At 42.7% G+C, this 476829-nt stretch overlaps 3 protein-coding genes, 1 long non-coding RNA gene and 1 other non-coding gene across 14 annotated transcripts; 2 read left to right on the top strand and 3 right to left on the bottom strand.

Moving 5' to 3' along the window:
* Positions 1 to 63746: 63746 nt before the first annotated feature.
* Positions 63747 to 63910, bottom strand: LOC136321372 (U1 spliceosomal RNA). Its single transcript, XR_010728630.1, has one exon. It is a non-coding gene; the product is annotated as a U1 spliceosomal RNA (small nuclear RNA).
* A 20773-nt stretch (positions 63911 to 84683) lies between these two features.
* Positions 84684 to 95451, top strand: SELENOP (selenoprotein P). The gene is given in 5 exon segments (XM_066240438.1): positions 84684 to 84823; positions 88144 to 88362; positions 89125 to 89337; positions 91298 to 91415; positions 93972 to 95451. Coding segments are annotated over 4 exon segments (867 nt in total). The 5' UTR covers positions 84684 to 84823; positions 88144 to 88159; the 3' UTR covers positions 94305 to 95451.
* On the bottom strand, positions 95073 to 128263 carry CCDC152 (coiled-coil domain containing 152). Of its 7 annotated transcripts, none has more exons than XM_066240468.1 (10): positions 128176 to 128263; positions 125853 to 126014; positions 123065 to 123158; positions 120930 to 121035; positions 117886 to 117954; positions 106632 to 106696; positions 102372 to 102474; positions 98690 to 98817; positions 96242 to 96325; positions 95073 to 95680 (listed from the first exon to the last, which is right to left on the bottom strand). In XM_066240468.1, the coding sequence occupies exons 3-10, from the start codon at positions 123149 to 123151 to the stop codon at positions 95558 to 95560; spliced, it is 765 nt and encodes a 254-aa protein (XP_066096565.1). In that variant the 5' UTR covers positions 123152 to 123158; positions 125853 to 126014; positions 128176 to 128263; the 3' UTR covers positions 95073 to 95557. The 7 variants fall into 7 exon arrangements, with proteins under 7 accessions (XP_066096565.1, XP_066096605.1, XP_066096595.1 ...); XM_066240508.1 differs by lacking the exon at positions 128176 to 128263 and adding an exon at positions 122066 to 122306 and having other exon boundaries at positions 125853 to 125873; XM_066240498.1 differs by lacking the exons at positions 125853 to 126014; positions 128176 to 128263 and adding exons at positions 122066 to 122306; positions 125657 to 125732.
* Positions 128264 to 145518: 17255 nt separating this feature from the next.
* Positions 145519 to 393106, bottom strand: GHR (growth hormone receptor). Of its 4 annotated transcripts, none has more exons than XM_066240399.1 (10): positions 392586 to 393105; positions 281257 to 281337; positions 219332 to 219397; positions 168481 to 168610; positions 160143 to 160315; positions 158927 to 159105; positions 155887 to 156052; positions 153826 to 153913; positions 148815 to 148884; positions 145519 to 148489 (listed from the first exon to the last, which is right to left on the bottom strand). In XM_066240399.1, the coding sequence occupies exons 1-10, from the start codon at positions 392623 to 392625 to the stop codon at positions 147533 to 147535; spliced, it is 1950 nt and encodes a 649-aa protein (XP_066096496.1). In that variant the 5' UTR covers positions 392626 to 393105; the 3' UTR covers positions 145519 to 147532. The 4 variants fall into 4 exon arrangements, with proteins under 4 accessions (XP_066096496.1, XP_066096511.1, XP_066096503.1 ...); XM_066240414.1 differs by lacking the exon at positions 392586 to 393105 and adding an exon at positions 322847 to 322866; XM_066240406.1 differs by lacking the exon at positions 392586 to 393105 and adding an exon at positions 298419 to 298441.
* On the top strand, positions 322987 to 334942 carry LOC136311232 (uncharacterized). The gene is made up of 3 exons (XR_010726693.1): positions 322987 to 323115; positions 334222 to 334311; positions 334421 to 334942. It is a non-coding gene; the product is annotated as an uncharacterized lncRNA (long non-coding RNA).
* Positions 393107 to 476829: the final 83723 nt, after the last annotated feature.

Raw genomic sequence — 476829 nt, 5'->3', positions numbered from 1 at the left:
AACACTGAAAAGACTTTCATAGAGACCCACACAGATGGTGCTGAGTTAGGCCTCGGGGCTGAATGAAAGAGCTCGTCCAGACTGTGTGAAAAGCAGCAAAGATCATGAGAGCGCTTTGGCTGCTTGAGGACGCCACATTAGCCCAGCACTTGTAACTCTCTTCTCCCCTTCCTAGCAATGCTTGGTGTCCTTTACCAAGTCCGTGTGATTTCTACGGAAACTGGTGCCATGGTCGGAGCAAGTAAGTGATCTAGGCAAAGCCAACCAGTACCTTTCACTCCTTTGGTGGAGATGATTGATTTTCAGGTGGGCAGGTGACCTTAACTAGTCCAGTCAACATGAATTGTGGGTCCTCAGAAGAGGAGGAATTATTTAATATTGGGAGCTGCTAACATCTCTGGTGACCACAAGGGAGGTCAGCATTAGGATGAAACCGACCATTGGTTTGGAAGAGCAGGGAAATTGAAAGAAACCCAATCCTTAATGGCAACGCAGGGCTGCTGGCTCCAGCCTTCCCTAAAGCCTGCACTGCTTGTGGGCTTTTGAAATGTGTGACCAATAAAGTACCATTATTGTTTAAGTCAGTCAGAATTGGGCTTTTTCTTGTAGTTGAAAATATCTCCATTGAACCCTTCTAGAAAAATTAGTCCCTTATAGGTAGGACTGTAGACTGCCTTTGCCTCAGCTCCAACATCTCCTTATCACTTATTTTAGTCGCACTGCTTAAGTCATCACATCCACTCCGTTCATGTTGAATAAGAAGTGCTTTTTTCTTTTTTGCTTGACCAAGAGGTAGTGCAGTGGACACAGCGTGGACCTGGGATCTTGAGGATCCATGTTTGAAATGCCGAGGTTGCTGGCCTGAGTGTGGACTCATAGACATGACCCCATGGTCACTAGCTTGAGCCCAAAGGTCACTTGCTGGAGCAAGGGGGTCACTGGCTCAGTTGGAACCCCATTTTTCCTTCCCCACGAGGCATGTATGGAGAGAGCAATCAATGAACAACTAAAGTATCACAACTATGAGTTGAGCTTCTTATCTCTCTCTTCCTGTCTGCCCCAGCCTTTATCTCTCTCTCTCTCTCTCTCTGTCTCACTAAAATAAAAAGTGCTTTTTAATTGAAATATTTAAAAATTATTATATACTCAGATACTTTTTTACCTGTGGCACCTGGAACTTTCCCTCCTGTCATACAGGGTACAGAAACTCAGGGGATGCAACCTGAGCTTCAAGCTGTAACCTGGTGCATAATATACTGAGTTCAGTGCTGTGTTTAAGGTCAGTGATGCATGAGGCAAATTTGCTACATACATCAGTGTACAGCAGTGATTCTCAACCAGGATGATTTAGCACCACCACTATCACCATCTCCACTCTCCAGCCCCTCCCTGTCCTAACCCAAGGAACATTTGGCAATTTCTGAAGATATCATTGATCATCACAACTTGGGAGGGGTGCTATTCACATCTAGTGGATAAAGACCGGGGCTGCTGTTAAACATCTGGAAATGCATGAGACAAAGAACTTTGTGGTTCAAAATGTGAAGAGGCTGAGAAACCCAGGTGTCAGATTTCCTTGAACTACACCAGGAAGGAAATTCAGGGAAGCCGATATGCAGGATTACCCAAAGGCTATGTATTTTTGTGGCATTCGACCATGCTGCTACTGATGAACGCTGGTACTGATAAATCAATGGTGCTAACACCAGAAGCATCGGACTAGGATGTACTAAAAAAAAAAAAAAGTTTTTCATTAAATAAAAAATAATAAAATAAATTAAGTTTGCAAATACATATAGATTTAGTATATGTGCTGCCGAAGCGAGCACACAAATACATATAGATTTAAACAATTATTAATTAAAACATTTAAAAATAATACAAAATTAAGTGTAATTACATAAAAGGGCAGCCAGGAGATCCTAGATGCAGTCAAGGAAATACAACGGAGGGCCGTGCCTGGAGCGGGAAGACGTTGGCACCCAGGGTCTGTGAAGCCTGCAAAGAGGGAGCTTGAACTTTGGAGCTGCCAGCTGGGTTCGCTATTGAGACTCTAGGACTCTCCACGACTAAGAAACCTCAGGCTGCACTAAATCCTGACTTGCCACTTTTTGAAATCGCTAGCCCAAATTTGCTCAGAATGAGAAACCTCGAAGGAAGGATTAAACACCGATGCTAGTGATAAACTACCCCAGCCGGGCCAGCCGGGTTGGCCATACTTAAACCCCAGCCGGGCCAGCCGGGTTGGCCGTACTTAAACCCCAGCCGGGCCAGCCGGGCTGGCCGTACTTGCTGCGTACAGAACTCGCCTCGGCGGAGGCGGCACATCGCCGGCTGTCTGCCAGCTTCCACTACGAGTAGCGATCGCAGGTCCGGCCAACCCGGGAGAGAGAGCGCTAACCTCTAATTCAAGACTTACTAAAACGAAGAAATCAATAAATAATGAAATCGCAGCTGTCCCAGGACAGTGACAGGCACACACAGCTTGCATTATTTTGACCAAGCTGTCGCTGCTGGGGGGGGGGGGGCGCAGCTCTTCTAGCTAAGATATATTTTGTTCCTCGGAACTAAGGAACCTGCAATTTATTTTTTTTTAAATTTTTAATTTCTTCTTTTTAAAAAAAGACTTTATTTATTCATTTTAGAGAGGAGAGAAGGAGTAGACAGAGAGAGGGAGAGAGTAGAGAGGAGGAGCAGGAAACATCAACTCCCATATGTGCCTTGACTGGGTAATACCAGGGTTTTGAACCGGAGACCTCAGCATTCCAGGTCAACACTTTACCACTGCACCACCACAGGTCAGGTGGAACCTGCAATTTAGAAACTGTCTCATCAGTGTAATTAGAGGCGTTGTTAACGAGAAATGACCGGCTCATGAATAGAGGGTGGCCCTAGGCTAAAGAATGTGCTGGGACCAAAAACACGGGGCGCAAGTGATAGCAACGACTAGGGTTGCCAAAGACAGATATTCATGCAGAATCAATGGTGCTGTTACGGAAATAATGTCGATGCTGAGAAATGAGGGGTGCTGCGACAGAGAAATGGGTACAAATGTGTGCTACTGGACGGCTGAGTGCTACTGGCCAAAGTGCAAACTGGAAACGTGGGGAGGGAGACCGTGAAGACCCAGAAAGGCAGGGCAAGGAGCGAGGGGATTTGGAGAGGCAATAGGAACACTGAAGGATGGCACTGTTTGTGAAAGTGGTGATGAACCTTGCGGTTAGCTTGAGCCCAAGGTCACTGGCTGGTGCAAAGGGTCACTGGGTCTGCTGTAGCCCCCCCCCCCCATCAAGGCACATATGAGAAAGCAATCAATGAACAACCAAGGAGCCACAACAAAAAATTGATGCTTCTCATCTCTTTCCCTTCCTGTTTGACTCTCCCTATCTGTCCCTTTCTAACTTTCTCTCTGTTTCTGTCAAGAAAAAAAAAAAAAAAAAAAAAGGAAAGAAAGAAAGAAAGAAAGAAAGAAAAAGAAAGAAATCTTGCAGTTAAAATGACTCAATGTGTCCGCATGTGATCAGATGGAATCAGATGGAAACCACAAAACACTCCAACGTCTCTTTGGTAACCTTGTTTCCTTCCCTGATATACAGAGTTGATGTTCCCCCAGCTCAGTAAAAAGTGGAAGGCAGACCCTGGCCAGTTAGCTCAGGGGTAGAGTCGGCCAGTGTTAGGACGTCCTGGCTTCAATCCCAGGTCAGAGTACACATGAGAAGTGAACAACTTTTTCTCTTCCCCTTCCTCTCCCTCTTCTCTCTCCATTCCATCTCTCTTCCCCTCTCAAAGCCAGTTGCACCACTGGTTGATTGGCTCTAGAGACGCCCCCAGACAGGGGTTGGGGGGGGCGGAAGTGGGGTGGGGGAGGGTGGGAAGGGGGAGTGGTAGGGGGAGGAGGAGGAGAGGTTGCTGGGTGGATCCCCGTCAGGGCTATGCGGGGGTCTGTCTCTCTATTTTCCTTCCTCTCACTTAAAAAAAAAAGTGGAAGACAAATGCAGCTCTGGCCCAATGTTCCAAGATATTGGGACCCTAAGCTCTTCAGTTTAATATTAACAACTGTCAGCATATGAAAGGAACAATGTCTTCTTAGGGAGACTTAAAAAATGGCAGAACCTAGTTTCTGGTTTTGATTTCTAACATCTGAATGGACAGCAAAATCAAAAAGACCAAAGTATGGGACCTCTGACATCTTCACCACTCAAGCCTCGTCGTTTTGGTGTGCAGGCTGCAGGTCTGAAGATGTAGAAAATTTTCTCCTAGGAGATCAGCAGGGGAGAGTCTCAGAGGCTGCAGACCCTGAGAAGGGCAGAGAGTCTGTGTGTCTGGGTTCATGAAGCTAAAAGGCCCCACGTAGTCATTTGCTTTCACTTTTGCTGGACCTGGAAGTACAATCCGCGTGGATCCTGGCCCAAGGCACCCCACCAGGGCAGCATTCTGTAGCTGCCTGGCACAGTCTGACCTGGGGCTGGTGCTCTGGAACCCAGGGCTGTCAACTCAGAGGGCACAGGGCTTAAGTCTTCCCGGTGAACCCCTTCACCTTAACCAGACTTCCACACCCTGCTAATGTCCCCTTCAAACATTCAAGAAACATCTATTGATGCCTGTTCTCTGCGCTCAGCTAGAGGGCCACACTCAGACAACCGTGCCTCCCCTGTGTGGTCCTCACATTCCCCTCCCTCCCCAGTGCCACCCAGAACTTATCTGAGCTTCTCTAGTTCACCTCCAGCCCTGTCCCCTTCCTGTCCCAGGGCCACCTCTGCGATCCTGATGCCCCTTGTGAGAATCAATTGCACAGTGGAGGGAGGAGGTGGGAAAGGGTTTGATGATTTAATCATGGTGCACAAATTCAAGAAGAGACCAAAGACAATGGCAAGCAGATGCAAAAGTCAAGTTCATTAGTATTTTGTTGACTGCATTTAGAGGTGTTTCTCACTGGAAAGTCTGCAAGTCATTCAATAGAGGAAGAGCTAACAAAGGCTGCTTTCCCCGGCAGTCTAACGACTTCTCCTGGGGTGTGTGGGGCTCCTTGCAGGGGGCATCGTGCTGTCATCTGGAGCAAGGTGGGATGGCCTTCTGTCCGGTTCCCGCGGGGTTAAGCCTGGCTTTTCAGCCGCTTGTGGGGGCGGTTTGGGCTCAGCGAGGCGCCGGCAGCATCTCTCTCTCCATGCGCTCTGGTGCTGGCATCTCCTGGCTGGTTCAGGACCCGCTGGGCTGTGAGGTCTGTCCCATGGGCTTCTCCCTGAGGTGACGGTGGGTCTTTGGCGGATTCAGCCACTGGGTCCTGGACGTGCGGGTCTCGACAGCGTTTCCGGCCCCTCTCCGGGGTCATCCGCGTGCCAGGTGCAAGCACGGCGCAGCAGCCCGAGGGCACCGTCGCCGAGTTCCCTGCAAAGGCGGCCGGGATCGCACGAGTGGCGGCTCAGCGCAGGGAAGTTGTCCATGGCCCAGGCCCAGGCCTGTTCGCGGTTCAGGCCCGGCGGCATGGCGGGCTCTGGCCATCCCCACATCCAAGACGGGTCTCCCGAGGTGGATGGATGCGTGTCCATCGCTGCAGCCTCCTGGGCAGCCGGAGACGTAGAGCTGGTCTGGGAGAAGAGGCGAAGGATCCGGTCGGGTACAGAGGGTGCCTTTCATGCTGTCCCTCTGGGACAGGCCAGGGACCGGGAAAGGAACTTCCACGGATTGACTCTCATTTACATTGCATATTGCTTCAGAGCCTTTTAGGAGTGAGGTGGAAATAGTATTTTGACATTTCAAAGGGATTTTGATTATTGAATCAGGCAGATGGCGGAATCGAGGGAGTGAAAGGAGAGACCAGTATTGACCTTTTTCTTTAAATTAATTCAGTTTAGAGAGACTGAGAGAGAGAGAGAGAGAGGGAGAGAGAGTGAAGCATTCATCGGTTGTTCCGCTTAGCTGTGCATCGATGGCTGCTTCCCATTTTTGTGCTCTGACTGGTATGGAACCGGTGAGACATTGGATGTCACTCTGACTGTGTGACAGTTCTAACTGCAAAGAGAGAAAGACTCTCCATGTTGTAGACAGGCCTAGACAAGTTACCCTTTCCGTGTCTAAGTCCCTTTCTGTCTCTGGAAGTCTCTTCTCATATCTGGGAGGCATTGCCTGATTATACAGATGAGACTCCTCTAGCTTAGAGCCTGATCCAAAATCACAAAGCTTGCTCATGCTGGCGCTAGACTGAGGGCCCAGGTACTGCTCACGCACAAGTATCAGGCTGGGAAATGAAGAGAGGCTCAAAATTAGTCTTTTTTTTTTTTTTTGATTTATTTATTGAGTTGATAGAGGAGAGAGAGAGAGAAAGAGAGAGAGAGAGAAAGGGAGGAAGGAGCAGGAGCATCAACTCATAGTAGTTGTTTCTTGTACGTGCCCTGACCCAGCAAGCCCAGGTCGGTGCTCTATCCACTGAGCCACCACAGGGCAGGCAATTTTTTTTTTTTTTAGAAAATATTTTTAATGTTTTCTCTTTTAACAACATTGATAGAATAAATCTGGACATTCTTTATAAAATATTTAAGTATTGCAGAGTTTTCTTTCTGTTTCTAGGATATTTTGAGAATGCTAGTTTGATTTTGTCCATGATTTTTACATGAGAAAAAGGCAAGTGTAAAAGAAAAAAATTCCCCTCAATATTCCATCTTGAAATGTTTTCTTTTTTTATATAATTCCTTCTATCAAGAACTAACTGTTATTTAAGCAAAGACATTTTGATCCTCCCTCTGCGTGTTGATGTCACCATCACAGGCACCACAGGGCAGAGCCAGTAGGGTTGCTTTCCCAGACCTCCTCTGAGCCTCCTGAAACGGCTGTGATCTAGAGGAGACTGCAGTCTGAACATGGGTGTGGTGGTCATCTGGGGGGGGATGGAGCTGGCAGAGAATCTGGAGACCTAAGGGCCAGACCTATAAGTAAAACCATGGAAACAGAAATATTTCCCACTTAGCCAGCCAGCTGCCTCACAGCATAGCCACTCCCTGACTTGCCAGATTTAAGGTCGGTTTTGTGTGCGGCTTACCATTGGCATCCCTTTGCCACCTGCTATGCTGAACACCTTCCAGCTCCAGGCCCAGGCCCAAAGGAGAGGAGACCTCCACGTCCCCACTAGGAGAGCTGCAGGATAGCTGGCATCAGAGCTCTGTCCCCTCCCCTGACCCTTCTCCAGATCAATACTGTTTCTCAGAGTGTTAAGTGGAAAGTACTTTGTTGGGGACCAAAATATAAACGGGGTGTTTTTATATCCAGGGGACAGGTGCTGGGCCTAACCACCCATCACACCTGCCCAGTTAACAAAGAGCTATACCTGATTATTGCTTGTCCCACCCATGTTCTCCGGAGGAGGCTGGAAGCTAGTTTCTTTTTGGTGTAAAGTTAGATCTAAATGGTATGGTGGGGGTTGTCTTTGAGTTGTCTTGGAAACAATTGTATTGCTAATGAGCCATGTTTTTTCCCTGAATAAAGATGGATGTGCTTCTGGGGGCCGCCATTGCATCGGTTTAGGAGCAGTAGAGACTGCTGGCCGTGTGGTCCTCCCGAACCCATCTTTATATATATATCTTTAATTCTCTGTCTATCATTTGTTTAATTCCATACCTTTTTCCGTTCGAGGACCCCATAACAGACTTGTCGTGGCTGGACCGCGACAATTGGCGCCCATATGTGTGGCCATCGAAAAAGGGGAAGCGGTGAGGTAATGGAACTCCCCCAGAAGTGAGCACACGAAGTAAGTTAAAGCTTTTAGAGTGGAGCTTTTAAGTACAGTGTGGGGGGAGAGTATAGTAATAATTTGGAAGTAAGTAACTATGGGAATACTAGGATCAAAAATAAGGGACCTTTTTGTAGAAATGTTTCCATATGAGGATGAATCGACGTCTGAAGAGTATCAGGCAAGCTGGACACAGAGGAATGTGAATATGAGAACAACTTGGAGTCTGAGGATGACCCGGGGGATAAAAATTTTGTGGCTATGGCTGCCTTAACCGCGGAGCGTCTGCCACCCTCGGCTCCTTCCTACATTCAATCCTCTGCTCCTCTGTACCTTTATCGGGCTGATTCCAGAGTCTATAGCTCAAAATCTGGAAAATCCCCACTCCAACTATCTATAGACCAGGCTCGAAATATAGGGGAAACAATAAATGGCTTTACCTGTTTTCCTGTTGTAGAAAGACAGAATGATGAAGGAAAATTAGTGTGAGAACATAAACCTGTACCTTATAAAACTCTGAAAGAACTTAAACTTGCTTGTGCTCAGTATGGGCCTACTGCCCCTTTGGTTTATTAGCTATTATTAGTACAAAGGCTCTTCCGCCAAATGACTGGAAGGCGATTGCTTGTGCTTGTCTCTCTGGGGGTGATTATTTGCTGTGGAAGTCAGACTTTCATGAAAAGGCTGTGGAGCAGGATGAGAAAAACCAGCAAGAGGAGGTTGCTTTTACTATAGATATGTTAACTGGAGAAGGACAATATGCCCATATGACAACTCAATTAGAGTATCAATTAACTACTTATGATATAATTAATCAGAGAGCCACAAAAGCATGGAAATGCCTGCCTACTCCAGGGGCAAAAAAGGAAGAATTTAGTAAAATTAGACAAAGTGCAAAGGAGTGATTTCAAGAATTTGTTTCACGGCTAATTCAAGCAGTCGAAAGAATAGTAGAGGATAAAAACGTAGGAAAGATTCTAATAAAGCAGTTAGCGTAGGAGAATGCCGATTCGGCTTGTTAGGCTGCACTTCGGCCTCACTGCCAGAAGGGAGATATAGAGGACTATATCAGAATATGCGCCAATGTTGGGCCTTCATACATGCAAGGGCTTGCTTTTACCACAGACGCTAAGGCAAGAATTCCAGGATATTTTGATAAAAGGCAAAACAAACGAAAAAAGGAAAGCCAGGAAAGTACTGCTGCTCATGGACCTTGTTTCCAATGCGGGGTGTGGGACATTTTGCTAGAAGTTGCCCTACTCCCCCTGGATGTCAGCCTCAGCCTCCTCTTCATGGGCAGCCAGTTCCTAAAACTCCAGACCTCTGCCCACTCTGTAGGAGAGGGAAACATTGGGCAAATGAATGTAAGTCTAAATATACTGCCGAAGGGCAAGTGGTTCAGGGAAACGAACAATAGGGCGATGCCAGTGTTTCCTCAGCAAATTCTGATTCCAGCAGGTCAAACATTGCCCAACTATCCCAGGCAACAACAGGCAGTGCAGGACTGGACCTCAGTCCCACCTCCCAATTCGTATTAACTCCAGAGATGGGACCTCAAGCTATACCCACTGGAATTTTTGGGCCACTTCCTAGTAACACAGTACGACTCTTATTAGGCAAAAGTAGTTTAACTATGAGAGAATTTTTTGTTCTCCCTGGAGTAATTGATTCAGGTTATACAGGGGAAATTAAAGTAATGGCTCACACTCTGAGGAATATAGTCACTATCTCCCCTGACATGAAAATTGCTCAATTAATCCTTTTATCTCTTTTAAGACAAGGCCAAACCCTGCTAAAGGGATCCCGAGAGAATCGAGGATTTGGTTCCACTAATACTGCCTATTGGATTAGAAAAATAGGTCAGGAATGCCCTGAAATGGAACTAATAATATAAGGATGTAAATTTAAAGGACTTTTAGATACTGGAGCTGATGTATCTGTTATTGCTAAGCTACATTAACCTCCTTCCTGGCCCACTCATGCAGCAGCCACAGAATTACAAGGTAGAGGGCAGAGTAAATCTCCTAAACAAAGCTCTAGTTATTTACAATGGAAAGATAAAGAACGTCATTCTGGGCTTTTTCAGCCTTATGTGCTCCCTGGATTACCAGTTAATTTGTGGGGTAGAGATGTTTTAAAAAATATAGGAGCATTGCTTGTCAGTCCTAATAGTTTAGTTAGTACTCAGATGCTTGATCGGGGATTTTTGCCCACTAAGGGGTTAGAATATCAAAATTTAGCATAGGGGCCTTGGTAGCTCCTGCTACCCCAATAATGCATTGTGCAGACCCAATTACTTGGAAATCAGACAGTCCTGTATGGGTAGACCAATGGCCCCTTTCTCAGGAGAAACTTAAGGCAGCTGCTTGATTGGTACAAGAGCAGTTACAGCTTGGGCACATTGAACCATCTAATAGTCCATGGAATACACCTATGTTTGTCATTAAAAAGAAATCAGGAAACTGGAGGCTAATACAAGATTTGAAAGAAATAAATAAGACTATGGAAATTATGGGTCCTCTCCAGCTAGGACTCCCTTCTCCTACTGCCATTTCATGGAATTTTCACCGTGTAATTATTGACTGGAAGGATGCTTTTTTACTATTCCTTTAAGCCCTCATGATTGCAAGCATTTTGCATTCAGTATTCCTTCACTTAATTTCCAGGCTCCATTGGAGCGATACCAGTGGCGAGTTTTGCCTCAAGGTATGGTTAACAGTCCTACCTTGTGCCAAAAATACGTTGCTCAAGCTATCTCTCCAGTACAAAGGCAGTACCCTAAAGCATATATAATTCATTATATGGGTGATATTCTTATTGCTCATCCAGATAAAGACACTGTGCTGACTATTCTACAACAACTAGAATATTCTTTGAAAGAATCAGGACTTTATATAGCTCCTGAAAAGGTACAGCAATCTTTGCCTTTCTCTTATTTAGGACAAATTATTGAGGGACAACAAATTCGTCCACAAAAATTAGAAATCAGGACAGATCATTTGCAAAATTTGAACGATTTCCAGAAATTATTAGGAGATATTAATTGGCTTAGACCTTCCTTGAAATTAACTACTGGGGAACTGAAGCCACTTTTTGATAGTCTTAGAGGCTCGACTGAACCAGCTTCTCCTCGGTTACTTACAGCTGTGGGACAGCAAGCTTTAAAGCTTGTAGAAAAAGCCTTGCAACAAGCACAACTAAAATGCATAAATCCTGAAGAATCAGTTGCCTTATTAATTTGTCCCTCGAGTTACACTCCAACGGGACTATTGTGGCAAGCTTCAGGTCCTATTGAATGGATTCATTTAGCTGTTACTCCTAAGAAAGTTTTATCTCTGTATTTTGATCTTGTTGCCTCCTTGATTATCAAGGGGTGTAGGCAACTTTTACAACTTATAGGTTTTGAGCCTCAAATTATTGTTGTTCCTTTTTCAAAGGATCAACAACAATGGCTCTGGGAAACTTCCACTAAATGGCAAATTGCTTTTGCAAATTTTACAGGCCAGATTGATTCTCACTACCCAGCTGATAAAATAGTTCAATTTTCATTAATTACTACATTCATATTTCCTAAGACAATTGTTAATAAGCCCATTCCTGAAGCGCCTATAGCTTTTACTGATAGGTCCAGCAATAATAGGAATAGCAGGAATAGCAGGCTTAATAATCGATGGCCAAGTTTATACTGAAACCGTTGCCTTAAAATCAGCTCAAAGAGTAGAATTACATGCCGTTATTATGGCTTTTCAGCATTTACCATGTTCCTCCTTTAATCTGTACACAGACAGCAAATATTTACTTATGGTTGTTTCCACTATAGAGACTGCTGTCTTAGGGACAACTGCTGATGAGGAACTATTTCAGCAATTTCTCCTACTTCAAAGACTTGTACGTCAACATAGAGCTCCATGTTTTATAGGACATATTCGAGCTCACTCCATGCTCCCTGGAGCTTTAGCACAAGGGAATACCCTTGTTGATCAAGCTATCCAAAAGAAAATTATTGGAGTAACCATGACAAATCAAGCAATTCAGTCTCATACTATCCATCACCAGAACGCTGCAGCCCTGTGTAAGCAGTTTCAACTTTCTCGGGAAGCAGCATGGCAGATTGGAAAATCCTGTCCAAGGGATCCTATACTACAATCTGTCCCTTCACTTGAAGTTAATCCTCGAGGAATCCTACCAGGACAGCTTTGGCAAATGGATGTTACTCATATACCTTCATTTGGCAAACAGTCCTTTGTCCATGTTACAGTGGATTCTTATTCTGGATTTATAGTAGCCTCTGCCAGAACAGGAGAGGCTGATAAGCATGTTATAGCTCATTGTCTGTATGCATTTTCTATTATTGGATTTCCTAAACTGATTAAAACTGACAATGCTCCTGCATATGTAGGAAAAGCATTTACTACATTTTGTCAGACTTTTGGAATTGACTTAAAGATGGGAATTCCTTACAATCCCCAGGGTCAAGGCATTGTAGAGCGTGCACATCAAATGCTTAAAAATCAATTAGAAAAAATTAAAAAAGGGGAATTATACCCTCAAACTCCTGCAAATCTTCTTTGTCATGCTCTTTTTACTTTAAATTTTCTGAATACTGATGTACAGGGTCATTCAGCAGCTGAGAGACTCTGGAATCCTACAAGGAAAGCCTTCCCTGAGGTGCGATGGAGGGACCCGCTCACAGGAATCTGGCAAGGGACAGACCCTATTCTCTTATGGGGCCGAGGATATGCGTGTGTTTTTCCTAGGTCTGCTGAAGCTCCTTGGTGGGTTCCTGAATGGTTGGTGAGACACCATGACCCTGGATGAGAGACTCACTTCACAAGAGCAATTGTATAAGGCTTGTATTACTATGCTCTCGTCCTCCCTTTCTCTGTCAAATCTGTTATCCAGATAATAACGGTGTTTTTTTTTTAATTAGCTCCAGATATACGGAAAAAGTTTATATAGGCAGATGGGGACCCTCAAACCCCTCAACGAGATCTTCTGAGCATGGCTTTTAAGGTCTATAATGACCAAGAGAGGAACAGAAAAGGCAGACAGAGCCCAAAAAGAGATCAGGCAAAATACCAGCTCTTGGCGTATGCCCATAAAGGCTCCAATGCCCTGAAGTGGCTTCATAGGACATCAGGGCCCTGCTTTAAGAGTGGAAAGGAAGATCATTGAGCTAAAGCCTGCCAGGCTTCACTGCCCCCACCAGGGACATGCCTTTGCTGTGAAAAAAGGGGACACTGGAAGGTAAGCTGCCCCCTCACTCCTCCAAGGGAGGTTTTAGTCTCTTCCAGCCCTGCTCTGGCTACCTGTGACCTGGCCTTGCCAGCCTACTGAGGCTTGCCACTGAAGACTAAAGGTGCTCAGGGCCGTCGGCCCCATCTCACGTTGCTGTGGACAAGCCTGGGTATTTCTTTCAAGTAGCAGGTAAACTGATCTCATTTCTTATGGATACAAAGGCCACTTACTATGCCTTGCCTGACTATTCAGGTTTTTATTCATCCCTTGAAGATCTCTGTTGTGGGTGTTGATAGTCTTATTTTCTGCTGTTTTGTTTGATATTTAGTGTTTCCTGTCTTCCTCTTGCCTCAATGCCCCATGCCTATTTTAGGCTAGGACTTGCTCCTAATTTAGACGAATTTACCTTTGTCACCCAGCATAGTGTATCCCCGGGTTCTCTTCACCACGCCGTGGTTGTGGAGCTCCAGAGAAAGGCACCCTGGGTTCACCTCTCCAGTTTAAAGAAAGCAGAAGCTCCGTCTCCATACGTGCTACAGACGACTTTTCCAGTCTACTTGAATTGTTACCAGCTAGAAGCAGTGGTCATTGGGACTTGGACTCTAGCTGCAAAGCATGGAAATGTGACCACAACTCCAGTGCCTTGTGGACTTTTCCTGAATGTGTATGACTCCTGCTCCTTGGGACACTTCTCAGACTAAAATAGGATTGGGCTACATTTACAAATAATATGAAGTGGTGATGGTGTCAACATGGACTTGGTGAAATTACATTAACATGTTAAGGACATTTAAGACTAAGAATTTTATTTTAGATCCTGTTGTATTAGTTAAGACTTTGCTTGATAATCTAATAGGATTTAATCACTTCATTGTATTAGGACACTTGTTATGGTATCTATTAGCATTGGCTGTTTTAATATTGTTGTTTATTTTATATTTTTCCAGTCTGCCTCCAAATCCGACCATGGGAATTCAGATGAGTATGAATCACAACACACAAATTTGAAGTTTTAATAAATACAAAAGGGGGATCTGTTGGGGACCAAAATATAAACAGGGTGTTTTTATATCCAGGGGACAGGTGCTGGGCCTAACCACCTATCTCACCTGCCCAGTTAACAAAGAGCTTTGCCTGATTATTGCTTGTCCCACCCAGGTTTTCCGGAGGAGGCTGGAAGCTAGTTTCTTATTGGTGTAAAGTTAGATCTAAATGGTATGGTGGGGGTTGTCTTTGAGTTGTCTTGGAAACAATTGAATTGCTAATGGACCATGTTTTTTTCCCTGAATAAAGACGGATGAGCTTCTGGGGGCCCGCCATTACATTGGCTCAGGAGCAGTAGAGACTGCTGGCCGTGTGGTCCTCCTGAACCGTGTGATTCTCCTGAACCCATCTTTATGTATATATCTTTAATTATCTGTCTATCATTTGTTTAATTCCATACCTTTTCCCATTTGAGGACCCCATAACAGACTTGTCGTGGCTAGACCGTGACAGTACTTTCTCACTAATGCACTCTCCCTGTCCTCTCCTGCCTCTTTTCTCTTAATTCTGTCCATTGAGAAAGAGAAGAAACCATTTATAATTGCCTACAGAAACATTTGTCTTATCAGTGAGAAAATGAAGTGACTTCTGTATGGGAAAAGTCTCAAGTTTCTCTCAGAGAAGGTGGGCAACCAGCTGTAGTTTCAGTAGTCCTAAGCCCAGTGGTCAGGGCTCAGGGGTTCAAAAGCAGCATGTACTTAGGGTGGGAGAGGAGGGAATCCTTCTGGAAGTCCCTAAGGCCAAAGTTCTGTCTCCAGCTGTGGTAGTCTAGAGCTGGCCAGGTCTGACTAAGAGAGGCTGCTGGGTGAGGTGTGGGCCCTGCTCTCCTGGGTGGCTCTGACTCCTTCCAGCTGGTGGAAGGCAGACAGGTCTAGATCTGGTTCTGAAGTGCTCTTGGCTCTAGACAAATGTCTGTGTCAAGGGTGGGCTGAGCTCAGTAGCCCTCAGGGACTGGAAAGTAGTTCCCAGTTGGAACGTAGCCTGTCCACCAGGGCTCTCCTAACTTGGGCTACAAATCAAGTGGCCATGGCCCAAAGCTTTTTCACTCAGAGACAAAGGCAGCTGAGGTTTCTGCAAGTCATCGCCACAGAATCCCAAGCCTGCTTCCTGCAGGTGCAGAAATGCTGGTTGATGACTTCATTCATTCATTAGATCAGTAGAAATGCAGTGTTTGGGTTGAGAGAGGAGGCAAGGAACTGAGCAGCAAGCACTATGGAAATTTACAGAGTTTGGGCTCTTGCGCAATCCCAAACTAGAGTGCCTTAGGTATGGTGGACTTTTTTTTTTTTTTTTTTTTTTAAGAATAATGGCTTCAGAAGGCTGAGTCTGATGATGTTAAGTCAAAAGTTTAATTATCTTGGGTGCAATTACATAAAATTGAATTGTTGCCCTGACTGGATAGTTCAGTTAGTTGGTTAGAGCATCCTGCTGAAGCAAGAAGATTGCTAGTTTGATCCCTGGTCAGGGCACATACAGGAACAAATTGATGTGCCTGTCTCTGTTTCTCTCTCAAATCAATGAAGTTAACATTAAAAATGGAATTGCTATTAGGGATTAATTGGATTAAGATTAAAAATAAGAAAGGCTACATATGTGGTTACTGATTATGGAGAACCAGAGACTTTCTGCTTTCTTCATAAATGTGATGTCTGATGTCCACAGCTCTTCTGCCCATGGGCTAACATCATTGCCCTAAATCAAAGCATGAGCTGTGCTGGTGCTGAGATAGAAACCTGGGTCCCCATGGAGAACATTTCTGTGGGGAGGAGTGTTTAGAGAGAAGGTAGGAACCAAAATTATTGATCAGTTCTCCAGTCTTTTTTCAAAAAAGTTTTTATAAAAATTTAAAGACTTTTTTATTCATCTTAGATGGGGGGAGAGAGAGAGAGAAGGAGAAGTGGGGAGGAGCAGGAAGCATCAACTCCATATGTGCCTTGACCAGGCAAGCCCAAGGTTTCGAGCCGGCGACCTCAGTGTTCCAGGTCGACGCTTTTATCCACTGCACCACCACAGGTCAGGCCCAATTGTTCAGTCTTGACTTGGACTTTCAGTCTCCTATTTTTGTTCTCTATTTTGAATTCCTGAAATTAAAACAGTAATAGAGGAGGAGAGAGGGAAACATTTTAGATGGCAAATGTTTAAATAGTTTGGGTTTCAGTTCCTTTTTTCACCGTTTACTAAATGTATCATTTAACCTTTCTAAGCCACAGGTATTTTATTTATTTTTAATTCTGTAAATTGAGGACAAAAATTACTCATTTCAAAAAGTAGCTTGGAGGATTAAATGAAATCATATAGTAAGGTGACAGTTCCTGGCACCTTTGTAGAGGCATTATCATTATTATTTGATTAAACCATTATAGCCGAGATGAAGAACAAACGCACAGCATGGCTTTTAAAAGTCTCCTGTAAGTTGATTTTTACATTCCTGGATCAGATTCATGGTAGAATTGTAACAAGTGTAGATATTCTTCATTTAGCATCTGAAATGACCACATTTTACCCTGTGTTTAATGACCCTTTCACTCAATATACACTCTGCACTGTCATTCATTCAAGAAGCATACATTGAGAGCCCGCTTTTTGTCGGGTGTTATACATAAACACAAGGAAATCCCATTGCTCCAGGGCTCCAGCTGGAAAGACTCCAAGCTTGGGGAGATTTTCCCACGTGCGGACCGCTTTCCCAAAAGCGCTGAGCTGGGCAAACCCGAGCCAGCCTCCTACGGGCCACTTCGCGGGTTTGTTCATCACACGGAGGGATCCGAGACCTCTGCTAGATCGGTTGGGGCCCAAGCTCGAGTCCTGGGCACTGCTGGACTTCCTACCCGCAGTGGGAATTGTCTGGGGAACACGTCGCCCCTTCAGATCTGTCCCACGCTGCCCGCCGCGCGCCCCCCTGCGGTAGTTCCTGAACTCCTTCGCGCGACGGGAGGCGGTGCAGCTAGGGCAGAAGCGGATTCCCGCGGATTCCCGCGGATTCCCACGGACCCCAGGGCCTCCGCGCCCGCGGGGGGGGGGGGGGGCGGGAGGCGGAATTTCCATTAAAAAGGTTCTAATCAAACCACCTGGCGTTTGGTCACTAATAAGGTAGCAAGATTTGTCTTTACCTGTTTTTTAGAATGTAGAGGAATGTTCTCCAGTGAACATTTTACGCTCCACCCTCAAAGAAAAGGTCATTTTGTTAATATATCCCTTCAGAGGTTGAGCAGGAGAGTAAAATAACTCAGTTACTGAGAAACACAAGTTCTTTGCACCCACCTTTGCTTGCCAGTTTAATCCCTGACAGATATTTGAAAGTGTTACCTTGCATTTAAAATCTAGATTTGCTTTAAACAACACTAATGACCCCGCGGCACAGCATTATCAGCTAATGATAAGCAACCAAAGACTTTCACATTGGAACGAGCCAGCAGGAGGCCCGCGAGTTCAGTTGGTTAGAGAAGCATTCTGACAAAGGTTGAGGTTAGTTCGCCCCCCTCAGGGCACGTACGAGAATCAACGAATGAATGCCTAAATAGGTGGAACAACATATCGAGGATTCTTTCTCTCTTTCTCCCTTCCTCTCTTTCTCTAAAAAAATCAATTAAAAAAAAAGCCAGCAGCTAGTAGCCATAAAGGAATAAAGTTTAAACTAACACAATAGGGAGCGTAGATCTTAGGTGTTTTTAACAGGATGTGATGAATATGTTAATTAACTTGATTGTGGTAATCTTTTCAGTGAATAAAGTATATTAAGTCATTATGCTTTACATCTCGATAAATTTAAGGAGGGGGAACCCCAGGGGCATAGAAGGATATCTGAACCAGAGAGAGAAGCTTCCTGCTCCAGAGAGAAATTTGCACCCTGTGTTCTCCACTCAACATTATTTAACAACAGAGACACGAGTAATAATATCTTTTATCACCCAGTGTACACACAGCCATGTCAGAACGACAGTTCCAACACCTTTAATAGGATTACCAAAAATCATAATTTGGGTATTAAAAAAAATCTTAGCTCTAATTCACTAGAGAGAAATACTAAAATTATTGTCCTTCAAAATCAGTTGCAATAGTTTCTCTTATATGACCCTAACTTGATATACATTTAGGATATTTATTGTTCAGTTTGCGTTCAATTTTTAAGAATTATTTTACATCATTAAAAACCAATTTTTTCTTTAGAAATAAAATTCAGTGGGGTAACATTGAGCAGTAAGAGTACATAGATTTCAGGTAAACATTTCTATAGCATTTGAACTGTCGGATGTGTTGTGTGTCCATCACCCAATTAAACAAAACATTTTATTAAAGTACTAAAATATTCTTAAACTAAGTCTACCAATTATATTCAGGAATGTTTAATTTCTACCCAAATGTCCTTGAGTAGAAGAGAGAGAGAGAGAACAAATAAGAAAGAGAAAGGCTGTATTTTCCTCTCTTTGCTTTAAAAAATACTATTGATTGATTTTAGAGAGAGAGGAAGGGAGAGAGAGATAGAAACATCGGTCTGTGCCCTGACCAGGGATTGAACCCATAACCTTCACATATGGAGACAGCGCTCTAACCAACCGAGCTCTCCTCCCCCGCACTCCCCTCAATGTATTCTCAGCGCCAGCTTCCCCCTCCGCTACAATCCTCCCTCTGTCTTTCAGGATTCCACAAGGCAGTTCTAATTACTCATGTATAAGAACACCCTTTTCAAAAAATTTGGGGTCTAAAAACTGGGTGCGTCTTATACATGGTTGTAGATATTTTTACTTGCATTCCCCGCTTTTTCACCGCTTGTTGTCTGCGCTCATTGTTTCACACTTGTTACAATGATTCGTCATCAGACTCAGATGAGGACAAGCTAATGGATGGGAGTTTTGACAGTGATGAGGAGTTGCATGAATTTTATGATGAATAAAACTTGAGTTCAATAACTTTATGTAATACATTTTTTTTTCAAATTCCGGGCCCCAAAATTAAGGGGCGTCTTATTCATGGGAGCGTCTTGTACGCGGGAAATACGGTGCATGTTATTGAAGGACAGCGTTTGTGATGGAGGTGCGAGACCTTCCCCCTTCCTCACCTGTCTTCCTGATTTGGAGTGAGAAAGCTCGAGGCGCGAAGGAAAGGGCGGAACTTGAGAAAAGGAGATTGCTGGGGAAACAGCTGTGTTAGGTTTGCTCGCTTGCACTTCGTATGATTAATGCGTGACTCGTGGCAGAAAGCCACGTGTGTGTGTAGCGTATATAAGGTCTGGTGCTTGCCCTTCGGGCGCGTCTCCCAGGTCGCTCTCCGCGACCTGGAGAAGAGGCCGCCATGGTGAGGTGTTCCCGAGCCCCTGCCCTCCCTCCACCGAGAAAAGCGGGTTTCCTTTGCTTATTCGCCTCCGTGAGCCTCCAATAAACGGGAATGACCCCTCTTTCTGGCCCCGCAGTTCCTGTGCCGTCTGCCCGAACCCGATGTGAACGCGCCTGGCCTCGGCCTCCGGCACCGCGGGATTCCTTCTCAAATCAGGAGGAACTTGGTTTGATTCACAGTCGAACGCTTTCGCATCAATGGACTTGACTCTTCCGATGTCCCACCATTCGATGTGAAAAGATAAAGACTCTCTCGATCTCTCCTTGTTTATTATTGTCTTCAGGTTAATGAAAAGGGTGTTTTAGAAAATAAAGAAAAATAGTTAAAGTATGGCAGAGGTAGGAGCTAGTGATGATTCATAAAGTGATTTATTATTAACCACGCTAGAAATCCTTGAACCTCAGACGTCTTAACTGAGATTTAAAATAGTTTGCACCGCCTGAGATGAAACTCGTGTTCTCCATTACCGTACGACACCGCCCAGTCCGTCCCGAAGGTTGGCACGGCGCTCTGCCTGCTGTCCCGGCACCACAGCCCGAAGACCAGCGTGTTTCTGGCCGATTTGCAGTAGAAACAGGGCAGAGCGTGGTTTATTTAAACTTGGATAGCACGCACCTCTCCGTGCTCGACTGCCACCCTCAGAGCAGACTCGGCACGCCTCCCAGGCGAAGGCAAAGCCCTTTCCTCCTCTCCTTTGACCGGGCAGTGGGAGCTGCTGCTGCGGCACAGGAGGGTCTGGTTGTCCGAGGAAAGCAGAGGCTTGCCCCTCGTCCCGCCTGTCCCCCCCGGGAGGCCGGCTGTGAGTTGGGACGTGTGGCCTACCTCGCTGCTCAACGCGTGGCCAGCAGACGGAGCGTGGGCATCGCCTGCGCGCTCGCTACACGTGCAGACAGGCCCCAGTCCCACTGAAGCGGAATCTCGTTGGAAAGTCTTCGGCAAGTGATTCGCGTTAACCCGACAGTAGAGATGCGCTCTCCAGATTCGGTTCTGGGGTTTTGGGAACCAGCTCCTTGTAAGAGGCTTGGGGGACACAGAAGCCGGAGGCGGTTACCCGATCCTCAGTTATTCGATTCTTTGTCACCGGCTGGGACGCAGACAGACGGCGCGGCTCTGGCTCAGCCCGGAATCGCTGCTCCTGGGAGCGGTTGTTCTCCCTCCTGCAGAGCAGCCGCTGAACCGCCCGGGTGATTCTGAGACAGATGAAGCCAGAGGCACTGCCTGGAGGAGGGGACACCTCCTGCGGCTGTGGCCTGAACAGCACAGTTGCTCTCTCTCCTCTCATCCCCCCTCTTACCCCTCTCTAAACTTGAGGACAATTACTTTTTTGTTATTGGGAATTATTGTGGGGCTGCTAGTCCACAATATTTTACACAAATTAAAGTAATTTAATTCTTGTTGGACAAATTAACTTAGAAATTGAATCCAGAGGAAGAAGACAAAGGTCATAGGAGTGGATAAAAAGAGTGGGTTCCTGTTTGTGGGTTTTTTTGTTGGTTTTATAGTATGAACAAAGGTTGAATTTTTATTAAAAGAATTTTGTACATCTGTTGAGATAATATTTAGTGTTTTAAATGCAAGGAGTTACACTGGTTTATCTGTAAGATACATCCAATTTAGTCTCGGTACATTTATTTCTTCCTTATATGGCCTGATCCTTTGTTTACTACATATATTTTTTATTTAAGTGATAGGAGGAGAGATAGACAGACTCTCGCATGTGCTCCAACTGGAATCCACTCGGCAACTCCTGTCTTGGTCCGATGCTCTGCCCATCTCAAGCCAAGCTGGCAACCCAACCGAGCTATTTTTAGCTCCATAGGCTGTGGCTCCACAGAGCCATCCTCAACGACCAGGTGCCAACATGGTCGAATCAATTGAGTCATGGCTGCAGGAAGGGAAGAAAGAGAAAGGGGGGTGGGAGGGAGGGGAGGAGGAGAAGAAGGTGGTTGCTTCACCTGTGTGCCCTGACCTGAATCAAACCAGGGACATCCACACCCCTGGTGACGCTCTACCACTGCACCAACCGGTTAGGGCTGTTTACAATATTTACATTGCCATTCATAAGTGAAATTGGCCAGCATATTTTCTTTCTTCAGATATCCTTTTCATGTTTGTTTCAGAGATATTCTGGCCTCACAAAGTGTGTTGGAAAATGTTCTCTTTCTCCATTCTCTGGAAGTTTGTGCAAGTGTAGAATTATTTCTTTCTTTGTGAAGCTGACTTCCCAGATGGATGATATTGAAGACAATTGGTCTTGGTGGGCAACAAGGCTTAGCTGAACCCCAGCGCCCATATCTTGCCAGGGTAAAAGCAGACACTTTCTGAAACATAAATGGCCACATGGCTAATTCTGCAATGTCGTGAGATATTAAGAACCATGGTCTTGTAATACACTTCATAACTTAAATAAAATCATTGCACAGTAAATTAATATTTTTAAAAGTGAACACAAGTTTTTTCCTACCAATGAGTTTGGTACCAATTAGTAAAAATATATTTACTATTATAAAGAACAAGTTCAAATTTATCATAAAATTCCAAAGATGTATCTAGAAATTTTATAAGTCACTGTTTGCTGTTTTCTGAATACTTTATTTTTTAAAAAAAATCATAACCATAATATTAAAAAGTAATGATTTTTATTATTTTTTTGAGAGAGGCAGGGAGAGAGAGAGAGAGAGAGAGAGAGAGAAAGAGAGAGAGAACATGGTGCTGCTCTTGTATGTGCCAGGACGGGGGAAATCAACCAACAACAAACACACTCCCGAGCTATTGGACCAGGGCTTAACTTTTATTGATTTTGAGAGACAGGGAGAGGAAGGGAGAGAGGGGAGGAGCAGGGGAAGCATTTGTTGTTCTACTCAGTCATGAGTTTTTTGGTTGCTTCACTTGTGTGCCTTGACTGGGGATCAAACCCACAACCTTGTTGTTTTAGGGAGATTCTCTTAATTGACTGAGCTACCGGCCAGGATCAAAAAGTAATGATTTTAAAACTAAGCCATAGAACCTCTCCCTGATCCTCTTTGCTTTATTCTGGTCCCAAATCTTTTTATCTTTTATGGGAGCCATGATATGAAAACATTCAGAACATCAGTTTGAAGTTCTTATACAACTTAGTTACAAGCTATGTTTATATTACACATTTTCCAAAGCTGTTTATATAATCAAAACTTATTTGATTTAGGAATACAAATGTTTGATATTTATATATATCTATTGATTTTAGAGGAGAGAAAAACATTGGTTTGTTGTTTCACTTATTTATGTATTTATTGGTTGATTCTTCTCCCATCCAAGTACTAACCAGGCCTGACTCTGTTTAGCTTCTGAGATCAGACAGGATTGAGGTCAGATGCATTCAGGGTGGTATGGCTGTAGACATTGATTGATTCTTGTATGTGCCCTCACTAGGGACTGAACCCTCAAACCTTGGAGTATTGGGATGACATTCTAACCAACTGAGTTAGTACCTGGCAAGGGCTTAAATGTTTGATATTTTAAAAGCCTCATCCATTGCAGATCAAAAAAAAGTAATTGAATCTGTGCAAGGAAGCATGAATGATTGTGTTCCAATTATGCTTTCAGTTGTAACTGCACTATTACCAAGGTAGTGAACTATAAAGTCACTTTAAACTTTAGAAGCATTTTTAAAAATCCTGGAGTTGATGATTTTAAGGGGCTTTCGTGGCTGGCTGGGAGTAACTTAGTGTAACCCGAACACTGAGCTGCCACACCTCTCATGGTTGCATGTGCTGAGATATCCAGCCCACCAGAACACTGTTGAAATAACCAAGACAAAGTTGCAGTGTTCTCCCCCTGAACTCAGATAAAATCAAAGAATATGTGCCATGGTTTCATTATGACCTCATTTCCTTTTCTCCTGTGAATCAGGCAAGCAAAGCTGGTGGAGTCATGGGGGTGGGAAGGGGCACACCTGCTCCTTTTGGAGGCTGGTTTCCTGTTGTCCTTAGCTCTTAAAGACATAAGCAAAAAGCCTTCCTTCCCTAATTGCTCCTTTCTGCAGCGAATGATCTTGGCCCTTCATTGTCTCATCTGAACACCTCCATTGGGGTCAGTGTCTTCCTTCCTTCCTGTCCTCACTCTGTTTTCTGTGCCGGCTGGAAGCTGCAGCATCTAACAGAGGCGGGCTGGGAGGTCTCTGGCACGCAGGAAAGATAGGGAAACAGACCCAACATGTTGGGGACCACAAGCCAACAGGGTCTTTGTGGTTTAGATTTTTGGGGGACAGAGGTGTGGGGAACTGGCAGTCAGCTGACAGTCTGCCCAGCCTCCACCTCACTTGCTTGGTGAAGTTGCTAAAGGCGAAGTTTTTCTCCACATCTCCATGTTAGCGGTGATGCTGGATTGTTTCTACTCGTCCTGTCTTCCACGTCCCTCAGAGAGACTGGAGGCAGTTGTTTGGTTTGTGAAGTTAAGATGTTATGTATGGTGGGGCTTTTCTGCACTTGGGAGAATTCTTGGGTTGCCTTGGAAATGTGATCAGAGATACCATTGATTTATTAATGATTCTCTCTGCCCTATAAATAAGGCCAGGTTGGGGGTAGAGACCTCTCTCTGTTCTTGACATCAGAATGCAGAGGCCTCCGGATCCCGTTCTATTTCTCTTTAAGCTTATTTTCTTCATTCTGCATCATTCTCCCTCGGGACCTGGAATTACTAGGTTGGGGAATAAGTTCGTAGCGTTTTTACCGAAGACTTTTATTTAAACAAAAAACAATAATTATATCAATAAGTTAATCAATTATATATTCACCGTTGCTGTTTACAACCTCTTCCCACCTCTCGACCAATTTGTTGATGCCGTTCCGCCAAAAATCGCCTGGTCTGGTGTCAAAGAAGTTGTTGAGCCAGTTTTTAAGGACCTCTTTGCTATCGAAGGTAACGCCCTACCTATGGTTTGACAGGGAGCGGAAAAGATGGTAATCGGTCGGTGCAAGGTCCGGAGAATACGGCGGATGCTGAAGGACCTCCCATTCAAGCTCTTGGAGTGCGGCTTTGACGACTTGTGCAACATGGGGCCTGGCATTGTCGTGAGGGAGTATGGTTTGACCATGGCAATCAGGTCTTTTCAGTCGAATAGCCTCATTCACGCGGTGTAGCTGGGCAATGTAGAGCTCCTTGTTGACCGTGGCATTCTTTTCGAGCATTTCCCAGTTCTTCATCGAATTCAGAAGGCCTTCCGCTGCGGCACGTGTCATCGACGTCAAAGTCGCCATTTTTGAACTTTGCAAACCATTTCCGTGCTGTAGACTCGCCTATGACACCTTCTCCATACACGTTGCAAATGTCCCGGGCTGCTTCGGCAGCTTTTTGACCTCGATGAAAAGCAAAGAAGAGCAGGTGTCGAAAATGTTGATTTTTGCCTCCTGGGTATTCCATTTCTAAGCCTCAAAACTAATAAAAAATTAAATAACTCAAAAATACAATTAACACAGTTTTGTAGAGCAGAAAGAGTTTTATCGAATGAATACTTACCCTTTGCCAAACAGCAAACAAATCGTTGTAAAATAAAAGAAAATATAAAAACGCTACGAACTTATTCCCCAACCCAATAGTTGCGCTGGTTTGCAGCATGGACAGGTTAGAGGGTCTTTTGGAGAATCAACAGAATTTGCTTTATGCTTGGATTGATTTTTATTTGCTGTCAACAAAGTTTACCCCTAATATTTCTCCAGCGTGTCCAGCATGGGAGAGATATAGCATTTCTGTCTACTTTGCACTCAAACCCCAACAAGCAACTTCTCTTTCTAAGCTTGTATTATCTTTATTTATATTTGACAATTCCTGCCACAAACATCTACTTGTTTGTGTTTTCTACTAAACAAATGTTTAGCCTCATTTGTCTACCATTAGTTTTTTGATCAACTGAGGGCCAGAGATGAGAAATCCAGTTCTCTAGTCATGAACATTTACCTCACTCATACACACACACACCACACACCGGGCGCTGCACTATGTAGGGGAAACAATGGAGAACAGGGAGATATTGTTCTGGCCTCAGTCAGCTCCCTCTACAACCCCCCAACGCCCCCCACCCCCGTAATTCATCTGACTCTGGGAAGGGACCAGATGCTTTCTCACAGTGTCGTTCTGGCGGCTCCACTGGAACCAAAGATGATGTTCCATAGGTTCTTGGCATACGTGACACCACTGGGCTCCTCGTTCATTAACTCAGTCTTTGAGCTCCAAGTCAAGTCCTGGAAGGAACCTGGGAATTAGGTGGGGAATTGGAAGAGGACCAGGCTGTTAGGCCTGGGGCTCAGGTAGTGGTGGGTTTCAGCCGATTTGCACCGGGTTGGCAGAACCCACAGGCGAATTTAACCACGGGCGCTGGTTGGGCACCCAGGGCCCTGACTTCTGAAGGACCCCGCAAAGCCCCAACTTTACACTTTTTTCTAATGACACCAAGTTTGGTTTCATATGTATTACCATTAATAGTACATAATATTTTTTATTTATTTAAAAATATGGTTAACATGTATTTATATTTTCCTTGTCTCTCTCTCTTTTTTAAGGGGCCCAATATTTTCTTCTGTGCCCGGGGCCTCAACCGACCTTAATCTGCCTCTGGCAGAACCGTTACCTAATTTTTTGTTGAGTTTGGCGAAATGGTTGTTAAAATGGCACTTGTCATCAGGGTTCTCTCTAAGGTGGATGCCTGGGCAGCTGCCCAATGTGGAAATTGCAAATACACATTCGTTAGTCTTTAACATTCATGTGCACAACAGCGCCCGTAGTAATGTTCATAGGTGAAAAGAATGACAGACTATGCTGGTAATATTTATTTATTCATTTCCCCAAACTCATTATACCTTTGATGAAATACTACATTTTAATTCCCTCGCGTTTGTTACTTCAGTAAACAAACATATAATGTAAAGAGAAAAAGTGCCACCTGTTACATCCCAGGAGACAGGCCACAGCAAACCCAAAGTGAATTTTATAAGTTTTATTGCAAACCTGCGCAGGGACTGCAGGTAACCCACGCAGGGGAACACTGCAGCCCAGAGCTTCTAAAATGGCTCCTTTTTATAGGGTGGCTATCTAGGCTGAGCAAGCAAGCAGCGTTTACAAGGGCGGGAGAGGTGCGATTAGCTGACCTTGTTCTTAGCTACGTCTCTAGGGTAGGGCTTCCTTGATGTTGGGTACACAGAGTTCTGTGGAAAATATTGCTACATTTCTAACGGTTGTTTATCTTTTTTTTCCCCCCTCCAGCCATGTACTGGATGTACTCAGTTTTCATGGCTGGTGGCCTGCACCGCTTGTCCTAAGATGTCACATTCCCCCGTTTTCTTCTTACTAGTTCAAATCATTGAACTTTGGTACTAATTTCTTTCTGCCTTGTATTTTTCTTCTCTGTATTAACTTCTTACAACTTGCACAAACCTTCTGCAACTTACATAAACCTTTAATTTTTATGAACTTTCTTTACTATTCATATATAACCAGCTTTCACAACTTACTTTTTCTTTTCCTTTCAAAAGTACCTCTATACCTTATATCATTAAAACCATACAATTCCTTTCTAATTTATCAGAATTCTTAATTTCTAAAAACCTCAATCTTCAGTGAGGACTAAATCAGTAATAAGTAATCTTCTTTTAAAATATATTGCTTTTTGGAGGTGTCCTTTTCATAAGTAGCCTATTGGACACATGACTAATATTCACAGGTTATTCTATAGTGGTATCTATAAGCACATACATAATTTTCATTTACCTTGTAGTTTCTCTCTCAGCCAAGGGACCTACATTCCCTTTCTGTATGACTCATAGCGGTACATGCATCAAACCTTAAGATGACTTATTCTGGCTTTCTTTTGACCTTAGTTTCCCTCCCTTCCCAGAGTTCAATTATAAGGAGCCCCACAGCGAGTTTCTTCAGGCGTTAGCCATGCGTGGACCAGTTAACTTCTGGTTTGTGGCTGAAGCAGGGCATGCTGTCCTTCTCAGGGTCAGCTTACAAGGGTTGGCGGGGTCAGTCTTCGCTGTCCACAAAGGTGTCTCTGCTGGGACTGTAAGCTTCAGCCTGCTGTGGTGGACCCAGGCGGGTATGCTTTCTACCTTGGCAGTAGTGGGAGTGGTCAGGATCATGGTGTGTGGACCCGTCTACGAGGGAGTTAGTCCTTGGGTGGTGTACTGCTAGAAGTGCTTCTTGGACAGTCTTTGAACAGTTTGCTGAGTAACCTATAAAACCTGCAAGTACTTAGGGAAAGGGTGTTACATTTCTACACTTTGCAGTTAGAGTTTAAGTCCTAGTGACTACTGCTTCTAGCTGGAATTAGCAGCAGGTCCCAGCCTCTAATAGGCATGGGGCATTGAGATAAGAGAAATAAAAGAGATACTAAACACTAAATACAATAAAATCAGACTGTCAATACCCACAGTAGAGATCTTTGAGGGATAAATAAAACTTAAATATTCAAGCAAGGCATAGTAGATGGCCCTTGTGTTTACAAGAAATGAGATTAGCTTATCTGCTACTTGGAAGAAATACTTTAGGCTCCTGAACGATGTCCTTGGGCCTTCAGTGGCAATTCCCAGCATGCTGGGCAAGGTCAGGTCATAGGTAGCTGGAGCAGGGCTAGAAGAGACTGAACCCTCCCTCCATGGAGCAAGTGGGCAGCTTACCTTCTTATGTCCCTTTTTCCACAGCACAGGTGTGTCAACCGGTGGTGCCGGGAAGCCTGGCAGGCTTCAGTTCAATGACTTTTCTTTCCACTCTGGAGCAGGACCTTGATGAAATGCTATGAAGCCCCTTAGGGTGCTGGAGCCAAAAGTTGGTATTTCCTGACTTCTTTTGGGCCTTATTTGCCTTTTCTGTTACTTTCTTGGTCATTATAGACCTTAAAAGTCATGCTCAGAAGATCTCACTGAGGGGTTTGACTAAGAGCAAAATTGGGAATCCTGTATTTAAAGAAACCTATTAGACCGAGGAAAGAAAAGATTTGATCTGTGGTGGTAGGTGGTTGGAGACTGGAGGGTCTGAGTTTGATCTAGGGTGGTAAATCAGGTGGAGGTTCAAGATTATGTCTCTAGAGTTCTCTTTTCTACTTATTATGTTAAGAATTCTTCTATTAAGCAAATCAATAGTAATATTTGTTACTCTGGGTTTTGTGACCTAACATCGAACAATTAACAATTACTGAATTATTATATATCCCCTAATATTTAAACTAAAATTTTAACATCATAGGCTATGAAATAGCAAATGAAAAGGAGAATTAACAAAAGACTTGAAATAACATATACATTTCTAACATAGAATTTTTTTTTTTTTTTTTACAACAGATCCTTGGAACAAAAAGGAAGTCTTTGTATTTGACAGACTATACAATTCCATATGCTTTACTATTAGTACAAATTTAGTACGATTTACAATAAGAGATTATAAACTACTATTCCTAATGAACTACTGATTTTCAGAGAAAAATAAGGAATGGTCAAAATGTAGTTACTATTTTGTGGCTTCCCAGCTGGCAAAGAGATGCTAACCCTCTGTTTGACCTATAGAGCTTTACAACATTAAGTCATTATAAGGGTCGGGGTAGTAAACTAAAAAAAACTATACAATTTTATAAACTTATTTTCTTAACAGTGGGGTATTCTATTTACATAAGGTCCTCAATTTTCTCAGGGACATAGTAACCCTATAATTCCCTAAATCTTCTCCTCTGGTCTGGCTCCACATGGAGGCGGAGATTTCCCGGAGCCAAAGCAGAAGAGGGCAGGGGCTGTAGCAAGGTGATGATAACCTCTAGCTTACTGCACTGTTATCTTTTGCCTAACTAAGCAGTGGCGCAGCCCCTTAGCTAAGAAAGATTCCCAGTGCCCAAGCGGGAGGGGCAAGTACCTGAAACTGAGGGGAGCCTGCCGCTTCTTCTTCTTCTTCTTTTTTTTTCTTTTCTTTGCCACTTCTCCTGCAGCCAGCTGCAGCCTGGCTGCCTTTTCTTTCTCTACCTCTGCTGCTATACTGGGCTGCATACTGACCGTGCCACCTGCCTGCAGGTGGGTGCTGGTGATAGTTCGCTAAACTCTCTATGTTTTCTATGGGTCTAGCAATCCTTGGTTTAGTCAGTCTGCTCTTAAGTTGGCCATTCTAGTTCACAAAGAGTCTGCAACGTGGCGGAATCAACAGGAGTCCCATAGTCTCGTGCCCTGCGAGAGAAATCAGAAAAGTTATCAAGCAAGCACTGAAGAGGCATTAGGGCAGCAGATTGCCCCTGACCCATGGCCCTTGACTCTCGAAGGAATCCTGTGAGGAAACAATGGGCGAAGCAGACAAACAAACCAAATATGCACACAAACAAACAAAACTTCTAAACCAAAACCAAAGGGAGAAGGCAGTGTCCTGCATTCCCCAACCGACCGGGTGGGGAGAAATCAGGTGGCGTCCTGCCTGCTCCACTACACCCTTTTCTAACTAGAGCTCTGTTTCCAAATATTCAAAGAGGAAGCTTCCTTACCAAACAGTCTCGAGACTCCAAATGTTTCGAATCAGCCAAATTCAGTTTCCAAACGGCAACTGCCAGAGGCTGGCCAGCTACCAACATCTGCTGCAGCCCACTCCATGAGGAGGGGTCTTAAATGGCCAATCTCGCTGGGGGCCTCCATGTGTTACATCCCAGGAGACAGACCACAGCAAACCCAAAGTGAATTTTATAAGTTTTATTGCAAATCTGCGCAGGGACTGCAGGTAACCCATGCAGGGGAACACTGCAGCCCAGAGCTTCTAAAATGGCTCCTTTTTATAGGGTGGCTATCTAGGCTGAGCAAGCAAGCAGTGTTTACAAGGGCGGGAGAGGTGCGATTAGCTGACCTTGTTCTTAGCTACGTCTCTAGGGTAGGGCTTCCTTGATGTTGGGTACACAGAGTTCTGTGGAAAATATTGCTACATTTCTAACGGTTGTTTATCTTTTTTTCCCCCCCTCCAGCCATGTACTGGATGTACTCAGTTTTCATGGCTGGTGGCCTGCACCGCTTGTCCTAAGATGTCACACCACCTGACCTGTGGTGGTGCAGTGGGATAAAGCATCGACCTGGAACGCTGAGGTCGCCTGTTCGATACCCTGGGCTTGCCTGGTCAAGGCACATATGGGAGTTGATGCTTCCTGCTCCTCTTCTCTCTCTCTCTCTCTCTCCTCTCTGAAAATTGAATAAATAAAAATAAAATCTTTAAAAAAAAAGAGAAAAAGTGCCAAACAACTGGGGGGGGGGGCCGACAAGCTGTCATTGGAAAGATCTTCAATAACAGTTTTACTGTTTTTTTGTCAGCTGCTATTTAATATTTTTTCATTAACATTTTTAAACTCTTTCTTATAACATAATCTAGTTTTGTGTACCTCTTTTATTGTTTTTATTTAAGTATTAAATGCCTGAAATAATAAACTACCTTTCGGTATATTGGTGTTTTATTTTGTTTCGGTTTTTATACTTAAAACGGCCTAGGGCAGAGAACTAGTTGTTATATTATTTGATCCCACCACTGGGCTCAAGTGATTGGGAACTTACCTGTGGTGGCTTATTACTCTGAATAAAGGTGAGAAAGTGAGCAGAGGCGCATGCGCAGGTTGGGGGCAGGGTCAGCATGGCGTATCCATCCTCACAGGTAGGGGTCCCAATGAAGCCCAGCAGGATGGGTGGGGAGGCGATAAGGGGCAAGGGTTGTCTTCGCTCCGGCCTGTCTCCACCCTTGCAGGCTTGAGAGCAGAGGGAGAGAAGCTGGTCTTGCAGGAGAGAGGCTTCTAGGAGAACCAGCATGGAAAGCACGGGTCGAGAAAGAGAAAGACAGTCAGGAGGAGCATTTATACGGGAAGGAAGGAGACGCGGGAATCATTGTGTTTCCCTCCAGTGGTGGTTCTCAGCCCTGCTGGGGCCAGAATCATCTGGGGGACTTTTAGAAAACGCTGATGCCCAGGCACTGTGCTCCACCACGTACTGGTGGGCACGAGGCCTGAGCACTGCCCCGTCTTTAAATCTCCACAGCTGGTCTAATGTGTAGCCAAGGTTGAGGCCAAACGGCATCACCACCATCTGGAGCTCGTTAGAAACACAGGATCTTCAGCTCTAGACCTACTGAGTCACAATCTGCATTTTGTCAAACCCCTAAGTGATCTGAATGCCCACCCAGCTTGCTCAGCGCTGCCTCTCTCTCCGCTCCCCATGAGCCCAAAGAGGAGGCTGCCTCTTTCCAGCATAGTCGGCTTGGGGAGCCGGACCCCACTCTTGCCCCAGCACTAACTGGTACTGCGAGCCGAACCTCGTCCACACCCGGACACGTCCCACCTGGAGGAGCTGCCATGGGAGGCAGACGGCACGGACACCCGCGGGCAGACTTCCGTGGCGGGTAGACGCTGTGGCAGCCTCTAAACCACCTTTTCCTCCCAGGTCCTCGACTCGAGTCTGCCCAACTCGGCTTCTGCTCCCGCCCGCGCTGCAATCGGCTCACTTTGAAAAATATCATCCAGGACGCTCCCGTTTCCCAAGGACGAATGCCAACACCCCGCCTGCTGCGCTGTTCTGATTTCTGACGCCCGGAGACGCCCGGAGCCAAGGCCCCTTCGACTCGCCGCCGGGACGCGCGGCTCCTGCCGGCCCGGAGACGGACGCTATGGCCCACGCGTGCTTCTCCTGCAGAAAGCAGGCGTGGGCTTCTGCGCAGGAGGAGACAGAGCCGGGCGAGTCCTCAGTGCGACTTCTCCAGGACCCCTGGGGGCCCTGGGCGCTGCCTTTCTACCCCAAGCTGGGCGACCCGTTCCGGCCCGGCCCTGAGTTCCCGGGTCCACTCCGCTGTTGCTGCGGGCTGTCGTGCGGGAGCTGCTCCGGGTGCGGACGTCTGCTGGAGGCGAGCTGCGAGCCCTGCCCAGAGGGTCCCGGGCCCCGGACCACAGCCCGGACCCAGATGGACCCGCAGGCGGGAAAGGCTGGCCCTGCAGGGGACAGGAGCGGAACAAACAGAGGGACTGTCGCCTTGGGAACCTCCCAGGAATCCGAGCACTGCGTCAGCGGAGACCCGCCTGCACCCGTCCCGGCGGACCCCGCCCTGGGGCTCCCGCTGTAGCGGACCCCACTCTGGGGCCCCCACTGTAGCTTACCCGCCCTGGGGCTCCCGCTGTAGCTTACCCGCCCTGGGGCTCCCGCTGTAGCGGACCCCACTCTGGGGCCCCCACAGTAGGCAGCGCAGCGGAGGACAGGGGTGTGGTGCGGTGGCCCGCGCTCCGGTTCAGGGCTCGGTGCAGCGGTCTGAGCCCCGACATGCCCACTCCTCACTGAGGGTCCTGAGGTCTGCCAGAGAACTGCTCTCTTTCGTTTTTCTTAAGTGACATTAAAGGTTTTCAATAAAATTTTACACACACACAAATTATCTTCGCCTTTCCTTTCATTGGTTGCAGTGAGAGGGTGGGCAGAGGAACAGGAGACCCAGCAGCGATTCCCCCCCCCCCCCCCCGAAAACAGCTGGCCTGTTCGTTCTCATTAGCTGTAGTATTTGATTTTGTGACTAGATCACAATCTACCAGTTACATTGTTGATGGACATACGTTTCAGCATGGGGCTGCTATAAACAGTATTACTTTGAACATAGTGTCTTTAGGTGAACACACATATGCACTTCTGCTGGCTACATACTAGAAGTAGGATTGTTAGGTCAGGTAGTCTGTATGTTCAGCTTGAGTAGTGTTGGCCTTTAAAACGCTCAGTTATTTTACCAGCCCAACACGTGTTTGAGAACAGCAGAGACTTGCAATTCAGGACAAGTGAGCTATTGCAAAAACCATAGGCAAGTGCAACAAGCAGAGGGAAGGAATGTTATAGAGAAAAAGGAGACAGACAATTGGGTGGTTTTGTTTTGTTTATTTGAAAGAAAGCCCAGTGGAGAAAAGCAAGACTTCAGGTAGATGACAAATTCTCATTTGTCTGACTGCCTGAGTAGCTATTATTTGTAGGAGATGCAATGTACATCTTTTGCTATTGGGGCCTGTACTGCATGATTTTGTCCAGTTTAGTTAGACTCTTCTGTTGGAATCTGTAATCAACAGTTCTTCCAGTAATTGATGGAGTAGTGTTGTGTGAGAGCTCCCCCTTCTGTCCACCCAACTCCTTTTCAATGAGATTTCCCTTTATAAACGCTCAAAGTAGGTCGTAACAGATGTCCACAATATTATACCGACTTACATCCCACCAGCAGTGTGTGGGAATTAGGGGTGCCCCACATCTTTGCCAGTATTACACATTTTCTGCCTTTTTCTTTCATTTAGGCATTTAGGGGATGTGTAGATGTACAGAACTGTGGTTTTATATGCAATTCCCTATTGACTAATGAATCAGAGCATCTTTTTATATGCTTATGTAATGGCCCAGTTCCATTTTTATCCCAAAGATTACTTTTTTTTTTTTTGTATTTTTCTGAAGCTGGAAACGGGGAGAGACAGACAGACTTCCGCATGTACCCGACCGGGATCCACCCGGCACGCCCACCAGGGGCAATGCTCTGCCCACCAGGGGGCGATGCTCTGCCCCTCCGGGGCTTTGCTCTGCCCTGACCAGAGCCACTCTAGCGCCTGGGGCAGAGGCCAAAGAGCCATCCCCAGCGCCCGGGCCATCTTTGCTCCAATGGAGCCTTGGCTGCGGGAGGGGAAGAGAGAGACAGAGGAAGGAGGGGGGGGCGGAGAAGCAAATGGGCACTTCTCCTATGTGCCCTGGCCGGGAATCAAACCCGGGTCCCTCGCACGCCAGGCCGACGCTCTCCCGCTGAGCCAACCGGCCAGGGCCCCAAGATTACTTTTATATGCCAGATCTTTATTTTACATAGAGAATAATAGCCCAGAGACCAGGTTTGGTGCTTTTAGATATGGAACTGTGGAGACAACTTATTTTCTGAAGGTCTGCTGGGAAGGAGAAGGCTAGATCCATAAAGTCTGCAGTTTTTAACTACAGAGTCTATCACAGCACAGGACAGGTGAGCTGATTTACAATACAATTGAATAGAATGAGTTTCCTATGACTCATCGTGGGAAAACAGCTGTGGTTTGGCTTGCTCACCTGTTTTCCAACGGCAAGCACTTTGCATAATTAGTGCGTGAGCACGCGGCAGAGAGCCACGTTGTGTGTAGCTTATACAAGGCTAGGGGTACTTTCCCGGCATGGATCAATAGGCATGAGACCGGGAAGGGTGGTATTCCTGATCGCTTCCCTGCTGCGTTTGATCATCAGCCTCTGCGAGAATCCAATAAGCAGGGATGGCCCGATGCTTTTGGCCCCGCAGCTCCTCTGCCGTCTGCCCAAATCCAACACGAATCTGCCTGGCCTCGACCACCGGCGTTACTCATATAATCTAGAGATGAACAGTGTAATGATTTATAAGCGTTGTAGTCCCCCCATACTTTAATAGTCAAGATTAAATTTCTGGAATATTAAACAAAAGCTTTTTGGCCAACAGTTGAATATGCCTGGAAGCTACTTGCTCTCTCTTGCTAAATACAACCAGAGCGTGAGCCACACACATCCTTAGTTTTAGATAAGAATCTGTCTCCTCCTGTCTAGAGCCCTACATTGCTCTTTCCTTAACTCTGGTCACAGGGTAAATATTTTCTAGTCTATCCATTATTTTACTGAGAAGAGTAAAGTTAGAATTTAAAACACCTTTCTTCAGCACAGAGGTTGCCAGTGCGATCCCCAGTCAGGGCACCCACAGGAACAGCTCAAAGTTCCTGTCTCTCTCTCCCCTCCTCTCTCTCTGAATCAATAAAATAAACATTAAAAAACCCACTTTTCTTATTGATAAGGCATTTCCCTAAATATTCCAATGGCTTATAATTTCTTTTAGTTATCACTAAGGCCAACTAAAGTTTTTTTGTCTGTTTATTTTATTGATTTTAGAGTGAAAGGAAAGGGGAGGGGGGGGGAATAGATCTGCTCCTGCCATGTGCTCAGACTGGGGATCGAACTGGCAACCCTTAGCAGGGTTGGATGCCTACCTCAGTTTAAACACAAATCCTTCAAAGAGGTCTTACTGAGCACCCACTCAAAAGTATTCCATCATTCCATATCACAGTCTCTTATTTTCACCATCGACTTATTACTCAATTCTTATCTATTTCTATGTTTATTGATCCCCCCATTATGAGGCCCACTTGATGATGTCGATGTCTGGTCTGTCCCAATGCTTTATAGCTCAGCTCCTGGAACAGCTCACCTGTTCCCTAGAGATGCCTGAGTGACATCACCCTACATACATTTGCAGGATACTGTTTATTAAACTCATATAAATTCAGTAGGGACACATACAGTGTATTTTTTTAAAGATTTTATTTTATTATTTTTAGATTTTATTCATTTTTAGAGAGAGAGAAGAGAAAATGAGAGAGAGAAAGAGAAAGAAGGGGGGAGGAGCAGGAAGCATCAACTCCCATATGTGCCTTGACCAGGCAAGCCCAGGGTTTCAAACCAGTGACCTCAGTGTTCCAGGTCAATGCTTTCTTCACTGTGTCATGGCAGGTCAGGCCACGTACAGTGTATTTGACACATGGCTCATAAAGTCTGTTCAGTCTTTCGCTCACTTTCTTTCTTAGCCACCTTCCTTGGCCCCTAATCTGTACCTGGGGGCATCCACCACTCACCCAGCCTGACTACTGAGAGAGTCTACACTTTTTGTAAACTGCTAACATTCTCATAAATTTATGAAAACATGAAGGGCACAAACAGACATTTATGGCCCCTTTACAGAAAGGGGATTCCCAGGGTTATCATGATAGAACATTGTCCTATGACTTCTGGGGATACAGATAGGGCGCGGTCTGCGTGACTCAATGCCACAGCCAGTTAAATATGGTCTTCTGATCTGTCAAGAATTTACTGGGATTGAGATTTTTCAGACCACAGCACCACCATTTTATCAAAAGCAGCTTGGAAACCCCCAGGCGAAAAAAGAGAGTGAATTCAGGTGAGGCAGGGTTGGAATGGAGACCCAGAGACCTGGAGACCCAGAAGAAGGCAGAGAATTCTGCTCCAGGCTCTTTGTAGAGTTGGGTGACTGGTGACTATAGATCCCAGAGTGAGAGAGCTTTGCTGCCTTCTTTCTTTGCTGTCTGCTTTGCCCCTGAGTCTGGGAGCTCAGCTGCTCTCAAGTGTTCCTGCTTCTCTAAGCTGAAGGCTCCCTTCCTATCCTCACTTCCTTGTTCCCCTGAGACAGAGATGAAAGTCTAGCAGAGCCGGAAGGAAGAAAAGGTGTTAGCAGTAGTGAGCTGGTCTTTGACATTAATAAGGAATTAACAAAGTCTCTTGGAAAATGCATTAAGATTGTGGGCCCTGGCTGGTTGGCTCAGTGGTAGAGCATCACCCGGCATGTAGATGTCTTGGGTTCAGTTCCTGGTCAGGGCACACAGAAGTGGCCAGCTGCTTCTCCACTCCCTCCCCCACCTTCTCTTTCTCTTCCCATCCTGCAGCCATGGCTTGGTTCAGGAAGTTGGCCAGGGTGTTGAGGATGGCTCCGTGAAGCTTCTAACTTCAGGTGCTAAAAATAGCTCAGTTGTGGAGCAACACCCCTAAATGGGCAGAGCATCCACCCTGGAAGGGAGGTGTCAGGTGGATCCTGATTTGGGTGCATGAAGAAGTCTGTCTCACTGTCTCCCCCCTCCTCTCACTAAAAAAAAAAAAAAGATTGTGTTTATCCCTGGTTGGTTGGCTCAGTGGATAGTGTATCCCTCTTCTGGATGTCTTGGGTTTGCTCCCTGGTCAGGGCATATATGAGAAGCCACCATCTACTTCTCTACCCCTCCCCCTCCCCCTTTTCTCTCCCTTCCCTTCTTGCAGCCAGTCTGAGCATGGCCCCAGATGGGGGTTGCCAGGTGGATCCCGGTCAGGGTGCATGCGGGGAGTCTATCTCCACTCCTCTCAAAAAAAAAAAAAAAAAAAAAAAAAAAAAAAAAAAAAAGGAAAGATAGGAAGGAAAAAGAAAGAAAGAAAGAAAGAAAAAGCCTGTTTAGTGACTAGCCAGCCTGGTGTGACAGGTGCCTACCATTAAATGCACTTATATTGTTACAGCAGTCATTTGATTGTTATTTATTCAGAACCTCTACAGTGGAGATCCACATGAAGTGATGATAGTTTGAGCTTTCAAAAGAGTTCACTAATTATTTTTCAATAAATTCTGGGAGAATGCAAGCAGAAAAGGGAGACCTTTTTTTTTTCCTTTACAGTTTTTATTTTGATCAATTCCTCAAAACTGACATTGAAGTAAATTCTTTCTTTAATAGTGTAAATTTATGTCAATATGTATTTGGTAGCATTTGTCAAAATGTTAAAAACAAAATGTCCAGTAGTGTCCCATTATTATATTTGCAATGATCAATGCATCAAAGTTGAAGAAGTCAATTTAATGATTTTCAAACTTTATGCCCATTCATTTATTACACAATTGAATCTTAGGTGAGGTGCTGGAGCTAAGTGATCACCAAGTCATATAAAATCCCTAATCTCATGCAGCCTAGCATCGCCAGCAGAGTGGATGGACACAAAACATCATTCAGGAAGACCCAGGTGCCACTGGAAATGGCAAAGGTGACCAAATCATATGGGAGTCCAAGAAGGCTTCTCAGGTCAAGGATCGTTGATGGACCTGAAGTTGAGGAGGGCATGAGCTGGATGAGAGTAAAGGGAAGGAGCTCCAGACGGACGGACAGCCCATCCCACGAGCGTGGAGACTGTGTTGGGCTCATTAGGGGAACTTGAGCGCCTGCGCCTCAAAGAGCCATGAACAGAGGCTGGACAGGCACTTACCAGCTCGACCCAGGAGTGCCTTGTAAGCTTTGCTAAGGATTTCAGATTTTACCCTAAGGGCAATGGAGAAACACACAAGATTTTTGTTTGTTTTGTTATGAACAGGAGAGTGACTTAAATAGAATAGTTCTTATTCAAAACGATCAGCTTGCTGTGCGGAGAACAGGGGACACGGTCAGATCCCCCCTGCAGATGCCGGGGGGGAGAGTTTAGCTGTGCCTGGGTCCGTGTGAGAGCTGGTGGCTTGCTTCAGGACGGAGCCCGTGAGGACGAAGCCGGGCAGAGCCGCAGCCCGACATTGCACTGTGACTGACAGGAAGACATTTTCTGCGGCTTCTAGCAAAAGCCTGGCTGCGCTTGGCATTGGTGGATCCCTTCCCATGCTCCTCATATTGCCTCTATCCTTGAAAGATGGCCAACAGTCCCGATAGCTGTCTCCCTGCGTGTTCAGTGCTAGCTAGATGCCATTATGTGTTTATATGGAACTCTCCGTTTCACGTGTATTTGAGGGCTTCTTTTGAGATTTCATGACCGGCACAAAGTTCTGAACATCGTTATCCACCAAGGGAAACGAAACTGATGGATCGCACAGAATATTTCCCGGCCCCTGCAGACCTCCGGTATCGCCCCACCCCCACCCCAAGGCTTCCTGCTCCCATTCCCACGCCCCCACCCTGCACACCCAACCCCCGGCCTGCAAGTCGCCCCCATCACCCGGCAGACAGCTAACTCTCCAGCACTTTGGGTTGTTTTTTTAGGATGTCAAATTCCACACTAGGTGGGCCAGTGTTTCACCCAAGACCCAAAGCAGCATACCGCCCAGGAAGGAGAAATGAGGGTGTAGCTGAGGGCGTCTAACAAGATGCGTAAGTCTGTGTCTTAAAACTGTTTCCTCTTTTCCCACTCAGATCCCCTCGCGCCTTCCAATCCATCCAGGATCCTAACCGCAATAGGGGCTTCCTTTTTTCTCTTTGGGAACAAGAATGTCCTCACATTTTGCCTACAAGGAGAGGTTCAGATCCAATCAGCCACACCTTCTTCTAAGCAGCTAATCATGACCTCCGAGAGAAAGACGGCAAGAATTAAAACCAGTAACATCCCCTGCTTCTGTGGCTGGTCTCAAGGCAAGCAGTTCTTAGATGCGGCCCCTAGGTGGAGCCACTGGATCAGGCCAGATTCCTCACGCCCTGACTGGGGGGTGGGGGGTGGGGTGGGGTAGATGCCTATATAGCAAATGTGAATTACTGGTATTAAAAAAAAAAAGACAAAACAAAACAAAAACCTTGGAAAAAGATGTTTCCAGTAAAAGTATACTAATTAGTAACATGTTATTAACAAAGTATCTACTTTCAAAGTTTTTAAGTTTGGTGATTTCCAAGTGCAGCAGCCAGGGTGGAGAACCTACAAGGCATCACCTGGCAGCTAGTTGGGCGCAGGAACCCACCGAATTAGGATTTGCATTTTAACAACACTCCCAGGTGATTCCCATACCCAAGAAAGTGGGCGATGCTGCTTTAGAGCTTTGCTGACATCTAGTGGAGACAGCCAAGTTTTAAGTTCCCTGGAATGCCTTGTGAAATCTAATCGCAACGCCAAGCGTCACTGTGGTCTGTCAAATATATAAACAAAAAACTGGGAACCCTGAGGACAATAATAATTCCTAGGAAACGCACACATTTCTCAAGAGTAAGCAGTGAATGTACAAACTGTAATAGAAAAATGAAAGAATGATTTAAAAAAAGAGTAAATACTGAATACAAGAAACATGCTTAATCTAGTCCCTTTACTAGTGAGAGGGAGCAGAGTTTGCAACCCCACAAGATGCTTTTTGGGGTATTATTTTAAACTGGTTATTTTTAATAAACAGAAGACTCAAGAAGAGCCTTTCATCACCAACTGGCTGGAGGAATTCAGACAGAAGAGCTGCTCTGGGAAGAGGGCTTGCCTGAACTGGTCTGAGTCTCCCCACTTGGACAGACAAGGAAGGCGGGGGGAGCTGGGCTCTCTCTGCTCTAGACTTTGCCCCAATAGCTGGGCCATATATTTTAAAAAAAAATTTAAAGATTTTATTTATTCATTTTAGAGAAGGGAGAGAGAGAAATAGAAAGAGAGAGAGAAGGGAGGAGGAGCAGAAAACATCAACTCTCATATGTGCTTTGACCAGGCAAGCTTAGGGTTTTGAACCCATGACCTCAGCGTTCCAGGTCAATGCTTTATCCACTGCACCACCACAGGTCAGGCCAGAGACCATCTTCTTTACTAAAGCTAAGAAAATGCTGACTATCTCTGTGAATACATGTCTGGGCATTTTATTTCTGCTCATCTACAAAGTAATGAAGCATTTAATCCTTCCAATAAAAATCTCTAATCAATATCTAAACATTTTAAAGCTTGACTGTAAAATGAAGATACTTCTGTCAAAAGCTTTAAAGGTAGAAGGGAAGGGAAGGTGAGAGAAAAGTCCAGCAATTCTAATATCCTAATTTTTCATCCTGGGGCTAATGGAGGTACTCTAGATAGTTGAAATAAGACATAGGATATATTGTTTAAAGTCCTGGGTACTCAATAGAAGATCTAAAAGTCATTTTGGAAAAGTCATTATGTAACTACCAAAATTTAGAGTGGGTAAATCTCCAGAGTCTAAGAGAGCGTCTATGATGTCTAAGGTCCATACTTTCCACAAGTCTTGTAATGCTGGTGGCCGAGGCCAGGCAGGTTCGCATTGGATTCGGGCAGACAGTAGAGAAACTGTAGAGCCAGAAAGTGTCGGGCCATACCCTTCTATTGGAGGCTCACAAAGACGGGTGAGGAAACAAACAACAAAAGGAAAAGAGCTAATAAACAAAGGAAAATCTGCTACTCGCAGTAAGGGCAAGGGAGGAAGGAAACCCACACCTCACAGTAGCAGGAGAGCGATTTGGGAGAATCGCCACCCAGGGGAAGCACCTTATATAGCCATCACACGTGCCTCTGCCACGTGCTCACGTGCTAATCAAGTAGAGTGCTTGCAGCTGGTAAACCTGCGAGCAAACCTAACATAGCTGCCCCACAGGTATAAGCCTGTTACTCAGATCTGTAGGGAAACACAAGCATGACTAAAAGCTGAAAGATTTCAAAACGGTCATATCTGGGAAGCAGAGCTCCAGTGTGAGGTGTGTGTGTGAAATCTGTTCTTGTGCATTTTGTACTTTGATTAAAAAGTAAAATTGGACTTGTACCTCGTTTCATGGAGTAATGCTCCGTACGGGCAAGTTCCCTGTAGAGAGCTAGGACAGGATACAATAACCTGGGGTTTAGGATGACGGCCACCCACATGGAGGACGTGCCCTCAGTCTCAGGGACAGGGGTGAAGGCCAGTCCTGCAAGCAAACGGGGCTCCTCAAAGCAGTGGGTAATCCAGGCAGGCCTGTAATCCCAGGGAGCTCTGACAGGCCGGCAGAGGTGGTGCCCAGGTCGGTGGCAGGCAGCTGGCATCCGTGGGCCCTGCCAGGTTACAGGGAAGAGGTAGTGATCACAGATCAGCCACAAGCCTGGGCTCCACGTGCCCAGCGAGTGAGGGACTTTACTTTGATCAGATTCATGTTTTTGTCCTCTGGGGGTGGAAGTCAGCACCACTTATAAGGAATCACTTCCCTAAAAGAAAGGGAAGTGGGATGAGCAGGAGGGGAAGAGCATGTGCTGATCAGACGAAAATGACATGGGTCAGCACCCCCCCACCCAGGTGGCTCTGCTTCCCACTGCTCTCACTCAGCATTGTGTACTCAGCACTCTTTCTTGTTGCCAAGGGTTCCCTAGAAAACCTGGTGTTCTGTCACTGCACAGTCTCCCACTTCACATGGGGCCATTAGTCATGGTTGCTGCGTCACAGATCGCCCCTACCTTTACCAGCTTCAGACAAAACGGAGAAGTGTTGTCCTGAGTGTCAGGATTCTCCAAGTGCTGGGCTTGGTGGGTCTGGCCCAGGGTCGTCCCGAGGTTGCTGCCCAGCAGTCAGTCAGAGCCACAGGCCTTGCCAACTTGCCTGGGGCCAGAAGACCCTCCTCTGAGTTTCCTCACCTCCACGGCTGGGCATCAGTCCCTCCCTGGTGGGGTCTCTCCACAGGGCTGCTGCTGAATGCTATGCCCCCCCCCCCCCCGGAGTGAGTGATCCCTGAGGGAGAGAGGACCTGGCTGAGCACCTGCCTGTGTCTCTCCACTTTCCACCCTGGCCTTTGCATGCCCTTCCAGCTTGTCTGGCTCAGGCAAATGCCGCTCAGCAGTGCAAAAGGGTTAAAGCCCCTTGGGCAACCTTCAGGGGAATGGCACGGGAGTGTTTACTCCCTTTTCCATTTTTCAAGTGAACCACTGGGTGTGTGTGTGTGTGTGTGTGTGTGTGGAGGGGGGAGCCTGCCTAGTGCTGAGAAGCCCCAGCAGACCTGAGCATCCAGTGCCCACAGCGGGGACCTCTAAATACACCCTTCCACGAACTCTCCCCTTCCTGGCTCATTCTCCAAGCTCACTGGCTCCTGCCTCCTGGTAGAACCTCTCAGATAAACTCCTTGAACCACGTGCTTACCTCCGGGTCTGATTTCAAGGGAATAGTAAATAAGTCAGCCTGGTTTCATAATTATGTAGCAGTCACTCTGTTGAAGGAAACCGTGAAGTCCCAGAAAAGACCAGGGGTTCTTTGCTACCCTGTGAAGTACATGGGACATTGCGTACACACTCTGTCTTACTACGTTTTTGGATTAATTGAGCACCTTCATCTCTTTACTAAACATATCACAACAAGCTACATAATAGACACGCATAGAAAACACTTCTTCCTGGAGAAGAGTTTTCTACATATTTTGAAATATCACAAGGGTTTTTCCTCCAAGAAGAAGAACTCAGTTAAGATCTATCATATACGTGGCATCTTTTCTCCTGGGGTGTCAGGGCCGCTAGCTCCGCAGGCAGGTCAAGGCCGTTGGGGGAAGGGATGCAGCCATTTAAATCAGACAGGTTCACCCCGACTGCTGTCAGCACTAGCCCAAAAGCAAACAGAATGATTTCCAGTTTGCTGACCTAGTAATTCTGAAAAACAAAGGACAAACAACCCTCTGACGTCTCCTGGGCTGACCAGGTATGTAAAATACTATTTAAAATCCCTATAACAACAGAGGAGGATGTCTGTTTAATAATACAGACATGGGATAGTTTTAGACTTAGATTTTAGCCTCATTAAAATTCTCAACATTCAAAAAAGATATTAGCCAGTCTCCCAGAACAGCTGTCTGTTGAATATATTTGTGTCAGAACTTAATTGAAACACAATTCCCAAGGGAATCAGCAGAACAATAACCATTAACTACTGTGACTCAATATATATTTAAAGGTGAGGGTGAAATGTATTAGAAAACATTAATATTCAAACATCATATTATGGTGAAATAAAAAATACCTCTATCGTGTAAGACAGTGGTCCCCAACCCCCGGGCCGCGGACCGGTACCGGTCTGTGGGCCATTTGGTACCGGTCTGCAGAGAAAGAATAAATAACTTACATTATATTAGTTTTATTTATGTTTAAGTCTGAACGATGTTTTATTTTTAAAAAATGACCAGATTCCCTCTGTTACATCCGTCTAAGACTTACTCTTGACGCTTGTCTCGGTCACGTGATACATTTATCCGTCCCACCCTAAAGGCCAGCTTGTGAAAATATTTTCTGACATTAAACCGGTCCATGGCCCAAAAAAGGTTGGGGACCACTGGTGCAAGAAACCACTCTAATTTATGTTTGGGTTTTTCACAAATTGGATTTTCTGGTGAGTCACAAACTACCTGTGTTATTAAAATGAATCAATGTAATTTCAGCTAAATGCAAAAACAACAACAAAAAAACCAACTTGAGAGTCTAGGATTTGCACCATTATACATACAGCACTAGGCAAATGAAGACACTGATTTTTGTTTTTAAGTTTGTTCTTTAAAAAAAAAATAGAATTTTAAAGAAACTTCTTAGATTTTTATTCCTACTTTCAAGGAAACTTTGGTATTTGAAAACCAAGATTAAGAGTCACAAGTTAGATCAGTCTTCTTTCTGGGGTGTCTGTCTGGGTCATTTGGTGCAAATCAAGGCTAGGGCCCTACTGATTCAAATTTATCACCTGTCCAATGTCCAACTAAATGTCATAAAACAGTATAGCCCTGGCAGGTTGTCTCAGCGGTAGAGCGTCAGCCCGGGTGTGGAAGTCCTGGGTTTAATTCCTCGTCAGGGCACACCGGAGAAGCGCCCATCTGCTTCTCTACCCTTCCTCCCCTCCTTTCTCTCTGTTTGTCTCTTCCCCTCCTGCAGCCAAGGCTCCATTGGAGCAAAGCTGACCTGGGCCCTGAGGATGGCTCTATGGCCTCTACCTCAGTCAGTAGAATGGCTCCAGCAGCAATGGAGCAATGCCCCAGATGGGCAGAGCATCACCCCCTGGTGGGCATGCCTGGTGAATCTCGGTTGGGCACATGCAGGAGTCTGTCTGACTGCCTCCCCGCTTCTAACTTCGGAAAAATACATACATAAGTAAATAAATAAATTAATGTCATAAAACAGTCTAGAGAGGGCCTTGACTGCTGGTAGAGGAGTTTACAGTCAAGTTCACGGTGGAGGGGGGCTCTCACCAGTGCAGTCTGCAGGGAAATGTCCAACTGGCTTGTCTAGACTGAAGTTTCCCTTGGCGAGGTCAGAGTCAGAGGTCTGCTGCTGCTGCCTGGGCCAGGCGTGGGGCTGGGCACGGGCTGAGCCTGTGGGGGTCATTGGCTCGCTTTACCTCAAGCTCTGAGGTAGAAAGTTTGAGTCTTTCTGTTCTCCCCTGTATCCTCCCCCATTCCTGCCCCACCCCCCTCCTACCCATTTCCTCAGTCCCATACACACACACACACACACACACACACACACACCCCACACGCACATGTTTGTCTCTCTCCAGCGTGGGGAAGGGAGACATGGGGAAAGGCCTGAATACACCTTCTGCTTCTCACTGTCAACACACACACACACACACACACACACACACACTTTGTACTTAGAATTAGGAAAATGGACCCAAGGACACAGTTTACTAAGCAAAGGCCTATAACATGCTTTTTCATTTCAGGTATCTAATGATTCCAGAGCAGAGCTCAATATGAGGACAGATACTCTCTCTTCTCTCTCCTAGTCCTCCCTTCTTTCTCTTTCAAAGGGCTAAATGCTGAATTGACAGTTTTTATAGTGAAGCCAGGTCATCTTTTTCTGAATCTAACACCCAGATTTCTTTTTCAATTTTTATTTTTAATTTATTGTGTTGATGTGGTTTCAAGTGTCCCACTCAATGTAACACCCTCTACCCAGCGCATCGTGTCCCCCATGCCCCATGCAGAGTCTCTTTCCACCTCCATTTCCTCCCCTTTGCCCCCTCCGCCTACCTCCACCCCCTCTCCCCTCTGGCTATTGCTACCCCGTTGTCTGTATCCATGTGTTATGTATCTATGTTTTTGGCTAGTCCCTCCACCACTTTGATCCCGTCCCCTCTTCCCCCTCCCCTCTGACAGCTGTCCATCTGTTCCTTGTGACCCCGCCTCTGTTTCTATTCTGTTCCTCAGTTTATCATGTTCATTAGATTCCACATATAAGTGAGATCATATGGTACTTCTCTCTGACTGGCTTATTTCACTTAGCATAATACTCTCCAGGTCCATCCATGATGCTGAAAAGGGTAAGGGTTCCTTCTTTTTTTATGGCTGAGTAGTATTCCATTGTGTAAACATGCCACAGCTGTTTTAGCCACTCGTCCACTGATGGGCACCTGGGCTGCTTCTAGATTTTGGCTATTGCAAACAACACCACAGTAAACAAGTGGGTAACACCCAGATTTTTAAGTAGTTGACCTTGGTCCTTAAAATAAACTTTCTGAGTTTTTTTCCCCTTCCAATCTCCCTTTAGAAAACATCTAAAATAGAGTTCTCTTTGTACTTTGGGCAGTTGATTTTAGGGTTATGATAACTCAGAGAAACTGTGTGAGTGTGAGTCTTGTGACTGGAGCAGCCATTGGAACTCCAGCATGTCTGCCCACGGGCCAGAGACCGCTGGCTTCAGCTGCTCTTGTTTGGTTCTGTTGGCTCTGTGGCTATTGATAAAGGGTCAGATTTATTTTCCCCCCTCTTGTCTCTTTCTCTCTCTCTTTTTTTTTCTATTTTTCTCTCTTCTTTTTCTTAATGTTTGGAGTCATTGTCTGAGGGTTACTGGACACTTCCTACCCCAGCAAGGACACTGCTGTCCCCAAACAACCTCCACCCAAGGACACCTCTGCTGCCCTGCGCCTGTCCCTTTCTGTGCTCCTCCTACTGACCCAGAGCCCCTGTGTCAGAAGGTCAAATGCTTGAAGAAAACTTGATAAACCAGCCCAGAGGGACTCGAAGTTTTGAGTCTCTGTTCTGCTCAAAGCCGTTGCCTCCCACTCCCCACATAGGGACTCGAATAGAACATTTGAGGTCATGGTCGTCTCCCTGACCTGGGAGACCTGTGTGCTGAATCCATATGTCACAACGATCTGTTGCTCCTTCTCCCACATGTCCCAGGCTGGCAGATAGCAACCAGCCATTATGAAAGAAGTGATGGGACTCCAGGCCACGTGCTCGCCCGCTAGCCTCTCTCCCCCCTTTCCTCCCAGGCTCTGCAAAGGAGGGTGACCACCCCGAGGACCTCCGAGTGTTTCTGGCTGGGAGGGTTTTCTGACCCCTTGGAAATCACACGCCAGGCAGGCATCCATCTGCAGAGGAGTGGGTACTGGAGGAGGAAGAGGAGGAAGGGGACAAAGAAGAAGAGAGCTCCTGAGCTCCCTAGGAAGGGGGAGGTGACAGGCCCACGCCCCAGTCCACCCAGTCGCCCCTGAGGTCTGAAGGTCCTGGCTGGGTGGTTTGTTCTTTAAGGTTGTTTTCCCTGCTCTGACTCATGGTTTCTTACAGCGACAGGGCCAGACCTGTGCCCTCCCACTTCCTGTTTCAGCCTGTCCTCCGGCTTGGCCTGCTCCTTGTCCTCTGTGTCCTGAGACAGAGGAAGCCCTGGAGGAGGGTGACTTTCAGAGAAAACCAGCTGGGTCAAGCACAGAGCTCAGGTGGCCAGCTGGGCACTCTCCCTGGGGCAGGGTGTGCAGGTCCTGAGGGGAGAGCCCAGAACCTGGATGTCTGGGCATCTGGGGGCAGAAGACGAGCTGTGGGAGAAAAGAGGAAGTCCATCAGCCCAACAGGATCTGGTGAAAGTGATCTCAGCACTGTGATCAGGGGACCTGCATCCCAGACCCAGGGACGGAGGTGAACAGAGTGACATTGTTCCTATAAGTTTGTCCACGAGGGTGCCTTCAAGTAGGAAGAGAGATTATTTTTACTCTTAAGTTACTAACTTTGGGTTTGTTAATTATTTAATGCATGGAACACTTGAATATTCAAAGGTCCTTTTCTTGTTGTTTATTAATTTCTGGGCACCTTTGAAAATGGGTAGGGAGGAAGGGGTGGATGCATCATAGCACCCACATGCAGGCATATTACCAAACTCAGTGGGCACAGGTGACCTGTGTTTGGTGGTCTCTGAAGTTGTTTCATCTACATAAATGTGGGAGAAAATACCTGCCTCCTCTTTCTTATGAGGCTGTTGTGAGGATTATATGGGGTAATAAATTTCCCTTTTTTTTAACAGATATTTATCAAACCCCTACTCTATGCCCGCCCTCCTCCAGGCCTTGAGGGTTCTCGGTGACTGAGATAGACATGGGCCTTGGCATCAGGCACTTATATTCTATAAAGCATCAGCAGTTTTTTAATCTTTTTCTTTATTAAATTAAAAATTAGATAATCTATTGTTCAGTTATAATCGTACCTGGCAATCCAATATGTAAAGTAAATAAAAAGGAAGTAAGAGACTAGAGTCCTGCCTGATTATCCCAACTCCACTTTCCCAGTGGGCTTTGGAAGCTCTGGTTGAGAACTAACACACACACACACACACACACACACACACACACACACACACGATACAAATTGAGCACATGATTCCCGGCTTGGCAAATACTCTATGTAGTAGGCACTGCAGGTACCCCCCAGACCCCCTGGGCTGCCTGGAGCCCTCGCCCACGGCCACTGTGGTGAGTGGCGGCCACCAGCAGCCACCAGGAACCCCAGGGCATTCACCAATTTTCTGACCCCCGTGACAGCCATTGAGAATGGACAAGAAATTTCATCCTTAATATAGTTCTATCTCAAATTGAAAAGCCACCTGGATTGTCAGGAAAAATAAAGTCATAATCAAAAGTGTGAAAAGAATACTTTTTGGTCACAAAAGATTTGTCAATTTTTTTTAATGCCTGGAAATATGTGCACAAACCATTGGATAAAAATGGCAAAAGTCCATGATTCTGGTCTGATTTTTCTAAGAACTTGAATCATGTCCTTGAGGTGGAAAGGAAGTGGTTAACGGTGGCTCTCTGAGTGTGGGTTCTTCAAGGTGAAGGGAGCAGGGAGCAAACACACTTGTGGCAGCGTCCCAAGCCTGAGCCCCTGGGGAAGTGGGGAGCTGGCTTTACAAATTCCTTTCTGAACAGCAAGTCAGACAAAAAGATCAGAAGGATCTGTTGGGAACACAGACTGTTCCAGTCTACCTTGTTTTCGGAAGCCGCTGTGCCTCCGTTCTCTAGTCTGTGTGCTTTGTAAATGCGTTTTATAGAAAAGTGCTTGGGCCGGGACCACCAGAACGGGCCCGAGGGCTGGCAGCAGAGAAGCCAGCCTTCCTGAGAGTGTGAATGGGGACAGCGTGCTCCCAGGGCTGGCCCTTCAGGGCGCTGGGTGTGGGGGAGCTGCAGCCTTCCTTGTCGCTGGGGACAGGACAGGAACCGGGAGCTCGGTGTTCCCGAGGAGACAGACAGTCCGCGAACCCGCTGTGGCTCATCCCCGGAGGATCCTCGGCAGGCAATGAGCCAGCACACGCTAGCTAAGGCCCGCTGATCTTCCTCCCTGTGGCTGTGCATACCGCACGTGCGTGTTTTAAACTGGGTATAAGAATTGTCTTTTGGAGTAAATGTCAAAACACAGCATCCTTGTCTTCCCAGCCTTGGAATCGAGTTAACCCACTTAGGTACTGAAGGTTGAAAAGGAGGCAGAGGACCCTGCTGGGCCTGCCAGGGAGGGAGGGGGGCAAGGAATCCCAACCTGGGGGGAAGGCTGTGGAAGGGGGGGAGGGGAGGGGACACAGAGCACTGACACCTTCCAGCATCCAGTTGTCTCCCCCAAACCATCCCACCCTTAGGTCAGCGCACCCACCTCCTCCTGCTCCTGTCTCTGCCTGGGCAGCTGCCTCACACTCTGCTGCCTGGCTCTGGGCCGGGTGCCGCCCAGCCAACCTTCGGTGCCTTGGACCAGTGACTTAACTTTCTGCTCCCCTCGCCTGTAAACAGGAGATAATAATAATCCTCTGGCATTCTGAGGATTTCTGGAGAAAATCCATTTAATGCTCTCAGAACTATGCAGAGCCAACAGCAGATTCTCAGCTACTGCTGGTCAAGGCACCGCCCCTCCTGCTGATCACCCCTTTGGGGTTCCCTGAGGCGCTCTGATCAATGATCTGGGGTGAGAGAGGCCCCCGGTACCAGCAGCTAGCTAGGGAGTAGAGACAGAGGATTTGTCAGTAGAATCCTCTTCTTTCTGGCAATTTCTGAAGATGGTGAGAAGGTCAATGGTAACAGCTGATGCTGGGACCACCCAATAAGTACTGAGAATCTAATGATAAGGGTCTTCTGAGCTTCAATGCACATGGGTGATTGGGCCACACAGAGGTGGTGGTACTTAGGCCAGTGGACCTATAGTGGGTGATGAGGAAGAAAAAATGATTCATCTGGACGTGGAGAGGAGAAATGGATGTAATGGCCAGGAATCAAAGGTGAGGGAATACCCACAGAAAGTTAGGATTAGCACCGCAAGTCTTGACTCGCAGAAATAACTCATTTTAGCTTGACTCCAGGCTGTAGATAAGACTTTACTTCCCCAGTAAAACTGGGAACTTAAGTCTAACTGGGGAGCGCAGCAGGACTCAGTGGGGTGTGTTGTGGGATGGAAAGGGTTAAGGCCAGAGATCAGGCAGGGAAATCATTGCTGTCACCAGCACCATGATGGCAAATATTTACTAAATCTTTAGATTTTTATCCTGTAAGCAGCACATCCCTGGACTTTTGCAACCAGATTGTTTTCATGGAAGAGGCCAACGTGTACAGTGTGCTTGCTACAATTTTTCAGGTTACAGCAAAAGCTTTTATTTCTAGGTGACTGCTCGAGTGGATTTGCGTGGTGAATCTGCACTGTGGAGACGTGCATTGAGGACACTGGGGAAAGGTTACAATGTTAAGGTCATGGTCCCCCAACACGAAATTCTCCTTTAATCTCTATGGCAAACACAGAGCAATGTGTTCACCAAACAGTGGATGTTTGATTCCTGGGCACACAGGAAAAGCACATTCCCCACTGCTCTTGCCACTAAGTGGGACCATGTGACTAGTTCTGGCCAACAGAAAATTAGAGAAAGAGACACACGTCACCAGCATTTCCTACATCTATTATTCTCTTCCTCACCTTTCGAGGAGGCAGAGCCACAGATGGACGGGACCTAGATCTCTGGGTCAAAGCATAGAAGGAGTCCACCCAGGAGCACTACTCAGACAACATCAGAATATGAACTGGACTAGAAATAACACAGCTCACATTTTAGATTATTTGTTGTTGTTGTTGAAGGTAGCATCAATGACACTGACTAGTACAGCCTCAGATAGCAAAAACTGCCAATGACCTATTGGGCAAAAATGACCAATCCTGGTATTAGAGTAACCATGGCATTTCAGAGCAAAAATAATTTCATCTAAAGATTTTGGGAGGTTCTTGTTTAAATACAACTATAGACATATAATCTATTCAATGCTCAAAAGTCATGATGACATTTGCTAAAGTCAGAGATACATGGACATGAATAGATTCATTCATTCATTCATTCACTCACTCATTCACTCATTTAATATCAAATGAGTGCCTACTATGTGCTCAGCAATGGGCTAGATGCTAGAGTTTTTCTGACTGGTCATTTGTGAAGGATTTGTTTAGTGGGGTGGAGATTTTTTAGAGCTAAATGAGAAGCTTCCTCTTCCTAGGATGCCTCTTCACTCGTTTTTATTCCTCAGTCACACCCAGAAAGGACAAGGAAAAAGTTCCAAACTCTGACCATCTGGGCTCACCCTTTGTGGCACAAGTGGAGACAACGCCTTGGCTAAGAGACCCCGGGCTGGGGTGTGGGGACAATGGGGGACCCTTATGCAACCAAGCAGGGTGGGTGGGAGAGGAGCATTGGCCCATTTATGTCAAGAGTGGGACCATAGGAGGCTGGAGGACTCAAGGGCAGCTTGGGATTCCTTGGAATTGAGATCTGTTAGAAGGCCTTGATGTCTAAGAACAATCACTGTGTATTAAAACAAACAGAAGGAACGTGATTTCTCCCACCTACAGAGAAATGTCCTTTGGAATTCCTTCAGCTTTCTCAGTATGATGCTGGAGATTCTGAGTGACAGGGTGAGTAGCTGGAGCAGAATTTTAAAATATTATGTGAGCAAATTCCATATAGCAAGTCACCTCAGCATAGATGTCTGTTTCTCTTTTCTGGATGAGATTGCTTGAGGGGCCTCCTGTGAATGATCAAGGATGAGACCAGCCAGCACTGCTCTTCTGGGGGAGGGGAGCAGAACCTTTGTGGTGAAGGGAGCCCCTTTCCTGGCAGAACCCAGCACAGTCCTGGGGAAGGGGAGACCAGCTGCCTAATAAGGGGAGGCTTGGCAGCAGGATAGGAAGGATACTTACTGTCCCATGTCTGCTCCCTGCGGGGTGGGCGAGGCAAACCTGCCAGGCAGAGCTGGATCTGCTCACAGGAAAGGACAGCATGGGCCCTGCAGCACACCTCAGGAAGTCAGAGAGTCTCAGGCTCGGTGCAGGCCTCGAAGGATTTTCATTCAGGACTGTCTCAGGGCAGTGTGTTCTGAAGGCAGGAACTGCTCTAGATGATGCACTCACCCTGGTGTTATTGAAGCTTTTGCAAGAGGGAAAAAAAAGATGGCTGGGCATCAGAGGGTGGATTTTGGCCTGAAATGAAAGCTGAAACCTTGGAACTATAATGCAGAGCAGGGACAAGAAGCGGGTAGGTGGTGCGGGGCCAAGATGTGTGCTAGTGGACTGGCTCGTTTCCTGTTCTCCTTCATCACAGGATTCTTGGAAGCTCCTTGTGCTCTTGGGCAATGGGGGTGTGTATTGTGGGAGAGGGCTGTGTATTCTGGACAAGAAGGGTATACGAAGCTTGGAATAATTAAGGCAAAAGAAAAGTAGACTGTTTTGGCCTTGAATGTATCTAAATGAAGAATGGCTTGGAAGTCGAGCCCCTGAACACACATTTGAAGGAGCATAGGACTTATAGCTGTGACAGAACAGCTCACTCCACGGGCACAGGATCTGTGACTGCCTTTGGAGCTTGCTCTGGCCTGAACATGTGACCAAGACAAAGAAGACATTGGTAGGACAATGAGCTCTATTCATCTGTCCACACTAGTTTTGAAGTCTGCTAAAACAGAAATCCAACAATCCCTGTAGCAGTGGTGACTTAGAGGAGGAAATGACTCACTTAACAGGTTCTTTAGAACTTGATACAGACCTCATTCCCCTATTTAAGGGAAAATAGAATTTCCAGCATTGACTTAAATTACTTTTACTGTCATGGTAATTGCTCTCTCTCTCTACTTTTTTCTTCATTGAGATTCTTGGATATTGAGTTTCTGTTTATTTTTAAATCAAACTTGGAAAAATTTCAGCTATTCTTTCTTTAAAAAGCTTTTCTATCTGCACCCCACCCCAGTTAATCCAGGGTCACATACGCAGGTTACCTGAAGTTGTCCCACAGCTCACTGACACTGCTTATTTTTTACCCAGTGGCTCCCTCTCTTAGGGATCACGGTCCTGCACAATTGATGGATAATGTTTTAAAACCATTGAGATACGTGGAGGGTGAAACTGGCCCCTGCTCTTCCATCTTGGCTGGAGGGTGAACCACCAGAAGTCATTTTCTTTTTTTTTTTTTTTTAAAACAACCCTAGAAAACTTGTGTTTTTTTTGGGGGGGTTCTTTTTAATTTTTATTTTATTTATTCATTTTAGAGAGGAGAGAGAGAGAGAGAGGAGAGAGATACGGGGGGAGGAGCTGGAAGCATCAACTCCCATATGTGCCTTGACTAGGCAAGCCCAGGGTTTCGAACCGCCGACCTCATCATTTCCAGGTCGACGCTTTATCCACTGTGCCACCACAGGTCAGGCAGAAGTCATTTTCCACACACCTCTCTCAAAAGAGTGAGGAAGCTTCTCTCTCCCAGAAATCCTCAGGAAATACCTTCTTTAGGTTCATGGATCATTGATGGACAGATGTTTACCTCAAACCCTTGCAAAGAGATTGGATTGTGATTTTTAAGCTAGGCTTGAACTATGAGCCTCCTGGAAAGACAGAAGCGGTGTTACTTTCTCTTGATGTCATAGTTTCTCACCCTCAGAGAGAGTGACCTTTTGCCTGATAATTCTTTGATGGGAGGGGCTGTCCTGTGCTTTGTAGGATGCTTAGCGGCAGTCCTGGCCTCCACTCAGGAGCTGCCAGAAGCAATTCTATCCCAAGTGTGACAATGGAAAAGGTCTCTAGACACTGACAAGTGTCTCTGGGGTGGGGACAAAATAGCTCTAGGGAGAACTCCTGCTCTAAATATAGAGACTCCATGAGGAGGAGTGGATTCCCAATGAGACAGGGACTGGTTACCAAGGAAGGGGAAGCAACCACTGCGCTCCTAGTCGTACACAGGCATTATATTTCACAACAAAGTAGAGTTACAACTTATTTGGATATAGATGAGGGGCAATGTATACTCCCCAGGAACAAATAGTAAGCAAATTACAGACCCATTAGAGAATCAAATTGGGAATATACACAGGGGCACAATATAAAGGAAAGAACCTTATACACGTAGTATGTGTGCACTGGGATGTGTAGATTAAATCTGCACATATTTTGTTTTTCTTGTAAGATTCAGTTCTCTATTGTGTAATCTCAACAACTGGGCTCTGTTTCTGGCTTAGAGTAGATGGTAGTGATCAGAGCACATGATAAATTTAGGAGGATGGAAAGACCATTATGGGGAACTTCATTATTTTGTTAGGGTCTCACATTGTGCTCAGTCAGCACAGGTGTTCTCCCAGGAACAAATACAGGTACCGGTCAGAAAAACTGGAAGGTGAACTGGGGAACATTTTGGCTGAGGCCCTGAGAAGTCTGCCCACCTGCCCCCTCTCTGGGACTAGACTCGCTGGCAGGTAAAGAAGGAAATGTGGGTTGTCTTCTAAAGGACAGTTGCTGAAGTTTTTAAAGTTCAATGGAGATATTATTAGGATCTATTCCTTCCTTTGAAATTTTTACTTTTTAAGTAAAATTATTACTTTCAGAGCACATAGTCTACAAAAAGCACATTTATTTATTTATATTGAGATGTAATGGACATTGTGTAAGTTTATGGTGTTGATTTAGTACATTTATATGTTATGATTACCAACATAGGGTTAGGTGACACCTCTATTATGCCACATAATTATCACTTATTTTTTTGTAATGAAAACAAATAAGATCTAGTCTCTTGGTAACTTGGAAGTTTATAATACAGTATTGTTATCTTCCTGATTTCTCTGGCCCTCATTTCTTTTCTTTTTTTTAAATGGAAGGGATTAGACTGCTATTAAAGGACTCCGATAGCCTCTCAAATCAAACAAACATACCTGAGGCCAGACGGAGTGATAATCTATCTTCACAACAGCTATGAAGCTTGGCTGTGACCATGCAGGTACACTGTGTATCGGCTTATGAAAACTGTCCAATTAGACCATAAAAATGATAAACATAGACTGTCAGAGACGTGGAAAGGACTTTAAAAGTCTGCATCAGATTACTCTTCTAGGAGAAGGTAAGTGATAACTTCAAACTAGAACCTGGGGGTCAGTGCCACCCGGTGGGACAGGCAGGACAGTTCCTATGAGCCTGAGTCATGTGTTCAAAGTCCAGATGTTTACAGGGACACTTCCCTCACAGCAGTGGAAAGGGCCACGACTACTTCTGCTTCTGTGGAAGGGTGGCCCTGCCTAGACCATAGATTTTACCAGTCCACTTTTTTTATTTTGTGAAGGCTAAACAATTGTGGCATATTGATCAATTAGAAGCTATTAATTTTTTGGAAAATTTACATATTAATTTTTTGGAAAAAATTAATTGTAAAATATTGTTAAAATACAGAAAATAATAGATACATCTAATGAGTTAACAAATATTAGTCTATTGTCATATTTCCTTTAGATCTTTCTTTTCCGCTATAGAAATTAATTATACCTAGTCCATTCCTAGATCCACTCTAAAACCATGGTTTTGAAGTTCTCTCCCTTTGAAATGAGGGATAATTTTATTCTTATATAATGGTTACTCTTACATTAAAAAGACACAAATTGTGAAAAGTCAGGACTGATCTCTCATTTTGGGTTCTTGTGACATTGTAAGATTTGCTATATGATTTAGTGTTATTGTTTTAAATATTTTTCTACACATTATTAATATCTTTCTGTATTTTGACTTCTGTACATTAATTCATTTTATTTTTATTATTATTTTTTAAGAGAGGCAGGGAAAGAGAGAGACAGGAACATCGAGCTGCTCTTGTATGTGCCCTGACCAGGGAATCAAACCTGCAGCCTTTGTGCTCTGGGATGATGCTCCAACCTATCCATCCAGGGCTTAGTTTTTTTTGACTTTCAGAGAGACAGAGAAATGATGAGAAAGAGGAGAGAGGGCAAAGGGAAGCATTTGTTGTTCCACTTAGTCGTGCATTTTTGGTTGTTTCCCACATGCGCCCCGACAGGGGATGGAACCCCCAATCTTGTTGTTTAGGGATGATGCTCTTAACCGAGAGAGCTAACTGGCAAGGGCAATTTTTTTAAGACAGAGAAAGAGTTGAGGAAGAGAGAGAGAGAGAGAGAGAGAGAGAGAGAGAAGCATCAACTTGTTGCTTCATTTTAGTAGTGCACTGATTGCTTCTTGTATGTGCCTTGATCAAGAATGGAACCAGTGACAGCTCAAGTCAAGCTGGTGACCCTTGCTCGTTGACCCCTTGCTCAAGCCAGCAACCTTGGAGTCAAGCTTGTGACCTTGGGCTCAAGCTGGCGACCTTTGTGATAAATACACTGATCTTGGGATCATGTCAATGGTGCTGTGCTTAAGCCAGTGACCCCGCTCTCAAGCCAGCAACCCTGTGATCAAGTGGACAAACTCAGGGTCGATGCTTTATCCACTGCCCCACCACTGGTCAGGCTCTGCACATTAATTTGTATTGCTTTGACTCTTTCCAACACATCCAACCCTGGAACAGTGTTGGGATTCTAATAATGTTTAATTAAGTTCTCTTTTTCATTGATTACTGATAGATTAATCAACTGATGCTTAACTTCTGAGTAAAGTTGTTGTACAGGTAACATTTACCTTATTTGAGTTGCATACTGTCATGTGACATAGTTTTAAAATTAATTATTGAATAATAGGTATAAACTTTCAGTTATAAAATGAATAAGTCACAGGGATATAATGTACAGCACAGGGAATATTGTCAATATTGTAATAACTTTGCCTGGTGACAGATGATTAAAGGACTTACTGTGGTGATCACATCATAAGGTATATAAATTAGAATCACTATGTTGTGAGCCTAAACCTAACATAATATTGCTTTTCAACTATACTTTAATTAAAAATAAAAAGTAAATGAGTAAGTGCAGATTCTCTTTCAAGTGTAACTACAGCAAACAACACATTGTGCTGACTTGTTCTTAGAGACTCAAAGGTACCAACTTAGAGGGAAGCTTCCTGAACATGTGATCTTAATCTGCAAACCTTGGCTACATTTAAAAGTGATGTATTATTTACTTCTTGCACAATCACAAATCCACAGCCTTGTGACTGTTAATATTTTCTGGAATGCCAACAGACTTACAGAAGATAAAAGCAGCAAAAATAGTCAGAAGTTATCTCCATTTCTGGAGCATGCATTCTCCTGCATAGGATGAAGAGCAGGAGTAAATGAGCGGGGGAGTCAGGAGCTTAGCATCTGGTTCTGCTGTAATTCAGGCCAGCAGGCCTTGGAGGTCTATAAATCTTGCTGGGCCTACAGTGTCTGATCTTTAAAACCAGATGTTTGAATTTCAGATAATGGGTAATGTCTCTTCCACTTCTAAAATTCAACTGACTTTTTAAATTAACACCTGCTAAGATAGAGTATGTCATGGTGGTGGAAAGGGTTAGCCCTGAACGATGTTATAGATGAAGAGGAATAAACTAGTGATTTTGATAGAGAGAGGACTTCATTCTTCAACCTAAAAACTTGAGTTTCACAGCTGAATATTTGAACCAAATCTGAACTTAACTGAATATTTGTGATTACTTCATTGCTTAAAAAGATTTAGATGTCCATAGAATAGGTCCAGATAAACATTAAGTAAAACGAGACCAAGATATAAGTAGACAAGTTTCATAGACCCAGGCCAGTGGTCGGCAAACTCATTAGTCAACAGAGCCAAATATCAACAGTACAATGATTGAAATTTCTTTTGAGAGCCAAATTTTTAAACTTAAACTATATAGGTAGGTACATTCCTTATCGAGGTAGTGCCCGCACGTGGTATTTTGTGGAAGAGCCACACTCAAGGGGCCAAAGCGCTGCATGTGGCTTGTGAGCTGCAGTTTGCTGACCACTGACCTAGGCCCTCTTGTACAATTCTCAATCAGTTGTTTTGTATTCTGGGACTATGAAGACCAAAATCTTCATGGTCACCATGACCAAGACTCTTCAGACATTTCTGTGAAGGTATCATGTAATTCAGCCCAAAGTCCTATTGATATGGAAGGCAGCATGACAACTGTGGCTTTGTGCAGCCTCACTGGGTGATGAGCTCGCAAGCCTTTCCCTTCTCTTTTGAGGATGTTGTTGATTGCTCTTTCTTTGCCTGTGGCTGATGTAGTCCTGGATCAGTATCATGTGGTGAGTGGGCTTGTTAGCTTTTTTTATTTAATAGATATTAAGACTTACTCTTGTTATAGAACAGAACGAGTTTGTCTACCTGGCCCTAGCAGAACGGAACAGGAGACACCGAGAATTGCAGTGGAAAAGATTGGCTATTTTATTATGAATGGCTCTACCGAGGAAAATAGCAAGCTAACACTTAGAAGCCCCAACTCGCTGATTCAGGGTTCAGGGCAGGTTTTTAAGGGGATGGGGAAAAGATATGCTGAAGTGCTGGTGGAGCAAGCTTTCATTGGAGGTGCTTGGAACTTGGCCATTTATGGTAAAGGACATAAACAACACTGGATTGTCCTGGAAAAGGAACCGTTTGCTTCTGGAAGGATTCTGGAACTCAAGTTCTGGTTCTGTCCTGGTTCTCTGGATCCATGTGGGGTGGGAGGTAGACTCTGGTTCCAGGGGCAGCTGGAGGTCAAAGCTGTCTCCTTTGCACTGGCTTCAGCTGCATGATTTGCAGGTTTGGTCTGTTTGTCTCTGAAAAGCAACTCAGAATCTCGTTCAAGTAGCATTTGGAGCTAGTTCTGCGCTCACGCTCTGGCTGAATGGTTGTGGTTTATGGAGAGGATAAACCACATGTGGAGAGACTAAACAGGTCATATGGCTTTAAGGGACACAGAGGACCCATCAAAATCTGGGAACGGCTGGGGTGATACAGTTCAGGGAGAGAACGACGGTTTGGGAAGCAGGAGAACCAACAGCACTCTAGCGGCTGTTTTCTTGTAGAATCCTCAGCGCTGGAGTCTGTCCTGTTTTCCAGAGCATTGCCATGGATGTGACTCAGCCAAGCTCTATCCTTTGCTTGCCTTTGTGTCTTGGTCACTGCCCTCCCTGTCAACCCCCTGAGGCTGTCTTGTTTCCCAAGTCAAATTCCTGGGACAAAGTTTCAGTCTAATAATCATCATGTCTGTTTTGGGTGGTGTGCAGAAAACGTAGCAGGCCTCAGACTGTTATCTTTAGAAGGCCTGCCTGTGAGGCTGGCCCATGGCTGGTGCCTGGACGTCCCCACCATCTCAAAGCTGAGAAAGCTGGTTCTTTGCGCCTACCTTCTTTGCGCAAACAGTGTGACTTGTGATGAAAACCTTCCTCCTTCGTGGAGTCTGGAATTTTGGTGCATGCTAGTGACCAACCCTAATAGAAATGTTGGCTGCCAAGTCTCCAGTAGGCTTTCTTGCGCAGAAACTCCGCACAGACATTACTGAATTTCTCATTGCTGGTGCAAGGGGCATGCTCAGAAGAATAGGAGGAGCACATAGTGCCTGCGCATGGGCTTCTCTAGTTGCACCTTGTATCGTACCCTTACGCCCTGACTGTGTATCCTTCCCCCAGCACCGTAACAAGTCTTAGCCCGGAATCCAACTATTGATACATGCTGAGTCCCATGAATCCTTCTGGCAGATCTCTGAATAAAGGGGTTCTCTTGAGGATCTCAACACAGGCCACCCCAAAGCAGTAAAAGATATATAAAACCAGCTGCCGCAATATTTTGCCTTTGTTGCACATTCTTGAACATATTGCTATTTCTTATGAAATATACAGTCACATCTGTTTCTCGGGGTTATTCAAAGATCCTGTTTATCCTTATTAGAGAGGTTCTTACTGTGTCTACAAATCTGGCTGGCAGGAATGTTATCCTGGGTCACCTGTGGTATCGTGGTGACACTTCCCTTCCTGTGCAGGGCAGCATTGCAGTTGACCTTTGGGTAGAGGGGTCGACCGGGTCTCTGCCAGGCTTCCTGTCGCTGGACCCCTCACAGCCTCCAGTACCCAGATCCTCTGATCATGGCTGCAAGATGAAGGAGCCAGCTGCCTGGAGCCCCTGCACTGGGCAGATGCACCTCAGTGCACTGTCCTGAGCCCAGCGGTACCTGGGAGTATTAGCTGAGTCGGTTGAGTGGGTGTGACAATGGACTATGGGAGAAAGGGCCGCCGCTGGCAAGGGAAGCTCACCGCTCACCCTGCAGTCTTCCGCAGAACCTGAGGCTACTGCGCCAAGCGCCACCCAGATCAAAGCCACTTAGGATCAAATGTCCTGGTGTCCACTTAGGAGGTAGTCTTTCTCATGATAACTGTAGGGCTTTTGTAAGAGACCCTGGGGACCCTCCCCGTCCCCACCTCCAGCACAGCTTCCATGGACCTTGAGCAGACGGAGGGAAACGGGACTTCACTCCAGCCACCAGCCCTGGGGTTGCAGTGGGTGTCCTATTACCCACGCATGTCCCCGATCCGTCAGGCCGGTCCCTGTCCCCCATCAAAATCCACTTTAGGACATGACTTTGGGTTAAACGCTTTCTGGAGTGTTTATATTTTCGAACAATGCTTCAGGAGAAGGTTGGTTTCAGTGCTGGTGCTGGTGTGCGGGCCCTGCGGGGTGACCCCCGACCCCCTGGGCACCCCGACTGGAGTCTCCTCCTGTAGGCTGATCCCCGCCTGCGGCAGCCTGGCTCCCGCTCAGGCCTGCAGGCTTGGGACAGAGCTGACTTTCAGAACTGCTGCTGAAAGCCCCGGCGGAGCGAGCCTCTGTCGTCCCACCAGCATCCGTGGTCTGCAAATCACCTGATCTTGCAATTCCATTTTGAGCCCATCCGAGAGTTAACCAAGGCATCTGGCAGCTCTGGTGCGGAGTCAGCAGGAACAGTTCTGTTTTCTCTGTGCCGCCTGGCGACATCTCAAATCTGAATGCGTTCTCAACCCCAGCTGTGTTGCTGGAAGTTTTCCCAAACACAAGCAGACTGTTGAAAGACCAGAGTCTCACATGGCATGAGATTCTGGACCAAGAGGCCTGAAGAAAGGCTGTTCAAATACAAACACCAGAGACCAGGAAAAGACATAATGTTCTGGGTGATGCATCTACATGCTCAGAAACAGAACTTGATAAATAGCTAGTAATGAAACTGTACCAAATGTGAAAAAATGGACTGCAAAATAACATGCACAGAGTGACCCCATTTTGATAAATTATAAGCTATGTAAAAATATACAGGCTATTTATTCGTTGCTTACTATGTTCTAGGCACTTTGTTAAATGTGTACACACAGTACTTTATTATATACAATTGATAAAAATAAGGGAAGGCAGTTCTTCCTATCCCCATTTTACAGATGGGAAAATGGAAGCCCAGGGAAGTTCCAACTTGACCAAAGTCACACTGATAATACGAGGGGAAAAGTCCATGATTCATCAGCCTATTTAGAACCCATTGTGTATACATCTGCATAGATCAGTAATTGGTGATAAACCAACATATTAATTGGTAAAGGATGAGTGACTTTCATTCTCTTCATTTTGCTTGTATATATTTTCTACTTTATCTCCAATGACTATCTTTTGTTAATAGTTGTTTTTAAAGGGGGAGGCTTATACCAAATACCAAATAATTATAGGCAAATTAACTATATTTACTGTGAATGGGTAAGAAAAGTGTTTTAGGTGAAATCTCTTCATGGTGTTTGTAAAACTATGAAGACTCCTGTATTAGTTTGCTAGGGCTTCCATAAAAAAGTACCATAGATAGAAATTTATATTCCCACAATCCTGGAAGCTGGCAGTCCAAGCTCAAGCTACTGGCAGGGTTGGTTTCTTCTGGGGGCCACTGTCCTTGGCCAGTGGGTGGTGTCTTTTTCCTGTGTATTTGCAGGCCTTTCCTCTATGTGTGCCCGTGTGCTAATTGCTCTTCTTACAAGAACATCATCATATTGAATTTAAGCCCACTCATATAACCTCATTTCACTTTAATTACCTCTTGAAAGACCCTGTTTCCAAACACAGTCACATTCTGAGGTAATAAGTGGTAGGACTTCAACAAATGAATTGGGGCACAGGGCATAGTTCAGTTCAGTTCAGCCCGTAACAACTTCCATCATGGAAATGTCTAACCCAGATAACTCAAGAAATTAAAAATTAATACCAGTGATGAAAACAACAGTAACAAGTTTGAAATTCCCCTATGTCTTCTCCTCACACTCTTTATTCCTGAAATAAAGAATATTTTTAGATTAAATTTTACAAGACTTCCAAAGAGTCCAAAAAAGCCAAATAAAGATCTGATGCTAATAATACAGATGTGAAATCATTGTGCAACATTATTTCATGCTTTCCCGTGGTCTGCATCGGTGACTCCAAGTTTCTCTCTTCCACATTTCATGAGACATATGCACATTTTAGCTAGATTTCTAGAGTCCAACTGCTGAGATATAAATCCCCAAAGTACTGCATCTGAAAATGTCTTTTGTTTGCTTTGTTTTCCCCTAGTCATTTTCAGCATGAATGGTTCACTCAAACTTAGAAACAATGGGGCAGAGATGATACAATAAACCAAACAGAAGAAATTCTATCCCTGCCTCATCTTTGACAAGATCAGCAAGTTATGTGCACAGTATCAGGGCCAGGAGGAGGATGGCCACTTTCTCCAGGTCCCTGATGCTGGTGGTGATTGGCCAGAAAGGAAACCCTTTTCCATTAACTTGTAGGCTCTCAGAGGTCCAGCCCGCCTTCCCAACTGCCATCATTCATGACACTGCCCGACTTGTCCTGCCTCCATCTCTGACTTCCAGTTGAATACTGTCTGTCCAGTGAGGTCTGGCCAAGAACCCAGACCACAACCTTACCTCCTCTGGAATGTTTCCTGGACTGAACCTTATATACTGTTGCCTTTTCCAGATATTTGTAAACCTGTCTAGAATGAAGATCCTATAAGATAGGGAACTTGTCTTGTCCCCAAATTGGTTTTATCATAGTAATATTCAATAAATAGACACAAAGTAAGTGAAAAAATGAAAGAGTCTCAGATAATGGGGCCCTTACTCAGGGGCACCTATGCTGTAATAGGTAACTAATACTTACTTATTGTTGCACAACAAATGACCTTGAAACTTAGTCACTTAAGAAAACAGCCATTTATTATTTCACAGTTTCTGGAGTCTGGAATCTGGGAGTAGTTTATGTGAATACCTCTGCCTCAAGGTCTCTCGGCAGGTGTGGTCAAAGTGGTGGCTGGGGCTGCAGTCTCATCTGAAGGCTCTACCAGGCAGGATCCAGTACCAAGCTGGTTCCTGTACTTGCTAGCAAGACTCATTTCTTTCCTGGCCATTACACTGAGAGCCCCCTCAGCTCCTTGCACACGGGTGTCTCCATAGAAAGGCTCCCAGCACAGTAGCTGGTTTCCCTCAGATCCAGTGAGCTAGAGAGAGAGGGAGGAAAAAAATTGAGGCTAGTATCTTTTTGTAATCTAATGTTGGAAGTGACATCCCATCACTTTGTCATATTTATTTCTAAAAACTGAGTCACCGACTCAAGGAGACACTCAAGGAGAGGTTATTACAAAGGACATGAGTGCCAAGAGCACAGGCTCATGGGGACCTGATTAGGAGCTGCCTGCCGCAGTCCCTCTCTTGGTCTGTATTTATTTTTATTTTTAATTTTTTATCAAGGGAGAGTGCGAACGCAGTCCCCCACTACCACAAATTGTGCAGTCAAGTTTCCCACATTTGGGGAAATCACAGGGCTCAGCACATCCGGGGTGCAATGGATAAGCCTTGCCCTGGGAAAACCACCTTCGTGATCATGGTATCTCCCCTACCAGGTAAGTATGTCTGTATCTTTTTTTGCTGCCCTGGATACTTCTCCCTTCCAGAACTCAGCTATAACCCAAATGGAACAGGCTTGTGTGGGCCCTAACTCGGGGCTGAGTATAAACCCCAAAACTGAATGAATATCCGTTGCTTTAACTTCATAAAATCTCAGAAAGATTCAATCATTTGTTCCCGCTCCTCTTTCAGTTATACTCCATTGACTGGGCTTCTGTTTTTATTTTGAATGCTTGTCTTGGATTTTTAGCTTTCCTTACTCTGTGGGTCAAATTAGAGCTCTGGCCTGACTAGACGGTGGCATAGTGGAAAGAGCATCTACCTGGGATGCTGAGAACTCAGGTTTGAAACTCTGAGCACAGATTCATCTGGCTTGAGCACAGGCTAACCAGCTTGAGCACAGGGTCACTGGCTTGAGTGTGGGATCATAGAGATGACCCCATGGTCGCTGGTTGAAGCCTATGGTCGCTGGCTTGAAGCCCAAGGTCGCTGGCTTGAGCAAGGGGTCAGTTGCTCAGCTGGAGCCTCCTGGTTAAGGCACATATGAGAAAGCAATCAATGAACAACTAAAGTGCTGCAACCACAAGTTGATGCTTCTCATTTCCCTTCCTGTCTCTCTGTCCCTGTCTCTCGCTTAAAAAAAAAGTCTGTAGAACACAACTCTCAAGTTTGGGACAATTCAGTCATTGAATGACTTTAGGAAAATTATTCAACCTTTATATGCCTTATTATTTCTTATCTGTAAAATGGGTGTAGTAGCACTTTTCTCATATGATCAATAGAGATTAATAGGTCAATAGATATAAACATGCTGAAAATTATAACTGGTGTATAGTAAGTCCTCAATAAAATTAGCTTTCTTAAGTATTCATGAATTACAACAATATATGAATGCAAGCCTTTAGACAGAGAATGGAAGTAAATTTGGAGGAGGATAGTTAACCTATATGTCATTAGTTCTTTTTTATTTTTTTCACATAGAGTTGCTTTGTGAAGGTGACGTGTAAGCTGAAGTCTGAGTTACAGGACGGTGTAGAGGTTAAGAGGGGAGACTTTGGAGTCACTGTCCCCACTTACATCATAATAATGGTAAAAAACCCCATTATAATATACAATCTCCCATCTTAACCACTCTTAAGGTTACAGAGTAGGAATGTTAAGTATGTTCTCATCCTCAGCACACATTGCTCAGGAGTTTGCAGGCTGGTAAGAGCACCTGAACCAAGGGAAGACCTATCCCTCCAAAGGACTATGAACCTGGTCTGAGGCAAGTCTAACCTGATTGCTGAGACCAAGGTCATGGCCTCTGCTCCTGGGGACCCAGACCTCAGAGTTCATGGGACAGTTACCCAGGTGGCACCCTAGCGAGATCAAAGTCGCTGGACATACCACAGTAGTCCCCAATATTAGCAGAGTGTGGCTGCTTAACTGGTGCTCGATTATTTATAAACAAAGAAATGGAGGAAGGAACACAGCCAGGTTTGTTGCTAAGCAACTTTTACCATCTCCCATAGGCCCAGCTCAGGAGGAGTCAGTTTTGGACTCAATAATACTTGGTTGTGTCAGTACAGACCAGCAACTGTGCACCTCCAAGGGCTCAGGAGTGCAAGGCTGCGTCCTGGAGCCTCCCTCAGCAAAGGAAGAGAAGGAGGGAGAGACATCTTGTCTCCCCCTCTCTTGGCCTCTAAGGCCGAGGCATCAGTTTTGTGTCAGACGTTCCAGAAACCGCACCCTTGGACTAAGATCAAGAGAAGAAAATTCCAGGCTTTTTCTCACAACAAATGCAAACAAGGCCTTGACTGAAGCCTTTAGCTGCAAGGCCCACGTGTTTACTCTCACAAGGGTGGGGTGGGGGTGGGGGTGGGGGTTGGGATGGATCCCGTGGCTGGGCTGCCCTGGTGGGGGTGGGGATGGGACCCCCGGGTGGGGCCGGCGGGGTCCACCCGAGTGCTAGGCACACAGCAGTTTCTGTCACGCCAAAACTCCACGTCATCCTTCCCCAACCCAAACACAGAATCTCTCTAAGAGTCCCGACTCTTCCTTATCAGTCACTTCACTGTACTTTGTACAGTGGCCTTAAATTGCATAAATTCAGGTGGAAAAAATGGACTCCCTTTTCCCAGGACAACAAATTGTACAGTTGTGGTCACCGACATGGCAAGGCATGAGTTCTGAGTGTCCCTTGAATGCTAGTAGGGTAGAGGTGAGTGCGGCAACAACCTCAGAACAACACTTTAGATGGTTTGGCACCTCCTTGAGCCCAAACGATTCTGGCCAGGTGTACAAATGGCCCCTCCGAGCCCCATGGGGTCTAACTGGGGGAGGCTGATGGCTGAAATGCAGAGGTCGGCCTTTGGAGAACTCCCTCTGGGTCCCCGAGCTCCATCCACCATTCTTGCTGTCCTCCAGTCCGCTCCTCGCTGTGCCCTAACGTGACCCCTGAAAACGCCATCTGACCCATCACATGCAGCTCCCACCATGTCTGCATGGCCTGGCATGTCAGGCCCAGTGTGCATCTCACGTCTGGCCGCTCACCCTCCTCCCAGCTGCACAGGTCAGTGCAACCTGTCTGCCATGTGCCTCCCGCATGGGTCTTCGCACACGGGCCTTTCTCCTGCTCATCTGGGGAGCTCCCACCTCTCCTTCGGACTGCAGCTTTGGATCTGTCACCCTTTCAGGGATGCCTTCGCCAGCTCCAGACCAGCTACTTGCCCTGTATCTTCTCATCTGCTACTCTGCATTTGTTGACATCTGTCTACCATTAGATCACAAGCTCTGCAAGTGTAGGAGTGGGTTTTTTCCTACCTTTTCCCCTTGTTTGCTTGCTAATGTATATCCAGTACTTAGAAGGATGTCAGCACTTAGATGTTCAATAACTATCAGTTGAATTAAGAAAATGACATCCTAAGATAGTGACCAAGACATTATACATACCATGTCTTCTTTTTCTGGGGGGGATTCCCTGGGGGTTTTGACATACTTTTTAATTTTTATGCCACTTCTGGATAACAGAGAGGGAAGCAAATCTTCTCAATAAGAGTAGAGCTCTGTAGAAAGCCAACCTCACACAGCCCATGGGCGACAGGAAATCAGGTCTCTGCCAGATGATTTGAACCGCGTTTGCCATTCACTATGATACAAGCCAGTTTCCGGTCCTTTATGCTGACCAATCACGGAGCAACTAAGTGTAATGGCACATAGTAGATACTTAAGGAGAAACTCTCATGAGCTGGGTATTGTGAAGGCGGCTGCAGAGGATGCCAACTGAGTTGGACACATTCTTCTTGGCCCTTCAGAACTGACCATCTGGATGGATGATAAAAAATACACAAACAGCTAGGGTAGAGGTGGATGTGATTAACACTGAGAGGGGAAGGTGTCAATAAATGCTGTGAAGGACCCAAGAAGACAAGGACTTCCTGACCCACCAGTTCCTGCCTCACTCCTAGGATGGAGGGGCAGGTACTGGCCACCTTTGGGGGCCATGCAGGCCAATCTCAGCAACAGAAGAAAAGGGCAGGATAGGAAGGGGTCACTGCACCGTGCATTTCTCTTCCAACCTTACATCTATGTATCGTCCAATTCTGACTCCCCCTCCACCCTGTTGGTTAGAACTGTGTCGTATAGATGCCCCAGCTGCAGGGTTGGCAGAGAACTGGAGGCTTCTGTACCATGAACCAGGGAGGCTAGTAATTCCAGGTCCTGAGTGGGAATGGCACGGAATTAAGAAAATGAGCTTAAAGTACAAGGATGGGCTTGGGAGGACTCTGCAATGCTGATGGCAAGAACAGAGTGTGCTCAACACCCACTTCCTGCTTTATTTATAGGGCAAAGTGGGCCATTAGCAAATCAAGGAGATCTGTGATCACATTTCCAAGGCAACCCAAGAATTTTACCAAGTGCAGAAAACCCCCACCATATATAACATCTTAACTTCACAAAACAAAGGATAAAAGAAACTTGCCTCCAGTCTTTCCAGCAGACAGGGAGGGGTAGGATGAGCATAAACAACCCAGGACCACAGCTTAACAGCATTTAGCAACTTCACAGAACAAGTGAGGTGGGGGGTTGGGCAGACTGTCAGCTGACTGCCAGGTCCCCACACCTGTCCCCCAAAAATCTAAACTGCAAAGACCCCATTGGCTTTCGGTCCCCAATACTTTGTTGTTTTTATTCTTTAATCTGAGCACAGAGTTGACTGAAAGCATGGGAGCTATGGAGCCAGGACAAGGAGGGAACAGGATGTGGGATGCCCTTAGCAGGGCCTCCACAGCGTGTGGCCATTGCTCTCACCTTCCACATGAGAAAACCTACGCATTGAGAGTTAAGTAACATGCCCAAGGTCATCTAGTTAATTAGTAGAGAAGCTGGACACAAACGCAAGGCAATCTGGTGGTGCCAGAACCTGAACTTCTAACCCTGTGCTTGGATTTGAACTGGAGATTAGAGGGAAGAGCTCTCCAGGGGTGGGGATGGTTGACACATGGGTGGCAGGAGGCAGCCACACCAAAGAGCAGAGTGGCGGGAAATAAGGTGGAAAAGGTCATCTGGGTTCTTCCCATCTACCTGGTCATCCTTCAGGGTCATGAGCCTTGCCAGTCCTGTGATGGAAATCATGATGACATAACTAGGCACACGTCAAGAAGTGAAGACCTTGCCCAGGAGGCCAAAGCTAAGTCAGCTAATAATATGACCAGGGTTAGTACATTTGGAGATGCCAAATGTGACCAGAGCCAGAACCCACACTTTGTGGCAAGCCCAAGGTTGAAGCTGGAGCAGCCAAGGTTCGGTCCCAGGCATGTTCTAAGATTCAGTTGCCTTGAACAACAAACAGTCTTAAGGATATGGGAGGTGGAGGCCAAGTCTGGGTGTGAGGTTTGGAGTCAGAGAGTTGAAGAACTAGAACTTGAAATATTATATCTCCCCGGCCTGCTTGGTTTTATAACAACAGACGTCCCTACAGCACCTTTGGAACATTATGGGCACATTACTTAGCACTAGCTTTCAGCCTTGGCAGCCTACAACTTCACATTGGAGAGGATGTGATCACACAGACTATTAGAGCACCAAAGCCACATAGAGAGATGTTTCTCACTGGCACTTACTGCTTTCAAATAGTAGCTCTCCCTCTGTCCTCTCACCGAGGAATACCGGAATGGGAACACACACACACAAAAGGTAGAATTCACTGGGAGGGAGCTATGCAAAATGTCTAACCTCATCCGTTTTAGAGTACCAGTATTTGCTTTTCTGGGTAGTTCCTGAGGGTAAATCTTGCACTGTATTTCAGGTTCATTCATGTAAGGGGACATTATTTATGACATAGGAGGCAAGAGAATATACCACCTCTCTGAGTGGTGAGCTTTCTGGCCTCGTAGTGGTTAAACAGAGCCTAGAAGGAGTTGTTGAGGAGTGAGGTTTCAGAATTGTTTCCTGCATGGAGTTCCAGGGCTTCGAATCTACATTTTTATAATTGTACGGCATGCTCTCCTGAAATCAGTTGGATGTGACCGTGTTTGGAGACAGGGCCTTTAAAGAAGTCATATGGATGGACCTTCATTCAGCATGATTGGTGCCCTCATAAAAGATGAGGACATGGACACACACATAGAATGAAACAAAATGCAATTTTTAAAAAATAATGATGTAACTCTCTCCACATTCACATAGAAAGATGTCTATGTCTTGGAAACCTGGCCATGATAAATGATTAAATTAAAAATAGTTGTGAGCCTGAGCTGTGGTGGCGCAGTGGATAAAGCATCGACCTGGAAATGCTAAGGTCACCGGTTCGAAACCCCGGGCTTGCCTGGTCAAGGCACATATGGGAGTTGATGCTTCCAGCTCCTCCCCTGTCTCTCTCTCCCCCTCTCTCTCTCTCTGTCTCTCTCTCCCTCTCTCTCTCTCTGTCTCTCTCTCCCTCTCTCTCTCCTCTCTAAAATGAATAAATAAAATAAAAATAAAAAAATTAATAAATAAATAAAAATAAAAATAAATAGTTGTGAAACAGTATGTAGAGAATGGCTACAAGTATTTATCCCCAGGATATCCTTTTCTATGAGCTTGGTGTACAAATTAAGACCATATTTCCTTTTCTGAAAAGTTGAATTGTTCTTAATGGCCATAATATAAAACTACTCGGTCTGAACTTCTTACACTTAATTGATTATTTTGCCAGAAAACGCTTAACATTTGCTTTAAGATTCTATCAGAAAACACTTAAGTCTTGAGAACTCATCAACACACGTCCTAGACTTTTTGGTGGAACCTATACATGGGAAATAAAGTGGCAAATTAGGATCATCAGAAAATGAAAGCAGGTTTTCTTAAAATACTCATGTATGGCCCTGGCCGGTTGGCTCAGTGGTAGAGCGTCGGCCTGGTGTGCGGGGGACCCGGGTTTGATTCCCGGCCAGGGCACATAGGAAAAGCTCCCATTTGCTTCTCCACCCCCACCCCCTCCTTCCTTTCTGTCTCTCTCTTCCCCTCCCACAGCCAAGGCTCCATTGGAGCAAAGATGGCCCGGGCGCTGGGGATGGCTCCTTGGCCTCTGCCCCAGGCGCTAGAGTGGCTCTGGTCGCGGCAGAGCGACGCCCTGGAGGGGCAGAGCATCGCCCCCTGGTGGGCAGAGTGTCGCCCCTGGTGGGCGTGCCGGGTGGATCCTGGTCTGGCGCATGCGGGAGTCTGTCTGACTGTCTCTCCCCGTTTCCAGCTTCAGAAAAATACAAAAAAAAAAAATACTCATGTAACTGAGATGAGAAGCTTTGGAGAAAATGTTTCAACTAGATAAACTTTGCCGTTATATAGTATGTTAGACACACAAGAGAAAGCTAAGCTTTAAAGAAAGTGAGCATAAATGCTTTTAGCAGGCATTATTTGTTGAGAAGGAACTCATTAGACCTACGTTTCCTGTTTCTGGGATATATGAGGAAATGAACATTCTCCTGAGCTCCATCAGCAATACTCTGACTATGAGAAATACCCAGGATAAAAAGAATTTCAAGCAAATGATTTACTTGGTTTGGATTACTCTTTGGACTATAAGGGATTTCAAGGAATTATATAACTCCAGAATCTGGACTTCTCAAAAGTCTCATGGAAAATTTCATCACTCATTTATACATTCTTGCAAACACTCATTATTTACTTTATTATTATTTTTAATTTAGAACATTAAATTTAATGGGGTGACATTCATCAGTAAGAGTACATAGGTTTTAGGTAAATACTTCTATCACATTTGAACTATTCATTGCATTGTGTGTGCCCATCATCCAAAGTCAGATCATTTTTCAGCATTGTATATTTGTCCCTCTCTACCCCCCTTCACCCACCCTGTCCCCTACCCTCTGAGAAATTGGTATCAAACTGCCCAGTGAATCTCCATTGTTGTGAGTCAGAAACTCCAAGGGTCTTGAAAGTGGCTGGAACACGTTCCCAGTGCTTCTCAGGCACACCTGCCTGTGAGTTCTTCTCACACTGCCTAACTTGCTAATTATGTAAGAGCCTGTTACTGTCCATAAGGCCTGCTCAGGTGTCCCACCTGGCATGGCTTCCAGGTTACTCTTTTGATCCCGAGCTACCTGACCTCTCTCAGGTCCTATTTCCTAGTTTCATAGCTGGGTTTCTGAGCCCCACCACTGGTCCCTTTTAGTTTGTTGACTTATTTGGGGTTTTACAAACCTCAGTGTCTGATGCAGATTTTAGCTTCCTAGGGTCTTTTGGTTTTAGTGCCTCCTGAAACTTTGAGGCAGAGACAATCTGGTCATCCCTGCCTTCAGGACCCCTGCACTTCCTGTTGGGCTAGCCAACTCTCTAGTACATGAAAAAATACAACAGGCAAGGGTCATTTATTTAAAAATGCAAGAATATAGGGCAGGCAGAGCCTGAGACTTATGGCAGGTGATGACATGTCTGTGTGAGGGGGTCTCTCAGCTCTGGGCTGAGGCTGCCTGAGTGACTCTAGGGGGGGGGTCTGTCACCCCACCTCCTTGTTTGTGGTCCAGTCGAGTCAGGAGGATTCTGCCTCGTGCTAATTGACAATGCTATTCTCATGCCAACACCCTCTGAGACCGTCAGGAGAGCAGAGTGATTGGTTCTTTATTCTGATACAAGGACATAGACTGATTTTTCATTGTTGTTGTAAAGCCCCTGTCACCACGTCAGGACTAGCTGGAGTCCATGCAGGTGTTCCAGCAGCACTGCCAGATTGCGGAAGAATACCACGAGGTCAAGAAGAAGATCACGGAGTGACGTCACGGAAATGGCGCCGTGAGAAGCGCGTCCGACAGCTCTCCCCTAAACACAACAAATTTATCAACTAGAAACAGAAAAATTTATCCTCGGAGCATTCCGGAGTTCCACACAAACTGAAAGCAAAAGGACTGTTATCACTTGAATCTGAGAGACGAGGGTGTGGAGGAAGCTACCGCAGCGACGCTCATTCAAGCCGCCAGGGAGTGCGCCTGCGGTGAGTCAGCCCATATACTTGGGAACCGCAAGCCCCCGCGAGCTGCCGCGAACCCCCGCGAACCGCCACCGCGAGCTGCCGCGAGCCCCCGCGAACCGCCACCGCGAGTGGCCGCCACGAGCCGCCGCCACGAGCCGCCGCGCGCGCGCCCGGTCCGGTTGAGCACCGCTGACGTTCCCGGCGGCCCGCACACTGCGAGTGGGGGTCGCCGGCCACCGGTCCCCGGAGTGCCCCATTCGCGCGCGTGCCTTGGGCATTCCACGCGCCCAGGGCACCCTACTGGCCCGCACACCCAGGGGGCTCCATTATCCTGCGCCTGGTGCGGTCCAGCCGCCAGCGGCGGGGCGAGCGGGAGAGGCTTGGGAGATTCTCTCCGTGGGCGGGGCACCTCACCCAGCCATTCAAGCTAACAATCAAGCGTTGGGGGAGGGGCGCGCGCAGGCAGCCTAAAATACCTTCGGAAACACAGCTGCGACCCAATCACTGAAATTAGCTTAACCCATAAAATCTGCGCACCCTCGGTTCTAATTGATAAGATCTCTCTCAGTTCAGCGATCCAAGACAAGAGGCGTGATATTTTTTAGTGCCTCTCGCTAAAGGGGCGGGGGCAACTTCTGATTGATAGAGCCTCCATATTCAGGGATAAACGTTAACAAGAAGGACTTGGCAGATAATAAGGTCTATACTACACTAGTCGTAAGCAGAGACTAGTGCCTCTTCTTCCCTGCAAAAACAGGCTACAAAGTGTGGAAAGCCTGGGTTGAGAGGTCCAACTAAATGATAGGCGCTGAACAGTCACCTTGACAACAATTGACTCCCACCCCCGCCTGATTACACTGGAGGCCCTGACTCTCAGAGCCTTTCCCAAAGCCTTGCACTGAGTGGGGATAGAGTGGGGATTTCCCAGCTCTTTGAGCCTCTTACTCCCCAGGCAGAAGCAGTTGCAGCCTTATAGCTGGATCACCAGGCTGCTAATTCAGAAAGGGGGGACTAGGAGAGAGACTCCAGGAAAGCAAACTCTCTCATCGTTGGACCCTGCAAACGCCAACAAGCCTTTACTTCCAGCAAGACTAAAGCCAATTATATGACATTGCCATAGAATCCCATCAACTGCAAATCCCTACCTAAGAGTGACACAGGGGCAGAGCCTGGGGTACAGAGTCACCGACTAGGAAGAGGGAGAGAAAAGAAAAAGGAAGAAGTTAACCTCTCAAAATCAAGAAAAACCCACAGACTTTACAACTTGATCCACTAATTTTCTTTTGTTGTTGTTGTTGTTGTTGTTTGTTTCTTCTATCTTTTTGCCTTTATTTCCTCCACCTCGGTCCTTCTATTCTCTGCCCATCTTATGCTTCCCCTTTCTTGAACTACACTACCCATGAGTGTTGCATTTTATTTTTCTTCTTCATCCTCACCCTCCTTTAAGGTTATACTCCAAAACACTTAACTCTCACTCTCTCCTCTTTTTTTTTTTTTTTTGTCTTGCTTTATTTTGTTTTTTTCTCCTCCTATTTTATTTCTTCCTTCGTTTTTCTCTTTTTCTTATTTTTTCCTTTCTATTCGTTTTTTCTTTTCTCATTTTACTTTCCTCCCATATAATCCTCAATCACAAACAAATTAGTTAATTTGGGACTGAAGGCTTTTTTTTTGGCTTTATTTCTCTTTTTTGCTTTTGTTTTTATTTTATTTTTATCTTGTTTGTTTATTTTTGTGGCATTTTGGGTCCTCCCAACCCAAGGTCTCCATTGTATTTAGTCTTCGCTCCACTTAATACAACAGATTTTTATTTATTATTTTTATTTTTTCTTCTTTATTATTCTTTTTTGGTCCTTTTTTCTGATTCCCTCTTATCCCGCTCATTATATCTCTTAGTTGACCATCACTTACAAGCAAATCATCTTATGCTTGTCTAAGATTTTCTTCCTTTTTTTTTTTTTGCATTTAGTAGGTCCCTACTCCCTTTTTTTGCCCCTTGAACTCTTCACCCCAAATCAGGCCCTCCATTATAGGCACGATATTTCCCTGAGGAGGGGAGAGGAGGGAAAGAGAAGAGAGAAAAAAAGGGGGAAATAATAAATTATTACTGGTTTTTTTTGTGGGGTGTTTTACCCTTTTTTTTTTTTTTTTCTTTTTACTCTTTATTAATTCTAATTAGTGCTATCAATAAGACCACCCTCAGATGCCGATAAGAAAGAGGAAATCGTATATTATGGATACAAAAGAAAGAGAGGTAACACAAATAGATGTGGAAAAATCTATGGAGAAAAGACTTAACATATTGGAAGCCTTGGAGCTAAATGACAGAGAATTTAAAATAGAAATCTTAAAAATACTCAGAGATATACAAGAAAACACAGAAAGGCAATATAGGGAGATCAGAAAACAACTCAATGAACACAAAGAATATATTACCAAGGAAATTGAAACTATAAAAACAAATCAAACAGAAATGAAAAACTCAATTCACGAGCTGAAAAACGAGGTAACAAGCTTAGCTAACAGAACAGCCCAGATTGAAGATAGGATTAGTGAAATAGAAGACAAACAACTTGAGGCACAACAGAGAGAAGAAGAAAAAGACTCAAAAATAATAAAAAATGAGAAAGCCCTACAGGAATTGTCTGACTCCATCAGAAAGAATAACATAAGAATAATAGGTATATCAGAGGGAGAAGAGAAAGAAAATGGAATGGAGAATATACTCAAACAAATAATAGACGAGAACTTCCCAAGCCTGTGGAAGGAACTAAAGCCTCAAATTCAAGAAGCAAACAGAACACCAAGTTTTCTTAACCCCAACAAACCCACTCCAAGGCACATCATAATAAAGATGACATAAACCAATGACAAAGAAAAAATTCTCAAGGCAGCCAGGGAAAAGAAGAGTACAACATATAAAGGAAGGCCTATTAGATTATCATCAGATTTCTCAGCAGAAACTCTACAAGCTAGAAGAGAGTGGACCCCAATATTTAAAGCCCTGAAAGAGAGGAACTTTCAGCCAAGAATACTATACCCATCAAAGCTATCCTTCAAGTATGAAGGAGATATAAAAACATTCACAAATACAGAAAAGATGAGAGAATTTATCAACAGAAAGCCCCCACTCCAGGAAATATTAAGGGGGGTTTTCCAACCAGATTCAAAGAACAAAAGAAAACAACACCACAAGTAACAGCTCCACCAAGAACACAATAAAACCAAACTTAAACTGTGACAACAAAGGAAAAAAAGGGGGGAGAGGATGGAGATTAACAGTAGCAAAGGATGATGAAGTGCAGAAATACTTATAAGATAGGGTACTACAATGAATATGGTAGGTACCCTTTTCATTACTTAATGGTAACCACTCTCAAAAAAACCACCACAAAAACACTTGACTTAAAAAAGGTAGCAACAGAGGAAAGAAGTATGGAACACAAACAAACAAAAACAAATGATAGAAAAACAAAAGAGAAGAATCAAACTAGATGCAAAACTAACAAAGCAATTTATAAAATGGCAGTAGGGAACCCACAAGTGTCAATAATTACACTAAATGTAAATGGATTAAACTTACCAATAAAAAGACACAGAGTAGCAGAATGGATTAAAAAAGAAAATCCAACTATATGCTGCCTACAAGAAACACATCTAAGCAACAAGGATAAAAACAAATTCAAAGTGAAAGGCTGGAAAACAATACTCCAAGCAAACAACACCCAAAAAAAAGCAGGTGTAGCAATACTCATATCTAAAAAGGCTGACTACAAGACAGAAAAAGTACTCAGAGACAAAAATGGTCATTTCATAATGATTAAGGGGAAGTTGAATCAAGAAGACATAACAATCCTTAATATATATGCACCAAACCAAGGAGCACCAAAATATATAAGACAGCTACTTATTGACCTTAAAACAAAAACTAACAAAAATACAATCATACTTGGAGACCTCAATACACCGCTGACGGCTCTAGATCGGTCATCCAAACAGAGAATCAATAAAGATATAGTGGCCTTAAACGAAATAGTAGAACACCTGGATATGATAGACATCTACAGGACACTTCATCCCAAAGCGACAGAGTATACATTTTTCTCTAGTGTACATGGAACATTCTCAAGAATTGACCATATGTTGGGCCACAAAGACAATATCAGCAAATTTAGAAAAATTGAAATTGTACCAAGCATATTTTCTGATCATAAAGCCTTGAAACTAGAATTCAACTGCAAAAAAGAGGGGGAAAAACCCACAAAAATGTGGAAACTAAACAACATACTTCTAAAAAATGAATGGGTCAAAGAAGAAATAAGTGCAGAAATCAAAAGATATATACAGACAAATGAAAATGAAAATATGACATAGCAGAATCTCTGGGATGCAGCAAAAGCAGTAATAAGAGGAAAGTTCATATCACTTCAGGCCTATATGAACAAACAAGAGAGAGCCGAAGTAAACCACTTAACTTCACACCTTAAGGAACTAGAAAAAGAAGAACAAAGACAACCCAAAACCAGCCGAAGAAAGGAGATAATAAAAATCAGAGCAGAAATAAATGAAATAGAGAACAGAAAAACTATAGAAAAAATCAATAAAACAAGGAGCTGGTTCTTTGAAAAGATCAACAAAATTGACAAACCCTTGGCAAGACTCACCAAGGAAAAAAGACACAGGACTCAAATAAATAAAATCCAAAATGAAAGAGGAGAGATCACCACAGACATCATAGAAATACAAAGAATTATTGTAGAATACTATGAAAAATTATATGCCACCAAATACAACAATCTAGAAGAAATGGATAAATTCCTAGAACAATACAACCTTCCTAGACTGAGTCATGAAGAAGCAGAAAGCCTAAACAGACCAATCAGCAGGGAGGAAATAGAAAAAACTATTAAAAATCTCCCCAAAAATAAAAGTCCAGGCCCAGACGGTTATACTAGTGAATTCTATCAAACATTCAAAGAAGACTTGGTTCCTATTCTACTCAAAGTCTTCCAAAAAATTGAAGAAGAAGCAATACTTCCAAACACATTTTATGAGGCCAACATAACCCTCATACCAAAACCTGGCAAGGATGGCACAAAGAAAGAAAACTACAGACCAATATCTCTAATGAATACAGATGCTAAAATACTAAACAAAATACTGGCAAACCGAATACAACAACATATTAAAAAAATAATACATCATGACCAAGTGGAATTCATCCCAGAATCTCAAGGATGGTTCAACATACGCAAAACGGTTAACGTAATACACCATATCAACAAAACAAAGAACAAAAACCACATGATCTTATCAATAGATGCAGAAAAGGCTTTTGATAAAATACAACACAATTTTATGTTTAAGACTCTCAACAAAATGGGTATAGAAGGAAAATATCTCAACATGATAAAGGCCATATATGATAAACCATCAGCCAACATCCTATTAAACGGCATAAAACTGAGGACTTTCTACCTTAAATCAGGAACAAGACAGGGTTGTCCACTCTCTCCACTCTTATTCAACGTGGTGCTAGAAGTTCTGGCCAGAGCAATCAGACAAGACAAAGAAATAAAAGGCATCCATATCGGAAAAGAAGAAGTAAAGCTATCACTTTTTGCTGATGATTTGATCCTATACATCGAAAACCCGAAGGACTCCACAAAAAGATTATTAGAAACAATAAACCAATACAGTAAGGTCGCAGGATACAAAATTAACATACAAAAGTCCATAGCCTTTCTATATGCCAACAATGAAATATTAGAAAACGAACTCAAAAAAATAATCCCCTTCACGATTGCAACAAAAAAAATAAAATACCTAGGAATAAACATAACAAAGAACGTAAAGGACCTATATAATGAAAATTACAAAGCATTGTTAAGGGAAATCGAAAAAGATACAATGAGATGGAAAAATATTCCTTGTTCTTGGATAGGAAGAATAAATATAATCAAAATGGCCATATTACCCAAAGCAATATACAAATTTAATGCAATTCCCATCAAAATCCCTATGAGATTTTTTAAAGAAATGGAACAAAAAATCATCAGATTTATATGGAACTATAAAAAACCCCGAATAGCCAAAACAATCCTAAGGAAAAAGAATGAAGCTGGGGGCATTACAATACCTGACTTTAAACTATATTATAGGGCCACGATAATCAAAACAGCATGGTATTGGCAAAAAAATAGACACTCAGACCAATGGAACAGAATAGAAAGCCCAGAAATAAAACCACATATATATGGTCAAATAATCTTTGATAAAGGGGCCAACAACACACAATGGAGAAAAGAAAGCCTCTTCAACAAATGGTGTTGGGAAAACTGGAAAGCCACATGCAAAAGAATGAAACTCGACTACAGCCTGTCCCCGTGTACTAAAATTAATTCAAAATGGATCAAAGACCTAAATATAAGACCTGAAACAATAAAGTACATAGAAGAAGACATAGGTACTAAAATCATGGACCTGGGTTTTAAAGAACATTTTATGAACTTGACTCCAATGGCAAGAGAAGTGAAGGCAAAGATAAATGAATGGTACTACATCAGAATTAAAAGTTTTTGCTCAGCAAGAGAAACTGATATCAAAATAAACAGACAGCCAACTATATGGGAACTGATATTTTCAAACGACAGCTCAGATAAGGGCCTAATATCCAAAATTTACAAAGAACTCATAAAACTCAACAACAAACAAACAAACAATCCAATAAAAAAATGGGAAGAGGACATGAACAGACACTTCTCCCAGGAAGAGATACAAATGGCCAACAGATATATGAAAAGATGCTCAGCTTCATTAGTTATTAGAGAAATGCAAATCAAAACTACAATGAGATACCACCTCACTCCTGTTAGATTAGCTATTATCAACAAGACGGGTAATAGCAAATGTTGGAGAGGCTGTGGAGAAAAAGGAACCCTCATTCACTGTTGGTGGGACTGTAAAGTAGTACAACCATTATGGAGGAAAGTATGGTGGTTCCTCAAAAAACTGCAAATAGAACTACCTTATGACCCAGCAATCCCTCTACTGGGTATATACCCCAAAACCTCAGAAACATTGATACGTGAAGACACATGTAGCCCCATGTTCATTGCAGCACTGTTCACAGTGGCCAAGACATGGAAACAACCAAAAAGCCCTTCAATAGAAGACTGGATAAAGAAGATGTGGCACATATACACTATGGAATACTACTCAGCCATAAGAAATGATGACATCAGATCATTTACAGCAAAATGATGGGATCTTGATAACATTATAAGGAGTGAAATAAGCAAATCAGAAAAAAACAAGAACTACATGATTCCATACATTGGTGGAACATAAAAATGAGACTAAGAGACATGGACAAGAGTGTGGTGGTTACCAAGGGTGGGGGGGGGAGGGAGGACATGGGAGGGAGGGAGGGAGAGAGTTAGGGGGCGGGGGAGGGGCACAGAGAACTAGATAGAGGGTGACGGAGGACAATCTGACTTTGGGCGAGGGGTTTGCAACATAATTTGATGACAAAATAACCTAGACATGTTTTCTTTGAATATATGTACCCTGATTTATTAATGTCATCCCATTACCATTAATAAAAATTTATTAAAAAAAAAAAAAAAAGAAGAAGATCACTTTGCTGGAGAAGAGGAACTTCTGCCATTTGGGCATGGGACTCAGGACTCCAGATCTTGGTCAGTGTAACACTGTAGCTGGTGGGACCACTTGTGGTTTCCATCACTAGGAAAGGAGACCGTGCTTGGCCTGGGCTTCAAGCGTGGCCTTGGTGCTTCTGTAGAGTGTTCTCACCCCTCATCTGTGAGGACAGTGGCCCAACCACTTTTCCTACTGCTGCCCATGTGGCACCGTGCTCCAGCCCGCAGTGTCCCGGACCCTCTCAGAGGAAGACTACCCTGCCTCAGCCATCGCAGGGTCAGCTCTGTGCCTGAGCAAAGAAAAAGCCACTGAGGTGATTCTCCTGGCCCTTGTAGGTGGTGCTAGTAGTATTATCCATGTAAGCTCTGTCCTAGCCTTCTGGTTGTGTGTAGCTCCTGATAGACATGCATACCCTGGGACACCTTGAATCCAACCACCGAGCATGGAGCTGCACACAGGTGATTTAGAGTGGCAATTATAGGAGATTGTAACATCCTCCATGGACACGTTTTATTTGTTGCTTCTATGGTCTATATTTAAGACGTAGAGTCAGTATCAGCAATAAAGGCTAAGATAAATGGTAAAAAAATGCAAGATAAGAACAAGAATGAGATAAGTGCATTTCATTTTAGATTTTGGAAAAACTAGATGGGACACTCAGGAAGAAATGCCATAAAATCTACTCCAAATACCAACCTGAAAAGTGGTGTAAGATTTGCCACAAATATTCTTTTTAGGAAAACAGTTTTCTAAAACTCATGAAGCCCATATGAGGAGTCCTTGACCAAAACTACACATTTAGTTTGAGTGCTGGTGAACTAGGACATTAATTTGCTTTTTCTTCCATGGAGACTGGGGACCCGACCTACCTGTAGTGCAGGGCAGATGGGACGAGTCAGGGCACCGTTTCCCACCTTGTCTCCGTCTACTGCAGCTGCGTTTGGCTAACCAAATCTCTTAGCAGCGTGCTCTGAGCACAACAGTTGTGTGCGTTTGAGTCCCAATGCAGCTAGCAAGTATCAGGTGGACACAGCTCGGCTCCGTGCAAAAACACTTCTTTCAGGCTTAGAAAACCAACGAGAAACTCTGGTACTGATATCTTTAAAGACGAGTTAAAAATAAATTAGTAGAATATTGATTTTTAAGAGTATGCAATTCTTAAAATGTCATTATAATGTTAATTCAAGGTTAGTTAAAATATTTAAAAATTACTTGAAATATTTTATTCTTTATTTTTTCAAACAACTATTTTAAAAATCACTAATATTAATGTCATTGTTTAAAAAAACTAACTTTTTTTTTAAACTGTCATAATTCTTCTACCAATTAACAAATTGTTAAAATACTTAACACGGGCACCTGGTTTTGCTGTTGGTCAAAACACCAACGGCGTACTCTACAAATGTGGATGTTTCCGTAATTCAGGGGATTAATGTCATTTGGAGGTCATTTGACACCCTGGCATGCTTCTTGCATGTTGGTGCCAACACTGTCCCATGAGGAGCTGTGGCACTAGCTTTGGACATGCTTCCTTTAAAAAAAAAATTAGTAACATCCTCTTTAGAGCAAAAATTCTTCTGATGTTTGTTGCTCTCTGTGCTCAGCCCCACATGAAGTTTGGCTCTGTCTGTAGCTACCTCCTTAACTGCATTTCTGTTTGATCTATCAACAGTCCTCAGATCTCTAAGCTTGTGAGCTTGAAGAAAAGCTCCCTTCAAAGCACATTTCAGTTTCAAATGAATCTCAAAGGACCCAGTTAGTTCTTATCTAACCCAAACTGCTGTTCCCATGCCTTCCTCTGGCCATTGTTCTTATATGTCTTGTTCACTTTGAACGTGGATGCCCAATGCTTAGGAGGTGGTAGGGCACCTTCTTGTACATATGCAAGGGAAGGAAGAATGACGTAGGTCAAAAGACACTATTTTCCAAGATGCGGGAAGGGCTTCATCTCCCTTTGCACGTAAACCGCTGCCTAATAATCAAGGTAAAGGGATTCATATTCTACATAGGCCCTGTCATGTCCCAGTGACACTCTTTCCCCTCTAATATTTGAGACATCAGTGTTTTACAAGTGATAATGGATCAGTGTCATAGTATTACCTGCTAAAACTAATAAACTGATTTATACAACCACAGTTCATATTTCTTCTGTCTTCTAAGCATATCATGGACTTAAACAGATTTATACGACTCTATTCTCCATAAAAATTACCTTCAATTCATAAAAAGGTAAGAATGCTTATTAAAAACATGGATTAGGTATGTGCATAAACATTCTGGGGACAATGGATAAAGATGTGGAGGAATGAGACCATATGAAAAAAAGAGATTCTTGGTTCCAGGGACAAAAATTGTAAAAGCTGAGGTCATTAAGATCAAGTTTAACTTCAACAGTCATAATCTTAAGGTTGGATTGTGTGCCAGTGGCTGGAGCAACCTGTCAGGAGATTTTAGTCTTCATAAGAATGGAAACAAGACTGCTTTGTAGACAGCACTGTGGTCAGATTTGCAGGGTGCTCTGACCCTAAGATAAAGCACCCATCCAACTTGCTTGAGCTTGTGCTAGTCTCTCTTGCTGGCCTTGCCTCCTGGTGGGTTAAAATAGTCCTATTTCCATTTCCAACGTTCCAACAGAACCTTGTGCTTCTAGTCATGCTAAACATTATAACACTTTAAAGTGTGTGTGTGTGTGTGTTTCTGCTCACTTGTTTGTCTACCTTAGTAGGTTTAGAGACCTGGAGAACAAGGGAATTTAGCATTATACCTAGCAGAAGCACCTAATAAATGTTTATTTGATTTTGTTTGATTTAATGCGATTTGATATAACACCCAATAAAGGTTTGCTTAAAAATTCTGCTTTCTTAAAGATGCTGACTGTGCCCAGGTTGCCCGGCACAGAAGAGGCTATTATGAATAGATTCCTGCCTGATCAGGTGGTGGTGCAGTGAATAGAGCGTTGGACAGGAACGCTGAGGAACCAGGTTTGAAACCCCGAGGTCACTGTCTTGAGCGCGGGCTCATCTGGCTTGAGCGTGGGTTCAGGAGCTTGAGCATGGGGTCGCTGGCCTGAGCATGGGATCATAGACATGACGCCATGGTTGCTGGCTTGAAGCCCAAGGTCATTGGCTTGAGCAAGGGGTCACTTGCTCTGCTGCAGCCCCCTGATCAAGGCACATATGAGAAAGCGATCAATGAACAACTACGGTGCCACCATGAAGAATTGATGCTTCTCATCTCTCTCCCTTCCTGTCTGCTGTCTGCCCCCCCCCCAAATGGATTCTCTTCAAATACCACAAGCTCCCATCTTCTCCTTTTGCCTCCTGGGGGTTTTAGACACACAATCCTGGCTGTGCACCGGTAAGGAATCCTTCCCTGCGAGAAGGCCATGGCGAGCTCACCTGTAACAGGGGGCACTGGTGAGGCACTGGACTTCCTGCAGCAGACCAAATCTAACCATTTCAGTTTGTCAGGAAAAAGAACTACAAGGGGAACAACCTATTATTATTATTATTATTATAAAAATTCTGCACAGGAGTCTTTTGAAAAGCAAATATGTGCATATTTTCTTTTCCTGGGGAGAAATTAAGCATTTCTCAAAGGGATTTGGGACCCTAAAAGGTTCCTACCTCCTGCTTAGGGTGAGGAAACAAGTTGGCTTTCAAATGTCAAGCTTCTAATTTGATGCTAAGTTTCTTGACAGGAATGATAATACCTGAGCCTCTTTTTACTTCCTGCACCTTGTCAAGCCTTCCCAGAGCAAGGCAGTCAGCGGGGGTTCTCTTGGCTAAAATGCAAGGGAGCAGGAGCGACTTGAAGAGCAGGGCCACCCCGGGAGGCCACCATCTGTCAGCGCTCCATACCTCCCCCACCACGGTGCTCGCTGGCAGGCTGGTAGAAAGAATTGACCCCTTTCTGAAAGAGGAGGAATTTTCCATTGTATTTGTATGTTTTGAAACATCCATACTCTTTTCCATGTCCAACTGATGTCCCTTCTAACTTTTATTTGTACGTGGTACTTAACATTGTGAAGATTTTCCATTCGATAATAAAATTCTGGGGGGAGTGGGTCGGTACACAGGTCTTCGAGGAAGAACTCCTGTGAAAATGAGGTGGGACTTGGTTTTCCTCAGAGAGGACGCCTATTTTCTTTTCCTTAACGAAAAAGAAAAGAGCCGAGATGCTGTGAGACCACACACAGACTGGAGTTTTAAATGCAGCAAAAAAAACGATGCAAGCGGGTCAGTCACCGCAGGAGCCACTGGGAGGGTCTGCAACAGCGGGGACTTTTCTAACAGAGTTCACACAGTCGGGATCAGGCTTGACCACTCCGAAGGAGAAGGAAAAAGTGGTTCTTTTTTTCTTTCAAGCAGCAGCTTAACTTGCTGACTCAGCAAATGGTTTTTCTCTATTCTAGTTTGGAAAAAACAAAAACAAAAACGTGCCTCGAACGCCCTCTGTCCCCTTCGCCCTTTCTTCCGCCCCCGACTGTACCATTAAGTCCTAAATGCTGGGGTGACTAAAAGGGAGAAGGAATAAATCAGTAATTGCCTAAAACTCATCCCTTCCACGTGGCACAGGGCAGGACTTGCTACTTTCTTTTGAGTTGATGGTAATGATCGTTTCAGGAGGCTGCTGTGCCCACAGGGTCACGGCCAGAGTGAGCATTGGACTTTGGGCCGCAGCCAAGGGCGAGGTAAACAACAGGGCTATAAATACGGGCGCTTCTGGCCCTGCCTCCGTGGCGCCCGGCTGCAGAGCAGAGAAGGAGGCAGCCCGTCGAAGGGGTAGAGGTTGCGTCGAAGGGGTTGCGTAAGTAGAAACTTGGTGTTTTCCAATACACGGATTCTCTTAGAGCATGGTTAAAAAGGATGATTCTGAGTCTAATAAAGCGTTTCTTCCCTTTTAGAACAGATTTTTTTTTTTAGAAAGAAGAGTTAGGTAAAGAGAATAAAAGGGATACAGAAGAGAGCGAACAAAACCCTGTGAAAGTGTGTGTGTGTGTGTGTGTGTGTGTGTGTGTGTGTGGTGCGGGTCTGCGTGAGCACACGGATGGTGTTCTTGCTCTCAGCCCTGTTTTCTGCACAGCTGAGCGCGGGGCTGGGAGCGGGGAGGCTGAAAAAGTTCGCACTTTGGCTCTGCAGGGAGTTTATTCTAGATGGGCAATCTTGTATGTTCCCGCTTAAGTATTGTACTTCCCATTGAGACACAGAGCGAGAACACTTATGGGCCAAAAACAGCCCGGGGATTTGAAGGGCAGAGATGAAATATAGCCATTCTGTGGTGATGTAAAAATGTCTGGGGATATTGTGAGCAGCTTCAGAAAAAAAAAACCAGTAAGAAAGGAGAGCAGGTTTGCTCTACTGTGCAGAAATGTGTCACCCCCCAAAGAGTTACAGGCCATGGCAAAATTGGGTGGTCTGGGGTTAAGTGCAAAGTTTTGCAGTTTAAGGGGTGAATAGTTGCTTTCAGGTGAATGAGGAAGGACCGTGGGATGCCCAGCTGAAGTTCAAGGGAAGAGGCTGGAGACAGGGTCCTCACATCCTGTGTTTAATGGGGAATTTTAAACAAATGTAGGTCTGTATGTGGCCAACAAACACTTCTGGGTTTTGTGATTAAAAGTGGTAAAATTAGTACAATTTATACCTACTTTCTAATTGCTATTGGATTAGCTGCCAGTAAATCCAGTGCTGTTATTTATCTTTATTGTTTTTATGTGGCCGCTGGGCAGCTGTAATTATACTCAGAAGTCTATTGTGTAAAAAAATAAAGTGATCTTAAATAAACACAGTTGAGCAGCCTGTTAGTCATCACAACAGAAGAAAATCTGAAAGTGTGTGCTCTAATTCTCTATCCTCGGCTGATGGCTTATTTTTCCATCAAAGAACTAAATGAGGGAAAGGAGTAGAATAGCCTTTTCTTATTCTCACTGCTTAGCATTTGGACCATTATGCTCTCTGACAACATGAGAGAGCCAGGTGCTGAATTTATGCTGAAGGTTCTGAAACATTCTAAATTTATGCTGAAGAAAGTAGGGATAAATCTAGCTATTCCAGGAAGAAACAAAACAGCCCGAATGATTTTAATGTTCTCTTTGCCTTTCTAGGGCATAAACAAACACACAGAACACCTTGGCTGCTACTATTAGTACAGGTGACCTATCTAAAAACTCACACCATATTAACATAGTCCAGAAGTCATGTTTTGGAGTTAGCAGAACTGGTTTGAATACAGGCTCCCTTGTGACTTACTGCCTGTGTGGACTTCGGCAAGATTCCTAATCTCTCTCTTAGCCACAGTTTCCTCAACTGCAGAAGGGGAGAAGGCTCACATAGGTGTTAGGACTAACTGACATGATATAAAAAATTGCTTGGTGTCACCTGTATATAGTTTTTAAATGCTCAATAAATGGTAGATATAAGAATAATTATATCAGTACAGATACTATACTAAATTCCCCAGATTTCATCTAGATAGTGTCTCCTTTTTAAAATATTATAATAGTTGGGCCTGACCTGTGGTGGCGCAGTGAATAAAGCGTCGACCTGGAACGCTGAGGTCGCCAGTTCAAAACCCTGGGCTTGCCTAGTCAAGGCACATATGGCCATGAGTTGATGCTTCCTGCTCCTCCCCTCCTTCTCTTTCTCTCTCTTTCTCTCTCTCTCTCTTCTCTAAAATGAATAAATAAAAAAAGAAGCAATAGTCTTGCATATTAAAATATTATAATAGTTGGGATGGGCTTAATCAATAATTTATCCTCTTTTAACCAACCCCCCTTCCTCCCTTTAGTTAGGCTCTTATCATGACATATAAATAAAAATTTTGTGGTATTAAATAATAGGAAAGATTCTATAGAGTCCCATCTATATGTAGCCTTCATTAGAGCCCTAATAAATCTGTTAGCCTACTACCCTCCGAATTCTGGGCTCACTCTAGGAATCTTATCATTAGCTCCCCTCACCCTCAACCTCTGCCTCATAAATAACTGATACTACTTTTTAATCCCACATCAGTAACTGAAAAGTAGCCAAATTCCTGGCTCTGGAACTTCGTTCTGATCTCTTTCCTTAGAGATCTCTCTCTGTCAGAATGGGCCCGGTGACCCATGTGGCTTTTTCGTTCTCTGCTCATCTCAGCTGACTGGGTTCCTTTTTTCACTACCTCTCCACGTCACCAAAATTATCCGTAGCTCTCTGCTGAGAGAGCTAGCCCTTTTTGGGGAACATTTCTGGTCAGGTATTTAATTTTCCTATTCAGAGAGGGCATCTTTTTATCCAAAACTGTGCCATCTATCACAGGAATTTCTGGAAAGTATTGGTAGCCAATAGACTAATTGAGTATAGATTTCAGTGAGTCTTAAATGGTGTAGAGGGCAGTGGACATGTAGTATTTCTCCTTGATAATGTTTTCTTTTCCACTGGCCCGTACTTAGCTTGGATGTAGTGGTGATATTTTGACAGCTATATCTGAAGAGATTCAGATCCTTTAATATTGGCATTGCAGTCGACTTGAAGAAACACGAGTGGGGGGCTAATACCCATGGGATTCATACATATGGAAGGTTTGCACCTGAGGAGCTGAGGGCCTCATGGGCCACCGTTGTGCTAATGGACAACCTGCATGCCACCTCCTGGTCTCCTGGGCTCTCTTCCCATTTCTGTGTGGAATCCCCCGCTTGACTCCTTCCTTTCTTTGGTTGGTGAGGGATGGAAAGATGCTCTCAGAACTTGGTGTATCTCAAAACTCAAATCACATTTGCAGAATGTGACTCAGTTATAGTGCTGCAGAATGTGATTCAGTTATAGTGGCCGTTGTCTCGCACTTTAAGTATGTTATCGTCTTCTAGAGAAGCATTTGGCTCCCCGATCAGACCAGTCTCCATAGGGTCTTAGTGAAGTATCTTGCTAAACTAGACAGTTAGGAAGTTCTTTAACAACTGCCCTGCCTCTGGCTGATCTTTCCACTGTTAAAGGAAGATTTAGTGCATGGAGGTCTAATGTAATAAGCTCAACAACATGGAGATACTCATGGCTAGATATCTGTTGGAAAGATAATTAGACTTGCTGGATTTATAGAAACACCTAGATGTGGAGCCATCTATGACAATGACAGAAAGCTTTTCTCTCTCACAGGAGGACAACAGCTGCAATGTGGAAGAGTCTGGGGTTGGCCCTGGCTCTCTGTCTCCTCCCCTGGGGAGGGGCGGAGAGCCAGGAGCAGAGCTCCCATTGTAAGCAGCCTCCAGCCTGGAGCATAGGGGATCAGGACCCGATGCTGAACTCTTACGGTTCAGTGACTGTGGTCGCTCTTCTGCAAGCCAGCTGATTATTCTGCATTATGCAGGCGTCCAGGTAAGCTAGCCTTTCTGTGCTTTAGGCTTTCTTCAGGGAAATGCCATTAACCACATACATACATAAAATGAAAAGTAGAAAGGATATATTTATTAAATCACATTTTTGGAAAAACAAAACATCTTTGCTTAGAATATATTAGAAGAAAAAAGACTAGGAGGGTATACACCAAAATGTTTACAGTGGTTTTCCTGGGACTATGAAAATTTTTCTTTTTGTGGACCTATATTTTATGATGTCCTACTGAATAGGTATGACTTGTATAATGAAAACATTCTAAAATGTACTCCTGCAAATGCATTAGTTTTTTCAGTATAGCATACACAGATGAATGCTTTGCTGGAGGAGAATGAATCCTAGACTTGGCCCAATAGTTTTAGGTCATTTAACAAAAATATATATGTATTCAAATTTGTTAAATATATGTTACAAATATGTGAAAAGTGATTGGTGGATTATATACTGGGTAGACTTCTCTGGAAGCTAGATTAAAAATATACACCTCATAGGATTAATTTCAGAACTAAATGAGCTAATTCTTGTGTAATCACTTAGCATAAGGTTTCAACTGAGCATAAATGCTTAATAAATAATTAAAAAAATGAGTTTTAGTGCTTTACAACAATATAAAGAAAGGTACGAGGAAGTACAAAGTAGTAAGAGAGTTTCATGTAGAAAGCAAAGAGTGAGGAGAAACAAGCATCCCTAATACAATTAAATGACACCATGAATTTTTTTGTGTGTTTCCCCCAAATATTTCAGCTTGGAACACCTGCGAGTAAAACTGGAGAAAGAAGGTTTTTCCAACATCTCCTATGTGATTGTTAATCATCACGGGGCCCTTTCTCGATTGCTATATATGCACCTTAAAGATTCTGTTTCAGAGCATATTCCTGTTTATCAACAAGAAGAAAACCAAAAAGATGTCTGGACTCTCTTAAATGGAAACAAGGATGACTTCCTCATATATGACAGGTGTGTACACACACGCACACAACACCAGAAGTTAAAAGATACTTTGTATTTAATTAAATAGAAAGTGATTTAAGATGATACTTGCTTTTATTTTATTATCAAATACTTAGTTTCAAAGTAAGCCCATAAAATATTTGATTCTAATATTTTATTGATTTTAGTGAGAGAGAGAGAGAGAGAGAGAGAGAGAGGGAGGGAGGAAGGAAAGAGATGAGAAGCATCGACTCATAGTTGTTTCACTTTAGTTGTTCATTGACTGCTTTCTCATATGTGCCTTGATGGGGGGGGGCTCCAGCTGAGCTAGTGACCCCTTGCTCAAGCCAGTGACCTTGGGATCACGTCAATGATCCCATGGTCAAGCCAGCAACCCCATGCTCAAGCCAATGACCTCAGGGTTTCAAACTGGCCACCTCAGCATCCCAGATCAATGCTCTATCCACTGTGCCACCACTGGTCAGGCATGACTAATATTTTAAAAACTACTTTTATATAAAGAATTCACTACTCTAGTAGAGAAGGAAAGAAGCTTGACCATACTTCCTTTATAAATTGGAGTTCTGGTTAAATACAAATGATGATTGATATATCACATATAACTTTTTTTTTTTTTAAGTGAGAGGAGGGGAGACAGAGATACAGACTCCTGCATGTGCCCCGACCAGGATCCACCTGGCAACCCCTGTGTAGGGCTGATGCTCTGCCCATCTGGGGCCATGCTCACAACTGAGCTATTTTTAGTGGCCGAGGCAGAGGCTCCATGGAGCCATCCTCAATGTCCAGGGCCGATGCACTTGAACCAATTGAGCCATGGCTGCAGAAGGAGAAGAGAGAGAGAAGGGGAAGGAGGAGGGGTCAAGAAGTAGATGGTCGTTTCTGTGTGCCCTGACAGGGATCAAACCCGGGACATCTACATGCTGGGCCAACACTTTACCACTGAGCCAACTGGCCAGGGTTCACATACAATTCTAATCTAAGAATTTTGCAGGTGAATAATCACTCTTTGCAGACTACTTGCTTGTCTCTAATCTTATTAATAATTTTAAGGCTACAAACCTGAATTTCTGAACTATATAAACTGTGTTAATTATTTAGGGATAACCAGCATGAATCTGTTTTTGATTCCATAAACAATGAAAACATTTGTATTTTGAGAGAACCTCAATGTATATTATTTGATATTATTAACATTCTTAGAGGATACTCTGTATTTTTTTGGTTGTTTAGAGATGGCGAGCCAGACTCGGCCTACGCCCAAGCCCTTCTTGGTTTTACTCTAACTATTTTTAATATTACATGTCATTCTTTCAGGACTGAAAAGTTCTAATGTAGTCAGCTGCGAAGTGTCAATCTCTGATATTCACATGAAGTCGTATATACTGGGCAAAATGTAGGCAAGAGGACATTTTAGCTCCATTATTTCTTAGAGCGCCCAGTGTTATAATTCTATTTCTTTCATTGTACTGCAATTTTTGTTGTATCAGGTTTATTTTTAAGGAAATGGGCTACTGTCCCAGACTCTAGGAATTTTTTTGCAATGCTGTGATATCTTGCATGGAATTCCTGCTGCATCAGCAGTTGTTCACAACTGCTCATGTGATTTGGAGAGCTTAATTTATGATATCAGTAGTTTGGCAGTTGGTAGAATTTTTAAGTCAATTACAAAATTGTATTTGACCAGGTCACAAGGACTACACTACTGAGTTTTGATATTATTTGTAGTGATATATGTATAACATTTCTGAATGCTAGTGTTAGACTCGCTGTTGTCTTCCTCTGAGCTGGCCTGGTGTGCAGTACCAGGGAGCTTGTGTGAGACCCCATTGAAGAACACCTGCTGAAGGTGTGAGCGCATCTTAGTTTTGGGGCCACCAAACCAACACGGTGCTATTCCAGGCCATGCTCGAGGAGGACCACGGTGCAGAAAACACTGTAATGACATCGTATTCGTCCTTTTTTTCAGATGTGGTCGCCTTGTCTATCACCTTGGCTTGCCTTTCTCCATCCTGAGTTTCTCGTATGTGGAAGAAGCTATCAAGATCGCTTACTGTGAAGAGAAATGTGGAAACTGCTCTGTCACGGTACTTTTCTCAATTATTTTTACTGGGAGAAAATCCTTTAAGCGTTATCTAAATAAATGAATGTTTCATGACCCATTAGCTACTCAGTGTTTCTGTTGATTACTACAAATAAATGACACAGTAATTTTTATAATGACACATACTTCCTGTCATGTAATATCTTTTCAAGATCCATACTGCTACTTTTATCTAGGAGGATTTTAGAAAATAAAAAATAACAAAGATTATATATTTCAGTCACCACTAAATGATGTTTTCAGAGTATAAGTGCTCCAAGAACTCAGCCAACAAAAAATAAAATAACTGTAACATCCCGCATGTTGTTTACACAAGAAGAGTGTGATAGCAAAGCTTAACCATAGCATTACTGGAATGTATTCGGGGCCCAGAGAACTACTAAATGCATCAAGGACACAAGACTGTCAGCCCCTCCATGAAGCCCTTATACTGTCTGCCCATTTTACAGTTGGATTGCTGCTTTTACTTCAAAATGAGATAATTTTTCCATTCGTTAGATTTTGTTCCTAACAAACAGGAGAATATTTCTTCCTTCTAATAAGAATCACCATATTTAGGCCCTGGTGGGGTAGTTCAGTTGGTTAGGGCATTGTCCTTATACACCAAGGTTGTGGGTTTAAGGGGAATGACAAATTTCTTCTCCCCTACTCTCTATCTCTCAAATAAATTTAAAACGTTTTTTTTTAAGAGAAGCACTATATTTAAATATTGTTTATAAAAAAGACAATGCAAGAATTTTAATTTGTATTAACTAGACTTTCCCCCCACCATTTTAAAAAGGAAAATAATTCCAAACAGTATTTGCTTGATAGGGCAATGTGGCAAAGTTTAAACAGGTTTAAAAGTAATTCTGAATTTTATTTATAAGTGGTACTTCCTTTAGACTTTTCCCAGCTCTAAAAAAGTCATTTCAAATGATAAGAAATCACTTACTTACTTAATTTAGTTGCTAAAGAACACAACAGGTTGATTACTCTAGTTTATATCATTTTTTACATGTTAATCTTCATAATAATCTAATAAGGGTTGTCTGCTTTGAAGATGGGAAGACTGATATAATGAACATAAATTGTTAGCTCAATGGCTAGCTTATACTCAGTGCTTAATAAATGCTTGCTAGCTATATTGATTCCTCGTACATGGGGATTATTTCAGTGTTTGGCATTTTTGAAAATACCTAATAATTATACCTAGTTATCTTAAAGGCAGAAACATTTCTACTACATGCTAAAAATTTACAAGTCATCTGTAAAAAGGAATAATATACCATCTGTATCTGATATGCCAAATCAAATTAGAGTTTTTCTATTTCATTGTATTCTACATGCCTCAGTTATATGACACATTATTTTATGTATTATTAAAAATGTTGTCAGTTAAAGTAGGACACAGGCTATAGCATCATCAGTAATAGGATGCATTCTAATTTTAAAGATATTAAAGTGTGAAAAAAATACATTGTAGAATCAATGAAATATGGTAATTGGCTTCCAGAACCTAATTAGACTACTGCCATAGTTATTTGTGTTTGTTTAATCATTGAACATTTAGAATATCACACAGTATATTTTAAACATCTATCAAATTGTGTTTAAGTTTTTAATCAAATACTACTAACTTCTCAGAAGTAATGCAGAAATAACCAAAAAGTGTACCATTTAGTAGTTGTATGCTAAAATCCAATGAAATTTATAATTGTTCAAAATCTTTAAAACACCAAACCAAAGCAAGCCACTTAGCCTTTGGTCTCTTGAGTTGACTTTGTGACCTTATTTACAAGTAACTTGAGGTTTCCTATTACCTTGCTCTATCTATAAGCTTGGAGCCTGTGGTTTGTGGCCACACAAGACACTAAAGAGACTTCCAACAAATTAAAGACCTTGGCCAGTGCAGAGTGGCTGTTAGGTCCATGGAAAGTGGGCAGTGGTGGCTCTTTCAGCTGCCAGCACCACTGCGGACACAGGGACACTCTGACCTTCACTTTGGTGAAGTTCAAAATGTTTCCTGGCATAAGCTCAGGTATGAAACACTACCGATTTTGAGCAGTTTATTGGTGTTTCTGAATTATTACTGAGAAATTAGTTTGCCTCCGAGGATAGTATTAGATTTGATGCACTGTTGACACGGGTACAAAGGGTTCTATGCAGTCAGCTGACATTAGGATTTGATATTTGGTTGACTTGCCTATAATCAACTTAAGTTCTTTTAAGCAGTTTATTTAGTTTTGCTTCAGCAGATATAAATACTGTGATTTGACTTTCTTTTTAAGGCTCAACGTATCTCTCAAGTTCTTCTTCGAGATTCAGGAAAATTTAGGAAATGCTCTTGATGAGAAAAGGATAATCTGAATTCTGTTATTAAATTAACCAGTATTAAGCTGAGGTGAACTGTTGAACTTTAACTCTATTACACTCATTAGTATTATGCTAGAAAACCAAAGCCAGTCCCTTCTAATTAGCTAAAATTTCATATGTGTTAGCTCTACAAATTATTTTGCAAGCATTGCGTGTTGTTGATGTGATTGATAAATTGTTCCAGACCCTGGAAGATGAAGACTTCTGTAAAAATGTATCTTTGGTGACTGCGAGAAACAGCACAGAGGCTCCGGAGCCGCGGCACCAGCACGGGCACGGGCACTCGCACGGGCACGGGCACAGGCACTGGCATGAGCACGTTAGCAACGGCCAGCGCTCAGAGAACCAGCAGCCGGAAGCACCGAGCACACATGAGCATCCCCCACATCTAGGCCTTCACGACCACCACAAGCTCCAGGGCCCCCAAAGACAGGGTCAGCCAGTGAACTGAGATGTGCCAGGAAGTGACACTCGACCACTCACTTCTTCACAAAAGAAACTCTGAGGAAAGAGATGAATAAATCAGTTACTCTGAAAGTTGTCCAAAGATTCAGAGGTAGCTCCCAGCAGCTGATGATGACATTGTCGACATCTGGTATTTGAGAAAACAGGGTCAGCAACCACCTGACAGTGCGTAGAAAACCTCCCTTCACTATGTAGCTGACAGGGACTGTGGGCAGAGGAGGAAGTCATTGAGTCTTGACAGTGACGCCTGCCTCCAGCTGCCTGACAGGCACGTCCACCCCTCCAGCACCCAGAAGACAGCGCTAACTGAAGCTGAGAAGGTGAGGCGGGGATGTGAAAATGACCTTCCAACTAAATATCTTAACTAGGAGATTCTCCCAAATCAGTCTAGACAGTTTCACACCCAACATTTTTATAAGCTACCTAATTAATAGTGATAAAAAAATTAGGAATTGGATTTGTGCAAACATGAAGAAATCAACTATACTGGCTTCTAAATTTTAAGATTTATGCCAAAGAAAATTTTGACCCAACCCATTTTTTTTTTAAATGAAAGAACTGAAAGGTGGTTGCAGCATTTGGTTAATATGTCTTTCTTTTTCTTTTTCCAGTATTCTACTTGCTTTAATGAAAACAGAAACATAAACTATGACCTAGGGGTTTCTGTTGGACAGTCAGCAAGTTAGGATGGAGAGAGAACAACAAAGACATGTTTTCCATTTTTTCTTAATTCTCAGAACGTTACCTTTGTCTTTTTAATCCTACATTTTTCACTAATTAAACGTTTAAGGAACAGGTGAATTGTATTTTAAGATCCAGAAATACTTAACATATGAGTATTTTGCTATGACTACATTTTAAATATTCATTTATACTTTTTTATATCTATGGCTCAAATCTTGATTTTTACTATTGCCTATGAAAGAAGGCTTTATCTATTGTTTTCTTTACTTCACATTGTATCACTCTCTTTACAACTTGAGAAAGCCTTTCTTGAAAGATGTTAAAAGAATGATAAAAGAATGTTGTCTATCTCTTGATTGCTTAGAAAGTATTTCCATAGCCAATGATGGTTCAATAGGTAAACTGAGTCCTATAAACTTGAATTTCTTTATGGTTAATACTATTAAGCAAGAATGTAGTATACAGTTGGCCAAAGTGTGGATTTATTTCAATAAACTCAATTTAAAATGTTGAAAGCTGTCTCTTTTGTTGTAATTATTTAGGCAGCATGTTACAAGAGGAGTGAATTTTTCAACTGATTTTAAAGAAATTAAATAGCAACAAATGAATTTACTGCTATACTTAAAACCGTCTACGTTTAAGGTGAGAATCGTTGCCAACAGAGAGGCGGCGCTCTAAATCGTGAATGGTGTTGCGAAGAATTGCAATCTCCTTGTTTTTTTCTTCTTGAAGATGTTGAAGCTTCTAAATGAAGCAGAAAAACTTTGTTATTGCAACCCAGAAGTAATAAGATTAAGTACAGGAACAACAAAACAACAAAAACTAAACTTCTAGTTTAAGTAGAAGTAGGTAGTAAAAAAAGACACCTTATGTTGAAAAGTATAATTGTGTTTTTGTGGGACTCAGTGGAATAAAATTGGAGTAAGGATGCAAACACACACATTAGCACCATTTGGTTTGGCCTGTGCCCCTCTACTCACATAGCTTGAAGCCAGAAAGCTGAACAGAAAGGGATCTGCTGTGAGACTAAGTAGCACCAGAAGTCAGTCAACCTGAGTTCAAAGTACATCCTGGAATCCAGACAATCTGGAGAGGACTTCACTAGTGATTTAATTCACTACTAAGGCTTACTAGTTTAAATTCAAGGTAACCTTTAAAGATTATTTGAAATCTAATATCTTTCTGATTGTCTGATATATTTTAAGAAAAGTCAGTATATTGTTAGAAAACATAAGGAACTTTTATGGAAGGAAACACACTAGGAACATTTTCTTAAGCCATAGCTGTGGAAAAAAACGTACGTACCCGTCTGTAGATGCTCTGAGGCAAAGCAGTGGAGTCTGGATATGGTTTGGGTTTAGTTTGAACTCTTGCTAGTTTGGCGTCAAACTGAATCAAGTTTAAAAACAAAGTTATTGAGAACATTCTAGTTAAACAATTAGAAACAACTTTCTCCATAGATATGAATATAATCCATTATATCCTTTGACATTTAATCTGTAATTTAAGTATATTCTCTGTAAAACAGAAGATAGAAAAGTCTTTCTTTAAGAAAGAACAGAGAACAACCAAATGAGATTAACCCTGGCTGCATGCTAAGATTACACTGAGGAGCTTTTTAAAAGAACCAAATACTGGGCTGCCTTAGAGATTCTGGGTAGGGTTAGCATCATCTTTTTCTTAAGACACTAGGTGTTTCTATCATGCAGGGTTAAGAATCTCGTTAAGAGGACTGAAATTCTAGTTAATTTAGAGATAAAAATATTTTTACATTACTTTGTACTTTGTAAAGAAAATGTAGTGTAACAGTCATGGGAGAAAACCTCACATACCCTTCTGTATAGACTTTGAGGTTAAACAGTGGAATTTGGATATGCCTTTGTTGATTTAGTTTGAACTTTTGCTAGTTTGACATTAAACTGAATCAGGTTTTAAAAAATTCTCATAAGGCCATTCTTACAGGTCATGTATGTGTGTGTACACACACACACACACACACACACACACACTGTCCGTAAAGTCATGGTGTACTTTTGACCGGTCACAGGAAAGCAACAAAAGACGATAGAATTGTGAAGTCTGCACCAAATAAAAGGAAAACCCTCCTAGTTTCTGTAGGATGATGTGGCAGCATGTGCGCATGCGTAGATGATGACATAACACCATGTATACAGCGGAGCAGCCCATGGCCATGCCAATTGAGATGTGGATGGTACAGAGGAAAGTTCAGTGTGTTCTGTGGCTTGCTAAATTCGAATCTGTGACCAAAGTGCAACGTGAATATCGGCATGTTTGTAACGAAGCGCCGCCATATAGGAATAATATTACTCGGTGGGATAAACAGTTGAAGGAAACCGGCAGTTTGCTGGAGAAACCCCGTTCTGGTAGGCCATCAGTGACGAGTCTGTAGAGGCTATACGAGATAGCTACCTAAGGAGCCCTAAAAAATCTATGCGTGAGCCCACACCGAACTGCACTGAATAGGTATGAAACTGGGAGAGTTCTCCTTTTATTTGGTGCAGATTTCACATTTCTATCGTCTTTTGTTGCACCGGTCAAAAGTGCACCATGACTTTACAGACACACTGTGTGTGTGTGTGTGTGTGTGTGTGATCTTCCATTATAATTTTTCCCTTCAGTTTGATTTTAGTGTAGCCTCTCTGGGGACTAAGAATAAATTCTCTGTGAGATTGTGTTCTAGTTAGGGGAGAAAAATGGATAGTTACAATGAAAATAAATAGCAAAAGAGTTCTGTATGTCAGTCACACAACAGACTTGGGCTAACAGGGCCTGATGGCAAATAAAGTGCATATTCCCAATTGATGGATTTGAAGTTGATGGCACATCTGAAAACATGGCTTCTTGCATGGCTGCTGGCCACCCCGTCTGTCTGTGCTGTGTGGGTGTGTGCGGCCAGAAGGCAGTGCCCAGCAAGCCTCTGAACTCAGCAGAGCTCCCTTCTGCTCAGTGTGTAAACAGCGGTCAATGCGGCACCTCCCCAGGAAGCCTAGGGATACCAAATTTTCAGGAACGTGAAAAGGAAGCTAACACGGTGAATCACTACAACATAAGGTAAAGTGGGAGTCAGGCTGGGGGAATGTGATAAAATAATAATGGGAAGGGAGATTGGTAAAATCTAGAAATAAATTTAAAGAACAATTATATTGTCAAATACCAATATATTTAGATTTTCACACCTGGTCAAACTACCCACTGGAAGGCTTTTCAGCAAAGAACTGGAACCGTAGCCTTTGAGACGCCCTGTTTGAAGTCCCTCTAATTTTTTTCAGTCTGGTTTGTCTGCCTCTGATATCTATTATGCTACACAGTTATTAGAGAGACAGTTGTCTCATTTTATCCCAAGAAAGAGAAAAGAATTTCTAGTTGGTTCACCAGGGTTCCACAATTTCTGCCGAGGAGAGATTAAAGTTAAGTATTAGAACCCCCTCGCCCCCCAGTGAGGGAGGGTAATTCTATGAAGCCTGAGCTCTCTGACCCCGTCTCAGAAGGAACAGTACCTTCTCTGGGAACCATGGCCTTTGGATGATTGAAGAGTCCCACCTTCAGGCCAAGTGCTGAAGGGCAGTGTAGCTAACAGTGGTAGAGGTTTGAGCATTGCTTGTGATGGAGAATGAGTGTGTGTGAAGGCTTCTCACAGAGTTGTTTCTACTCCTGAAAGTTCTCACTGTGATGAAAAATACCCATAGTATGCTAACGGATGCCTCCACAAATTTAGCAGTCTTAAACATTTACCTCTAGATGTAGTTTAATTATTTCATTTTGTTTATCCTTTTCTTGAGTTCTTAACTTTTCACTTAACTCTGAAATTTCCACCTCCATTTTCTCTATCTGTTCTTTATTCTTTTCTTCATTTAATTCAACTAAATAAAACAAAATAAATAAAATTAATTCACCTTAACATTTCAAAAAGCTTATGTGTATAGTTCTTCAGTATTTTAAATGATCCACAAGAAAGTAAATTTTATTTAGAAAAACATACAGTACTCTAGAAAATGTTTATGTGTTGGGTACCTTTTAAATATTTTTGGTAAGGCCTTGCAAAATGCTTCAAACACAAATGTCATCCATTGAATGCTTTTAAATAAAATTAGTTCACACTAATTTGTACTCTGAAACATGAATGGCCCAGATTATAAAGAGAAGATTTAGTGGTTCAAGAGGGATATGAAGTCTAGGCTCCTAGGTATAGAGGACCCCAATTCCTGAGGACTCTAGAGCTACATCTAGCACCTGCTATAGTCTAGTCCACACAACGGGGCCTCTGTGATATTTACACCATGTTTTCATTCTTCATCAAACTTCCTTCTCCCAATTTTCCTATTCCTATAACTACCACCATATCATCCAAGATGGGAGCTTCAAGGAAATGTTTGATTTTAGGGCGAAAGGAGTTAATTAGTCTACAGTGAGCACCCCAAATAAGAGGTCTTCATCTACAACTAACCTACTACTTACTTAATTTCAGTCCTCATTTTTCCTCAGTTGGACTCTGTGTCTAGACTCTTTATCAGCAGTCCTCACCCCCCTAAACACTGTGGCCAGGCTAGTCTTCTGAAGCGTACTTCTAAGTATGGCCATCACTTTCTCAAAACCTTCAATTGCTTCCCATTTCCTCAGCTTGGCAATTAAAGAGGTCAAGGAGTCTAGACCTACCCACAGTTTTTGGCTTTCCTCTTGCTGAACCTTTCTGTGTAGTACAAAGAGAAAGGAGGAAATGGACTTTTATTCCCTAGTATGCCCATGTTTCCCCTCTGTATGTTTTGACTTTCATTTTCTCTTTGCCCAGAGGTTCTTTTCTCCATTTTTACCAATCAACCTTACCCTCTATTCAGGATTTAGAGGCAGGGCCTCACACTACGGTCCTATCTTAGCCTGGGATGAGGCAAAGTCCAGGAGAATGTATTTAGCTATCCAGAACTCAGAGAAATCGACTTCCATCATATCTCAGTCTGTACCTACCATGTACCTGGAGGCAGCACTGTTGAAGACCATAATTATGCATAGAAGCTGGGATTAGAACATGAAATGGGCCCATCTTCAGATACTGTATAAGAGGGCAGCTGTGTGATTTTATCATGATTCCCCTGAAAGCTTCTGTATCCAGATTATGTCAGTTTATGAAATTAATGGGAAAATGTTCCCTCTCTTTGGTTGGTTAATCCTCTGAAATAGTTTGTGTAAGACTGGCATTACTTTTCCTGGAATGATTGGTAGAAGTTCACCAGGAAAGCCCTCTAAACCTGGAATTTTCTTCATGAGAAAAATATTTATTATAGATTCAAAAGATAGGATAATTCAGATTTTCTATTTCTTCTTGTGTGCTTTTTATGCAGCAAAGATGTCTAATTCATCAAAAAATTTAAATTTATTGGCACAAAGATGTTTGCTTACATATTTAGTTATGGAGTTCATTCACTTTCTGAAGTTTAAAGTGATTTTTCTCGGCCCTGGCCGGTTGGCTCAGCGGTAGAGCGTCGGCCTGGCGTGCGGGGGACCCGGGTTCGATTCCCGGCCAGGGTACACAGGAGAAGCGCCCATTTGCTTCTCCATCCCCCCCCTCCTTCCTCTCTGTCTCTCTCTTCCCCTCCCGCAGCCAAGGCTCCATTGGAGCAAAGATGGCCCAGGCGCTGGGGATGGCTCCTTGGCCTCTGCCCCAGGTGCTAGAGTGGCTTTGGTCGTGGCAGAGCGATGCCCCGGAGGGGCAGAGCATCGCCCCCTGGTGAGCAGAGCATCGCCCCTGGTGGGCGTGCCGTGTGGATCCTGGTCGGGCGCATGCGGGAGTCTGTCCGACTGTCTCTCCCTGTTTCCAGCTTCAGAAAAAATACAAAAATAAATAAAAAATAAATAAAGTGATTTTTCTCTTCTCATTTCTGATATTGATTAATTGTACTTTCTTGATGGGAATTAATTTTATTAGTTTTCAAAAACAATTTTGGATATGATTATTAGGTATGTGTTTGTAATTTCATAATACCTGACTTCCTTCTTTCTAATTTTTTTGAACTTAGTTTGATATTTCCTCCCTAACTTCTTGATATTGGCATTTAGATAATTGATTTAACCATTTTCCAATATTTGCATTTAAGCTCATGTAAATAAACACAATTTTATCTGTGCCCCACAGTTTTGATATGTAGTCTATGTAATTCAGTTAAAAACCCTTCAGGATTTGATTTACAGGTTATACAGAAACAATTTATAAAAATAGGGATTTTGTAATTATCTGCTTCTTGGAGCAGAAGAAATGGCAAAACTCTGTTCTAAAGTGGCTGTATAATGTTATAGTCCCACCAGTAAGGAGTCGAAGTTCTGGTTGCTCTGCTTCTTCATTAACACTTGATATAGATAGCGGTTCTTTTTCTTTTTTTTTTTTTCTTTTTTTTTTTACATTTTAGCAGTTCTAAAAAGTTCCAAGTGATATCTCATTGTGGTTTTAATTTGCATTTTCCTGCTTACTAGTTATGTTGAACATGTCTCATATGCTTATTTTCCATCCATATATTTCAGGAGAAGTGCTGGTCAAATATTGTGCCTTTTCTTATAGGGCTGTTTGACTTCTTATTTTGAATTGTTAGAGTTCTTTTATGTTTGGATATAAGTCTTTTATCAGATATACATCTGCCAGTTTATGGCCTGTCTTTTCATCTTATTAACAGTATTGAAGGACAGAAGTTAATAATTTTGATGAAATTCAATTTATAATTTTTTCTTTATTATTTGTGATTTTTGTTTCTTTCCAAGAAGTTGTGGCTAATTCAAGGTAACAGAGATTATCTTCTATGAGCTTTTTCCGTAGCTATATAGATGTAGGTTTACATTTAGACCAGTCATCCATTTTAAGTTGATTTTTGCATATGATGTACATAAATATGGTCTTATTAAGAAAGATTTTTAATACCCTTATGAAACTAGTTAACTCTCAACACAGGTTCATGAGATCTGCTTTACTGAAAGAAGAAAACTTCATTAGTAAAATTATATTCAATATGCTGAGTATATAAATATCAAGATGATGAATTATGCATTTTATATTAAATTTATAAGAATATTGTTTTACATTAAAGAATATTAAGTGAAAACATCATGAATCCAATTTGGAATGTTGTAATTTATATTACATAATTAAGTATTAAACCTAAATTAAAATGCATCAAGCCAGTGTTCATTCAAGAATATGGGCTATGGTTAGAAACCCTGGGCTTGCCCAGCCAAGGCACATACAACAAATAACCAATGGCAATAAAGTGAAGCAACTACAAGTTGATATATCTCATCTTCCCCCACCCCCTGTAAAATCAATAAATAAAATCTTAAAAAAGAAAAGAATACTGGCTATTACTGAAAAAACATAATATATGCATCTGTATTATTTTATGATTTGTTGGAATTTAGTAAATTAAAAATAAAAACTTACCTTTTTTCTGCATATCCTGACAAAGTTTCTTTATTTCTAACTTATGTCCTTCCTCTTTCATTTTCATTTCACTCATAAGCTTGGTTATATTATTCTTATATTCCTAAAGATTAAAATATATATTCATTCTTTAATTTAAATGTATAGACTACTTCTGATTAATTAAAAAGGTGGAATTTTCAAATTTCATATTAGTTCTTTATTGCTAATCATATCTAAAAGGGAAAGATATTGTTCATTGTCTGAATAATCAGCTTTGAGAAGACCAATTTCTGGTCTAAGGAAATAGAGATCATCTAGAAACAATTTTTTTATATCTTTGCTTTCTGAATACTCAACACTAGTGTTTAACATATTATAGATGTTTAAAATATTTTATTTAACTGTATGAATAAATACCATGACATCATTAAAACATGTCCAATAAAGGCCAAAGCTATACTTCAGAGCCAACAGTAGGCACTGCCCAATAGCCAGCAAGCTCACCCTAAGGTAGAATTAATCCTTTTGAATGTGGGTTGAACTTCTGTTTCTGAAAATTACATAAACATCCCTAACTCCCAGAAGGGGATTAAGCATTACCCATTTAAAAAAGTTGCTTTCATAAGAAATGATGACATCGGAACATTTACAGCAAAATGGTGGGATCTTGATAACATGATACGAAGTGAAATAAGTAAATCAGAAAAAAACAGGAACTGCATTATTCCATACGTAGGTGGGACATAAAAGTGAAACTAAGAGACATTGATAAGAGTGTGGTGGTTACGGGGGAGAGGGGGGAATGGGAGAGGGAAAGGGGGAGGAGGAGGGGCACAAAGAAAACAAGATAGAAGGTGACAGAGGACAATCTGACTTTGGGTGATGGGTATGCAACATAATTGAACGACAAGATAACCTGGACTTGTTATCTTTGAATATATGTATCCTGATTTATTGATGTCACCCCATTAAAAAATAAAATTATTAAAAAAAATAAATAAAAAAGTTGCTTTATGAGGTAGAGGCTAGAAAAGGATGGATTTGGAATTTGAGACATGCTCAGCAGGTACCTGAGATTAGCTCCATAGGCTGTTGAAGCACAGAGGTGACTTATTATGCTAACATGGAGAGGGGCATGGAGAAGGTAATAGAAGAGAAAGTTCCCAAAGGTAAAATTTATGATTTTTCCAGTGGTGTGTTCTTATAAAAAGAAACCACTCACAGGTCTAATCTGTAGGCAGAAGAAAGGGAAAGCAGGAAGAATGGGGAATTAGGAGAGCAAGAAAAGGACAATGAAAGCAAGCAGTCAAGAAGAGCCTCTAAACTCTATAAAAGGCAGGGAATTTGCTTTTAATTGTTGTATTCTCAACTCCTAGTGTATATCTCCTGAAATATACTTGTTGAATGAATGAGAGTGCCAATAAAAGTTATTAAGTCAGGAGTTGTTAACTTAGACCCAGTAAATGGGCTTTTAAAAAATCCATTAACTTTCCAAAATTGTATGCAAAGTTATACACATATATATGTGGATATGTACTGTTGAACATTTTTCTCAGAGACGGTTCACAGATTTTAATATTCAGTGATAATGAGTAGGTAAAAAAAATTCCAGACCCCCTGGCTTGGATGGCTGTAATTAAACATAGAGGTACATCTGACCAGGTTATGTAAATTCAAGGGGATATAGTCCAGATTCTACTGTAATATCTACTTACCGTGCCAGGCAACTTGCAAGAATGACAAAACCTATCCAACCATTGGCTTTGATTAAAGCTTTGCAGGTGAACTTGTGGTGAATCTCATGAATTGCCAGCCTTCATATGCATGTCTTAGATAGGCAACTACTGAGTAGCTTCTATAAACTACCCCTGACTCAACTGGGTGCACTAAGCAGTTACTATGCTGAGAAACAAGAGACAAATCTATGTGTTTTTCATTCCCCATTGACTTTGCCACCATTAAAGTGGAATGCTTCTGTTAATTTGTGAGACCCAGGATTTTCACTCCCACTCCATGGATGGAAGCTATCCTAATGTCTGGGCCTGGGCTCTATCACACTGGATTCTTCTCCCGCACTTCAGCCCGGGCCAGCTTTTCCTCTTTCTAAAGCAGGGGTCCCCAAACTACGGCCCGCGGGCTGCATGCGGCCCTCTGAGGCCATTTATCCGGCCCCCGCCGCACTTCCGGAAGGGGCACCTCTTTCATTGGTGGTCAGTGAGAGAAGCATAGTTCCCATTGAAATACTGGTCAGTTTGTTGATTTAAATTTACTTGTTCTTTATTTTAAATATTGTATTTGTTCCTGTTTTGTTTTTTTACTTTAAAATAAGATATGTGCAGTGTGCATAGGGATTTGTTCATAGTTTTTTTTATAGTCTGGCCCTCCAACGGTCTGAGGGACAGTGAACTGGCCCCCTGTGTAAAAAGTTTGGGGACCCCTGTTCTAAAGGGACCAAGTTCCAACAAGTTATTTTTGATTGCCTTCTTTTCATTTGCCTTCTGGGAACCTTAAATGCCAAGGAATAGCCTCTGGTTTTATTTTTGTATTTATAAAATTAAAGATTGTCTGTCTACAGGTTACAATACCTCTCCCAGTCCCATAAAATGGCTATTAAGTACCTCTTGAGTTTGTTTCTGAGTAGTGGTTTTCCATGTTTTGGATGTGCCTGGAGGTTTTGTACTAGAGAATTCTCCTTGGATTGAGGTCATCTTTACTTTGCTTTGGACAGCAGCTAATTAAGAAGTTCAGAATCTTGGGTTGTGGTGTTTTCTCATTAATTTCCACCCATATGAAAATCCATATAGTATTCTAGAGAAAGCAGTATTCTATGACTAAATATTTTAGAAGAGAAAAGAGGCAAACATTTCCCCTCCTTCTCTCTGTCCCAATTACACTCTAACTTTATCCTCTATTGATGAGCTCTAACAGCTGGACATGACAGGATGGAAAGAATGAAGGAAAGGGAAAATAAATGGTGGGAGAGATTCCAGAGTATTTATATTTTCTTAAAATTAGTGATAAGACACTACATGGTCCAAGAGCATGGCCAGAGGCTATTTGTTACGTCTGAGTGACACCCAGAAGCCCTGGCGAGGTTCTAGAATTAGAATCTGTGTTTCTTCAGAGGTGCCTAAAGTGAGAAACCAGACTGAATTGAGAGATGATCCACATTTGATACAGACCCAGCTAGAATTTTGTAAATCTTAAATCACAGTTTGACATACTGGCTCTTGGGAGATAAGAATCATTAGCATAATACACTTCCCAAAAAGCAGAAGGGTAGGAACTGACATTTGCTGAGCACCTTTTATGTTCTAGTCACTGTGTTGTATGTCCTGTAATTACTATCACTATGCTGTTCTTATGGGAAAAAAGAAAAAGTAACAGGGTATATTGGCCCCTGGGAGGGAATTAATTGGTGATTAAATCACTCCCTTTATTTACATGCTACAATAAAACTGTATCATATTACTCAAATCATAGAGATTAAAGACTCATTTACTTTATAGTGAAAAGTGCCAATAGAGTATACTCTGGAGTAAAAACTTTATTAATATAATTTGAAAATATGTGGCAAAATAGTCGCATCATCGGTTTTTGGTAGAAAGAAAAAGTACAAGTGATATAGTAGTATATTACAGTCTCAAGAAGACTAGGGTCCTCAAAATTTCTATTTCTTTTTTTTTTTTTAATTTTTTTTTTTTTTTTTTGTATTTTTCTGAAGCTGGAAATGGGGAGAGACAGTCAGACAGACTCCCGCATGCGCCCGACCGGGATCCACCCGGCATGCCCACCAGGGGTGACGCTCTGCCCACCAGGGGGCGATGCTCTGCCCCTCCGGGGCGTCGCTCTGTTGCGACCAGAGCCACTCTAGCGCCTGGGGCAGAGGCCAAGGAGCCATCCCCAGCGCCCGGGCTATCTTTGCTCCAATGGAGCCTCGGCTGCGGGAGGGGAAGAGAGAGACAGAGAGGAAGGAGAGGGGGAGGGATGGAGAAGCAGATGGGCGCTTCTCCTGTGTGCCCTGGCCGGGAATCGAACCCAGGACTTCTGCATGCCAGGCCGACGCTCTACCACTGAGCCAACCAGCCAGGGCCAAAATTTCTATTTCTTTATAAATTTTTATCTATTAAACATTCTGGCACACACGTGCAAACACACATACATATTTACTCTATAAATTTTGGATGTCTTTATTAATGAAAACAACCACTTTTTTTCTAATTTGAGAAGACAAGCACTTTACAGGGTTTTGATCGATATAAAGATATATAAACTCACCTGCTCATGAGATTTTAACTTCTCTTTCATAAGATCAGCATTTCTTTTTAGGTGTTCATTTTCTCCTGTGTAAAAATCATCAAAGAGTATCTTAATATACAGCACTTTTCAACTAATATAGGAATATGTTTAACATTTTAAGCTTCCATACATGTGTGTGTTCAACACTTGTAAACAGCTTCTACAACGTGTCTACTACACATGCACAGAGTGCATGAGACTGGAATGTTGAAACAAAATATTATTATTCTCCAAAGAACTTACAGCCTAGTAGTAAGACAGTGGTGTAAGTAGTTATGATGTCATGGTAATTGCTCTGTAATGGCAGGGGGTCTGAAATTCCTGGGGGCCTGTGGAAGAAAAGCCTAGTTCAGCTTGAAGTGAGGCAAGGATATACAGAGGATGAACCACTTGAACTGAGACTTAAGTAAATGTTAAGGCTTATCCCATGTTGGAGAAAGGCATTTCAGATGCAAAAAACTGTACAGAAGACTTTGAGTTTGAGTGAGTGTAGCATGTTGGGAAAAATTATAAATTGTTGAAGTGTAACCTGTGGGGAAGATGTACTGAATAGTACATATCCTGGGGCGATATCCTAATAGGAAGTAGATATATTCCATGTGAATGACTTTAAATTGTACTTTACAGAGACATCAAAGAATTTTGAATGGTGAAGTAAAATGATTAGTCATAGTTAAAAAGATTATCTGGCAGTATAGAGGATGAATGGGTGGGTTTTGACCCCAGAGGAGTAGATACCGGGAAGATAGATCAAATAAGGCGTAACAGCAGACAAGGTTATGTCAGTGCAGGTAGGAGGCAAAAGGAAGATGCAGATACTTATCTAGATGACAGAAATACCAGGAGCCCTAGTGACTGATCAGATAGCAGAGGCAAAAAAGAAAGGGGAACCTCTGCCTTTTGGGCCTCTGGTTTGGGTAACTGAAAAATTTTCAACGATTTGGGAGAAATTAAAAAGGGGGAGATTGTGAAGAGTGAACTAATGACTCTGAATCTTTACCATGCTGCATTTTAAATGGTCGTGATATCCAGGAGAATGCTTCTGTTGGGTTGAGAAATGTTTAGGGCTGGCCAGAGGAAGAATATCTGACAAGGAGACTGAGGAAGGGTCCAGGGGTTCAGCAGAGGGTGGTACTGAGGAAAGAGGTTAAAAGGGTTATTTATACTCAATGGTAACAAATGCAGTAAGTAAGGAGATGAAAAGTTTGAGTGGAAACTTTGGGAGACACTCAACTGTTCTAAGCTGAAACTCAGTGCAGGTGAAGAAATGGAAGGATTGAGTAGAGGCAGCACTCCCTTGAGGGCTGACTGTAAAGGAGGGAGGGCAATTGATGAGAATAAAGCCAAAGTCAAGGGAACTTTGTTGTGTTGTTTATTTAAAAGATGAAAGAGATCCAAGTTGTTTAAATGCTAAGAAAAATGGTCAACAGAAAGAGGAAGATGAAGGACAGAGAAAAGAAGGAACAAGTGAAGATGTGACATCCCAGAAGAGAGAATTAAGAGAGAGGAATGTCTGGAAATTTAATGAATGTTCTGTGCATGTGAGATCCATGTATTTCACAATATGCTAATTGTGCTTTATTTTAAAAATCATTTCCAAAGATTCAATTGGGTTGTTAAAGCTAGTAATTACAAAACTTTATAGTTCAGGGCAAATGGGCTCAATATAAACAGTCAGTCATTGTGTGTTTTGTCTTTGGTGTTAAGGCTGAGTGGGCTGGCCACACATAGGGCAGGGTGGTTTTATGTCTGTGCATTATTGAATTGTTATATGGTAGTTAGCAGTGATTTACCCTAAGGGATTTAATTCCACCCTTAAATATTCTACATTTAAATTTAAACTGGTCTTTAATCAGTTTAAACTCAGTGTAATACAAAATTAAAAGCTTCCCACCAGACCTTGTCTCATCAGTGCTTTTGACAGTAAGTACTATGTTGAATTTCCTTTCACATCTAAATTGCTACTACCTTAATGACACTTTGAGGAAATTAAAACAACTGCAGTGATTGCCATTACTAAACATCCAGATCAGTTTAAAATTTGAATTTCCTATTTTAAATGTGAACGTTTTCATGACCCTTATCCCTGTCTACATCTGTGACTTGAAGGATTCAATGGAAGTAGAGAAGGAATCTTAGGTTTCTAATTGTCCTTCCCTATCTAGCTCTGGGGGTTGGAGCTCTAGGGAATGAGGAGTGAGTCTCTAGATAACTTCTAAGGTTTTAGCACTCTCTGACAGTTGTGGATTGCTTCTGTGGCTAATATTATTAAGAGTCTGAATTCACCCCAACTTTTGGTAACATGTTTGCAGTTTTATTTAAAATGTGGAAATATGTTATTTAAAAGTCAAAAAGAAATCTTGAGACTTATTTCAGTTTAAGTTTAATAAGAAAAGTCTCACTCAACATCCTATTACACCTCCCCAACAACCATAACATAACATAACATAACATAACATAACATAACATAACATAACATAACATAACATAACATCAACAACATAACATAACCAAACACTAGTCAAAGCAACAACAAATCAATAGAGGTTTCTGCCATTAACTGAACACTGCTTTAGGAGGGTTTGTCTTGCAGCATAGTAAAATGTTGAGAGGAGACCGTGGAAATGGGGGTCTATGTATGAAACCATTACAGAAGCATGGCTAAGAGGTAACAGGTATGAGTTTTGGGGATAAAACTTGACCATGTTGGGGAGGAAGAATTAACAGTTACCAGTACTATAAAGTTTGGAGTCCTGGTAATCAGGAGAATAAAGGTATTTGGGGCAGAAAGATAAAAGCCAGAATTATATTAACAGGTGAAGATGATAAGTAACACAAATATCCATTAAAATATAGCATTAGAGTGAAAGTAAAAATACAAAATCAGTTTTTAAAATATATTCTTTAGGGGTTTGATTTTTTAAAAAATTTATTAGGATGACATGGTTTGCCAAACCATACAGGTTTCAAGTGTACAACTCAATATAACACCATCTGCACACTGCATCCTGCACCCTCCACCCCAAACAAAGTCTCCTTCCGTCCCCACTACACCCCCGCCTTTCTCCTCCCCCCCTGCTTTTCCTCTGGCTATTGCCACCCTGTGGTCAGTATCTATATGCTATGCATATAAGTTTTTTGATTATTCCCTTCACCTTCTTGGACCCCTCTCCCCTCTGACAGCTGTCTATCTGTTCAATGTGTCCATGCCTTTGTTTCTATTTTGTCCCTCAGTTGATTGTGTTCATTAGATTCCACATATAACTGAGATCATATGGTACTTCTTTCACTTAGCAATAAGTAAGTAAGTAAATAAAATCAATTTGTTTTCAAAGGCAATAATCAAACAGATACAAAAATGTTATGTTTAAAAGGGTGATATTTTAAAATACAGAGCTTAATCTTGACCGTGGCTTCAGTTTTATGTAAATTTTATTGAAAATTTTGATGTTTCCTTGAGTGGAAAACCTTCAGCAGTTTGAAATATTTTCAGTTGAAACACTTATAAAAATATTCTACTCCCTTTAGAACAAAAGACATGTTTTCTGGCCCCTTCTCTCAATTCTAACGGCATTTTCAAACCTTGGGGACACCACATTCATGGCCATGTAACCTCCAAATATTCAAAGTGAAATATATCTTGTTGGTAGAACGTGTGCATTTAGAATTAGGAAACTGGAGATTTTAGATGATTTTGATCAGTATAATAAAAAATGAGCTTTACTTTCTTCTATCATTCAGCTTTGTATGGTTTTTAATTCTAAGGCAGTTTTTTTTCATAATAATTAAGGACTGGGGGCTGCTTAAAAAGAGATTGTGCTAAGGAAGTAACAAATACCTCTTTTATCTATTGGAAATGCTGAAATCACTGAAAGATGAAGTAAAAGGTGTTTGATGTTTTCCTAGTTATTAAAGTCTACTGGCATGTTTCAGTGAGAGGCATCTGTAAAAGGATGCTAACCACCACTCCCCACGCCCTCACCTCACTGAAGTTATCAGTGTTTCCGCCTCATCTGTATACCTTCCCAACTTTTCTCCCAGCTTACGTAAATATATCACATATTTCTACTGGCTTTATTTTTACCAATATAAAATTGTACTATAATATTACTTTGCAAAGAACTCATTTCTCAAAAATGGACATTCCTTCAAGTAAGTCATTTTTCTAGGCACACATTTTTATAAGTTTATATAAACAGGATCATAGCTTACACGCTGAGACACTTTAGGACAATCTTCTCTTCTCCTTTCTTTTCCTTCTGCATCTTCTTCTCCCTCTCTTTTCCTCGCCTTTGTCCCTCCGCCTCCACATCCCTGGCATAACTGTGTCTCCTGCGTTTTTCTCCATGCACTTAACACACATATGCATGCACACATACACATTCTTATATTTTGAGTCATATTTTTGCCCATTAAAATTATTTTATTTACCTCTACTGGTCCATTTGTAGAGCTCTTTGTATGTGGTAGATATTAAACTACATTGGTATTTGAAAACATGTTTTCAAATAAATTATTTGCTTTTTGACTTTTGCGTGACAAAATAATATGCCAAGTTCTTTTTCATTGTTGTTATTGTTGGCATTCTTGTTGCATAAGAAGTCTATTCATGGCCTGACCTTTGGTGGCACAGTGGATAAAGCAGATCTTTCAACTCCCATATGTCTCCCTCCCTTTTGTCTCTGTCTCTCTCTCTATCCTCTAAAATAAATAAATTCCTAAAAAAATTAAAAAAGAAGAAGTCTATTTACCTGTTTTTTTTCTTCATATAGCATCAGAGGCTCTCAGATTGGTTAAAAAGATATCCCACAGCACTAGGTTGTACATGTTGCACCCTAGATTTTCTTTTAAGTTTTTAATCTTTTTTATACTAAAGTCTCTTATCCATCTGGAATTTATTTTTGATGTGGTAGGAAAGAGTCCAACTTCTTTTCTCCAGATGGGAAGCTAGTGGTGCCAGTACTATAAGTTAAAATGCCATCCTTTCCCCAATGAATGGAAACATTCCTTGTACCATCTATTACATGAACAAATATTGGGGACTTTTCTAGAATCTAGTTCTCTGTTCTCTCCATATGTTTTTTAATTCCTAGGCTATACCATATGAATTTTATTCTAACAGCTTCAGAGCGTGTTGTTATCTGGCAATGGAAGTTCCCCTTCCTCATAGTCTTCTTATTTTTTTTTATAGTTTTCTTATTTATTCTTATTTTTCTTGTTTGCTTCTTTTCTCAAAAAAACTTTAAGATTATTTTATATAATCTCTCTGCCACCCAAAATTTAGAATTCTAATTAAAATGTATTAAATGTGTTTACTAACCTCAGGGAAACAGGCATTTAAAAAATGATGTCTTCCCTCTACTGTAAAAATTGATCAACCCATATAAATGTTATACTACTTGCATATTATGTGGCTTTGGCAGATCTGTAAGTTGGCTAAACAGAACCACATGACTTATCTGTAAACTAAAGCCATCTATGAGAAAATAGATAACCTCTTTAATATTTCATATTATACTTTGGCTGTCTTTGGCTCTATATTAACTTTCATCTCCAGTATAATGAACATATATGATTATGGTTAGCACTGCTTTTTCCCCATCATCCTACCAAACTCTACATTAGAATTTCAAACACATATCTTTACTTCTTAAAGTGTAAGGTTTTTGTTATACTGGCTAGAATAGTTATAAATTCCACAGCATTCTGTATCCCTGTACAATCTACCTGATCCCAATATTTGACAAGTGATCTTCCTTTGACCAAGACAACATCCACATTAATCTCTTGGATTTTATTAATCTTGCAATATATTTTTCTAAAATTGGTTATTTTCCTTTGGTATCAACCTTGGAGGAAAATCCTTAAGTATGCATTGTTTTTAGATTCATTATTTTCTTACAGTGAGTTGGCTTTCTTTGGTATTATTAATGATTGAATTGCTTAACTTTGTAAAAAGTTCATTCCATAATCTAAATATTTTTACATCAAAAGTTGCCTGAATAAGGGTTGTGTCAATTTAAATTGAGATCACCCACAAGTGGCATTTACTCAAATTCTTTAAAAGTTTTTATTTTGTAATACACTGAATATTTTTATTTTGTGTTTAAAAAATCAGATATTGCTAATTTTATAACTGACCATTGTTTTTTGGTCTTAATTTGTTTTGCCTTATTTTCTAGAAAGCTTAGAGTTAAATTTTGTGCAATATTGAAGCAACTCTACCCCTTAGGTTAGGCTTCTGATCAAAGCACCTATTCAAATCTCTTTCTACTCATTTATAGGCAGTGCTAGCTTTATGGGTATACAATCTGTGCAGATGCACAGGGCCCTGTCCTTTCAGAGGGCACCATGTTTGGTTTAACACTTTGCCATTTAACCTCTTGAAATTCTTAATGATATTGTCTTTGAAGTTATGTTTGTAAGTTACAGTGGGGCAATGGAGCAAGCACATGAGCAGAGAATATATGAACAATATTCATTGTTTTCTACAATCTTCTCCCTCATCCCACTGCTCCTCACCACCACATTCACCACAGCAATGCCCTGTGAACATGCTGGTGGACTCATGGTGGTTGGGAGCTCAGCAAGACTCAAAGATACAAGTACAAGGTAAGCATGTTCCATCTACAACTGAGTAAGGGCACTGACAGATCTGAGAGGCTACACTTTCCCTTTGAACTAGAACTTTCTTCAAATGCAAAAAGCAATGACATTCTTTTTTATTTATTTATTTATTTATTAAATTTAATGCAGTGACATTGATAAATCAGGGTACATATGTTGAGAGAAAACATCTCTAGATTATTTTGACATTTGATTGTGCTGTATACCCCTCCCCCAAAGTTAAATTGTCTTCTGTCACTTTCTATCTGGTTTTCTTTGTGCCCCTCCCCTTCCCCAACCCCTCTCTCCTTCTTCACCCCATCCCCCCTCCCCCATCCCCCACCCCTGTTGCCATCACATTCTTGTTCATGTCTCTGAGTCTCATTTTTATGTCCCTTCTATGTATGGATTCATCTTAGTTTTTTTTCTGATTTACTTATTTCACTCCGTATAATGTTGTCAAGGTCCATCCATGTTATTGTAAATGATCCGATGTCATCATTTCTTATGGCTGAGTAGTATTCCATAGTATATATGTACCAAAGCTTTTTAATCCACTCGTCCTCTGACGGACACTTGGGCTGTTTCCAGATGTTCGCTAAGCAATGACAGTCTTAAAAACATGAATGACCAAGCAGCTCTATCATACCCTTTTTCTATCTTCTGCACTTCCCTCTACTAGCCAACCAGTTACACTGAAAATGATGACATAATGGGAAAGAAAGAGGGAAATTTACGGTCCCTTTCCCTTTCAGTCCCTGTTTACTGACTAGCGAGCTGAAGGCAGAGTGAGTGGGTACATACCAAGAAATTAAACAAATAAAAACTAGTTAAGGTAGTTTTATGCAACATTTGCACTTTTCTGGTAAGAATGATACAGATATGCATGTGCAAGCAATAAAGTATTAATTGTGTACTTTGATGATTCCACATATGAGTTAAATGCTCTTCTGCTTGTATTTAAAATTGGTTCATACAATAGGAAGATGAGTGGTACAATTCATGCTCTTAATTAAAAGTTTTATTTATTTTACTTAGAACAACATTAAATAACAAATAAAACCCCTGAAAAGTAGAGAGAGACCACAGAAGAAAGAAAACACTTTATATTTTAAAACTAATGTTACTTTTTCCCTACTTTTTGAATGTGGGCCCACACTTTGATTTTGTCCTTGCCTTGAAATCATGGGTCTGGTCTTGTTCACGGGTTTTGTTTCTGAATTTCCTTTTCTTCCACATGTAATTATGTCATTTTGTTGTTTAAATGCTTACAATAATTTCCTTTCCTTAAAGGACATTGTTCTTTCCTATCAACCAGCACCATTTCCTTCTTCCCTTGGAATGGAATCTTGATTTTATGTAGAGAATTGCATCCGTTTTGTACAGACTTGAAGGAAAAATAAGCAAAAGTGCCTCCTTTAAGCTTAGTGAGCTTAGCTCATTAGTTCACTTATAACCACAAATCTTATGGAACAAAAATTTAAGAAAGTTAAAGTACATCTTCTCATTGTCAGGACTCAGATTAGACTCACTACAAGGACCTGAGACCTGAGTCCAGGAAACGCTGTTGTTTTTTTGCTACTCTAACCAAGTTCTTTAAGTTTCTTAGCAATTTTAATTTCCTTTTAATGTTATTTTAACAAATTGCTTTTGGAAGAAGCTAATTTTAAAATAATGAAGATTCTGAAATATATACCCATGACAGATTTCCCATAGGAAAATGATTATATAAATTTAGCACTCTTTCAAAAATATAGTGGAAGCTAAGTGTCAAATTAGTGTAAGGAAATCTTTTTCACAATTATGTCTAAAGAACTATTTCTACATTTTTCAAACTATTTTTTATTTCAGTAATGCTTTCTTCTTAAGAAGCAATTGATCACGGATTAGCCTATTTTCTCAGATTATTCGCTTATAGAATAACACTGGGCTATGGGCTATTGCCCTTTTATAAATATTCTGGTCAATGATTAAATTTGACCAAATCATTTTGCTTACTATAATTTTGTACAGAAATGTTGTACTATATATACAACAATGTCTTATTTAAAACCTACTCTTAGACTATAAGGGCCTAAATAAATTCAAGTTATTTAGATTTGGTTCAGACAGGAAAAAAAAGCAATATTAAATTGCAATAACTTATCTAAAGTCAATTTGCAAAAAAGTAAGTTGGATTTCTACTGGTTTTGGAAGTGCTCCATATTTCCAGCTGACTTCATGGCTCTCTCTTTTCTCCATATGACTGCCTTGTCTGTGAATTCCTAAATTAAATTCTTGAAATTCACTTGATCAGGGACTAGTTATATGGTGGTAATTCTTCTCTAATGGAGAAAAATCTCTGAATCTTGTTTTCTTTGCCCATGTAATAACCATTGGTCATAAGTATTAGTTAGAGGGTATGACATCACTGTCTTTCACACAATACATTACTAGGGTTCTCTTAAATTAGCATATAGAAAAATATGCAATCATATAATGCAAGAAAAATTTTTATTATTTGATACATTCTAATGAATCACACTATTTTTAAGGACCCATGTCCTAAACTCCAAACACATTATTTCAAAGATATGATGGATCCATTCTTTGTTATAAAGACCAAATTTAGGGGGAGGATAGAAGAGAAGAGGATAAGACAATCAAGCAACAAGAAAAAAAAAGCCCATATTATAAAAGGTTACCAGGCCCTGGCAGGTTAACTCAGTCGGTTAAGAGTGACATCTGGAAATGACAAGGTGGCAGGTTGGAACCCTGTCAGGACATACACGGGAAGTAACCAATGAATGCATGACTGAGTGGAAGAATAAATGAATGCTTTCCTTGTCCCTCTCCTCTCTTTCTTTTTATCTCTCTATCTTTAAAAAAGAAAGAAAAAACAGTCCTGTCTGGATAGCTTGGCTGGTTGGAATGAGATCTGGGAGTGTGGAGGTTGCCAGTTCGATTCCCTGGTCAGGGCACATACAGGAACAGCTTGATGTTCCTGTCTCTCTCCCTGCCTTACTCTCTAAAAGGAAAAAAAAAAAAAGCAGAGGCAACCAAACACTTTTGTATAAGCTGCATGATGGCCCCATGTCTCTCTCCTCTCCGATAAACAGCCTAACAGTTGCAATTCATTAATACTGCTTCCTGACTTTCTTTCCAGGGTCAGGTTAGAGTAACAACAGGAAGATTTTCTTTGATCTTTGGCTATGACATTTCAGAAACTATACTAACTTGATCACCCAATCACTCATGAGAATGAGGAAGTCTTAAGTTTTCTCTTAAGGTATGAAATTCCAATGCTGTTGCCCCAAATTGTTTAATACCTTGACAAGAGGGACCAACCACTTTTTCATATATAACTGGCAGGAAGTTAGGAGGGACTAGACTGGCCAACATAAGGAACAATATCTAAAGAGTAGTGACAAACAGATGTGGTGTTCTAAACTAATAGTCTCCAAACTTTACAATTTTATACGCTCTTAATAAAAATTTGTTCTGAGCCACCAGCATTGAGATTGGAAACTAAAACCCGAGCCTGGTGTGGGATGGAAATAAAGCACTGGGAAAAGTGAGTGCAACGCTAGTACCGAGTGAGTGACAATCTATGGGCTATCTGGGGTCAGAGCCTGCCAGAGTTAGCCAAAAGAAGGGTGCTGGCGATGTACAGTATGAGTCCCGCACCTTGCTGAGTATCCAGAGCTGTCAGAGGTGCATTGATATGGATGTGAACCCGTTCTGCACTTCGGTTGCTCTTTGACACTGTAAGTTCAAAGTCTTGTAATACAACTTCTATATTTGTTCTATTAACACTTGCGGAAGTATTTTAAGAGAAAGCAGGGGGGGTAAAAATAAGAACTAAGAGTAATTCTTAAAAAAGACAAATCTCATTTAGAACATTAAAAAGATAAGAAGGAATAACATGCCAAATCAAATAAATAGCATATCAGATCACTATGACAACTCACCTACCTATGTGAAGTGTTTTAGGAGAAGAGCAGAAGACTAAGATGAGAAATTCTTGTGTGATGTAAGTTTTATGTTGGAAAGGACCCTGAAGGCAGTTTAGTTTACTGTCCAGCCCAGTGGAGGAAAATCATAAAATACTGCGGTGGTTAACTCAGAACAAGACAAAAGATCTGGTTACTCTGCTGTGTTGTCAGTGGTAGGCCTGTCGGGTCAGCGCACCAAGTGAAAACGAGATAAGCTGAATATGTCAGCTGCACTAACACCCACACAGCCTTAGTCTATGACAGATAGTCAGTAGGAAATTGTCACTGCAGTTTGAGTAGAACATTCAGTATGTAACTATTAGTAAATGCCTACCCTCTAAAACTGAACGTTCGTTATTAAAGACCAAAAGTACTACACCTCAAAACTCTGAAAGCAATAAAGAGAATTAGAACAGATTATAAAACCCTGATGTTCTGTCAGAATATGACTGAACTATTCTGTTTAGTATGACATTTCTTACCTCATAATAACTGAGAAAGATATTTTTAAGTAGTAAGGAATCCTTCCCTTAGCTGATAACTTTAACAAGACCAAATTAAAAGGAACTATTGTCAACAAAATAAAAATTCTATATCTTTAAAGGTGCTCAAATACATCATTTTGTTGAGATTTCATTTTTTGTCTAACTTACCTTTCAAATTATGCTGATACTCAATGGTCTGTTGTAGCCCCTTTACCATATCATGAAGAGCAGCACATTCTAAAACATCAAAGATAAATTTAATCAAAGATGATCTGCTTTCATTTTGGAATTATTCTCTCAAAGTGGAAATACATAAAATAAAATGATATTTAATCAACAACGATCAGACCTCAATAAAGCAACCATGCAAACTGAGAGCAGTTGTGGTCCATAGCAGGCACCCCGTAAATATTTGTTGAGTGATTGATTTACAGAGAGGCAATATCATAGTAAGCTGAAGCAAGAAAGGGATAAGTGGAGAAGCTCTGGCCTGAGGTTAAGAACATATATTATATTGCTATTCTAAGTGCTTTGCAAACATTAAATCATTTAACCCTCTTACCCCAATCAGGCAGATCCCAGCATTCACCCCATATTACATATGAGAAAATTGGTGTGCACTAGTATGATATACTAACTAGCTGCCATTCTAATCGGGCATTTGTTTTGATGGTTAAATATTACATATCACATTTGCTTCAAATAATAAACGGTTGCCTAGGAATAATAATATTACTGTTTATTGAATGTTCGTTCACTCTGCCAGGCATACACTAAGTGTGTTACAAACATCATCCCAATTAGTATTCAAAAGGATACTGAGAAGTTGGTATCATTGCCCTGATTTTACAAAAGCAGGAAGTCATTTATAGAGGCCTGGTTACTCGCCAAAGACTCCAGGGTTAGTAATTGGAAGGTATAGACCTGAACACAGGTTTTTCTCATTTCAAATCTGCGCTCTTAATCTGTTTAAGCCAACACTTCCTCAGGATTGTAGGATATGCTGACTCAACCATGACACTTGAAGTCAGAGAAACTGGATTAGTTCCCCCTTCTTTACCTTCAAACTGTGACACCCTGGGCAAGCTACTTAACCTCTTGGAGCTTATATTCTTAGTCTGCAAAATAAAAGTATAGGAAATACCCATTCTACCTCATATATAAGACTCTTCTCATATATAAGATGGTTCTGACAACCAGATGAGAAAATATATTTCTAAACTCACTCACAAACATCTAACATTGTCATGGCTGTTATTTCTCTCTTTATGTCCCACAACAATTTGTATGTATCTCTTTTCCTCATTTATCACATTGCATTTGTTATACATATTTGTGGTTTCTCCCATTAGTGAGTAAACTCTTTCAGGTAAAGATGGTACCTTTTTGTTTTGATATTCCTTGCCTCTAACATGGTGACTATTTTCAGGTGTTCGACAGGCTTTTTCTTTTACTGACTAAATGGAAGAACCAGTACGGTGAGGGGAGAATGCAGAACTTCACTTTCCGTGAGAGGGCCTGCACTCAGTCCCCGCGTACACTAGCAGAAATGAAAGCATCTGCAGAAGTTAACAGCTTTATGCAGTTAAAAGATTCTAATATTGTGGTTTCTCACCTCTCCCCACAATCTGTCATTCCCACTACCTACCCAGACAGAGTTCCACCACCCTCTGTTTTTTTATCTCTTGCTATTTTCCAGTAATGGAATGATGGTTAAACTACAATGGAAAATACCTACTTCAGGTATGTTATGGATTAGCCACTATAATTAAAAAGTTAGTAAAACATAGGCTCGGTTAGCACTTGTCTTTGTATTTGTTAGAGGCACCAATCCAGTAATTTATGAAATATGGTTGCTGAATGTACCTCTGTAATCTGAAAATTGAAAACTGAGCCTTGAAACGGAAAAGTACACTGAATGTTTAAACACTGTGTTTTACACAATTTGAACACAAGATGGCTCTCCTAACACATTCTTTTTTAAACAAAGGAAACGGGCTCAATAAGGAATTGTTCCTAAAGTAGAATACTACTCATTATTTAGAATAATAGCTTATAATTCTCTTTGCAAACATTTACCCAATTATCATTTCTATTGGACTTTATAATGTAATTTGAACAATACTACTGTCCTATTTAATTCTTAACTCGAGTTCAGAATATCGAGCTACTTTTTATACCATATAATTTAGTAAATCGATGATTATGTTGAGCTCAAATTTAGACTCTATGATTAATTAGCAATTTGTGTTTTAACACATATTTCAAAACTCAGTTGGAAATGCCAAATACAATTATGCATGAAAATAATTTTTACAATACTTGGTCATTAATACTAATATTATTTACCATCCTGACATGGCAGAGAAATTCTTTATTTGTTATCAGATGTGGAAAATAAAATATCAAGACCTCATTCTTTATGTTGACCAAATTCAATCATAAATAGTTTGTTCCTAAGTAAATTAGCACACACTTGACTCTGTTAGCTGTCCTCTTTACTGTTCATTTATTTCTGTGTGTATTATCTGGCAATAGGCCATTAGATTAAAAATAAATAGAATTGGATGTTTAAAAAGTATTTATTTTTTCAAATATAAAATACACATTAAACACAAGTGTATCTCTGCAATCCCTGCCCCCAAACTAACCCATGTCCCCCAAAGCAAGCACCTTGGAGGACCTGCACAGCCTCAGAGACTCGCACATCCTCGGATCGGACACCAGCACATCCTCTGCGACCAGGGCTCCTGCAGAGCCAGGCTCCTCTCAGCACAGCCTGGGTGCTGAGCAGCACGAGGTGTGGGTGTCTCAGAAGGGAGGGGAGAGCCTCAGACTGGGGAGCCCATTTTCAACACTAAAATGTTCGGCCTATCTGAAATTTCTGTTGGAGTTATTACGAGGCCTAATTGAACCGTATTTCCCGCCATGGTTCTGGAGGCCTGTATTGACTCCTGGATTTGCCGTTCCTTAGCTGAGTGGTCGCAGACAGATTATTTCACTTTTTGTGTCTTCTTTCTCTTTATTACTCAGGTAGAGCAATAATACCAGTCCTATCTGTCTTTCAGGGCTATGTTAAGGATAAAATGACAGTCTAGAAAGTTCTATATAAATAAACTATTTTACAAATAAATGGGGCAATATTAATCACTGTTGTGTCAAGAAAGTACTCTCGTTAGAATTTGTATGTCTTCAGGCAGCAAAGAACTAACCTTCTTTAAGAGAGACTTCCTTTGTTTGCATTCCTTTTAATAAACAGTTAGTTTTTTCCAACTGCATTTCCAGTATATTGTTCTTTCCAGTGGTTTCTAACATTTTCTGTAGAAGAAACAATATATATCATTACCAAATCAGTATTGTTAATTTTGATTTTCTTACCTTAGTATATAAAGACTAATGAAAATACAAACCACTGAACACCTGAAAGTCTAATAATTAAGTCTGATATAATTTGTACCCCTTTCTTTCTGACTGTTCAGTTCTATCCTATAGTTAACAATTCCTTATATATTTTCCCAAAATATTTTATGACTATACAACTATAGGGAAGGATCATATTATACTCTCTTCTGTACTTTGGATGTTGCATTTAGTACTATTATCTTGGAGGTGATGTCATATAAGCACATATAGACCCACTTCATTCTTTTTTTAACAGCTGCATTGAGTTTCATTTATGAACATTCTTTTTTTAAGCAATTTTTATTCATAATTGCCAAAATTTGGAAGCAACCAAGTTGCCTTTAATAAGTGAATGGGTCAACAAATTATGGTGTACCCAGACAATGGAATATTTGGTGCCTTAAAGAAGCGGGCTACTAAACTGTGAAAAGACATGAGAACCTTAAATGTATAATGTTGTGAAAGAAGCCAATCTGAAAAGACTACTGATGATTCCAGCTGCATGACATTTTGAAAAAGCCAAAGCTATAGCTACAGTAAAAATATTAGTGGGTCAGGAGTTGGGATGAGGCAGTGTCAAAAAGGATTATAGAATCTTTGGGATAGTGACACTATTTTGTATAACTCTATAGTGGTGGATATGTCTTATTATACATTTGTCAAAACTCATAGAATATAAAACAGAAGCATGAACCCTAATGTCAATGCTGGGCTTTCAGTGATGATGGGTTAATGTAAGTTCAACAAGTTTACCATTCTTGTGCAGGGTGTTGATAGTAGGGGAACTTGGGGATGGGAGGTGGGGGTCAGAATTTGGGAACTCTTGCTTTCTGCTCAATTTTTCTGAAAGCCTAAAACTGCTAAAATGAATCTATCAATTAAAACAAAACAAAATTATGTTCAATATAGTTCACTGAAGCAGCAGTGGCTGTCACTTTTGGCAAACCTCAAGTACAGAATCCAGACATTCACATCTGAACTTCAGGCATCAGCAAACACCGAGGATGTCCAGGACAGAACACAGCCATCATTGGGATAACCCATCCAAAGTGAATGACGTGTGTATGTTCAAACCAGGTTGCTTATTTTTCCTCCTTGTAATTAATCTTTCCATCATTCCTTTATTCCTCTTGATGCATCAAGGCATAACATGGCGTCTTCTAGGTCTGAGTGTGGGGAGGTGCAGGCTGGTAACAGGAAGAGGGAGGGAGATCATCTGCTTGGGAGCATCAGGCACTCAAGCCTGTCCTGCATAGAACTGCAGGTGAAGCCAACCAACCCTTCTGGTCTGCCAAGAGAGGTCTGCCATGAACCCCCTGCCACCTGCCACCAGATGTCTGCAGCAGAAAGTTCTCAGCATAAATAGGAATGGAACATGAACTCACAGCCTTAGGTTGCATGGCTCTTGCAGTAATTCTTTCTTCCCCCATTTATTTGAGAGAGGACAGGAGAAAGGGATGGCAGGAAGTGGAGGGAGAGAGGCAGTAACTTATTCTACATAGTTGTTCCATTTAGTTGTATACTCATTGATTGCTTCTCATACGTGCCCTGAGTGGGATCAAACCCGTAACCTCAGCATGCCAGGATGAAGTTTTATCTACTAAGCTACCTGGCCAGGGCTGAGAATTCAGTCTACTTCAATTCTTATATATCATTCCTGAGTTATGGATATCCTGGGCACTTAAGCATGTATTTTTCCTTTAACTTTAGCAAAAGTATATCGATTACTTATTCCCTCACCACAGAAACATTTTGATGCATTTTGTACAAATGAGCCAAAACCATATATATTTTTTAAAAGGATTTTTAAAATGAGAAAGGGCTTAGCAAAGTACATTTCCATTATCTTTACCCTGCTCATTTTTCCTTCTTTCCAACTTCTTCCATTGGCAAAATCTGTTCCACTTTTCCCTATATACTTCAACTGTTTAATATTTTTACATACCTTTTCTATCTGTGAGAAGTCATTTATAAGTGTGTCAAGATTCACAATGCCAATCTTTTTCTGACATCCATTGCTGCTTTGATTCATGTCTAAACTGCAGAGTAAGTAGCGTTAAAACTCACAAACAACAAATAACATCAAAAGCACTACAATAGTAGCAAAAACTCAAATACTGAAGCTTCTGCACACTCACAGAGCATCTACCTGAGCTCTATTATACTCAGAGAACTGACAACAGTTAGATGTTTTAAGCCTTCTCCACTCCTCTCCACCTCTACCCTATCTGAGTTTTCTCTAAAGAAATCTAAAATTAGTGCGATAACCTATACATATGTAAAAGTTATTTGTCCCTACTACACAAAAAATTATGTCACTGTTCAACACTCATCTCCTTGCCATCATATGGCTGGGCTTCTAATGCATTACTAAATCTGATGAATGACCTTTATATATAGATATTCTCAACTTAAGATATTTAGAATATTTGTCTACCATGCCACAAATTTTTTGCTGTATTTCCTGGTACTGTGCTTATTGCAACAGATTGAATTGTGAATCTTACCCAAATTTTTATGTTCAAGTATTGAACTCCAAAGTGACTGTATTTGGGGATAGGGTCTTTAGGAGATAATTAAGGCTAGAGGAGGTCATATGGGTGGGACCCTCCTCCAATGGGATTGTGGCCCTATGGGAAGAGGAAGACTAGGCATTTCTGTACATGCTAAAAAAGTGCTAGCTTGGTGGTGCTGTGGCTGCCATTCATTAAAAGAAAAGAAGAAAAAGAGGAAGAGGAATAAAAGGTAAGAAAAAAAGAAAGACAAAGAAGGGAGAGAGAAGAGAGAAAACTTGTTCTCTCTCCATGAGCATGCACAATGGAACGGTTGTGTGAGCACGTGGTGAGAAGGTGGCCATCTACAGCTCAAGAAGAGAGCCCTCACCAGATATCAATCAGATATCAACTCTGCTGGCACCTTAATTTTAGACTTCCCAGCCTTCAGAACTGTGAGAAAAATAAAATTCTGTCATTTAAGCCACACTGCGTGTTGCAATTTTTTATAATACTGTAGAGTAGACAAATATACGTTTTTCATACTTTGTTTGATAAACTTTTCAGTAAACAAAAGACATATGGTAATTAATATGCTCAAAGCAATCATTCAGTATTTCTATTCTTCTGTTATTTTGTGTGAGAATAACTGTTGAAGTGAAGAATAAGAGTTTCAGTTTTAGTCTTATGGAACCAATCGTAAGAAGTTCCATAAGGATGGAGAAACTGACTTTTGCAAACCAGCCAGCATTTATATTTGGGAGTGGGAGAGTGTCTAGAAAAATCAAGATTAATACAATCTACAAGTATGAGACACTTGTGTTTCGACTTTTCTCTAGCAAAGAGGAAGGAGACAATGCACATTCGAAAGGCATTCTAGATTGAGGAAAGAGCATGTGCCCCTGCATGATGTGTGGAAGTGGCCGGGACAACTAGTCAAAGTAAAAGGTAAGTAAAATCTCCAAGGTAACTACTCAAAGTAATTTTGGGGGGCATATTATTGTTTAAAATGAGGTACAACAAAGCAGGCATTGCTTGACAACTTGTTACTTCATTTAAAAAAATTCTATAATTTCCTTCCTCTTTTAAATTTTATATGTACAACTCTTAGTAGTTTTTAAATCGGAATTTTAATTGAGTATTTTCAGTTTATGAATTATCCTGTGTATCACATATACAAGTAAAACACTCTATAAAATCTCTTAAATAGTTAAAACTTGATCTTTAAGACAGGAGAATAATTGTAATAGCATCACAAGATAAATACAGTAAAATTCCTCTTGGGGTAAAATTAAAAAGTCATCACTATTTGATATACTGTTATTGTCCAATAGAACTAACTATATGATAATCAGAAATAGTTCATGCAAAATCCTCCCTCCTTTGATTTTTTTTTTCTTTCCTTTTTCAAGGGTTTTGTCTCAGAACCGGGCTCCTGAACTAGAACTAAGTTCATTCTCATTTGAGCTTAATTTTCTCCCAGTTGCTTTCCCCTAATGAGACCCTGGCGTGTCTTTCCTGGTAAAACCGTCACTGATCTTCCCCGGCCCTTCCTGCACGCTGCCCTGTCACCTGGGCCGCGCCTCCGGGTGCATTTCCAGGTGTCTGCACCCCGTCCTCCCATCCCCTGGCTCAGCTCTGTTCCGTGGGTGCCCAGGGGACGAGGTGCTAGCGGGCGGTTCAGGGCCTGTCACAGCCTTTGGTGAGAAGCAGAGATGACGTGTGACCTTCACGGCCCGGCTGCAGCCATGCCCACAGGTGGGCGACACCCCGCTTTCTTCCCTGGCCTCCACCTGCCCGCCCGCTTCCGTGCGGCCTCCGCGTCTGCACCTGCCCCTCGACCCCGGTCTGGCGTGGGCCTGGAAGCCGGGCCGGCTGCCGCCTCTCCCGCCCCACAGCGCCCCCTGGACCCGCTCTCAGCCCCGAGCCCGGCTCCGGCTCCCCCACCGCCCCGGGCCCCGGGAGCCCGCGGGCCGGACAGCAGCGGCTGGGTCAGAACCCTCTCCCCACGCACGAGACTGAGGCATGGAACAAAGAACACCCACGGAAAACGAGATTTCGAACGCGCCGAAGAAGATTCTGGAGTCTGGCGTGCTGCCCGCCGTTGGTCAGGGTGCCCCACGTGCCCCTGGTCTCCTCCGCGCCGCCCGGTCCCACCCTGATAGCCCTCCCCGCCCCGGGAAGCAGGGTCCCCCGACAATGGGCCCGCCCCGCCCTCTCCTGGCCCCGCCTCCAGCTCACCTGCTGGGCCCTCATTCCCCCCTCAGCATCCAGTGCTGCTTGGATCTTTTCATATGGTTTCTAGAACACGACTCAACACCCAATGTCTGCCGGATCCATCATTAGTTCCGCAACCAAAGAATACATCTCGTTGGTTTAAGTTTTGGTTAGTGAGTCAAGCACCTGTGAATAAGTAATAATCCTTATTTATTTGAGGAACTTGTCAGCAGACTTACACATTTCCAGGGACTGTGGCAGCCACGTGATGGTGATGAAAGCATGAATACAGCGCAGCCCATGCGGCTGTTAAGTAGACATTAATAATAAGCTGTTATGATGAAATGAAATGACACATTTTAATAGTGCTTAATGTCATTCCTGCTATAAAGTGCTAAAACATGAATTGTTATAATTTAAAATTTTTTGTTCAATAACAGTTTGAAAGTGCATCCACTGCCAACTTTGCCCTATTTTTTTTGAATGGGAAACGGTTGGTTTATTTTTATTTTTTTTAAATGAAATTCAAAATTTTACAAGCAAAAAATTTTTTTAACCATAATAGGATCATCTATATTATTTTATTTGAAAGGTAGTATAGCATGGTGGCAAGAAATCTAGATCAAAGTGGGAAATGTTGGTGGAGTCCTATCTCGGCTGCCTACTAGTTAGTAAAGTTGGGAAGGTTGAGTAATCTCCTTTTTCACGTTTAAAATAAGTGTACTAAATAACAGAGCTAACGTTTTAAGATTTTAAACTAGTCTTATACTAAAACATTGCATATCAAAATGTTTTGAAAATGTCCTTCGTCATGTTCTTTACCTTATTAATTTCACAAAAGTCATGCACTTCCATATATTTTAATTTTTAAAAATCTTTTGAGAGCTCTCTGTGTACATTTATATGTATATATGTATAATGAGAGAGGAGAGAGTGATCATATATACATATATTATCTCTTAAGAGTTGGAACTTGAAACTTCCGGCTTCCCAAGTTAGCTTTCCTTGACATGAGTAATAGCACATAGGAATATTGAAAATGATTGGAAATGGCCTTTTGAATTGCCAGTTCTATCCAATTAGCAACCACTAATCACATTAATCATCAGTGATCTACTCTTTCTTGCTCTCTGCTTCTGTTACACTTGGAACCATGCTGGCCTCTTGTGGCATTTGTTAAAGCTGTTCGATGGATATCTCTCCTGCTCTCTCTATTATCAGCTTCTTGGGGGAAGAGAAAACTTGAACACACATACACACACACACACATAAATATATGTATGTTTATGGAGAAATATGTATATTTCTTCATAGTGCCTAGCATAGTCAGAATACATAGACATAAACCAACACACCAGAAATAAATCAGGAGAATTTAGCTTGAATTTTCTAAGTAGAAATGAATCACAAAATTCTCTTCCAGTTTTTAGACGTTAGCATTTTTTTTTTACAGAATCCTGATGAGTTCAAAATATGTCTGTCAATGAGGAACTGAGCTTCCCATAATTTCATCTTTAAAAAGGGAATGCCTTTCATAGTTTTCAGAGTTTTATTCATCAAATATTATCTGATTTAGAAACAAAAGATTTATTGAATATTTGCTCAGAAACAGCCTGGAAAACCATAAAAGAAAAAGAACTTACTTTATTATGCCATACTAACAAAGGGGATATAAAGAAAGTAATCTTAGAATCCATTAAAATGTACCTTGGTTTGGAAAATAAACACATATGTACATACACAATGGAAAAAAATAATTATAAGCTCCTGATTTATGTATGTAAGGATTTTAAGGTGAGCTACACATTGATGGTTTTTACGTTACACGCAACTTCACTTATTAATTCATTCTAAAGTATTTGTTAAGTACTTGCAAGGTACCGGCTACTGAGGGTCTAGACCAGTGGTAGTCAACCTGGTCCCTACTGCCCACAAGTGGGTGTTCCAGCTTTCATGGTGGGTGGTAGCGGAGCAACCAAAGTATAAATAAAAAGATAGATTTAACTATAGTGAGTTGTTTTATAAAGATATATTCTGCCAAACTTAGTGAAAATCCGAATAAAGTACTTGGTAAGTAATTATTATTATATGCTTTAACTTGCTGTAACTCTGCTTTATAAATTTTATAAAGTAAAGTTACTTCCCTACTTTATAAATCACCATTACTGTGGAACTGGTGAGTGGTTAGAAAATTTTACTACTAACAGAGATACAAAAGTGGGCAGTAAGTATAAAAAGGTTGACTACCCCTGGTCTAGACTCTAAGGAGAGCAAGACAAGAAAGTAACTCTCCAGCTTTGGAGTGATAGTCTCAGAGGTTTGCCTTTTTAAGACCATTGGCACTTACCTGTCTGCTTTTTCAAGAAAACTTATTGAGCACCAACCATCCCGGGATCAATGAGAACACTAGGAATAAACAGACATGGCTCCTGACCCTAGAGGACTTACAATTTAGAGATGGAAAGGAAATAATTAACAAACAAGTAAATGACAGATAAGTAAAAACTGTACTAAGTACAAAGAACGAAACAAGGATCTATGATACTGATTTAAAAAGTGAATGGCACACATACAATCAACAGTTCAAATGCTATAGAAATGTTTACCTGAAACCTAGGTACTTTTATTGATCAATGTCACCCCATTAAATTTAATTTCTAAATAAATGTTTTAAAAAGTGAATGGGAGTCACTTTAGATATAGTGATCATCTTATCCCTGGGCAGATAAGATGTAAGTGAGGCCAGAAAGCTAGCTGTGGGCAATGGATAAATGCGAGGCTGCCCTTTGTACTTGCTGCTTGCTCTCCTGACACACTTGTCTCTGCTCTACTTAACCTCTCTGATTCCCTTATTTCAATATCTGCTTCCGAGCCATATTGTTTTGGCTTCACCTGCAACTTCAGTTCCCAGTTCTGTGGCTCCCTGGCTCTCAGCATCACTTGCGGTAATTAGGTAAAAGTCACTCTGTGCACCAGGTCTGTGACCCAATGGAACTATGTTGGTTGGACTCACTCCCATCCTTCCCCACATGGAGAGTAGAATTTGGACATGAAAAACTAAAGTATTTGATTGGCTAAAACTTAAAGCCTAGCTGAACACTGGCAAAATATCTTCTAGCTAATTTTAGAGGGGGGTTTGATTGAAAGATTTTTATGGCTGGACCTGGATTGTAAAAAAAAGTTGATGAAGAAAAATCCAACATCAAATCCTTCCTTAGAAAAGGCAAAATGTGTCTGGAAGTGCCAGGCTCAAAAGCTTCTGACCAGAACTGGCTAAATAATTTGTAGGGCCCTGTACAAAATGAAACTGTGTTAAAAAAAGTATTAAGAATTTTAGGACAGAACAGCAGAACATTAAACCAAGTGTGGGTTGTTCTATGTGCAGGGCTCTGTGTTACTACACACACTCATGAAGCGGTCCTGTCTCGGACTCTTGCATTCTCACCCCATGGGCTCTTTCCCTTCTTCCAGATCCCCTGTTGTTTGTCTGTGTGACTTGGAAGTTTAGGGGCTTTAATGTGTGTGATGATAATGCTTGAGGTGCAGAGGTAGACAGGAGCAGCGCCCCCTGTTGACTGCAACAAGCCATTGCATAGCTCCTGGAAGCATCAGCTAGGACCTTTTTTGTACTTTGTCATCAATAGTCACTGTTTGTAAACCAGTGTAAACAGTTCTTTAAAAGTGAGCCTAGAAAATACTATGTCAGTGAGCTATTCAAAAGGATCTGGGAAAATGTGATTCCAAACGTTTCTTTGTTTGGGTCAGGGGAGGAAACTTGTCTTTCTGAGGGTTATGTTTAATGGAGTCAGGGAGTCAGGAGGTAAGGCAGGCTGAAGATCACCAAGGCAATTACTTTGCACGTTCCCACTCAACACACCATGTCAAAGATCTACGCTTGGGGTACTGATCAAAAGTGTGACCTCTCAAAGCTAGAATTCCTGCCTTTAAATTCTGGTTCTGCCACCTTTTAGCTATAGGATCTTGAGGGAATTACTTCACCTCTCCAAACCTTAGTTTCCACATTTAGGGGTTCTATTGTAGGAATAACACATGGCTGAATAAAGATGGCGCAGATTAATAAAGGGCCTGAAGAACAGCAAGTGTTCAGTAACTGTTTGCTAGTGGGATCCTCATTACCAGTAGTTCCTGAAATGTTGGTATGTTACCATCATCATCTAGTTCATTGTTTTGGACCACTGAACAGATTGTCCCAGGAATTTGCCTACTCTGTTTACGCAGTCCCTGGTGATCAACAGCACACTGACACCCATTCCCTGCCACACCATTTCTGCTTATAAACCTCTGCAAGAGTTTCTCCGAAGCACGCACAAACAAGTAGCGCTGGTAAGTCACAGGGTGTGTGCTTACTCAGTCCCATTAAATGATGCTACATTGCTCTCCAGAAGGGCTGTTGCAGTTTCTACTGTCACCACACTGAGGCAGGGCGATGAAGGCCCGGGCGTCTTGGGATGACTCAGGACCATGCTGAAGGGCCCTTCCAAATCCATAACTCCCTGTGGGGTCAGCCAACGCTTTCCTGGGCCTGCCTTCATCTTGGCTACTTGCTCTGCCCCCTCCTATTTCCTTCTCCTTGCTGCACATGCTGTTCCCAGGGGCACTCCCTAATAAAAACTCGACATGCTAAACCCTGCTTCCTAGAGAACGCAACTGGAGATTCCCTGCTGCTTTTCAACCAAATTTGAAAACACAAATAACTCAATATAATTAGATTATGTGAACTTATTGGCATATTCCAGGGGTAGTCAACCATTTTATACCTATGGCCCACTTTTGTATCTCTGTTAGTAGTAAAGTTTTCTAACCACCCACCAGTTTCACAGTAATGGTGATTTATAAAGTAGGGAAGTAACTTTACTTTATAAAATTTATAAAGTAGAGTTACAGCAAGTTAAAGCCTATAATAATAATTACTTACCAAGTACTTTATGTCGAATTTTCGCTAAGTTTGGCAGAATAAATATTTATAAAACAACTCACTATAGTTAAATCTATCTTTTTATTTATACTTTGGTTGCTCCGCTACCGCCCACCATGAAAGCTGGAATGCCCACTAGTGGGCAATAGGGACCAGGTTGACTACCACTGGCATATTCAATCTCAGTAAATGGATATAGCACACCGATGAGAAGGCCACCTAATTTCTTTGCACTATTAAAAGGGTTGGTTTAAGGATAATACATTCTGTTCTGCATTTACTTCTGATTTCTCTGTTAAAAAAATATTAGTTACTTTTCTCCTGCCAGTTTAGTAAAGGAAATAAAATACTGAAGGGCAGCAGAATATGCCACCCCAAATTACACCAACCCAAAATATGCCTCTTTGGTATCAGGATTATTTTGAGCTGATTATTTTGAGAAACTGCAGACACAGTACAAAGCTCTGAAAACAAGAGTACAAGTTAAGCTTTTGAAAGTATCATTTACATTAGAAAGGGGTCCTGGACCAGGAAAAGAGCTTTATCAGGGGTAAGGTCACCTGAGAGACTTATCTACCTGGCAAGGCAACCTTTGTTTACCAATCACTTCGTTTTCTCTTTTCAGCTTCCCATAACTTGCCTTCCTCCCCGTGGGAACCCTTGAGCCCTATCCCTTTCCTTAGCCCACCGTGGTATATAAGCCTAAATCTTCTGGCTGCCTGAAGTTGGGCTCCTAAAATCATAATTAAAATTGTTTTGTTCTCTGCAATTTAGTTTATAGACCCGTAAAGTTTCTTCACAGAACCTAGAAGAGTAGAAGAGAAAAATATTCCTCCTCTACAATATTCACAGCCTAAAAACTGATTTTCTGACTCTAGCAAAGGTACCTTATTTGTAAAAACCGAAATTCATTATAATGACTCTTATACAAGTCAATGAATTGTATTTCTGATGCTGATCTGAATGTAGTCCATTATTTAGATTCAGTAGAAATGCTCATCAGAGAATAGTAGGTTAATTGAACTAAGGATTAGTAAATATCATCTTGCAGTTGAACCCATTTCAGAACCACTCAGAAATTTATCTTATTGGCGGCTTACAAGTGATTTTTAGGCAATCAGTTCACTTCTTAGGCTAATTTGGTGTTGCTAAGAGATAAATTGAGGCATATTAAAAATTTTAAGAATTTTCTTGAGCAAAAATCAATTCCACAGGCAATGCCAAACCAGAAGGTATAGGAGGGTTCTGTCACCAGGAGCCAGGGAGAGATTTTATAGAGAAAGGTGATGGCAAAGCAAGGACAAATTGATTGGCTGTAGCTCAAAGCCTAGTTAACTGTGATTGGTTGTTCTTAGAGTTGGATTTCTTAACCTTGAGGCATTTACAGGCTTAGTGTTTGGCTTGTTTACATAGGCTACTATGGCATTTAAGCCACCTCAGTCTAATGCAGAGGTCCCCAAACTTTTTACACAGGGGGCCAGTTCACTGTCCCTTAGACCGTTGGAGGGCCGGACTATAAAAAAACAACAACTATAAACAAATCCCTATGCATACTGCACATATCTTATTTTAAAGTAAAAAAACAAAACGGGAACAAATACAATATTTAAAATAAAGAACAAGTAAATTTAAATCAACAAACTGACCAGTATTTCAATGGGAACTATGGGCCTGCTTTTGGCTAATGAGATGGTCAATGTCCAGTTCCGTATTTGTCACTGCTAGCCATAACAAGTGATATGACACGCTTCCGGAACCGTGACGCATGCATCCCGTGTCATCAGAAATAGTACTGTATTTGAGCTACGCTGTGCTTTACGGCGCTGCCACCTACAGCACTGTATGCATCCGCATCCTGTGCTCCTCTCACTGACCACCAATGAAAGAGGTGCCCCTTCCGGAAGTGCGGTGGGGGCTGGATAAATGGCCTTAGGGGACCGCATGCGGCCCGCGGGCCGTAGTGTGGGGACCCCTAGTCTAATGGCTTCCTTGTTTAATTAATTTAACAGTATAACAGGACTTTTGCCAGTATTATGCGACTATGAGGATGAGTCAACGATTGTACATCAAAGCCTTTAGAGGTAAACAGATGAGGTGCCTTCTAGGAAATTTCCGTCTGAGCCCAGAGAAATTTCTATGCCCTTGCACCCTGTTTCTAGTGCTTGTTCATTATATTACAGCAAAATGTAACCAGTCCGGAAATTGAGAAAACAAAACCACTAAGGAGCAAGCTGCCCACTCTGCCTACCCCAGCTGCCTGGCCCACATCACAAATCTAAACCTGAGTTAGCCTGCACTGGAAAAAAACAAAACAAAACACCTAAAAGGAAACCTAACGGGGACTGCCAGTCATCCTCCAAGCCAACTATAGCTAGCTCGCTTAGCCCTGGAGAGTAGGACCTGCTGGCCCTAGAAGGAAAACCCTCACCTCCCAGACACCCTGCCCTTCCTGCAGCCTCTGCCGCTCTAGGAAACTTGCTCTTGCTCCAAACCCCTCGGGCAGAGCGCCCGCTGCTTGGGAGGCACTGTACACCCCCAATCCACGAATTGTTTTTCCTTGAATAAAAAACATTAAATTGTGTTAGTTTTGCCACTGGGCACTTCCTTACGTTTTAATGTATATATTAAGACTCATCACTTAGTGTGGTAGATGAAAAAATGACCAGAAATTCACAGGGACTCCTGTCTTCAAGAGGTGGTGAGTCTATTTCTTTATCCCTTCAATGACAGAAGAAGGGGTGTCATAAGACTTTCCAGCTTCCACCTCAAGGAGCTTTGCACATTTCACTGTCATATTTGTCCACTTCCACTGGAGAGGCCAGCAGCTTACCAAGTGCCCGACAGGCAATCGTGTCCATCCTAGATCACCCAGCGCCAGCCAAGCCATCAGCCAACAGCCGATGACTGAATGAGTGGGTGCGTCCAGCTGAAATAGGCGGAAAAGCTGCCAGGCTGGGTTCTGCCCAAATAGCCAACCCACCAACTGTGAGCTTGTAAATGGTGGTTGTTTTAAGCCATCGAGTTTTGGAATGGTATTTTAGGTAGCAAAGACTGAGTAACTGCTATTATTTGAAACAGGATGAGCATGATCTATCTGCCATGGGAAGGAGATGGACTTAAACATTTTTTTATTGCCATTTTTCAGAAATAATACTCTTTCAAGTTAAGTAAATGATAGCTTTCTGAATCTGATGCAGAAAGTGGGATAACTCAGGAGGCTGAGGCATGAGACTGTCAAACCTGAACTAAAGGGTGGGAGGGAGGATGTTAATAAGGGAATAGGTTAATGGGTATTTCAGAGACTTGCGCATCACATTTCTGAGCAGGGCTACTGATGGCATGTTCATTTCACAAAGATTCCCGCTCTTGTGAATAATTATAGATTTTTGTGCCAGTGATTACCATGAACAATCCCAATAATAGAAGCTGCTGGAAAAATCCTAAAGTCTGCAATACCTTGGGTTTAACCCTTCAAACCACTGCTCATAGGAGTGATGACAACAATTTAAATAAATCTGAATATACAAAATTTCAACGAAAGTTAAACAAAATGATAGGAACAACAAAATGTGAAACCCCTGAGAGAAAAAAACATAAACCTCACAACCTAGAACCCTCTGCATTTTGATTTTTGGGAGAGAGAGGTATGCGATAGGAGCATATTTCAATAGAAATTTAACATATGTTATGTCATTTTATAATCCTAAGATAATAAACCTTGATTATAGAAAATGCAGGAAATTAAATCAAACTAAAAATAAGAAAATTCAAACACCCACATTCTTACCTGCAAAGGTAACCATTATTAACATTTTGATATCTATATCATAAATCGTTCATGTAACACACACATACATATGCAAACGTTCATAGAGTTTAAATGAGGAAAGAACACAGAACTTTTAGGGAAGAGATAAAAGTTTTAGTTCCAGATATTCTAACTAATTGCATGGCCCTAGGCAAGTTAATTAAGTTTCCCCATCTCAACCCTGATAGACAAATGATAAGTCTTTTAGCTACTTCTTAGGTAAATTAGAAAATAAATTTTATGTGAAGACCCTTGGCTAAAGTTAGTAAAGAAATGCAAGTTAACATCCCTGTGTAAGGTGTTGTCATTTTAATTTTGCCTTAATATTTGGTTGTCATTTAAAATATTTAAACTTTTAGATGACATACTTTTAGGACTACAAAATCAGTAGTCATATGTCAATTAAAATATTAAAGCCCATAACTACAAGGAATTTATTAACCTATGTTGTCATATATTATAATAAGAACTTCTAAAAATACAGGTAAGATATCACGAAAATATCCTTATGGTAGTTTAGGAGCTCCTGACCACAGTTCTTGTCTGGCATGCACTGCTTCCGACGTTCAGAAATTCAAACTGTTCCTAGACTCTGTCAGACAGATTTAGCAGCTGGTCCATGTGTCAGTCAGTTATTCCATGGGACAGATTAAGCTTCTCATTCTCATCATCTGTGATTATACCTAACTTCTCACATATGTGCTCTTCCAAGGTAGGTAAGAGGCAGGAAACTCCAATACCCTCACTTGCATCCAAACCATCAAAATACTGATTTTCTGCGTGACATTTAGCCCAGAATCACCAACTTTTCCTTTGATTTTACTTGATGCGCTGTGTTGATTTTCTAAGAGTCTTGATTATTCCTGAAACTCATTCTTCTTGCCACACTAAGTAGTGATGTGGGACTCTTGGTAGGTGAAAAACTTACTATGGTAAATTAAACATAAATTAAGATGACTCGTAAGTAAATAATTTAACTTTTCGAGGGTTAATCCCCCAAAAAGGCCATTTTATCATATACTTCAGTCAGCTAAAACTGACTAGATGTAAACAACAAAAACACACTCTGGTCTACACTCTTTGGCTGTGCCACCAGGGGAAACTGGCTGGATTCCATTTCTAGCCTGGTGGTCCGGTACCAACAGCCTAGACTTGGCAAGCGGCTGACTCCTCTTTCCACATGCTGACCCTAGGAATCGCCTGCTTTCCAACACGAATTCCTTCGATAAACCTCAAAAAGGGTCAATTCAGAGTGTAATACACTTAAAAAGAAGCAGAGCATAGATGTCTGTTTAATACCAAAAGGCACAGGGAAAATAAAGCGAAGGATGAAAATCTGGAATGAAAACAGAAGAAACTTCTTCCCTTAGAAAAGATTTTAATAGCCTTAGCCTGGCTGGATGTCAACCTGACTTGCGTTCTCTGAAACTCGGAGTGTCCTTGTCTGTGGAGGTAGCTGCCCGTCCCCACACACAAACACAAGGATGAATGTGGAAGCCTGACCCAAAACACATGTGATCCTTTCTCCCGAACTTTGAAATGAATATTCAGACATCACTGATTATTCTCTTGGAGTGGAGGCTGCCTCTTTCTTCCAATTGCACTGGGGGCAAAGAGAGGGATACAGAGAGAGAGAAGGAGAGAGAGAGAGAGAGAGAGAGAGAGAGAGAAAGAACAAGCACTGAGGCTGGAACCAAACAACGGAATGAAATTTCTTAAAGGATTTTGACATCTTTTCAATTTCTTGTTTCAATTCTTCAGTCCTGTTCTTGGATTCTGTGAGATATCATCTTGACTTTACAGACAAATGCTTCTTTTTTCTGAAGCCAGCCTTTGGTTTCTGTTACTTGTCATCAGGAGTTTAAGCTGAAACAAAGGACCACCAGCGAAGTAAGATAAGCGGGAAGGAAGGAAAAGACATATAAAGAGATCAAATATAATTCCTGGTTTCAGGGATCCAAAAAACACAGTCTCAGGACTAAAGCGTGCGTGAGGAAAAGGCTATCTGTTCCTTCTGTGTTCCACATTCCTTCACATTATTCTTTAGCTCAGATGGGCTGAGCAAGAACATGAGATGCCGATTTGAGGGCTTTCATTGATCTAGAATATGTCAGACTACCTACCTCTTCCAAATTACAAAAATAGTTAATTGCACCTTGCACTGTGATCACAAAAATACGTGCTGAAATTTTTATTTTGGAGACAATGTATAACAATGTTTGAATATACATGCTCCGAAATATTTATTTAATAATCCGTGAGACTGCTGAATTTGGGTTTTTTTTGGCAGAACAAGACAAGGCACTTCAACAAGTCCAGACTGCAGTACAAGTAGCTCTGCCTAGATATGACCATAGTTAACGTTTCTGTGGCAACAGGGACGCTGTCTGGAGTTTCTGAGTAGTGTCAATAAGAGAATCACAGTCCAGACCCCTGTGGTTTTGGAGCAAACTGTACCTTCTTCTGCTGATAAGTTATTCTTTGAGAAACAGTTTCAGGTTTGATACTGGCCCCTGGCAGAGTCTGGATGCCTGTCCGTGTAGACATCAAGAGACCAGGCAGCTAACCTGCCAGTCATGAAGATTGTATTAATGAGGCCATTATGCCACAGGCTGGGGAGTACTGCCACAACCCATCGTGAAGCAGATGTGGTGTGACAGACAGGGTTTGAGTACTGAAGCCACAGTAACCTGCATAAAGAGAGCTCAAACTTGTCCAGCTTCTCTTTCCGCACGCCTTCCTCTCCCTCAGCCTATGGGGACAGTCCCATGAGCGGTTCCTTATAACCAGTTGTCTAAAGAGGGAAATTTCAGGTCTGTTACAAATAACCTGGCATGACCCACTGGCACCAACCACGTTTATAGTTGCAATCAGAGAGTTTAGAAAGATAGCTGTAAAGGAAATCCTCCCAATGGACAGAAATGTGAGCAGTATCTTTGGCTGCCTTTCTTTTTTTTTTTTTTTTGTCCCCTACCAGAACTTTCCTCAAATGCTCCAGGCATATTATGTCCCTTTGTGAGCTCTCAGAACGGCCTGTGTGTAGTGCTAATAGTAACTTATCACTGTGTCAGGCATGGATGTCTACCTGAGTGGCCCTGGCTCAAGGGTGATCTCGAGGGCAGAGCCTACATTGCACTCACACCCTCGCCAGCTAAGAAAATCTTGGTGCATCGCAGGTGCTCAATTACTGTTCTTAAAGCCTCTCAGTGGTGCTGGCTGCTAGAGGCATGTTTGCTCCTGGGAGCATGTAGGCATGAAAGGCAGCCATGTGGTATAGAAAGAAGGCTGGGTTCAGGCTCAGAAGGAGGGTCCTGTCTCTGCTTCCCACGGGTGCTGTGACCTTCCGCACAGGGAGAAACCTTCCGAAACCTGTCTGCACCTTTGCTCAGTGAGGGACAATAATACTGACTGTGTACGACCTCACTGGTTCTCTGGGGTGGGGACAAGGGGCACGAGACAGACCGATCTTTGTAGAAGGGGAGCAGTTTGAAGACGGACGGATTCTTAGAGAGAAGATTAGGCCTCAGGGAGGCAGGTGGGGAAGGCAAGGGCTTAGGGGGTCCACCCGAGGAATTCCTGTCAAGGGTTTACTTTTCTCATGTATGTTCACAAGCTTCTACAGATAAAAAAATAAATTTCCCTGATAATGTTGTAATTCTCTCTAGTTGATCATAACCTTGTAACATTTTAAAATATAATTATTACTTAACCCAGTGCCTATCAAAAATATTATCCTCTCAACATGTAACCAAAATAAAAATTTATTAATAAGATATTTCACATTCTTGTTTTTGTACTAAATTTTAGTAATCAGGGCTTTTGTTGCACCGACAAGACATATGTGGCTAGTGGCTAGCACACTGAGCTGCACACTCCTAGATTATCTGCACAGAACCCTCATTTAACAAATGGGGAAACTGAGATTCCGTGATGGGCACTAGCTGGCATCTGAGAATGCAGGCTGATGGCTTTATCCATGTCTCCCAACTGTATAAGGAATCCAGGGCCCCCCACTGCCTTTGGAGTGGCCCCAGCACAGTTCCTATCTCCAGTCTCCCAGAGGAGGTGTTGCCCACGCATGGGTCAGCCTGGAGATGGTCTGCACTGCCTTTATTCCACCTGCTTATTTTACTGGCCCGTGATCGTGATCATCACCTGAGGGAGGTCGGCTGGAAGCCCTGGGCCCAAAGGCACAAAGGGAGTACTCGGGGTCTGCTTCTTACAACCCCTACACTGGGTGGCTGGAATGGGACCATGCATCACCATCTTTCTACACAGCCTGGCTTAGGGGTGTTTTGCTGAATAAGGGGAGCAGAGAGTATCGAGAAGCTCAACCTACCCTGATTCAAGGAGGGTCTTGTTCAAGGAGGTTCAAGGGTGCTGTGAAGTTCAAGGAGGTTCAAGGAGGTCTATGGTCCAGTTCTGTGCAGTGGTCAGCAGCAAACTTGGAGCAAAGGAGAGAGGCACAAGATAAAATCACTAAGGCTATATGTTGACTGAGAAGTTGAAACATTTAGCAATCTCTGTTTTCCCCAGATATTAATATAGATGGTTGTCCCTAAAGGTCTGAGAAGATGATGCTATATTATGTAGAGATTAGCGATATCAAATGTGAACGGTCTGCCTGGATTTCTAAGAGCCAGCTTATTGGCTGTCTTTTGTTTTCATTATGTACATCCAACCTGGGCACTATTATTATTTGCAAGTAGACTAGCAATGAGTTTACAGCATGGACTCTGGGGCTAGCATGCTTGTGCTTGCATCCTGGCTCTAAAATTTATTAATATTTTTATTTTGGTCAAGTTAAATATGTGTGCCTCAGTTTCCATACGAGTAAATTGGGACTAATAGAATTACAGAATTTACCTCTCTGGGTTGTTGTAAGTATTAAAATAAGTCCATGTATACAAAGTGCTTAGAACAGTGTCTAGCACATGACAAGTGCTTAATAAATGTTAGGTAGAAGTGCTGTCTAGCCTTAATAAAACATGTCATCCCTTGGATGGAATTAGAAGGTGGTACAGACTCAGTGGTATGTTGGAGCCATTCATACAGTCTTATGAGAGCTGATTGTCCAATCATTTCCCAGCTTCGTGTTCAGTGACAAAACACAGATAGCTTAAAATCAGCCACGTTGGGAGTATTTACACTATGGAAACTGGCAAATGTTACACATCTGACACAATCCCTCTTCTGGAGAACTGGTTGTTAAACATTTACTAGCACTCCACTGGTTATATTTATCAGAAAAGAAATGTTTATCTTTGGCATATGATTCTTTGGATCCATGGATATTAGAAAACAATTAATTTTCCATTTTCTCTACACTGTGAATAAGATCAGAAGCATTTTTCCATCAAGTAATGCTATAGCTTACATTTTTCTTAAACTACTGGACTAGTCAGAAGGTCTGTGCTTTTTTGTCCTGGTTTCACCACTTAGTAGTTAATTAACTCTGGGAGAGTCTCTCCTGTAAAACGTTAAAAGTAATGTCTGATTTGCCTGTAACACAGGCAAATAGATTTTTTTGCATAAAGATTTGTTATGCTTAAAACATGCATATGACAGTGCTTTATAAAATCAAAATTCTACGCAAATAATTTCTATCATATGGTACCACCTAAAGGAAAGATAACGATAAGTATCTTTCCACTTTGGATTTTTGACTACACCACAATTGGGAGAGCTGACGTGTGTACAATTTCCTGACAAATTATGTTATACTTATAGAAAACGCTGGTAACATCTCTTAATGCTCACAGAGCAATCATGCAGAGATTCTTTTATTCTTCCTTTTAAAAAATCAATAGAAAATTGCTTTTTTATATATCCTTACAAAGATTGCTTCCTGGGACTACTGTGTAAAAATCTATTATGGTTGAAGTTCCATCTGAGTGATTTTAATTTTTTTAAGACTCAGCAGAGAGCAGTAAGGAGTGAATTATTGTTCAGATGAAACAGACTCACATCATTCCGTAGCCTCACAGGAAAATCTCCTCTTCGTGAAGACCGACGGAGCGTTCCCAGAGTCACAAGCCTCAGCGTTCGGAAAGAACATGGTGCACTGACAGAGACAGAATTTGTTCATGGTCGGTTCAGTCCCCCGTGTCGCGTATTCAGTCCGGTCTTCCAGCTGAAGAGGGGGAAATGCAAAGTTTGCCTAAGCAAACAGATAGAAAGTCATTGTCACAGAGAAGACAAAGAATGTTCTATGACCTCCAAGTTCTTGGAAAAAGTCATTTCATAAGTGAAAAAAAAATGTGCGTGAGAGAAGAAATTTATATAATAAAAAAATTCAATTATAGCTGACATACAATATTATATTAATTTCAGGTGTACAGCATAGTGAATAGACATTATATAACTTATGTAGTGATCACCCTGATGAGTCTAGACCCCACCTGGCACTATCCACAGTCATATTAACTATATTTCCTAGGCTGTGCTTTACATTCCCATGACTGTTTTCACAACTACCAGTTTGTACATCTTAATCCCTTCACCTTTCTTAGTCAGTCTTCCAACTCCCCACCCATCTGAAAACCATTAATTTGTTCTCTGTATCTATGAATTTGTTTCTGTTTTGCTTGTTTTGTTTTTTTAGATTCCACATATAAGTGAAATCATAGGGTACTCGTTTTTCTCTGTCTTATTTCACTTGGCATAATATTCTCTAGGTCAGCAGTTCTCAACCTGTGGGTCGCGACCCCGGCGGGGTCGCCTAAAGCCATCGGAAAATACATAATGCATATCAGGTATTTACATCCCGAATCATAACTATAGCAAAATTACAGTTATGAAGTAGCCACCAAAATTATTTTTTGGTTTGGGGTCACTGCAACATGAGGAACTGTATTGCGGGGTCATGGCATTAGAAAGGTTGAGAACCACTGCTCTAGGTCCATTCATGTTGTCACAAATGATAAAATTTCATTCTTTTATTTTTATGGCTGAGTAATAGTCTATTGCATGTATGTACACATCTTTTTTTTTTTATCCATTCACCTATTGATGGACACTTGGGTTGTTTTCATAGCTTGGTTATTACAAATAATGTTGCAATGAACATGGTTGGGGAACATATATCTCTTTGAATTAGTGTTTTGGATTTCTTTGATAAATAACCAGAAGTGGAGTTGCTGGGTCATAAGGTAGTTCTACTTTTAATTTTATGTGAAACCTCCATACTGTTCTCCAAACTGGCTGCACCAATCTGCATTCCTACCAACAGCATAGTAGGGCTCTCTTTCCTCCACACCCTCACCAACACTTGTTCGTTGATTTATTAACGATAGCCATTTTGACAGGTGTGAGGTGATATCTCATTGTGGTTTTAGGTTACATTTCCCTGATGATTAGTAAAGTTGAGCATCTTTTCATATGTCTGTTGGCCATTTATATGTCATCTTTGTAGACAGATACAGATTCTCTGCCTATTTTTTAATTGAAATGTTTTTTGGTGTTCAGTTGTATCAGTTCAGTTTCTTATATGTTTTTGATATTAACCCTCTATTGGATGCATCATTGAGCAATATCTTCTCCCATTCAGTAGGTTGTCTTTCCGTTTTGTTGATGGTCTCCTTTGCTATGAAGAAACTTTTTAGTTTAATATAGTCCCATTTGTTTATTTTTTCTTTTGTTTCCTTTGCCTTTTATTTTTGAGTTTAATGGTATCACATAAAGATTGTGATAAAGATTTGTTCATATTCACATTCATCTGAAATTTGCTGTAACTTTATTTTGTGCCAGGTCTGCTAGTTAGTCTAATTAGAGTAGCTTTACCCAAGAGTTAATAGATATAATAATGGGTCCTTCATTACCAAATTTTTCATTGTTAAATAAATGGTAAAATAATATTAAATTTAAACAGTTTTTTTTTTAAAGTGTAGAAGCTTTTAAGTGTTAATATGCAGTCTGGCTGTCCTAGAGAAAAGTGTAGTATTGAGTGTTTTCCAAAATTATTTAATCATAGAATCCGTCATTTAACATTTCAGGGAACAGGTATGCCCCAGAATACATGTTAGGCAACCTGTCCTAAGAATTGTTAGATGGGCAACATCCAGAGTTGGAATCATGAGTTGGAATTCAAAGGAGGGAATAAGGAGGACTTCATGGAGGTGACATCTGAGCTGGGCCATAAAGGATGAGGCAAATTTCAACAGGGTGGACGGGAGGTGAGAGTTTTCAGGTTGGTGGGGGTGGTGTGAGCAAGGACAGAGACGGAAGGCACACACTTTGTTCAAGCAGTGGCAAGTGTCTCTTACTATATCTGCAAGGGGATCTTCACAGGTTCAAGTAAACATCCTGCGGACGACCACAGACCACAGATGGCCTCCATCTACTCAGGAGAATGTGGGACAGGAAGGACAGAGGACAGGGCAGCACCAAGCTTCCTGCTTTACAGCTGTTGTCATGGCAACAGTCCGTGCAGGCTGTTTATACAGCTGTGCAGTGTTTTCTTTCCCCTCTGTCCCCCACTGGCAGCCTCTACACAAGAAGGAAAGAGTCTAGTATGGGCAGGTAATGGAGCCCCCGAGGCTTAGAAGCCATGTGACCTGTGGAGCCGACAGCTCTTGTTACAACCCTACAGGCACTGCTTCCAGGGTCCCCACAGGCCACTCGCTAAATTACAAGAGTCATCACACTCAAGTTGCAAATCCACTTTATCTCCAGATTATTCAGGTATTTATTTATTTACAGAGACAGAGAGGGAGTCAGAGAGAGGGATAGATAGGGACAGAGAGGAAGGGAGAGAGATGAGAAGCATCAATCATCAGTTTTTCATTGCAACACCTTAGTTGTTCATTGATTGCTTTCTCATATGTGCCCTGATCATGGGGCTACAGCTGACCGAATAACCCCTTGCTCGAGCCAGTGACCTTGGGCTCAAGCTGGTGAGCTTCTTTGCTCAAACCAGATGAGCCTGCGCTCAAGCTGGCAACCTCGGGGTCTCGAACCTGGGTCCTCCGCATCCCAGTTCGACACTCTATCCACTGTGCCACCGCCTGGTCAGGCTCTAAATTATTTAGAGTTTCTCCCCATCCAGATGTATTTGACCCGTCAGAGACCAAGTTAAACATGAGCAATTTTGCCATTGTGACATAGTTAACCAAATACTCTTTTTTGTTTTGTTTTGTTTTGAAGTGAGAAGAGGTGGGGCAGACAGACTCCCACATGCACCTGACCGGGATCTACCCAGCATGCCTACCAGGGGGTGATGCTCTGCCCATCTGGGCCATTGCTCCATTGTGGCTGGAGCCATTCTAGCACCTGAGGTGGAGGCCTTGGAGTCATCCTCAGTGCATGGGCCAACTTTGCTCCAATGGAGCCTTGGCTGTGGGAGGGGAAGAGAGAGCTAGAGAGAAGGGAGAGAGGGAAGAGTGGAGAAGCAGATGGGTGCTTCTCTTGTGTGCCTTGACTGGAAATCAAACCCAGGACTTCCACATGCCGGGTCGATGCTCTATTGCTGAGCCAACTGGCCAGGGCTCAACCAAATACTCTTATTAGATGTCCAACAGAGCAGAACTTGAACATTATCCAAAGTATCCAAAGCCCAGATTCTTGTTCAGAAGCTGTGCCCTTTACACTTGGCTCTTAAATATTAAGCCTGCAGAAGAGATTGGGGCAAACGATGAGGTATCCTGAATGCCAAACTAAAGATTTTGGATTTAAGTAACACCTAGTTTCTCCCCTCCTTCTTACCCAAAGCAGGAAACATGAAAAGACATTTAGTACTTTGGTGTAAAATTAGGTACATAAGTAAATATTGCAACATACTGATTTTAGCATTAGCATGTCTTACAACCGTTGAGAAGTTTAGACACAGGAACATACTATCACCACCTTCAAAGTGACATTAATCCTCTGAAACTGAAAGGACCGTGCCTTTCCTGTCCACATTGTGAGCAGGCCTTTCCTTTCACTCCTGATTCCCGGAAGCACCCAGGTCCCAGGTACGTTTATATGATAAATTTACTATATCATAAGGCTGGTAGAGTGTACGTAAGACATAAATGCCTGATGCTTAAAATGGTGACCCTTTGTTTTGTGAACATTGAAGCAGCCTGTGTTCCAAAATCTCAGTGCAAGAAGAGACATAATTTTCCCAACCGTATTTCCAAATCGGAAAGTAGGAAACTGAGGCTCCAGTCCTGAGGCTTCTTCCAGGGGATGGCAACTCAAAAGGTGGAAGGAAGACTGCATGTAGAGCATTTTTCCCCGCATTGAGTGTAAACCTTCTGGTATTATGAAAAGTCACGGCCTTTGCTTTCAACTGGCTAAAGCAGAAACTAATTGTTCAGTGGCCTTCTCGCTTGCCATCCAGACTCCCGCCTCCCAGGACCCCACGTTGTGCATGAAGCTGTGACTCAGGAGTGAGCTCACCTGGCACCCCCTTGCGGGGAGTCTATGCTTCCCGGCTCCCCCTTGGATGAGAGTCTATGCTTCCCGGCTCCTGCGCTCTAAGGCTCCCACACAGCCCACCCCACCGCCTCCTTCCCAGGTCCGAGGTCCTGTCTGCTTCCCATGATGACAAGTAGCGAACATGTGACAGGTAGGTGAGAGCTCATTTCCTCCTTTGGGTGACCTGCCCAAGCTAGAAGTGTAGCTCAAAGACTCAGCACCTGTTTCCCCCACTCACCCACCCAGTACACACCCTGCGAACTGTAACACATCCTGAACCTGACTCTGAGCGCCTGCACACGTGCAGTCCCGGCAGGCCAGCAGGTGTTTGGAAGCCAACCTTCCCGTTCCTTGCAGGAGAGGTCGGGAGCTGCCTCCTCTGTGTCTATATGTTCCAGCCCATAACAAAGATCTCCACGCCTGTTGCCAATGTGTTAGAACCAACTATGCCAAGTCTCCTTATAACAACACAAACTCATAGAGGGCAGTCTGGGCTAGGACACCTTTAATGTGTGTGTTCGATGAGAGAAGCATACCAGCACGAATCCAAGAAAAAATAAATTTATTAAACTTTGAAGGAAAAAAAAATCCACAGACATAAAGAAAGTTAAATATAAACTGCAGGACACAACTAGTCATACTAGTGAATAATGGCTTGTGTGGCCAGCAAAGTACCAAAATGACATTCCGAGACTGATTGAGGTATTTAGCTATTTTTGGCGATAGAAATGTTGTCAGCCTATTGTGAAACAGTGAGATAGTTTTCCCAAACATACAGTTTTAAGTTGAATTAGGTTCTACATCGATGAAATTTTATATGAAAGTAAATTATGGAGCTCTCAGAGAAAACCATAGCAGCGAACTAGCAGAAAATCTATTAAACATTTATTACAAAGTAACATGTTAAACTTTAAACACCCAATTCTAGCTCTTCACTGTCCTTGCAAGAAAGAGGGAATTTAAAATGATCAATCATTAGGCTTATTTTCAAAACAGGTCTGAGCTAAATGGCAAATACTATTTAAGTTAAAGCTAACTTCAAAGTTTTATTCATATTTCTTTTTAAAAAATACTTAAAACGAGAAGTATCCTTTCAGTGAGATAAGTTTATTCTCTTTCTTACAAACTTTTTGGGAACCTATCCTAATGTTCCTAAGAATGATGTTAAGGGTATCAAGGGATTGAACAATTCCTAAATTACTCAGGTCCCTTGTTTTTCTTTTGACCCACTGCTTTGAGGCCAATCGACTTAGAGGAGAAATTAAAAAAAAAAAAAAGATGAAACTTTATTAGATCCTATTGACTGGTGAGGAAGATAGTTTCTGCTATTGGTCTGAGTAAACTTAGAGTTATCTGTGGGGACTTAAAATCTTGTTTCTCCTGTTCCTCCTTCCCTTGAATAAGAAGTCTGTGTGTGGCCCCAGGCTCTGAGATAAGAGACCTATATCTCGCACTTTTTCTTCCACTATCTGATCAGTTTCATTTCGACCTGTTTCTACTTACAAAGAGCTTCCTGTACCTTGTTCCCTTCACAGTTGTGTTTGGGGAGACCCTTCCACAGAGGTTCTAGGGATTCCTTCTCATGATCGGCCTGCACTAAACACCTGCTCTGTGCAACATAGCTTGCAGCATCCTCGACAGTGTGAGCCAGCGATAGTTCCTACTCCTCTCAGCGTGTAGTGCTCTGACACAAACCGAAATTTGGGTAAGAAAGAGGTTTGTTTTTTTGTTTGTTTGATTTTTGGTTCATGGTAAGTGACCAGTGCAAACATTTTAAAGTCTTTCAAAATAAATAAATATTTGTTTAAAAATTCAGATAAGACTAGCATATTCCAATAATTTTGGTAACTACAATCATTTTTGAAGTGTTTAAAGAGTTCGGGGAGGTATAAAAAGGGCTTTGTAAAAAACTAACTGGTTTGTTTTCTTCAGGTGCATTGAGTGAAGCATTAAATCATCTTCAGACTGTAGTTGCTACATTCTTTAGATGGGTCCATGTGAACTTCAGTCCACAGTGGGTAGTATAATATAAAATAGCCACACTGGAAGTGGAAATTATTAAAAATATCTTTATCAATTTTATGTCAAAATAAATTTTACATATCCAAACTATTTTCTGTCTTCTCACCTATAATTTTATCTCCCAACCATGTAAAAAAAAATTAACCTGTGCTATCTTGTGCATTCGATTTCCCCGAATTGCAAAAGCCACCTGATTTTTCGCTTTTTCAAAAAGCATGATTTACTTTACATTAAAAATGCTTAGCATCACAAAATTAACACTCACAAGAACAAGACAATCACTGCCACTAAACAGTCTTTGAGACAATTCTTTAAAGTATTTACAATTCACAATAGGAATAGCTATCCGATTAAGCGGTCTTAATTCTTTTTTTTTTTTTAATATTATGTTTCAATATTTCAGGAAAAGGCATTTAGAATCCACACTCCCCCCTACCCCCCACCCCGAAAGGTTTAAACATTGTTTTGGTTTAAGCATTCATGCCCCAGCCCATTCTTTGCCATTAAATATTTAGCTCATGTGAAATCCAAGAAAGGCTATGGCAGGATTTTGTTCAGTTGGTCTGTGCTCACATAGCCACACGATGACAGAAACTCTTTGTCAGGCAAAGGCAAGGCAGTGGCATTGAGCACGAGGCCCCGTGGAGACTGTACTATGTGAATGGAGGTATAGTCTGGGACAGGCATCTCAGAGCTCGGGGCCCCTTCTGCCATCCCAGACCTCCCCGCAGTAGTGGTAAGGCTTTCTGTGGTGATGTAAATGTCTTCCTGGTTAAAGCTTGGCTCTACATGTGATTCGACCTCCAAGTGGGGGGCCACAGCGATGCACTTTTTGGCATCTGCCTCGCAGAAGTAGGCATTGTCCGTGATAAAGTTGGCTTGGCAGAATGAGACTACTTCCGGATGGGTGTCGCACTGGGATATCCCTGCTTTATTCTTTTGGCCCGGGGAAAGGACCACACTCCCTGCTGGTGTAATGTCACTTACTTGGGCGTAAAAGTCAATGTTTGCCAGTGAACTTGGATTGCTTAGCTGAGTGTGGGCGGCTTGATGAGCTGACTCAGTTTCATCGATCAGAAGTGGTCTTGGTTTGTTGTCCTCCGCTAGGATAACGCTGGGCTCCTGAGCAGCGGCCAGAGCAACATGAGGAGGTGGATTGTTTTGATTCTTCACTTCAAGGCACAGGAGATCTGCTTCTGCTTGGAACCTCTGTGGCTGAGCATCACTCAGGTCACTGACATTGAAATCAGCCTCCAGAATGTCAGGGTCATAACAGCTGGTACGTCCAGAGTCATCATCCTTCGGCTCGAGCATAGTAAGTGATTTCTGATGGTCATCGCTTAGAAGTCTGTCTGTGTCTGACCCTTCCGTCTTTTCATCAGGGTCATCAATATCTAGTTCAATGAATTCAACCCAAGAGTCATCGTTGTAGCATTCCAGTTTATAGCTGTCATGAATGGCTAAGATGGAGTTCACCTCCTCTAACTTTCCTTCCTAGGAAACAGAAGGAAAATGAAGATCTATCAAGAGAAACTCATATTGGTTAAGTGATTTAACAAATAACTTTAAGAGACTAACTATGGTTAAAATATAGACAATCATGACAGAACCATATAATAAAAAAAACCTGTTAGTGAAGAACTTTTAAATATACAAGAAATAATTTTAAGAGATGTAATATTTAAGAAAATTCTTCTCCAGAAGGGGTACAAAAATGGTATGTGTTCCACAGAGCTTGCGAAAGCTCTCAATACAAGACAGTGTTCATTGGGTATCATTTAATTAGTGTTATCTATACCTTAGATGATTTATTAATTACCTTGAAGAGATGTGGATCTATTCCTTTAATCTTTGGGACTGGAACTGGGGGCAGAATCAGCATCTTAATCCTTGAAGACAATTAAAATTTTGATTAGATATGTCTTAAAAGTGACACATTCTCTTATTTCACAACATACAAATAAAATATTGGCAGTGCTATGATTTATTTCAAATATTTCTGGCACTTTATAAGTGGATTATGAGAAAGAAAAGGAAAATATTATGCAGTAAATGATAAGAAAAATCTATAGGAAAAAAAGAGAACATAACAACAACAAAAGGCCCTTATCTGAAGTCAATTTAAATAAAATGTGGCTTTTCTATCATCTTTTTTTTTTAAATGTTTTTTATTTACAGCCAGAATTAGTATTTGGGAGTGAGAAATTTGATTCCATCTAAAACAAATTTCCATTTTAGTTAGAAAAAAGGTAATTTTAATGTACATCTCACCAGCAATTTGTGGAGAAAAGAAAGGCAGGCAGGCAGGAGGGAGAAAGGAATGAAGGAAGGAAGGAGTGCTAGTCCACGTGGAGCTAAATTAGGGTGTACTGGGTAAGTCTGCAGCGCACAGCTCACACTAGTTACAAAATTACATAAGATGATCTCATTAACCACCGCGTCACTGCAGGGTTCATTTCAGCTGGGACACACTAAATTTGAACTATTTCTAACTAATCAGTATGGATTTATAGATACAATTCTATGATGAACTTAACTTTTCTAAAAAAATTTTTTTGACCATAATTCATTTCAATGCCCATCCTTCCTGCCTGTTTTATGCCTCATTGTATCACTGGCACTTAGAACAATTCCTAGCACATAGGAGATGCTGAAAAAATGTCTCTTAAGTAATTTTTTTTAATTTTTTTTTTTATTTTTTACAGAGACAGAGAGTCAGAGAGAGGGATAGACAGACAGGAATGAAGAGAGATGAGAAGCATCAATCATTAGTTTTTCATTGCGCGTTGCAACACCTTAGTTGTTCATTGATTGCTTTCTCATATGTGCCTTGACCATGGGCCTTCAGCAGACCGAGTAGCCCCTTGTTGGAGCCAGCGACCTTGGGTACAAGCTGGTGGGCTTTTGCTCAAACCAGATGAGCCCGTGCTCAAGCTGGTGACCTCGGAGTCTCGAACGTGGGTCCTCTGCTTCCCAGTCCGACGCTCTTTCCACTGCGCCACTGCCTGGTCAGGCTTAAGTAAATTTTAATAAAACATTTATCTATTTTGTTCATAGTGTAACTAGAGTTTGCGTTAAAATCAACAATGTAGCTCTAGAAAAAAGTTCAGAGGTGAAAAATTCCAACAACTCATTTTATTGTTAAAAAAATATCCAAGTTTCAGAGATGGCGCTATTGGGCAGGGATGGTAACCTGATTTGGAGCATTAGCTGATATTCCACTCAATGTGAATAAATAGTCTAATCTAGTCAACAGGGAACCATTTTCTGACTATTTCCACTGCCTTTTTTGCCTAACTCAAAGAATGAGCCAAATTCTATTTTATATTAGTTGCTTTGAGTAGCCTCCATTAGGATTACTCAGCGGGGCAAGTATTAAAGCAAACTCTTACTGATGAATACAAGACACACAAAAAAAGATAAATTATTAATAATAACTCCCATGTTTTGAATGCTTCTGCTAAAGAACGGGTGGCAAATTAGGGCCTGCGGGCTGAACCAGGTTTGCCCTCTGTTTTTGTAAATAAAGTGTTATTGGAACACAGTCATGCTCATCAGTTTACATATTGTCTATGCCTGCATTCACGTCATGGTGGCAGTTGAGTGGCTGTGACAGAGACTGCACTACTCAGACTATAAACTTGGTAGTTGGCCTCCATAAAACAAGTTTGTCAACCTATGCACTAAACATTTCATGCAGTCCTTACGATGACCAGGGAGGGAGACGACATTATCTGTGGAAAGGGCTGGAGATTTAAGGAAGGTGTTCATATCATTAGTTGTTCATATCATACTACTTGGTGCAGCTGGGTCTGAAATCAGAACACCTGACTTCAAAACCCAGGCCTTTGCCTTCTGTCCTGCTGTTCTTCCTTCGTTCTGCATCTCTGAGTACTTCCAATGTTTAAGACATATAAAAAGGTAACATAACCCTAATGACAGGAAGCAAAAATCCCTGAATGTCCAGTGCTTGATATTTAAGGCTGCCTGTCTGTTTTGAAGAGGATGATACACTCAAGCACATATTCGTAGTTAGCTTTCTAGGAGCTGTGGTTGACCTTATGCCCGGTGCCCAAGCCTGTGGCCTCTACGACCCAACAACGCCATGCGAGAGGAGGAAACAGGGCAGTTGCAATGCCAGAGGGGGGGATGGGCATGGTGACGAACTAGAGAACACATGCCCTTCCCAAATGGGACTGCTGGGACCCTGCTTCAGCATAAGCTGTGTGGTACCAATAACTGAGTTTCACTAGGTCTTCCAGTTTTTCAAAGATAATCTGGAAACCTGAATTTCTGTGTGAAAATTCCCTATTGTGTAAACATGTTGTAGCAAAATCTTTACTTCAAAGTCAAAATGACATCAAACAACCAAACACTCATCTGCTGGGTGGATTTAAATTTGGCTTTCTGTTCGCCATTTATGTTAATTCTATGCTTCCTTTCCTGATTAGCTTGAAGGCTAGGGCTGACTCCTATGTAGGGAACAACAGAATATAAAATAAAGATAACCTTGGCATGAAACTGTGTTTGTGATCTTGCTATAATTTTAATTAAATTTGAATGACAAGTTTTGCTAGAGTTGGCTCAATGGTCTGGATTTTATAAAAGGAGGAATGGCCCGGATTGTGGACTCACAAAACTTCAAGCAAAGACATGGAGTCCCTGAAGCCCTGCACAGCCCCAAGCTGCTGGGGAGGGGGGCTGACAGCCCCCACTCCAATTATCATCTTAATTGTTAGAACTTCATGTTCCGTCCACCCCTGCTGACAAATATGTTCTCCCATTTCCTACTCTCATTAAAACATGGAAATTTAGACAATGATAAGGACTTTTATGGGCAAATGAAGGAAAAAATTAATCTTTTCTACAAAGAACTTACTTTAGCACAGGAAATTTGGAAGTGCAAAAGAGATTTATATAAAATTTAATAATTTGTTGATTTTGACCAAGTTTTAGATACTGCTCACAAAAATTAGGGGATATTTCAGCCTGAATATGAAATGATAAAATATCCCCTAATTTTTGTGAGCAGAATCAGAGAATATTTCTCTTTTTGTTGTTGTTGTTTTTTAGATTTTATTTATTCATTTTAGAGAGAGGAGACAGAGAGACATAGAAAGAGAGAAAGGGAGAGGAACAGAAAGCATCAACTCCCACACGTGCCTTGACTACGTAAGCCTGGGGTTTTGAACCAGCAACCTCAGCATTCCAGATCGATGCTTTACCCACTGTGCCAACACAGGTCAGGCAGGGAATATTTCAAAATGAATATGAAGCAATAAAATATCCCCTAATTTTTGTGAGCAGAGTAGTTAAGGACTTCATTATTTATAGAAAATACTCTTTAGACAGAGCTTAATATGTTTTCTTTGACATTTTATTTTTTTGGAGTATTATTTTTTCTTTGAAATATGATTAGCTAATATATTTAAAGTATATAACATATTTACTTGGCCTTCCCAATGATTCAAAATTGACAGCTAATGCTAAGAGTAGATTACTTTATATACATCGTGGTTTTATCAGCTGCAGTTCCATATAAGTTAGGCCTTCAACTGTACAGCTCAATGAATTCAAGTCAATCAACAGAATAATTTGGTTCTTTTGTTGTTGGTATTACTTAAACATAAATTACTTAAAGTTCTAAAATTTTATTTTATTTATTTTTTTGTAATTTCCCCCCAAACAAGTAATAGTAGTATTTGTAAAATAGAAATGTTGCTGGGAAGTTTAGTGCACAATGAAATTCTGCAGAATGAATTTTGCTTTCCCATGGGTTGACATCCTCTGTAGATGACATTCTACTAACAATAATCCTTTCTGCATTTACTTGGGTACTTTTAGCATGCTTGATCCTCTAGAATTCCAGCATTCTGAGAATTCTTCTTTCTACTACAATTCTATTTTGATGTTGACAAATGCTATACAACTTCAGAAAACAAACTAAAAAGCTTTTACAATATATTCTCATAGACACTATTTGGCCTCTTGGGTTCTGCTGGAGAACTTGTCTTCTGGTCAAGAAGGGTGACCGACAATTTCAGTTTGCATGGAACTCAGGAATTTCCCGGGTCACAGGACTTTCAGTGCTATAACCAGGAACGTCCTAGGCACACTGGGAGTGTTGGTGACCCAAGTCCTAGGTGAAGGGGAAAGATTAACTCCTGGGACTTTAAAAATATTCTAAATGTAAGAAAACTGACATTCAGTACCAATAATTTTTCTATATTTTATATTAAAATTTCTTATAGTCTGTACTGAGTTCCTTTTGGAAGAAAAATAGAATTATAGATCTTACAACTCAAGGGAAATTTAATGGTCACATAATCAAACATCATTTCCATGAGAACATGGAGGTCCAGAGAGGTTAGGAGCCTCAAACAAAATCAGGCACAGTAGCAGAATATGACCTTGTAACTCTAAGAAAATGCAGAAAGGAATCTCTTCAAACTCAGAAAGGATTTTAGCTGTGTTGACAAATGCAGTTGAAATAGGAAATCGTAAGTATCCAAATAATTTAAACAAAACTTGACATTACTAGAAATTGCCATCATAGGTAGTCTAAAAGGTTTTAGTAGATTGATTTTTCTGAGTGGCTTCAGTTTACCACTTAAATTTGCTTGTACATTATTAGGACAGTGCCAACCTCAGCCAAAGGTGCTGTGCTACCTGTGGTCCCGAATGAATGCATCAACTTGCTCAGGATGTTTTCCCAGTGAATTAAAATTTTCACTCATGATTCGCAAAAGAAAACACCAAATAACAAATGGAAACACACATGGAAATCTAAACAATGGTAAAGACATTAAGATATATGATTTCACACCTACCTTTGCTGCTTAGAAAATACGAATAAAAATAGTATCACTGTTAGTCCAAATATTCCACAGATAATCATTAACCATGGAAACTGGAAATCTGAAATACATGAGAACAATATCTCACTCAGGATTAGGAAGAGTTGAAGTTTACATTTTACTTTTGTTTTTTGCATAAAAATATGTCTTTATTTGTATTATGCAGCAAAGTGAGCAATTTCACTTGATGACCCTGAAACAGAATGCAATGACTTAGAAGGATTTTCTGTTCCAAGAACCCTACTTCAAATCCTTTCACATTAAAAAGAAAAAAGTCAAAATAAAGAGACATATACATCTTAAGCACAATTCATATTTTTAAGGAAAAAAAAGCTATTTTAAGCATCTTATGTGTTCAGAGGTGTCATTGAGACTTCAGCTCTAGAAACAAGGGCTGCTTGACACACTCCTTTACCTAAATACTAGCAGCTTGTTTCCTTTTTAATAAAGATGCGGTGGAATGTTTTTTATCCTCCAGATAGAAGATGGGGGCAGAGTTTTTATTTTTGCACCAGGATTGAAACTTGAAACACATAGAGCATATTACTTGACAGTTTCACAGATCTCCTTGGATAGCTCACACTGGGCTCCCTCCTTCAGATGTCAGTAAACTTTGTAGCAGACTTGGGGGAAGCTGTCTGCAAAACTTCTATTTTATTCCTTACCATCAAGTGCCTGTGCAGCTGGTTCCGAGCTAACCACACTGGCAGAGGTTAACTGCGTTCTAATTACAAAGGACAGGTAGAATTTATACCTTCACACTGCTTTATTAAAAGTCGGCTTTTATAGGTAATATTTTTTCCTGGTTTTAATTTTCTTTTTCAGTTATTAAAATCCCCAAGAGAGACATTACGGGCATTATGAAGCATCGGTGGGGGAGAGGGAGAACACTATTTGGTCTCATGGCATTTCTAGTTTTATATCAATGACATATTCAGGAACATAACCTACAGCTGATGCTTCCTTTTCTTCTTCTTTTTTTTTTTAACATGGAAGGAAAAGTCAGTTAAAAAAATCTATGTTAAGTGAATTAAATGCCATTACAATTAGCTTAAAGGGCATGTGCCAAGTGTACTTTTAAAACCAGGGTTTCATTAGATCAAGTTGTTTGAAACAACAAGCCTGTTAAGTAGAACTTAGGAAAAAATGTGGAGTTATAGACATTTTGATTCAAGTGTCGTTTAATTTCATGAATTCTACCTGTGCCATAATCACAGAAATGCAAATTTCATTTCTCTGTAGCTTGTGAGTGACTGTTTCATTAATAGCTCCTCATATGGCCTTGTAAACCTTCTGTCTTTACTGGAGATGAGCTGCAGCCATTGTTGTTTGGCAGTGACAATACTTTTCATATTCATGGTTAGGCTACCTTACTTCTGAATTCAAACATTTTAACTCTTTTATTATGAAGTCACAGGTTTCAGTTCTTTAGACTTTAATTATCTTTGTATTTCTCTTCTGTAGGATCTTCAAATGCTCCATGTCATTCTTGAGAATAACTGGTACACTAATTATGAAGCCTTCTTCAGGTAAAAGCCTTCTTCAGGTAAAAAACGTTCTAAAACCTATCAACACCTGCCTTTGACAGCCTATGCTGACTCAATAGTCAGCTTTCTCTTAGATGTTGCATAGTACATCCATCCTTATAGATACAGAATTTCTTCATTATGTATTTGAAAAACATATTTTTCTGATTATAAATGCAAAGAACTCACTGTAGAAAATTTTTAGAATGTGGAAACCTCTGAAGAAAGAATCACTGGGAATTCTGATATCTAGAGACAGCCCCCATTAACATCTTCCCCTGGATAACTCGCACCTTCCTCAGGACTTGTCCTGAATTAAATAATTCAAACACTAAGTCATCCTCTCGCTTTTAAAGGGATAATACCTATTTGAGAGAGTGAGCTTGCGTCTCTCGCCTCGATGTCAGATGCTAATGTATCTTGATGTCAACAGCCTAACAGAGCAGGGGATGTATCACTGTAGAGTGAGGAGAGCCAGGTGGCTGCCATTTTAATCTTTTACTCTTACCTTCTTCACATGCCAACGCACTCATCTGAGGAAGTGTTACATAGAGCACCTCACTGAACTCGCCGTACTTCTCGGAGTTCCGTTGTCTGGACCGCACACGCACTTCATATTCTTTTTCTAGTCTCAGTGAGTACACTGGGACTGAGGTTGATGACATGGGGTCCATCTTTTAAGACAAAACATAACACTTATTAGTTAGAGAGTCAAGACTTAATGCAATAAACTCTGCAAAATGGTTCTGCATCTGCATTCAAAATGAATTCTGTAAAGCGGGTAATATTTGAAAATGCACTGGTGGGTGATTGTTGGTTAAAGAAAGATCAAGGCAAATAACTTTACAAGTAATTACTTGTTAAATGAACAATAGGCCTCAAACTTATTTTGATACAAACGTAGAGATTTGATAGACTTTTATAGAAATGCATTATATCTTTGAATTAGCCTGTCAAATAGTCTAAGATCAACACATAATAAAATTATTATAGAAACATGATAGAACTATAAAGACTACAGGTATGTCGCCTACCCTTTGAGATATTACAGTGTCACATGAAGATATAAGAACAGGAAAAAAATGTATTTTCACACCACAACAAATTATAGCCATTCTTTGGAAATTCTGGGTAGTCATTCATATGATCCAAGACTTGGGAAGGGTCCTAGAAAAATCATACTTGTCTTAATTGAACTTTTAAATAATTCTATGAGAAGCAACTACATACACAACCTGCTTGTTCTAGAGAAGGCTCAAAGCCACCTCATAATAGTTTCCTATTCAAAATCTGCAGAGAAAAGTCACAGGAGTCCTTAGAAAATAACATCAGGGTCCCCTAACCCTCAAGGGCAGGCTATTCTTTTACCTCCCTGGGGAAGGGCCGCTGCCACCACTGGCCCTTTAAAACCTGTTGCTATCAAAGAAGTAGACCCAGTGAACGAAGGTGCTTTCCTCTAAGTCAAATATTCAAACTAAGTATGCAGTAGGTGCTTTTCATATATTTCCTGGTAGAGTACCTTGCTTCTGTTTGTAAAAAACTAGGAACACACACTTTTTCAACAGCATATATCTTTCACATAAATTTAAGATTCTCATAATCTGTTTTGCCAAGTCTGTAATTTGAGTGAGTTATCTCCCCATCCAAGTGTGATTTTGGTGATAACCTGTATTGGTCATTTGGAAAATACTGGTTCACTGAGTTATGCAGATTTCCCAAATGTACACAGTTGATTATGCAAATAGTATCACCATTGATCTCATCAGGAATGTCTTCAAAGATAGGGAAGCTATCAAGTTCACAGTTGCAAAAAAAGGTTTCCCAAAATTCTAATTTTCTCCTGAAAGCTCATTTTTTTCCATTGGCAACAAGTACTGTCAATCGCTTTTCTTGAAGTGATATGATTATTTCATTCGTTTGCAAGACATGTTTGCCAAATATTTGCCAACTCCAATATGAGTAGCTACCAGTTTATCAGTCGTTTTTCCAGGTCAGACTGCTGCTCCACGTGGGGTCCTTGCGCAAGGGGCTGGCTCAGCAGGGACCCAGCGGTCTCACCGCTTGTTCTCAAGACAACCATCAGCGCCCATGGAGGCCGCAAAAGTGCTTTATGTGGGCTCCCCACGCGGCGCACAGAATATTCAAGAGCCACGCGCTCAAAGGCCACGCTGTAACAAAACTAATCCTTTCCTAGCTTCATCAAGGGTGCGCTCATGTGAAACTGCCCCTTCCTGCCCCTTTTCCCTGTGAGCACTCGGTGGTGAAGAATTCAGTGACTACCAGTCCAGGATGGTTTGGGCTAACGCGGCCTCAGTTTCCCTACCATTGCTTTTGTATCACTGGGGCCAACCTTGACACAGTGAAAAAAGGAAATAACACTTTTGTATTATTGTGAATATAATCTTAACCTTGTGGACTCCCTGAAATGGTCTCAGGGATCATCAGGGATCCACGGGTCACACTTTGAGAATGGCTGCCCTGGGGTCCCCAGCACGCTGTCTTGTGCACAGTGGTCATTTCAATACCTGGCAGCTGAACAAATGTTCGAGCAGCTTGAATTGAGAAAGTCTTGTCTGACTCAGCATCTAGCCAAGCTTTTTATACACCAAGTTGCAGAACAGCTATCTAAATTAATATGCTGCTGAAAACAGAACCTCAAAGCCCCACGTTTAGCTGTTCAAAGCTGCTCCATATTTAGCTTTCCTCTAATGACAAAATCAGCCTCTTTTCCAGCAGCACATGGAATGGACAGGGCCTGGTGTCTCAGAAGTCGGCAGCGAAGCCGTGCCAGCTGTTGGGCATGACCTGATGCCCGGCCAGGAACCACTTGACTTGGCCCGGGCTGGGCTGTGGTTAGACTGATTTAGAATGAGTTATATTGGGAGCAGCATGATAATCCTGTTTTTCTTCTTGTTGTGTGCCATGTGGAATTTATCTGAGTGCCCGGTTCCCATCCACTTGGCAAGGAAGCGAGGAGTTCAGAGGTCAACCAGCACCGCACTCCTTGCAGACTCAGAAGAAGCCTCTTAGCTTGATTGTTCCCTGAGGTCCTTAACAAAATAGCCTTCTGAAACCTCTAAAGGGCAAACTGCCTCCCTCTATTTTCCTCCTGAAGTCACTTAAGAACTTATTTTAATGATCTTGTGAGTAGTAGCCACTACAATCATGGGAGAATATTTAGCCATAGCCCACTGCTGACCTTGATCATAACCCTTCCTATGTTTAGCCACATCCCCAAAGACAGCTAACTGGCTAAAGTATACAATTTTGTTCTAAAGTTAAACTGGACACCAAGGATGACTGGGGAAACAGTTTTTCTTTCCTTCTAGTGACTTCCACATAAGCTCCATGTAAGCATCTGCTGTTAGACAGAACTCTACAATGACACTTTTCTAATTAGATTGGTTTTCCCCAAATAAGAAATGATGGAGCACACAGCATGGGCGTGTGGTGTTAGGTCAAAAGGAAGTTTATACATGAGAGGGGGTGTTGAAATAAAAAGAGGAAAATTCAAACAATGTGAAGTGTGATTGGTAATGATCTCTTACCACTTTCCACTGGGTCTCATTTATTTCTTTGTATTGCAGCTCATACTCCAGGACTATCCATCCTTTCTGGACATCTGCATTGGAGGGTGGTTCCCATCTCACTTGGATATCCGCATAAATCCCCGTTAAACTGATGTTCAGCAACGTCCAGTTGAGGCCAGTGGGTGGGTCTGGTTGTACTGTTCATTTCAGTGGAGAATTAGTACAGAGACACACAGCTGGGTATTAATGGAATACTTTTGTTGGAAGAGACCATATATACAGTTTTATTATTCATACTATTAATTCTTCTACTATTCCTATTAATATATTCTCCCTTTATACAAGGGTACCATTTTTTACTTAAGCATGACCTGTGCTTAATGCTAAGAAAGACCCTACCAAAAAATTTCTTTTCGAGTCTGAAATCTGATCTCTAACTTTTTTTAGAGAGCTGCCATGTTTTACATTTTTTTAGCTCTGATAGAATTAATGCTTTGGGTACCATTTTTTACTTAAGCATGACCTGTGCTTAATGCTAAGAAAGACCCTACCAAAAAATTTCTTTTCGAGTCTGAAATCTGATCTCTAACTTTTTTTTAGAGAGCTGCCATGTTTTACATTTTTTTGTAGCTCTGATAGAATTAATGCTTTGGGGTTCCGGCAAAGGAATTCATTGTGACTAAGGAACAGAGAGAAAGATTCTTCCACTAAGTTCATGGAGCTGATTATCTCCCATGTTTGTCTTGAGATCTCATAAACATGTCATTAAACTGATTTTGGCTGTTCTGTGCATGTAAAACCCCAGAGTTATTGTGCTTTGTGATAAAGGAAATCTAGGCATTTATTAGAGCAATGACAGAGATCGATGCCAACATATTTCAGTAGATACGAACATGAACACGCTATTGAGGAAGAATCTTAGGAGTATATTGGGTTTGCTCCTCGCAGTGGCAACAAGAACAATCCTGTCACAGACCTCCTCAAGGACTCCACACAGCTCCCACTCACTTCTTTCCAACACTCCCTGCTGGAGTCCTTTCTGTGGGAACCACCGTTAAGCCCTCTGCCCCTTGCCTCTTGTCCACCAGCTGACCTCATGGCCTGTCAAGGAGACCCCATCCACCGCTCAAGCACAGTGACAGAGTCTTCCTACACAAACACACTTGCATGTTGCAGACTTCCCTGCTTTGTTCATCTAAGGCCATGGCGAATGCAACACAAACCTGTGATTTACCTATTTCCTCAACGGAGAAGCACTTTTGATCCACGGTACCACCGTCGCTGGTGAGCTTGATACAGTAGGGTATCCAAATGGAGGTATACGATGCATTAAAGTAACAGCTGTTTTCTCCAGCGGAGACATAATCGGGGCATTCTTTCCATTCTTGTGTCCTCTCTTGAGTGTTCCTAGGTGGAAGATAAAAAGGGGTGACTTGTTCCAAAATCATGCCATAGCTCACACCAAAGCGCAGTGTCTGACAGTCAGGTCCAATAAACTGGGACACAAATATTTATGAGCAAGCACTTTAGTGACACCATTTCCAAGAAGTGTCACATTTGTAGGCATCATCAAGTGTCTGCAGACTGATTAGGGGCCATTTGGTACTTCCGTCTGTAGTAAAACCATCTGCTCACTGACTGCATGTGACTAGCTGGTTCTTAAACCACGTGATCCACTGACAGATACTTTATTATTCCCATTCTACGACTGAGGGTTCTGAGGCTCAGGGAAGTAAAAACAAGTCCCTCATTAAAACATGACAGGCCTGACCAGGTGGTGGCGCAGTGGATAGAGTGTCGGACTGGAATGCAGAAGGACCCAGGTTCGAGACCCCGAGGTCGCCAGCTTGAGCACGGGCTCATCTGGCTTGAGCAAAGAGCTCACCAGCTTAGACCCAAGGTTGCTGGCTCCAGCAGGGGGTTACTCGGTCTGCTGAAGGCCCGCGGTCAAGGCACATGTGAGAAAGCAATCAATGAACAACTAAGAAGTCGCAACGCGCAACGAGAAACTGATGATTGATGCTTCTCATCTCTCTCCGTTCCTGTCTGTCTGTCCCTGTCTATCTCTGCCTCTGTAAAAAAACAAACAAACAAACAAACAAAAAAACATGACAGTCAGTCAACTGCCAAACAGCAGAGATTCTCAGAGAACTGTGAGTCTTTAGACCTGGGTATTTCTCTAATTCATGATGGGAGGAATCAAGGCTTGTTGATGGCCTTCTCCGGGCTGAGTCACACTAAGGTGCAAATGGCCTTGAGGTGGGAAATCAGTTACCACCCTCCTCTGAACCACTGGACCTTGTGTCTACCTCCCCATGGATTTCCTATGCTTGGGAGAGTTTTACTGATGCCTTGACCTCTTTTTGTACTTCTGAATTTCTCCTTAATTATATGATGAGCCGTGAGAATATTTCAAACATGTGAGCCATCCCAGTGATGTATATAAAACATGACATCTCAGCCTTTTCTTCCCTACCCCTGAAAGAGACAAAAGGCATGAATCTAGAAACTTAAAAATCTCTCCAAACCCAGGAAGCATTTTTCTTTTCCATGTTGTGACTAGAAATGGACATTTAATTACAGTACGTAGAGGGAGAAAAAAGAAAAACAAACGTGGGTAGAATTGAGTCAACCTATTTGCTTATGAATTCCTTGTTTGGTTTCTTTACAAAGAACAAGTTTGTCTTTCCCTAGATCTCGAGTCAGATATAAGCAAACACACAACAAAACAAATGGAGTTAGATGGACACACGTAGCTGACACGAAACAAATCGGAGAAGCTGTGTCTCCATATTTCATTCCACCATAGAGGTCTTCATCTCTACCCCACTACAGAGAGCATCATCTGCCCCAAGGACAAATACCAGGAGGGAAGTCTGTGGAAGGAAGTCAGAGTTTTGGGAAAGGAAATTCCCTAGTCTGCTGCCATGAGGACCGGAACAAAACTGCAGAGCAATCAAGACATTGCGCAGACTCAAGTCCCGCCCCCACCCAGCAGGAAGAGAGCAAACATGTAATTGAGTGTGACACAGCTCTCTGAAGTCCTATTTGTCTGACTGAATGAATCCAGCAAGCCATCTTTGGGATCTTATTATGCAAGCACTATATGCAGCATTAGCACTGTGCAGATATGAGACGTAATAAGATTTGGTCCCTACCTTCAGGCTAGAAAAAAAGACTCAGAAATTATAATCTGAGTGTTAATTGGTCTCCTGCATTCATTCCATTGATACTTCATAAGCACTGATTAGCTATAAAACACAGTGTTGGGCATCATGGGGGATTCACATGTGTCTAAGGATTACTCTTGCCTCAGGGGTCTGATGAAAAACCTGAGTAATAAAGGAGTGCAGGTACGTGCTCACAGGTCGTGCCCAGTAAGCTCCCTAAGCATTCAGAAAGGGGAAGGATTGCTCTGGTTGCTCATGGAAGGCTTCAAGGCAGAGGTAGCGTTTCTAGCAATCGGGAAGTCTGGGTAAAGTTTAAGAGATTGCAATAGAGAGAGAAGAGGAGGGGAAAGAGTGGTCAAAGGCATAGAGGTAAAGAATTGTGTCTGTGAATGTGGTGAGGGGAGCAGAAGGCAATGGGATAATTGGGGAAAACTTTCTTAAATTAGAGTTGTTATTACTTGGGTGTAATGGTTCCTTGTTCGCTTCTTATCCACTAGGCAAGCCACTGGAGAAGAGGGTTTACGAGTCAAAGAGACATGAAGCCAGGTGATCTGTGTCTATAGGAAAGGGGTGGCAGGAACGATCGCAGGTCTGTGGGCTCCCCCAGGGGCTGGGGGGTGGGCAGGGACCGGGAGGAAGGGGTGAGGAGATGGGGGAAGACGCATGTCTCCTTCCTTCCAGCTGTTTCCCAGGCTGGTCTGCTGGCACCAGGAAGACACTTATGCAATATCAGGAGGTCCCTGGGACAGCTGCTTGTTGTCAGCTATTGGAAGAACTTGGAATTCAAATGGCAGAAACACCAGGATCCGAGAAAGGGAACTGCTGTTTAAATTCTGGTTGAGATTCTGAAGAGTTCCCAGACCCGTGGAGGGGAGGAAGAGTCATCTGTGATGGGAATAACGTGGGGAGAGGGGAGAAGCAGGGACAGATTGTGTGCGTGCGTTTATAGTAGGAAAGAGATGTAAACAAATTAAAAATAGGTCGGTCATTGAACTATAGAATATGATTTATTTTTTCTTGAGTTTCAAACTAAATAACAGTACATTAAAGTGAATGGTTTAACAAGCTAGCCCCGGAAATGAGACTTCCATAGACTAGTAGAGGGAATGGCAAATGCATTATTTAGCATACTTGATCACATTAGACATTAGCATTAAAATGTCCTAAATGTAGGCTGGTTCTCTCCAGGTCTGGGTGTATTCTGCAGAGCTTAGCTCCGTGTGGCTCACAGTTTCTCAGCCTTAGCATGTCAGCACCCTGTCCCCCACGAGGACTGTACACAGAGCCCTGTTTAGATGACCCCAGCTCCATTAGCTCCGAAGAATAAATAACTGTAAGCATGCATCTTAAGCATGATGGGTCAGGAAGCGCTGGTTCCAAACAGAACGCCCAACCCCTCCCTCATCATCTGAAGTTGAATTTTATGTTAAATAAATATTTAACATTTATTTTTAAACTATTAAATTTAGACCAAAAAAACCAAAACCAAAAACCAAAACCAAAGAAACGAAACCCAAATGGACTCACAAAACAGACACTCTGCTGCCTGCCTTCCCTGAGACAGGTGTCTAGACAGATGCCCTCTCCTCTCATTCCCCAAGGCCAGCTCTCCCAAGCACCCCTGGCCCATCTCGTGGGGCAGGAGTGAGAATCAGAAAGGTGGTCAATAAAAGTCAGAGAAAGAGAAGAAGAAATGCTCTCCATCTATAGGAATGACACTGAGAAAAAGAATAAAATCATTTATGCTTGAAGGGAAACTGTCTTCAGTCCATATAGATCATGTGTTTCAGGCTTAAAATGTCACCTTTTTCTTAGAAAAAGGAAACCATGCCCTTTGTTCCTTCTGATTTGCCCCACAACCTGGCCTGGAAAAGAAACTTCCCTTTAAAAAGCCAGGGTAATCTGAGGAGGGGGCTGAGAGGGGGGTGCAGCAGAGGGGGACACAGACTTAGGAACTGGGTCTTCACACGCCTGCTTCCTTTGAAACAGGCGGCTGCAGGCAGGGGGCAGAGCAGAGCATCCCGACAGCTCCCAGAACCACTTGGGGGTGCTTGTGACCTGCGTTCCCGCCGAGTCCTCTCCCAGCTCAGAGGCTGGATGTGGCCCCATCTCCTCTCCGTTGTGGGGAGACAGAGGCTGGTGGGAACGGGCTGCCCCCTCCAGCTCTGGCCGGGGTGGTGCCAGCCAAGCGCTGCCGCGGGGTCTGTCCTGTTGACAGACAGCTGGTCGTGTTTAGGTTCCCTTGGTCTTTAGCCACCAAGACCAGGCCCCTCCACTGCTCTGGCTCTGGATGGACTCATGTCACCATTTTATCTGTCTGTCAGGGATGGGGAGTCATGTCTGTGTTCCTGGAGCTGCCTGGGAACTGATTTCTAAGAGACAGTGACAAGAGACAGCAAGCATGGGTGCTGTGCCCTTCGTGTAAGGGGACAAGGTCAAGGCTAACACATCTACAGTAATTGCTGCAGCCTGGCCCTGACACTCCTGACTCTTTGGTTCTGCCCTCTCCAGACAAATGGGGGGGGGGTAAAGGGGGGGGGTTTACGCTGTTTTGGCTGAGATACTAAAAATAATTACATTTTTATAGGAAAAACACAAAATGCTGATGTTGGCCTGTTTAGATGGGTACTGATCACAAGGTTGTACTAAGGGGCTTTGAGGAGATGACACTTTTTTCCCCTGAGACTCCAAACTCCATGAGGGCCTGAGGTAATGACTTCTTTCTGCATACGCCCGAGATTTTCTCTCTGCCTGGTCCATCTCTACCTGGTCAACAGCATCTCTGCTGGCACAGAGGCTGGGCCCGGACCAGGGACGCTCTGCGATTTCTCTGTTCTCTTAGTTCACGGTGCCCATAAAATAGCTCACTCAGTGTGGACAGGGCTGGCTCTCGAAGGTGCTGAAGCATACATGAGAAAACTGAACCTGCTAAATCCCTCTCTATTCATTAACAATCAACCAATAGAAGTTCAAAAGGGTTACCAAATATTTTTGCTTTCCGTCCATGACACGGACCAGCTTTGTCTGCTGGTCCGGACCTCTCCGCAGTGCCAGCGTTCAAGAGAAAAGAAAGTGCATTGGGTGCCCGCCGTCCCATCTTCGTGTGCCCTCTGGGGAATGCCCCACACCATGCGCTCCAGGAACACGTAACTGAGCACACCCCTCCTAAGCACTCGCTCACTCGGAAGGTGGGAAAGCCAGTCCTGGTTGCTAACTCAAAGTACACCTTATTCACAAGTTAAGCATCCAGCTTTGCATTAAAAAAGTACTTATACATAGAAGAAGACATAGGTACTAAACTCATGGACCTGGGTTTTAAAGAGCATTTTATGAATTTAACCCCAAAGGCAAGAGAAGTGAAGGCAAAGATAAATGAATGGGACTACATCAGACTAAAAAGTTTTTGCTCAGCAAGAGAAACTGACAACAAAATAAACAGCCAGCCAACTAAATGGGAAATGATATTTTTAAACAACAGCTCAGATAAGGGCCTAATATCCAAAATTTACAAAGAACTCATAAAGCTCAACAACAAACAAACAAACAATCCAATAAAAAAATGGGAAGAGGACATGAACAGACACTTCTCCCAGGAAGAAATACAAATGGCCAACAAATATATGAGAAGATGCTTATCTTCATTAGTTATTAGAGAAATGCAAATCAAAACTACAATGAGATACCACCTCACACCTGTTAGATTAGCTATTATCAACAAGACAGGTAATAGCAAATGCTGGAGAGGCTGTGGAGAAAAAGGAACCCTCATTCACTGTTGGTGGGACTGTAAAGTAGTACAACCGTTATGGAAGAAAGTATGGTGGTTCCTCAAAAAACGGAAAATAGAACTACCTTATGACCCAGCAATCCCTCTACTGGGTATCTACCCCCAAAACTCAGAAACATTGATACGTAAAGACACATGTAGCCCCATGTTCATTGCAGCATTGATCACAGTGGCCAAAACATGGAAACAACCAAAAAGCCCTTCTTGGTGATTAGTTAAAGAAGACTAGTTAAAGAAGATGTGACACATATACACTATGGAATACTACTCAGCCATAAGAAATGATGACATCGGATCATTTACAACAAAATGGTGGGATCTTGATAACATTATACTGAGTGAAATAAGTAAATCAGAAAAAACCAAGAACTACATGATTCCATACATTGGTGGGACATAAAAACTAGACTAAGAGACATGGACAAGAGTGTGGTGGTTACCGGGGGTGGGGGGGGGGGAGGGGGGCGCAGGAGGGAATAAGGGAGAAGGGAAGGGGGAGGGGGAGGGGCACAAAGAAAACTAGATAGAGGGTGACGGAGGACAATCTGACTTTGGGTGAGGGGTATGCAACATAATTAAATGACAAGATAACCTGGACATGTTTTCTTTGAATATATGTACCCTGATTTATTGATGTCACCCTATTAACATTAATAGAAATTTATTTAAAAACAAAAAACAAAAAACAAACAAACAACAAAAAAAACGTACTTATAAGACACCAAGAATCACCAAGAGCAAAGAATGAAGATGAACTCTGTAGCCCGGAATTGGAAGTTTACGTTGTCATTATTGTAAATTATTAGTATACTCCCAATAATAAAAACAGGCGGCTACCATGTATTGGGTACTATGTGCCATGCACTGGACTGAGTGTTTTTCATGGATTAGCTAATAAAATCCTCACTAGGAGGCACGAGGCAAGGTCTCTGAGCTCCGTTTTGGAAATGGGATGGCTGAGTTAGGGACAGACTGACTCGTCTGCCCACCATTACCCCATGAACGAGTGTCAGAGCCGGGCTGAGATGTAGGCTTGTTGGCCCTGAGCTCCCATCCAGTACTGCTCGCTGCTTCGCCCTTCCATTTCCTGATCCCCTGTGGGGTGGACAGTGTCATCCGTGCACTGATGAACTCCACTCGCCTAGGAGAAAGGGTTCCTGCTCCCCTTGCTTCTTGCTTAAGAAAAGAGGAGATGGCCAAGTGTTGTCGGAGCCCCCAAATTCAACAAAAGCACAAAGGGACAAACAACATAAGAGTAACAGTAATGGAAATAATATCAGGTGAGAGGTAAGAAATAAATGACTTGGGTGCTGATTGTACTGAGAGATCTTTGTTTCACCTTTCCTGTTATATTATTATTATTTCTTTTAAGTGAGAGAAGGGGAGATAGGGAGACAGATTCCTCTATTATTTTAAAGGGTTGTTGGTCAAAACAGATAGAAAAGTATTACACAATCTCTTACTGAATTAACTAATTTAACAGGAACATTGTCTATTTTCCTACATCTTTTCAAAAAACCAGTATGACTTCCCACTGCAGACAAAGGAAAGTTCAAAGCCCTCCCATGGCCTACAGGCTCATCACAGTCTGTCCTGGCTAACTGTCCCACCCCTTCTCATAGCACCCTCCCCATCTGCGCCTTGCACCAGCCAATTCTGGCCTGCTGCTTTCTGCAAACTTGCCAAGTCGGCCTCAGGGCCTTTGCACTTACAATTTCCCCCACATAGTCACATGGCCTCTCTCAGTTCATGATGTCTTTGCTGTGAGATACCGCATTAGAGAGCCTCTCATAATTTCTTCACTTAAAATGTCACCCAAGCCTGACCAGGCAGTGGCGCAGTGGGTAGAGCGTTGGACTGGGATGCGGAGGACCCAGGTTCAAGACCCTGAGGTTGCCAGCTTGAGTGCGGGCTCATCTGGTTTGAGTAAAAAAGCTCACCAGCTTGGACTCAAGGTCAAGCAAGGGGTCACTTGGTCTGCTGAAGGCCCGCAGTTAAGGCACATATGAGAAAGCAATCAATGAACAACTAAGGTGTCGCAACAAAAAACTGATGATTGATGCTTCTCGTCTCTCTCCATCCCTGTCTGTCCCTGTCTATTCCTCTCTCTGACTCTCTCACTGTCTCTGTAAAAAAAAATTAATGAAAAGTCACCCAAACTCCCTGTGCACATATTCATGCACACTCACCCACACATGCACATTCACACCACACATGTGCGCTCACACTTTCACACCCTCACCCTCGAACACGCTCATGTGCACGCATATATTCACACGGTGCTGACACTCTATCCTCTCCTTGGCCTTACTTTTCTTGAACCAGCTGACATTTTACTTTTTAATTTTCTACTGTCTGTCTTCCCTCATTGAAGATGCATTTCCATGAGACCAGGGACACGACCCTTTTGAAATCACTGCTGTATCTCTGGTGGCTAAGACAATACCCAACACATAGGAAGGGCTTCCTGAGTATTTTTTGAATAAATGAATGAATATATGCTTTAGATCATCATAAAAAAAACCCATTTCAATTCCTACCACTGCATGGGACTCAGTCCCCTTGAGTCAGAAAAACCTATGGAGATAAAAGTTAGTAAGGTGTGAGGGCTATACCTTCTAATATAGAACAGCTGTATGGATCCTGGGCTGCTGACCCTGTGACGAGCCCCTTCTGTCCAGTGGCATGAGAACGTCTCCAGCTCAGGTGAACGGCACTTGGTGAATTGAGGCCTTCCAGAAGAATCTGTGGAATAGAAGGAAAGGGCAAGGTATGAGATTGAGAGGGTAAGGGGCATTCTTAGGGAAACTCACATTTCAAGGGGCAAAGAAGAATCACTTCTTCCAGAGGATGCTGCTTCCCTAGATCCCAGCACCAGTGCTTGCTGCTTGTCAGTTATTTCTCTGCTAGCCCCCAATTCCAGGGACAAACCATTTCGTCTTGATTTCAAACATGATTTCTTAGGCCTGTTTAGGAGCCAGAGGTGAGGATAGGGGAAGAGGTCGTTTATTGGGAGGGTGACCCCAGGAACTGGAAATGAGGGAAAGGGAGGGAGAAGAGCGGATAGAAGTAGGGGTTCTTCAGCTGTGATCAGTGGCTGCTCTGAGCTCCTGGGGACAGGGAGCCTTCCCGGTGTCCTGGGCAGGGGTGGGAGGCTGGGAATTCATCTACCAACTCCCCTCGCCCACTGCCTGAAGGATGCCCAAAGGCATTAATGCCCACGAGCTTCTAGGTTGCACCTGCACCTGGCCTGAGCCTTCATCTGACTTCTGAGACAGCTATGTGGACACCTGAAGTGTGCCCATCCACATGCAGTGGTGGCACCTGTCCACCATGGATGGCTGCGTTGTCATTGAGTGGGCCAGAGGAACATGGTGTGGGGACCACAGCATCCATGACAGCGCGTCTTCTCTTTTTATAGAGTTTTGGACAGTCACTTACATTTGCACTCTTTTAAAAGATTCAGCCAGTCAACCCATTAAATAGATGTCAACTCTAAACAACTTGTGCATACATATGTGTCCATCTGCCTTTGGGAAGTGGAGAATGCCTCCTCTGCATTAGGATATTAGGTCAACTCTCTGCATCAAATCTGCAGCTATGGACGTGCTGGAGCCAAGTCTGGGGCAAAACCGATTTTTATGTGTCAGTTTTCATTGTTCTTCTGACTCCCACGGACATTTTGGAGGTGCTCAAGTTTCTTTTTTATGTTTTGCTCCTTAGCCGAATTGTCTTCATTTCAACTGTAAACTTCATATATTCGTTCTCTGACCTAAAACTCTCCTTCTTGGGCTATAGGGAGGCCCTCAGTCTTAAGGGATCTTTATAAATACTTGAAAACGTAGTTTAAATATAAATAGTATACAAACACACACATAAACGTTCCTGATCCCAAGTTCTGGTACATATCTGGTGTTCTGAACCGAAACATGGCTCCTTTTTCTTCTGTCAACAAACTCATAAGGAATGTCATGTTATAAGCCTTCTAAACAAATACATCACTCAGCCCTCCGCTCAACAAACATTTCTTAAAACATCTATTTTGTGCCAGGCTCAGCCCCAGGGACAGGGCAGGAAATGAGGCTGATTCTCTCCTGGTCCTGGGTGGGGGGGTGGGTTTCCATTCCCCTGAGGCTGAAGAGGTGGGATCCCATGTAGAAAGTTAAGCGGGGTCAGAGACACAGGGCTGGGATGGGTCCCCTCTCCTTCCACTGAAACCCAGACTGATGCAGTGGCGAGGCCAGGGCTTGGGAGACGTGTCCTCATCTCAGAACACCGGCTACCCTGTACAGTTTGGCCACAGGCGAATACACCGCCAGGAAACCCCGAGGGGCAGGCGCATGTCGTGGGGTGGCAGAATTTTTTTCTTAATAAAATTCCATGGTCATATTGTTGTAGAAATAGCCCCTTTCCTGTGCAAACCAAGAGTGACAAGAGTTCAGCGGGCCTGAACAAGAGTTCAGATGACAGAGCCTGCCCTGGTCCCAGGGCTGGCCAGGCAACCCTGTCTCGGGGGTCCACCTGTAAGGCCCCTCCCAGAGCACAATCGTGTGTGTGTGTGTGTGTGTGTGTGTGTGTGTGTGTGGCCTGCGTGAGCTGTTACAGTAAACACAGGGAAAACGTGCGTGTTTCATGAGGCTGCATGGTTACATGGGCAAGGACCTGGAGAAGCCTCGGTTTCTATTAGCTGAAACACTGAAAACAATACCTTTTGGTCCTTCCAGAAAATCAATGATTTGTAGAACACATTCACACCACAACTATTTGAACATCTGCTGGTTGGACAAAGTGTTTCATAATCTAAGGGTCCTTGCACACGGTAGGGAAGAAGAGAAAACACACAGAGGGCGGGGGAGTCGGGGGCTGGGTGACGAAGGTGAAGAGACTGAGAAGTGCAGGCTGGCAGTTACAGAAGAGTCAGCAGCCCCGGGGATGCCAAGGGCAGCATAGAGAACATAGTCAATAACCCTGTAATAACTACGTATGGGGCCAGGTGGGTACTGGGGATATCAGGGGGAACGCTTTGTAAGGTGTATGAGTGTCTAACCACTACGCAGTACACCTGAAACTCATACGAAACAATATTGAATGTAGACTGCAATTGAAAAAGAAAATTAAAAACAAAAGAGGAAATACACTGCCTTACAAGTCGAGCGGTTTGTGTTCTCACCCTGGCTCTGCCACTATGTGCCTTTGACCTTCCCAGAGCCATTGGGTTAGGGCAGAGGAAGAGGAGGAGCAACGGAGTGGGGTGGTTGGAGGGAAAGGACGACTTTGGCCAGAGCTCCGGCGGTGGCGCGGGTGGTCCTCCGCTGCATCTGCCCTCTCGTGGAGGACCTCCCCTGCACCGGGTCCCGTGGGCCAACTGCTGTCAACAGCCCCGCACACTTGTGATCACCCCTGAACACAGGCTCGTGTGGGGCAGGGGCCTAAAGGGAAAACCTTGCCCCCTGACCAGACCGTGAGTAAACACGAGCAGATGAACATTTCCTTTGAAGTTGAACAGCAGTGGTCAAATGACAAGGAAGGAAGAAAACAAAACAGTTCTTAACGTGACTCAGAATTACAACTAATAAAGACATCGTAAGAAAAACAGTTTTCCAGAATAGGTAAATGAACTTGGTTTTAATCCTAAAAAAGGAAAGAGGTGATAACACCAGATAGGAGTGCATAAGTGATCAGTGCATGAAACATGGAAGAGGGAAATGTTGTAAGGAGAGAAAAGCAGGAGGCACACTGGGCCTGATGACATCTGGCCCCTTTCTGGTGGACCTGGGTTCTGCTAAGACATCTGCATATGCAGTCACTCAGGGGTCGGCTTTGCCAGAGAGGTCACAGCAGGCTCCATCACCCTGATGTGAATAAAGTGGTGACCGCTGAACAAAAGCCAAAGCGAGGAAATAGCTGCTGTCAATTGCAATAGCTTTCGTATGTTCTGAAGATTGCACAAGCGCACGGGTCGAGGCCAAGTATGGAGAAACTGCAAAATGCCTCCCACACAGGATAAACAAGAGGGGGCGATCCCAAGCAGTCAGTCCACTTCCCAGACTTGGCCAGCACAGACTTTGGGTATAATTTTTGGGTGATCGAATAACCTAAATGCATCAGGGATTGAAAACCGCCTTGGTATATAGCCTCCATATTTGGATAAAGCAATAGTATAGAACAGAATAGTCATGATCCTAGAAGGTTTAGTGAAAGAAGATGCAAAATGTAATTCTGCCACGATGGAAAGAGGTCACTGCATTTAATACAGCTGAATTTCTGAGTTCTCTTCTCAGGCAAAGATGAGATGGAAGGGGAATAACAATATGGGAATAGCACTAGAACTTCTTGGGGGTCACCACGTGCCAAGCACTGTCTTGCCCATTATATGCATTATTAACTCCTTTAATTCTCACCACTGTGGAATGAAGGAGGCATTGTGATTATCACCATTGCAGAGATGAGACTTTTGAGGAACAGAAGTAAAAGAACTTGCCCAAGGTCACAGGGTACTAAGAGGTAGAGCCCCGAGTCCAATCAGGCAGCCCTGGACAGAGACTCACTTCAGCCCTGACAGTCAACACTCGTAGCTTTCAGAGTTTGAAAGTGACCCTCGGGAAGAAAAACTTTACATCACAACCCAGCATGCCCATATTTATGTATGTGATATATCGAAAAATAAAATATCTCAAGACATACTAACTCAATGTCTGCAAGGAACTCTGATTTATTCTATTTCTGGTTATAAGGGACACTGCACACATCCCAGGAGACTGATTTACTAATGGGTGACCATTTTCAGTTTGAAAAGCAGTATGCACGCCTGACCAGGCGGTGGCACAGTGGATAGAGCAGCGGTTCTAGGCGACCCCTGTGTTTTGGTCGTTCGACCCCCGCCGGGGTAGTGACCCACAGGTTGAGAACCGCTGGGATAGAGCGTCGGACTGGGATGTGGAGGACCCAGGTTTGAGACCCTGACGTTGCCAGCTTGAGTGCGGGCTTATCTGGTTTGAGCAAAGCTCACCAGCTTGGACCAAGGTTGCTGGCTCGAGCAAGGGGTTATTCAGTCTGCTGTAGCCCCACGGTCAAGGCACATATGAGAAAGCAATCAATGAATAACTAAAGTGTTGCAACGAAAAACTAATGATTAATGCTTCTCATCTCTCTCTGTTCCTGTCTGTCTGTCCCTATCTGTCCCTCTCTTTGATTCTCTCTCTGTCTCTGTAAAAAAAAAAAAAAAAAAAAAAGAAAGAAAAGCAGTGTGCACAGAGCTATCCTGTCTCTCTGCAAGGTGAAAATCAGTATGCAATACCCTCAAAGCAAGGCAAGAACACCTCGGTGACCTGGCACAGGTTAGGAATGATCGACAGACCTGCCTTTTCCAGGTAACTAAAACTTACTCTTGAAATTCTTTTTCCCCCAAAATAGATTTTTTAATCACTTAAGAAAGCCTGTCAAATGTCATATGACCTTTTTAATAACTTTGCACAAGGATCAGGGTTATCATATTGAGTTACGATGTAACTGTATGTAGGGTTATTGGGGCGGCTGGCCTCCTCTTGCCCCTACACTAAGTAGCTGTACTGTTTTGCTGGTAAAATTCATGCCCTCACTTCAACTTTAAGTCACAAGTAGCTCCTTCCTTGGAATGACACAATTTATTAAAAATAATAACAATCCATCTCGAGAGCTGCCTTGACAATTGATGAGAGTTATGGGGAAATGATTTGATGGTACTGGGTGATGACTGAGGGCACAGACTCCCGAGCTCCACCTCACCCCCATCATTTACAATCGGGGCCATCTAGGGTAATGTACTTACCGTCTCCAGTATCCTCATCTGTAAAACAGGAACACTAATAGGAGCTCACAGGGATATTGTGAAGATTAAATGAGCTAATGACAGAGCTAAAGCTCTTAGATCAGTGCCCAGGGCAGAGTATGCATTATGTAAGTGTTTGCTGTTACCTCCATCCTCATGGCCAGCTGGGATGGTCAATGAATGATTTGTCAACTAACTGTTGTCACCTAGGAAGTACAAATGATGGACACTCCAAATCTGAACTCTGTGCTCACTGTCCCTCTTTATAGTCAGTCTGGTGATGCTATATAGTTGAAACATCTGAAGTGTCTGTGTGGCTATGTGACAGTCATGCCCCTCACTGCTTGGAGGTTATTTTCTATGGCTATGCTCTGGATGGTCAGAGCTGCCAAATCTGAGTTCTACAGAATGGAGGATATTGCTATATCATCACATTGTTATTAAAACGGAAAGCATCCCAAGCAAAGGCCCTCCCTGTGTTTCTTGAGAAACAGTTAGAAAAGAGTGCTGTGAGTCTGTGAAGATGTCCATGCGGGGAGGAGACTCCACAGTGACTCAGGCAGACTCTGTGGGGGCAGTCCTGCAGGCTCTCTGGAACATTCAGAATGCTACCTGATGCTTTCCTGGGGGCCTGGGCACCTTGGAATCACAGCAGAAGCGGGAGAGGGCTGTTGGCCATGATCTTCCCAGAAAGAGCTTGCTAAATGGAAAGAGTGCTGAACTAGAATTTGAATTCTGGTTCTCTCACTAAGAGTCCATCCAACTCATCTACCCCGAATGAAAAACGTGACCATAGAAATCTAAATCCCCAATCTCCTTTCCTCTTTTTCTGTCTAAACCTGTTTGTCTGCTCAACAAAGAAAAATACCTGCCACTTTCTAGTCCTTTGGATTTTTTTTTTTAGAGACTTTCTCATCTGACATTCCATGCTGCAATTAATCAAAAAGGATTTATGCAGCACCTATTATGTGTAAGTCACTCTTTTGGGTGCAGTGGGAATTATAAAAATAATGTGACATGGATTCTGCCTTTGAAGAGCTATAATCTAGATAGGAACCGACCCACAGCGTATGGGAAGAAGCTAACGGTAGTCGGCAGCTCACAGAAAGAGCACTACTTCAGGAAGTCAGAAGTGTGATCATTAAGAGTTGAGGGTGCAAGGACAGAGGCAGGTTTCACGGAGGAGTAAGGACCAGGTGATTGTCAGCCTGGTTTGCTGTGATGGAAAAACACTGATGATCACTGACCAAATACCACCTGGGACACACTGGTCCCCAACATTAGGTTTTTCCACCCTCGTAGTCTCCTGAATCAGAACGTGCATTCTAACAAGACCCCGGTTACCTGCATGCACATTAGAGACTGTGAAGCATGGACATCAGGACCCGACTACCAGCTAAGGGCTCTAACTGGACCAGTCGTTCTCAGCTCTGGGTGCACATGACAACCACCTGGGAATCTTTAAACAGCTACATTCCGGAGACCTAATTTAATTAGCTTGGACAATGCCTCCCTTACACATGTCATATGTTGATTATAGCTTTAAAAAAGTAACATGCTTCTCAATGTATTGAATGGGAAAAAAATATTGGAAAGATTGGGGTGATGCCTGGGCTTTGATACTTTTTAAAATGCCCCAGGGAACTCCGGTGTGCAACCAAGGTTGAGGATTGCTGAACTAAAACAATGAGCTGCTATGTTAGATTAGTACAATGAATTCTTAAGCAAACACTGCATTGAAAGGCCTCTCAAATGCCGAGTCCTGTGAAAAACAAACCAAATAAGGATGATGAAGGTGAAGCAGTGTGCACTGAACCTCTGGGCAGAGGGTGGACTGGACCGGCCCCCATATAATGAGGATGTTGAGTGTGTCTGCGCTGGCTCTGGGGAGGTGGGTGCTCTCCCTGGGTGCTGACCCTGCTGTGGGTGCTTTACCTGGAGCCTCCCGTGGAGGGCCAGCCCCAAATCCCGCTCTGTGGAGCAGAAACATGCTCACAGCTGTGTCAGGGCTTCTACAGTTGTAGCTTCAAGGATCTATGGCTGTGAGCGTGCAACTGCCTCAGTCGTGGGCGTCATGGATGTCAGCGTTAGATCCTTCGCTGTAGATCCGGGAGCAGATCTGGAATGTAGCCCCAGGATGGCCTTGCTCAGTCCACACCATGGAAGTCACAGCTGCCTTTGTGGGAAAGGAACAACTTCTCAACACAACACATCATCCCAACCCTGGCATTGCGTTGCTCTCCTGCGGCTAGTGTCCTAAGCCCTCATCGCTGTTCATTCACTGGCTTTCTGGAGCGCATTGTTGGAGAGAGCCATGTGTTTTAGAGAGATGCTTTTCGAACTTGACTGTGCTGCATAGCATCACACAGGCACTGTTAATGCGCAGGTGCAGTTGGCAGGGTGCGAGACCGTGCACTTCCGGTAAGTTCCCGGATGGTGCTAAGGCTGCTCCTTACATAAAGTACCCGGCCTCTGTGGAGCAAGAAGGCAGCTCTGGGCCGTCCAGCACGGTGGCCACTGGCCTCTGGTCTCTACTAAGCACTTGAAATGGGGCTTGTGTGAACAAGTAACTGAATTTTTAACTGTAGTCAATTTTAACTAGCTGAAATTTAAATTTAAAAATGAAAGCAGTGCAAATATTTTCCCTTCCATATAACTTCATTGTTTCAGTAGGTCTACATTCCACTTGACTGAAAATTTGGTGTGCCAGTGGAGTTGTGTTCTGTAAATGTAAAATACACATTAGATTTTAAAGATCAGGAAATAATAAGGTCAAAGGAATCTCAAGAATGTTTTTATTAGATTAAATGCATGTTGAAATGATAACATTTTGGATATGTGGGGCTCAAAAAAAGATAATTACCATGAATTTTACCTGCCTCTTTTACTTTTTAATATGGCTACTAGAAAATTTTAAAATTGCATATGTAACACACATTAAATTTCTATTTGGCATTGTTGGTTTATTTTTCAAATCAAATTTATTGGGGTTACATTGGTTATTAAGACATAGAGATTTCAAGTGTACATGTCTATGATACATGATCTGTATATGGGATTGTGTGCCCACCACCCAAAATCATCTATTTCCCCCCCCTTCCCCCTTTGCTACCCCAACCCCCCCCCAACCCTCTTCCATCTGGTAACCACCATAGTGCTGTCTGTGTCTGTGAGTTCCAGTTTTATATCCCACAGATAAGTGAAATTGTGTGCTTTTTATTTTTTTCTGACTTATTTCTCTTACATTATATTCTCAAGGTCCATCCATATTGTTGCAAATGCCAGTATTTCATCATTTCTTATGGTTGAGTAGTGTTCCATTGCATGTATGTATCACATCTTTATCCAGTCTTCTACTGAAGGACTCTTTAGTTGAGACTTGATAGTGTTGGTTTAGATCAGCAATTTTAAACCTTTTTCATCTCATGGTACATATAAATTAATTACTAGAATTCTGTGGCATACCAAAAATATATATTTTGCCCATCTGACAAAAAATAGCTATAATTTTGATTGATTTACAAAAATAAAAATAGCAATTTCTTTGTTTTTGCTCCAAAGTGACTTTTTAAAAAATCAGTTGCCTATACTTGTATATAAAAGGATTTCCAGTACCAAGAATTAACCAATCAGATGCAACCTTATATGACACATGACCAATAACATCCAACTCTATTATATGACCTATATATTTATGGTTCAAGACAGGGCATTCACAGTGGATGGCTATTTTTATGTTGGTTATTGTTAATTTTTAATTTGACAATCTAAGGCAGTGGTAGTCAATCTGGTCCCTACCGCCCACTAGTGGGCGTTCCAGCTTTCATGGTGGGTGGTAGCAAAGCAACCAAAGTATAAATAAAAAGATAAATTTAACTATAGTAAGTTGTTTTATAAAGATTTATTCTGCCAAACTTAGCAAAAATCCGACATAAAGTACTTGGTAAGTAATTATTATTATATGCTTTAACTTGCTGTAACTCTGCTTTATAAATTTTATAAAGTAAAGTTACTTCCCTACTTTATAAATCACCATTGCTGTGGAACCGGTGGGTGGTTAGAAAATTTTACTACTAACAGAGATACAAAAGTGGGTGGTAGGTATAAAAAGGTTGACTAACCCTGATCTAAGGGATAATTGGTTCGTGTGCCTGACTAAATAGTCAAGTAGTGCATGTTTTAGATGGTACAATTGATTTCAAAGGGAAAACATTTAATTGAAAAGGAAGAATTCAGGAAATATACTGCATCAGCTTAAACATGGAGGACCTGAAAAATAAAGTTGCTAAATTGGCAGATTGTCTATCATATTAGTACAGAGCTAACCCCCCATTTCAATGTCTCCACCCTTTCTCTCTCTCAGCTCAGTTTTTTCATTTAGTTCCCAGACACTCAAGAGCTGCTGAGCAGGAGACTCAGCCTAACCTTCTGAGCAGAGCCCTTATTCTTCTGCAATGGTCTCGCCTAACTTACTGCCTGTGACCAATGTCATTCTTGGTAGAGGGGAACAGCAAGGAACACCAGGAAGAGCACAGGTGTGGAAGCCAACTGGATTTACATTTGAACACCAGATGTACGACTTACTAGAAATATTATCTCAACTTTCTAAGCCTCAGATTTCCCCTGTGTAAAATGAGAGCAAAATATCTCACAGTTGCTGAAAATCAAATCAGACAGTTTACATAAAGTACCTGGCACGTGGTTGGGTTTCAACAGAGAACTACCACCACGGGTATTACGCAGAAAAAAAACTCACCAACTTCTATCGATTAGTAGATTCTTATTTCATTCACTGCACTCCAAGGAAATGTTTGAAATTTAACAGGGCCCTTATACCCTGCAATGTCTTAGTTGAAAAGTATGACTCACTGTGAGACTCACCAGCACTGGAACAGGTTACTTAGAAAATATTTGGGATGAGGCAAATCTCCCTAATCCACCAAAATGGAAGCTACCTTCTTATCCACGTACCCAGTCAGTCTCAAATGCAAAACAAATTTAGGTCAGAAGCAATGAGTGCCCTGAGCTCTAAGTCAGGGTTTCCCAGCCTCAGCACTGTTGATGTTTGGGCCAGATAATTCTTTGCGGAGTGGCCTGTCTTTGCAACACGTTTAGCATCATTCCTGGCCTCCACCCACTAGATGCCAGCAACACTCCTCTGTCACCCAGTGGTGACAACCACAATGTCTCTAGACATTGCCTGGGGACAAAGTCACCCTGGAAAGAACCTCTGCTCTGTGGGCATGGATCACTTACTTCAATACCTCAGTTACAGATGCTCTGGTTACACTGATACTGCATAATTACATTTAAGTTGACCTTTTACTATACATTAGCAAAAACATTTGCGTTAAACAACATATAAACATCCTTCTTAACGACTACTGTCTGAGATCCTCCTCAGTGCTAAGTTCTGCCATGTGCTTTCTCATTTCACCTTCACTACTCCCCTGTAAGGAATGTTACCTGATAGCATTATAATCTTCATTTTGCAGATAAGGAAATGCAGCTTTAGAAAAGCTTGATAATTTTCAGCCCAAATCCAGATTTTTCTGGCTTCAGAACTATTTTTCCCCATAGGCTGTACTGTCTCTGTTTTATTTGGGTTTTCTCTTTATGGTAAAGTTGCTTTTTTCGGTATTTGGCTCAAAGATTTATTGTTTGTTTATGAGCCATTAGACAGTTTACAGAAACTAGAGCTTAGAGATGAACTGTCCTAGAGCTGAACTGAGAAGCCTTGGACTTCACCTTTTACCCTCATGTTTATACAGCAAATAGGAAAAGCATCAGAACTATACCGATTCCCTACACAACAATCCCAGACTGCTCTCAGGAAAATGAGAGACTGACAAGAGTCTCTGCCTCTGTGAAATTTTCACTGCGGTTGGGGAGATAAGATTGACACATATGAAACGATTTGAAGATGAAACATTTTAGGATCTGTTGGAGCAGCCAACAGGAATGTATTGTACAAAGGAAAGGAAGGCCAGTATGAGTTATAAAAGACCTGAAACACTTCATGGGGAAGTTTTAATATGAAACAGAGAGACAAGAAATGGAAGTGCAGTCTAGGAAGTAGATCATTTATAACAGGCACATTTCTAAGTGTGCCACTGTGAGTTAAGAGAAGAGGTTAGCCTAGTGGTGAGCAGTCTATATCCACTGGTAGACAGCAATCCACTGGGTAACTCCCAAGCAAAAGGAAAATAAAATCCTGGCCCACATTTGCCTCTCTCTCACTCATGTCAGAATTTCCACTCATCTCTAACCACAACCAGAAGATAGATATACACACAGAGTTAGAGAAGCAACGTTGATTTCGGACCTGAAAGAGGATTCTGGGAACATGACTGGCAATTTCAAAGAGAAAACAGTTTATATGCAGTGATATACTCTTAGACTTGGAAGAGACCTGGTTAGTCACCTAGGCCTACCATTTCATTTCACAGATGAAGAAAATTATGTCCAAAAAAAGAGGAGTGGATTGCTCAAGGTCACATAGCTAAGAAGCCAGGCTATATGTTCTGCCTTCATTAAGTGAAATCATCGCTAAACTTGGATGACCTCTTTATTATGTCATGCTGATAGAGTAAACCACGCTTGATCCTGAGCCCTAGACTCTATGACAATATTAAGGCCACACTTAGGGCACAGTGGTAAGAAAGGTCTATGAGTAGGCATTTCAAAAAATTATAACAAACCAACATGAAGAATTATTTTGAGCACTAACATTGAACCATGTAATGAGTTCAGAATTTGATGCACAACCAACCTATTTATTACACTAGATGGCAGCAAATAGGTACCCAGGTGTATGGTCAGTCAACTAAGAAACTGAAAACAAAATGAAACCACACACAGATTGGTTGTAAGTTTGCTGAATAAAGTGAGCGTTTGCATCAGTATTAAGCTCTTGCATGTTCTCAAAGAGTCTTGAAGAAGTCATGGTTCTTCTTACATGGTTTTTTATTGAGGTCCCTCCTTCTACACAGTAAGGTGCTAGAAACTGTGGTGAATGGCTATAATCTTGAATTATACAACCGCTGACACTTGGGCAAGTAGAGAAACATTTGATGTATTCAATATTTCCAGAGTCCTTTTTCTGGTCATCAGAGGCAGAGTGTTGGTCAGAGGCTAGGGGATGCGCAGTACAGAAAAGACAATCCTGGGAGGAGAGGAGATATTGCAAGATATGACATCAGGATCCACAGGACAGAAAACAATATTAACAAGACCAGGCTGTGAATACTCACAACAGAGGTATCTGAAGTGAAGAGGGAGTAGAGGCTATATAATCAGATAGGACCCAACCATTCTCTAGGTTACTGTCTTCAAAATGGACCATGCAGGAAGATTCATTGGGGAAAGAAATGGAAACACAAAAAACTTTTTTTTTTTTGTATTTTTGTATTATTCTGAAGTGAGAAGCAGGGAGGCAGAGAGACAGACTCCCACATGTACCCAATTGGGATCCACCCGGCATGCCCACCAGGAGGCAATGCTCTGCCCATCCAGGGTGTTGCTCCCTTGCAACTGGAGCCATTCTATAGCCTGAGGTGGAGGCCATGGAGCCATCCTCAGTGCCCAGGTCAACTTTGCTCCGATGGAGCTTTGGCTGCAAGGGGAGAAGAGAGAGATAGAGAGAAAGGAGAGGGTGAGGGGTGAAGAAACAGATGGGTGCTTCTCCTGTGTGCCCTGGCTGGGAGTCGAACCTGGGACATCCACATGCCAGGCCGACACTCTACCACTGAGCCAATCTGCCAGGGCCTAAAACTTTTATTTGTATGTGCTGTTTATCTGAAATAAGAAAGGAACTGAAGTTCATTAATACTGAACATGTAAAGTTGCATGGAGTCTTCGCTCAACCTGTATGTCAGAGTCACACGTCATGTTTGGGATGAGAGGAATTCTGCAGGAACTGTGGGAGGCCCACAGTTCTGATGGGCAGTTAGTAGTACCTTTGCTCATCTCTTCGTTTCACATGTTAGAGCATTTTTACAAGTTTTACATGTCTGATTAATGGGTCAACATGTTATACTGATATTATGGTACTCTAACAAATCATGATGTAACATACAAGGGGCTTAAAAAAAGTCATGTGAAGAAATCTCATATTGAAGGTGATTCTAATAACGTAAGCCCAAGTCAACAAGAAGGAATGGCTGAGCCAACACTCTCCTTACCTCTAGAATAAGCTTTTGGCAAAGCTGATAGGTAGTTGATTTCCAAAAGGAGAAATTATCCTAAAGACTATTTGACATATAGATCAACACCTACTACGACTACTATTTATTTTTGAAACTCTAATGTGGTTTTATGGTGTGCCCTTTTCAGATATGAGACCAAGATTGTAATTAAAACCAAATATTAAAATAAATGTCACATAGTACCAACTTTCAAACTGTGCTTCATAAACTGCAGACTTTTCATAAACTTTGGACATTAAATGGATTTCCCCTTCCAAAAGAAGTAAATTTCTTCAAACGCACTGCAGGAAGCATTTTGTTCCATTAAGCCATTAAAATTTAAATGTTTTATAATATTGCTTGGCTCATCTTTACTACAATTTGGATTTTTATATATGTTTTATAATGAACAAAATACATTAGGAGCACTGTATATTCAGTGTGGGGCAAAAGCAGGTTTACAGTTGTGAGTACGCAAAACACAGGGTTTATCTTTTATTACTATTGATTATCATATCATTTCCCATGAGAGCTGTCAACCTACTTTTGCTCCACCCTGTATATGTAATTTACAAATATGTGAACGTGTTTATGGTATGTCCCAAAATGTTTTTATTAATGGATACAAATCCAAACTCCCATGACCTTTGACTGAGCAAATCCCTTTACAAGATGGAAGAGTCCAGTGAAGCAAGAGGGCAGGGGACTGCTAATCCCCCCTCCTCAGGATTCACCTGTCAGGTGCACACTGAGGTACACAGACCCAGGGCACAGACCTGGGCTCCTTATCCTATAGCTCACTCTGTGACTGAACTTCATCTTTAAAGGATTGCTCTGTTAGAAGCACAAACAGAGCTAAAAGGAATATTAAAGAAGAGGGGTCTGCCTGTCAGATAAAATATATGCAAAGGAAGTTCTTGGATATCAGAGCATAAAGACACTACAGGACAAGCTAAGTGCTTATTCCCATAATCAAATCTTTTTAAGTGAATCTTCACAAGCAAGATACGTTCTAAACATGTGCTATCTAGTTTGAACTGTATAGGTGAATGAGAAATGGTTTAGAAAGAAAAGCCGGATGTAGGCATGAAGAAGTCAGTCTGGAGTTGTAGAGCAGTCAAGGAGAGCTATAGCTGCCCTCCCAGAACGGGGTGGGGTGGGGGGGGCGCTTCCCCGGTTCCCATGCTGTCTTCTATGCCACTCCCTTTCCTTCGCAGAGCTTGGCCCAGGGGCCATGATAGGCGGTCTGCCTGAACCCTGCTACAGAAGACACATGCCCTTTCTACAGTCTAGTGCTTCCAAAGTGTGGTCCTGGGGGTCTGCTCGGTCCATACCAGGACCATCGGGGAGCTTGACCCACATCCAGGTTCCTGGGCTCCGTTCTAGATCTACTACCTCAGATTCTCTGGGAGGGGCTTAGGAATCGCTATTTTTTATTCCCCTGCTTGACTTATATACATTTGGGTCTCAACTCTCAGGAATAGTGTGTTGTCTGGTAACCAGAAAAAGGAGAAAAGACAAGATCAGAGGTTTTCCTGCTAGCCCACAGTCATTAAGGGCTCCCATTTGAAAGACAGTATAATATTCATGTTACGAACATCAGTAAGATGTAAGACAACATCTGGTTCATAATGGAAATTAAACACTCTAATTGAATACTTTTAAGGAGAGACTATACATCCTCAACTTGAAAATGACCCAGTGTCTTGGGTATTTGGGGACATAGCTTTGCTTACATAGGGAGCAAGGCAACGGGTCAGATTCTGTGAACACCACATGCAACTATATTCTAGAAACACATACACTTAATGCTCCAGGCAACCACAGAAGACAGTATTATCCCCATTTTGAAGATGGGGAATAAGACTCTGAGAGGTGAAATGTCTTACCTACATTCATTCAGCTGGTAACAGGCAGAAGTAAGGTTTGTATCAGATCTCCAAAATTCACAACAGGGCATTTTCAGTGTATCTAGCCAAAAGGAAATAGGCAGGGATTCCGTTTGAGCATTTACTAGATCTACAATAATTATAACCGAGGGGAGAAAACAAATCTTTCTATACTGATGATTTAATGCTCTTGAAGTTGAAGGTCAACAGACAGGAAAACTCATTTGGTTTACTAGAACTCAGAGTTCCCATCTTAGGAGAAATTTGGTGGGATCGTTAACAGTGACACGTAGTCAGGTCAGATGCTGAGTTCACATCTGCCACGGATGTGAATTAACATCTGCCTGGAGAAACGGTTCAGCGCTGATTTGAAAAGCAACAGCACTCAATTAGGAACCATAGCTGTTATTCCTATACCAAGTGAGGTCTCCTGGGCGGCCTCTCTCAATGCCATCATTATTGATGCAACTTTATTAATGGACCTGAACATGCCTTAACACAGAGCAGCACGGCTGTTGTCCCCTGAGCCAACAGAGCTGCATTAGATTTGTTACTATGCCCACAATGCAGTTGCACCAACTTGGTTTGTTCCCTCTGTTCTGTGTTGGTGCTTGTGATTACTACACAGGCACTGGCTGAACAAACCTGGGGTTTAGAATAAGGCAGGGGTGGGAGAAGTTATTGAGGCTTTGCAGCCAGGGTGCCCTGAGTTTGAATCCTTGCTTATTTGATTTTAGGAAAATAACATCTTTTCTTATAGTCTAAGTTTCCTCCAATTCTGTGAAATAAGAATGGTAAGAATAATTTTACTCAGTTAATGTGAGATAAACTCTAATAAATATTTATCAACTCTTCTCCAGGAAACCTGACTATCATAATTCACTTACTGAAGTTAATATATTTATCATGATAACAAGATCTAATGTTTTTTGGGTACTGTCATCTATCAGCCCTGCTCTCAAACTTTTGGTGTCTTATCTCACTCAAGCCTTTTAACAAGTAGAATGACATGGGTGTTGTCCCACGGTTCAGATGGGAAAGCTTTGGCCCGGAGATGGGGGCAGCATGTGTAGGAAGTCCTATTTCAAAGCCCATACTCTCACCTTCTTTGTAACACTGCTTCCCATTATTCTAGAGCAAGGGTTGTACATCAAGAAGATATGAAGAGGCAGCACAGCACCATGGCAATGAGAACAGTGCTTGATCTAGGAGGCCTGGGTAGGAATCCAGGCTCTGCACTTCTTGGTTTGTGTGCTTTGAGCAAGTCCCTTATTCTCCTGTGCCTCAGTCTCCTCATCTGCTAAGTAAGAATAAGAGTGCTGACCACACAGAATTGTTATGAGGACTGCTGATGATTTAACTTATGTAAAAGGCTTAGAGGACATGGTGAATATGATGTAAATACTATTCTGATCAGCACGGGAGTTTTGACCTGCTCCGTTTCCGACCTGGACCGGTTCACCCCTCTTTAGGCAACCTGGTGGTCCCCCGCTCCCGGGAGGTCACCATATTGATGCCGAACTTAGTGCGGACACCCGATCGGCATAGCGCACTACAGCCCAGAACTCCTGGGCTCAAGCGATCCTCCTGCCTCAGCCTCCCGAGTAGCTGGGACTACAGGCGCGCGCCACCACGCCCGGCAATAAATACTATTCTGATGATAAAGTATCTTCAGGTGGTAAGTCTGATGATGACTGCCTTCAACACTGGAAATGAATACAATCTCTTTTTATAGCTTCTTCCAATAATTACAAAACTTCCTTGCCATTCTGCATCAAATAATAACTTCATTAGTGTTTAATACATCTTATTATGAACTAATAATTCATTTTAGCCTCTCTGTGACTCGAACAGCACTCAAACCCATTTATGCCAGTGAAACCACAGGACAAGAAAAAGAGAAGAAAAAAACCCTAGGCACTCAGCAGACCAGAGACCCGACCTGACCCCCTACCCGTACCTACCACGTGTACACTGTAACTGTCAGAACTCACTCTGAAAGAGCCATCACTTTCAGAGGCCATGTTAAGGACCTAATTTTAAAGACCATGCTTTATTTTTCAACAAAATAAAAACTCAAGTTCAGGCTTTATTTTTTTATTTTTTATTTTTTTTAAGTTCAGGCTTTAAAGTTTGAAAGTTGTCACAGTTTGGGATGCAAAATCTAGCACTTTCACATCACCTGTCTGGTTGAAGATGTGAGGGGTGTGCCATATTTGACTGAATTCTTGCAGCTGGGTGGGTGCCAGTTTCTAGTTTTAAATTTTGCTCTGCCCTCACAAATTTAAGTTTGCGGTCTGTAATTTGAAAGGTGCATATCAACACAGCTAGACAATAAAGTATTGCCCAAAATAAAGTATCCATAAAAATAAACACAACTGAAGGATGCCCCCAGATAGTTAGATACATGGCTCATTTATAGAATTTAAAACAATGCCTTTTCTTTTGTATCTTTTTGGCTAATTTTCTAAACCAGGAGTTTAGTCCAGGAGGGAGGATATATACTATCAGGTTTAAAACCATACTTCCAAAAATACCTGTCCTTGGACATAATGCTGAAGTTGAGAACATAGCAGACATCTCACCAGACAAAATCAGCTAATACAACTTTTCCCTTTTAATAAAAAAACTACCGTCCATCTTCTCAGTTGATACTATCAGTCTGGAAAAAATTTTTTGAATAAACACATTTACTGGTGAGATGTGCTGGGTGAATACATGGAAATGGAGGAGCAGAGAGAAGAGAGACTGAACAGTTGGGCATGTCACTCTAAGCAGTATGCCCCCCCTTCTCATTGCTCTGGGGTTCATGGTGGTCCAGCTGAGACAGAAGCCCGCCTCTTGGTCCATGAGTGTCTACTAACTTGCACCCTTGGCCTGCTCATCTCCGTGCCCTACTGATAAAAGGCTACCACACGCCAAAGTTTCTGTTTCATTCTCAACACTGCACAGGCCATCCACTCAAAACCTGGTCCAGCCTGGAGGATCCGGAGGCTCCCTAACACCTTTGGGATATGCAAGATGCTGGGAAGGCAGGATCAGAGATGTGGTTGAGTAGAAACTGACGGTTACTCAGGAACACACTGTTATCAAATAAAGAGACTTTTCCTCTCAGATGTGAACCAGGCACACCTTAGGGGAATGTGTGAACACTGAGACTCCTTTGGCATTCAATCATTGAGACCCGAGCCTTGTCAACATTTGTGAAGGTCTCCCCAAGCCATTCTAGGGCTTTTTTTTTTTTTCAGAGACAGAGAGAGAGAGAGTCAGAGAGAGGGATAGACAGATACAGACAGACAGGAACAGAGAGATGAGAAGCATCAATCATTAGTTTTTTGTTGTGCATTGCGACTCCTTAGTTGTTCATTGATTGCTTTCTCATATGTGCCTTGACTGCGGGCCTTCAGCAGACCGAGTAACCCCTTGCTTGAGCCAGCGACCTTGGGTCCAAGCTGGTGAGCTTTGCTCAAACCAGATGAGCCTGTGCTCAAGCTGGCGACCTCGGGTCTCGAACCTGGGTCCTCGGCATCCCAGTCCGATGTTCTATCCACTATGCCACCACCTGGTCAGGCTCTAGGGATTTTAAAAATATTTTTATTTAGAAAATTAAATTTAACAGGGTGACATTGATCAATAAGTGAACATAGGTTTCAGGCAAACATCACTACATCATTTCAATAGTCAATTGTGTTGTATATCCATCACCCAAAGCCAAATCATGACCCAGCAATCTCATTCTAGTGATTTTTAATACCCAAACAGGACCCTTTTTACTAGGCTAAGAGAAATAGGCCAACCCTATTCCCATGATCTCTTTCCCCTGTTTGACAATTCCACTTTCTTCCTGCAAAGTCCCCATGGAGCAGATATGGTAAGTCCAGCTTATTTTAATGAAGACCTATAACCACTTAAGATCACCTTGGAGTTTATAGTTGTGTGGTTATTTGGACTCATGTATTAACAGTGCTTGGAAAGGTGGTTAAGATGAAGGCTCTGTTACCCACTTATTTGGGGAATCAGGCTTAGGGTCCAAAGACAGCCATGAATGATTACAGCAATGATGTTTCATAGAGCAAGACTTCCATATGCTGGATATTGTTACTGCAGAAACTGATGTCACAAATATTATTTCAATTGTTAGTGCTTGATGTGATCATGAAGTAATAAAACATCACTTTACTCTTTATGCCAGCATGCATATATTTAAGTAACATCAACTTTAAAAGCAAGGACCTCAAGAACTTTTAAATAAATCCTAATATAATTGTTACTGCTCAAACACTGGTTTTAAATTTTTCTTTGGGAATTATCTTCATATTTTCATTAATTCATGAGCCACATAAGAAACTCAATCTTATTACTTTTTAGTCCCAACCGATCTACTTTAATAATACAGTGAAACTGTTTGGAGCAAATAACTCCATTACCTGAAATGGGCTGGTACTGGCATTCTGGCGAGTCCTGTCCTTACTTGCAAATGCCCCAGGATAACTAGGGTCGTGAATGTAATGGCAATATTTAAGTGTCACTTGTTGCTTTCTATACTACTGTCCCCAGTCAATTTATGTGGCCTCTTAGATCAGTGGTCCCCAACCCCCAGGCTGTGGACCAGTACTGGTCCGGGTCCATGGGCCATTTGGTACCGGTCCGCAGAGAAAGAATAGATAACTTACATTATTTGTTTTATTTATATTTAAGTCTGAACAATGTTTTATTTTTTAAAAATGACCAGATTTCCTCTGTTACATCCATCTAAGACTCACTCTTGACGCTTGTCTCGGTCACATGATACATTTATCTGTCCCACCCTAAAGGCCCGTCTGTGAAAATATTTTCTGACATTAAACTGGTTCATGGCCCAAAAAAGGTTAGGGACCACTGTCTTAGATGACTTTGGTAACATCACAATGTAAGGAAGATGGGGACAAAAAGCCCTCAGTAAATTATAAGCACTTCAGGTCCAGGGGTCTTAGCTTCTTTCTTTCTAATCCCTGGCTCCTTCCTGAGCCAATTAAGATAATTTTATGCCTGTAACAGGTGCTCAGTAAATACACCCCATTCACTAGGAGGTTGAAGATCGAAATCAACCTTTCCAGTTGTTTCTTCCAACTGAAATCTACATTTCTTAAAACAAGGACCTATGGTTTCTCTCCTGGATGGCTGGTTTACCACCAAGTAAATGGGATTTTCAGAACATCCTCAGTTTTTCTCAACCTGTCTCAGTGCTTTATAGAAGTCAAACCGAACCCCTGGATTGGGCTCTGTTATTTTAAAAAATGTCTGCAGAAATCACCTCATTCCATGCCCAGGATCAGGCTTTTTGGATTTCATTTTTTAACCAGTTCTGAGAAATCATTTCATCTCCTTTTGTTATCTGGCTGTTCTTATTCAGAGTGGGAAACGCGGCCCAGAGAGCAGACCATCGTTTTCCAGATGTCTGTTTTCAGGAGCCCCTCTAAGAGAACCAGGCCTTTTGGCTTTGCCTCTTAAGTGGGGTTTTACGGCTTCTGCATTACTTGGCAAATATCCAGGGCCTTTTAATAATTTCCTCTTTTGTTGCATATTTATTTTCAGTTTTTCCCTCTAGATATATTAATCTATTTTATTTATTTTAGATCAATTATCATTATCATGATTTTACAAATACTCCTATTCCATTTATAAAATTCCAAATTAGTATCCCTTTAAAAATATTCTGAAAGATCTCATATCTTGAGTTTGGTATATTTATATACTTTTTTTCTTGGGTTAATGAAATGGTAAAGGCTTCCTACACCATGTATTTTCAAAGCTGGAAAGAAAAAGGAAGGAAATTAATATTATGATCAGTGGAAATTTTCATGCAAGCTTTCTAAAGTAGGTAGTGTTTATCCTTGTTTACAGATCAGTAGCTTCTCAAGGCTCAGCAGGCGAATGACTTGTCCAAGTGCCACTTGTCCAAGCTAGAACATAGCAGCAAGTTAGCGGTCTCTACCATGGCTCCTTTGAGTTTCATCTTTTCAAACACTCCTCTCATTCGAGTGAAATTTTAGGAAAACCATGTGTGCTCTCAGAGCCTCTCAGACAGAAAAGGTGATCATTACTGATTCCAGGAACAAGAAATACTGGTTAGATTTAAGACAAAATCTTAAGGGCTTGAAAGGTAGCCCCAGCCGCTGCGGTCTGTCGAGGATGCCACGAAATAAGCAGAGTGAAGACGACCCAAGTCCGCAGGCACTTTTCGTGTGAGCTGTGGATCCAGTGCAGAAACCCCTTACATTTATATCTATTTCTCCTCCTCTTTTTTAATAACAATTACAATAAAAATAAAATCACCACAACTACTACCATTATCATTATTACTATACATTTAGAACAAGCCACAGACCAAGGGAGTGGGGTAAGACAATGCTAAGTGAAACCTCAGTTTTCTGATGTTTATTAACAAAGGGAGGGTAGGAATCCCGGTTTTGAGACTTGAGGCAAAGAGATGAATAAGTCTCCAAGAACAGGCAGAAACAGAGATGAAGTCAGAAAGACAAATCATCTTCCTTTTCACCCTCCAAAGCACCTGTGTGCACATATGCAAACTCCCTGCAGGGTTGACCACGCCCCTCTCCACCAGAGAAAATCACATGAGAGCCCTTGGTTTCATGCCGCTCTCCACCACTCGGTTTCACTGTGTGGAGCAACCCTAACATCCTCTCCTTTGAGAATAAACCTCAGAAATCCTTAGAACTAACAGAGTCCTAGAACACTCATCAGAAATGTGCAAGTCTTTGTCACACCTTATCCAGTGTAAATAGAAACATTCCCACTTTTGAAAAGAAAGGAAACAAGGCTTCAAGAGGTCCCTAACTTTCACATGGTAGAGCATGTACCCCAGACCTGATTTCCTGACAATGCTCTTTTTATTTCTTTGTATTTCTTGTTGCTAGAAATCTCTGGTCTTTAAAAATTAAAAAGAATTTTTTTCTTTAATTGAGATAAACTTTACACACAGAGAAAAGTACAAATTTAACTTTACACTTCAAAGACCAGACAAATGCATTGTGTCATCCATACCATAATCAGGATAGAGAACACTGTCTTTTTCAGTTTGAGGTCGCATAAAATCTAGGACCATTGCACAAGTCTGTGAAAAAAAGTACAGAGAGCCATATTCCGGCAAACAAAACTTTAGGCACCTGATACACTTCTGTACGGGCATTTGTCAGGAGGGAAGAGGGGAAAACAAGCTGGAATGCTGATTTTTCTCAGCCAGCTTCTTGTGACCGCATTCACATGACCTTCGCGTTGGTGAACCTCTCCACTCTGTGTTACACGTTTGCATAAGATGCCTAGGAACATGTGGCAATTCAAGAAAGGCATCGGAGTTTCCCTTCATTTTTACGTTGGCCCTGGATTTTATTATACTATTAATATCACACTACAAAACTCTTGGTTGCAGTTGGCTAATTAGTGTGATTCGTATTGAAAAAGGACCTTAATCCCATCTAAAACTCTGCACAGTACAACTCAGTGTTTTCTACTTAGACAGCTGTCAACCATAATTTTATAATTATACCATTTTCTCAGCAGAATCACCCACACACTATAATCACAGTCAAAGCCAAAGCTATGTTTATGGTGTGCTAAAGAGGATGGACTTGTTTCATTTTAAGTGATTCATCCGCCTCCTCTGTTAACAACAGAAGTGCACGGTCATGGGAGAGTCATGGTCTTCAAAAGCTTATCTGAGCAATTTCAGATAGCAATAATCCAACAAAGAAAATAACACCCCAAAACCTCAGTATGAGAAAGCATAGGAGACATGATTCCCAGTCTGTTTACCACAGTGATTTGAAAATCTAGGAATTGGCAAGGTGATGGGGACTGGCTTGCTGGTGGCCACTGTGTGGTCTCAGCGACGGACTCACTTGCTTTGCTTTGTTGCAGGGTATCCCCAAGCACCTATTTGCAGGACTAACATCAAGGCAATATTTTCTATCTAGATTCTGAGCCTATAGGATAATGACTCATCCAAGCACAGGAAACTTCTGTCCTGCAGGACCATTCATTCCTTTCAGACCTATTTCATTCATATCCACTATGGGCCAGTTCTAGGTGCCAACTAAACTGCCAGGGACAAAGAAGACATCTCTGTTCTCATGGAACTGACCTCTATTATCTTTGAGACCTGTGCTTTGCTTATTTACTTCAGCCAATCAGCTGAAGACTGAGAGCCACTGTTTTCCTTAATATATGGTCATGAGCCCAGTCTGGAAAGGAGAAGAATGGGCCAAGTGGAATTTGCTGGGGTTACACTTGCTGGGTTATTTCAACTCTGAGAGAGCACCTGTCAGTTCCCTGATGTTGACGGGCAGACACATCATTTCCGCTGCACCTCTCCCTTGCTCGCCCAAAGCTTCTTGTTTAAAATGTTTCATAAAACCTTGGCATTCATCGATTTCTCTTGCTCCACGAAACATCAGTGGTAGGAGGAAAAGAAGAAAATGTAGTGGGAAGCCATAAGGGATGACTAACTAGGTGGGAGGACACATGTGGGCACGTGTTCCATTGTTTTATTTTAGAAATTCTTCTCAAGTGTATGGTTTTCTTTTAAGAGTAGGCCAAATTATGAACCAATTTTTATAGCTCTCAGGCTAATGGATGGATGCATATGGTGCAAACAATTCCTCTCCTTGGTTCTGCAACATCAGAGAGCTGAGCCCCAGGCACCTACAAATCAGTCAGCAGAGGGAACAGAATAGTCTTTGAAATGAAATCCTGTTATTTTTGGTTCTCATTTGGATTTCTTCTTATTTTGGGAGCTTGCATAGTTAGTCTACTGCACTGCTCTAAGCCTCTCAGCCCTTGACCCGGGACAGTGGGACACAGGTAAGTGGGAAGAAAGCAGACCACGAGGTGCGGACAAGCACAGGAGTGGCCATATTCCAAGTGCTCTGTACGCTTGTAAATGGCAAGCCTTCAAGTTGTGGCTTCGAGAGCAAATAGCTAGAAAGTAGAAAGAAGAGGAAAGGCTCCATTTATAAAATTACAACTAACTGGTCCTCTCTCCTCTCATCTACTCTCTCTCTGGTTTGTGATTTAATCCAAAGCCTGCTGGTTATCTTTCATTCTTTTCTGCTTTTAGGAGTGGTAAGAGGCAAATTCAAGGGGACAGAATGTAAATGCTTTATGGCCACATTGTCTTGGAGTTTCTACTGAGATGCAGTCATGTTTACTATAATGTGACTTCAGTTTTAGGGAATTTCTTGTACCAACATTAGGCCCATCACAGAGGTTACATGCAAGCACATATCACTGTGCTATATAATAGTAGCAATAACATCTTTAGCTCAGATATGACGTAGAGCCATAGGTCTGAAATTCAAGCCAAGTCATTACTTCTCCTTGCCACTTAAAAACAAGGATGTCTTTCAACATGAAGCCTTCAGCACAACCCATCCAATGTATTGTTAGCCAGAACTCTAACAATTTCCTGGTTTCCCCACAGCAATTCTCTAACTAATGTGTTTTTTATAAGGGCTTTCTCCCCACTTTTCAGAGATAAAAGTCTGGTCACTAGTTAGGCTAATTTTATGGGTTCCACCGGGAATGGGAATTATCTTTACTTGAGAATAAGGTTGACCATCTGTTTATGAGGAACTTACTCTATTTTTATCATGGATATTTGTAAATATACAGAAATATTTAAAGAGCATGGTTTAATGAACCACTGTATGTTCCTCACCAGCTTCCACAATATCAGTACTTGGCCAATCCTGTGTCCCTCTCCTACCTGTAGTTTCCACCGTCTGCTTCCAACCAGAACTCCCTATTCATGTATCTCTAAAAGCTAAGGACTCTTCTCATTAAAAAAGAAGGCCCTGGCTGGTTGGCTCAGCGGTAGAGCGACGGCCTGGCGTGTGGGGGACCCGGGTTCCATTCCTGGCCAGGACACATAGGAGAAGCGCCCATTTGCTTCTCCACCCCCCCCTCCTTCCTTTCTGTCTCTCTCTTCCCCTCCCACAGCCAAGGCTCCATTGGAGCAAAGATGGCCTGGGCGCTGGGGATGGCTCCTTGGCCTCTGCCCCAGGCGCTAGAGTGGCTCTGGTCGCAGCAGAGCGACGCCCCGGAGGGGCAGAGCATCGCCCCTGGTGGGCGTGCCGGGTGGATCCCGGTCGGGCGCATGTGGGAGTCTGTCTGACTGTCTCTTCCCGTTTCTAGCTTCAGAAAAATACAAAAAATAAAAAATAAAAAAATAAAAAAATACCAGTATCATACCTAATGAATTAATAATGAGCTCAATATCACCTAAATGTCCAGTTAGTGCTCAAATTTCCAAAAATATCTAAAAAATATCTTTTGACATTTTATTTGTTTGAATCAGACTGTAAACTAGGCCTCTGCCTGCAATGTCTCTTAAGTCTGTTCAAATTCAGGACACTTCTCCTTTTTATTACATCATTTTTTTGGGGGGGGGTTGATGATCATTTCCTTTAGCTTATTTCATTCTTAAAAAGTTATTTAAAATGTTCTTCTATCCCTGTTATTTCCTATACACTGGCAGTAAGACCTAGAGGCTTAATTTGATTTGGTTCAACTCTCCTGGGAAGAGTCCATTGTGGAGGCTGGACACACAATATCAGATAATGATAAGATTGATCTGGGTTGAAAGTGTTGTCAGCCTGATACACTCGGAATAGAGTACACCTAAATACTTTGTCATTCACTGATGGTCTTGCCTAAATCCATTATGTCCCTAAGGCTTTTCAAGTGGTGATTTCTCTAATCTTATCATTTCATCCGCAGTTATTAGCTGACCAAATCTACATAAGGAAAAAACAAAAGCTACAAAAGGAAAGCAACTTTCCTTCTTCAACAATTCAGTTACTCTAAAATGCAATTTGTACAAAATTTCAAGGCAATGTCCTGATTTTATCCTTTAATGTGCCTGTTTTTAGAATAATAAGCCTTAGTGACCTCCAAAGGAGACCATTTTTTTGGGAAAAGTATCATTATGAACTCACTGATGAATCATGTTTTGATACCTTTTTTAAGGGACTAGAATTATAAGAATAGAAATGATGAAGTAATTTCTCCATTTTTAGTTATTCTGGGCTGTTTTCAAAGAAAAAGCACAATGTGTAATCTAGGCTACCTTTCTTCCTTCTATTCCTTTTTTATATCTGCTCTATCTCCCTAATATTTTACCAAGCTCCCTCTAGAGCAATGGCTGAAGTCAGGACCAGCGACTAGATGACCTCTGAAAATCCATGCACACAAGCCCATCCTCGGGGAACCTCTGTGGATATTTAATGAAGGATGTGCTCGCACTCAGGGAAGGCTCAGTACAAACATCTGTGATCTAAATGTGCGAAGGCTACAGTGGACTCGAATGCCTGCATCCCTGAGCCCAGCTGCAGAAGTGTCACCATCGCTCATAGCCCGTACTCCTTGGAACACCAGTGGCCTTGGAGACGGTGAAGAGAAGCTTCCTGGTCCACTGTTTTCAGGAAGCTCTATGCTTCTTTTCTTTCCCTTAGATACTTACTATTCATCCAAACTAGAGACTGTGGCTGTGCGGTAGAGAAGCATGTGTAACTTGGCATGCTCCAGCATTACCCAAGCACTGGAGAAATGAGGGGCTAATATGTCAAAGGTGGAGTCCTTTGCAGGAGTGCACAAAGAGTCATTTGTGGAGGGAATATCAGGAAATGCATATGTGATGGGTTAAATTGTATCCCTTCAAGATATGTCTGCAGGGTAACCCCCTGGTACCTTTGAATGTGACCTTAGTTGGGAAAAAGGTCTTTGTAGATGTAATTAAGGTAAAGATCTCAAGAGAAGATTATGATGGACCAGGGCTCTAAATTCAGAGATGGGTGTCCTGATGGAGCAGAACAGGGCACCAGACATAGAGACACAGGGAGAAGGCCATGTGCAGTAGAGACTGGACAGTTATATCTACAGACCGCAAAACACCAAAGGGCTGTCGGCAGGTCCCCAAAGCCAGGAGAGATGCAGGGGAAAGAGTCTCCATCAGAGCCTCTGGAAGTAATCAACACTGATGACACCTTGCTTTTGGACTTCTGGCCTCCATCACTGTGAGAGAATACCTTTCTAGTGTTTTAAGTCATCGGGTTTAGGGTCATTACTTAGAACAGCCCTAGATAACTAATACAATGTATCTGAGCTCTGTCCACGGAGACTGATTCAGTACATATGAAGTAGATGCCTGGCATTTGTGTTTATTGAAAATGTCCACAGATGACTGCAATGGGCGCACCCACCAGAATCACCACTTTACGGTCTGGGGGTTGAAGCGTTGGACACCTGCCCATACTGACATCCTCTTTGGATGCTAGGCTTTTGCTGTGGCTCTGGACCAGGGGTCGGAAAACTTTTTGGCTGAGAGAGCCATGACCTTCACATATATTAAAATGTAATTCCATGAGAGCCATGCAACGACCCGTGTGCATTACGCATTATCCAATAAAAATTTGGTGTCCCGGAGGACAGCTGTGATTGGCTCCAGCCACTCGCAACCATGAACATGAGCAATAGGAAATGAATGAATTGTAATACCTGATAATGTTTTATATTTTTAACATTATTATTTTTTGTATTAAAGATTTGTCTGCGAGCCAGATGCAGCCATCAAAAGAGCCACATCTGGCCTGTGAGCCATAGGTTCCCGACCCCTGCTCTGGACCAATGAAGCCCCCTGCTTCTGTTCTCCAGATTTTGGCTTCTCAGAGAAAGTAGTCCCAAAGAAAATATCATATTTTTGGATTATCCTTTATGAGGTACATCAGAAGCTCTTACTTATTACAGGGGGCAGTGATGGTCCAGGCTGTGTGCACAGAAGGGGAGAGAGGAAAATCAGCTTTTGTTGCATGAGTCCTGCAGACCCCATTGAAGAGAACTCCCATTCTGCAGCCTGAACAAGCCCGGGCTTCCTGTCTTTTGGTAACTTGAGAAATCTCAGTTTCCTCTACTTCCCAGTCCTGCTAACTCACTTCTACTGCTCCTGGGCTCAGTGTCTGTATTTCTATCAGCTCCTTGAGCGGGCTGCTTATTTCTGCCTTCCCCCGATTCCATTCCTCTGAGTACATTTTCTTGCTTTTCCCCAATTGTTCTCTTTGTAGCAGCCTCGCTTCCCTGGGTATCTTTTGGATGCACTTCTTCCCTCTCAGGTTTTGGTTTCCCAAAAGGAGTGGGGGATATCTCCCCAGTCCTGTAGAGAATGGTGACTGATAAATAAAGCCCGAGTTCTCATAAAGACCTGGGCAAGGAGAGGGCGGCAAGGCAGGAAGGAGTTGGGGGTACCACCCTGGTTTTCCTGTTTGGCAATTTCTCTCACTGAGGCTCACTGTAGTTTCACAAAGACTCTTCAGTCAAAACCCACATTCTGGGAGGGTATCAAAGAAGAATTTCAACATTTTGCCCCAGCTGGCTCCTCAGGAATGGTGGGGTATTTGGAGTGGAGTGTCGTGGGAGGGGAGGGGTTGTGGGGCAGGACGAAACAGTGTGGGAAGCATTCCTCCTGACAGAGTTCCTGGTCAGTTTGCTGAGCCGGCTACTCTCCACCCGCAGCCCGAGTCAAACGGGCTCGTAGGCTGGCCCAGGGACTTAACCATGAGTTATATATTATTTGTGGCTGCTGTTTAACTTGATCTGGAAAGCCTCCTTACAGATGAACTTTGGAAGCAAATTTTAAGTGAGGGACTGCAGGAGTATATAGGTCTATGCATAGAAAGGAATCCTACCATCAAAAGAAGACATGATTACTGCCAAATGACTCATCCTGGCTGTACATATTCTACAAGTTCAGAGGAAAAGGCTTGGCACTGACTTTAGCCCAGGAAGAGGGAGAAGTTGTTCTTTAGAAAAGCAGCAAAAGTTTGCTGGGATGTACACTTTTTAGCTATTTGTAGAGCCTCGCCTCTTCTACAGCTAGGACAGTCTTTTTGAGGGGAAAGAGGAAGGAAATGGAACAACTTTCTACTAGTCCTCAAGCATGGTGTTTTACTGTATAAGTACCGCACGCTAACCGATTGCGCCACTGGAGCTCCAATGGTGTTTTACTTAACCTGCCTATGGGGAGCTGGGAGGCAGGACTGCGACGCGATGAAGCCAGCCCCAGGTGGCCCTTCCTCCGGCCCACCACCTCACCCCGTCAGGGGGTGCCCGCTGTGATCAGGTGGGCCCCTCAGTCCCTTCCTTCCAATGCCCCTTGATCTACCTTTAAAGGTCGACTTCTAAAGGACCGTCTCGCCTGTGGTCCACACTGAGGTGCTCACGGCAGAACACAAAAGGAGGACTTCTCAAATGAGGGTCTTTCAGGAGACAAACTTAAGTTTTGCGCTTTTTGTAGAGTTAAATAATAATTAAAAGTCATATCTATAACATCCAAATTTATTTAAAAATTTTTTCTTTTTCTCAACCTGGGCTGTGCAGGCATTCTCTGGAATCTGTGAGAATTTTATTTCCTTAAAAAATAAATGACTTGGCCCTGGCCGGTTGGCTCAGTGGTAGAGCATCGGCCTAGCGTGCGGAGGACCCGGGTTCGATTCCCGGCCAGGGCACACAGGAGAAGCGCCCATTTGCTTCTCCACCCCTCTGCCGCGCTTTCCTCTCTGTCTCTCTCTTCCCCTCCCGCAGCCAAGGCTCCATTGGAGCAAAGATGGCCCGGGCGCTGGGGATGGCTCTGTGGCCTCTGCCTCAGGCGCTAGAGTGGCTCTGGTCGCAACATGGCGACGCCCAGGATGGGCAGAGCATCGCCCCTGGTGGGCGTGCCGGGTGGATCCCGGTCGGGCGCATGCGGGAGTCTGTCTGACTGTCTCTCCCTGTTTCCAGCTTCAGAAAAATGAAAAAAAATAAAAAATAAAAAAAATAAATAAATGACTTGGCCCTGGCCAGTGGTTCAGTGGATAGAGCGACGGCCCAGTGTATGGACGTCCCAGGTTAAATTCCTGGTTAGCGCACACAGGAGAAGGGACTATCTGCTTCCCTCCCCTTCTTTCCCTCTTCTTCGCCCAAAGCCAGTGGCTCGATTGGTTTGAGTGTCAGCCCTGGGCACTGAGGATAGCTCAGTTGGTCTGAATGTATCAGCTTTAGGCACTAAAAGTAGCTCAGTACTTGAGTATCAGCACCAGATGTGGTAGCCGGGTGGATCCCTGTCAGGGCACATGAGGGAGTCTGCCTCACTATTTCCCTTCCATTCACCTAATAATGTATATATATGACTCAGATATGAGATATGCTATACTAGATCCAGCATCCTCTCCACCCTTCCAGAGAATGGAAATAAACTTAAATAAATAGGAAACAAGCTTTGGTAAGCGGAGAGGAAGAATGTGGAGCGCTTCCGGTGACCCAGCCTGCGAGCACTACTCTTACTGTAGGAGTAATAGTAACAGCAGCAGCCAAAAGAATAAAATACTTAACAATTATTCCACTCCTACTTGTGCCAGGAATTTTTCTGCGCACCTCTGTGTTCCTTTGAGATAGATGTTGCTATCTCCTCGTACAAATGGAGAAATTGAAGCTCACAGCATATTAGCAGTATGCCAGGTGCATACATATGACAAATCATACCTCCCGCTTCCCAAACTCCAAAGTCCTCAGCACACAGCCCGTGACACCACCTGGAACCAATGACAACGTTCGCCATAACCCCTACTGTCTGATAAGCATAAACACCTCCAAAACTTCAGTGGGGCCTCTTCCCTGCCTTTCCCCATAAGAGAAACATGGTAGGAGAGCAAATGCACCCACTGCTCTTGGAGTTGAGGAAAGAATTAAGTTACTCATCTGAGTTAGTGTTAGCATTGTGGGGAATGCCATGCTCAAACACCATGCAATCCATGCTAATGGCTCTCTCTCCCCTTCTGCACTCGCTTTTAAGTAGTTCCAGGCCTCAGCAAGATATTCATTTAATGAACAGTAAGCTCTCATTTTGTGTAAGTCACTGTGGAAGTCATGGGAAAGAGAGCAGAGTGTGTAAAGATGAGGAAGGCTCAGCCAGTGCCTTCAAATGCACCTCCAGTCTAGAAGGGAAGACACCCCATGCACACAAGCCATTGAAGTCAGTATAAGAGATGCAAACCTTTGAAAGCTGTTGGAGTTCAGGAAAAAAAAGTTCAGGCACAGTAAGGATGCTATCCAGGTGCTGCTCCATTCCCTGGCAGAAGCTTCATGATGACAGGTGCACAAAGCCATGTGCTGACAACACAAGCCCAGGTGGCCAATCCTGCAAATATTTGCTCTCACATTAATCCAAATTCGATGAGGCAGAAAAGAAGAGTAAAAGGCTGCTTCTCCATGATGCATGAAAAACCAAAAGATAGCCTGTCACAGTAAAGACATGAATGCCACCTGCGAACATCCTGAGGGTTTATGAAGGCATTCATCCAAATCGCAACATCTATTACGTGAGATTTTTGAGTTTGGGAGTCTTCAAAAGCACGTGATTTCCTATCAAGAGAGCTGCCCGTCTTTAGTCTTCATCATGAACCTAGTTTATGAAAGACCTGCAAACCTGCCAAGTTGAGCTTGCCCTCACACCGCAGCTGTAGCTTACGTTGATTACGACTCTTCATGGGATAATATACTGCTCACAAAAATTAGGGGATATCTCAAAATAAATATGAAGCAATAAAAAAGAAGCACTTGATTGTTTTTTATTAAACAAGAACATCAGAAAAGCAAACGACAAGTCAAAGAAAGCTGTTTAATTATGCAAGTGAGATGCAAAACCAACTTTTATTTCATTGGTGAAAATGCACTAGACAAAAGGCTGAAAGTATTGGAGTATCTGCATGGTCCCTGATCCTCTAATTTTTGTGAGCAGTGTATTATGTGATAGTGATAGTGCAGCTCAGACACTTCAATTGCAAACTGTTGCCCACCCCATTCATCACTACCCATTTAATGAGGCTTAGCTTTTATTTGATGGAGTGCTTTTAATAATAATAATAATAATAATAATAAATAAATAAAATGTACTGTCCACACTGATTAGAGATACTGTTACTCTTATGTTACAACGTAGGAGTTTTATTCTGGTTTCTCTTCAGATCACATAAATCTTTCACCTCTTACAATCTAGGAGTTTATGGTGAAGTCAATTTGTAAAGTGAATCCTGCAGTCTCATTATGTCAGTTACGGAACTGAGAATAATTTTCTACAGGAGACTGAAAGACCACAGCCAATACAAATATGATGACTAGTTCCATAAACTAGGTTATTACGGAAATAATCCATTTTTCTGTTTAAAATGGGGGTTGGCATCCTTTTCATTAAAGGACCAGATAGTAAATAAATCTTAAGCTTGCAGCTCTATGGTCTATGGTTCAGCTCCCCAGCTGTGCCATTGTAGCCCTGATGCAGTCACAGGCAATCCGAAACAAACGAGCGTGGCTCGGTTGCAATAAAACTTTATTTATAGAGGGATGACGTCAGAGTAATGGCGGAGTAGGAAGCGATACCGATAAATCTCCCCCAAAACTCAACAAGATCTTCAACCAGAAACAGAAAAACCTATACTTGGAGCTTCCAGATTCTTCGCAATACACCCAAAGGTATGATTGAGTGAAAAATTGGCTAAATATATAACCAAACCCCGAAGGAAATAGGGAGTAAGAAATGCTCCGCCTTCCTCACTAACCTAAACAGGGCGGCTTTCTCTGGTAACTGTGAATATAGAAACTGAGGCGGGCAAAGGGGGTGAATAGATCCAGGCCGCCGCAGCAAAAACGGCCGAACCAGGCTGTGGCTCAGAGATCCAAGCCGAGGAAAATCTGATCCTGTGGCAACCCGGGCAATACAAGCTAACACTCGCGCCAAACCCAAACAAAGAAAGACAAGCGGAGCGGCCATTTTACCCGGTCTCCTGGTCTGTGCGCAGTTAGTGGAAGAGAGATTTCTTCCTAAGCCGCGGAAGTGGGTGCCCGTGTTGCCCCACGGAGAGGCAGGGTCAGAGGCCTTTCTGTGGGCTGAGGGCAGAGTCTCTGGCCAGCCCCAGCGCCCTGGGAAAGCCACGCACGGGAGGGAGTGAGAACTAATCCCAACGGTGGAGATTTTCCGTGCTGGAGGCTGTTTCACTCAGAGGGAACCGCGGCTGGCCTCATATCCTGGTTTGCGCGCGCAGATAAGGAGTGAGCGATTCCTCCGAGTGCCTCGGCAGTGCGCGCCCGTGTTATCGCACAGAGGGGCAGAGTCAGGGGCCTTTGTGTGGGCCAAGGCGGAATCTCGGGCCGCCCCAGCGCCTTGCAAAAGCCGCACACGGGGACGGAGCGAGACTCAATTCCAACGCTGCAACTTTTCCCTGCGGTTGGGGGTTTCACTCAGAGCGTGAGACTGCTGGCCGGATATCCTGGTTGCAGACAGTGAGTGAGAGTTTCCTCCAAGCGCCCCGGAAGTGGGCGCCCGCTTGTGTTACCGGATAGAGTGGCAGAGCCAGAGGTCTTCGAGTGGGCAGAAAGCCCGCCTGATTATGCTAGCAGCTCTGACTGACTGAGCCTTACCCAGAGCCCTGTGCTGAGTGGAAATAGAGTGGGGAGTTGCCAGCAATTTGAGCCTCTTACTATCCAGGCAGAGGCAGCAGCAACCCCATAGCTGGACTATCAGGCTACTAATTGAGGAAGGAAAGACTAGGAGAAAGGCTCCAGGAACACGGACTCTCTCACTGTCGGAGCCTATAAATGCTAATGAGCCTCGACTCCCAACGAGAATAAAGCACAATACATGACATTGCCATAGAGACTTATCAACTGCAAACCTCTACCTGAGCGTGCCAAAGGGGCAGAACCCGGGGTACAGAGTCACCTACCAGGAAGAGGGAGAGAAAAGAAAAAGCAAGAAGATAACCTCTCAAAATCAAGAATAATCTGCAGACTTTATAACCTATCCCATTTTATTATATTTGTTCGTTTGTTTCTCTTATCTCCATTCTTGAGACTTTTTTTTCCTCCTCCAATTTGGCCGATTAACTCTCTACCGGTCTTACTCTTTCCTCTCCTTGAACTACACTACCCATAAGTGTTACATCTCCCATTATCATTTCTCTTCTCTTCCTTTCTCTCTATGAGGGTTGCACTCCAAAACCCTTAACTCTCTCTCTCTCTCTCCTTTCTTTTTTCTTCTTTTAGTGGTTCCCTCTTTTTTTCTCTCTCTCTCTTTCTTTTCTCCCTCTATATTAGTTTCTTCCTTTCTCCTTTACATCTCCTCTCATTCAAACCTCAATAACAAACAAATTATCTTATCTGGGACTCAAACCTATGTTTGTGGCATTTTGGGGGGTTTTTACTTCACCTTTTTAACTCACTAGCAGTGCTCCCATCCCTGGCTCTCCATATTATCTAGTTCTGGTTCCACTAAATACAATAGTAAGTTTTTAATTTGTCCCCCCATTTTTCCATTTTCCTCTTATTCCTCTCATCATAACTCTTAGAAAACCAACACCTAAAAGCAAATCATTTTATTCTTGACCCAAATTTTTTCCTTATTTGCTTTTTGTGGGTCCATACGCTCTTTTTTTTCTTTTTTCTTTTTTTTTTTTGCTTCCCTTTTTTTTTTTTTTTCTTTCTCTCTTTTTTGCCCCTTTATTACTTTTCCCCAATTCAGGCCCTCCATCACAGGCATTGTTTGTTATAACTCACAGTCCACCACAAGATTTTCTCAAGAAAGAGGGGAGAGGAGAGGAGAGGAAAAAAAGAGGGGGGGAATAATTTCCTTTTTTAAAAAATTTTTATTTTATTTTATTTTTCTTTATTTCATTATTAATTTTTTTTTAAAAAACAACTCTTTTCGATTTGTTATTTTTTTATTTTTTTTAACTTTTTATTCTTTATTAAATCTCATTAATACTATCAACAAAACCACCCTCAGATGCCATTAAGGAAGAGAAAATCGAATATCATGGATACAAAAGAAAGAGAGGTAACACAGATAGATGAGGAAAAATCTATGGAGAAAAAATTTAATATATTGGAAACCTTGGAGCTAAATGACAGAGAATTCAAGATAGAAATCCTAAAAATCCTCCGAGATATACAAGAAAACACAGAAAGGCAATATAGGGAGCTCAGAAAACAACTCCATGAACACAAAGAATATATGTCCAAGGAAATTGAAACTATAAAAACAAATCAAACAGAGATGAAAAACTCAATTCACGAGCTGAAAAACGAAGTAACAAGCTTAGCTAATAGAACAGGTCAGATAGAAGAGAGGATTAGTGAAATAGAAGACAAGCAACTTGAGGCACAACAGAGAGAAGAAGAAAGAGACTCAAAAATTAAAAAAAATGAGATAGCCCTACAAGAATTATCTGACTCCATCAAAAAGAATAACATAAGAATAATAGGTATATCAGAGGGAGAAGAGAGAGAAAATGGAATGGAGAACATACTTAAACAAATAATTGATGAGAACTTCCCAAGCCTGTGGAAAGAACTAAAGCCTCAAGTTCAAGAAGCAAACAGAACTCCAAGTTTTCTTAACCCCAACAAACCTACTCCAAGGCATATCATAATGAAATTGACACAAACCAACAGCAAAGAAAAAATTCTCAAGGCAGCCAGGGAAAAGAAGAATACAACATATAAAGGAAGGCCCATTAGATTATCATCAGATTTCTCAGCAGAAACTCTACAAGCTAGAAGAGAGTGGACCCCAATATTTAAAGTCCTGAAAGAGAGGAACTTTCAGCCACGAATACTATACCCATCAAAGCTATCCTTCAAATACGAAGGAGAAATAAAAACATTCACAGATACAGAAAAGATGAGGGAATTTATCATCAGAAAACCCCCACTCCAGGAATCACTAAAGGGGGTTCTCCAATCAGATACAAAGAACAAAAAAAAAACAGAGCCACAAGTAAAAGCTCCAAGAAGAACACAATAAAACCAAATTTAAACTGTGACAACAACAAAAAGAAAGAGGGGGAGAAGACGGAGATTAACAGTAGCAAAGGACGATGGAGTGCAAAAGTACTCACAAAATAGTTCGCTACAATGAACAGGGTAGGGACCCTTTTCATTACTCAAAGGTAACCACCATTGAAAAAACCACCACAGAAGCACATGAGATAAAAAAGATAGCAACAGAGGAAAGATGTATGGAATACAACCAAATAAAAACAAAAGATAGAAAAACGAAAGAGAAGGATCAAACAAGACACAAAACTAACAGAAAGCAAGATATAAAATGGCAATAGGGAACTCACAAGTATCAATAATTACACTAAATGTAAATGGATTAAACTCACCAATAAAAAGGCACAGAGTAGCAGAATGGATTAAAAAAGAAAATCCAACTGTATGCTGCCTACAGGAAACTCATCTAAGTAACAAGGATAAAAACAAATTCAAAGTGAAAGGCTGGAAAACAATACTCCAAGCAAATAACATCCAAAAAAAAGCAGGTGTAGCAATACTCATATCGGATAATGCTGACTACAAGACAGGAAAAGTACTTAGAGACAAAAATGGCCATTTCATAATGGCTAAGGGGACACTGAATCAAGAAGACATAACAATTCTTAATATATATGCACCAAACCAAGGAGCACCAAAATATATAAGACAGCTACTTATTGATCTTAAAACAAAAACTGACAAAAATACAATCATACTTGGAGACCTCAATACACCGCTGACGGCTCTAGATCGGTCATCCAAACAGAGAATCAACAAAGACATAGTGGCCTTAAACAAAACACTAGAGCACCTGGATATGATAGACATCTACAGGACATTTCATCCCAAAGTGACTGAGTATACATTTTTCTCCAGTGTACATGGATCATTCTCAAGAATTGACCATATGTTGGGCCACAAAAACAATATCAGCAAATTCAGAAAAATTGAAGTTGTACCAAGCATATTTTCTGATCATAAAGCCTTGAAACTAGAATTCAACTGCAAAAAAGAGGAAAAAAATCCCACAAAAATGTGGAAACTAAACAACATACTTTTAAAAAATGAATGGGTCAAAGAAGAAATAAGTGCAGAGATCAAAAGATATATACAGACTAATGAAAATGACAATACGACATATCAGAATCTATGGGATGCAGCAAAAGCAGTGATAAGAGGGAAGTTCATATCGCTTCAGGCATATATGAACAAACAAGAGAGAGCCCAAGTGAACCACTTAACTTCCCACCTTAAGGAACTAGAAAAAGAAGAACAAAGACAACCCAAAACCAGCCGAAGAAAGGAGATAATAAAAATCAGAGAAGAAATAAATGAATTAGAGAACAGAAAAACTATAGAAAAAATTAATAGAACAAGGAGCTGGTTCTTTGAAAAGATCAACAAAATTGACAAACCCTTGGCAAGACTTACCAAGGAAAAAAGAGAAAGAACTCATATAAACAAAATCCAAAATGAAAGAGGAGAAATCACCACGGACACCGTAGATATACAAAGAATTATTGTAGAATACTATGAAAAACTTTATGCCACTAAATTCAACAACCTAGAAGAAATGGATAAATTCCTAGAACAATACAACCTTCCTAGACTGAGTCAAGAAGAAGCAGAAAGCCTAAACAGACCTATCAGTAGAGAAGAAATAGAAAAAACCATTAAAAACCTCCCCAAAAATAAAAGTCCAGGCCCTGACGGCTATACCAGCGAATTTTATCAAACATTCAAAGAAGACTTGGTTCCTATTCTACTCAAAGTCTTCCAAAAAATTGAAGAAGAAGCAATACTTCCAAACACATTTTATGAGGCCAACATAACCCTCATCCCAAAACCAGGCAAGGATGGCACAAAAAAAGAAAACTACAGACCAATATCTCTAATGAATACAGATGCTAAAATACTAAACAAAATACTAGCAAATCGAATACAACAACATATTAAAAAAATAATACATCATGATCAAGTGGGATTCATCCCAGAATCTCAAGGATGGTTCAACATACGTAAAACGGTTAATGTAATACACCATATCAACAAAACAAAGAACAAAAACCACATGATCTTATCAATAGACGCAGAAAAGGCTTTCGATAAAATACAACACAATTTTATGTTTAAGACTCTCAACAAAATGGGTATAGAAGGAAAATATCTCAACATGATAAAGGCCATATATGATAAACCATCAGCTAACGTCATATTAAATGGCACTAAACTGAAGGCTTTCCCCCTTAAATCAGGAACAAGACAGGGTTGTCCACTCTCTCCACTCTTATTTAATGTGGTACTAGAGGTTCTAGCCAGAGCAATCAGACAAGACAAAGAAATAAAAGGCATCCATATCGGAAAAGAAGAAGTAAAGGTATCACTTTTTGCAGATGATATGATCCTATACATCGAAAACCCCAAAGAATCCACAAAAAGACTACTAGAAACAATAAGCCAATACAGTAAGGTCGCAGGATACAAAATTAACATACAGAAGTCAATAGCCTTTCTATATGCCAACAATGAAACAACTGAGAAGGAACTCAAAAGAATAATCCCCTTCACGATTGCAACAAAAAAAATAAAATACTTAGGAATAAACATAACAAAGAATGTAAAGGACTTATATAATGAAAACTATAAACCATTGTTAAGGGAAATCGAAAAAGATATAATGAGATGGAAGAATATACCTTGTTCTTGGCTAGGAAGAATAAATATAATCAAGATGGCTATATTACCCAAAGCAATATACAAATTTAATGCAATTCCCATCAAAATTCCAATGACATTTTTTAAAGAAATAGAGCAAAAAATCATCAGATTTATATGGAACTATAAAAAACCCCGAATAGCCAAAGCAATCCTAAAGAAAAAGAATGAAGCTGGGGGCATAACAATACCTGACTTCAAACTCTATTATAGGGCCACGACAATCAAAATAGACACTCAGACCAATGGAACAGAATAGAAAGTCCAGAAATAAAACCACATATATATAGTCAAATAATTTTTGATAAAGGGGCCAACAACACACAATGGAGAAAAGAAAGCCTCTTCAATAAATGGTGCTGGGAAAACTGGAAAGCCACATGCAAAAGAATGAAACTGGACTACAGTCTCTCCCCCTGTACAAAAATTAACTCAAAATGGATCAAAGATCTAAACATAAGACCTGAAACAATTAAGTACATAGAAGAAGACATAGGTACTCAACTCATGGACCTGGGTTTTAAAGAGCATTTTATGAATTTGACTCCAATGGCAAGAGAAGTGAAGGCAAAAATTAATGAATGGGACTACATCAGACTAAGAAGTTTTTGCTCAGCAAGGGAAACTGATAACAAAATAAACAGAAAGCCAACTAAATGGGAAATGATATTTTCAAACAACAGCTCAGATAAGGGCCTAATATCCAAAATATACAAAGAACTCATAAAACTCAACAACAAACAAACAAACAATCCAATAAAAAAATGAGAAGAGGATATGAATAGACACTTCTCCCAGGAAGAAATACAAATGGCCAACAGATATATGAAAAGATGCTCATCTTCTTTAGCTATTAGAGAAATGCAAATCAAAACGGCAATGAGATACCACCTCACACCTGTCCGATTAGCTGTTATTAGCAAGACAGGTAATAGCAAATGTTGGAGAGGCTGTGGAGAAAAAGGAACCCTCATCCACTGTTGGTGGGAATGTAAAGTAGTACAACCATTATGGAAGAAAGTATGGTGGTTCCTCAAAAAACTGAAAATAGAACTACCTTATGACCCAGCAATCCCTCTACTGGGTATATATCCCCAAAACTCAGAAACATTGATACGTAAAGACACATGCAGCCCCATGTTTATTGCAGCATTGTTCACAGTGGCCAGGACATGGAAACAACCAAAAAGCCCATCAATAGATGACTGGATAAAGAAGATGTGGCACATATACACTATGGAATACTACTCAGCCATAAGAAATGATGACATCGGAACATTTACAGCAAAATGGTGGGATCTTGATAACATGATACGAAGCGAAATAAGTAAATCAGAAAAAAACAGGAACTGTATTATTCCATACGTAGGTGGGACATAATAGTGAAACTAAGAGACATTGATAAGAGTGTGGTGGTTACGGGGGGGAGGGGGGAATGGGAGAGGGATAGGGGGTGGGAGGGGCACAAAGAAAACAAGATAGAAGGTGACAGAGGACAATCTGACTTTGGGTGGTGGGTATGCAACATAATTGAACGAGAAGATAACCTGGACTTGTTATCTTTGAATATATGTATCCTGATTTATTGATGTCACCCCATTAAAAAATAAAATTATAAAAAAAAAAAAAAAAAAAGAAATTCTTAATAATTTTTGAAAAAGAAAAAAAAAAAAAAAAAAACAAACAAAAAACCTTTATTTATAAAAACAAACATCTGGTCTGAGGATGGTTTGCCAACCCCTGGTTTAAATGATCATTGATCTTCAAAAAAATTAGCTTATTTTGTATCATATATTGTGAACTACATGAAATTAATTTCCTATAATTTATATATTTTGAAAGCCCTTTTGAAGTTGTATTACTTCTTTTCTAAGTGATAAATTCTTTATTTAATAATTGATTACTTTTTGAGTTATTTCTAGTTGAAATCTGGATTATGTTGCATATGTGCCATTTGGCACACTATTACTGGAACTGCTGCTGAATGGTACCTACCTTGGATTTCCATCAATCTTTTGATAAATGTGATGTACAATCTGCTTTCTCAGTATGTAGACAAATTTGTATTAGGTTCAGGGCACACCTGTAGGATGATTTTTTTTTTTCTTAGCACACAGAGCATGGCACACATTATCTAAAAAAGCTGTTCATCACCCTAGGAGCTGGTGCAGACAGAGGCCATTCTGGAATGACAGAGTCCGGGGTCTCTCCTTGAAGAGGCCTCTGTGTGCAGAAGCCGGAGCTCTCTGCGAGCCATGGTTATGTGCAGCCTTTGAAGCCGCAGTTGTCACCAGCAGACCAGGAGGCTGCAGGCCAGAAGGACTCAAAAGTCACCACCAACGCTGGGACGCTTTCACTTCCAAGAGTCACTCCCAAGTGCTCACCGCCCATTGGGTTCACCCAGGGTAAAAGAATGTTTGTCTTGGATTTCATCCTTGAAAACTGTGTGTCATGCTTTGGAAGAGAACCCATACCAGGAATTGGTGTATCGAGAATACACTGCAATTTTTAGGGAGATGCTTAATCATTTTCCTCAGACTTAAAAAAATAATAATAAGATCAAGGATTTTAGAGACCGATGCCCACAGATTCTTAACTATGTTCTTTCTGTCTGGGTTCCAGAAGAAATGGAAGGCCTGGATATGTTTACAACCAGAAAGGACCTGCTGGCACTGGAGAAGGCTGACCTTGAACTGTGAGCTCACGTCCCATGCCAGAGTTCCAGCCCCACTGGCCTCGGCACACACGCAAAGGAGAACAGGTGTCTTATAAACCAAGTGGTCAATCTCCACATTCCTCTGATTATGGCTGAGCAAGGAAGGGAAAGCACAGCCCTGGTATGCATCCCACAATAAGTCCTCAGCTCCCAACACTGCACGGGGAAGCAGGTTCGTGCACAGGGACCACCAACCCTGGGAAGCTTGGCAGGTAGTCTCTGGGTATTTCAGGCTGGAAAAACGTCACTGCCCAGTCTATCCTTTAAGATAACGAAATACTGTTGTTTGAATTAATAACATGCATTAGCTACACCCCAATTTGCAAGCTTTGCACTGATGGGCATTTCCTTCGCTCTCTTGCTGGTCAGTGGATAGACTCAAGAAAGCTGTTTTCTCTGTACCTCCACTTCTTCTCCTCTGAAGGACAGAACTCCACCTGCCCTCCTCCTCCTTCAGAGAAGCTTGGGACAGGAACAAATCGCATCTGTAGGAGGCTTGGCATTATCTGGAGATCAATGCTGTTTTGTGAGTGAGGAAGGGCTACCACTAGTTTGGGTGCAAGAGGGAGCCAACATAAACACTGTTCCCCTAATGGGGATCATCATCATCTGTGCTTACTTACTGAATCATTGGCTGAGTGGTTTATAAACACGGACTGTCAAGAATTCAATGTCAGCTTCAATGTCAGAACGCGATGTCAGTGTGGCTCTCTCTGATGCATGTCAAAGCTCAAGCTCTCTGCAATGAAGAAACGCTGCACGTTCCCTCTAAGACACCATTCCTGCACAGACATGTTTCTTTTATGCTGTGCTTATTTTACCTGTCTTGTCAGCTAATGAGATCCTGAAGGTTGAAAATATCTGATGAAAAAGAATGCTTAAAAGCTGAGTGGGTCCTTCAGCTCTCATGAGGGTCGTGAGGGGTCGCAGGCAGGAGTGGGGCAGCTAAAGTACCAACAGGATACCACCGTGATGACCGGAGATGTCCTGTGACATACCCCGAGACCAGACCATGACGTCCAAGCCATGACCTGGAGTTAAGGTTCCGTGGGACGCTTTTGGGAAAACTACTTACAGTAATAGACAAGAGAAGTTTCCCTCTTGTGTTACTTCACCCCTTCCATAAAGGATGGCTGATGGGCATGGATGTCCTCTCCCATGGGTAAGATATTGGGAAAACCTGACTTAAATTTTTTTTTGCATTTTTTTTTGTGTGTGTACATGCAAAATCCAGTAATTATTCTTTTTTTTTATTTTTTTAATAATTTAATTTTTTTAATGGGGTGACATCAATAAATCAGGATACATATATTCAAAGATAACAAGTCCAGGCTATCTTCTCGTTCAATTATGTTGCATACCCACCACCCAAAGTCAGATTGTCCTCTGTCACCTTCTATCTTGTTTTCTTTGTGCCCCTCCCCACCCCCTATCCCTCTCCCATTCCCCCCTCCCCCCCGTAACCACCACACTCTTATCAATGTCTCTTAGTTTCACTATTATGTCCCTCCTACGTATGGAATAATACAGTTCCTGTTTTTTTCTGATTTACTTATTTCGCTTCGTATCATGTTATCAAGATCCCACCATTTTGCTGTAAATGTTCCGATGTCATCATTTCTTATGGCTGAGTAGTATTCCATAGTGTATATGTGCCACATCTTCTTTATCCAGTCATCTATTGATGGGCTTTTTGGTTGTTTCCATGTCCTGGCCACTGTGAACAATGCTGCAATAAACATGGGGCTGCATGTGTCTTTACGTATCAATGTTTCTGAGTTTTGGGGATATATACCCAGTAGAGGGATTGCTGGGTCATAAGGTAGTTCTATTTGCAGTTTTTTGAGGAACCACCATACTTTCTTCCATAATGGTTGTACTACTTTACATTCCCACCAACAGTGGATGAGGGTTCCTTTTTCTCCACAGCCTCTCCAACATTTGCTATTACCTGACTTACTAATAACAGCTAATCGAACAGGTGTGAGGTGGTATCTCATTGCCGTTTTGATTTGCATTTCTCTAATAGCTAAAGAAGATGAGCATCTTTTCATATATCTGTTGGCCATTTGTATTTCTTCCTGGGAGAAGTGTCTATTCATATCCTCTTCCCATTTTTTTATTGGATTGTTTGTTTGTTTGTTGTTGAGTTTTATGAGTTCTTTGTATATTTTGGATATTAGGCCCTTATCTGAGCTGTTGTTTGAAAATATCATTTCCCATTTAGTTGGCTTTCTGTTTATTTTGTTATCAGTTTCTCTTGCTGAGCAAAAACTTCTTAGTCTGATGTAGACCCATTCATTAATTTTTGCCTTCACTTCTCTTACCTTTGGAGTCAAATTCATAAAATGCTCTTTAAAACCCAGGTCCATGAGTTGAGTACCTATGTCTTCTTCTATGTACTTAATTGTTTCAGGTCTTATGTTTAGATCTTTGATCCATTTTGAGTTAATTTTTGTACAGGGGGAGAGACTATAGTCCAGTTTCATTCTTTTGCATGTGGCTTTCCAGTTTTCCCAGCACCATTTATTGAAGAGGCTTTCTTTTCTCCATTGTGTGTTGTTGGCCCCTTTATCAAAAATTATTTGACTATATATATGTGGTTTTATTTCTGGACTTTCTATTCTGTTCCATTGGTCTGAGTGTCTACTTTTCTGCCAATACCATGCTGTTTTGATTGTCGTGGCCCTATAATAGAGTTTGAAGTCAGGTATTGTAATGCCCCCAGCTTCATTCTTTTTCTTTAGGATTGCTTTGGCTATTCGGGGTTTTTTATAGTTCCATATAAATCTGATGATTTTTTGCTCTATTTCTTTAAAAAATGTCATTGGAATTTTGATGGGAATTGCATTAAATTTGTATATTGCTTTGGGTAATATAGCCATCTTGATTATATTTATTCTTCCTAGCCAAGAACAAGGTATATTCTTCCATCTCATTATATCTTTTTCGATTTCCCTTAACAATGGTTTATAGTTTTCATTATATAAGTCCTTTACATTCTTTGTTATGTTTATTCCTAAGTATTTTATTTTATTTTATTTATTTATTTTTTTTATATAATTTTATTTTTTTTAATGGGGTGACATCAATAAATCAGGATACATATATTCAAAGATAACAAGTCCAGGTTATCTTGTCGTTCAATTATGTTGCATACCCACCACCCAAAGTCAGATTGTCCTCTGTCACCTTCTATCTTGTTTTCTTTGTGCCCCTCCCCACCCCCTATCCCTCTCCCATTCCCCCCTCCCCCCCGTAACCACCACACTCTTGTCAATGTCTCTTAGTTTCAGTATTATGTCCCACCTACGTATGGAATAATACAGTTCCTGGTTTTTTCTGATTTACTTATTTCGCTTCATATCATGTTATCAAGATCCCACCATTTTGCTGTAAATGTTCCGATGTCATCATTTCTTATGGCTGAGTAGTATTCCATAGTGTATATGTGCCACATCTTCTTTATCCAGTCATCTATTGATGGGCTTTTTGGTTGTTTCCATGTCCTGGCCACTGTGAACAATGCTGCAATAAACATGGGGCTGCATGTGTCTTTACGTATCAATGTTTCTGAGTTTTGGGGATATATACCCAGTAGAGGGATTGCTGGGTCATAAGGTAGTTCTATTTGCAGTTTTTTGAGGAACCACCATACTTTCTTCCATAATGGTTGTACTACTTTACATTCCCACCAACAGTGGATGAGGGTTCCTTTTTCTCCACAGCCTCTCCAACATTTGCTATTACCTGACTTGCTAATAACAGCTAATCGAACAGGTGTGAGGTGGTATCTCATTGCCGTTTTGATTTGCATTTCTCTAATAGCTAAAGAAGATGAGCATCTTTTCATATATCTGTTGGCCATTTGTATTTCTTCCTGGGAGAAGTGTCTATTCATATCCTCTTCCCATTTTTTTATTGGATTGTTTGTTTGTTTGTTGTTGAGTTTTATGAGTTCTTTGTATATTTTGGATATTAGGCCCTTATCTGAGCTGTTGTTTGAAAATATCATTTCCCATTTAGTTGGCTTTCTGTTTATTTTGTTATCAGTTTCTCTTGCTGAGCAAAAACTTCTTAGTCTGATGTAGTCCCATTCATTAATTTTTGCCTTCACTTCTCTTGCCATTGGAGTCAAATACATAAAATGCTCTTTAAAACCCAGGTCCATGAGTTGAGTACCTATGCCTTCTTCTATGTACTTAATTGTTTCAGGTCTTATGTTTAGATCTTTGATCCATTTTGAGTTAATTTTTGTACAGGGGGAGAGACTATAGTCCAGTTTCATTCTTTTGCATGTGGCTTTCCAGTTTTCCCAGCACCATTTATTGAAGAGGCTTTCTTTTCTCCATTGTGTGTTGTTGGCCCCTTTATCAAAAATTATTTGACTATATATATGTGGTTTTATTTCTGGACTTTCTATTCTGTTCCATTGGTCTGAGTGTCTACTTTTCTGCCAATACCATGCTGTTTTGATTGTCGTGGCCCTATAATAGAGTTTGAAGTCAGGTATTGTTATGCCCCCAGCTTCATTCTTTTTCTTTAGGATTGCTTTGGCTATTCGGGGTTTTTTATAGTTCCATATAAATCTGATGATTTTTTGCTCTATTTCTTTAAAAAACGTCATTGGAAGTTTGATGGGAATTGCATTAAATTTGTATATTGCTTTGGGTAATATAGCCATCTTGATTATATTTATTCTTCCTAGCCAAGAACAAGGTATATTCTTCCATCTCATTATATCTTTTTCGATTTCCCTTAACAATGGTTTATAGTTTTCATTATATAAGTCCTTTACATTCTTTGTTATGTTTATTCCTAAGTATTTTATTTTTTTTGTTGCAATCGTGAAGGGGATTATTCTTTTGAGTTCCTTCTCAGTTGTTTCATTGTTGGCATATAGAAAGGCTATTGACTTCTGTATGTTAATTTTGTATCCTGCGACCTTACTGTATTGGCTTATTGTTTCTAGTAGACTTTTTGTGGATTCTTTGGGGTTTTCAATGTATAGGATCATATCATCTGCAAAAAGTGATACCTTTACTTCTTCTTTTCCGATATGGATGCCTTTTATTTCTTTGTCTTGTCTGATTGCTCTGGCTAGAACCTCTAGTACCACATTAAATAAGAGTGGAGAGAGTGGACAACCCTGTCTTGTTCCTGATTTAAGGGGGAAAGCCTTCAGTTTAGTGCCATTTAATATGACGTTAGCTGATGGTTTATCATATATGGCCTTTATCATGTTGAGATATTTTCCTTCTATACCCATTTTGTTGAGAGTCTTAAACATAAAATTGTGTTGTATTTTATCGAAAGCCTTTTCTGCGTCTATTGATAAGATCATGTGGTTTTTGTTCTTTGTTTTGTTGATATGGTGTATTACATTAACCGTTTTACGTATGTTGAACCATCCTTGAGATTCTGGGATGAATCCCACTTGATCATGATGTATTATTTTTTTTATATGTTGTTGTATTCGATTTGCTAGTATTTTGTTTAGTATTTTAGCATCTGTATTCATTAGAGATATTGGTCTGTAGTTTTCTTTTTTTGTGCCATCCTTGCCTGGTTTTGGTATGAGGGTTATGTTGGCCTCATAAAATGTGTTTGGAAGTAAGTAATTATTCTTTAATACTGCAGGTTACAAGGATGTATAAGAAACAGCCCTGTCCTTAAAGACAACACAGTCTATTAAGAAGGAATAGAAAGAGCATGGAAGTCTCCATCAGGTTGAAACTACTGAAGATGATATTAAGATCCAAAATAGAGTCAAGGATGAGAAATTTCATATTCAATTCTAACACTTGTTGGAATAAAATAAGAGCCACGAGAGACTATGATCAACACCATAGGGCCAGATACTATTTTAACTACTTTAAACATATCAACTCTTGTAATTCTTACAATAACTTTAAGAGGTTGGTGCTACTAGCATCTCTATTTTAGAGATAAAAATAAAAGCAAAACAGAGCAGAGACAAGGCACAGAGAGGCTCTGAATCTCAGACAAGACCACGCCGGGGCATGCAGTAGCTCTGGGACGTGGACCAAGCAGTCTTGCTCTGGAGGCTGAGTTCTTCCAGAACCATGTATGGATTCTTTCTTCTTGGGAGGGAACAGAGAAGGGTTATGGGGAATCCAAAATGGGAGTATGCATCCTCTCGGAGCTGGGTATAGCTTTCTGGATAAAGTGATATTTAAAATATGCCTCAAAGACAAAAATCCAAGAAGGATTTTTCCCAATTGGGAGGCAAGAAGAGGGAATTTCTGGTGAAGGAGTCGTTACAAACGGATAGAACGAAGCAGGAACACAGGGGACATGAAGGTGGGTGTGCACAGGGCACAGGGGAGATAAGGCCAGAAACGCACACGGGCTCCATGCTGTGGGCTTTGAGTGCCGGGGAGATGGGTGTCTTTGTATTTAGAAAACACTGGTGAGCTACCGAAGATGATCGGGTAGAGGTGCTGCTGGGTCAGAGGCTGGTGGAAGAATGAATGGGGAGCAGAGCAGAGAACAGCTGGGGTCAAGGGAAAATGGGGAGTTGGGAAGAAAAATCCGAAAGCTAGGACAAGAGTCCAGCTAAGAAAGCACGGTAAGGACCCGAGCATGCACGATGGTGGTTACTACATTGAATTTCTGTTCCATAACAGTACACTTTATTGAGAAGTAAGTCCCGATGGTGAAGGAAGTTGTTGGTGCACATATAAAAATGTAAGCAATTCACCCACTGTGCCTATCTCCTATGGTATCTTTTTGGAATCTTTTTAAAACTTAACTCGGACCTCAGCCATTGATGTTTATGTTTGCAAAGTCTGTTTTCATAAAGCCTTGGACTACTCTATGCCCAAACGCCAGTCAATGAAAACTTCCATTTTCCTCCAGTTAAATATTTATTTTATTCTGAGGTGAAAATGCCACTGCTCACAAGATTTATGCTTTCATGGCGATACGCGATAAATTCAGTGAAAAGGAATGACTTTTCATGATGAGAGGAAACACACCCCTCAGAAAGATGTGCAATCATCTAAAATTTTATCTCTCTATACATGTTTAATAAGTCATGTATTTGACCCAAATGATCATCAAATCCTCTGCCAATAATTAGCGAGGACAGAGAAATAAAGTTGTCGGAAAACACAAAGCACATGGAGCCACATCACAGCACCCTGGGGTGCTTTCTTCAGAAACACTAAAAAGGTTTGCTTTTTTCTAGGTGATTTCAGCCATCCTCATCACTGTTCCCAGCAGCAAAAATCAGCTTTCTGTGTGGTAAGTTCATACCATTACTTCCTTAAAGCATGACAAAATGCCTTGTATATCTCGGTAAACTGTAAACTTCCCCAAGGCCCTTCTGATCCTGACTGTTTCTGCTCATGTCTGTGCCTTCGCACAGGTGAAATATGCAGCCACCTGTGGCTGTGGGCTCAAAAGTCCTCACAGGACTTTTAAAAATAGTACCTCCTTTCCGGAAAATATTTCTTGAGCACTGACTCTGTGATACAGTGGCAGTGTACACAGCGACATGGCGAGGTGACGTGAGCACCAGGGTCTGTCACATCTCAGTGAGGTGCTTGAATGATAAAGGCAGCCATGTGCCCAAGCACGTGCCCTGTCGAAGGTGTCCATCAATACAGACATGTCTATTGACATGGGTGACTTTATCCAACCAGTCCTGGGATAGAGGGCAGGTCACTTTGGATAAGAAGGACATGATTCTTCCTCATGTAGGGAGGGCCAGGGTCTGTGTGACGTGCCACAGGTGAAGGATAATTTGCTAGTAGTCTTGCTGATCACAAAGACAGAAAATTAACCACACGTCAAATGACTGGCAGGAATTTCTTTTCCACATCCACCGCACCCACAGGTGGTATAGTTCAGCCAGGCTCAGTGCTTAGGCTCCTTAGACCCCACAACTTGACAAAGGAAATGGAAAATGGCTGGGGAAATCACACTACCACTTTGGGAGGGTACTGAAGGGCAGCGTATTTATGATGTTTGTATGGGGGGGAGGGTTCCAGTGTGGATGAAGCATGCACCATTGGAAAAACATTCTTCATGGACTCCTTGTCATTTTCTTACAGAAATTAGCAAGAAGTCGCACTGTCTGCAGAGGAAAGACTGTGGAACCTACCCGCTGGGATAACCCAAGCACAACCAACTAGCTGCCCCGTCTCACCCCCATGTGTTAATTAGGGTGCAGATTAACTTGTCGAATGCTCTAAACCAGGAGGGCTGGACAGGGTTTGCAGTCTGGCACATCTGACGCCTGGATGACATTTGTTACCAACAGCATCAACCGCCCCTCGGAGTCATGGCTAAGGAAATGATATTTACATCTCCTATTAGATGTTTACTCTGCAATTTAGTCATAAAATCCCAATTATGGTTTCATGACGCCAGGATTACCAACGAAAAAGCAGTGTCTCAAACTCAACTGGGCCTGCTGTCTTCCCTTCCTTCACTGTGAAATGTGGACTCCAGCAAAAATCCGCCCCTAGATCTGAATTAAAGGTGCATACTATGTGATCAGATTTTTTTTTTCTTGTTTTTAGTTCATGTGAGGGATTTAGAAGAAACATAAAAGGAGGGTTTTGCCTTAAAGCTCAACATAATTCATGCAGTCCACACCACTCCCTGAGTCCTGTGCATGGCATCAGCAGGCACGCTAAAACATCATTGAGGTCAAGGCCAGCATGGGCCAGTGGACAAAGTTCCATGAAAACTGAGGCACAACAAGTCTTCAGGCCCAGAGGACAGGGGGAAGCTGCCCCTTGGAGCTGATGTCTGAGCTCAGTCTTGGGGAGGGGGAGGGAGGTTGGAGGCTGTCGGAGTACCAGAAGGGGATGGCAAAGGCATTTTCAGGGAAAGGGGTAGCTCGCACAAGGCAGAATTTTGGAGCATATAGCGATTTGGTTGAAGGGACAGATTTAACGGGCAATGTGACGGCTGGGTTAAGAGATATTTCAAAATAACAATGACAATACAATATAGGATTTGTAAAAAGAGGCAGGTTCCTAAATTTAATAAACTAATTGTGGATCCACAATAAATTATTTCATCTTTTTTCCCCCTGTCTCATTAATTTGGCCTTACTTGACCTCTAAGGACAAGCCAGTTAGAGAAAGAAAGCAGCAGTCTTCCCTGTTCAGTTTCAATCAGTCCAGTTATTATATCCCAAATAAAACAGAGAAGGGATCTTGAATTACGGTAAAGCATAGACAATATTGCCAGAGGAGGAAAAAAAATTAAGATTCTTACTTGTCCTGAGGCCTGGATGAACTCCTTGCGGACTCTGGGCTGCTGGGTCAAGGATGGCTGGTATGGCTGGACCGGAAAGAGAGGAAAACCATTGGTCAACCCTGTAAAAATGGTCTGATGTGACCCTACTACTAATCTCACTTTCAAGTGACAAAAGGTGGCTCGGGCCAACCTCACAGTAATTGCCTATCTCTTTTCCTTTCTTTCTTTTAAAAATTACAATTGCACCTGCCCTAGAAAAACACCTCATAAATGCCAGAGCAAATGGAAACATTCTGATCTTTATCACCTCTGGTCTCACGCCTAGACACAGTCAGGAACAATGAAAAAAATGTCTTCCTATATCATTTGAGTCCAAACTTGAGTTTTGCTTATGAAAAAGAAGAACATCAATTCTTATTTTTTCTTTTTTAAAAGTTCTTTTAAAAAAACTTTATTCTTAGCAACAAGCATGTGAGCAATCTTGGGGGGTGGGGAAGGAATGAGGGGACATGAAAAGTTGGACAAGAGAGACACAGGACTTTATGATGTGCAATGGGCAACGAGTCATCTATTATATAAGCAGTTATACTTTTATTTATCCTGGTATTAGGCTGCACTAAGAACAGGAAAAATGGAGAACAATCAGGGTAGTCGTTACCAAACTGCAGAATAGATTGTTTTGCAAGTGTCTCAGCTACAAAAGTACTCAACTGTTATGTGGTGAAGCCGGGGGTCTCTCCAGGACTCCCCCGCTCTGAGGGGCCTGTGGGCCATCTCAGAGGGGCCACGTGGGCCGGACCCACAGTGAGCACTGGGCATTACCTCGTAGCTGAGAAACGATGTTTCTCGGTCCTCAGCAGAAACCAACAGCAACAGTGCTAAGAAATCTTTCTCCAGCATGTAAGCAGAGCACGGAAAGGAAGAGGCACGGGCAGCGAGTGAATTCACTCCCACCTCCCTGGATTTCAGAGTTGGGAGGATCCCACTCACCTGCCCTGACCCACATTTCAATATGCTTCTCCACCCCCCCCCCCAAAAAAAAACACCCCAGGTCTGGAATCCATAATACAGAACCTCATAGATAAAGTGGAGACCATCTTGTTAAACACGACAGAATTCTAACCCTTCAGTTTTCTTTTTCTCAGTCTGGGCACATTAGTGAAGGGATTTTTCCAAGTAAAGCCAAGCTTTGTGGGCTTTGGTGAATTAATATCTTAAATTGTATAGGACTGTTAGTTCTGAAAGCGTTTCTTTTTATTCCCTTTTGAAATTTTACTATTAGCTTCATCTGTAGAAGTTCATTTACTCACAACTGCAATAGCGAATTATGACAAATACGCATTGACTTTACCATGACCAGAAAGGAAAAGTGCATTTTATGACAAAGCCCTCAACTCCCTCACTGCCTTGATACCCTGGGTCTTTAGCATTCTAGACCCTGTCCCCACACCCCTCTCCTTGCTGACATCAGAGCACACCGTTTTATTACCCCTTGCCCTAATTTGAGCACTACAGCATATTATTGGTCAAAGTTTGGCAGCTGTCTATAACTTCCAACCATGAATGACCTGTACCACTGACAACTCTGTGAGTCTTGAGAAAGCTTCCACAACTCAAAGGAAGAGGAAAATTAGGTCAATCACGGCACAGCACAAATTGTTATGTGTTATTTTGGTCTCAGTTTCCAGCTTGACGCTGAGAACGGACAGACACCAATTTCCAGGCTCGACTCCGCAGCACAGCTGACGGGTTTCTCCAGCATGAGGACTGCAGTGGAATGTGGGGGTCACTTATGAGGCCCCAGGGAGCACGCAGGGCCAAACCTCAGGCCTGGAAACGCGTGGGGCGTGCTGGCCACTCGACTCCGCACAGACCAGAACATTCACTCTCTCTGCAGACAGACATCTGGTGCTCTCCTCTCCGTGGTGTCAGTACTTGGTTAACATTTTCATAAAGCAAAAATCCTCACTCAGCTAACACCCTCCACAGTATGAGCTGAATCAAGACATAAAAGGAACAGATGACATCCAAGGGGAGGACCCCAGGCTGATGCCAGTGCTCAGGGTACCGGTTACCAGAGCAACGCATAATAAACAGAGCTGTGCCGTCCCAGCAATGGAGGTGCCACACTCGGTTGTCGGTTTTACTTAGTGTCAAAGCTGTCCTTAATGCCTAAAAACACGGGGCAGTGTGGGAAAAACAAACGAAGGGTGACAAGAGGCAGAGAATCACAGCTCCGATATATTTGTACGGGGGCTTTGAAATGCCGGCGTTACAACACAGCCCCCCGCCTCAATGAGCCCCGTTTCTGGGCAGGCTCTCTAAAGAAAGGGGTGCTCCAGTGATGGAGTCCGGACAAGCTTCCTGGGGAAGGTGACTCCCTGAGATGGGTGCTGATCTCAAGAGAAACAGGCAATGAAGAGGAAGAGAAAGGGAAGTTGGAGCCAAGAGAACCACGACACAAAGGTCAGACGGCCGGGGTGTGGAAGGAGCACTGATCGGTCGCAAGGGTGTGGGGGACAGCTAACCGGGATGTGTGACATGGGGGAGAAGTCAAGGGCACATCGCGGATGGTCTTTTCATCCTGTGAACATGCGAACAACGGCTTTACAGTGCCCTGCAGTGGTGCTCCTTACGCTGGACCTGCCCGAGAACAGGGACCCGAGCTCATTACGATTTAACCTTTCTTACACCTGTCTGACCTTGTCCTCAACTTCCTGACAATGGCACATACTGACCTTGGTTTCTCCATCTGTAAAATGGGGACAGGAACAGCATCTACATGTAAGATTTAAATCAGTTAGTAGATGCAGGATACTAACTGTACAAAATGATAAGTGATTAGGAAATGTTAGTCTTGTCATTGTTATCGCTATTATCATGACTGGGCATTACCCTGAAAGCAAGGGCATACTTTTCCCATGGAGAACTCAAGACTTTGCACATATGAGGACAGGATGCTGTCCTAAGCCCAGCATGACCCCCGTGACCCCGTGCAGGTCCCACGTAGACAGCGGGCCTCCAGGGAAATGGTGTGAGGGAGGGTAGGGATGGAACTCTCCCTGGGTCGGAGATTCGGCCTGGGGGATAAATGCAGTCAATTCCACCTCCTGGAAGAGTGTGCATCCTCTGAGGCACAGCAAGGGAGCCCGTGTGGGAGAACCTCACCCTGGCGAGGATCGTAGCAGACCGCCTGTGCAGCAACGGCACTTAGAACCAACCTGGGCAGAGGGTGCAGGCACAAGCAGGTGTGCCAGGAACGGCATATGGCCATGACTTTACATGATGGCAGGAGAGCAGGGAAAGGTCTCACATGGCATCTGCCATCAGTAAGCCCTGGTCAATGTCAGCAGTTGTTAGCTCTGTTAGCTCGTGGTTGTAACGATGTTTGAATTGGCAAGGGATTTCTGTTTGAAGACTTCCTCTAATTGTGGTAATTGTTTCGCAACATACACATGTATCAAATCATTATATTGTACACTTTTAAAGTCACATAATGTTTTATGACAGTTTTATTTCAATACAGCTGGAGGGGTAGATTTCCTAAGAAAGGCTTCCTTTCTGCTCAGGCAGGTTTGCTGTCCTCCACCCCACAGTCCCGGGCCTGCTCTTCCTGCTCTTGTTGTGAACGCATATTTGCCTGTGCCCCAGGACACACGGAGAGTTTCCTTTGCCCTGGGCCACGTGGCAGGTTCTTTGAGATGGGCACAGCTGCTGTAATCTCTAATGTTTGTTAGGAGCACAGGGTGTGGCACCTGACAGCAAAATAGTTTGCTAACTGAGGCAGATGAAGATGTATTACAAATGCTTTAACGTTGGCTTTCGGGCTAAAAGGGAATGAAACAAACGTTTCTTCTCAGCACACTGTGTCTCTCCTCTTGGGTAGCACAAGTTCGCTTGACTACTTTTTCTGTCTTTTTGAAGTCTGCTTATCCCTGACCGTATTCCAGAAATTTTCCCTGCTAGGATTTCAGACTCTGAGAGCTCTTTCCAGGTTCACTTTTGCCTTTCTGTTAAATGGTGACCGTCATCTCTGAGGAGCATTCCGTTTAAAGTATATATTTATCTGCCTCTAACCTGACCCCCCAATAAGGCTCAAGTCAAGCTCACTGGTCACATGAGTGCCATGCGCTGGACCACCCTGCTGCCTCTGAAGGGGCCGGCAAAGTCAGAAAACGTGAGTGATGTGATCACTCCGCACATTTGGAGGTTGGGGAGTTCTCACCATATTCTGCTTTCTTGCCCAGGTCATCACTGGGAGACTGGGTCCCCTTCTCGGGCTCCCCCACGCTGCAGCCACTCAGCAGCTGGCGCTTGGCAGGAGGCCCTCTCTGGGGCAAGGGCTGATCTACTGAGTGCCGCAGACATTCTGCAAAGTGGTATCCGGAGGCCAGGCTGCGGAGACCCTGTCGGGCAGATATACTCCAGGAACCAGGTAGGACCACAGCACCCTGGGTGCCAGGCTCCTCCTTTTGCTCTGTCACCGAGTGACTCTATACTCTGATTGTCTTCGTGGTCATGGCCACCCTTGGCGCACCCAGTCCTGGGCCTGAGTTCAGTGACACTTCTAGGCTGGAGTTTCCTTTCTTTTGCGTTTCTCTGGGTTGAATTCCCTACCATGGTTCCTCTGCCACTAAAGTGTATCATCTTATACATTGTATGACTCTCGGCAGCTCTGAAGAAGCCTGTGCCATTTTTTTTTTTTTTTTTGCATTTTTCTGAAGCTGGAAACAGGGAGAGACAGTCAGACAGACTCCCACATGTGCCCGACCGGGATCCACCCGGCATGCCCACCAGGGGCGACGCTCTGCCCACCAGGGGGCGATGCTCTGCCCATCCTGGGCGTCGCCATGTTGCGACCAGAGCCACTCTAGCGCCTGGGGCAGAGGCCACAGAGCCATCCCCAGTGCCTGGGCCATCTTTGCTCCAATGGAGCCTTGGCTGCGGGAGGGGAAGAGAGAGACAGAGAGGAAGGCGCGGCGGAGGGGTGGAGAAGCAAATGGGCGCTTCTCCTGTGTGCCCTGGCCGGGAATCGAACCCGGGTCCTCCGCACGCTAGGCCGACGCTCTACCGCTGAGCCAACCGGCCAGGGCCCTACCTGTGCCATCTTAACTGAAAGTCCTCGGGCCTTTCACACAGACAGTGCCACCTCCCCAAGCACCGTGAAGGAGTCTGTTTCTTTGGTACTTGAACCACAGTCAGAGAGTGCGTAACACAACATAATTTAAACACATAAACAAAAAAGGAACCATGAAATGAAGCTGGTGGTTTCAAAGACCTTTGAATACCCGAAGAAGCTGCTTTACAGACAACATACAGAGGCTTTGGAGAAGCTAGCGTCACACACACAAAAAGAAGTGCATGCTGAAATGAGTCCACAGCGTCACATCTGTCGAAAATGTATTTTGGGAGTGGCCAGGCCTCAAAGTAAAAAGAATCGATGGGCAATGAGAGGTCACCTCCCTTTCTCATGGGTTGAACCCTGGCTTCGTGGGACGAATGGGGAAACTCCCTAATAACTCAAAGCTGCACATGCCACCTGCTTGACTGGCAGTGCTCTCTTTACTGAGGTTTTAAAAAACCTCCCCCTGTGTCCATCAGTGGCTGAATGGATAAAAAAAGCTGTGACATGTTTATACAATGGAATGCTATGCGGCAGTAAAAAAGAAGGAAATCTTACCTTTTGTGACAGCATGGATGGACCTGGAGAGTATTATGCTAAGTGAAATAAGCCAGGCAGAGAAAGACAAATACCTTATGATCTCACTTATATGTGGAATCTAATAAGCATAATAAACTGAGGAACAAAATAGAAACAGAGGCAGGGTCACAGGGAAGAGATGGACAGCTGTCAGAGGGGAGAGGGAAGAGGGGATGGGATCAAAGAGGGTGAAGGGATTAGCCAAAAACATATATACAGACAACAGGGTAGCAAAGCCATTTGGAAAGGGGGGTGGAGGGAGAGGGAGGAGGGGCAAAGGGAGGTGGAAAGAGACTCTGCATGGGGCATTGGGGACACGATGCGCTGGGTAGAGGGTGTTACATTGAGTGGGACACTTGAAACTATGTCAACACAATAAATTAAAAATAAGAATTAAAAAACATCCCCTGACACATGCTTCTGCATGTACTGTGGACATCTGCTCACAATTAAAGAGCAAGCCCAGGACTGGGCTTTGCAAATGTAGCCCTTTGGGTGACATGACCCGTCAAATGTGCAGAGACTTAAGGAGAACACACTTTGGAATATATTTTTTTTAGGAGTACTAAACAGAGCAGTCAATTATGAATGTGGGTCTCAGTTGGCCAGCATCTTCCTTCAACAAAGCTTCTCAGCAATTCCTCCAGCTTTCTCTTCCAATTGCTACAAGAACAGGGAGAACCCAGCCTAGCTAGCAGTCCTCCCTCCCCCACCCCTAACTGCTTTTCATTATGGAGGAGAGCAGAGATGTCAACACCAGCACTGGGCAGTAAGCAGCACTCCATGCCATGTGACAGCAGGGGGGATGTACTGGGGAACACAAGGGAGGGGAGGATGTATTCAGGGGTACACTAGAATCTATGTAAACACAATAAATTAAAATAAATTTCATGTTAAAAAAATGAATTAGAAAAAAAAAGCAATCGGGTCAGACTGATTTAATAGTCCAAAGATCAGGTGGTGACTCATAGACGGTGTGCTGGGGCTGCCCCTCTTTCCAAGTGACCTCACAGCATTAACTTGAAATCAGCCATAGGAGGAATATTTACACCACCACAATTGGCAAATGCTGCAAATCAAGGCTCTCTGCCATGGAAGTCTATGGAAAAGCCACCCACCCTTGAAAGTCAGTTTGAGTGTCTTCTCCCAGTTTGTTCTTTTCTCTCAGTTGAAATTCATCTCTCCATCCTTTGTCCTAGACCATGGCCCATATGGTTGCTTGCCTAGTACCTTAGTTCTCTGATTTGCCCAATGAATGATAAACTTGAAGTTTGAAGATGAGGACTATGTCTCATTCTTTGGATCTATCATATTGTTAACTTCGTCCCATAAATATAGTGAATGCTCAATGCATATTCACAAAATTACTCAATATCTTGCTAGGAAGTCTTTCAGGAAGAATTGTGAGGCATCATGGTTTTGCTTATAGTATTATTTTGAATTTATCATTTTGTGGCCTTTGGAGTTTCAACTTGCACAAAAGAAGATTGACTCTAAAGAGCATCATTAGAGAGATGACATCAGAGTAATGGCGCAGTAGGAAGCAATACCGATAAATCTCCCCAAAAACTCAACAAGATCTTCAACCAGAAACAGAAAAACCTATCCTTGGAGCCTCCAGATATTTTGCAATACACCCGAAGTTATGGTCGAGCGAAAAATTGGCTAAATATATAATCAAACCCTGAAGGAAATAGGGAGTAAAAAATGCTTCACCTTCCTCACTAACCTAAATAGGGCTGCTTTCACTGGGAACTGAAAGTATAGAAACTAAGGTGGGCGAATAGATCCAGGCCGCGGCACAAATGGCAGAACCAGGCTTTGGCACGGAGATCCAAGCCAAGAAAAAACTGTGACTGTGGCAACCCAGGCAATACAAGCTAACATTCATGCCAAACCCAGACAAAGAAAGACAAGCGGGGCATCCATTCACCCCAATCTCCTGGTCAGTGCGCGCAGATAGTGGGCGAGAGATTCCTTCGAAAGCCCCGAGAGTGGGCGCCCCTGTTATCCCACAGAGAGGCAGAGTCAGAGGCCTTTGTGTGGGCTGAAAGTGGAATCTCTGGGCCGCCCCAGCACCCTGAAAAACCCGTGCACAGGGAGGGAGCGAGAGCCAATTCCAACGCTGGAACTTTTCCGTGCGGGCGGGGGTTTCACTCAGAGTGTGAGACTGCTGGCCTGATATCCTGGTCTGCGTGTGCAGATAGTGAGCGAGAGTTTCCTCCAAGCGCCCTGGGAGTGGGCGCCCGCCCATGTTACCGGACAGAGTGGTAGAGCCAGAGGTCTTTGAGTGGGTGGAAGCCCCGCCTGATTATGCTAGCAGCTCTGACTGACTGAGCCTTACCTAGAGCCCTGTGCTGAGTGGAAATAGAGTGGGGAGTTGCCAGCTTTTTGAGCCTCTTACTATCCAGGCAGAGGCAGCAGCAACCCCATAGCTGGATTATCAGGCTTCCAATTGAGGAAGGAAAAACTAGGAGAGAGGCTCCAGGAACACAGACTCTCTCACTGTCGGAGCCTATAAATGCTAATGAGCCTCGACTGCCAACGAGACTGAAGCCCAATACATGACATCGCCATAGAGACTTATCAACTGCAAACCTCTACCTGAGCGTGCCAAAGGGGCAGAACCCGGGGTACAGAGTCACCAACCAGGAAGAGGGAGAGAAAAGAAAAAGCAAGAAGATAACCTCTCAAAATCAAGAATAATCTGCAGACTTTACAACCTATCCCATTTTATTATATTTGTTTGTTTGTTTCTCTTATCTCCATTCTTGATTTTTTTTTTTCCTCCTCCAATTTGGTCGTTTAATTCTCTGCCGGTCTTACTCTCTCCTCTCCTTGAACTACACTACCCATAAGTGTTACATCTCCCATTATCTTTTCTTTCCTCTTCCTTTCTCTCTATGAGGGTTGCACTCCAAAACCCTTAACTCTCTCTCTCTCTCTCTCCTCTTTTTTCTTTTTTCTTCTTTCAGTGGTTCCCTCTTTTTTTCTCTCTCTCTCTTACTTTTCTCCCTCTATATTAGTTTCTTACTTTCTCCTTTACATCTCCTCTCATTCAAAGCTCAATAAAGAACAAATTATCTTATCTGGGACTCAAACTTATGTTTGTGGCATTTTGGGGGGTTTTTACTTCACCTTTTTAACTCACTAGCAGTGCTCCCATCCCTGGCTCTCCATATTATCTAGTTCTTGTTCCACTAAATACAATAGTAATTTTTTAATTCCCCCCCCATTTTCCTGTTTCCCTCTTATTCCTCTCATCATAACTCTTAGTCAACCAACACCTAAAAGCAAATCATTTTATTCTTGACCCAAATTTTTTCCTTATTTGCTTTTTGTGGGTCCATACCCCACCCCTTTTATTTATTTATTTATTTATTTACCCCTTTATTACTTCTCCCCAATTCAGGCCCTCCATTACAGGCATTGTTTGTTCTATTTAGTACAATATAATTTACAGTTCACCACAAGATTTTCTCAAGAAAGAGGGGAGAAGAGAGGAGAGGAATAAAGGAGAGGGAGGAATAATTTCCTTTTTTTTCAAATTTTTATTTTATTTTATTTTTTCTTTATTTAATTATTTTTTTAAGACTGATTATTTTTATTATTTTTTAAACTTTTTATTCTTTATTAAATCTCATTAATACTATCAACAAAACCACCTTCAGATGCCATTAAAGAAGAGAAAATCGAATATCATGGATACAAAAGAAAGAGAGGTAACACAGATAGATGAGGAAAAATCTATGGAGAAAAAATTTAATATATTGGAAACCTTGGAGTTAAATGACAGAGAATTTAAAATAGAAATCCTAAAAATACTCAGAGATATACAAGAAAACACAGAAAGGCAATTTAGGGAGCTCAGAAAACAACTCAATGAACACAAAGAGTATATTTCCAAGGAAATTGAAACTATAAAAACAAATCAAACAGAGATGAAAAACTCAATTCATGAGCTGAAAAACAAGGTAACAAGCTTAGCTAATAGAACAGGCCAGATAGAAGGTAGGATTAATGAAATAGAAGACAAGTAACTTGAGGCACAACAGAGAGAAGAAGAAAGAGACTCAAAAATTAAAGAGCATCATTAGATCCTATTATGTGTTCTCCTGGGACCATGAATCCTCAAACTTGCAGTGGAGTCAGCATATTTTAATGCATTTTCATGGTAGTTAGCCCCTTAAAAATGTTTCCTCACCTCCCTCCCTGTCACCTGGATGGATGCATTTGCCTGGTTCTGGTGACAGTAGAGAGCCTTTCTGCTGACATTGCGGTGTGATCCCTGTCGCCATTTTCTGGGCTGCAGCTGGTAGTTGTGCCTTGTAAGTCCTGTGAACTGGTTGTTTTGGCAAATTCGTGCATCTTCCTGCTGAGCCCAGGCAGTGTTTCCAACATGCAGCGTGTGAAAGGTGTCCTAAGAAAGCGTACCCTTTGCCAGAGGTTTGAAGGTGTGCTTTTCCCTCTTTGGGCAAAGGCATTCTGTATAAACAGGTTGGTCTGGGTTCCTGCCACTCAGCCCCTCATCTGCAAGCTTTACTCATCCATTTCAATGCAGTGTTTCTTGAACAAAATCCTGTTCCCTTGGTAAGTGGGGATTTGAGAGCCAGAGAAGGTGGTCACCAGCCGGAGCTGCAGTGTGCGAGCATGTCCTATGTGCCAGATGCTGTCCCTGACACCAGGGACACAGTATTGAAGAGAGTATGGAATTCTGCCTTTCCGGGCCCACAGTCTGGTGTGTGTGTGGGTGCAGTCAACAGCTAAGCAAACAGAGGACACCAGGGAGCAGAGGAAGGTGGCAAGATGTGGGGGAGTGGCTACGACTGCCCTGAAAGCAGCATGGAAAACCACAGGCTCTCTGATGGGTTGAGGAATAAGGAGGAGGCCGGTGTGGCAGGGGTGGAGGGAGGGAGGGGACAGAAGAATGACCTGAGGTTACAGGGGTGCCAAGGCCAGGTCAGTCTTGTGGGCCAGGGTAAGGACCTGTGGAGTGTTCGCCATGTCAGGTGACCCCACAAAAGGGACCCCAATGAGTTGCAGCTGCTGCAGCTGTCAGACCTGCCCCACAGAGAAGCATACTTCCCACGTGGGACCTTTGCTGTGATACACAGAGCTGGGAACTGGGAGGTATTGGCACTGGGTCCTGAGGCAGTCTGCTGTGTGGTTTGAATTCACTAATGACCTTTATTCCACTGTACTTGGTCTATGTCATAGACACAAACCAGAGGGCTGTTGGTTTGTTAAAGACGTTCACTGAGCACCCCTATGTATAAGGCGCTAGATCAGACACTGGGATGTGGTGGTGAACAGACTAACACAGACCACCAGGTTCATGGCCTTCTACTCCTTAAATGAATTCTTCACCCCAGACCCACGTGTCTGCTAGCCATCAGGACAGTCCTGATTCTAGGTCTCTGCTCAGGTCAGAGGTTAATATGACGATCTGGCAGAGTAGGTAACAGTTTAGAAAATAATAAAATAGTGTACATAAAGTGCTTAACAGGCCTGACCTGTCATGGCACAGTGGATAAAGCGCCAACCTGGAACACTGAGGTTGCCAGTTCAAAACCCTGGGCTTGCCCGGTCAAGGCACATATGGTAGTTGATGCTTCCTGCTTCTCCCCATCCCCCCTTCTTTCTCTTCCTCTCTCTTCCCTCTCTAAAATAAATAAAAAATAATAAAAATATATATTTTTTAAAAAGTACTTAACAGAATGCTTGGCACATAGTATGTATGATTCCAATTGACTCTCAATTAGCGGCATTTCTTATAGATGCCCCTCAGCTGATAGTCACTGATATCGTAGGCTGTGCTTTGCACCATTTAGTGTTTCTATTCTTGCCCCTTCAATTAGATTACAAGTTTACCAAAAGCAGGCACCATATTTGAGCCTCTCCAACCCTACTCACAGTAGACCCTCAATAAATATCTGTGGTATGATGGCTAATCTGACCTTTTAGGCTAATAGCCTCTTCTTTTAATTAGTTCCTATCAGACTATAGGTTTATTAGTTAACAAAGAGTCTTAGTGGAAGGGCACAGGTACATCTTATAGAACATCTGTCATATCTGTAGGTAAAAAAAGAAAACAGGCTCCTGGCCTGTTGGCTCAGTGGATAGAGCCCAGTGTATGGATGTCCAGGGTTTTATTCCCGGTCGGGGCACACATGAGAAGCAACCGTCTGCTCCTCTCCTCCTTCTGCAGCCAGTGGCTTGACTGGTTTGAGCATAGGCCTCAGGTTCTGAGGACAGCTTGGTTGATTCAAGCATTGGCAGACGAGGATCGCTGTGTGGATCCTGATCAGGGCACATGCGGGAGTCTGTCTCACTATCTCTCCTCCTCTCACTTAAAAAAAGAAAAGAAAAGAAAAGAAAAAAGAAAACAGAAGACTCTGATGCAGCTTTTCTCAGATACTTGACACGGAGAAAAAATTTTAGATTTGTTTTCTGAAGGCCAGTTTTGGAAATAAATTGTTGAAACTCTGCTTTATGACTAACACAGGAACAGCTCCAAAAATTATTGTGCAGTGGAAAATGGAAGCTCTACCAAGAAGTGAATGGAGAAGGATAAGGTGACAGGCCACCACAGGCATGCACCTTGGCAGTGCGGCACCTGATGCTTATTTTGTTAAACTTTGTCCTTTGCGCTGTGCTTTCTGTAGTTTCTGGCTCCAGGGAGAAGCAACCTTCATGGGTGCCGAACCTGGACTCTGAATCTCACATTTGAGTTTCCAAAATGGACAATTAAAGTTACAGTCAAAACAGCCGATAAAATCATACAACATCAACTTAATGTAGAAAATGATACCAGGTGTGAAAAAAAAAAAAGTATGACTTTTTCTGGAAGGAGTATGTTTCCACAGAAAAATAGCTGTGTTTCTTTGTAGCGGTCGGGTAGGCAAAGCATGTCAGCCTAGAATATAAGTTTTGCTTTCTGGCTTGAATTACATATACTGTGATGACGATATGACATAGAGAAAAAAGTCAAAAGCCTTATTGATAACCCATATGTGGCCACTGCCCCGGCCACAGATGCCCTGGACAGTGTGTCTTTGTGTCAGCCTGAAGAGGCACCCTGCCCATAGGCTTTCTGGCAGGACAGGGACAGTGTATGGCTTTAAGTGTTCCCTGATCGAATGTGGGAAAAGCAGCAGCCAGCCAAGTTCTAAACAGAGTTTTTATTGTGCGGAGGCCAGGAGGTGAGGGGGGAGGGGGAGGGACAGGGCTCCCACACAACTGCCCTGCGCTGCTTTCTGGTGGACATACGTTTAAAAGGCCGAGAAGGGCACCTTTGGGTAGATGGGACAAAGGAAGATGTGGGACTTCATATAGGTTCAAGTTTAGAATTTGCAGTGAATGCAATATACATACTTAATGAATTTATATTTATATTTTATAAACTTCTTAGCATCAGCTAAGTGCAACTGAAGAGCATCCAAAAGAATGTGTATGGGCATTTATAACCCAACTGAGTCTGTCTGCTATTAGCCAGTTGCCCTGAATTGGAAACTCTGAATTGCCCAGTGTCTCTCTAATGGAGGAGCACACAGGGGGGAAGGGATCTATCTGTAGGAGCCAGAAATTGAAAAGCCACCAACATCATTTCAAATGAAAACCACAATAGGTTCTGGTTAATTGGATATGTTTCTTTCTCAATAACACACCAAATAAACAATAAAAAACAAAACAAAAAAACAAAACCTTATCTGGAAAGTATAGTCTTTTTTTGTGGTTTCTTAGGAATTGTGTTCCCAAATCTTCTCACCACTTCCTGGTTCTCTTCTGAATCCAATTTAGCTGTGCTTCTGTGCCCCCCCCCCACTAAATCTATATTTGACCCCAGAGACCCTTGCCTGTTAAAGATATGCTCTGCCCACTGTCCAGGATGCCAAGTCTGCTTGGTTTCCCTTTAACTTGACCAGCTGTTCTTTCCTGGTCTCCTTTCTTGGTTTTCCTTTCTCTGCCTGAGCCCTAAATATTGCAGTGTCACAGACTCTTCACTTCCCCAGCCCCCCCCCCCCCGCGCTCCTGTCCCCCTCGCCCTCCCTCCCCCCGTTTTCCCCGCCAGGGGAAGCTCATCAAGCCCCTTGGCTTTACACATTATCCATATGCTGATGTCCACATTCCCACCTTCTGCCTGGGTCTCTCCATTGAGCTCCAGACTGGACTCAGCCTCCTTGGCATCTTCACTAGATATCCATTAGGCATCTCAATCCTCGCACAGAACTCTTGAGTAATCTCTGATAAACCTGTTCTTTCTCAACTCATCACTATTTCTGTAAACATTTCACCATCCACCCTGGTGTTTAAACTTGCAGGTCATTTTTGTATCTTCACTTTCTCTAAGGCCCGTCCTCTCCTTTAACCTATCAATCAATATGTCAGTTCCATCCCCATTCCCTTCACTCCACCTCCTCTGCTATTATTACAGTCCAAGTTCCTTACCGTGTCTTACTGGGACTCTCAAAGAACTCCCTAACCAATTTTTCCACTTCTACTTTGGTCCCCCTTCAATTAAATACTGAAACATTACACAGGGTGACTTTCTAAAGCATAAATCAGATCATGTTACGTCACTATCTAAAATTCTCCAATGCCTCCCAAGTGATCCGAGTGAAGTCCAAACTCCTTCCAGTGGCTGCCAAGATCCCTTCTGTAGTACCTACAGTAGGTCGCCTCCCCAGCCCACCATCTCCTTCCTCTCTCCTAATAGAATGCCGATTCTGTCCCAGCAGCCACTCTGCTCCAAGAAGCTGAGATGCCAACCCTAGCTCCATGCGTAGGTACAGTGGGATGGAGGGTAATTCCCTTCTGCTTCTGAAGTTCAAGGAGGAGAATAAGCCATATATGAAAAGAAAGGAAAAGATCTGTCAGGACACCTCAGTAGGTCTCATTAAAAAGATCACTTTATGCCACTGTGAAAGGAACGTGGTAAGAAACGAAAGGTTATCAGTGCTTAATGGCCACCAAGCCCTGTCCATTGCTAACTGGATAGCATTACTTCTCAGGGGATGCACATAGACAAGAGCACACTCACCACTCACTCTCTTTATTTAAGCTCTGGAATAAGGACAGCTTGCCAGCCAATGAGCAGACCTAGTGTGATTCAGATTCACCACATCTTCATCAAAGCCATTTTTATCATGTCTCTATCCACCTAAGTAGCGGATCTCCCAAGATGAGCCCCAAAGAACCTTGACTCCTAGTATTGATGCTTTTGAGGAGTCTCCTCACCTGGCATATGGGCTGGCCCTATGACTTGCTTTTGATCAACAGAATATAGCTAGGTCATAAGAAGTCTTGGAGTTTCGACTTCTGAGAAGGCTTTCTAAGAACGTTTGTTCTTATAATACCTCTTCTTGGAAGTCAGCAGTCATGCTGCAAGAAGCCTGGGTCACAGCGAGAGGTCACATGTAGGTGCTCTCCAGCTGAATTTTCTCTTCAGGTGCTACCCACGTAAATGAATGAGATACCTTTGATGTCTCATCTTATCAGGACACCAGAAAATGCTCAACTGATCCACAGAATTGTGATACATTATGAAAATTCTGTTGTTTTAATAATAATAAAAAGAGAAGAAACCCTGACTTATTTCACTGAGCATAATTCCCTAGGACAGTCAGTGGTCAGCAAACTCATTAGTCAACATAACCAAATATCAGCAGTACAACAATTGAAATTTCTTTTGAGAGCCAAATTTTTTAAACTTAAACTATATAGGTAGGTACATTCCTTATCGAGATAGCGCCCACACGTGGTATTTTGTGGAAGAGCCACACTCAAGGGGCAAAAGAGCCACATGTGGCGCACGAGCCGCAGTTTGCCAACCAAGGCCTTAGGTCCATCCATGGTGTCGCAAATGGTAAGATTTCATTTATTTTTTATGGCCAAGTAATACTCCATTGTACGTGCTACATACAGTTTTTTTTTTTTTTTATCTAGGGAAAGACAAATACCATAAGATTTCACTTATACTGGACTCTAAAGAACAAAGTAAACAAAACAAAATGGAAACAGACTCATAGATACAGAGAGAGAACTGGTGGTTGCCAGGGGGTGAGGTGTTGGGTTGGCCACTGGGTGAAAGAGGTGAAAGGACTAAGAAGCACCAACATGTAGTTGCAGAATAGTCACGGGGAAGTAAGTCCAGCAGAGGAAACAGAGTCAATAATATTGAATCACTATGTATGGTGCCAGTTGAAGTACTAAAAATATCAAGGAATACTATGTAAAGTATTTGATCATCTAACCATTAGGCTGTACACCCCAAATCAATACATAATAAACTTAAAAAAAATTAAAAAAAGAAACCCTGGAAGGCCTCTGACCATTCTGACAATTAAATGGTTGCCAATTTGCTTAGCTGGGCACAAAGGCTGTCAAAGCAGGCAGAATCTGTAAGGGCAAAGAGTTGGCAATCTGAAGAGTAGCTAGTATCTCTTCCCTATCCCCAGCACCATCACTGTTTTCCTGGACTCAAATACTTAAACTTTTGGACTTGTCTGTGGCTCCTCCTTTTCCTTCTAATTGTCAGAACATATAACTGGCTGTTGCTTTAGACAAGATAGGGTCCTTACAGTCCTCAGCCTCTGTCCTCTTTTCTGTCTCCTTAATCTTTTTCACTTTATCCTCTTCTGCTGAAGGTTTCCATCCTTCCTTCCCTAAGCAAAATCTCCAGCTCCCGGGAGAACACCCTCCTTCATTACACCCTCCCAGTGACTGGCTCCATCCTGACCATTTTTGACATTTTACCCCTCTTCTGGGACTGGGCAATGAAGTTCTCCATCAGTAATCTTTCTTGAAAATATGGCTGAGGAGGAACATGTGAATGCAAACTATTTGTATACAGTTACTATCATTAGGCTGATCTCTCAAAACAGGAAAACGTGACCCGAGTGTATGCTATAAACGAGTAGCCAAACAGTGTTAGAGGACATGGAGACTTCCAAAAACGTTCTTGAAGTCACGTTGGAATGTGGACTATTTATAATACTTATTTCCAATAATTAGAGTCTATTCAAAGCTTCCAGGAAATAATTTACATTGTTCTCCATCCTTGAACATTTCTTACAGTATATTGGTACAAATAGGTATATTTTAGAAATATTAGAATTTGTAGTTATGTTACTTATTTTAATCAAAACATAGTAAGTATATGTTTATTTTTTCTTAAATTTCTACTCCTAGAGTGTCATCTTAGGTAATCTTCTGTTTCTTGGCTTAACCACAAAATCTATTCATAACCGGTGGCATGTATACAGGGTAAGTAGATGGTACATCCATATGGTCTAAAAATGTCTTCTCTAAAGCTGTTTCATGCTAATGAGAAATGCTAAGATGAGGAACTGATTATACATCATCATTTCAGTCTGCACACTGACAGCAAGCACAGCCTGAATGCCCGAGACCCACCCTTCGCGAGGTTCTGTGCGCTGAGGAAAAGGAGGTGAAGATGTGGCTCCTGGCTCAGAAGTCAGTCTCGACAGGGAGCCAACCTGACAGAGCGGGAGCCACTTTGAGGCTTCCAGGGCTAATGTGGTTAAAGCTCACGATGCACAAGGAGCTCGGGCACGGGGAGAGGGGCACAGTCAGGGGTACCACTATGATTTTAATGGAAGTGAGGGACTGCAATTGGTGTTTATAGTCTTGTAGAATGGAGGATGCACATGAATGGGCAGGGGAGGGGAACGACATGCCCCAGGACAATGGCAGCAGGGTGAGGCTGGCACTGCCAGGGACAGGACTAGCTATGATGGGGGGGTGCTTATGGGAGGAGATGGTGGAGAAAGTGAACATTTCATGTAGAGGCAGATGGCCTCAAAACAGCCCGGATGCACTTGGCAGTGGGAGCCACTGTGTCTCTTGAGCTAGAGCATGGCCGGACAAAGGGGCTGTTTCAGGGAGCCAGGCGCTCCGGCTGCATGCCTGAGGGATGCTACAGTGGCCTGGGAGTGACCTCTGAGAACACTGAGATCATATCCAGTCTTCCCTATCGTTCTGGAGACCCTGACAAAATAAGGCATTCACCATGTGCCTTCTATGTGCAAGTTCCTTTTCCACACGTCACGCCAAGTGTCCCCAGGGCTGTGCCCCTCACTTCTCTTCCCTTGGTGGACGGCAACCCCTCTCCGGATCTACCCTCAGCCTCATGACCAGTAAGTGATAAAGCACGTTAGTGACCATAAATTTGCATCAGCAGAAACTTCAAACCCAGAAGGGCCCAAAAATAAACACAAATATTTGCTTTAGAGAAAGTTCTTAACTTGTTGAGAAATAAAAATAAAATGTTAAAAACCTTTTGTTAAATGTTCGCCACCTTCCTGCAAAGTGGGCTAAATCAGGTCCTCCCTTCCTCGGGCATTGACGTCCCTTTAGTGCCATGGTAGAAAGGTTCTAGAAAGTTCCAGGCACTGTCACTTAACAGAATAATCTGGCCCTGATATGAAAGACTCTGTACATTTTAAAGTAGGGCCGCTCTGATGGGGGGTGAGGCCAGGAATGCCCTGACTTGCTTCATCTTTGCAGAAACCGCTGATCAAAAGACCTTGGGCAAAAAGATTAGAAATTAAAAAAAAAAAGCAAAATAAAATATTTGTTTGCATTGATAACATCTCAGGCTATCTTGACTAACACCTGAAAACTTACGAGGCACTAATGACTGAATCATTACATCGGGAAATAAGAACTGACAACTCCTGACACCTGCTATGTGCCTGGCATGATGCAAAGCACGGAAGACACAACACTCACACGTCCCCGTCCACTGGGCTGCTCATTCTGTGGCTGCCCCATCTCGATGGTATCGATCTGGTTAGAAGTGCCCAAGACAATATCTGTTATCATCCATTATCTTCCATGAGCAGAGCAATGAGATGATGAGGATGAAAAAACAATGAAATGAATTTGGAAAATAACCAATAACCTAAGTAAAGGTCAGAAGTGACAGCATTATGCACTGAGTGCGTATTACTAACAATTAAAGGTCGGAGTTTACATGGTGGGTTATTAATATCTCCTCCACTCATTTTTCAGCTAACAGCTATAACCCAGTGTGTGTGCACAAACATACCCTTATTTTCTCTGTAGCACTCATTTATTTATTTTTGCTGCGGAGTCTTAGACAACCTGAAGAGCACAGGCTTGTGAACTCCCCAGGTATAGACTTCACGTGAAGCAGGTTATGGATTTTCTGCAAAGTCATTACGCAGGGCGCGGAGAGCGGCACATTACTGGCGCGGAGAATGGCACATTACAGCCCTTCCCTAAAACTGAGTTGAGTCCTATGCCGAGCCTCCCCAACTTCCCCCAAGTTGGTGGGATAATCAATTTTTAGCTATTTCTGCAGGAAACAGCTTTATTTTCTACTCCCAGAGGGAGAATGTCTGGAGATCTTCCATAGAGATAAACATTTACCCCCCCCCCAGCCCCAGAAAGTAAAAATCCATTGACTCTCTTTATCCTCATAAGTCCCAACTTCCCTTTACTCCAAAGATGTTCACCTCCCTTCTCAATATTTGTAAACAAACACACTTAAGGAGAGCCAATTCTAGACCTGCCAATCCCCCGGAGCCAAGAGAATCAGAATGGTGGATTGCCTTTTGGAATGGGAGCTGGAACCAAATGCAAATAGTACAACCATACCTGCTCCAGCCACCTCTGCTGTGCAAAGCGGCTAGTGTTCACCTTCCACTCTTACTAAACGACTCAGAAGTATTGAAAGACAACATTTTTTTAGTTGTTATTTCCTTAGATTTGTAACCTAGAATAGAGTAGTAAGTTGTATTCCTTGCAAAAAGAAAACAAAAACAAAAAAATTCTCTATATTTTATACAGCTTGTTAAGTCAAAGTAGCGTGGTCTGGGAGCCAGAAGCATGTCACCTGGGAGCTTCAGAAATGCAGGCTCTCAGGCCCCGCCTCAGAGCCCCAGATCCTCAGAATAAGAGCCTGTCTTCCAGCAAGTTCCTCAGGTGATTTACAAGCATCTTTAAGTCTGAGAAGCACTTCTGTAGGTGGTTCTCCCTCTCTTGTCTACCCCACTTCTCACATACCAACCATAACCCTTGCGTTTCTTACAGACCACGAAAAATACCTTCCAAGTGAGCAATGAAAACAAAGATCTTAAAAGGGGCTTCTTTCTGTTCTGCAACACTTGGATGAAAACTGTGTCATAACATTTGGGATGAGGTAACCAAGAGATGTCCAATGGGAAGAAAGTTCACACTTTTCCTCTGGCGGGAACACAAGGCATAGTTCCTCTCTGGTTTTTATGTTTATGCTGCTAATTTCTAAATTGTGTATGGAGGAACTTCTGAGCTGGGATCACTGAGCTGTAATTTGAGAAATGAAAGGCCAGCATTTGGTCCAGATCCCAAGCACAGCTTACTGACTGCTTACAACAGACAGCAAGAAAAACGTCCCTTGAGCCAGGGTACAAGTAGTTTTCAAAAGTCATTAGACTTGCGAAAATTCTATCTGGCCTATAAAATTTGCACTTGGCTGAACCATTTACACTCTGCAGTGCCAATTCATTTTCCAACCAGATAGCCCTGTTTCCTAATGTCCCTAACTTTAATAGGCCCAGAATCAGGAACATCTGCCTGTTTTAAATACCCAGTTCTCTCCTCGCTCCCCCCACCCCCCGTGAGAATGAATTAGAGAAGAAAAACAGATTAGGTTGACCATTTTAAAAAGTCATTTCCACATTCCATGGCATTTCAGTACATCATTTACTCATTCATCTCCCACTTTAATTCCAATTTCAAGCCGCTTTTTTTAAGGCAATTTTATGTCTTCAGGATAATGTTAAAATTAAATACCTGAGATAGTTTATAAGTGATAGATCCTGTTTTTGAAATGATGCTCTACCACGTGCACAGCGTTCCATGTTGGTGCCTGGTACAGAGTGCTACACCAAGAAATATACCCGGTTTGTTCATTCCTTAAAAACATTTATCAAGTGGTTATTAAGAGTCTAGTTAGCTATCACACACAGATTAAGCAATATAAGAGGCAAGTGTTGTGAGAAGTGGAAGTATAAGATAAATTCCAAAGCTCAAGAGGATGACAACTTCATTGGAGAATCCGAGTAGCAGCCCCACACCTTGAAAAGGCAGCAGTGATGAGTCAGGATCAACCGGCATCACAAGACGGCCTTCCCAAAGCTGCCGGACAAGTTCCGCTGACTAGATCCGTGATTTGGTCACTGAGAGTTGGGGCAAGCAGCCTGGGAACCTACATGGATAAAGTAGGACTTGAAGTGGACCCTGGAAGATGGTTAGGTAGGGCTTAGAGGTTGAGAAATGCAAGAGGTCACAGTCATAGATAATATTACGCATTTATTTTGACTTTGAAACAGCTCCATTGGAAATAACTAGAAAAGGAAATAATTTCTCACATGGAAGGGCAAACTGGAAATGATTCTCTGTATTTTTTGAGTAAGCAAGGCTTGATTGGCAGATGGTCTAGATCCCAACTTCACATAGATACCAGAAGGGGAGGGAGGGATGGCCTTGCACGCTGGACAGACTGAGAATTTCTGACCGGGCCTGTCCAGACTACAACGTCGGCAAGGCTCAGGCCCCCAGAGTTGAATGGAACTCTCCCCAGGGAGGTGCAGATCTTCATCTGAGAACAAGTGTGTGCTATCCAGGAAGGATGGAAAAAAAAAAAGCTTCCTAAATCTTCATTCAATCAAATGGCTTGAGTGGAAATGACTTTAAATGGCCAAAACTTTCATAATACTATGAAAAATCTAAACAAGTAAACAAACCTCACAGCCACCACCCACTAAGTCAAGAGCACAGAAGTATCTGAGCAATAATTATATGGCCTCAGAGGCGGCCTGGGTCAGAAACCTGCAGCCAGTAGTGAGCAAGTACAGTCCTCAGTCGGGTCTCTCCATTCCGGTCAAGTCACCTTTCCCGGTCTGTTAACACCACCCACCCAATCACCACCTGCTACTGCGCACGAGCTCCACCCCTGGCCGCCAACCAAGGAACATCGGCTTGCTTGCTTATTTATTTATTTATTTATTTAACACTTCTAAAAATCAAGATGCCAGAAAAGAGCTTTATCCTTATCTATAGGGCTGTGTCTTATAAAGGAATCAAAGAACAGTGGTCAATTTTTCAATGTTAAATCTCCCCTGTCGTGGCAAATCACCTGTTGTGAAAACTGTTAATGTTACAACAAAATCAAATGTCTTTCCCAACAGACTGACTGGAAGAACTTTTAGGAGAAACATTATGCCTGTAACTTTAGGTCAAATCTATGACATAGCTATCAGCTTCCCAAAGGAAAATGACCTTTCTTTCTTTCTCTCTCTCTCTCTCTTTTTTTTTTTTTTTGAGTTTGGAAGTGTTGGAACTGATGTCTTTGCTCTGCAACTTTCCTGTGTTGGGACTTAAGATGCATTCATCCATTGTTGAGGCAGAAGAGCTAATTCCGTGTGTATGTGTTCCAGACTTCCTTTCTGGAAATTAAATACTTCAGTACCTAAATTGAATGACTTGCCATGAGCCTACTGCTTCTCCAGCAGGTAAGCTATTAACATTGATGTATTTCTGGTCGCAAATAGATGATGTCCTAAACACTTGTTTCTGGGAACTATTATTTAGTATAGAAGTTGAGTAAGTAACAATCATTGTTCTTTCAAAATAATGTGCATGGTCTCTCTAGGTCTGGATTAAGGCTGGCCGGCAATTACCTTCTCAAGTTTTCTACTATAAGCAACTTTTGAGGTAGTGAAACTAGATGTACGGACTCCAAATTTAGAATGAGAAACACTCCCATACTGGGGTTTTAAGGCATGGCACTGTGAAAAGTATAGTGCTCTGCCTATACAGCTGCAGTTTCCTGTAGGAAAAGAGAATGGCATCACCAAATATGCCTTGTCCAGGAGGAGAAAGGCCCATATTAAAGAACGATAGCTCTCCAAATAAACTCTGAAATGAAGGTCTGAGATGCCAACCTATCAGAATACATCTTTTTCTTTCTCTTTGAATTCTTTATTTCTGAGAAGACAGAGGAAAAGACTAAAATATATAAAACTGTTCAAACTCTATGTTGCTACGGACTCTTCTCTAAGTCAGGAGGCTACTCACTTGCAAGGTGAGGTTGTGTCTGCATGTAGGTGGTATAGATCCATAAAAACAATCTGTTCCTTCTTTCTTTCCCTCCCTACCTCCTTCCCCTCCCTCCCTCCCCCCTCCCTCCCTCCTTTTTCTCCTTCTTCCCTGTGGTTTCTTTCCGTCTTCGTGGAGGTCAGACCTGCATTATTGTCTGCCATCTCTCTTCGTTTCTGATGGTTCCTCCCCCATTTTTCCTCACAGGCATTTCCTCTAATGAATCTCTCACACATCTAATCTCCCAGGAAATCTTTTTTTCCCCCTGAAAACCTGGTTTTATTCCTTTGAGAAAACTCTTTTCCTTATTTTTACTGTCCATTTGTCCCCTAAAATAGTCATCCTGAAAACAGTTTTTACTTTCCTTACTCTAACATTTCCCTTATTTTCTCTTTTCTTTATTTGATTTCTTCTTCCCTTAAAAAGTGTCCTCCAAAATTTCTCAAAGGTTCTTCCTTTTTGATATCTTGTGTTTTTTTTTCCTTTTTTCTAAGATCTCTTTATTTGTCAGATACTGCAACCAGCTAAATTGACTCCCCCCCCCCCCCACTTTAGTCTAGTTGTACTTTAGAGCGATTTTCTTAATTTATCTTCTGGTCCTTCTTTGTAACACTAATTTTATCTAACATATTTTCAGTTTTGTTTTTTTAAATTAATTTTAATGGGGCGACATCAATAAATCAGTGGAAATCTCTTAACAGATTCTGCCTCTCAGGACACCCAGGTGAACACAGCAGCCAAACCCCGCATTCCCAGGATCATAACAGCTGGAGAAAGACCAGTGCTTCCCCCTGGCCAGCCACTAGCAAGCTGCTGGAGAGACCCCGTGCCTGAACCAAAGAGCTACCTGGCTGTGTTTGTCCTCCTAAGACTGAAGTGCACCCACTCACTAAGGAGGCTGGCAAGCTTTGAAATAACAAGAGCGTCTCAAGGACTTTGAAGGGCTCAGACTCAGGCTAGACTCACTGCCAATGGCGTTCTTGCCAAGGAGGACCCAGTGGCTGGAAGAGGATGGCTGATCAGCATCTAGGACTTTCTCTTACTTTCATTCCCCTCTTGAGCATGCCACCCTCACCTTTCCTCCACACTCTACACTTGTGATTTCTGTCTGGTCTTCTTCCTTTAGAAAGGAAGAAGGGCAAATGTCCTTGCCCTTCTTTGACACATGACTAACGAAAGAAGAACTCCCATCACACACATGAAATTCTGCTTCTGGCCATTCAAGGACATCCTGAGAGCCTTGGCTGTCAAGGGGCCTCTCGTGTCTCCTGATTTACTATTTAAAGCTTGTTTGCATTTGAGTGACAGCCTTGAATGCCACTTCATCTTCCAAGTCCCCCCCCCCTTTCTTGAGCATGAGTCATATAACAGAGAATACAGATGTTTACAAAAGGAGGGTAAGATTTCATATGGCATCTGAAAAAAAGGTTAATCCCCAGAAAGCAAAAGCTGACTGTTCATAGCGGACAGGAAATGCCCCTGGCCAATTCTGTGCCATCCTACCTTACTAAAGTCTTTTCTCTTCTCTGAACCTGTGACCTGCAACCAGCTGTGGCTATGAAGTCCATTGGGACCTTCTGTCCCTTACCTCAGTCTTTCCTAGGACGTTCCTGTGGGTGCACACCCCTTGACGGCCACCCGGCAGCAGTAACCGGAGTCCCCCACCCATGGCTAGATCGGAATTTGTCTAAACCAGTCAAGGCATCCATTTCACATTTGCCAGATACTCACCCCTCCAACATCCTTCGCAACTGGAGGTGGCAGGTGACGGAGTTCTGATTAAAGAGACGCACGTGGGAGTTGGCTGAGGACTTCTGGAAAACCTTTAGATGCCTAAACAAAGTGGACGGGTGCGAGGAAAAGCCGGCTGACACCCTCCTCTCTTCACCTTCATGCCTTGAATATGTATGTAATGACTAGAGTTACAGCTGCCACCTGGCCATCATGCAATGACAATTATGAACCCCAAAAGCCCACACGCTAGGGGTGGAGCAGGAACCCAGGGAAAGTCCGAGATCCTGGTGACATCCTTAAGCCGTCTCGCCAAACCTGAGACTACTTACTCCTAAACATAAGTGAGCAGTGAGTGTCCCTATGGCGGCTCAAATTCTATCTTCACTTTCACTAATCAGGGTAGAAAGTAAAGCATGTCAGGTAAGTGTTCATGGGCTATTTGGTTACTGGCATCAAAAGTAATGTAAAGATCCTCTTTCTGCCTCTCTGTCTCTGGGAGAGGTGGTGACACATCATGACAGTTCTGGTCACATGTCCTCTCTCCCACTGCTCGGAGCTCTGTCTGGGATAGAGAACCTCATCCAGGACTAGGACACTGATTCTGTCTCCTGCCCTTTCCGGCTCCTGGGTGTTACTAGCCCTGGTCCTTGCCCATCTGTGGTTGGTTGCTTTAACTCTCTGGACCCTTTCGTAAAGAGGCATCATTACGTGCTCTCCAATTCAACTTTTTGCATATGCCATCTCTTCCCTCCCTGGACCATCAAGGATAAAATGGATTTCTGCACACCCAGAGTTTTATTTCTTGATTCCACAATACTTGATCGAGACTTTTCGATCAAAATAAGCAGCTCACAAGCTGCCACGGATAAGGAGAGTACCATGAGGTTCTCGCCAGGTAGATTGCAATGGAAACACACACTTTACTTTCTACACAAGATAAAATTTGAGTGTCAGAAACAGACTTCAGAAAAAAAAAACAAAACGCAGACTATGTAGTACCATGTCCCGTTTCTTCCTAATCTCCATTCTTTACATAGTATAGCTTATCTCTGAAATTTATTTTTTGGGTTTGTTTAACTGAAGGGTTCAAAAAACGAGGACCAAACCCTTCTGTGATAGTCTAGATTCCTTCCCTGGCATGCCCCCTCTCTGACCAACTCCCATCTGCCCTGTCCCCTTTGAGTTTTCTAAATTCTATCAACACTCACACCCTCCCACCACACTTAGCAGCTAATTGTGGTGCCTCGTTATTTTGCTTTTATTTTATGTGTATCAGTCTTTTCGCCAGGTCAGACTGTAAGCTCTCAGAGCAAGGACAGCAAAGCCTTGTGTGGCTGAATCTTTCTCAGACCCCAGCACAACATGAGCCACCTCGTTGGTGTGTTTAAGAAATTGGGTAAGAGGTAATGAATGCCAGACTATTTTTATACTGTTTGTTACCTTCCCTCTCTCTTTTAACAGTTTTCCAACCCAAATAGAAGATTTTTTGAGCTATAAATCCTGTTAAAACGACCCTTGACACGCAATAAATTTTCCTGAAATGTTTGCAAGATGAATAAAAAGCTGAGTGAAAGATGGGAAAGATAAGAACTCATCCAACTAAAATAAAAGCAGCTTCTTTAGTATTTGACATCTAAGGGCAATTACTTTCTGCAGCTTGAGTATCATACAAAATTATAATAAATCAGGTTAGAATTTAGCAATTAGTGACCTTAATCCTGTTGGGATGAGAGAAGGCAGGGGAGTAGTAGGAAAATTCCACTAGCATTCATGCTTTAATGAGATTTGGGAAAGCAACAAACCTATGATGTATTTGAGACTGTATTTTCTCATTTGGGACAAATACTTTAGAACCACTTAGGAAAAATATCTATTACTGGGTCAAGGCCCCTAAAATACTTTTTGCAACGAAGGAGATTTTTTTCAAATGATTCGGGCAACAATCCTCATGAATAGATTACAATGAAAATGAAGCAAAAGAAAAAAGTTGTAGCTGCAATTACACACACCACACTTGCAGGCATCTGACTATCCATTGTGTGGTAAACACAATAGAGTTGTAAATTTGTGGGAGAAGAATGGGAGACATCAAAAGAAAGAAGATTGCTGGTCCTTCTCAAAAAGCATTCTTTTCTGAGGTTACGGTAAGATATAATCAGAGTTGATGCTATGTGAAGATAAAAACAATGTTGGTGGGGACTGAATGATAAGTCAGTAAATAGGGCAGAGGGTCTCATGACCTCACACTGCTTGTCTTTAGGCCCAGAACTTGCTTGACTCTGAATCAGTCCAAACAATTTAGACACAGCCTTGGGTAAACTGTGGGACAGGCTTCCAGCCCATGCCTGGAGGCAGAGTGGACACTCATCCCTTGTATGGCTGCCGGTCTGGTGACCACTGTGATGTGCTTCCCACACCCCTCCAGGGTGCTCTAGGCCAACAGCCTGCAATTCTTAGCCCTTTTGAGGGATCGCCCAAGGGCAAGACAGACCCTTATTACATTCAGCAAGAATCCTCGTTGGTAAAATGACCAGGGGAAACAGTTATGAAGGCCCACCCCAACGCCAGAGCTCCTCATGGGGTCACAGTTTAGGCTGCCCAGGGCTCCTCTGGACTCCTTTGGCAGCTGGACTCCCCCCTCGGCCAACTTCTGAGTCCTTTCTCTCTCTTCCACAGGTATTGGCTGGTGAAGGACTGGGTGCCCTTAATAAACATCCATTTGCCAATCTCCCTCTCAGCACCAACTTCCTGGAGAACCCTACCTGTGACATAGGTTTGTCATAGATTGAAAATACTTCCATGCTAGTTGGTAAAAATCTTTCTGCTTAGAACCCCTGAGGGCTCCACTCCCAAAACTGCCTCCCTAGTGCCTGCCCAGGGACTTTGTGGACCTCTCAGTGACCCAGTAGCTAAAAGGGGGTGATGAGCAGCCTGGCCGCCATGTTCCACAGCTCTGTCCCATGCTTAGGCCTGCCTCCTCCTGACGGCTCTCTGTTCCTATGACAGCAGTACTCAGTCTTTTCGCTAGAACAGCCCATGAAAGCCAGGTGGGCATCAGGACTGTCTGAGGCCACCTGGAAGGGGGCAACAGGAAAGTGGACACAGTGCCCCATCTACAGGGGGCGGTGGCTACTCAGTTCCAACCAGCCATCTTAAGAAGGGCAGGCCCAGGCTTGTGCACTTATTCAAAGAGAAGCCATAAATAAGACTCTGTGATTGTTCAATCCTTTGAATTTTAAATCATACCAACCAATTAGACTTAATAACAATGCTGCCTGGGAGAAACAGAACATTCCCTTGAGCTGGACTTGGCCCACGGACGTCTCTGTGTGAGCTCTGCGACTTGAGATCTCTCTGTTCCATGTGGCCCTAGGGGGTGGATTCTAGTCACATGTTGGGTAGCTGCCTGGCATTCCTAATTTCTGCCTGATCCCGACGTCTGTAGAAATGTAGCAACACCTGCAATTTATGCACCAAGTCAGAAGACCAGGCTAGGTTCACGGAGTTAAACCTCAAACCCATTTCAGAGTCACTCTCTCCAATGAGGCACATGACATTGCCCAGGCTGGCAAGGAGCTGTTGATCTCTCACCAATAGTGTTGTCTGCTACCCCCTGGCAGTGGCCAGAGAGCTTAGCAACTCAACAGTATACTTTCTTTTTTCAAACTGCAAAACTAAATAACCCAAAGCTTTAAAATTGTGCCAGGTAATTTAATTTTAAATGAAGTACAGCTCTCTTGAGAAGCTACTGCTTAGAGATATTTTCCATTCATATATGCATACTCACTGACATATCTGTTTTCTCGTCTTTACTTTTAAGATGTTCTCAATTAACTGGTCTTTATTTTTTTCTCTAAAGGTTTTAAGAGACTTTGGCTACGTGTATTTTTCCAAATTCTCAATCCAGATTTACAGAATCATATTTCTTAAGGACAACCGGACAGAGAATATTCTAGAACTAGAGGCAGAAGGAGGGTCTGCTCAATTCATGACACAAGAATAGAGTGTTCTATGCACTCATAGCCATCAATGTGCATCAAAATGTCTTTAAAACTGGAGAGAAGTGGGCGGCCACTCAAAGGATGACAGATTGATTCTCTTCACGGAAGGTATACTGCTTTTCTAATTTACCTTTTGGAAAGGAGTAGAATAACTTTAACTAGGAAGACTACTGTTTTGGCAGTGAGCAAACATTCCCTTTAAGGACAAGTTGGGGCCAAGCCCTGAAAGGCCCGGCTGTTGAAACAGAAGGCAAGAGAAAGCCGCAAGCTGTCCCCAGCAGCCTGCACGCTGACTTGGGAAATCTACCCATAATCCCCAGGTAATGGAGTGGTGCCCAGGGTGTTTTTGGAATTCTTTCAAACACACAAACCTACCTCTTTCTGTCCCCTGCTTATTTGAAGGTTTTTGTATTACTGAAAGGAAAATACTCAAACCCCCTGAGCATGGCATTACATGCCCTTGACAATCTGGCTTTGTGTGTCCTCTCTCACTCTGACCCCTGCTGGCACTCTGGGTCAGGGAGCACTGTGGGGCCTCTTGTATAAGGCGCTAATCTCAAGCACGAGGCTCTGCTCTCATGCCCTAAACACCCCCTAGAGGCCCACCTCCTACCACCATTGCCCGGGGACTGGGATCCCAACATACAAATTTTGAGGGCACACATACATTCAGTCCGTAGGAGGCGACCATCCAGGCACCCGGGGACTCACGTGGACATTAGCGAAACAGGATGTTCCTCACATCCCTGCCTTTGTGGACCTTGCTTCCTGTGCTAGGAGTCCCCACTTGCTTTCTGCCCCTCCCACTACGTGATCAGTCCTCCCGAGGCAACATTAACGACCGATTCATGGGCATCTTCCTCTCCCCACTTTTCTCTCCCACCTCGCAGGGCTGTCCTGGTTTCTCTCCCACTCCTGTGCTGTGCCTACCACACATTTCGAATCCCTCCAAGAAAAACGTTGTCTCAGATTCCTTGGTGGAGTCCTCAGTGAACGAATCCCTGGGTTTCCCACTTAGTACTGGACATGGCAGAGGGACAGATGGCAATCTTCTCCACGTTAACTAACCATGTCACTCTACAGCTCCCAGGGCCTCCCAGTGCCCTGGCTAACCCCATGGAGTTGCCTGTCCAGTACCCACAAGTGAAGCTGTCAACCAAGGACACCATGACCTGAAGCTGAGTAAGCCATTTGAGACAACTCATCCTTCCTCCCGAATGACAGTCTCCCTGGCCACCGGGAGAGACTTGGGAACGCCTCGGCCCTGGTGAGACTCCCTCTGCCCTGGCACTAGAACCATGCATGCCAGCGTTGGCACCTCTCCTGGCAGGACAAAGTACTTCCTTCCAGGTTGTTCTGACCTAGGGACATGTAGGCATCAGCTGTTACCAGCCCACAGGTGTGAGCTGGTTGTCCAATGTTCAGGACTATTTGGACTGGCTAGAAGAAACACAGGCACGATTAAAAAATGAAGTAGCAGCTCAAAATGAAACAAATTATATTCAAAATAAATGTGATCAATCCTTAAAGCCTGTCACTTCATCATTATTTCACTGCACTGAATTGTACTCCATGATCCTAAGGGGACCTGTGTCTGCCGCATCTGTATGCAAATAACATGGGATGATGGAACACAGGCCGCCTGCTCTCAGCCATGCTGGTAGCTTGACATGAGCCGGGGTTGGAGGGGTGCTTAAGCCAGAGATGGTAGCAAATACTACCCTCCCTCCCTGGCCCTGCCACCACTGATAGCAGTGTGAGACATGCACCAGCAGACCACCACACACAGCCCTTGGCTGTTGGCCTTGTGTGGACACGACGGGCACCCAGCCATTTCTAACCACCCGCTGTTGTGCCTTCCAATGATGTTCCTGACCCAGCCTCATGGGCCTTGCAGGTTGAAATGGAACGGATTACGAGCAGAATGGAGTGCAATGCTTAGGGGTCACTCTTTCAATTAGGCTGGTGAGCTAAGAATTAAGGATGAATTGACTCAAGATTGACCTCCCTAGCCACTGGTCTCGAAGCAAAGGGACCAGCTGACTGCGATGCTTTATGTAAGAGTTCCAACCCAATGCTCAAGGCAGTCAATTCTAATCAACCCAGAGGCTTGGACCTCAGACACTTGATCATGCCAGGAGAGAGGCTGGTGCTACCAGCAACCACAAACACCAAGCTGGCAGGATTAGGTGGGAGCCCAAGTTCTGACACGTATTTCTAGTTCCTCCTGGCCCCGACTGCTTCCATAATCCGGTGACTTACAGGCCCCACAGAGAATGGGCCCTGACTCTGCAAGACCACTTGTGTGCTGCCCCGGATTGTTAAAAGGCAACGTGGGCGCTGTACCTCTGCTTCTGCAGCTGACCCCGGCCTTCTCGGACGGCTGCTGCTCCAGCTCTAGCCTTTCTGCCGAAAGCCCTGCTCGTCCTTGTTTATAACACCTATCAGTGTAATCTGTATGTATTTCATTCATCTATTTATTTACCTAGCAGATGGTCTTCGTTTTCCTTGGAGGTGGGGGCCCATTTGATTCATTCGACACAATGTTTATGAAGCATCTGCTGTGTGTTCTGTACTGTGATGGGCTCAGTATACAACGTGAATAAAGCAAACCCGCCTGGTGAAAGTCAATACAGAGCAAATGCAATTCAATGCGAACCGGCTACAGAAGCTGCATGCGATCCACCAACTCTTCATCTTCTCACTTGCTTCTTCCATACTCTAGACCAGGGGTCCCCAAACTACGGCTCGCGGGCCACATGCGGCCCCCTGAGGCCATTTATCCGGCCCCGCCGCACTTCCGGAAGGGGCACCACCATTTCATTAGCCAAAAGCAGGCCCATAGTTCCCATTGAAATACCGGTCAGTTTGTTGATTTAAATTTACTTGTTCTTTATTTTAAATATTGTATTTGTTCCCGTTTTGTTTTTTTACTTTAAAATAAGATATGTGCAGTGTGCATAGGGATTTGTTCATAGGTTTTTTTTTTTTATAGTCTGGCCCTCCAATGGTCTGAGGGACAGTGAACTGGTCCCCTGTGTAAAAAGTTTGGGGACCCCTGCTCAAGACGCTCCTTTCATTCTCCATAACGCGCGCGCGCGCGCGCGCGCGCACACACACACACACACACACACACACACTATCACAATGTTCTCTCCTCTCAGCCTGTAATTCTCTCCCTGCTCATTTATTTTAGAAACTGAAGTGAAACCCCTTCCTTGCCCGGCACCTGCTCCTCCCCTTTACCACAGCCCCCACCCTCGGCCGCCTCTGCGATCAGATAGGAACATAGTAAGGTGGTCAGCACGGGTTCGAGTTCAGCCACCTCCTCATGGCCTCCTGGACATCGCTCCCAGGCCTGCAGCCGTGTCCCAGCTCCCGTCAGTCCTTCACACAGAACACCTGCTTCCACCACCCGCGTCCCTCCGCTCCTAAGCCCAGCTTCAGATCCATTTCATTAATAAGACCCGCTGCAGCCAGCCCCACTCAGTCCGCACCACGCCGGGTGCTCCAGCAGCCCCTCCACACTGGGGCACGTGTCTTCCCTTCTCATCGACTCATTCATTCCCGCTGGAGATGAGCTAGACAGTAACATCCACGAACCAACCCACACAACAGGACACATGGAGGAAGAAAGCAGAGCAGAAGAAAAATGAGATCTAAGGAGGAAGAGTAACTTCAGGAGAAAAATGTCACAGAGAAATAATGCCATCGGGCTCCGAATAGTAAATTGATATTAAGTTGGATTTTTCAGCTCCTGTCTTCCTGGTGGCCAGAGCAGCCCAGAGAGGACAGTCACAAGATTTACAGTGGCCATTAGATAAAATCACACCACATTTGGAGGAGAGGCAGAGTTTTTATTAGCGCGCTTGGCATTTCTCCCACGGGTCATGTTACCATGTGTCTGATGGATCATGATGAAAGGGAACAGCGAGCTGTCCATCACCACTATGATGGCGACAAGACAGCTCACAGGGCTGCTGCTCATAAAACGAGCACCGGGCTAGGCGCTAAGAGAGGAGGCAGCGCTGAGTGGCTGGTGGATATATCCTGGCTTCTAATACTCTATATACTTTTAGAATGACTGCAGAAAGCACTGTTAAACCAGAATTTAACATCATCTATTAGTATTTATTTGGACCAGAGATTGTAGGTTTCTAGATGTCAGGGAATGGATGAACATTGAATCTATTCCATGTTGGTGGGTCCGCAAGTCAAATTTGTTATCACAAAATGCTAAACTATTATCAGTCTTGTTCATAGGTGTCCTGTGGAATTTCCCGGAAGATGCCTGACAAGTGATGGGGACACTGCTCTCATGCCCGTGTTTTAAACACGTCTCTGTTTTATTTATTTATTTATTTATTTATTTCTGTATTTTTCTGAAGCCGGAAACGGGGAGAGACAGTCAGACAGACTCCCGCATGCGCCCGACCGGGATCCACCCAGCACGCCCACCAGGGGGCGACGCTCTGCCCACCAGGGGGCGATGCTCTGCCCCTCTGGGGCGTCGCTCTGTTGCGACCAGAGCCACTCCAGCGCCTGGGGCAGAGGCCGAGGAGCCATCCCCAGCGCCCGGGCCATCTTTGCTCCAGTGGAGCCTCGGCTGCGGGAGGGGAAGAGAGAGACAGAGAGGAAGGAGAGGGGGAGGGGTGGAGAAGCAGATGGGCACTTCTGTGTGCCCTGGCAGGGAATCAAACCCGGGACTTCTGCACGCCAGGCTGACGCTCTATCACTGAGCCAACCAGCCAGGGCCCCACGTCTCTGTTTTAATCTCTTACAGTAAATATCAATATATGCTCTATAAACAAAAGCTCTTGGATGTGGTTAGTGACTTGGAAGACTAGCTACAGAGGCCTGTGTCACACAGTCTGGGAACTGCCTGTCTGTGGTGTAGGTCACTTACTAAGTTGGTGAAGAGAACTGTTGAACAAGTAATAGTGTGGGTGCTCTAGGACTGATTTGTACCAAAGTGGTCACTGTAAAGAGAGCCTGCGGTTGGCATTGCTACCCCAGTGGTTAGGGGGAAAAGTCAGCTTTACCTGGACATTATTTTAATAATAACAATATTTTAATAATAACAGTCTTCACAGTTTAAAGAAGATGAGAGGAAAGTGTATAAAGAGTTAGAACAAATGATGAAAAGCTTTAGGGTTATTTAAGCTGAAATTGCGATTCCCAGCCCAAGGCCTGCATCTTTCGAGTGGTGTGAGCGGCAGTGCGGAGAGGGGAGTCCTGTGGATCGAGACTCCATGGCACCTCCTAGGACTGCTCAACAGTTCAGTAAATAAAGGTACAGCAAGGCGATGTGAGGGGTATAGAAGCTGACACTAGATGGAGGCCACACGTGAATGAAAAGTTTGGGACCTTCTGGTGTACAAGACAGGAAGGCTAGTGTGAATAAATATACATAGATACAAAATATCAAAAGGATGACAAAATTCTGCACTGAAATAGGTTTACTATTTACAAGGATCCCTTTGGTTTTGACCCACAGGAAAATTACCCAATCGTAAAGGTTTCCAAATGAAAACAGGTAGTTTGGGGACTGCAAGGGATTTCTTTTAATGTTCCAAGGACGAGTCAGGTGCAGTCTTGGGGGGTGTCTGGGAGGAGAGAAGCCAGACTTGATAATGACCCACTGTTCTAGGTCTGGTTATTGTCCTGGGACCTTTTCATCCTCCAACATCAAGACTCTGCTTAAGAAAACAGCAGCTGAATTCCCAGTTAGGAAGCTCAGTCACCATTTCAAAGCCTCCAGAATGGTTATGAACCTATGCAATTCAAAAGAGGAAGCAGGGTCTGGATGGACTGTGGGAAACCATCTATTTCCGGCTAAGGGAATGCCCCCACATGTGGAAAATGCAGGTGATTTCTGGGGCCTCACTACAGATTTTGGGCCCAGGCATTACATTCTAGCGTACAGCCTTCAGAAACAGCTTCGGCAGGGCCACTGCCTTTGTAGGAGGTTGCTCTACCAATGTAAAGTCTAGGATCCAATTAGGCAAGGAAGATTGAAGTAATAGTGCTGTGCTTCTTCACAAACCCATTGCTCAGCACCTTGTATATAGGTGAGGCTCTATATAGCTGTATCTCTATACCTATATAGACACACAATGTTCCCTGAATCAGTTGAGTGTGCTTGTCTATGCAAGCATTGTTACTTCAATGTCAATATTTATGTAGTATAAGAGTTTCTAAGAGACAGCTTCCCTTGGCTTAACCCCCTCTCCATCCTAAGGAAAACATAGAAAGCAAAATCAAACAAAAACAAAACTATATTGAGTCATTAAACATGCACATATTAATTGCCTACTTTACACAAAGCACTTTGCTAGATGCTATGTAGACTTAGGAGATACTGTACTTGACACAAGGCATTTGCATCTAAGAAAATGATAACATGGACTCAAACAGCTGAAAATTTAAATCCAATAAGGATTTCCATCAATGTTTTTACAGCATCTATTTCTCTTTAACAACAAATAATGCTTGCAGAATGAACTAGCAGTTTCATACGAATGATGTTCCCATGATTCATTGCTTCTAAACCATAAACTTATAAGACAGTGTTAAGGGCAGAGACCAGGTTTACCACTTGGAAATGGCTTGGCCTTCATGGAGAAGCTCAGAACCATTTCCTTTTGATTGGCAGATTACAGAGCGGAACTCCTAGTCTTTTCTAATTAACCGGATTAAAGTGTCACTCTTTGCCTACCTGGCATAACTTCAAATCTGTAGGTTAGGATGTCAGAAAGTGTCTTCAGTTCAGTTGGAGACCTGGTTTAACAACCTGACATAAAATGGCAGCTAAAAAGAATCCTCTTGTTTATTTTCATGATTTCAATACATTTTGGCAAGGGTGTGGATACAAATGTTTCCTAAGACAACATGACTGAATGCTCCCTCTTTAAATAGAAAATCTGTAAAGCTGGATTAAAAATTCACCCAGAGAGCATGACCTGAGGGGGTGGGGGGACCCTTGGCCCCCAAGATGTCTATACCTGCTGATACAGAGCAGAAATTGTACCACTAGAAATTTATTCATCTGCACAAGTCATGGTTCCCTAGTAAAATGGACCCTTCCCCCCCCAGAGAATAACCACTGTCACAGAATTGTCCCAGAATGGTGCTCAGTTATACCTCGGCATAAATTACTTCATCTGATTCTTTCCATGGGCCACTGGTTTGGGGCACTCAGGTCTTGAGGTGGAAAAGAAGGTCAAGGTCTAGAGGTGTCCCAGGCAGGCAGGCCTGGTGCGGGCAGCAGAGGGACGCTGTGGCAGCGAGGACAGCAGGCACAGGGCAGGCCGGAGATGGGCCTCGGCACCTCACAGAGCTGTGGCGACCTCGCGCTGCTGACACAAGCTTGCTGACTCACTGCTCCTAGAGAGCACGTCCAAGGTCAGTGCCGCCGGCCGAGGCAGGACCCGGCCACGCGGGGGAGGTGGCGGTCACCGAGAGATAAGAGGACACACTTGTTCTCACTCCACATCTCTCCTTTCAGCTGTGGCCGTAAGAACATCCGACTTATAATAGACGTGAAGCAGGTTTAACACCCAAGAGCCTACATGCTGGTTCTGAGGGAGAACACCGGTCTCGGGAGTGACAGGATGAGACCCACAAGACAGCCACTTGCCTCACACGGGGTGACAAGTTCCCCTCTGCTGCCACTCCTCTGACCTAGTGTGGAGAGTGACCACCCCTTCCTGGGCCCTCTAAGTGCTGCCCACAGCTGGAACGGCTCCTGCAGACAGTGCCTGGCCATGCCACAGCTGTTTACTCACTGGCCAACCCCCTGAAGCATGCAGTGTCTTCGTGTTCCTGTAAATCCAGGCTGGCAGCGGAGCAATGGTGGCTGCGGGGCGCCAGTGCTGCTCGTTTGGTTTGGTTGGCCTGACGTGGACGTGGATGTGGACACGGACGGCTCCCTGGGGATTTCCTTCTGCTCAGATTTTCCTGTGCTGAATGGAAAGAGAAGTGGCTGGGCTTCCATCAGGGAAATCAACCACAGTCCCTGCAACACACACACACACACACACACACACACACACACACACACACACACACAATGGTGCAGAGGAACCCAGGACGGAAGGCAAGGCAGGGAGCCGCCTGGTGCCATACCCCCTGTTCGGGGCACACACACTGTGTTTCTTGTCCTGCACGACCATTAGGCATCACCCGTTCGATGTCTGTAAGCACACACTTCTTGGTATGGGTAACCCTGCTTCTTGATTTCAACATTATTTATTTTTAATGCTGATGTACAGTCCCGTTGCCCACAGCAGAATTTAAGTAGTGAAAACCCAGGAATAATTGGTTGTAATAACAATAATAATAAAAATAAAAAAAGACCTTTTACTGTTCTGTAGTTGGTTTGTAATCTGAGCACGTGGCAAAGGCAGAGAATCCATGGTGACACTTTGGGGCTCTTGCACGTTGGGTGGATTCATGTCTCTGTGTCCCCGATCACATTTCTGTCACGTGGCCAACACAGTGGTCCTCCACTAAATGTCACTCAGAGTCGACAAGCCACGGAAGGAAGGAAACTACAGAACACCATTTCTAGTAGCTGAGTAGCGAACATCAGTCTCACAACTTCCCACAGAAACACATCTCCTTCTTTTCTGACTTTAATCTTAGGCCTCTTCAAATGGCCACAGATGGACTCTCCTGGGATCTTCTTATTTTTAACATCATGTGTCAAAGTAGAAGTTGTCTGCTGCTTATTCCTTGGACGAAGAACATGCAAGCATCCTCACATGGGACTGGCCCCACTGTGACTGAGACGTGGACGATGATGGTGTCCCGTGAAGTCTCACCTCATTCCGTGTGTCCCTCCCGCTCTGCAGGGAAACGAGGCTGATGCCAGGCATGTAGTGTGCTCCCGATAAACATTTATGACTGAAGGAACAGAATAATTGGTTCATGTTGCCTCTCTCCTCCCTGACTTCTAGTGACATACTGCCAATTCCCAGGGTCTGGAGCAGCTCATGAGTGGTTCCAACCTGGGCTAGCCCACTCCTGTTCTGAATGGCTCACTACCAGCCTTCTCCACCTTAACCCAATGGTCCTGGGTTCCAACTGGTCTTGTCAAGTTATAGTAACAAATCTCATGATTTGCTGTATTTATAATTTTGAGACTTGTTATTTTAAGAATAACAATTCAAAGTCATCACCTCCACCTTCAATGAAACCTCCTGCATGGGTAGCCCATCAGTCCTCTCCTTTGTCGCATAAATAACCCTCAAATATTCAGGATGCACCAAAAGACAGAGGCCAAGCAATTACTGAAAAAAGATACACAGGTACAAACACACAGACACATACCACACTCACACATACACAGGGACACTAAGATTTAAATTAAAAAAAACAAAGCAATAATCAAAACTGAAGACTTTTACACTTAAAAGGCAAAGCTACACACTGAGACACATTTTTCTCATCTTGCAGTGATATAAACTACAATGAAAACAACAAGAAAAGATGATATGACTCAGAGAAGGGAAAGCCAAGGGGAACTACAGAGTTTCCTCCTTCTCAGACAGAGGTAATGGCATGGAGTCTGGAGAGCAGAGAACAGATGGAGTTAATACCACTGAAGGCTGAGGCCGGCAAGACAAACACAATCTCAAAGCTGCTGATGAGTTCCAATGTTCAGAACCAGGTGACTCTTACTGCAGATCCTGAGAGCATAAAATGGACCAATCTGCTCCTGGTGGTTTCTGAGGATGCTCATAGTGTGACAACAGGCGATCGGCCAGTGTCGGAAGAGTTCAAAAGGTGGGTCCCTTTCCCCTCAGTCCCCAGTGCCATCCTAGAATGAACTGTCAGATTGTTTGTGAATCCTGAAGAAGGAAACAGCAGGTCACTTGGAGCCATTATGGGTTCACTAGGAATGAGTCATTACAGGAACCTCACTCCACTTCTTTTATGAAAGAGTGATCTGACTGTTTTTGAGGGGATGGTGGCCCATCAAATGTTTCTCAGTGTCAGTGAAGCAGGTGACATGTCTCTCATGATATGTTGCATGGTAAGTGCATTCATTGATGGTTCAATGAATGGACCAAGAATTTAACTAAAGCACCCAGAACAGCCAGGGGGAAGATTTTCAAGGAAGAGCTGGGTTTCTGATCTAAAAAGTTGTGTTGGGTTCAAACAATGGACTAAAACTTAATTTAACTAAAGTACCCAGAACAGCCAGGGGGAGGATTTTCAAGGAAGAGCTGGGTTTCTGATCTAAAAAGTTGTGTTGGGTTCAAACAATAGACTAAACTGAGCTAAATGTCACCAATTAATATGGAGAAAATGTCATGCCCCAAACTCAAATTTGCAATCCTGCCCAGGTGTGGGGCCCTCCGTCTCCCCATTGCCCCTGCCTGCCCTCCAGTGGGTGCTGCCACACTTCCCCGACATGCCCAGGGGGCTGCCTCTGTGCCATCTTGCTCAAGGCACCAGTTCGATTTTGAAAGTGAGATTCAAAGCCCACGGCCAATTTTCACAACTTTAAACAATCCACACTTTATCACTGAGCATCTCAGTCTCCCTGACTCAGCCTTCTCTGGCAAAGACAAGGAGGAGAGGTAAGTTCACTCCCCTCTCAGAAGACTGGCCCTGAATCAATGGGGGAGTGTAAGTCACAGGGAGGGGCACACACGTGACCACCAGAGTGTGGAGACAGGGGCGGAGTGGGAAGAGGTGCCGGCAAACGGGAAAGTTGGTCTGGCTCCTGGAGAAGGCGCGTGGTTCTACTTGTCTCAGCTTCTCCTCTTGTTCTTTCGTTAGTTGTGGTCTCCCTTGCGACAGGGAAGGGGCTTGTGAGAAGAACAAACCAGGTCCCTGTTGTTTTAAAGAAAACAACAGCCAAAGCTATCCTCCAAAGTTCATATCCCCTTAGAAAGAGAAGGGGTTGCCACCAAACAGGAAGGCCTGGCAGTTGTGTTTGCACAAGTTCCCAGGGAGGACGGAGGAGGGGCTGAGACCAGTGATAAGATCACAGCTTCCAGCCTCCCCCTGGCTTTCCCTGACCCTGTGGTCTTGGGGGTTCTGGACCAGATTCCAAATTCCTTTTGGTTTTGAGACAAGGGCAAAATAAAGCCAAAAACAGAAAGGGCGGGGGTTGGGGGAGGAGGAGAAAAAGAAAACTTTCCCAAGTTACTGATTTCCTTTTTTTCTTATTCCTTCTGTGTTAGGTCCATCCGTCCCCAGCAATGATGGGCTAGTGAGAGGAGAAGGAAACCATTTCAGTAAGATCCCTAAAAATTCCTGTTTCTATAGCATCCCCAGCCTCAGACCCTCCTCAGAGAAGCAGAGCCCTTTTATGGGGTCTATGTATGCTGTTTAAAAATGCTTTCTGCCAAACTTAAAAACATCCTGGTAAGAAAATAAATCAGCCCAGGTGGAGTTAATTTTATTCGAGTGTCCGTTCAGCATTAGGCACAGTGAGACTGACCTCAAATACTGGACAACTTATTATGTTGACCCTCTCCCCTGTTCCCTATCCCTGTTATTTATAAACCATGGGTATCTGCTATACCCAGTGCCACGTGTTTGGGCTTTTTTTAGTCCTACATTTTGCACCTTCATTCAGATGTGGCCACGATCCCAGTGCTCTGGCTCAGAGGCACTTCACGGCCTGGCAAGAAAGGCCCTTTGAGGTCAGTGGGGCCTTGCTGAGGATGGGGAAGCGCAGGGAGCCTGGGAGGACACACAAAGGCACTGCAGGCCCGGGAGTGACCCTGCCCCCAGACCTAACTTCCCTGGGCGTCCATGTGTGTGGCCCATACAGAACGCAGCGGCTGAAACCAAAGGTCAGGAACGTAAGACGAGTGAGCTTCTCAGAGTCTACCTCCCTCCTGAAAACATGATGCCATTGATTCGTCAACAATCACCTGTTAGATCCCTGAGCCCAAGTGTCCTACTTTGTCAGGGGGCCCACTCCCGTCCACCCGAACAAAGAGATCTGCCCGTTTATCAAAGACTGAAACCGATTTCTTACGAAAAAAGCTTTCTGTTGTCATAAAACCCACAACCGTGGGACCCAGTCACGTTGGCTGAACAGTGTATAAAAACCTTGGTGCGTTCCAAAGTGCACACCCACTCTCTTCTGAATGTTTTTGCTGAAAATTCTTAAGCTGGGAGGAAGAGAAATGGGAGGCAGGATGGACTGGGAGTAAGCCGGTGGTCAGAGAAGGCAGAGGGGAGGGAGAAAGTCACCTGTATCCTACTGAACCCCAAGATTCTGGTACTCTGTCTTCAGTTTTACAACAGTGATAGCTTACATCCAGGGAGCACGTCTGTGTCAGATGGATTGGAAAGGTTTTTACATGGACTGGCTTATTTAATCCTCACAATAGCCTGTATGCTGGGCACGGTCACTGTCCCCTTTTACATACGAGGAAACAGGTAGAGCGGGTGAAGTAGCTTCCTCAAGGTCACCTGATTTGCAGGTGAGGGAGGCAGGTTCCGATGCAGTCTGTTCTCTGCATGGCTCTGCCTTCCCACCCCCGGCACACGGCCACCTGCAGCTCCGGCTGTTCATCAGCACCACCGGTGTAGACGGCAGTCTCCCTCAGCCCTTTGTTAGTTTCAGCCTTGTTACAGGGATGGCATCCGGATGTTATTCCTCAAAAACATAGGTGATTATTCCTTAGAATCCTGAAACCTCAAGGGGGACAAACTTTGGGAGATAACATTCTTTTTAAAATTTTTATTTTAAACAAGTATGCTAGGAGAACAGCAACAAACTAAGTAAGTATGCAGCAAAAGGGGGCGCAGGGTGTGTGGCTGTAATTCTTGTACTCGTGAGCTTATCGGTACTTAGCTGTGGGAAGGAGGCACAGAAGGTTGTGCGGAACATTCCGGGAGGGGGGTTTGGTGATGACTCACGCCTGGGGCTCAGCCTTCTGCTATGTGGCGGACGTGCCTTACACTAGGAGACTCAAACTCACAACAAAACCAAATTAAAAATAAGATGCTGTTTTTACTACAGGTATTCGTTTTATAAAGGCTTACCCTAGGATTTCTTTAAGACAGTGTAGTGCTTGTTTACAGGCTATTTATGAACTACAATATATCTCACGAGAACAAACCACATAGAAGGAATACTCACAGTGGAGAATCTATCAGAAAGGAAAGCAAAGCCCCATTCATACAAGTCATATCATTCAGAGACAACTGATGGCTGTTTCAGTGTAATTAGTATGATTAAGTTTAATTAGTACAAGTGCAGGTACAGCTGACAGAGCTGGATGCTCTGAGCAAGCCTTTGGGCAAGCTCGCTTGAGTAAGGCACCTATGTACTAGAGTCCTGATTTTATAGGGGAAACTGAGTCTCATTAAAGTCCACTTACCCAGCCAAAGTCAAACAAAATTCAAAAATGGCAGGAGGGCCTAGAACTGGGATCCAAATCAATGTATTGTTCTGTCTACACTATACTGAGTAAAGAGTGGGCGTGGGACTCAAAGCAAATTCTCTATTTTATAGTGCTGTATTTTCTTTTTTCTTTTTTTTTTTTTTTGTATTTTTCTGAAGCTGGAAACGGGGAGAGACAGACAGACTCCCGCATGTGCCCGATCAGGATCCACCTGGCACGCCCACCAGGGGCGACGCTCTGCCCACCAGGGGGCGATGCTCTGCCCCTCTGGGGCGTCGCTCTGCCACAACCAGAGCCACTCTAGCGCCTGGGGCAGAGATCAAGGAGCCATCCCCAGCGCCCGGGCCATCTTTGCTCCAATGGAGCCTTGGCTGCGGGAGGGGAAGAGAGAGACAGAGAGGAAGGAGGGGGGGTAGAGAAGCAAATGGGCGCTTCTCCTATGTGCCGTGGCCGGGAATCAAACCCTGGGTCCCCCGCACGCCAGGCCGACACTCTACCGCTGAGCCAACCGGCCAGGGCCTAGTGCTGTATTTTCTATCAGCACAGGGAGAAAAGGTGTAGAGGAAGAGTGTGTGTGTATGAGTGTGTGATGTGTGCACTTCTGGTGTGTGCGTGTGAACACATGCACGCATACACACACACCCTCCCACAGAAGTGCACACATTTTAGTTAAGGAAAAAAACCCTATTATTCCATATATAGGTGGGACATAAAATTGAGACTCATGGACATAGATAAGAGTGCAGTGGTTACCAGGGGGAGGGGAAGGGAGGAGTGGGGGGTGGGGGCATAAAGAAAACCAAATAAAAGGTGATGGAGGATGATTTGACTTTGGGTGATGGGTATACAACATAATTGAATGTCAAAATGATCTGGAGATGTTTTCTCTAAATCTATGTAGTCTAGTTGACCAATGTCACTCCATTAAAATTAACTGTCTAAATAAAAGAAAAAAAAGAGAAATTCAATGGGCTGTAGGACAGTAGTAATAATATACAGTAATAAGAAAAAAATCAAACAAAATCTTATATTGTTTATGTTCCTTAAGAAATAAAAATGAATAAAAACATCACTTATGAAGATAGTAACAATCAAGGATAAAAGAAAGTGGAAAACTACCCACACGGAAAGGGAGAACTCATGCTGGATGCAAGAGTATGAAACTCTGTGTGTGTGTGTCCCCACCCACACGGATCCTATGTGACTGCGGTACCTGCGTGAGTTTACGAGTTCTGCTCTTCTGGTTAGATGACTATTCAGTCTCACCGAAGCTTGCAGGAGGATGTGGCATCTACCTTGTTGTATTCTCAGCTTTGCATCTGTTCTGTGGCTTTTGCTGTCCCCGCCTCCTACCCAAACGTACTCACCTGCCAGGGTCCTTGGCTAAACACAGGGACTGTGCAGAGACACTGATTACAAAACATCCATTAAAAGAAAAGTTGAATGATTTGTGATCACGGTGTGGAGCGGCACCGCACACGAAAGGGAAGACAGGGTGGATTACGGGCCCCTCACAGGGTCTCAGAAGGATGCAAGGTCATGTGAGTCCCTTTCTCCTGCTAATTAAAATCTCCCAAAATGAAATAAAATACTTTTCTATTTAAAAAAATAATCTTTTTTTTTGTACAAGATTTGGAAAATCCCAAGCTTGGGAAAGGCAGAGAAGAACCACCTTACTTTTTGTAAGAGGTGGAATTTGAGTAAATGACAGAGAAAGAAAGGAAGGACCAAAAAGCAAAAATATCCCATGGATAATCCTTTCCAGGTAAAACTCTAAAACCTGGAAATAAACCATAAATAGATGCTGAGATCTTTATAAAGCTCTGCTATAAATGTCAGTTGTGTGCATGCTATGTCCAAACAGCTTGAGGAGAATAATTTCTCTCAGAGCTGTGGTCTGCAGAAGTGGCGGTGGGGACCTGCACAGACCCCTGTGAGCTCACCAGCTCAGACTGGCCCATTTAAATGGTTTGCTGCTTGTCGGCACCTCCACTAGGGGGCAGCCGGTGGAAAGGAGAGAATGTCGAAAGAGATGATTGTGGATGCTCAGCAACAGCAGCTGTCAAGGTGCAAGTAACAGGGGTCCAGGGGGCAAGTTAACTGAGCAGAAAGGATGAGAGCCTGAGTAATTGATGGTTTTCCAGTTCTCAGTGAAGCCAGGGAAGGAAAGAGGAGTTCAGCAGCAGTAGGAACTTGGAGCAAGGTTTCCCAAACCAGCTAATTTTCAGATTCATGTCTGGAGTTTTCCTAAAATAAACCATCACAAACACATACCACACAAGCCAGCAAACTCCAGGGCTTCACTAGGTCATATGCATCAGAATCTTTAGGTTTGGAGCTTACGTATCTATATCTTTCAAAACAACAACAACAACAAACAAAACTCCCAGCTTATTCTGAAAACAAACAAACATCCACAGTTGGTCCCATTAGATATCTGAGGTCCCTTTCAACTCTCAGAAGACTCATTTCACTAATATAAAATATGCCAAAAGCAACCTTCAAAGTGACGGTAAACTTGTCTATCCCTTGACCAACCTGTCTTTAGAGAAAGGATGGGCTGAGGTAACTAAAATTGCTAGACTGTGAATTGCACTTGACAGTTTTCAGTGTTACTACAGACACACTCTTTTTTAACCTTTTAATCCTCACAACCAGCCTATAGGAGGAGGATTTCAAGCCCCACTTGCCGGTGGGGAAGCCAAGCCCCAGTGCAGCTGCTGCAGGGTGGCGAGGCCGCAGCAGGGTGGCGAGGCCGCCGCAGGGTGGCGAGGCCGCCGCAGGGTGGCGAGGCCGCAGCAGGGTGGCGAGGCCTGCCGCAGGGTGGCGAGGCCTGCCTCAGGGTGGCGAGGCTGCAGCAGGGTGGCGAGGCTGCCGCAGGGTGGCGAGGCCTGCCGCAGGGTGGCGAGGCCGCAGCAGGGTGGCGAGGCCTGCCGCAGGGTGGCGAGGCCTGCCTCAGGGTGGCGAGGCTGCAGCAGGGTGGCGAGGCTGCCGCAAGGTGGCGAGGCCTGCCGCAGGGTGGCGAGGCTGCAGCAGGGTGGCGAGGCCTGCGCAGGGTGGCGAGGCCTGCCTCAGGGTGGCGAGGCTGCAGCAGGGTGGCGAGGCTGCCGCAGGGTGGCGAGGCTGCCGCAGGGTGGCGAGGCTGCAGCAGGGTGGCGAGGCTGCAGCAGGGTGGTGAGGCTGCCGCAGGGTGGCGAGGCTGCTGCAGGGTGGCGAGCCTATAAGCCAAGGCTGCTAACTACAGCCCCATTCCCTTCCATCCCAGCATGAGGTGCCCGTTCAATTCTGTTCTTATCCTGGATTTATAAATCTTTCCATCAAGTGATTCAGTGGGACTCTAAGAATGATAGCCAGGTCCAGGTTATGGGCAGAGGAGGGACAGAGACAGTAACAAGAGGGGGCCGTGGTGGCAGGGCCGACAGGCCCGCTCCTGGCCATGTCCTCTGGTGCTCTGGAAGGTGCCAGGAAATGGTCTGTGGCCATTTGTGTGACAAACGAACGAGGGCGCATACATGGGGGCTACTCTTCCATGGCCGGAGAGAAGAGAGATTTCACAGGGGTCTCCCCCCCCCAATTCATACATCTTACAATCTTCTTTCTGCTGCTGACCACTCTGCAGTGAGGATTCCAACCTGGCATGCACCTGAAGACACATCTGACTTTGCAATGTTTCAGAACAGGTTTTCATGCAGATTCCAGCAACGAGGTCCCTTGCTGTCCCTGGCTAGCCACAGCAGAGCCGGCACCCGGGCCCCACTCCTGCTGGTCTGGTCCCTGCCGATGTCCTGAGGAAGTCATCTTACCTCATCAATGAACAGAGAGGGTTAGACTGACAGCCTCCAGACAGACGACAAGGACAAACTGAGTGTCGAGTTATTTTGAGTGGGTTTTAACATTTCAAACCCAGGAGACTAATAAGAAATATTCAAAGTCAACGTTTGGATCCACTCCAATGAGAAACAAATGGAATAGTTTTCCCTGGCCCTTTCTACCATCTAACACAGTAGTCCCCAACCTTTTTGGGGCCACGGACCGGTTTAATGTCAGAAAATATTTTCACGGACCAGACTTTAGGGTGGGACGGATAAATGTATCACGTGACCGAGACAAGCATCAAGAGTGAGTCTTAGACGGATGTAACAGAGGGAATCTGGTCATTTTTAAAAAATAAAACATCGCTCAGACTTAAATATAAATAAAATGGAAATAATATAAGTTATTTATTCTTTCTCTGCGGACCGGTACCAAATGGCCCACGGACTAGTACTGGTCTGCGGCCCGGGAGTTGGGGACCACTGATCTAACATACTAGATAATTTAATTATGATTGTATATCCTGCTTCGCCCTCCCACATGCTGTCTTCAACACACACACACACACACACACACACACACACACACACACACACACACCCTGCTAAGGAAAGTTTCAGATAGCAGGAGTTTTGTTTAGCTTTCTTGTTCACTGAGACATTCTAAGCACCTAAAACAGTGCCTGACGCCTAGTGGGTGCTCAAACATTTTTGGTTAGTGATTTGACTCCTGGCAACTTTATGAAAAGTATCAATATATATTTTCCCACTTGAGGGAGGCTGAAGACAATCAGTTCCACCCAGAGATAAGATGTGAATGTGTTCAATAAACTTCTGATTTATAAATCATAATACAGACTAGGTTTTTATCAGGGCTCCTGCTATATGCTTACGCCCATAGATGGCATATTTGTTTCTCATAAATAGAATCAAGCTGAGATTTTAAAGTGTCAGGGAAGTTTGCACAAGGATTTGGATGTACCACAAGATTCACAAGTCAGCTCTTGGTCTGTTTGCTTCACTTGTAATACTTGAAAAAACAGCGTGGCATGATTATTCCAAAGGCATGTGTGATGGTTTGGTAAGTGGCATGTTTCCTATTTCTGTAACCGTGAACATGAAGATTAATTTCTTCGGTGGTAAAAGGCAGGTCTTAGATGAAGGAAACTTAATCTCACACCGATTGTGTCCATTTCAAGAGCTGGCTTTGCAGCTATCACACCCTCCCATGCACCCTTAATAAATGGCCGTGCATGGTTCCTGCTTCACCCCAGCAGCCCTGATTCTGGGAGCTGTCAAAAGAGAAGTGACAGGAAGCATCTGCTGGAAGCACTCAGATGTGACTGTGCATTCATCGGGACTTGCTAGCTGAAGTTTAAGTTGTTGCATTCCTCGTAAATAAGCGTGAGTGACAGGCTGTGAGGGTGCTCTTCCACCACAGATGTGACTCTAACCACGAGTGGGCACATGCTCGAGCTAACGGCTCTTGCTCTGTTCCACCCGGGCATACATGGGCGAGGTAAGCCAGCCTTGAATGTGAACAGAGCTCCACCAGCACTGGCTTTTTCAGGGAGTTTGCCAGCCCTGTTCCTTTATCAAAAGCACTTGGGTATACTTAGCATCCCAGTGATAATGCTGGGTACTGGCATTTGTGACTTTCCTGAGGGATGTCTGGTTTGGAGTTTTTAAAACTTTTACTATTTTACTGTAATTGTCTGCAATGATTGGAGCAGGTATGAAAAAGGACAATGGAAAATGACAGATGTCTGTGACAACTTCAGTTCTTAAATTGCTCAAACAGATGTCATATTGCTTTAAGAGCAGCCCTAAAAAAAATGGCAATGCCTTCATCTGTGCTGAATGCTGCCTGTCACCACGCACCTTAAACACTTCTGGCCAAACTGCATGAATACACGGCATCTCATGAAAAGGAATTAAGTCACAATTTGTCAACTGGAAATTGCTACAGACCTTCAGCTTCGTTGTCCAGCCAGTTTGCTATGGCTTGGTTCAGAGGTGCTATGGCTTCCTCAGGAGGGGCTCCACCACATTTTGTGCATGTTACATACAGATGCTCATTATGGGATGTCTCACAGGATCTCTCTTTTTATTCTAACCTCTTTTTTACCTGGCAAACCTTTAAGTCTCTCCAGGTTGATTTATTTAAGGGTCTCTAGCACCTGGCACAAAAAGTCTTAGATGAAAGAACACACGAACCAGCGAAGCAAGAAGGGGGGACCTTTTTTTTTTACTTTTAAAAGTACTAAAACACGCTTTGTCTAATTTGACCCTGACAACAACCCTGGGCCCCGTCATGTCCACATGTAGTCACTGCATACAGACCAGCGGTTCTCAGCTGGGGACCGTCGGTCCCCCAGGGGACAGTTAGGAATGTTCTGGTTGTTACAGCTGAGGGGGCTGGGTGCCACTGGGATCACCTCAGGGGTGAAGGTTATGGATGCTGCACATACACACCCGTATATGTTTAGGCCCGTATATGTTCTGGCCTAAAATGTCAACAGGGCCAAGGCTGAGAAGCCCTGATCTGGGCCCTCAATCTCTGGACACTAACCCTTTTCTCTGTGAGTTCCTATCTAACAAGATTGTCCTGATTAAGTAAATCCTATAGGAAATTACTCAGGGTACCATGCAATATCCACTTCTTGCATTCAGTCATCTTCCTCAGAAACATTCAAACACTATCCAAAAGCCCTCGGAATGGCAAGTTCATGGTCTGATTACTAATCACTGACCCAGGGCGAGGGTTTGGTTTGCCAGCCCTGTTCCTTTACCAAAGGCACTTGGGTGTACCTAGTATCCCCGTGACAATGCCGGGTACTGACATGTGTTGTCTCATTTGACTCTGATGCCTGGCTTCCTGAGCAAGGTATTATTATCTCTGGTTTAAGATGGGAAGTCCAAGAGATGAGCCATTACAAGACTGGCTCAGAGTCAGAGTTGAAACTGACAGAATGGAAGAGCATATATGAATATGTTTGATTTCCAGTCTACCCCCCGGTTCATTACACTGTGTTACTGTGCGACCTCAAAATAAAGCCACTCAGGGGCACGGCACCCTCCCTCCCTCTGTCACTCTCAGACCTAATGTCTCCAGTTCCTTCCACATGATTCCAAGAGTCTTGACCATTACATCTGTTTCGTTCTGGTTTATCAATATCCCTCTTACATCTTTTTTACCCTTTTAATTTTTCAAAATTAAATTTATTAGGGTGATACTGGTTAATAAGATTATCTAGGTTTCAATTGTACATGTCTATGACACATGATTTGTGTATATTGCATTGTGTGCCCAGCCTTGTTAAATCTGGATGGCTGAGACACATCAGATTCTTCTAGATAAATTAGGCCCATGCAGAGTTCAAAGGACCGATGCTTCCATTGTCCCAGACACCCCCAGCCCCTTCTATGAAGGCAGCCTGAGCTAGTGTACTTTGGCAGTTACATTAGAACAGTATAGTTACATTAGACATGCAAGGAACTAAATAATAATCCAGTGTCTTAGAGGACTTGCTGTAAGCCAAGACTTTCACTTCCTTCCTTTGTGAAGCTGAGTTCTGAAAAACCTAGACACAGAACTTGACATTTATCCCTATTAAATTTTATCTTGGTCATTCTGGGCCTCGGCAGTTTTGACTACTGTAGGCTGTCAAGATATCCTGAACCCTACGCCTGTCATTTAGCACATTAGCTATTGCATCATTTGCAGATTTGGTTAGCTCGCCTTCCTTGTCTTCACTCTAGTAATTGAAAAAAAAAAAAAAAAAAAGCCAGCCCTGGCCAGGTAGTTCACTTGGTTAGAATATTGTTCTGATAGGCCAAGGTAGCAGGTTAGATCTCTGGTCAGGGCACAGACAAGAATCAACCAATGAATGCATGAATAAGTGGAACAACACAATTGATATTTCTCTCTCTCTCTCTCTCTCTCTCTCTCTCTCAAATCGATTTATAAAAACTTAAAACAAACAAAAAAGCCCAGTAGGAAAAGGTCTATCACGAGGGCTGAATCTCTTATAGAGTACCATATCCATAACTAAGAAATAATAGAAAAATATTTTTGGAGTTGAAAAGGACAGATTGGATTTTTCTCTCTGTAAAGTTTTATTAAATAGACGAGCAACCAAGTTTAAAGAAATTAAGAGCTTTCACCCATAATCACAGAGCTGAATAAAGACAGAATTAAATTCATAGCCCAGAGTTGCTAACTAATGGTTAATATTTTTTCCCCATCACACTATTGGATGGAATCTCTACCAGCAAAGAAGTCATCCCGATTTGTTTTTAAATAAGTCCTCAATACAATTTTCTTTTCTGACAATTTGCCTTTCTCCAAAGAAAGCAACACACACAAAAAATTCCCAGTGAACGGAAGACTCTTGTGTTGTAAGCTTGGTTTCACCTCCATTGATTTATATGGGCAATCCTATCAGAAAAAAATGCTATAAGGACAATGTTATGCTCCACACAGGTCCTACGTACAAAACAGGGAATACTGATCCTATGAACATGGGAAAAGCTTTGGGTAAGGAAGTACAGATTTAGAAACAGGTAAAGGCACACAGTATAATAGTGAGTGTAGTAAGATTCTACAGACATACCCATGGAGAGGGGGATGGCTTTACTTTGACAGCGATGTATCCATGAATAACCTATGAATGATGCAGATGAGAAACAGAGAGCTGACTCCCTAAGACAGTCCCAGCCCTCTGACAACAACATAAGAACGCCTTGTAGATTATGAGCTGAACAACACCAAAGGGTGCTGGTCAGAGGCCCGGAAGGGATGGTTCATGAAGTTTTTTATTTTTTCAAAGGTGAAGACGTGGCTCGTGTCCTGACTATTGATTTAGCCTCAGGAAGAGATGCCCATTTGCCTTGAGGAAATTACCCATACGTCGTAAGTTTTAAATATCACATATACACATACCCACAAATAAATAACATACTCATAAATTTCATATATCATATGTACATATATATCCATATGTAACGTATATATACACACAGATACAACACATGCACACATATAACAGGAAATGACGAGGTCCAACATTGAAAGTCTAAGTGCGCCATTAAACTTGATGAATCTGAATCTTAGGGGATTTATGGAAGCTCATGGAATCAACACCTGTCTTTTTGACATACTATAACTCTGGTTCTTGAGCTAGAGCATGTAAAATGTGATCACATAAAACAAAGGCAACTTTTGTATTATCAGCTGGAACGCCTGGAGAGGTGAGCACTGCAATGAGCTCGCCACCCTGGGATCCCAGGGCACAGAGGCAGTGGAGCATGCACGCGGGGGGTCAGACAGCCTGGCTGAACTCGTTCTTCTGCCTTCACTGGTTATGTAAAGTAGTTATATAATTATTCCTGGTGTCCTTTACCCAAAACAGAGTAATAATGGAACTTTCCTCTTGGCATTGCTGTGGGGGTTAACGGAAGGATAGAGTATAAAGTAGTTAAAACTGGATCCACTAGAATCCTTTTAGTATTATTGCTATAAATTAGTTTTAATTCTGCCTCTCCACATGCCCAGTGCAAGCTGGGGGCCATGCCTCCCTCCTCGTGGTACCCTTCTGTCACAGGGCAAACGCTCAACGAATGATCGCCAAATGAACTCGCCTAACAGTACTACCCGCATCTGTCAACACGCTACAGGTCCACCTGCTGTACCTACCAAACTTAAATGTATTAGTATTAGAAGTACAAGAACTAGATCACTTAGGTTTCATCAACATGATCTTCCGGACATTCAGTGCTCAAACTATTAATACATTAATCTCACTTTATAAAAGTTTATGCCCTCATGTCTTCGTCCTGTTGCTGAAAACAGCTTAAACATTAGAATCCTCTTCTAGATGGTTTTCTGGAGTCACTGTTTAAATGAGTTCCAGCTTCCATAGCTTCCTTATGCAACTGAACTGCTTCTTTGAGGCACATATTGTTATAAATCAAATTCTACACGTCCGTTTAGTTTACAAGTTTTCTTTGGCCTCAGGGTGTGTAGTAACTCAATGTGAGGCCACCAGAAGCTACCCATTATTGAAAACTTACGTGCCTTTCCTGTGTAGTCGCAACAGGTGCTTTACTTGTGGTATCTCCCTAATGGCTTTAAACAGTTATTCTCCTCCCAACAAACAGACGAGAACACTGAGGCTGGTGGGTGTAAGAAACTCCCAGGCCAGCGGAGTGATGCTCTCAGGGCTTTCCTGATGTAGACCGCCTCTGTTTTTCTGCAGACACTCCATGCACCTTCATTCCCAATACCCAGCACCATGTCTCTATTGGCTGCCCATGGGCTGCTGGAGCCAACTTGATCTGCACTTGGAAAACAAATAGAGTCTAGGAACTGACATCCTCATGGGGTTGGCTCTGATCTGGACAGCTTGAAACATTCCTTCCAGAAAGTACTGAGACAGACACTAACCCCACCCCACCCAGCCCACCAGGGGACATGCCTTGATGTTGCCTGCCTGCTTGGTTTCCCGTCCTGTCTCCTGTCTCACCTCCCTACTCCCCTATCAGTTTCTCCCTGGAACATTTTCTAACCATTTTCTTTCATTTAAATTCTTGTTTCAGCATTTGGCTTTTGGGGAACTCAACCTAAAAAAAAAAAATGGCAGAGCAGGGACTCAAAACACAATTCTCACGAAGTCCAAGACTGATGCTCTAACATCCCTGATCTCAACCGTGTTCCCTGACCATGGCAGAGAGGAAGGAAACAATCAGATGTGACCAGTACAGAGACTTGCTTGCTGGTCCTATTCCTGCACATCTCTGGGTTCTCCGAGCATGAGCCAAGGCCACCTGCCCCGCCTTTCCTCCCCTCCCAGGGGGCTCTTGCACGGGCTCCCTATAACCTCTGACAGCCTCAGCTTCTAGCTCCTCCAAGGCAGTGTCAGCCATTTCATATGCAGACTCAACTGAGCCCCTGGCCACTAACTGCAGAAATCAATCAGTAACCTACTCAGTGGTTACTGAATGCCATGTGTGGGCTCAGTGGGGGCCACCATCTCCTCATTTCATCTTTTCCGTCCACCTTTTGCTTGAAGGTATTAGTTGACCCATTCCCAATCAACATACTAAAGAAATCACCCCCTCCCTCAAAATTCAACATGGAATAGCTTCATTTAGATACAACTCATGTTAATGAAAGTGCTTACTATCCTTCTATTTTTGACTTTAACATTCTTCTATTTTCTCCTTAAAGTAAGGTTTGTTTGTTTTTTAGATCTAAGAATACAGGTTTTTAGCGCCCATCAGTAAAAATAAGACAGTTGGGTCCTACTGGGGAGCAGTAACAAAACATTTTGCCTTTCACACACACAGCTGCTCTCTAAGTGTGAGTTTGACATGCAACTCACATGTCCAGAAGTTCATCTAGCTCCTTCTGTTCCTCGATAAGAGCTTTCCAGGAAGTCAGGCTTACAGAGAGCTGCAAAGGGAACGGAGAGCTAGTCAACCGTGCTTATGAGGTTCAGAGCAAACACCCGGAGTGTGGTGCTGGCACGCTCACAGGGGAAGTCGGACACAGTGATATACCAGCTTGCAAACCTAGCCAGGGGTGTCTGAGCACGGCACATCGGGTACTTTGCTGCATTCTATTCTTCGAAAGTTGATCTGGCCAAACGGTGCTCTGATGTGGGGCAGGGCTCTTTGACCAACTTTCCCTCCATTCCCTCTTGCCCTACGGTCATCACAACACATTCTTTCATTAGCTATTGTTAAGAAAAGCACCTCACCTTTTGCTCCAACCACGGAAGCAGCTGGGTAAATGGTTGGGTAGAGAAGGACGTGGCCTAAATGTTAGGCAGCCATGAAGTCACCTTTTACTAAAAAATTACCTCACATTTTTGGGGGAGCCAAGGCTCCCCAACATAGAGCATGGTAAGCATCACCAATTCAATCTCCACTAATGTGAACCTAACAATACACATGGCACATGGCTATCTAGAAGCCAAATACTCTGCTCACTATTATTTCTCCTTACACAAATTTTCAATGTTTTCTAAAAAGATCAGAGGGCACATAAAATATCAACTCTTGGGGTATAACATTCGGATATTAAGAAATTAAGGATTATATCGATATAACTGGGCTTTTAATGAGAGTTTCAGCCTTGAAGATGGGCTCTAATTTGGAAAATTGGAAAGAGCTGATGTTCAAGGAATGGGGCTGGGAAAATTGATCAAGCTGTTCATATGATTCCTAATCAGAGTCTTTCATAATCCCAAGTTCAATGTCCAAAGTGGCAGAGAGAACTTGGATTTGAAATCTGCAGCCCTCAGTAAACCTTGCTATGCCTGTCAATATTTGAGATTTGATCAGGTAGGTGGGGCACTGATAAAGGTGTTGTCCAGGGGTTGGTGCTGGGTGACCGGTTCATTCAGTGCAGGATGCTGGCCAGTGGCTGGTGCCTGGGATACAGAGTCCAGCCACCTGGGAAAAGGCTGACAAGATTTAGGACGGGCACCAGGCTCTCAGGCATTGCTGAGTAGGATAGAGTTCTGGCCTGGGTAGTATCTGCAGTATATGCTAGAAAAGTGAGATCAATTCCCTCAACAGGGAAAGCCCACAGATCGGAGCTTCTAGCAGGGCACAGGGATGCTTGGGGCTTCTTGGACCTGGATTCTGTAGTACCGAGCCATTTCCAGACCCCTTGCAATGGAAAGGGATGCTAACTCAGCCCAGCTCTGGTTCGGACTAGAGATAGAAAGCATCAGTGACAATGGTGGGGTGTGACAGGGGAAGTCCCAGGTCAGGACTTATGTGCTGATTCATTCATTCACTTAGCAAATCAACAGACCTGCTCTAAGTGTGAGAATGCACTAGGAGAGGGATACAGGGATGCAGAAAACATCCTTCATGGGTTTGAAAGTTTAGCGAGTTTTAAATACATGACAATATATGACATAGGGTATGCAATGCTCATTTCATCAATCACTTGACAAAAATTAAATTGTAGACGTTTTCAAGCTCAATGCTGACCTTGTCACACAACTTGAAACAGCTGTCACGACAGCTTCATTTAGAAGAGAGACACACGAGAAACGTCACTGCCTTTCCTCCTCTCTCCCTTCCCCACCATCCCTGGGCCCTGCCTCTTGGTGAGAGCTTCTATAACATCCTGAAATATCTTCCTGAGTGGTTGGGATGTGGGCCACCATGCTCTGACACCTGTGAGCAGGCCACAGAGACATAGCGCAGGCACTGTAATTAGTTCAGGTTGAGGCTTAAGGCCGGTTGGTTGTTATACAAACAGAAACAGAGATTCCCGATAGATGCATCTGATGAGATACCATGGATTCATTTTGAACAGATTTGGGAAATAGAAAATGCTGATCTGCAGCTGAGGCTGAGGAAGTGCTCCGAGCTGTCGGGCCTCCGGGTCTGCGTTTCAGCACCATGGGCAGACGGGGCACAAGGGGCCTCTTGTCTGCATGACCCATTGCAGCAGATTTCAAAGTGTGTGATGCTACACATCACCACCACCTATATGCTTCCAAGTGTGGATGGAGGAAGCTGTGCTTTGAGTTCAAAGATGACATGGTGAGAGCATGCCTTAAATAGCCACATGACTGTTGCTAATTGGCATGGAACACCTGCTGCTTGTGAAAGACAAGTGTGGTCCTTGGGGTCCTGACTGCTGGTGATGGTGCCTAATGACAAGTTAGGTACCATGGATAACCAGGCAGTTACAAGGAGCAGGGGCTGGGCTTCATAAAAATACCTTTGTTGATGGCCTTGAAATACCTAAATATCTTTGTCATATAGAGATCAAGGCAGAGGTTTAAACAAAGCCAATTCTGGGAAAATAACCCCCTGACTTCAATTCACAGCAAGGAGAAAAGCACCAAGCACAGGGTCTTCCTAAGAGGGTCCACCTGGGGAGAAGGTGCCAGGTGGCTGAGGGCCTTGGGGCCCTGGGCTGCAGAGGAGGATCTCAGACAGAAGTAGGTTGGCTGGTTCGGTCCAAGCAGGCATGGACTTCTGCACAGTTGAACCTGGGTTAGTCTTAAGCCAGATGCAAAAAACCAGGTGTGTCCACGTACATGAGCTGTGGCCAGCATCACACACCCAATGTCAACCCCGTTCCTGTCTACCCCACGACCTGAGCCCCAGTTTAGGATACAGCATGCTGGGACTGGCTCCTGACCCATAATGGTTGGCATCTAGGTGGAAGGAAGACAGAAATACAGCTGATCGTTGGCATGGATGAACCAAACACTCAAGGTTGGAACTAATTTTATTTTAGGTGAAGAGGGGAAGATAGTGAGGCAGATTCCCACATGTACCTTCACCAGGATCCACCTGGCAACCCGTCTTGGGATGATGACTGAGTATCAAGCTATTTTTAGTGCCTGAGACTGATGTGCTCCGACCAACCGAGCCATCTTCAGCACCTGGGGCCACACTCTAACATGAGCCATTGGCTGCAGGAGGGGAAGAGAAAGAGAGGTGGAGGGGGAGGGAGGGGAGAAGTAGGTGGTTGCTTCTCTTGGGTGCCCTGGCCAGGATTCAAACCCAGGACAGCCATACACCAGGCTGATGCTCTATTCACTGAGCTAATGGCCAGGGCCAAGGTTGGGACTATTCCTGAATGGTCCTTGTCCTTTAATTACCGACTAGTGGAGGCACAGGCCCTATTATGCACATGGCCAGCTGCTTTGCGGGGGAGGCACTCAGCCACTGCGCAGGCCTGATGACTGCCCAGGTTCTCCCCCACACTCAGCTTTGCTTCTCTCAACTCTTTCCCCATAGAGCTTACTGCGTTCCATGAGGCAAACACACACTCTAGCAATGAGGAGAATATGTGTGATTTTATATCAAGGTTTTGGGATATAGTCATCAATGTCCAGAGACTACACAGGGAGGAAACTGAGGCCTGAGCCACACCACAGCCCCTTGCTGATCTGTAGGACCCGGGCTAGGCACCCGCCAGCATCCTGAGAAAGGGTAGAAGATTGGGTGGCTCAGGTCCTCCTTGGCTGCCATCAGCCCCAGCATGTCCCCCTGCTTCCCAAGCTGTTGCGTGCAAGCAGCACCTCACTGCACACCAGCTAAGCCGTGTTCCAGGACCTCGCTGTATTGAAAGTGAGTCATGGCTGATGCTGATAACACTAACTACAAATGTGGAAACTTAGCAAGGATGGACGAAGCGCGCTCTGACAGTTTCTGAAGTCAAAGCTCTGCACGTAATTGGACTCCCGGCGCTGTGATCCCATCTCCACAACATCTGCCTGCGCTCCATCCGTGTTTCAGCACCATAGTCACACTTACCTCATCTCTGCCCTGCCTGTTACAGTCATCTTCCTCCACATTAAATCCCCCAAATGCACTTGCATTCTATTACCAGCAAGAGTTCCAAAATGAAGATCGAACAGTGCTCGTGCCCTGTTCTTTCATGTCCTAAATGCTTTCATGACCCGAGGGGACCAGATTTAAACTGTGTTTCCTGGACTGTCTTCTCTCCTACAGACCACAAGCTTCTTAAAAGGCAAAGCAAACATTTTCAATTCCCTCTTAAACCCACAACATTTGCTGAAAGACCCTTCCGTGCCATTATCTCCAAAGGTCTGGGCTCATATCTTCCATCGGCACCTTCCACACAGACAAGACCAGAAGTTTCCTAACCTGGCCTGCTGTGGTTGGCTCAACTCTAATGTCAAGGCCATCTGGGACATTGAGGGAGGACCTGGTGGCGTAGGGCTGCTGGCATACATGGACTCAGGCTATGGCAGTAGAGGACACGCTAAGATTTCTTCTTGCCTCGTAGTGACAGTGAAGACAGCAGCAATCTAGAGCTCTATGGCTTTTCCTGTCAGCTCCAGTGCAGACGGAACGCTGTGGATGGTTTGTTCCTCCTCGGAAACATTTAACAGGCACACACTTACCCGTTTACCCACTGTGATGGCGACACTAACCCTTGCGTGAAATCCACCTATATGCCTTGGCAACCTTTCAGGGCTCCGTGGAACTTCAACTGGGATGGGGTAGGGTTTGTTTAGAAAAATAAATGTTCCTTCTATTGAGCCACTATTTCTGATTTCTTAGCAATGAGAACAGAGGTGTCTTTTTCTTTCATATAAGTACCGTGTCAGTTTGCATAGGTTCATAAAAAATGTTCAAAGACATACAGAGAACATTATTTTGGGGATCCTGGTTCCTCCAGGGCATGGCCTCACTCTTAGTATAAGTTTCTTATCTTGAAAGGTATAGAACAATATAGAACCTTTTAACTTTTAGAGTGCTAAGATACTAATGATGCTTTGCTTGCAAACCATGACTAACATATATATATATTACATATTTAATATAATATTTATATATAAGGTATATATAGATACACACATATGCATATATATATTACATCTAAATATTATATGTGCTGTATATAAATATTATACACACACGCCCACACATACACAAATAATGTTCTATCACAAGCTTAGCACTTTGGCCTGGCCCGCAACTTTGAGAGGAACTCTAACTTGCAGGACACAGTGTATACTTTCTCCCTCGTCTCCTCCTCTCCAAATACTAGCTGTGCTTCAAGGCTCAGCAAGACCTGCCTTCTCCACGAAGCTTTTACCATCTGTAGGCCTTCTATAATTTAACTCACATCTATTGACCTAAGTTTACTTGCAAAGGGAATAGTTACACATACAGTGCTCATGGACTGTACACTCTGACCAAATTAATCCTGTGCCTCTTTACAAAGTAGGTGCTGAAAAAACACCTGTCGGATACGAAACGTGTGAAAGGGAAGCACGCACCGCCTGGTACAGCACCCTGTCCATGGCAGAAACCCAGTGACTGCATGGACTCCATGCACACCTCACATTGACACCTATACACTTCCGTTCTCAGGATTCCTTTACCACATCAGCTATTCCTGGGCTTGCCTTCTGCTCTACTCCGACTTCAAAGTCTCCACCCAGGAAGACTGAGGTTTTCATTCACGAGAACTGGAAGTGACCCTCCTCTCTTCCCTCTTACAGGGTGCAGTTGGGCTCCTATAACTACAATTTCCATAGTTAAAAGACACTGCTTCCTACCATAATTCTTTGTGTATATCCTGCTCTCTTGACCCGTGGCAAGTTCCTTGAGGGGAGAGTCACTGTATTCCTCATAGCCCTCAATTCCATCTCTGGAAATAGAAAACTCCAAAAAACCTCTGTCCGTTGAATTCATTGAATGACTAGTCCACTCTGCCTTGATTTATTCTTTTTCTGAGCATCTTGACCATTAGTATCCGTCACACCCTTCAAACCTTAAAGCTATACATGTACATTAATTTCTAGACATTCCTCAACATCCCAGCTAGATGACCTTTTTCAGGGCAGACCTGCCCCCACCCCACCGTAGGCTGCTGAGGTCCGAGGATGCTCAGTTGTGGACTGACCTACAGAGCAGAGATAGGAGCTCACCCATCACAGGCACTCCATGGGAGAATATTTATGTACATCAAATCTTTAAAGACATGTCTCATTAAACTTATCACCCCAGAAGCAGCAGCTTTGACGCAGCCAGTCGACCGACTGATCCTGTGAACCACTCTGGAAATGAGGCACTGTTGGTCACTCGGGACTCTGGAATAAGAAATCTCCCCCGAGATAATGTAACGTGCCTGCAGGAGCAGACGTAGAGACTAACACTAAGGATGAAAGACAACGAGGGTGCATCTATTGCAACATGTTAGCTAATACAATGGTGGCTCTGTTCGCTATTTGTTCTCATTAAATTTCCCACAGGGTAATTAGACTTAATAAAAGAAAGTCTCTCAGAGCCAGTATATTTCTAATTGCTCATCTGCCCAGGCAAGAAAATCCCCGCTCGACACCTGACATGCCAACCTTCCCTAGGCACCCCCATCCATCACCTTTGACCTGCTCATGGGCGACTTTTCTCCAGGGGACACCTCCCAGATCCTTTACTCAGCACAGCTATGTCTTTTACTGACCAAACTGAACTGAGCTCACCTGAATGGTTAATGAAATACAGTCCTGTTTCTTTCTTTTTCTTTTTTAAATCCTCACTTGTGTTTTTAGTCTACCTTATACAATGGGAGAGAAAACAAAAATAAAATGATCTGGCACCATGTGGGCCTAGCAGGGAAAAAAAAACAAAACAAAACATAGCCCATGAATGTTACCTGACATTTCATCTGCACCATGTCATGTGACCACTTTGGCTAAACCGGTCAGTGAAGTGGCCAGGACAGCACAGCACGCTCCTCATGTTCAAATGTGCTCCCCTGCCCCTTCCCACAGAAGCACCAGGACCCAGACCTAACGCCCCCCAGGCAATTGTAAGGTAGGATCCTGGAGTAGCCACATGCTTTGAAGGAATTTTGGTTAGGCCACTAAGAGAAGACAAGGAGGAGGAAGAAATGTGTCCCCTTGCTAAATTATTTACTACATGTGAGTACTGGTAAACTGCCTGATTCGTGTTTACCATAAATCATTTGCTTTTTTTCTTTTTATAATTTAGGAATTAAATTTAATGGGGTGACATTGGGCCACAGGATCATACAGGTTTCAGGAGTACCTCTCCATGGCACGTGATCTATACACTGTATTGCGGGAGGAGGGTACTGGGGGTTAGAAAGGGCCAAACATACAGAAACAGAAGGTTGTTTCACTCTGGGGGCTAGGCACACAACTTTGGCATTTTCTTATGCTCTGCCCCTCCCAAACAAAGACACCAAGCAAGCAAACAAAAAAAAAAAACTGCCAGAAAGCAAAACCAAAGGCAAACACAAAGCCAGCACGTGGTGGTATTTTCAACACTTTGCTTATGAAGCTAAAGGTTTATGTCAAAGGGAAAATGTCAAAGCAGCTGAAATAGATGCTCTTTGCAGATTCTCTGGGTCTCAAAAGGAACTTAAGCTCCCCTACTCTTCAGCCGGGGATAACATTTTGAAAGATGCATCTTTAAGGACTTTCCTTTGCCATACTTCTCATTTCCCAGGTTTTTAAAATTCCACAAGCCGTGCCCAGCGATGTGGGAGTCACCTGAACGAGGAAAGTCGGGAGTGGCACCGCCGTGGGCCCGGAGCGGCAGAGGACCCAGCTGCAGCTCCCTGGCGCAAAATGGGGCCTAAAATTGGCTGTGGGGAAAGCGGCTGAGACGGAGCCTGCCATTCTCTCCGGGTCTGACTTGCACAATGTTGACATTGTAACACCAGAGAGACCCAAAAATATATCAAACAATTATGACTTCTTTTCTATAAATATTTTCAAACTGCTCTACGAGATAAAAGAACACCTTTTATGTTTCCTGTTTTCTCAGTCACCCTAGTCAGCCTCCACGGTCCACCTCTGGGGGTTTATCTGGGGCTCAAAGGTCAGGAGGGCATCTGAAGGCAGCAGCAGCAGGAGCCACAGGTGGAGTGGGAGCCCCGGAGAAGGAGGGGACTGCTGCTCCCCTCTGCCGAAGCCCAGGCCAGAGGGACAGTCAAGCACTCAAGACAATCTTTTGAAAAGTCCCCCACTCCTTTTATGAGCACAGTTTTCTTTTTGAACTGAAAAATCCTTCCTCTCACTTCCTTTCATTATCCTTTCTGGTCTCAGTTATGTCCACTGGGAGACACATGTCTGAACAGACTGAGACTTTTCCACTGGAGAGAGGGCATACACCAGGGAAGAACTACAGAGATGGCCAACAGAGCTCGGGACTTCCGAGTACACTAGTCACCATTTCAGGTGCCTCTGCCTTCAAATGTAGCCAAATGGTAATCACCCAGAAGAGTAAGAAGGGAAATTTATTTGAAACCTGCAATTTCCACTCTCTGAGAATATGATTAAGAGGTTTTAATTCTGAGCTCTGGAAATAAACTCTGATATCCTTGGTCACAGATGAGCTGAGTGATCGAAAGGAGAATGACCCTTCAGGGTAATTTCAGGATCTTTCCCAGCCCTTGGCGTGATTCAGAACGTTATTTTTGATGTAAAACCACCAGATGCCAAAGCCGGCTACTGTGTTCCTGTAAAACATCCTCCGAAAAGTCCTCCAGGTTTATGACGTTAAAGGAAAGTTCCCTATTGGCTGCTACTTAAACCGTACATATTTTGATTGAGTCATCCAAAGAACGCAGAATTAACAAATAAAGTTTGGTGTTATTTCAAAACACCACAGGCGGGAACAGGAAAGCAGAACTCACCTTCACTCCCAGAAAAAGCATCAGTCGAGCCAGCCACTGCCAAGGTCAACAGCAACTTCCAGAGATCCATACCGGTTGGACCTGCAATCACACACAGAAAAAGCAAGCATAAGATGAAGCCAACTAAAAGCAGACCGTTATCACAAAATGGTCTTTCCAAGACTGGCTACACTGTAAGACCTGACATGCATGTCGATTCTGCAAGAAATCCCAGTCTGAGTCTCACATTGTCTGACTTTTCATGGGAACCAATGGCAGCTTGTAATACAGTTTACTTCCCCGTGGGTGCTGGCCTCAGGAAATAAACATGGGACACTACAGATTTCCACATCCTGGCCCTCCACGGCAAATGACCCCCATGTCCTGCTCCAATAACCAGGTCAGGGTGGCTGGCTTTAATTGGATCTGGAAATAGAAAAACTTGTCAGCAGCATCACCAAGCACGGGGCCTCGAGCCAGACAGGCCGTAAAAGGGGAAATAAAACCACCTACTGTAATAGTAAAACTTCTCCAGTGTGTTTCCCAGTCAACAAAGGAGCTCAATTAACAGTCCGTGCTAATGACCCATCCTGAAGTGTAACAGAAAGGCAGCGGGAAGGAGAAGAAAAGATGCAAGAAAACAAAGCCTCACGCTGGCTGCTTCCGTGGCCTCCCAAGGACACCTGGTGTCCTCTGGGGTTTTAAGTCCTTTTAGGTGGAATGTGAACACCTCAGGCTCACGGAAAAGTCAGTTCCTGCCTCTAGCCATGTGGAATCCCAGGTGTGGCCACACTTTGACCCCTCTAGTTTGACGATGGGTGAGCAGATCGGCAAGCCTCAGCCAGCCCTACACCTTAGCCTGGAGGAGATCATCTTTTTTGGAATAAATAAACCAGGTGTCCACTTCCAAGATCACCGAAGGGCGAGTCTGAGCTGATTTAAAAAGAACTCCGCAGACTGCTCTTTGGAGAGCTGTTGCAACATCTGACGACTGATGCCAATATTTCCATAAAACTACACTTACTTATAAGTCATGGAGGCATCCCTGGCGAGAGCTCCACCAGGGTCTCCACTGGCCTCATTTGCGTTATTGTCCATTCTTGACAACAATGAGATAGCCCTTCTCACTGCCTCTCATGAGGCTTGAAGTAATGAACAACAATGTTTGTTTACGTGGGTAATGGAATGTGGTGGTCCCCAGTAACAGCTGCATAATTCTGAAGAGGTATAAAATGTCTCATGTTCTATACTTTTGTTTCTAGACAGTGGATAACCCATCATTTTGTTGTTGTTGTCCCATATGATTTTGTGTTCTGAAAGAATTTGAAGACAGCACATCTTTACATAAACTGAATCCCTTCCCGTGTCTGAGTACACACAGCTTCACAGAGTTCTTGATATGACCGAGGGTGACCATGCAGATGAACCCGTTCCACCTGCAGCTGTGAGATTTAGAACATCTGTGTTGTAAATTACTAACCAGGAAGGCTCTGCCTACTGACTTTGCATCATCCTTAGCTCCTCTGCCAGTGGGAACTGCTGAACATCTCTCTACTCCTAGGTGAATAGCTGGAAGGCTCCCGCAGAAATACATTAAAAAGCTAAAAACAAGTATGTTATAAACTGACAATGCCATCCTGTAGGTAACTGGAGAGTTCCTTTAAATTTTTCTTTTGAAGTATTTTTTTTAAGTAGGAAAGCATTGAGGAGCTGTTCTCTGTATGAGTTAGTTCCGTCAATCAACCCTCAAACACTCAGCGGCAGGTAAGGAAACTTCCCCGGCACGCGATCTCCTGCTGTCAGGTTGTAGCAGATCCCCAACTCCCAGGCTGCACGCTCTGCTGGTGGCAAGCCACCTCTCCAAACCAGTCAGAGACTTGGCAGATGCCAGGCACACAGGAATTTTGCTTCAGGTGAAGAGTAGTGGACCCCTTCCTGTGCCCAAGCTTTTGAAAGCTGCTGCCTGTGTATGAACTTCGCTTCTCCCAAATAAGGAACTTGTAACAGAGTGGAAGGCTTGATCTCTCTATCCTAACTCTAGCCTGTATTTCTCCCCTGGCCTTCAGTTGAACAACTCATGCTCTAGATATGCTAATTGTCAGAGGAATTCTGCTTGAGGTCTGAACTTTTGGCAAAGATCTGCAGTAGCCTGAGGACCAGATCAGATCTGCAGGAGTCAAGGAGCAGGAGAACAAATTTAGAGATTTCTTGGGTGCTCTTCCTTGGGTCCCTGTGGGTGTCTAGATGACACACATCTCTTGCTCTGCCTCCCTTCCCTTGATGTGAAAGATGCTGGCTCTCTTTAGATGGATCTGCAGAGACTATAAGTCATCCACTTTGCCCCCAACCCCGTCTTCTCGAGCCGGTGCCTTCTCCATCAATAAACCTGTCCTTACTCCAAACGTGGACATTTTGAATCTCAGCCTTTGAAGCGTCGGACACACGAACCTTGATCCAGTCCCAAACTGATGACCACAACTCCCTTTTGAGCCAAACACCTCCATAGAAAACATTCTCTCACAAAACAAACAAGTAGATCAGAGTTCCCCAATGCTAAATTAACCAGAGATCTGTTTGCATCCTCCTATAGCAAAAACAGAGAAGGTGTTTAAAACTGTAAATCCCCCAAATAGGAGATGAGACCAGTTCACAGTCACGGAGAGCATCGCCTGGGGACCCGGGCCCAGCCCTCCAGCCCAGGCTGAGAGCAGAGAGGAGGACCAGGAAATGGGGCTGGATTTAATTAGGAGCTGGTTGCTTCCCTAGACTCCTGTTCCCTCCAAGCACCGCTGCTGGCTCAGGGGGCGGCAACTTTAAAAGCAGCCTGCTGCAGGTCCCCAGCGAGCTCTCTCTAGAACAGCGGTTCTCCACCTGTGGGTGGCGACCCCGGCGGTGTCGCCTAAAGCCATCAGAAAATACATAATGCATATCAGGTATTTACATTCCGAATCATAACTGTAGCAAAATTACAGTTATGAAGTAGCCACCAAAATTATTTTTTGGTTTGGGGTCATCGCAACATGAGGAACTGTATTGCGGGGTCACGGCATTAGAAAGGTTGAGAACCACTGCTCTAGAACCACCATGCAGCCCAGGCCCATGGACATTCTGTTCTATTTGCACAGAACATCTGAATGCTTTGCAGAACTCCGTGTGGCAGCTTCTGGACAAGAAGGTCCTGCTTTATCAGGTTCTAGGTGAGATAAAATGGCCCTAGGAGAGAATAGAGTGTCACACAGAGTTTGGGACTTGAATATAATCTATCAGTGATGTGCGGATGTAAGCAGGAGAAAGACTCCCTATCCCTCTGCCCAGGGCAACAATCCAAGGAGAGGCAGGCATAGCCAGAAATGAACAAAATTGTCCCTTAGCCTATTGGTTTTTTTTTTAAGTTTGCAATATGTTTCTAGAGAAAATCCCTCTCTACATTTCTAGTGCTTTTCATGCATTCTTTGGCTATAACCTTATAGCAGGATTTGCATTTGCAGGGGAAGGACATGCTTCCACTGTCGCACAGTGAAAGGCACCATTCCCACAATTCTCAGAGCCTGAGGCACTTTGCCTGCTCCCCTACCCCCACCCCCCAAGAGACAGCCAGTTGAAAAGCAGTGTGATCCAGCTGGCCTGGGTTTTAATTCTGTAGATTGCCCAGCAGAGGAGGCCTCCACCTTAGTTAGGCCCACGATGGAATGATTTTTATTTCTTGGCTATAAAATAGTCCATAAACACATGAGAAGTGATGGAGATTAAATATGATATTTTTCCAACATGTTCTAACCAACTCCAGGCAAAGAAAAACAATTGGTTTGATTCTCTTTAATTTCAAATTAGCAAGCGTTTGTTGAACTACGAGTGCCTGTTTGCACTGTGCGAGGCACAGCGGAGAATACAAAAGCCATGAACATCAGGCCACGGAGGCACAGACGACAGGGAGAAGGAGTGTACCTGAAAACGGAAGGTTGGAGTTGAGAAAAGTCAGCCACGGAATGGATGGGCTTCAAATGAGAACTAAATGACAAGTAAGATTGTGATAGGCTGGTGAAAGTAAGAGGGTATGAGTGAACTTCTGTCATGGGTAAAAGCTCAGACAGTGTGAATATGAGAGCGGGTCTGGGTTCCAATTAGTTCAGGGTAGAAGTCTCAGGAGGCTGGTGAGCAAGAGAAGAATGTTCAGAATTATGAATACAGGGGAATGAATGTGGATTGCAACCACATTAGAGTGGCTAGAGGTTTTGGTATAGGAGTATCATGTGCAAAAGTGCACTTTCTCAGCTGAAATCTGCCGCTCATACCTTCGTAACTTAGGGTCCCTAAGAAATAGCGACAAGATTTGGTGATAGCCAGATGGCTACAGACGATAAAGGGAGACACGTCCATCACAGTGACTGAGTACATAGCATAGGTACGAATGAAAGGTGCTACCGGCAGAAATCAGGAATCTGGGATCTATCTTGAGTTGTTTAGAAGGTGGAGGTCACATGACTGTCTCAGCTACGTGGTGTTTAAGGTGATTATGAGACTTGTGGAAATGTCAGGAATGTCTAGTGGGAAGGTGAGGGTAGGAGACCAAAGACGGAAACAGAAGTCCTTCCTGGCTTTCAGAGAGAGCTACACAGAGATGAAGAGGAGCAGATAAATTTAAAGGGAAGACTAGACTATTTCACAAAGCACCCAACCCCATGTCTCCTTTATTAAAAGTAATATAAAAAAGTCACAATATAATATTAAGCCACATAGGGAAGAGTGTGCTCATTTCAGTTGGTAATTGGGCACAGATGAAACAAGTCACCACCCAAAACTACCTCTTCCCTCTAATTTGTATTAAATCTTTAAAAGAAAAGTGCTCAAAAGCATCCCCAGAAATACGATGTGAGCGTATCAATATCTGGGAGGAATAAAATCACAGGCTTAGTCGCTTAAGGCAAAATACAACCATGGAGGCTAAATCGGTCAGAAATAAAGCTTTTCCCAACTTCTGTTTTATTGATCTAGTTATTCTGATACCAAAAAAGCAAGAGCTAATAAAAGAAATCACTACAGAGGCAGAATTGCAAAACCAAAACTCCAGGTAGATAACCTAACACATGTTGACTTTCTCAGGCCGGTGTGTTGATTACTAATGGAATATTGCAAAAGTGGATCTCGCTGACTCTCTGGGGAAGCTTTTCTGAAAACTCAGTAGTAAAAAAGGATGAGGCTCATCCAAAAGGGTATTTGAAAGGACCCATTCAAATTGGCCTCAGGCATTTTATTTGAACAGTTTGCATTTGGAGTTCATGACTCAATTTTTGTGGCAGTGGTCATTTGAAAATTGGCCAGGTCCAAACTGCCTTAGGCCAACTTATTTCCTTCCCAGTAGTGGGGAAGAGAAAGTTCACAGACGTTACTGCTATAACTACTTTTGCTGAGATTTCTCTTCTCAGCACCCAGTGGGGAATACAAGATGAGAAGGCATTTTAAATGTGGAAGGGATGAGTGGGAGGGGGGAAGCCTTTGGGAGTGTCCTTTAAAAAAACAACAAATAAAGCACATGTGGTGTGTACTTGTGCTGACCCCTTTGATTACCACTAGTGACTTGTGGTTACTGGGCACTTGAAATGTGGCTAATGTGACTGAGAAATTGAATCAACTAAATTTTATTTAATTATAATTAAATATTTCAATGAAGTATTCAATTAAGTATATGTGGAATAGGTTGGCTATATGAATCTGCTTTTTCAGCTGTTGATTTTATGAAATCTAAAAACAGAATAAGTATTTCTGATGAAAATTTAACATTTAACTTTATGAACTGTAAGTGTAAAATATACAGGGATTTTAAAGGCTTGGTACAAAAACCATGCAAAATATTTCAATAATGTCAATGTTGACTGTATGTTAAAATCATATTTTGGATTACTGTGTTATTTAAAATATTATTAAAAATTAATAGCTTCTGTTTTTATTTTTTTTAATGTGAGCAGTATAATATTTAAAATCACATATGTGGCTTGCATTATTTTTATATTTCTATTTTACAGCATTGATGTGCACATTTTATGGTTTGTATGTTTGTACTTGCATTCATAAATATGTTACACTGTTACAGTGAGCATACTTGCTTCTGTAAAAATAACAATAAACAAAATAAAATTTTATATGTCTAATGACATAAAATTATTATTATTGTTTTAAGAGGTCCTTCCAAATGCAGAATGATGGGAACAGAAGATTCACTCAAGAGTTAGGTGTGGTTATATTTGTAGGAGGGTTTTTTTAGAATACCCAGAATACACTTTATTTATTTTCAGAAGTGTTACAATTCACATCTTATCTCTCTTTGAGTCACAGACAGCTTATTTCTCTGGAGTAAAGGGCCATGATCCATAGCACTTGCCAGTTTCAGTGGTGTAAATGCCTCTAAAAAGGCTGATTTTAAGCTACCAAGTCAGGAGCCTGGTATTACCAAATCAGTGGATTTTTTTTTTTAAATAAATTTTTATTAATGGTAATGGGATGACATTAATAAATCAGGGTACATATATTCAAAGAAAACATGTCTAGGTTATTTTGTCATTAAATTATGTTGCGTACCCCTCGTCCAAAGTCAGATTGTCCTCCGCCACCCTCTATCTAGTTCTCTGTGCCCCTCCCCCTCCCCCTAACTCTCTCCCTCCCTCCCTCCCTCCCATGTCCTCCCTCCCCCCACCCCTGGTAACCACCACACTCTTGTCCATGTCTCTTAGTCTCATTTTTTATGTTCCACCAATGTATGGAATCATGTAGTTCTTGTTTTTTTCTGATTTACTTATTTCACTCCTTATAATGTTATCAAGATCCCACCATTTTGCTGTAAATGATCTGATGTCATCATTTCTTATGGCTGAGTAGTATTCCATAGTGTATATGTGCCACATCTTCTTTATCCAGTCTTCTATTGAAGGGCTTTTTGGTTGTTTCCATGTCTTGGCCACTGTGAACAGTGCTGCAATGAACATGGGGCTGCATGTGTCTTCACGTATCAATGTTTCTGAGGTTTTGGGGTATATACCCAGTAGAGGGATTGCTGGGTCATAAGGTAGTTCTATTTGCAGTTTTTTGAGGAACCCAAATCAGTGGATTTACTGAAGTCACTGAATATGGACTCACAAGCCAGTATGAACTAGACCCAGCAAAGCATCATGTCAGAAAGTGAACGATACCATCTGGGTTCCATGTGGGTAATAGGTACAAAGATTAAGCAATCTGCTGACATTGATGCAAGACTGATGCACTGAGACAGTGCTTCTGAGTGAACCCTGGACACTTGCTTTCATTTGATGCCATCTGTCCCACTGCCAGCTGATCACATTTAGTTAATAATCATTTACTGATACTTTCCCAGGTCTTTAAAAATTAACATGAGCCTGTACCTCGTGTACTATACTCGATCTTCATTTAGGGGTACAGAGCATCTATTCTGGAGTCACAGAGAGCCAGGTTCAAATCCTGCCTTTATCAAACTTCAGTTTACTCATCTCTAATATGGGGATGATAATTGTATTATATTTTTTCATAGTAAATCAGGAGGGGATTAAACGATACAACCTACTCAAAGCACTTGGCATACCCTCTGCCTGTATCTAATACATGCTGGCTATTGTGACTCTTTCTGATACTGTTATATATAGACTGTGTTTTGTCGTGTTTCCATTGAGTAGATTGAGAGTGAGCCCTCATTTATACATCATGAACTGGAAGCCCAGGGAGGTGTAAAGTGATCAGCACATGTATTCTTGCGCAGTCAAGTACGAAAGACTCCCTTCTTCCATTACGTGAGGGTCCAGGGAAAAGAAAGGCTCATCATAATGTAACATCTGTATCTCCTAAGATAAGGCAGGAATGCCACCCGTGTTTGCTTCTGTGTACAGGAAACCTTCAATGTGGGAAATAATCTAGAGGCTGATTATACCCCCAATCACTAGCTCAGTTACTACCAGAAAAGTCTACAGCAGGAGTCAGGAACTTATGGCTCTCGAGCCAGATGGGGCTCTTTTGATGGCTGCATCTGGCTCGCAGACAAATCTTTAATAAAAATAATAACGTTAAAAATATAAAACATTCTCATGTATTACAATCCATTCATTTCCTACCACTCATGTTCATGGTTGTGGGTGGCTGGAGCCAATCACAGCTGTCCTCTGGGACAACACCAAATTTTTATTGGATAATGTGTAACATACACAGGTCGTTGTATGGCTCTCAGGGAATTACATTTTAAAATATGTGGCGTTCATGGCTCTCTCAGCCAAAAAGTTTCCCAACCCCTGGTCTACAGTGTTGTTACTGGGTACAGCTCATTTGCTTTGTAAATCACAGATTTCTAGGGCGGACAAAAGGGCAGATGAATATCCACGGTGAGTGGCTTGGCGCCTTCTCTAGCAATGTTCTCTTCCTGTGAGAACAGAGGAGGCAGCTGGGTTCTAGGAACCTGGGTCTCTCTCTACCTTTCTTTCTGGGGGAGTGAAAGAATAGGGGACATTTCCATGCTGAATGCTTGGTGCTGTTCCTATCTTGGGATGCATAACTGTTTTGTCGGGACAGGGCCTTTCTCATTGCATGGGACGCTCTGTTTGAGTTCAGTAGGACACCTTGGTGCTTTGCAACAGTGACAACTCTCCATAGCAACTATTCCTATGGATGGCTGTTAAACTCACCCAGTCTGATTCACTTGGTGCCTCTCATGATTCACAATGCAGGCATGATTCTCACATGGAAGAGAAAATTAATTACGTTCCTAACCAGTGCACCTACCAAATTACCTTTTTTTTCAAAACAGAATTTGTTTTCTCTCTCTCTTTCTACAAGACTCTTTCTTAAATCTATTTTTCTTTTTTTTTTACTGTGATAGATCTATTCAATATATAACATGAAGAGGTGCTTTATGTTGAGAGTTTCTTCCAAACTCTCAGAAGGAAATTGGCTTTGTTCCACCTGATTTAATAGGAAATAGATAAGTTGTCAAAAACATTTCATAGAATGACGCCTTCAAACACATTATCTTGATGAGATTATAATCTGACCATGATTAGTACGATAATTTGTAGTGTACCAGCATACCCAGATAACTTATAGGGCAAAACCTGCCTTTCCTTCTGTCAAATCCCAAATGGTGAAGTTGTTCTTTTAAGATCAACAAATTGGGAAACCAAGTGTGAGACAATGTGGTCTCCTGGAGTCCGCAGTCCAGTGCCCGGTGCCAGCCTGGCGCTTCCTGACTCGTGCATCCCGGCACTGATTTCGGCACCGTGGGCTCTGGTTCCCTCACCTGCACACACTCCTTGACCTTGTGAGACACTAACTCCTGCGCTGTGCGATACAGTGGAAACTGCCACCTCTTGAGCACTCGTGTCCCGAGGCTGCCCAGCCCTGTGTCCCTTCTTTCAGCGGGAGCAAAGTGGAGGCAGGAGCTGTGTATTCCCAGTGGCAGAAAGGATGATTCCTCAAAGTTTGCCCAGGGAATGAGTGTGCAGGGTTCCTGTTTCACGAGACTTTTGCCCAGCCCTTGTCCATTTGGAGAAACAAATGCTGAGTGGAGCATTTCTGGGGAGACGTTAGGACTGCACCTGACATCTCCAAGGCTTGCCTTCCCCTTCCCGTGTTTCTTTCTAAATGCTACCCCAGGTAGAATGATCACCTGTGCTGGGTACCAGCAGGGCAGGAAAAGCTCCTGGAAATGAGCAAGAGGAACGTCTGGATCTAAAGCAGGGACGGGGGGCAGCCGCCGTAACATTTCTAGCGCGTAGGGCTGTCAGGGACGGTGCTAATTCACAAACACTGACATGACAGCATTCTTTAAGAACAGTGGTGCCCAAGGGATATAATATTCATCTCGAGGCCACAGGGCCTCCCAGAGCACCTGGTCTACTTTCGGGTACATTACTTAAGAGCAATGATGTGTGCTCTTTCCATGACACAAGGACATCGCCTATCGTCCTTTAAGCCTATATGTATAAATAGAAAAAAAAATCTATGGGGCCAGACTGACTGGCTGCCAGCTAGATGGAAACACAGGGCAGACTGCTGTCATGTCTCATGCCCAGGAAGTTTATAACACACCACTTCACTCTAGGATCACGGGCGGTAGGCGGGCGCGAGCTTGGACCAGCATTGTTAGCAGCGTTCACAGACACACTATCCAGAACTGAACTGCGTCACAGAAATTAACACATTGCAGACCAGTAGTTTTATTGCTAGCTTTACCCAGTGGCCAGATAAGTTTCTATTGAATGAGTACAAAAAACGTTTTACACAAATGTTAAAGGCACGCTTTCAAATTCAATACCCATTGCATTTTGAAGTTATTACATGTCCTTACAAGTTAATATCTTTTTAAAGTATAATACTTTGTAAAACAAGCCTTAGAACAGAAAACACGAGAATTCTTGTGATCCGTCCACAATTTAATATGAGCTTCCAGTGCTGGCCACATATGTGGTTCTCATTTTTTTCTGACCACATTAAAAAAAGGAAGAAACAGGCAAAATTAATTTTAATAACATCTTATTTGCTCCAATATATCCTAAATATTACTATTTCATTATGTAATCACTATTACAACTATTAATGAGATAGTTCCCTCTTTTTTTTTTTAACACAGAGTCTCTGAATCTGGGGTGTATTCCACACCCCCAGCACAGCATGATTGGCACAAGCCGCATCTCCAGTGCCGCAGAGCCCTGGACAGGTAAGTGGCTACTGCACCAGACAGGGCAGCCTGGGAGCACTGAGACTGTTGGCATCGTGTGCCCAGCCCCTTGACCAGTGCAGAATGTGTCCATGCTTATCACGGCTCGTGAGCAAGAAAAGCTTTAAACAGCTCATTTGTAAGGTCTAATAGTTTCTTAGGGTCCTAGAAAGATAGTCTTGCTACTGATGCAATACACAGGGTATTCCAGGTCTCCCCACGCTCATTTTGCAGACGACTCCTGAGCACTGATTAAACTCTAAACCTCTTGTTTGTGTCACAGAACTGGCACCATAATCCAGACCTGTTGCCAGGTACAGGACTTGAAGAGAATCACTGCGTCCCCTCCGCCCCTCATCTCTAACACAGAATGTCTGCAGCCTGCCACTGGTTCTCAGCCTTGGCTGCGCATGGCAACCCATGCCCCCACCAGGGGGACTGAGAAACCATGCCCTGCCTTTACCATAGATGAGTCAGGCTCTCTGAGGTGGGACCTAAGTTCTGATACTTTCAATTTTTTTTTTTGCCATGTGATTCGAAAGGGCAGCCAGAATTGAGAATTACCAATCTAGTGCAAACCAAAAGTGCTATGACTTTCAAGTTTGAGAAAACTGAGCTATTCGGCCCAAGGAATCTTCCTCAGCCGAATGAATGGAGGGAAAGAAAAGAAGTGTCAATCTCCCCCATTCAACCAGCCAATTGATGTACTTGTCGCAATAGAGAACCTTCTACGTCAAGTGGTTGAAATACTAAGTAAAAAGATGGGATAAGAACACACCACCCTGTGAAAGTGGCTATAAAATAGAAAGAACACATATGAATGGAGGGAATCGGTCCCCCACAGACACGATCGCTCGAGTCATGGCAGGATGTGGGTTCTAAGTGCTGCTGGTGAGACTGGGTGGGCAGCATGCCAGCACCGTCCCCTCAAGATGACCATCTCTGGTGACTCAAACACACTAATCTAGGCGCTGCTCTGAAGGGACGTGGCAAATATAATTAAGGTTACTAATCAACTGGCTTTAAAGCAGGGAGGTTTTCCTGGATTATCTGAGAGAGTCCGTGACATCCCATTAGCCGGTAAAAGCAGGAAGTCAGAGAGATGTGGCCGAAAAGGAAGTCGGAGAGATTAGAAATTTGAGAGGGACTTGACCTGCTGTTGCGGGGACCACATAGAAACCACGGGGGGCAATGCTGGCAGCCTGGAGGGGCAACTACTGCCTCCTAGCTGACAGCCAGCAAGGAAATGGGGCGACTGCCCTACGACTGCAGGGGACTGAATTCTGTCAACAGCCCAAGCGAGTCAGAAAGCACAGCCGTCCCCAGGGCCCAGTCTGTAACGCAACCCCACGGACACTGTGATTTCAGCCTTGTGAACTCTACGCAGAGAATCAGGTTGAGTCCTGCTGTGCCCAGACCTCTTGCCAACAGAACTGCAAGATAATAAAGGGCTTTGTTATAAGCCCCTTCCATAGTTAGTTATGGAAGTGACAGTAATTGAATACAGTTTCTAAAAGTCCAGTGCAGAGTCCAAAGTTGATTTCCCAAGCATCCATCAAGAAGATAATTACATAAAATATATGACTGTCTAACCGCTCAGCTATATACCTGAAACGAATACAAAATAAAATTGAAGAAAAAAATTATCTAGTTTCTACCGATGCATGTCTAGAAGGAGAGGGGCTTTTTAGCAGAATTGGGAGGCAGAAGGGTCTTTAGAGACAATCTAATCAATTAATGATGGATAAAGAATGCTCAAGAGAAAAATATGGCCTTGTCTCTTCCAACTACCTCTTGCTAAGAGTGTGCTCTGACTGGCTAAGACGACTGTCCCAATATAGAAATAGGTGAAATGATTTCTTAGAGTTTGTGACAATTTCCCCTGAAGTCATTCAGGTACCACAATTCCAAGTCTGCAATTGCTGAAGGATCCTCTGCTTCTCATCCTGCCTTCCGGGTTTGCTCTTTCCGGAAAACTGATACAATAACCAGGTGAAATGCAACTGCTTGACAGTGGAGATGAATAATAAACACATGGACTAGCATTCTGTTATACTGGCCCATCTCTTGAAGTTGGCTAATAGAAATCTGGACCCTCTGAGTCTGATCACCTCTGGGTCATTTGATGCAATTTATTTTATGCAAACATAAATCTGGGCATGAGATGACCCCAAGGGAAGTGAGACAGCCAGAGAGAGCCTGTCTCAATCAGTTTGCTGGCTGTGCTACTCATCTTAACCTCAGGTCTAACCAGGAAATTAAAAAAAAACAAAAACACAGATGATGTGTTGAGGGAAAGGTAAATCAAAATCAAGTTCATCTCCAACAGACTAGAATAGGAGGAAGATAAGGACACAGAACGTGTATTTATGGGGAAAAAAAGGTAGGGTGTGTGTGTGTGTGTGTGTGTGTGTGTGTGTGTGTGTGTGTAAGGGGAAAGTCAGGCTCTCTTTGTCCTTGTAAATCTAATGTGTCCTGTTCCTCTAATATGTCTTTTTACATCTAACATCTTCGCTCAGGAAAGCTTGTTTTTGGTGCTTTCGAATTAAACTTTGAATTCCTGGGACTTCATATGTACCGCCCTATGGGATCACCAGGGCACAACTCAGGAGACTGTAAGTCAGTGAGCTGGCCGTGTTCCTCCTGAATCAGTCGGCTGGTGGGTGAGGGCTGGCCTGGCCAGGCTGAGCCCAGCCCTGCAGCACTGCTGATTCGCGGAGACTGTCCCCCTCCCAAGTCAAAGGCACAGACACTTAAATCCTTTACTGTTGCAATCTGTTGGGTGAGATCAATTATTTCACCTCTCCTAGAACATCAGTAACAATGTGTTCATCTTCCCATCACACTGAAAAATGATTCAAACAAATTTTTCACTTTCAATCATTTGTGTTCACGTTACCAGTTACGAGTTGACTTCCAAAGGAAGAAGAAAAGGTACAGGGAATCCCCAGGGTGGCAGTTTACACAGAGCATCATGTAAACGCTGCAGAAGCAGAGGGCAGGTGCCTTAGACACGGGGAAATCCACCTGGCTGCCCACAGCATCTCCAGGAACTCCTGTCCACACCGGACTGAGCAACTCCTACCTGCCCCTAATCTCCACCTAACGAACAAAGAGCTTCAGCTCATATTTCCTATTTTGCTGAATGAGATTAGGGTCCCTCAGTTACCTCCATTACTCCACCCCCTCTTATATGTATGTGACTTGTCACCATAAGGTGGTGACTCTAGCTCAAGATTCTCTGGAACGTAGCTCCTCCTCCCCGTCCCCACCCGCCTGTCTGCCTCTTCTCTTTTTGAAACAACCTCCGCACGCTCTGTGTCCCTTTACATTCAAGGCTGCTGCCAGACAAAACACAAATCCTCACTCTCCAAAATTATGCTTGAACATCACCACCTCCATGAAGTCTTCCGAAATTCCCTAAACTCAACTGCCTACTCCTCTGTGTTTCTACACTGTTTTTTTTCCTAACCTTCCTATAAAATATGCCCCAATACTGTAGTCACAAGGTGATGAACCCATTTATGGAGTAAAAGGGTCCCCCAGTACCTGTGGTGCTACCTGTAAAGTTCTTGGGGCAAGACATATATCCAGTCCATCAATTTATCTCTCTATCCTGCTGCCAAAATGTCTGGCAGGATGTGAGGAGCAAAGAGGCAGCTGCTCCCTGTGAGTTTGTGCGGGTGGAGGGTGTTGGTGGGTGTAAGGTAGGCCAGAGGCGCTGGATGTCCCCCAAGAATACCCACACCATCCTCCAGCTGTTGTTGCTGGATCTCTAGGAGAAGTTAGTTGGGGTAAAAGAGAGCACCAGGTAGCTCAGGGGTTAGAGGATGGCCTAGGGCTGACCTCGGGGCAGCCAGAACATGACTGGGGGGCTGGATATAGGTTCCTGAGATTCTCACAAAGGTAGAAAGGCCACACTCAGGGCACAGTTCTGCGCATGACCCCCTGAGTGGTCCCTTGGCTGCACCACTCCTTCGGAAGCTGGCAGAGCTCAGCGTCCCACAGATCACCTCCCCTGCAGTGCCCTCCCTCCCTCATTCCCCTCAGAGGCCAAGGCTAGTCTTCCAGCTCCTTCTGCAGAAAGGACACGTGGGAAATCCAGAGGAAAAGGAGAAAGGCACGTGCAGGGGGCTACCCGCCTCTCACTTCCCATCAGCACCGGAAAGAACACAAATCACCATTCTTTTCCTTCGCTACTTATTTTCCACGCTCACTAGATGATATTACTTAAGCTACAACTGGTTTAAAGATCCATGGCTTTAATGAGCTTCTCAGTTAGTCAGAATGTCTGGGGTCAGGTGGTGGGGACCAAGGAGACCAGCGAGGGGGCCAGAATCACAGGAAGACTGGGTGCTGGGCAGGGCCCTGAGGACCATGTTAGTCTGAAGGTCTCAGTGTGCAGGTGAGATGAGCCAAGCCCAGAGGCACGGCACGATGTGGGTAAGACTCCGGCACTGGCGGCAGCCGAGCAGGGTGGGGGGCAGCACCCAGGTCTCCTGTCACAGATTCAATGGTTGTTTTTTTTTTATAATCCAGGTTGTCTTAGCCTGTCATTTTATTTTCCAGAAGCTCGTCAAAGAGCAAACAGCCACACTCAGCCTCGGGCTCACATGCATCTTTTATCATCAGGTGTTCGGTATAAATAAATCACAACAAGCGCAGCCTAAGGCGTCCGGTCCTTCCGGCTGCCCCAGTGGGCTGGCCACTTGCCTCCACCCCACAGGAGCTGAACCCCCTTCCCACCTCCTCTGAAGGTGGCAGCGAGCCCGGGAGTAACCCAGAAAAGGGGTTTACTCCTAACCAGCCCTCAAGAGCCGGGACCAAGCTGTGCCAAAATTTCCAAAATCAATCCTGGTTTTAATTTTGCAAAACTCGGTTCTCCAGGCTGATACCGCAGTGATTTCTGAAACTAGACCAGCAGCCTCACTCAAGTTGTCCAGTACAAATGACGAATCCGAGAAAGGTGCATGCAGCCCTGTGTGACTAGATCTGGCCTCTTCCCACCCTTCCATTCTTATCTTCTACCAACCCCCTACCCTGCACCCTGTCTCGATCCATGGAAGAGTCTTTTTCAGAGGGTCCAGGCTTTTTACACCTCCGGCCCCTTTGTCCCCTGTTCCCTTCCCACTGCATCCACCTCTGACACGCCTCCCCCAGACCTCAGCCCAAGGTTCCATCAACTTACATGTGCTTCTAGCAACACCCCTCTCTCCCTCTCTTCTCTCTGTTTCCATAGCAGCTGTGACAAACCTCTATTACAGTGCCTAAGACATCCCTGGTTTTCTCGTCTCTTTCAGGGGGTCATCTCTGACCCCTACTACTGTGCACAGTGCCTAGTGTCATGTGAACACTCGGTTTCACATAAATTATTGACGGAATGAACAGAAACCCTTGATGCTACTTTAGAATGGGTGCACTGAGGGGGTGGGACCATGTCCTTCATTGGAAATGTATCTGAATGCTTTTGAATGAGATAGAATAAGTGGTTTCCATCACATCAGCTGTGAAGAGACAGCTGGAATCCGGCCCATGGTAAGGAACTCAAAGTTCCAGAATAAACCAGCAAAGAGGTCTGGCTTAGAAGCACAAAAAGACAGTCTTATTTTTCTTTTCTTCAAAGTGATGACCATCCCCCACCCCACCCCCCAATTTAGAAGCAACGCAAAACAAACATGCAACTGTTCGTGTCATTTCCTCTTAATAGCACTCTTCTGGAATAGAAACTGCCGACATGTAAAGCACGGGCCCGAGTGGAAACCCTCAAGTGCTTCCTGAGTGCAAATTATAACCTGTTGACTTTCTCAAGATGTACCAGCTCCGAAAATGCCCAGCGCACCAGTCTTTCATTCAGAGAACAAGCTCTGGAAGCCCAAACTACATCGAGTGGTGGTCAGGAAAGGCAGGCAGTCTGGGGCTTTGCCCAGTGAGAATATTTTGAAAACTCCAGGACAAGAAAAAGAAGTTTTGCTGAGAGCAAGGAGAAGAGCAGAGAAGTAGAGGGAAAAGGGAACACAAAGAAGTGAAGCCAGAAAGGGAAGAATGTGGTGGGAAAAAAGGGAAACTGCGGCCTGACCCAGGCTGGAGATTTACAGTGAAAAATGCAACAGGTTTAAAAACAGAGAGACCTGCCATCAGCCCTTTAAAGCAAGCTAACAAGAAGAGCGTACTAATCAGCAGTCTGCCATGGTGTAGAGACTGGATTTTCATACGGTTTCCCTGGGCTTTATGAAAAGCATGCAAGCAGACCACAGCACACTCATTTGGTTAAAATTTGGCAGAGAGGGTGGGTTTGAAGGTGGAACACAGTGGAAGCTTCCTGATCACCACTTGGCACGGCTTAATCTCTAGCTTCTCTCTGTCTTGCTGCTTTATATATGAACCTGGGCAGAATTCTCCCCAAACCAGTTACATCCTTTCTCTCCTTCCTTTCTTCCCTCCCCCTTTCCCCAATGCCCCCCCCCCCACACACACACACCTTGTACTAGAAGAGTAGATAAAAGCACAATCTGTCATTCTATTTTCAAGAAACTTGTCAAAGAGCAAACAGCCACACTTGGCCTCAGGCTCACGCGCGTCTTTTATCATCAGGTGTTTGGTACAAACAAATCACACCAGCTCAGCCCAAGGCACCCGGCCCTTCCAGCTGCCCCAGAACGAACCTCCCCCCACCGACCTTTGCCCGCCAGGCCTTTGGCCTCTGCCAACTGAAGTGGAAGCCTGGCCTGGGCCAGAACCTCCACAGACCCACCACAACAGAGCCAGCCAGGTCAACTGAGAAGAAGGCCAAGCATTACCATGTGACAAAGACAACAATTTGGATGGGTTGAAGACAGTGTCAGGCTTGTTCACTGTGCTCCCTGGTATCTTGACGAAGTGCCCGATGTGGCCAGAGGTAGCACTTTATTTGTACAATGAAGGCTAAATGAATAAACTCCATAACATTAGCACCCATTTGAAATCCTAACATACTTAACTATAAATGTTGAACCACAGTAGTTATTGGTGCAAAATAGTGGGCTAGCAAATCATTAGTACTGCCTACCCATTAATTGTAGGATATTTTGGTCAGTTGAGCAGGAAAACATAGCTCTTAGACAAAGTGAGTTTTGTTTCTTTTTAATTACCTTGTAATAGGTCTTTCTAAGAAAAAACATTACAAGTCAACTAAAAGATGAAAAACACTAAAAACTTAGTGAAAAAAACAACACAAGAAACAAAACACTTGCTTTCTAGCTCTGGAGATTTGTTGTGTTTCCCGCAGAGCAGGGGTCGGGAATCTTTTTGGCTGAGAGAGCCATGAACGCCACATATTTTAAAATGTAATTCTGTGAGAGCCATACAACGACCCATGTACTTTATACATTATCCAAGAAAAATTTGGTGTTGTCCCAGAGGACAGCTGTGATTAGCTCCAGCCACCCGCAACCATGAACATGAGCAGTAGGAAATGAATGGATTGTAATACATGAGAATGTTTTATATTTTTAAGGTTATTATTTTTTTATTAAAGATTTATCTGTGAGCCAGATGCAGCCATCAAAAGAGCCACATCTGGCTCGCGAGCCATAGGTTCCTGACCCCTGCCATAGAGCCTCCCCTGGTTAGACAACATGACTATGCCCAAAAGCCTATATGGCGGTGTTTCCCAACGTGGGGCCCATGCCCCACAGGGGGGCAATTTGATAGTTAAGGGGGGCAATTTGAAAATGGACTCGACACGACTTTAACTCTTTCGCCCCGGGCCATTTAAATGCAATGCTAGATATCGGTGCCAAATTTAACAAAAAATGCAATTCTTAAATAATTGCGGTAAATAATTATTAAGTATAATTTCATTTGACGAGACCAAAATATCAACTGGGTGATTGGCGTCGTCAAGTAAACTTCGTCCTGGGTTCACCGCGGAGCGTGAGGTCTGCTGCGGGGAACCCCGGACGTTTTAAAAACTCGCTAAACAACTCAGTTATTCTCACCTAATTGGCCCATCGCAACTTCTGTAGTGTTTCACATCATTCAGTTGGTGTTAATTTGAAATAAGTGTCAGTCAAAACTGTTGTAAAAGCTCGTTGATTTAATAAATATACATATATATATTGTATAGATATAATTGGTAAATATTTGATTTTATTTTTATCAATATTAAACTCTTTATTAAGTATTGCATTGGGGCTAGAAAGCACTAATATTTTATAAATATTATTGGGGCTATAATAGTACATGCGTGACAATTTTAATTTTAGAAGCATAACTTTCCAGAAAATTTTGTCAAGTGGAAAAAATATAGATACCTTTTGATTTGCAGTGGTAGTGTAGTAAATGTGTTATATACATTTAAATATATATGAATTTTTAGTATACGTTTACTCTGTCACATTGAATATATTTTAACACATTTTAATATTAGTTTTAATTGATCTTATTTTTATTTCTTATAGCCCATAGTAAAATGAGTGGTGCAAGCAAGAAAAAAACTCATCAATATTCGGAGGAATATTTAAAATTTGGGTTCATACCCGCTGTTCACGATGAGCGGATTCCTTTTTGTCTTTAATGCCAGCAATGCTTGACCAACGAATCAATGAAACGAGGTCGTCTTGAGGCGCATTTGAAGGCAAAACATAATGCTCATATTAATTCAGATTTGGGTTACTTTAAAACTTTAAAGAAAAATTTTGAAAAAAGAACAACATTAAAGTCTCTATTTACTGCTCATACTTCAACTAATAATCATGTTCTTGAGGCTAGTTATCAAATTTCTTTATTCATCGCTAAAACTGGAGAAAATCACACTATAGGAGAGAATTTAATAAAACCGTCAATATCAGCATTTCTTAAAACGGTTCTTGAAAAAGATGACAAAGATGTAAAAGCTATGCCACTCAGTAACAATTCTGTTAGCAGAAGAATAGACGAAATGAGTGAGGATATTGAAAAACAACTTATTGAAAAGCTGAAAACAAGAAAATTCCCCTTGCAAATGGATGAATCAACTTTGAGAGACAGTGAGGCAGTATTGATAACTTATGTAAGATATATTGGTAAAGGACATTTTGCTGAAGAAATGTTGTTCTGTAAAAGATTAGAAAGCACCACTACCTCCAAAGATATATATAATTGTAACATCCACCAGGTATAAGAACAAACGTGGGAGACTTTCAGGAGTATAGATGTTACTTTATTGGCCAGTTTTACCTGCGCAGGGGCAAATTCCCGAGGTGTCCAGAGACACTGTGCTCACAAGGAGCTACAGATGGGAATCGCACCTAGCGCTTACAGTTAAATCTTTTTATAAGCTAAGCAAGCAAGCCTAATACAGAAGCAGATGTGGCGGTAACCTATTTGCTAAGGGGGCTGCACATAGCATAGCAACAGGGGCTGGGGTCTAGCTCATTGGTGAATTCCAAACCTAAACTTCTGATAAGGGTCTTTTAACCAATAGAATGCAAACGTTTGTCTCTTTTTTTTTTTCTTCTCTCTCAGCCTCCCAGAGTCCCTATCTGTCTCTGCTTCTTGAACGACCTTGGGCATGTTATTCCTAACAGAACAGGAGCAGGACCTGCCTGTAACCCTTAAGTTCCCTGTTCCATTAGTGCCCTGCTTATTTTCTGATCTTCTTTTGGTCCTTACAATAATAAGCTAAAAAAACTACTTAGATGTCAATGATATACCAATGAAAAATATAACATCTTGTGCTGCAGATGGTGCTCCCAATATGATGGGCAAGAAAAATGGCTGCTTAAAATTGATGAAAGATGTGAATCCAGAAATGATTCTTGTGCATTGTGTTATTCATAGGAAAAACTTGGTAGCTAAAAACATCTCGCCTGTTCTGAATGAAGTATTACATACAGTAATAAAGTGTGTTAATGCTATTAAAGGTAGTGCCAAATGTGAGCATCTTTTCAAGCTATTTTGTGAAGAACAAAATGAAGACCATGTGAGACTTTTACTTCATACTGAAGTAAGATGGCTATCTAAAGGAAACTGTTTGAAAAGATTTATGGAACTGTTTGATACTCTTAGTGATTTTTTAAGTGACAAACCTGAAATGAAGTATCTGTTAACAATAGATGATAAAGCATTTGTGAGTTATTTAGCCGATATCTTTGAAAAACTAAATATATTAAATAAGCAACTTCAAGGAACAAATAAAACTCTTGTCGATGCAAAAGCAAAGATATTTGGTTTCATTACCAATATTGAGTTATGTCAGAAACATATTAACAACAAAAACTTTAAACAGTTTCATTGGCTCCAAAAATGTGAAGTAACTGAGACCGCTTTACTTGTTATTGTCAATCATTTGAATATTCTATCGGCTGATTTAAAAGAAAGATTTTCTGATTTAAAACAGATTGATTTCCCAACATGGATGATGCAGCCAATGTTAGTGGATTTGTCTGATATATCAAATATGCAGTATCAAGAAGAACTCGCAGAATTGCAAAATGATGAGTCAGTTAAAGCTTTATTTAATATCAAAGGAGCGATGGCATGGCTTTGTGAGGAAACAGAAATCAAATACCCAAATTCAACCAAATGTGCAAGAAAACTATTGCTACCATTTCCATCTTCATTTTTAGCTGAATGTGGATTTAGTGCTGTAAATGATTTACTGGTAAAAAAAGAAATCGGCTAGATATAACACAACGTGGAGACTTGAGACTAAAGCTAACCAAATTGGAACCTAATATAAAATCTCTATGCAGCAAGCATCAAGCGCAAGGATCACACTAAATTAAAATAATAAATTAATATAGAAAAATCTGTATTAAAATTATTTGGAATTTAAATTTCTGTTTTTCATTATATGTTTTGAAATTTTACTTACTGTGTTTTGTTAACAATTTTATAGTGATTTCTTCCTAGAACCTATCATTTATGTTTATTAAGTGAACAAATCAATTTTTTAATGTTAAAAATTATGTATGTTACATAGGGGGGGACATAAAAATTTTAGAAAGGTTAAGGTGGGGCATGGCACAAAAAAGGTTGGGAAACACTGCTATATGGGGTTTTAGTATATGAGGGCATTACAAACAATGGAGAAAGAATGGAGCTATTCAGTAAATGGCATCAGGACTAGTTTATCATATGGAAAAAAATAATTCATGTTTTATATCATATCCATAAATTCAAAGTCTACATACTTAAAACAAAACTTTCAAAAGTACATTAAAGCAATTTAGAGTAAAGGAGGAGTTTATATATAATATAAGTGGAAGAAAAAGTGATTTCTTAAGCAAGGTGCAAAAAGCAGAATAAAAATAAATTTAACTATATCAACATATAAGTCATCTGTGTTAAAGGATGTCATAAAATACTAAAATGCAATCAACAGATGGGAGGCAGACATTTCACCATATATAACAGATTGAGAATTAGTCATATATATGAAATATAAACATATATGTTAAAATAAATATACATAAGAATCATATAGATACGTATTATATTATATATACATGTTTATATAAATCAATAAAGAAAGCAGACAATAAGAGAATGAATGAATAAAGTAGATAATTCGGAGAGGAGGAAACCCAATGGCCTTGTAAAAATGATGTCAAATTTTATAAGTGAGCACAGAAATAATTAAAATAAGATAGTGATTTACACCCATCAACTCACAAATAATTGTATTGGATAATAACTGTTGGCAAGGCGGTGGGGAAGTGAAGTTCTCACACATTGCTAGGAGAAGTGTGAATGGTTATAAGCACTTTGGAGAGCAGTTTGGCAATATCTAACAGAAACAAAAATGCACATCTCCCATGATGAAAAGTCCACCAATATATAATCCAGAATCCTCTGTCATATGTGTCCGAAGGGAAATGTATAAGGATATTTATTTTAGTATCACTTATTTTAATAAAACAATTAAACCACTTCAAATTCTGATCTTTATGGGAATGAATAAATAAATTGTGCTATTTTCATAAAGTGGAATAATATACAGCAATTTAAAAATAAGCTGGAGTAATATAACAAATTCTGAAAATAAAATGTTTGGTAGCAAAAGTAAAAATTGCCAGAACACCACATTCCACACTTAAAGGAAAAATATATATACATTTTAAAATACACAATTTATGTTTCATGCATTTAACATGCATGTTTCATATACACAGTAAAATATGAAAGTCCAAACACAAGACAGTACGAATACCGATTTGTGACAGTTGTTCCTCTGGGGTGACAGAGAGTAGGGAGGGGCTGGGGAAGGTAAAACTTGGGACTTCGAAGTTATTTGTATAATGTTTCTTTACAAATAACCGCTATGAAGCACATATGGGGAAAATGTTTACATTTGATGTATTCATCTGGGTGGCAGGTAATGGGCATCTGTGTGTCATCCTTAATGCATTAACAATATAAACCAAAATAAGTCAGAGAGCTCTGAATTTATATTTCTGCCAGAGTAAAAAATAATGTTATAAAAATGTACACAAATAGAAAGATAAAGGAAGTTCATGACCCTCCATCTGTAGGGCATCTGCTCTTGCCACAGTATGGACGGGCATCCTGGAATGGTTGTTCGGATGAGTGCCAGTCACTGATTTCATGACTGTCACCCCCTACCCACCCTCCTGGCTCAACAGTTGACCTTCCCCCGATTTAGTGTGGTAAAACAAGCAAGGGAGCTTTCTTAATCCCAGTCTCTAGCCTGCAGAACATTTTCTTCCTACATTCCGGAGAAAAGCTAATCACATGGGACATTATACAGAGTATGTCCTGCCATAGTCTTCCCAGAGGTCTGATGCCAATGGTCTGATTAGTGAAAAAAAAAAAAAGAAAGAAAGAAAGAAAAGAAAAAATGCAGTATTTGTCACCAGCCTTTAAGTAACATGTTAATTTGAATGCTTAAATATTCCAATAAACAAAATCTCTTTGGCTTAGGGACACGATGATTAGTAAATGATTTTCAGCCTCTCTCCCTGGAAATCACAAATACATCAACAGGGCCTTGGTAAGCCAAACCAGGAAGTCTCCGTTAGTCACTGTGAATTGCAACAAATGGCGATGAAAGAAAGAACTGGATCATGTTACTCAAGTGGCCCATTGTTAAACCTGCATAGCAAATACCCATTTAAACAAGAACCCAAAACATTTCACAGAGTACAATGTGATTAAGTTGGCTGAGAAACATAAAAATAATAAAGTAACCATGAAAGGACAGCACCAGGCAGAAGCCCTGTAAAGGACATAATAATGCAGGGTGAACTTCGTACATCTGTGGTCATCTCGGTTCCCAAGTGCAAACAACCACAATGGCACACTCAAGTGACTGCAGAGGCCATCCTGAGAAAGTCCATGATTAGTTTTCTTTTCTGCCACTGCTATCTACACAGTACCAGTGACAAGGAACTAAGAAACCCCTGCTGAGACTTCCTTAGAAACAGGATCAGTGGTTTAAATAAAATTATTTTAACTTTTAGGAAATAATATAATTATTCCAATAGGTTTCCATCTGTATTTCAATGCACGGATGCAGATGTTTTTCCCTTATATATTTACTCTGCATGTCGCATAATAATATCCTTCACAAACATCTCCCAAAGAACTGAACAGAGCTGCTTGAACTGCTGATCAAGGAACAGTCTGTTTAGCCATCCTCATGTGAAAAACCAAGACAACAGGTGGCTTAGTTTGTGCCAACAATCTATCTCTGCATATGACACAGCTTGTGAAAACCTGGCACCCCTTGCCAGTCCATACAAGATTTGGTGCCAGTAGTAATTTCCATAGCCACGACTGAGTTACATCAGCAAGGGAAAATGTAAATGTTCTTCCAATTTTTTCTCCTGAAAAGGTAAAGCCTTTTTATTCGTTGAGTTCTAAGGTGTTCCTCCCCACTTTAGAGCAAAACGGCAATGTAGACAGTAGATTCGATAAAAACATGACAGTTGCCATGCTGAGTTACTTTCTGGGCTCCTCTTGCTCTTTTAACTAAACTGGCAACATGAATTATTTTGTGAGACAGTGTGGACATTTATTCCATAACAATTCAGAGATGAATTCACTCATGAATATTTGACTGCCTGACTCTCCCTCATAAGGCTTGGATTTTTTTCCTTTTTATTAAATTTATTGGGGTGACATTGGTTAACATAACTATAGTTTTTGGTGCACAATGCAACACATCTCTCTACACTGTACTGTATGTTCACCCCAAGTCAAGTCTCCACCCATCACCACGTACACTCCTCCTCCACCTCCCCAGCCCCTCCCTCTGGCAATCACCATACTGTTGTCTGGTCCATGAGTTTTTTTCTCTCCCTCTCCTTTTAAAAAATGTTTCCCATTAATTTGAGAGGGGGGTAGCAGAAAGGAGAAAGAGAGAGAGAGAGAAAGAGAGAAGCATCAACTCATAGTTTCACTAAATTGGTTCATTTAATTGTGCACTTATTGATTGCTTCTTCTGCGTGCCCTGACCAGGGATCAAACCTGCCATCTCAGCATGCTAGGACGATGCTCTATTCCAGGGGTTGGGAACCTGTTTGGCTGAGAGAGCCATGAACGCCACATATTTTAAAATGTAATTCTGTGAGAGCCATACAACAACCTGTGTACATTACACATTATACAATAAAAATTTGTTGTTGTCCTGGAGGACAGCTGTGATTGGCTCCAGCCACCCGCAACCATGAACATGAGCGGTAGGAAATGAATGGATTGTAATACATGAGAATGTTTTATATTTTTAAGGTTATTATTTTTTTTATCAAAGATTTGTCTGCGAGCCAGATGCAGCCATCAAAAGAGCCACATCTGTCTCGTGAGCCATAGGTTCCCAACCCCTGCTCTATTCAATGAACCACCTGGCCAGAATCCTCTCTCTCTCTCTCTTTTCTTCTTGTTTTGCTTAATACTGTCACCCTCTCAACCCTCCCCAACCCATTCCCTGGCAAACAGCTGTCAGCCTGCTCTCTATGAGTCTGTCACTATTTTACGTGTTAGTTAATTTTGTTCATTGGATTTCATGTATGAATGAAATTAAATGGCATTTGCCTTTCTCTGCCTGGCTTATTTCACTTAGCATAACGATCTCCAGGTCCATCCATGCTGTCACAAAAGGTAAGATTTCCTTTTTTTTTTTTTTACAGCCATGTAGTATTCCATTGTGTAAATGTACCACAACTTCTTTACCCAATCATCTACTGATTGACATGTGTGGGCTGCTTCCAGACCTTGGCTACCATAAATAATGCTGCAATGAACAAGGGGTGCATATATTATTTTGATTTAGTGTTTTGATTTTTCTGCATAAATTCTCAGAAGTGGAATCATTGGAACATAAAGCAATTCTATTTTTAATTTTTTGAAAAGTCGCTCAATGTCACTAATCATCAGAGAAATGCAAATTAAAACTACAATAAGATATTACCTCATACCTGTCAGAATGACTAACCACAATAAATCAACAAACATTTCCCTGACCAGATGGCTCACTTGGTTAGAGCATTGTCTGAACATGCAAAGGTTGCTGGTTCAATCCCTAGTCAGGACACATAAACAGATTGATGCTTTTGTCTCTCTCTCTCTCCCTTACCTCTCTCTCTAAAATCAATAAATAACTTTAAAAAGTAAATAAAAAACAAATCAACAAACAACAAGTGCTGGTGAGGATGTGAGAGAGGGAATCATTGTGCACTGCTGGAGGGAATGCAGACTGGTGCAGCCCCTGTGGAAAGCAGTATGGAGTTATCTTTTAAAAAGGCTTGGATTTAAAATAACTTTTTTTAACATTTAAAAAATTTAAGGTTTGTAGGTTACCATTTTTAATTTTTTAAAGAGTTTATTCATTTTAGAGAGGAGAGAGAGAGAAGAGGGGAGGAGCAGGAAGCATCAACTTCCATATGGGCCTTGACCAGGCAAGCCCAGGGTTTTGAATCAGCTACCTCAGTGTTCCAGGTCAATGCTTTATCTACTGTGCCACCACAGATCAGGCCCTGTAGGTTACCATTTTTAAAATTGAACAGCCATGTGACAATTTGTCTTCTTCCATCAGAATTTTAACTTTCACTGTGGGCTCTCGCCAGTGCTCAAAAGTGAACATGTTCACTCTGTCTCAAGTGTAATTCTATAGTCAGCCTGTTTCTGATGGAATCAAGTCAGGAATGATGGGCAGAGGAGTCCCTCTATTTGTTCATTTTCCTTTTGGTCCTGAGAATGCATTTTGGCTCCACTTTTAGCTAGTAATAAGATATTTAAAAATCACAGATCTAGAAAAGTCATAGATCTTATACTTAAGGGAGGGAAGGCAGAGTAAGAGTGAATTCATAAGACCACCTTAGGCAAGTGGGGTATTTCTACGGTAGATGTGAACCCTATGGATGCCTCCACAGAGCAAGAACTAAGTGACCCGCCCAGGAGTTTAGTTGTGCCTCTGAGCATGACCATCGTTCAGTTATGCACAGTAAGGTACATCCACTTTCATGCAGGCTATCACACTCCAAACCGGCTGGATGGATCAGCCTGCGGGACTCAGAGATCTGTGCTGGAGAATAGTGGGCCACGGCGAAGCTGCCTTCACTGCGGTCAGGGCACACAGCCCCGTGGGCTTTGGTGCCCCAGATAAGAGTGAGACGGGCACCATTTCAACAAGTAACAGGGGAGCTGTATTGACATGTATATTGAATATATGTTTTACAGTATTTATCAGCTGACCGTGATCTGTGACCTCATTAGATTTTGCTAATTCCACAGTTAAACCATCCGGACTAGATTCCATTACAGTGACGTTCCATTAACTTGTTCCACTTACTACTCCTTTAAAAGACTACTGATCTTCGAAGTGGTTTTGCTGTAATCACACACAAGACTGGACCTGTCTCTGTTCATTTCAGCCACTAGGACCATGCAGTCCTCACTGGTCTCCCTGTCTTCCAGCTCTCCTGTCTCCAAGCTGCCAGGGACCTTGCGGCCAGCAATCAAAGATCCATCTCTGAACATGACGTCTTCTTGCATGTTATTCTTTAGTGACTTCCTGTGACTCAGGACCCTGGGTCCCTCGCTGGCAATCAAGGCCTTGTCCAAATGGGTGCTGGTCTACCTGTCAAGCCGCATGCCCCTCCACACTCGGTTCCACCCTTTCTGCTATGTGGGTGGCCCAAACTGTCACTCGGGATGTTCATGACTACCTGAGGGCCTTTGAGCTTCCTTTCTCTCCATACTTCAGCCTCCACACTTCAGCCGTTTTCATCGTAAGACCTATCAGGCTTCCCAGGTGCGCCCGTGGGCTCTTCTGTCCCAAAGTCCTGCTCAGTCACAGATTCAGATGAGATGTTTTCATATTTTGAAGCTTCACCGTCCTTTCTTTGTCATGCTTGGCCTCAGTTTATCACTGCCTACCTATGACCATCAGGCGTAAGTTGTCTTCATTTTCCAAACTATCCATCTCCTTAGGACACTAGAGGCTTAATAAATATATTTAGTATTGAACTGACTCTATGTAATATTGGAAAGGGTCATGGGGGTGCTAAATGGGGGCTGAGGGATTGAGCAAAAGAATAAAAGAATGAAAGAAAGAGAAAAAACCTCTTGGACTCAGCCCACAGTGTGGTGATTGCCGGGGTGGAGGGAGGTGGAGGCGGGGCACAGAATACAGTGTACAGATGATGCATTATAGAACGTGCACCTAATACCTGTATGATTTTGTTAACCAGTGTCATTCCAATCAGTTCAACAAAAAGGGAAAAAAGTATACTGGAAAGGATGCCCGATAAATGTGATTATGTGGTTTATAGAGCAAAGTCAATTTAAAATCATCCAGAGGTTTTCAACTCAGCCTTCCCCTTCTCTAGGGCCCGAAGGGAATGAGATCTAAGACTTTAGAAACAAGACCTCTCTGCCTCCTTTATTATTTTGTAGAATGCCTGGAAAATTATAGATCCTAATAAAATGTTCCTTTTCTCCTCCCATAAACGAGCCCTGGCTGGATGGAAGCAGAGCTGACCGCCTCTCCGCAGGGTACACAGTCTTTGGGTTGTGACACTCTTCCTTGTAAGGGGAGGAATAACCTTGGGGGTAAGAATGGTTGCCCAAAGCAACCATAGCCAACCCTCCTTGGTGGCAAGGAGCAGTACCGATTAAACACTAATCTCTTTTTCAGGATGAGCTGGGGGCCTAAAAGGGGTGGTGGCTTTCTGACCTGTCCTTTTAAGATGAGAGAAATGTCTGTATATTTACACTGCTCGCCATAGCTCACGGTGTTGCTGGAGTGAAAGTCGCTGTAAGGGAGGGAAGGCCAGCCGGCCAACCTGAGGGCGTCTGTATTCACACGGCCACTGTCAACCTTCAAACAAAAAAGGCCTCTGAGCAAGATATTTCAACAGACTGCAAAAAATGACAGTCCCTTTGTCATTTCTTCTGCTGAGTACTAACATGCATGAATTTCTTACATAATGGATGAGAAAACAATTTTCTGATACATGGATGTTTTCTTCTTGTGTTGACAGAAATTTGGCAATCAATGTGCACCACCCTTTCCATTCAGAGTGGCCCAGTCCAGCCCTGGCCTTTCTGACAGATCTGGTAATCTGTGGCCCCTTAAGAGAATAAAGATAGGGATGTTTTCCTATGCGCAGTATAAAACTATGAAACACTGGGAGTGTTTATTTTGGCCAAAGGCCCCATCCATGTTCCCCCTTTCAAAAAAAAGTCCTAAATTCGTAACACCCAAAAAGTCAAGCTGAGGAAAACACATGACTTTAACCTTTCTCTTATGGCCAAAAATTTTAATTTGGATAATGCAAATAAGTCTTTCAAAATCATTTTTTAAATAGCTGAAAGAACCCATGAGTATACCCAAACCCACCCCAAACTATTTCCCCAAATTTTTAATTTGCTCCATTTTTTAAAATTTAGCTAAGAACCAGAGATACATTTTATATAACTAGAACTCTCAAACCAAGTAACATTTTCTCTTCTAAAATAAGAAGTCATTTTTTTCCTCTTATTAACAGGTTTTTCCCAGAAAAGCATTAAAAAAAAAAGATGACAAAATCAGTCTAAGTAATATGAAAAAAGATAAACCAAGTATCTTTAGCAATCTCCTTTCTAATTAGACACGCTCTTTGGCAGATGAAAATCATTAGCGAGAGAAATTGTGAAGTTTTTGAATGTGTTGGACAAGTTTCAGAGATCTACAGCACAAATTGGTTTATAAACCTAAAGCAATATTTTAAATGACACCGGAGGCCAGTGCATTATATGCCGAAAGGCTTAGAACAGGAAACGTGGATTAAATCCTGAAAGACGCTGGCCTCTGCAACGGTAGCTTCACAGTGAAAACTAAAGGGGGCCCCTGAAACAGACACCACCCCTTAATCTAATGGGCATGGGCATGCATGCTCCTGGTGCCCACTGCTGTACCAGGAGAGAGGTGGTGTGGGCTGGAGCTGTGGCAGGGGCACCTCCAGAACAGCTGATGCTCTTGCAAGATGTTTTCTTCAGGCTAGAAAGCAGAACAGGACTCTTGAATGTCTCCCTCAGCCTCTGGCCATTCCCACACTCAGTTAGTCACTCAGTCAGCATGTCTGAGGGCCGACCTACACCAGGCGCATTCCTGGGCACTGATTTCCACGAACTAAGAGACTGGTAAAGATCTCTCTTATCTCATGCAACTGACATTCTAGTAGGAGAAAACTGACAGTAAAAAGTAAACAGAGGCATGAAAAAGAAACTGTCAAATGAGATAAATGCTATACAGAAAGCCTAAAGGGTGATGTGATAGAGGGTAATGGAGAAGGACAAGGGTGGGCAGAGGGGGTCACTGGTGTAACTGGGGTCCCAGAGACTGATCAGTTGAACTGAGACCTGAACAACAAGAGGAACCAGCAATGCCAATGTTTGAGGGCAAAGCATTCCAGACAAAGGGCCAGTCAGCTCAGTGAGAAAGTCAGGGTGGCTGGACCTCAGGACGCTGCTGGCATCTTCACTCTCTTGTGATAATACACACTTAGGCTATGACAGCATGCTCTTCAAACTTGGGATGAAACAAAGACACCCAGGCCAACAACAGACCCATGCTTGTACAAGCATAAAGAGGTCTTGGGGTCTTGTGTACACAATAATGACCCTCAGAACCTGGCGGCCAAGAGCTTGACCTTTTTTCTGGCTTATTTTCCAGTGCTGATGAGTCGACCAGTTAGTTCCTTGCCATTGAAGAAACACAGAGAGAGTGTGTATGGACCGCAGGGTGAAGGAGTGCAGGATCTGACTGTGAGAGGAACTGCACCAGGGGCCTCTGACCATGAAGGGAATGCCAGGAAGCTCTTGCTGATGCTTCAGGAGATCAATATAAGAGCATGAGGTACCCTGTGGTAGAGCGAGATCTCTCTCGTGCTGTTAACTCCCATCTGACTATTGTATTCTGCCTTGTATAATAGTTATTTTGGGATTTATTTTTCCTACCACTGTCAACCTATAAGTGACTTCCTGGCAGAGACTTTCTTACTATTCCCTTTTCAACCTCACACAGTACCTGGTACATAATAAATGCCCAGTGAATGATAAAATCCCCTTGACTGGCTTTGGCTTTACTAGCCCAATATTACAATTTTAGGTATAGTAATGCTACCCAAATAATATAATTGTTTTGTTTTGGTGAATAAGTAATGAATCCTCAAGAACTTCCATGCTATCTGCTGAAGGAAAGATTCCCAGCAATGCATCCCAAGAAGGAGGTACTCACTGAGGCCTGTTGAATACATGCATGCATGTCTGCGTGGGCAAATCTATGAATAAGTTCCAATAAGAACAATGTACTCAGCCTGGTGTGTAGATGTCCTAGGTTCGATTACTGGTCAGGGTACACAGGAGAAGCAACCATGCTTCTCTACCCCTCCCCACTCTCTACCTCTCTCTTCTCCTCCTGCAGCCATGGCTCAGTTGGAGCAAGTTGGCCCCAAGTGCTGAGGATGGCTGCTCCATGGCCTTGCCTCAGGCACTGAAATAACTCAGTTGCTAAGCAACAGCCCCAGATGGGCAGAGCATCATCCCATAGGGCACTTGATAGGTGGCTTCTGATTGGGCATATGCAAGAGTCTTTCTGCCTCCCCACTTCTCATTAAGAAAAAAAACAACAACACTGTAGTCAGGGTCATTTAATATACTCAGCGCTGAGGTCCTACTCTGTTAAGCTAAGTGCCACCAAGACAATAGTGAGGAAAACAGACATGCGTCCTGCTGTAATGGAGCTGATATAAACTGACTGAAGTCGTCACACACATATGTAATGAGGGTCTAAGTGCTGCAAAGGAATACACAATGCAGTCTGAGGCTCCCGGAAGGCTCTTCTGAAGGGCACCTGAAAGACATGGTCAATGTCATTCCCAACATACATATGGGGTGGTGCCTGCAGCATGTGGTCATGAAGTCTTTTCAGGAACCAGGACTGTGAGCGGTGAACAAGTGATGGAGAAACAAAACGATTGATGGGAGATGGGGCCACCTCTTGGCAACAACGGGGGTTCCCGAGAGGACGGGTGGAATTGGTGTCTTCGGCCATCTTTAAAACTAGACTGGGGCTTTTTATATGTGTCCTGATTGTGTGTGGTCTTGTTTGAAGATAAAAGGATGCACTCAGCAGCCCCAAACTGTCTTCTGTAAACGTTCTTTCAATGTAACAGCTCCACTATTTTTCTGAGGTATACCAAGGAAAAACTTAAATGTATTTAATGAGCTGAAAAACAGTGCATGGCCCTTCTTCTCCCAGCAAGCAGAAAAGCACAGCCCGGTAAAACTTCAGTTAAACTTTCCAAAGGGCTCTGGGCTGAAGACAAGCATGGAAAAATTCAAGCCCAAAGGAGAAATTTCCAGAAATTTAGAAGCGAGTGAAAACAGAGAGTTAGAACAGTTCAGGCCTTGCTGCCAGGAACAAAGTATATACGACATTATTTATTACCCGGAGCTCCTCCGAGCTGCCGCATCTGGTTTCAGCGAGGGCCGGCTTTCATCCCGGCCAGCAGCTGGGCCTGAGCCGCCATCCAAGGAGATCAACCAATTTGCCAAGGTGACACAGAGACTTAGGGACTCTTTCCAGATTCGACCACAGGAGCCTCTGGCTGCTGGAGAGGCCAAGAGTAAGTCATGTGACCCGCAGAGAGTTTTAACACTTTTTATGGACTCCACCGGTGTAGTCCTTGGTTTGCGTTTTCTATTTGTGTTTTTATTTTCAGAGTCCCAAAGAGTCCTTCCTCCTCACTTTTCCCCAGCAGGGAGATCAGAAAGCGACGTGGTCCCCGGTGAATGCCAACGCCTCGACCTGCTCCAGCTAGGATGAGAGCGCTGGCGGCGGGGAAGTCGGAGCCGGGCAGCGATGTCCCCTTGCCTCTGTGAAGGTGAAGCTGGCGATCGGAAGGCTAGCAGACCCCCAAGCATGTCTCTCTGCTTCGGTCAGCCCACATGTGCCCGTTTGAGGTCCAGGAGGAGCAGATGGAGATCTGCAGGAGAAAAGTGCCATCGCTGGTATGTTCCTCTGAGCCTCTTCTCCACTGTGACTTCTCCCAGAGCCCTGGCTCCAGAAAACGTGCCCCTTCATCCCTTTCGCCTCTGACTTCCACACCAACAGGAGAAACGGAGGCTCTGTTTCGAGGCACATGTTTTCCCCACACCTCAAAAACACAGTGTTATTTACAACACGTACACCCACAAAACTTATTTAATAAGAAATTTCAGCATTAATTTAATAGCAAGTCAAATTAGCCACCTATCAATCTCTCTCTGTATATGTGTGTGCACACACACTTATTATTATTAATACAATTATTAATATGTAATAGCATTAATAAAATTATCAATATATAATATTAATACATTAAAATACCATTAGTTATTAGTATCATGATATTAAGAGGCCAGTTTTAGAGAAAGAAAGAGAAGGGGAAGTAGTGAAGGAAGAGAATTTTGACCATTCTTTTCAGTGTGTAAACTTCTAGCTGGTAGAGAACAACCTAGAATGATCAGACCAGAGAGCTGAGGGAACTAAGCCAGTTTGCTGTGTGAATGGACAACGCCCAGGAGGCGTGCCATTTCCGTAAGGAAAGCCATGCGTCCACTCTGAGTGGCAGCGACCTGTCTTCCCTTCAAATCTGAAGAAGCAAGGACGCTAAGAAAAATACGGCAATTTCAATACAATAGGATTCGGGACATTTTTATTTAAAACGTATTGCAGACATTGAAACACAATATGAACACAGAACATTTCTTTACATCACGATTTTCTTTGATTGGAACTAACGCAATAGGTCCTGACCATAAACAAAGTGATGACATCTCAAGCATTAGGACTTATGCTTTGGTTTAATATGCATTCTATTCCCTTGACATTATTCTAAGGCCCAGCTATGCTAATTTAAATACTGTACTCATTAATTGAGCATTGGAGTGCCTCCTATGAGCTGCATACTGACTCAGGCCACAAGATTACAGTTATGAACAACACAGACACATCCCCACCCAGTCGGAGCTTCTAACCCAGTAGTTCAGTCTTATTTCAGATTTTAGTTACTGTTTTGCTAACGCTCAGTTCAGGCTTTAGGAAGGAAACTGCCACCTAAGGAAAAATTTTAAGCTGTTACTGTCTTTCCAAAACTTATTTTCTCAACCTTCCAATGAGACCATTGATATTAATCCCACAGTTATTGTCCTTCTTAAGAGGAAAGAGCTAAGGCATGACCAAGCGTTCTTTTTTGCTTTGAGAAGATGGATTTCTAAATAATAAACGTCTAATGAGTTAACCAGTAGGTTTGGTTGCTACGTGCCAAACTAAGTGCTTGAACAAACACCAGGGCAGAGCGCCTGAAAAAGATGCCTTTAAACATTAAACTTAATCCTTCCTCGGCCAAAAATGCTAAACCGACACTCATAGCCAGCACCGGTGAATAATTACACACTGTGGCAATCAAGGGTAAACAATCAGGCCTCAAAGTTTGCCCCAAGCACCTGTCTGTAAGATCCTTTGTACCATTAGAGACCAATCTGACCACAGGGTACACCAAGCAACTGGCTGGGACAGAAGTCACATGGGTCCACACCTCTGCTTCAACAGAAGCTCCAATCTTTTGTGGATGAGTGCTAGGGATGTTCAAAACCACATAAGCACACTTATCTCTCTCTTCCTGGGAAACGCTCAAGAGCAGCCATTTTATTTTTGAGATTCTTTCACTTTCCTTCTTTCTTTCTCTTACCTCCCCACCCCTCCCAAACCCCGATTATCCTGTCTCTTGTCCCCTCACTGTTTCTCCCTTCCTTTCCCTACAGAGTAAGACGCTGTTCCAGTTCTGTGATGTATTACCTCACTTCACACCCCACGAACAGGCTCTGCAATTATCTTCTGCTGACGGCCAAGGTCACACAGCCGGAAAGAGGCACAGCCAGGATCCCCAACAGCCCACCTGACGCCAGAGCCCTCGCCCTCCGCACCATACTGCCTCTTTCTGTGATTTTTGACTTAAGTGTTTATGATAAAGATGAACTGTTTTTAGGCATGAAGTAGAATAATAGCTGTGATAGGTAAGAAATTAATCTTCATCTTGCTACACTTGAGGGAAATCTAATAAACTCTTGCTGTACTAAAATGCTTTCAAGGTGGTAATTAATGGGGCGATTTATGAAGGTTTTGTGTCTTGACCACACCAGTTGCAGGCCATTGCCTCCCTCAGGAGTGAGTGCATGGTCAAAAGTAAGGAACAAATACCAAGGAGAGGTTACAGTGACCCAAACAAACAAAAAGTAAATAACAACAAAAAGCTACCCTATAGTGTCACAGTCTCTAACCTACTCCAATAATAAGTCAAAGAAAAGTCTTTGTTCCTATTAACACTTATGTTACTCATTTAACAGTCCAGGAAGAGCTTTCGGTGGGCACAGTTCCTAGATTCCAACTAAAAACTTGACAGAGAGAAAGAAAGCTGAACTATTAGCTCCCAGAAGATCGATGTACCTAATGAACTAATTTATAAGCTGTGATAAAAACTGAAGAAATAGAAGGGCTGCTACCGCCCTCCTTTGCCAAAGTTTGTACACCTCAGCTCTGTTCGTACTGTTGTGATGGCTGGACCACCCACTGACATGCTCCAGCTAAGTAAACAGCTCCAGTTGGGGAGAGAGCACACTTCTTGGCTTACTGTTTTCACACCCACCCAGTGTTCATTCAAGCCCGAGTTCCAGACATTGACCATTGGAATCCAACAGAATGAAACTGGGATCTTAATTAGGCCTGACTTCCAGATGCATGAAATCATGAAGTGATTCCTCAACCTACGTCCACCATCACTCTCCTCCCTGCTGAACAACAACCCTGCACATGGCCCACACTGTTTAGTTGACACAGAACACAACAGCATTGATCCCACGGAGAAAGGGAAATGCAGCAGCATCTACAGCAGTAAACTGACAGTATTCACTCACAGGAAGAGAGCATACCAGAAGGCGGAGAAGGAAAAACATGAGAATAGTTGTACACAGTAGCTGTGTGCACGAGAGAGACACCAGCCTCTGCCAAAGTCAACTATACGGAAAAGAAAACTGGTTTCACCAGGAAGGCAGAACTGCTTTCTGGATTGGCAACCGTTTTCCTTTAGAGTCGTCTTTGCTCTTCTGGAAGGGACCAGGTTCCAGGTTTCTATGAGACTCTACGGATCAGGGGAAGCAGCAGCTAACGTGTTTAGCAAACTCACATTAAGAGTCTGCTTGTGTAAGATACTGCATTTTGGCGGAGCCTGCCCCATGTTCTATAACCTTGTGGCCTAAGTATTTGCAGTGTCACTCTGTGCTCTTGATAAAAAGGTGACTTCCTTCTCTTGGCCACCTTTCATGAGACTGTTTTAGGTTTAGCTGTCCCCATCATTCTTCCTCCTCCAAGATGTCAAAAAATCCCCGGTGACATGGAGAGTCTCATTGGTCCTTACAAGTCCAATTTTCCTTCAGGTGTTAAGAGACTCCACAAAGGAAAACTTACATATAGCTCCTTTACCAAATGGAACTGGAATCACATGACTTAAAAGAACCTCCACTGTCCCTCCCACAATCTTTCATTTCATTCACCCTTCTCATTCTGTAACGACCATGCGTCTTCACCAACGTCCTCACCACAGCAGAGTTCCGGGGACAGGCCCGAGCATCACCTCAGTCCAGATCACTGTCTCTCTTAGGCTGTGCCCCAAGCTTCTAGCTGTATTTCTCCAACCCAGCACCTCCCTTTATGGCTGTTCCACTTCTCCTGGCCCACACTGTGCCTATTTCTCTGAATCGCTTCTTTCTTCCTGCCCCTAGTCCACTTAGGTCCATCATCAGATATAGCTGGCAGTTTGTGTAAACCCAGCTGACCCTTGCTTTTTGAGGATCATACATTCTAACAGAAGGGATGAGAGATCTGGTTATCAGAGAAGCAACATGGGAGAACCCCCCGAGAAGTACAGTGTGAATTTCTGTTTTCACTGTGGACTGTCGGGTCTGTCTATCCAAAGAGGTGCTCTTGCTCCTGGGAGATTTGCAGAACAAATCAGAGCCATTTGTAAGCAGCCGAATTCCTGTATGCAAAATCTAAAACGTAGGTCAGAGGCATCCACTGACTTTAGCAAATCTTTTATTATAATTAGCCACTTGTCTTCAAGACCAGTTCTGGTTCCAGAGCTTGCCAATTTGGACTTGGGAAAATAACATTCTGAGCAAAGTAGGTTTTATTTTATTTTGATTTTCCTGTAAGTAATAAAATAATTTTTTCAAGGACCTACAGGATAGTAAAACATTTTTATATTGGCCTCATTAATGTTTCCAGCCAACTCATGCTTAATCTCCAGAAAGAGGGAGGAGGGAAAGAAGGAAGGTAACGTGCATAAGCTAAAATCACAGATAATCCCCCAACCTCTTTAATGAGTTTTATCCTCATCCTGCTAAGCCTTTTATCAGAGCTGCTAAGAAATAACCAATGCGACATATTTATGTTTCATCTCATGTGTTTCCTCTCCCCTGGACTGCTAATGAGCTGTGAAGTGGCCAAAGATAGCCGGCCTCCTCAGTCATTTGAATACCACGCAAGATGCAGTGCACTTCGCATTCCAGGCCCGGGGAGTGTGACTGAAGAGGCTCAGTGGGCACTTCACGCCCGAAGAGCTGCCCCTACACAACAGAAGACTCCCCAAGAGGTACATTTATAGGCGATGGGGTGTAAAAGCATCAACTTTCTAGCAACTATCTGACTGTTGGAATTTGGCTACATCCCTCTACAGATGCGGAACTGTGGAGGAATTTATGAATGACACAACCTGTTGGTGGCAAGGCCAAGACACGGCTTAAGGAAGAAGGCTACCGTTCTCATCACAAACCTCAGCTAAGGATCCCTCTCCTTCAACCTTGTTTCCCTGATTATTAAAAAAAAAAAAAATATCTCCCAGAACCTAGAGCTCAGGACACCAAGGAATTTCAGGGTGTTAAAAAAGGTTCGAGAGTAGAGTGCTATCACCCCAAATTGAGAGCTGAATCGAACTGGTAGAAGGAACCCAAGTCCCGAGAAAGAGGAAATGTCAGAGCTTTTAGGTCAAGTCAGAAAGTGTTATGGAGTATCTACCTGTACCATGACTTTTATTAATTATAATCTATAAAGCTAGTTCCCAGTGGGCAGCCTGCTAGTTAAGGATTCAGATACAGAGTAAGTTCGCTGTAGAGAAAATGCAGAAATGATATAGCTCATTCATACAAACAATACAAAGGTATATCTGTACATGAATATTTACCCACATATATACATCTATCATATAATCATGAAACAAACAGGTCTTTCTATACATGCCAGGCACTCATCTGAGTACTGGGCACGGGCCACATAAGCTGAGAGCTGACAGTTTCAAGAAGCCCAGGGCTGGTTGGGAAAGATGAGGAGTGGGAAGACTAGTCCAATCATATCACTTAAAACTTTGAGAGCTCCCTAGTTGGATCAAGTCCAAGCACTTTATGGCATATGAGCTACCTCTCTCCTCAGCCTACCCTATGCCCTACATTCAGCCCCCTGCTCCCTGCCTCCATGCCAATTGATTCCCTGTGCTGTTTCTTGAACCTGAACCCGAAGGTCCTTATGATTTTGATTAAATTTAGCTGTAAATTGTAGCTCTAGAAATCCTCTCTCTCTCTCTCCACCCATATATGTGTATATATGTGTGTCTGTCTATCTATCTATCTGTTGGGCAAATGAGTTTGTAAAAATTGTTTTTTGAGTTTGCTTTTATTGTTAAAAATGGTGCTGGGCAGCCACGTGTGTGCTTACCCTCAGAGCAGGGCAGTTGACTGCAAATTGTGGATTGCATTCCTGCTTGGTAGGGGCCATTGTTTTGCAATGTTTGCGAGAGGAAGGATATTGGTGGGCCAAGGTAGTTTTTGCAGACAGAGAAGGAAAAGAAGAGAGAAGCCATGTTTGCAGAGTGAAAGCAGAGAGAATGCAAGGTGCTGAGGAGGAAGCCATGTTAAAAGGGAAAGAGAAGGTGTGCAGATGGGGAACAGAGGTGAGGGGCTTTGGGAGCCGTACTGTGACTGGTGAGGCCTTTGATTCTAGGAGGAACCAGAGAAGATTCACCCGGTTGTGGACCCAGAGAATGTGTCAGGGCTTTGTGAGCTCTGAATGAAGTGTTTTCCCCTGTGTGTTTGCTCATCAGCTGGTGCGAGACTTTAATAAAGAAATGGCTCACCATTTTTTGGCTCCACTGTTTCTTTACCGTCTGCCCGAATCCAGTGAGAACCTGCATGTGAACAACAATGATGGCCGCAACTACTGGCCATACTCTATCTCTCTATCTACCTACCTATCTATCTAATCAGAGACCTCGTCTCCTTCCTCACCCCCATCAACAACCCCTGCGGTACCCAGGTAACAGAAGACAACAAATGGTCACAAGATCTGGACCTCTAGCAGGCTAAAGATAACATCTTGACCTAAGTTATGCCAGCCCTAAAGAGGAATGACCCTCTGGCTACTTTCCCACGAGGCCAGTCAGAGAAATGTCAGTGCAGACCTCAGTGCTGTCCTCGAGACCCGAAGGAATGAGTCATTACCCTTATCCCACTTCTGAACAATCGACTCAGCACAATCCTGATCCCTCTAACCCACAATGTTTTGTGATTTTGCCCTAATCTGTAACCTACATGCCATTGGGCTCCCCATCTCTGGATTGGCCAATTCACCATTAAACAATTTTTCTTTCTATGCTGCAAACTCCTGCTTGTGTGCTTCTTTAGGCAAGGTGGGCGAACCGAAATACTGGGTTCCCAGTAACAAGCCCACCAGGAGCCTGTCCATTTCTGTGCCTGTTAACATGTTGATTCCACTGCCTACAATTCTCTGCATGAGAAATGCTGAACTTGTCATACTCCCCTCCCCCCACTGCTCTCATCACCACCCCTGTGAAGCCTTGCCCAGAACCAGAGGGAGTTAGTCACCATGTCCCTGACCCTGTCCCTGAGATGCCAGTGGACACGAGGTCCTTTCACGGAGTTGCAAGGAAAACATTCCAGGAGACTCATGTATGGAAATTTGAGGCGTGGTGGTAAGATTTATTTGGGTGGAAGCAGAATGCTGGTGCCAGGTTCCCAATGTCTCCTCTCCATGGGTCCTGCCATGGAAAAGCCCAGCCTGGTCTTTATCAGGCTCGGGAGAAATGCCAGGGCCCATAGATTTTGTGCCATTGGCCCAGTCCAGTTTAGTCCATTCCGATCTTTGTTCCCACCAGCGAGCATAGTCTGTGCCCAGCTGTGCTATGGCTGGTGCTGTGCCCAGGTCTGCGCCTGGCCACAGGCAGCTGCTAAGCCCTCCTGGTTGCTATAGAGAGAGAACGCATGTGAACGAACAGGGGTGAGAGCATGTTACCGAGGGAGAAAGAGAACAATTGGAGAGGGTGAGCCCCTTTGTTAGGCTGATTACACTATCTTGGGCTTAGGAAGGACCAGGCACCCTTTGAACTAATCAGTCAATTTCCCAATCTTTCACAGCTTGCACTGGATCCTTAACCTAGCCAATCCATTTCCTAGATCTTCTGGGGTTCTGTGTGCCTTATCCAATCTAATCTTTTTCCCAAGCTAGCCTGACAGGCCCCTATAGCCACCAGCTTGGCTCCTACTGCACATGCCTCTCAAGAGAGGGGAGCTTGCCTCACACCATTTTGACTTCTACTGGACATATGACCAGCAGAGGAATGTTTCCTGGTTTTTTTGTTTTGTTTTAACTTATTCGTTGATTTTAGAGAGATGGAAATTCTTTTTTTGTTCCACTTAGTTGTACATTCACTGGTTGCTTCCGTATGTGCCCTGACTGGGATCAAATCTGCAACCTTGGTGTCTCAGGACTGCGCTCTAACCCAATGGTTAGATTTTCCAGCAACCTTGTAGCAGCTAGAGCACAGGCTAAATCTGAAAAGCTTGTGGACTGAACTCTTAATTGGCAGCACAGGAGCTTCAATTCCTAGAATGGGAAGAAGGAGTGCTTATGTTGTTGAGGGGTACAAAAAGATATATACAACCTGTATCCCAATCTTTTCCCCCAGGATACCCCTTATAACAAATTACTAAGATATCACAGCCTTGAACGTCTGAACCAGCCCAGGGACAGGGGGGCAGGGAGGAAAGAGTACGTAAATCTAATGCATGCCAAAGAAGAAATGAAACCAGGCTGAAAAGCCACTTTCCTGTCACATACAAACACACAAAATCAGAAAAGAGATAAAAGCAGATGGACTCTTCTGGAGGGAAGGACATTCAGCTGAATTCTAAGGAAGGCTGAGTTTGTTCATTCATTCACTCAACAAATGTTTGCATAACGCCTTGCATGTGTGGGGTCATGTTCCAGGCACTGGAGAGATAGCAGAGAAACACAAAGGAAGGAAATGAAACAACTCTCCCCACCCCCATCCTTACCTTCACAGAGTTTATGTGCCCATGTGTGTGGGTCAGGCAGTAAGTGAGCATCCGAGATGATGATAAGCACTATGGAGAAAAATGCCCAGTGACATGCAGGAGAGACTCTGGATGCGGGTGAGGGTGTTGTGCTGTTAAATGGGTCATCAGGGAAGCTGACACTCTGCAGGAAAATAATGACTAAAGATCTGAAAGTGGTGAAGACACCCCGGAGGATTCCTGGAGGTCGAGCACAGGGTGAAGACAAGAGAAAGTGCACAAGTCTCAAGGTAGGTGCTTGCCTCACACTGCTGGGACATGGCCAAGTGACAGGGAGTGAGGACAGGCTGTTCTGTTACAACATGTTTCTAATGCCAGCAATTAGCTCAGGGGCTATTGGTAAATAGTAGAATAATGTTGGTATAACATGGAAACGAGAGCTTTTTTGGGCAGAGAGTGCCAGAATTGCAGCCGTAGCAGGAAAAGAGAAAGCCCTCAGCCGGCTGCTGCACAGACTCGAGTGACATCAGCCCCGTGTCAGGAAAACGGAAGTGAGCACTTGCAAGGGGTGGTCTCCCAGCAGCGAGCCCTTCCCCAAGCTCTCACAAGGCAGCCATTACTGCTTTGGTGGGGGCTGCCATTTTAAAGAATTGTAAAAGAGGTGAGGTCTGCCTCTAGTCTCCATTTCTCATCAACACTATCTTTTGTTTTTTGGAGCACATTTTGCAGAACACAGTTTTACAGGGCACATATGTAGTGTTAGAGCGGAAACATCTGTCCATGGGAAGTCAGGGATTATAGGAAACCAGCTCATGATGGGCCGCACAGGCCTCTGAGCCATGGGGAAGGGCTCTGAGCAGGGAAGGAGATAGGGCAATGTGTAGGGAAGGGGAGTGGGGTTGTAGGGGAGCGGGGGAGGGAGGGTGGGCAGGTGCCAGGAGATAGACTCGCTGGGGCCCTTCCCATAATCCAGCGGAGAGAGGACGGTGGCAGAGTCCAGGAATGTGGCAGTGGAACTGGTGTGAAATGGTTAGAATTTGCTCAGGAACTGGCTTTGGGAAACGAGAGAGAGGAAGGAGTCAAGACAACTCCAGTATTGTTTTAGTCTAAGCAAATGAAGGACAGAGGTGTCTCCAATGGGGATGGGCCTGGCTGAAGGACGATCAGTTAAGGGTGACCAATTCCATTTCAGAAGGGTCCTTGTCATAGGCCTGTAGAGCATGAGGTGGAGAGTTCAACCAAGCCCAGAGCTCAGGGGAGACAAACTTGGAAGTTTTTAGCATATAAAACATTATTTAAAGCCACCACGGTAAATGTATTCAAATCTCCCCCCCCCCATATTGATTTTTCAGCAACCCCACCAGCAGCTGGAGCACAGGCTAATATCGACAGAGCCCATGGGTTGAATGTTTAATGCTCAGCACATGAGCTTGGGTCCCTGGGATGGGAGCAGCAGGTGCTTTTGGTGGCAAAGGGACACAGAACAAAAGGCCCGAGTCCCAGTTCCTGGGTTGTTCTGACAGTTGGAGGTTGGGGTGGTGGGCAGGAGGAGGCACAGGACTTACAAGGAAGGCCTGTGAGGGGTGAGCTCAGTCAGGGAGACCACACAAAGGAGGGTGGGTGCCTGAACAGGTACAGGAAGGCGAAGACCAGGGACTTGCTACTGAATTTAGCTACCGGGATGATCCCGTGACCAAGCCCCGTTTCTAACTGCCGTCCCACCGTAACCAATGGAGTACGGACAATTCCTCCGGGGAGTTTTGCTGAAAAAAGAGGTTAGAAAATGGAGCAGTGGCTAAAGAAAGACATAAGACCAACAATTGTATGTTTATTTATTTTGATCACATTAGGGCTTTACAGCATATGATCCAGTGGAGAAAAAAAAAAAACAGATAATGAAAGAGAAGAAGAGAAACATCGCTGGGGTGATGTCCCCGCCTAAAGGCAAGAAGGGAAGCAAGTGGAGAGGTGTGATTAGAAGCTCCTGCTAACAGGAGGAGGCGTGGCGCATGAGCACCGATTTTTAGAGATGAGCAGATGTGGTGAAACCTGTTGGATTCTCGTAATGGCCTCTGGCTTGTTGGGGGGCAGGGTTGGCAGTAAAATTGTAAGAAATATCATCTGTACAGAGGTAGGCTGTGAGGAGAGAGGGCAAGGCGTGCCACAGTTATTAAGGAGTGGGAAAGGAAATGGGCAAGGGAAGTGTGGGGGCACTGCCAGTCATTACTAAGGGTTCAGTGAGGGAGTGGCTACGAATTTACAGTGAAACAGTGTGTCATGTTTGTTTTGTCCAGTGTCATTTTGTTCTCAGGGACAGGCATGATGTAGGCCAGGGGTTCCCAAACTTTTTACACAGGGGGCAAGTTCACTGTCCCTCAGACCGTTGGAGGGCCGGACTATAAAAAAAACTATGAACAAATCCCTATGCACATTGCACATATCTTATTTTAAAGTAAAAAAACAAAACGGGAACAAATACAATATTTAAAATAAAGAGCAAGTAATTTTTTTTTTGTATTTTTTTGAAGTTGGAAACGGGGAGGCAGTCAGACAGACTCCCGCATGCGCCCAACTGGGATCCACCTAGCATACCCACCAGGGGGCGATGCTCTGCCCATCTGGGGTGCCGCTCCACTGCAACCAGAGCCATTCTAGCGCCTGAGGCAGAGGCCACAGAGCCATCCTCAGCGCCCGGGCAAACTTTGCTCCAGTGGAGCCTCAGCTGCAGGAGGGGAAGAGAGAGACAGAGAGGAAGGAGAGGGGGAGGGGTGGAGAAGCAGATGGATGCTTCTCCTGTGTGCCCTGGCCGGGAATCGAACCCGGGACTCCTGCACACCAGGCCAACGCTATACCACTGAGCCAACCGACCAGGGCCAAGAACAAGTAAATTTAAATCAACAAACTGACCAGTATTTCAATGGGAACTAGGCTCCTCTCACTGACCACCAATGAAAGAGGTGCCCCTTCCGGAAGTGTGGCAGGGGCCGGATAAATGGCCTCAGGGGGCCGCATGCGGCCCACGGGCCGTAGTTTGGGGACCTCTGATGTAGGCGGACAGCTGGATTTCACCTGGGCTGGGATTTTGCTGGATTCAAGTATGATGAAGCAAGGAAGCATGAAAGGTTATGATAATGAACTGTGATGGCTTGAATGGTGTACTTCTCCCAAATTCTCATGTTGAAATCCTATCACCCAAAGGTGATGGGATTAGTATGTGGGGCCTTTCAGAGGTGATTAGGTCATGAGGTTTTTGCGAAAGGAATTAGTGCCCTTAGAAAAGTGACTCCCCAGAGCTCCCTAGCCTCTTCCACATGTGAGGACACAAAGAGAAGTCTGCAGTCAGAAAAAGGCTCTCACCTGACCATGACCCTCAGACTCCTAGCCTCCAGAACTGTTAGCAATAAATTTCTTCTGTTTACAAGCCACACAGTCGGTGATATTTTTTATAGCAGCTCAAGAAGACGAAAGCAGGAACCATGGAGTATGGCATGTGATACAGACGTTTATTTCTTGTCAGCTGAGAATGCAGCGTTAATCAGCACAGGCTTTAAGCAACTGTCATACAGCAAATGAGAGTCCCTCGGTATACGTTTCATCACACAGTGACATCTTTCCCCCTTTTTTAAAAATGTTCTCTTTCCCTTTCTAGTGGGTGAAACGACAGTAACACCAAACACAAACTTCCTGTTGGGAAATGAGTAAGATGTGTAGTAGCCCCACTTGTGCTGAGAATGATCACTTTCTGAGGCTCACGATTTATAATAAAGAGTTTGCCAACCCTGCTCTCACACAAGGGCTTCTGGAGACTGTGGGAGCCGGCAGGCTATGGGACAGAACATTGCTATGTAGCTGTGAAATCATCTGCAAGTCATTTCGTGCACTTCCCGCCTTACTTTCTTCTCTCTGGATCTTCCCCCACCAGGGAGCTGTAGGGTGCACCCTCTCAGTCTCTTCACACCATAAGGACCTGAGTGATGGGACAGGCTGAACCGACGTGCAATTCTGGTTGCTGACAGGCACTACAAGTGGATTTGAAAGAAAGTTTCAGAAAGTGGATGCTAACCCAAGATCAAATGAGGTCAGGGCCCTGAATTCCTTGAATATACCATTCTTCTTTGGCAGCTTGAATACACCATTCTTGTGGGGTCCTAACATAGCATTTCCCACTGGGCGGGTTGTTCTCTGCTTGGCCCTTCTCCTCCTGCAGATCCATTCTAGGTCTTTCCTCCAACACCTCACTCCTTGATTGCTATGTCCTGAATCTCTGGGCTCCCCTTCTGGCTAACTCCCTCCTAGGTTTGAACAATAGCGATTAGAAAGTTGAAAGAGAGGTCAAGGATGACGTCCTCTGGATCCTTGTGTTCAGGCAGAGCCTAAGTCCCTGCAGGATTCTGCTTCTGTCGTGTGGCCCCTCCTCGTGGCTCTGCTCTGCCGGAAGGAGAACACTGTCTCCTGCCACAACCGCTCCAGGTCCAGGGGTAGTAACAGCCTCTGGCAGCAAGGGTCCCTGTGCCTCAACATGCCTTGTTGGTGACCTTAATCCCACCCACCCTTCTGTACACCTCCCCTTCCTTAGGATCTCTTGATGCTTGTTAGACTCTGTTTTGCCCTGGCTGGATGGCTCAGTTGGTTAGAGCTTCATCCCAAAGCACAGAAGTTGTTGGTTCAATCCCTGATCAGGGCACATATAGGAACAGATCGATATTCCTGTCTTTCTCTCTCTCCTTTCCTCTTTCTAAAATCAATAAAATAAATAATTTTATTTATTTGTTTATTTATTTACCTAATTTATTCATTGAAAGGAAGTGAGGCAAGAGACAGACTTCTACATGGGCTTTGACCAGGATCTGCTCGGCACACCCACTAGAGGGTGATGTTCTGCCCATCTGGGGCGTTTCTCCATTGCTCAGCAACTGAACTCTTCTTAGCTCCTGAAGCAGAGGCCATGGAGCCATCCTCAGTGCCCAGGGCCAACTCGCTCTAATTGAGCCATGACTGCAGGAGGGGGAGGTAGAGAGAGAGAGAGAGAAAGAGAGGGAGAGAGGAGAGAAACAAGAGGGGGGTGGAGAAGCAGATGGCACTTCTCCTGTGTGCCCTGACTGGGAATCTAATGTGGGACATCCACATGACTGGCTAACACTCTACTACTGAGCCAACCAGCCAGAGCCAATAAACATTTTTTAAAAGGGTTTTAAGTTAAACTCTGTTTCTTGCCACTACCCTAACTGACACCATTTCAGATCCTATCCTGTGTAATTATATAGCTGCATTTTGGTGCTGAGGCTGCGAGAACCAAAAAGCAAGTCCCAGACATATATATGCAACACATTCTCTCATTCATTCACTCATTCATTCATTCATTCAATGTAGGTGAATAGGCTAACAACCATGTCTCGTTCAACAAAAATTCAGAATCCTTTACTTTGAGAACTTCAGAATGACTTAACACGGAGCCAGGCATACAAATAGACTTTATTCAATAAAATTTTCACTTCCCGAATCAAAGGACACTTACAAAGGTTAGTGGTCATCTGCTATTCAACAATTGCTCAAAAGACTGCTGAAATATTTTTCCATTAACTGTGACCCTTATGCTGTAATTATTTTGATGACAGAGCTGATTCGATACCCTACATTTGATCAGTCAGCTATCAGGTTGTTTGGAGGTTCTCCTAACCTTAAAAAAGGGCCTTGAGATTCTTTCTTCAGAGAATGAAGCACAAAGGAAATGAGAAGGATGTTAATATACTTCAAAAAAGTTCTCCACAGTAACAACGGGCCTATTTGAGAGCTAAATTGTGCCAAATGTCAAAAGATTAGTACTGTAATACAATCTTATATTTACCCAAGATTAGCTGGGCTGTAAAGCCTGAGGTCAAAGAATACTGCTGTTGATTTTCCGTGAACTTGCTTAATAATCAACTGTTACGAGCCCGTTCCTATTTCCTTGTGAGGACCCAGGATCCTGAAAAGTCTACGGGGAAATCTGCTGTCAGTATCCAGGTGAACTCAGGTCAGAGTAAAATTTCTAAAGAAAATCTATGAGTCCAGTGGATTCTTATCTTAAGGATAATAACTTTGCAGACTGGGCAATGTCACTGGTGATGTGACATCAAACAGACGTCAACAGTACATTGCACAAGATACACAGTCAATAAAGTCCTGCCAGCAGGACTGACATGTATCCCCATTGAGAATAAATAGGTGATCTACGGTTCAGTCTACTGAAGTGGAGCAAGAATATTCTGCTTTGGAAAATGAAGTGAGCAAAGGACAACAGGTTAGCAACTTTTTAGATCTTTATTCCTTAGAAATATGTTCAAGTGAACAAGACAAATATCAGTTCAAATTCTGTCTTTGCCTTAATGACTTCATTAATCTTTGGCATGTAAACTAATATCTTAAGTCCCCCTTTTATCATCCAAAATATAGGAAAAATTAGTCCCTTTGCTTCACAGATTCCATCAGTTATAAGATGCCTCATCAAACTTTAAAATGGCTTTTGGAAAAGAAAGAAAGAAAGACATTATCACATTATATATACTTACTAATTACATAATGTATCCTAATTTCATAAATATCAAACTGGATAAGATATAATTTAGGAAACAGGACAAGGTAACCATCTCACTAAGAGTGTCATGTGAAACAAATAAGAAAGAATGCAAAATTCCTCACAGTCCCTGGCTCTGGAGCAGGCTCTTCTAAACCTGATGATGTTTTATCATCAGCATCAACATCAGCATTAAGAAGGAGAAGCAGCCATTAAGATTTTTGCTCAAATATATTTCAGTTCAAAATACCATGAAATTTGGAAGGTAAAATGTATCGTAGAGAGACGGTTCTCTTTGCTTGATAGATAATCTGCACAGATGGTAAAATAAAGTTAAGTGACTTAGCCAAGTGCTCTAAATAATTGCAGGATCAAAATTAGGACCCACATCTATTTGTCTGATTATTATTAGTAATAATAATAACAACAACAAAAGTAATAACATAAGTGCTTACTATGTGCCAGGTTCTGAAGTAAGTGCTTCATGTAGGTAGAGTCATCCCAGTGATCCAATGTGACAGTGTACGAGGCATTAACCCCATTTTATGGAAGAAGCTGGAAGCCGCGTGCAAGATAAGTGAATCTTGTAAGGGCACACTCTCGCTTAGAATCAGAACTCCGATTCAAACCCAGGTCTGCTCGACTCCAAAGCCTGGACTCTTCCCACTGAACCAATGCCTCCTGCCTAGCTTCTCCCTTGCTTCTCCTTGGATTGGTTCACTGCTGGAGGACGTATATTTTTAACACAACCACTACTACATCCACAAGAGCAAGGACAGTGTTACCTATTTTTTTGACCGTGCACACAGCACAGAAAGGGTCCCGGGTAGATGCTCAAAAAAAATGTTTGCTGATGTGGTGTGACAGCATTAAGAAAAATGGTTTGTAAAAGCAAAAAACAAACAAAACCATGAATGCTGAAGCACTCAAAACAAGCGAACTCTGGACAAAACTGCTCAGAGGATGACTTGTACCCAGATACCATCCCTTTTCAAGAAGGGAGTCCTTGCTTCTTTAATTGCCCCTGGTTCATCAGTTCAGGAATCGGGCTTGAAGATAAATCCTCTTCAGCTCGATGTGAAATTCTAGCATATTCTCCAGCTGGTCCGGTGCCAGTCCTGCCTTCGTTAGCAGCCAACAGCTCCCAACATGCACACCGAAGCTCCCTCGAGGCAGGGCAAGCCCGAGAGGCTGCAGGTGAAATGTGACTGTCCTTAAGAATGAGGGACCACATCCAGCTGGCCCATGTGACCCTGCTCCACTAGGCAGCCAAACGCCCACAGCCATGTGGTGTTACCCCATGCCTCTCCTCCACGGTGAAAAGAGAACAAAGCCCCTCCCAAGATCACACAGACACCCAGAATATGAGGTGAGGACATCCCAGCAGTCACAGAGAAGGTGCCGTAACCGAAGTCCTCACAACCTCGCCTCCGCCTGGAGAAGACAGTCATCCTTTAGCAGGACACAGAGCTCATACTGGAGGCTGAGGCAGGAGTGTCATGTGAGGGATGTGAAGGCAAATCACGGGAGATCTTCTCCTGTTTCTTCCTCAAAATTGAGTTCCTTCCTCCTTCCTGCCTGGCCTGGCACCCTCTCTTCCCATTAAAGATTTGGCACCGAATCTGGTGAACTGGACCAGGGCCCACGGTCAGAAACAATCTGGTTGTATCACTTCCTGGACCAGATACATAACATCATCCAACCTGGGCTCTGCATACAAACTATTGCTTTGTGAGTTAGTCTAAACTTCCTATCAGAACTCAGCTAAAACAAGAGACCATGGTGCTCCGTAGGGTGGTAGGTCTCATATTTAAAAACCATTAAGAGATGTGCAAACACATACTCCAATTGCATGGTCTACCTGGTCAAAGCTGTGGATACAGATAATGTATACATTTAGTGCACCCTTAATGCTTTCCGTCAGCTCCCCCTTTCTATTATCCCACCCCCCCCCTGAAGCACAGGCCCGCTGTTCCAAGTTCTACTGAATTTTCTATTGGAACATTTATAACAGTTTCCGATAATGTCTATCATCCTCTTGGTCCAAAACAAGGTCAAAAGCATTTCCTGAGGTCTTTCAATAAGCCACATCAGAGTATGAAGCTTTCCTTTTATTGCTCAGAGGCTTGTGCACAGGGGAAACTTTGGAACACGATGGGAGAAAAATTAGATTCGTACCCGACAGGGGAGTGTTCTGTTTCAGAGACTCTGGTCATCACAAGCTAAAGTTAGATGGAGCCTGAGGCGCCACACCAGGCAGTACACCTTGTAATCAAGTCGTGTGCATTCCAGAACACGCTGTACCTTTCCTTCTGCGGTGTTCTCACGGTCTACTTGCACACCATCTGAATCTGATCATTTTCCTGCCTCTGCTTTCTCCTTCAGATCAGGAGCTGACCCCATGGAGAGAACAGGATGCGCTCTCTCTCTCTCTCTCTCTCTCTCTCTCTCTCTCTCTATATATATATATATATATATATATGTTAAACATCTCTAAGATTTCAAAAATTGCCAAGAAAAGTATAATTTTAACATTTTATTCAATAATAATTCTGTGCCTCCACTGTTGAAAATTTCAGGCTAGTGTTTGAGCCCCTGAGGTTTATCATAATCATACAGCTTGTGCTACAAAATGTAGTCTGTAGACATCAGGGTCCTGTCCTATAAAAAATGAGAAGGGGCCCTGAAGGTCTCTGAGGTCCTTCTCTGTCTTGTGACTCTCTTTCTCCCACCTGCTGGGTTCTGTACCTGTGGATGGTATGGCTGAGCAGCACTCCTGACCAGAGGAAGTGCGGGCAAATGCTTTAAGGTGGTCTGAATGACGACCTGCCCTTTGAGACTGCTTAGTTTGGTAGCAGTTAACAAGACAGATGAAAGAGCTGCTCTGAGCTTAGCAAAATCATCTATTTGCCAAGCACAGTGATTTCAGGATCTTCCTATCAGCACTTGGTCGGTACAGTTTGCAGATGAGCTTATTTTCAAAAGTTTTCCATCTTTAGGGCCTTTTATTTTGTCATGCCCCTCCCCCAACTGTTATCTTTACAGATCTGGCTGCTTTCCTTAGTCTATAGCAGGGGTCCCCAAACTAGGCCCCAGCAGGCCACATGTGGCCCCCTGAGGCCATTTATCTGGCCCCCACCACACTTCCGGAAGGGGCACCTCTTTCATTGGTGGTCATTGAGAGGAGCACATTGACCATCTCATTAGCCAAAAGCAGGCCCATAGTTCCCATTGAAATACTGGTCAGTTTGTTGATTTAAATTTACTTGTTCTTTATTTTAAATATTGTATTTGTCCCCATTTTGTTTTTTTACTTTAAAATAAGATATGTGCAGTGTGCATAGGGATTTGTTCATAGTTTTTTTTATAGTCCGGCCCTCCAACGGTCTGAGGGACAGTGAACTGGCCCCCTGTGTAAAAAGTCTGGGGACCTCTGGTCTATAGCAAGGGTTCTCAGCCAGGAAGACTTTTCTCCCCTCCTTGGCATTTGGCAATGCTGGGGTTAACTTCTGGTTGTCACAAGTTGGGGGAAGTCTGTTATGGGCATCTGAGAGGGAGAGACCAGGGCTGCTGCTAAACACCCTACAGTGTGAGGGGCTGTCCTTACCATAAACATTGGTCTGACCCAAAATGTCAACAGTGCCAAGATTAGGAAGCCCAGATCTAGAAAAAGGAGGGAGAGAGGAGGAAGAGAGGGAAGGAGAGAGGAGGAAGACAGGTATGGAGAGAGAGAGAAATGAGGGAGGGGAAAGAGGTAGAGAGGAAGGGAGGGAGGAAGGGAGGGAGGGAAGGAAGAAAGGAGTTAGTTAAAACCAGCGTTCCTCTGTGGCAATACTTTCTCTAGAAGGAACACTTGTTGGCCTATGTGTGATTGACTCACTGCACACATGTATGTCACCTGCCAAGACGCTATTTCTGGGTTTGTGACCTTTGAACTCTCTTACACTTATGGCAGTTTATTTTAAAATCCCCTCCCTCCTGGTCCCTAACACAGCGTCCAGTCGTCACGCTGCAACAAAGTTTTAGCACTCTGCAGGGCAACGGAGTGCAGGCCCAGCTCCCCTGAGCTGGGTGGCTCCCCAGGTGACTAGACAGGGTGGGGAACGTTTTCCTCTGCAGGCTGAAGCTCCTGGGATTTTAGAACACGCTGTTCTCCTGAGGCCCTGTGCCTGGCAGCACACATACACACACGTGCACGCGTGCACAACCCCTCCCTCTGCTGTGGCTAGGCAGGTATGGGGCAAGCACTCAGGCCTTTGATGACTTGGACAGGAAGAGTACTTCCTCATCAAAGTGAAAACTCCTGCCTCCCTCAGGTCTGGAGCTTACGTGCCACCAACAAGGAGCCGCAGGGAATGGCAACGGGACATAACACGCTCCGACTCCACAGTAGTCAGCGGGCAGGTGCCAGACGCTTCCATAGCAGTGAGGGCTCTGTAGGTGCTGCACCTGTTCCTGTAGTCTCTCGTGACCTTCCCCACCTAGGGGATTCTGGATGGTCTACGAGACACCTGTGGGCCGTGCACAGCTCGGAGACACGGGCGTCATCAGCCTTCCCCAACAAAGATGGGGACGGCCAGCAGTGACCCCCTCCCCCTCCCCCCATGGGCCTTGTCTGACTACCGGAGCCCAAGGAGATCATTCTGGCTGGAGGTCTCTGTCCTGCACCAGAGCAGAGAGGGATACTGACCATTATCTGACCAAGTCCACTTGAAATGAGAAAGAATAAGACCCATGCATTCAGACCAGAGATCTTCAATCTTTCCGTGCACCAGAGGGGCATCTTGGAAGACACAGTAAGTTGTCTATTTAGTAACAGTTCTGCCCGGCCATGTTTCCACAGAACATATTTTATGGGGGTGGCAGTGTGCCGACCTTAAAACAACAAACAAAAAGTCCCAGTTCCCTTGCAGAAAGATGCCGACTAACAAAGGTAAGTTGAAGTCACCAAGTAGGACATTTAAGAAAGAGAACAAACCTGGCTGGCCTAACCGTTTACCTTTTGCCCTCCACCCTTCCTCTACTTCTGGCCTGGAACACAGTGCCTAGCTCTCCTGCAGCTGTTCTGTGAGCATGAGAAAGAAGACAATATGGGAAGGATTACGATGGCAACGCCAAGAGCAGCTCGTGACACTTGCTGATACAGAGACTACACGACTGATAACATGGGAACTTCGCAATTTAATTTTTCTGTCTCAGTTACATGAAGTGTAATATTATCTCCCTTGCAAGGTTATCATGAAGATTTCAATGAGATAATGTGTGCTTAATTGCCTCACAGTGGCTGATAAAAGTTGGTTTCAAAATCAACCAATGAAGCCTTCCTTTCTCCCTTCCAATCAAATCTCCAGATTTAAGGAGAAATGAAGCCAGGCTTCCTCGCTACTAGCTGACAACTGAACAGGCCTCTGTCTGAAGTATGTTTTGATTTGATGGCCTTTGGCACTGATGCAACTGAGTAAACAAGCCCCTGAGTGATGTTCAACCATTCTTATCTCACAGCACACACAGACTAATTACTCCACGTCTGTGGCACACCAAAAAAAATACATTGTTTTGCAGATCTGACCAAAATACAGGTATTGTTTGGATTCACACCAGATGGGCATTATTGTGTTGGCTATTGTCTTTGTGTTATTTGACAGTGAGGGAAAAGAGGTCAGTGCCCCTGACTAAATAGTCCGGAACTGTATGTTTCAAAAATTCTTGCAGTACATTGGCTGAAAAATTGCTGCCCTCAGCAAATAAAAGGATGCCCTTCAAGGTGAGCAACAGGAGGCCAGGCCTTGCCAGGCTGGAGCAGGAAAGTGTGGCTGTGCTCAGTAGGGAACCCAAGAATATCTGAAATAAAGCAAACATCAGGAAGTATCTCAACTCCCCTTATAGCTCAAGAGAGTCACCCTTCAGGGCCAGGATGGCACAAGGAAAAGCAGAGAGGGAGCGCTCCCTGCACGGCTCCAGGGCCTGCAGACCTTCCCGCCCCCAATCCACAAGTACACACACGATTTTGACACCTATGAACAGATGCAAGTCCTCTGTGAACAGATGCCTCCTTTCTGATCTTTTCTACTAAGAAAATCATAGAACTCCACCACTTCTCTTTTCTAGCCCACAGTTCTTTGGCACCATGTGAATAGGATGACTTTCTCTCTTTAAAGCAGACTGCAGCAAACTTCCACTGCAAAGGGCCAGCGAGAAAATAGCTTTGGCTTTGTGGTCCTTGGGATCTCTGTTTCACCTCTGCTGTGGCAGTGAGAGAGCAGCCACTGCAACGCTGATAATTCCTGAGAGTGGGCATGGCTGCCTTTCAGTTGGTGCTTACAAAACAGGTGGGCTCCAGTTTGGGGTTGTGCTAACGCAAACCAGAAACACTGGGTAATCAATAAGACTCTCTCATCGATAATTATTCCCATGAAACAAAGCAGAGGGCCCCAAGTGGAAACCAACAGAGAAAAATGTCCAATGGGAGTGGCAGGCATTCCTAAGTTAGAAAGTGTTTACCATGCAAAGCCAAAGATGTTCAAAGATGAATGCCAATTGTGATAAGCAGAGAAGTGAATAAAATCATCTATTAACTACAGCATGGGAGTTCCACATGAAGGTCAAGGTAACTATTAGGAATGAATGGGAAATACCAGGGAGAATCTCAGTCCTTGGTGGTCCTTTGAGCACAAAAGCAGGTTAAGAGGCAGAACTGTGAGTTCGGGGCAGCAGCAGAACACAAGGTCCACAGTGATGTCCTCCTGATGCCTGAGGCCCCTCACTCGGGCCCCAGCACCACTCGGCATTGGTGTTGGTCACAACTTTGCTTTCTTCCTTCCTCCTATGCAAAGTGTTTCTCTGATGAAACCACTTAAAGGGGTGGCGTGTGGAGAGAGATGAGAACAATAAAGAGAGAATGCAACAGAGGAACTCAGAGTCCAAGGGGGACCACCAGGCCTGGCACACTTCAGAAAGGCTGGTCTCTGTGGCTAGGCTACTGCCTCCTGCAAACGGACCTTCATGTCTACTGTTCTTCAGACTTTGAGCTCCCCTCCAACTTTTCTGGGTAAGTAACAGCCAATCCTTTTGAAGGACTCGCATCGTGCCCATGTTCTAACACATTACCTACACCTCTGTTGAGCCTTTTGATCCTCAACAGGTGAGGTAGGTCTTACTATCTTCTCACTGAACAGAGGAAACAACGGAAGCATAGAGAGGTCAAGTCATTTCCCCAGGGCTACACAGCCAAGAAGTGGCAGAGCTGAAACTGGATCCCAGACAGTCCGGCTCCAGAGCCTGTGCTCCCAGCCCCCACGTCACCCTCCGTGTGACAGTCTTCCTCCTCCATGTCCTAGCAGCCAGCCCTGACTGCACCTCACACCACAGCTCCACTCCACTCTCCCCTGTGCGCAGCCTTCGGGCTTCCATTTTCTCAAGAAAATGATTTAACACAGACTTCAGATACAGTTGCTGATTTATAGGAAATAAAGAGGACAGGAAGGGAAGTGGAAGGACACAGCGGGTAGGAAACCCTCAGAATCCAGACTGCAACTAACTCTTCAGGAGAAACAACTCAGTCTTTGTAATGACTAGATGATAAGAGAACCAGTGATCGATGTGGAACCTAAAGATTAAGAGACTTCTAACCACTTTCAATGCAGACCTGATTTAGAGCCAGATTCCAATAAACCAACTATGAAAAACAAATTATGACATTTATGAGACAACTGTAATTTGAACACTATCTGAATAGTCAATGATTTAAAACTTTTAAAAAATATAACAATGGTATTGTAAATATACCTCTAAAATGCTTATCTTTTAGAGATTTATTCTGAAATACTAATGAATAAAACGAAATGATGTCTGGGATTTGCTTCCAAATAATATGAGAGGGGGCAATTGGGTGTAACAGAAATGACACAAAATTGGCCATGAATTGATTACCATGGAAACCGGGTGAGAGGTATTTGGGGATTCATTACGCTATTCTGCTTACTTTTGTACATGTTGAACATTTTACATCATAAGAGTCTCATAAAAGTTTGAAGCAGAGACACAGCAGGGTTTAAGAATAAGACTTCAGGCAAGGAGGAGGGTCCGGATTTATCAGTATGTCATCTGTATGTGTGTCCTCACCAGCATATAATTTAAGGCGCAAGGGGAGAGTTCAGATGGAACGCAACTATGGGACGAAGGTGCTCTAACTCCTGAAAGATAAACCTTGGAGATGCGAGGGTAACCTGCAAGTAAGTTCCTTAAGGAACAAATTGCTTGAATAGCAATCCAGTATATTCTCTCAGAGCAATTAGTCACAGTCCTCTGTCACCCGCCGGCCAACACTGCACCGCGCTCTGACAAGCTCAGGGTTAGGGATATGGGGAGGATGACAACCACACTCATAGGTCTCAGGGCTGGAGGATGAAAAGGAGGGGAAGAGGGGCATCTCTCTGCACACATGAGACAGGGAAAGGCCACGTGGTGTCGTGTTCAAAGCACTGTCCCAAGAGACCTAGGTTTCAATCCCAGCCTCACAACCGATCTGCTGAGCGACTTTTGATGGTCACTTAATCACTGTGGACCCTGACTGTTTTATCTATAAATTGAGGGATTTGAATTAAAATTCCTATAAAGATCCCTAATCCAAAGGATAACTAAAGATGCACGCTCTTGAAAGGCAGCCAGAACACTGGACGCGACAGATCACTCAGTTCCAGTCTAGTGAGAGCGCCTCTGAAATGTTAGCGCTGAGTCACAGAGCCCTGGGTTCTTGGTGAGGCAAAGAAACAAGGTGAAGTTAGTGAAGTCAGGAAGAGACCATATTGAATAAAATGGAGTGTGAAAAGAAATGTGCTCTACACTGGGATCAACCTTTCAATCAAGGGGATAAATTATGAATAGAAATGGGATGAAAACAACAGATGAGAATAAATAAATTTTCTGCCACAACACTGCAAACTCTGGGTATTCAACCACCCGTGGTTGCCAATTGTCCTGAAGGCAATCTGCCCTGAATTCAACAACTGTAATCAGACATTGGACAAGGCACACCTGAGACTTACAAACTTCACAGGCCAAATAACACTGCCTCAACTCCCAGAGACTAGACTCCCACAATGCAATGTATGATCTTCCATTTGGTGCCCCAAGATCAGGCACAACTGTAGATCTGTATCGCGACAGAGATGTATCCAGATACCAGGCCTTAAACTTTCTGCATGTCATTAGATCTTCCACAGGATTTTAAGAAAATAGTTGGTCCAGTCTCCTAAATGACCTTCCAAAAAGAGCAAGTCATTGGAGATGATGAAGGAGCCTGGGACACTGAACTGGTTGATAACACTTCTGACCTTAAATTACAGGAATTATTCACTAATCAAGAAGAACTAATTCACTTTGCTTAGAAAGCCTAATTATTTCTGAGCTTGTGCTTCCCCTTCTGACACCAAGTAGCTCTTCACAAAGCAGGGAGGTTCCCAATGGTGTTCCCTCAACTGGTCTTGACAAGAGAAGAGATGAGTCATTGGCACAGCCTGGCACCATCTCATCTGTAACAACTCTTCACCCAGGGTGAAGTCACGGCGCCCCAGAACCAGGGAGCTTTCTCCCTTCCCCTCCTCTCCCCCCTCCCCCTCTTCTTTATTCTTTTCTAAATAAAAAGAGGAACATTCACAAATGAATGTACTACTTGACATAATTAGTAGACTCAATGGTGATTGGCCAATAGAACAGCTGTCAAGGGTGGACCTACATAGACAGTGAAGGCAAGCCCAGATAGGATGAACTTGATGAGCAGGAAAGCTTGTGACAGTGGTTCTGTAGCAATCTGTTAGCAAGAGAAAAAAGACGCAACACAATCTCCTGTATAATGAAGACACATGGAGCTAAACGACTGTCAGGGCTCCACCTCCACCCGACCACGACAAGCCAAGATTGTCACGCTTCCGCTGCTACAAGTGTTTCTTCTTGACACCTGAACATGTGTATACAAGCTTTAGCCATCTGCGCAAACAGCATTCTATCCCAACCCAAATGAACCTATTATCTCACAGGTCAGGGCTCGGCTCATTTTGAGGACAGTCTACTTAGTCTACTTTCTATTCTCACAGTAACAGGGCAGTGATAGAAGGCTGCATAGAAGAAAAGTAAGAGATGGTGACCAGGGGGGTTGTGTTTAATTAATGCAGGATGAGTAATATACACGAGGAAAATATGTAAATAAACAGAGCAATAATATTAATAATCTACTAAACTGGCAAGCAACAGGTGAGATGTTTATAATCTTGGGGAATTTAGTTAATAAATAATTCATAAATCTCTCAAGAGTAGGAAAGAACATTTTTTATTTATTCTTCAGCCACACCGTATCACTCTCAAAGTAGTTTATGGCTGCATTCTTTTTCTGCGTTCACATCTCCCAGTACACGCAAGGTGCCTGGAACATACTGTTGTAAGCATGTAACTACAGAGGAGATAGACGGAGGAACCTGAATGTGGCATGGGGACACCTGTCTTCTAGCTCTGACTTTCCCTTCTCATTCTTGCTTGTCTATAAAAGCAACAAATACCTCAAGCAATATCTATCCCTTACAATGTAATCTAACTCTCTAAAGAAAAGGGAATTGGAAGGCATGCCACTTTGTTGCACAGCTGTGACACAATACAGCTTGTCATACAGCTTGAGTGAGATGGGAGAGATTAAAAAACAGACACACCAAGATGTGCGTGCTTTCATCACCTATGATGGATGTTAACTTGAAAACTTAACTCCAACCACTTACATGTTTGGCTCTGATAGCTAAGCACTTCACCAGAAAGGACTAATGAATCTTTATAGTACAGGTGATTGCCTTCACTGCAGTTCATGCCTCTCTATAAAGGACAATGAGCACAAGTAAAAATCCAGCACCTGGAGGTGACTCTTGACCAGATGTTCAAATTCTGGGTGAGGAAGTTATCGGCTGTCTGGGGACCAGCCTGCTGCACACCAGTCACACGTTCAGCAGTACGCTTTCTGTCTCATCCTCTTGTGCGTGCTCAGCTGCACGTGCAGGCACACAGAGATGCCAGGGATGACCACAGCACATCTCTAGAGTGCCGGGCATGGGTAGGATAGCCAGGGTTAGTTACACAGGTGGCGGGTCTCCTGCACGCTGCCACTTATATATATACCCACCTGTGCTCAATGGAAACTGAGGAGTCTTAGAATAAAACATGAGATAAACCTTAACGAGTTTTTAACAATGAGTCAGTTCCTGAACATAAGGAGTTCAAAGAGGTTTCTGGTACTTGTTGAGGTAGCAGTACCCAGCAAGAGGGATAACTAAAGAGGCAAGAACTTACATATGCCCTCTTCCTTCCCCCTGAAAATGACCTCCCCACCACCACTACTCTCTCTCTCTCTCTCTCTTTTTTTTTTTTTTTTGTATTTTTCTGAAGCTAGAAATGGGGAGAGACAGTCAGACAGACTCCCGCATGCGCCCTGACCAGGATCCACCCAGCACGCCCACCAGGGGGCAATGCTCTGCCCACCAAGGGGCGATGCTCTGCCCCTCCGGGGCGTCGCTCTGCCAGGACCAGAGCCACTCTAGCGCCTGGGGCAGAGGCCAAGGAGCCATCCCCAGCGCCCGGGCCATCTTTGCTCCAATGGAGCCTCGGCTGCGGGAGGGGAAGAGAGAGACAGAGAGGAAGGGTAGGGGGAGGAGTGGAGAAGCAGATGGGCGCTTCTCCTGTGTGCCCTGGCCAGGAATCGAACCCGGGACTTCTACACGCCAGGCCGACGCTCTACCACTGAGCCAACCGGCCAGGGCCACCACCACCACTCTCAATCAGCCTGGGTATGACTGCCAACAGTTCCAACAGGAAGAGAAGGGTTATGTCAGCCAGAGAGCCTTGAGATGCAATCTCGGTGGTGATGTTCCCCTTACTTCCTGCTGTTCCCTTTGAGTTCCTAAAATAGTTCAGTGATACAGTTTACAGAACAGCTTGGCTGTCCTATGGGACTTGCATTCTCTCCAGCATCTACTGGGCATCCACTGGAGCACCTAGTCTCTGCTGCAGTGAGAAATATTCCCAGCACACTTAAAGATTCTCTTTCTGCCCTTCAAGAGTTCACTGTCAGTCTCTTCAAAGGCTTACTTATGTTGATTATGTAAAACCATATTAGTTGAAGTCCAGACAGCTACGACCTACTTTAGCTAAGAAATTTGATGGGGGCGGGGGGTTGCTGTAGTGTAGGCAGGACTAGGAAAGCTTACCCACCTCAGTTGTCTTTTCCCAATGTTATCATGGTCTGTCTTGGCAAATGAAAGCTGGAAGAAATAGTTCAAGTCTAAACACATGTGTCAAGTGTGCACAAACTGGTAACTGAACATATGTATACAATAGTGGTTCTTTTAGAAACATTTCATGTGCTTTGAATTTATAAGGAGTACCAGACTCTAAAAGGTTACTTTCTTTTCTGCTGTTTCTATGTAGGGATCCCATTAATAAGAAAGAGATAATGTATAATCCTTGTAAGTATGTGTTAGTTCCCTCCCAAAATCATTAATTATTAGATACTGCAATCTTTCTAGAAAGTCAAATACACAGGTCTCAAACTATGTATCTTATTTATCCATGTAACTACAAAAAAATAATTTTTAGGCACACAATCCTGTGTTAAAACAGGTTTCCATTTTATTTTTAAATTGGAACTTACAAATGTTTAAATATCTAGGCAGTTGTTTTTTAAAACATACCTGCTAGCCAAACATGTTTAAATCTCCTATTAAAAGAACATTTTTTCTGGTAGTATGAGACACAAAGTCTTTCTCTGCTCCAAAGGGAGGTTGGTGTCATTCTAAAGCAATCGCCTTCAGTGCACACAGTGAGTACTTCACCTCCCACCTCCTCTGGGACACTAGGCAGGAAGACCGGCTCTCTGCCCACAGAGTCACTGAAAGGTGCCATCACTCCTAGGGGGAAGGAGCGCCAATCCTCTGAAAATACCACTTCTATCTTATCTTAAGTGTACCAAGTGATGGAATTTCTACACAATAATATGATTTTATCCTGACAGCATGAGTTCTGACTTCCCGTTACAAATTCCATCATTTGTGGTGATCTAAACCATTTCTTACATACTTCGATGCCTCCACCCTTTAAATACCTGTGGTCTTATCTGTGTTTTCAAGTCAATTTTCACCCAGTGTTTGCCATATTCCCATTTAACTCACAAAACCATTATACGAGTAACAGAATTTCTGGTTCCCTTATCTTAAATTTGAACACACATAAAATGTCTTTTAGGGATACCCAATTTATAAAGCTTTCTCGTAGGGGTGCCTTTAAGCTGTGATACCAAAATGTGCTCCCTAAAATAATATTTAACCCATTGTAAATATATTTCTCCAAGGATTCCCCCCCTCCACAATCAGCAGCAAAAATAAAATCTGACCAGAACTGACATTTGCAAGCATTAGCTCATAATTTACCGTTAGTTGATAAATACCATTGGTAAATTATGAGCTAACGCTTGCTGAAAATCACTCTTTCCTCTACATAGAAACATAACCTTAGGTTAGGTCAAGTGGACCCACAGCCCTATTCACAGCGTCAGCTCCTGGTGTTCCCACCACCACTGCTGCCCACAGCAGAAAGCCCCCTTCCACATCTTCTCAAGCATATATATTCCCAGTCAGTCTCCAGCCAACGACAGAAACAGCCCCAGTTCATCTGTGTATTACATACAACATTGATATAATTTCTATATGGCTTTAATCTTATAAGCAGTCCCTCCCTCTATTTCACTTTCCTTTATTTTTTTACCGTATTGTACTTTTCTCAGTCCCAACCCTCCCGTTACTCAATATTAGCCACTCACCCTCTGCCCCCTCCATCATCCACTATATGAATCTGCTTGTCTTAAAAACTCAGTCGGCCTTTTGCCTGATCATTGCAGGGTCACCATCCAGCCGTTGGAAAAGCTGCATAGAGGCTACACAAGTGCAGACATTAAAGTGACCCTTTTTGCAGCTTTGTCTCCCTAGATCTACTCACAGACACTGAGTGTAAGGAGGTGATGCTGCCCAAACCTGATGAAGGTGAGGGGCGGGGTAGGGGAAGAAAGAGGCCTTGCGGTTTTACATTCACTCCAACCAGTAGTCACTCTGCCATGAACCCCTCCTTTCTGTTCAGGATCCCAAGATCTTAATGAAAACTTCATCTTTTGCCCTGAAAAGGCCACATGTGTTCCTGTCTTAGTGCCTTCACAATACCTCCACCTGCCACCTGTAATACCTTCTTCCTCCACCTGTTTAGTGAAGCTCCGCCCACAGGTGAAGCCCTACCCACAGGTGAAGCCCCGCCCACAGGCCCGCCTGCTGGAGCCTAGCTCTTGGGTGGCAGGCCTCTTCCTCCGCCTTCTGCCTCTTAGGGACTTGGGGATTCTCAAGCTCACTCTTCTATTGGCCCTTTCCCTAGTCTGTCTTGTAGAACGTGTATAAAAAGGTATATCCATCCTGCAAATACAGCTACCGTGTAGTGACCTAGAAATTGTACAAACATTTCCAGTTCTCAAAAGGATTCTGTAACATTGCATTAGGACCCATATTTTAATTTTTTTAAAAAAAACTTTTATCTTTTCATTTGAGAGAGAGAGAAGGAAACACAGATTTGTTGTTCCACTCATTCATGCATTCAATGGCTGTTTCTTGCATGTGTCCTGACCGGGGACAAAACCCGCAGCCTAGCAGCGTCTGGATGATACTCTGACCAAGGGAACTACTGGGCCAGGACCAAGACTCATATTTTATCGGAAAGGGAAACGAGCCTCATAATGTAAGTGATGGGCCCCAGGCCACACTGTAATGGAACTGGGGCTTGAATCCAGGCCCCACCTGTCCCAGACACGCAGGGTCGTTCCACTGTGTCCACTTCCGCTGTTTTGCAGTGACAGCAAATGTTTTAAAGCCAGGCCTGTGCCTCCCAGTTCTCAGGGTCCCCTGCTGGTGCCCGAGGCACCTTTACTGCCTGTTCAGGGCAAGGCCCCACTCCCGTGAGGTTGCATTTCCTGAGTACACCACTACAGAGCAAGAGGGCCACGAGGCAGAAGAAAGCAAGTTCAGGATTAAAATTGCTACAGGTAATCCACAAAGTGAATGACCCACGGGCACGATAATCCGGCGCTGGCGCTCCGCCCGGTTCCACAGAGTCCCCCGCCCGATTTCACCGTGTCGGAGTCCAGGGGCCTGTTTACTCCATGGCTGTTTCTGCTCGTCCGGCAAACTTGTCGGGCTGGAATGAATCCTCCACGGGTGTTAGCAGGACTATGACAACAGCTGGCACTGTCATTTGCAGTATCTAAAATGGAACTTCCCCCCTTTTTTTTCCAGTAGGAGTTAGGTGTTTCTCTTTAACTGCCAGGTGCACTTCAAAATTAACAACTTTTCTTTCTCTTTAACAGTTGGATTTTTCTGCTGACTTAAAATACAAAAAAAAAAAGATTGCTTTCTAACATCAAAATGGCCCCCATGTCACCGGGCTATGATATGTTTTACAGTCTGGAGTCACGTTTTTGGACATGTCTGTGGTTGTGAGTTTTGAATCTGTGATTACAAGCTGTGGTACAATGGATACCAACATACCGCTTTTGGAAGAAATGGGAGGTAGTCTTAAATTATTTTTTGAAAAAGGAAAAGTGTGTAAGATTATTTTTTTAAAGGAACAAATACGTCATGGGAACTTCAGTGAGGAGAGACAGGTGGGGTACTGGAGGCCAGGTCACAGATGGGACATCGCTCACCAGGGCAGCTACATCTGTGCAGCCCGGGTCTCCTGACTAGACATTGCTGACCTGCACTTTGCACTTGCAGCCCTAGGCCCAGCAAAGTGCCATATGCCAATGAAGGCCATCCCAGCTGTCACAAAGGCAAATGTAATCAGGTGGCTGCAACCACATGACACAGCTCTGCCGAGATAGTTCAGATTTCTAGACCGAAGTTATAATTGTAGTGTGTGCAACTTTGAGAAAATAGTGAGCTGCTTCTATGCAATGGTACATGGTATTCATAATATAATTCACGTGGTGATGTCCTCGGTGACAGTAAATATGGCCCTAGGCAGCACACAGCCTAATTGTTTTGGAAGGAAGAGGTAGAAGCCACAGGGGACCTTGTGAGCCAGCCATTCCCAGGTTTCCACGGGTAAATGGGACCTCTGTGAATGTCTCAGTAATCAAAACGTATCTACACTCTCCCACAAGCTTAAGAAGTTCATTTCATTATTCCTCTTCCAAGTTAAACTGGTCATCTGCAAGGACTTGCCAAATTTTTGTGTCTTCCATGTGGGAATATCTCTTATCAAAATGTTCTTGCTGTCTTTTTCCTTCGTATTATTGTACTTGTTAGTTGTTTTTTTTTTCTTGTCTTCTCTTCTTAAGAGAGAAATAAAGGGAGGACATTTAAATGAGGTTTAGAGTTCAAAGCTAAATAGAAGGGCAGTTTATGCAGCTGGGCATATCCAACACTGCTCTCAAATGTTTATTTTATAGCTTTGTCCTATTTTAAAAGTCTTATTTGTAAAGATGAATGGCCATAAGTTCTGAATTTGGAGAGAAAAGCAAAATGTCTAAGCAGAGAGAGCCAAATGAAACTACAGTGATAATTCATATCAATGCACAGTGATCTCCAAAGCAACTCTCCACACAACGGAACAGATGACAGGAGACAAAAGATGAGCCTGTCTATGCTTTTATATGATGACAACTCCAATTCTTGTGTTGTCATTGTTGCATTGCCAAAAATACGCTGCTCAGTAAGGTAGCAATCAGTGCATAAAATGAGTGCGTGTGCATGTGCCTATGTGTGTGAGTGTTTAAATTGTGCTCTACTGACCTACTTACAAATTATGGACATCAATGTGTCATAGTCACTCATGTATGTTCCTAACAGAAAAAAAATTATTCTTCTTTGTTTATATCATCCCCAAAGTTGACTTCTGTTTCCACCTAGCTAATCATCTTAAATGGTTATGATCAAACATTGCCAAGAGAGCCAGAGGGTCCATTTTCAAGACTGAACACTGTTTTTAAAAAGGAAATGTAAGAGGTTTAAAAACAAAACAAAACTAAACTAAAATAAGAGAAGGCCAGGAAAATGAGCTGGGAGGATCCCTGGGAAGGTAGGAAAGGACCGAAAGAGAATGAAGTTGAGGAGGAATGGGGAAGGCAGAGAAGACTGAGCGGGCAGGTGGTGGTGGACTGGGCAGGAAGTGAGGAGCAGAGAGGACAGGATAAGGGGACAGAGAGGACTGAGGGCGAAGGATGTAAGGAACGGGAAGTAGGCAGAACTCTGGATTCCACTGAGAGATAGGTGGGGGTAGTTAAGCATGTGGAATTTGGTGTTTGGTGTTGGATTGATGTAAGCTCTACCACATAGTAGTAACTGGGTGAACTTGGGCAAGTTTTTTAACCATGGGGTTAACAATATAATCTACTTTACAGAGTTATTTGTGAGGATTAACTGAAATAATCCAAGCAAACGGTTTACACATGGTGAACACTACCCACACATCAAGTGCAGTGAGGAAGGCGACTACTTTGGTGGAGGTATATATGTGCTAGGCTCAATGGGAAGTCCCTAAATGAGCCACATAGATTCTCTCTTCCAGAGGGAACATTGGGAGGGAAGATAAAATATGTACATAAGAGGATCTCTATTACATAAAAAGTGAAATATTTGGGGGGTCTTCAAAAATAATACCAGCTTTAAAGAACTCAGAACACCAATATACTGAAATTTTACTCAGTTAAAAAGAAATTAAGTTAAAACAGAGACAGGAAAAGTGAAAGGTGTCACAACATAGTGAGAAAGCAGATAGGAATATAGTAATTGTGTGTATTTAGCCATGAGGCTAGGCTTTCAGACTGCACAGACCTGGGCTCAACTCCCAGCCAAGCCATCTACTAACTTGTGACTTTGACCATGTTATTTGTTTCCAGGACCTCTGTTTACCTGTCTATAAAATGGGACTACAAGTCAATATAAGATTGTTATGTGGATTAAGTGAGGAAATACATAAATTTAGCACAGTATTCTGATAAAAGTGGTGTCGTTATTACTCTTAGAGTTTAGTGCTATAGTTCAAGTTAAAAGGAAATTTAGAGAACCAACTAAAACCAGGCTCAGTAAGCTTGAAGAAGGCAAGGCAGTGGCCCAAGCACCGTGTGCAGGTGGACCAGCGCGCAGGTGGTGGGACGTGCATGTGGGGTGCGCAGTGGAAGACAGACGTAAAAGCACATGAAGAGCTGTGTCACAACAGGTGAGCAGCTGCTCCCACTTCCACTGTGGCCAAAATAAGCCGGAGAGAGTTTTCAGTCAAATTGTCGACAGAGAAGTTTCATGATATGTGAATGTTCAGATCACTGAGAAAAACCACCCACAGTCTGAGCTTCATTTGGAGGGTTTTTAGGATGCATGGGCAGTCCTCTTTTCTCATGTTCTAAATACAATTCGACCTGTAGACTGATGGGTGGCATGAAAGACTCTCTCAGCAGGGCCTTCCTACACTACAGACAAATGGCACTGGGCTCTTGGTTGACAAGGACTTTGGTGGGCGTCATGGAGGAAAGAGGGAGGGACAAACACGGCCCTCTGGCTTGAGAAACCACATCCAGGAACCCGGCACTGTGCTAGGTCACTGGTGTTGATTTGTAGTAGTTGCATAATCCGCTCTGTAACGGTCTTATTTTGGTGGTATAGATCCTGATCTCTGCCCATTTTAAGCCTGCTGGTGAACCGTACAGTGACAGGTAGGCATAATTTTTAGCAAATTTGGAAACTGAGGCATGTGAAAGTTAAATTAGATGTCCAAAATAAACACAGATGATAGAGCTATTCTCAGCCTCAATCTTTCTGCCAAGGCTTCTGTTAAAAATAACATAGTCAACTGCCAACGACTTATTAGACTAAGAAAGAAAAACATGTTTCCCATACACTAAAACAATACACTAGAAAATATTTATGACACGATTCTATTTGACAAAACTGCTCCACTTGGGAGAAAATTTTTCCATAGTTCTTAGAATCCAGAGTCCCTTTGGCCCTTTAGGGAGCAATGTTAGGAGCTCAATCATTGGATTTTGACTGCTGAGATTCACATTTAAAAATGACATTCTAATTATATGAAATTTTCTGAAGAAAATCAATGTCACAATAGTAAACGAGTATTAAAAGAAGGAGAAAATAATGGATGCTGAATTATTGAGCCTATTAAGGAGGATATCATTGTTTAGAACATTGCTTTGTGTAAATTTGTAAAGCGATGTTTTAGAATCTACTTTCTGGATTTAAAAAATCATTAAATAATAATAACTAAGTATTTTTAAAACCATGCAGAGAGAGGAGAAAGGGAAAATGTTGAACAATATCACATCACAAACATTCTTTTTTAAAGAACGTAATTGAAATGAAAACAAATGAGACTTTTGAAGGATGAAGCTGTAGCCTTGCATTCCAGCATTCACTCATTCAACCGGAGCTCTGTCTTAAAGTGGTATCAGAGGTTTGACAGGAACAAAAGACACAACCTGTAATCTCAAGGAATATACACCTTAGATAGGAGACATTGTTATATTAGGTTTCTGCCAAATAATTTAAAATAATGTAGCATTATAGAGGAACAAACCAAGTTGCATGTGTTACAGAAGTATAAACATTTTTTTTAAGTGAGAGGATGGAAGATAGAGAGACAGAGTCCTGCATGCACCCCGACCATGCAACCTCCATCTGGGGCTAATGCTAGGACCAACTGAGCTATCCTCAGCACCTAAGGCCAACACTTGGACCAATTGAGCCACTGGCTGTAGGAAGGGAAGAGAGAAAGAAGGAGAAGAGGGAGAGGGAGAGAAGCAGATGCTCACTTCCCCTGTGTGCCCTGACTGGGGATCACACCTGGGATGTCCACATGCTGGGCCAATGCTCTATCCACTGAGACAACTGGCCAGGGCCAGAATATAAACAATTAAAAAATAAAAAAGCAGAAGTTTCCATTTCTTATATAGACCTTCTTCCCTGTTTTATCTGATTGCTGTATATTCTAAATCTAAAGGATACCAATATTGAACTAGGAATAGCATTACTAGTAACAACACAGGTAGAAATGAGTCACATAAGTATGATTGGGGAGAGGTTATGACTCATTACAAGTAATCGAGATTAATTAAGTGATATGAATGCAAATAAAAAGTGTAAGTGATCATGGGAAGCACAGACAAAGCAGCCTTATGCAGCAAAGTTCTTAAGTAAGAAAAGCAGTCATTAGAATGCAAAATAGTTCATGTGAAACTTTTCAAAGTAAGTCTTCACTTAATGTCCAAGAAAGGACTTAGAAACTGCAACTTCAAGTCAAATGATGGATGAGGAAACTAATGTTACCACAGGCTTATTAACACAAGCAAGAGTTCAAGAGTTAAGTGCCTACTGTTTGTTTCTGGTCACAAAAGCATCACCAAACTTCTAATTAAGACCCAAACATTACTTTTTTTTCTTGCATTTCACAATGAAGATTTTATTTATTAAATTTGTTGGGGTGACATTGGATAGTAAGATTACATAGGTTTCAAGGGTACATTTCTATGATACATTATCAGTATGGTATAGCACACTGTGTGCCCATGACCCAGAGTCAAATTATTTTCCATCACCGTATATTTGACCTCCTTTACCCTTTACCACCCCCAACCCCCCTTTCCTCTGGTGACCACCATACTGTTGTCTGTGTCTACGAGTTTTGTTTTTCTTGTTTATTCATTCGTTGCTTTCAGTTTTATATTCCACCTATGAGTGGAATCATATGGTTCTTAATGTTTTTTGTCTGACTTAATTTTGCTTAGCATGATATCCTCAAGGTCACTAATATAAAAATGAGTTATGCATACATTTAGGAAAGATGAATAAAAACAAGTCAGTTCATTATTTTCCAATGCACTGATTCCAGTTCAGGGTCGTGGGTGGCCAGAGCCAATCCTGGAAGCTTAGGACACCAGGCAGGACCCACCCCGGACAGGACAACCCTCCATCGTGGCCGCTCACATGCACGCCCACGCTCACTCAGACCTGGACATCAGACACAGCAATGCACCTAACGCGCACATCTGTGAGATGTGGAAGGAAACTGGAGTCCACGGAAAACTCACGCAGATTTTGGGAGAATGTGCAAACTCCACACAGATAGTGGACTCTCCGGGAATCAGTTGTTTCCAGCAACATTATAAACAACGTTATAACAAAATGTCATTTAAAAAAATGGTGTTATTTGAGGACCAGCTGTATATGAATACCACTTATTCCACCTCCTACTGCTTAACAACAGGCTGGAGTTCTTTCGCCTGGCATATCAATACTGAAATGCCTCAGAGGGGAACAAATTTCGGCCCATAAACCAACTGCACTGTTAGAAACCATCCCATATCAAAATGCAGAGAGGTACACGTTAACTCTCTTTTGCGATGTCATTAGTCTCTTCCATCCACTTCCATCCACCTAAAAAACATAGTAAATTTGGCTTCTTAATTCTGCTGTCTGAAAGCCAGTTCCCAAACTACAGGGGCTCAGGTCCTAGTCAACCCAGCTGAACCTGAAATTGTCATGCATTCTTACAGAAATCATTTTGTTCACCACCATTAGAGGTAGCTATGTATCTTAAATAGTATACTAGAGAAAGGAAACCTGAGCCATTGTGTTAGAAAAGCAGGAGAGAAATAAAGGCAATGAAATAGTTGATAAAAGATACGCAGAGACAGATGGGCCAAGGGCTGGAGCAAGGTCCTGAAACAGTCGAAAAAAGATGAGATTAAAAACTGGTGATGGAACAAACAAAACTGACACAGACTCACAGACACAGAGAACAGACTGGTGGTCACCAGAGGGAGGGGGTGGGGGGCTGGGTGAAAAAGGTAAAGGGATTGAGAAGTACAGATTGGTCGTTACAGAAGAGTCATGGGATGTAAAGTACAGCATAGGGAATACAGTCAATAACAGTGCAATAACTATGTAAGGTGCCAGGTGGGTACTGGAAATATGAGGGGGGCACTTTGTAAAGTATATGACTGTCTAATTACCATGCTGTACACCTGGAACTAGTACAAGATAATACTGAATGTCACATGGAATCTAGAAAAGAAAAACTGGTGGTGGAAGTGGCCTGAGAGGAGACTCACCCTTCTCTGAATTCTGACTCATGGACAGAGAGGTCCTGTACTGGGGAAGACACCCTGCTACTGAGGATGGCTGAGAGCTGCGGTCCTCAAAGTGTGGTCCTCAGGCCAGCACCCGGGCATCACCTGGAGGCGTTTAGGAAAGCAAAGCACGAACCCACCCTGACCCACGTACTCGGCATACTCGGAGCCGAGGCCCAGGGAGCGGTGGGAACAAGTCCTCCAGATCATGTTTACACATATTCCAGTCTGAGAACTACTGACCTACATCATCTCAGCTGAAGCAGTACACCAGATCGTCTGTGCGGAACAAGGGTGGGGTCAGGACATCTGGGGTGTAGGCAGAGAACAGCTGCAGGGAGGAATGCGGGACGGAGGTGAGGAGTTCACGCAGAGCCCGGCCCAGCTGCGCCAGGCCTGAGCAGAGCGGGGCAGCACATGTCTCTGAGCTAACTGTCTTCTGGTGAGCTGCCTTCTGAGTGTAAGCTTCATGCATGGGAATAATGTGTCTCTGTAAAACCGCATTCTGATTTTCACATAACCGACTACGACCCTGGAAAGACAGCTTAGTTATAAATTAGAGAGTAATATGTATACACACATCTGCATATGTGTGTATATCTATGTATGTACACATATGTACACATGTATGAATGTATACAATAAATAAAATTAAATAAAAAATAGAAAAGGTTTTTCTGCATTAGACCAGAGGAGAAAATACACTGGAACAAAGTTAGGGAACTCAGAGTGAAGCCCCTGACTACTTTTAAGTGTGTGGTCTTGAGCAAGTGATTAAACTTCTTCGGAGCTCATTTTCTCACCTGTCAAGTTGGATCTAGAATTCACTTACTCAAACAACAAGATATGGGGGAATGATCAGTACAGAACTCTCCACAGCACAGGCATATGCTGATGAAGGCTATGATAGGGGTGCTGATACATACAAAAGGCTTGGAGAACAGTGAGGAATTAGCCATCCACTCCAAATAAGGAAAACAAGAAAGCCTTCGCATAGAGGAGGCCATTGAGCTAGACCACGGAGTGGAAAGCAAGAGAAAAGTCAGCAAATGGAAGACCTCCAAGGCAGAGAATGTGCGGTGGGCTCAGGACCCAGGCTGCCCAGGTGGACCTGCTGCAGCAGACTGTGCTGAGGGAGGGACAAGTTCTCTTCCAGCTCCAGGGCTGAGTTTTCCAACAACTTCCAGCAGCCTGAAGACCATAGGCAAATGTGAGGGTGACATTTTATCAACCAATCCCGTGCTGGGATATTTTTTTCATTTTCAACAGCTCTTAAACATTGAACTTGGATAAAAGCCTCTGTCAGAACTCCTTGTGGCTGGCTCTAAAGTAACAAGAGCAAGGGTGTGAGCTGTCTAAGGAGTGTCCCACCCTTCCATTTTCCGTACTGCTGCCACAGGATTACAGGTGTTTCTGGGGCCGCTTGGCAGAAGGGGTGACTTGCCTCTTGGAAAAATGCTGCTGCTCAGAGGCCAGAATTAAAATTGGTTCTGTCTTAGGAAAGAAGAACACACTACAATGAACTTTTGACTAAGCTTTTATAAGTGGCCCAAATTTTTATCCTCATAGTAAAATTCACAGATTGAGTCTCTGGCAGAAAGCCCCTGCGAAGCACCCCTTTCCTGTCTCCAGGACCTGAGCGGGCAGAAAACAGTGTTCTCTTGAATTTAAAAGCACTTCTGGATGCTCTCTGGGGCAGAAAGACAAAGAGCAGCACTCCATGCTCTGTTTCCGGAAGAAAAGGCAAAGAAAGCCTTTTTCATCTCCACCAGATTTCACGATTCCAGTACTAAGCCCCAGGCTGATCAATCATCATAACTAACATCCCCCATTCCGGGAAATGTTACTTTTGATAAGTCATTTTTTTTTTTTTACAACTTCTGAAAACCTTCCCATCCACAAGACTAAAAGGGCATTCTGACATCCTGACAGTGGACACTTGTGTTCCCACACAATGTACAACATGGATCACAATTTTACTTAATAGACTATATGCCATGCATGGGAGCCTGGAACGTTTAGTCCAAAGGATAGCCCGAGTCTTAAGTTCCTATACACTCACAGGCATGTTTAGAAAGATGACTTTTCTGGGCTTTTTCAAGATGTCCCCAGTATGAAAACATCCTCTCCCAGAGTGAAGTGTACAGGGCTCGCGGTCACCACCACAGCCTGTCCTCACACGGGCCAGCGGGCTTCACCAAGCGCCTCCTGTGTGCTGAGCAGAGACAAGACTGGCTGGCTCAGACTTCAAGACAAAACTCTGAGCCAGATCCCACCCCTGGAATATACAGCCCGGCATGTCACAACTATTGGTTTTCAATGCTTCTTCTGACAGCAATGACACAATGAGAGTGTTTTTGAGTCTTGAGAGTTCAGATCCGGGTACATTGAGCAAATACCTACTCTTTAGCCAGCAAACCACCTGTCTTTAGGTTAATGCAATGTTTCGGACATGAGCTAAGACTTCTCTTTATTATGGTATGTATATAACAATAGATATATGTGTATATGCAAACAGTGTTGTGTGTACATTTGCATGCTCTTGCTCCATCACATGGCCTCACTAAATGGGCATCGCCTTTAGGGCTGACTCCCAACCCTAACACCTTCACTAGGTACCATTTGGGACATGGCTGATAGCATGAACCATTCCTTTCCTCAATAATCCTTATTGCCATCAATAAAATATTTAACTTGGACGCTGTAAAGAAAGAGGTTTACTTTTTGTTTTGTTTTCTTTTAACATGTCCAAATAAAACATATCTTTAAGATCTCACAGAATCACAAACCGTGGGGCTGAAAGGAGCCTTTATTCACCCAGTGCAGGCTCCTGGGGCAGAGTTCCCATTTGCAAGCAGTGGACACTGACGATTAAACAGAGAGTAAAGGTGCATGCCAGCAAGCCCTGCTGCGGTGTGGGAGGACATGGGGCAGGGGCAGGGGCAGGGGCAGGGCAGAGCGCACTGACCCAACAGGATTTCATCCACGGTAGAAGTGGATGGATGACACCCTGACAGGCTGTAATGGCCTGAACCTCAGAAGCGTCCAATTTCTATCAGTTTCTCTGGGCCGTATCCCCCCCACAGAAGGGAACTTTGGGAAAGAGGCTTGAGAATTATGTGAAGTAGCAGCAGAAAAAGAGAACACATTTTTTTTCTGTTTGGTCAGCAGTTTCTCACCATTAACTCACTGTCAATAGGCATTATCTTTAAGAATTCGTGATTTTTCAAGTTATTTAACCTGATGTATGTTTCCTATCTAATAAATAAAACTGTACCGTGCAAAGAGTACTCCTGTTCAAAAGAGACCCTACAGACAATGGGAGGAGCCCCATTTCCCTGCTGTCAAATGCTGGGAGGAACATGGATTCCCACTCGTTCTCAGTCGCCGCGTGTCCTATTATATTTTTATTTCTGACTCTGACATTCTGGCTGGTCATTGATTACGGTCCTTACGTGATAAGTGGATCCCCTAGCATATCAAGAACTGCTTGATCTTCCATTACTTCCTCAGACAGTAGCTTCTCTTGAGTCGTATTGTAAAGTTACCAACCAATGGAAAAAAAACTACTCAAAATACAGTGCCTTCAATGTAGAATGGACGCAAATGCCCTGAATTGGCTTGGATTCCTTCCAGCCACAATTGTTGGAAGGATTTACCTGAACTGTTAAGAACCATGGGGCCAGGTGACCTATTGCTAGAACAACAGCAAATCAAAAGTGCTACCCCAGGCATCTGCGGTCTGAGGGGAAGGAGAGACGGCTTTCCCGGGGACGGCCTGGAGGTGGCGCTACTCCCGCGCTGAGCGCCAGCGCCGGCCAGGCTGGAGGGAGGAACGGAAAGGGGCTCAGAGATCTGCAGCCAGGTGACGATAAACACTCTAAACAGTGACCACTACCCTCACAAAGGAGAAAATCCTCAGGACTTAGACCTTGCTCTAGGCCTCCCTCTCACATACACACATTCCCAATAGGTTCAGAGCAATGAATTTTTTAATAAAATAATTAAAGCCAGCCCACGAAAGCTAAAACAAACTATTCAAGAATGTGGCATAGCTGACAGTTGCCAGAGGGGGGAGTGTTGAGGGGTTGGGGGAAATGGTGAAAGGGTTAACAAGCACAAACTGGTTGTTACAGAATAGTCACAGGGATATAAAGTCCTGCATAGAAAATATAGTCAGTGACATTGTGATAATTACGTACGGGCCAGAGGGGTACTTAAACCGTCAGGGGGACCACTCTGTAAAGTACATGACTTTCTAACCACTTTGCCATACATCTGAAACTAATACAGAATAATGCTGAATCTAAACAGTAATTGAATATATATATATATATATATATATATATATATATATATATATTACATATGGGGTGGTGGGGAAAGGAGGAAAGGCAAGTAGGTTACAGAGGCAAAGTGGTTACAGAAGCAGCTCTCCTACATGGTATTTTTCATTCCAAATTTCGATTCAAACTGAATTCAGTATTCCTTCAGCTAATAAGCAGCGCGCCCACGCTGCCCAGAACTGGCCCCGCAGGGATATTTCTGCTGAGCCTCATGGAAGCTCAGTGCTGGGGTCTGTGGCCAACCAGTCTTTGAGTTCAGGATTTCTCTCTGGAAAGTCTTGAATGGGTTTATGGTAATTAGCTCTAACTGTCAAAAAGCACTGCTGGGCTTTTTTTTTTTTAAGAGAGAGAGAGAGAGAGAGGAAAGGAGAGAGATGAGAAGCATCATCAACTCATAGTGGCAGCACCTTATTGTTCATTTACTGCTTTCTCATATGTGCTTTAACCTGGGGGCTCCAGCCAAGCCAATGACCCCCTGGCTCAAGCTGGCGACCTTGGGCTTCAAGCCAGAGAGACATTTGGGCTCAAGCCTGCGACCATGGGATCATGTCTATGATCCCACACTCAAGCTGGTGAGCATGCTCTCAAGTCGGCGACCTCAGGGTTTTTAACCTGGGTCCTCAGCATCTATGGCTGACACTCTGTCCACTGCGGAACCAACTAGTCAGGTCCACTGGGCATCTGAATGACCGAAAGTCGCATTTTATTTGAGGGAAGCACTGGAATAGCAAGGATTGATGGCTGGAGCTGTCCCCAAAGTTCCAGAGGAACCTATTGGGAACACAAATATGAATTTGGATTTTTGACATTTTGTGAATGGAAATATTCTTCTGCTATACTAGATGAAGAAAAGAAAAAGGCAGTTAATAATTGCAAGGCATGACTATAAACAACTAATGCACTATGCATAACATATGTGCATATATATTCTTCTCCATCCCCCGTTTAGGAGGTGAGACCGCTAGGTTGTTGAGATAGGCCAACTCTTGACATTTAATAAAATACAAAATGAATATTTACTCCCATTGAGTAATTTCTCCTGAGAATTTTACAGAAAGAAACTCTGAAACTGAAAATCAGTAAACAGCTAGAAAATGAAGCAACAGCTCAGGTAAAGTCCAAACTCAAACACAGCTCACGCTTCTGTTCTGGTACCAGTGGTTCTGTGTCCCAACGGTGCGGGTGATGCCGACCCCGAGGGAGCCGAGCCCGCCAGTGCTGGGGTCTCGGGCAGAGGCTGCTCTCCTCCCGGCACCCTGGGTCTGTCTGTCTATCCCACTGTGCCTACTGTCAGGGGAATTCGGGTTCTGGGAAGACACCTGAATACTGGCGAGGGGGGAAGGTCACGTGAGGCTACAAAACAGGTGCTTCAACATGCCTCGCAGAAGCAGAGGTGGGCAGATGCAGGAGGCCTGTCCCACCATTGTGGGGGAGTCTATTCTCTCTCTCTGCCTCCCTCCTTCCTGACACTCCTTCCAGTATTGGACTAGTCAAAGCAGAACACACTAGAAATGAACAGGTTGAAGCCTCAATTTCCTTACCTGTACAGTGGAGATAATTATGCCATCCCTCCAATCCCAAAAGCTCACTATGAAAATCACAGTGTGTGTGATTCATCTGCTATAATGTTAAGCCTAATTCGGAGGGACCCAAAACATGGAAGACACGAACAAGGTCCGTGGATTACACTTCAAAGCTTTATTGTCTAGCTTGGCCAAGCGGTGGGAACTCTGACAGAAATCTGACGGAGAGCACGCTGGCCCTTTGTTCTACTTAGTTTTTATAGTTTTGTAAGTGGGAAGTACAGAAGCAAAAATTGCAATTAGGAGCCTCTTACCACTATTGGTTATAGTCATATATCCTTTAACATGATAGGACCACGTTCAATTTGCAAGCGATACATCCTTTTGGGGAAAACAAAGTTTACAAGCCAACACAATGGTAGAAAGATGTCTCTATATATTAAAAGGCATTCCTATATTATCTAGTGTTTATCTGCCATCTCTCTGTCCAGAGTCACACGTGTTAACCACACGCATTTACATAGGAGAGGTAGTTTCGGTGGGGACAAATGCCCACAAATGGCTCATTGCTATGAGAAAAGGTTTATTTTGGCTTTTCTCTCCCTGTACCTGGCTAGCCATTCACCCTTTTCCCCACAAGCGTGGTGGAATGTCTGGGGATCCATGTTTCCCTCCCCTTTGCATTTACAATACAATGCCAAGGGCCATCCTGACTATGCCAATCACACAGTACAGAGGCTATTCTCACAATTTCTCTCCACACCTTAACCCAAATCAACAAAATGTTTCTCAAGCCTCCCAAAATATTAATATTAATTCTGTAGCTTTTGGTACTTTACAACACCTGCGGGTGAAGTGGCTCAGTGGCTCCTCAAACAATATTTGTGTTCCCCCCAAATTCCCATGCTGGAACCTAATGCCCACTATATTGGTATTAAGATGTGAGCCCTTCGGGAGACAATTAGGTCATGAGTGTGGAGCCCTCATGAATAGGGTCAATGAACTTTCTCATAAAGGAGACCCCAAAGAGCTCCCTATCCCTTCTGCCTGGAACAAAGCTAAAGATGGCTGTCTACAAACCAGAAAGAGAATTTGCCAGCACCTTGAACTTGGACTTCCCAGTTTACAGAACTTTGAGAAATTTCTGTTGTTACCAAACCACCCAGTCTGTGCTATTATAATAGCAGCCCAACTGGACTAAGATACCACCCTCTCACCACATTTTCTCCTTTCTCAACTGTTCACAGACCATACCAATACAGGGACTAAGTTCCTTTCTTTTCTCACTTCCCAGCAGGCTACCCCAGGTCCCTTGGGCCTACCTTTCTCAGTGGAAAGGGAGAGAACGAGGTTTGCCAGCAGTAAGAATAAACAGGCACTGCTGCCTTGTCCCAAACTTCACACGGCCTCTCCCCCAGAGTAAGAGAAGCTTCTTTCTAAAATGAACTTATTTTGGAACTATCATTTAATTTATCATAAAGTCATAATTGGATCTGACTCCATTTTATGGACTTTAAAATTTTATATTGTAATTTACCTTGCCCAAATAGTCATAGGCGTGTAAAGTACAGCATAAGGAATATTGACAGTCAATAAAATTGTAATGACTATGGACGGTGTCAGGTGGGGGTAACTTCATAAGTTATATGAATGTCTGACCACAATGCTGTACACCTGAAACTAATAGGGTATTGAATGTCAACTATAATTGAGAAAAAAAATACAAACATACCTCAAAAAACCTGACCTTGCCCAACATTTACATATTTTAAAAAAACATACTCTTCAAAATCATCACATTCAGTAGAAGAAAAACCAGCTGCCCAGAGCACTGCCGTGGCTGTGCCCCCAAGGGCCCACGGTCGGGGTCGGCTCCTCTTCTCCACAGGGATGCTTGGCACTAGCCAGCACGTGCCACTGCTTGTCACTGCATCTAATGCAGAGGAGGAGGAGCCGGCTCTGTGTCACACAGCACCGTGGTCCCAGGACTTTTACAGAGTGGCCACTCTCCAGCTTCAAGAAGGTCGCAGAGTGGCTCAACTGGCAATAGCAAACAGTAACTCCTCAAAAGGGAATCTCTTCCTACTTTATTCCTTTGTCACCCCCCCTCCCAAATAAATATGTCCCAGTGAGCCTTTCCAGTCAGTGTAATTCACTCACTTGGGTCACTCTAGCCTAGTCACTTCCATTATATGTAGTGGAGAGAAGAGAAGGCACAAGGATAGACATTATGAAGTGCACTGTGTGTATGTGTACACAGAACATCCACAACTGAGGATCAGCTCTGTCAAGGACCCTAGGGCTTGCTGAGTGTGACCCACTTGATCCCCTACCAAACTGAGGTAAGGTGGCCAACGCTTCCCTGTCCCTGTCCCTCCTCTGCTCCATCTGGGCACACCTGCAGAGCCTATTCCCGGCCTCCTGCTTTCCTGCTGCGTACCTGCCTCCGCCTCCTCTCTCTCTTGACTTGGTCCCCCTCTTCACGGTGGCCCTCCTACCTGCATCATCCGCCACCCTGCAGAGGCCTCGTTCCCACTGTGCCCCTGAGCTTTCCACACAGGTGTTTCTGATGACACGGCTCCCCTCTAATTCCTGAAAAGTGCAAAGGTAAAAATAAGCAAACTTACCACTCAGTGCTGCAGGTAGAGCGAATTGTTTCCATTGGAACAAGAGAAAAAACTCATTTTTGGATCAGATCATAAGTTCCCCCTATACCCCATTGCCGGCTGTGCCCTTGACACCAAGAAAATGCTAGAACGCTGAACGTGCTCAATACCCACGCTGGACGTGCTCAATACCCACGCTGGACGTGCTCAGTACCAGGCTGTACGTGCTCAATACCCACGCTGGACGTGCTCAGTACCAGGCTGTACGTGCTCAATACCCACGCTGGACGTGCTCAGTATCAGGTTGTACACGCTCAATACCCACGCACACAGATTCTGAAGGAACTCGGAGCGCCAGGTATAAGTTAATGAAGGCAAACTGCGTTTGAGCTCTAGCTGAATTAAATTGTGTGGCTATGAGCAATTATCTTTTTACCTTGGTTAAAAATCAACAGGGTAGCACTAAATTATTTTTAAAGCATTTTCTTTTTCAAAATGTCTATGATGATAAAATACATAAACTATAGCTGCAGGTTGAAAGGTCTCTGAAGAACTCTGTGGTCCGGCCACCCACATCTTCTCTTAATTTCGTATTTCCCACCAAGATGACTATCCCATTTGGAAAATTTCTAGGAAAACATCCGAATTTCCTATTGTCATCTAGTTTAAGATTTTAGTTTTTTTTAAAAATTATTCTCAGATTTAATCTAAAATTTATTTCTATGTTTGTTTCTATGTTTGAGTGCTGCTAATCAATTTAAGACGCAAAAAGATGATTATAAAATTCCACAATCCTCATAATCACGGAGTGTAATTTTATTTCCAATCTAAGTATTAAAAGATATGGCCAATAAGGCATAAAAACATTTCCCCTGAAGTCGTATCATTGGCTAAATCATTCAGGCTGTCTACTGTGCCTCTCTCTAAATATATATTTGTAGCAGGACTTGATTAGTTTTCTACCAAGAAATACATGTTTATGAAATTATGTCTTATTCACCAGGACTCCTTATTTATCTTAGTAATTTTTAATGGAAAAGAAAATGAAACATTATTACATAAATGCTTACAGAAATGACAGTAATTTTATTTAAATTTAATAAAGAGAAGGTTAAATAAATATTGTAATCTCTCAGGAATTACAGTATAAGCCTTAAAATGACAAATCTCCCCTTTATTTTTCATAACATAGTCTTAAAATATTTACCAGTGTAATAGTGAACCTAAATTGTCATTAATTATTTTCTGGCAATTTCTTTGTTTCTGACAATTTAAGTGAGAGGAGATGCCAACTCCCATTCAGATCTTATTTTAAGTATTACCTTTATTTGTTTTTTTTTTCTCTTTTACACATTCTAGTTTTCCATCTCAGTAAGGCACTTTAAGGCATAATCTTCCTCAACATAAAACTATGCAAGGCAGTGCTGACATTTCCACCTTTATCATTTCTAGATTTGAGGATCTCTCTATATATACATATGTGTTCTCACACATGTACGCGCACATGCACACACACATTTTGTTGTCAAATATCTAAAAGTCCTCAGTCTCATAACTATATAATAAGGCAGAGACAAAAGAAGAAACTTGCTTTCAAGAATGAGGAATGGCGGCCCTGTCCGGTTGGCTCAGCGATAGAGTGTAGGCCTGGCGTGCGGGGGACTCGGGTTCGATTCCCAGCCAGGGCACATAGGGGAAGCGCCCAATTGCTTCTCCACCCCCCCTCCCTTCCTCTCTGTCTCTCTCTTCCTCTCCCACAGCCAAGGCTCCATTGGAGCAGGGATGGCCCGGGCGCTGGGGATGGTTCCTTGGCCTCTGCCCCGGGCGCTAGAGTGGCTCTGGTCGCGGCAGAGTGACCCCCCCCCATCCCCAGAGGGGCAGAGCATCGCCCCCTGGTGGGCAGAGCTTCGCCCCTGGTGGGCGTGCCGGGTGGATCCCGGTCGGGCGCATGCGGGAGTCTGTCTGACTGTCTCTCCCCGTTTCCAGCTTCAGAAAAATACAAAAAAAAAGAAAAAAAGAATGAGGAATGGCTGTGATCTTTCATAGAGCAAACATTTGGGTAATCTCATTAGTGATATGAAAATAGAGCTCCTGTGAGGGAAAATAATTAATTGACATATTATGGTAGAGTTTCAATCTGTATTTCAATTATTAAAATCTAAAGTTTATCCCCCTTATATCTTTTTTGGATGTAACAGTAAAAATAAAAAATCCCAAACAAGTACTATTAAACTTAATTTAAATAAGAATTAAGTAATTTTAATAAGCCTCTTCAGATGACTCAGTGGATAGAGCGTCATCTGGTGCACTGAGGTTGCAGGTTCAATCCCCAGTCAGGGCACATGTGAAAAGCAACCAATGAGTACACAAGTAAATCAAACAACTAAGTGGAACAACAAGTTGATGCTTTCTCTCTCTCCCCCATTCCTCTCTCTCTCCTCCTCTTCTTCTCTCTATCTCTTTCTCTCAAATCAATGGAAAAATTTAAAACATAAAAATGACTTCATCATGAACAATGATCATACTGAATAATGAAACCCCTCTCTGATTCATAGAGAGCCTGAGTTAAGACATGTTAACACCATTTCAATTAAATTCTACACAGAGTAATTCCCAGTTTCATTGTTCAAGTAAGTGTCTGTAGTTGGGTTGAAAATGTATGCATTAGATTTTACATTCATTTTTAAGACCCTACTTCCAAATTGTGGCCCTGAAAAATTTCATAAAATTTGTTTCTTAAGAAGCAGCTCATGGCCTGACCAGGCAGCGGTGCAGTGGATAGAGCGTTGGACTGGGATGTGGAAGACCCAGGTTCAAGACCCCGAGGTCACTAGCTTGAGCGTGGGCTCATCTGGTTTGAGCAAAGCTCACCAGCTTGGACCCAAGGTCGCTGGCTTGAGCAAGGGGTTACTCAGTCTGCTGTAGCCCCATGGTCAAGGCACATATGAGAAAGCAATCAATGAACAACTAAGATGTCACAACGAAAAACTAATGATTGATGCTTCTCATCTCTCTCCATTCCTGTCTGTCTGTCCCTCTCTCTGACTCTCTGTCTCTGAAAAAAAAAAAAGCAGCTCATGGTCCTTGGGTACCACACCTCTGACAGGAAGAGGGGACTTGCACACCAGGGGGTTTATTTCTGTCACCTCTTAGGTATCCATCGTAGAGATGGCCTTGGAGAACGTAACACCTGTGTGTTTCCATTATTCTTAACTAGTATCCCCCAATCTCTCCTGTCAGCCCCCATCTGCTGCCCTGAGGGTAGATGCTCATGCCTTACTCTCCCTGGAGAAGTCTTCCTACCTTTCTTTTCCCCAGAGCTAGGTGCTGAAGGTAGAGTTGAAACCAAAAACACACACAGGCCCACCCCTCACAGTGCTGATGAACCGCAGGGACAAAGATAGCATGACTGAAAAAATTGTGCAGGTAAACATATAGCCAGTCAAGGGTGGTGAGGGAAAGCCTCGTCAGGAAATGACAACTGAACTGATGGTCATTACGTAAGGGGAACACAGTGGGGTGCAAAAAGTCTTACCACCTGCAAGATGACAACTGTGACCACTGACTGAGATACAAAAGCTGCAGACGTAGCAGGTGCCAGACATCGCAGCTGTCTGATATGGTATAAAGATTTATTCTAAGAGCCCTGGGGTATTACTAAAAACTCTTATGTAGATCATGAATGACATAAAATGAGTCCTGAGTTTAGGAAAGGGTCACGTGGGCCCAGTGTGGTCAACAGACAGGGTAAGGAAAAGGGCAAAACTCTGCCAGCTTGCCTGCCTGCCACCCAAGCAAAGTGCGTCTGTCCCCTACTTGCTCCATGCTTACAAGGCAGAACTGCACCCTCCCCAGTGAGGACCGCGTGACCAGTCGAGGGTGGGCTGCCGCAGACTGTAGGATACATCCGGACGCGGAGGAGCCCTTTCGGGCCTCTCCAGTGATACTGAATAAGGTACTGGACGGCCATTGGAAGTCAACATACTGGAGCCTAATATGCCAGTTGGTCTTCCCCTTTCTTCTCTACCTTGCTTATGGGCTCTTCATAAATGGAACCAAGTGAAATTTTTCATGATCATACTGCAAATTCCCCCTTCCAGCATTCACACCAGGGAACAAAGTTAAGTAAAAACCTTTGACTGAAATACAAGGTAACAAAAAGTGGCATTTAGCCTTTGAAACGAACGTATAAACAAGCAGGTAATTCATTATTATGTTGGAGATAGTCAAAAGGTGAATTTATTAGTGCCAGAAAACAGGTATTGGGAGATACTTATATAGCTTCTCTAGTCCAGCACCTTTTTTTTTTTTCCAGTGAGACCTTATTAAAGAGGTTGGAAGCGAAAACCCTCTCCTCAAAGCAGAAATTTGCAGTAACTGAGTTTGAACAAGTCATAGTTAAAATTTGTCTTAATAAATCACACTTAAAAGGTTTAAAATTATCCTTAAACTAACATAAAAGCCCCTAATACATACTAATTTAAAAAAAATAAAAACTCTTAAAGTTCTTTTTTACAAACCTTGAAATAGAGTAGGAGGGATTCAGATCTCAGAGCTCTATCCCTTACTAACTTCACAAGATTAAGAGTTAACAAATACTGGTTTTGTAAGTGCCAACCAGAGAACTTTACCAGAAAGTTGTTTTAAAACAAATGTTTATTTTTATCCCACAATATACAAAACAAGGAAATTTCTTGAGCAGCAAATGTATTTACCGGGAACGACTATATTTCCTGGCCTTTTTGTAATTGCTGTTGTTGTTGAATTCACTGCAGTAATTATATATAGCATTAGTTTTAATAAGTATGCACACAAACCACCCATAGAGATATAAAAATTCATACACACAGGCACACACACGCTATAGGTGGGTATCGCCATATAAACAGGTGTACAAACTTACACAGGGACTAAGACCGAAGAAGGGTGTGGACCTGTTTTCAGTCTTTTGCCTTTTTAAAAGCAGCTATTTTCATCATAAAATCAAAAGACAATCAGCTATGACAAGCACACAACCACACATAAAACAATGAGTGAAAGGCTCAATTCATAATTTTAATTACTTAGAGATATTGTGCCCCCATCCCTCTCCTGCTCCCAACAAATCTTGCCCTGACCACTTAGCACAAGCTGTACAAGGACAGAGTCATGTGTCAACTTATTGCGGAGGCTGAGCCACACGTAAGCGACCTCTCAGCCATGAAGACAAGAAGACATGGTTTCCACAAGGGAAATTAGTCCATCCTCACTGGAAGGAGACCTTGTCAGAAATGAATGGAAGAATGACATCAACTTTCAGCCTGGGCGTCAGAGACAGGAATTTCTCATTACTCAGCAATCTAAAAACCTTTAACAGATTATTAAGTCTGTAGAATTTAAGACTCTCCATGGATAGTTGTCTTTAAGCAAAAGTATGTCCATCTTATATTCCACATCACGATGACTACGACACTACCCAAGTACACATGGGCATCTCCTAGGGTTGATGACATACGTTTTCATTGATTACCACACTGACCCTGGAAATGTCCATGCGGGCTGAGGTTAGGTATATCATGATCTCCAGTTTCCCAACAAGGAGTATGAGGCAGAGAGGCCCAGGGTCATATGGTTGGTAAGCAATTTGCTTGGGTTACTGGTGCCATTATTTTTAAGTTCAAGGCGAGAAATATAGGCAATAAGCTTAGATAAATTCAAAAAACTTTAAATTACATGGAATTCAGTAATCTGTCACGTGTAAACAACATCACCAGGCCATAACAACATATCCAGGGAAGTAACTGGAGAAACTAGAAAAAACATAATATTTAATAAACAACAGTGTGCCTTGTCCTTGGCAAAACCAATACACATTCAAAATGATTAAAACTGCTTACAGAGGTCTGGTTACACAGACAATAGATCTCACCAGCTTTGAAATATAGGAAATCAAAGAACTGCTTGGAGTCTCAATGTTCCTCATCTATGAAACAGGAATAACAACACCACCTAAGTTCATAGGATGGTTGTGAGGAGTAAGTCAGATATTTACATAAACCACCAGGGACACGCAGAGCATATAAAGTGCTCATTAACTTTTTTTTCTTATTGTCATTATATATAACACATATCAAGTCAACTGTGTAATTTTTTTTTAAGTGAGAGAGAGGAGATAGAGAGACAGACTCTCTCATGCTGGGATCTACATGGCAATCCCTGTCTGGGGCCAATGCTTGAATCAATCGAACCACTGGCTACAGGAGGAGAACAAAGAGAGAAGGGGGAGAGGGCGGGGAGAGAAGCAGATGGTTGCTTCTCATGTGTGTGTTGAGCAGGGATCAGACCTGGGTTCGTCGGCATGCCAGGCCGACACTCTATCCACTGAGCCAACCGGCCAGGGCCTAAATTTTTTTTAATAGAGCAAGGCACAAAGGGTTATTCACTCCAGTCAAGAAGTCCTACACAAACCAAGTACATATTTTTCAACCCGCAAGACGTAAAATCCTATGAGTCCAAATGGACCCCACTTAAATCTCATGCCAGGCCGCTGCCAACAAACCTCACAAAGCAGCCCCCACCCTCGCAGCTCCACGCTCCCAGGCAGACACGGCAAGAAGCCACAAGAAAGGGGAAGGAAGGCCAGAGTCTGAGGAGCCTTGTGCAGCAAAGCACCAGAGAAGGGAGTGAATCTCGGATAATAACTTCTTTGCTCCCTAGGGAAAGCTGAACACATTCCCATCCCAACTAATGATCCAGCTCCCAAACAGGAAAGAGTGAGGACGGGGGGTGGGGGCTCATTAAAGTTCCTGGGGAAACAGATTAATCCCCCTGAAGTGGCATGGGCCGGGAGTGTGGCTCTGAAGAACCCGGCCTCCCCTTCACCTGACCTTGGGGTTTTCCATCTTCAAAGATTAAGTTCCCTTTGATTTCATGGAACACCTAGTTTATAGCTAAAGGTGTCATTTGTTTGCCATGGGCTTTTCTGGCTTTGGAAATAAGCAATTCGAATCACTTGAGACTTTTAAGACAATCTAGCTCAGTCTCACACATGAAAAGGCCTCCAAGAGCCAGGAAGGTAGCCCCAATGAGTGAAGTGGGCCCAGTAGGAACTGTGGTTTACTTTGTTGAATGTTTGCCACTCAGAAAGAAAAGCCCAATTGTTGCCCAATCTTTCCATTTTTTTCAAGAGAAACTGAAAATCTTTCTTCCCCCTATCCCCGCTCCCAAATGTTGGCAATTAATTTAAAAAGTAAGTAAGCTCCATACCCATATATACAGAGGAAACTCACCTATAGATGTCCAGTTGGGACTTCTAACCAAGTTCAGTAAATTTCAGCCCTGGCTTTGAAGAAAAAGAACCACCTAGGAGGTTAAAAAATGTGCATGTCTGCCTCCTCCCCCAATGGCAACTCTGATTCAAGTGGCCATGGAAGGCTTTGGGCAATTCTAGTATGCAGCCAGAGTCGGAAACTACCATATTTTCCCTTGTATAAAACACTCCCATGTATAAGATGCACCTTAATTTTGGGGCTCGAAATTTGAAAAAAAAAATGTATTACATAAAGTTATCGAACTCAAGTTTTAGTCATAAAATTCATACAACTTCTTCTCATCACTGTCAAAACTTGTAAAAAAATAAAAATAAAACAAAACTACAACCACTGTATAAGACGCACCCAGTTTTTAGACCCCAAAGTTTTTGAAAAAAGTTGAATCTTATACATGGGGAAATATAGTACTAATCTAGCCTAAACCTATTAACTCTACAGATGATGAACTGGTGGTCAGAGGGCTCAAAAAGACTGCAGCTGCAACAGCTTATCCCAACATGCTGTTGACAAAACTCTAATATAAAGCTACTCTTTTTGTCAATGCACAAGTGTTTGGGCTTCAATAAACATAGTTTATAAATATTTCAAATGCTTTCCCCAGCTGAAGTGTCAGTTTTCCCTTTTTCCTGCACCCAGTGACCATGGTGCGACATTGACATTGGCCCATGAAGTCCATGAAGGCAAAGGACATGCCAGTCCCTCCCTCGGCAGTGAGGTGAGGCGGCACCCCAATGAGAGCTTGCTCCGTCAGTGACCAGGATTTCCGAAGTCCTCTTCCCAAATAAACCAGGAATAAAGTTCCATAAAAGCTCAAAACCCAGTCCTGAGAAATGTCAGTGAGTAGAACCAATTCAGAAGAAAGAGGATCACTGATGACAATAAGGGAAGGCACAGCAAACTGGTCATGGCACCCATGTCATTAGGTTCAAAGCCTGTTTCCCCCTCAACAGCACATAAAGGAACAGGCAATTCTATGTCACTCTCATCACCACCATGGACTTGGTGTATTTCATTTCCCAGGAGCCGAATCCTTGCTAATACCAGTGGCCAGAGTGTAGAGATGCGGTCTGGTTTCTCGGGCCCCCACCTGAGACAGAGAAGCTCTACATCACTCGCCCGCTGGCACTGGAAGTTTCCTCTTCCCACGCTGCAGCAGATGACTGTCCTCAAGGATGGAATGTAGCCTTGCATTGTATACTGCTCACAAAAATTAGGGGAAATTTCAAAATGAATATGAAATGATAAAATATCTCCTAATTTTTGTGAGCAGAGGGGATATATCAAAATGAATATGAAGCAATAAAATATCTCCTAAATTTTTGTGAGCAGTGTATTTACATCTCATAAGACCGGGTGATAAAATCAGGCTTCCTTTCATCCTAGGAAAATGTTGGCAAAATCCTACTTGTTCTGCAAGAGCAATCAAGTTATGATTGCTTATTTGGTTTATTATTTTAAAATACACCTCTGCCCTACCTGTCAACCCAATCCAAGCACCTCTCTCCTTCATAGGGAACTGCCATTCTAAAATAACAAATAAGATGAAGGTATTAAACAATAAGGAAAAACCCTCACAGACACAGACAACAGGATGATTACCAGAGGGAAGGGGGTAGGAACAGATAAAAGAGGGTAAAGGTGGGATAAGGGGATAAATGGTGATGGAAGGAGACCTGACTTGGGGTTGTGAACACACAATACAGTGCTCAGATGATGTATTATAGAATTGTACACCTGAAACCTATATAACTTTATGAACCAATGTTACCCCAATAAATTCAATGAAAATTAAAGAAAAAAAGAAAAGAAAATAACAAATCTGATTAGGTCACCTACCTACATAAGAAATTCTGATGTAGCTACCTACTGGGTTCCAGATCCCTGACACATGTCTGGACCAAATCTAATGTTCCAGCCTCGCTCCCTCTCCCACCCTCAAACATCCTCTGCTCCAGCCACTTCAAATCACTTCCCATTCTCCTGGCTTCCATCTTCTTCTCTATTTCCCTGCTTCTGGGTTGCCCCTTTTAGAACACACTTTTTGCTTTTCTATGTCCAATGGTTTCCTGGAGAACTTTCAAGAATCACCTCAATTGACAGATGCTCTGGGAAGCCATCCAGGACTCTTCCAGGAGCAATGAGGGCACCGCCCCAGTCTGCCCTGCCTCCCCTCAGGGCCCTTGTGAGGGCAGTTCGGGGCCTCCACCCGAGGACTCTCAGAGTCCAAGTCTGCTTCATGCCTCCCTAGGGCCCGACTCACACAGGTGCTCAGCTCGGATCACAGGGTGGCCGAGTTCGGCTAACTGTGACTGCACCATCTGCATGGGTCAGAGACAAAGTGGGCTTCCTGGGCAGCTCTGCCTCCTGTGACCACCAAGACTTCTGTCTACAGCAAGCCTGTTGTGTTTGGGGATGTTCTGCATATTAATGCTTTGGCTTCAACTGCCCCATAATGACTCTCTCTCGTGAAAGAAAAATACTACAGTCTCATGTGTGAAATCCAAAAAAATCCAATTCACAGAAACAGAGTTTGGTGATTATTGTGGGCTGTGAATGGGTGAATGGGGAGATGTTTGTCAAAGGGTATGAACTTTCAGTTATACAATGAATAAGTCCTCCGGACCTAATGGACAGCCTGGTGATTATTATAAACAATACTGTGTTGTGTACTTGAAATTGGTACAGTAGACCTTAAATGTTCTCACCACACACACACACACACACACACACACACACACACACACATACACACAGCTATGTGAGGAGATAGATGTGTTAACTAATCTTACGTGGTCATCTTTTCATAATATTATATATACATACTCCATATAGCCTGGATGACACAGTGTTATTTGTCAATTATATCTCAATAAGGACCTTAAAATACATAGAAACAAACCAATAAACAAAAATTTGCTCCTTTCTTTAAAGCACTCTGAGTTTATGTCAGACAGTCTTTGTTCAGCACTGTTATGACATCAGAGTAAATGTGAACTGAAGTACATTTTCAAATCTGAAGATACATAGTAAGTCCATCCTGATATTTGCCCAAGTCTCTTTTGCTGTGATTAAAATCAGGAGAGATCAAATGCTGAGGACCCATTAGAAGACTGTTTTGATTGTCACAAATTATAGTGCCCGAACACATTCTTAAGCTGATTGTCAGTAAAAAAAAAAAAAAAATTGAAAGTTTTCCAAAGACAAAACAGAAACAAATAATTATGGTTGAAACGTCTGTGGTTCCTTGGAAATGCTGCATTTTTTTTTGTATTTTCCATTATTGTTGTGCAGTTCTAATGAATGTGTACAGTTCAGAAGTCCTCGTGTCTGCAACTTAAAATTAGGTAATGACCTCATCTTTCCAGCTTGAATTCATTTTTAATTTTTATTTTATTTTATACAATGTGTAGACAGTTCCCTGTTCTCTATATTTAGAAGTCTAAACAACATAAATCTGTTAATTTTGTAAGTAATTTGTATAATGATGATGTAACTCTATCCTATCCTTAAGACATTTAAAATAAACCCTTTATGGGCAAAAACAAAATTAGGAGAAATCAAGAATATTTTCAGAAAATTCACCACCAGAAATTGGAGGAAACAGAAAAGCAGAGTCATGTCAAGTTTATAAATTAAAAAAAAAAATTGTAAAACCACCATGTTTACTGGGCCACCAAGTCCGTGCCCCAGCCGGAGTATGTACTCAGACTGCTGTTTTAGTGCATAAAGCTAGTTGTGGGCTCTCAGCGGGGGATATTTTCTAGTGACATCACTACAGATACTTTAGTACCTGATGGTGGCACAGTTGCATCTATCAATCTCACCCATGATTGATTCATTTTTCTTCCAGCAATGAATCTCACTCTTGCTTGCTTGATTTTTCTATTTGCTGTACTTGAAAAGATACCCTATTTCCCTCCTAATGTGCATCAGTAATAAAGTTGCCTTTTAAAACTTGCATCATCAGACCAAGCCTCCTTTAGTCTCAAAGTACCCACAAAACTTTGTCAAATACAGAATACATCCATCAATTACTAATTACTAAATGCCTGCTATAGGCCCCTCACCCAGCACACTGCTGTGCTGTGGAGGATATACAAAAAGTCAACAACAATGTTTTCCTTTGATGAAACGAATAAATCACAAGGAGGCTTTACACATTAGGGGCCTTCACTTTAATTTTCTCAACAAGAACTTTACAGAGGGCTCTTGATCTGCAAAGTCCTAAGGCTCCTAGGGGAGGGCAGACATGGACCGGAAGGCAGGTCATGGATACTAGACGATGCCCTGAGAAACTTAGATGGGACTGGAGGTGGGAGTCTAGTGAATGTGCTGAGGAAGTGCCGGGGGAAAGGAAAGGGGAGCTTCTAGCTGGGAGGGCAGGAAGGCAGGGCAGGGGAAGGCGGGAGGTGTGTTGTGGCGTTTAAGCTCAGCCTCAAAGGAAGAGCAGAATGAGAAGGGGCAGTATTGAGAGAGAAAGGTCACAGTGGAGGGACAAAAACAAATGAGATATGTGGAGGGCAAAGTAGCAATTCAGTTTGCAGCTCCACAGAAAATACAGATGGATAGGTCAGCTGGCTGGGGTAATACCACAGGGTTGAATACCACACTAGGGACTCTGGAAATCAATCCATAGGCTAATGAGATGATTTAAAGTTATTTTTAGTGATTGATTTTAGAGAGAGAGAGAGCAGGAGGGAGAAAAAGAGAGAGAAACATCAATTTGTTGCTCCACTCATTAAGGATGAATTTTGAGGTGAGTGGTCAGGACAACTACTGCAGGTTACTTAGCAATGGTGAGACAGACGCAAGGGAGGGTAAGTAAGGGTTACTTGTGTGGCTGTTGCTGCTGCTCCAACCCAGGTGTCTGAGCTGAAAACCGTAGTGAGCCTGCTGATCAATGTCAGCAGCCACCAGCAAATGGAAATCTATTAACTGCCTGGGGAGTCTTGCTTCGCAAAACTTTGACTTTTTCAAACAAATCATTATGAAGTCTCTTGTCCCTGGTGCTGAGCAGTGTGCATGCTTCCCATGTGCACAGAACTATTCTCAGTGTTACAAAACAGTGCCAAAATACATATAGACAGGGATGTTCACTGTCCCCAAAGAAGATCAACTTGCAGAATAATGTCTCTATTCTCCATAGCACCTGACATATAGGAAACACCACAAATGATCAGCTGGATTGAGTATTAATATAGCTGAATCCAGAGAAGATAGTGCTAATACTCCCTTGATGTGATGGTTAATTTTGTATCAACTAGCCTCTGCCACAGGGCCCACGTATGTCATCATACATTATTCTCTTTCTGTGACGGTGTTTCTGATTAACATTTAAGTTGGCAGAGTCTGAATAAAGCAGATTGCTCTCCACAGTGTGGGTGGGTCTCATCCGGTCAGTTTATGGTCTAAATAGAACAGAAGAATGACCTCTTTGAGCCAGAGAAAATCCTGCATCTGACAGCCTTCAGATGAAGGGCAGGATCAGCTCTTCCGGATGTCTCCAGACTGCCTGCGCACCCAACACATTTTGGACTCATGAGCTTCCACAATGGTGTGAGCTAATTCCTTACATTAGACCTCTTTCTGGATATAAAAACGTCCTGTTGGTCCTGTTTCTCTGCAGAGCCTGACTAATGCACTGGTAAAACACACCAGCTTTTTCACAATGTGCTCTATGCCTACCCGAAGCTTCTTATGATCGTCTTCTCCAGAACATTCCCTTGACATTAGGTTTATGAGATGACAGATAAGGCTTGTGGGCTGGGGCTGGGAGCCTCTGGATTGGCCGGGTTTTCTTTTGACACAGTTATGCCCATGAGCCCTACACATTTCCTAAGCACTCCACTTAGCCAGAAGTTAACTATACAAATGGCCTTTTATTTCACGCGGAAAGACTGAAAAACCTGGCAGTGACAATCCTTGTCACTGAACTACAGGTAAAACATTAACAAATCTTCACGTGTGATTCCAATGAATAGAATTTCAACATCGTTCCAAGATATTGGGCTGTGACATAGCTACCAACTCCAAGGATTTGGGCTAAGGGCCAACCAAGCCCCTTCCAGGGACCTAAGCCCCACACTCTGACTTCTGTAGCCAGAGTGACACCATGCCATGCCAAACGAGCCAAAGCATTGTTCCTCCAAAGAGACTGCAGTGAACAAATAGTCTCCACTCTTCTAATTCAGTTTTCATCAGTCAAATCCCAAAGTATCCGCTCCCCAGGTAGCTTGTCTTGAACTGTAACATCTTCACCACAACCATCTTCACTCCTTCACCTTGGACTTCTGAGATCAAAGAGAACGAGCAAGAGGGTTAGCCCATGACTTGCATTTGTGAAGAAGTAAATGTATGGTTTTGTTTTGTGTGTGTGTGTGTGTGTGTGTGTGTGTGTGTGTGTTTTAAAGGCACAATTCTCTGACAGCATTCTCTGTCTATGTCTTCATCTTTGGCTATCATGGACTTATCAACAATCATATCCATATATTTTCTTTTTTCACAAAGCACTGGAATCACCTGGGAGGTTTTAAATAATCAGTACCCCTTACCCCCGACCTGAGAGTCAGACTTAGGCAGCCTGGGGTGCAGTCGCTGGTTCTCACCACGGACCTCCGTTCTTCCATCACATTTAATCAATGGCTCTGCCTGCAGCCTCCACACAGAACTTTCCGCTCTCCCTCTTCTGTCTTTATTTCCCGACCAGCTCAGATACTTGGTTTATCATTTCACTGGCTCCCTTGCTGAGGCCAATATTCTAAACTCGCTGTTGCTGCCATCTTTCCATCATGCCTGTGACACAACCTGAGGCCTAGGTGACCTCACATTCTCTGTGCCTGGTAAACTGCCAAACACCTCCAGAAAGGATCAGATACTTTCTAGTGCTTTTAACGGTGATCCCAGTATGAACTTTTATGATCATCAACCTCAACAGGGCCTTAAAGTAATGACAGGCAATCCTACAAAATTTACTAATTTACTTCCTTTCATATTCAGGCTTTCTCTGTCTGCTTCAAATAGCTGAGATCACTCCTTTCTTTTCCAGTATGCCCTTCTCTCTCTCTCTCTCTCTCTATCTCTCAATGTCTTTCCAAAGCAAAAGGGCACCACCAACAGAGCCCCTTGAACTTGCAGCTTCCACACCTGAGGCACCTGCCCACATCCCACCTTCTTTCTTCCCAGGATGGAAGGGCATTGGTCCTCTTTCCTCTCCAATTCCTCCAGTTGTGCTAGGGATCTGACTGCTACTATCTTTTCATTATTATTATTATTATTATTATTATTATTATTATTATTATTCATTGAGAGGAGGAGAGGCAGAGACAGACTCCCACATGTGCCCTGACTGGGATCCACCTGGCAAGCCCACTAGGGGTGATGCTCTGCCCATCTGGGGCATTGCTCCATTGCTCAGCAACCGAGCTCTTTTTAGCACTTGAGGTGGAGGCCATGGAGTCATCCTCAGCACTCAGGGCCAACTTGCTCCAATTGAGTCATGGCTGCAGGAGAAGATAGAGAGAGAAGCAAGAGGGGTAGGAGTGGAGAAGCAGATGGGTGCCTCTTCTGTGTGCTCAGACTGGGAATCGAACCCAGGACATCCACACACCAGGCCACCTCTCTACCATTGAGCCAACCGGCCAGGGCCCCAAAGGACATTTAAAGTCCCTTTTAAACTCTACCTTTCATCAACTTCTCCACTTAGCTTTTCAATATTGGAGTTCCTCACAGCTCTAGACTATGCTTTCTTTTCTCCCTTCATCTTCATGGTCCATGATCTCACTTATCATTGTGGCTTTGATTCTGTGTGTAGGCAACTGACTTCTAATTTTTTTATCTGCAGGACCCAAGGCATGAAAAATGTCTCCAATTCAAAATGTCCCCAAGCTAAACTACTTTCTCCCAAACTATACCTGGTCATCCTCTAGTATTCCACCTGCACTTCAAGCCCAAAACCTGGGAGTTATCCCCGGTACCCCCCACCTGGTCATGTCCAGGCCGGCGCTAAGTCCCTCAACTTTCCTTCATAAATAAATGGTTAATCTGTTACCCATACGTACATAATAGTAAACCTGTTCATTTCTCTCAATCTTCATCAGCACCACGCTGGCCAAGCTACCCACTTCTCTGGTCCACACCAGACTCATCATCCATCCTCCTGGATAACTCTTTCTACCCCTCCCCCAACTGGTTTTCACAGTAGAGCCAGGTGACCTGCTCAAAATGCAGACCTGATCATGTCACTTTCTTGCTTTAAAACTGCCGACCCTGGCCGGTTGGCTCAGTGGTAGAGCGTCAGCCTGGTGTGCAGAAGTCCCGGGTTCGATTCCCGGCCAGGGCACACAGGAGAAGCGCCCATCTGCTTCTCCACCCCTCCCCCTCTCCTTCCTCTCTGTCTCTCTCTTCCCCTCCCTCAGCGAGGCTCCATTGGAGCAAAGATGGCCCGGGCGCTGGGGATGGCTCCTTGGCCTCTGCCCCAGGCGCTAGAGTGGCTCTGGTCACAACAGAGCGATGCCCCGGAGGGGCAGAGCATCGCCCCCTGGTGGGCAGAGCGTCGCCCCCTTGTGGGCGTGCCGGGTGGATCCCGGTCGGGCGCATGCGGGAGTCTGTCTGACTGTCTCGCCCCGTTTCCAGCTTCAGAAAAATACAAAAAAAAAAAAAAAAAAAAAAGAAACAAAAAACTTCCAAGGTTTTCTATGACTCTTGATGATGAATAAAGACTGTCACGCAGTCTGCAACACTGTGTAAGAGACAACCCCTGCTTACTTCTCAGGACTCTGCCCAGGGAAGGCTCCTTGCTCTCTGAACTCTGGCCACACTGACTGTTCTCAGTTTCAGGAGCATTGGGCCCTTCTGGCTCCTGTCCCCTCTGGCTCCTGTCCCGTCTGCCCACATTGCTCCTCCTTCTCCCTCCCAATTCTACTAATGAAGATTTTCAATATCATTTTTTTTTCTTTTTTTGAAGGCATTCCTTAACCGTCTGTCTTTATTTCATGTGACTTACAACACTTCATAACTATCCTTGGTTAACGTCTTTCTCCATCCTGGACCATGAGCTCCCCGTAAGGCAGAGGCAATTTCTAAACTGCTTATCAGTGTATTGCAGCAGCTAGACCACCGCTCTGCTGAGCAAAATGCAGATTGAGTTAATAAGTCAGCGTGTGAGTGAGAGCATGAATGAATTATGGTAATGATGGCTCCTTACACTTGGCTCTCAATATTCCTCTGTATCCTCCCCTGCGGCACAAACTCCTAAAGCAAAATCAGGAGATACTAGGAAGCCCAGCTCAGTATAAAAAGTGGTTCTGAGGACTCAGGGTACAAGCTGCATGGAGGGAAGAGCATTGAGAAGGTGGATGAGGGGGGTCTGTCTGGTCTGGGTTCTTCAACATGGGCAAGGAAAACCAGCCTTTTGCATACGCACCTTCATTCTGAACACCTTCATTCTGGCCTTTCATGAATGAATTCCTTTATTCACTCTAATGCTTTTGTATATACATAAGAATAAAAAATCCCTTTCACATATATATATTTTTTAAAGGCAGGTTATCTATGATCTTCTAGAAGGACTTCACATGCCCCAAATTCAGTACCTAGACATGACTTTTAAATCATCTCTTTGTACTTTAAATGTACCTCTCTCCAGCTTTCAGAGTCCATCTTTAAATTAAGATTACAGCACCGTATCCCAAAGTCTTATACGAATTCTTGGGCTTACGCTCAAGAGATATAAATCGAAGTCCAAGTCACTTATTAAACTACAAGTGGCCATAAAGCAGAGTGAATGCAATTTGTCAGGCAGAGAAACCAAGAAATGGCTCAACTTATGAGTTCTCAAGACCCCCTTTGGAAAGCTGAGTAAAATCTCTTCAGAAGAGGTTAAAGTTCAACTTTGCTTTATATGCTTCTTTAAATTATATAAAGTAAAAGCATGTGCTTGATAATTTAAGATTGCAAGTGACAACCTACCAAACGGAATACTTCCTGAGTTCTCCTGTGAGAATTTTTAAAAAGTTCAACATGTTATCTTCAGTAATACGGTCATTATTAATATCCTTCCTTTTTAAATCATGGATTTTTAAAACAGTTGTCCTCTGAATTACAAATCTCAAGTCCCTAGAAAGTCATTATAAGTATTATGTTAACTAGGCGTTAATCTTTTACCACGTACATTTGGCAGCCTGTTTTTCTTTTTCTGCAAAATTTCTCCTTGCTGTGTGAATATTTCCAAATGTGAGATTTAAAGAAATTAAGACAATTTATTTTTTTTAAATGATCAAGGCAGTGTTAGGCTACCTTAGTCATCTACTGCTGCATAACAAATTAACCCCAAATTTGACAGTTTAAAACAAATACTTATTATTTTACAGTCTAAGGGCAAGGACCCAGAAGAGGCTTAGCTGGCCGTTCCTGGCTCAGGGTTTTTCACAAGATTGGGAAAAGCTTTTGGTGGGAAGGGGGCTATAGTCATTCTGAGGTTGAACTGAGGGGCTCTGTCTCCAAGGTCACTGTCATGGTGGCTTGGTCCAGAGGCCTCAGTTTCAGACTGGCTGTTGGACTGGGGGTCTGAGTTTCCCTACAACTTTGGTGCTGGAACTCGCGCACTTCCTTTCCATGTAGGGCTTTCCTGACGACAGCTCAAATTGAGGGGGCTGGTTTCCCCAGAGTGAATGATCCCAAAGACAGCAACCGAGACAGGAGCCACAGTGCCTTTGTGTGACCCGTCTCCGGAGCTGCACATCTTTCCTGTCACTTTACTCTGCTCACTAGAAATGAGTCCTAAAGTCCAACCCACACTCAAGGGCAGGAAAGTTGGACTCTACCTCTTGAAGGAAGGAATACCAAAGAATTTGCAGACATATATTTTATAAGCACCACATGGGCAGTAGTGAGAAGCATGGATGTTAGACACATTTGGAATTAGAATGATCTGTGTTTTAATCTGGAATATGCTACCAACTGAGGGACCTTGTATAAATTATTTAACCCCCCCTCCATGTCATAGTTTTACCAAATGTACAATTAGGGCAATCACAGGAGTTTTATGTGGGGTTAAATAATATATAACATGAAAAAGAACTTGGTATAATCCCCAGTCATAATAAGCACTTCCTGAGTATTGTCCACATAACAGTAATTAGTGAAGCAACCTATTTATTGAGTGACCACTAAGTAGATAATACACAGTCCTTTGCCCTTAGGAGTTTTTCATCTAGCAGTTATGAAAGTAAATCTGAATGCGAACACAGAAAATCTAAGCGCCTTTTCCTCCAGAAATCTGAGGGTTTCCTAAAGAGAGGTGGTCAGAAAGCACAGTGTACGATATAAGGAAATATACAATAGCTTGACGCATCTTTGTTTGCTTTCTTTTCTTTTTTAAAGAGTGGCTGTTCTTTCAACTTATACTTTGTCAGAAGCTTTGTGTGTGAAGCGAGTGACACCCTGCAGCGGCGGAGGCAGGCGGTGCAGCAGCGTGGCGTGGTCCTCGGGACACCCAGCGACACTCCAGGTGCCCAAGGGGTCCTGCAGGACCAGTTTACAAATCTGCATGGACAGATTATGCCTGTCATTCCATATACAAATGGTCAAAGGTCATGGTTTAAAACCCTGCCAACTTAATACAGTCATGTAAGTAAAGAAACTGATGTCATACATATATTCTGAAAGCTGATCATTTTCTCCTCCTTTTAAAAATGTGCAATGCTAAGAGTCTGAAGGAAATACGTTTCAGTCAATCCTGCTTATTCCTATTAAAGAAAAAAAAAGACCATTTTCCATGATTGTCCCTTTGTATCAGATCTCATGGTGAGCTGATAATTTGTGTTTCACATAGATTGTGTTATTAGATACTAACTCTAGGCTCTTCCAGCAACTTGTAATCAAAGCAAAAATAAACAAAAAAATCTTCAAGCCTATTCTTTTCTCCGTGCAGAATTAGAGGTTAGAGGCATTTCGGCATCGGTTAGCCCAGTTATCCATGCTGTTTACCATCCCAGAGTCAAAGCTCAAATAATTTATAAGAAGTTCTCATGCTGAATTCCATTCCCTGGGTGCCAAGGCAACCAAGGGTAATTTTCCTCCAGGCTATTGCAAGTATATATATATAAAGATTAGTCAAAAATTTCATTAAATATTCCATATCCCTCATGTAACATTAAAAAAAACACACTCGGCCCTGGCCGGTTGGCTCAGTGGTAAAGCGTCGGCCTGGCGTGTGGGAGTCCTGGGTTCGATTCCCGGCCGGGGCACACAGGAGAAGCACCCATCTGCTTCTCCACCCCTCCCCTTCTCCTTCCTTTCTGTCTCTCTCTTCCCCTCTCGCAGCCACGGCTCCACTGGAGCAAAGTTTGCCTGGGTGCTGAGGATGGCTCTGTGGCCTCTGCCTCAGGTGCTAGAATGGCTCTGATTGCGGCAGAGCGATGCCCCAAGATGGGCAGAGCATCGCCCCCTGGTGGGCATGCCAGTGGATCCCAGTCGGGCGCATGTGGGAGTCTGTCTGACTGCCTCCCCATTTCCAGCTTTGGAAAAATACAAAAAAAACCCCCAAAAAACAAAAAAACAAAAACCACTCAAAATGGAAACTATGGAAAAACTGAGGAATGGAGTTCAACTATTCAAACTCAAGCCTATTACAAAATAATACAATATATGCATTATTATATAACATCAATGTCTTACTCTTTAGAGATGTTTGCTTCCAAGCCTGTTATTGGCTTTGTATCAAAATTCAATTTTTGGCATATGGGTGACTTTCTGAAGAGCTTTGTGTTCAACATTTGTGGATGTCAAGATAGATGGTTTGGCTCTGGCTGGTTGAATGTCCTAGGTTTAATTCCCAGTTAGGGCACACAGGAGAAGCACCCCTCTACTTCTCCACCTTTCCTTCTCTTGTTATCTCTCTCTCTCCCTTTCTCTCCTGCAGCCATGGCTCAACTGGAGCAAGTTGATCCCAGGCACTGTGGATGGCTCCATGGCCTCGCCTCAGGTGCTAAGAAGGGCTCAGTTGCTGAACAATGGAGCAATGCCCCTGATGGGCAGAGCATTGCCCCCTAGTGGGCTTGCCAGGTGGACCCTGGTCGGGGTGCATGCAGGAGTCTTCCTCTGCCTCCTCTTTCTCTCACTGAGTTAAAAAAAAAGATAGCAGTTTACCCATGTTAGGTAGCCTTTGAAAACAATCCACAGACTCAAAGCTGACACTTCATCCAGCAGACACTATTCCAGGTGCGCACGCCTGTGGCAGTTTGACACTATGGATGTGTCAAGGACTGCTCGCCCAGCCAAATGGCACCAAGGACAAGTGCTGGGCAAGTGGAAAAGAACAGGAGTAACAGACTATAGAATTAAGGGCATAGGCTCCAAAGTCAGAATACTCGTAACCTTAACCTCTGCTGTATCATTTGCCACCTGTGAATCCCTGGGCAAGTGACTTAACATCCCTGAAGTCTCATGCCTTCATCTGTCTAAGATCCTCAAGGCTAAGCGACTCACGGCGGGATTCAAGATGACAGGTACATACAGTGCTAGGTACATTGAAGGGACTAGGTTGTGCCTCATTTAGAGGGCCCTGCTTCACATTTGATGTTTAGGACACATGTTCAAAATCAACATTCTTCTAAACCGTCACACGGTTATGCGTACCTGTGAGTTGACTGATGGAGTCAGCTACACATATGCTTACTGAAGAAAGCTTTGTTCTTCCTGTTGCTTTGATATATTTATTTTGTTTTGAGAACATACCCTGTGTCCAACATGATGCTGGATGTCACTATCACTGTATTTTCATAGAACTTACTATCTAGTTACAAAGACTAGTTAGTGGAACACATCAGAGAGCCAACATAAAAGTGTACGCACAGTATAAAGCCTAAACTAAACACAATGGGATATTCTGGACTGAATCCAGAAACATAAAAAGGACAGTAGTGGAAACATTTAGAAAATCTGAATGAAGCCTGAAATTTACTTGGTAGTATTATACTAATGTTGGCTTCTTCATTTTGATAAGTCAACCACGATTATGGATGCTAACTAACATCAGGGGAAAGATAGTCAAGGGATATATAGGAACTCTATATCTTTTCACCCTTTCTGAAAATATAAACTAAACCCCAAATAAAAAGTATGTTTTAAAAAAATCCTATTATTATTCAATGCAGGTTGCTTGCTCCTTCCCCAACCATATTCCATCACGCCTCTGACCTCACACGCCTGATTCCTAAGTGCCACGCCCACCTCTGGGCATTGGGACACTGCAGTATCCTGCTCAGCATCGTGCCCAGGGATGACTGAGCAAAGTGGGTGGGTCAATATTCACAGTCTTTCTACCCTGGGTGAGATGACTCTAAGATGTGTGTTTTTCCCGGGATCCCAAAGTCTCTCCAGAGAGATGATAAACACAGGTTGTCAAGGGCTCCAACTTGCTTTGCAATGTGCTCGGCATGGGCTCCTTTGCCTGTCTCATTCCGCTTTCCCAAATAAATTTTCACCCGAATCCTTGTGTCAGGGTCTGCACCTGGGAGGAATCTGAACCATGGCATCACTCCAAACTATATTTGCTGATGAAGCGAAGTGGCTACTGAGCAAAGACATGAGTTCACGATCAGTGACAGGGACCTATGGCAGCCATTCCGGATTATTTGGGGTTCCTGGAGGAAGCTCCACCTCTTTATGGTGAAGAAACCTCACCAAATTATAAATACACTGGGAGTTGACACACTTGAAAGCCGTGCATTTTTGATGTGTAGAAGGGAAAGAAATGTTTGGAAGAATGCTAATAAGTCCCAGTAACTACTAAAATGTATGCATTCATTCATTCAACCAGAACCTACTAAGGATTTTCTATGGGATATAAAGTGAACAAAATAGAAAAGGTCCCTACTCTGAGGAAGCTTACACTTTTGTCAGTGGAGGTGGACCAAAAAAAAAAAAAAGCAAAAACCAAAACAAAAAACAACCAGAAAAACAAAGTAATAAACAAACAATATTAGACTGCTGTGAGGAAAATATAACAGGCTTATATGATGCATAACCTCTCATAGGTTACTCTCATGGGGACCAAACACTTGTAGCTTTTGCATCCATTCCTCTGGGTCCTCAGATACCATCACGGGTCACTCTTCTCCAAGAAAGGCCTTTTAACACAACCCCATCACCAAATTGGCCACCATGTGACTGTCCCTTTATCAGCTCAAAGTATCTACCTTGTCTAAGGAGGGTCTCCCATCGCCAGCAGAGAGAAATTACTCTCACAGACACATCTATCCAGGAAAGGCTTTTAGTATTGATTTTTAAATCCAAACTTTATAAGTCAGCAATAATCACCTGGATTTCACTTCTGTTGTATGGCAATAGTCTAAGCACCATGACAGAAAAGTCACAAGAATCTAATCTCTGGACAGCAGTGCTCTTCCAAAGGAGGGAAATTTCAATAGTTCAGATTGATATAACTTAGCTTTAAATCCTAGTTCTAGAAATCACCTCCCCTTTTCTCCTCCCCACTGTGTGTGTGTGTGTGTGTGTGTGTGTGTGTGTGTGTGTGTGAGAGAGAGAGAGAGAGAGAGAGAGCATGCAGGCATTCCTCAGAGACCTAACCTTTCCCCCAAAACAATCAGCAACCCCTCCAGGCATCAGCAGAACAGCTAGGACTTGACTACTCATCACAAGGTCCAAACCTCAGGCAGGAAAAAGGTAACATCTTGACCTAAGTTATGTTGCAGGTAGAACAACCCGCTGGCTACTTTTCCATGGGACCCGAGAGAGGGAGGTTGCAGCAGAGGTCAGAACTGTCCTAGAGAGGTCAAGAAATGATGCACTACCCTTATCGCACCTCCAACCAACCAGCTCCCAGCACAACCCTGAGCCCTTAATCCAAGTTGTCTTGTGAGTTTGCCCCATAGAATCTGTAACCCACACACCTTGGGGAGTTGGGTCTTTTAGAGCATAAGCTCCCTATCTCTATGTTGGCCAATTCAATATTAAACTATTTTTCTTTCTGTCTGCAAACTCCTGTTCATACATTTCTTTGGGCCACTGTTCACAGACAGATGCACTCTAACATCTGGGTCCTGGTAAGACAAAAAAAGAAGAGAAACAATTGGGATCTCCTTACAGCCATAACTTTGGTTTCCTGGTAAAGGAGGGGTACTAGTAGCAGTTGGTATTAAGTGGATCTTTCATGGGTGAAGGTTTTAAGTTTCCTCTTTTAGAGTCTCTAAAAGGTGCTGCAGGGAGCCAGGCGTCTCCTCTTGTGTGTGACCGACTTGGGAAAGGTACAGTTTTGACTTATTTCAACTACAACAGCCCTGGGACGTACTGGTCACCATCCCCATTTTGCATATAAAGCTCAGAGAGTTGAATTAATTTGCTGAGATCGTAAAGGTATTAAAAGGCAAAGCTGGTTTCAAATCCCATCGGACAAGCCAGATCCATGTGATTCCAAAGCCTGCTCCACGCCCTTTCCAGAATGTCAGCCTAACTTTGGGCTTCTGTGGTTGTTGACACCTCCGAGGGCATTGGCTAGCCCTAATTCACAGGCCAATCTCTCTGTTCCCAGGGAAAAGAACTGCTGGCCAAGAGTCGCCTGTCTCAGTTCACAACCCACCTACTCAGATGGCTAACACAGATGAATGACAGAGATAAATAGCACGCTATGCCATGGTTCTAGTCCATGTTTGCGGGTGGGCATGTGGGGAGTGAGAGAGCCCTGGACAGAAAGCTGGAAGAACTGGTTACAAACCTCTTCTGTCCAGGTGGAGTTTAATCCCAGGGGAAAGTCTTGTTTCTTCTCGGGGACTCCCTTTTTCTCACCTAGCAATAAATTGATGCTGTTGGACTCGGTTTTCAACAGGATCCTCTGGCCCTGGAGGAAGTACAGTTCTTCCTTGTGTAGGACTGTCCCTGGCATTACAGAAGTTGATTGCCCCAATTTGAGGCACTAAAAGCTTATAACTTTTTTCTATCCTCATAACAACCACAAAAGGCCCTAGCAGAGAGGCCGTACTTGGTTGAAAATCGTTGGTGAATGATCGCAAGTCCTCCAAAACCCTTTGGCTCTACTGGGCCAACACTGTCAGGACGAGCATGTGGCAGGGAGGGGGGTGGAGGAGGGAATGCCAGGCCGTCTCTGCCATTAGAGCATCTATTTAAGATCATATTCTTGAAAGGAAGCCAAATTGTTGGCATCTTTAGTATAGCGCTTGGCATACTGTTACAAAAAGAAGTTTTAAACTCAAATTGATCTAATGTTCATACAAGAGAAGTATGCAGAGACACCCTGCACGGTCACCACCCCCCAGCAAGGACTTGGCTCAACCCCTACCCAATCGGTGGACCTCTGTGCAGCATCTATAACGAGTGATAAGAAGGGCTTCCAGGGCCAAGTAAACCCATAACCTGATACACCCTGCCTGCTCCCCTGTTACAAGTTACTCCAGAGAGCTCTGGATACACCTCCTGGTGCCCAGACCCCAACCTTCTCACACAAAATGCCCACCTATCAAAGAAATTTACTGTACTTTAAGTCCTGGCTCAGGAGCTGCTTTGCCCATAGAGCTCCTCCCCCAATACTTCAGCCCAAACAGAACCCCCTTCTCTCTAAATAAACATCATTTTCACAGATAGAATTCTTCATTGAATTGTATAATTGCCAACAGACTCACACCATGTGCATGATTAGTGTTGCCTTCCCAGCTTGAATGCTGGGTCCCAGAGTCACAGGTCACATCTTAGCCTCCTCTCATGTTCCCCAGAGAGTTCAGCACATTCCTGGGAACACAGCAACAGCCCAATAAATATGTATTTTGTCTTTGATTTTTTTTCACAGTGATCCCCAAAATACCACTAGCTTGGCCAAACTTACTGCCTATAAGCTAATAAAATAAAATCTTATTTATTCTCATCTTTTCCAAGTGTTTTTCAAAGTACTTTTTAGATGACTTAATTAATTGACATGTACTCTATATGCACTGTCAGAAATAAGTAAGAACACTGAAGTTTGTCGGACAAAAGCAAAGGAATTAAAATGTCATCCTTTGTGATAAGGGGTATACCAAACCCTACTGAGTCCCACAAAGAAAAATTCAAAAAATGTCTCCATCCTGCTTCCAATATTAAAAACTTCAAGATGTTTCCAAGGCCCTGAACAGGATCCATCTTGGGAAGTTGGTCATCAGGTTTGGGTGCTATTGTTAATTTAAGGAGAATAAGTCCAAATTTGAGTTTCTGAGCTAAGATCCCAGGTATCACCTGATTAGATCCACATCCCTTTGCCCTCAGCTCTCCACACACTACTTGTCAACACTTCCAATCCTCTTGTGTTCTATTACACACTAAGGTCATCAGTAAAATACCTGTATTTATTGAACCTCTATTCCATGACAAGATAGGCATTGTGTGCCAATGTTTCCAAGGGAAAGACGGGGCTACACAGACTAACATGAAAGAAGTCATCCCTCTTCATTCTTGCTCCTCTCTCTTTAGTCTTTCTGACTTGCTAGGTATCAAAATAGTGTCTCTTTTTCATTCATCGTCATCTTGCCCGGGGGTTCTGGGATCTTCTTCTGCCCCCCAGGGGAAGAGGCCATTGGAGAGGCTCTGTCTTCAGGACTCATCACAATTATCACTCCCATATCTCGGCCAGACTGGTCTGCTCTTTGCTTGGCCAAATGGAGGTTTTCCGGGACGACCATGCCATAGCTTGCAGGTTTCCAGAAAAGCAGTTTATAGGGTGAACTGGGATCCTGCACCATCAATGACCAAGGACAAAGACTGCTTTCCTGGCCAGTGGCAATCAGCATTGGACGTCTGACCGAGTTTGCTTGCCAGCCCTCGTCAGACTTAGGTTGCGCTATTTACTGCATGACTGGTTTGTCACGGTTATTCTCGACTTTTTCTGATTTGGCAACTCTGAGATTACATGAAAGATATGATGTTTATTACAACAAAGTACATGCTAAGCAAGTTTTTCTTTGGACTTATGACTTTATCATATGTCTAATATGTACTAAAGAAACAGACAGGGATGCTTCTTTTAAGTTTCTAAGTTATAGGCTAGCAAAAAATGTTTCATTTTATAAACAACCGAGGAAACAATGAAAAAGTTACTACAGCCAATGTCTCCACAGCAGGCTATCCATCATAGATAAATATATACATAAAGTACCTGTTCAATGTTGCAAAACCTTTTGGTGTTCTAATGCTAAACAAGGACTTGATCAGGCAGTATGTGCCTAACACCTTAAGGTGGGCTTCTTCCCTCGGACAGACGTTTCACAGAGAGGTGCAATTTCTGACAAAATCACTGCCTTGTTATGAATCATTATTAAGTGAAATTGGTGGCTGATCTAAGGCTCCATCTGCCTGTATTAGAAGGCAGAGAGAAGCGCTGGAGAAAGAGTCGAGACTAAACAATGAGTTCCTCTGTCATCCTTCTTTCAAGAGTCTGGTGTTCATCACAGTGTTTTCTTTAGCTCAAAAACAACAACAACGAAAGAAAACGCCTCCAGGAAGACTTTCTGCATTAGACCACGTGGGGCTGGGGCTATTTCAGAATGTCAGCTGGAAGCACAGTGATCATGACAGGTTTATCTGTTTTACTTCATTGATCTAAAAGAATTGATGCTTATATTCAAAATTGTTGTATATTGTGAAATAAGTGATATCAGCTGTCCAAAGCATTTCATAGTCATTCTGCTGACACCCCTCCCACACTGGTTGTGTCTACAGCATTCCATGGAGCAGAAAAACATGAAAAGGAATAAAATGGACTTCCTGTTCTGGAGAAACCCACAGCCTAACAAGGAAGGCAGACATGTAAAAAGTGGACCGTGAAACTAAAAATGAATGAAACAGTTATTCTCAGAGAAGTTCAAGCCAAGTGCCAAAGGAGCTGAGAGAAGAAATTCAGTAATTAAATGGATTCAAATCATATTCCTAAAAAGAATACTTAAGAAATAATCTTGTTTACTCTGCTTTTGTTATTGTTGTCTTTTTTTTCTAGTGAGAGAGAGATAGAGACAGAGACAGAGACAGACAGGAAGACAGAGAGATGAGAAGCATCAACTCATGGTTGCATCACTCAGTTCATTGATTGCTTCTCATATGTGCCTTGGTGGGGAGGGGGGGGCTCTAGCTAAGCCAGCGACCTCTTGCTCAAGCCAGCAACCGTGGGGCTATGTCTATGATCTCACACTCAAGCTGGAGACCTTGGGGTTTGGAACCTGGGTCTTCAGCGTCCCAGGTCCACTGTGCCAACCTGGTCAGGCAGTTTTTGTTTCTAACACAAAAGAAATATGAAGTCCAGAAAGGTTAAGTAGTTTGCAGAAATTACAAATTAGAGGCAGAACTTAGAGGAAACCCAGGTTTCCTGACGCCCAGCTTACTATTATTTTATATCATGTCATCCTAGCTTGGGGGTTCCTTGTTTCAAAGTAGAACTCTGATTTGGGAATTGCGATGTTCAACGTGTAGGCCTGCTGTGATTTTGGGGATGGTGGTGATAGATAGGCAGTGGGGAGGAAGGAAATAAAAGTTTGAACTTAAAAATGTACTTTATCATTGATTATTTCCTCCATTTGTATGAGAACAGAATAAAGCAAGAGAGTCCATGGAGTATGGATGGAGTTGGCAATGCAAGGGGATGCACAAGGAAGCTTGCCACACACACACGCACACACACACACACACACATACACACACACACACACACACACACACACACACACGGCAGGGACGATTTCATCCAAGAGCCCAAGAATGTCACTGGCTGCTTGTCCTGACACTTTTGTGCACAGAGTAGGGGCTTCTGCTAGGCCCAGACATCAATTTATCTTACAGTTTGGTTTTTACTCTTTGACAATAAAAATAGTTATTTCTTTCATACTCAGACTTGCTGGGGGGGGGGGAGATATTTTTATCACCATCAACCATTAACATTTCTAGCTGGAAGATGGAAGAGTCTCAGCTGATGGCAGGAGAAACTTATAATTTAGTTGGGCAGCACCAGACAGATATGTAAAAGAGCCACCAATCATACCAGGTAGGTTCTAGTGTGCAGTACCGACCATAAATGCCAGAGGGTGTTTGTACTCAGCCCTGGGCAGTAGGAATTATAATTTTCACAGAGGAAAATGTGAGTTTCAGAGGAGCTAATGTGCATGTCTGGTGGTCAAAGTCAGATTCAGACTGAGGTCCAATGGGCCCCAAAGTGCTTGCCCTTGAACCACGTCCTCTCCCTGTGTATATACAAGCTTTGCTTCCTTCCTCCAAGAAGGATAGGAATTTGGAAGCGAGGCACATCAGAGTCTTTTTCAGACTCGGATCCAGGCACCCAGTGGGAGACCAGACCTCCTTGATACTGATGCTGTGCTCGACCTGCTTTGGACTTCCCTGGGGCACTCACAGGGCATGTGCTTCCAAAGGCAGAGCAGGTTGTTGACTCAGTCACGTCATCTGTATGTACATCTTAAATCCCAGTTGCCAGAGGAAGCATTTCTGTCTGATGTTCTTTCACCCCCTTTGGGCCAGATGGCACACTCTCCGAGATGTGGACAGAACAAGCCTTCAGGAAACGCTGACTGCAGGACTGACTCATGCTCATGGAAGCAGACACAATGAGGTCCACAGAAAGAATACCTTGTAAGGTAGGCTCTACCTGTCTGTAATAAGCAGCTTCGATTATCTTCAGAACATTCTACATCCGGTATTTAGGGAGCTGGTAGTCCTTGAGAGAGAGAAAAATGAAGTAGCTATTTTCACTGCATATAGAATTCAATGAACCTTCACAGAATTACACATTCCAATAGATTTACAGAAAGTTCAGGCACACATAAAAATGTTTGGAAACGATTATCATCATGTTTTGACTATGGATGACTAATAATCTGAAAAGAATCAGTTGTTATCATGTTTATGCATTTGAAATGAGCAAACAGTGTCGTGAGATGACTTAAAAATTTTGTATACATTAAGCTGCTGTAATAGATGTAGAGAGTCCAGAACTAAGGATTTCACATCTGTGTTTCAGAAAGGACACATTAGGAGGACAAGACTGTGGAAACTAGGGGGTAGCAGTGGGGTAGAGAAGGGTGGGACCTCACATGGCTGAGGGAAGGCTGCAAGACGGGGCCAGAAAGAATTCAGGAAGAAAGACCATGGTTGCTTCCAAATATAGTATCTAAAGGGAAGAGAGATTAGATTTACTGTGTGTGGCTCCAGCAACTGAACAGTAGGCCACTGGGTGGGAGAAAATGTTGATTCAGTACAAGTCAGAACTTTCTAAAAATGAATCTTTCCAAAACGGACTGGCCAGCTGAGGAAGAGAGATTCCCGTCTGATTAAGCATCCAAGAAAAAAGGTGGCCATCCCACAGACCTGGAGGGATACTGGTGTGGAAGTTCATGCCCTGATAGGGAGTTAACTCTAACGCTGGTCATCATCCTGGTAACCATTTTATTGGGCACAGTTTACATTCTACTGTTGCAGGTGGGGGAAAAGAAAATTCACATGCCAAAAAGACATCTTGTTGCACCTTGTTTATACAATTAGTGGAAGTCTGACTCCTGTCTTCCCAAACTTCAGTTCTCATCAAGATTCGCAAAATGATTAGGCGATCTGAACCCTCCTATTAAATCATTACCCAAAAGATTACAGTTTTTTTTTTAAAGAATAACAAGTAATGATTTGGATAGACACATGAACACACTAAGAAATAGAAGTTATTTTTATTACTGACATATTTCTTAAAAATTTGTTCTATAAAAGCAAACCGCATCTTCATAATTGTGCAATTTACCAGTGGAATGAGAGGTTTCAAAAATATAACCCACGCCTTTTTTTTTTCTTTTTCTAAGCTCAACAAATTGCTGCGCGGTATTCTCACGGTATCACTCAGCTTTATCTTTACATTAACAATGCTTATCAGCAGATATCCAAAAAGGCTCACCAAGTTGGACCAACTTCAAGATTTGTTTCCATGGTGGGGTGTTTCATGCACTTGGCAGAAGCAGGCGGCAACATTATGCTCTACACATTATGTCCCTGGCTCACAAGATATTCAGCATGACAGTCCCATAGGTTACCAAGCACCATAAACATCTGTTAACCCAGGCACCAGAGATAGCCCAGAGAAAATGTCGAGTATCCATTTTTAAGTGGTTTATGATGTGGGAGTCTGCTGTTTAAAAACTAATAATCCAAAACACAGTCCCAAACTCTGCCTAGAACAAATATTTACAAGGCAAAGTTATGCTCAGTTTGAAAAAAAATGCACTTGTGTCGGCACTTTGTCATTGCATTTATAGATTTTCTTTTCACACCTTTGCCCATTAAGTGCTGGCTTTCCGTGGCACTTGGGAGACCAAAACTGTCATTTCACTCTGATATATTTACTCTGAAAGGAAAGCTGAATGTTGACTCACCAACTTTCCTTAGACCCATGTAAAGCAGAAGGTTTGCAAGGGTGGAAGAAGGAATGAGGAATGGGATATGCTTTTGTTCTAAGTGATGCTCTCCAAGTCCATCTGAAGGGACACCAGAAATATTGGTGATCCCTTGAAATCCAACTTGAGATAACTAAGCTTCGCTTTTTTCTCAAAAGCAAACAGAGTCCCCAGTCACAGAAAGGATGCAACCAATTACTCCATCTGCTAAATCATTTTATATATTCTTTTCTATCCAGCATTTTAATTTCTGGAAATGTTGCTGTACTAGTTACCTCCAAGGTCTATGCCTTGGCACCGTAGGGAAAAGGACTCCCAGGGTGACCCAGGTGGAAAATAGCCTAGAACACCAGTTGCTCAGGGCACAGAGCTGCCACATTTGCAAGGAAAAGCGAGTGCCCAGACACACGCCAGGAAGTCTAACTTTAAACATCTCAGAGACCAGCTGGTCTCCACTATGGACAGCAGCACCCCTGGAATTTCAGATCCGCAGTTCCGTCTGGGGTTCGGTCTCCAGGACTCTCTACCCACACTACACACATATCCTAGAATCCTCGTCCGCCTGTGCAGGTCTTTTGGGAGTTCCAGAAACGACCTCCCGCCCTCTGCCACGAAAGGCAATAGGTCTGGAATTTTCAAGTCCGTGACAGATCCTAGGTGGGAGCTCCTGCATGTCCCCAGCCCTCAGACCTCCCGTTCCCTTTCCCCTTCCCGTCCAAGGTCTCCTGGCGTTACGACAGGCAGCTGTACCTCTCCGGCCTCCCCCACCCCCCACCCCCGCACACCCTACTGGCTCAGGCGCCGACACGCCTCCCCAGGCGCACACGTACACCCATTCAGTACACAAACCACGCGCCAGGCCACCAACTCCCGCAGCCTGCCCCCCGCAAGCGACCCCCTCTGGATTACAGAGAAAACACTCGCCCGCAAATGGACTTCCCACGCACCCGCAAGTGGGTGACACTGCCTGGCACTCTGTGCGCCGCCAGCGCCCTCACCCCAGATACGCGGCTACCTCACTCATCATAGGCTTCACGCCTCGGGGCTGTTCTGTCAAAACTTCGAGTCTGCTTGATTTCATACCCACAAGTATGTCCGGGACTGGGGGAGCTAGGCTCTCCAGGATTCCCCCTCCCCCCATCACCACCACCACACCGCAGCTCATAGGGACCGGTGGCCCTGACTCTGCTGACCCCAGCTCCGCGGGTGCGGATGCGAGGCTGCAGCGGCCAACAACGCCGCAAAGGGCAGTGCGCTTTGGAGAGGAGCGCGCAGTGGAGACGCTCACAGCAGGACCACCTCCCCTCTGCTCGGGACGAGTCCCGGGACCTCTTCCCGCTCTGCAGCTCCAGCGTTCCTTCTCCAGCCCCTCTGATGATGTCAAATAGAAACACTCGCAAAACTTTTGCAACAAAACTATCTTCGGAGGAAGACCCTCCAGGCACCGCAAACACCAGTCGGAGCAAGCGCCAACGTTAGGATGGTTGTCCTGTCGCCCTCAACTCTCGGCCGTCCCCCACCACACACACACACACACACACACACACACACACACACACCCCACTTCCACAGCCGTGGATCGGGTTACAACAGTCCACCAGCAAGAAACAACTTCTCGAGGAGTGGGGGAGTACAGCCAACCCCTAAGTCACCCAGCGAAAAAAATGATCTGTGTAAATACAGAAGACAGATGCCCATTTTCATAAACAACCGGCGTCCCAGGGTCCACTCCCAGACGCCCTGGCACAACAGGGGGCAGAAAAGAACCCGACACCGGAACCCCCTCCAGTACCTTCTAGCCTCGCCTCGGGATTGAGAGCGCGGGTTCGCATCTGCGTGGGGGCTGAGGGCGCGGGGGCCTCCGGCCGGCGTGGCCCAGCCCGGGGTCCCCGCCGCTGCCCGGGCTCAGCAGCAGCAGCCGCCGCCGCCGCTGCAGCAGCCGCCGCTGCCGCCACCGCCGCCGCTCCTTAGACCGCCTCCTCTTCCCATGGCTGCGCCCAGCTTGGCAGCTCCCGGGCTGTCAGGCTCGCGGAGGGGGAGGGGGCAGGGTGAAACGGGAAGGGAGGATGGGACGGGAGGGGTGGGAAACGGCGGCCGCGGTTCAGCAGGGGTCACGCCGGGCCTGGCCCTCCGGCTCTAGGGCCTGGGCTGCCGAAGCGAGGGGAATCGGGGGTTCGGGGCGGTCGGTTCGAGACCCGCTGCGGAGGAGCTGAGCGCCGTCCGGGCCACGCATTCCGAGGAGCTGGGATGAAGCGTTTCCCGGCGAGGAGTTGGAGTTGGTGCGTGTCACTCTCATCTGGGCTGCGCGGCTCCTCCTAGAGGAAAATATTGGTCGTTGCAGGACACTTCCTTCCTCTCCGCCCACCCTCGTTCCCAAAAAGAAGGCAGGACCTAAAAAGAGCTTAAGTGCAGTCAACACATTCACATCAAAAAGTTCGCTACCCGCAGGAACGGGGCGAACACCAGCAAGACAGCTTGGAAAGCGTGATTAGCCATCCAAACATTGCCTCTCTCCACCTGCAGCCAATTTCCAAGCTGCTGCTCACTGGGACACAGTGAAAAGATAGCGTAGGAAGGACCTTATTTTAGTGGTTAGAAAACAGACAGGGGGATGAAGTCATCTACCAAGGACACGGGCATGTTAGAGGAGAGGTGCGTCCAGAAGCCTCAGCTCAGGGCGGCAGGGAATCCTCAACAGACCCCTGCCTGAAGACTGGCATTGCGTGTGACCCAGGGGACGCGTTTTAACTGCCCTGCCCTGTACGTATAGTTCATCTGTCAAATACGGGCCTGCCCACCTCATTCCACTGTAGGGAAAGTAAAGCGAGAGGGGAAAGTGCTTCCGAAAGTGAAGCATATCATTCTGTAAAGCATCAAACTCGCCCTCACCACATGCTTTTCTAAGCAGAAGGTACAAAAGTCCAATTCCAGGTTGTCTGAGATCTGAAGGAGCAGCTGATCACGCTATCTTTTTCTATTTACTTTATTACTTTATTACCAGTGGCAACGTCATTTATCTAACAGCTTTGGCTTACTAAATGACTTTTTTTGTTGTTGTTTTTTTACAGGGCTCCCAGACACAAAGCCAAGTTTATACCCATAGAGAAATGTTTAAACAACAACTTAAATTTAAATCAAGGTTCTTAGCGCTAGAATAAAAGATCCCTGGGTATACAGAGTGGGGGTGGGGGGAGAATTGGGAAGGAACACAGGACCAAAGACTTTGGGACAGCGGATGTCACATAACATACCCATCCATGTTTTAAAAGGAATTCCTTAGTGGAAAATTCTATTACTAAGAGTCCTTTCTAAGGCTGAGCTGTGGCTAAACAACCCAACTTCTCCAGGCAAAGACACAGAATGAAAGGAGGCAGGCGGATGTTGATTTTGAACTGGTCCTGTTCTGTCTCACCAGAAATAATAAGACTCCCCCACACCATGGCCCTGCCCCAGTTCCTGGATGGCTGGAGATATACACCTTGCTAGAGCAACAGGAGTGCTTCCCAGCATCTTGAGTTTTTTCAGAGGGGAGTTGCCTGCATCTGGAAAGGTTAGGGCCCAGGCAGGCAGGACTCCTGATGGATGGTCAGTACATGCCAAGCTGGTGAAAGGGCAACATTGGCAGGAATGGAGTCCAGTTAGTCCTTCAGTGCTGACTCTGCTCCTGTCTGAAATGACCTTCCAAGTTGGCTCTTCAGACTCTGGTGCCACCAAACCCTGTATCCCCTCTTCTTAGCCTTTGCCCTTTCCTCCACCCACCCCCAGCTCCGGAGCTCAGAGAATCTTGGTCTCATCTAGCAGATGCCAGATGGATTCACGAAATACATTCTAAGTTTCTTTTGTTTCCACCCCTGAGATGATGTCGGGGCCACGCTCTAAAAAGGAAGGATCGCTTTCTTCTTTTCTCTGAGTTCAGCTGCAGCCTCCATTGGGTGAGACAGGAAAGTAGAGTGCTATGTCTACGTCTCTGTCTTTGGTAGGCAGGTCATCATGCACAGAAGACATAAGAAAAGATGCACTAATTAATATAAAATATTATGGAACCAGAAGAAACTTACAACTTACATGAAAAGTGTTCTTTATTTTGAAGTCCTATGAATAGAGGTCTCTGGATCTCATTTATGACTATGTGTAGGTCTATAGTATGAGTAGGTCTATTGTAGTATATGTTGCTTTGTAGGTTCCAGATTATGGGGGGAAATGTATCAGGTATTGAGCTGACCAATTTGTTACAAGCTAAGGCATACCAGAACACCTTTTACTTTATGAAACCTGAAGGTGTATATATTCATGCCTTCCCCTCTGCCTAAAATGCCCTACTTTGACCACATAAGGAAGTCACCTTGACCTTCCAGTTTTAGCTCAGTTGTTTAGTTCCTCTCTAGAGCCCTTCCTGGCTGTTCCCACAGGTAGAATTCATTAATTAATCATCCCAGCCTCTGCCTCCTCACAGGCCTTTATAGCTACTTTTATTAAATACTTCAGCTTTTATTGATAGGTTTATTTGCCTCATTACTTATGAGACAGTGAATATCTGTACCTGAAATATCTAGGTTAGTGCCCAGCAAATGGTAGGGTGCCAGGTAAACGTTAAAATAAATTGAATTGAAATTTAGTATCTCCCAAATTTGTGTCTCTCGATCTCAGATCCCTATGCAAAGCACTAGATGGCCACGCTCAATATTCTTCCCTGCTCCATGTTCTGAGTCTGATCACTTCTTGATCCCTCCATGACAAGCACCTGGTCTGCACCACAGTCTCTCACCTGGATAACTGCTACAGTCTGTCTACCCCAGTGGTCTCCCTGCCTTAGCCCCGCCCCCTCGGCCCCCCACCAACCAGAGCCTGGTCTAAAGGCAGTTGCCAGGGGCCTTGTTTTGTAAACTAAGTCAGTTTGTGAGTCTTCAATGGTTTTTCATTTAAATCAGAGTAAAATTCAATACAATTCAGAGGCCCCCTGAGAGCTCTGTCCTCTGCCTTGTCTCCTATGACTCTCCCAGTCACCCCCTTGTTGCTTCTCCAGCAGGGCAGGTACAGCCCTCACTTAGAGGCTTCAAGGTGGCTCTTCCCTCTGCCTTAAACCTCTTCCCCCAGGTGTCCTCCCTTACTTCCTTTAAGTCTTTGCTCCAATGCACCTTGTCATTGAGTTCTATCTATTTTACCCTCCTACAGCCCACAGCCCATCCTTCCCTCACCCTGTTGCACATCTCTGCTACTACATGGCTGAAAATATAAACTATGTTTTATTTTATTTTTTATTTAAGTGAGAGTAGGGGAGATACAGAGACAAACTCCCGCATACGCCACAACTGGGATCCACTTGGCAACCTCTGTCTGGGGCCAATGCTTTGCCTATCTGGGGCCATGCTCACAACTGAGCTATTTTTAGCACCTGAGAGGAGGCTTCATGGAGCCATCCTCAGCACCCAGGGCTGATGCTGGAATCAATAAACCATGGCTGCGGGGGGGGGGGGGGGAGAAAAGGGAGAGGGGAAGGGTGGAGAAGCAGATGGTCACTTCTCCTGTGTACCCTGACCAGAAATCAAACCCAAGACTTCCACACACTAGGCTGATACTTGACCACTGAGCCAACCAGCCAGGGCCTAAACCACATTTCAAAGACAATAAAAACAACTATAAAATGTTTCAGATTATGCATATTTAAGTGCAGACATCTAGGAATGGTATCACCTCAGACCATACAACTCCACAGTATAAATTCCTTCAGCCCTTTGAATATATGTACCCTGATTTATTGATGTCACCCTATTAAAATTAATAAAAATTTATATATTAAAAAAAATAAAAATTCCTTCAGTCTACAGTAGGGGTCGGGAAGCTTTTTGGCTGAGAGCCATGAACGCCACATATTTTAAAATGTAATTCCGTGGGAGCCATACAATGACCCATTTCATTACGCATTATCCAATAAAAATTTGGTGTTGTCCTGGAAGACAGCTGTGATTGGCTCCAGCCACCCGCAACCATGAACATGTGTGGTAGGAAATTAATGGATTGTAATACATGAGAATATTTTATATTTTTAACATTATTATTTTTTTTATTAAAGATTTGTCTGCAAGCCAGATATAGACATCAAAAGAGCCACATTTGGCTCGTGAGCCATAGGTTCCCAACCCCTGGTCTACAGTCATCTGGAATGAGCTTTTATTGAAATGACAAAGCTTTTTCTCAAAACAAAACACCCAAAACAGCATTCAGGAGCTGCTTCATCTTGTAGCATCTATAGTTGAGGAACATAAGATCGACAGTCAGGAGCCTTGGGGTATTGTGTGAGTCATCTGATCTGGGACTTTGGTAAGTCAGTTACCTGGCTCACAATGACTCTATTTCTCAGTCTGAAGAATGAGGGGGTTGCTAGCTGAGATCATTTCAATTGAAAACAAAGTATTAAATGGATATTTGTGATGGTTAATATTATGTATCACTTTGACTAGGCCACAATATGCAGATATTTGTTCAAATATTTTTCTAGATATTTCTATAAAGGTATTTTTAAGATGAGATTAACATTTAAATTGATAGACTGATTATCCCCCATAATATGGGTGGGCCTCCATCCAATCAGTTGAAGGCCTCGATAGGAAAAGACCAACCTCTTCAGAAGAAGAGGGAATTCTGCCAGCATACTGCCTTTGGACTTGAACTGCGGCATCATTTCTTCCCTACAGCACCAGACTGCCAGCCTGCCCTGCAGATTTTGGACTTGCCAACATCCACAATTGCATCAGCCAATTACTGAAAACAAATCTATCTATCTATCTATCTATCTATCTATCATCTCTCTAGCCTATTGGTTTTGATTTTCTAGAGAACGCAAACTAACACAAATTGATAAATTCTAAAATAAAATGCACTTTAAAGAATTTTTTCCAAACTAACACTAAATTCCCATCCACCGGATTCTTTCATTCAACACACGTTGGAGAGCCTACACCATGATGAATTGGTTCTGGGAACTTAAGATGCATCAGAAAACACTTACACAGCACACCCACCAAAACCCTGCCTTCATGGGGCTTGCATTCTAGTTGGGAGAGACAATAAATAATAAACATAATAAGTAAATCCCTAATTAAATAAAATGACAGCAGGCTAAGGGCCCAGGAATGCCTGGTAATGGGTGTAAGAATCCGGAACCCCCGCGTGGCCCAGGGTGCCATAGCATACTGTGGAATTGAGCAGACAGTGGTGGTGGACACATTGTAAGAGCTCCTTGCCCGGGGTAGCATCCCTGCCCTAGTCCCCAGCCCCGGTCCACAGCTGCATTGGTTGAGAGGATGGCAAGGGAATCACGAAAGAGAGCAAACAACATAGGAAGTGTTTACCTTTTCTTTCCTCTGTTGAAATGCAACAGGAAAAATACTATTTAATCTTCTGGAAATTCTTATCCAAGACTTACGAGGAGGTTCCAGGGCGAGAATTAAAGCTTCAAGTCACCATTTGTGAATTTTAAAAATAGGTATTTCAATTCAGAGCTCATGGACACTATAAGGATTTGATTGCCTTGACTGCTGTTGGTGGACCAGAGGCACACACAGGACAGCTCAGGGCCTGGGAACTGCCACCTGGTGGAAAGGAACAAAAAAAGTAGGTCTCAACAGTGACCTAGCAATGAAGTTTCCCCTTTAAATCATTTTTGAGATTATTTTCTCTATCCTTTCACCAAATGCCAAAGGTTGTTTTTAAAATCATCTGCTAGACCGTCATCTAGCTTCTGTCTGGATAATTATATTGATGAGTGCTCACTAACTCCCTCACTGGGATGCGTGTTCCATTTTTTATCTGCACTCTTTGTTACAGGAACTTGAGTCAGAATGTGCTGTTCTATTATTTATACCTGGTCTATCTCTGGAGCATATGGGGGGGGGGTGATCAGAAATTTAAGATGTTTTTCATGAGGCACATTTTTCACATGTCTCGCAAGAACTTATCTTTACTCCAGGCCAAATATATGCGAGCCCTTCCACTACTTCTGTGAGGTGGTGGCCAAAGCCTGTCCCGCCCTGGGTCTCCATGTTAGTGTATGCTCTGCCTCATCCAACTCCTTCCTAAATTTCTATTCCCAGTTATCAACTCGATCCTATTACAGTCACCAAGAGATAGAAGACGAGTATGAGCTTCTAATGACGTGCTCTGAATAGTGGAAATGCGGAAGCCCCAGGGCTGATAGACATGGGAATCCCAGCATTAACCCTCCTTCTGTCCATCACTCAGCTCACTCTCCAAGGCAGTGAACTTAGCAAACTTTCCCTGATCGTGGTGGCATTTCTTTCTGTCTCTTCTTTCCTGTCACAGTCAATCCTACCCTACTTTTTGTCTTCACAAATTATTGTGTTCTTTGCTTCTATCTTTTTTATTGTTTTAAAGGGGTGGAAATATAAAAAGGAAAAGGCAGGTATGAATGAGGAAGAAATCTGAGCTAGTATGAAAGTGTCATAGTAAATCTCCTTTTTAGAAATTAAGTACACAGAATATTTTCAATTACTAAATAAACTATCAATCTAGGTTGCTAATTGGACTTCTGCAAAGGCATCATGAAGGCAGAACACTGCCTTCATGGACACTGTTCAGGAAGAACACTGAGCCCTTAGTACATGAAAGGGACAGACCTGTCTACCACCTGGTGCCTCCCAGTGAAGCCAGGAAAGGTCGGGGAAGGGGAGGGACTGCTGGAGAATTTCTGGCTGGAGAAACCTTAGGCAGAGCAAGGACTGCATTGAGAATGAGAGGGCTTGAAGGATCCTGGCCCCTCTGCAGCACTTGCTAAACCACGTGCAGGGCTGAGACATCTTCCTATAAGTAATCGTGGTATCTTCTATAAATGAATTCAAGAAGTAAAATAGGTCTCAGCTATTGTAGACAAATAATAAATCAGAATGTCTGTTAAAATTAATTTTGCTTCATAATTTATTGTGTTTTTCCCTGACACTAGACAGTGTTTTAAGCACATGCACATAAATTATGTTGATTTTTCTATACAAAAGTCCTGTGAAGAAGGTACTATTTGCCACTCCTTATCAGTGAGGAAGCTGGCTTAGAGAAGCCAAGAGACCAGACCAAGTCATACAATTACATAGCTGCAGGGCTTGGATGGGAGCCCAGAGCCTTTCTGGGCCAAGTCCATTCTTTGGCCTCCTCTGCAACCTCTCCAGGTAGTTACACCCACCATCTAGTCTACCTGTGGCTTTAAACCACCAGACCACAGAATCTGAATGGCCAGAGGGAAAGAAATAAGCAAAGTCTACTGCATTTTTAATACACGTAGGTTCATGTCTAAGAGCCAGAGGACAAAGGCAGCTCCCACACCATCAGTCTAAATATCTACATGTTGCAGTCAAGCTAACAAATTGTCCAATATAATATCTTCTATCTTCTGCTCTTGGCAATATACCTTCACGATAACCTAGGAAGACAGGTTTGAATTTAGTTATGTTTCTGAGAGTTCCATACCACAAAGCAGTATGCAGACAGATCTGGTCCTCGGCTGGATCCTCAGTCTCCAATCCTCCCCACTTCTCTGCCTACTCCTGACACCCCCTGTACACAGGGTCTCGTATACATGTGTGTGGAACCCCAACTCACATGCACAAGCTCTATCCAACCTCTCCCTCTCCAACCTCAGAATGCTAGGACATTGAATCTGAAAACTCCAAAGTCTGAGATATCCAGAGGGTATTCTAAAGATTGAGCACAGCCATTGGGAATCTCATTAGCCAAGGGCTCCTGGTCTTGGGCATTGGGGTGTGAGTGGAAGAGAGCCTGTGCAGGGGCTTCTCTTTCATGGGCCCAAGGGGAGTACTTGTCATCCGACCTCAGTGTACACTTCCTTAGTGGCAGGGTGGGAAGAAGGGCGCTGGTCCAGGGACATCGTGGAATAAAGGTCCATGTTGGATTTTCAGTTGAGAAGCCCATTGTGAAATTCAACATACACTAAGTACTTAGCAAATGTTTGTTTAAAAAGTTGAATTTCAGCCCTGGCAGGTTGGCTCAGCAGTAGAGCATTAGCCTGGTGTGTGGAAGTCCCAGGATCGATTCCTGGTCAGGAAGTTGAGCCTTTTTTCATATTATTGTTCATTTGGATGTCCTCTTTTGGTAGTAGTCTTCAATTCTTGCTCATCTTATATATAATATATGAATATTTTTTTAATTATTTGGTAAATGACATTAAATTGTTAACTGTGGTTTCCCCTAGTAAGTGAAAAATTTGGAGAGTGTGAGAAATATGAAAGAACACTCTAGTTTTCTTTTAAATCAGGGAACATAAACCCTGAATCTACCTAACAAAACCCTCCTCCACATTAAAAGTTGAATATGATACTAAAAGTCTATGCTTTATAAAGTGATTGAATAGCAAGTTGTTCTAATAGATTAATTATATAATTTGCTTTACAATAATTTGATTTATAAGCCACATTAGAAAAAACCATACATTGTAAAATGTGACATGAGCTGCCACCTCTAATTCATTTATTACTAATTTATTGTATAATAAAAAGCATGTATAAAACGAAGTGGCTGATGTATAACAATCACTTTATGTTGACTTGGATAATTTTCTAAACCAACATATGATGTCATAGTGTTTAATCTGTTTACATGCTTTATTATCCATTTTGCTATTTATTTGCCTTATTTATTTATCTATTTGATTTCTTTTAGCCCCCTTCCTCCAACACAGGATTCAAGGTGGCTTTTTGAGTAATACACAAGCCAAAAGAGGAATAAACAAGACAAATGAGAGGGTGGGGAAAAAAGAAAAATAGGGTATAAAACTAAAGTAATAACCCCAGAAAAGCTTATCATTGCATGCTAATCATTTGCCAGAAGAGGGCTACCACAGTGACTCTAATCTTCTACCAAGATATACTACAGCAAATAAGGAAAATAAGGAAACATAATCCTCAAGATACACACTGTCCATAAAGTGAAAGCCAAACATTGTTTAGAAGTGCATCTTCTGAACCCAATCTATATGAGAAATTGTTCCTGTAGGTCATTATTCAAGGATTCAACGTGGTAGACTGGATGATGTATTGGTGATGTTGTGTAAGATGAGACTAGGGGCCCTGTCTTCCTCTGAAAATTCGTGTGGAGATATCCAAATGAGAAAATACTGCCAGGAATAAGAGGCACAAGAACACTCACCTTTAGCTTCTTTTCAACTCAAAGCCATTGATGACATTTAATTAAAAAAAAAATGAAATGTTTACTTCAGTGACCACAGAAAGTTTGGGGTCAAAAGTTCTTTTAACTAAGTAATATCTTAAATTGGAGAATGCTAGTATTTACATTTTTAATTGAATTCATAGTTCAGGAAAATTTTAATGTGTCTGTAGAGTAATGTGTTTTAGGGCTTGAGCCAAATTTATCCAGATAAACAAAAATGAGCAGGATATCTGAGATTTATTTACAATTTCCAGCTTTCCTGGGATTACTTGAAGCAGAAGATTGACCTGACTACTGCTTTATCTGGAAAGTTATTAAGTTTACTAGAAATACATCTACTGTTTTGCTTATGTTTATGACTCACAAAAGAGTTAATAAACAATTTAACCACATTTACATGCTTTATGCATGATGCATGTTGATTCCAAACTGAAGGCTATCAAAACAGAACTGAGAGTCTGTTCTTTTCCCTTCAGATCACTCTCTGAAAACAAGTTTGCAGGAATAAACAGCACTGATAACTTCCAGTTATTGAAAGTGGCCATAATAGGACTGTTACAATCAGTAGCCCAGTTTTCATGGTGTGAATCAAGGTCACTAAAGTTTCTCTGATAAAATTTTCCACTATACCCTGATGCTGCTGTACCCCAAATTTATCTTTCTGAGCATGAAATTCTAATTTTTTAAATCCTTTTGGTCAAGGTTTGGTTGGTAGAATGATCTTATTGAAATGTAAATATTTATTTGAGATGAGCAACAAATAATTTCTTAAAACCTGTTTAGACATTTGCGGCATGAATTAAGAAGTCACACATTTTTAAAACAAAGCAATTATTTCATTTATATTTTCCCCAAGAGGTCCATATTTTGAATAGATTGTGAATTATTAAGTTCATTTATGGTCTCATTTTTATTATTCTACCTATATGAATAGAAATTTGGTGTTTCATATTTTCTGTTTGGCTTTATTATGGATAATGAGTATTTTGCATTAGAAGAAAATGATTATACATAGATATAGCTATATCAAACACAATATGTGTTTATATACACTCTAGAATTTTGTGTTAATTTTAAAACGTAATACAGCTCCATGGTAAAAAAAAAAACTGAGCAACATAAAAGAATATAAAATGAAAAACTATTTGTGACAGATAAAACAGAAGAAAAACTTAACATATAAGGAGATCCTAAAAACTGACTTATAAAGAAATAGACAACCCAATTGAAAAATCAACATATGAAAGTTAAGAGAAAATCATCAACAGAAAAATACAAATAAAGTATTATAAACATATAAAAAGACATTTAAATTCATTTGCTGTTAAAAATATAAATTAAAGCAATAAAAAATTTTCAATTAAATTTATTAGGGTGACATTGATTAAAGAAATTATATAGGTTTCAAGTGTATAATTCTACAATACAACATTTGTATATTGCATTGTGTGTTCACCATCCAAAGTCAAATCTCCATCATCAAACTTTTTAAATCTATTTGATTGGAAAAGATAAAACATGTTAATAGAATACAAAGAAATTTTAATTCAATGCCAGTTGAGAATCCAAATAGGTAAAATTTATTAACACAATTTGGCCCAAATGTAAAATCTAAATTCATGTGTCCTTTTACCCAGAAATTCCCCTTTTAAAGATGTATGCTTATAAGCTCACAAAATTTTTATAATTATATAAATGAAGGAAAATTCACTAGATACTTGTTTTATTAGATTTTTTTTCAATGAACAGGGACAACTTCTGCAATTTTTTAAAAAGCAGAGATTTTTATAAATACAAAAGGAATACAACCTGACCTGAGGTGGCGCAGCGGATAAAGAGTCAACCTGGAACGCTGAGGTTGCCCGTTTGAAACCTGGACTTGCCTGGTCAAGACATGTATGGGAAGTGATGCATCCCTGCCCCCATATTTCTCTCTCTCCCTCCTCTAAAATGAATAAAGCCTTTAAAAAAAAGTAATACATCTGCTTCAGTTTAAGAACTAGGTAGTGCAGCCAAGCTATGGTCTCTGTGCTGGGATAAACCCTCTAAGTGGACTGAGGCTGAAAGCTATCATCCATGAACAGCACAAAGCAACAGAGGAGAGAGCTTTCCTTTCAGTAAGGTTTGTTTATGTTAAATTTTTACATTATTATTAACTCAATTTTTCTTGAGATGTCCTAATGCCATTCAAACAAAAATGAGTCACAGAGCGTAATAATTGTGTTAAAGTCCCCAAAGGCCTCCCTTTTGTTCATATAAACCCTACTGGTTTGTATACTTTGAGGAAAGAAAGAGCTCAAAGTAGAATAAAGCTGGTCCCTATTCCAATTCTCACTATGGGTCAGTGTCTTTTATTCTTTCTGGGTGCTGGCACCCGATCTCTGATCTCTATGCTTGTCCCAGGATTGTCTCCTAAGTCAGGGAGAAGTCAGGCCTTCTCTCCTGGGGAGGCATTGTCAGAATTCTTGGCACATTCTAGGTTAAGGTTGGATGACGCTATCATGGTGAAAAGTTTAACTCGGGAGTTAGGTAACCTGTGCTCTATTCATTCACCCAAGCACAGGATTTACTGAGGAGAAAGTCTAGTCATTGCTCCCTAGTGGGTGTCAAAGAAGACACACAGCCTTTCTACTGGAAATCTCTGCATGTGAAGTGCTTTGTTATCCTGAAATTTCTACCCAAAGTTTGCATTTACCTAACTACAGGTTTTAGTTGGAAGCTTGAGATGATTCTTTTGAAAACAGAAGTTTAGGGACGCTAAACAGGAGGCTGGGCTGGGCTGGCCAAAGGACTGCAGACAATGCTGGTAGGTTTACACTGAGTGATGAAGTTGGTAGAAACGCCTCTGGGCTCTTACCATGTTATAACTAACATGGTCAATTATTTGTTGGAAAAGCCATTTTAATCTAGAAGCAGATGACACTCCGATGAAGGAGGATCAAAAAAAGCTGAGATATACAATAGCTAAGAAGGAAATCCAAACTTACCACCACAGAAGCAGTTACTTAAGCTACACTAGCCAAAGGTTTTACCAATTCCTGTGTATAGCTATTGTCTACGTCCTTGCCTATCATACTATATATAGTGAATAGCATGTGATTCTTGTTTCAGTCATTCTTAACTCACCCTCTTGTCTTTCTGAGGAGTCCAGGCAGAGCCCCCACCCCCCACCCCGTGGGTACTCCTTGAGGAAGACATCAGTGACGGCCATGGAGACGCACGGCTCAGATCCCCCCTTCTGAAGAACAGTGTGTAAGGCTGGGGTTGGCAGACAGCCCCCAGGGGCCACACCTTTGGATCCACCATGATGTTTATGCCAAGGCCACACTTCCTTCCTGCAGCTCCCCACCAGCAAATGGCTACTGGAGCCAGTCCACTTCTGCCTGACATCAGACTCTTCTAAAGGGCAGTCTGCCCAGGGGCTCCCCAAGCACCTAATGGGGCACTCTGCATTATGGTCTGAGGCTCTCCGCCCATGATCCCCTCTCTTTCCTCCCTCCTGACACAGGTGCTAGACTCGCAGCATGGTGTGACTTCCTCCCTGCTCATCTGTTGCCCCTCTCCTATGCCTTTCATCTGCGTCTCCTCCCATAAATCCTCCGAACATTTCATTCTATCCGGGCATTTTCTTCTCAAACAACTTGAAATGAAACAGCATTTGAATTAAGTGGACCCCAACTTGCAATAAAAATCAAAGTCCTTTTTCCTTTTAAGTACTTTTTTTGAAGAACTTTAAGCACTGCTTAAAAGCTTGCTCCAACAGGAGTCATTGCTGTCTGGATGTGTTTTTCATGATTTATTTACAAGAAGGCCTTGAGGAGGGGCCCCTTTATCAGAACAATGGAGCTATTGCTGTTTGGAATGCTATGAGAGAATCTCTCGGGACTTGGCTTTCTCTCTGACCCAGATACGATTTGCCTATCAGCCAAAAACAGTTACTTCAATGCCAGTTGGCCATAACTATTGATTGGCATCTCATTAGCCATAGTTTGCAAAAACATGTTTGATGTTCAGGTTCAGAGTTCTTGAGTGCTGGATTCAAACAACTGGATCCATCCCATTTTAAAGAAGAAGAAAGAGCATGATATAATATTTTTGTTACATGTGTTTCCATTTAAAATGATAACCTACTCATGAGGATGTCAAAATCTGATTTTAATATGACCAGATTCAGGTTAAATTATTTTAAAAAGGAAAAAAATCAAGAGGGCTAGTTTCCTTAAATTTTTCAGTCACATATGCATCTGTAATTTGTTTATTTGCCCCGCAAATAGGTGCATAAGATCATTCACTTTTTTGCTTATGTGACCTTTTCCAAGTGGTTTGTTAGCCCAATAACTAGCAAGATCTTGCTGAGGAAGTGCTGGATCTGAAAAGGGAGAGAAAACCTTATACACAGAAGGAGCTACAAGTATGAGCAAGAGTCATTGGAGTGCCCCAGGGAGTGGATTTTTAGGGTGCATGACCCAGGGTCCATAATGTAAGACTGGATAAGTGAGACTTTATTTATTTACCATCAGTTTTTCAAGACAGGACTGGCCAAGCTGGCAAGGCCCCACAGAAAGGGAGGGACTTCCTGTGGGAGCCGGTTGGAGGTATGGGAGGAGCGACCACAGTGCTGCACAGAGCTGAGGTGCGTGGGCTGCCAGCCCGGGCACGCAAGGAGGGTGTGAAGTGGCTGCAGGCAATGGGGCACACTGCCATGGATTGTTATCCGAGGCCAGAAAAGCCAACAGGGGATTGGTTCTATGAGATCCCAGAGGACACACTCATCCCCAAGGTCATTCATAATGACCACCGGTCAGAAGGACGTCTGCTGGCACCACTCACAATGACGGTAGGAGCCACCCTCTCTAGGTCCATGTGGACAGTGAAGGAGGTGATCGCAGAGCTGGGTTCATTAATCCCACCGAGACATGGGGCCTGAGAGTAAGAGAAGCCAACTGGCTGTGCCTGGAGGACAGGAGCCAGATGGCTGATATTACCAAATGGCCTGGTAAAGTTGTAAAGGTAGCCAAGAGCTTGACCAGCAAGGAGTTGCAGAGAAGGAAAAGACAGCATGACATCCCCAGAGGCGTGTGGCCCTAGAGTGGCCGATAAAGGTGTGGCTTACCATCTACAATCAAAACAATAAAGAAATAAATGCAATTCTAGAATTTTGATTTAAGTCCCAATTCTGTGAGCCCACTGTGGTCATTTTCCCAGGCTCCGAATGTCTAGTAGCAATTGTAATGCGTGATGTCAGACTTCTACCCCTGCTCCCAGGTACTGATTGGTCCTCCACCTCTGCAGTGAAGAGCCACCGTAATGGAGAAGGCTGAGTGGAAAGCTCTGAAACACTATGGGCCTGGGCGAAATGGCAGAACTGAGTAGCTCCCTTAAAAACTGAAAGGATGCAGGGGTAGTGGTCCTTACTGTGTTTTTGCTCAGTGTGCCAGTCCCGCCTCAGCAGAAACTGGATGGATCCTGGAGAATGACTGAAGACCACAGCCGCTTATGCAAGAAGCAGCCTCTGTGCAGTGGGGATGGTGAGGAGCACACGTCACCAGAGGGACAGATGAAGAATGCCTCAGGTGTGTTCTTCTTTTCAGTCGTATCAGGAGAGAGGATCAGAAACTGGTTACACTGGTGTGGAACAGACAGCAATATTTGCATCAGCTTTGGCCTCGGGGCTCTATTAGTTCTTCTGCTCCCGGACACACCATGGCCTAAAGTGATGTGGGCATTGCACAGAACACACCCAGGCCCATTACATCAGGGACAGCAAGTGAGCTGTGCAAGACTAGCAAGAGGTGACTGCTAGGCAGGAAGCTGTGGCAAGGTATTCATGTTGCAGAGGGTGGAAAATAAACTTTATAAAGATTTAAAGACCTGCCATTTAATGAAGACCTTAGGGATCCCCAGTCAGGGGCATGCTGTGATGTTCCTGACTAAATAAAAGCCAGATTTCTGCACCTTCCCCATCCCCTGCACCCATCAACAACTGGTCTGTCTTGGTTATGGGCTCACTATGAACTAGACTTCCATGGCTGGGATTTCCCAACTGGATACCTGGTGGACAGTGAAGTCATTACCTGATCTAGACGAGGCGGAGGACAGTTGTGCTTGGGGGGAGAGGGAGACAGGAGACTGCAATGCATGGACCTTCGACTTCAGATCAGGAGTGGCCCCGAGGTGCAGAAGGGCTGGTCCAGAATAGATGAGCATGTGGCCCTATTTCTGTGTGGAGGAGAGTGGCGGAGATAAGAACACAAAAGCTTCTTTTCTATCATAACACTGCTTAGAATGTGACAGCTTTGAGGAGTGTTATTTCACTAAAGCCAGTAGAGAGGTTGATGTAAGCATGGCTTATTTACCTTATGCTCTTACCACCTTCAAATGACATTTTATAATGACATTTCACATGTTCCTGTTTATTCGTCAGGAGTCAATGTTGTTTACTTATCAAGTTCAGATAAGTTTATGAAAACATCCTGCATTAAATATCATCTTCAAGGACTTAGAGAAAAGGATTGAATCACCAGAGATGATGGCTATGTTGAAATCTAGATGTAATTAAATGGCAGTACTTCAAAAACCTAAGTCATCTCTTTTTACATCATGCACATAGTATTTTGCATCATGTAGGGAATATCTTTCCATAATGTGAAGATGACTCAGCTTCAGTATTAAAGCTATATAAGAACCTTTTAAAAACCATAGGAGGGAAGATTCATGGACAGGAGTTGGAGGGCCTTTCACTGGGTACCCGAGTGCAATTTGAATTTTGAACAATGAGTATATATCATTTATTCCCAAACAGATACAATTTAAAATCACATAAAAATGGGGGGGGGGGGGAAGTCCTATTTACAAAATTTACCCAAATTATAACATCCCTAGAATAAAATTTAGTAAGAAAGGGACAGAACTTTTAAAAGAAAAGCTATAAAATGTATTTTAAAAACATACAATAAGACTTGAATAAAAACAGCCAAAACCTATGTTCCTGGATGTGATGTTGACTATCATAAAATATCAATCCTTCCCAAATTGATAAAATAGTTTAATACAATTCAAACCAGAATTCCAATGGGTTGGGACAGAAATATCTTAAAGTACATATGGCAACATCACAGCCTGATAATATCAAGACAATTTAGAATAAAGAGCATCAGTAAAAGATCTAACATTATCAGATATTAAAACTCTAATTTTTTATTATAACCTACTGTTTAGGGTGGTATGCCTTTGGAATTTATTTTTATTTATTTATTAAATACATGTCATTCTTGTTTTGTTATAGACACCATTGCCCTTCATTAGTATATTATGCAGTCTCTCAAAAGCAAGTAAATAGTGGACTGGAACAGAGTCTAAAATCAGAGCCACTGGCAAATGGATCTCATTAGATAGAAAGAGCGGTGCTTGTATTCAGCAGGACATAACTCTATTGCTGACCTACTGGTTCTTCAACATTCTAACTCCTTGGGAGTTCTGTATGTATGACTACAACTAGGGACCACCTGAATCTTCATCAATGACAGATCGTGAGTAAATTATGATACATGAATACTAGAGAATACAATGCAATCATTAAAAAGTGGTCATATCTACATCTATCAACCTGACAAGATAGCTACATTTAAAAATATATATTTTATTGATTGATTTTTAGAGAGAGAGAGAGACAAGTGGCAGGGGATGCAGGAGAAGCAGGAAGCATCAATTCATAGTAGCTGACCGGGCAAGCCGGGGTTTTCAAACCAGCAACCTCAGCATTCCAGGTCGACAATTCATCTACTGTGCCACCGCAGGTCAGGTGATAGATACACTTTTAAATGAAATGAAAAACAGACTCAGGGATAATATGTATTTAAAAATATGTTTGTATATGTGATTTGAATGAAGATGGAGAATTATATGCAAGGAAACACACCATGGTATTATCATTGGTGACTTCAGAAAATAATGAGAGAACACTGGTGGCAAAAGGACTTTTCTTTCCATATTTTTTTGTGTCACTTATGATATTTTCAATTTCAAAGAAAAACCTAATATAAGTTTCAGATTTTGTAAAATCTGTGAACTGTCTGATGTTACCAAACTTACTGTCTGCTTCTAGCGTACAAAATTTTATGTTATTCATTTATTTTAAACAAAATATTTTTGTTTTCTTTGAATTCTCTTCGATTTATTTGAGAAAATATTCTCATAAACTAAAAAATTTTAAGTAAGTACATGGTTGAATCCAAAATAAAAGCCCTTTCTTGAAAAATAAACTTGCTCATGGAAAAAAAATATCGAATACACCCTGACAACAGATGCCAAAGGCATCGAAGTTTTTGTGTGCACAGTAAGAAGTACTGTCATCCAGTTATGTCATTGGAGAGATCGTGAAGGTAGGCATTCATCAGGAGGGAAGTTCATTCAGGCGGAGCAAGATTGTTCTCTGCTCCTCTCTGCACTGGATAATTCGTTTGCACCTCCCACCCCACTGCTCACTTCCTCCACCATGCTCTCAGCCCAGGAAGCTGCCCTGCATGGGTCACACCGACCAGGTTCCTTTATCCTCTGGCTCTCAGTTGGGTTCACAAAGTGGAGGAAATGGCTGAGACACTGGAAGCCAAAAAGAGAGAAAGGTCAGGGTATTTATTCTCCTGGCTTTCTCTGTTTGGCTGACTGTGTCTTCCAGGCCACCTGGAGGGTAATCAGTCTCTCATCATTTAAGCTTTTTATGGGTTCTGGTCATTGCAACCCTCCCTTACTTTCTTGCTTTCTCCTCCGTACCCCTCAGGGACACCATCTGTGACTTCCCTTAACCCTTCCTATGTCTTTGAAAATAAACAGTGCCTTTAGCCACACCTTTAAAAGTGATTCCCATTAGGACACTCACCCCTTACACATGGGAGTAATCTATATCACTATTTTTCCATACTTTTCTTCCTCTAGCAAGATGGTCCCTTCCTGAAACTTCAGTGACTAGTTTCTTAGCCAAATCATGTTTTATCTGCTCTCAACAGCATAATGACAACCTTTGTGAAGATACATTGACAGAGAAAGAAGAAGAAGACTCAATAATCTGATCCTTGCCCACATATTTGCTATTCAACAACTGGAATTTTAGAGGTGGTTAAATATTTGAATTTTATATCCCATCTAGGGAGAGAGAAGGAAAGGAAGGAGCTCCATTGTATCTGACCTTGGAACTGAAGGGGTCGGATGCACGCAGTGCTAACCAACTATTCCCCGAGCTGGGGACAGCTGCATTGCTCAGCAGCTCTCACTTTCTATAAATTGTAACAGCAGCAGTGGATTTTAATCATGGGAAAGGGACAGAGATATTCCAGGCCAGGTGATAGAGTGTAACGGTTGGGAAATCAGTCCAAGTCATCTGCAGAAACGAATCTTAGATGCAGCCATCTGTATGGAGTGAGCATACCAACTCAAGCAAGTATGCATGTTTTCAGTCTGAGCCATTGTGTGTCACTAGTGTTCTGAAAGTACCTACTAGCTCGACTTCCTTCATAACCTCTCTAGTAGAAGATGTCTGGCTCAGAATAACATATAAGGTATCTTTGTTAAAAATTTTAATGGTGATGAAGAATCACCCCTGAAAAGTAGAAACCCTCTGGGCTTCTACAAGGGAAATCTTAGATTTTTTTTGTCATACTTAGAAAATGCACAAGAAATGTTATTTATCTATTGAATTGTTCGTTAAAAATAATCTCGAGTCTTTTTTGTGTAATTCTAAGATGACTAAAATCAGTTGCAAAAAAAGATCTCTTGGAGGTGAGGAGATGATTTTTTTCTAAGTCTCTAATCTCTTCCTCATCACCACTCATGAATGGAAGGTTGGCACAGATGCCAATCCTCTGGGTCAGGACTGGCAGAGAGGCTGTGGGAAGAATTAGGAGCCAGGGTCTTGACCAGCTGGACAGGGATGGAAAGTTTGGAGAAGAAGCTCAAGATCAGCTGCTGGTGGGAGAGGTAATGCATCCCAGTAACCAGTATAAGGACATCCAAGAGCTAACTGAGTTTGGCTACGACCCTCACTTTTCCCCACAGACAATGGTGCTCTCTTCTGTTATTTCAGCTACTAAAGTTAGAGCATTTTTGATGTAGCTGCAGTTATTTTTAAGATCATCCATCTATAAAGACCCTAGAATAGCCCTTCAAATTGGAACTGCTTCTGGAAACACTCACAGTTTGTCCATTTTTACTACATTGCCTCTGGTCCCTGCATCTCAGTAAGAGCTAGAAAACATACTCAAGACCTGTACAAGCCAGAGACATGCATGGATTCCCTTGAAAACCGAACTAACCCATGGAGACGATGAAGATACACCATGGTATAATTCATGATTTTACCAGCTCTTTTTCTTTAGGGCTATCCTGAATTTTTGATGGTTTATTTCTCTCTCCCCCATTCTCTCTCTCTCATCTCTACCTCTGTATATGCTCATGCTTTTCCCTTCCTATCAATTGTCTTTAATATGAGCATAGCCAAAGGTAGAGTGGGTAGTTTTCTGCTCATTTTCTTTGGGAACATTTTTATTTTGGCAGTGTTTCTCAAAGTGCAGCCCATGGACTACCTGTAGTAGAAACACCTGAGATAGTTAATGTAAAATCAAAAGTTGCTAAGCTCCTGTTCATACAAAACAAATCCAAATCTGTGGGATTTTGTATCTAGATTTACAAGCACACCAGGTGATTCCCATGCAGGAAGACAGGATTCAAACATAAAGCTCAACATGAATAAATTATTTTAGAAAGTTTATAATTCCCATGTGAGAAGCAGTCTCAACTTGAGAAGTTGTCCATAATGAAAAACTTTTACTTTTTATTATTTTCTAAAATTTTATTTATTGGTTTTAGAGAGAGTAGAGAGTGAGAAGGGGGTAGAGAGCAGGAAGCATCAACTCATAGTAGTTGCTTCTTGTATATGCCTTGACCGAGCAAGCCCAGGGTTTCAAATTGGCAACCTCAGTGTTCCAGGTCAATGCTTTACCCACTGCACCACCAGAGGTCAGGCCATAATGGACAACTTTGAAAAAGACAGTTACTGTTGGGCCAGCCACTGGGTTAGGCACAGAGTTTTGATAGTGAGAAAAGCAGATGTTGGCTTGCCTGCTTGGAGCCGTCAGACTAATGAAAGAGATGGACGCTGATCTGTGAACCATCTAAGTTAATGTCAAATAAAACCATTTCGCTACAAAGCAGAGTATACAGCGCAATAGACCATATGGGAGAAATTGAAGGCAGCTTAAAGTTTAAGGAAGGCTTCTTAGAGTCAAGTCACACCTAAGCTAAGAGGAGCAACGTGAACTAGGAGGAAAGGGAGAGGGTTAACTTTCCAGGCAGAAGGGACGCCATGTGCTAAGCCCGGCGGCATGTCCATTGCATGGGACCCACAGGAGTCCTCTGTGACCACCACTAAGTAATAGTTTTGAGGGGTGGAGTGGGTGCAAGGTGAGAAGGAGCTTGGTTAGGCAGAGCTTGCACAGATTGTAAAAATGAACCGGTAGATGATCCATTTTGCTAGGAAGATGAAGCATGTTATGGTGCAAAGAGTATTCGAGAGAGATGAAGAGATTTGTTAGCCCGATCTACCACTAGCTAATCATATGATACAAGATAAGCTCCTTGACTTATCTGTTACTGCATGGATAACTTATCTGTTACTGTTACTGCATGGATACTGTGCTGTGGCTGTTGGGGAACCAAAAGGAGGGGAAGGGATGGGGACGTGCTTTGAAGCACGGCCCGCTACAGACACATGGGGTTGCCAAGGTTTCAGTGTGTGCTTTTAACATGGTTTGTCTGCTTTGCATTTATTGTTTCCCAGAACAGGGAAGTCACCCATTTCTGAAGGTCTGCCATTAAGTCAGGGCTTGAGCTTGGCCTCAGCTGCCTTTCATCTACTGTTTCTTACCAACGTCTTTAAAGCTCTCTTCTTTGTAATTACCCAGTTTCATCAGCTGCAGATGAGCTGTGTCCCCGTGCGCAGCTGTTAGAAAACACTAAGGGTGCATTTCCCAGAGTTCCTGGAGCCGTTTCTTCTTCCCTTTCCTTTTAGCCTTCTTGCATCTTTAAGATCCTTCTCTCTTACACCTTTTATTCCAGCCTATATTTCAAACAACCGAAAGTACAGTAGTCAGATATACTCAGAGAGCCCTGTTTGTTGCAGTTCCCCTTTCTTAGTTGCTTAGTCTCAGAAAGTTCTAGCTTGTCTCACCTGCAGTAGCAGGTTTGGTTCTATTTTGAAGTAGGCGATTCGAGTCCTTTTGGTTCAGCTGCTGTTTGGTTCATATACTTGCAGAAATACGATCAACATCTGATCCCCCCAGTCTATATTTCCTGTCTTACTCTGTCCTGGCCATCGCCAGCATCTGACACAGCACTGACGACCTCACTTCCCATGCATATTCCGGTTTCAAAATGTGCACTGATTCAGACACTACTGTGGTTAACACTGCTGGTCTTTCAGAGAGGCAGAGCCTTCTAATCAAGGCTATTCCTTATCACTAGCTGGTGGCAGACCATGAAGAAAGTCTCCAAGGTCTTTGGAAAGCAAGGACTTCTCTTATATTCCTTTCATACCCTTCAAAGTGCAGGGCCCAAAAGTTAGTCATGGCCAGGTGCCAGATGAGTGAGTGAGTGAGCAGACCTCTCAGAGTTACACTTTCAAGGTCTCTATGTGGCAACTTGTAGAAGTGACCTTCTACCTAATGGCCAAGTTGACGTTGCACAGCTTCTCATCTCAATCTACTTCTGGTTTTAGAGGGGAACTATGCCTCCTCCCTCTTCTGCTCTTCCCTCAGGCGGGACATCATTCCCTGGAACTCTGTTCTTGTCAGCCTGTCACCTTCTCCAAGGGAATGTTCATCAGTTCACTCTGGCAGGGTCCTGTTCTAGAAGACTTGGAAATAATCCCCAAATATTTTGCATATATTTTGCCTTAAGGACTGAGATAGACAAATAAATTTAGGGGCAAGGACATCTATCTTGGTGTATAATTTAGAAAGTATGCATGTTAAACTTCATCATGGTCCTTGCATTTGTGGTTATGAAAATTAGTTTTAGTTTATGTAGCCAATCTCTAAATGAAGCAAGTATGGGCCAAGAAAAAAGAAAGTTACCAAAAAAGAGAAAGAATAGCTCTTAGAAGACCTACCTCCTTCTGTTCTCTCTCTGTTTGACCTAAAAAGGAATTGATATTAGAGGAAAGACCAAAATAGAGTTTATCTGCTATAGGAGGGCAGTTTCTGTCCTCTTGGCTTTGTCTGCATGGCAGTGCCTGAGTCAGTTTAAGTAGAGGGGCGATTGTTTAGGGACATGTTTCAGTGCTCAAAAGAGTTAAATGACTGGATCTCTGTGCTATAGTGCTGCCATTTTGATTTTGTATTATCAGACTGGATTAAAATTTTTAAAAAGATTAACAAATTAAACACAAGTATAATCTAATCAAATTTGTGGAGTTATTTGTTCTAAGTGCTTAGATAGAAACTCTAAGATATATGAGAAAAACTGTGCCCTCGGACACCTTATTCCCTAGACGGTGGGACCATGACTTGTTTTGAACCAATAGAATACTACATACAAATGTAAAAACCAAACTGAAGGCAACGGAAGGAAAGGAGCTCATGGAGGTAACTTTAGGAAACAGTGGTTAGATTGAATACCGTAGGGCTAAAGATAAATGAACTGCACATAAACTCTGAGCTGGCAAATTTGTTTCTCACAGGGAAGTGGGTTAGGAATTCAGATATATGTGTGTGTTTTATAGATATCCTTGTCCTTGGGAAGGATACACAGTGAAAAAATTTGGTAAAATCTGAATGAATTCTGTTCTGTTTTTCAGTTAACAGAATTGTATCAAGTTTAATTTTTTAGTTTTCATAAATGTTCTATGGTTCTGTAAAATGTAAACATTAGAGAAAACTAGGGGAGTGGTTTATAGAAAGAGTACTGTTTTGCTACTCTTCTGTAAATCTAAAGTTATCTATAAAACCTACAAAAAATTAATTAGCCAAGTAAACACACACACAAAATTAAAGGTGGCCAGGAGAGAGAAGAGGCAGGACCAGTCACTGCAGAAAGAGTCAGTGTGACCTTGGCCAGAAGTATAATATACTGCTCACAAAAATTAGGGGATATTTCAAAATAACTATGAAGTGATAAAATATCTCCTAATTTTTGTGAGCAGTATATTTGTAGGCCTGTGAGCTTTGAAAATTACCACGGATTGAACTCTTATTTAAGTTTTTTCCAAGTCACTAATATTTTTTCCCTCTAAGCACTTTTTTTGTGTGTGTGACAGAGATAGTAAGAGAGACAGAGAGAGGGCCAGACAGGGACCAACAGACAGCAAGGGAGAGAGGTGAGAAGCATCAGTTCTTCGTTGCAGCTCCTTAATTGTTCATAAGCATTTTTATTTTATTTTTTGTGATAACGTGTTGGGGGCCATTAGAAGATCTTTGAGCTAACTTACATAAAAATTGTTCATATGTAGAGAAAACTCCCATGATGTTAGAGAACTCCTAAAAGGTGCATTTATGAGCTGCTCAATGCAAAGTTACTTCTAATTATGGTTGAATGATACTTTGATTGACAGTCTAAACTGCTAATTTAGTTAAAGAGCCTGAGGACTTTGTATGGTTAGGAACATAAAAAGATTTCTCAAAAAGACAAAGTCAGACAACTCTACATATACATATCCACAGATTTTACTCTACATTTTATTTAAATCTAATTTAAAATGCTTTCTCTTTTATAAGAAATATAGAAATATGAGAAAGAATGGGCTACAGCATTTGGACTTTGGCTGAAATTGAAACACTGCTTCTTGCCTTGATGGGAATCACACATACATGTCTGCCTAACACTTTTTTATTTTGTTATGGTGGTATTGTTAAACTGTGTTTGTAGGCTCTTAGAAGATTACTTATCTTGGAAACATTTGAATTCGTAGAACCCATAAGCCGATTAACAAACCTCTATTGAGTAACTACTATGTGAAAACTCCCTCTCACACCCCTTCTTACCCAGTACAAATCCTACTGTGCTAACCCTACAATCTATTCCTAATACAACCATTTCCCCACTATCTCCTAAGTCCCAGCCTAGGACAAACTACTATTATTTCTTGGTGGCCTCCTGCACCACCTCTTTCCCAGTTTCCTGTGTCTATGCTTCATCTTGCTTTTCACTTAGTAGCCAGACTGGAATCAACATCACATCACTTTTCCTAATGCATCAGAATATATATTTGTAGCCCTGGCCAGGTAGTTCAGGTGGGTAGAGCATTGTCCTGTTAATGCCAAGGTTGTGGGTTCAATCCCCATGCAATACAAAAATCAACCAATGAATGCATAATGAAGTAGAACAACAAATTGATCTCTCTCTCTCTCTCTCTCTCTCTCCCTCTCCCCCTTTCCCCATCTAAAAAATCTCAGATGTCAGGAAGCCCTCTGAACTCATAAAATTAATTCTGCCCCATCAGCCTCTACCTTATGTCGTTCTCTTCTTCATGGTTCTTGCTGCTCTCTGCAAATATCCAATTTGTTTCCTTTCATAACTATTTTCTCCAGCTAGTCACTTGAGGGTAGGGACCATCTCTATCTTGGTCACCATTGTACTTCCAATGCTCAACATGCATCTAGCACAAGTATGTAGTCAATAAATATTTCTTGGTGAAAATAGGTGGACATGTGATTAATTAATGCAAGACATTGTGTTAAGTCACATGTTTTCAAAATTGATTTCTATTCTCAGCCAATTTAAGATCTAGTAATAGTCAGATTAGGGAGCATAAAGGAGGGAATGTGCATGACACATCATGAGAGGTCTTAAAAGACAAGGGTGATGATGCTGGGTGAGGGTGGTCCATAGGGAGAACTGATGTATTCTGACCGAGGAGATCAAAGCAGTTATCATTTAAATTACACCTTAAAGAGTATCTTTTCAAGTGTAAAATCCTGTTGCTGCAAAGGGGCAGCAGATAGCCCTTTCCACTCACCCTCCAGGCCCAGGGAGTCTTGGGAGTAGAGCCCATTTGTGAAGGTGACAGTAGACAGTAGACAGTGTGGAATGGGAGCCAAGAACACAGGGTTTGGGACAAGTCTTCAGCTGATGAAGGGACAATGGGAGCCACGAAAGTGCAAGAAACTTGGGGGGAGAAGAGGGAAAGTGACGTCCAAGATGGTAGAATGATTACATTGAAGAAACAAGTAAATGCAGTCACTACCAAACCAGAGAGAATGAGAGGCAGAGAGAAAGGCCAGGGCAGAGACAGAGAATGCTCGGAGAGGTAGGAAGAGGCATACGATAGAAACCCATGTTATTTATCAGCGCTTCCTAGTCAATTTTGAAACAAACACAATTCTCTGGCCGTTTAACTGGAAGGATGATAGAAACCGAGGGGGAAAGAGGTTCAAGAGTGAAGAATTGGTCAACGGGGTCAAAGAACGAGCACCGGGAACTGGGAGTTAGGTTTGGCAATCAGGAGGTGGTAGCTGACCTTCTGGGAACAGTTGATAGGCGAGCTGGAGGCGGACGCCAAAGTGCAGTGGGATAAAGAGTGAGCGGCGGCCGGTCAAGTGGAGGGAAGACAGGGCGTTTAGCTTTGTTTTTCAAGAAGTTTGGTGGCAAACGGAGCTGCAAAAACATGTGTTTTTTGTTTTGTTTTGTTTCAGAGCGAGCACATGTAGCCATGCCAAAGCATCTTAGGGAAAAACAGAGGGGCAGGTAACTGAGCCGGCTGCGGGGCTAGAGGTTCAGTCCCGCCGATCACTTTTGATATGCAAATGAGCTCCGCGCTGGAAGGGCTCCCTCCTCACCAACGGAAGTGGTGCCGGCCAATGGAGCCTCTCAGTGTAGGAAACTGAGTTAAACTTGGCTTAGAAATATATGCTTTCAAACGCAGCTTTTTCTAGACATTTTGTTTTGATTTTGTTCTCTTTGGTTTTTTTTTTCCTCCTTCAAGTTTTCTTTTAAAAACCTTTAGCTTAGTTTGGCTGACTTGAGAAGAAAACTGTTTTTCACACTTTAGTCAAGTACTGCATATAGTTGAGAAAAGTGTGTGTGTGTGTGTGTGTGTGTGTGTGTGTGTGTGTGTGTGTGTGTTGGGAGAAGCATGAGCAGATGGGTAGGAGAGGGAATGGGAACCCAGCAGGAGAAGTTGTAGGAACAACTGCAGACACTGGCCTTTTATCTCTTGCATAGTTGGGCCTGTTACATGACAGAACATAAATCAGTTGGCCGTCAAGCTTTTGGGGTGTTCAATACCTTGTGCAAACTTTACATGCGTTTGGATGTCTGGTTTAGCCCTCTGAGTGCAAGCAAGGCAAGGGCTGCAGGTGGACGTCACCAGGCTCTGCTCCCCCTCACAGCCCCAGCGTGGGATCAAGTACTAGGTGTGTTCTCCTTTGCTGATGGCAGTGGCCTAGGCTCAGAGCAACTGGAGCATTCCTGTTGCATTTTGGTGTAACCCAAAGTGACCTAAAGCATTTTCTAAGACATGAAAGATTAAACCAAGCATGAGACTAATTCTGTATCTAATATAAACCTTCTTAAATGAATAGCCAGGGTCTGGAGGTTGTTTCTCCTTCCCAACACCCAAGGCAACAGCTAATTGTTTCAGTCTGAAGGCCGTCAGTGGAGCTGCTTGGACAAGAAAGACTCTGAAAACTGACTTCCAGAAAGCTACAGTCACTGTCAGAAGTGTCATTCAAACAGTAAAAAACAAACTAAAACAAAAAACCCACGTATTTGGAACATAGAACTTATTGTGTGCTGGGCAGTTGGGTGTTTGTCATCAAAAGATAAATAAGAAAATAGCCCCTGTTACCAATGAACTCCAGCGATAAATACGAGATGGTAGCCATGAGACAGGAAGACCTTCTCTCTCAGAGATACAAGTAGGAATCATGTGACTCAAAAGGACAGTGCAGTAACCTAGGGAAGATCCATAGGAGGAACAGCTACACAAGACACTACAAACCACCAGGAAGGGTTGGCAGTCATTTGGACATTACTGTAAAAGTCATGAGGAGAGCAAGGGAGACTTGCAAAGAGCAGGAGTCTTCCACCAATTGTTCTGGCCACCAAGACCCTGACTGTAATTCTTCTGTTGCAGTGGTCATTGTGTGAGAGGAACACAGAAGGTGGCCTTGTGAGCTTTGGATAGTGGCCAGAATGGAAACCGAAGAATTTACAAGAGCCGTATCTTAAGAATGTAATGATGAAAGCAACAGAGCAGTTGCAAGGTGTTCTAGCAGAGCTGCCGAAGAAAGATGACAGCATGAGGATCTGCCTGTCATGTCTAGTCCTTCATTTCTCTTTCGTGTCAGCTACGGGCTGTCTGTCACCAAACCTGTGAACTCAAGATGAGCCAGCTTATTTGACATACTTGACTCCTTTTTCCTGTACTAAGGGCTGATGGCCTTTGACTGACTCAACTGTGATCCTTCTCTATATTCTTAACACTTGACTGTGCTTGAGATCTGATAAGTAAAGATCTGTTTGTTTTGTTGTTGTTTACTTTCTAAAGTAGGTTTCAGGTTTCAGTTCAATGGATTCAGTGTGGTGGCAGTATTTTTATTGGCCACAGTCTACCAGACTGAGGAACCAAAATAAGATGGCAGCATTAGGTAGGAAGCAAGTGGGAAATGGCAGCTGGCCTTTGGCCCAAAGCTGGTAGTTCTGGTCAGAAAGCCTGATGTGTCACCTCTTCAGATAAGCTGGTCTGTAACCCCGTGTCACATATCTATGCCAAGTGCAGAATCCCCCTCTATGGGATAGCTTGCTTGTATCCAGTGAAGGATTCCACTCTCTCTCTGAATTTAGACCAAATTCTGTACCATAGGTTTTTTACACCTTTCACCAACCAAAGTGTGTGTGTATGTAATTTTTCCTTTTTAACAGCCATGGAAATTAAATCTTTCCTCTTCGTCAAAATAACCAGGGAAGCTATTTCTAGCACAAATCTGTGTGCTCTGTAGGACCTCGGCTTTTATTCTGTTGCCCTTAAATCACTTTTCATACTTCAAATTTAGAATTTATCCAGCAACAGACTATCAAGCATTGCCATCTATCTCTGTCTACCTACCAGTCAACTTGTTTGGTTTCCATAAAACAACCAGCTTTGTATTGCAAAGGTACTTGTTTGAAGATCCATTTTGAGTGTTTTAGTACATTTTCATGCATTGCTTAAAATAAATAAATGGATGATGATGCTTGATTTGGCAACTTGGACACCTCTTGGTCTCTGTTGTCTTCTGTGAGCTGGAAATTGCCCAAGAGCGACAGCTGCCAAGGTGAGATGGTACCACAGCCTGCTTTGTCTGCGAATGACTTGACATGTGTTCCTACAGGATTGGTAGAAAGTCCCTCTTCTTTTATTGTGAAATAGTTCAAGAATGCCAAAAATACCCCCAAAAGGGCATTTTTTAAAAAATTATTTTTAAAAAATATGCTTTGTCCCTAATAGATTACATAAAATGTTAGCATTTTCCTGTATTAAGACTTTTGTTAAAGAAATAAAATGTTATACAGAGATGTGTTGTAGAATTGGGCACTGGAAACCTGTCTAATTCTGTTAATGAGTGTCACCCCAATAGATTCAAATTTTAAAAAAGAAATAAGGTGTTATGGAAACAATTGAAGTTTTTTTTATATTCCTCACAGAGGCCCTTCTCCTTTCCCAAGTGTAGCCACTTACCCGAAATTGGTGAGTCTCCTTTCTGCCCAAGGGTTTATACATTTAGAGTGTATATGTATTCATAACTCATTTATATAACATAGCTTTGTTTTTTAACTTTACATAAATGATGTCGTACTTTATGTAGCATTTTGCAATGTGTTTGTTTGGGTTTTTTTTATCCACACTGACTTTTTCTGGGTTTATCCATGTGATTCACATAGTTTCAGTTGGTGAATTTTAAATGCTGTGCAATATTCCACTGACTGGCTCTAGCACACTAGAGAATTTTTCACTCACAAGGCTGCTGAAAGCATTCCTGCATATATTTCATTATGTACATTATGTCTTACGATGCATGTGGGAGACTTTCTGTAGGGTATGCAGCAGGCATAAAAATAGCTAGGTTATATTATAGAGCATGTTCGTCTCCACATTCACTGGATGTGGTAAAGCACGCTCAGGGTTTTGCCAACTTTTATTCCCACCAACAATGCCTGTCCTGTCCCATTTTGTTAATTCTTTCCAACTGCTGATTTTGCCAGACTTAAACTTATCTGCCAATGTGATGGATGTGTTATGGTTTGCCGTTGTTCTAATTTACATGTATTTCCGTCATTACCAGGGAAGCAGAGGGTCTTTTTTGATGTTTCGTAGCCATGCAAGTTTCTTTTCTGTAAACTGCATATTCATATCCTTTGCTTGTTTTCCTGCCACATCATTTGAATTTTCATATTCATCTGTAATATATCTGAATACTAATTATTGGCCAGTTATTTAGGTTTCCTTAGCCAATGCTTTGTTTTTAAATTTTATTTATGGAACTTTTGTTTCAAGCAAAATATTCTTTTTTGTTCTTGAATGTAAAGAAATTGAATATATTAGTTTTTTCCTTTTTGAAATACTTTTCTTACTCTAATGCCATAGAGATATTTTTTTTCTATTTGTGATTTATTTGTGTGCATTGTTTGACATAGATATCTAATTTTGTTTTTCCACACAAAAGCTCAATTTTAGATTTCTCTTGGGATAGATGACTATTGAATATTGAGTTTTGTCCATAATCAGTTTTCAGCTTTTAGATAATAACATAGTTATGGTTCATCTTCCCCTTTAGAAGTGATTTTTTTGGATAAAGTAACTTTTTATTTTTCACTTTCAGTCTCCATTATTGATATTATTGTTACTCCTATCATTAGTGATATTACTAAGCTATGCTCATTTGGAGTACAATAAAGTCATCATTTGTCCAGAGTCAGGATCATGGGGCGCATTTTCTGCAAGAACAATGACTAACCATGAAGGAAACTTACAGAGCTACAGCTAATAATGACTCAGTACTATGGGCTAGGCATTATACTTAGTATTTAACTTGAATTAAGAAAATTAATTTGATAATGAATCAAATTCTACTGAATTTAATCTTCACAAATATTCCTTGGAATAATTTCTTTTCTAATCTTTGTTGTCTAGACTCTAGAGGCTACAGGAGAGGTTTAAGAATAGTTTGAGCAGTTGTCAGTGTTGACCATGACCAAAAACTTATTTGTTCTAATGTCTTTACTATTATATAAGAAAATATTTATTGTGAAACCAGTAGTAAGTAGAAGTATCTACCTAGATTGTTAGATTTCTGTGGTGATTGTGTATATACTGCCAAAGAATTATAAAGTTGTTCAATACAGCCCAGTGCTTTGCTCCCCTTCCCCTCGAGCATAATTTCTGGTACATCAAAGAGATGGCACATTGTTAGCTAGTTTGTTTTTTTTTTTAATCGAAGTAGCAAGCTCTAATTAATTCAATCATGGACAGTAAGGGCCAACTGGTACATAACTCAGCCATAAAAAAGAATGAAATCTTAACATTTGTGGCGACATGGATAGACCTAGAGAGTATTATGTTAAGTGAAATCAGTCAGACAGAGAAAGACACGTATCATATGATTTCTCTTATATGAGGAATCTAAAAAAAAATAAACTAACAAACTAAGCAGAAACAAACTCATAAATACAGAGAACAAAATGATGGTTGTTAGATGGGAGAGGTGTTCACTCTCTAGAGTGAAAAAGGTGAAGGGACTAAAAAGCGCAAATTGGCAGTTACATAATAGTCATGGAGTACAGAGTACAGCACAGGGAATATAGTTAATAATATTTTAATAACTGAGTATGGTGTCAGGTGGGTACTAGTCTTATTGGGGAGATCATCTCATAAGGTCTATAAATGTCTAATCACTATGCTGTACACCTGAAACTAACATAATATTGAATATTAATATTAAATGTTAACTGAAAAAAACTTTAATTAAAATTAAATTAAAGTTAAAGAGACCATTGGTGGATATGACTTTGGAGACGGCCCTATTGTGAGCGGAGAGCTGATGCAGCTAGAGGAAACAGCAAGAGCTGTTTCATCACTGTGTGCAACACCCTAAAACTTATTCAGGGCAGGGAGGAATGAGAAACCAGTGTTCAGCTTAGACCACTTACAGAATAAAGAACCCTAAAATCACATGACATGTTCATCTAGAGTAGTTCCATCTCTCCACTGTGGGAATTCCCTGCAACAGCGGTTTCGTGGCTTTTGTTTAGCTAATAACTGAAGGCAATCTGTTGCTCAATGGTGAGGAAACACTGAATCCCCAGGGCGATATCAAAGAATTACAAGCTAAATAAGGTTTTTAAACTATGCTGTGTAGTACAATTAGACCTTAAATTTTCCCAGCGATGTGTCATAGTCCAAGCCAGCACAGTAGCATTCTCCAACATATCCTTAAGTCACCAGCCCACCTCTCAGAGAAGAAAAGGTGGGAAAGACATTTTCCATGGTAAACATTAAAATGTCTTTGCAAAGTAATTAAAATGATAACTGTAACAATAGTTTCTTGAAGGGTTACCATAACCCTTGTATTGTACTAACCAAAGACACTGAGATTAGAGACTCCATCGTCTGCATCCTTGAAAAAGTCATCTTTTTTTTTTTTTTAAAATCAAGTGAGAGTCAGGGAAGCAGAGATAGACTCCTTCCTACATGTGCCCCGACTGGCAACCCCTGTCTGGGTCTGATGTTCTGCCCATCTGGGGCCACTGCTCCATTGCTCAGAAGCAGAGCTATTTCAGCACCTGAGGCGAAGCATTGGAGCCATCCTCAGTGCCTGGGGCCAGAGGCCAACTTACTCATTCGAATCATGGCTGCAGGAGGGGAAGAGAGAGATAGACAGAGAGACAGAGAGAGAAGGGGGAAGGGGAGGGGTGGAGAAGCAGATGGCTGCTTCTCCTGTGTGCCCTGACTGGGAATTGAACATAAGACTTCCAAACACCAGGCCAATGCTCTACTACTGAACCAATTGGCCAGGGCCAAAAGTCATCTTCTTGATTAGTGGGCTATTATTCGCTGTCATTTAGCTGTATCCTAAGAAAGTAGACCAGAGCACAGGTTAGATTAGATAGTAGATTAATTGCAAAAAAAATAGCTCAAATGTCTTATTCTTCTCTTTAATCACATTTTTTGCAATGTAACTTTGCAGCCCTTCCCATCAAGAGATGGAGTCTGACCTTGTGACTTGCTAATAAAATGTGATACAAATGACAGCACACCTCTTCCAAGTTTAGGCCTTAAGAAACTGTGTGCTTCTGTTCCCTTGAAACTCTGCCATACTCCAGAAAACAAGCCCAGAAAGTCTGGACCACTCAGCCCCATGTAATTAGCCCATTGACCCTAGAATTATGAGTGCACCTGGTTGAGATCAGCTTATGTTGTCCCAGGTCAATACCCCTCCCCAACCTACCTACAGCGCATGAGAAGTAATAACAGATTATTCTTTCAAGCTTAACATGTAAACCACTAGGTCTTGGGGTGGTTTGTTACACAGCAGTAGCTGACTGAAACAGTAGTATTTGTAGGTATGGAGTATGGCTCTAGAAAAGCAAATTCTTCCAAAGAAAATCAGAAAGTGTCTTCCTATGTATCCAATGCCTCCTTTCCCTGACTGCCTTCAAAGTTTAGAGCTTCATCACATGGTACCACATGGATTTACAACCATGGTCCATTCTTGATGTTTCTTCTTTGCTCAGTGCTTCGTAATGGAGCACCCCTGGCATTTTAGATAGAAAATTTCTCCACTGTGGGATAATGTCTTCCATGTTGTTAGACATTTCACCCCCTTGATTTCAAGGTTTTCTCACTGCTCCTATCCCTGCCTGTGCACTCATTATGAAAGTCAAAAACACTCCCACATCTCAAAGCGATATTTGCACACTCGTGTTCATAGTAGCATTATTCACAGTAGCCAAAAAGTGGAGGCAACCCAAGCATCCATCAACAGACAAAAAGAAAAATAAAATGCTATAGAAATATCCAATGAAATATAATAAAATATTAAAAAGGAAGGAAATTCTTACACATGCCACAACATGGTTGAACCCTGAGGGCATTATGCTAAGTCACAAAAACAGCAAGTACTGTATGATTCTATTTATATGAGATCCTTGGAGAGGTCAAGTGCATAGAGACAGAAAGTATTATGGTGGTCGCCAAGGGCCAAGAGAGAGGAAATGGAGAATTAGTGTTTAATGGGTACAGAGTTTCTGTTTTGCAAGATGAAAAGATTCCTGAAAACGGATGGTCGTGAGGGTTGTCCAACAATATGATTGTAACTGACTGAGGTCACTGAACCATGAGGGGAAACAGCCTTTGCCACCATAAAAGATGCTTTATTGAGGGGCTATTGAATATTTTAAACTGGTTATATTTAAACAATAAGACTTGGAAATAACCTTTGACCTCCCCTTTACCTGCTTAAAGGAATTCAGATATAGAAACCTGCTTAAAGAAAGGAAGGAACCATCACCTTAACATCATAATCTGAACGAAGTGTGGCAGACAGGGAGGAACCAGGCAAACTCTGTCAGATGTCTTCTGGGTCCCCTGGTTTCTAGGTGGCTCAGCAAGAATTTGTTGACCACATGTTTGCTCTTTCACATCTACCTAGTTTCCCTTTGAAGTCCTAGACCACTGCCTTGCTCTCTTTAGAACAGAGTGGCATAGAAGCCATTTGTCCCCAGAGCTCGTATTCTTGGGGAACCCCCATGTGCACAGATGTAACTCCTTTGGTTGTTTATTTCCTATTAATCTGTCTCATGTCAATTTGAATATTAGACCGGCCAGAACAACTTAGAAAGGTAGAAAAAAAGCATGTTTTCCTCCCCTGCAACTGTGCACTCAAAAACAGTTAAGTTGGTAAATTTTACGTAATGTGCATTTTATTACAATTAAAAATAAAAACATATTTCTAATTGCGCCCCTCCCCCACTGCCACTGTGGCAGGGCTGAGCCATTGGCACCCGCTCCTGAGGAAACGCCCCTAAATTCTCTATTTACAGCCTCCCCTGCTGAACTGGGCCAGCTTTCTTCTCTGCCTGGTCTGTTTATAGTATTAACTGACACTTCATTATATTTATTCCCAGGTTCAAATGATTAGTAACACATATTCTAATATATTATTCCATACATTTTGGTTCATTAACCCTTTGAGTAGTGAGTTTTTTTCATGCTCGCTGACCCCCGGGAGTGAGTTTTTTGTTTTTTTTTTTCAAAAAATGAAATTAGTTACAGTTACAGTTTTATTAACTTAAAATCATGTTTGTTTGATAAACAACTTATGGGAAAAAGAAGAACATACATTTGCCTCTTATTAATGTTGCCTTACACATTTTTAAAATAAAAGTTTTTGTACGGTCGTACTCTGGATGATCAGGAGGCAAGAGGATGTACATGAATGTTCATACTACCCAAAGGGTTAAATGCTCTGGGTCCTCTGAGCTATACCTTAAGCTCGTGGGGCTTTAACCTGTGTCACAGCATCTCGCTCAGTACGTGGTCCATGGTTTATATTCTATAAATACTTGTCTGTCAGTTGACTACTGGAGACCAAACCAAAGAGCAGCAAGCAACCACTGGCGTCGTGATTACTGCAAATTTGCCACATGCTGCCCTTGGCTTAGGCTTTCTTTGTGTTTTCCACTGTACTGTCCTCCTACATATGATAAAAACACCATTGTCCTATGGATTATGAACCTTGTTGCCTTGTTATTATTGAAAATCATAAAGACCTCTTCAAACTCAAGCACACTTCACTGGAGAGACCCACAGGCCGGCTTTTAGCCAGTGACGTGTCTAGGTCCTGCTGGAGGAGGGCTCCCTCCAGTCCTCACACTCACTCACAACATAATTTTTCCCTGCTTGTTCGCATTAGCCTTTCTAGTTACTGCTCTTTGAAACCATTTCAAACTTACTGTCAAGTGACAACCCACCGTCATGTCTGGTTTTCTTCCTCCTCCACGTCTGCCCTTCCCCCAACATTCAAGTCTCCTCCCCTTCCAACCCCCGAACTACACATACAGCAGGGATGTCATGAGGTTCTCAAGCATTTCTCTGCCCCAACAATTTATTTCCAGAATCATGATGCATTTCATCTTTCTGAAGTTCTCTGACCTTCCTAGCACTCCCATGCAGGACACTCTTTCAGCTTGCTCATGGTGAGTCGTGTAGGAAGGACCCCTTCGCACAGAAATACGGAACCCGGGAAATCCATCTGACATAATCAACTGACAATTGTTCAGCCTCCAGATGGAGGAAATCAGATGTATTACAGCTCCAAAGTACACCTTGGGTTTTGATAGAGTTTCTGTACAAGAAAACCAGTCATTTTGTGCTGATAGCACTTCTTATATTTTTGTTCCATTTTAACAACCTATGCAGGGGCAATAATGTTTGCCTCCCATTCCTGTTCCTCTCAAAGGACTGTTACTCAGAGGTCATAAATAAGCCTTACAATTTATTAACGTTGGTCCTGACTGACTGATTCGGCGGAGCTTTATGTGGACCAGGTGATTTGCGTTCATGCTCAGAATGAATTATCGGGGTCTGTCATCAACATGAGGCTGTGATTTCCCGTGTTAATCTGACCATCTGATTCCAATATCTGCCTATCCAGAAGGTATGTGGCTCTTTTTCTTTTTTGAAGAACTCACATTAAATGTTAATAGGCTCCTTAGGGAAGACTTTGTTGTGTAAATAGAAGATAATTTGTACTTTGTGTTTAACATTTCTCTTCCTGTTGATTTTGGGGTAGAGCTGATGGGAAATCTGATGCTTCCTTTAGCCACTGGAAAGAACTGAGCCTGGATGTGCAGGAGGTTTCATTGGCCTGTTCCTCACTGGGCATTTCCAAGGCAATGTCTCAGGGTGTGAGAAGGTCCTCTCTGAGCACAAATATTGGTAATGCATTTCTCAGTCAAAATAAGAGGTCATGTCAAAATCCACATTCATGGGCACATGTGTGAGTGTGTGTGTAGGTGTAGGGGGTGCTTTGAAGTAGCTTCAGTTTGCCTTGAAATCATAAAATTTCGTGCTCCGTTCGAAAAAGAAGGCTGCAAATGTGATGGAGGAGAGGCCGGTGTGCTTGGCACACTTGTGTGTGTTTTCTAATGTGGTTGGTTTGGTCTGAACAGTAAATGGCAAAGGGAGGTGCAGAGAACTCCATGTCCACTAGTCTTTCAACAAGTTGACCTATGTGGCACAGGGTGAACAAGGGTGGAAAACTTTTGAAAAGAAGACCAGTTGTCATCATGGCAACTTTGCCAGTAAATTCATCCTTAATTGTTCATATGACTTGTTTCACACAAATGGCAAATGCCTTCATAAATCCCAGTTTACCAGGGAATGAGGTTACAAAGAATCCTATTTACTCAGAAAGTAGGTAGCCCCTGTGCTGCTAATGTTGTTATTTTAAAATTAGGAATTAATGGTCCTTCTCATCTTGGCGTCTGAGGCCCTAAAATGTTGCCCAACACCACATGAAACAAACCTATGTCTGCTTCCTATGCATCATAAACTAACCTTTTAGTTAATGTTTTTGAGTATCATGGGAAAATTATAGCATGGCTCAAACACGTGTAAACTATGAATTCATCCATGTGATTCCCAAATTATAAGCCACTGTGTGGCAGCTAGACAAGTCCAGTGTGGACGAGAGAGCAGACACATGTGTATGTCCTCCCTCTTTCTGGCCATTAGATTCAAAGTGACTCCCATAAAGTCCGAATGACCCCTACCATGGATGAGAAAGTGGTGATTATTTTTTTGAAAAAGAGGGAGGGATGGAAGGAAGGAGAGTCTTGAACTATAGCCTGTGGAAGCCCCTGGTGAAGGGAGAGGTGTGTGCGGCTGGAGGGCAGGCCACCTTCTGCCAGGTTTTTAATCTTGATGTCGTCTACACATTAGCCTCATGTATAAGCTTTTATTTGAATTAAGAGTTCAATGGCAAACAAAGTTTTAGATGCTAACTTGTTAACATATCACACTTAGCAAAATTAATTTTTGATGGCATGCCTCACTTCCTGCTCTTTCTGCATCCTTATTTTTTTAATTATTTTTTCAGTCCATCCATCCATCCATCCATCCATCCATCCCTCCATCCCTCCATCCATCCATCCCTCCATCCATCCATCCATCCATCCATCCATTCACCCATCCAATAAGAGAGCCTCCTTGTATGAAGCCTAGTGAGCAGTGGGCACAGAGGATGGTGCCATCTGTGACTGCGAACTCTTTTTCACAGGGCTTTTCTTCCTAATCCAATCTCTCCTTTTTCTCTACCACACCTGCTTTGATTTCTTCTTTGTCCCCTACTCCATTACCCCAGTACTCTGCTGTCACCTAAAATTCTCCCGTTGGCTTCTGTTTCTCTCGTCCCCCTCGAATTCTCATTTCAAGTGGAAGCCCAGGAGCCAATGAGGCGGAAGAGTGGGAATCCGAGACGGGGAAGCGCACGTCTACGCATGGCCTCTGCGATCCTCTCCTTGTTTTCAGTGCCCTAATTCATCCAACGTTTACTGGATCACAGTTCCCTCCATTAAAAGTATGCACAAATTTCTTCAGAGCAAAGCAAAAAAAAAAAAAGCAGCAACAGCAGCTTTGGCTGCAGACACCCCGTGGCCCTCCCTGGCAGGTGTGCCTCCCCAAGCTCTCTGGCCGCTCCTGGCATGCCCCCCACACCCTTGTGATGTCCATCGTGCCCTCCGGTGTGCCCCACCTCCTTGCTGCACATCACTAGGCAAAGTGAACTTCAGTGGATATGGAACAGGAATTGACCAACTTTTTCCATAAAGGCCCAAACAGTAAATATTTTTAGCTTCCCAGGCCAGCCACGGTTTCTGCTACAGCTGCTCGACTCTGCAGCGAGCACAAAGCCGCCAACAGCAATACATAGATGAATGGGCATGGCCGGCTTCCAAGGGAACTATTTTCATGTGCGCTCAGATTTGAATTTCAAATAATGCTCATGTGTCACAAAATATTCTTCTGTTTTTGGTTTTCCATTTAGAAGTATAAAAAAGTATTCTTCACGGGTAGGCTGAATAACAACAAAACACACCAGGCCTGAGGATATATTTGGCTGCAGGGCTGTAGCTTGTGGACCCCTGGTACCAAAGAGAGACTCTCAGAGGCTGGGAATTTTAGGTGAGTGGCACAAGTCACACACTCCGGTGGGATTCTTTACATATGACATGTCTCAAGGCTCCCTGCGGCATCCAATGATCCCAAATCCTAAGTGAGGAGAGAGAAGCTGTCCATCCTGAAAGAAGTGACTCAGACTGTGGCACTTTAGGACCTACACATGACAGCTTTTATATTCTCATCACCACAGGTGGTCTCCTGCTATGGTGTATTTTCCATCTGCAATTACCTGCACCTGGAAGGAACCCGGATGGGCTGCCACATAAATAATGTCACTCCCCTCTCCAAGCATGCTGCCTGAAGAATTAGAAAAACATCACAGGGGTGGGTGGTGGGTGGGAAGATTTTTACCTGCACAAAGGTCTTCCTAGAACCAATAATGACAATGGCCCAGTGCTATGCTGGAGGCGGGAAGTTCAATATCCAACTGCAGTATCCTCTATAGTTACTTATCCAATACCCTCTCTCCCACCCCCCTCTGGTCAGAGCTGTCTTCTAAGAGAGAGACACTTCCAGGTCCTGCCCTTGGTAGCCCTCAGTGGCAGGACACCCTTTGATCTCCCTGGGAACACAAAGGGCTGAGGACGATAGACTCAAAGCAGAAGTTGGCTTCCTAGGAGCTTTTCACCACTTAGCTGCTTTCAGAGCTGGAGTCTACCATCTATATCCAAGCAACAAAATGATGACATCATTTGAACAGCAGAAAATTGAGTAGGAAAATTGAATTCTGCAGCTGAAGGACAAAGTACAGAATCAACAGTTCTTGCTTATAAATGCATTCTGTTCCGTCTTGCTTTTTCATTGATCTTCATTTTTGTTGTGGTCAGACTATTTTTCCAACTAGATATCCATACTTGGAAGTTCTCGTTGAAGGCAATTTGATAGCTAGAGAATAAAACATGCAACTTGAAGGGGGGGGGTTGCTGGAGAAATTTAAAAAACCATTTGTTGGCATGACTTATAAAAACCCTGTGGCAAGGACATGCATCAGTACAAACAGGTTCCACCCTAGAAATGGATTGTGAACCAAAAATTCATAAGTCAGTTGTTTGTAATTTGGAAGGTGTTTACTTCTAAGGACAGTGTTGTAGGTGGTGGTGACACCGGCTTTTAGTTGGGATGGCTTGTGGAGTTCTGTGTCCTACATTTGAAATCATCGAAGAGCACCACTTGAGCCCCCCAGACTCAGTATGCTGGGACATGACCATGATCACTTCAAGCCACAGGATAAACATGGTGCACCTTCCTCGCATGTTAATTTTGTAATAAAGTTTTAGGGAACCATTCTTTCTGAATTAAAATAAGTATGCATACTTTATCGAGTGAAATATAAAATCCATGAAAACTTTAAAGACAAAGCATAAGACTTCAAATGAATCTGGGACTTGTAGCCTGAAGCTCTGGGCTAAGTCCCCAACTCCCATGGTTTTAGAACCCTCCCAGTCGGCAAACTGGAGAGGTGTGAGAAGCAAATATTTACCCAGAGAGGCAGCTTCCCAGGCAGGGGAAGACAGTTAAGGAAACTCAGCCTTACCTAATGTGTAAACGACCATCTTGCTGGAAAAGAAAGAAAGAAAACACCTGAAGGTATTTGGAGATTGGAGGAGACCAAGGAGGTATTCTAACTGCACGCAATGTGGGCCCTAGATTGGATTCTGGAATAGGAAAAGGACATTAATGGGGAAAATTGGGAAAATTCTCACAGGGACTGTGGATTATAGTATTGCAGCAACGGTGAAAGGGAAAAGAAGAGTGGGAGGTCCGAAGCCCATGCTAAAAATTACACCATCAGTCCTCTTCCTCAAACACACTTTTGTTACTGCACGAGATAAGGGGACCCTAAACTCGTCTGCATATAGTCTCCAGTGCCCGGAGATAGAGAGCGAGAGGCGGGACAGAGGCAGCTGGGGATAGTATAAAAAGGGCTCCCTTCCGGTGGTGGTCCACAATCTGAACCGCACAGTCTAGAGGCTGAGCAAGTTGTCTTCCAAACCTGCCGGCGCCCTGAGGAGCCAGGTGGGGGGGGGGGGACTTCGCTGGGAGGGTCTTCACTAACTGTGTAGATCAGAGGTCTTTTTCCAAAGCCTTCCACCTGAAAGCCCTGCCCACGCCCTTAAGGAATTGGCCAGCCAGGGGTATTCCTGCTCACTGGGGTCAGGCAAGTCTTAGTATCATTTTGGCACAATGTGCAATTCTAGAGCCCTTAAAAACTCACACCACCCATACAGGAAAAGGAACAAATGTATTAGCACCACAGACATTCTCAGAATAACGAATACTTCTTTGTGTTACGAAAGACAAGGCAGGGAAAAACTAATCGTGTAAAATGGAAAAACAAAGGGAGACTATGACAGAGGTACAAAAGTGTCTGAATACAGGTGTCCCGAGGGCCAGGCGGATGGACAAGTAGCAATTAGACGATTGGTGCCACGAGAGCTTCCTAAACTGCAGACATACAAGCACATGAACACACGTGTGCACACATGCATGTATTTAATGGAATATTTTCCGGCTGAGACTTGCTTTACTCTCACTTCAGAGCATGGAGCCTAAGGGGGGTTGTTATGGGTAAGACGGAAGGAAGAGGAAGGGGTGCTTGGATGCTCACAGTGAGTGCAGGGACAGACAGAAGAGTCGGCAAGCGGCCCAGCAGGTTTTCGCAGGTCAGCTGTTATGCTGAACAACAGCTCCTTTGTCTCTAACTATCTGAGAACAAACATAAAGTACTCCTGAGTTCCCATCAATAGATGAGTGGATAAAGTAGAAGTGGTGTATATGTAGATGTAATATATATATATATTACTCAGCCATGACAACAAATTAATCTTGCCATCTGCGACAACATGGATGTACCTAGAGGGTACTGTGCTAAGTTTAAATAAGTCAGACCAAGGACAAATACCATATAATCGTATTTATATGTGGCCCCTAAAACAAAACAAAACAAATGAGCAAACAAAACAAAACCACAACCGCAGCATAGACTCAGATAACAAACTGACCGTTGCCGGAGGGGAAGGCAGAGGTGAAGGGGAGTAAGAGGTGCACATTTCTGGTTATAACACATATAAGCCACAAGAATACAACGCACAGCATAGGGAATATGGCCAATGGTCCTGTAATAACCTTGTATTGTAAGAGATGGTCACTAGACTCAGTGTGGTGAACACTACATTAGGTGCATAAATGTTGAATAATGAAGTTGGATGCCTGAAATTAAGATAATATTTAATATTAACTATATTTAATTGAAAAGGCCCAATATCCAGAGGTGCTCTAAACCATGCGTGGAACATAAAAGAAACATTTCCCAACCTTTGCTTTATGCCTGGTTCTGACAACCCCTTCCTAACCGAACCCCTCTCCCCGCCGTCCCCGGCTCACTGGGGAAAAGGGAAAGAACACGACATCCACGTGTTCTGTGGAGAAGAGGAGCCGCCTGTGTACTATTTCAGAACCGCTTTTCTGAGAAAAGCCAAAGACAAACAGTTGTAAAATGTCCTAAACATTGATCCTTTCCCCTGGTGAGCTGTTCTTCAAGGCTGGAGAACAGCTTGTCGTTGCTCACATCAAACTCCCATAGCTCGACTGGGCTGTTCTTAGCATCATTACCACATTCAGTCGAGTGGTGTAATCTCTGTGTATGTCCAAACTTCCTAATCTTTCCTACTCAAAACTAAGCTACTTTATCTGACAATATTAATGAATTAGTCTTACTTTATTAGGTTTGATAATGATAACAAAGATTTATTTTTAGAGTCCTTATTTTTTGGAGGTATATATTGAAGTGTTTATGGAGCTCATGACAAGTCCCAGGTTTACTTCAAAAGCATCTAGGATAGGGATGGTTTAGGGCAGAGTAGCATAGGTAGAGGGATTAGGAGAATATCCTTATGATCTTGAATCAAAAAAGACCCTTTTCAACAAGATACCAAAAGCCCAAACCATCAAGTAAAAGAAGATGACTTGAACTAAATTAAAGTTTTTCTGTTAAGATGGGTGGGGCATAGTCAAAAGCACAGATAGATTCTGAATGAGAAAAATATCTGTAATAGCAAAGATGCTGTAGAACTAATATCTAGAATATACACTATAGAATCTTCAGATCAATAATGATAAAAAGGACAGCTAGCCACCCCACTCTCCCACAAAATGGATAAAGTAATTTATAAAAGAGGAACTCCTCAAAACTAACAGGTGTTTGGGGAGAAGCCCAATGTTATTCGTGGTACAATAAATGCAAGTCAAAATAATAGAGATATCATTTTCTAGAGCAGTGAAAAAGTAAAAGCTTGTTATAGTCAAGTATTGGTAAGAACATGGGGTTGTTATATACATGGCCCGTGGGTACAGGCTGGAATGGCCACTCCAGAGAGCAGACAAATTGAACTTAATGCTCTGGCTGGATAGTTCAGTTGGTTAGAGCATCATCCCAAAAAGCCAAGGTTGTGAGTTCAATCCTAGGTCAGGGCATGTACAAGAGTCAACCAATGAATGCATAAATAAGTGGAACAACAAATCAGTCTCTCCCTAAAATCAATTTAAATAAACAAAAACAAACAAAACAGAACTTAGTCACAGGAAATAAATACATGCCCCGGGATTCAGCAGCTATGCAACTGCACATACATCCCAATGAAAACCTCACACAGGTCCATGGGGTGTTCACTGCAGCATTACTTTTGAAGGCGGGACTTGTAGTCTCAAGTTATTTTATAGGCAAGACCAAATATTCAAGGAACAGATGCTCTATTTCTACAAAATGGCTCCAGAGAGGGAAAAAAAAAAAAAGAAATGCTGTCCTGCTGATTTTCTGACGTGAGGATAGTAGTGGCAAACCAGTGGTTCTGACTTCACAAACTGTGCCTCGTCCTTAAAGCACTTGGAAAGCTATTATGTATAATTCCAACTTCTTTTTACATTTCATTTTCTATATATTTTCAACAACTATTTTTTACATCTGGCTCATATTAGAGGTAAATATTGCTTGCATTTTAATTTAAAAAATTTTTTGATTTAAGTTTCATTTTGAAATAATTTCAAGCTTATAAGGAGTTGCAAAAATGGTACAAAAAATGCTGTATAGCCTTTTTCTGATTTCCTCCAATGTTGACATTCTTATCTAACTGTAGTATAAATATCCAAATAGGAAAATAACACTGATACAATATTTGTAACTAATCTATAGACCTTATTCATATTTCATCCATTGTCCCATTATAGTCCTCTTCCTGGTCCCTGGTTTAATTCAGGATTTTATATTGCATTTAGTTCTCATTTCCCCATAGCAAAAATACTACACATATATACATGCTCATAACATTATATGTATTTATAAATACATATATCATATCATATCATATATTACACAGTTATATATCACATGGTATATGTACCATATATTATATACCACCCTGATGTACAATTATGTTGTTACCCTATCTTGACTAATGTAAATAACGCTGCCATGAACATGGGAGTGCAGATATCCCAAACTTTTTACACAAGGGGCCAGTTCACTGTCCCTCAGATGGTTGGAGGGCCGCCACATACAGTGCTCCTCTCACTGACCACCAATGAAAAAGGTGCCCCTTCTGAAAGTGCGGCAGGGGGCCGGATAAATGGCCTCAGGGGGCCACATTCGGCCCACGGGCCGTAGTTTGGGGATGCCTGCATAATGATTTTAGTTCCTTTGTATATATTAAGAAGTAGAATTTCTGGTTCATATGGGATTTCTATTTTTAATTTTTTTGGAAACTTCACATCATTTTCCATAATTGCTATACTAATATATATTTCCACACACCATATATAAGGATTCCTATTTTTTTCCATATCCTTGCCAAAACTTATCATTGGACTTTTAAGTAATGGCCATCCTAACAGATGTGGAGTGATAGTTCATTGTGATTTTGATGCATTCCCCCAATGATTAAAATGTTGAGCATCTTTTCATGTACCTGTTGGTCATTTGTATGTCTTCTTTGGAAAATGCCTATTTGGGTCCTTGTCAACACTTGCTCTTGTCTGACTTTTAAACTTTAGCAACCCTGGTAAATGTGAGGTGTTATTTCAGCATGGTTTTAATTTTTATTTTCTCAACTTCTAATAATGTTAAATCCTTTTTAGAATATTTGTTGGTCATTTACATATCTTCCTTCATGAAGTGTATTCCAGTATTTTTCCCATTTAAAAATAATGGTTTGCATACAAAATAATATTGAAAGTAAATTACAATTGAAAACTAAAATAAAATAGATAAAATAAATGGTTTTACTGTCTTTGGAGTTAGATTTATAATTATTTATATCTTCTTCACATATTAGTAGTTCTTTATTGGTTATATTCTGTCAGCATTTTTCTTTGTCCACTTTATGACTTATCTTTTCCACTCTATTTATAATGTCATTTGATAAATAGAAATCTTCATTTTAATGTAGTCAAATTTATCATATTTTCCTTTATGGTTGGTGCTTTGGTATCTTGTTTATGAACTCTGCCTATACCATAACATCATGAAGATATTCTCATATATTATTTTCTAAATGCTTTATAGTTTTGGCTTTTAATACATCTGTGATTGATTTTGTATTTGGTATGAAATAAAAATTAAGTTAAAAAAATTTTAAACCTATAGATAGCTAATTGCCTTGAGACCATCTTTTTGATAGCATGTCTTTCATTAGAAAGGCCAGTGGTTACCAGGGGTTGGGGGCAGGAGAGAGGGAAGGATGTATAGATAGAGCATGGGGCAATTTTAGGGCAATGAAACTATTTTGTATGACACAGAAATGATGAGCACATGTCATTATACATTTGTCAAAACCCATCAAATGTATAACATGAGTGAACCCTATGGAAACTATGCACTTTAGTTAATAATATATCAATTGGCTCATCAACTGTGACAGATTTTACAATTATAAGATGTAAATGATAGAGAAAGTTGGGGTGGGGTGAGGGGTTTACCGGAACTCACTGTTTTTTACTTTCTGTTTAATTTTCCCATAAACCTATAACTACTTTTAAAAGTCTGGTTGTTTGTTTTTTTAAACCTTTGGCCATTCCCCCACTGCTCTGAAGTGCTCCATCTATTATAAGTGATGTATGCATGAGATTGTTTCTGGATATCTAGTCTGTTTCATTAATCTTTTTGTCTGTATCTTGTCAATAAACATTGTCTTGATGATCATAGCTTTATACTGCAACCTGCTGTCTGGTAGTGCATTCTTCTACCTTTGCTTGTATTTTGAATATTACTTTGGCCTTTTGTATTTCTATACATTTTTTTGGAAAACAATTTATGACATCACACACACATGCATACATGCATGCATACAAGTCGTTGGAGACTTGGATTGAGATTGTATCAAATTTATACATCAATTTGGGGAGAATTCATACCTCTGTAATATTGAGTCTTTCTACCTATGAACAAGGTATATGTCTCTATATTTTTCTACCTTAATATTTTTAATAAGGTTTTATCACTTCCCCTGTAGAAGTCTTGCATACCTTTTGTTACTTGCTTATTTATTCTAAGAACCCTATATTTGTTGATATACTTACAAATGATATATTTTTAAAGTTTTCATTTTTCTGTTTGATTCTGTTGTATGAAAATACAGTTTATTTTGTACATTGATTGTTTTCTGGGGGGACTTTCCTCAATTTTATTATTAACTTCAGTAGTTTACCTGAGAATTCTTTGGATTTTCTAGACACATAATCATATTATCTTTGAATATGGCAGTTTTGTTTCTTTTTTTCCAAATCTGAATAACTGTTTAAATTTTTGTTGCTTTGCTTTTCATGTTGCTGGCCTCCCAGTGCAATGGTGAATAGAACTGACGACGTCATGCATTCTTTTCTCATTCCTGGCCTCAAAGAAAAATACTCAGAGTTTTTACCATTAAGCATGATGTTTATTGTAGGATTCCTTTTTTGCAGATATCATTTATAATACTAAGGAAGTTTCTTTGTATTTCTAATTTACTAAAAGTTCTTTTTTCTCTTACATTGCTGATTTTTTTTTTCAAATTATGTCACTGCATTTCCACCATGGGTGAAAAAGAGGCGGAAAACTAGAGTCATTATGTGATACAGCCATCTGCCTAACTAATACTGGGCCTTCTTCCTCCTCTCTCCTTCCCTCCCTTCCTCCCTCTTTGCCTCCTTCCCTTTCTTCTTTCCTCTTTCCTTTCTTTTCTTTGGAATATGTATTGGTATAGGGCTACTATACTTTTCTAAGAAGGAGAACATATTTCCTGAATATTGTGGGTCCTACGTCCTAAAACCCTAAGGACAGGCTCCCCGCAGACTTCATCCTGGACCTGGAGCCCATGTGAGAGAAGAAGGGATGCTGCCAGAGCCCTGCACATCCCCAGGTGCAGGTGTGTGCTTCCCTGTGGACCCCTGCGGCTCCTCCACTGCTGGGCTCCTTCCTCTCCCCTTCTCTGGTTTTCATTCCCTAGTCTCCTGTTACTCCCTTTCTTCTTTCCTTCCTCCTTTCCTTTCCCCTCCTCCCTCTCTCTCTCCCTCCCTTCCTTCCTTCCTTCCTTCCTTCCTTCCTTCCTTCCTTCCTTCCTTCCTTCCTTCCTTCCTTCTCCCTTCTTTTTTTATATATATAGAGAGACAGAAAGGGAGAGAGATGAGAAGCATCAACTCACAGTTGTGGCACCTTAGTTGTTCATTGATTGCTTTCTCATATGTTTCTTGATGGTGGGGGGGGGGGACAGCTCCAGCAGAGCCAGTGACCCCATGCTTAAGCCAACAAGCTTGGGCTTCAAACCAGTGACTTTGCAATCGAGCCAGCAACCTTGGGCTCAAGCTGTGACCCTGCACTCAAGCCTCTGACAGCACACTCGATCTGGGTGAGCCAGTGCTCAAGCTGGTGACCTGGAAATTTGGGACCAGGACATCAGCACCCAGTCAATGCTCTATCCACTGCACCACCACCCACCACCCTTCTGTTGCCTTTTCACACAATGTGAATTTCATTTCTGTAGCTCATTTTCATAATTCCTGAGTTACTTGGAGAAAAAGCATAATCTCAATAGATGATGAACAGAACTGAATTTTAACAAAGGTGGCTACAGCTTAAATTTTCATTAAGAGAATGGCGGTGGCTCTGAAAAGTTAAGTGCTAATTTGCAGTTGGCCCTTTTCCTGTAAATGTAAGTGAAACAAAATCACTAGGTCTAAAAACAAAACAAAACACTGAACATGTATCAGGTAACATTGCAGCCCATGGCAATGGCTGAAAAAAATCTCTCTGGCTGCAGAGTACTCAGATTTTTTTTCTTTCAGTTACAGCTGACATGCAACATGAGATTAGTTTCAGGTGTACAACATAGTGATTAGACATTTATGTATCTTTTTTTATTTTTTATTTTATTTTTTTTTATTTTTTACAGAGACAGAGAGTGAGTCAGAGAGAGGGATAGACAGGGACAGACAGACAGGAACGGAGAGAGATGAGAAGCATCAATCATCAGTTTTTCATTGTGCGTTGCAACACCTTAGTTGTTCATTGATTGCTCTCTCACATGTGCCTTGACCGCGGGCCTTCAGCAGACTGAGTAACCCCTTGCTGGAGCCAGCGACCTTGGGTTCAAGCTGGTGGGCTTTTCCTCAAACCAGATGAGCCCGCACTCATGCTGGCGACCACGGGGTCTCAAACCTGGGTCCTCTGCATCCCAGTCTGAGGCTCCATCCACTGCACCACCACCTGGTCAGGCACATTTATGTATCTTATGAAGTGATCACCCCAATACATCTCATGCCCACCTGCAGCACACACAGTTACCACAGTAGTAGTGAGCACATCCCCTGTGCTGTGCATTCCTGTAACTAGCAACTGTGTTCCTTAGTCCCTTGTACCTTTTCCAGGCTCAGATTCTCTACAGTGGGCTCCTGCCACAGACCTGGGGTCTCCTGAGCCGGCCTGAATTAATTAAGTGTATCAGGGTTGTGATAATCTGTATTTATGGAGAAAGACATCAAAACAGAAATCTTAAATATTTCATGGACTTACAAAAGAATGAATGCATCTGAAGTTCCATAGTCAAAGCAACATCAAATGTGTTAAATTGACCCTGGCCTGTTGCTCAGTGGATAGAGCATCAGCCCAGGTTCAATTCCTGGTCAGGACACACATGAAAAGGGACCATCTGTTTCTCTTCCCCTCCTCCTTCTTTCTCTCTTCCCCTCTCGCAGCAGCCAGTGCTCAATTGGTTCAAGCATCAGCCCCAGGCACTGAGGATAGCTCAGTTGATTTGTGCATCAGCTCCAGACGAGGTTGCTGGGTGGATCCTGGTTGGGGCGCATGCAGGAGTCTATCTCCCCTCCTCTAACTTAAAAAGAAATGTGTTAAATTTAATCTTTTCCAGCTTGATTAAGATTTAATTGACATATAACACTGAGTTTAACATGTATGATGTCATAATCTGATATACATATATATTGCAAACCATCAATCTGATAAGGGATTATATTCAAAATACATAAAGAACTCATACAAGTCAATAGCAAACACACAAACAATCCAATTTTTAAAAGGGCAAAAGACCTGAATAGACATTCTTCCAAAGAGAGCCAGCAGGAATATGATAAGATGGCCAACAGTACTAATCATCCAGGAAATGCAAATCAAAACCACAATGAAGTATCACCTTATACCTGTTAAAATGGCTATGATAAAAAAAGACAAGAGATGACAGTGTTGGCTAGGATATGGACAAAAAGGAACCCTAATTCATTGTGGGTGGAAACGGAATTGGAACAGCCATTGTGGAAAACATTATGGAGGTTCCTCAAAAAATTAAAAATAGAGGAACCAACATAATCTAGTATCCCCACTTCTGGGTATATATCCATAGCAAATGAAATCACTATCTCAGGGAGATATCTGCATTCTCACACTTGTTGCAGTGTTATTCAAAGCAACCTCTAATGGAACTTGGCTTTCTATTCGACTTACAATAATGTATGTGGTAGCTTTTTAAAAGTACAATTAGAAAGTTTCACTAAGTATATATTCTGATCTTCTGGTTAAGTAAAATCTTACAATATAGCATTTTTACCATTTGTATTTATTCCATTAAACTAAAGAGCAAAGAAATAATAAAAGATTGAAGCAGCCTGACTAGGCAATGGTAGTGGATAGAGCATCAACCTGGAACTCTGAGGACCCAAACTAAACGTCGAGTCGCCAACTTGAGCACAGGCTTACCAGCTTAAGCTGGGATCATAGACATGACCCCATGGTTGCTGGTTTGAGCCAAAGGTCACTGGTTTGAGCAAGGGGTCACTGGCTCAGCTACAGCCCCTGCCCACCCAAATCTAGACATGTATGAGAAACCAATCAATGAACAACAAAACTGCCACAACTATGAGTTGATGCTTGTCATCTCTCTTCTTTCCTGTATATCTATCCATGTCTGTCTGTCCGTCTGTCTTTCTCATTAAAAAAAAGATTGAAGCAATTCTTTTTGAGAACTCTTATCCACTTTAAAGCCTTTGGTTTAATTTTTTTTCTTTCTTTCTTTCCTTCTTTCTTTCTTTTGCTTTGGTCTGAATTGAGAACTGTAGATGGTTAGATTACAGACGTTTGCACTCAATTATTCTCTCTTCCACGAACATGGCTTGTCTCCTCTGTGCCTGGCAGGGTGTAGATTCTGCGTACACAATGATCAGAAAAATAAACACATTAAAAAACCCAGCATGGTCCGGTCCCTGCCCTCATGGAACTTAACAGTTCTTATTGAGTTTAGCTACATACATTAGTTGTTTGTGCTCTTGAGACTCTTTGCAAAAATAAAAGTTAAATTTGCTACATTTATAAAGAAGATCCTTATATTTGAAATGGACACTCAAGAGCCTGAAAGGTAAGGGTGGATGGACGTCATGCTAGAGTGTCCCATGGTGAAGCCAGTGACCCTGTAGTCCAGGATAGAATTCTCATTCCTCCAAGGACAGTGGAAGGCAGCTCAGGGCTGCTTCCTCTGGGTCCGACCAGACTCCGGGGCCTGGGGTATGGGGGGCAGGGAGGATGGAAAGAATGAATGAAAGGAAAGGTGAGGGCCAGTTAGAAAGAGAAGCGGAGGAGGCCCTGGCCGGTTGGCTCAGTGGTAGAGCGTTGGCCTGGCATGCAGAAGTCCCGGGTTCGATTCCCAGCCAGGGCACACAGGAGAAGCTCCCATCTGCTTCTCCACCCCTCCCCCTCTCCTTCCTCTCTGTCTCTCTCTTCCCCTCCCGCAGCGAGGCTCCATTGGAGCAAGGATGGCCCGGGTGCTGGGGATGGCTCCTTGGCCTCTGCCCCAGGCGCTGGAGTGGCTCTGGTCACAACAGAGCGACGCCTGGGAGGGGCAGAGCATCGCCCCCTGGTGGGCAGAGCGTCGCCCCCTGGTGGGCGTGCCGGGTGGATCCTGGTCGGGTGCATGAGGGAGTCTGTCTGACTGTCTCTCCCCATTTCCAGCTTCAAAAAACAAACAAACAAACAAACAAAAAAACAAAGAGAAGCGGAGGAAAGGAAAGGGGAGAAAAAGGAAGGGGGAGGGGAGAGAAGGGGCAAAGTTTGTAGGAAGAAGTAGAGTCAGATGACTGGTGATTTCCTGAGATATGATGAAGGAAAATAGCCACCAAAGGAAATTTTATTTTCTTAGAAAAAGAAGCAAGCTGAACAGCCATCCCTCCCCTTCCCCACCACACCCCTCCCTCCTGAGCCCGTGACCCACTCGTTTTGAGGCACTTCCAGGGGCGCTTAGGCCCCTTGCACCACTTTGCCTGGCTTTTCCCCAAAGCATCTTACTGGAGGCTTTTACCCTTTTCCTTAATAAACTCTAGAAATTCTGGCTTTGTATGTCTTCAGGGAGACAAATTTTTAGGCCTAATTCTGAAATAGATCTGATCAGTTAAAATAAGAGCAGTCTTTGAAAAACATGGCTTAAATCATCTGCTTCTTTATTTCATTTAACTAGCTCTTCTCCAAGTTCCTTCTGCAGGGGAAGCTACAACAAGAAAAGATCAGAGAGGAGAAATAAACACATTTTAATCAAAGTCTTTTATTTTGGTCACCAGAATTCATGAAGTCATAGAATGCAAGCACTGAAGGCAGTCTTGAAGCTGTCTTTGCAAACGTCTGATACATTCTATCTGTCTTATATGAGGCAACATATCCACATATTTTGTTTCTAAATAGTTTTTAATGAAAGGCCCATCTGGGAGGAAGAAACCTCCATAATGTACAAACCTAAACAGCGACAGATCAAATTTGGTGCTCAGTGTGGTTCCCGCCAGGGTCTAGGGCGTGGTGTGCATGTTACTAGATCTCTCTAAGCCTCAGTACAGCGATGCCTCAGTTTTCTTTGACAACTCTCAGAAAACAATGGGCAAAATCCAAAATCAATGAAAACCAAGGCAATTATTTTCATATGAATCAATGTAAATCCAACTAATTCATTCTAGATACTACAAATTACACATCAAAACACATTACACAGAATACTGTCTACACCAGTGTTAGTCTACCTGGTCCCTACCGCCCACTAGTGGGCATTCCAGCTTTCATGGTGGGCAGTAGCAGAGCAACCAAAGTATAAATAAAAAGATAGATTTAACTATAGTAAGTTATTTTATAAAGATTTATTCTGCCAAACAGAGAAATCAGACATAAAGTACTTGGTAAGTAATTATTATTATATGCTTTAACTAGCTGTAACTCTGCTTTATAAATTTTATAAAGTAAAGTTACTTCCCTACCTTATAAATTACCATTACTGTGGAATGGATGGGCAGTTAGAAAATTTTACTACTAACAGAGATACAGAAGTGGGCGGTAGGTATAAAAAGGTTGACTACCCCTGATCTATGCAGTAATCACTTACATATAATTGTAGTATTAGGACTCACAATCAATAAAAAAAAGCACAAAAACACTGGAAAGCAATGGAATTGTTTGGCTAGACATGAGAGGTGATGCTCACACAGCGAGAAACAATGCCACACTGAGCGGGAGAATGCGTGGGTCACCCTTTGTTTCCACAAAATTAGCAGTGAGGTCATGTGGGCACGCCAATGAAATCTGAGGCAAGCAACAAAAACTGAGGTAATTTTTTCTCAGAAAAAAATCGATGAAAACTAAAACCGATAATAACTGAACTCAACGAAAACCGAGGCATTACTGTATCTTTTGCATGTAAAATTGGAAGAATGGCGTTCATCTTTCAGGATTTTCAGGATGAGAGAATGCATATATGAAGACATATGGAACACAAGAATTCACCACCACCACCTGTTAGGGTGCCTACCCTAGGTCCTTTTTTTCCTTGATCTTCTACTTCTGTTTTGCTTCTGCTATGGCTGCTGTGGCCCAGGCATCCTCCAGGTGACAGCTGGCTGTAGAATCCAGGGGAAGAGCAGTTGAGCGGCAGCTGGCATGGCAGATCGCTTCAGTGCTTGGAGTCCTTGCCATCTGTTTAGACTGCTCAGAAACTTCTGCCTTTTTCCGGGCACTCAGCAGAGTGTGGGGTCTGGAAGCAGTCTAGGCCTCAGTAACAGACATTTGGCTTACTGGATCTCTGAGAGGTTTTCAGATTCAAGTACAAGAAGTTTTCTCTTGGCTAAAAACTTTGAAATCTTCCATAGTGGGAAATCACCCATTTTTCCATTTGCGTAAAGTAGTTCTGTATTGAAGAAAGATGATGCGGCTCTCAAGAGTAATTTAAGTTTTCTTGAATAAAAGCTTTAGAGTGAATACAAGTTTGAGATCTTCCCTGGGCTTCTAAGAGGATGTTTCCTGAAGATGCTGATTACATTTTATAGGGTGACAGGTGACCTTTAATTTGCATTCTACCCATTTCTAACCTATTCATTTCAAATAACAAGGGTGAATGCAGACATATGTACTCCAAGTATATTTCATGTACAAATGTATGTATACACTATTTTATTTAGAGTTTATTTTTTATTTTCTAGCAGAGAAGGCAGCACAGGATAACACATACATACATAAAACATGCATAAAAGTGTATTCCTTGCTTCCTTCATTCCTCTTGGGCCCAGCTAGACTCCCACAAAACCCAACATCTTTTGAGACCCACATCATTCTTCCAGAATTATCTATGTGCTACACTTCTCTGGCCTGCTCTTCCCACCATGACTCTCTTATTCATGAATTCATGGCTTTTCCTGCTGACTTCTCATAATTTATTTGTGCTGCGTCCCCTTTATATATTTATTTAACCTTGGAGACAAAAGGCCACGATTGTTTATAAGAACTAGCAGTTCTTAGTATGAGAGCGGTCCTCAGTTTTTTGGGTTTCACTATCTTCTTATACTCTTAAAAATAATGGAGAACACTGAAGAGCTTTTGTTTATGTGGGTTATAGCTGTAAGATTGACCACATTAGAAATTTAAGCCTATACTTATTCCATGTTAAGATAAATAACATTTTTATGAGAAATAACTGCATTTTCCAAAAATTTGTGAAAAGATTAGCACTGTTTTACATATTTGTTAATGCCAGCTCAACAGAAGGCTGCCAGATTCTCATATCTGCTTTTGCAATTAATCCGTTGTATTGCTGCATTCAGATAGCCCTTGGAAAACTCTACCATATACTCGTCAGGGAATGAGACCAGAAAAGCCAAATAATACCTTAGTGTTTGTATTATTTTTCTCTTGCTCCTGCGCACAAATTACTACAGAGTTGGTGGCTTAAAATGACACAAGTTCATTTTCTTGTACTCCTGGAGGCTTAGGGAGGCTCTTGGGGAGAAGACACTTTTGTCTTTCCAGCTTCAAGAGGCCACGAACATGGTCAGACCCCCTTCCTTCATGTCTGAAGTCCTTCTCAGGCCAACATCTCTCTGGTTCCCCTCCACATTCCTTCTTTAGCCTTCCAGGGCACTGGTGATTAAACCGTGGCCATTCAGATGCTCCAGGACAGTTTATTTTAAGGTCAGGTGGTTAACAACTTTAGCCCAGTACAATCTTAATTCCCTTTGCCAGGTATGTTAGCATATTCACAGGTTCCTGAGATCAGAACAGGGGCATCCTCAGGAGAGTGTCTTTCTGCCCTCGGCAGTATCCTTACTAAACTCCTTCTGACCTCCTGGATCCCCTGGAAGGTTCTCAGAGACGTTCAGGCATTCCGGATCCTACTCGAAGAACCACTATTCTAGAATATCCCAAATGGGGAGCATGTGTTTGACAAGGTTCTCCACAAGGCAGCTTAAAAATATATATATATATTAAAAAAAATTTTTTTTTAATCTGTCTTCTGTAACTCCCACCCAGTAACATTCTTCTACTAGTTGGAGCGACAAAGAACAAGTCCCCTCCTTTCACCATGTTGACAACCCTTCACCTACTTAAAGAGCATTTTGTGCCTCACGTGATTTGAGCTTCACATGAAACATGGACAGATCCTTAGGAGAAACGTGATGACATCAACAATGAGAGTATTTGTCCAAGTTCTGCCTACCCTTCCTAGTCCAGTCTAAATGTCAAAAGTTCTACAAACCCCATCCAATGCTCTAATGGAAAATAATTTTTGTTCCCTCTGATTTCCCATCAGAAAAGCCATTTATACACAAGAATATTCATTGTGGTAAGATTGTATATTTCTTAAGGGCGAGAAAGACGTCGTTTCTTACATGATATGCAGTTTAGTATCTATTGGAGAGGAAATATACTAAGTGCTTTTTTGAATGAAAGGGCAAGAGAATAGGAGCAGGGGCATCTGCAGCACCTAAGAGCAACATTGGTTTAACTTCCTCACCCTCCACATCCAGGCATGTGCATTGGCACCCATCCTTACGGGGGCCTCTACCATGTACTAAATGCCCATCATGGCAGGTACTAAGGTGTCCCCTGTCCACAGTGGCTTTTGCTGTGTCTGTAGCTCGATGTCCTGCCTGCTCATTGAATGACATGGTCTGGTATCAGCTGAGATATGGATAGCTCCACCCAATTTTCAGAAACTGTGTACTGGCCTAGGTGATAAATATCCATGGTTTTGCCATTGTCGTTGGTCATAATATCATTTAGTGTCATACTGAAACCAGAAGCCTGTGGGTTTCCTAACTCATTCCTAGCCAGCTTTTTGGATGTTCTACCATTCAAAGACCATCTGCCAAGACCTCTTTGTCATTTATAACCACCCAATAGCTGCATTGGACTTGACACTTGACTCCTAAGTTTGCACTTTTTTAGCCAGTGTTTCTGCTACAAGATTGGCCCTAATCCCATGGGGATTTCTGTGGGGATCATGAAAACATACCTCCCAGATCTCTGACTGAGGAAAGTGTAATTGACCCACCATTCTAATTGCCAATGCTTAGAAATATGTGTGAGCAAAGCCACACTTCCCAGGGACTTCTCCCAGTCTGTGAGGAGTGTGGCTCGGGATGAAGCTCAGAAAACCTCTGGGAGGCCTGGGGCTCATCTGATGATTGACTTTGGCTTGAAGACTCCCTGGAGGAATAATCAATATTTTCTTAAAACTGTACCTGCAATACATGAACTTGAACTGTAATGCAGGACATGAACTTCTTCTTACAAGTGTACTGAAGACTATATCCGCCTCCCTCTTCCTTGCCTCCTTCCTCCACAGGATTCAACCCTTCATCATGGTCTTGGCTTCCTCCTGCTTTCCCTCACCAGTGTTTCCCCTACTTCCTGTCTGATCCATCTTGGTATCTGTTTCTTGGTGTCGACGACCACAGTAATTAGGAACACCTACCATTTTAGACCTCCTGTCTTATTTCTTGGGGACCTCCTTTCCAGGACCTAACTCTTGCCACCTTTCTTCCCATTCCCTACCTCTTTCTTGATAATTGAACTTTTCTTTTGGGTGGGAGAATAACTAACAATATCATTCTGTAAAAAAACTTTAATTTTGGTCATTTTTGAAACTCTTTAATCTAGCTTTCAGTGTTCTTATTGCTTACAAAAGTCCAGTTTTGAAATTTCAGAAAACAAAATATGCAAACCAAGCAAATCAAACAAAATCTCTTTTCTTCCCACAAAACTTGGCCCTTCCTTTTGCTTCCATACTGTGTGTTCAACAAAAGTCCATTCAGAAATTCAGTGTATCCCTTGTTTTTAGGATAATTTCACTCTCCCTTTGTGGGCAGTGCAATGAAAAAACAAAACAAAACTATCACTGGTCATAAAATGGTGGGAGGAAACGAGACAAGAATTGTGGGAAAGACACAAAGTAAAAGGAATAACATATCATTTAAAATCAGTCACTAAAGTATCGTTTAATATCATTTAGCCTCCAAAGATTGTTATTCTCATCTAGGCTTTGTCTTTTCTCATGAGTTAAGACCCACTAGGATGGATTGAGGGTCCATGGTAGGTATAGTTCAGTTATAGGAAAAGATTACATCTATTTTTGCCCATTACATCTACTTTTGGAGAGGTGACATCAGCCCCGAATTTCAAAGCTTCTTGTGCCCCATGGAGTGTTACAAACCCCCTGTGAGAACTGGGGCAGGTCAGCTGGAGGTCGGGACTTCAACCCTAGGATAGAAATGGTATATGGTGGAGAGGGGCCAGGTTTTGATTTTAGAAGAGTGTTATGTTAACATTTAGCTTGAAAGAATACTGATGAATGCTTCAAATCTCAAAGCCATAGTCAGCCTAAGTAAGACAGAGGGACCAGTGCCCTGAAAAAGTAAGGCTTTGGTGTTAGGCTGTGAAGTCTGAAAAAAATTGAAGCTTTTCTTAAGAAGAAAGACTGATTCTAATACTATTAGCTCAAAAAGTCAGAGGGAAAACTCTTGAGGTAAAGCTAGCAGGATAACAATTAGGAGTTTAAAGCAGTATTGCGACCTTCCTTCTGGTTTTTTTCCGGAAGGAAACCGGAACATCGGCAGTAGTTTTCTCATACAGAAAGAAACTGGTCCGCTGAGCAGAAGGTCACGGGTGCAGAGGTCTCTGGGAGACCAGAGCCTGGGCCAGGCCCAACCTGGCTGGTGCCCACTCTGCAGCCAGGCCCAGGGCAGCTGGGAGCAGTGATGGCTCACTCCCTGTCCCTGACGCCTGCAGAGTGGTATTCGCATACAGGTAGGCTCCCCGCTCCAGAGGTGGGGTCCCTGGGACGTAAGAGGTGGTGGGAACCACTGAGGGAGAGGCAGTGAGGTGGATGCTTCGTCTAATATTCAGGCAATGATATAAGAGCTCAGTGAGCTGGGTGTAATATGGTAAAGAGACAGGTTCTGGAAGGAGTTCCACTCCCACCTGCTCAGAAGGAAAGGCTTTAGATGAGGATAGACTGCTTCATGGTGTCAATGGCAAATGAGGAGGAAAGATCTACAGATTCAATTTTGTTAGGAAGTGAAATATTTCCCCATTTCCTTTCTTTCCATATTGCTCCCAACATTTAATGGTGGTGAAGGTTTTCTTTTCTTTTCTTTTTTAAAATTTTAGTGAGAAGCACGGAGGCAGAGACAGACTCCCACAGGTGCCTGGACCAGGATCCATCCGCAAGCCCACTAGGGGGCGATGCTCTGCCCATCTGGGGCTCTTGCTCTGTTGCAAGAGAAGCCTTTTTTTTAATTTTTTTAGAGAGAGACTGAGGCGAAGACCATGGAGCCATCCTCAGTGCCCAGACCAACTCACTTGAGCCAGTCGAACCATTGCTGCAGAAGGAGAATAGAGACAGAGAGAGAGTAAGAGAGAGAGAGAAGGGGGAGGGGAGAGAAGGGGAGATGGGTGCCCTGACGGGAATCAAACCTGGAACTTCCACACGCCTAGCCAACGCTCTACCACTGAGTCAACCAGCCAGGGCTGGTAAAGGTTTTCCATTGCCACAACCATCAGACTGGGAATGACAGGGAAAGATAAAATCCAAATTCTTTTTTTTTAAATTCTGCTACAGTCTTCTGCAACTTATGGCCGAGGCAATAGCTTTGGAAGCCGTATGATTGTAGAAGCTGAGCATTCAGGAGAAGAGCTATTTATTTATTTATATTTCTCTATCTCTTTATAACTCTCATTTCAAAGCCTTCTTTTAAAATATTAAAAGCTAGAAGCTGATACGGAGAGGTAGACACAGCTTCACAGCACAAACCGCAAGGCTGGAAAATCCCTTGATTTCAGGGAAAACTGCCCACCCTGGCGAGGAGGTGATGGCTCTCTCTGGACAGGGAGGGGTGCTCATAGGGAGAACAAGAGAGTTTTAAGCGGCAGTGTGGGCTCTCTCCCCACCCCTTCCCTCTCTCTCGGGTTGAAACGCTGCTCTGTGTGTGTGGGGGGGGAGGGGTGGGGGTTATGTGATAGAAATCTCTGGATATGTTTGAATCTCTAAAAGCTGATGGGTCTTGTGGCCCATTTCACAACTTAAATCATAGGTGATAAGATTATAGGATTAGGATTAAACACCATAGTATACTATTTAGCCATAAGAAATGATGACATTGGATCACTTACAACAAAATGGTGGGATCTTGATAACATAATACGGAGTGAAATAAGTAAATCAGAAAAAAACAAGAACTGCAGGATTCCATACATTGGTTGGACATAAAAACGAGACTAAGAGACATGGACAAGAGTGTGGTAGTTACGGGGGGCAGGGGGAGGGAAGAAGGGAGAGGGGGAGGGGGTGGGGGAGGGGCACAAAGAAAACTAGATAGAAGGTGATGGAGGACAATTTGACTTTGGGTGATGGGTATGCAACAGAATTGAATGACAAGATAACCTGGACATGTTTTCTTTGAATATATGTACCCTGATTTATTGATGTCACCCCATTAAAATAAAAATTTATTTATTAAAAAAAAAAGATTATGGGATTAAGTATGGTTCCCCCCCCCCGGTCCCTTTTAAATGATGAAGAAACTCTAAAAAGAATAACAAGTGAAACCTATACAATTTCATTAACCTGTGTTACCCCAATAAATTTAGTTAAAAATAATCAAACATGAATTAACATGAATTTAAATATACACAGATATATGTTCACTGGATATATACACTCTTTTGGGAAGGGGGTTACTCTTCCAAAATGTTTAACATTGCTATAGCTTTTAAAATGTCTCTTGTAATTTGGTTTTAAAAGCTGGGTCAGGTTTAAAGAAAAAAAAGTAACAGGTGGCATCATGAAGACCTTTAAGGAGCGTAATTCTTTGTAGCGGGCTGTTCTACGAGTCATGAGATTCCAGAGTATTTAGAGCACCCTTGGTCTCTAATCACAAGATGCCAGCCAGTAGCATACCTCCTCCCACCCCAGTTGTAACAACCAGTGCCCCTACAGCAAATTAGAGTTGACTCACTCATTCTCCTCCATGCCCTAGGGACCAGGAAGTCACAGACAGGAAGAACACTGAGAAAGAAGAAAGGTCTTGAAGAAGAAAGTGGGACCCAAATACTAAACTTCCTTTGATATCATTTTGTCCTGGGTTGAGTCTTTATTCAGTCTTCAGATTTTTTATCACAATTATTTTTATTAATTTTAATGGGGTAACATTGATCAATCAGGGTACATAGGTTCAGAGAAAACATCTGCAGGTTGTTTTGACATTTGCTTATGTTACATACCCATCACCCAAAGTCAAATTGTCTTTTGTCACCTTCTATCTGGTTTTCCTTGTGCCCCTCCCCTCCCCCCCCACCCCCATCTCCCCCCCCCCGCAGTAACCACCACACTCTTGTCCATGCCCCTGAGTCTCATTTTTATGTCCCACCTATGGATGAAATTATATAGTTCTTAGTTTTTTTCTGATTTACTTATTTCACTCAGTATAATGTTATCAAGGTCCATCCATGTTGTTGTAAATGATCCGATGTCATCATTTCTTATGGCTGAGTAGTATTCCATAGTATATATGTACCACATCTTCTTTATTCAGTCATCTACCAAAGGGCTTTTTGGTTATTTCCATGTCTTGGCCACTGTGAACAATACTGCAATGAACATGGGGCTGCATGTGTCTTTACCTACCAGTGTTTTTGAGTTTTGGGGGTATATACCCAGTAGAGGGATTGCTGGGTCATATGGTAGCTCCATTTTTAATTTTTTGAGGAACCACTATACTTTCTTCCATAATGATTGTACTACTTTACATTCCCACCAACAGTGTATGAGGGTTCCTTTTTCTCCACAGCCTCTCCAACACTTGTTATTACCTGTCTTGTTGATAATAGCTTATCTAACAGGTGTGAGGTGGAATCTCATTGTAGTTTTGATTTGCATTTATTTAATAGGCAATGAAAATGAGCATCTTTTCATGTATCTGTTAGCCATTTGTATTTCTTCCTGGGAGAAGTGTCTGTTCATGTCCTCTTCCCATTTTTATTGGATTGTTTGCTTGTTTATTGTTGAGTTTTATGAGTTCTTTGTATATTTTGGATATTAGGCCCTTATCTGAGCTGTTGTTTGAAAATATCATCTCCCATTTAGTTGGCTGTCTGTTTATTTTGTTGTCAGGTTTTCTCTTGCTGAGCAAAAACTTTTTAGTCTGATGTAGTCCCATTCATTTATCTTTGCCTTCACTTCTCTTGCCTTTGGAGTCAAATTCATAAAGTGCTCTTTAAAACCCAGGTCCATGAGTTTAGTACCTATGTCTTCTTCTATGTACTTTATTGTTTCAGGTCTTATATTTAGGTCTTTGATCCATTTAGAATTAATTTTAGTACAAGGGGACAAACTGTAGTCGAGTTTCATTCTTTTGCATGTGGCTTTCCAGTTTTCCCAGCATCATTTGTTGAAGAGGCTTTCTTTTCTCCATTTTGTGTTGTTGGCCCCTTTATCAAAAATTATTTGACCATAGACATGTGGTTTTATTTCTGGATTTTCTATTCTGTTCCATTGGTCTGAGTGTCTATTTTTCTGCCAATACCATACTGTTTTGATTGTCGTGGCCCTATAATAGAGTTTGAAGTCAGGTATTGTAATGCCCCCAGCTTCATTCTTTTTCCTTAGGTTTGCTTTGGCTAATTGGGGTTTTTTATAGTTCCATATAAATCTGATGATTTTTTGTTCCATTTCTTTAAAGAATGTCATAGGAATTTTGATGGGAATTGCATTAAATTTATATATTGCTTTGGGTAATATGGCCATTTTTATTATATTAATTCTTCCTACCCATGAACAAGTAATATTTTTCCATCTCATTGTATCTTTTTCGATTTCCCTTAACAATGCTTTGTAGTTTTCGTTATATAGGTCCTTTCCATTCTTTGTTATGTTTATTCCTAGGTATTTTATTTTTTTGTTGCAATTGTAAAGGGGATTATTTTTTTGAGTTCGTTTTCTCATATTTCATTGTTGGCATAGAGAAAGGGTATGGACTTTGGTATGTTAATTTTGTATCCTGCGACCTTACTGTATTGGTTTATTGTTTCTAGTAATCTTTTTGTGGAGTCTTTAGGGTTTTCAATATATAGGATCATATCATCTGCAAAAAGTGATACCTTTACTTCTTCTTTTCTGATATGGATGCCTTTTATTTCTTTCTCTTGTCTGATTGCTCTGGCCAGAACTTCTAGCACCACATTAAATAAGAATGGAGAGAGTGGACAACCCTGTCTTGTTCCTGATATAAGGTGGAAAGTCCTCAGTTTTATGCCATTTAATATGATGTTAGCTGATGGTTTATCATATATGGCCTTTATCATGTTGAGATATTTTCCTTCTATGCCCATTTTGTTGAGTGTCTTAAACATAAAGTTATGTTGTATTTTATTGAATGCCTTTTCTGCATCTGTTCATAAGATCATGTGGTTTTTGTTCTTTGTTCTGTTGATGTGGTGTATTAGATTAACCGTTTTACATATATTGAACCATCCTTGAGATTCTGGGATGAATCTCACTTGATCATGATGTATTATTTTTTTAATATGTTGTTGTATTCAATTTGCCAGTATTTTGTTTAGTATTTTAGCATCTGTATTCATTAGAGATATTGGTCTGTAGTTTTCGTTTTTTGTGCTGTCCTTGCCTGGTTTCAGTATGAGGGTTATGATGGCCTCATAAAATGTGTTTGGAAGTATTGATTCTTATTCAATTTTTTGGAAGACCTTCTGTAGAATAGAGACCAAGTCTTCTTTGAATGTTTGATAGAATTCATTAGTACAGCCGTCTGGGCCTGGACTTTTATTTTTGGGGAGGTTTTTAATGGTTTTTTCTATTTCTTCTCTATTAATAGGTCTGTTTAGGCTTTCTACTTCTTCGTGACTCAGTCTAGGAAGGTTGTATTGTTCTAGGAATTTATCCATTTCTTCTAGGTTGTTGAATTTAGTGGCATAAACTTTTTCAGAGTAATCTACAATAATTCTTTGTATATCTACGATGTCCGTGGTGATTTCTCCTCTTTCATTTTGGATTTTGTTTATATGAGTTCTTTCTCTTTTTTCCTTGGTAATTCTTGCCAAGGGTTTGTCAATTTTGTTGATCTTTTCAAAGAACCAGCTCCTTGTTCTATTAATTTTTTCTATAGGTTTTCTGTTCTCTATTTCATTTATTTCTGCTCTGATTTTTATTATCTCCTTTCTTCTGCTGGTTTTGGGTTGTTTTTGTTCTTGTTTTTCCAGTTCCTTAAGGTGTGAAGTTAAGTGGTTCACTTGGGCTCTCTCTTGTTTGTTCATATACGCCTGAAGTGATATGAACTTCCCTCTTATCACTGCTTTTGCTGCATCCCATAGATTCTGATATGCCGTATTGTCATTTTCATTTGTCTGTATATATCTTTTGATCTCTGTGCTTATTTCTTCTTTGACCCATTCATTTTTTAAAAGTATGTTGTTTAGTTTCCACATTTTTGTGGGTTTTTCCCCTCTTTTTTGCAGTTGAATTCTAGTTTTAAGGCTTTATGATCAGAAAATATGCTTGGTACAATTTCAATTTTTCTGAATTTGCTGATATTATTTTTGTGGTCCAACATATGGTCAATTCTTGAGAATGTTCCATGTACACTAGAGTAAAACGTATACTCTGTCGCTTTGGGATGAAGTGTCCTGTAGATGTATATCATATCCAGGTTCTCTAGTGTTTCGTTTAAGGCCACTATATCTTCATTGATTTTCTGTTTGGATGACCGATCTAGAGCCGTCAGTGGTGTATAGAGGTCTCCAAGTATGATTGTATTTTTGTCAGTTTTTGCTTTTAGGTCAATAAGTAGCTGTCTTATATATTTTGGTGCTCCTTGGTTTGGTGCATATATATTAAGGATTGTTATGTCTTCTTGATTCAGCATCCCCTTAATCATTATGAAATGACCATTTTTGTCTCTGAGTACTTTTTCTGTCTTGTAGTCAGCATTATTAGATATGAGTATTGCTACACCTTTTTTTTGCATGTTATTTGCTGAAGTATTGTTTTCCAGCCTTTCATTTTGAATTTGTTTTTATCCTTGTTGCTTAGATGTGTTTCTTGTAGACAGTATACAGTTGGATTTTCTTTTTTAATCCATTCTGCTACTCTGTGTCTTTTTATTGATGAGTTTAATCCATTTACATTTAGTGTAATTATTGACACTTGTGGATTCCCTATTGTCGTTTTATAAATTGCTTTCTGTTAGTTTTGTATCTTGTTTGATTCTTCTCTTTTGTTTTTCTAACATTTGTTTTTGTTTGTTTGTATTCCATACTTCTTTCCTCTGTTGCTCCCTTTTTTAAGTCATGTACTTTTGTGGTGGTTTTTTCAAGGGTGGTTACCATTAAGTAATGAAACGGGTACCTACCATATTCATTGTAGTACCCTATCTTGTGAGTGTTTCTGCACTTCATCGTCTTTTGCTACTGTTAATCACTGACCTCCCCCCAATCTTTTTTTTTTGCTTTTGTTGTCACAGTTTAAATTTGGTTTTATTGTGTTCTTGGTGGAGCTTTTACTTGTGGTTTTGTTTTGTTTTGTTCTTTGGATCTGGTTGGAAAACCCCCTTTAATATTTTCTGGAGTGGGGGTTTTCTGATGATAAATTCCCTCATCTTTTCTGTATTTGTGAATGTTTTTATTTCTCCTTTGTACTTGAAGGATAACTTTGATGGGTATAGTATTCTTGGCTGAAAGTTCCTCTTTTTCAAGACTTCAATATTGGGGTCCACTCTCTTCTAGCTTGTAGAGTTTCTGCTGAAAAATCTGATGATAATCTAATAGGCTTTCCTTTATATGTTGTATTCTTCTTTTCCCTGGCTGCCTTGAGAATTTTTTCTTTGTCGTTGGTTTGTGCCATTTTTATTATGATGCGCCTTGCAGTAGGTTTGTTGTGGTTAAGAAAACTTGGTGTTCTGTTTGCTTCTTGAATTTGAGGCTTTAGTTCTTTCCATAGGCTTGGAAAGTTCTTGTCTATTATTTGTTTGAATAAATTCTCCATTCCATTTTCTCTCTCTTCTCCCTCTGATATACCTATTATTCTTATGTTATTCTTTTTGATGCAGTCAGACAATTCCTGTAGGGCTTTCTTATTTTTTTTAATTTTTGGGTTTCTCTCTTCTTCTCTCTGTTGTGCCTCAAGTTGCTTGTCTTCTATGTCACTAATCCTATCTTCTATCTGGGCTGTTCTATTAGCTAAGCTTGTTATCTCGTTTTTCAGTTCGTGAATTGAGTTTTTCATTTCTGTTTGATTTGTTTGTTTTTTATAAATAAATTTTTATTTTAATGGGGTGACATCAATAAATCAGGGTACATATATTCAAAGAAAAAATTTCCAGGTTATCTTGTCATTTAGTTCTGTTGCATACCCATCACCCAAAGAGAGATCGTCTTCTGTCACCCTTGATCCAGTTTTCTTTTTACCCCTCCCCCTCCCCCTTTCCTTCCTTCCCTCCCCCCATCCCCTGTAACCACCACACTCCTGTCCATGTCTCTTAGCCTCATTTTTATGTCCCACCAATGTATGGAATCCTGCAGTTCTTGTTTTTTTCTGATTCATTTATTTCACTCCACATAATGTTATCAAGATTCCACCATTCTGCTGTAAGAGATCCGATGTCATCATTACTTCTAGCTGAATAGTATACCATGGTGTATATGTGCCCCATCTTCTTTATCCAGTCTTCTATTTATTTTTTTACAGTGGTTAAAAGCTTTTAAGAAAACTCTTGGCCAATACAGCAAGAATCCATAAAAAAGTAGTGTCTTTAACATGTTCACCAAGTCCAAGTTGGCCCCATCACCATGCCAAATCCCTGAAAAATGCAACCCAACCACAGTTCAGTCTGTTAGGAGCTTTCACAGGGAGCAGGAGTACAGGGAAAGTCCACATCCCAAAAAAGTCCGCATGGCACTGGAGTTGTCACCATTCTATACTTTGCAGCTCATGTCCAAGTCCCAATGACCACTGCTTCTAGCTGGTAATGATTCAGGTAGACTGGAAAAGCCATTTGCAGCATGCATGGATATGGAGCTTATGTTCCCCTCTGTCTGGAGAGATGAGACCAGGTTGCTTTTCCCTGGAGCTCTGCGACTGTGGCTTGGTAAAGAGAACCTTGGGATACACTAAGCTGGGTGGCAAAGGTAGATTCATAATACAAGTTGGCAAAAGGGGAAAAGAGAGCTCTAAATTAGGAGTAGGTCCCAGCCTGAAATATGAGTGGGGCATTGAGGTAGGAGGGATAAAGGAAACACTGTATATTAAGCAAAGCAGCAGAAAATAGGACTATCAACACCCACAACAGAGATCTTTGAGGGAAGAATAAAAAACCTGACTATTCAGGCAAAACATAGTTAAGTGGCCCTTGTGCAAATGAGATCAGTTTACCTGCTTCTTGGAAGAAATACCCTAGGCTCGTCCACAGTGTCGTAGATGGGGCCGACAGCCCTGGGTGCTTTCAGCCTTCAGTAGCAAACCCCAGCTTTCTGGGCAAGGTTAGGTCATAGGTGGCTGGAGCAGGGCTGGAAGAGACTGAGCCCTCCCTCAGAGGAGCGAGGGGGAAGCCTACCTTTCAGTGTCCCTGTTTCCTCACAGCAGAAGCATGTAAGCCTGGAAGGCTTTAGTTCAATGACCTTCCTTTCCACTATTGAAGCAGGATCCAGATGGCATCCAATGAGACCCCTTTGGGGCGTTCGAGCCTTTAAGGGTGTATCCTAAAAGCTGGTAGTTCCTCTGATCTTTATTGGGCTTTTTCTGCCTCTAGGTATCTTAAAAGCCATGCTCAAAAGATCTTGCTGAGGGGTTTGAGGATCCCCATCCGCCTATATAAATCTTTTCCATATATCTGGAGCTATTTGGAAAAAGACAAAACAGTGTTATTAGCTAGATCTAATAAAGAAGGTAGTAGTTTGCAGGTGAAAAAGATTTGGTGTCTCTTGTTCATCAGCATTCAAAAGAAATGTAATTTTTTTTTTAGTAAAAAGTATGATATGGTAGACCTGTAGGAGTTCCAGGATATGACTACCCCCTTTAAAAAAAAATTTTTTTTAATTGACCTTAAAATGCGACGTCACGAAAATGGCGCCGTGAGCAGCGCGTCTGACAGATCTCCCCAAAATCTCAACAAATTCATCAACTAGAAGCAGAAAAATTTATCCTCGGAGCATCCCGGAGTTCCACACACACACTGAAAGCAAAAGGACTGTTGCTGAGGAGGGAATGCGCCTGTGGTGAGTCAACCCACACGTGCAGCTGCCCGCGCCGCATCCCGGGGAGTGCCGGCAACCACCAGCGTGCTCTGAGAAGCCGCATGCCCCCCCCACAAGCCGCGTCCCGGGGAGTGCCGACAACCACCGGCGTGCTCTGAGAGGCCACGCGCCCCCCCCAACCGCGTCCCGGGGAGTGCCCACAGCCACCGGCATGCTCTGAGAAGCCACGCGCCCCCCCCAACCGCGTTCTGAGAGGCCGCGCGCGCCCCGAGCCGCCGCATCCCGGGGAGTGCCGGCAACCACCGGCGTGCTCTGAGAAGCCCCGCGCGCGTGCCCCAAGCGGCCACATCCGTGCCGGCAACCACCGGCGTGCTCTGAGAAGCCGCGCCCCCCCAGCCGCGTCCCGGGGAGTGCCGGCAACTACCGGCGTGCTCTGAGAAGCCGCGCGCGCCGAGCCCCCGCGTCCCGGGGAGTGCCGGCAACCACCGGCGTGCTCTGAGAAGCCGCACGCGCGCCCCGAGCCCCCACGTCCGTGCCGGCAACCACTGGCGTGCTCTGAGAAGCCCGCGCGCCCCGTGCCACAGTCCGAGAGGGGCGCCAAACCTGTCTTTCCTAGTCAGGAGATTCTCTCCGTGGACAGGGCACCTCACCCAGCCATTCGAGCTAACAATCAAGCGTTGGGCGAGGGGCGTGCAGACAGCCTGGAATACTCTCTGGAGCACAGCTGCGGATCCAATCACTGAAATTAGCTTAACCCACAAAATCTATGCACCCACGGGGCTCTAATTGATAAGATCTCTCCCAGTTCAGTGATCCAAGACAAGAGGCATAATATTTTTCAGTGCCTTTCGCTAAAGGGGCGGGGGCAATATCTGATTGACAGAGCCTCCATATTCAGGGATATACCTAACAAGAGGGACTTGGCAGATATTAAGATCTATATAGCAAGCAGCAAATAGTGCATCTTCTTTCCAGCCAAAACAGGCTACAAAGTGTGGAAAGCCTGGGTTGAGTGGTCCAACTGAATGGTAGGCGCTGAACAGTCACCTTGACAACAATTGACTCCCAGCCCCACCTGATTATGCTGGAGGCTCTGACTGCCAGAGCCTTACCCAGAGCCTTGGGCTGAGTGAGGATAGAGTGGGGATTTCCCAGCTCTTTGAGCCTCTTACTCCCCAGACAGAAGCAGTGGCAGCCTCATAGCTGGATCACCAGGCTGCTAATTCAGAAAGGGGAGACTAGGGGAGAAACTCCAGGAAAGCAAACTCTCTCTCATTGTTGGACTCTACAAACGCCAACAAGCCTTGACTACCAGCGAGACTAAAGCCAATTATATGACATTGCCATAGAATCCCATCAACTGCAAATCCCTACCTAAGCGTGACACAGGGGCAGAACCTGGGGTACAGAGTCGCCGACCAGGAAGAGGGAGAGAAAAGAAAAAGGAAGAAGTTAACCTCTCAATATCAAGAAAAATCCACAGACTTTATAACTTGTTCCACTAATTCTTTGTTGTTGTTGTTTCTCTCTTCTTTCTTATTGCCTTTATTTGTATTTCCTCCATCTCGGTCCTTTTATTCTCTGCCCATCTTATGCTACCCTTTTCTTGAACTACACTACCCATGAGTGTTACATTTTATTTCTTTTCTTCATCCTTACTCTCCCTTAGGGTTACACTCCAAAACCCTTAACTCTCACTCTCTCCCCTTTTGATTTCTTTTTGTTTTTTTTTTGTTTTTTTCCCCTTTCCTTTTTTTCTTCCTTCGTTTCTCTCTTTTTCTTATTTTTTCCTTTCTATTCGTTCCTTCTTTTCTCCTTTTACTTTTCCTCTCATTTAATCCTCAATCACGAACAAATTATTTAATTTAGGACTCAAGTTTTTTTTTTTTTTTTTTTGTTCTTTTTTTTTTCTTTTATTTTCTGCTTTTGTTTTTGGTTTTCCATTGTTTGTTTGTTTTTGTGGCATTTTGGGTACTTTTTACATTGCTTTTTAACTCACTAGCATTCCTCCCAACCCAAAGTCTCCATTGTATTTAATCTTCACTCCACTTAATACAACAGATTTTTACTTATTATTTTTATTTTTTTCTTCTTTAAATATTATTTTTTCTCTCCTTTTTTCAGTTTCCCTCTTATCCCTCTCACTATATCTCTTAGTCGACCATCACTTGCAAGCAAATCATTTTATGCTTGTCTAAGATATCCTCCTTTTTTTTTTTTTTTTTTGCATTTAGTAGGTCCCTACTCCCTTTTTTGCCCCTTGAACTCTTCACCCCAAATCAGGCCCTCTGTTATAGGCAGTTTTTGTTCCATTTAGCATAATATAATTCACAGGTCATCACAATATTTACCTAAAGAGGTGAGAGGAGGGGAGGAGAAGAAAGAAAAAAGGGGAAAATAATAAATCATTACTTTTTTTGAGTGTGGAGTGTTTTTCTTTTTTTTCCCCCTTTTTATTCTTTATTAACTCTAATTAACAATATCAACAAGACCACCTTCAGATGCCAATAAGAAAAAGGAAATCGAATATTATGGATACAAAAGATAGAGAGGTAACACAAATAGATGTGGAAAGATCTATGGAGAAAAGATTTAACATACTGGAAGCCTTGGAGCCAAATGACAGAGAATTTAAAATAGAAATCTTAAAAATACTCAGAGATATACAAGAAAACACAGAAAGGCAATTTAGGGAAATCAGAAAACAACTCAATGATCACAAAGAATATATTACCAAGGAAATTGAAACTATAAAAACAAATCAAACAGAAATGAAAAACTCAATTCACGAACTGAAAAACGAGATAACAAGCTTAGCTAATAGAACAGCCCAGATAGAAGATAGGATTAGTGAAATAGAAGACAAGCAACTTGAGGCACAACAGAGAGAAGAAGAAAGAGACTCAAAAATAATAAAAAATGAGAAAGCCCTACAGGAATTGTCTGACTCCATCAGAAAGAATAACATAAGAATAATAGGTATATCAGAGGGAGAAGAGAAAGAAAATGGAATGGAGAATATACTCAAACAAATAATAGATGAGAACTTCCCAAGCCTGTGGAAAGAACTAAAGCCTCAAATTCAAGAAGCAAACAGAACACCAAGTTTTCTTAACCCCAACAAACCCACTCCAAGGCACATCATAATGAAGATGACACAAACCAATGACAAAGAAAAAATTCTCAAGGCAGCCAGGGAAAAGAAGAATACAACATATAAAGGAAGACCTATTAGATTATCATCAGACTTCTCAGCAGAAACTCTACAAGCTAGAAGAGAGTGGACCCCAATATTCAAAGCACTGAAAGAGAGAAACTTTCAGCCAAGAATACTATACCCATCAAAGCTATCCTTCAAGTACGAAGGAGATATAAAAATATTCACAAATACAGAAAAGATGAGAGAATTTATCATCAGAAAGCCCCCACTCCAGGAAATACTAAAGGGGGTTTTCCAACCAGATTCAAAGAACAAAACAAAACAAAACCACAAGTAACAGCTCCACCAAGAAAACAATAAAACCAAACTTAAACTGTGACAACAAAAGAAGAAACGGGGGAGAAAGGATGAAGATTAACAGTAGCAAAGGACGATGAAGCGCAGAAATACTCATAAGAAAGGGTACTACAATGAATATGGTAGGTACCCTTTTCATTACTTAATGATAACCACCCTTGAAAAAACCACCACAAAAACACTTGACTTAAAAAAGGTAGCAACAGAAGAAAGAAGTATGGAATACAAACAAACAAAAACAAATGATAGAAAAACAAAAGAGAAGAATCAAACAAGATACAAAACTAACAGAAAGCAATTTATAAAATGGCAATAGGGAACCCACAAGTGTCAATAATTACACTAAATGTAAATGGATTAAACTTACCAATAAAAAGACACAGAGTAGCAGAATGGATTAAAAAAGAAAATCCAACTGTATGCTGCCTACAAGAAACTCATCTAAGCAACAAGGATAAAAACAAATTCAAAGTGAAAGGCTGGAAAACAATACTCCAAGCAAACAACACCCCAAAAAAAGCAGGTGTAGCAATACTCATATCTGATAATGCTGACTATAAGACAAAAAAAAGTACTCAGAGACAAAAATGGTCATTTCATAATGATTAAGGGGAAGTTGAATCAAGAAGACATAACAATCCTTAATATATATGCACCAAACCAAGGAGCACCAAAATATATAAGACAGCTACTTATTGACCTTAAAACAAAAACTGACAAAAATACAATCATACTTGGAGACCTCAATACACCGCTGACGGCTCTAGATCGGTCATCCAAACAGAGAATCAATAAAGACCTTAAAATGTTTGCTGAGTACACTTTAATAATACCTTAACTTTAAAGATTGTAAGCATGACAAAATACAGTGAATGCTTTTGCTCCATATGCTGGAGCATTTTCAATTTAGCCAGTTTAGGAAATCCAATAATAGAACAATGCATACAGACAATGAGCTATAACATGCCTAGCAGCCTCTCCTGTTCTGACAGAGGTTACTATAGATCCGGAATATGTATCCACTGTAGTGTGGACATACAACTGTTTGCCAAATGAAGGTATATGAGTAACATCCATCTGCCATAGTTGTCCTGGTAAGGGTCCTTGAGGGTTAACTCTAAATGAAGGGGCAGTATAGGACCACTTGGACAGGATTTCCCAATCTGCCGTGCTACTTCCCGAAAAAGTTGAAGGTGTTTACACCGGGCTGCAGTGTTCTGGTGATGAATAGTATGAGACTGATTTGCTCGGTCTGTCATGGTTGCTCTATATAATTTTCTTTTGGGTAGCTTGATCAACAAGGGCATTCCTAGGCCCTGGCAGGTTGGCTCAGTGGTAGAGCTTTGGCCTGGTGTGCAGGATTCCTGGGTTCAATTCCCAGTCCGAGCACACAGAAGAAGCGCCCATCTATTTCTCCACCCCTCCCCCTCTCCTTCCTCTCTGTCTCTCTCTTCCCCTCCCGCAGCCAAGGCTGCACCGGGGCAAAGCCACCCTGGGCAATAAGGATAGCCCCATGGCCTCTGCGTCAGTTGCTAGAATGGCTCTGGATGCAACAGAATAACACCCCAGATGGGCAGAGCATTTCCCCCTGGTAGGCATGCCAGGTGGATCCCGGTCAGGTGCATGCAGGAGTTTGTCTGACTGCCTCCCCATTTCCATCTTCAGAAAAATACAAAAAATTATTAAAAAATTAAAAAATACAACAATAAAAAAAATAAAGAAAAGAGGAAAAAAACTACAAAAAAAGGGCATTCCCTTGTGCTAAAGCTTCGGGGAGCATAAAGTGAGCTTGAGTATGTCCTATGAAACATGGAGCTCTATGTTGACATGTAAGTCTTTGAAGAAGGAGGAACTGATGAAATAATAGTTCATCAGCATTTGTCCCTAAGACAGCAGTCTTTACAGTGGAAACACCATAAGTAAATTTTTGCTGTTTGTCTATACATTAAAGGGGGAAAATGGCAAATGCTGAAAAGCCTTGACCTTTGTGCCCCTCCCATCCCCCAACCCCCTCCCTCTCCTCCCCCCACCCTGTAACCCCAACACTGTTGTCCATGTCTATGAGTCTCATCTTTATGTCCCACCTATGTATGGAATCCTATAGTTCTTAGTTTTTTCTGATTTACTTCTTTCGCTCAGTATAATGTTATCAAGGCCCATCCATGTTGTTGTAAAAGATCCTATGTCATCATTTCTTATGGCTGAGTAGTATTCCATAGTATATATATATGCCGAAGCTTTTTAATCCACTCGTCCTCTGATGGACACTTGGGCTGTTTCCAGATCTTTGCTATTGTGAACAATGCTGCCATAAGCATGGGGGTGCATTTCTTCTTTTCAAACAGTGCTATGGTGTTCTTGGGGTATATTACTAACAGTGGTATAGCTGGGTCAAAAGGCAGTTCGATTTTTAATTTCTTGAGGAATCTCCATACTGTTTTCCACAGTGGCTGCACTAGTCTGCATTCCCATCAGCAGTGCAAAAGGGTTCCCTTTTCTCCACATCCTCGCCAGCACTTATTCTGTGTTGTTTTATTGATGAGCGCCATTCTGACTGGTGTGAGGTGATATCTCATTGTGGTTTTAATTTGCAATTCTCTAATCATTAGTGAAGTTGAACATTTTTTCATTGCCTATTGGCCATCTGTGTGTCCTCTTTGGAGAAGTGTCTATTCATTTCTTTTGCCCATTTTTGGATTGGATTGTTTGTCTTCCAGGTATTAAGTTTTATAAGTTCTTTATAAATTTTGGTTATTAACCCCTTATCAGACACAATGTCAAATATATTCTCCCATTGTGTAATTTGTCTTTTTATTCTGTTCTTATTGTCTTTAGCTGTGCAAAAACTTTTTAGTTTGATAAAGCCCCATTTGTTTATCCTGTCTTTTATTTCACTTGCCTGTGGAGACAAATCAGCAAATATATTGCTGCAAGAGATGTCACAGAGCTTACTGCCTATGTTTTCTTCTAAGATGCTTATGGTTTCACGGCTTACATTTAAGTCTTTTATCCATTTTGAGTTTATTTTTGTGAGTAGTGTAAGGTGGTGGTCTAGTTTCATTTTTTTGCAGGTAGCTGTCCAATTTTCCCAACACCATTTGTTGAAGAAGCTGTCTTTACTCCATTGTATTTCCTTACCTCCTTTGTCAAATATCAGTTGTCCATAGAGCTGTGGGTTTATTTCTGGGTTCTCTGTTCTGTTCTGTTGATCTATGTGCCTGTTCTTATGCCAGTACCATGCTGTTTTGAGTACAATGGCCTTATAATATAACTTGATATCCGGAAGTGTGATACCTCCCGCTTTATTCTTCCTTTTCAAGATTGCTGAGGCTATTCATGTTCTCTTTTGGTTCCATATAAATTTTTGGAATATGTGTTCTATATCTTTGAAGTAAGTCATTGGTATTTTAATCGGTATTGCATTGAATTTATAAATAGCTTTGGGTAATATAGACATTTTAATGATGTTTATTCTTTATAACCATGAGCAGAGTATATGCCTCCACTTATTCGTATCTTCCCTGATTTCTTTTATCAATGTTTTATAATTTTCCAAGTACAAGTCTTTAATCTCCTTGGCTAGATTTATTCCTAGGTACTTTATTTTTTTGGTTGCAATGGTAAAGGGGATTAATTTCTTGATTTCTCTTTCTGACGGTTCATTATTAGTGTATAAAAATGCCTCTGATTTCTGACTATTGATTTTATATCCTGCCACCTTGCCGTATTCATTTATCAGGACTAGTAGTTTTTTGACTGAGATTTTAGGGTTTTCTATATACAATATCATGTCATCTGCAAATAATGATAGTTTTACTTCTTCTTTTCCAATTTGGATGCCTTTTATTTCTTTTTCTTGTGTGATTGCTGTGGCTAGGACTTCCAGAACAATGTTGAATAAGAGTGGTGAAAGGGGGCACCCCTGCCTTGTTCCTGATCTTAAGGGGATTGCTTTTAATTTTTGCCCATTGAGTATGATGTTGGCTGTGGGCTTGTCATAGATGGCCTTTATCATGTTGAGGTATGTTCCCTGTATTCCCACTTTGCTGAGAGTTTTGATCATGAATGGGCGCTGGATTTTATCAAATGCTTTTTCTGCATCTATTGAATTATCATGTGGTTTTTCTCCTTTCTTTTGTTTATGTGATGAATCACATTGATTGATTTGTGAATATTGTACCAGCCTTGCCTCCCAAGAATAAATCCCACTTGATCATGGTGTATGATTTTTTCCATATATTGCTGGATCTGGTTTGCTAATATTTTGTTGAGGATTTTTGCATCTAAGTTCATCAGGAATATTGGCCTATAATTTTCTTTTTTTGCATTGTCTTTGCTTGGTTTTGGAATCAGAATTATGCTCACCTCATAAAAGGAGTTTGGAAGTCTTACTTCCTCTTGAATTTTTTGAAATAGCTTGAGAAGGATAGGAGTTAGTTCTTCTTTGAATATTTGGTAGAATTCACTTGTGAAGCCATCAGGCCCAGGACTTTCCTTTTTTGGGAGTTTTTTGATAACTGTTTCTTTTCTTTTTTTTTTTTTTTGTATTTTTTTTTTCCTGAAGCTGGAAACGGGGAGAGACAGTCAGACAGACTCCCACATGCGCCCGACCGGAATCCACCCGGCACGCCCAACAGGGGCGACGCTCTTCCCACCAGGGGGCGATGCTCTGCCCCTCTGGGGCGTCGCTCTGCCGTGACCAGAGCCACTCTAGCACCTGGGGCAGAGGCCAAGGAGCCATCCCCAGCGCCCGGGCCATCTTTGCTCCAATGGAGCCTCGGCTGCAGGAGGGGAAGAGAGAGACAGAGAGGAAGGAGGGGGGAGGGGGTGGAGAAGCAAATGGGCACTTCTCCTATGTGCCCTGGCTGGGAATTGAACCCGGGTCCCCCGCACGCCAGGCTGATGCTCTACCACTGAGCCAACCGGCCAGGGCCGATAACTGTTTCAATCTCATTTGTTGTAATTGGTCTGTTTAGGTTTTCTGATTCTTCCAGATTAATTTTTGGAAGATTATATGATTCAAGGAATTTGTTCATTTCATCTAGGTTGTCTAGTTTTCTGGCGTAAAGTTCTTCATAGTATTTTCTTACAATACTTTGTATTTCTGTTGTGTCAATTATTATTTCTCCACTCTCATTTCTAATTTTATTTATTTGAGTCCTCTCTTTTTTTCTTGATGAGTCTTGTTAAAGGTTCATCAATCTTGTTTAGCTTTTCAAAGAACCAGCTCCTGGTTTCATTGATCCTCTGTATTGTTTCTTTAGCCTCTATGTCATTTATTTCTGCTCTACTCTTTATTATTTCCTTCCTTCTACTAGCTCTGGGCTTTACTTGCTGTTCTTTTTCTAGTTCTTTTAGATGCAGGGTTAAGTTGTTTATTTCAGCTTTTTCTAGCTTCTTGAGGTATGCCTGTAATGCTATAAACTTCCCTCTCAGGACTGCTTTTGCTGTGTTCCATAAATTTTGAGTTGATGTATGCTCATTATCGTTTGTTTCTAGGAATTTTTTAATTTCTTCTTTGATCTCAATGTTAATCCATTCATTATTTAATAACATGCTATTTAGTTTCCAAGTGTTTGAATGTTTTTCAATTTTTCTATTGTGGTTGATTTCTAGTTTAATGCCATTGTGATCAGAGAAAGTGCTCAATATGATTTCAATCTTCTTAAATTTGTTGAGACCACTTTTGTGCCCTAACATATAGTCTATTCTAGAGAATGTACCATGAGCGCTTGAAAAGAATGTATATTCTGTTGTTTTAGGGTGAAACTTCTGAAGATATCTATTAAATCGAGTTGATCTAAGTCTGCTGTTTCTTTGTTAATTTTCTTTCTTGAGGATCTATCTAATGATGTTAATGGGGTATTGAAATCCCCTACTATTATAGTATTGCTGTCGATCTCACCCTTTAAGACCATCAAAGTCTGCTTTGTATATTTAGGTGCTCCTATGTTAGGTGTGTAGATATTTATAATGGTTATATCTTCCTTTTGGATTGCTCCCTTTATCATTATGTAGTGACCTTCTTTATCTCTAACTATGGTCTTTGTTTTAAAGCCCATTTTGTCTGATATAAGTATTGCTACCCCAGCTTTTTTTTCATTTCCATTTGCGTGAAATATTTTTTTATCCTTTTATCTTCAATCTGTGTGCATCTTTTGATTTAAGGTGTGTCTCCAGTAGACAGCATATGTATGGGTCCTGTTTTCTTATCCATGCAGCTACCCTATGTCTCTTGATCAGATCATTTAATCCATTAACATTTAAGGTTATTACTCATATGTAATTGTTTATTGCCATTTTTTTCTTTAAAACTGTTTTACTCTTTTGCTATATTCTTTTTTTCCTTTGATCTGTTTACAACAGGTCCCTTAGCATTTCTTGCAGCCTTGGTTTGGTTGCAGTAAATTTCTTGAGTTTTTTTTTTTTTTTTTTTTGTCTGTAAAGCTTTTTATTTCGCCTTCAATTTTAAATGAGAGCCTTGCTGGATAAAGTAGTCTTGGTTGTAGGTTCTTGTTCTGCATTACTTTGAATATTTCTTGCCATTCTCTTCTGGCCTCAAGTGTTTTTGTTGAGAAGTCAGAAGTCGTCCTTATGGGGGCTCCTTTGTAGGTGATAGTATTTTTTTCTCTAGCAGCTTTTAATATCTTCTCTTTATCATTTAGCTTTGGTATTTTAATTATGATGTGTCTTGGTGTTGGTTTCTTTGGGTTTCTCCTTAATGGAGTTCTCTGTGCTTCCTGAACATGTGGAATGTTTTCCTGCCTTAATTGGGGGAAGTTTTCAGCTATGATATGCTTGAACAAAGTCTATCCCTTGTTTTTTCTCTTCTTCTTCAGGAACCCCTATGATGCAGATGTTATTCCTCTTCATGTTGTCACAGAGCTCTCTTAGAGTTTCTTCAGACTTTTTGAGTCTCTTTTCTTTTTTCTATTCTGCTTCCATGCCTTTATTTATCGTGTCCTCTAACTCGCTGATTCGATTCTGTTTCATCCATCCTGCTTTTAATTCCTTCCATTGTATTCTTTATTTCAGATATTGTATTTGTCATTTCTGACTGATTCTTTTTTATTATTTCAATGTCCTTTTTTATATTTGTTATCTCTTTATTTAGGTTTTTGTAATGGCCATCTATGGTTGTTCTAATATCTTTGAGCATCCTAACAATCGTTATTTTAAACTCTGCATTTGGTAATTTGGTTATATCTGATTTACTGAGGTCCTTTTCTGGGATTTCTCTTGGTTTATTTGTGTTGTATTTCTCTGCCTCTGCATTTTCTCTTCACGAGAGTGGCTGTGCTCACGCGCTTGGGTGTACAAGCGTTGGTGGCTTTGGCCTTTGCCCCGCCCCTGTGTGTGACGTTATGTTCGGTCCTGAGGGCACTGGCGAGCACCTTTGCTCAGCTGCGGGTCTCCGCCTGTTTCCAGGCTTTTGCCCTGCCCTTGCAGGAGGAGCCTGTTCGAGGGACGGCTGCTAGCCTTGGCTCTACTGCTGGGCAGGACTGCATGCCCAAGCTCAGCTCAGTAGCAGAACTCTGACTCTTCTGGGCTTTTGGCTCCACCCTGTGGGAGGAGCCAGCTACCAAGTCAGACCACAAGCCTGGGTTGCACGGGCAGGGCAAGACTGTGCTCCTTCGCCCTTGCTCAGGGGCTGGTCTCCGCCCTTTCAGGGGTTCCCGCCCTTCTCCCTCAGGCTGGATTACAGGCTGCCGGCAGCTGAGCTTGATCGCTTTTGCACGCCCCCTTCTCCCCAGCCGGGCAAGATTGAGCTCACACCTGATCCCCGTGGTGGCCAGCTGGCTTTTGCCCCTGCCAGCAGAACCACGCTTTTGTCTCCCGCTGCCGCCCACCCTTCAGCGAGCCCTCAGCCGAGTGGGTGGGGGCGTTGCAGCTCAGACCCTAAGACTCACTACTGTAGACCCAAAAGCTCCCTCCTTCTATGCGACTCTGCTCTGAGTGCCGCGAGGGAACTTGTTTGGCTGCTCTCCTGCTCCTCTTTGCTGGTATTGCTGTTTCCAGGGGGAATATTCACTTCAGCTTTGGGGAGTGACTCGTCCCAGGGGTTAGGGTGACTATCTCCAAAATGTTTCTCCCTGTGCCTCCTAGATTACACTCTCTTCCTGTTACTCTGGTCCTCTCCTCTCTCCCCATCCCAGGAGCCCCAGATGAGTGGTTGTGAGAGAGTTCTGTGTGGTCCCTTTAAGAAGGATTCTGGGTCTGAGAAATCAGACTCTTTCTCACAAACAGTATCCTGACTTGTTTCCAGCTAAATACTGTCCTTATGCCTCTTCTAGGCTCTGGGGCTGCAGGCTGGGGCTTTGTTCCTGGGGCTCAGGACCCTTCCCTCTCTGCTAAACTCACTTCCCGCCACGCGAGTCTCTCCCTGCTGCCATTTGCTTCGGGGAGCTGGGCAGCCCTCTCCGCATTTCCACTTTTTCTACCAGTCTCAGTGTGGCTTCTTCAGTGTTCCTTGGTTGAAGAGTCCTCTTAGTTTAGTCCAAAGTTGGTTTTTCCAGATGCTAGTTCCTGTTTGATTTGTTTTTATAGTTTCAATTTCCTTGCTAATATATTCTTTGTGTTCATTGAGTTGTTTTCTGAGCTTTATAAATTGCCTTTCTGTGTTTTCTTGTATATCTCTGAGTATTTTTAGGATTTCTATGTTAAATTCTCTGTCATTTAGCTCCAACGTTTCCAATATAATAAATTATTTCTCCATAGATTTTTCCACATCTATCTGTGTTACTTCTCTTTCTTTTGTATCCATGATATTTGATTTCCTTTTTCTTAATGGCATCTGAGGGTGGTCTTGTTGATAGCACTTTGCCTTCAGGGTGTGAAACTCTCAGATGCTCCAAGAATAGGTTTTTCTGTCTCTGTTTGTTGAACTTGTTGAAATTTTGGGGAGATTTTTCGGTCTGTGTCCTCATGGCACCATTTCTATGACGTCACTCCTTCATTCTATCTTTTTTTATTTCCCTTAACAATGCTTTGTAGTTTTCATTATATAGGTCCTTTACATTCTTTGTTATGTTTATTACTAGTTATTTTATTTTTTTGTTGCAACCATGAAGGGGATTATTTTTTTGAGTTCATTTTCTGATGTTTCATTGTTGGCATATAAGAAGGCAATGGACTTTTTTATATTAATTTTGTATCTTGTGACCTTACAGTATTGGCTTATTGTTTCTAGTAGTCTTTTTTGTGGAGTCTTTGGGGTTTTCAATGTATAGGATCATATCATCTGCAAAAAGTGAAACATTTACTTCTTTTTTTCCAATATGAATGCCTTTTATTTCTTTATCTTGTCTGATTGCTCTGGCTAGAACTTCCAGCACTACATTGAATAAGAGTGGAGAAAGTGGACAACCTTGTCTTTTTCCTGATTTTTTTGGGAAAAGTCCTCAGTTTTGTGCCATTTAAGATGATGTTAGCTGATGGTTTATCATAGATGGCCTTTATTATGTTGAGATATTTTCCTTCTATACCCATTTTGTTAAGTGTTTTAAACATAAAATAATGTATTTTATCAAATGCCTTTTCTGCATCTATTGATAGAATCATATGGTTTTTGTTCTTTGTTTTGTTGAAATGGTATATTACGTTAACTGTTTTATATATGTTGAACCATCCTTGTGATTCTGGGATAAATTCCACTTGATCATGGTGAATTATTTTTTTAATGTGTTGTTGTATTCAATTTGCTAGTATTTTGTTTAGTATTTTAGCATCTGTATTCATTAGAGATATTGGTAAGTAGTATTTTTGTGTGTGTTGTCCTTGCCAGGTTTCAGTATAAGGGTTATGCTGGCCTCATAAAATGTGTTTGGAAGTATTGCTTCTTCTTCAATTTTTTGGAAGACTGAGTAGAATAGGAATCAATTCTTCTTCGAATGTTTGATAGAATTCACTAGTATAGCCATCTGGCCCTGGACTTTTATTTTTGAGGAGGTTTTTGATAGTTGTTTCTATTTCCTCTCTGCTTATGGGTCTGTTTAGGCTTTCTGCTTCTTCATGACTTAGTCTAGGAGATTGTATTGTTCTAGGAATTTATCCATTTCTTCTAGATTGTTAAATTTGGTGGCATATAGTTTTTCATAGTATTCTACAATAATTCTTTGTATATCTATGATATCTGTGGTGATTTCTCCTCTTTCATTTTGGATTTTGTTTATATGAGTACTTTCTCTTTTTCCCTTAGTGAGTCTTGCCAAGGGTTTGTCAATTTTGTTGATCTTTTCAAAGAACCAGCTCCTTGTTCTATTAATTTTTTCTATAGTTTTTCTGTTCTCTATTTTGTTTTTTTCTACTCTGATTTTTATTATTTCCTTTCTTCTGCTGGTTTTGGGTTGTCTTTGCTCTTCTTCTTCTAGTTTCTTAAGATGTGAAGTTAAGTGGTTTAATTGGGCTCTCTCTTGTTTGTTCATATAGGCCTGTAGTGATATGAACTTCCCTCTTATTACTGCTTTTGCTGGATCCCAGAGATTCTGATATGTCATATTGTTATTTTTGTTTGTCTGTATGTATCTTTTGATCTCTGCTTTTATTTCTTCTTTGATTCACTCATTTATAAAAGTATGTTGTTTAGTTTCCACATTCTTGTGGGTTTGTTTACCTCTTTTTTTGCAGTTGAACTCTAGTTTTAAGGCTTTATGATCAGAAAATATGCTTGGTATAATTTCAATCTTTCTGAATTTGTTAATGTTATTTTTGTGGCCCAACATATGGTCAATTCTTGAGACATGTTCCATGTATACTAGAGAAGAATGTATACTCTGGCACTTTGGGATGAAATGTCCTATAGATGTCTATCATATCCAATTGTTCTAGTGTTTCATTTAAGGCCAATATTTTTTAATAATTTTCTGTTTGAATGAATGATCTAGAGCCATCAGCGGTGTATTGAGGTCTCCAAGTATGATTGTATTTTTTTCAGTTTTTGTTTTTAGGTCAGTCAGTAGCTGTCTTATATATTTTGGTGCTCCTTGGTTTGGTGTATATATATTAAGAAGTGTTATGTTTTCTTGATTCAATGTCCCCTTTATCATTATGAAATGATCATTTTTATCTCTCATTACCTTTGCTTTCTTATAGTCAGCATTATTAGATATGAGTATTGCTACACCTGTTATTTTTGGATGTTATTTGCTTGGAGTATTGTTTTCCAACCTTTCACTTTAAATTTGTTTTTATCCTTGTTGCTTAGATGTGTTTCTTATAGGCAGCATGCAATTGGATTTTCTTTTTTAATCCATTCTGCTACTCTGTGTCTTTTTATTGGTGAGTTCAATCCATTTATATTTAATGTAATTATTGACACTTGAGGGTCTTCTATTGCCATTTTATATATTGTTTTCTGATAGTTTTGTATCTTGTTTGATTCTTCTCTTTTGTTTTTCTATCATTTGTTTCTGTTTGGTTGTAATCCATATTTTTTTCCTCTGTTACTTCTTTCATCATGTCATGTGCTTCTGTGGTGGTTTTTTCAGGGGTGGTTACTATTAAATAATGGAAAGGATACATATCATGTTCATTGTAGCACATTATTTCATGAGTGCTTCTACACTCCATCCTCCTTTGCTACTGTTAATCTTTGTCCTCTCCCCTTTTTTGTTTTTGTTGTCACAGATTAATCTTGTTTTTATTGCAATCTTGATGGAGCTTTTACTTGTAGTTTTTTTGTTGTTGTTGTTCTTTGTGTCTGGTCGAAAAATCCCCTTTAGTATTTCCAGAAGTGGGGGTTTTCTGGTAATAAATTCCCTCATCTTTTCTGTATCTGTGAATGTTTTTATCTCTCCTTTGTATTTGAAGGATAGCTTTGATGGGTATAGTATTCATGGCTGGAAGTTTCTCTCTTTCGGGACTTTAAATATTGGGGTCCACTCTCTTCTAGCTTGTAGAGTTTCTGCTGAGAAATCCGATGATAATCTAATGAGCCTTTCTGTATATGTTGTATTCTTCTTTTCCCAGGCTGTTTTGAGAATTTTTCCTTTGTCATTGGTTTGTGCCAATTTCATTATGATGTGCCTTGGAGTAGGTTTCTGTTTGCTTCTTGAATTCGAGGCTTTAGTTCTTTCCACAGGCTTGGGAAGTTCTCATCTATTATTTGTTTGAATATGTTCTCCATTCCATTTTCTCTCTCTTCTCCTTCTGATATACCCATTATTCTTATGTTGCTCTTTATGATGGGGTCAGACAATTCCTGAAGGTCTTTCTCATTTTTATAAATTCATGAGTCCCTCTCCTCTTCTCTCTGTAGTGCCTCTAGTTGCCTGTCTTCTATGTCACTAATTTTCTCCTCTATCTGGACTGTTTTATTAGCTAAGCTTGTTACCTCATTTTTCAGTTCATGAATTGAGTTTTTCATCTCTGTTTGATTAATTTTTATAGTTTCAATTTTCTTGGTGATGTATTCTTTCTGTTTGTTGAATTGTCTTTTGAGCTCCCTAAATTGCCTTTCTGTGCTTTCTTGTATATCCCTGAGTAGTTTTAGGACTTCCATTTTAAATTCTCTGTTATTTAACTCTAAGGTTCCCAAGCTATTGAAATATTTTTCTATAGATTTTTTCTCATCTATCTGAGCAACATCTCTGTCATTTGTATCCATGATATTCTATTTCTTTTTCCTTAATGGCATTTGATAGTGGTATTGTTAATAACACTAATAAGAGTTGATTAAAAATATTTTTTGAGAAAATGCAGTGAAAAACTGAAAATTGTATTGTGCTAAGTGGAACAAAAATATGTAGAATGGAGGGCTTGAGTTTGGGGTAAGTGACAAAGGGGCAAAAAATAAGGCAAGAACCCACAAAATGCCACAAGAAAAAATTTGGATCACGAATAAAATAATTTGTTTGTAAATGACGGTCAAATGAGAGAAATGGTAAAAGAGAAAAGAAGAAATAAAGAAAAATATAAAAAAGAAAAAATACAGTAAAAAATGAAAATTATATTGTATTAAGTGGTACAAAAACTACATAAAATGGAGAGCTGAAGTTGAGGGAAATGCTATTGAGATAAAAAGCTAAGTAAGAAGCACACAAAATGCAACAAAGACAAAATTTAAATCCAGAATAAAATAATTTGTTTGTGGGTGAGATTCGAATAAGAGAAAATGTGAAAGAGAAAAGAAGAAAGAGAGAGAGAGAGAGATAGATAGAAAATAGAGTTAAAGTTTTTGAAATGTAACACTCATAGAAAAAAAAGAATGGAAAATATAACACTTATGGGTAATAAAGTTCAAAATAAAAAGAATAAAACAGAAAGAGGATAAAATGACCAAGGTGGAAGAAAAAAAAAAGATAAAAAATACAAGAAAAAAATGGAAAAAGTTATAAAGACTGGATTTTTCCTGGTTTTAAGAGGTTATCTTCTTCCTTTCTCTTCTTCTCTTTCTGGCCAGTGGTACTGTGCCCCAGGTTCTGCCTCTGTGGAACTCTTAGACAGAGATTTGCAGTTGATGTGTCACTATTGTGATGACATAAACTAAACCTCAGTCCCGTTAGCAGGCGGAGCTTGTTAGCATTTGAAGGCTCCAACAATGGGAGAGTCTGTTTTCCCAGAGCCTCTCCCCAAATCTCTCTTTGCTGAACCAGCAC

Source organism: Saccopteryx bilineata, chromosome 1, assembly GCF_036850765.1.
Source record: "Saccopteryx bilineata isolate mSacBil1 chromosome 1, mSacBil1_pri_phased_curated, whole genome shotgun sequence".
Taxonomy (NCBI): domain Eukaryota; kingdom Metazoa; phylum Chordata; class Mammalia; order Chiroptera; family Emballonuridae; genus Saccopteryx; species Saccopteryx bilineata.
This window is presented reverse-complemented; position numbering and strand designations above follow the sequence as displayed.

Excerpts from the sequence above, each read along its gene's own strand:
- GHR (XM_066240399.1), bottom strand. The coding sequence starts at position 392,625 with ATGCGAACCCGCGCTCTCAATCCCGAGGCGAGGCTAGAAG. Across the intron at positions 159,106-160,142 it reads CTTCTCCGTTGAGGAAATAG|TACAACCAGACCCACCCACT; the intron begins GTAAATCACAGG and ends TGAAATGAACAG. Across the intron at positions 153,914-155,886 it reads TGCGTTGGCATGTGAAGAAG|ATTTCCAGTTTCCATGGTTA; the intron begins GTAAGAGTAAAA and ends CATGTATTTCAG.
- CCDC152 (XM_066240451.1), bottom strand. The coding sequence starts at position 125,206 with ATGCACCCGGAGGCGCGGCCCAG. Across the intron at positions 121,036-123,064 it reads ACTTCTCACAGATAGAAAAG|AAAATGTTAGAAACCACTGG; the intron begins GTATGTAAAAAT and ends TTTCTTCTACAG. Across the intron at positions 102,475-106,631 it reads AGTTAAAATCTCATGAGCAG|GAATATAAGAATAATATAAC; the intron begins GTGAGTTTATAT and ends TTTAATCTTTAG.